The sequence below is a fragment of the Ambystoma mexicanum genome, chromosome 8 (assembly GCF_040938575.1).
Source record: "Ambystoma mexicanum isolate Mex_15411 chromosome 8, UKY_AmexF1_1, whole genome shotgun sequence".
In the NCBI taxonomy this organism is placed as follows: domain Eukaryota; kingdom Metazoa; phylum Chordata; class Amphibia; order Caudata; family Ambystomatidae; genus Ambystoma; species Ambystoma mexicanum.
The window spans coordinates 1,661,977,157-1,662,553,872 of record NC_090929.1 but is presented as its reverse complement, the minus strand read 5'-3'; the positions used below and the strand labels follow the sequence as shown (position 1 = coordinate 1,662,553,872).

Sequence of the window (576,716 nt, the reverse complement as noted above, 5' to 3'; positions counted from 1 at the left end):
TACTTCACCAAATTGGACTTGCGAGGAGCATACAATTTAGTTCGCATTCGTGAAGGCGACGAATGGAAGACCGCTTTCAAGACACGGTATGGTCTTTAGGAGTATTTGGTGATGCCTTTTGGTCTGTGCAACGCTCCCGCCACTTTTCAATTCTTCATGAACGATATATTCAGGGACATAATGGACCAGTTTGTGGTGATTTATCTGGATGACATTCTGATCTATTCATCATCTTTTTCGGAACACGTCAAACACGTTTCTACAGTACTACAAAGACTCAGGGAGAACCTTCTTTATGTGAAAGCCGAGAAATGCGTCTTTCATTCACAGGAAGTGAAATTCCTGGGTTATGACATTACCAATCTAGGTGCTCGAATGAGCCGTTCCAAGGTGAAGGCCATATTGAATTGGCCGATTCCGCACAATGTCAAGTCATTACAGTCTTTCTTAGGCTTTGCGAATTTTTATCGCAGATTTATTCATTCCTTCTCCAAAACAGTACCTCCTTTGACGGCTTTAACTAGTTCTAAAGTTCCTTTCTGTTGGAACCAAAATGCCCAAGCATCATTCGAAAAGTTGAAGGAAGCATTTACCACTGCACCCGGGCTTCAACATCCGGATCCAGATCGCCAGTTTATCGTTGAAGCGCATGCATCCAGTGTCGCTACTGGAGCGGTACTCTCACAAGTTTGCACAGAAACCAAGGAGGAGCACCCAGTGGCTTTCTTCTCTCGCAAACTTACCCCATATGAACGAAACTACACCGTCACTGAGCGGGAACTGCTGGCTATCAAGGATGCCTTCCGAGAATGGCGTCATCATCTTCTTGGGGCCAAACATCAGGTGTTGGTGTACTCTGACCATAGAAATCTTCAGGCATTCAAATCCATGAAATGCCTTACGGCCCGACAGGCCAGATGGCATGTCTTTTTTGCCCAATACGATTTCCAGGTCACATATCGTCCTGCCCGAGAACACGTTAAGTCGGACGCGTTGTCCAGTATGAGTGAAGAGGCGAAGGAAGAAGCACAAGTACAGAATCAGTTGTTGGCAGATCATGTAATATGTAGTTGTTCTGTTCAACCATCCTTAAAAACCGAAGTACAAGAGTGGGTGAAAAAACATCCACAAGTTATCCAGGATATGAATCTGGACGTACATAACGGTTTACCATTCACACAAGGAGTGCTCTACCTACCGACGTCTTCAACGCGGAATAAAGCCCTCAAGTGGAATCATGATTCCTTGATCGCAGCCCATCCTGGACGGAAGAAAACACTAGAACTGCTCAAAAGATGGTGCTGGTGGCCATCCATGTCAAAAGATGTCATAGATCATGTATCAACTTGTTCTGTATGCATCCAATGTAAAAACACTCCTGGTAAACCAGTGGGCTTACTCCAGTCCCTACCTGTCCCTAACAAACCATGGGACATGATATCTTTGGACTTTGTGGTAGAACTCCCACCAAACCAGGAGTACGATACCATATGGGTTGTAGTGGATTATTTCACTAAATTGGCTCTTTATATTCCCTGTATTGGTTTACCAACCGCTGCTGTTCTGGCTGACCTATTCATCCAACATATATTTCGTTTCTTTGGTCTACCGTCAGTAATCATTACGGACAGGGGCTCACAGTTTGCGTCACGCTTTTGGAGAGCACTAACATCTGCATTACTGATTGATGATAGAATGTCCAGTGCTTATCACCCTCAAACTGATGGACAGACCGAAAGAGTCAACTGCACTATGGAACAATATCTGCGGTGTCTGTGTCTGCAGTACCAATCGGATTGGCTCACGGTCCTGCCGGCAGCTGAATTCGCCTATAACAACTCCTATCATAGTGCCATATGCACTTCACCGTTCTATGCGCTTTATGGACAACACCCCCGATCAATACCTTTGGATTCCAGCTTGTCTTTGGATACTCCTGCCGCAGGCCGTACTTTTCGTGATCTGAAGAAATTACAGAGGAAAGTGAAGCAGCAATTGGAGCAGGCTAAAAGACGCGACAAGTTCTATGCCGATGCTCATAGAGTACCCGCACCTGTCTACAAGGCTGGTATGAAAGTATGGCTGTCCACTAAGAACTTGAGAATTCCAGGCAAAAAGAAATTATTGCCTAAATACATTGGTCCGTATGTAGTGCTCCAAGTAATTAATCCGGCTGCTGTCCGTCTGGCTTTGCCACAACGATGGCGAGTGCATCCCGTATTCCACGTGTCACTCATTAAGCCATGTTCTGAAGCTACTAGATTGCCTGTACGGCCTGTTGCTATTTCTGTGCGGGGTTCAGATGAATACGAGGTACAGGACATACTGGATATGAGACTGCGTTCTGGTAGGCCGTTTTATCTGGTGGACTGGAAGGGCTATGGTCCCGAAGATAGGTCCTGGGAACCTCTTTCTAATATTCATGCTCCTGCTTTATTGAAGCGTTTTCACACGAGAAGGGGAGAGGTTGCCCCTTTGGGGGATGGCACTGTCATGCATGCTGGACGTGGTCCTACCTCCTACGCTCGTAGAACAGCTAGACCGTTCTATTCCAAATGGCGGTTGTTCGATACGTTGCCGGGAAAACGACATTTGCACTTTTCACGTCGCTAACTTCACGTGTATTCTGCTTCGTCACGTGGACTACAGCATTACGTATTTAAGCAGCGTGGAAACTTCACTCGCTGCTTCTGATCGAATCATTTGGCGTTGTGTAGCTGAACCTCTGATCTGCATCCTTGCAGGTTACTACAGCTACTTTTTTGGGCCTTCTATAGCGTGTTTTCCGCCACACGCTGATTCCTGGAGCTGTTTGGTTGCGTGTAATTCCACACGCGCACGTTGTCTTCAAACGCGGCTGGCCTGGGCTGCGTGAATCCTGTTCGCGTGCAAATCCACACGGGCACGCTATCTTCAAGCGCTGCTGGCCTGGACTGCGTGAATCCTGCTTGCGTGTAAATCCACACGCGCACGCTATCTTCAAGCACAGCTGGCCTGGACTGCGTGAATCCTGCTCACGTGTAAAATCCACACGCGCACGCTATCTTCAAGCACGGCTGGCCTGGACTGCGTGAATCCTGCTCGCGTGTAAATCCACACGCGCACGTTGTCTTCAAACACGGCTGTCCTGGGCTGCGTGAATCTTGTTCGCGTGTAAATCCACACGCATATGTTGTCTTCAAGCGCTGCTGGCCTGGACTGCGTGAATCCTGCTCGTGTGTAAATCCACACGCACACTTTGTCTTCAAGTGCTGTTGGCCTGGACTGCGTGAATCCTAATCGCGTGTAAATCCACACGCACACGCTATTTTCTTCGCGGCTGTACAGAACGGCGTGTACTTTGTTTATACCATAAAAAGAGCGCTATTTCCAACTCCTGCACCTGTGATATTAACAGGGGGATTGATTCATTTCTATACATTACTCTACGTGGGAAGGAAGCTTTTCAAGGATTATTGGAAGGTGACAGTGAACAGTACTTTGGATGCTATCCTGTGGTGCATCAACCCGGTATCTAGCGTGAGCCTCGTTCCGTTTGGGATAAGTCTCCCTTACTAATCTTCCCTTCCTTGTCGTTTGTTCTACCTTGGATTTCCTCAAGAGACTCTGCTGGATTCTTCTGCCCTAGACTCAAGGTCAGTGTGTGCATTCATGTCATTTTCTATTCCATCATACTCAGGTTGGGGCAGTTATTCATGATACTTTATTTTGTTCTAGGCTGACTTCCTATACCTTACCCACGCCCTTTCCAGTGATCCATCGCTCTGCCTGTTTTACCAGTCAGAGAGTTGTATCATTTGGAAGGTCTTAACTTGACTTCACAACTATCAAATCGTGTGAACAGGGATCCGGAAGACCCTACCACCTGTATCCTTTTGAGTACCGTATCCTTTTCAGTTAATACTTTGGTGCTCTCTGACAGTACCCCATTGTTAAAACTAGGGGGGTTAGAAACGTGGCTGTACCGAGTTTATTAAATAGATCATTGATGTGTGGCATGGGATAGGCATCAAAGTCTGATAAGGCATTAACTTGATGGAAGTCTTTGCAAGCTCTGCAGGAATGGTCACGTTTAGTGACTAGCACGATAGGAGAGGACCATGGACTTGAGGAGGACTCAATGATATTAGCCTTCAACATCTTGTTGATTTCCTCAGTTACTATCTGTTTTCATGCCTCGGGTAGACGATAGGGTTTTAAAAAGACTACTTTGCCTTTAGGGGTTCAAATATAATGGTATGTACCATTCACAGTTCCTGGTTTTTCTGAGAATACATATGGGAATGAGACCACTACATCTTTTAGATCTTCTCGTTGTTGGATAGATAATTTGAAAGGAATTAAATCAAAATTATCTTTATCTTCAGGAACCAGGCAGGCAAGTGTTTTGGGATGGGTGGCTCACTGGTTCTCCTTTCACTCTTTTAAAAGGTTGATGTGATATGAGTTGACTTTCTGTTTTCGGTCTTTTTGGGCTATTTTAAACGTGCATGTTCCCGTCCGTTCTATTACCTCGTAAGGTCCGTGCCGTTTGGAAACAAGTTTGTTCTCTGAGGTGGGTAAAAAACTAGTACTTTCTGTCCAACAGAAAATGATCTTAAATTTACTTTTCTATCATAGTTGGCCTTTTGTTGGCTCTGGGCCTTTCCCATTTGAGTACAAACTAAGTCCTGAACCAAGTTCATGTGTTCTCGCATTCTAGTGGTGGTTTGTGATATTGTAATGGGAGCATCCTCTCGTTCTTCTCAGGTTTCCCAGAGCATGTCCAGGACATCTCCCAGTTCTCTTCCATAGAGCAACTCAAAGGGAGAGAAACCTGTGGAAACTTGGGGGGTTTTCCTCACAGCAAATAGTGCCCATGGGCTCATTCAATCCCAGTCTTTCCCGTCCTTGTCTCCTAGTTTCCACAGAATTTGTTTCAAGGTCTTATTGAATCTTTCTACTAGACCATCGGTTTGAGGATGGTACACAGAAGTTTGCAAGGTGGTAACGTGGAGTAGCTCTTTGACTTCGGCCATAAGCGTACTCATAAAATTTGAACCTTGGTCAGTCAGTATTTCTTTGTCAAAACTGACCATAGAGAAATAAGATAGGTGTTTTAGGATCTGCTGAGTGGTATTATTTTGCATTGGGAATGCCTCTGGATACCGGGTTGCATAATCTAACTAATCTAAGGCACAGAAATGTGCTCGTATTCAAAACTGAAACCGGAAATCGGTGTAGAATTAAAGTGTTCTACAGGTAATGTACATGGAGGAGGTAACGGTTTAACTGTGTCTATTGGTAAATGTGGGTGTGGGCATGCGCACAGGAGCGATGTAACGGTATTCACAGGTAATTAATGGCGGGGAAGCTCACCCTGGAAGATTCAAGGTGGGAGAGGGGGCATCTAAGCAGTAAAATACCACGTGGTGCCCCCACCTGCTGCTATCCCTTCAGATACATAAATAGAGAGTAAGGTGATAAATGACACCCGGCAGTAATGTACGAGTTGGTAACGTGCGAACAGCGAAGTACAGATTCGGCAGGCAGTAGCAGGTAAGATAGCGTTCCGAGTCGGCACCGTGTGAGCAGTGAAGTATCCAAATCAGCGGGCAGATGCAGGTAAGGTAGCGTTCCGAGTCGGCAGCGTGTGAGCAGTGAAGTATCCAAATCAGCGGGCAGAAGCAGGTAAGGTAGCGTTCCGAGTCGGCAATTTGCAGGAGGCTTTCAATGAAGGATCGAGGATACTAGGAGGATTGGGAAAGGAGGGGGAGCAAGGTAGGGCAGATCAGAGGAACACGGGCCAAGGACAAAGGACAAAACAAGAACAAGAGTTGGAGCAAACCAGCTAGCGCTAAGATTGAAACAATCAGAAGCGGCGAGTGCGGTCACCCGGAAGTGTTTTAATGGGTGGCCGTACGAGCGCGTGACTCCTCCCCCATGAAGCGCGATAGCATTGTTTGTGGAGCGGCAGCCAAAGATGCCATGGTAACGTGGATGCTGAAGCTTTGCGATGGTATTGGCATTGTGGGGACTTTTTGATCTTACGTGTAGGATAATGGGGAGCCTTCCTCTGGGTATTCCTGACAGTCCCCCACCTCAAGGAAGGCCTCCGCCTCTCTGCCCAAAAGGCAGCAAGAAGTAGTGGGGCATGGACGTTCCCAGCCGGCTCCCAGGTTCTGTCCTCCGTCCCGTACCCTTTCCAGTCCACCAGATATAAACGGTTCCCATAGCGAACCTTAGTGTCCACAATGCGTGATACCTCATACTCCTCCGGACCCTGCACATTGACAGGTAAAGGGCGACAAGGCAACCTGGTGGTAGGCAGGCACGGCTTCAGTAAGGAGACATGGAAAACCGGATGAATGCGCCAATCCGCAGGCAACTCCAAACGTACAGTGACAGGATTAATGACGGCAGACACACGGTAAGGTCCAACAAAGCGGGGTAAGAGGAATCTGCGGCCTGGTATGTGTAGATTCCGGGTGGCCAACCAGACCTTGGATCCTACATGGTACGCGGGTGGCGGGGCCCTATGAATGTCTGCATGGACTTTATCTTGCAACTTGGCCTTTTGGAGTTGCGCAGACACCCTGTCCTGAATCTTGATCAGATCTCTTACACAAGCAGTAACAGCTGGGTTAAATGGTGAGGACAGTGATTGCAATGGAAGCATGCGTGAGTGCCGTCCGTACATAGCATAGAATGGCGAGGTCCCGGTTCAAGTGTGGACTGAATTGTTATACGCAAACTCCGCCATGCCTAGGAGAGAGAACCAGGACTCCTGATACTGTATCGTAAGACATCGCAGATATTGTTCCAGTGTGGCGTTTACCCTCTCTGTTTGCCCATCCGTCTGGGGATGGTAAGCAGTGGAAAAACGGTCTTGTATACCCAGGGAGGCAGTCAGAGCGTGCCAAAAACGGGAAGTGAATTGCGATCCACGATCAGAGACGATAATGTGAGGTAAACCATAATGCCTGAATACATGGTGTAGGAAGAGCTTAGCTAGTGCTGGAGCCGTCGGAAGTCCTTTACATGGGACAAAAAGAGCTAACTTGGAAAAGTAATCTACTACCACCCATATAGTATCGTGTCCATGGATGCAGGGTAAGTCAACTATGAAATCCATGGATATCATTAACCATGGTTCACTGGGCAAAGGTAGGGGTTGCAAAAAGCCAACAGGTTTGGCCGAGAGAACCTTGCACTGAGCACAGACGTCACAAGAGGCTACAAATTCCAAGACATCTTTGGACATTTGTGGCCACCATGATCAGCGACGCAAGAGCTCTAATGTTTTCCTACCACCAGGATGAGCGGTGAACTTGGTGTCATGACACCAGTGCATGGCTGCAGATCGCGTTCCTGAATCGGGTAGGTAAACTAAACTGTTGTGATACGGAATACCCTGAGACAAAGTCAGACCCAGGTCCTGAATCGTGGTGGTGTTCTCCTTCACCCACTTGATAAGGGCGGAGCGTAGAGGGTTTTGTATTCCGCATGCACATTCCACCTGCAAAGGAAGCAGAATGGAACAGTCGCTCAGAGAGGGTGGTGAAGCACTATGCATCCTGGAAAGAGCATCGCTTTGGAGTGCCGAGAACCCGGTCGGTATGACACCTGAAAGTGGAACATGGAAAAAAACTCGTCCCAGCGAGCATGTCTGGTGGTGGTGCACTTCACCGACTGCAAGGCCAATAAATTCCAATGGTCGGTGTAAACACGAACCGGAATTGTGGTTCCCAATAGGTGATGGCGCCATACTAGGAATGCATCCCGAATGGCCAAAAGCTCCTTTTCCGTAATGGTATAGTTGGTTTCATAGGCCGTGAGTTTTCTAGAATGGAAAGCTACTGGATGTAACTCCCCGCTTTCCTTGCACTCCTGTGACAATATAGCACCAATAGCCACATCAGAGGCGTCTGCCTCCACAACAAACGGGAGGTTAGGGTTCGGGTGCATCAACTCAGGGGCGGTTGTGAATGAGGATTTGAGATGTTCAAAGGCTGCCTGGGCAGTTGGATTCCAAGAAAAACGAGACTTTGAACTGGTGAGCGTGGTGAGAGGTGCCACAATACTAGAAAAGGCTTGAATGAAACGTGTGTAGTAATTGGCGAAACCCAAAAAGGATTGTAGTTGTTTCAGGTTTCAGGGTGTTGGCCATTCTAGGACCGCCTTGACTTTAGCATCGTTCATTTGTAATCCTTTGTCCGTAATCTTGTACCCCAAGAATTCAACAGATGTCACATGGAATACGCATTTCTCTAATTTGGCGTACAAATGATTTTCCCTGAGTCGTTGAAGGACAGAGGAGACGTGATCAATGTGGGTCTCATAAGATGGGGAATATATGAGCATATCGTCTAGGTAGACCACCACATATGTATCCAAAACATCTCGAAATACATCGTTGATAAAATGCTGAAAGGTGGCAGGGGCATTACAAAGGCCGAACTGCATGACACAATACTCATAGAGACCATATTTTGTCTTGAAAGCCGTCTTCCAATCATCCCCTGGACGCATCCTGATGAGATTATAGGCACCCCTTAGGTCCAATTTTGTGAAGATCTTAGCCGAGCCTAACTGATCCAAGAGCACAGAGATCAAAGGTATAGGATATTGGTTTCGTATTGTGACTGCGTTCAGTTCCCGATAGTAAATTACAGGGGCGGAGGTCCCCTTCCTTTTTTGGAACAAAGAACATGGGTAAAGCCGCTGGGGACCGAGAAGGGCAAATGAAACCCATATGAAGAGCTTTGTCGATATATTCCTTCAAGATGGCACCCTCTTTGGTAGTTAAAGAATACACCCTGCCATTAGGTATCTTAGCACCCGGAATTAGGTCTATCGGACAGTCATATGGGCGATGAGGTGGCAACGCCTCGGCATTCCTGGCATTGAAAACATCTTGGTACGAGGCGTACACTGAGGGCAATGTCGTAGTCGCCACCGCTCCCACCGTGGGTGTGACCCCAAGAAGGTCTTGACAAGGAGTCGCCTCAGGCGGGCAGTTGGAGTAACAATGTTTTGTGCAGTACTCTGATGGGAACAACACAGTACTCTTGGCCCAATCGACACTTGGATTATGTTTCTTTAGCCATGGTAAACCCAGAATGAGCTTAAACAGGGGTGCAGCAATGACGTCAAAAACAATGATTTCAGTCTGGCCCGTATCTGTCGTCATGGAAAGTGGTTCGGTTTGTTCCGTAACCAACCCTGACAAAAGCGATGAGCCATCCACCGCACTAACCATTTCCGCTGTACTCTTAGCACTGAATACGACCCCTTTCTCACGAGCGTAAGAAAGGTCTATGTAATTTGCAGTAGCTCCAGAATCCAGAATGGGCTCCCCAATCCAAGTCTTGCCAGAAACCGGATGAAAGGCTGCCGTAACCATGATTGGAGAAACGCTGAGGGGTTCTAGGTATGTTGGACTCAGTAGAGGAACCCCATCTACTACCGAGTCACGGCGTTTCCCGATTTCTTGGGTTTCTTAGGGTAAGCCTTGAGGATGTGGTCCAGAGACCCACAATAGAAACAGAGGTTATGCAGACGCCTCCTCTCTCTTTCACTAGGCGTTAATGGGCCCTTAATGGCTCCGATTTGCATGGGCTCGGGTGCGTTAGATGAGACCGCAGGCTTCTGATTCTATCAGGTTTGCCAATCCGAAGTCAGGGAACTCTCTACGTGTAGCCGTAGAATTCTCCCTGCCAACGTCTCCCTTTGTATTCCAAAAGGAAAACTACAAAGGTAGCAGTCAGCTGAAAGACAGGGTCCCTGTAGCAGCCGATAAGCAGGAGCTGAAAGGTGGTTCCTTGGACACCCGATGGATGACAGATGAAGACCCCCCGAATGGAACTCAGGAGCCGGGCCTCAGACACAATTTCACAGATGCAACTTCACAAGAGTAGGACAAAATACAATCAACATATGGACTAGAACTAGCTAGGAAAGAACATGACTATACATCAAAGGACATTAACTGAATGGGTTTGGACACTTACCAACAGCTCTCCGATGAGACGTTATGGAGGAGCTCTGCAATACCCAATCTACTCTATATCGGCGGCACGAGGATGCCTAAACAGTAAAATAGGCAGTCTCTAGTCCATACCTGTCCCGCCGATATGAGAACGCCTCACAAACTAAGCGCCAAGTGGAAGTCTCTAGTCCGGGCGCACAGTATTGGGCAATGCAGGCTCTCTCCAGCTTCTGTATCAGAAAGCTTGACAACCGTATGACCTGTTGTGGGATTTTCCGATTGCAGTGTAGAAACAAAGTCTGAGTCAATGATGTGCGGACACAGAGGTAACCAATTTGAGAGGCGGGGCAAGTGCAGATGGTGTTCCGAGTTGGTAACGTGTGAACGGCGAAGTACAGATTCGGCAGGCAGTAGCAGGTAAGATAGCGTTCCGAGTCGGCAGCGTGTGAGCAGTGAAGTATCCAAATCAGCGGGCAGATGCAGGTAAGGTAGCGTTCCGAGTCGGCAGCGTGTGAGCAGTGAAGTATCCAAATCAGCGGGCAGATGCAGGTAAGGTAGCGTTCTGAGTTGGCAATTTGCAGAGGCTTTCAATGAAGGATCGAGTATACTAGGAGGATTGGGAAAGGAGGGGGAGCAAGGTAGGCCAGGTCAGAGGAACACGGGCCAAGGACAAAGGACAAAACAAGAACAAGAGTTGGAGCAAACCAGCTAGCGCTAACATTGAAACAATCAGAAGCGGCGAGTGCGGTCACCCGGAAGTGTTTTAACGGGTGGCCGTACGAGCGCGTGACTCCTCCCCCATGAAGCGCGATAGCGTTGTTTGTGGAGCGGCAGACAAAGACGCCATGGTAACATGGATGCTGAAGCTTTGCGATGGTATTGGCGTTTTGTGGGGACTTTTTGATCTTACGTGTAGGATAATGGGGAGCCTTCCTCAGGGTATTCCTGACAGTATAATAGCTTCCCTACTGCTACAGATATCAAACCCTATTGATTCCCTGGTGGTTATGGAAGGGTTAGAGGCTCTCTGACTAGGTTTCTGAAACTGTAGGGACCCACAATTGGTTTCAATTGAGTCACATCCCACACCTGACATCATAAGGGAGTAATTTATGGTGACAACAGTAAAGACAGACACAAGTGATCACAGTTCAAGGGTGTTTATTAAACTGTATATGCGGGTAGGAAAAACGCCCAATCTAAGCCTAAATCTGAGATGGTAGCTAGCGTCAACCATCGACTGAAAATAAGGCAGTCCTTGTGGCGATGTGTCATACAAAAAGTGCCTATACTAAGAAACCTATTGCCAAACCTTACAACTAATACAAAAAGGGCGTGGGATGATTTTTGAAAAAGAAAGAAGTGTTCTCAAATAATATGCCAGAATGCGATAGCTTGGATCTCCCTTCCCCACATTTTGAACACAGGGTAAGATGGGATCTTGGAGCACAGCACATTTCTCGAGCTTACTCCAGCACAAGACGACAGTTCCAGTTTCAATTTCTCACAAACTTCGACGGCCAAGTCTCTTTTCAACAAAAGTCTCTTGCCATCGAGGGTCAAAAAAATAACAAACAAACACAAAGTTCCTTTTCACGGTTTCTTTGGGGTGATGGATTCACCCCAGGGACCCCCTCTTCTGGCCACTGACCCTTCTTTACTTTCAACCTCCCTTCTCTGGGTTCACTATGGCTTTTCCTTTGCTCACAAATCTTAATTGGCCTCATTAGAAATTTGGTGGTAGCCTTGCAGGTAAAACCGTTAGGCTGCCGACAAACTTGCAAATATTTCTGGTGCCCAGGAATGGCCAATTACCGGAGTATTACAACCCCAGCGGACCAGGTAATTGCCCATTCCTGGGTGACGGAAAATATTCTTCCCCATTCCCAATGAGTCCCATAGGGCTCAATGGGAATGAGGAAGCCGGGTGCACCGGCACCATTCGTGAATGGTGGCTGCGTATCAGACATGCTCTGCTCGCCTGGTCCGACCCGGTACACGTGCCAAGTACGACCTGGTGGGCAAAAAGGCACCCACAAGCAGAACTCATAGTTTGCCAGTCCAGGAACTACAGTACCGGCAATCTTACCGGTACTGTATTTCCCGGACCGGCAAACTCACGATGAGGCCCAATGTCTTTTTAAACAGTTCCGGTGGACATCCCTCAGCCGGGTTCACTCTTGTGAACACACTGTTTTCTGGGATTTTTGGCTTGCCAGGCTTGCCCCCTTCCAGTCAGCATCCCTCAGTCAGGCTCACTCTTGCCAACTTCACATTCACTTGTATTTCTTGCTTTCTCATCTGGCGGGATTCACTCCCCTTGCTTTCACTCACTTTGGAGATCAGAGTCTTTCGTTTGTACAGGGATTTTACTAGACCTCCTATATGACCACTTTGACCTCTTTTTGGCGACTCTCCTACCGCCTTCTGGTACCTGTAGTGTCGCTCAGATGGGGATTGACCAGAGTCTCTTGAGTGAGCACCTCCGTGGTGCCGGTTCCCCTCTGCAGCTGCTCTCCCCTTAACACTCTTTACAGGTCTTTATACAGTTCATACTTGCCAAATTGCTCTTCTCATTCAACACAGCTCGGTTATTATTGGCTCTGACCTCGACTCACTAGCTGCGATGAACCGCTTGGCTTTTGGCTTCACTGGAGTCAAAGCCTGTATCACGGTCGCGGGAGCTTCCCTCACTCCTGCTTATCAGCATAGGCTTGCCTTGTGTGCCGTTGACATCTGCTGTATGACTCTTGAGCTATTGTCCATGGTCTTATGCTCTCCTCCACGAAGAGTCTGCGGGCTTGGGAGGAAAAGGCCAAGGCTGCTTCTCTCGTCGCCAGCCTCTTGATTCCTGCCGCTTTTCTCCTTCTCTTGAACTGCTGCTTCGGGTTAGCCCTCTCATTGTGCTGTCTGCCTTGCTCGTACTGTGCTCTCTTGCTCCACCTTTTATCCCCATGGGAAAGGGAAAGGGCCTTGTGTGTGATTCTGATCAATTGCCTGACTTTGCCTGACCCTTGTATTGGACATGTCAGGTAAACGGCTCTGGTCTTAGTCTGTTCTCTCGTGTATCGTGTGCTCGCCCACTCGGATAATAAAAGAAAACACTCTCGCATCTGCCTGTATTCCAGCTGCCTGACGAGGGCCAGATGTCGCACGCGGCCTGGCCCAGTGTCCAGCTGTCGAGCTGTCTGCCAACTTGTACATGGTGCTGATCGGCAGGGCCGGCCTTAGGGCATAATTCTTTCTACAATGCCTCATGTTTGAATTGCACCACATACCTAATATGGAGGCACCGGAAGACAGCGGGCTCTGGTGGGACTCCAGGCCATGACTTCCTTTGACAATCACTCAACTTTAGAAGCCTCGTCGTTGGTAAAACTGTGGCGAATTCCAGAGTACTTCTGTAAGAGCTGATGTGAGCGTGCCTCCCCTAGAACCAAACAACATGTCTTTAAATCCCTAATGAGACTTCAAAAGTCGGCTTTTGTTCGAGCTGGGGGTATACACTGACCAGACTGTCTGAGACTAATTCCCGCTTGCCACCTCGCCTACTCATTTTGGCTTGCTCAAGTGGATACTCACAAAGGGCAAATGTTTTTGTTACTTTTGTTGTTCAAGCAGCATGACCTAGATAGCCTGGCCTGGGTGTTGTTGAGTCGCATTCCTGGGCTGCTCCTGATGTGGTGGGGGCACCCTGCTATTAGCCCCCCACCACGCCAGCTCAGGGGAGTCTTTCAAGGTCTCCACCGAGCTGGCGTGGTGGGAGAAGGTGCGGTAGGCGACCTATTGAAATTAAATGTGCCCTGACACACCCCCACCCCCACCCTCCCGCCCCACATGACCAGGGGTGTGTGGGCGGAGGGGCAGGAGGGAGGGGCGCCACATTTTTGTTTTGCTGCCCTGGGTATGGGCATGACCATACACCAGCAGCTCAGTGAAGGCCAGCGATGCGAGCAGATAGTTGGCCGGGCTGTGCAGCAGAGGCGTTGCTAGGAGGGGGCTATAGCCCCCAGGTCTTTTGGTTGTAACCCCGGATAGAAGCTCAGGGGCTACAACCAAACTGCTACAGTTAGCCCCGAATCCCGCCAGTCCCGACATTAGCTTAGCCTCTGATCTTTTCCAGACCTAGCAACACCCCTGCTGTGCAGTTTCCGGTTCTCGTAGACAGTGGGGATGACAAAGCCGTTCGATAGGACAGTGGCCAGGGTAATGATGGCTACTACGATGGTGAGTATGACCTGCCCGGAAGATAGACCCTCGCCCCCCTGGAAGTCCCCTGGGGTGGTGCTGCAGTTCCTCTCCTGGGAGGAGTTGCTGGTGTGGAAAACATTCAGGTGGTCGGGTGTCAGGGGTTCACAGCTCCTGTGCTGCCCCATCACTCCTTGGCTGGGCATTCACAGGCACAGGCTCCGGGCTCAAATGGCATTGGCATTGCACGCAGGGGACGTGTAGCCCCGTGCCCCTCACATGGCCAAGTTATGTCTTCACAAAAGCCAGCTGCTCCTTGTGCTGCCACTCCATATCAAAGTGGGGGCACATCTCAAAAGAACAAGGTGATCGCCTCAGAAAGTCAAACATGGTTGTCGACACCAAACCTTCGCCATGAAGGAGGGGTGAGCAGCAACCCAGAGTTTCCAGTCATTTCACGGAACGAGGGAGCGCGGATTCACACGCTGTCTTATCACCTGCAGGACTTTTCAGTTTTGTTCTGTTTGCACAATTCTTAGGATGCCGATGCTGTGCCTTTTTAAATACACTGTTCCTGACACAGAGTTTGCAGCAAAATAGATTCACAAGAGTGACATTGAAAATGTGCACTTTAAAGCTCACCCTTTTCACATTTAACTGAATCTTGCCATACCATTGATACCCCCGGTTTTGTGTAGCCATTTCTCCTAGACTCAGGCCTGACCCCCAGGCTCGCCCCTGGCTCGGCAATACCCATGAAATCCCTGTCTCCACTACCTTAACCTATGACACATGCACCTACAACACACGCACCTACCACACATGTTCCATCCACACACGCTATTACGGCACACACTTACCGCACACTCTTAAGACACAAACTCTAATGACACACTCCTACGGCACGTTCTCCTATGGCACACACGGCTATAACATGCGTGCATGTCATCATTGTAAATACATCTACTTCACTAAACAATCCAAATAACATTATAAAAAGAAAACTTACACTAAACAACTAAAAAAGTATTAGAATATCATATACAGTAAAAGATTAGTAACATTTACTTCTACAAATAACAATATATAGACATTTATTGTAATTACACTATACATAAAACATGCAAACATGTGTATTACAATACTTAGTAAATAATACAAGCTGTAAATACTAACAAAAGCGACACAAATGTAGCACACATAAAAAACATACATGAATAAAAACAAATAGAAGTTTACACAAAATACAAACACTGTGATGCTTGCGGTCCAAAAGAAAGTTTTATGCTTATTGGTATCTTCTTTAATTTGCTTAAGTGCGCTTTAAATTTGAATAAATTCGAAATTGATTGACCCCCGACACCTGTTTCCCCATTAATCACAATGGTTCATCGGGAGTGTGAAGGCATTATTGGGTGAACATTCGAAAACATAATGGAACAAGAAACAAAATATATATTTTAGTCATACTGTGTCAAAACTACTTCCCAAAGTTCCTTCCCCTGGAGTCTCCTCACCTTGGTCTTCACTGTGACTGGTGGCTTTCTGTCTTCTCCTCCGGTCTTTCAGGGTTTTCTCCTCTTCAGTGTCCTTCTTAAGGAGTCCTTTACCCTTCTTGCGTTCGAAGAGATAGGGACGGTCTCCTCCGGAGGCCACCTTGACCGTTATTAGAATATACCGTCAGGTGAACCCTGGGGAGTCCGCCCCTCCCAAAACAGGGAAAAAGCCAGTAAGGCAGAAAAAACCCTGTGAGGCTGCTGGCGAGGATAGATTGGAGTAACAGCGGATCCAGATGCCTTAAGAGTCTTGAGACTAATGTCCAGTCGATCAAACAGTAACAGGACTGTGATTCCTTGGCAGGGATGAGGGCGCCTTGGAAGAGGCGATGGGATGAGGAGCCACGAAGGAAGACTTATCAGACTCCGAAGGATCGAACAGAGGCTCCGAAGACTGCTGACGGAGGTAAGTTGGTATGGAGAGAGAATGCACGAGAGCAAAGGAGAGTAGCACAGAGTCCGGGAGGGTGAGAGAGAGAGAACGCGAGAGAATATGAATGAGAGAGAGCAAGTGACTATGAGAGTGCGCGAATGCGAGGTAGAGTGAATGCGAGAGAGTAAGAATGAGAGAGAGCAAGTAACTATGAGAGTGCGCGAATGCGAGGTTGAGCGAATGCCAGAGTACACGAAAGAAAATAGGAGTGAAAGAGAGGGATGGTAAGACCGAAGGAAAATGGGAAGGCAAGAGAGAACGGCCTTCGCCTGGCGAGAAGGCGAAGGGCCGCGGAGAGCAAACAAGAAAGCAAAAGAGGAGCTCGGTAGGTCAGGAGCTATCGTAGGCTCGAAATCGAAAGTCAGCATAGCGAGTTGCAACGCAACTCGCAGGGGGGGCGTGGCTCCCTTAAATGCCGCGACAACCAAAAAGACTGGACCGCTCACCGACAGACCATCAGGACCTAATAACGCCTCCATCTTGCCCATAACTTCCACGGTCTCAGCGGCGTGACAGTATGCCCTCTCCTTATCCCTTCTCCCCCAGGCTTACCTGGGTGAAGGCGATGGAACAGTCTGAGAAGGCGTGGGGCATGGATGTTACGTCTGGGCTCCCAAGATCGTTCTGCTGTGGAGTATCCTTTCCAATGGACCAGGTATTGTACGGTGCCATGTCTGTAACGGGAATCCACCAGCCTTTCCACCTCATACTCATCAGGGTCCGGGTCCTCGATCCTTAAAGAAGAGGGTCTACGATGACTCGTAGGATCGGGAACGTAAGCCTTTAGGAGAGACGTATGAAAAACAGGATGAATCCTCTTCATCTTGGGTGGTAATTGTAATCGAAAGGCCACAGGATTTACTTGGGATGCAATGGGGAACGGACCTATGAAGCGGGCCGAGAATTTTCCTGGGTGAACCCAACGTGGGATATATTTGGTTGATAACCACACCTTGGTTCCTACAACCCAGTTAGGGTTGGGGGATCGCTTCTTATCAGCATACTTCTTGTAACGTATCCGACTTGCCTCCAACTTCTGTCCCGCTTCCTTTTGGATGATACGGAGATCATGAAGATGTCGATCCACCGAGGGCACAGTAGTAGAAGGACTCTCGAAAAGAGGTATATGTCTCGGATGATACCCGTAGGTAAAAAAGAAGGGACTGATACCTGTAGCAGAATGTTGGGTGTTGTTATATGTAAACTCTGCCAGTGCTAGATAGGACTGCCACTTATCTTGCTCCTGACTGCAGAAACAACGTAGGTATTGTTCAACGGTGGCATTGAGGCGTTCGGTCTGGCCGTTACTCTGGGGATGGTAACCAGATGACAATGCCCTCTGAATCCCCAGAGAGTTGCATAATGCTGACCAAAAAAACGGGAGGTAAATTGGGTACCCCTATCAGACACAATGGTCCGAGGCAAGCCATGTAGTCTCACTACGTCTCTCAGGAACACCTCGGCAGTCACAGAGGCGGAAGGCAAGCCATGTAAGGGAGAGAAATGTGCCATCTTGCTCAGGGAGTCAATCGTCACCATAATTGCTGTGTAATCCCCTGAAGGGGGAAGATCTACAATGAAATCGGTAGATACATGTATCCAAGGCTGGGATGGTAGAGGCTCTTGTTGGAGCAGGCCCAAAGGTCTGTGAGTGGTATTCTTGTTGGCAGCACAGACTGGACAACTCATCACGTATGTCTTAGTGTCCTTTACCATTGTCGGCCACCAGAAATATCTAGAAGCCAGGCCTAGGGTTGCCCTCTGTCCCTTGTGACCCGCAGACGGAAGGTCGTGACACCAATATAGGGCTTGCGTTTGGAATTCCTTAGACGGTAGAAATAGAGCGCCTTGATGAAAGTACAATCCACCCTTCTTCTCCAGAAGCGGTTGATACTCTGAAGACACCTCGATATGGTTAGTGGCAAGCTCTACTTCTTGTAGGAAAGAGTTGACCATTCCCAGGATTCTCTTGCCAGCAAACATCCCATCCTGGCCCTGTTTCTCTTCCTCTCGGTACTCCAGGCTCCGAGAGAGAGCGTCTGCTAAGGCGTTCTCCTTTCCGGGAAGATATGTGATTTCAAAGTCATATTGGGAAAAGAAATAGGCCCATCGAGCGTGTCTGGAATTACGACACTCCATTTGCTGCAGTATCTTCAGATTCCTGTGGTCAGTACGAACCAGAAAGGGATGGGCAGCTCCCTGTAACAAATGTCTCCATTCGATGCAGGCCTGTCGGATAGCCAGTAACTCTCGTTCCAAAACCGAGTAATTCCTTTCGCTAGGTGTAAGGGTTCTAGAATAATAAGCCACCGGATGTTCCACTCCATCTTTGCCGGTTTGTAGAAGGGCAGCTCCAATAGCCCCTCCAGAGGCATCTGTTTCAACCACAAAGGGGAGAGACTGGTTAGGTTGCACCAGAATGGGGGCTGTAGTAAAGGCTTTCTTGAGTACCAGGAAGGCTTGGTCGGCATCCTCATCCCATACAAACTTCTGGCCCTTCTTTAGAAGACGAGTGATGGGTAAGACTATGTCAGAGAAGTTTGGGATGAATCTTCTGTAGAAGTTGGAAAGACCCAAAAACCTCTGTATGTCCTTAGGACTCTTCGGAACAGACCACCTAAGGACTGCCCTTACCTTCTCAGGATCCATCTGTACCCCTTCCTTGGAGACGATAAAACCTAAGTATGACACTGAGGCAGCCTCGAAAATGCACTTCTCTGGCTTAACCAGAAGCTGATTTTCCCTTAATCTTTGAAGGACTAGGGAGACATGTCTTCGGTGTTCCGAGAGGGAGGAGGAAAAGACCAAAATATCGTCTAAATAGACTACCACTGAGGCATACAGTAAGTCAGAGAAAATCTTATCGACAAAGCGCTGGAAGACTGCCGGGGCATTCACCAGACCAAAGGGCATGACTCTATATTCAAAGTGTCCCAGAGGAGTTCGAAAGGCAGTCTTCCATTCATCCCCTTTCTTTATTCTCAGCAGATGGTAGGCTCCCCGAAGGTCTAATTTGGTGAATATAGAGGCTCCTTCTACTGCTTCGAGTACCTCCTTTATGAGAGGCATAGGGTATCTGTCCCGTATAGTCAAGCTGTTCAATCCGCGATAATCAATGCACGGCCTGAGTTCAGTAGAGCCCTTCTTTGGGATGAAGAACATTGAAGCCCCAGCGGGGGAATGAGATTCCTGGATCAGGCCGTTCTGTAGATTAGCATCTAGATACTCATTCAATGCCCTTCTTTCTGGTAGGGACATCGGATACATGCGTCCAAAGGGTACAGATGCTTCGGGTTTCAAATTGATGGCACAATCCTCTGCACGATGAGGAGGTAAAGTACGGGGAAGTTTGTCCTCAAATATCTCGGCATACTGCTGATAATAAGGAGGGATTGTTTGAACCACAGCCGAGGAGGTTGGAATAGCAGCTCCCTTTCCCCTGAAAGGAGATGTCTGGGGAAGACACGAAGTGTAACAATATGAAGACTGAAAACTCACAGTATTAGTAGCCCAGTCTATCCTGGGATTGTGCTTACGCAACCAGGGTATGCCCAAGATGACGGGAAAATGGGCAGCTCTGATGACATCAAAGGTTATTTGTTCCTGGTGTTGGAACAAGGACATAGTGGCTGGACAAGTCTCTTGAATGATAGGTCCCGAAGAGAGAGGAGCTCCGTCTACACCCTCTACCGGTAAAGGACAGACTTTCTGGATTAGGGGAATAGCTTGTTCTCGAACCCACTGAATGTCTATAAAATTTCCAGCAGCACCGCAATCCAGCATAGCCAAAGTTTCTAATGAAGCAAGAGATCCGAACGTCAGATGTACTGTAAAAACCATGAGTCTATGGTCCTCCTTCGACTTATCCTGTTGCCTGGAATTGCAGGGATTAATCGATTCCACCCGGTGTCTTTCCCTGCTTAAGACCGGGGAGACGCGTTTCCCGACCGTCTCGGGGGAACTTCGGGACAACTCCGAAGCAGATGCTTAGAGGATCCGCAGTACATGCAGAGACCCTGCTCTCTGCGTCTTTTTCGTTCCTCGGGAGTCAAAGGGCCCCTAGTTGATCCTATTTGCATAGGTTCCTCTGGCTGCGATCGATTAGAAGGGTTTGAGGCGGGTACTCCGAAGGTCTGATGTGGTCTGAACTTCCTCCTTTCTAATCTTCGCTCTTGCAATCTAAACTCCAATTGCAGGGACAGCGTGACCAACTCTGGGAAGGAAGCAGGACGTGCCATCCGGGCTAGTTCGTCTTTAAGTTCATCATGTAATCCTCGTCGGAAGAGGGTCTGCTGGGCTGAATCTGGCCACCCTGCCTCCGTCGCCAACTTCAGAAATGCGGAGGCGTATGTCTGTACTCCTTGATTCCCCTGACGGAGATCTAGAAGGGCTTCGTATGAAGAATATTGGACCTCTGGTCGTTCAAATCTGTTCCGCATCAATAGAAGGAACTGTGCGTAATCATTAATCGCAGGATTTGCTTGCGCTATCAAGGGAGTAGCCCACGCTAAAGCATTACCTACTAGGTTGGAGACCAAAAACCCAACCTTGGCCCTATCGAGTTCATAGGCCTTAGGTCGAAAGGTAAAGTAAATCATACAGGCATCCAAAAATTCTTTCAGGAGTTGTGGACTGCCATCATACTTCCCGAAGGAAAACGTCAGGGGAGGCAGGTCGCCTCGGAAATCCTCTCGAGTTGCCACCTGCTGCCGTAAGTTGATGTTCTCTGTTCGAAGGCTCTGAACCTCCGTCTGGAGACCCTGAATCGCTGTTACCATCTCCTGGTATTGTTCCAAGGAGGCCATCGTATTTGCCGGGCGTTGCAAACTGTCAAAACTACTTCCCAAAGTTCCTTCCCCTGGAGTCTCCTCACCTTGGTCTTCACTGTGACTGGTGGCTTTCTGTCTTCTCCTCCGGTCTTTCAGGGTTTTCTCCTCTTCAGTGTCCTTCTTAAGGAGTCCTTTACCCTTCTTGCGTTCGAAGAGATAGGGACGGTCTCCTCCGGAGGCCACCTTGACCGTTATTAGAATATACCGTCAGGTGAACCCTGGGGAGTCCGCCCCTCCCAAAACAGGGAAAAAGCCAGTAAGGCAGAAAAAACCCTGTGAGGCTGCTGGCGAGGATAGATTGGAGTAACAGCGGATCCAGATGCCTTAAGAGTCTTGAGACTAATGTCCAGTCGATCAAACAGTAACAGGACTGTGATTCCTTGGCAGGGATGAGGGCGCCTTGGAAGAGGCGATGGGATGAGGAGCCACGAAGGAAGACTTATCAGACTCCGAAGGATCGAACAGAGGCTCCGAAGACTGCTGACGGAGGTAAGTTGGTATGGAGAGAGAATGCACGAGAGCAAAGGAGAGTAGCACAGAGTCCGGGAGGGTGAGAGAGAGAGAACGCGAGAGAATATGAATGAGAGAGAGCAAGTGACTATGAGAGTGCGCGAATGCGAGGTAGAGTGAATGCAAGAGAGTAAGAATGAGAGAGAGCAAGTAACTATGAGAGTGCGCGAATGCGAGGTTGAGCGAATGCCAGAGTACACGAAAGAAAATAGGAGTGAAAGAGAGGGATGGTAAGACCGAAGGAAAATGGGAAGGCAAGAGAGAACGGCCTTCGCCTGGCGAGAAGGCGAAGGGCCGCGGAGAGCAAACAAGAAAGCAAAAGAGGAGCTCGGTAGGTCAGGAGCTATCGTAGGCTCGAAATCGAAAGTCAGCATAGCGAGTTGCAACGCAACTCGCAGGGGGGGCGTGGCTCCCTTAAATGCCGCGACAACCAAAAAGACTGGACCGCTCACCGACAGACCATCAGGACCTAATAACGCCTCCATCTTGCCCATAACTTCCACGGTCTCAGCGGCGTGACATACTGACTGGGTAACGTTCCAATTAGACAAAACAATTTGCTTTTTCGAATATTTCAAAATAATGCCTTCACCCTCCTGATGAACCATTGTGATTAATGGGGAAACAGGTGTCGGGGGTCAATCAATTTCAAACGTATTCAAATTTGAAGCACACTAAAGCACATTAAAGAAGATACCAATAAGCATAAAACTTTCCTTTGGAAAGCAAGTATCACAGTGTTTGTATTTTGTGTAAATTTCTGATTTATAGCCCTGGGCACCCTCAGAGCTACAAACATAAATGCATGCAGCTCCTCAGGATTGCGGCATCAATTACAACTTCTCATACTAGGTACACTCGCCATCAGTTGTTATTTAAGGCTGTACTTTCATGAGAGAGAGAGAGAGAGAGAGAGAGAGAGAGAGAGAGAGAGAGAGAGAGAGAGAGAGAGAGAGAGAGAGAGAGAGAGAGAGAGAGAGAGAGAGCCTTAAGTTTTCCTCCTAGGCCCTATGCCCTAGGTTATATTGCACCCCAAGCAGAATGGTCTCAGAAGGATAACACCACAATTCCCACAACTTTCAAGAGAAATCTAATGAAGCAAAGCAAGTGTTGAAGGAAAGAAGTGAGGCCTCTAAAATTAAATGAGAGGTCGTAGATGGTGTGAAAAGAGATGCTTCTTGTTCATAACATTTCAAACATTGTGCTATGCCTTATTTATCATCGTTATGGATACTGAAGTACGAAATATACAACTTTGTAAGTCTAGCTATCAAAAATATTATTCCTTTTTAGGAGCAAAACAAAAGAGGCGATGGCTGGAATGTTTGAAATTAATCATAACCTCTGGCATTGCTCTAGGCAAACCTCGAGGCTATTGTTCTTCAGCCTGCCAAGCCATTGCAGAAGAGTAAAGACCATATGCAAATCAGGCTATATCCCACCCTAAAAGGGGCATTCCAGCCCAAACTTCTCCACTAAATCATTGGTGAAGCCTAAGGAATTTGCTGAGTCTGAGAGTTGTGGATCAAATCCTTCTAGGCGCATATCAGTGAGCCATTGTTAGACAAGTTGTTTTTAGCAGGTAGACTGATGAGGCGCCGTTAACCTATTAGCGCCTAATTACGAGGTCCCTTTGCGGGACCCGACCTTAACGGCTGGTGTAGACCAGCCGTTAAAGTTGGGACCCGCAAAGGGACCTTGGTGCTAATTACGGTGCCACAATTTGCGGCACCGTACTTAGCGCCTTCCCCATTCCCATTGAGCCCTATGGGGCAAAAATGGGAATGGGGAAGGGCCATGGAGGAAGGGGGAATTACCGCCCCGCCAACCTTATAATGGGGTGGTAATTCCCCCTTTCTCCATGGCGGAGTCGGCAACTTACCGGCATGGACCATGGTGCTAATAGCACCATGGTCTTCCGCCAGGGTCGTAATGAGGCCCAGTGCCTGAGAATCCCATCTTGTCAACAAGGAGGGAGAGAAGGATGCATTGGCCGATGGTGGTGAATGCAGCCGAAGGGTCAAGGAGGACGAGGAGGCATGAGTCGCCCTTATGTATGATTTGGAGAGCATCATCCACCACCTGGATGGTGGCTGCCTCAATGCTACATTTGGGGCAGATCCTTGACTGATAGTCATTTAGAAGGTGTAGTTGTTCGATTCTAGCGAGGAGTTGTGTAGCAACTACTTTTTCCAAGATCTTGCCAACAAACTGGAGTTTCGTAATGGGCCAGTAGTCGTCTGGATCTAGGGTTGGTTTTTCAAAAGAGGTCGTATGAGCCCACTTTTGAGGGTCTCATGGGAGGATCCTTCTGTGATTGAGGCATTGAGCGCAGAGCCCATCAATTGTTTATTGATGGAGGCTGGAATTATATTGTCAGAGCAAGAAGTAGGTTTGAGGGAGGCAAATGTTTTTAGGCGATCTGGTGCAAAGAGAGGAGAGAATTCAGTTCAGAGTGGCAGTGTGCGTGCCGGGGTGCATGGGATGCAAATGCTGTGAGAGGTCGATTCGATGGTCTCTCAGAGTTTGTCTACTTTTTCAATAAACAATGTGTCAATTCCATCGCATTTTTCCTGAGTTGCTGGTACCTCAGAGTCGGGTGAGGGTTTGGTATAATGCTTTAAAACTTCAAAGAGGGCTTTGCTCCTGTTGGCGGCTGCCACAATGGTGATGGAGTAGTAAGCAGCTTTGCCTCGGTAATCAGAATCCCATAGTTTGCGCTGAGAGATATGAGGTTGGTGAGGTCTCCCAAGTTATGGTTTTTGCACCACTGTTTCTGTAGGGCTCTGATTGAGCATTGGTTGGAGGCTAGCTCAGGGGTGTTCCCTGGGGCGGATAATGTGGTCTTACCCCTGCTGCATTTTAGGGGTGCATGAGTGTCCACCAGTTTCATAACAGAGTTACTGAATAATTCCAGGAGGCCCGAGGCATTGCCTGTGGTGGGGAAGTCTGCAAAGTTTGCTTCTAGCTCGTTGACCGGGAAGGTTTTGAATGAGCGATGTTGAGTGAGGGGGCATTTAGCCTGGCTGATAATGGGATGGCGACACAGTCAGACCAGTCAAGTTGGGTAGGGTCTGCACAGGTGATGCAGGGTGATGATGTGATGACTACGTCTAGGATGCTGCCTTTGTTGTGCGTGGGAGAGAGCACAATTTGCTTATGGTCCATTGGAATGGTCAGTGCGAAAAGCGTGCTTCAAGTGTGGTTTTCAGCCTATGACTCTGGGACGTTAAAAATCACCAAGAAAGACATTGACGGTCCTAATTTGGCAGAAGAGAGTTACAGGCCGAATCATGGAATGAATGTGCCCTGAAAAAATCGGCGCACGCGTGCGAAAACGTGCGATTCGCAGTGTTACTTGAAAAATCGCAGTGCAAGTGCGAATATCACAGGGAAACCAGCGCACATCTATTCATGGAAGTCCGGGCGCGAGTAAAATGTGGGATGTGCGCTGAAAAAGTGCGCGGCGCATGCCGGCGCACAGGTCATCTAACGGCGTGCGCTAAGGCCACAGCGAAATCGCACATAGCGCGGCGCACATAACAAAAGTAGGCGGAACACGGGGCGTTACACGCAGAATGGGGAACAACTCGTGAAAATGTGGGCGTCACGGGGGAAGTACAGGAGGCAAGTGCGCGGAACGCCCACATGCTCGCCTACAACACGTATTCATGGAATCGAATAGGCCAAACCAGCGCACGGGCAAAGACGCGCACAGGGCCATACACGTCCGCCACACGAAAGCAGGCGGTAGCGTCCCTGCGCAGGAAAAAAATGTGCGCCAAAATGTGCGCTAACAAAAAGCATGTATATACAGCTATGATGAATGCCCCATACTGTGGCCCTCTAGGACAAATGACGTGCAAAGGGGTGCGCGACAAACACGGACACCCGCTGTGTCAAAAATAGCGTGTGCGTGTATTCCTGGCGTGGGCGGGAAGTATTACATGCGATCGGGCCTGGGGGAGCGGGTACGTGTATTTCAGGGGTGCGCAAGAAGTTTTACACGCGATTGGCCTGGGTGCATTATTTCAGGGGTGCGTGGGTGTTTTCACACGCGATCGGGCCTGGGGGAGCGGGTACGTGTATTTCAGGGGTGCGCGAGATGTTTTACACGCGATTGGCCTGGGTACGTGTATTCCAGGGGTGCGCGGGTGTTTTCACACGCGATCGGGCCTGGGGGAGCGGGTATGTGTATTTCAGGGGTGCGCGCAAAGTTTTACACGCGATTGGCTTGGGTACATGTATTTCAGGGGTGCGCAGGTGTTTACACACGCGATCGGGCCTGTTGGAGCAGGGTACGTGTATTTCAGGGGCTCACGGGTGGTTTTACACGCGATCGGGCCTGGTGGAGCAGGGTACCACTCACCGTCTGCCTTGCGTGTAGAAGAACGCGTAGCCAACACCCCCCGCTGTGAAGTAATAGCGTGTGAACCCCAACGCCTGCAAAACACACGCACCGCACCCCACGAAAAGCACGTACACAGCAATGGAAATCCACGTGGGATCTTCAAGCCCTGCCAGGGCAACGCCCGTGCGCGATACGTCACAGACGTGCTTACGCGCTAAGGGCCTTTGGTCCAATGGAATCGCGTATGCGTGCTGACGCGCTTACGCGCTAAGGGCCTTTCCTCGAATCACACACTGACGTGCAGAATTTTCACGTGCCAAATCACTCCGTATCAAGCTGGCCACACGTAAGCACACGGAAGACCACGCTCCTGCCCAAAAGGCCGAATTACTGCCCCCCAGAGCCCCGAGCAGCCTCCCACGAGCCATCTGCTGCTGCCTGCCTGCCTGCTGCCACTGTGCCCTGCCATTTGGTGCCTGCACATCAGCCATCTGCAGGGGTCCAGTTGCTGTGTCCACCCCTGCTGGAACAGAAGACTCCCGACTGGGATACCATCGCTCCACAGCCCAGCCCCAGGACCCAGTTGCCCACCCACGCCTGCCTCGGGGGTCGCCATGTCAGGGCAAACACCATCCGAGACCACTGGCGACCCCCAGCCAGAGGGGCAGAGGGCCACCAGCTTCAGTCAGAAGGAAGTTGGTGTCCTGGTGGAGCATGTCCTGGGGCATTATGATGCCCTCTTCGGATCATCACGCGCCGACAAGGAAGGACGGGACAGGATCTGGACGGACATCGGGACTGCCATCAACGCGGAGGGGGTGGCAGTCCGACTATTCCATCATGTCAAGAAGCGCTGGGAGGACTTCAGGTCCAGGACCCTCAACAAGGCCCGGCGCCTCTTGAAGGCAGCGGATGCTAAGGGGCGCAGGGGCCACTTGTCGGAAGATCAGATGAGGGTCCTGGAACGCATATCCCCAGCGCTCCACGTCCAGGTCCTTGAGAGGCAGACCCGTCTGGAGTCGAGCGGTAAGTGGCCAAGCATTGCTGTGTGAGACAGGGCATGTTGCAGTGTGCTGGTTGTCTGATACTTGCCTGTATGTGTGACATAGGCCATGTACGCGTGTGTGTGTGCAGGGACATCATGCTCATGCATGTAAGACCAGTAATGTGTGAAGCACACGGTTGGTGTATGTGTTTAAATGCTACATGGGGAGCCCTATGCGGAATGGACACATGAGAGCATGCCAGTCTCTGTTCCTGGACATGGGTGGGGGTGAGGGATGGGTGATGATGCCATGTACATGTATGGTGTCCATGTCTGTGTGTCTGACCTGCGTGTCTGTGACTTGTCAATGCCATGGATGCATGACACATGTCTCTGTCAATGTTTTGATTCACTGATGCAGCCTAGCTATCCTTGCATCCACTGTGTCTGGGATGTACGAGTCCAGATGGATGAAAGTACGGTGAAGTGTGTGAATGTGATAGGCATGACCCATGATGCATGTGAGTTCAAAAACAACATTGTATGTTTCAAGAGTCCCTTGGACATGTTTGCTTATGTCCATAGCATGCACTATGCCTGTTACTGCATGTGTTTTGCCTGCACTGACCCATGTGTTGTGGAGGGACATGATGGAAGTGATCTTTGACAGTGCCACTCATCTGCTATTGCTTCCTGTCTAGGGGACCATTGTACAGTACCCTGATGCTTGTGTTCTATGTCTCCCTCTACACAGCGCAAAATGAAGAAGAGGGCGGAGACGGCGCTGTGGAGCAAAGCGGCTGGGATGCCCCCACGGCTGCAGCGGAAGGGGTGGGTGAGCCCCCACAGGGGCTTGCAACGGCGGAAGACGGTGTGGAGCCATCCAGGTTGGTGGTTTCCACAGAGGAGGAGGAGGCCGCTACTGAGCCGCACATGGGGCCTGGTGGGGGCATCCCTGCTGGTGCAAGTGGTGCAGTCCAGGGGCATGGGCAGGAGGCAGCACAGGTCGCCGTGGAGGTGCCTGTGCATGTCACTGTCCCTGACACTGTGACTGCACCACCATGCACCAGCAGGGATGCCCCATCCCAGGCCCGTCCGCAGGTAGGGGGGATGTCCATGTCATCTGACTCCCCTCCACCTGCGGACGAGGGGACCCCTGGCCGTATGGAGAAGGTCCTGATTGGTGTTGCGTTGCGCACGGGTGTCATTCGTGAGGAGGTGCGTGCTTCCCGGGGGGAGCACGCACGTCACCACGAAGAGCACCGTGCCAACGTGGCCTAGTTGGGAGCGGTCATGGTCGGGGGTCTCGTACATGTGTCGGGCACTCTGGCGACCCTCTCCTTCTCCGTGGAGGCTATGCGCCAGTCATACTCCATGCTGTCTTCCGGCCCAGATGCCACCAGGGCCCCCTATGGACCTGACCCGACCAATGCAGCCACCTCGGTGGGGATCCATCCCTGCCACAGTCGGGAGTCGGAGGTCCAGCAGGGGTGGACACACCAGCAACTGGACCCCAGCAGATGGAGGATGTGACGGCATCATCGAGCAGGGCACGTGCACGACGGCGTCGGTGGATTCCATCAGCCTGGATGCCGTCGTGCTGGCACAGGCAGTTGCGTCGGAGGCAGCGGCAGGCTCGACGTGGGAGGCATCGTGGCTCGGGGCCATCAACATCAGGGGTGCAGGCATCGGCCGGAGGGCAGGAGAACCCTGGAATGGGAGTGGCTTCCGTGTGGGAGCGGTTGGGCCAGCAGATAGGTGCGTAGCGGCAGCGGGCAGAGGAGGAACGGCTCACAATGGTCAGGGCGGAGAACTCCATGCGGAGGGCGCTGAGGCGGGCTGAGTGCCTCGAGGGTCTTCGCAGGGAGTTGGAGCTGGACACTGCATTATCCCTGCGAGACCTCGGGGCCAGGGAACATGCCCGCCTCCAAGCCATTGAACAGGAGTACGACGATGCCCTGGCCCATGACAACAACCAGTGAGCCATCGGACTAGCCTGCTGCCCTTGTAAATAGTTATGTAGTTAGTGTTAGGTTTCCTTTGCTTTTTTATTTATTTTGGACCTTTGGGACAATGGACCACATTTTTGTATATAGTTTTTTTATTAGGTAGTATTTTTAGATAGGTTTCATTTCTTCAGTTGGGATCATATAGTTGACTGTTGGATTTTATTTATTTTTTTGGATTTACCCATGGAGCAATGGTTTTCGGTTTTGTTTTTCCCTTGGATTTACTTTCTTGAACTGTGACTTTGGACACCTTTCCTTTGGATTATGATTTGTGGTTTTTCATTATTTTACAGACATGCTGCTTTTGGTTTTTGATTCCCATTGTCATTTGTTTATTTTTAATTCCATTTATGCTGCTTTTAATACATTTTTTTCATCAAACTTCAATGTGTAGTATCATCTCATTGGTTTCATGCATATCATGAAATGGGTTTTGACATTCACTTACACACATTGTGTGTATGTGAGGGGACATGTGTTCATTTACATACTTGCCATTGGGGTTGTATCATGTAATTGGCATTTCTAAGTGGGTGGATGCAATACGTGGGTGGGTGTTTGGCATGTGGAGGCTGCCCATAAGGGCCAGGGATCTAGATTGTGGTGACGTGTTGGCTGGGGGACATGTGTCAGGGCCTGCTGGCAGGTGCCCCGCAATGCTGGGGGGGGTGCAGGGGGACATGAGTGGGACATGAGTGGGGGCCTGCTGGCAGGTGCCCCGCAATGCTGGGGGGGTTGGGGTGCAGGGGGACATGAGTGGGACATGAGTGGGGGCCTGCTGGCAGGTGCCCCGCAATGCTGGGGGGTGGGGGTGCAGGGGGACATGAGTGGGACATGAGTGGGGGCCTGCTGGCAGGTGCCCTGCAATGCTGAGGGGTGGGGGTGCAGGGGGACATGAGTGGGACATGAGTGGGGGCCTGCTGGCAGGTGCCCCGCAATGCTGGGGGGTGGGGGTGCAAGGGGACATGAGTTGGTGATCAGTAGTGCAAGGAGACATGTGTCTTTGCTGGGGGGCATGCCCATGTTGGGTGGGCTACCTGCGGGACATGACCAGGGATGCAGGGTAGTCCCCTGTGGTGTGGGCTGCCTGCAGGGGCCGTGGAGGGTGTACAGGGAATACCTGGGAGGACCCACACTGCCAAATCACATGTAGGACTCACCGGCACCCCCGAAATACACATACCCTGCTGAAATTGCGTGTGAAACTTCCCGCGCACCCCTGAAATACACATACCCAGGCCAATCGCATGTGAAAACACCCGCGCACCCCTGAAATACACGTACCTAGGCAAATTGCGTGTGAAAACACCCGCGCACCCCTGAAATACACGTACCCAGCCCAATTGCGTGTGAAACTTCCCGCGCACCCCTGAAATACACGTTTCTAGGCAAATCGCGTGTGAAAACACCCGCGCACCCCTGAAATACACGTACCCAGCCCAGTCGCGTGTAAAGCTTCCCGTGCACCCCTGGAATACACGTACACCGCTCCCCCAGGCCCGATCGCGTGTAAGACTTCCCACGCACCCCTGAAATACACGTATCCAGGCCAATCGCATGTGAAAACACCCACGCACCCCTGAAATACACGTACCCAGGCCAGTCACTTGTGAAAACACACGCGCACCCCTGAAATACACGTACCCAGCACAGTCGCGTGTGAAAACACACGCGCACCCCTGAAATACATGTACCCAGGCCAATTGCGCGTGAAAACACACGCGCACCCCTGAAATACACATACCCAGGCCAATCGCGTGTAGAACTTCCCGCACACCCCCGGAATACACGTACACCGCTCCCCCAGGCCCGATCGCGTGTAACACTTCCTGCGCACCCCTGAAATACACGTACCCAGGCCAATGGCGTGTGTAACTTCACGCGAACCCCAGTTATACACGTACCCGCTCGCACAGGCCCTTTCGCGTGTGGAAGTTAACGCGAAACCCGTAATACACGTTCCCCGCTTGGCGTTTGCTGTTTGGCAGTCCGGTAAACTTGTTTTGGGTTGTCGCAGACCTTTGCGCTGGATTGGGGATTTTGATGCCTTTTCCTTGCGCAAGGGCGTTCTTGGGGCGTAACTGGCGCTGCTGCAGGGTCGCTGCGCCACTCTGCGCCACGGCTGGTTTTGGAGGCTAAAATCCATGAATACGCTGTGCGCTGAAATGGATTTTATCGCACGCGGCTGGCGCAGTCTATCGCACGGGAACACTGTGCGCCAGCCGCCTGCACCACTTTTGTGCAGATTTCCATGAATTACCCTGTTAGTTGGAGATGTCTGCAATGAAAGAATCACTCCTCTGAGGTTTTCTGTAGATGAGGTGGAAGGTGATGGATTCCTGGTGTGATAGAGGGAACAGGCAGGTGAGTGATTCAAATGAGCTTGTTCTGGGATGCCGGCGACACTGTAATGAGGCCCTACGTCTCAGAACCAAAAAACGTGAGCTGGGTGATACATCCAGAAGTCTGTGTTTAGATAAGGCAATCTAAACAACAATAGGGATTCCTGGAGATAGGTCTTCACACTATTGTTAGGTATTCTTCCTGACCCTTAAAGAAGAGTGCTCCCTATTGATTTGATGTGATATGATATTTATAACGCGCTTAATACCCAGAGGTTTCTAAACGCGGAATCGAACCTGTGTTGCTCCGTGTTGTCTTGCTTCCAAGGCGAGCACTTTGCCGGTGAGCTATCCTCCCGAGAAGAGATTTATAGTTGAAACTCTAGACACTTTATGCATCTAAACCATTCCTTACCGCCTAGTAGATGGCGGCCAAGGACAAGTGAGGGCCATAACCTGGAACATGGCTGGTACATCATTGAACGCGCAGTAACCCTGCGTGACTAAAGGACCCGGGCGCTGAGACATTAAGCCCATCTTCTTTGGTTAGTTGGGTCCGAAGTTGCTATCCTCGTCACTTGCCCTATCTTCACAGACGCACAACCCACCCAAGCTACTCTGTTTTGTTAATAAAGGTGCAGAACCTTAGTTGGCTCCTGTTTTCTGTTGGTGCTACATTGTCTGAATATGTTTAGGAAGAGAGAAGTAGCGCACTTAAGAGGCCCACACATGGGATGTCTGAAGTTAAAAAGATGGTGAATTCCAAATCCAAGATGGTCCTAATAATGGCCATTCCTTCTGGCCACAGGAAGGGAGCCCTGCACAGGCTCGCTTGGAAGACATTACCCGGTGACGTACTCCCTGTTAGACCTACATGGCTGAGGGGTGCTCAGTAGCCCAGTTTCTGGCACACAGATAGAACTGCTGGTGAGCTGGTGCCCCCTTTCTGGTGCTGCTGCAGGTCCTGCTTGCGGTGTAGACTGATGGAAGGGATGTGGTGGCTTAAGACACTGTGTGTGCCCGGGGCCGAGGCCTTTCGTGGTTGGTGGCCGCTGGCCACTGGAACCTTTCCCACTGAGGCCTTATAAGTTCAGTGCAGCTCCCTGAAGCTGTGTGGGTACTTCCTGGCACTTGTGACGGCATCATTTGCGCATTTCTACCTGGCTTCAGGACCAAGTGAATACTTTACTGTTTTTCTCTCCCCACTGCCCTGAGGATCTCGGCCCCAACACCCCAAGCCAGCGGTGCTGCATGGCTCGTCACTCCCCCCACCCCCACACCTGTGATTTTCCAAATGTTCCGGATCTTGACATCCTCCTTCCCCGAAACCAGTTTGACAATGTCGCCAATCTCGCCTCAGGCTCATCTCGTCCTCTGCCAGGAACTCTCAGACTTGCAAAGGGCATCCATGTTACACTTTCCCGAAGCTGGGAGCACACGCTCTTTCAGTTTCCATCTGTACCATGATGGAACACTTAAGCCAACTGCTCTGCTTCTTCTGGTCAGCCCATGGCCCAGTGTAATACCCAACATTTAGAATAAATCATAACATTCATGGATACGTGTTTAACATTCATGGATGGCACTAACATGCCATTGTAAAGTACCCCCTCGTGAATGGTAGGTAGGGGATGAGCAGTCGGGCAGATCTGGGTGGTTTGGGGGGGCATAAAGGTCTATAACGGCTCCACTGATGCTGTCCCATCAATACGTTGGTTTTTTGTGGCTGGATCCTGAGTTGTACATTTAGAGGCTGCAGGCTTCAAAAGAAACGAAGACATGAAAAGAAATCGCATTGCTTATTTTTCCTTTTCTTGCCTTGCTGTTCAGTATGAACCCTGTAGATTTGGGGCTGGGGGTGTCGCCCCCATAGTTTTTTCACCTCTGGAAGGATAGCTCACTGATTTAAGTACAAGCCTCTGACATGGGGCCAGGCTGCGCAACTTCAAATTTGGCAGGGTCGACTCAGCCCTTCATCTTTGAAAGGTTCAGACATTCTGTACCTTTAAATTGCGTGATAATAACAGTTATGATCATAGCACAAAGGACTGCAACCTGTGGCTCGCCAGATGTTTTCCACTATGACTCCCATGATCCCTCAACATTGACTGTGCTGGCTAGTGGTGATGGGAGTTGTAATCCAAAGCATCTTGAGTGCCAAAGGTTGCAGACCCCTGATATATGATATGGAATTATATGGCACTCGTGATGCACCTACACACAAGTGTTTCAAGGCGCGACGAGGCAAGGAAGGGGGAACAGAGGGAGGACAGAGACAACAATCTTACTAGGCCGAGTGACATTGAGATCACGCATGTGCAAGGGAGGTTGGAGGGGAAAAGTGCCAGGGGAGGGGGACAATGCTGTATATGGGATCAAAACAATAAGAAGAAGAGCGACCAGCAGGTGGCAGGTGCAAGGGTAAGTGCAGATGGCAGGTGTTCAAAAGTGCAGGTAGGGGGACTGTAGAGTTACAGATACAGACCCAAGTGCAAGGGTTGCCGGGAGGCAGTGCGGGTGTGCAACTGCGCGGGCAGTGACCTGGGCCCAAACTCAGAGGGTAGCCAGGTGACCAGTGCAGTATCAGACAGGAAATCAGCAGGGGATAGGAAGAGAGAAGGCAGAAGCAAAGAGGAAGGTCTTGAGGTGCTTCAGGAACCAGAGATGGTTCTCCTCAAGTTCCAGACAGGCAGGGAGGCTGTTCCAGAGGGAAGCCCCAGCCGAAAAAAGAGATCTACCACCAACTCGTTGCTTGGAGAAGTGACTGACCCTGAAGGAATTGGAGGAGCAAAGAGCTTCAGTAGAAAGGTATTTGCAGAGGGAGAGTTGGAGGTATTGAGGACCCAGGCGCCAAAAGGCCTTGTGGACAATGCACAGGGTCTTGAACTTAATCCTTGCAGCCACTGGGAGCCAATGCAGAGATTTCAGTGCTGGAGGGGGAAGGAGAGGAAAGGAAGAATACCTCTGAGGAGGTGCAGTTGGTAGTTTGACTTCTTAGAGACGTCAGAGATGAGAGTAGAAAGGGAGAGTGTGGAGTCGAAGATGACGCTGAGGTTCTTAGCCTCACAGGTGGGAGCAGGAAGATGGCCAATCGAGGCCGGCCAGAGAGTGACAGGAAAGGAGGTTGCAGGTGTGCGATGAGGAGAATCTCCGTCTTACTGGCATTAAGCCAGAGATCGTTGGCGGCACACCACTCCTGGAGAGCAGACAGACAGAGATGGGAGAAGGAGAAGAGGTGGCAGAGGGGGGGCCTGAAAACGAGCTGAGTGTCATCCGCATAGCACTGAAAGTTGGAGCAGAGAGCGGCAATGCGGTGGGTGAAAGGTGCTAGGTATTGGTTGAACAGCCAGGGAGAGAGGTTAGACCCCTGGGGAACACCACAGGTAGAGAGAGATAGAGGAAAGGAAGGACTCAAGTTGGACCTTGGAGGGTCGATCAGTGGGGAAAGAGGTCAGCCAGGCCAGGGCCTGATCGGTGATACCCAGGTTATCACAATGACGACTTAGTAGGATGGCATGGTTCACTGTGTCCAAGGCAGAAGAGCGATCAAGTAAGATGAGGACAGAGGGGAAATTGGAATCAAGGTTAGAGAGCAGATCTTCATGGATGTTCAGGAGAGCAGTTTCCGTGCTTCTAGCTGCTCTGAAGCCAGACTGATGGTCATCAAGACAACCAACAGATTTGTGAAGATTAAGCTGAGAGATGGCCAGCTTTTCAAGGAGTTTGCACAGGAAAGGAGTGATGGAGATTGGGCAGGAGGGATTGGCTGAGGGTTTCTAGCACCTAGACACTAGGGGAATCTACCAAGAAGCGCTGTATAAAACCCTGATATTATTCTTAATATCGTTCTTTGGGAAAAGATGTACCTTGTGGATTAGAACGCTGCATTTGAGAGCACACTGCATTCACAGTGTGACCACTAGTAACAAAATACAAACACATTTTAGAGACTGAGCATGAGCTGGAAGAAAGTTGTGTTTGTAGATTTGTTTTTAAGCAATGCCAGCATTCTTTCTAATAAATTGTTAAAAATCTCAAAAGGCATAATAATTACTTTAATGGAATTTTTTTTATTTTGTATTATATTTTATAGATACAAAATAACATTTTCTTTTATATCAAATACACAAACATTAATATGTAAAATAAAAGTAAAATCACCTAATTAAACATTTCATTATTTTCCTTTCGTAAAATTCCTATAAAGGATTCACGCATGCTGACAATAGCCACCAACGACAACAATATAGTACAGCACAATTTCATAAAAACACATTCAAGCTTTATAGAAAATGATATACATTACATTAATAATTTGATATCAAGAATCTACTTCCAATGTTAACCTTCTCTCAAGAGAACATAAAAAGTTTTTTTTTAGAATGGGCTTCTGGGCTTAGACAACCCAATCAGTGTGCTCTTATTCTAGCGACTGTAGAAATGCCATAACTACAAGTGATTCTGCCAGCCACACCCACTCCTTCTCACCCAATAGAAGTGAATTAGAGAATCGTTTCAGGAAATTCATACGCTTCCCTGAATAGATGTTTCAGTGCCTCCAATTGACCCGCTCCACTGCAGTGTCCTCAAGTCCATTCTGTATGCAACTGCCATGTATTCCTCTAATCATCACTGCAACTGCCATGTATTCATCTAATAATCACTGCAACTGCCATGTATTCCTCTAGTCATCACTGTAACTCCCATGTATTCCTCTAATCATCACTGCAACTGCCATGTATTCCTCTAATCATCACTGCAACTGTCATGTATTCCTCTAATTTTCACTGCAACTGCCATGTATTCCTCTAGTCATCACTGTAACTCCCATGTATTCCTCTAATCATCACTGCAACTGCCATGTATTCCTCTAATCATCACTGCAACTGTCCTGTATTCCTCTAATTTTCACTGCAACTGCCATGTATTCCTCTAGTCATCACTGTAACTCCCATGTATTCCTCTAATCATCACTGCAACTGCCATGTATTCCTCTAATCATCACTGCAACTGTCATGTATTCTTCTGATCATCACTGTAACTCCCATGTATTCCTCTGATCATCACTGCAACTGTCATGTATTCCTCTGATCATCACTGTAACTGGCATGTATTCCTCTGATCATCAGTGTAACTGTCAAGTATTCCTCTGATCATCAGTGTAATTGCCATGTATTCCTCTGATCATCACTGTAACTGCCATGTATTCCTCTGATCATCAGTGTAACTGTCATGTATTCCTCTGATCATCAGTGTACCTGCCATGTATTCCTCTGATCATCACTGTAACTCCCATGTATTCCTCTAGTCATCACTGTAACTGCCATGTATTCCTCTGATCATCACTGCAACTGCCATGTATTCCTCTAATCATCACTGCAACTTCCATGTATTCCTCTGATCATCACTGCAACTGCCATGTATTCCTCTAATCATCACTGCAACTGTCATGTATTCCTCTTATCATCACTGCAACTGCCATGTATTCCTCTAATCATCACTGTAACTCCCATGTATTCCTCTAATCATCACTGCAACTGTCATGTATTCCTCTAATCATCACTGTAACTCCCATCTATTCCTCTAATCATCACTGCAACTGTCATGTATTCCTCTAATCATCACTGTAACTCCCATGTATTCCTCTAATCATCACTGCAACTGCCATGTATTCCTCTAATCATCACTGTAACTCCCATGTATTCCTCTAATCATCACTGTAACTCCCATGTATTCCTCTAATCATCACTGCAACTGTCATGTATTCCTCTAATCATCACTGTAACTCCCATCTATTCCTCTAATCATCACTGCAACTGTCATGTATTCCTCTAATCATCACTGTAACTCCCATCCATTCCTCTAATCATCACTGCAACTGTCATGTATTCCTCTAATCATCACTGTAACTCCCATGTATTATTCTAATCATCACTGCAACTGTCATGTATTCCTCTGATCATCAGTGTAACTCCCATCTATTCCTCTTATCATCACTGCAACTGCCATGTATTCCTCTGATCATCACTCTAACTGCCATGTATTCCTCTAATCATCACTGCAACTCCCATGTATTCCTCTAATCGTCACTGCAACTGTCATGTATTCCTCTAATCATCACTGTAATTCCCATGTACTCCTCTAATCATCACTGTAACTCCCATGTATTCCTCTAATCATCACTGCAACTGTCATGTATTCCTCTAATCATCACTGTAACTCCCATCTATTCCTCTAATCATCACTGCAACTGTCATGTATTCCTCTAATCATCACTGTAACTCCCATGTATTCCTCTAATCATCACTGCAACTGTCATGTATTCCTCTAATCATCACTGTAACTCCCATGTATTCCTCTAATCATCCCTGTAACTCCCATGTATTCCTCTAATCATCACTGCAACTGTCATGTATTCCTCTAATCATCACTGTAACTCCCATGTATTCCTCTAATCATCATTGTAACTCCCATCTATTCCTCTTATCATCACTGCAACTGCCATGTATTCCTCTGATCATCACTCTAACTGCCATGTATTCCTCTAATCATCACTGTAACTCCCATCTATTCCTCTAATCATCACTGCAACTGTCATGTATTCCTCTAATCATCACTGTAACTCCCATGTATTCCTCTAATCATCACTGTAACTCCCATGTATTCCTCTAATCATCACTGCAACTGTCATGTATTCCTCTAATCATCACTGTAACTCCCATCCATTCCTCTAATCATCACTGCAACTGTCATGTATTCCTCTAATCATCACTGTAACTCCCATGTATTCCTCTAATTATCACTGCAACTGTCATGTATTCCTCTAATCATCAATGTAACTGTCATGTATTCCTCTAATCATCACTGCAAACTCCCATGTATTCCTCTAATCATCACTGCAACTGTCATGTATTCCTCTTATCATCACTGCAACTGTCATGTATTCCTCTAATCATCACTGTAACTCCCATGTATTCCTCTGATCATCACTGCAACTGTCATGTATTCCTCTGATCATCACTGCAACTGCCATGTATTCCTCTAATCATCACTGCAACTATCATGTATTCCTCTAATCATCACTGCAACTGTCATGTATTCCTCTAATTTTCACTGCAACTGCCATGTATTCCTCTAATCATCACTGCAACTGTCATGTATTCCTCTAATTTTCACTGCAACTGCCATGTATTCCTCTAGTCATCACTGTAACTCCCATGTATTCCTCTGATCATCACTGCAACTGCCATGTATTCCTCTGATCATCACTGCAACTGCCATGTATTCCTCTTATCATCACTGCAACTGCCATGTATTCCTCTAATCATCACTGCAACTGTCATGTATTCCTCTAATCATCACTGCAACTGCCATGTATTCCTCTAATCATCACTGCAACTGCCATGTATTCCTCTGATCATCACTGCAACTGCCATTTATTCCTCTTATCATCACTGCAACTGCCATGTATTCCTCTGATCATCAATGCAACTGCCATTTATTCCTCTTATCATCACTGCAACTGCCATGTTTCCTCTAATCATCACTGCAACTGTCATGTATTCCTCTAATCATCACTGCAACTGTCATGTATTCCTCTAATTTTCACTGCAACTGCCATGTATTCCTCTAATCATCACTGCAACTGTCATGTATTCCTATAATTTTCACTGCAATTCCCATGTATTCCTCTGATCATCACTGCAACTGCCATGTATTCCTCTAATCATCACTGCAACTGCTATGTATTCCTCTGATCATCACTGCAACTGCCATTTATTCCTCTTATCATCACTGCAACTGCCATGTATTCCTCTAATCATCACTGCAACTGTCATGTATTCCTCTGATCATCACTGCAACTGCCATGTATTCCTCTAATCATCACTGCAACTGCCATGTATTCCTCTGATCATCACTGCAACTGCCATTTATTCCTCTTATCATCACTGCAACTGCCATGTATTCCTCTAATCATCACTGCAACTGTCATGTATTCCTCTAATTTTCACTGCAACTGCCATGTATTACTCTAATCATCACTGCAACTGTCATGTATTCCTCTAATTTTCACTGCAACTGCCATGTATTCCTCTAGTCATCACTGTAACTCCCATGTATTCCTCTAATCATCACTGCAACTGCCATGTATTCCTCTAATCATCACTGCAACTGCCATGTATTCCTCTGATCATCACTGCAACTGCCATTTATTCCTCTTATCATCACTGCAACTGCCATGTATTCCTCTGATCATCACTGCACCTGTCATGTATTCCTCTAATCATCACTGCAACTGCCATGTATTCCTCTGATCATCACTGCAACTGCCATGTATTCCTCTAATCATCACTGCAACTGCCATGTATTCCTCTAACCATCAATGCAACTGCCATGTATTCCTCTGATCATCACTGCAACTGCCATTTATTCCTCTTATCATCACTGTAACTGCCATGTATTCCTCTAATCATCACTGTAACTCCCATGTATTCCTCTAATCATCACTGCAACTGTCATGTATTCCTCTAATCATCAGTGCAACTCCCATGTATTCCTCTAATCATCAGTGCAACTCCCAATTATTCCTCTAATCATCAGTGTAACTGTCATGTATTCCTCTAATCATCAGTGTAACTGTCATGTATTCCTCTAATCATCCCTGCAACTGCCATGTATTCCTCTAATCATCACTGTAACTGTCATGCATTCATCTAATCATCACTGCAACTGCCATGTATTTTTCTAATCATCAATGTTCTCACTGCCTCTTGGCCACAAGGAACCATTCTCTCTTCAGCGCCCTGATGCTATAGGGTTTGTGTGCACTATACAAATGCAAACAATAAATAAATAAACTGCAGAATCTAGTGGCAAGAGATCATTCCTCACCTGGACTCCCCTCACCTAGACTCACTTGGACTCCCCTCGTCAAAAGCAAGTTTTGTTAACATTTTAAAAGGAGCAAATGCAAAGTGCGAGAACATCAAAAAGGACACATTAAAGGAAAGAAAGGGGTCTTGCTGCTGCAGTTTGCTGATCCTACACGGGCAGTGAACTCATCAAGTCCATATTCTTAGAGCACAAAGATTAGTAAAAGTTGAATTTGTGGCAGTTCACATAGCTTCCAGAAAACGTCCGAAAGCTCCATCGTGCAAATCTGACAGGAAATATTTCCATGAAGATGTTATGGCTCGTGTTGGGCCGCCGCTAACTCAACATGCGCACTTAATAATACGAAAGCAAAGAAAAGTGTCTAAATCTAAAGACACTCCCATCCCCTGCACACCATTAAAGCTGATACACAATCAGTCAAAGTATTCGTAGTTTTTACTTCAAAAAAGTCAATAAATGTTCATACAAACGGGAAAAAGGTCACAAAATAAATTATAGACCAGAAAGCCTCTGTTTAACATTGAAATATCATTCAAATTCGGAAAGGCCAACATGAGACAAGTCAATAATCCAATATAGTGATTATAGCAATAGAAAATCAAATAAGAAGAATTAACAAGGAACAATACTCTTGCGATGAACTGAAGGGCTCTATGCGTTTCGGGGAACACCCCCTTCATCAGGAGCAAAATAATCTGAAATTATATGCATTAAGAATCATCAGTTACAAGAAACATAGCATAATATTTACAGAATACACAGGAGAAAAGAACACAGGACATGTACTAAACATTTTTATGCAGCAACAAATTTGTACTTTCACATTCATTAATATTTATATAAATACAATGTAAACTGTCGAAATCAAATGCCTGAATACATCATCCAACATACTGTGGGTGTGACTCCAAAAAAGAACATAAATGGCCTCAGAAAAAGAGGTACTAGGGTAAATTAAAAAGAGAGGATAAAAAGGCAAAATATACCTATGTAAACAGAAGTTGATGGCAGCAATGCTTGGCTCACCACATCGATGGATCAAATTAATTCGAGAGTGGACAAACTCCACTATAAGTAGGATATTGATGCAGAATGGTAATTTCAAAGTATTGTAAATACCCTATATGGAGAGAACAAAGATATATCCATCCTTAGTATATTGTCACTCGCTTAGTAACTACCCTGAAGTTCTCAATGTAATTAAGTATAATGCTTACCAATGGTGCAAAAACCCCTGCGTTCACTAAATTCTTTATCACATGAGTAGACGATGTGTCAATCAATGACTCTCCACTCATTGGTGGATGTACTCCCATATGAGTCCACTGTCACTGTTTGTGGTACCAGGAAAATGCCAACACATACCAAGTGAATCACTAAATCTAATAGAAAAAAAATCAAAAGGAAAAAAGATAAGCAACAAAATTTATAAATAAATAAACCAAAAAACTAGTCTACTCTTAAAACAAGTCGCTAAAAAATATTAATGAGGTTCAAAATTAACCAAAAAAAAAGGGGTTAAGGAAAAATAATTAATAAAATACTAGTTGCACAATGCAACCTAAACAATGAATGTATAAACTCAACTAATTCTAAACCACAAAGAATATCTACAAAGAGATCGTCAGTCTATCCATTAAACTCACCTCAGATTCAAAAAGTACTTACTCCAACGATCTCCACGACTCGTACTGAAAAGCCTCTAAAAGAGACTAACGCTTAAATAGCATCTGTTTGGAAGTCATATGACCAAGTCACGCGCTAAAAACGTGACATGTTGTGAATAAGGTCGCCAATTGTAAAGGTGCTTAAACATGTGACTATAAAAAGTCATGTGGCCAAGTCATGTGGCTTAAGCATGTGACCGCATTACTCGTCTCCACGGATGCGCAACCCAACTCAAATGAAAAAAAAAATTCCTGTCAAACGGCAAGAGCACACAAACGTAAATGACACTCTTCAAGAAAGCAAGAATATACATCATTCAAGACAACTCTGTGAGTTAAAAATAAAATTCTAATCTAGCCTGATCCTACGCGGAAATGCGTTCGTCACAGAACTGATGTATAAATCCCAAGAAAGATGAAAACAATGTCCAGTGTAAAACCGCAACGAGTGCGTGCAAATATAAACCAGAAAAAAGTACCGGGCCATATCTTATTGCCATGGAGGCGGAATCGCGGTCCCTATTATGCAGAGGCACCACATATAAATAGTGATTGCTACCAGCAACTGTTAAATGTGGAATAGAGTTACCTGAACTCCTTAATGAAGCAAAGTATGTACGAAGTCAAGTAAAGACTAAAATGTTAAAAAGGTAAAGTATGCTTAGAATGTTCAAATATCTATAACACATTAATAGTAGTTGTTCCAGAATAAATCTCCAGAACATAATAAACGAAAGAAAATGGGGCAATGAAGAAAAACTCAAAAAAAGTGCAATTAAACGGAAACTGTTGAGAAAAATCAAAAAGGAACTAAGTAAATTAGCAAAAAATGTAAAGTAAGACTAACTAAAACAGGAGTCAAACAGATCAGGTGAAGAATGATAGAAAATAAATAAAGTAAAAACAGAAGATAAGAACAATCATCCCAAAAGGGGACAATTCACATGTCCATGGGAATTCATACAAAGCAGTTGAGGGAGAACTCTTCATTGAGTCCTCTAGGTGAAATAGTATCCAAAGTGTCTATCCAGAACATTTCCCTTTGTGATAATGTCCTCATATAGTCACCTCCCCTGGTGGGTCGTCTAACTACTTCCAAAATGGTGAATCTGATCTGGGCTATTGTATGGCGTGCGGCTGAAAAATGTCTTGCAACCAGTGTTATAGCATTATTACATCTAATGTTTGATTTATGTTCTATCTACCTCTCTCGGGCAGACCTTGCAGTCTGCCCGATATACATTAGTCCACACGGACACTTGATACTGTAGATAATTCCAGTCGAACGACAGGTTGCAAAATGTCTCAATTTGATTTTTTTCCCTGTATGGGGGTGCATGATGTAATCACCCTTAGAGACATTATTACAGTGGCTACAAGATAGACAGGGAAAAGTTCCCCTCTTCTTGGTGGCCAATGTCAATTGCATATCCTTAGGTATTCGTTCAGCCTTTACCACCCTATCACGGATGTTTGTGCCTCGTTTATAAACCATCATTGGAGGTTCAGGAAACAGTTCAAGCAAGGAAGGATCATAATGCAAAATTGACCAATGTTTTTGAAAAATTCTTTTGATGTGAAATGATTGTCTTGAATATTTAAAAATATGAAGAATAGAAACATTTTCTTTTTTCGGTTTAGAAGTTAATAGCTGTTCTCTCGAAATGGGAAGTGTCCTGACATGAGCACCTTCTACTATTTCATTAGGATACCCTCTTGAGGTGAACTTTTTAGACAGAGTAATACATTCATCCTTTAGGACCTCACTGTCTGTAATTATTCTTTTTAAGCGTAACATTTGACTGTATGGTAAACTAGACTTCATTGGATTGGGATAGAAACTCGCATAGTGTAATAGGCTATTCACATCAGTAGACTTATGGTACACAGATGTTATAATTCGGTTCTCAAAAATCTCCAATTGAACATCCAGGAAGTGAAGTGTGGGTTCCCCCATTTCTAAGGTAAACTTAACCCGAGTATTTACTGAATTGAGGTAGTTGAGAAAATCTTCCAATTCTTTTTTAGAGCCATACCACACCCCAAAAATATCGTCTATATACCTTTTCCACATAATAATCTTAGAAGACCATTCCAAATTATCCAATACAAACAATTTTTCAAACCAGTACATGTATATATTTGCATATGCTGGAGCCATCGCTGACCCCATTGATGTACCAGATATTTGTGAGTAATACTCACGTTGATATCGAAAAAAAACTATTATGTAGGATAATGGTATTAAATTGAATGATTAGTTGTGGATCACATTGCACAGAATTTGATTGTAATAGCAGCCACTCAACAGCCTCAATACCCTCCTGATGTTGGATTGAGGTATATAGGCTGCATACATCCATTGAAAAAAGTATACAATCTGATGACAGACAAGTAAATTCATTCACATTCAAAAGAAAATCTGTAGTGTCTCTTAGATACGTGGGTATTGACTGTACCAATAATAATACGCCAGACACGGAGCTGTGAAACATACGTCTTTATTCTTTTCCTTCCATGAACTGTGCACACACCGCCCTCCCACGTCACTTCCTCCCTCCCAGCCTCCCGCCTCCCTGTGCCCCGGAGCACGTCAACGTGACATCTCCCCCCTTTTTAAATAGTCACTGGACTTGTCACAACAGATGAAGGTCCAACATGGTTAACTAAGCCATTTCTTCAATTAAGTGGCAAGGCTTGTTTCGAGCTCGCTGCGGTCGCGAGCACCTGGGTCCCAGAGGATTACAGCTAGCTCCACAGTCCACTTGGTCTTCATGGTCGGAGCTCCCTGTGTCTTCTTGATCTCCATGATAAGGATCATCTGATACGTAGTGAATGAGGACAGTCACTCTGCCACTGAGTCATCGGGACTCTAGCGAGGGAATTCCCTTGAAGTGGGAGGAGTTGCAAGTGATGGACCCTTCCATTCCTTGCGCAGTGACCACCAACCACTTTTTTGCGGTGAAGAGTAAGGGCTCTTCCTGAAAAGCCAAGGTGTGCTTGTTAGTCTGTGGCTGTTTCACAGCCACCACGTCGTCCATTTCAATCTGGGGCTTGCGGGCTCCTCTCCGCATATCAGTGTACGCTTTCATGCGCTCTTTGGCTGCTTCATCACGCTCTCTCACGTCCGGGCTACCTCGGGCCGATTGTACGTTACTTATGACTGGGGTAGTCTTGTCTTGATGTTCCTTCCAAATATTATCTCTGCTGGGGTTTTCCCGGTGGTGCTGTGCGAAGTACTGCTGTAGTCCCACAGTAGTTGGTCTAAGACTTGTTCATATGGCTGTCCGGTGAGCTTGGCGACTTGTAATGCTCACTTCAGGTTGGCCATGAATCTTTCTATCATGCCGTTGGCCTGGGGCCATAGTGGAGTGATTTTCTGATGATGAAAGCCCATGTATTCTGCGAACTGCGCATGGTGATGCCCATCGAACGGGGCTCCATTGTCTGTCTTTAGCCCCTTCGGTATCCCATATGTGGTGAATATGCGATCAAGTACTGGTATTACATGCTGAGCCGCCGTTGAGGATATTAGCTGGGCTTCCGGGTATCAGAGTATTCATCCATGATGGCTAGGACATATTTCCCCCCTTCGATAGGTCCAAAGAAGTCGGCCGCTACTGCTTCCCATATCCCGTCAGGGAGTTCTGACATGTTTAGCGGTTCTGGATGCCTGTTGGGGGTGATGAGGCTGTACGTGGGGCATGATGTTAGTATGTCCTCCACCATTGCGTCAAGCTGCGGGAACCAAACGTTCTGGCGCAGCATGCGCTTAGTAGACACTTTTCCCCTATGATTTTCATGAGCTAGTTCAATGATCTTTTTCCTCAGGGTTGTGGGGATCACTAGTTTGCAATCCTTTAGCAGTATATGATCGTCTGAGAGCACCAGCTCATCCTTCACTTGCAGTAGTCGGTCCACCTTTAGGTGGACGGTGTCACCCGCTGCTCGCCCTTTTTCTTTGGCCCTTGTCCAGAGGCCAGAGCTCAGTCCCTCACAGATAATTTGACAGGCTGTGTAACTCTCAACCTCACGGGCTATCAGTGTCATGTCCATACCCTCCGGGGCGGCTTGATGAATGAGATATCGAAGATATCTATCCGCCATTGACGGTTCTGGTACGCAGCCCCCTCTGGGACGTCAGGAGAGGAAGTCCATGGGATTTTCACCTTTGCCTGGCCTGTGGATGATTTCAAACGATTAATCCTGTAATCGTAACCCCCATCTCACGATGCAGTGTGGCATCTCGCGTGCGGGTTGCCATATAGAAATAGCAAGGCCTGATGGTCCGTGATCACACAAAATGGTTTGCTGTACAGGAAGAGGTGGCAATGTTTGCATGCCCACAACACGGCTAACCCCTCTTTTTCAGCCTGAGAGTATGCCTGCTCAGTGATGGAGAGGCTCCTTCTGGAGTAAGCAACTATGTGGGTATGAGATGGATCTTTCAGGTCCACTTGCACTTAGATGGCTCCTAGGCCTACCGGGCTTGCATTAACCGTCAATTCAGTGTTGCGACTGGGATCATAGTACGACATGTTTTCAGCCTTTGCGACCCGCTCGTGGATGACTTCGAATGCCTTTTGACATTTGTCTGTCAAGTTGAAAGTGGTCTCATGTTTGGTCAGCATTCTCAACAGCTCACTTACCGTGGCAAAATCCTTAATGTAACAATTGCAGTAGCTGGCAAGGCCAAGGAAGGAGCTCTGCTCTGATACGTTTGATGAGGGCGCTGTTTCATTAAGTGCTGCAACCTTTTCAGGGTCGGGTGTCATGCCTGTCTCTAGGAAAACGTGCCCGAAGAATTGCAGGGTGCTTTTTCCGAATTCGCATTTGTCACAGTTCAGCGTGAGATTGGCGGCTTCCAGGGCTTTGCATACCTTCACTAGGGCTTTGTCGTGCTTTTTGACATCCGTCACAAAGACTAGGATATCATCACTATCGTTGAGGAAGTTCGGAATGTGCTTGATAACATTGTACACTTCGGCTTGGAAAATTTCTGTCACTGATGATATACCATCTCTTGTAGCAAAATAGCCCCAGGTGAGTGACAAAGGTGGTAATGTTGCTGCAGTCGGGGCTCAGCATGAGTTGGGGGTATCCTTTTTGCAAATCTAGTTTAGAGAAGACCTTTGCCCCATTCAGTAAGTGGATCATGTCTGTTATGCGTGGAGCCATGTGTCTCTCTCTTTGTATTGCCTGATTGGGTCGCCTCATGTCGACGCATAGCCGAATAGCCTCAGATCCCTTTTTGGGGACGGGCACTATCGGTGACACCCAGGTGGTAGGGCCTGTGGCAGGCTCGATAATGTCCTGTTCTAATAACTTGTGCAGTTCATCCTCCACTTTCCTGCTGTGCAATGGGGCGAACTGAGTCATCTACGTGAAGTTTCACTTGTCGGTTCTTCAGCTTCCCGGTGCCCTTGAACAGACGGGGGTATAAGTTGTTGATCATTTTGACGGGGTCAATATATATGTGGTTGACGGGGTCAATATATATGTGGACCATAATATTGTAGAATATGTGTATGAGTCCCATATTGGCAGCCGTTTTAAAGCTGAGAACACACCCGCTTTCCGTTTCGGTGGCTAGGACATGCATGGGTATTTGTTTCTCGTGGCCTTTGTAGAGACAGAGACCCTCAAATTGTCTGAGGCATTTGAGGGGTGCCTTGGCCCCATAGGCGTAGATGTCTACTGTTGCCGGGTGTAGTTTCGGTCTTTGTGGCAGGTCTTTGAATACTTTTTGGCTAACCACATTTACTGTGGCACCCATATCGATGAGGAACTCAGTTGGTTGTTCGTTCAACTTGATGATCAAAGTTGGGCTGTGCTTCGTGGCCTTGGGATTGCCCAGCGCGTATACGTACAACTTCTTCCTTTGATCACTCCCTGAAGAGCTGGGGTCAGAGTCTGATGGCGATTGCTCCACTAGGTATCGTACATGGCGCCTGGATCTGAGCCCTGGTCTTGTGCGTGAAACATATCTTATGGGTTCTCTTCTCTCTCTCCTTTGTCAGTCTTCACCTGAGTCTCTTTCTCTTTGTTCAGGATAGGCATGACTTTGAGATCTTTGTGGTGTGGAGCCGGGATGCGACGGTGTTGGAGGGTCGGTTCTCACCTTGGTCCTCAGTGGTGCTTCTCTGGCTCTCTCCCTGCCTTTGTCACGGAAGAGCCTGCATACTGATTTGAAATGGCCTTCCTCCCCGCATGTGACACAGCGTTGACCTATGGCTGGGCAGATGCCGTCGTATGGGTATTCAAATCCACACTTGTAACAGAACGGTTCCTCTGGTTTTCATACTAGTTGGAGGCGGAGAACGGTTTCTGCCACTGTGGGGTTATTGAAGGTCTCTACCTGTAAGTCGACGGCTCTCTCCGCCCTTGCTAAGACCAAGATTTTGTCCAGGGTGCGGGCCTTTTGTAGTGGCTATCTCTTAAATGTTTGCGGTTCGCATCCCGCAATGATTTGTGACCTTAAGGTCTCTGTGTTGGAATAGTTGGCAAAGTCACAATGTTTCATTTTCGTGCGCAGTCTCATCACGTCCATAGTTTCCCCCTTGATTTGTTTGGTGCTATGGAACAGGTGGTGTTCATAGTCCACGTTAGTGTGTGTGCGGTGAAATAGGTTGATAGAGCGTCTTTTAGGTCCTGAATAGTGTCCATGGAGTCCGAGGGCATCTCGTCAATGATGTCCCTAGTGGCCAGTCCCACCGCTAATTTGAGGAGACATTATTGTCTTTCATCTGCTATGGGCCATTTGGTCCCCATGTATAGGTCAAAGTATCAAATTCATCGGGCACAACTGGTGCCCATTTTGCTGGTATCAGTCACATCAAAGGTCCCTGGCATTTGGGCTGCCATGGTGTCTGGCAGTCTATATGAGGCTTGTTCAGGTGCCTGTGGCCCTTGCGCCGGTGGACCTTGAATTTGGGCTTGTGCCCCCTGGCTCCCATCCTGAGCAGACATTGTGGGTGGGTGAGGTGCTAAATGTTGGTATCCTGTACTTCTGTGGCCCCTACCTGGGCTAGCAGGGGGACACTGATCCAGAGTTTGGAGTGGGTGAGTAACCCCAGGAGCCACTGGCATTTCCATGATGGCCGCCAAGGTAGGCACGAGCACCATCAAAACTGGGTAGCACCCGGAGCCACTGGCTCTTTCTTGATGGCCACCTAGTTAGGCACGAGCACCATCAACTGCCCTTAATTGTAGGCCCACCTTCCCTTGGGGTCGTGCCTGTGAGGCCGTGGGCCTTGCACCCGTAACAGTGCCTTTATTTGTGACGTACAATCACTGCTGCATCCCGGGGATGTGAGCGTTGAACTGTCACGTTGCCTGCTCTTATACCACTGCTGAGGCCCGGTCCGTGTCTCCGCCGTGACCGATGGGCACGGACTTCCCGCTCTCGCGCTGGGATATGCAATCTCGCTGCTGCTTCCGGCTGCGCGATCTGCTATGGTCTGCGTCGGTTTTCAAATGCTGCCCACCTCATCACCAGTGTTATGGCCGTGTCAATAATACGCCGGACATGGAGTTGTGAAACATACGTCTTCCTTTATTCTTTTCCTTCCATGAACTGTGTACACCCTCCCACGTCACTACCTCCCTCCCAGCCTCCCTGTGCCCCAGAGCACGTCAATGTAACAGAATACTGGCATAGACAGGACTGGCATAGGAGCTGGGGGCCAACATAGAGGAGTAAAGCATATGTCATGTTGGAAGCTGTACACCCTCTCCCCTGTTGGTGTGATGCAGTCAGTTATACGACTGCTGATCTTCGCACCCATGGAAGTGGGAGAAATGACCAACAGCTGCCATTAAAAGAGCAAGTTTGGGGATCAACCGAGCACCGTGGTCGGACCACGGGGCATTAACAGGCGGGCCATAAATCAGGCGGGCATAGAGCCATAAATCTTGCTGCCTGCCATGGGCCACAGTGGCACCAGTGCCCGTGGACAGATGCATGTTGCCCAGCCAGCCACTGCAATCCTGCTGAGGGCGATTCTGCCAGTAGTTTACCCGTTGCCACTTTTTTACTCGGAAGGAAACATCGATTTCGGATAGCTGTAGCCCACTGCACCAGTGCCCCTTCCCCCTAGGCCTTCGGAGCTTAAGTACGTGTCGGGCACCGCAATTTAGCAACTTTGGTATCCAGCTATGACTAGGTTAATGACGCGAAAATGCAGATTCGACAACGTGCTTTGGGATCCCATCCCAGGTTTGGCAGCTGGCACCTGCGCGTGCGTGCACAGAAGGGCCGATCACTCATGACGTGCAGGGCACAGGAGGGTTGAGGGGGGCAAACTGAGCATGCACGCAATGTTACGCAGCCCCAACTCACTGGCGTGCATTTAACCATGATATGCATATGCACCTGATGGGTTTACCTATATTCAGTGAAAAAAACGTAACTTGAGAGACAATTTATAGCACCCATGAAATCTGCCCTGCGTTGCAAGGGACGGCAGACTTAGCGCTGAGTCCTCGAGATGCTCATCCCATAATTAGCAGTAGATAATATAACAGATGACATCAGCAATGACATCAGAAATAACATCATGGTTGATATCAACAGAGGGCCGGTGGGGGAAACAGGTACTCGTCACTTCCAACACCAGGTTATTTTCATGGACTTAGTTGTGCTATATTGTTTACTTTACTTTATTGCATTTGTACTGCGCCGCAATGAACCCGTGGGCATGATGGCGCGGACGAGACTAGACAACAAGAAACATATAAGCGCAGAAAGAGCTAGGGGAGAGAACCGAGGAATCAACTGGGCTTTATTCAAAGAGCCATGTTTTTAACTTTCTTTTGAAGGCCTCAAGAGTCGGTTCCAATCTGAGGTCCAGGGGAAGGCGATTCCAGGCATTAGGGGCTGCTGTGGCAAATGCACCCCTTTCCACTTTCAAAGATTTGCTTTTAGGGATTAAGAGCATATTAGTATCCTGAGACCTGAGAACACGAGGAGAACACTTAGGCAGAATGAGTTTGTTGATGTAACGGGGCATAATGCCCAGGAGGCTCTTGAATGTTAGGAGCATAAGACGATACTGGATTCTAGCCTCTACATGTAGCCAGTTAACGCTCTTCTTGCTGCTGTAACATGGTCCCGCCTGGAGAGGCCTGTGACTACCCTCACAGCACCATTTTGGATAACTTGCAGTCGATTAATCTCCCTTTTGCTGATACCAGTCAGCAGACTGCAGCAGTAATCAATTTTTGTGCTTACTATGGCTCTCGCCAGTGTTTCGGCGTTGGCCTGAGAAATCATAGGTCTAAGGTGAGTGAAGAGTTTAGGATAGTAAGCTGCCCCTGATACAACACTTCCCACGTGAGCATTCATAGAGAGGTGTTGATCAAGAAACACCCCTAACGAGTTAACTTTTTTAAGTGTGTCTAGTTTGACTTCGCCAAGCTGAATTTTGCTATACCTGGGGTCAAGTTTTAAGATCCGATAAGGGGAGCTCCGTTTTAGTTCTGTTAAGCGCCAGTCCATTTTGCACCATCCAATTCTCGATACAGGTGTAGACTTTGTTTATGCGCTCTTCATCTTGTGTGTGGTCTCCCGTAAGGGGAATGATACATTGGGTATCATCTGCAAAATTAGTGAACCCGATATTTTCATGCACCAACATAGAGAAAAAGGGGACAGTAAAGATGTTACAAAAACAGGGCGAAAGACTTCTAAGTCTGACAATGTAACAGTTTTTTTCTCACTGAATGTCAAGGGTTTTGTTTTGCTATTTCTCACCCCATCCCTAGCAGAAAATAGCCCCGAACCACTGGCCATAATCTTCGGGAGCGGCCACTGCCGCTTTGCGCCAATTAGGAAAAAACACCATAGGACACTTCTGCTTTGCACCAATTAGGATAAAACACCATAGGACACTGCCGCGTTGCACCAATTAGGAAAAAACACCATAGGACACTGCCGCTTTGCACCAATTAGGTAAAACACTGTAGGCATGGCCACTGCCGCTTTGCACCCATTATAATAAAACACTGTAGGCATAGAGACTGCCGCTTTGCACCAATTAGGATAAAACACTGTAGGCATGGCCACTGCCGCTTTGCACCAATTAGAATAAAACACTGTAGGCATGGGGGCTGCGGCTTTGCACCAATTAGGATAAAGCACTGTAGCCCACTAGCAATTACCTATGCCCGTGGCTACTGCTGCTTCGCTCCAATTAGGATAAAACTGTATCCAGTGATGTTACCAAAAAGAAAACAGAGAATGCCATTTTTACCAAAACCGAAATAACGAAAACATTTCGAATTTTAAATTAAAATGTATATGGGGGTGGGGTAAAAAGGGGTCGGATGGGGTTGCAGAGGGTTCATAAGCACAGGGAAACGGGGGGTTTGGGAGCGGGAACACCCCAATTAAAAAATAAAAATAAATCGGTATTTGTAGGTAAAAAAGGTTTGGTAAAAAAGTATTCTCTGAAATTTTATTCGCTAGCATTACATAGATCCAATGAAACACCGTCGGGCACTGGCCATGGGCAGTTACCGTAGGCCACTGGCCATGAGCAGTGTGCCCTTTAACAGCGGCAGTGGCTAGTTACTGTGGCCCACTGTCCTGAAACACTGTAGGTTCCCTTTAATAGTGGCCTGTGGCTATGAAACACTGTGGGCCACTGGCCACGGGCAGTGCTGCCTTTAATAGTGGCAGTGGCCAGTTACTGTGGCCCACTGTCCTGAGTTGTTTTTGTTCTTTCATTCCCACAGGTTTTCCGGCCAAGAATTCCTTGTGGGAATCTCCCATGAGAAACATTACGCAGAAGTTTATGGAACGCCACATCTTTACATTTTCGTAGAAAGAAGAAATCACTTTAAAAATAAAACCTCTTCCTAAGCCCCTTCCAACTCTAGCTGTGAAGCACCCCTCCAACTCAAGCCGTGAAGCCCCCTACAAATCAACATGGGAAGCCCCCCTGCAACTGAACCTGTGAAGCCACCCTCCAAATCAACATTGAAGCTCGCCTCCAACGCAACATATGAAGCGCCCATTCAACTCTACCTGTGAAGCCCCCTCAAACTCAACCTGTGAAGCCCCCTCCAACTCAACATGTGTAGCCCCCCCAACTCTACCTGTGAAGCCCCCTCCAACTCAACATGTGTAGCCCCCCCAACTCTACCTGTGAAGCCCCCCTCGAACTCAACCTGTGAAGCCCCCTCCAACTCAACATGTGTAGCCCCCCCAACTCTACCTGTGAAGCCCCCTCCAACTCAACATGTGTAGCCCCCCAACTCAACCTGTGAAGCCCCCTCCAACTCAACATGTGAAGCCCCCATTCAACTCTACCTGTGGAGCCCCCCTCGACTCAACCTGTGAAGCCCTCAACATGTTTAGCCCCCCCAACTCTACCTGTGAAGCCGCCTCCAACTCAGCATGTGTAGCCCCCCAACTCAACCTGTGAAGCCCTCCTCCAACGCAACATATGAAGCCCCCATTCAACTCTACCTGTGAAGTGCCCCCTCGAACTCAACCTGTGAAGCCCCCTCCAACTCAACATGTGTAGCCCCCCAACTCTACCTGTGAAGCCCCCCTCGAACTCAACTTGTGAAGCCCCCTCCAACTCAACCTGTGAAGCCCCCGTCCAACTCAACCTGTGAAGCCCCCTCCAACTCAACATGTGTAGCCCCCTCAACTCTACCTGTGAAGCCCCCTCCAACTCATCCTGTGAAGCCCCCGTCCAACTCAACCTGTGAAGCCCCCTCCAATGCAATATATGAAACCCCCATTCAACTCTACCTGTGAAGCCCCCCTCGAACTCAACTTGTGAAGCCCCCTCCAACTCAACTTGTGACGCCCCCTCCAACTCAACATGTGTAGCCCCCCCAACTGAACCTGTGAAGCCCTCCTCCAACGCAACATATGAAGCCCCCATTCAACTCTACCTGTGAAGCCCCCCTCGAACTCAACCTGTGAAGCCCCCTCCAACTCAACATGTGTAGCCCCCCCAACTCTACCTGTGAAGCCCCCCTCGAACTCAACATGTGTAGCCCCCTCAACTCTACCTGTGAAGCCCCCTCCAACTCATCCTGTGAAGCCCCCGTCCAACACAACCTGTGAAGCCCTCCTCCAATGCAATATATGAAGCCCCCATTCAACTCTACCTGTGAAGCCCCCCTCAAACTCAACTTGTGAAGCCCCCTCCAACTCAACTTGTGAAGCCCCCTCCAACTCAACATGTGTAGCCCCCCAACTGAACCTGTGAAGCCCTCCTCCAACGCAACATATGAAGCCCCCATTCAACTCTACCTGTGAAGCCCCCCTCGAACTCAACCTGTGAAGCCCCCTCCAACTCAACATGTGTAGCCCCCCCAACTCTACCTGTGAAGCCCCCCTCGAACTCAACTTGTGAAGCCCCCTCCAACTCAACCTGTGAAGCCCCCGTCCAACTCAACCTGTGAAACCCCCTCCAACTCAACATGTGTAGCCCCCTCAACTCTACCTGTGAAGCCCCCTCCAACTCATCCTGTGAAGCCCCCGTCCAACTCAACCTGTGAAGCCCCCTCCAACTCAACATGTGAATCTCTCCTCCAACTCCTCCAGCGAAGAGCCCCTCCAACTCAACCTCTGAAGCCCCCTCCAACTCAACATGTGAAGCCCCCTCCAACTCTACCTGTGAAGCCCCCTCCAACTCAAAATGTGAAGCCCCCCTATCAAACTGGGCTGGCGGACTCAGTACTTTATCAGGTTGATCGGTAATGTCTTCCTCATCAGTAGAACTCAACTCGTTCCCCCGTTCCTTTTCCTCCTCACCTGAGCTTGAAGAGTAATTTAACTTCTTTCTTCTGGCGTGTAGAGCGGGAAGCCTTTTCTTCTGTAGCAGGTAAGGTCGGCCTCAAAAGGAAGCCACCGCAGCTCCAAACAGGAGGCACGGTGACCCCCCTCCGCGACGGACTAACAGCGGAGTGAGGGGAAAAGCCAAACGGCGTAAAAACCCCTCCGGAGTACTTGAGCAAGCAGGAAACCAGAAACAGGAAAATACTCGGTGAGGCACAATCGATACTAGGCAAGGTGAGTATGAGAGTGTAACAAGAGGCAAGCTCCGCAGAGAATGGAGCAGAGCGAGTGACAGCAAGGAAAAGGAACGGACCGGTGAAAACAACCGGGGGAAGGAAAACCGGAAAGACTGGGAGGAGGGAGTGAGCAAGGGGAAAGAGAGCAAGGGCTTTGAAGAAACAGAACAGCACGGGCAGAGCACCGCCAAGGAGAAAACTATAGAGGAGCGAGAGCAACAGAGGGAAATCCGAAGTTGCAAGGCACCGAGCTGCCTAGCGTGTGGAAGTAAATACGCGTAGGCGGTGGCCATGTTGAAAAAGACTAGAACGTTAGTGCTGTCAGGGAAAAAACGTGACGGCACAATTCAATGGCGGCCCAGCTTCCACCTCTTCCACAGCCGCCAGCGCCCAGCGGTCGTGACACCCCCTCCTTTTTTATTCTTCCCACCTTCTCCTAAAGTCAAACTGCCCCTAGCACTTTTCCTAATATCATTTTTACCTTGTTTCCTCCCATGACGTACTTCCAATTCCTGGGAGAATCCTGTGGCAATCAAGTAATCCCAGCACATAGACGAAAGCAATTGGGCTGAAAAAGGCCTCCCGAATCCCCTGCGCCCCAAAGTACAAATGTCACCATTTAGTCCTGTACACGTCCCCACACACACCCCAAAGTGAATATTGCCTTTTCCCTCCAATAGTAATTTTGGACGCTTTTCCTTTTGGCGTACCTACGAAATTATTGTGGGAATAGCATGAATCAAGCAACAAAATTGCGTCTTTATACTTCAGAAAAGGATCGGTGCTGCAATGCATTATGGGAGCTACAAACACGTTTTTTGAGGCCTGGGGGCCACCCCCTTCTCCATCAAATTAAAATAATCGACTGAACAGAAATACACTAGATCGCCAAAAGGTACATCCAGAGGTAAAGTCCTAAAAATCAAAGTGGGGGGACTCATCAACAAATGAATGGGATGTGATATAGCCAGAAATTATCATATCATGGTAAAATATGCACATTTCATTAAATTGGGTATGCATAACCACCCAAATTACACAGGACGAATGGCATTTGCCAAGACAAAAGAGAGGATATTTTCTTGTAATATTGTTTTTGAAAACGTTAAGAGGTGTGCCGGGTTAAAATTCAAGAACCAACACAAATGTTTTCCCTGGTACTTGCAGTACCGAAATACGACATATTACCTATATTTGTTTGTCATCCTTCATCAGGTTACATAGTATAGTGGTGAAATGTCTGGTCTACGAACCTAATTACTGCGGTTCGATCCCCGCGGTTGGATTAAATTCAAAGAGCACATTCAATGTTTCTTATTTTAGCTGGGGGGGGGGGGCTGAGTCCACCCTCTGAATAAAGTGGGGGGGCTCCGCCCCCGCGCGCACCCTCGACTTGAGCCCTGGGTACATCCAAACTGCATTGTGCCCAACTTGTTTCCTATTGGGCGCACTTCTGTACAGTAGTTTCTGCTGCGCCTGTTCAAAGGATGCGCCTTCTCTCCTCTAGGCCAGGCTTTCTCTCTTCAGTATTTCAGTTGGGTGCGTCAAACGGAAGAAAAGTTATTAGCAATAGAATGTTCAAAAAGGTGGTTCATAGGTTTCACCTTCACTACAGGGCTGAGACCTGCAGGGCTGTGTCAGGTGGGGGTCAGCCCCTGGATCCAGTGGGGTGCAAGTCTGCCATCTCTTGCTCTTATGCAGGATTATTCTGTAGTTAAGAACCCTGCCAGGAATAAAAAAGGGAGGGGTTTCGCCACTTCTGGAGACGTAACAGACTTATTGGGCACACTGGACAAGTCTTCCAGAGTCCCTAACCACAGCTAGGAGGATCTCACCTTCTAACCCAAACCCCAACCCCTACTACTCCATTTCAAGACTTGATATGTGGTTTGTGTATTCCAAATGGGCCCTCATATTGGAGAATGCTCAAACCTACCAATGGGGATATCAGATCACTTGCCTGTTGGACTAATGTTGTGAATCCCCTCAAGCCCTCCCAATACCCAAAGTGGGGGTGTCTAAACCTGGCAGTTCTGAAACACCAAGATATTTAATGGGCGATTGCCAAAGCAAGTGAAGAGTTCTGGGTTATCAAGCACATGCCAGATATCACGCTTAGTAAATGCCGGGATACTCTGAAGCAGTGGTCTTCAAACTGCGTGGATGCCCCACCTAAGGGCGCACGGAGGGTTTCCAAGGGGGCCGCGAGGACCTTCCAAAAGGCAGGACTTTGAATGCTCTACATTCAAAACATAAGCAGATATGGCATTTGGGAGGCAAGGCTTGTTTATTTATTCCACTTCCTGTTCAGCGCTGGCCCTATCCAGAGGGTCCCAGAGCACCTTACAAGATTCAAAGGTTGAAAAGGTGGGGGATGAAAAAGAAGTTACATAATGTTTTCAGGATAAGATAGAAAGATTGGGATGGACAAGTGGTAGCAGGGGGGATGGAGGGGTGTGATCATGTATGGGGAAACAGGTATGTTTTGAGGCTCTTTCTGAAAGTGGTGATGGAGGGTGCAGTGCGGATGTGAAGACGTAGGGTGTTCCATGGCCTGGGTGCCTTGTAAGTTCAGTGCAGTTCCCTGAAGCTGTGTGGCTACTTCCTGGCACTTAGGGAGGGAGAAGTAGCCTACTTGAGAGCCCCACACATGGGACGTCTGCACTGCGGATATAAGTTAAAAAGATGGTGAACTCCAAATCCAAGATGGTCCTAATAATGGGCATTCCTTCTGGCCACAGGAAGGGAGCTCTGCACAGGCTTGCTTGGAAGACACTACCCAGTGACGTACTCCCTGTTAGACCTACATGGCTGAGGGGTGCTCAGTAGCCCAGTTTCTGGCACACAGATAGAACTGCTGGTGAGCTGGTGCCCCCTTTCTGGTGCTGCTGCAGGTCCTGCTTGCGGTGTAGACTGATGGAAGGGATGTGGTGGCTTAAGACACCGTGCGTTCCCGGGGCCAAGGCCTTTTGTGGTTGGTGGCCGCTGGCCACTGGATCCTTTCCCACTGAGCCCTTATAAGTTCAGTGCAGCTCCCTGAAGCTGTGTTCGGTACTTCCTGGCACTTGTGACAGCATCATTTGTGCATTTGTACCTGGCTTTAGGACCAAGTGAATACTTTACTGTTTTTCTCTCCCCGCTGCCCTGAGGATCTCGGCTCCAACACCCCAAGCCAGCCGTGCTGCATGGCTCGTCACTCCCCCACCCCCACACCTGTGATTTCACAAATGTTCCGGATCTTGACATCCTCCTTCCCCGAAACCAGTTTCACAATGTCGCCAATCTCGCCTCAGGCTCAGCTCATCCTCTGCCAGGAACTCTCAGACTTGCAAAGGGCATCCACATTAAACTTTCCCAAAATTGGGAGCATACGCTCTTTCAGTTTCCATCTGTACCGTGATGGAACACTTAAGCCAACTGCTCTGCTTCTTCTGGTTAGCCCATGGCCCAGTGTAATATGCAACATTTAGAATAAATCATAACATTCATGGATACGTGTTTAACATTCATGGATGGCACTAACATGCCATTGTAAAGTACCCCCTCGTGAATGGTAGGTAGGGGATGAGCAGTCGGGCAGATCTGGGTGGTGGTGGGGGCGTGAAAGACTATAAGGGCTCCACTGATGCTGTCCCATCAAGACGTTGATTTTGAATTTTTTGTTGCTGGATCCTGGGTTGTACATTTAGAGGCTGGAGGCTTCAAAAGAACCGAAGACATGAAAAGAAATTGTGTTGTAATTGTAATGCAACCTTGTACGTAGCCCTGGACTGTTAACCTACATCCAAGGTTCTACATTTTAGTCTGTTGTCGGTTGGTGGGGTGACCAGCTGGGCGCCGGGGTTGGTCCTCAATAAAGCTTCATGAGCTTGAAGGGCGAACAACCTGTAACAAGCGAAGGTGTGTGCCTATAAGCAGTCAAAGCCTCCGACCAAACATCACTCCAACACAGGCCATTATACAACGCCAATTGTATGGCATCCTTAACAAACCTATTCATTCTCTCCACCAGCCCGTTTGCAGAAGGGTTATACAACGCAGTCCTGTGATAGCATATCCCAAAACCTCTCATGAACTCCTGCATGCACTTAGAAGAAAACTGTACTCCATTATCAATCACTAAACTTGCAGGTCCCCATCCCTATCAAATGCTTTGCTAAGGAATGCCACTACCTTTTCAGCTGTTACTGACTCTAACGCATTTGCTTCCACCCATCGCAAGGTGTAGTCAACCAGAACAACTATGATTCTCAGACCGTTGCCCAACATATCCATCGGTCCCATGATATCCACAGCTACTTTTAACCACACATTCCTTCACAACCTCCTCCACATCTCCATCCATACCAGGCCACCAATTCGACTCTCTCAGCCTCTTTTTGGTCAATGACCTGCCCAAATGCCCCTTGTGTGCCAGATTTACTAACCTGCACCTTAAACTGTGCAGCGGAACCAACCTTTGACCTCTCGCAACACCCCATGGGCCCTCCGATAGCTCGTTCCATACATGCTCGTACCCTTTGTCCAACCCCTTGTCACCACTTTCCGCCATTCTTCACCTCAGGCACACTTTAATTTTTACCAAAGTGGTATCCAAAGCACATATTTCGTCCCACTCCTCCTTGTCAAATGCTGGAAATATACTTGCTACCCTCGTACACTCATCCCAAGCCTCTACAGCATTCCTGGTGCCAGGAATGTACTAAACTCTGAAATTGTACTCTTGCATATCAACCATCCACTTGGCAATACTAGGGGAAGCAGCAGAAAAACTCTTGGTGGTCAAAACATACATGAGGGGCTTGTGATCTGTTCGTATAATATAAGGAACACCCCACAAAACTTTTCTAAAATGTTTGGACATCCACACAACGGCCAAAGTCTCTCTCGCTATTACTGCATACCTTCATTCGGCATCTCTCAGCACTCTCGAGGCAAAAGTTATGGGATGATAGCTACCCTTCTCCCACTGTTCAAGCACTGCCCCTACGCCCACCTCACTGGCATCAACCATTAAAACAGTTTTGTTTTAAGGAGAAAAAGACCCCAAAGATGGGGTGTGATCCACATCACCCTTCAACTTCTCAAACTCCTCTTAGCAACTCTCTGTCCACTCAAATCAAAAAATGTTCTTCAACAAGGCTCTCATATTGACTGTCTTCTCAGCATAAGAAGCAATAAACCTCACATAGTATTCTGTCATTCCCAGGAACAATCTGATCTGCTCCTTGTTAACAGGAGCGGGCGATTATTTCATGACCTTCACTAAACCCTCCTTGGGGCATATGCCCATCTCGTCCAAAGTGTCTCCTAAGTAGGTAACACTCGGCACTCCCACATGACACTTGGACCATTTTACTGTCAAACTACTTTCCTTCAAGACCTTCATCACTCTTAACACCCTGCTGTCGTGCTCTCTACGGTCCTTTCCCCTCACTAATATGTCATCTTGGAAATATTCTACCCCAGATATTCCACCGAATAAATTTAGCATCAGCCTTTGAAAAACCGCTAATGCCGAGGCTAGACCAAAGGGCATACGGCAGAAACAATATGCTCCGAATGGTGTGACACACTATGTTAATTCACGTGAATCCTCGTGCAACTCTACCTGGTGATATGCGGATGATAAATCAAAAGTGGAGAAACACGTAGCCTTTCCCACATACACCAACAACTCGTTTATATTGGGCAAAGGATGCCGGTCTACCAAAATGTTAGCATTGAGCTCTCTCAAATCTACGCACATTCTTATCCCCCCATCACCCTTGCGCGTCAACACCACAGGCGACAACCATTCCAAACTTTCTATCCCTTCAATGATACCGGCTGCCTGGAGCTTGGCTGGCTCATCCTTTAAACCATCCCGGGCCATCAAAGGCACCCTCATTACCTTGTGAAATTTTGGTATAGCACCTCTCTTAAAAACAATTTTATGTGAGAACCCCTTGTTCTTCCCCAATTCTTCTGAAAATATAGTGGGGAAAGCTTCCCTGAGGTATTCAGCCATTACCACACCCTCAGTCATCATGTCCTCCCCGCCTCCAACACTCAGTACGGGCATGGGCTACACCGGGCATATTTCTATCTCAAGAGCAGTGTTACATCTCTGTCTAATTCCCGCAGGCATGGGCGACTTGCCGCTTCATTCCTGCAGCGTTGGCAGTTGCCGTGGAGACATAGCGTTTCCCGGGCCAGGATTCGAACGGGTCACGTGCCCAGTCAGCTCATCGGGACACAACGAGGCAGACTCTACCCCTTAACAAACATACATAAGCGTTTGCTTCCCGGAAGACGCTGCTTCTAATTAGCGTTCTTCTATCCTGCTTCGTTTTGGACTGATTCATTGTATTTTGGACTTTGCTTGCCTACTCGACTTGCTACAGCCTGCTCCTTCTGTGTTTTGGCGAACCGGACTCGCGTTTTTTACGCATTCGAGCTTTCGCTCACTTTTCATTACCTGCGTCTCTCAGGACGCTCGGATCTTGTTTCCTCCTGTTCCCTCTGGCGGTTGGCTCCCTACTCCGCTCTTGGGGACAAGTTCTTGCTACCTGGGAAACCATTCCACTTCGCTACATCTAGATCAGTATACAACTCTCCTTCCATTTAACTACTGTCTTCCGTCCAACCAATTCTTCTCTCTTGCCTTGACATCCTCTTCTGTGGTAATTATACGACCCAACCCTTCTGCAGCTCTGTTTGGATACCTACATCTTTGGAACTATACTATACTTTATTTGGATTATGCTGTTTGATAAAGGCACTCTTGGAACCAACGTGCACTCCTGGACGCTACCCTGATTTGTGCACCACCCCGACACTAGTTGGCGTCCCTCGTGCCGTCCGGGAAGTAGTACCCTTACTAACCTTTCCTTTTTTAAATTTCGTACCTCCGTTGTTTGTCTAAGTCCTTTTACTCTTCTACATTGGGTAAGATGATTCAGTGTTGATTACTATCTTTCTGACTTATTAGATAAACGACTTTACCCACCTTCCTTTCTCTTTTAGTTGCAGCTCTTCTAAAAAGGCACTAACCCTACTGTTGTTCTGGTCCAACCCTACCAGGTAGAGCCACTCTTTTAGGGCATCCTGTTGAAGAGGTTATATCATCCTGATATCTAATATCTCACATTTTTTCTTACAGCATTGGTTCTGCGGTGTGGACATCCCCGCTCTTTTGAGGAATCAACTCCTCTGTCTGGGTTTCTTAAGACAGAGAGGCATATTGCCTAAAAGAGCTCCTCAAGTTGAGGAGGCCTGGTTCTGGGAAACCCCTAGTGGGATCACCCCAGCTTGGGCTGAACTATTTAACTTCGCTCCCTCTTGTCTGTTGATTCGAGGTGGGAGCAACGCTCCGGCCTGGCCAACACAACCGTGAGTAACAAGCAGCTTATTCATCCAAGCCCAAAACAGCATCACCCTTATGTGCAACATATAGCTTCCCTTGGGTGGTGAGCCCTTCAAATTCAATTCTTGCCCACTCATAACCCAACACCTTGATGGGCACGTGACCGTACGCGTAGGGATTTATATCAGATGGTAACAGGGTGGACACATCCTTGCCATAGCTCTCCACATACAATTCTGGGGAAATCATGGTGTATGGAGATCCAGTGTCCACCATCATTCGCAGCTGCACCCCATTCCCAGATAACATGGCCCACAGTTCTTTCTTTTTCTGTGCTCCATTTACACTCAACAACACCCCCTCATGGGACTTCTCGCACAATGCGTCATGTGTTTCACCACCCACGTAACCCACTGCAGTTTGAGAACTTCCATCCGTTTCCAACATCTTGACAGTTTGCCTGTTCTCGGCGATACTCTTGCACATATGGGCAAAATGCCCCCTTCCTTTGCATTTTCTGCATTCCACGTTTATTGCTGGGCATTCCCTTGCTCCTGTGGCATGCCCCCTCCAGTCGCATTTCCTGCACATTTCTCTTTGACCAAACATCCTTTTGTTGTCCCTGGGATAAGCATTTTCTCTGCCTCCCCCAATCCTTACAAATTGCATTGGTTCTTTTTTCTTTTTCTTGCCTTGCTGTTCAGAACTCTGTAGATTTGGGGCTCGGGGGGGGGGGCACCCCATAGTTCTTTCACCTCGGGAAGGATAGCTCACTGATTTAAGCATGCGCCTCTGGTATGGGGCCATCCTGCACAACTTTAAATTTGGCAGCCCTTCATCTTTGAAAGGTCCATACATTTTGTACCTTTACATTGCGTGATAATAACAGTTATTTTTTATTTTATTTTTTTAATTTAGTTTCTTACAAACTTTTAAAAAAGAGAATTTTCTTCCATTTCTTATCAGTCTAGAGAAAAATTAGCAATTTTTCGATCTTTTATCCTATCACTCTCTTCATAGATTAAGTCCAGGTATTATTCCCTTAGTCTTTTCCTATTGTAAAAGTTTTTTGTTCATTTCTTTCAAGAATGATATTAACGCAAACATTATTTTGTTATTACAACCAGAAACAAGACGCTCCACCATTCTTCATACTGCCATGTTGTTCTTTTCGCGCTCTCAGATCCCAGGATTTTCTGCCTCTCTTCTTCCAGGCCAGGGCAAAACAACACAAGGTGCTTGAGCGTTTCAGTCTGGTATTTGCATAGACTGCAAATTGTGTCACTTTGAGTTGTTTTATTTATTATGTTCTGGATTTCTTTTGTTTGAAATTGGTTCATCCTGAACTGTAGAAAGACTTTCCGTAAATATCTGTATGGACATTTTAGCAGATATTTTGGTCATTTGTTGTAGGCTTTGGCCTCAGGAGGCACTATTTGTATACATCTATGTTGAGACCTTTGTTGTTCTGTTTCCCACCAATCCATCTGCCACAGTTTCTTCTTGACTTCGTTGGGGTTTGCCCACAATATCTCCTTTGTAATATTTAAAGTCTGCCGAATATTTTCACATTTCGCCTCCCACATCTCTTGGATTGAGTCACTTCTTGTTCCTAGGTCTTTTTTTAATACTTGGAATTGAGGTGAACAGTCGGAGGCAGATACTTTATTATATAGCGTCAGCGTATTCCATATGATTTTTGCAGTTATGGAAATAAGGCTCAGTTCATATCTTATACAAGCGAGAGGGGTTCCATTTGGCAGCTGCAACATCTTCTTCCAAAAGAGATATTCACATGATTCCCATATTCTATATGAGCATCCAAGAGAGGATTTGCTTCTATATATTATCGCTGGCACAACTTGTATGTTGTAAAAGTCCCAAACAGGCTTTAAGCTGAACTTTCCATATTTTTTGTTAATCATGGCAGCTTGTGCTGTTAATTGTTTACTTTTCTGTCTTATTTATATTTGGTTCATCATTAATGTTCGACTTTATAGTCACGCCCAGATATCTCGTCTGAGTTACACTTCTTAATGGCTCATTACCAATTTTCCAGAGGAATTTTTTCTTTGACATTATCCCAATTTCTTGCAGATTCTTAAATTCAAAAGTCTCGGTCTTTGCAATGTTTATTTCAAGGCCATCCATTAAGATATAGTTTTCCAGTGCCTTCAGTTTACGCTGGAGACCAATAGGCGTAAAGTCCAAAAGCACCATGTCATCGGCATAAAGGATCCCATCGATCGGATTTCCATTGATTTTAGGCGGGAAAGTTCGAGTCTCGATCAAGTGTTTGCCAACGTCATTGATGAAAAAATTGAATAACACGCCATCTAGTGGGCAACCCTGTTTTACGCCTCGTTCAGTTTTAATTGCTTTCGAGAGTGTCCCTTTTTTCTCAAGCCGGATTTTGATGGATGGGCCAGAATAGAGTTCTTTTATCGCTCTTACAAGTCCTTCTGGGCAATTCTGTGACTTCATTTTTCTCCACAACAAGTTTCGATCCACTGCATCGAAGGCATGAGCTAAGTCAATGAAGGCGAGATATATTTTCCTTTTCTTTTTAATTGCCTCCATTTTTATTAAATTAAGTAGAAATAAGTTGAGGTTGCATGCAGCCGACGCCCTTTACAAATCCTGTTTGACGGTGATCAAAGGAACCTGATTGCATTATCCATGCTATTAGTTGGATTTGCAATTGTGTTGCAAAAATCTTCCCAACAACATCTAAAAGCGCTATAGGCCTGTAATTCCCAGGTTCAGATCTTATCCCTTTTTTAAAAATGAGGACTATTATAGCGCTTTTCCACGATAAAGGAATGGTTTGTTCTCGTATTATATTTTTGAATAAAGTATAGCAAAATTCAGTCCATTCCTTAGGATTTTCTTTTAGTATAAAATCTGTCAATCCGTCCGGGCCGGGTGCTCACGATGCACTTAGCTTTTTGATGTTTTTTGCTATGTCTTCTCTTAGCATTCTGATGCTCCAGGTCTCATGTTTGTCATTGTTTTCTTGTGTAGACACTGCGTGTGATTTATATAATGTTGTGTAATGTTCAGTCCACTGTACCTCACTTACCATATTGGTAGTGAGCGCTGTTTGGTTTAACTCTTTTTTATTCAGAATAGCCCAGAATTCTCTTGTTGCTTTGTTGTGCAGAGTTTGCATCATTTCTTCAGCATCTTTTTGTTGCATTAAAGCCCTATGGGCTTTTATCCAGTTGTTATATTTTGTTTTAGTTTTTTTTCTCATCTACCAGCCCTGTTTTAACGCATGAATATTTCTTCGTAATTCGTGCTTCTTCTCTACCACCATTTGATCATAACTATGGCAGTGGTGAAATTGACTTTTCCCGTTGTTTTTGGACAGCTCCTTGTATTGATCCAGCAGTGGAACATAGTCTGGCTCCAAGTTGTTTTCAATACAGGTCGTCATAGTTTTTATTTTTTTACTGTTTAGCCTTAGTCTATTTCGACCAGGCTCAATTACAATTTTATTTTGCCATTTGACTGGGTTTTTAGAGCTCAATTCATGTTCTACTCCAATTGTGACTAGATTATGGTCACTATGGTCCATGTTTAGTACTTTTACGTACACAACTGCATCTGCAATTCTCTCCGATACAACAAAGTAAACTATAGCTGAAGTTAGGGTCCCATTTTCTAGGTAGGGTTTGGTGGTACGTCTCCTGGTGTATTCCCGTTAAGTTTTCTGAGATCCCTGACGATCATATCGTTAATGAGATGTTGTATCATTAACTCTGTTTTGAGATGTTTGGGGCCGAGGCCGCTCGATCTGGACGTGTTAATAAGATCCAGGTTCCAATCCCCACATATTATCAGGTTTGCATTTGACTCTTGTGACATAATTTCATCAATTACGTCACATAACTCATCCAAGAATGCCCATGTCCCTGTTGATTTTTGTTGCCAGTATAGGTTGATTATTTGTGTTGGATGCTTCTACCAGCCTTTTTCAACGTCCTGGCCAATTTTTACAGTTTGGATGTATGGGTTCACATTTCTTCACTCTAAAATTCTAAAACCAATCCTAGTTTTTACCAATGTAATTAACCCTCTCATGGGTCTCCCCTTTTTCTGTTTGGTAGCTGGATTTATTGCTATCCCATACCCTGGTGCAAGGGGTGTGTCTACAAGCCACGTTTTCTGTAGACACAGGATATCCAATTTCTGTAAGGCAGTGGTAGAGTCTTGGAAGAGATGAACATGCCCTCTTGTATTCCAGGATCCAACTTGGAGGACATCAGTACTTGTTGTCTTGTAGCGCTAACTTGATTTTCTTGAAATTAGTTAGCGTGCCAACCAACACCAGTCTTCCATTGATTCTGTTGTTTGCATTGGGGCTTGTTCAGTTTGGCACGTATTCAATCTATTATTCTGTGGGATTGAGATCTTTATTTTCCTTTTTTCATTTGTTTTATCAGCTAGTTCTGAGATGTGCTTTACTGCCGAGCTTCCAACTAGATTATTGGGTTCATTATTAGGGAATGTAGCCGATCTTCGATCTTGATACCTGTGGGTATTTCCAACTGAGTTAATTTGTTCCTTTCTCAGATTTCTTAACTGGTCCAATTGCTCATTACTGAGCTCTTTTAAATTGAAGTCAAGCTTACTTAAGGCCTTGGTTTGATCCACAATTTGATCCCTTATTTGTCTTTCGTAAATATGAAGTAGAACCCAATCAGTCTGAAGTTCATTTATGAATTCAACTATTTTTATATCCTTAGATGACAGGGTTTTCAGCTGTGTTATATGTTGTAGCACATTTAACACGTTTCTCCTGTTCAGTATTAGCCCATCATTTGCATTATAGGATCTTTCTAATAGAAGGCAGAAGTTAGGATTGGAGTTATTTTTTGTTTGTGTGACATGTGTGTACTGTTATACGCAAGGACCCACACCAGCCGTCAGATTGGAGCTCCTTGCAAGATCATCTTGCTTTTGTTTCCCCTGTTGACTATTCAGAAGAGTCTTCAACACTATCTCAGATTTACGTTGGTCGCTCTTCTGTGAAGTAGATTGTAATAGCTCTAGATTAGTTAATGGAGTGGACCTCTCGTGATTCTGATGAATAAGGTTTCTTCTATCTTCAATGGTTAGGAACATCTGAACCGTATCTGTGTTATTTTTCCAGATAGTCGGTCCTTTTCAGTCTCGTCATTTACAGAGGTGTCCATTATGCATACTCTCTCCTCAGTGTACATTTTTACAGGCGGCTTCATTATAATTTTGTTCTTGTTGACTGAAGTCGTTGGTTTTTTAGACTGCGCGTCATGTTTACAGGCAATTCAACACCTACTTCTTCTGTTTCTTGGTCCTCGTCCGGTATCTCGTACGTTGATAGATTTATTAGTTCCTCAATTTAATTTACATCATCAGTGCTATTCAAACGTTTCAGAGTATCTATATACATTTTATCCAATTTTTCTACTAGTTCATTGTTTGGGAGACCTTGTTTCTTTACACTTTCTACTGTGTATTCTGAGAGATTCAGAGGTTTAAGATTTCTTAAACATTTTAGTGATCTTCTTCCGTGGCACTTTGTTTAATTTGTTATATTCTTATTTTTTTTTTGGCTTTGCCTGCTATAAGGGCAGGCTTATTCGACGGATCTGTTAGGACTTTCAGTTGTTATCAAATATTGAGTATACACGTAGACACACAGTTGTCTTGGCCCGTATTTCTGCAATTTTTTGAGTTTCAGTCTCATTTATTTTTGCGTTTTGCGTGTTGTCTCTTTCATGGATCTGTTTGCATGTGGCTTCTGCATCATTTTCTGTTACAGTTTTAGTTACATTACTCGAGGTGGTTGGGACATCCTGATCTTTCAGTTTAGGAGATGGGTTTCCTGTTTTTTCTTTATCCACCATGACACAGCTATGTAAAATGTTGTTGACATTCGTATTGCTTCTGGTAGGTGGGAGCTGTCCTAAGAGAGTTGTCTGCATGTCTAAGTTTTTGTTTGCCTCCAAAGTTATGCAAATCTCCACTTCATTGAGTTGAGTCCTGGGTATACACACCTGGATGTCTTGCTTGTCATTTTTTGAGATCTGTTTACCCTCAGTCTCTTGTTGATGAGGTGTGATGCCTTGAGTTGGACTTAAGCCGGTCACTAGTTTACCAGTTTTTATAAGGTTCCTTGATTGTGTTGGTTCTTGTAATCTCATATTTTCCGCGTGGGTTTTTTTCAGGATTTGTAGGGCTTTTCGAGCCACTTCTGCCAGCAACTTTTTATCTCCGGCATTGCATAGCATTTGATCCTTAAGAAGAGCACTGGACATTTCAAGTGACTGCAGGTCATTGTGAGATTGAAATTTCATTTCTCTCATCTCAGATTCGATGTTTGTCATCTTTGAATTTAGAAGAGCAATTAGCATATTGTGATCTTTGTAGTTGTCGATAAATTGCTCATACATCTTAGTGAATGGTGCAGTAGCAATAGTTATTGCAGATGATATTTTGGCATCAATTCAAAGCATAAGATTTCCATTTGTGGTCTTTTCTCATCTCGATGTGGGTTCTGTGTTCTTTGCTTCCAGAAGGTACACCTTCTGATTTTCGGGAAGGGTCTTTCAGCAAGTGAAGAGTCAGAAGAGGTTCTTCCGATGATGAGAGACCTGTTTCGTCTCTCGAATTCTGATTTTGTAGTGCAGACGTTGGTCCTTTTATGACTTATTTTTCAAATTCACATGTCAGTCTTTTCTGAGATCTATGTATTTCTTTTTCAGGACTGGAGTCAATCCTTCTTCTTTTGTTTGTTCTTTCATTGTATGTTATAGAGCTCCTGAGTTGATTATCGTGATTACATTGAGTTCCAATGTTGTCAGAAATGTGTTCATTAACAGCTGTTGCGACGGGCAGTTGAGATCTTGGTTCACAAATCTTTAACTCAGCCTGGCCATTCAGTTGTATTTGTTCGTTTATGCAAACCAGATCTTTCAATAGTTGATCGGCAACAGCTGAGGAGCTGCGCATTGCAATCGATCCTGGCGTTTTCAAAGTGCTCAAATTGTACTCCTATGTGGAATCTTTCTTCTTTTGCGTCCTGCTCGTTGGTCGATTTACTTGATATACATGGATCCAAAACAGTTTTAAGAGGAGCTTCATGGCCAAAAACGTCATCTTCACACCATGGTTCTTTCCTTGCACATTCTATGGCTTCATAAACGCTGCAGTGGTTTGTTTCCTCAGACATGCTCACATGGTTTCTTGTGAGATCTTTAGTTCTATCTATCATGTTTATTTCATGTTGCTCATGTGCATCTGTCTGATTCACAATGTCTGGTTTATAGATTAGGTTTACGTGTAATTGATTGTGTGAATTGCTTTTGCTTGTATAACTTTCGGTTTCCGATAAGCGAATGTTCGCTTCGTCCACTTTTTCGCAGTTCAATCCAACTGTATTCGTGTTGCAGTTTTCCATGAGGCGGCCTACGGGGAAAAAGTCTTACCGGTCAGAGACCGAGGCTCGTCGAGTGCCGGTCTCGTACGCAGAGCCCAGAGAGACGCACCTCATCCGCACGGAATCGGCCAAGCAGGAAGCAGTTCTTCCCACACCTCGCTCACAGTCCTCTGCAGGGCTCACGTCACTATCACGCGCCCTACCATCGGCCGTGGGGAGCTCCAGACCCAACCCAGGCATCTGAACCTCGGCGGGAGCCGAAGAACATGCCCCACCCATCTCCCCATCCACTGCCCCAGGGGCGTCGTGAATAGCAAGTGGACTCCAAGCAAGTTCTGCGGAAGCCCCATTTATCACAGGTAAGTGAGAGGGTACAAATTGTAGAGTCGGAGATTCACCATTGTTCGTTTTTTGAGCAGATAAAGGCTTCCCCTTTTTTGCAGGCTTTGTAGCATTTTTATTACAAGTTAAAGTCTCGCTGTGCTGGGTTATACCGCGGTCTTGATTAAGGTTACAGCGTTTCAGTTGCGCCCGCGTCTTTACATTTAAATTCTGTGTGGGGGTAGACATGCAAGGTTGTGTGGGATGGTTGCACCTTTGTGACCTTCTGTCTGAACGCGTGAGTCCATAACTATTAGCGTGTCAGGCTCAGAGCTCAGGGTGTTCAAGTGTCCTCGCTTAACACTCATATAATTAGCTTTAAACAGGTCCATTATCTCACCTTGTCCGTGTCTCACCCCACAAACCCTCTGCTTCACTCCGCTATGCTTCGCGTCTGCAAAGCGGTTTTGAAGCAGGGACTCAGCCTCCAGGCAGTGGAAATGGAGGAAACACTCCGTAGAAGCAGCTCCTCAATAGAAAATAGGGAACCACAAACACTCTGCTTCACTCCGCTACGCTTCGCGTCTGCAAAGCGGTTTTGAAGCAGGGACTCCTAATAACAGTTATGATCATAGCACAAAGGACTGCAAGCTGTGGCCCGCCAGATGTTTTCAACTATGACTCCCATGATCCCTCAACATTGATTGTGCTGGCTAGGGGTGATTGGAATTGTAGTTCAGCATCTGGAGTGCCAAAGGTTGCAGACCCCTGATATATGATATGGAATTATAGGGCATATGTGACGTACCTATACAGAAGTGTTTCAAGGGGCGACGAGGCAAGGAAGGGGGAACAGAGGGAGGACAGAGACAATGATCTTACTAGGCTAAGTGACAGTGAGATCACGCAAGTGCAGGGGAGAGGGGAGGGGAAAAGTGCCAGGGGAAAGGAGAGGGAGCAGTGCTGTCTGTGGCATCAAAACAATAACAAGAGGTGTCCAGCAGGTGGCAGGTGCAAGGGTAAGTGCAGACGGCAGGTGTCCAAAAGTGCAGGTAGGGGGACTGCAGGGTTACAGATACAGACCCAAGTGCAAGGGTTGCCGGGAGGCAGTGCGGGTGTGCAACTGGGCGGGCAGGGAGCTGGTCCCAAAATCAGAGGGAAGCTAGTTGACCAGTGCAGTATCAGACAGGAAATCGGCAGGGTATGAGGAAGAGAGAAGGCAGAAGCAAAGAGGAAGGTCTTGAGGTGCTTCCGGAACCGGAGATGGTTCTCCTCAAGTTCCAGAGAGGCAGGGAGGCTGTTCCAGAGGGAGGCCCCAGCCAAATAAAGAGATCTACCACCAACTTGTTGCTTGGAGAAGCGAATGACCCTGAGGGAGTTGGAGGTGGAGGAGCAAAAATCTCGAGTAGAAAGGTATTTGCGAAGAGAGAGTTGGAGGTATTGAGGACCCAGGCCCCAAAAGGCCTTATGGACAATGCAGAGGGTCTTGAAATTAATCCTTGCAGCCACTGGGAGTCAATGCAGAGATTTCAGTGCTGGAGAGATACGATCCCTGGGCTTGAGGCCAAGGACAAGTCTTGCAGTCCTGTTCTGGATGAGTTGCAGAGGGTGGAGAGTAGAAGCCGGCAGATTTAGAAAGAAGCTGTTGCAGTAGACCAGCCTAGAGAGAACCAGAGCTCCAGCGACAGTGAGCATCTGGGGAAGGAGAGGAAAAGAAGAATACCTCTGAGGAGGTGCAGTTGGTAGTTTGACTTCTTAGAGACGTCAGAGATGTGAGGAGAAAAGGAGAGTGTGGAATCGAAGATGATCCCAAGGTTCTTAGCCTCACAGGTCGGAGCAGGAAGAGGGTCAATCGAGGCCGGCCAGAGAGTGACAGGAAAGGAGGGTGCAGGTGTGCCGATGAGGAGAATCTCTGTCTTACTGGCATTAGAGCAGAGATCGTTGGTGGCACACCATTCTTGGATAGCAGATAGACAGTCAGATTTGAGAGAAGGAGAAGAGTTGGCAGAGGGGGGGCCTGAAAACGAGCTGAGTGTCATCTGCATAGCACTGAAAGTTGGAGCAGAGAGCGGCAATGCGGTGGGCGAGAGGTGCCAGGTATTGGTTGAACAGCCAGGCAGAGAGGTTAGGCCCCTGGGGAACACCAAAGGAAGGACCCAAGTTGGACCTGGGAGTGTCGATCAGAGAGGAAAGAGTTCAGCCAGGCCAGGGCCTGATCGGTGATACCCAGGTTCTCACAGAGACGACTTAGCAGGATGTCATGGTTGACCGTGTCGAAGGAAGAAGAGCGATCAAGTAAGATGAGGACAGGGGGGACATTGGAATCAAGGTTAGAGAACAGGTCTTCACGGATGTTCAGGAGAGCAGTTTCCGTGCTTCTGGCTGCTCTGAAGCCAGACTGATGGTTATGGAGACAACCAACAGATTTAGTGTGAAGATGAAGCTGGGAGATGGCCAGCTTTTCCAGGAGTTTGAACAGGAAAGGATTGATGGAGATTGGGCGATAGTTAGCTGGGCAGGGGGGGTTGGCTGAGGGTTTCTAGCACCTAGACACTGGGGGAATCTACCAAGAAGCGCTGTATAAAACCCTGATATTACTCTTAATATTGTTCTTTGGGAAAAGATGTACCTTGTGGATTAGAACGCTGCATTTGAGACCAAACTGTTTGCATTCACAGGGTGAACACTAGTAACAAAATACGAACTCATTTTAGAGACTTAGCATGAGCTGGAAGAAAGTTGTGTTTGTAGATTTGTTTTTAAGCAACGCCCGCATTCTTTCTAATAAACTGTTAAAAATCACAAAAGGCATAATAATTACTTTTGTGGATTTATTTTATTTTGTATTATGTTTTATAGATACCAAAATAACTTTTAACATGATTCTTTTATATCAGATACACAAACATTAATATGTAAAATAAAAGTAAAATCACCCAATTAAACATTTCATTCTTTTCCTTTCATAAAATTCATATAAAGGATTCACGCATGCTGACAATAGTAACTAACAACAACAATATAGTACAGCACAATTTCATAAAAACACATTCAAGCTTTCTAGAAAATGATATACATTAATAATTTTATATCAAGAATCTAATTCCAATGTTAACGTTCTCTCAAGAGAACTTAAAACACATTTCTTTTAGATTGGGCTTCTTGGCTTAGGCAACCCATTCAGTGTGCTCTTATTCTAGCGACTGTAGAAATGCCATAACTGCAAGTGGTCCTGCCAGCCACACCCACTCCTTCTCACCCAATAGAAGTGAATTAGAGAATTGTTTCAGGAAATTCATACGCTTCCCTGAATAGATGTTTCAGTGCCTCCAACTGACCCGCTCCACTGCAGTGTCCTCAAGTCCATTCTGTATGTAACTGCCATGTATTCCTTTAATCATCACTGCAACTGCCATGTATTCCTCTAATCATCACTGCAACTGTCATGTATTCCTCTAATCATCAGTGCAACTGCCATGTATTCCTCTAGTCATCACTGCAACTGTCATGTATTCCTCTAATCATCAGTGCAACTGCCATGTATTCCTCTAGTCATCACTGCAACTGCCATGTATTCCTCTAGTCATCACTGCAACTGTCATGTATTCCTCTAATCATCAGTGCAACTGCCATGTATTCCTCTAGTCATCACTGCAACTGCCATGTATTCCTCTAATCATCAGTGCAACTGCCATGTATTCCTCTAATCATCAGTGCAACTGCCATGTATTCCTCTAATCATCAGTGCAACTGCCATGTATTCCTCTAGTCATCACTGCAACTGCCATGTATTCCTCTAATCATCACTGCAACTGCCATGTATTCCTCTAGTCATCACTGTAACTGCCATGTATTCCTCTAGTCATCAGTGCAACTGCCATGTATTCCTCTAATCATCAGTGCAACTGCCATGTATTCCTCTAATCATCAGTGCAACTGCCATGTATTCCTCTAGTCATCAGTGCAACTGCCATGTATTCCTCTAATCATCACTGCAACTGCCATGTATTCCTCTAGTCATCAGTGCAACTGCCATGTATTCCTCTAGTCATCACTGCAACTGCCATGTATTCCTCTAATCATCAGTGTAACTGCCATGTATTCCTCTTATCATCACTGCAACTGCCATGTATTCCTCTAATCATCACTGTAACTGCCATGTATTCCTCTAATCATCACTGTGTTCACCGCCTCCGGAACCTTTCTCTCTGCAGCGCCCTGATGCCTTAGGGTTTGTGTGCGCTATACAAATGCAAAAAATAAATAAATAAACTGCAGAATCTAGAGGCAAGAGATCATTCCTCACCTGGACTCCCCTCACCTAGACTCACCTGGACTCCCCTCGTCAAAAGCAAGTTTAGTGGACATTTAACAATGAGCAAATACAAAGTGCGAGAACGTCAAAAAGCACACATTAATTGAAAGAAACGGCCCTTGCTGCTGCAGTTTGCTGCTCCTACACGGGCAGTGAACGTATCAAGTCCATATTTGTAGAGCACAACGATTAGTAAAAGTTGAATTTGTGGCAATTCACACAGCTTCCATTAAAAAGTCTGAAAGCGCCATCCTGGAAATCTGACAGCAAATCTTTTCACAAAGACTGGCATAGATAGGACTGGCATAGTACTGGCATAGGAGCTTGGGAACAACATGGAGGAGTAATGGATATGTCATGTTGGAAGCTGTACACACTCTCCCTTGTTGTTGTGATGCAGTCAGTTATATGACTGCTGATCTTCGCACCCATAGAAGTGGGAGAAATGGCCAACAGCTGCTATTAAATGAGCACGTTTGGGGATCAACCGAGTACCGCGGCCGGACCACGTGGAATTACCAGGCGGGCCACTGGCATAGAGCCATAGGTCTTGCTGCCCGCCATGGTCCTGTAGTCTCTGGGTTCATCAGGTGAGTCTGGAAGCACGCTGGAGTCATATGTAAAAAGGAAGTCTCTTTATTGTTACAGGGTTAGGATATGAAAGGGAGGTAAGGAGCGAATATGGTAACATCCTTTCTTGTTCTTCTCCCATCCTGTGTGTCCCTAACTGCCCCTACTGAAACCTAGAGTGAACATAAGGTTCCAGCCCAGGTAACATTCTGTGGCTTGCATTGCTATCCCAATACAAGCCCACACTACAGGTCCTCAGTGGCACCAGTGCTCCTTCCCCCTAAGCCTTCGGAGCTTGTTTTCAACCAGGCGCTCAATAAGGGCATGGGCATTGGAACCAGATATGCCCATTCTAATGACGCACAACATGGGACTACATGCTGGGGGGCAGCAAGTGTTCCCGGAAAGCAGATTTGACAAAGTGTTTTGAGATCCCATCTCAAGTTTGGCACATGGCACCTGCATGTGCGTGCACAGAAGGATCGATTGCTCATGAAGTACAAGGCCCAGGAGTGTTGAGATTGGCATACTGAGCAAACGCGCAATGTTACCTGTAAGAATGCGCATCCACACCATAAAGGATCAGTATTATTATGTTTATTCAAGAACATCTGTTAACAGACCCCCTACACCACCATCTTCCAGGTTGGAGGGGCACAACTGATATTAGAACAATATTCAAAGCTAAACATTCCCTGGTAAAGAACATAACATCATCAGCCAGGGTTCCACATGAAACCCCATCCGCATTACAAGGCTTCATGAGCTGGTGTTCCGCATAGAACCCCAGCCACATCATTGGCAACCTGCCCAATAATTATGTACATAAGCTACAGTGTAACACATCTCCCTCACTTATACCACACAACCTCTTCTCACAATGACAACCCTATTTTTATTCCAAACCTGTCCTCCACGTACTCTCACCACATCTCTCATCACAGCGATCACCCGCACAGGATCAGAATATACACATCTCCTTTTCTTTTGACAACACTTTTCCTGATCTTCACGAAATCACCACACTCCACCCTGAGTTCCTTCTTACCTCTCCCTTTATTCTCTCTTATCACACATACCTCTTTCTTCCTTTTCATATGCCTTTTTAATTCCTCCACCACACAGTCCGATTCCCCCCTTCCCAGGCAAGGAGGATTTACTTCAGAGTAGGCCTTTCGACCCCTCATAAGCCCGAAAGGCGACACGCCTGTGTTGGAATGTGGAGCCATCCTTAACGCACACACCCTTTCTTGAACAGCAACTTTTTTATCCAACCCACAAGCTACAGCAATTCTGATTCCTTCCATAATGCATCTATTCATCCTTTCTACTACTCTATTTCCTTCAGGATGGTACAATGCAGACTTTTTGTGTTTTATGTCAGACATTTTTACATATTCGCTGAACCTACCACCTGTAAATGGTAAGGCATTGTCCGTCAGAATACTACTAGGAAATCCCTCCCTAGCAACAACTTCTCTCAAAATTCTACTATATTTTCTCCATTTATTTCTTTCACTACTTGATATTCACACCACCTTGATAACAAATCCATCAATACCACCAGACACCTTTCTGTGCCAAATCCCATTTCAACAGGTCCAAGAATATCCATTGCTAACTCATCCCACATCTTTTGTGGCACATCACTCAGTATCATGGGTTGTTCCCTCACCATCAACCCTTTACCACTTTTGAAACAACCTACACAATCCTTGAGTTTCCTCTTGATCTCCCTGTCAAATCCTAGCCACCAATAATCACTCCTCAACATGGCTTTGGTATTGCTAATACCCACATGCCTTTTGTGGGCAACATTGATTACCCTTGACCTAACAAGTTCAGGGACGACAGCTCGCCCCCGCTGGAACACAATTCCATCTGCAATACACAATTCATCGCAACTTTCCCGAAAACCTCTCTCTTTTTGTGAGATATCCCCCTTCCTGGGCCATCCACCTTCAACCTACAACTTCACCTTTGATAGTACTTCATCATTATTAACAGCATTCAATCCTTCCTCTTTGCTTATTACACCATCATGTGTCACTAATACCAGTTCCATTGCATCCTTCTCCTGGCTTTCCTCTCACTTACTACTAAGTCTAGATAAACAATCGGCTAACAAATTTTCTTTAGCCGGGTTCACAACTATTTCAAATCTATGACATTGTAAGCGTGTAACCCATCCCGCAACGCGCCTTGGCACTTTATCAAGACCCTTATTTTCAAAGATGATTTTTAAAGGCTTGTGGTCAGTTTTAATTGTAAAATCTGTGCCCCACACAAAAAAGTGAAACTTCTCTACTGCCCAAAAACAATTTAATGCCTCCTTTTCCAGTACAGAATATCTCAACTCCGCACCCTTTAACCCTATAGATGCATGGGCAATTATTACTTTCTCTCCACGTTCATTTATCTGATACAACACAGCTCCTATCCCTACATCACTGGCATCCACCGTGATGACATTCTTCCTACTCGTATAAAACCTCTTTAATGGAGCTGCTAGGTTGATCTCATCTTTAATTTGCTTAAACTCTTGATTACACCCCTCATTCCACACAAAATCTTCTCCCTTTCTAACTAATTTCCTCATCTCAATGACTGTTTCCAAGTAGTTCTTGATACATTTCTGGTAAAATTCCAACATTCCTAAAAAAGAACGCAATTCCCCTTTTAATTTTGGTTCTATCACATCTTTTATCACCCTAACCATGGCACTTTTCCGGCTTATTCCTTGAGCGGATATCTCATGTCCTAAATATTCAACCCTACCTACACGAAAAACACAGTTCTCCTCTCTCAGGGTTATTCCCCTCAACCCCAATATTCTTAAGACACTGTCCAATCTTTTATCATGCTCACATACATTGTTTCCGCACACCAATATGTCATCCTGAAAACAAAATACTCCTTTTACACCATAAAACATCTTATCAAAATTCTTTTGAAAAACAGACGAGGCAGAAAAAAGCTCAAATGGCATGCTGTGAAACTGAAATACTCCTTTGTGGGTAATAAATGCTGTTAACTTCCTACAGTTCTCCTCTAATTCCACCTGATGGTATGCCAAGGCCATATCAAGCTTTGAAAACACTTCTCCTTGACCTATCATGGCCAGCATCTCTCCCATATTAGGCAATGGGTAGTGGTCCATGAGCACACATCTGCCCAGCTCACGCAAGTCAACACACAAGCGTAAATCACCCAAAGGTTTCTTAACAATTACTAAAGGTGATGTCCATTCCACTCCTCCCGCTCATTCAATAACACCCATGAGTAACAAATTATGTATTTCTTTCTTTACACTTTCCCTCAAGGCTAATGGCACTGAATGCAATTTTGCATTAACAGGTTGTTATGCTCTACGTGAGCTGACTGTAAGCTATATGTGTCTGAGCATGGAGTGTTAGATCTTTGTAGAATGTTATGATGCAAGCCTCCTGGGGATTGCACCAGAGTCAGTTGGTATCTGGAGTTTGAGCACAGGGGGGCCGTTGGATGTTTCTCTAGTTATGAACTTGTCTTAAATGTGCTGACTTAACTCCTAATGTACTTACCTGAGTGTGTGAACCTAAGTAAAGCTATCCATGTCACTTTGGGCTCCTGAGTGATCTGTTTTACCCCAAAAGGCCCATCTCAACACAGGTGTACACCCTTTTTTGAGAATTATTTGATGCTGTATCCCTTTTACCTTACCACAACACCTTTTCTGAAAACCTCCTTGTATGTGTCTCCCATGAATTATATCTTGGAACCTGAGTCTGCCATCATTAATACGTTTTTTCCATTCACTCTCAAATCTGCATAGGGATGCTCACACTCATCACTATTCACTTCTTGAATAACATTTACAGTAATATTTTCAACATCACAGTTCTCTTCATCCTTGGAAACTTCATGACAATGCTCATCATTAACCACCAACACTCTCCTTAAATTGTTCTGATAGTTTTTACAACAGTTCGCAAAGTGACCACGTCTCTTACACTTTGCACAGTTTTCCTTCCTGGACATGACATGGACGCGGCAAAGTGCGTGTTCCTTGCAAACCTAAAACATAATCTCTCGTCCCTTTTTTCTCTCTTCCACTTGCTAACCCCAACATCTGCTCTCTCTTTCCCAAAAGGTTTCTCTTTCCCTCTTCTTTTGTGTTTGGAGTCAACTACGTTCAATACTTCGGTTTTGTTTTTATTATTATCCTTTTCCGCTATTTTTGGCACACTTGCTAGTGAATGTTCCACTCTCTTCGCGATGTCCAGAACCTCATCTAGTGATGGCTCATCCTTCAGCCACAGTTCTTCCCTAATTTTGTTACTGTTGCAGTGTATCATGAACTGGTTTCTTATGTGTTCATCAAATGCATCTTTGAATCTGCAGGACTGAGCCAAATGTCTCAGGGCTGTGACAAACTCTTCAACACTTTCCCCTTGTTCTTGGACACGAATGCCAAAGTTATATCTCTCCAATATTGTCGTAGTGTTTGGATTAAAGTGGATGTCCAATCTTCTTAGAGCACTGTATAGCTCTGACATGCTATCCCCTTCACCTTCTTCTGGACGAGGAGGTAATGTGTCATATATACGTTGTCCCTTGTATCCCAAAAAATGCATTTATAGGGACACTTTCCATAGAGTAAGAATTCCCACATGTGGCTCTAAAATAATGTATAAATCCCTTCTTCCATTGGGCCCATTTTACTTTGGGAGGGCCAGGGAATGCCATGAAAACCTGTGGTCCCAATAATCCTGTTAATGCCATTATGATGGTGGTAGGATATTCTAGGTTGCAGTTACTTACCTATTTGTTAAGCGCTAAGATTTCTTAACAGTGTTTTCTTAACTTGTACTTTAGTCATTCATCATTGTCATCTCTTGTACATGTGGATATGGTCCACTTCCACAGCTGTGCAACTCTTTTTTTTTTGGGGTGTGGCTAGATCGGAACAGCAAACTGCAGACCAATGAGAAGAAAACCAGTGAGAAGAAAAGGCCACCAGGGGGCGTGCGGATGACGGCAGCCTGAGCATGAAGCTTTCTGTTCACTGGGTCTAAAGGGGATCAGAGCCCCCCTACAACACCTCCTGGGACAAACCCACTGCAGTTTACTCAGTGGGAGCACCCGGGGCACATTGCCATGAAATTTAGAGCAAAATGGCCCCCTGGGAGGTGAGGAACGGGAGAAGACCTCCCGGGAAAGGGAGGAGGCAGTGCCGGCCTAGCTGCACTGGGCCGGCGGCTGCTTGCAGGGACTTCAGTCCACTGTGCCATTGGAGTTCCGGGGCCCTGGACAGAGTTGCTGCGGAGGGTCTTGACGGAGGGAGAGGGGGCTCTGGTGACCCTGGCGACCGCGACTGGGACACAGAGGTGAAGTAGGAGCATGGCCTGCAGGGAATGGTGGGACGCATTGAGGTGGGTGACTGGTTCCCGGAGCGGACATAGTGGCACTGCATCCCCCTAGGGCTGGGGGGCCCAAGGGCTCTTGTGGGGCTCATGCCTGGGGTGGCCCAGCCCCGGCCTCTGTGGAGCAGTGGGAGGGTGACTGGCATCGGTGGAGTTCAGAGGGACCCACTCCAGGGGATCTGGGGCCACGTGGAGACACCAGAGAAGAGCAGCAGAAGGTGTGGGCCCCCATCTCAGGGGCATGTGCCTGCCTCCTCCCTGTGGAATGGATGGAGAGGCACTGCATTCCCCCGGGGAGCTGAGGGAACAAAGGTAACTTGCGAGGTCTGCCCCTGAGGCGACCCAGCCCCGCCCTCCAGAGAGCACTGGGGGAAGGTGACTGGGACAGATGGAGCCGAAAGGGAGCAGGGGCCACAAGATGACACCAGAGGGGGCCAACTGGAAGTGTCGGCCCTCTTTCCAGGCCCAGCTCTATGGGGACTGTATCCCCGGCGAGGGCAGAGTAGCTGAGCACCTGAAGGAGGACCACAAACAAGCTAGAGAGCACTGTCCACCCCCTGTGCCCTGGAGGGGCCTGGTGCAGTTTACTGAAGGTGAGGAGAGCGAGGAGGAAGGGGAGGAGGAGAGTGGTCGGCTACCTGGGAGCATTGGACCCGACGAGGAGCCACCGGTTCGGGACCCTTCCACTGACTGGTCAATCCATAGGGTGCAGGAGGCTTCTCTTGGAACATACTTGGAAGCAGGTCAGCCTAAAACAGTGGGGTCCTCCAGACATGGAATAACATGTCCGGCAGTGAGGGAAGTCACATGGACGCGAGATCTAAGCTAGCAGGCTTCGAGTACACGCACAGAAGGAGAGCCAGGGAGAGAGGGGCCCTGGACCACCATGGTGACCGGGGGGGAGGGGATCGGTGGCGACAAAAAAAGATGTTGCTGCAATGATAGAAGAGATCCGCAGCATGCGGGTCGACATCAGGGGAAGGGTCGACAGAATAACTCAGAGGATCGACAAGATGAAAGATAGACTTGAAGAAGTGGAGCACAACCAATCCTTTCGGGATGCCATGGAGATTCTGATGGATGTGAGAATGTCAGAAATGGAAAGGAGAAAGGGGGAGATCACATTGAAAATGGATGACATCGAAAATAGAGAGGCGGACCAATCCGAGACTCTTTGGGATCCCGGATGATGAGTGGGAGACAGAAATGGACTTCAGGAGAATCCTTCACGAAGTCACTAAAATCATTTTCGAGCATGACACCATTGATGAAGCCAAAGAGAGAGGATTCACAGAGCCGGAGGACAAGCAGGGGGTCCCAGATCGGTTCTTGCTCGCTTCCACAATTATCCGGATAAGCACAAGATCCTTGAGAAGGTGAGGAAGAAGGATCCAGTGATGTACGGTAGCTCCAGAGTAACGATTTTCCAAGACCTGTCCTCGCTAACACTCGCAAGGCAACGTCTATGCTCACCCCTAACGAAGTGGATGAAGGAGAAAGGAATCCGATATAGGTGGGGTTTCCCATTTTCCATACACTTCAAAGTAGAAGGGACTAAATACAAACTGTCCAACGAGGATGAGATAAGGAGGATTAGTTAGTGACATCGGAGGCCCACAGGGAGCCAAGGAGCAGGAGGGTGGGGCGAGTCAATGGCATATCAAGGGACCCAAAAGACAAAGAATGCCAGGATTGCAGAAATGTAGGAAGTTGAACACGTTCCCGGCAGCTGACACCTGATGGCATACGATGTTGTATCTTTCTATCTTTGTGCGGGACGCTGGAGGGGGTGTGTTCCACTAGGAGGGGACATGAAGGGTTGGATTTGACTGGTCGGAAGCGACTCAGAGCTATCCACCTGGCATCTGGTAGACAGTGCACCCGGCGGGATTGCGGGGAAGAGGTTAAGGGGTGTTAAACGAAGAGGGGGGAGAGGGTCTCTGAGAAAAAATAGTTTTTCATGCTGGGACCTGTGTGATTGGGTCCGGTTGGTGGTTCGGTTACACCCTAGTGATGTTAAATGGGGCGGGCTGGGGGGGCGCTCAGGGTTGGGGGTGGGAAGACAGGAGGAGGGAGGGGACACGGGGGGGGGAGACTGCTACTAGGGACCTCTCAGGGTTCTGTTTTATTTCCCAGTGACATAGTTCAATTTGGTAGGATAAGACTAGCCAGAGGGCGAGGGATCCGTAGTGGGATAAAATGATGGCGACAGCAAGAGAAGGCACTTAATGGAGCCGGTTGAGGATTGGGACTCTAAATGTTAAGGGCCTGAACTCTCCAACTAAAAGGTCATTGGTTTGCAGGGTAGAGCCGGATGATTTGTTTCTCCAGGAGACCACATTTTGTAAGGGGGAGGGAAGAAGAATATCTTGTGGTGTGGCGGGCCAGGTATACTGGGGGTCGGGTCCAGTAAGGAGGGCGGGGGTGGGTATCCTACATAACAGAGCACTTAAGATGGAAGTGTCCAGGGTGTGGCTAGATGTGGAGGGGAGGCCCTTGTTGGTCTCAGGCACCATTAGAAAGGTGCATTTTACGCTCCCCACGATTTATTCACCCAACCAGGGACAACTGAGATTCTTGAAGAATATCCTTCCGAAAATAATGGTGAAGAGTTCGGGACACCTCATCATTGGAGGCAACTTCAATATTTGGGCAGATGTGAATTTGGATAGGCAGGGGATGCAGGACAGGGCCAGGAGGTGGGGAGGCCCGGCTATGGGAGATACAGGAGACTTTTGAATGATATGGGCTGCGGGACATGTGGCGCTACTTTCATCCAATGGATCGCCCTGGGCAACTGGCACCTGCAACTGGTTATGGGTAATAATCACAAAGTGGTGCCTACTAGCCAATTAAACAAGGTTAGCCCTGACGAACAAATAGTTATCACAGAGGAGGACTAACACATATGTACAACTCTATCTTGCAACATATTTCACACTCATCAAGAAGCAGAAGAAGAGGTTACCTTCCTTTAGTTTCTGAACAAAAGAAAGAGACACAAGGATAGCATATTGTCTATCTAAACCTGCCTGTTGATGTACTAATACTAGGCTTCACTGGTGTGCCGCTTATCTAACAGTGGACAGAATAAGAAAAGGAAAAAGGAAATGTCAATTACTTCATGGACTATTCAAGGCACTTATTCTGAACCTCTTCTTCTCATCACTAAATCTCAATCATACATATTTAAAAGCTGTGAGAGAAGGCAATTGTGACATAGTTCAGTTGTCTATTTGTGGTACCGTACAATTTTAATAACCTATAGACAATATGAACAACTCCCTTTAATCTGTCGGAAAATCTATTGAGAAATTCTAAAAGCATAAGGTATTTACTAAACCACCCATGTTGTGTATTTATGAAGAATCAAACTCATCTGCACTCGTGTGCAGACCTGTGTATATAAAGCAGGGCTGCACTGAGATCAGAGCAAAACTGTTTAGTTGGGTAGCAGCCGTACCTTTGTTACATTTTTTTCTGTCTACCGGTTTCAGTGGTATTAATAATTGGACCCACTTTCTTCAGGGCAGTCTTCAAATATAAAACAGGGATTTCAGCCGTGCCTGACCTATGAGAGAAAGACAAACGCAGTGTGACGACATGTAACGCACGCTCACCTCCGCAACCTGCATCACATGACAAGCGGGGAACATCAATGATGTACTTTGAAAGGAAACTGTGGCTGATCGCACGCCGGAATGCACTACAAGCACAGCACGCAAAGAAGAGCTAGAAACTTTGATACAGTAATAACAGAACACAAGGCTCCCTCTATAGGAAGGAGATGGACGGCTCTCTGATTTAGCCCTAAGTTAGTGTGAGTCAAATAGAATGACCGAATCAAGTTGCCTCGACAATATCTAACCCTCCACTTTGCCTCATTGTTCCCCCTGACAGCGCTCACAAAGTAAGTGAGCTCGCAACTACCAGAAGGCCAAGCGGCTCGCCTCCATGAAAGGATACAACCCTCCACAGGAGAAATTGGATGACATTATTGGTATCTCTCCAGGTTAGTGATTTCTTTCATTAACACAGAGCGCACTAATCAGAGTGTCCTAATATTACCTGACCCTCATTCTGTCTAACTATCTCCCTGACAGCTCCATTTGAATAAGCGGGCTAGGACTTATCCTCATGCCAAGTGACACAACCTCATTAGAACACGTAGACTGCATGAGGGAACAATTGGATGACAACAAATTTAGGTCAGTGTCCCTCTTAACCGTACGTTTATGGTCCAGATGCGAAATCCTAGTACTGTTATGATTCTATAGAAATGGCAGTGGCACATGCTGCCTCAGGTGCCAGCATAATTGAACAAACGGATAATGACAAGAAATGACATAATGATGTAGATGGTAATGCTCGAACAGAAGTGTGTACTTAGGTAATGCGTGGAGACGCATACTCCTTTACTAATTGATTTATCCTTGCAACTAAAGTGTGACCCTGTACCTTTTTTTCGTTTGTTACAGAGCCACCAGTCCTTTATTCACACACGGCAGTTAAGGAAGGTGCAGTAAGTGGTACAGCACCTGTCCATTACACTCCTGATGGCACCGAGTATACCACCGTTTTATATTTGAAGACTGTTAATACCACTGAAACCGGTAAACAGAAAAATCTTTAACAAGGGTAAGGCTGCTAGCCAACTAAACAGTTTTCCTCTGCTCTCAGTGCAGCCCTACTTTATCTACACTGACCTACACAAGAGAGCAGATGCGTTTGCGTCTTCACAAATACACAACATGGGTGGTTTAGTAAATACCTTATGCTTTTAGAATTTATCAATAGATTTTCCTACAGATTAAAGGGAGTTGTTCATATTCTCTATAGGTTATTAAAATTGTACAATACCACAAATAGACAACTGAACCATGTCACAATTGCCTTTTCCCCCAGATTTTAAATATGTATGATTGAGATTTAGTGACAAGAAGAAGAGGTTCAGAATAAGTGCCTTGAATAGTCCATGAAGTAATTGACATTTTCTTTTTCCTTTTCTTATTCTGGCCACTGTTAGATAAGCGGCACACCAGCGAAGCCTAGTATTAGTACATCAACAGGCAGTTTTAGACAATCATGCTATCCTTGTGTTTCTTTCTATTGTTCAGAAACTAAAGGTCACCTCTTCTTCTACTTCTTGATGAGTGTGAAATATGTTGCAAGATAGAGTTGTACAGATGTGTTAGGCCTCCTCTGTGATAATGAATGGTTATGGTTACCAAGAGACAGAATCTCCTGTAGAATCCGGGAACACTCTATATTGGGGACCACCTGGGAAATTTGGAGAAAAGGCACTGAAATGAAGGGAGTCACAACGTGGCCTTCCCCGTTGGGATATCTATGGGTTCCAGGAGTCAGAGACACGATCCCGAATCCAGAAATATTCCAGACGTTGTTTGAAGCTAGACTTGAGAGTATAGGCCAGCTTTGGAGGGGGGACACTGTTACGCTCACCTGGTTCCCGCAGGAGCGTTGAACGGGACTGAACAGCAGTGGTCTCCACCAGCATGACTCGTAGGGTGGAGATGGCTGACTGGACTGGCCCTCCTAGTTTTGTTTGTTTGACCCATAAAAGTAGTTTTCTGAAAACAATAGAAGGGAGTTAGCCATCCGTGGATTGCGAGGATACCTGCACCCAATTTGTTCCCGCTGAACACCTCCGATATTCCCTTTATGTCCTCACCTTAGTGCTTGAAATGATGAGCTCTCCATCCTGCGCTGATTGCAGGGGCGTCTAGAATGCCAGTTACTCCACTGGATTGAAGGAATAGGGTGAGTTCCAGACAAAATAGGGCTCTGGGGAATGTGGCATGGATCCGTAATTATATAGGGCCTCATTACGACCCTGGCGGAAGACCATGGTGCTATTAGCACCATGGTCCATGCCGGTAAGTTACCGACTCCGCCATGGAGAAAGGGGGAATTACCACCCCATTACAAGGTTGGCTGGGCGGTAATTCCCCCTTCCTCCATGGCCCTTCCCCATTCCCATTTTTGCACCATAGGGCTCAATGGGAATGGGGAAAGCGCTAAGTACGGTGCCGCAAATTGCGGCACCGTAATTAGCACCAAGGTCCCTTTGAGGGTCCCTACTTTAACGGCTGGTCTACACCAGCCGTTAAGGTCGGGTCCCGCAAAGGGAGCTCGTAATTAGGCGCTAATAGGTTAACAGCGCTGCAGCCTTTTACGGCGCTGTTAACCCATTAGCGCCTGGGTTGTAATGAGGCCCATAGTCTTTAGAGTTCCAATGTCTGCTATTCACTCATTTCCCTTTTCCTTTATTTATCTTGCAGCTTGGTCCAAAAGGAATTCTCCTGATTGGCAGCAGGTCGCGCTAAGGTAAGAGTCTGTATTACCCAGCACTGTCCGGTAGAAAATAATGATGCTAAATGTCTCTAACCAAGTGCTTTTGTCCTTTTACAGGTGCAGCGTAAGAAGATGCTGGATGCCGAACAATTATGCCTCGGGTGGCAAATCAAGTAAGTGCCTGGCGGTAACCAAGATTGTCTATGTTTGCTCTCGGCTCACCTTGTTTTTTCTTGTCTTCCTCTAGGTGCCGAGAATGCAGCTACGAAGAGATGTAAGCTGCGCCGGATCCTGTAGATGCTGTGAAGACTGGTAAGTATGGCGCGGCGCAGCTGCTAGCGGTGCGACGCGTTTGTTTTTTCAAAGTCTTTTTCCTTGTGCAGGGATGCGGTGGATTCAGGAGCCGATGAAGATTAGAAGGTAGGTTCTTGCTCTAACCTTTTCTTCTTCTTCCGTTCTTCCCAGGTTGCGGTCCAGATTCGGAGCGGGCGTGGCAGGTAACAGGATGCTGGCTGTAGGCACGGTGAGCGTTACGCTGCTGAATGCAGAATAACGCGAAGCGTGTTCTGCTCTTCGGGTGTGGTTTAAATAGCTTCCAAAGTAGTCCCAGGTAAATAGTTCCAAGAACCACACCCAAGTAAAAAATAGTCCCTGAAGAAAAGTAGTCCTTCCTTGGCCTCACAAAGGCCAATGCTTGAGTTCCTTGCGGCATGGTCTGCATGAGGTAAGTTTGACTGTATGAGCCTGGTGCCTACGGCGCCAGGACTGATCCCATATATGAGCCTGGCGCCTATGGCGCCAGGACTGAATCCATAGAGCCCCTAATCGGGGCTTTGTGGGTTCCAATAAGGGGCTGGATGTCTGCCCTCTGGACTGATGGGCTTGATCCGGAAGTCCGGGGGTAGGCATCATGACAGACACGTTCATAGATATACTTGAACTGAAGGATGCTCTGGGTATAGGGAAACTATCTTTCTTCCTGTATTTACAACTGAATGGGGCGTTTAGCGAGCGGGCCTTGAGTGACCAGATACGGCGGACCTTACTTCCTTTGAAAAACTCCTGGATACTAGGACAGAGATGAAGGGGCTGATCACAGTGATGTATGGGGCCCTCGTAGAATCCAGCGGTAGGTCCACAGAGAAATTGAGGGCGAGGTGGGAACGGGAGCTGGATGGGAGAATAGATCCCGCCCTGTGGGGAAGTCGCTGTAGGGGTGCCTCCCAGACCTCCATTTCAAGTCAATATAAACAGCAAGGCATCAAGCTCCTACATAGGTGGCAACTCGACCAGGTCAGACTCGCAAAAATGTACATGGGAGACAATTTGGATGGTCGGACCCACCGGGGAATATATTTGGTAGATTGCCAGCTGGAAGATTCCACCTTCCAATCTGGAACTTCCCTCGTCCGGGCATTAGCTTGCATTTTGTACCGTTGTCTACTCTCTTCCAGGTTTTTGTATGCCTTCTTTTGACATATAGAGATAGAATCCAATAATGCTTCCACTGAAGGGAGACTGGTAGATTGAAAACACAAGGAAGGGAACGACCTGGGATGTTTGCCGTACAGACAAAAAAAAAGGACTCATTCCTTTTGCAGAATGAAAGGCATTATTATTAGCAAATTCTGCAGTAGGCAAGGCCTACCCAGTTGGCCTACTCAGTTGTTTTGTTCTGCATTGGTAAAACACTAGAGGTATTGTTCCATGGTGTGGTTGAGTTGCTCTGTCTGACCGTTAGATTGTGGGTGATATCCTGAGGTGAGGGCCCGATCGATTCCAAGTAAGTGACACAACGTCTTCCAGAATAAGGATGTATTTTGTATCCCTTGACCGGAAAGAATGGTGTTGGAAAGACCGTGTAAACAAACAATATCAAGTAGGAAACATTTTGCCATTTCAGGGGCTGTAGGTACTCCTCTTAATGGGGAAAAATGTGCCACCTTAGTGAAACTGTCCACAGTAGCCATAATAGCAGAACAACCTTGAGAAGGTGGAAAATCTAAAATGAAGTCAGTAGACAAATGGGACCAGGGTTCCGCAGGTAAAGTAGGTTGAACTAAAAAACCTATAGGTTTAGTGGTAGAATACTTGTTCATGGTACATACCGGGCAGGATAATACATAGCTCTTTATAGCTTGATGGACGGCAGGCCACCAGAATGACTGGCTGATTAGATCTGTGGTAGCTGTAATACCCTTATGTCCAGAAATGTGGGTATCATGTCCCCAAGAGAGGATTTGGAGCTGGAGTGATTTTACAGGTATACACAAGCGGTCCTCTAGGAAGTACAATCCTTCTTTTTTTGTAAACTTGTGTGGAATACTTGAGGATAAAGGAAGATGATCAGTGCTAGTAGCTTCCTTGGCATTCTGAAGGAATGAAGAGACAGAAAGAACAACCTTGTCTCTGTGGAACATGTTTTCTTCTTGAGGCAGTACATTACTAAACACTGTTGGACAATGCTACAGACCGTCAGCGATTAGGTTCTTGGTTCCAGGAATGTAGGTGATGTTTTCTTCTTGAGGCAGTACATTACTAAACACTGTTGGACAATGCTACAGACCGGCAGCGATTAGGTTCTTGGTTCCAGGAATGTAGGTGATAAAAAACTTGTATTGAGCAAAGAAAATGGCCCACCTGGCTTGATGAGCCTTAACACAGTCCATCTGCTGTAGTACACAGACGTTGCAGTTATCTGTTCGGATTTCGAATGGATGGACTGATCCTTGTAGAAGATGTCACCACTCAGCACAGGCTAGTTTGATGGCCAACAATTCCCTCTCAATAACTGAATAATTGGCCTCACTGGGATTTTAGGTCTTAGAGTAAAGGTTATTGGATGCTCTTCTCCCTCCATGGACTGTTTTATCACAACTGAGGCATCGTCTCAACAATGAAAGGAAGTTCTTGGTTGAGTTGTCTGAGAATGGGTGCAGAGCAGAATCTTGACTTCAGATCTTGAAAATCCCCTTCCGCCTTGTCATTCCAGATGAACGGCACATCCTTCTTCAAGAGTGCTGTGATGGGGAGAACTAGATCAGAGAAATTCCTTATGAATTTACGATAAAATTTGCTAACCCCAGAAACCTCTGTATGTCTGTCACCCAAGACGGAGACACCCAATTAAGAATAGAGGACACCTTTCTGGAATCCATCTTTACCCTTTGGGTGGATAGAATATAGCCAAGGTAAGGGACTGAGGAAGTTTTAAAAACACATTTTTCAGGCTTAGCCAAAAGATGATAGAACAGAAGGCATTTCGGTACTTCAGCCAGATGTTCCTTATGATGTTCCAGATCAGAGGAAAAAAACAAGATATCGTCCAGATAGACGATTACTGCTAAATAAAGAACATCGACAAACAACCGGTCCATGAACCGTTTGAAAATAGAAGGGACATTGACAAGGTCAAAAGGCATAACCTGATATTCAAAATGCCAGAGCGGGGTACGGAATGCTGTTTTCCATTCATCTCCCACCCGTATGCGTAGCAGATGGTACTCTTCTCTTAAATACAATTTAATGAAGATTTTGGCCCCTTCAACTGCTTCCAGAATATCCCTAATTAGGGGCATAGGATAGCGATCCCGAATCGTGACCTTATTAAGACCCCTGTAATCAATAGAGGGCCGAAGTTCTTGCGTGTCTTTTTTGGATATGAAAAATAAGGACGCGCCCACTGGTGACCTAGGGGGCCGCATCAAACCGTTCTGAAGATTGATGTCTAGGTAATCCTTGAGGGCTTTCTTTTCCGGTAAGGTTAGAGAATACATCCTTCCAAAAGGTACCATGGCATCTGGGATAAGTCAATAGCGCAATTTTCGTGTCTGTGTGGAGGTAATTCTCTTGGGACCTCGTCTTTGAATACTTCAGAAAATGCCTGGTAACGTAGGGGAATGCAATGTATGGCCATAATCCCATGTGAAGAACAGGTTGCAGGGGCTTCTGTCCTGGCAGGGTTGGAATGACAGTTCAACCTACAATATTCAGACTTAAAGGATAGTATGTTCAAGGACCAATCAATGAGAGGGTTGTGTAAGCACATCCATGGGATGCCAAGAATAACAGGAAAGTGTGCTGCCCTGATTATGTCGAAAGTTATCCTATTTTCATGATGGATTATCGACACCTGCAGTGATTCTGAGGTATGCATAATGGGACCGGAGCAAAGTGGTGTACCATCGACTCCTTCCACTGGTTGGTCATCAGATTTGGCGAGTTAATGAACCCCCTTCTCTCTCAGCCCACTGTATGTCAATGAAATTTCCTGTAGTCCCACTGTCCAGCAAAGCCAACACTTCACGTTCTTGCTTGTCACCCCATCGTAAAATGATCTGTAGAACCATGAGATGGAAGTATAGACTTGTTTCTTTGATTTGGGTGGCACTATTGGGACCAGATCCTGAACTTCGGCTAGTGATCCCTCCTTGGACCGGGGTCGATCGTTTCCCGATCTCCTTGGGGGAACCTTTAGGCAGTTTCGCAACAAATGCCCCTCCGAGGCGCAATAGAGGCACAATCTTTTGTCTCTTCTTCTCTTCCTTTCAGAAGGAGTTAAAGGCCCTCTCGTGCAGTACCTACCTGCATAGGCTCATCAGTGTGTGTACCTTCTCGAGAAGACGGAACAAGAGCAGGTGAAGGGGAAGCAGAAACAGGAATTCGAGAACAGCTCCTCTCAGTCCGCCTTTCTGACAGGCGGAAATCTATCTGAAGTACCAGAGTGAATAGTTATTCCAAGCTATTGGGACGGTTAGTGCGAGCCAACTTGTCCTTGAGGTCTTCGTGAAATCCTTGTCTAAACACAGTGAATTGTACTGATTCTGGCCATTGGGCTTCCACTGCAATGCGTTTGAAGGAAGAAATGTAGGACATAAGACCTGCAGATCCTTGTTTGAAGTTCAGGAGCATTTCTCCAGCGGTAAAGAATACCTCTGGTCTTTTAAATGTTTGTTTGAGTAATACTACAAAGGCCTTGAGGTCTTGCATAACAGCATTAGCTGAAGTGACTAGAGGGGTAGCCCAGGCTAGGGCATTACCAACTAAGTTTGAAATCAGAAATCCCACTCTTGATCGGTCTGATGCATAAGCTGTAGGTCTGAGCGTGAAGCAAACTACACATGCATCTATAGATTCTTTGCGTCTTTTCGGAGAGCTGTCATACTTTCCGGAGGCCAGCCCCAGAGAGGGAAGATCGGTATGATGGGTATCTCTAGCTGTCGCTGGACTGTGTTTTCGGCCTTTATGTCCCGTACCTCCATGGATAGTCCTTGTACTGTGGATATAAGCTCCTGTATCTGCTCTGCTGTAGTCATTGTGGTTTGGCGTTGCAAGCTCTCAGAAACAGCGGTTTTGTCTTCTTCACTCTCACCTGATGATGAAGTGGAGTGGTCTGATTCCGATGGCTCAGTAGCTGGATCGGACTTCTTGCTTTGGGAAGAGCCCTTCTTCTCGAAGAGATAGGGTCTGTTCCGGGAGGTAGCCACTATGTCCTGGGGATGTCAAAACGGATGGACAGAATGGCTTACTCTCCGGTAACAGCCCATGCAAGGGAAAAGCCTCCAGGCACAAAAACCCCTATAGGCATTGGACTGCAGTGTTGACAATAGCGTGGTTCCGTGAAGTAGGTTCCCCAGAGGTTGGATATAACCAGAGTATCCCCACGGAAGCTGTAAAATGGTAAGTGTAGCCAACAAAAGAAAGGGCAATGAAGTTGGATGAAAGCACTTGACATGAGGAAGTAGTAGCAGCAGACCGAAGGCAAGAGGAGCAGCAGCAGACAAGACTAAAGCAGGAGCCAGTGTAAGCAGGGAAGGCAGGAGCAGGGAAAGGCAACAAGGAAAGTCCCAAGCGGGAAGCAGAAGAAAGAATAGCGCACTACCGTCTTACCCGGAGTGAAAACAAGGGTTGCAAGGTGCTGGCTGTAAGCAAACAGAGCACTGAAATAGAAGGGAGGGCGGCCATGTTGAATGAGAACTAGACTGCGCACACGTTAGGGGGCCCAAGCTTGGCGGAACATTCTAATGGCGGTGTGTCCATCTGTTCCAGCGCTTCCAAAAAGGGACGATTGTGACACACTGAAGGCCTAGGGTGATAGCCTAAGCCTGGGGATGGGTGCATGCCCTGCTGATGCTGGTCTCCTTCCCCTCCTCATCATCCTCATTCCATCCTCCGTGCTCCCTGTGCCCTGCCCTGGTTGTCCAGCATCTGTAGCTCCAGGCGCAGCATGTCAAGCTGCATGTCAAAGCTGCCAGCAGAGAATGGCAGCATGGTCTTGAAAAGTGTGCTTGGGGCCTGTGTGTGTCTTTTGCAGCCATCTGGTGTGCGTAGCATGTACCTGTGGCTTTATTCCTGGCACCTGGGTTCATTTACCTCCAGCTGGAGGTTGGCGCTAATTCCAGCTGTATTATCACTGGTATTCGGGCAGTAATACCGCTGGAAATGGGGTTGTGATAGGTCTGTGATAACGCGCTGTATTGTCGGTGGTGTTACCGCCGGCTGTAATAACGTCGGCTGTGTTACTGCCGGCTGTGTTAACACTGGTACCTTTTGGGTCTGGTGCTAATTTTGATGGGTCGTGATCGGGCAGACCTGTATTCCAGGTTGTAATATCGCTACTGCCGTATTTAAGGGCAACCGCTCAACTCGTGATCAAGCCCTGCCAAATTGCATGTTTTGGCAGAATTACCACCAGTGGAATTTCGAGTGGTATTTCTGCCGATTTATTTGAGGAAAAATGGAGGATGTACCCCCAGCATGATGCTGGAGCTGAATCCTCCACTTTTTCTCCCAGAAATCGGCAGAATTCCAACACGTAATTCCACTGGTGGTAATTCTGCAAAACATCCCCAATGGAGTCCTGTGGACTCCTGAAAATGGGGATTTACACTGTGTATCACCACTTGTAATCCTGTGGTAAATCCACAGGACCAAGTGGTGGCAAGTGTAAATCCGTTTGGTGGTATCGCAGAGAATTTACCTCTGAAATACCTTCAAACTCGTAATGAGGCCTAATACATCCTTCCCAGTAACTTCCTGAATTTATTTTTTTTATCTCTGCCGATAAATAATCTATCAATGCCAATAGAAACCTCTTTTTTTTCTCTTTCATAATTGTATCGTCCTACATTATCAATGCCTAAATGCTTTCAAGGACCAGTGGAAACTGGTAAAGCAGAGAGGGTTAGCTTGATGGTTCTCTTCACTTTGTACAAATTGAGGCAAAGCCAACATTCTCTCACCTTACGCTGTACAAACAAATCCATACCTGGCCACCAATACCTTTCACGCACTATCCTTTTTGTACAGGTGATCCCAGGATGTACCTCATGAGACTGTAATATCAACTGACCTGGTAAAGCTTTTGGTGGCACTAATTTGTGACCTCTGAATAGTAATCCATCTTCCACAGATAATTCATCTCTCACCTCTCAGTGAGCTCTCAACTCTTCACATATCTGCCCTTTTTCAGGCCAACCTTCACAAACATATTGCGAAACTAGCGTTACATTGTTATCCATTCTTGCTTCCACAGTCCAAGTCTTCTTTGAAATTACATGGTTTTGTTGTGTCACATAACTTACCACAACTTCCTATTTCATTGTCATTTGAGTTCCACCTTGCATGCCAGTTGCAGAGTAAGGCATGTGAGGGAGAAAGTCAACGACTTTGTTTTGGGCCCCCGGAACATATATGACTTTATACTCATATTCCATAAGTCTTAAGGTCAGATGGCCTGTTCGAGAAGACACTCTTGATAAAGCCTGCACAGTTAACACTTCTGCTAATGGTTTATGATCAGTGGGAATGACTACTGTACTTACCCGCAAATATTTTCAAAAATATTCCACATCCCAGGTTCAAGCTAGCAGCTCTCTTTCTATTACAGAATTTATTTACTCTGCTTCACTTAAAGCTAGATGCATACCATATGATCATCACATCTTTACCCTCTAATTGAGACGAAACTGCTCCTAGTCCCTTAGTTTTAGCGTCAACTGTCAGCATAGATGGTAATTGCATGAAAAACCATCCGAGACTGGGTGCGCGGCATATCTCCTCTTTTAAATACTGTAACTGCGCACGCACTGAAATTCTTTATTCCACTTTAATGTTATCCCTTTGTTAATTCTCTCAGCAGGTAAGTAACTTCTGAAAAATTCTTTACAGATTTGTAAAAAAAAATTCTGCCAGACCTAAAAAGGAATGAGCCTCCTTCACATTATTTGGAGTAGGCGAACCCCTAAAAGCTCTCATAACTTCAACTTTAGGCCTCTATCATGTCCCATCAATCAAATGTCCTATGCTTCTTAAAAGTACAGTTGCTGTATATATCTGTTTTTATTTGATTTATATATTTTAAGTAGGACTTATTCTTCTTTTTTGAATGATTATTGGAAAAGTGTGGTTGTATTGATTATTGTATATACTTTAATCTGTTTTAATTTACTATTAATGGTGATGATGAATTGAAATTTTCTTTTCACTTCCGTAATGTCTCTGCATTGTATTATATGATTCTTTTGTTGTTTTTTAAAGGTTTGAATAAACCAAACACAAATAATAAAAAATAAAAAAAGCTGTCATCACTTCAACTTTAGGCCTCTATCCTGTCCCATCAATCAAATGTCCTATGCTTCTTAAAAGTACATGTGCTTAACTCAGTAGTTAATCAATACTTACTAATATGGTGAAGTACTTTGTCTGATCTTCCATCATGCTCCACCCTATCCTTTTCTTAAACTATTATATATCGTCCTGATACACTAGAACCCCTGCTATGCTAAACAAAAGATCGGGTGTTGCCATTGAAAACTTCTGCTGCTGATGTAAATCCACATGGTATTGTGATTTGATAGGATATGATATGGCATTTATAACGCACCTATACACAAGTGTTTCAAGGCGAGCCGAGGCAAGGGAGGGGGGACAGAGGGAAGACAGACAACGATCTTACTACGCCAGGTGTCATTCAGATTGCACAAGTGCAAGGGAAGGGGGAAAGGAAAAAGTGCAGAGGGGCAGGGGAAAGTGCAGTACATGGGATAATAAAATAACGAGATAAATAATCTATCTATTACACGGTAATGAAACATGTGTAAAGGAGTAATTCTGTTTTTATTGTTTAATTTTTGTGTAAGGATTGCAAATTAAACCAATGAAAATAAAAATGTATCTACTATTATATTTTTGTTTGAATCCCTTAACTCTACGTAAAGCCTCAATTTTCTGTTTTTCTTCTGAGCTACAACAATCACACTGAAATACTGCGCTGAGTCTAAGGGTTTGATTGGGTCCTGATCTATCAACCGCTGCAGTTCTTGTTCCACTCCTTCTCTAGCAGCTAACGGTATGTTCCTGAATCTGTGGCTTATGGGCTTAGCTCCTTCTGTCAGGCACTTTTTCTGTGAATAACGAGTTAACTTCCTAATGCCTTTACAGAAAATGTTTTGGTACATGTCCTGTTCTAGTATAGGAATGACGACAAATACTTTCTAAGTGCTATTTGGATCCAACTTTATATGCAATGCTGCTTGGTTCTGCCATCCAATCATATTGACTCCTTTCGTAGCTGCATTTACTTTTATCACTGCAATTCTCCCTTGGAACTCCACATCAACTACACAATATCCTAAAATATGAGTTTCAGGTCTTTCAAAACCTCCTGGATTCCTAATATCAGGCTTATGTGGTTGTGCCTTTAAGCATCTGTGTCGTTCTTATACTGCCTTAGTACATAATTCTTCATGTTCCACTTTTTTCACTATTGCGATTGCCTGTCCTTGCATGTTCTAGTGTGGGATAGTTCTTGCATGGTTGAGTTGCTTGTGTGTATTATAATGTTATCCCTTATTAATTCATCAGGACCGATACCTGCTCCAAACATGCACGAAACAGCCAAGGTATGCAATGCAGAGACATAGCGCCTCATTATAAGTGTGGCGGTCTGGAAAAAATGCTGGTAATTCCGGCTCTTGCATTTTTTCCGGATCAGCACACTTCAAGGTGTCTGGTGGGGGCCACGGATCTCCCGGCAGGCCTGACCTACCAGGAGTTCAGGCTACTACCAGCAAATAAATGCTTGACTCACCGGCACTTAACGGTGCCGGTGATTCAGTCAATCCCATCCCATGGAGTTCTAAGGGACTCCATGGGAATGGGAACTTACCGCTCTCAGCCTCCCGTAATATCCCAGTAATACCGGTATATCGGGTGGCGGAGACGGTAAGGCAGGGTTGCCGGTATCCCACCAGAATTTTGTTTTTTACTTTTATTTTTGTTGGCAGAGGCATATAGCATACTCATACATCAGAGTGACTATTGAGTACAATACATGTGTCAAGGAATACATTGGTAGCAAAATACAGTGATATAACAACAGGTGAAAAGCAAGGTATTGCGGTGAACACAGTGAATATATCTGATCATGTTAGGCTGAACACCCATGGTCTCCAGTACTAGCCACATGTACTTCCAGGACACCATATTGAAGGCCTTCTGGGCGTCGAGTGTGAACGCAACGGCACTGGCGCCCTGATCAATCCATGCCATGACATTGAGCAGTCTTCTGATGGTGTGAGAGGTGGATCGCCCAGGTACAAATCCCGATTGGTCGTCATGGACCATGCATGTCATGACTGGGAGGAAGCGGTTAGCTATTACTTTGGCATAGATTTTTGTGTCCAGGTTCATTAGCGAGAGGGTCCTGTACGATCCGGAATCATAGCTGGCTTTACTGGGTTAAAGAAGCACCGTTATGACGGCCTCGCGTAGTGTCGGGGGAAGGGTCATGAGTCGGAGCGACTCGTCCCATACCGCAAGTAGTTTAGGGGCCAGTATGGCTACGTGTTCTTGGTAAAATTCTGCTGTAAGCCCGTTAGGGCCTGGTGCCTTACCCTTAGGGAGACTAGATATGGCCTCGACTATTTCATCTAGTAGGATTGGGGAATCTATTAGGTCTCTGGTTGCGGGTGAAATGCAGGTTGTGGATATTTGCTCAAGGAGATCCCTCATATGGGATTCACTATGTTCGGGGGGTTGGGAGTATAGTTCAGTGTAAAAGTCTGTGAAGACTTCCAGGATCTGCTGATCGGACCTTTGTACCACTCCACAGCCATCCTTGACACAAGCGATCGGAGTTTGGCCCCACTCTCCTCTAGTCAGAGTAGCCATTTTTTGCCGGGTCTATCACCTTCTCCATACTTCAATGCAGCTTGTGGACGGCTAAAGTATTGGACCTCCCTCGTAGCATGTTCATTTAACGATTGGAGTTCTTCACTAATTAGGGAGAGGGTGGCAGGGTCAACCGATGTTGGATGGGCCCGCTCCAGCTTGTGTAATCTGGCCTCGGAGCGAGCGAGGGCTGTTCTTATAGTCTTTTTTTTTATAACTCTGTTTATTGAGTTTAAACAACATAACATAAAGGAATGAACATAAATGAGACATGAATCAGTGGCATACATATGACGAAGGCAATTTGAAAATAATTACAGTTCGCAATGGCCCATGGGGACGAGGACCGTAAGACAGAAATAGGCCAAGGCAGGCAAACACTGCTAACAGTGCTGCTGATGCACCCCCACCCGCAGGTCTCAGCTAGCGTCGAGCCATTTACCCCATATTTTTTCAAATTTGCGGGGACAAACCTGTGCGTCATAGATCCGGCACTCTGAGGCTGCGCACCTGTCCAACTCATTACTCCAACGGTTCAAGCACAGTGGGTCGGCTGATCCCCAATTGGCCGCAATAAGTATTTTGCCTGCCCCCAGCGCAATTGTCAAAAACATTTTCTCGTATTTAGACAGGTCAACTTCACCCCCAATGCCCAGGAGTACCATCTTGGGATCCGTAGGGATTGGTGTCGCCAGAGCAGCTGAGATTGTGTTAACACAGTGCACCCAGAAGGCCTGTATCACCTGGCAGTCCCATATCATATGGTAGAAGGTGGCGGGTTCATTTTTGCATCAAACACATGTCCCGTCTTCTATTCCACCCCATCTGGCCATTACAGTGAGTGAGTGGTATGAGCGATGAAGGATCCTCAGCTGTATTAGTCTAAGCTTAGATTCTATACCAATTTCTCTGGGGGACATTAATGTCTCCACCCAATCTTCAGGTTCCAGGGCACCTACATCCCTTTCCCACTTTGCCTTGAGCCCATCGAGCTGCGCAGCCCCAAATGAGTTAAGAGCCTGATAGAGAGTGGAGGTGACCTTAGAAGAGATGCGGTCCAGGAGAATATTGGTTTCAATGGGAGAGCAGGGGGTGTGATCGTCGTGTCAGGAAATTGGGTGTGGATGGCATGGGACAGTTGTGCATGCCGAAACCGGTCCATGGGTGCAAGGTCGAATTGTTCTCGCATGGTCTCAAAACTCAGGAGGCGACCCCCTTGTATCACCTGTGCTAGTGTGTGTATTCCTTTTGCTTGCCAGTGGCCAAAGGAGCCCATTTTCACTAGTTCCGGGAGGAGCGCATTGTGCCATATGGGTTGTGTCAGTGTTGGCTGTCCTTTCCCGCCGATTAGTTTATGTGCGTCCCGCCAGGCACGACGGATGTGTTGGGTCATTTTGGGCAGCGCCGGGAGTTGATCGTGGGTGGCGTAGAGGATTTGCAGCAGTGTTAGCGGGGCTGTGGTCTCCAGTTCTATACGGGTGTGTGGTAGTGTGGGGTCCGCGGGCATCCAGTCATTCACTACTCCTATCTGTGTGGCCAGGTAATAGGTGCTTATGCAGGGTAAACCAATGCCCACATCCCACACCGATCTCTGGGGCGTAGCAAAGGCGATCCTGGATTGTTTCCCACCCCATAGCAGTGTGCGCAGGTTCTTGTCAATGAGTGCAAAGGTTTCGCTGGGAATGGGGAGTGGGGCATTCTGGAGAACGTACAACAGTCTGGGGAGGGTCATCATTTTGAATAGCGCGGCTCGGCCCATTAGTGATAGGGGAAGTGATTGCCAATGGGGGGTGTCTCTGTTGAACCGCTCGATTACAGGTTGTAGATTAAGTCGGAGGAACCCATCGAGCGTCGGGTCAAGCCGTATACCCAGGTATTTAAAATCCCTGATAGAGACATGATATGGGCAGGTCTCCGGGATCGCAGACTCACCACCCTGAATCGGGAAGAATATGGTCTTGTCATCATTAACCTTTAGGCCCGCAAAGTGCTGATATTCCCTGAGAATGAGGGAGACAGCCGGGCACGAGATACTCGGGTTATTGAGGTATAGGAGGAGGTCATCCGCATAGAACGAAAGGCGGTCTTCACCCCCACCCGGCCAAACGAAACCGGTCCAGGTGGTATTAGCTCTAAGCTCAATCACTAGTGGTTCGATGGCCAGGAGGAAGAGGAGTGGGGAAAGTGGGCATCCCTGTCTCGTGCCCCGACCCAAGGGAAATGTTTTGGAGGACCTGCCGTTCACCCTGACCATGGCCTCCTGGGATGCATATAGGAGTTTTACCCATGATATAAATGTCTGCCCCAGATTCATCCTAGCCATGATCTCCCACAGGGCATCCCACCCCACGGAGTCGAATGCCTTTTCAAAGTCCACCGCCAGGAGGGCCAGTGGGGCTGGAATTTCCTTTGCCCTGGACAGTGCCATTTGGACTCTTCGTAAGTTCATTCTAGTTGATTTATTAGGCATGAAACCACATTGGTCCGGCTGGACGAGGGTCTTAATCACCTGCAGTAGTCGGTTAGCTAGTGTTCTGGCAAGGACCTTTGCTTCGCCATTAATCAGGGATATCGGACGATAGGAGGCGTATTCCTCTGGGGGTTTCCCGGGCTTGTGTATGACAACTATGCATGCCTTCCTGAGATCTGGGGGGAGAGCTCCCAGTTCTCTGCTGCGTAGGAACATGCTATGCATGTGGGTAGGTAACATGCCTCCGAGGTATTTCCATGTCTCTGTCGGGAACCCATTGGGGCCTGGGGTTTTCCCGGGTTGGAGTTGTGCTAGCGCTTCTTGCACCTCGGTGTCGGTGATATCAGCATTCAAGAGATCTGATTGGTGCTGTGGAAGTATCGGGAGCTCGATTTGGTCGAGGTAGCGTGAGGGTTCAATTGGTGGGTTCCCACTGGGTGGGGTATAGAGGTTTTTGTAGTAGGTTGCGAATGCCTCGACAATATCAGAGTCTTCTGTCAACAGTGTTCCATCTGGAGATCTGATTGCCCTTACGTGTCTTCTGCCTAGTTTGCGTCTCTCCAACCAGGCCAAAGTCTTGTTAGCCTTGTCGCCCCGTTCGTATATTTGGTTCCGGACTAATTGGTGGGCGATTTGTGCATTGTCTAGAGATAAGTTGCTGAGGGCGTCTTGCGCCGTGAGCATCGCCTCCTTTGCTTCTTGGGTGTTGTGTATTAGGATTTGTCGTTCACACTCTAAGACACGTGCTTCTGCTTCTCTGACCTTCTGGACTTGGCGTTGTTGGTAGGCGGAAACCGCAGAGATAGCCTCCCCTCGGAGGACTGTTTTGTATGCCTCCCAGATCGAAATCGGGCAGTCCACGGAGCCTTCATTGAGTTCGAAATATTCTGTTGTCTTCCTTTCCAGCTCCTCAGCAGTTTCAGGAAGACGGAGATGGTATGCATTGAGGTGCCAGTTACGATCCGGGCGGCGGCAGGAGTTTTTAAACGTTAGAAGGAGCGGGGAGTGGTCTGAAATTCCTCTCGCAAGGAATTCAACGTCGAGAAGCCTATGGGTCATATTGCAGGGGATGAAGGCGTAATCAATCCTGGAGAACGATTTGTGGACACCCGAATAGAAGGAGAACCCTGCCTCGTCTCCATGGAGTGAGCGCCATGTGTCCGACAATCCCATGGCCTCGGCGAACGCGGCGAGCTGTGTGGAGGTGGGGAGAGTTCCAAATCTCCTATGGGTTCTATTGACTGCGATATTCATGACCTCATTAAAGTCCCCTCCAAGCACCCACGTATCAGCCTCTTCTTCCAAGAGCAAGCTCTGTAGTTCGCAGAGTAGTTCTTTCGTCAGTGTGGGGGGGGCATAGATCGCTGCCAGGCCCCACTTCTCGCCCCAGATGTCTGCCAGCAACAGTACATAGCGACCCCGGGGGTCAGCTCTGACCTTCCTAACCTGGAGAGGGACTCTCTTGTGAACAAGTATCATCGTGCCCCTAGCACCTTTCGTGAATCCGGCATGGTAAACATTCGAGTAGTTGGATCTTTTGAAGAAGTTGGTGTTTGTGCCTATCAAGTATTAAGAGGGCAATGTCCGGCGAGTGTTGGTTCAGGTACTGGAGCAACAGTCTCCGTTTTATGCTGGAGCCGAGGCCATTGACATTCCATGACATTATTGTCACCTTGCTGGAGTTCATCTTGTCTGTGTGAGTCCTCTTGTTGGGATGTCTGGGAGGATTAGTGGCAGTTGCGCCTTTCTTGGGAGCATATGTCGGTTTCTTCTCAGAGGAGACATCCAGGGGTTGCCTCGCATTGAAGTGCCTGACGACTGGATGACAGTTGCGTCCACGGTCCTGGCCAAAAACAGTGTCTGTTTACATTGCCTGTACTCGTCGGTTTCCGGCCCTCTTGTCTCGTGATTCCGTTTCCTTGAGTGCCCAAAACTCCCCCCACCCCGTACTTCCCCCCCAACTGGGAGCACCTGTTGCCCAAACATTGAACTTATAACTTGGTGAACAAACTTATAACTTGGTGAACTTCTTCAGGATAACCCTGACTGTGATAGTGCCCGCGCCGCATCAGGGCGGCGGCTGCTAGTTGAGCGCTCCCATGTTATTACGTTGCAGATTAGTCCCCCCGTTGCGTGGTCCTTACCCCTCTTCGGTGAGGGTCCCCGTCACGTCGTTGTCTGCGTTGTTTGGGGATTGAGGAGGCGAGGGTCGATCGGACCGGGGCCTCTGTGTGGGCGGTCCTGGTGGCGTGCGCCTCGCTCTGGACTCTGTGAGAACTTGGGTTTCCAGCCAGTCCCATGCATCTTTGGGTGTGTAGAACAGATGAGTGGTGCCCTCATAGTGGACTTTAAGCGATGCCGGGAAGAATAAAGCGTATTTGATAGAGAGCGAGTGAAGTTTCTTCTTGACCGAGTCAAAGGATTGGCGGGCCTTCTGGACGTCCTTAGTGTAGTCAGGGTAGAACCCGATCCTGTAGCCGTTATATGTTATCGGGCCGGAGGCCCTGGCCATTTATAGGATCGCATCTCGGTCCCGGTAATTCAGCAGGCGTGCGATTATTGTTCTGGGCGGGGCGCCCGGAGTTGGTGGGCCGGTGGGGACTCTATGCGCCCTTTCTATGGAGAAGAATTTGGACAGTTTTTTGGGGGCGAAGATATGAGCCAGCCAGCCCTCAAAAAAGAGTTCAGCGCCGGGGCCTTCCTCCCTCTCCGGTATTCTAAGGATCCTGAGGTTATTGCGCCGCGCCCTCCCCTCACTGTCCTCCGCACGGTATTCCAGTTGGGCTACTTTCCGGTCAATCGCGGTAAATTGTTGCTATAAACGGTGCACTGTGTCTTCTGTGTTTGAAATTCTCTGTTCCGCCTCACCAACCCTGGCCGATAGATTGCGGAGGTCTTGGCATATAAGGGACACCTCTGTGGATAGTCCTCCCATTGTGTGTTCCAGTGATGTTCTCGAGTCCCCAATCGCTTTCATGAGGTCTGTCAGAGAGATTGGTGTTCATGGGGCTCTTCGCTGGCACCTTCCTCTTCTGGAGTCTGAGTCCCCTGGCGGGGGGAGGGCCCTGTTGTGTAGAAGTCCATTTTACTTTGAAGAGTTTTCCTTTTAGCTTTTTCTTTCCACATGTCGCAGGTGGCGTGTCTGGTATAGCAGCAGGCCCGAGTATTCCACGTTGTCGGGCAAGTAGGATGGATGATGAGGCCTGGAGGGGCCCTGCGTGGGTCAGATTGTTACGTCGCGGCAATACGGGGCACCCACGGTGTGTCCACGCGAGGGCGGCGTCGAAGACAGTGAAGCGTGTTCCTCCGGAGTGTGGCCCCCTCCTTCAGGGCTGCTAGGCGCTTGGGGGTGGTGCCGTATGAGTAGGGGAGAGCTCGCCCCCGCAGTAGTGGTACCCTGTAGGAGCTGTTCTGTGGGTTGTCCCCCACCGAATTCCATGTGTTGAGGCCTTGCTTAGGGAGGGGAGGGGAACAGTCTTTCAAGGAAGTGCGGGATCGTGCCGCTGTATTGTTCCCTGGCGCAGCACTAGCAAGTACCTATCTCCGCCCGTGCAGTTCCAATCATGGGCTTCACAGGCCCTGTCGCCGGTACAGGTGTAGGGGGGGGGAAACAGGGCAAGCTCCCAGTCCCACACACACTCCTACCTCGCCGCAGCTGGGTCTGTTGCCCTCGTGTTGTCCACCAGCAGGGGAGTGCAGCACTCGATCTTTCAAGTCGTGCCGCGACTCGACCCTGGGCGATGCAGTCTCGCTGACGGGGGGGGAGATTACTGGGGGAAGGTTGGCCCGGGCCTGGGGCGAGTGCTCCGGGTAGCTCACGGGTCTGTGCGTGGGGAACGGTGGAGCATTTCCCTCGTGGTCCTCTGGAAGTTCAGGGAGGAGAGAGGGGGCTCCTCGAGTGCGTTGCACCGCCAGGGGCGAGGGGGATGCGGTGTATTGACGGCAGCAGCTGTTCCGATCCCGGCGCCCTGCGGTCTCTCCAGGATCAGGCAGGAGGGAGGGACCACAGTTGTGACTCCGACGGTGCCGGTGGAGCGCCCCGGGGGGGTTTCCTCCTGTCGGTCTACCGGCGTTTCTCCGGCACGTGCCTTTGCCCAGGCTCTTCGGTGTCGGAGTGTCTCAGAGGGGGAGGGGTGGGCAGTCGCTTCCGCTCACGCTGGACTGGCCGCGGATCACCCCCCGGCGGTCTGCAGGCTAATACTGGAGTCCCCCGGTCCGATTCGTCCCCAAAATGCAGCGACGGCTGCACAAGTGTGTCCTCCGCTGCTCCTGAGCAGATGGGGTAATTTCGTACAGCAGAAAGGGATTATATTTTAGGATAAATGCAGCGGCCGCCGGGAGCCGAGATGTTTAGGTCTGCATGCGTCACGCACGCATGCGCCCCCCGTTCTTATAGTCTTGAGTACTCCCGCCTCCCTAGATATGGACATCCCCATGAAAAAGGCCTTGAAGGCGTCCCATTGGACCCCCAGGGTAGTGGACTGGGGTGTGTTATGCTCAAAGTAGGACTGGATGTCCAACAGGATGTCTGCTTTGAACGCGATATCCTGCAGTGCAGCAGACTTGAATCGCCATGTGTTAATGGTAGGGGCAGGTACTCCCAGTTCCAGGGATAGCGTGATTGGGGCATGGTCCGATAAGGTGCGTGCAAGTATTTGTGTTTCCACCACCCTACCCAGCAGATCGCTTGACAGCAGGAACATGTCAATTCTGGAGGAACTGTCATGCACTGAGGAGTAATGGGTGTATTCCCGTGTTTGTGGATGTAGTGTCCTCCATACAACTCGGATGTCTAGTGTCTCGCTGTGTGCCAGTAGCCTGCGTGCTGCACCAGACAATAGTCTTGGAGCTGTGCCTGTTCTGTCCAGCGCAGTATTTAGTATGAAATCCATGTCCCCTCCACAAATTATCTTCACCCCTACAAATCCCAGCAATATGGCTGCAACCTGGTCCACAAAATCGGGGGAGTCTACATTGGGGCTGTAAGTGTTCAGCAAGAGGTACTCTCTATTAGCAATTGAACAGTGCAATATAATGTATCTACCTCCCGGTTCAATGTAGCTCTTGTGGAGCAAGAATTTGAGTGATTTGTGAATCATTGTTAATACCCCTCTAGCCCAAGTGGAGTATGAGGTAGAATACCTATTGGGTCCACAGGATGACACCATGCACTTTGTCAAGGGGCCCGTAGAGTGTGTTTCCTGCAAGAGTAGTATTTTGCATCCATATCTTTTAGCGTAGGCCATGATCTTGCGGGCCTTAGTGTAATTACTCAAGCCACGTGCATTCCAGGACATCACCGTGGTGGGCATTCTAGGTGTTTAGGGTACATCCCAACACTGTTTTCGTAGCAAGTGTGTACCGCGGGGGCCATCGCTATGCGGGCACCCCGATGACATGTGGTCTGCCAGTCTGCCTCTGCCTTTTCCAATAACATTCCTCAAACCGGTTCCCCCCTCCCCACTACCGCTTCCAGGTAGGTAGTGTACCCCCCGTCCTCCCTCCCTTCAGAACCAAAACACCCCATAAACCAGGGGTCAGCGGGCAGGTCCCAACATGAGTCCGCCTCTCTAATGGCCCAACTGGGGCCAGTACCCAACATCAAGTTGACAAGACTGAACATTGCAATCGCAGTGGGGTGCGCTGTTGCCGTGTGGTGGACACTTGGACAAATGCAAATCACATGAAGTAACAAGTGGTACATTAGGCAATAGTACGCATAGTGATCACGGCTGACCCACATAACCTGAGGCATGGTAAGAGAGGTCTGATCGGGAGGCAGGATTCCCCGCACACAAGTAGTCAATACTCAGGCTTGTGGGTACAAGCAATTAAGCCACAAATGCAAGTATGAGCCAGTGATGGCAGGAAGGTAGCGCATGGCGGGAAGCCACCTATAGCCACTGGTGGTGTGCTTGCCAAGTGTGGTTGTCTCAGGTGATGAATGCATACATGTAGTTGAGTCAGTAAGGTTGCATTACCATCAGCACATGGAAGAACAAGCAGTAGTGAACAGATTACTGAGACTCGAGGTGGCTGGGGCTCAGTCATCAACCATGGGGTCTCCATTTGGATTCGGAAGTGGTATCTGGGCCTATATAAATTTGACAGCCTCGTCCGGAACGGTGAAAAAGTACAATTTTTCCTTAAAGGTAATCTTGAGCCGGGCCAGGAAAAGAATTGCGTAAGGGACGTTGCGCTCATGTAGCAGTTGCTTGACTCCCAGGAACTGACGTCTCTCCTGTTGCACCCCGACAGAGAAGTCAGGGAATATACAGATGGTATGTGAGTCAAGGCGCAGGTCGCCTTTCTCACGCGACAGGCGAAGGATGCGGTCCCTATCTCTGTAGTTGAGAATTCTAGCGATGATGGGCCTGGGGAAGTCTCCTGGTTTGGGGCGCAGTGATAGGGCCCGATGAGCACGCTCGACTGTGAAGTACGGGGACAGAGCGGGGTCACCCAGCAGATCCTTAAGTAGATTCTCGACTGCCATTTACATTTGCCCCTTGAAGGCATTTTCGGGGACCTCAACAATGCGTAGGTTGTTCCTGCGCGAGCGGGACTCAAGGTCATCACACTTCACTTTCACCGTTTTCATATCTCGGGTCAGGGTGGCCACCATGCCCTGCAAAGTGTGCAACCCGTCTTCATTCGCCCCGATTCTGTTTTCCGCCTTGGCGATCCTGGCCCCCACCTGGTCAAACCGTGACTTAAGGGATGCAACATTGGCATCAATATCATCCAATTTCTCGTGAAACAATGCAAAATTCTTGGCCATTGATTCCATCATTGCAGTGAGGTCGGGGGCCAGTGCACCGCAGGGAGGCTCGGGTTCGGGGTCCTCCTGGGCGGAAGTCGCGGCTCCTGGGTCCACCCGTGAGGTAGCCTTCGCAAACCTGTCCATGGTGCCCACCTTATTGGTCTCACTGGATCTGTTGGACATTGGGGGGTGTCCAAGCAGGCCAGGCCCGAACCAGGGTGAAAAACAGGGGTGTAGCGCCAAGTTTTAGAGTCTATTAGTCGCAGGCCTCTGTGGTAGAGGAGAAGTAGAGGTGGCTTGTGATACTGCAGATGTGTTTGGGGCTTAAGTGGTGACAAGGCTGCAATACGGACACAATTGGATCAGCAATCTGTACAGCCACCCAGCGTGGGAGATGCCAGGGCAGAGGAGAATTGCGTTATAGCGCTGCCAGGGTGATGTTAGCCGGAATGGGACAAGCATGATGCCTGCCGAGTCGGCACCGTCATGTTAAGAAAGCGTTGTTAATATGTGACAGGTGAGTGCGTTGATGGGGTCAGCAGTTCCGAAGCCACACGTAGGCTTCGGTTGTTTGTGGTCGGGTGTGGCAGCGTCGTTGGAGTAGTGTGGTGCCCACCAGGGAGGTGTGTATTGTCCAGGGAAAGGTGTGGCTGTTGGCGATCCGGAGGAAGAGTGGGCGAACGAGATGGGGCCTGTGGCCCAATGTATACAAGCAAGCCACAGTTTCTCCTAGGGCCCAGGGGTCAGGCGCGCCAGGGCCAGTAGCGTAGTCTGGTCAGCGGGGAAGGCACCCGCATATGAGGAACAGCGTATGGATGAGGGGAGGTGGGAGCGCTCAATGGGGGGTCCGCCTCTCCCCCCCAGCTCCTCACCTGGTTCGCGGGCACAGGCCACCACCCGCGAGGTATGACGCTGCGGCCCACGGATGTCAGCTTCCAATGTGTGGGGTCCAAGAGCCGCACGAGGTCAGAGGCGATCCCCCGCCAGCAGCCACCGGCCGCCGTACGGGCCGCAGGGCGAGGCCACGGCACCAAAGAGCAGGGAAGAGGGGCGGAAGCGGGCACCAGCCCGGCCCTCCGGTGCAGTGCGGCCAGATGGCAAAGAGGCCGCGGCACTCAGGGAGGGGCGGGGAGCACAGATGCAGCCACTCGCCGAAGTCAAGGGTCCAGAACATGCGGGCGCAGTCCCTGCGCACCGCCGATAAGCGACGCAGCTTCCTGCGGAGGTGGCTCCCAGCCGGGTCTCTGGCAGTGCCGGGGTCCACCCTTGCGAACAGGCCCCAACTTGAACAAGGCACGGCGGGTCTCCCAGTGCACGATTCCGGCTGTAATTAGGTCGGGACACGCAGCGTGATGTCGGCAGTAATCTGGGTTGGTTCGGTGCGGTGGAAGTGATGCAGTCCGCCGTTGAAGCCGGATTTGGGTCCACACCACACGGAGCTCCACAGCTAGGTGGCCATTTTCGGGCTGCTCAACAGCGCCCCCCGGTATCCCACCTGAATTATCAGCAGGATACCGGCAAACCTATGAGGGCCATAGTTCTCTACTATCTGCTGCCACCACCGCTGATCCTTCGCTCAACTGCCGACGGCTGTCACCTCGTGGGACCAAGTGCGCAAGACCTGCCTTGTATCGATGCCACAGAATTATCGGTTAGATGTTGGTTCTGATTTCAGAATGTGTTTCATTTTACTGACTTTGTGAAGTCAGCTAAACATTTTTGCTAAAGAATATAATGTATTATTTTTTATAGAATTCCTTGACCTCATAGACTACAGTGAAAAATTAATTGATATTGCAAGACGTCTCCCACGTTTACTGGGTGGATGAGGAGATTTGGAATATCGGCTTTGTTTCCTTTTCATGACAAGAACCTAAAGCCAATGCTTTGCTCTTCTTTTGTTCTGGGCTTGATATCACGTCAGACTGTGATATAGGGCATGTTGTGGTGCTCTGTGTTATAATGTAGAAGCTAACACTATGTGTGTTCCACATTCTGTTTAGAGTGTTCATCTTGTGTGGTTCTAGAATCTATATTGAGAACCACACAAGGCGAAGATGCAGTTAGATTAAGAGTTGCTGTGAGGGACTTCCTTACAATAAAACCAAGAAACCACAAGTTGTTTCACATCGTTATTGTTGGGACTACATAACAGTTGGCGATGAGGAGCATCCAACGTAGTGAAAAATTTTGCAGGCTCCATGGTAGTGAGCATTTCTCCAATGTTAGGCAGAGGACGGCGATCCACCCATATGCTGTTATTGAGATGTCTCAAGTCAACGCACATCCTGATTGACCCTTCCGGTTTTCTTACAATCACTATAGGAGAAAGCCACTCAGAGCTCTCAATTGGTTCAATGATGTCCTGTGAACATAATTTCTCTAATTCTTTTTGTAGTGCCTCCCGGGTGCCTATAGGAATATTTCTTACTTTGTGAATTACCGGTTTTGTCCCTCTTTTAAGAATTATGCGATGTTTGAAACCTTTGAGGACGCCAATATTATCATTAAACACCTTCGGAAAACTCTTGACTAAATTTGCAGCAGATTCAAAGCTCTTGTCTGTTACACACAATATGGGTACATCCTCATCTGGGTGTATCTTGATCTTCAACGATGCCTATTCCCACCAACCTACAATTGAAAAGCCATCTTGGGCTACATATGATCTGCAATATGTCTTTCTCCCTTCAAAGTCCAAATGTACCCACATATAACCCACAATATTGATCGGTGTCTTACCATAGCCACTCGCTCTAACTTTGGTCATGTGTAAATCCTCCATTTTCTTCTTCAACACATTCAGATACGTCTCCATGTCTACCATTGTATAGGGAGACCCAGTATCAACCATAACCTGTAGAGTGATGCCATTTATAGCCATAGACACCCAGGGGCCAACAGAACTTTACATTGATGTGAGTGCTAATATCTGCACTTCTTCTTCGAATCCACTTGTGATGGCTACTATATCATCTGAACCACCAACTTCCTCCAGTGCTCTCACGCTGGTTGAAGCACCTCTTCCAAACTGAGTGCTATTCCTTGCTGTGTTGTAGCGTGAATTGAATCTTCCCCTTCCTCTGGAAGTGCGGCAAACTTTGCCAAAATGTACTACTTGTCCACATTTATAACACTCAGCCCTATTTGCCGGGCAATCTTTTTCTGGGTTGGCATGTCTGTACCATCCGCATTTACCACAGCTGTTCTGTGACCTATGGAATGTTTATGTTTTGCCTTGAGTTCATGCCAAAATACGACTTGACTATTCTCTTTGCAATTGCAACTAAGGCCTCTTCATCTTGTTAGATCCCTCCAACTCTTGGACTGACTTGATGTCAACATATTCCGGCTTATTTTGAACTTCCTTCATGCACTTTTCCCCAAGTTCAATTGACCTGGCTATTTCCAGTGCTTGTTCTAATGTTGGGTTCTTTGCTTGTCATAGTCTTTGCTGGATCCGGGGATCAGCTACATGCAGGACAATCTGGTCTCTCAAATACTCGTCCGCAACTCCCATAAATTCACATGTAGATATCAGACCTCTCAATGCTGCAACATAGGTGAACCACAGGAATTAATATCAGACAATGGTGCCCAATTTATGTCACAAGAAATCCAAGAATTTCTAGAAAAGCGAGATATCAAACACAGCACGACAGCTTTATATCACCCGATTGGAAATGGTTTAGTAGAGAGAATGAATCACTTTATAAAAGCTGCAATACAATTAGCCATTGTCAATAATCTTCCGTGGAAAGAAACACTTAAAGAGGCATTGAACACATACAAGGTTACTCCACACTCAGTGACAGAGTGGAACCTTTCACATTGATGAGAGGAAGAATTGCCACAAATAGACTAAGACCTGCATGGATGACTCCCAAGAAAAATAAGAACATTGATATGAAGGAGATTGTAAAAAAAATAAAGAGGAAACAAGAAGAATATAAAAAATATTATGACAAACACAAGCATGTAAAGGAAAGTAAAATTGAGAGAGGGGATTGGATTAGAGCAGGCCTGTCCAACCTTTTTGAATGTGGGGCCGAAGCATTAACTTTTTGTCACCCAGTGGGCCGGCGAGCCAAAAGTCAACAACCTCACCCAAAGCAGCATATTAAAAAGCGATATTGTGTGACCTTTGACACAATAGCATCACAGGCAGTGATAGCCATGCAGTCCCAAGGATAGCTTTTGGTGTCATGGGCAGTGATCAAAGGTTAGTTGCTTGTGATTTCTTTCAGTGTCTATGTGTTAATATTTTTCTGAAATAGTGGGTGCGACCGAGCGTAGCGAGGGAGCTACAAGGTTCTAGAGAGGGTTTGGGGGGGTCCCCCCCCAAGAATTTTTTTTCAAATATGGGGTTGAAATGGTGCATTTTACAGCAGAAAAGGTGACCAAAAATCCATAAGTGTACAATAATTTCTAAAGGGGAACATGAAAATTCCATGTCACCAACAGCAGAAAAGAACATTTCACAACTCATTTTAATGATCAATGTGTCCACAGTGTAAGACAGCGCTGTCACTGATGTAACACATCGTCATGCTGGTTGTACCCAAAATATGCCTCTGTAGCAACATGTCTATGCTGGCTGTTCCCAATTTAGGCCAGCATTGTCCTGTACAAAGCATGATTGATGCTGCCTGGGCATGTGCAGTGTGCCCAATACATATGGCAGCTTATCTCTGTAATACACATTACTTCTGTGGTGATGAAAGAAGCATAATTCAATTCAACAGATAAAATGTGGAAAAGTGATCACCCAAAGGTGAACCTAATTGAAGAAACGCAATGTGAGCACAATCTAAAAGTATGCAACCTAGCAGGCCTAGTGCACACTTTACCTTTTCTCTCTCCAATAAATCGGGGGGGAGAGCGCGAACGCAGTCCCCCACTACCAGAAATAATGCAGTTGTGTATCCCGCATTTGGGAACATAGCAGGGGTCAGCAAATCCGATGAGCAATGGGTAAGCCTCACCCTGGGAGATCTGCCCTTGAGATCACATTCTCCCCTGCCAGCTAAGTATGAGTTGCATGCATGCAAGAGGGCAGGGGTTGGGTCAGTTCTGGGAAGCCCCGCTAAGCGAGGGTGAGAAGGCATTCCCTGACCCAGCCCCAACCCCCCAATCCCCGGAAGCTCTGAGCGTCTGCAGAGCTGCCTGTCCCGCGTGTAGGGGGAATCTCCAGCAGGCAGAGCCCAGCAGAAGAGCAGATTGTAGCGCAGTTCCTTTCTCCCATCAGGTGCTGCTCAGCCCGAGATTTGTATAAATAGCAGGATGGCTTGAGCAGGCCTGTTGCAGTCTGCCCACTGGCCTGTCAGCCCCACATGGGCCCATGGCCCTCCTGAGCGTAGCTGCTCAGCGCTGGCCCCATTCACACCATCATAATCATCCTGGACCTCGACGCTCCACCACCCCTGAATCTCAGAGTTCTGCTCACAGACAATGCTGAAGCTTTGACATCTTTGCCGTAACCATATGCCGTGTTGTGTCAGCCGAGCCTGCACAGCGCCAAAGGCAAGTATTCCCTTGTCAGGGCCCAGAGGTCACTGAGTCTTCCAGTGCCATCCATGTGGCACGGCCTACTGTTCCCAGCGTTTTCTACCCACAAATCAGCACCACTGCCAAACAGAACTGCATCATTGGGGCCCATCGCTGCTGCTCTCCGACTTGACCCCAGCCCAGCGCAAAGACACCCATGCTTCTGGTCTGATGCTGAAAAGCCTGGCTCTGCTGAGATCCGAAAGACAAGAACTAAGGTATTTTGGGAACATAGTACTATTGTTTTTTGTGTTGCAACTGTATCAGCTCACACCTCTCCTGAAGGGTATAGGCTGCCCTCAGACTGCGCTACCAAAAGAGTGAAAATAAGTTATACCTGTTGGGCTTGCCTGTTTCACTTTTATAATTGGGATCACTGCTGCATGGGTATTAAGCGCGTTATAAATAACCTATCATACCACTCGTATTTTCTCTAGAGCTGCAGCAACTATTCGAAGTGTACTCCGATCCATTTTGTGAACAAACTCAATCCACTAACAAACGAAAACTTTGGTTCCCATTGATTTGGATTTTGTTTCCTTTCTATACATTTATGGAGAGCATTTTTTGAAAGGTTGTTCTTGAGTGTGTAGATTATTTGCTATTGCCCACTTTTGCTGAATGGCAATTTCGACAAAACATTTTTTTGCCGCATTTTTTTACGCTTTTTTACCAAAAAAATATAGATGGTAATTTTGGGTAAGGTATATAGAAAGTGAGGGTGCAGGGGTTCTGTCACCGGTTTTTGTGGTAAAAAAGGCAATAAAATTGACCCAAATTAATCTGGCGAAATTGGCATTTGCCATAAAAAAGGCAGAGAAAGTTTATTGATACGATTATTTATGTGTCCATAGGTCAATCACAGCATGGCTGGGATTTGTAAGGGGGCCATGATGATTGAATCGGGTTTACTGGTGAAAGGATGGTGATCCAGCACAGAGCGGCTCCTTTTGTGCCAATGTTTCCAAGTCTCCCCCCAAAAATATTGTGACTGATGATGCTGATAGCAGTCTAGTAGAGTGAGTGTGCGCTCAGAATTCTCATTCGTCTTGTTCTTTTATGTGTCCCGAATAGAGCACAGAGTAGTTTTGCGCACAGGCACATTTAAAATTTTTTTTTTACTCAAGCATTGTCCAACATATGGCCTGGCGGGCCACATAAAATGGCTTGGCGGGCCGCATTGTGGCCCGCGGGCCGTACGTTGGACAACCTTGGGTTAGAGTAAGAGAACCCAAGAGAAATCTTAAAGGAGAATCCAGGTATCGTTCACCACAGAGAGTGGTTACATGCTCAAAATAATCGGTGACTTTAGAAGATGGCAACAGGTGGTCATGTAACGATGTCATATTAACAAGAGTAAAAGAGCGAGCTGGGAATAGTGACAATAGATACTCCTCACAAGGAACATGGAAGGATGGATGCATGATACCTGGCGATAAAGCTGAGCGTTCCACAAATACAAGTGACGTTGATCAAGCGAGGAAGCCTAACCATCAAATAAACAATGCAACCTCTATTACTGTTAATTGAACGTATATATTTCTGTTGATATCTAGTCTTTTTCTGCACCCGCGCTCATTGCGTGCACTGACTATTTCCCACACCAAGATGGCGTTCCTATTCGCGTGCCGCGGCCGTCCTCTCGCCTCAGCTCACCTGCTCGTTGTCCTTCGTCTGTGTCCGCGGCGCTCTGGAGCGGTGCCGGTGTCGGGACGGCGAGCAGTCCCCCGTGTGCGCCTGCGCAGTGTGTCTGGCTTCCTGACTGACTATTTACCGGCCGCCATTTCGTTTTTCCCGGAGTGCGGCCGGCTACCGATTCCACTGAGCCCGCCGCAGCCTTCCCCGAGGGGCCCCGCCGGGACGTTCAAGCACCCTCCTCCCAACGGCCCCCGGAACCGTCGTGCTCAGCGGCCTGGCCATGGAGGACGACGGGCAGCCCAAGACGCTGTGAGTGCGGGGCTTGGGGTGCTGCTTTGAGTGGCAGTGGCGTTGTGCAGGACCGGGGGTGGGGGGAGAGAGCGGGCTCTGTTGCGCCATAGCCGAGGCTGTGCTGAGTGAGGAGTAACGAGGACAGATATCCAGGACGGTGGTGTCGCTCCGTCAGGGAGTCCAGGGTTGCAGGGTGTCATTTGCTCCAAGATCCCAGGAGCTGCTTTAGTATTGAGGGAGGGCAACAGCAGAAGTGTTTGCCTTCTGCATGTGAATCTGGCGCTCGCATGTTTACGTATACCGCGAGGGGGCTTGGTGGGGGGGGGTCTATTAAGCGTTATGGTATTACGCTGGCAGCATGCACGATAATTAACCCGATGCACTGGCTATCTGTCATTGAAGTCCTACTGCTTTTCCCAGGTGGTGTGTGCAAGGAGTCCCCTTTTTTTTTTTATAAAGGGACCCTTGATCGGTGAGGTCTCATACGTGGCCACGCTACCTATTCATTTCGCGACAAGTCTAATCATATGTTGCATTCTGGTACTTGTAGTTCTGGGTTTAATAAAGCGGGAAATCCAAGCTTACAAGACCAGGAACGTACATTTCCGTTTAAGACTGGGCTGATGTCTCCCGAATGGGTCATGCTGACATGTGGGGTTGCACAAATGGTTGCAAAATCCTGTTGGGGGCTACTAAAGTTGTGTACTGCTGCAGGTGCAGTAGTGACATGACGTAGGTTATATCGGGATAGTGTTGTATCGCGGCGTCCTGCGCGTAATTGTGGAGAGGGAGTTGGGGCTATTGGGAGCCAGGTGGGAGAAGTAAGCTTTGTACAGCTGCTGGACGGATGGCTCGTCTGGAATAGGGCGGTGGCAGGGACTTAAGAAAGAAGATGTGTACGGGGCCACTACATCAAATAAGTGTTACAGATGTAGGTGCTCTGGAGAGATGAGATGGAGCACAATGGGAGCTTTTGTACACCCCTTGTTTCACTTTTTTATGAAGAAAAACAAGTGTGTGCCGCCCGCCTGAGAAACCTTTCAAAGTTAAGTGCCATTGTCATGGTCTCGGAGCCTTGTACCACCTTGTATGGTTGTCTGCAAAAAGACGTATTTTTTAAATCTGATTTCACAAAACTTGTATGCAGACGAGCATATCGTATCTGTCGGTATAGTAACCTTGCATGTTTGGCTGCACTGTATCATGAGTCTTGGCTGGCCCCATGTGAAGTTGGTTGGTGCTGCATTAGGCATTTCTGTGTGGCTTCTGAAATGAGGTGTGTGGCCAATTAATTGGCTTTATATTGATGGACCTGAATTTGCATTGCCATGTCCAACGACCTTGACACCCCTGCTACGCTGTGCCTTCTGTTGCTGCCATTCCATCGAATATGTGGAACACGCCTGTGTCCGTTATTGAGACTATTTCTTCCTTTTGTCGCTTCTCGACTCCGAGTACCTCAAGTGCCGCCTTCGCTTCAGCGAGTCTAATTTGGTCTCCACTGCCTCATTGCGTTTTTCTGCTCCTACTGCTAACATTTTACTATCGGCTGCATCAGATCTAGTAAACTTGCTGAACCTGCATGTCCTTCCATTCGAGCTGCATCATTGAAGACCCGGCTACTTGTTAAATATTCTACCGAGGTTGCCAATTGCATAGCTTCAAATAATAAATCTGTTATGGCTATCACTGACACCTGGCTATAACGTCATTCATGTAGATCCTATTACACATTCGGATGGTGCTGTGATTTTGAAAGACGTCTTGGATATTCACGAAGTTGAACGTCTGCACATTAAACTGCTGATCAATCAAACCACCTACAATCTGGTTTTGCTTTATCGACCTCCACAAAGAATGCATTTTTTTTTTTTTGGTCCGTTTCAATGTTTGTTCAATAGTTTAATCCTCCACTCCCACCATCGTTCTTGGCAGTGCCAGATTTGGAAGTGGAGTATTTTACTACTCCTTATTTTAAAGTTGGGAGTAAAAATGAAGTAAATTCCCAGTTTTTGTAATTCAGGCAGTTAAAATGGTCAAGTTTAATAATAATAATAATTTGGCATTTATATAGCGCTACGAACCCTCAGGTATCTGAGCGCTGCTTATTACCCACGGTGTGTGGTGCTCATTTATCGACCTCGGAAGGATGAAACGCTGAGTTTGGCGCTGCCGGGATTCGAACCTGCATTCGAAGGCTCTGCACAGATGTCAAAGCGAGCGCTCTACTCGCTGTGCCACTTGACTGGCTTTAACACTTGATTACTCTACTACAGATAACCTATTAAGCAGAATTAAAAAAAAATAGAAATGATCAAAATGGAGCAGAGCGACCACGTTTTTCTTAGTGTCAATGCGGCCTGAAACTTAAATACTCGCACATCACAGAGATTACATCAGGCAGAAATCGACTGCGTCTTAAGTGCTCAGACGTAGCCAATCGTTGTGAACGTTGTTGCACAGTCATCAATCACAGACCAAATGGGATCAAAATCTGCCGCTTTTGTTAGCATTTAATCTAGTCTCGAACCCCAATTCAACTTCAAACACATCTTTAATGATATTCAGGCCAAGAAACGTGAATTAAGACCAGTGCTACACTACACAGAAATGTATGAAAAAAGAACTGCCATCACCAAACGACACCAAAGATACAGAAACTGTCTTAAATCACTCAAATGCTTTGTCATCCAGAAAGATGCGGAAGAAATGCTCCAAACAATCGCAAAGAAAGATTCCAGAACCCTATGTGCGCTCCTAAACGACAGCATCTCAAGTGCTCACCACAAATGCGGTTCCTGAAAAAGCGTGGATGGCTTTCTTCAGCTCCTTATACCATGAAATAACCTACGAAAAGGCTTCTTTGATCCCCTTGCAATCAGCACATGCCTGGACCTATGCTTGTCTAAAACAGAAATCCCAGATCTCCTTAAAAAAGGCAAGTTCCTTGAGAGCTCCTGGCCCTGACGGTCTCATGAACTATATGCACAAACAGGCTCCTGAAGAAGGGGGATCCTTCTCCTTTGAACTATTCACTGTAATCGGATCAACTGGCAAACTCCTTGATTCGTGGAGAAAATCGGTGATAATCCCAACCTTCAAGAAGGGATCTCGAGTGGACCCCAAAAACTACCGCCCAATAGCTCTGCTGGATGTTGGCAAGATCTATGCTGCCTGTTGCTATCCCGCCTTAAGCGTTGGGAGCAAGAATCCTGCCACTTAGATCCTAGACAATGCAGATTTGTAAAGGGTGTTGGCTGCGTCTGAGTTTGAGTTTATTTCTATTAAATATCCTCAAAACCAGGGCCTTACATAAGGGTCAGAAAACATACATTACCTTGGTTGACTTTGCCCACGCCTTCGATAGCATGGATCAAAATCTACTGTTGGCAAAACGAGCGCAATGGAAATGCCCTGAGAATATATTGGCACCCATTATGGCCCTCTACACTGACATCTCCATTCGGCAAAACTGAACTTTGCGGGCCTTCTGTCTAAAGATCAAAACCGAAAGTGGCCTCATACAAGGATGCCCCCTAGCTTCAGAACTCTTAATTTGTTTATATCAGACATGAAGCACACTGTACATAACCAAACGTCATTTGCTCCGAAGATAATGGGCATTTGTAGGGCGAATGTTATACACTGACTATCTAATCCTACTAGACCAGACCAAAATTGGCCTACAGCGGAAGCTACGTTTATTACATGCATGCACCCAACAAAATGGCCTTCAACACAGCGAAGTCAGCAAGTCTGGTTGTGGAAAACGCAAAAGGCAGAAGACGAAACTCTACATTTACCTGGTTTCTTGTAGGGCACATTTGCTCCAGTCACCGAAGATATCTGGGTGTTAATATCAATTCGAGCCTCGCAGACGCCCATCACATGGTGGCCCTGAAATCTTAAGCAAACATCTTGATTATGCAGGGTCGATTAATTCTCCGTAAGTTTGGCAAAGTCTCCTTGGTGCCGCTACTGAGTTTTTACAAGCAGAAGGTGTACCCCATCCAAACTTACAGCACCGAGACCTCATTATGCCTAACGTGGAAGCTCTGGGCAACATTAGAGCGCACCTTCTGGAAGAAGGCTTTACATGTGCCCCAATGCATTCCAGCTCAACCAAAGACATGAGCTAGGACTACGGTCCCTGCAATCGCAGAGTGGAACTTGCTTGCACTGTATCGCAAGACACTGTTAGCGGATTCTGCAACCCAATTCGACAACCTTAAATGCTCACCAGGCGCATCCACAGATTGTGTCCTTGGCGAATGGCTCAAGAGATGCTCCGATCTTACAGATGCTGTAATATCGAAGGCACTTTTAATGACCAGTCCTGAAGCAGCCAAAAAAAAACTGGTCACGTGATTGGATCATGACCAACATGACAAAGCTAAATATAATCTATACCGGCCAATGTCTGCAGAAACTAAAGCAGCAAACAATTTACCAGGTTATTTGACTACATTTCCCAGTCCAAAACATCGGAACCTGTTTGAGATTCAGGTTTAACCTGGTCTACACCAAAGAATTCCTGATATCTTGACAGCTAATACAAAGCAATAATGTCATGGGAGTGGCTGCAGAGTGGCAGTCTCTGCAGTGTTCTACGTGTTCCTGTTGGATTCCTGTGCTTTGGAGTCTGTTTACAGTGTTTACTACTGAGAGGGTTGGACTTTTCATTCAAAACCCCTCTTTCCCGCGGAGCGGCCGCAGTCTATGGCAGCTAGGGCAGGGCGGATTGCCAGCAGAGAAAGCCGCACTTCCCTAGCGCCCCAAGCGTCTGCCGCTGCGGCGACCAAAAAGACATTGACTTCGGCTGGCGTTTCGACCTCTGCCTCTTATCCGGAGTCAACACTACTGCAAACCGAGATCCTGGGTCCCCGATTCCGGAGCGCCAAATGAAAGATGATCCTTGCGCTTAATCAGCCTCACTCGGATTCGGGGGCAGACTCTTCTGTGTCAAGGCTGGCCCGCATCACACCCGGTCCCTCTGTAGCAGTGGACCAGGACCTGGGAGCACGACAGTTGGACGCCCGGGAGTCTTCACCGTCCGCTTCCCCACCTGTTTGTTTTCCTGCCTGTCCCCAGCCAATGGAGAAGTCACCCGCGACCGCCAGTCACCCCCCGCCGTGTGAAGCGTGTGCGGAGTTCCCCCTCGGAGGAGAGGAAGCGCCGTGTGTCGCAGGTGAGGAGGGACTGGTGGGTGAAGAGGGGGTGGCGGGCAACAAGCTACCTCCTGCTGACCCTCCGTGTTCATCACGCCCAAGGGCTCGTAGCCCTAGTTTTCAGGTGGGCGATGAGGTCAGTAGAGAGGCAGTGTTGGCGGACGATCTGCAAGTTCCGATAAGTTTGGACGCAAACCACCTTATAGTGGCACCGATCCTGCACCCCCCCCCCCCGATGCTGGCGAAGCTCAATTAGGGGCGCACCCTCTAGAGGTGAATGTGCTGGAGGGAGTGAACCGAGCGGCTTCAACTGAAGCGGCTCCTCCTGACATGGGGTTGTTCGACCCTTTGATAAGGGCTGCGAGAGTCGACAGTGTGACCAAATTAGCTCAGGTCTCCACACATGTCTTGTATCCAAAAAAGAGAGGAGGACCGGTTCGCAGGAAACGATGTGCACATTCACATCAAAAGTTGGGGTTAAAAGCCCTGGAAACACAGCGCCCAAGACATTCCTGTGCTCCGTCACATCTTCAGCATCACCAGCAGAAGGATGATATAACACATCTGTCGGTAAACAACAGATTCTTCGCAAATCTTCTAAAAAAGAAAGTCTCACTTTCAGAGGAACTTTCGGATGCAGAGATTTTAGAAGTAACAGCGGATCAAAATGCTCCCATAAATGTTAGGGGAGACCCTACTGACCTGCGTCCAGCCTTTTCACTGGAACCAGCACGCTTTTCTTTTGCAGGAACTGTGGCGGAAGAAAATATCAGGTGGCATTTTGGCTCTCCCCGAACTGGTGTACCACCCCCGCAAATCCCACTAACCAAGCCTACAACCGACCTGGAGAGAGCAACCCATCTCTCAAACTCCCAATCACCATCGGCTGTTTTGACAGCCCTTGAAGCAACGGGCCCCCTTGCCAGGCCACTGTCGGTTGGGTCGGCAGCTACACCATTGTCAGCCAAGTCTTTATTGCAACAACAGGCATGTTTAAGTTCTCCGGTGTCCACTATCATCAACTTAAGTGGTGTCGAAGATCCCGCTTTCACTTCCTCTCATGTAAACGACACAGAAATTAGCGTCTCAGCCCCCACGATTCCGGATCAATTTGAGCAGGGGTCTATTGAGGTGCCCTGCTTAGCTACGCAAGGGAAAGCCCCGGTCCCCACTGAGCCTTTTATGCAAGAAAAGGGCCCCGCAGGGGTGGCACTAATGAGTCCGGGGATCCCCAGTCCTTCCATTGGCCCGCTGTTTGGGAGTACCCAAACGGTATCTAGTTCAACGAGCCCCATACGTTCTAATGAGTATGGAGGAAAGCCCATAAAAGACACCTCGCCTAAAAAGACTGATCTAAGACTCATTATGTCAACTGTAACTCTGGCCATGGCTCCTTTTTGCAAACTATATGAGTCAATAAACGACTCAATGAGAGATCATACTTCCATTATAGCGATGATGAATAGCCGTCTAATTTTTTTGGAAGGCTATATCAACGCACTGAACAACAAAATGGAAAAGGGCGCCAAAGACGAGGGGTTTGGTCAGTCTTCAACACAATCAACGAAAGGCCTTTTGGTGGATGTTAGTTCCCAGACTTTGGCTCCAAGTTCGCAATTCCAACTTGATGAACTAAGAACAACTGCCAGCCACGTGCCCATGTGTGAGGGTCCGACAAAGACCAAGCCACAGTCCACTAAGGCTAAGGGAAATGGAGCAATATGTGATGAACCGAATGTAATCACAATAGACCAGGGGTCCGTTCCGGACAGGAAAGCAAAGGAGGCTACTCTTGTGACGAAAGGCCACTTCACGACCCAAAAGCAAATGACTATCAAGTTCTTTTCTCCTCAACCGACTATTAACAAAGTACAGTCGGGGAAAGATATATGCGAAAGGAACCGGGGGTCTGAGACCCCCCGTAATTGCGAACTACCTAAAGCAGTGGCTGAACGGGAAATCCGAAGTCTGAAGTTGGGGTCCAATGTATTAGATAGTGTTCCTGTAAATAAGGAATCTGAGCATGCGATAGATGTGGACTTACTGAACTGTAGTGTTTATACACTATCTGATGATCAGGAATCTAACTCTCATCATATGGACAAGGAGCCCCCTCCCTTTTGTACTTTGGAAAGTCGCTGTAAGAAGCTTCAAAAAAAGTATAGCTGGGGGGTGGATCCGCTGAAAGACAGTAGCCCCAAACGGCATCACACTAACTTCCAAGAATTGGAAAGGGGAGAGTTCAATTCCGAAAATCCTCGCTCTAGACCGGGGGTTAGAAGAACCGATTCTCCTTTAAGACCAAGTTCCCCTCCTGTAACTAAATGGGTGCACGCCACTAGGGATAAAGGGTTTTCGGATAAACGACTTTCCCCAGCTACAATTACGAAAGATAAACAAAAGCTGCACCACTCTAAATCTGGTGAAAACAAAGGGCGAGGGTCATTGGCACATACTTCTAAATCAAAACGAAACTTCAAAATAGAACAGTTGCCAAATAACAAAGTACGTGATATTGAATAGAAGTTACCTGCTACAACTTCTTAAATGCGTACCATCGCTCAGAAAAGTCGAATCAAATGACCTTGCCAGGGTCGAACCTTTTCATCAAGGCAAAATGGCATGCGCGTACTTGCACGTGCAAACGAACTGGGCCAAAACGAGGATCCCCGAGGCGGCGGAACATCTATTAAAAATGGGCTTTGACCTGTTTGAATTAGAAGAGAGTGCTCTATTTACCACCCCCCCCCCTAGGAAACCATCAGAATCGACTTATCCAGTTATACCTCGTATTGAAGCTACGAGGAGCAATAAACTACAATCGCACTCAAGACCTGGCGAGGAGAGAGGATCCAGACAAACTTCTACACACAACGAGCCAGCTTTTCAGAATGCCTCCCCCCGGTCTTCTCTTTTGAACCCTAGTGGCAAAGAGGAGTGTCAGCATCCTAAAACGGCCACAACGATAGACGGAATTGCCTTTAAGGATCCTTTGGGTATAGGAAGATGTCCTCAGGGACCCAGGTCGAGAATCGTAAGGACCATACATCAATTACCGGGGGGCAAAGAGACTGGCACTCATGAACTTCAACAACAAGTTCCACCAGCGGAACAATGGGCTTGGTTGCCTAACGCACTGACGTTAAATAAGAACAAATAGCAATTCGTTGAGCGTCTGTCCGCACCACTTGCCTCTACACTACTTACTGGTAAACCAGATCTTTCTTTGGGGTCATGGAATACTCATGGATTCCAGCATCTAACGAAAAAAGGAGACCTAAACTTGGGGTGTTTAGATATCATCTGCTTGCAAGAAACTTGGATGATAGAGCGCCCCTCCATTGACGGATACGATTTGACATTCGCCCCAGCTGTTAAAGGTCCTTTTGGACGACCGTCATCAGGCCTTATAACTGCAATTCGCTGTGGATCCGGCCTACACTTAAAGAACACTCAGTGACAACTTACTTATTGGTCACGGAAGTTATTTGGATTGACGCCGAGGTGAAAAGGGGAACGCCCAAAACACAATCTTTAATGTCTATTGGAATCCTGCGGTTATGACTGTTTCACTCCTCATAGCATTAATTGAGGACTCAATTGATGAAGCACGAGTAGGGTGTCCTGAGGCTCTGCTGATCATCTGTGGAGATCTAAATGCTACCTGGTTACCACATGATTCAGTCGGTGACCTTCCTCTTTTTTCGACCTTAAGAAGCAAACGTGGCGTGGCTTGGTTGTCGTTGATGTCATCTCGTGATCTGCTTTGTGCTGAGGATTTATTCCCCAGAGGTGAGAGGCCGCCTACCTGGGAAAGAGGTAACTCCTCAGCGGACCTTGATCACATCTTCATAAGCAGGCTCTTGGCAGCGCTGACCACCACGTTCGAGGTACGTAGGTCCTCGGCTAGTGACCATAACCTGCTTGTATTGAAATGGAAGACCACAAGGCTTGTGAACTCAGTTATGCCAGCACAAGTGGAGTTAAATAACCAGAAAAATCGTCTAAGACTCTCAGAAATCTCGATCTTAAAGATACAGGCTCAATATTTGGCAACTGGAAATGAGCACAGCCTACTGAGTGTCCCGCAATTACCAGATTATCAACCACTCCTGGTTCCTTTTAGAGCTAAACTTGCTGGCCTCAGACAAAATAACGATTGTGCTAAACACCAATATAGCAAAGAACTGGTCCTAAGACGGAGATCAGTAAGGCGAGCCAGAAGGAAACTCGGTGCTTTTCCCTCACTTGAAAATCAGGCAACCTTGAATCAAGAAAAGAAATCTTACAAAACATGGCTTAGGCACCACCGTAGTAACTTTCACCAACAAGACGCCGAAGCCATGTTGAAGCTTGTCTGCGGACACCACCCCCGAGAGTTCTGGGCACTCTTAAGATCTTCTCTGTCGCCTCACGAGATTTCACCATCTAACCCTATTGGGGAAATAACTTGGATAACATTCTACTCAAATCTGTTCAAAGCGCCTGCACCGTCAAGCCACCTTGAACTTACTACATAACTAGCACCATGGATAGATTTGAGCAGTGAATCTGAGATTCTCAAAGTCCTGCATAGACTGAAACCATCGCGAGCACCAGGCCCGGACGGAATAACAAACCTCGACCTAAAGAAATATCCAAGTCAGTGGGCTGTGTTGATAAGTGAAATTTTCAAACGCTGCAAACAGGCAAGGCAAATTCCGTCTTCACGGACAACATCTATCATAGTCCCGATATTCAAAAAGGGCTGGAAAGAAGATCCAAAAAACTACCGCCCTATCGCACTTTTGGATACGGTCGGTAAGGTGTTTGGTTCTCTATTATTACAAAAATTTCAGGATTGGGCCAGGGAGGCCGAATGCGCTGACCCGTTTCAAACGGGATTTACAAAAAACAGCGGTACAACTACTAACATCATGTTTCTCAGCGCACTCAAAAGTAAGGTGTTGGGAGGAGGCCCACGAGTGTTTTTAGCGTTCATAGATCTGGCGCAAGCTTTTGATCAAGTAAACCGTGACCGCTTGTGGAGAAAACTGAGTCTTTGGAAATGCCCGGTTGAACTCCTCCAACCGATTCAAGCATTACATCAAGAAACAAGGGTGCGAGTGAGACTAACTCAGGCTGGTTTGTTATCATCTGAAATCCCAGTTGACCGCGGAGTGAAGCAGGGTTGTCCCCTTGCTCCGTCACTCTTCATTGCCTATCTCGGCGATTTCAAAGCTTCGGAGCAAACGATCCGCTCCTTTCCACCAACTATGGGCAATGCGAAAACATCGAGACTACTCTATGCTGATGACCTAATCTTAATGGATTTGACTCCTATTGGTCTTCAGCGTCAACTTGACCATTTGGCGACATATATTCAAACGAATGATCTAATTATAAACACAGCCAAAACCAAGATCCTGATAATGAAAAAATACAAACGACCAAAGGAAAAACTCGCCTGGTACCTGGATGGGGTAGCACTGGAAAAAGTCGCAAATATTACATACTTGGGAGTATCACTGGACTGCTCGAGTATAAACGCAACCCTCCAAAGTTGCTTAATGACCAAAGCAAAAAACCTAGCGGCACAAGGCCGGGCATTGGACAATAAGTTCGGTGGTTTTTCCCTGTTACCCTTGATTAAGTTTTACAAGATGAAGGTGGTGCCATCCCTCACCTATGCTGCAGAAGCCCTCCCTCACACACCCACAAATTTGTGGCTGAAGTTAGAGGGTCTATTTTGGCGCACTGTTCTAGGTCTCCCCAAGTCAACATCGGCCCCCTTGATTAGAAGAGAGCTTGGCCTATTATCGTTGGAAGGGACCATGGAAATTAAATCGATGACACTGTATAGGAAGTTGTTGCTTTTGGACTGTCCTCATGTGCTAGCTATCGTACGCACGGAACTATTGACACCTTCCCCCTCTGTGCTAAAATCTTGGGAAATGGCTCGTAAAAAGAAGCTTGTGGAAATTAACTCTTCGGAGCAGGATCTCATTTGCAATTTACTAAAAATAAAAAGGAAAATCAGTGAGCTCGACTGGATTGAAACTTTGAACAGTGCATCTAAAGCAAAATCAGTCGGCCATTTGCCTCCCTATCAGAGCAAACTAAACATCGTTCCGAACTACCTGAGCAAGTTCCCAAATAAAGCTGCTAGAAACTTGTTCTTGAGAGCGCGTCTGAACCTACTGCCGACAAATGAGATCTTAAAACGCAGAGGACAAAGTAACTCGAATACGTGTCGTTTTTGCAATAACGAGACGCACGTAGAAACCATACGCCATCTCCTTTTAAATTGCCCAGGAACCAGAGCCGTAGGTGAGAAATTTCTGCTACCACACCTTTCGGCATCATATACCAGAGAAGAAGAAATGTGGTGGACACGTCTGATGAGCGGAGAAAGAAATACCTGGACTATCGCTACTACACAGACTCTGAAGTTTATTTTATCACTCTGAAAACATAAGTTCTACTCAACTTTTTTTTTTTTTTATTTTTATTTTTTTTCTTCAGTGTCACTTCAGTTTCCCTTTCTTTCTCCTTCTCAATTTTCAGCTTTCAGCTTTATTCTTTGTTCACTTCGTTTTGATTTCGATTCGTTTGTAAAAATCATTAATTTGATTAAATCAACTAAATAAATAATAATGTCATGCCGACTGGACCAAAGGAAACCCTGAAGTATGTAGTTCCCGCACGCTCCTAACTAAGACACAAGAACAAACTATTTGGGTACATTTTTGGAAAACTTTAGATCAATGGATGTCGATTATTGGTGGCATGAACTATGCGAAGGGAACAACCATCGCTTAATCTTCGCTCTAACAAAAAATGCTGCAAGAAATATATGAAACATCAGCATAGGCACAAAAGCTAAATATAGCTACATAAAATCTTTTTTGAGAAACATGAGGCGGACACAAAGTGTGATTCACATAACATTGGACAACCTCCCCTCTTTGACTTGTTAAATTTCTTTTTATCTTAATGTATTTTTATTCTTTTGATTCATCTTTGCTCAATGTTATGATTGTATGAGTTCAATTAGGCATGATACATTGTGCCCATCTTTTGTCTACTTGTTTGATCAGTGGCAACGGTTTAAAATAAACCATAAGCCGAAAATAAAATGGTAGTTTCTTCCTGTGGTACTACGTGCAATATTGGTCCAACACATCAAAGGATCTGTGAGGGTGACATCAGAGGAGCAAGATTCAACTTTTCTTTCTATTTTTTTTGTTGTTGTTGGGAGTATGTTTAACTTTTTTTTTTCTTTTTTTTTTTAGTATTTGCAAATTTTTAGGGAGTAGTAAAAGTGGCAGATGCACCCCTTATCTGTAGGGCTGGTTCTTGATATGATTTTTGTATTTGTATAGTGCATATCCCTAGGGAAAGAAGCTGCATCTAGGTGCAGGTTTTATCTGTGGAGGTAGAAAGAAACGGTGCACCAGCTATTTCAGAGATTACATTTTTCGCAGGTGTGATGGAAGTCAGATCGAGGGCCGGCCACAGAGAAACGTCTGTCTCACCGCCCCCAACAAGTAGTTTTAGACGGGGAGGGGAATTACTAAAAGGCCTTCATCCATAGATCGTAATCAACATGTAGGGTTATAGGTCTTAATTTTTTTTAAATTAAATACGGTGGTGCTAAACCACACAGGCATCTGAAGACAAGACACGAGCTTGTACTGAATCTGCTGCTGGGCCGGCAGCCAGTGAAGGTTTCTATGAAACTCAGAAATTGACGCTTTCCAAGGTAGCGAAAAGATCAAGCGCAATGCTGAGTTTTGGGGCGCTGCAACGGATATTTTAGGCTACCTTCTGCGAGCACATTGCAGTAGCCCAGCCTGGAATTAACAAGAGTACCTGCCACTGTCAATCAATCATGCTCTGGTATAAGAGGGAGAAGGGGCTTCAGAATCTTCAATTGAAAATATACACTTAATTGTCAGATTTCACCTTTAGATTACACCCCAAGCTGGATTGCCAAATGCATCCTGTTTTTTTTTTAAAAAAAATAGTTTTAACAGAATCTGTTGACATGGAATTATCAGAAAGAAAGTTGGCAATTTTATTTTTTGAGCCAAACGCAATAATTTCCGTCTTAATTGGATTCATCTGGATTTTATTCTCGAGCAGATTTTTTTTTTTTTTCGGTACACTTCAGAATACGCTCTGCTGCCTCCACGGGTTGTTTTAAGACTAACATAGATCTCTGTATCATCCGCATAAGACAGATACTGAAGATTAAACTGAACAAACCATTTTCTTTTTTTTTTTTTAAACAATGGTCAGATGTAAAGATTCAACAATACATACAGGCGACGGGGATGAACCCTGTGGTACTTCACAAGGTATTGTCAGCATTTCAGTGAGGAATGGACCTAGATTTCACTTGTTGGAATCGATTGGTCAAGAAAGAGTCAAACCATGTCATTGCCTTTTCAGAAACTTGTGCCAGAGGTGTTAGTCCACTGTATCGAAAGCTGCCGACAATCATGACGCGAATACTGATGTCCCCCATGACATTTTCGAGTAGGTCGTCCCAGACCTTTAGTAAAGCCATCTCCGTCCCATGGCCTGGCCTAAAGGTAGACTAGTGTTGATCTAAAATGTTATTAGCTTCCAGATGATCTTGGAGTTGCATAGTTCCAACTTTCTCAAGGATTTTCGGTGGCCATAATAGCCCTGCAATGGGGCGATAGTTGGTAAGTGTTTTATGGCACAGGGTAGGTTTTTTTTAAAATGTATTTATTTATATTTTTTCAGCAACAGTGCGGGGTATGATTTCTTTAATTCCTTTGGCACAAAATCTTGGTTGAAGAAGGCTTTTACAAACATCTGAATGGGTTCACTCAGTGCATGTTGTTTTGCCAAGTATGCTGGTACTGGGTCGTACATAAGGTTAGTAGGTTTAAGAAGAGAGTAACTTCTCAATGGTTTCTTTCCCTACCGGTGAGAAGTTACACTCTGATAGATGAGATTTATTTCTCAACTGTAGAATCAGACTTCGTTAAAAGAGCAGTCGAATTCAGTTGAACATCTATTCACTCTAATCTGGTCAATTTTATTAAAGATGTTAAAATCATTTGTCTTCTGAATTGGGGGCATCCATGTATTTACTCTTACTATTTCTCCCACAGCTCGGAATCTTGGTCTTTACCTCGACTCCAATCTTTCTTTTGTTCACCATACTTCTCTTACCTCCCGCTCTTGTCATTTCCATTTATACAATATTCGTAAAGTCTGCAGTTTCTCACTTTGCAGGTCACCAAACTCTTATCTCCTCATTAATCCTTTCACAACTCTTCTACTGCTCCAATACTCTTTGGCCTTCCAAGTTCCTGTCTTGCTCTCCTGAAATCAATCTATAACTCTTATGTTCGTTTACTTTGCCTTCTCTCATCGTGACTCAATTTCTTCTTCACTTGGCTGGCTACCTTTTCACTCTCGACTCCAATTCCATTTCTTATGCTTAATTTTCAAATCACTTTACAAGCTTGCACCGGCTTTGCTTTTTTACATTCCAACTCTCCCCTTGTGTTATTCTTTTCAGACTGAATGTCTCACGCCCACCCTCGGCCCAGTCCTGTTTCTGCTCTTTTCAGCTTATGGCCCCCAACACTGGAATGCCCTTCTGTGGCTATTAGTTTATCGCTGACTATCCTTTTTTTCGCTCTTCTTTGAATTCTCACATTTACATTTTTCTTTGTCTGCTACCAGCATTGATGTCTTGGTGTTTATTCACCATTATTTTTGTACCGCACTTTGTTTCTAATACAAATGTACTTGATGTATGGTCTTCTATGGCTCTAGTCATGCGCCATTTCTTTTCCATTTTGCGATATTGCCTCCTGCAATACTTCAATTTATCGTTAAACCACTGGTTCCCTTTCTTAATGGTTATTTTAGTATTTTTGGCAGGTGCAATAGTATGACAGTAAGCTTGTAGTTATCTAATCGGGTTTGGGTAGGCCTCTGCACCCACCGTGGAGATTTTTGAGCACATGACCTTTTGAGATTCACATGCTTCTTCACTATTTAATATGCTCTTGCGGTTTGGTAACACTGTTGACTGGGTTCTTAATCGGAATGTACTCCTTTCCATTCCTATTTCCGATCTTTGTCACATCACAAGGCCCTACTTCAATTCTACTAGTCAACCCTTGTTGCAATGACCAGATTTTAGTGTTGCATCTAGTTTGGTTAACCTGTATTATTGCTGTTAACACAACTATTGACATCTTGGTACCCATCGAACAAGTGACAGTAAAAAATCAGCATTTTTGGACATTCTTGTTAAGAAAAGTCAAGAGATCAAGACCCTACTATTGAGAATAAAGCTAATACTGCAGCTGACGACTAAAAAAATAAAAAAAAGCCATCCATGCAAAAAAAAGTATACTATGAAAGTCTTATTAGCTCCCCTAAATCGAGCTGTTTACAATTCTCAAAGAACTTGATGGTAATAAGGCAGTAACACATGCTGATATAATGAATGACACTGCTTGGTGCCGAACAGTTCAAGATGGTATGATGGCAAAACCTACATCTGAATCGTGCTAATAATTGCAAAAAATCATGCACAATATAGTAACAAGACCCTGTCAATTGAATATGTTCTATCCCATTAATGATTCCATGGTACCTCCCTTTTCATCATGTCTCTGAAGATCATATCGGAGCGGTTTTTAAGGCCAATTACACCTGCTTCTAATTTACTTAAGTGTCCTGATGCATCGATTCCTGTCGTCACTAAAATCATTAACTCTTTTGATGCTTATGTTGTTCCTGACAAACTGCATGGATTACTCCACTCCTAAAACAAACAAGAAAAACACAGTGGCACATAATTAGAGGCCTATTACCTGTGTTCCTCTCCTGAGGATTGCTAGGGTGGTGTATCTTCAGGTGCAACAATATTTGGAGACCAACGATAATGGGTGTGTTCGTCGGGCTTCCGAACACATCATGGCACTGAAACTGTGCTCATAGCTACACCAGCTTACCTTATTGCTAGAATCAAATTTCATGAATTCGAGTCCATCGCCCTTTGGAGCCTTTACGTTTGGAAGTGGGTTGTTCTAAACTCCAGCTAACAAGTGGCAAATTTGTCGCTATTGCAACACCATCCTTGTGGAAGAGCCTGCCTCTTGACCATTGGCAATTTGTCGCCTATTTATTTTTTTTTATCTGGAAAAGAATCTTAAGACCCATTTGTTGTAGTTTTTGTCTGACTGGCCTTTCTTGCTTACTTGTCGCTTCCCTTTTCTGTTTTGCAGTATTTATTTTTTGGCACTCCTGAGGCCCATGGACGTGTAGCGCCTACTATAAATAATAATCACAACGGTATGACTCGCTCTCGTGGCAGTCTTGCCATCAAACAATGCAATATATGCCCATTAAAGCAGCAACACTCTTGCTGCTTTCCAAACCTCAAATGCGAATATCGCAGATCAAACTATCCCAAGTCACATTTTTACTTTGAGTCTAAGCTAATAGAATAATTTGCTTACAAACAACTCCAGACCTTCCTACATAACTTAGCCACAAATCAGCTTTGGTCTGCTCAGAGGCACTAAATCAACTGATTAAGGAAGAGCTGTTTGAGGCATTTGAAGATAAGCATCTAGTTACCCTGATGCTGCTTGATCTGTGCTATTCAACACTGTTAATCCCGCCACATTGTGGGCGAAACAATGACAAGTGGGCAGTTGATGCATACCGATCATCAAAGCTGAATTGCCTTAACTGAATGAAAATCTTTGTCTCAATTCAAACGCAGAATCTCCAGTATCTGTTTGCTGCTAACCTTTATATGATCACCTCCTCTGGGTCCCCCTCTTTGCCCTTTTGATGGGGATAATAAATATTGGGATACTTGTAGAGTCTGACCTCGAGTACACCTCACAAATTGAGGTTCTGTCATGGAACTGTACTCTTCAGCTTAACGTCCCAAAAAAAGATTATTCAATTTCTCAACCACCTAAGGAATATTCTGAGTGCCTTAGTTGTAGATGACTGCAGCAGTGTATATGCACTACACGAAATCGTAATAGAGCAGCATGTGTCTTGAGATGTGGCAAACACCACCACGCGTCCAAGGCCTTGCAAACTCTGTATTGACTCTGCTCAACAACCAATTCATATGACAACACAGCGTTACCCAACAAGCTTTGGAAAAAAAATGGCCTGAAATATATCTGGCTTAATTGGTATTTCCCATTTCGGACCCACTAACCCCTGTTCATCAGTGGTAAGCTCTAACCTATGGAATGAGCTGATCATGTCTTTTCAATTTCAGAAAGTGTCAAACGCTGTTGCACAAGCACTTCCACATTTGATGGGAAGCAACTGGCCCCGAATTTGCCCTCTGGTAAAAACCCAACACCTTTATTATAGCCTACAGTTGCTTAGTATACACTAACAGTTGTGCATGGTCAACTATTCAGAAATTGAGATTCTTCTGTTGGGGCACTGCTGCTTGGTTTGTAGTTTGGCATACCTTCCTGTCTCCATGACTTCCTTCAAGACCATTACCTAATGGTTGTCGGAGAAAGTTGCAGATCTGGGGTGCCTTTTGGAATCTAACCTCCACACAGATGTTCAAATTAAGATAACTATGAGGGTCTCCTTATTAAAACTCAAATGTGCCTATTCTTTTGTTCAATGAACCTGCACTAAGTTGTGGTGGAGTGACTTATCAATTTTAAGCTTCACTATGTAGCATGTCCAATCTTTAAAAAAACAAAAAACACTCGTTCTGCTGATATTTTGATTTTAGGAGAACTGTTTCTATTCAATTTTCATTGGCTGTCTGTTAATAAAGAGAATTCTTCTAATATCTGTTTTGCCTACGAATGGCATATTATGACATGGACCACCATATCTTAAACTTTTCTGTCTTGCTCCCCTGAGCAAGGCATAATTTAGTGCAAACGGATTGCTAATTAAATTTCTTAGTGCAAACACACATTTGATTAGCAATGCTGTACTAATATTTTTAATGTCAACAGAAGTTACTTGCACCCAAAACATAAAAGGAGCATCAATACAGCATTTGTGTGTACTGGGGAAGTAAGATATTAGTGAGATGAATCGGGCTTTGCAGGTCTAGTGGAATTTTAAAGAATTTGCAGGTAGTGATTTAATTTTCCTACTCGACCTAAAAGAAATGCACTTGACCTATAGTAACGGGTGACATAAAATGTAAATGCGCTTTCTGTAAAATGGTGCATGTTGCCACAAATCCACTTTGTTTGGCACGCTCCTGCTAGCTATGTGCAGCGACACATTTTACTGCAAGAAAAGTAAATGTTACATAGAAGTTTCAAACATCCCCTGCAAATGGTACTCAGCCTTCAGAAAATCTACTGGACTATGCAAGTGTACAAGCTCTGGGTGAGTGTCTGTAAAAGGTAAGCTGCATGAATGGATAAAAGGCTTTGAGAACAGTTTGTCCAGCTCTCTCCCATAGGTGCCAGTAAATAATCCATTCATAATCGGAGAGCAAAGTGAGCTCTGGAGGCTAACTACAGTGCGTTGTATTGCAATAGATGTACATTCCGGATGGAACTTCTTTTTTTTTTTTTTTTTTAATTTTTTTGCATGTACTCCTGTGTATTCATTATGTAAGCGGTAGAAAAGTAAGAGACTAAGCGGAGTGGATGGCATAGCAGGCAGATAACTGGTCAAACTGTGTGGAATATTGTAGTTTGCTGACATCTCGCTTAACAGGGTAACTGGTATAAAACTGTGCATGCGTTGAGTACCAGTTGTGCAGATAAATGAAACCAGCATGTCACAGAACTAGATCTGCCATTAAAAGCAGTTGGCTGTATGATCATGTACATTTTCAAAGGTGTTCACACATCGTGATGCATCTTCCCCAACAAAAAAATCTAGTTGACAGTGCGATTTTTGGATACACCAACCTAAACTTTACTGTAAACCGTAGATAATGCAGTGTTTTACAGAAGCAATATTGTTGGGCATTATGCCACAACTTAAATTGTAAGGAATGGAGTTGCTTGACCGTTTTTAATAAAGTTACACATGCTGGTCTTTGCCAAAGAGGATATAGTTAGCTTAAAAGTATCCACCAGATAACGTCTGGTTTTCAATTGTATGATTAAAAAATAAATCTTGCTTAGCACTCACACACAGGCCTTTGGCACTTGGAGTGAAGGGGATGATTACTATTGCACTCTCTCCATTAGCCCCTGTTAACAGAGAAAAGGGTGGCAAGACCCTTGAGAGCCAGAGAGGAATTCATAGTGAGCGGTGCTTTTTAATTGAACAGGGTAACTTAAATAGCTAACTTTGCTACACAAGTGACAATTTAATTTGCAATCCTGCAGAATTGCATAGGAAATTGCTATGCAACACTGCTTATTTTACGCCTTTGAATGTATCCCCCTGCTGCCTTCCGAAAGCATTTATCACCTTTCATTCAATGGACTCCTGGTGTGTTTGACTTTCCTTCAGTCTGTAAGCCTGATGCGCAGTTCCCTATATGCAGTTTAGTTTGTACTACTTTGCGCCCACCTCTGCACATGAACATTTTACGCACTAGGCAAATTGTGTGTGGCAACCTTTTTTCCATCTTGGTACAAAATAAAGTGGTAGTTTATCAGCTTAAAGCAGCAATATTTGTACCTCTTTGAAAAAGTAAATCCAGTATGAGGTTCCTAATTTAGAATGCACTGACGGCTTAATCTTCTGATCTTGATTCTGGTGGTCCGAACTCTGAAAATGCGCAGTACTGGAATCTGTAAGCAAATCTCTATGATCATAGCCAGACATTCCATCTTCAGTTGATGGCGAAGGACGCTGCCAATAGCAAGCACTAACAAAAGAACATGCCTGGCTTTTATATGCTGACCAGTGTTTGCTGAGCTTGAAGGTATGCTTTGTAGCCCACTCTGGAGTAATAGGGAGCACACTTGTTACAAGTGTGGCATGTACCTGGTGAGGTTGTGCGCTTGGCCTGTCCAGAGACGTGTCCTTTGTTTAGTTTATCAACTTGTTTCTCATTTGCTCAAGAAAACACATTGTGTCTCATGGGAATCTATTCCTCCCCACCCCTTTCCCCCAAAACCCCAATGCCTTTCCCCTTCTGGCCAGCTCCTGTTACCAGTTCTGCTTCAGGCATTTCTGCGCTCCAGTGCCCACAGCTGACTGTCCCAAACCTGAAATCTATTAATTTCCCACTGCTTCTATTGGTCTTTCTCACTGAAGGTATTTTGCACTTGAGGATGCACACACTGTATAATGTCCTCGCTCCAGTAGGCAAAAAAAACACACTGGGATGCATTGAAACAATAGGTTGCCTTGTCGTTCTGATCAGCGAAATCTGTCTCAAGCCGGACCTGACCTGTGTTGCGGCTGCACTGGCAAACCTTTCTCCAGTCATGTGGAGAACAGTTTGTCTATGCACTTAACCTCCTCCTGGGCTACTGCATGGCCACTTTTACATACCTTTTTATTAGGTTGGAGGTTAAGCAGCTTTTTCTTTTGACCACGTCTCCCAAGAATAACCACACAGTGTGTTGTAATAACAGACTACTCCACAACATTAGCAATTATAAACGTTTGACTTCTAAGTGCTGAGTCATGGCGAGAGGAACCATTGGGGCAGACGTGGTTATAGGGTTGGAAGTGGGTAGGTACCTATGGTAGCAGGCCTCCCAAAACCAAGCTCTTGGACCCCTGCGGAACTCAATAGCAATCAAAGATGTATAGTGCCTATTGTTATGGCTTCGAAGCGCTGTGGGGTGGAAGGCCCTTTGGTAGACAGCAGTCTGTGCAAGCTTGTAAACAAAAAAGAGCATTACGTTGCATGCGAATAGTAAATTCAATTAGGTGACTAGTTTAAAACAAAAAAAATCATGCAGCGCATTGTGTTCAGGCACAGTGATGGCTGCTATGGCCGTTTTAGTGGCACTCTGCTATATTCTTTGGGCAAGATGTGGAGTGAATATTATAAACAACCAATTACTCCTTAGCTCAACTGTCTACAGTTGAGGGCTCTGCTATACTTTACATATGGAATACATGCACACTGTAGTCAAAGCAAAATCACCCGCAGCCCTGCACTCCTGCCACTGGTCTATTGCATACAGGTCCCATTTCACTAGCTCACGCTAGGCAGTCTGTAATCTTCAATTTCCATAAGCAACAGTTTTTATGGGAGGCAAGATCTGTTTCAGAGAAAGGCCTTCTTGAAATTTGGGTCAGCAGTCGCCTGTTTACCATGCTTAACATTCTGAGTGATGCCTCAAGCTCACTCTATACCCAGCCCTACAATATATAGAAGCTAGTAATTAAACTGTCCAGATCTTGCTCGTCTCTTTATTCATGCTGCATAAGATTATAACATGCAAGCTTGCTAGCCTTGTCCACCAAGGTCTGCTGTGTTGTAAAGCAGATTTCCTTTTGTATTTGAATCTTACATGTGGCAGAGCGCAAGACTAACCTTCTTTCTGTAGTGCACTTTCTTGTCATTGAAGATCGGAATCGTCAGCGTTCACACCTGCTACTGCTTGGGATTTGTGGCGGGTGATGCAGAAGGTCTGTAAGTGAGAGGGTTGGGGGCCCACAACTGCTCTGCTGGGTTTCAGCTTGTTAAACTGGTGCTGCCTTGATTTGGTACAAGGTGATACCTCTTTTTTAAAACTCTTGCCTAGTAAATAGTTTGACAGCATTACCTAAGCGAAATGCAGTCGACCCATGGCAGGGTGTGACAATTTGACCCTTGTTTTCTGTAAATTGGTGCATGTCACCATAAGCCCACTTCATGTTTGGTGTGCTGCTGCCACCAACACAATGAAACATTCATATGACATTTATTGCAAACGTCCAATAAGTTTACTCGCCGGCAAGGTAGAGTATCGCGCTAATGGTCCTCGACCTTCATAGACACCGACTATGCGAGTTGGAAAGGCTGAACAGTATTATGCAATGTCTGAAAGAAGCAAATAGATTTTCTTAGGGATCAAAGCACGATTTTCCCTGAATGGGAACTAACATATGTTTTCTTCGTAGTTTGGTTGACATTCCTGCACAAGTGTCTATTTTTGTACCATTTAGTTTTGCCTTTTGCACATTTTACTTTTGCCTCTACAGTGTTCAAACAAGAGGCTGATAAAGGAGGTCTATTCGTTGATATGTTATTTTTTTTTTTTATCGATGTTGGTAAGGCCATCAGGGCCCAGAGCTCTTGATGATTTTAGCTTCTGTCTGGCCGAACTTCTGTCTGCTTTTACAGAGAGATCCACCCAGGGAGCTTGAGTGATCTCCAGACGGGGGTCCGTGGACGGTCTTCGACTGGCGAAGAGGTCGGTGAAGAATTTGACCCAGACTGATTCCGCAACTGAGTTAATCACGTTTGAACCTGTGTTGGGAGTTATTTATCAAGGACCAGAAGTCGGCAGTTTTTTTAGTCGTTAGGGCTCTCGACATAGATTCTGCATCGTTTTGGTATAATGCGTGATCTGATCCATGATTTGTAGATTTTATGTTCTTTGTCCTACGAATCCCATTGGGTATTTCCCGCTTTTGTGCTGCGTTTTTGTTTTCTTGGCGCTTTTTTTTTTTTTTTAAATCTATCAATTTGTCGTAAGAGTGATTGTAGGTGGTAGGGTTAGCCTTTCCAGTTGTCTGATGTTTCTTGTATTTGATTAGCAGAGGCCAGTAGTTTGGCCTCGGTGTCGTGTCAGAAATTGGCGGAACGTCAGCGGTGTACTGCTGGGTCATAGTTCTATCACTGGCGGCTGTCAGATGAAGCCGAATTTGTTGGGGATTGGTCTCGACCAAAGATGAATAGCGATTGGTCACCTGGGCAGTAGAGGACCATGCTAGTGTTAGCATGTTGTGGTTACTCGCCGTTGTTTTGACTACCAGGTAGGATTTTAACATTCTCCAGAATATTTCTGGGTGTGCCAATCTTGAATATAGCAGTTATTGCAGCTTCATAGCCATAACTTTACATTTTCTAGTATAGCGCGGACACTATCGATTTGGCTTTTGGGTGCTTGACATTTAGGCCCAAACAAGATGGCGATCGAATTAGTAACATTCAAAAAAGCGAGTGGGTTTATGAGCCTGAACCTGGGGAAACGTCTAATTAACCAACAGCCGCTTCTGAATGTGGCTCCATGGCAAAGCAGGCTCTGTTTAGAGGCAAGAGTGGAACGGTGGGCATCTGATGGGGCTAGAAAAAAAGCAGATCAGTCACCAGAGGGAGTGGAGGGACATCATTCTATTTCTATTGTGTGCAGATGATGTGGATTGTGAACCAAGCAGGCACATTTTAATTTAGCTGCTGCCTAACAAGTGGTTGTGTTGTTGAAGCTGGTGCTTGCTGATTAGTTCTAGGTAAATGGAAGTTTATACGAGATTAAATGCAGATTATATGAATAGATTTAATATGGATGGTGAAAATTGTGGCTACTTTTTCTGAATAGGGCCGTCACGAGGATTGTTTCTTGAAGCAGAATGGGGCATTTTTGCCATTGGGATTACTTTCATTCTTCTGAGGTTTGACACTTTAAATACTAGGGTTAAGTGGGGGGCGGGGGGGGCTGGAAGACAGGGCATCGGATCCTGGCAAATTCATGAGGATCGGGCCATTAGTTACAGCAGCGTGGGGTAATTATCAGGGAGGGGAAAGGGGTAGGGAACAGCAGTTTTTAGCGGTTTCCAGAACTTGAGATCCATCTCAAGTCTGAGAGGGGCAAGGGAGGCTGTTCCAAAGGGAGCCGCCAGCCGAGGAGAGACCTGCTACTTGCAACAACTGGGAACCAGTGAGATTTTTAGGGCCGGAGAGATACAGTCCCTGGGCTTAAGGATAAGTCTTGCAGCCCTATTCTGGAGGGGGCGAAGGGAGGAAAGATGGAGATTGAGAGGCTGTTGCAGTAGTCCAGCCTGGAGAAGACCAGAGCGCTGGAGACACTTAGCTTCTGGGGGAAGGTGAGAATAGGAAGAAGGCCACAGAGTAGGTGGAGCTGCAAGGTGGACTTCTTGGGAAGGGTGTTAGAGATGGCCAGGTTGTTAAAAGCAAATAACCGTGCAAAGGTACACCGAATTGTTGTAGACTATCCAGGTATTCACATCCGCAATACATGGCCCTGCTTGAGTAAATATCACCCTAGTACCAGTTTGGTTTTGTGAAGTGCCCTGTAGCTAATTTGTCTGCAGAAAAGAGGTGCTGGTCCTTGCCTGTCAGACGTACCAGTCCAGAGTGATGTGTGACTATGTTGGAAATGGGGCAGAGAAAGTGTTCCTTCCAGAAGGAAGAGAGCCAAATCGAACTGGTCAGCTCTGCAAGTAACTAGTAAGCTGCTTGTGTAGGGGCACACAGTGTTTATAGGGTTGGAGAAGTGAACATTGATATTGCTCTGTGAAAGCATTGTTTTTGTAGGCAGCTGATGTTTGGGAATATAATTTAAGTGAGAGGAAGTGAGTGTTTGATTGAAGAGCGGCATGACGACTATGGGTGCATTGCTGTATCAACGTTTTCCCACAGTTTGTAGAGGATGTATTTCTTTGTGGATTCAGTTCCTTCTTATTTCACGGTGCTAGAAAACTTCATTCTGGTGAAGTGTTATTGTTATTCACCCATCAAACAGACATTGCCATGTATTCTAGGACAACTAGACCTATATAAGCAAAGTCCAGTTCTAGAACATGCTGCGAAAAGTGTTGGATAGAGGGAGAAAAGAAAACTAACATTTTTATACTGTGCAATAAAATATGTACCTCTGGATTCTGCCCCTCCCCAGGGAAGCTGTGATGAGCTAGCATAGCCTTGTGAATTTAACCCTACATATGATCTGAAGCCAGTAGTTTTTGTTTTTGTCATTTTCTTTTTATTGTATTTTTATTTTTTGGGTGTGGGCGTGCTTGGGTGATGTATGTAGTTTAATTATTTGAGGTTATATGGTATTGGTCCAGAAATAATTGGCCATCACAGTATTTGTGAGTCAGGTGCTGTACTTTTGTAGGTAAAGCTAGATAATAACTGACTGGGTAGATGGTGGGGGCGTACATGGTGCGTGAACCAAGGATGGGACAAAATCGATTACAGACAGAAGTCCAAGGGGACTGGAATTTTATATATATATATATCTAAAAACAAAAATCTGGCACAGCCGAATGTTTTTCAAATGCTGGGTAGTATAAAGACTGGAATTGGGTAGTTAGCAGGGAAATGTACTATGAGTGAAGGGGAGTTTGTCTTGGCTAAGTAGGAGTATGCAAACTCATTCAAGGATTTGCCAGTGGATAGAGAGGGAAGCAGGGATAAGTGCGATGGACAGGGTGGGCTAGTCCGGGGAAGAGTGCCCAAGGGGAAGTGCTGGCAAGGTTGCTGGGAGGACTGGTAAGGATGGGGGTGGTCTGGATTATGTGTGACTCAGAAGGGACCAGGTCACAGCGGCAGAGTGACGTTGGCACGAGAGTGGTAAAGAAAGGTCTTGAGAAGCTGAGGGGGGCAGGTTAGACTGTTCCAGAGGGAGGAACCTGCTGAGGAAACTGATCTACCTCCCACCCTCTGCTTGGAGAAACTTTGGACCAACAGAGATTTTAGCCAGATGACTAACTCTAGTAGGGAGGTATTTGGAGAGGGGAAAGTTTGATGTAGAGGTCCTAGGCCCCACAGAGCCTTATGGATGATGGAATGGGTCTTGATTTTGATCACTGGGAGCCAGTAAAGACTTTAGAGCAGTAGATGCGGTCCCTGGGCTTGAGGCCAAGGGTAAGTCTTGCAGTCTTATTCTAGATTAGTTGAAGGGAGGAAAGAGGCAGATTGAGGAAGAGGCTATTGCAGTAGCGCAGCCTAGAGAGAACCAGGGCTCTGTAGATGTTGAGCTTCTGTGGGAAGGTGAGAAAAGGTAGAAAGCCTCTGAGGCGGTGGAGCTGAAAGTCTTCGATGAGTTGAAGATAACGCTATGGTTTTCATCTCACAAGTGTGAGGGCAAGGGGGGGTCAGAGAGGGGGGAGGGAGGGGGAAATACGAGGAGCAAGCGTCCCAATGAGAAGGATCTGTCTCATTGGCATTAAGGCAGAGTTTGTTGGCAGAGCACCATGCCTTAATAGCAGTCATGCAGTCCGGCATGTGAGGAAAGAGGGGAGTAAGTGGGTGGCAGCTTAAAGGAGAGCTGTGTCGTCGTCTGCATAACCCTGGAAGTGAGGGGTGAAGGTGGAGATAAGTTGGGCCAGAGAGATGTTGAAGAGCCATGACGATGGGATAGATCCCTGAGGGGACGCCACAGGTAGTGTGATGGAGGAGAGAGGGACCCATTTGTTCTTGGGAGGGTCTGTTTGAAAGGGGGCAGGGGTGGTCATCCATGCCAGTGCCCTGTCCATGATGCCTAGGGTATCATGGAGGCGGTTTATGAGGATCGAGTGGTTGACTGTATCAAAGGCAGAAAGATCAAGGAGGATCAGCACGGAGGGAGCGTTCGAGTCCAGGTTGGAAAACGGGTCTTCACGGATGTTCAGGAGATTGGTTTCCCATGTAAAAGGGTTTTAGTCAGTGGGAAGGGTGTTTTTTTTTTTCTTTTCTAATAAAGGCATGTTAATCATGGGTGCATTTGAGGTAGATGCAACAGTGGTGTATGTTCTCAAAGCACACCAAGGTTGCAAGCCTTCGGGGAGGGGGCAGCTAATTCAGTTGGAAATGAGATGGGAGAAGAGGGCATTGGCAGTAGGAAGGTATACTACTCGCGTCTTGGATGAGTTGTGTTAAGTAACGTACCATCAGTGCTGAATTACTGCGATGCAAGAGCAGAGAGATGAGGGGTAAAGGTGAGAAAGTGTGTTTTGTCTGCAAGGGTGGTAAGAGAATCCAAAGGCGGTAAGTTGACGGAGGTACGATGTGTAGAGCATAATGCTAGCTGGCCAAGGGGGGGATTTGGGTGCGGTAATGGAGGGAGTGGGGGATTTTATCCGACATGTCGGTGCTCTGAGATTTTTACATACAGGGAGGAACAATGCTCTTTAGATCACAAAAGAACATAACAATAGATAAGAAATCAGATTTGACGGGAAACATTGATCTACTTACAATGGGGTGAGTTTGAGTGACATTCTGACCAGGCTGTGGGGGAGTAAATGGAACAATCACCGGGGAACAATACATGGGTGGTCTTGCATAGATTAAGGACAAGCAACAATGGACCTTTTTTAAGTGCGGGTAGGCGGTACAGCCATATGTTAGGGATGTGACATGATGAAGTGCTAGAGTCGTGGCAGTAGAAAGTGAGGGACCGAGGCAGGGTAACGTTAGTTAGAAGGTAGATAAGAGGTTAACTAGGAGGTGACGAGGTAGGCTTTTAGTTTGGTTTTGAACATGATCAACAAATTGTTGTGGACTGTTTCTCGGACGTCTAGGGGAAGAGCATTCCATCCAAGTTGAGCAAGAAGAGAGCGGAAGCACGGAGGGTGAGGTGCCAGAAGGGTAGTCCAGGAGGTAGAGCAGAGATTACGAGGAGGCTTGTAGAGTTTGCTATATATGGTGGTGCCTTTCCATGAATAGATTTGTGAACAGATGCAGACATTTAAATCTGGCTCAGTTTTGCACCGGCCGCGATTCAGCCTGCTGGCAGTACGAGGAAGTAGGTGTGAAGTGAGGGAGATCAAATAGGCCACTTAGCAAAGTTAATGATAGATCCGTTGGTGCTGGGTCTGCAGGACTGCCAACGTCCAGTGGGATGGGGGCTGGGCATCCCCTCTACCCGTTGGTGAAGCCACACTCTGCTATCCATGCAGGTGTGGAGTACGCTCCAGTCCTGGGGGGGGGGGGGGGGGGGGGGGGGGTGTGTGTGTGTGTGTGTGTGTGTGTGTGTGTGTGTGTGTGTGTGTGTGTGTGTGTGTGTGTAATTGGATGTGAGGCTTCCGCCGCCTCCGAGCCCGGTGGCTCCGGTAGTTGCTGGTGTACCTGATGAAGCCCTTTGGGCAGGGGGCCAAGGAAGTCTCCTCCGGTGTGGTTGCCATTGCCGTCACCGGTAGGGTTGGACCTTCCGAGAAGTCATCCAGAGGAAGGGGAACTGTTCGATTTGGATCAGGAGTGTTCCTCGATACTGTGCCCTCGCCTACGAAGGACGATATATGGGATACGGACCCTGAAGTGGAACCGCCTAGAAGCCCGGCTTGGCCGTCTCCACTGGATGTTTGGGCTTAACATGCCATGATTGCAAAAGCTTGCCAGGAGTTAGGCCTGGCTCCTGAAGAGGAACGGAAACGCTGCTTTCTCTTCAATCGCATGGAGAAGCAAGGGAGAGCGGTATTCTCGGTCCCCATTTTTGAACATTTGTGGCAGGATGGGCTGCGCATGATGCACCATCCATTTTCAGAACCTGCGGTGACGAGTCGCCTGGTAAAGAAGTTTAAGGCGCTGGAATCCACTCCCAAATGCCTTGTGTCACAGCCCACGCCAGAGTCCGGGGTTTCTGCGGCAGCTAGCTGTAAGGCCAGAAGCCAGCGCAAGTGTTACGCCCCTGGAGAGAGGCCAGAAAGGAGGACACCTTCGGGAAGGTCTTGACGGTGGGGGCTACTACGGTGAAAGCAGAAAATTCCTTGGCCATTATGGCCCGGTATGACAGATGTGGCACTGTTTGGCCCCGATATTAGATCATCTTCCGGAGCAAAACTGCAGGGAGGCGATGCTGCTGGTTCGAGAGGGGGAGGAGGCCTCCAACCACAGCATCAACATTGCAGTCGACCTGGCAGTCGGGCTTCAGGCAAATGAATGATGGTTTTGTGCTCCAGTGGCAAGCTTGGCTGCGGTGCACAGACTTTCGTCCGGAAGTCCAGCATACGTTCGTGGATATGCCCTTTAAGAGTGAACAGCTCTTTCGGGAAAAGATAGTTGAGGCCCTGAAGGGGAAGAAAGGACGCAAAGTCTCTCGGTTCCCTTTAGAGTGGCCTTTCGTTTCACTCTTTTCGGGTCTTTCGTGGAGCTTCTGGTAATACCCGATTTGCTGTCGCCCACGACGGAGGTTACGGGCGCTCGAGCTATTCTTCCCAAGGCTTCAGGCGCTCGTTCCATTCAGCGCAGAAGAGCAGAGGCTTTCAAGCACAGCATAAGGGTACTCCCGCCTCGGCTGCTAAAGTAAGGCAGTCATCGTCTCAACAATGACTGCCATATGGGCAGTCTGCTAGGGGACAGGGTGGTCGACTAGTGGCATCTTATCACTACGGACTGCTGGGTACAGTATGTCTCGGACACTCGAGTTTCGGCACCCTCAACTCCCCAATCTGCACGTGGCCCAACCACATCTTCCAGTCATGCGGCCGGAGGTGGTACTCCTGCTAGTGAAAGGGGCAACGGAACCAGTCCCAGTGTTGGAACGTGGCCATTGGGGGGCGGGGGGGTTGGAGGATGTACTCCCGGTATTTTGTCATCAAAAAGCTCAATGGAAAGTGGAGGCCTATTCTAGATCTTCGGCTGCTGAATAAAAAATCTGCAATGCCTGAAGTTCAAGATGCTTGCGCTGCAGAATGTCATCCGTTCTGTGCACCCGGCAGAGTTCCTGGATCCGTTGGATCTGGAGGACGGGCCTGTGGTCCCGGGAGGAGGCATTGTTGCACATCAACGTGCTGGAGTTGAGAGCAGTGCACTGGGCGCTGAAGTCATTTCTACCTCGCCTTCAAGGCACAGTGGTGCGAGTGTTCACCGACAATACCACCACAATGTTCTATTGGAGGAAGCAGTGGCATGCCTTCTCAGATCCTGTCCAGGGAGGCTCAGGTCTGGCTTTGGGCAGACTCACTCAGCAGGGACGCAAGTCAGTTGCACGAGTGTAAGCTGAAGTAGGAACAAGTAACCAAAATCTTCCAGAAATGGGGGGGGGGGAATTCCCCCCCCACCCCCCACCCTCTAGACTAGTTTGTAACGCAGGAGAACAAACAGTGCCCAGCGTTTGCCAGTGTGGCTCCTCTGAGTCGTGGGTGGATGGGTGGGGGGGGACGCATTCTTGTTCCGGTGGATGGGCCTCTTCACGTATGCGTCCAAAGCCCCCTCCTCCCGCTGATTCGGAGAAGGATCCAGTTGGTGCGCAAGTACTGATGCAGTCATCTTGGTAGCCCCATTCTGGCACAGGCAGATGTGGTTCTCAGATCTCCTTCATCTGAGTGGAAGAGCTGCTTCATCTGGGAGTGGAGCCGGATCTGCTTTCGCAGGACATGGGCACAGTGTGGCATCACGGTCCAGCCTCTCAGCCTGGAAGCGTGGCTCCTGATCACGGCGAGTTCGGTCAGCTAGGTATCTCACGAGTGTCGTCGGATCCTGGAGGCGGCAAGGGCGCCTTCTAACAATCTCTTGTATGGTAGTGAATGGGCAAGGTTCTGTGCCTGGTGTGAAGTGCACCTGGAGGTCCAGCTGTTGGAAGTTTCTCTGGCCCAGATTCTCCCTTACCTGCTACAGCTGGCGCAGGGGGGGCCTGGTGTCATCGATCAAGGTGCATTTGGCAGCCATTTCCAGGTTGACCAGACGGCGCCAAACACTTTCTAAAGGACTGTCTAACATTCCCCCCTCCACCTCCCACCCGGAGAAAGGTTTGCTCCGATATGGAGTCTCAATGTGGTTCTCTCTGCTCTCATTAAACTGCTGTTTGAGCCCATGTCTACGGCATCCTTGAAGTTCCTCTCGTGGAAAGTCGCATTTCTGGTGGCTATCGCTTCTGCCAGAAGGGTGTCGGGAGTTGCAGGCGCTAGTCATTGACCGACTGTATCTGAGATTCATGAGGGACAAGGTTCACCTGGCTACTAATCCACACTTTATGAAATGCTGACGGCACTCTGGATAAACATGTTTCAATTGCTTTTCCCTCGTTCTTTGCTAATGCGACAATGCCAGCAGAAAAAGCCTTGCTTTCCCTGGACGTCAAGAGGGCGTTAAAGTTTTTTCAGGATCGTACTCATGGTTTCCGGAAGTCGAAACAGCTGTTTGTGGCATTTGGCCCTTCCGACAAGGGGCTATCTATTTCCAAGCAAGGACTTTCCGGTTTTTTCATTTTGTCATGGGAAAGCTGGTGGTAAGTTGTTGAGGGACAATCCAAAGGCCCATTCTAAACGGTTTACGGCGCTATGGGCTGGAATACCGCTCTGTGACATTTGGCAGGCATCCTGGGTGGTGCTGCATACCTTCACCCGGCATTACTCTCTGGGGTAGCAAGATGTGCAGGTGGGACGGGCAGTCCTCAACGCCTGTTTCAGTAAGGTAGGCACCACAGCTTCAGGGGGCTTTTCTGTTTACTCTATCACTTGCTGATTTTGTCCTCATGCATGTTGTGGATGTTTGTGTGCATAGCTGTGTCCTAGGGCTTGGGGGTATGGTTTGCCTGTCCTGCATCTCAAGTTTGTCATGTAATCTATTCACAGCATGTGAATCCATGAAGGATCCAATGCTGGAGAAGGGAGTAGTTTCTTACCTATAGCTCCATTTCTCCAGCATTGGTATCTTTCATGGATTCCCATGCGCCCACCGGCCACCCCTGCAGGCAAACCTTGATTGAGGTTCCCACTACTTTGGAGGTTAAAATCTGAAGGGAAGCCACAGGGGCAGAGCTATTTATATCAGACATCCTATTGGTGTAGCCTAAAGCACCCAAAAAGAACATTGATAGGACACTAGGAAAACGCTAAGTTAAGTTACTGATGTTTTCCAGCCTGACGACAGGAAATATTCACAGCATGTGAATACATGAAAGATATCAACGTTGGAGAAATGGAGCTACAGGTAAACTACCTTCCCGTTTACAATGCTGGCTAGGGTTGATGGGAGTAGTCGTCCTACATATGTGGAGTGCCAAAGGTTGCATGCCACTGAGACCGATATGGACTGAAGATTCAGTGTTTGAGCCAAGAGTGGACAGGACCCCTGAGATCCAGGCGATACTTATTTGAACCCACTTTCTATGAAAAGATTTGGCTGGGCTGCTACATAGCTGTGAAATGAGGATATTTATTTTATTGATATATGCTGTAAATGAATTGGTTGCATTGTCATAGCACATGGTCGTGATTTCGGTGAATTTGAAATGTTTTATCTTAAGCCAATTCAGCATGTATTTTAGTTAAGGCCTTGTTGAGAGAGATTTGGGAACCCAAAATGGCTAATGTAGGGTAGCATGGGATGCACAGCTTAAATAAGGGGTGCAATATGAAGCAAGGAATAGAATTGATTTTGTGATTGGATATACAAAAGTTCACACTATCTGCATCCAGACAGCTGTCTGATTCTTTGAGCGCTCTTTTTCCCAATCATAGATGGCTCTCGGGTACCAGAGTCAGTGTCATGTTTTTATTCTCCTCCAGTTTTGCTTGTTCAGGGCCACTCGAGGATCCAAATTTGGCTACTCATGTCATTAATTTTGCCTCTTCGCAATAGCCCTCTGCAGCCCCTCACGACCCCACTGGCTTTGTTCTTGATCAACAGATAGCAGTGCTGAAACTGGTTTTCCCCATTACCAATTTATAACGACTGTGACACGACGCCCATCCCAAGTCTTCGACATAAATGGGATTTGTTTAATGGTTTACCACAAGGCATTAATCTCACCCCCCCCCCCCCACGCTTTCAAGCGTAGCTTTTTTTGAAGTGCTCACTGCCTACCTTTCAGAAATTGTAGTCCCTGAACAGTCTGTCTCTAGTCTCGCGGGGCAGCTGTAATGCCTTCATATTTATTGTAGTTTCAAAAAGGCAACATTATTGCTACCTAGAGTGCAAAAGTATTGGAAGAGGCAGTGGTGTAGCCAGCCCAAATCACCCAAAAAAATCGGGTTTTGTGAGTGTGGGGGGGAGAAAAGGGAATATACATAGGACAGGACGGTGTTTCTTTTTTTAAGCTAAGCGGGTTGCCCCTGAACTACCGCACAATCGATATCTGGTGCTTTCTGACTCTCGCCTTCTTTCAGGTTGATATATTGACAGAGCGCAGGCTTATTTCACCTATTTTGTGCAAAATCCTCTCAGTAAATATTTGAGAAGCAGCCGCGCCAGGCCTTTAGCTCCTATACTTGCAGGAGGATGCTACATCCTGTTCGTGTGGCATACCTTTAGAGAGGAGTGTTGTTGACGCACCTGCTCATGTTTGCCTTTCTTACAATTCTACATTTTTAATGTATGTTCAATAAAAATGGTCTTTGAAACGTGCACTTAAAAGTTAATTTTCACATCAGCACAATCGTACTCCTTTTTTGATTATTAAAGACACCCACATTTGTTTTCTTGGTTCTCATTGTGATCGTAACAGACACACAGTTTATGGATATTTTCTCATTGGAAAAAATGCAGTGCACCTACACGTTCTGTAGGTTTGTATTTTTTTTTCCTCAATCGGTTTCATTATTTTTTCCAAGATGGCTGTGTATGCTTGTGCCTTAAGTAAAGCTATCCATTTTTGGGATAACAATTAAGAATTCATGAAGGGGCCTTTTTAAATAAAATTGTAAACAATTTTCCTTATTCAAATTTAATATTATTTGCAACACCTTCTCTAACTTTATCCCGCCGATGTGAGAAACCTTTGCATCTTCCATATCTCGGTTTTACTTGTTAGACCTATCAGATTTCTGCTCTTTTCTTGGAAATATACACTTCCCAAAGCACGCAATGCGCCCAAAGCACGCAATGCGTCTGCACTAAAGCGGGTTTGTATGTAGTATCCTATCTTTCATTATGTTTTGTAACAAAATGAGGTGGCAAATAGTAAAATATTTGGAAAGTGCACAGGGATGAGCAGCCTGTTTTCTCTTACAGTGCGTGGAAATGTTACGTTATGTTTTATACCACGCTCAGCTGCCATTCCCTTATTGTCTTACGCAATTTGGGGGACAGAGGGTGCATTTGTTTCCATCCACCTACTGTAGGGAATGTCATGCCATTTCCTTTTTGGGGGCACTGTTGTGGATTAAAGGTAGTATCAGAACTGCATAAATCTGTTTGAGCCCGGTACACTGCCTGTAGGTCGAGAAGCACAATCTCTACGATGGACTTTCAAAATAATAATGAAAATGTCCTTGTAGCAAAACATAAACCTTCACACCAGGTGGTGGTGGTGGGAGGACATAGGGGCTAGGGGAGAGGGAGAGGGAGAGGGAGGGGGAGAGGGAGAGGTAGAGGTAAGAGTGGGATGTAGTAGTGGACTGGGGAGGTGATGTTGGGGACTCAACGTTATATGGGGGGGGGAAGGGCTTTAAAATATTTATATATAAAAGCAAAGGTTGGGATTCGCACTTTTGGGATTCTGAGCGCCACTGTGAATGAGGAACTGCTGCTATGTGTAGATGAAACCGTTCAGTTGAAAGGTTTTGGCAGCAAATTGTGTAAAACATGTATTCAGGGCTGTATCTCAGCCCCTTGATTCTACCTTCAAATAGCAAATGAAATGCCTTTGCACCTTTCCCATACTTCTCATGGCTAGGCAGTAGAGCACACCCACGTCTCTCCTATGCCTAAGGGGCTGAACTCGCCCCCACCCAGAAGGTGACTTTACCACCCAGTGTCTTTATGGAACATTAAATATCGTCTTACAAAACATTCTTGCTATTTGCTCAGCCAAATGCCAGCAGAGTTTCAAATGGTGGTGCAGTGTGGCGGGAGGGGGCAGCAACTAAAAATTAGAAAGGCGCAGGTTTATTTTTTGTTCAGTGCTTGATGGGAATGGTAGAAATGCATGCTGTTGCTTGAAGTGTTTCTAGCTTGCAAACTGGTGCAATGAGGTAGAATACTGCACATTCTCAAAGCGAACTATTGTATGAATTCAAGTGCAAACATTTGCTTTCCTCTAGATCAAGAATTCTTATTCTAGCAGTCCTTTATAGCACACTATGTATGTATGTATGTTCTGTTTTCTGGAGCAAATAACTCTACTACCTATGAAGCTTGGGTTGTTGGTGTTTTACATTAATTGCAGAGCCCACAACTGCAATCTGTTGCTCTAGGGATAATCGCACTTCACAAGCTGCCCACGGCACTTTCCACTTTTTTGTGGCAAGTAATCTATATTCGCTGACCTAGAAAAAAAACATACCTCCCCTCCTTTAAACCAACACCCATCAGAGATAAATATGCTATAGTATTTCTATCTTTCCCTGCCCTACACAAGCGCTGGATCACCCACTCCTATTTCCTAAGAATAGGAAAGTACTCAACAAACTGTACAAACGTGCAACAAAAAAAAACGAAACCACTAGCACATAGTAGCCATGCCTTTCACCCTCTCGGCTCTGCTGGTATGTTTGGATTTGTGGTTCCAGCAAAGCAGTGTCACAGGAAGGAACACACATTTCTGCCTGAAGTTAACCAGCTAGGAACCTTTAATGTGCATGAATTACTAGGTAATGTGAAGTATGGCTAAAGACGAGGGGGTGGTGAAAGATGGGGACCCACACCCTGGTTTGCTGCTCCTCTTTTTAGGAATATGATCAGTTAGTGCTCTGAGACTCTGGTCCCAGTATTTGGAGTGAACTTTCCCAAGAATGAATCTTGTGAGGTTCAGGACAAACCAAATGATCCTGCATGTTTATGGATACAGTGCCAGTTGAGACAATCAAAACCCTTGTTCCCATTGGTCCTGCATTCTACCATTGTCACTCTGATTACCATTATGATTATGTGAGCCTTGCTTTCTTCCTTTCTCTAAGAGTTGGAATCTCCGTCATGCGCCTACTGACTGAAAATGTTGGTGTTATTTTTGGCATCTACATTCAGGACTGAAATTGGGTGATGGAAGCTAAATTCAGATGTTTGCTTGCACCACTGAAAGGTAGGGGTATTTGTGGACTCTGCCATCTGCAGCTAAAGAGTGAAGGGAACTAGAGGTAAACCAAGCTGGTAAGGTTGTTGTATACATGTTTTGTAGCACATCGGGAGATGGGGAAGCTGGGGGCGGGGTTAACCCTTGTGAACTTGGCTGCTTCGTTCAGTAGCGCGACTTGACCCTGTAATATCCTTGATAGTGATTTATTCTAATTCATCTTGGTTCTCCTCCTTTAGCTTGGGGTTGGAATATAGTCTTGCTGGTACACTTTGTTCCAAATGGTCTACCAACATTATGGGTTTGTAATCTGTTGTAATTGGTTTATTCTTACTATCTTTGGATTATATTGGCTGATACTCAGTTGTACATTCGAATACAATGCCTAAATAACATCAGCCATCTCTTCGATTTCTCTACCTATCATCCAGTCATAGATGTTTGCTGCCTACCTCAAACGTAACCCAGCCAAGACGGAATTCATCCTCATCAGTCTCTCAGTCTCTCTAAACAACTTTCCCCACAATGGCTCAATGATATGCGCCTAGAAGGATTTAATCTGCAACTCGGATTTAGCTAAATCCTTGGTCTTCACCATTGACGGCAGCCTGTCCTTCCAGAAACACGTAGCCAAGAAGGTTCAAACAGCCTGGCTCCAAATCTATACCTGTCGCAAAATCAGACCCTTCATCCCGGTACAGGACCTATGGACTGTAGTGCGGGCCCTTGTGGTCTCGCACATTGATGGTGGGCAGGGGTGAGGAGGAATGCCCTTCTGGCAGTGCCTCTTGCCACTCACTTGGCTCCCCAGTCACCAGGCCTGTTTTTAGGGCCCCTAAAGCGGTCACCAGGCCTTTTTAAGGTGCATGGAAATTTGAATCACCCCTGTCTTGAGAAAACTACGCTGGCTTCCTCTGTAGGCCAGAATACTTTTCAGGACTACATGTATCCTGTACAAAGCAGTCGAGAGTAGCACACCAGCATATCTGGCAGCTAAGCTCCACACATGGTGGAAAACGTTCCTTGCGCAGCAAGTTGACCAAACGGCTCGAATCGCAACTAGTCCGCAGAGAGGACCTGCAAAAAAATCCTCTTGCCAAAGACCTTTAACTTGATCCCAGTATATCGACTGTGAATGCCCCCACAATGCTCATATTTTGCAAAACTCTCAATGTGGCCTTTTCAACAGCACCTGACCATGGACTAATCCCATAGGACACACAGAACGCAACTCTCAGTACTGCACTACTGTTAAAAGATGCCAGCCCAAAGCTGCCTAACCAATCCTTGTGCAGCATGCTGGACTGTACTTGACCCAGGTCTGCGCTTTAAACAATAAAATAAAAATTGGACATGGCCACCCAAGTTGAGGAGGCACAGATTTTCATTTTGTTGGCGGGAAGGCGGTGCACCATATTGCCCTTTGTGTGTAGTATGTGGTTTTCTCAGAAGACCTTGTGCCCTGCACTCGCCAAGATGTGCCTCCAGCTCCACTCAACACCAGTCATCTTAGGAGTATGTGCCCCGGCCTTCAGCGGCTGCCTGCATGGTCTAGGCCATCAACACTTCTAATCTTCTGCAAAGTGTGCAACAGCCCTGTGGATACTAGGAGTGGTGACCATGTGGTCTGTCGTCGCTGAACAGGGGTTGCTGTTTGTGGTGATGCTTGTAGAGTCTGTGAGCCTTGGTGGGAGGCACGGCCAATAACAGGACATCCCATATGCTGCATCTCTGGTGTTTGATTTATTTTTTTCTCTGTTTAGTAATAAGAATGGTAGCTTGGTGAATTGCAAGCCTACATTTAAGCTGGCTCCTCAAAGAGCAAGCAGACGAATTTGCGGATAGCAATTTTAGAATAAATCTTTTTAACTATGAAAGCACTGTAACGAGAAGACTTGCAGGAATCCTAACCTTGTTTTGTTGGGGTTAAATCCTTTCTGGAAATTAACACCAGGTCACGTATTTCTGAACCACCTCCAGCCCCAACTCGGGAGAGGTGGAGATGCACTTTAACATTTGCTGCAGAGTGGTGGTTATGTTTAATTCTAAAAAAGGGCTGCTCACGAGTCTATTTGAGCCGTCGTTTGGGGGATTTAGTCTATTGCCATGCATCACGATTCTGCTGATGACTACTAGGTAGGTAAGCGTGGGATGTAGTAGGGGGACTGGGTAGGTGGTGTTGGGTCTCAACGGTATATTGGGGGGGGGGCTTAATATATTTATAGTTAATATAAAAGCAAAGGTTGGTATTGATGCTGGGATTCTGAGCACCACAAATCCGTGAGCATGAGCGATGCATTTCTTGCTAAAGAGCATACCCAGTATATATTTTTCAGAAAGTGTGGTGCTTTGGGTCCGTAGAATTCTGGCTTTTACAAGCAAGAAACTAATAACTGCTGATATGTAGATGAAGGCACTCAGTTGTAAGGATTGGGGCAGCAAGTTGTGGTGTTCTTCATGGCTGTATCCTCAGCCCAGTGTTTCTAACTTCAAATAGCAAATGAAATGACTTTGTACCTTCCCATACTGCTTGTGGTTAAAGGGAAGTTCACTCAAAAATGTCTCGAAAGATGGGCCATAAACAAATATATATATCAAATATTTTTAGAAAGATCCTATGTAAAATTATGAGCAAATGAGGGTCAACGTCAAACATTTCAAGCACTAGGAGGCATCCATTTTGTGAAATGGATGCGCCTCCTGTGCTTGTTATGCTCGACCCTCGTGGCAATATTGAAGCAAAAGCCACCTACTGGTAGCTTTTGCTTATTACAGCCGACTTTTGCTTCATTATTGCCGGAGAGCAGAGAATGCAGTCAGATTCCTTCCTGCTGTCTGCTGCTGGTAAGTGCTTATTTGTGTGTTTTTTTTTATTTTTTTTCCTTTAAAATAAAACCACAGCAATTATAAATACAACTACGTTGCATTTATAATTGTAGTGGTTTTTGTTTCAAGCAAGTCCAGGCAATTAGGATTACTTCGCCGGCAGAGTATTCATAATTGCTGCAACTTTAGTTTCTAGTTTTCTGTGCTTTGGGAAACTAGAAAAGAGTTGCAGCAATTGGAAGTATTTATAATTGCTCTGCCTTTCATTTTACATTTTCTGTGCTTCACTGGGTTTGGGGAGCACAGAAAACATAAAATGAAAGTGAGGGCAATTTTAAAAATGGCAGCCTCCATGTTAAGCTCTGCTCTCTTGCTGCAATAAGCAAAAGCTCCCATTAGGGGGGCTTTTGCTGCTTGATTGCCGCCAGAGCAGAGCTCAACCTGAGCAGAGGAGGCTGCTTCATGTCACAAAATGGATGCCTCATTGGCTCAACGTTTTACATATAAAACATTTTTTAAAGAGTTCCTATATATCTTTTGAGACATTTTAGAGTGAACTTCCCCTTTTTAAGGCAGTACAGCAGGTTTCGATCAAAATGACCGAATCCACATGACCGACCCAACCAAAAGTCTGAAAGAAGGTACCACCAAATATTCGACCTTCTTTCGGACTTTTGGTTGGGTATGTCATCTGAATTCGGTTTGGGGCTGCAGGGGTGTCCCCAAACCACTGCTTACTATACTGTGAGCGGGGCTTGCGGGGGCTCCCCCACAACACCCCGCTCACTATATAGTGAGTGGGGGGTTGCAGGGGATACCCCCACAGCTGATCCGAACAAAAAAGGAAAGGACCCTGCAGTGCCTGTTCCCAATCACAAGTGAAGGGGAACTGGCGTTGCAGGGACACAGAGCTGGAAGGTAAGTAAGAGGGTGGGGGGTAGGGGTTTGGGGAGGGGGGGGGGGTTTGGGTAGGGAGTTGGGTGCCTCAGGATTGTTCAGGGGAGAAATGACTGAAGATTATTTCGAACAAATCTTCGGTCGTTTCTCCTTCGAACATTACGGACGCGGTAAAACAACCCCAAATCGTGCAGCTCACCCAAGTCTCTCATAGGCCTGAGGCGGCTGCACCCTCAGAAGGTGACTTTACCACCCAGTGTCATTGTGGAACTTTGACTATCCTCTTACACATTTTATAAAAATATTCTTGCTATTTGCTCAACAAAGTGCCAGTAGAATTGGGCAACTAAAAAAAAGTTTTTTTGTTCAGTGATTGGAATGGTAGAAATGCATGTTGCTTGAAGTGCATTTAGCTTGCTGATTCTGCTGATGACTATTTCTGGGTAATTAAGTATTAACGTTACTTTTGATTTTATCATCCATTGGAACTTGCTTTGCAGAGCCAGCAGCAATTGCAGCTACTTGTTTTCTGGCCTGGCCACGTCCACTGCCATGCCATTCATAACCTGAACAGACTCCCAAGCGACTTGCTTACTAAAATGTCCCTTCCCTACATGGTGGCAGTCTCCTATAAAACCAATTTACAGCCAGCAGACTTTAATGAATTGGTCTGCTCTTGCTGAACTAAATATCTGATCGCATTCAATTATCCTTCACTTATGTTTATCTGTGTGCTTGTAGGCTGCAGCCAGCGGGGTGCTGGATCTATTGGTGCCAGAGAACAGCGCAGATCACTGCACCCTGCAATAAGATATTGAGAGCTCATTACAGGATGCAGCGATCTATTGGCACGTCTGTGTGCGCGCACACATTTATAAATATATTTACAAGGTAAGTACAGCTTTACTCTTATACTTGTTACAATTTATTTTTTAATATTCACAGGGTGCAAACCTACTAGCCAGCCATCAAAAAGTCACTTGCCACCTCAATTCTATACAGACAACACACTTTCTTATTCGCCAAGAGTCACTAGCCAACAGCTAGTGCAAATTTTGCACTGTTTGTGTGTGTGTGTGTGTGTGTGTGTGTATATATATATATATATATATCTATCTATCTATGCTTGGGGGGGAAAAATAACTTTTTTTTTTTCTTTAGCAAATTCTTTCGACAAACCCAGGGGACTGCCATGGGTATGAGCTTTGTATTGTCATATGCAAATTTAACCATGGGTTACTGGGAGAAATTTACAGTGTGGGCAGATGAAAATGAGGCATATACTGACAACGTAGTGCTTTGGTTAGGTTAAATAGTGGACCTCTTTATCATTTGGAAAGGTAGTGAAAAACAGGGTTCACTTTGTCAAACATTTGAATATCAACAACTGCAACTCTTAAAATTTGCCGAACATAGTGCAGACTATCAGCAAGTGATGCGTGAGCTTCACAGAAAACCGACTGGCTCTAATGCACTATTACATGCTAGAAGTGGACATCCCATAAACCTGATATGGGGTATACCATACGGCTAGTTCATTAGAATGCGCAAAAACTGCACAAACATTGCAGATTTTGATGCAGGGATTTTGAAACGATACCCCCAAGAAAGTTGTTATAGAGAGATCATACCTGAAAGCGTGTGCCTTACGTAGACAGTCTGCTAACTAAAAAGGCATCTGATACTCTGGGCAATCGTGATGAGAATGCCAACCGACTAATTCTCACCTTTTGGAAGCCGTGCGCAACCAGTGAAGCATATGTTGAATAAATATTGGAAAGTTTTTTAAAATCCGATAAAGATCTTGGGGCAATATTAAATGAACATCCAGATCTAACTCTGGAAAAGTAGATCCATCAAGGATACACTGCTGAACAGTTTTATGAAACCTGACAATCTGAGGACAAAAAAATGAGTGGCTAACTAAAGGTGAAGGCTTTTTCGTGCACTAGATGCAAAATATGTAAATATGCCTGGAATTGTAACCTGTACAATCTTCTATATTGGGTCATCGTATGTACATTAATGGGAAAATCGCATGCGATTCATAACTTGTGGTATGTTTTGGCTTGTCCATGCTCTAAATGATGTGGGAAGCACTAAATGCAAATTAAAGGTGCGTATCCTGCAACACGTGAGAGCAATTGGAAACAAGGACAGTGCGTACCCCATGGCTAAAGACTTTCACGAAGGTGACCCCAAAGATTTGAGCACCTTCGGCATACATAAAATAGATGTTGGCCCAAGAGGGGAAGACAGTGAACAACAGTTAAGACATGAAGAAACCAGATACATTTTTAGACTTTGAGAGCAAAAATCCAGTGGGTCATAACTTGTATGAGGAAATGTATGCATTTTGTTAGTATAATACTCCCAACTTTGCATTGTTCTAATAATGAACTTTCATTCTGCTCTCTGCCTATCGTTTAGTATCTGTGTTCAAGTTATGAATTTGGACAATTTTGATAATGCATACCAAGAGACTGTGTAATCCATTGGATTTGCTTTTCTGAAATGTAATGACCTGTATAAAGTATAAGCACCAAGACTTGCTGATTGAAAAATACTGTTTAACTCATGGGTTTTTTCATAGTCCAATTAATGTGGCAAAGTCCTATGTTGACAATTGAGGTTTACTTTCAGCGTTCAAGTCTTCACACAGCAATATCCCACTAATTGGGATCTTTTAACAAATTCTCTTTGAGTTTTCGTAAGCACTATGCAGTTTTATATAGGATGTGTATAATGCTTTATGAATTTGGTATACATGTCCTCATTTTATCACTTGTATCTATTTTGGGAATTGAGGGTTTTGGTTAGTATTGTATGATTCACCTTTGGTTCTTTTTCACTTGGTTTTGATTATGTGGATCACCACCCAGTCTTGGAGTCAAACTCTGCAGTCCAGGTTTGAGGTTTTATGAGTATTGAAGTTATTGTAGGAAAGTTATAGATGAACAGTATTGTCATATTAGGTGCAGACAAGAGTCTGATCTGCCTGCATTGGTGTATACTGAGGTAATGGCCAGCTGTGAAGTGCAATGAGTCTGTGGGAGTGAATCTCCTCCCTATGAGTGCTTATTGTGGGGTCTGTTTTGGGCCTATCCTGCACAGATATAATATAGTAAATAAGTAATATAGCTTATAGTGACATTATTGGTGAATGAGATTCTGATCATAACAGGTCTCGATAGATGTTCAGCAACGTAATATCCACTTCCAAATTAAACTTGTCACCGTATGCTTGCATTTCACTTGCACCAACCGCGGAATCCATTTTGGGTCTGAATCTCACAGATGGCACATACTTAACACGTGACCGTCTCCAGTGTCATATATTTTGAATGAGCTTCTTACAAGAGGAGGTCCCAGTTGACTTCCAATAATGCACTGCACACTAGCTAAGCAAACCATTGTCGCTTTTTATAAGCTGGTTATGAAGCCCAGTAAGTAAATATATTGTACTGCAGATGCATAGTAGTGCATTGTGCATTCTTTCAAAGTAAGCTATTGTCACTTTGTAAGCAGGGTAAAACGATTGGCATATTAGATCGTACTTCTACATCTGCACATAAGCTTGGTTGACCTCGAAATTTCGTTTGAAGGGCCGATACGGGGATTGTATTGATGTAACTCATTTATTGGACCCTTTTTAGGGAGACAAGAGTAAAGGTTTTAATGTGTACTAGAAGCACTTTAAATTATAGACTAATACCAGCGAACCAGCTTTTAAAACATTTACAGATTAGGACATGAAACGCCTATACGAGTGTCCACACCTGGTATTTGTCAGTCTAACTATAAACAAAGACCTAACTATTGCCGAAAATCGGGCATGAGGCTATGGCGCTATATAATTGGTTGCAACATTGAACCTTAACAACGACTCTTTGTATTGAATAGAATGAAGTCAGCACACTCTTTGATCATAAATCTAATGGACAAAGCAGAGTACATTTTAACATTGGGGCATTTGCAATACACGGTTCTAAACATTGTTGTATATGGAGTTTAAACTGCATGGGTTCAAAGCATGTTTATTTGTTATGGATATGTAGACTCATTAAGGTATTCCTGTTTGTATAGTGCCCAATGTAAAATGCCTACAACAACTCAGCAGGGTGATTATGTTTCGTAATTAGGCACTGTTTGGGTGTCTTTAAAGTTTGACTAATCACAGGTGGAGCTACTGTGAACAATCACGCTATAGTGGCGAAACACGTCAGATGCTTGCACTTGAAATGATTTCTTTGTTGGGATGACGAAGATTTTAGAATGGACATTTTCAAAATAAAGTTTGTAATATTTTACTCCTATGTCCCACCCCCTTTCCTCCATACTTGTGGGATATTCCGTCCTTCCGGGACGGGGCCGGAGCACTTTTTGTCAAAAAGCATAAAAAAGGAATGCTCTTCTCTTTTTATGAGGGGCACTGCACGCGGCCATAGCCCCACCCTCCTGAGCTCTGCCCCACGCATCGCCCTTCAGTCCTTTTCTCTGCGCGGGGGTGCACGCACTTGCATCACCGGGAAAGCATTTTGGTTCCGGTTCTGCGGTCGCTTAGTCCTCAGTCTATGCCGAGCGTCAGGGATTTGTAACCTGTTATTAATGCAAACGTCGCTTTGCTAGAGCAGAATCCCCATTCTCTCTGCTTGGAGTGTCTCGACCCGGACCGTCGCTGGGATTTGTGTTTCTACTGCGACTCCCTCTCCGTCTGGGAACTCCAGCGCCATCTTCGGTGGGATGAAGTCTTTCAGCATGTTCCTCCACCTCATTTTCAGCTTTTGATCCACAAAAAAGTTTTTTTTTGGTTTGGGCTCGCCAGTCCCGCGGGCGGGCGGCGGTTCCTTCCCGGGGTTCTATAAATCCGCAAGGGCCTTGAACATCTCTATCAGGTATTCCCCCTGAGGTGCCTCGCAGACCTAATGGGCAGACCAGAGTTTTCACTAAGCGTTCCCACGACGGACCTGCCAAGATCGCACCACGTTCGAGGTTCACCCATCAGGTGCTAAACTTCAGCCCAGTTCATCTGTGGCTTTGGATACCGGGGTTTGCTCCGAGGTCGGTTTATGGAGCTTTCCACACACACTGGGATACGTCGTGTGGTCTCCTTTTCTGGAGCTTTCTATATCGAGCCACGGCTTGAGCTCCCTCACGAGGGAGCTACACATACTGGGAGGAAACCTGAGGTTCCTCTTTCTGAGGCTAAGGTCTGTACCACCAAAACTGAGGGACCTGCTCTGAAGGTATTGTCTGTGAGGTGGGTGCCTCAGCATTCCCGCGCTCAGGGATGCAGTGATGCCGGTTCTGTCGAGGGGGCAAAGAGGGTGGTCATAAACGGTAACACCTCTGTTACCGGCTCTACCGAGGTTCCTCCTTTTGGGGCTTCCTCTCGGATGTCCAGTAAACATCCGAGACCCCGCAGTGCCGGCTTTGCCGAGAATCCTTGTCAAGGCTAAGGTGTTGCTCAAGTCCCTTGACCTGCTTGAGCAGACAGTTGTGCCTCATCTGCACATATGATGCAGCACTCTTCAGGCATTGACAAAATGGCGGCCCAACAATCCTGTTCCATGGGGGCCATTTTGGATTCTTCCCTTACACCTACGTTCTCGAACTTTCTTTTTGGGGCTGATTAGCAGTTTCCACCTCAAGGGGATAGTAAAAATCTGTTCCGCCCTTCTTATGACTGGCACGCTCGGATGTCGCTGCTTCATACGGTCTCGCTTCCTCTTGCTTCTACTTCACTGGATTAGACTGACCAGGTTGGTGGTGGGCCTTCCTGGCAACCATCTTCATTGCGTTCTGGGTGGGGTAATGCCCCATATGAGCAATTGTGTTCTTGGGGGTATGCCCCATATTGAGTTGCCCCTGCCCGCCCCAGCGCCTAAACCTTCATCAGAGGATGCATTTTTCAGGACATTTCAGAGGCTCATGGACTCGGACCCCATGAAGGAGTCTTTTAAAGAAAATCTTCCTTGAACCTCCTGCTCCACCTTCCAACCCGGTGGTTCCAGCAGCTCCTGCAGTGGTAACACCTCTTGGCCTGCCTCCAGCTCTTCCTCCCTTACCCCCGCTGTCTCCCATAGAGAAGACACCAGCAGAACGGGATAGCACTTTAAAACCTGTGACTGTCCAGCCGTCTGCTCCCCATTTGCTGGATGACCCTGGAGCAGATCAGGATGGTGATGAGCAGCCCCGCTCTGTCAGAACATTCCGTGACAGGGTCTTGGATATAATGGCCCTCCTGACATTCCAGTACCTGAGGCGCCCGCTCCGGATGAGGGGTGCTTTCGGGAACATTCACCTTGTCGCCACAAGAGCGCACTGGCCTGTTCCTTCGAAGGACGCTTTGGCTGAGGCCCGTAAGGTCTGGGATAAGCCCCACACCCCAAAGGATTGCCTGTTACAGGCTCCACACCCCTGAGGAGATGGCCTTGTTGTCCTGTCCACTCCCTTCCTCGACGGTGGTAGCTGCAGCCATGCTTAAATCCAAGCTGGCCTCTGTGACCTCAACGGCTGCGGCTCAGATTCTGTCCAAGGAAGACAAGATTGTGGACTCTTTGGGCAAGAAAGTCTTTGCCAACAGCACTCCAACTTCGTCAAGCAAATAGCGAGCTCGTCCTGGCTGCAGCTAATATGAGGCTGTGGAAGGAGTTGGCTGATTTCCAGGAGTGTATTCCTGCGGATAGGCTATACGACTTCAAGGCCGGTTTGTTGGACGCCAGGGTATTGGCACAAGATCTGCCAGAATGCTGTGGCACACCATGTAGATACCTCGGCTCGAGGCCTTATGGTGGGAATTGACACCTCCCACCAGGCATGGCTCCATGCGACGAAGTCTTCGAAGGAGGTGCAAGACAAAGTTCTGGACCTTTCCTTCGACGGCAAGGGATAGTTTCATTGTTCTACGGATGAGGAACTTGCAAAGACCAAGGCGAGTACCCAAACCGCCAAATCTTTGTTGGTCCTGGCGAAGGTCCCATATAAGGCCCCTTATACAGAGGTCAGGGTCTTGATCCTTCTCTGGCTTCAGAGGGTTTCAGGACCGCTGGGCGGGCAGAACTGAACCTCCGTTGACAGCACCCGTCAAACAACGTGGTTGGTTTTTCTCTTGGCCATCAGTCTCCTCTCCAGGGGCAGGTAGTCTTCCAGCTGAGACCTCTGCAAGCTTTTTTTTGTTGGTCGCATGAGACTCCGGTGGGAGAGCGAATCTAGTCTGATCTGGAAGAGTGGCAGAGATCACTGAAGACCGGTGGGTTTTGTCCATCGGGCGGGCTTTCGATTGTCCGTGGACTGCTTCGAGCGATCTCCAGTCTCTCCTCCAGCTCCTGCTCCATCTTGGGCTGTCGGTGAACTAGCAGAAGTCTTCCATGACCTGATTTTCTGTTGGAATATGGTCGACTCGGGGTGTATTTGACAGCGGACAAGATTGCGGATCTATTCGCCACGTGTCGGCTCTTCATCCAGTCAGAGCACATGTCGGCTTGGTGGTTTCAGAGACTTCTGGGCCTCATGGCTTCGTGCTTACTTGCTCTTCCTGTTGCACGTCTCAAAATGAGGCATACTTAGCTGGCTCTTGGACCAATCCTCCCATACAGTAACACGCTTTGGACTCTGATTCCAAGATGATCCCAGTTCCATCCTGCAAGATGGCGGGCCTTCCATGGTGGTATTCGTGGGGGCCTCCTTTCAGGAGCCCTACCCACAAATGACAATTGCCATGAAGGCGAGCGTCCCCCAAATAGCACGATCCTCCTCACAATGAGAGACAATAATGGACTCTCCCAGGATGGGAATAAGGCCAGGACAAAGTGCGGGTGACCTTAAATGGGAGTTTATCAATCAGAATAGGGCATGCAAAGAACTCTGCAAACTCCGAGAGCGCTCTGTCTGACAATAGCAAAGACAGGAGTATATATATTACAAAAAACGTCATAAAAACCTACATGCTATAGGGGGGCACAAGCTCGTGGGGGATTGGGTGGCGACGACTAACTATAGGTGCTGCTGCGATGTGGTTTGCCGTGGCTGGAGGACGTCACTGGTTACCCTCGTGAGTTGGGCTGGGCCTGGCAGGTCAGCTGGGCTCATCCGGACGATGGTGTTGTGCCAACCGTGACCAGTGTCAGAGATGAATGTCTTTCCTGACTTTATGCCCTAGGGCCACGCACACCGCAGTCATTCAACATTGCAATATTCTCTTCCCTGGTAAATCTTCCAATAGGTTATTCTACAGGTTAATGCAACACAGGAGGAATGCACCTAGAGTGGGGTCCTTTGGCAATACATGGTTACCATCGTCCTGTTGACCGGGTATCCTAAGTCGCGGGGTTGGGTCTCAGGGCATGGGACAGGCGGTCCGCGTTCTCATGTCTCGTCAGAAGTTATTATGGATGTGTTCCTGCAGTGTTGCCATAATACTGGGTGTCCTAATTTTACAGGGGCCATTAACCTAAGGTGAGCTGGTGGGTCGTGGAGCCTAAGAAAGGGCGCCTTTGGATCTGTGTTTTAAGGCCGGGGTTTACTGCTGGGTTGTAAATAATTCAGGTGGCAGGCCGTGGCCTTGGGTGCTGCAGGGGGGGATTGTGAATGTTTGAAGCGGCTCCAGCCGAATTGGGGGAGGTGGAGCAGAGCAGCACAGGCCTCTGCTTTTTCGTCTGACAGGCTTCACTGTGTGAAGGGGGAATGGCCTTGCATGTGCTCTCAAAGGTATTTTCCTCGTGTGTTGCATATTTAGGTGGAAGGGACATAAACATTTACATAATATACAATACTCAGTCTTTTCAAAGCTCACGTTTTTGACATTGCTAGTGCCATCCATATGGCCAATTCGAACATATTACTTATATGCTAAGTTTTTAACAACTACAACATTTTGTTACATGTCTATACATGTGCGGTAAGTGAGGTAGTAGTAAGGTTGGTGGAGCACGCAGGAACAACCCGCCAATGAGACTGACGGCAGTGGCACATGGTGAGCTTGGTCATACATATGGTGTATTTCATGCACCCTTTACGTGAGCTCTCAATATGGTTGCATTTGTCTTCCTTTGCACTCTAGCAGCATTAGTTCATTTATGGCGCAGGACCGTGGGGTGCAGTCTTCTTGATGAAACACAACACGAAAAACCCCCGGGACACTTTTACTATTTGCGCATAGCTACAGGGATGTGGGTGCTTCATCCCTAATGTCATATAAGCACACATTCTGCCATTTTTATGGAGTTTACAGGTTTTTAGTCAGAGGGGTCGGGGAGAGACCTATTTCACCACAGGTGGTTTGCTCATTAGTATTTGGGGACTCTGCTTTCGTCAGGGGACTGTTTTACAGTTCCTTTCCACCCAGGCCCTGCTGGAAACAGCGATACACTTCGGAAGGTGAAATGTTAGTGTTGGTATCTAATAGGGATGTAACGGTATAACGGTATACCGTTAAAGATACCGTGAACCACTTAATTGAACAATGATAACCATCACATTGTTTATACCGGTATACCGTTTATACCGTTAGGTGTGCTTTTCAATCTGATTTGGAAAGGCTGCAGTAAGCAAGTGCTGCACAGTCTTGGTCTTGCACTGTTGGATGTGCCATCTGCCAAGTAGTTTCAGTTGGAGCAGTTTTTAATGCCATTCCATAAACCACACGTGCCTGACATAAAATCAATATGTTAGAAATAGGAAGAATAAATACAGTGCCAAGAAGGAAAAGGATTTACTTTGTGATGGCGGCTTTGGGGTTTATATATTTATAATGGATAATGTTTGCTAAACATATGACAATGGGGATTTCCCTGGTGCCATCATTGAATTTACATATAATAAGTCACAATGCTAAATTCACTCAGCTATGTGGGTATTCCCTGCTGCCATACCAAAGGCTAACATGTCCGTGAATACTGAAAACCTTTTGGCTTGCAAGTAAACTGAAGGCTTAACGTAAAGAGTGTGTGTGCGTGTGTGTGTACGCGCACAAGCGTATGCTACCATCAGCCTCCATTGATCTGTGGCATGCAGGTTATCAAGATGGCAACATGTTCATCTTCACCAGTAGCCAGTGGGGGAGCTAAAAGCCTAAATGACCACTTAAGAAAAGCTATTCAGTTTGCTTTGCCAGTTGCAACAGCCCCCCCCCTTTCCACACGTGTTTGTGTTTGGTGGAAGCAAGGGGTGGCATTTCAGTGGAAAGTATGTTGAAAAGCCCAATTCTGGCCCTGGGTGCCTGATTTTGTTTGTGTTGATAAATCTGACAATTTATGACCTTTTATAAAATATTTATTAAGATTAGTTAACTCCACCTGCTATACCGCGATAACCATGATATACCGTCATTTGGCAAGAAGGTTATCATACCGTCATAAAACTAATACCGTGATACCCCTAGTATCTAACACTAGCTCATGTCGTTCTGTTCGTGGGAGCGGGCTCTCAGCGGATCTGCCAGAGAGCTGCAGCCACGGGATAATTGAAACTCCAAGGGTGGGGGCCGTGCTGCGGTGCACAGCGCTCAAACCATCTTTATTTCACAAAATGGTTTCCAGGGCCTAGCTAAATTCAGCAGGTTTGGTCAATGTCTTCAGCCAGTGGCCCACCCACCACCTGGGCCCTGGTGGCAGGGGGGGGGGACCCCCTGACGAGCCATGGACTTCACCGGGGGAGAGGATGCAGGGGAGGGGGGGGTCCTCTTGGACCAATCCTCCCATACAGTAACACGCTTTGGACTCTGATTCCAAGATGATCCCAGTTCCATCCTGCATGATGGCGGGCCTTCCATGGTGGTATTCGTGGGGGCCTCCTTTCAGGAGCCCTACCCACAAATGACAATTGCCACAAATTCCTTCCTTATGGGGTGGGGCGTGATGCTGGATCATATCCAGGTTCTTGATCTATGGACGCTGCAGGGCAGGCAGTTTCATATGCATGGCGCTGAAAGATTTTTCAACCGTCAATCACAAACGCGGGTTGGTCCACATCCGCCCGGGCTCAGTGTATGTTTTATATCGACAAGCAGGATGACACCATCTCTTGTGGACCTTGCCATTCAGGTTTGGTAATGGGCCATCTAGCACAGCGTTTGGCTACTGGCGGTACCCATTCCGGGTCAATTCTGTGTGACTGCAGACTCACTCAGCCGACAAACAGCAGTCAGCTAGGAGTGGGAACTGAACACGGACTCTCCACCATCTTTCGCCAGTGGGGCACTCCGGATGTGGACCTTTTTACGAAATCTACAAACCGGAAACTTCCTCTTTATGCATCCAGGAACGGTCTCGGGGATGCTGTCAATTCCATGGCACAACATGAAGACCTATGCCTTAACGCCTCTTCCTGAGTCATCGGTCACCCTGCAAGCTCAGGAATACATCGAATTGCACTCTCCTATTCAGGTGCGTAGACACCTCTGGTTATTAAGCGCGTTATAAATATCCTATCGCTCCTTGGTGGGCAGTCAGATTCTAGTTCTCGGAACTTCAGCATCTGTTGAGACTGCCGTTGATTCCCAACCTGTGCGATCAGCAGATGTGGCACCCCTCCCCACAATCATTCTGCTTGGTCGCCTGGTGCCTGAATTCAAATACTTAGCACGGTTTAACTTGTCTGAGGACAATATGCACATTATCCAAGCGGCCAGGAAACTCTACGAGGTCTCCGTATAGGTGCAAGTGGCTCAGTTTTTGCCACTGGTGTTTAGCTAAGCAGCTGGATCCCAGACATGCTACAATTGACACTGTCCTTTCGTTCATAGCTCATCTGGCAGCTTCAGGCATTCATGTCTTGTCTTACTTGTCAGCTATTGCTGCCCACCTGTCCACTGGCAACTGTTCCTTTTCTCTGGCAAACCAAGTCATTAAAAGGCATTTTGCAGGTCTATTACATCTTTTTCCACCTGGACGCAATCCTCATCCAAAATGGGATTTAAATGTGGTCCTCACCGCCTTATGCCATAAACTATTTGAACCCATGTCTATGGCGGATCTAAAGTACCTTTCATGGAAGGTTGCGTTTCTGATTGCAGTAACTTCGGCAAGGCGAGTAAGCGAGCGTCAAGCGTTGTCTGTGGAACCTCCATTCCTCTCCTTCCATAAGGATACGGTTGTGCTCCGCACTCCTCCTTTCTAAAGTAGTGACTGATTTTTTTCATTTGAATCAAGCTAACTCATTACCTGTCTTTTTTTTTTTTTTTTGTTTTTTCAGATGCCGAGAGTGTGACAGTGTAGATGTCAGGCGAGCCCTGAAGTTCTATCTTGACAGAACTCGGGGGCTCCTCACAACTTTGTTACGTTTGGAGACCCGGAAGGGGAAACCTGCTTCAAAAGCTATCTCGCGATTGATTGGCTCCTGTGCTGTGTCTGAGGCCATTCAGGGCCTTCAACCTCCGAAGGGCATACATGGCCATCTTGTACATGGCAAAGCGGCTGCCTTACAAAAATGTCTGCTGTTGCCTTCCAAAAATATGTTCCCTGGTAAACCATTGCCAAAGCGGCTACATGGGCTTGCCCATCAGCTTTTTGCAAGAATTATTGCATTGACCTGAGCTCCAGGGCCAATGCTTAATTGGGCCAGGCTGTTTTTAAACTCCTTTTTCAGTAAGGAGTTTCCATCCACCCATATTACCTGTGAGGAGTGCTTGGGAATCTCTGACAAGTATGGAGGGAAGGTAACGGGACGTAGGAGAAGAGTATAACAGTCAACGTAATGACGACCTTACTCCTAGTCCATAGCTGAGGAGGGCGGGGATACGGGCGTGTTTGGTTCCCCGTGTAAAGACACCTTTTCATTTTTCCTGCTTTTTGACAAAGTGGTCCGGTCCTGAAGGACGGAATGTCCCACAAGTATGGAGGAAAGGGGACTAGGAGTAAGGTAGTCACTACGGTGAGTAACGTTTTTAAAACCACCGCCTTGGACGCCTGCCTGGCCCTTCTGCGGATCACTGGAGTGCTGCGCACGGTGATGTGACTGGACATTTTGGAAAAGATTTGTTAAATTATGAAAGCAAGTGTGGTGTTTCAGCCTACTCTCCATTTTCCCATAGAGGAAAATGTGTCCACTTTTGTGCAGCGTGCACCAAAAACCGATAGATGGAATTGGACCAAATAAGAAAACACTTGGTCATGAATTGTTGAGTCCATTTCCGGGAGGGCCATGGGGGTTATTACATACAGTAGTCTTTAGAATATTTGACGGAAGGTGGAAACTATAGCTCTATCTTCCATGGCACATTGCAGCAGAGATGATTTTCAAAAATTAAAAATCTGCAATTACTTTTTTTGCTAGATGTGAGAAATAAAGTTATTTTGGGGTTAGCTGAAAACAAACTACTGAAAATGCTTATTTGGATGAGAGAAAAAGGATACAAAAAGTAGACTTTTAAAGTATTGGGCATTTGCCAGCCACTGCTAGTAGATGCCGAGGCACTTGCACCATTTTACACCTGCTAACATCGATAAATGGCCAGTTATCACTATGGCAGTGCTTGGCAATTGCCTTTCCCATGCATAGGGCACCCTAAGCTCACTCCTCACTAGTCTTATCAACTCCACTCGCAGCTATTGACCTAGCTGAATACTTTGCTGCAAATATTTCCAAAATTATAGCCTCTCTCCTGACCTTTCTCACACTCCATCCGCCTACATTTTACACAGTGCCTACTTTATCATCCTGTGCCTCTAATCTCCCATTTTAGTCACACTAATTGCTATCTCTACTGATGATGGCTAACCCCTCTTGTGCCTCATCAGACACTCCTGGTCCTGAGCTAGTCAAGCTCCTCAAGTCATTGCCCCTCACCTCTCTGAACTCTTCAACATGTCCTTCGACTCTGGTTGCTTTCCCCTCTGTTTTCAAAACAGCTAGGGTCATCCTTGCCCTAAGAAAGCAGGGGGCTGACCCGAATCTACCAGCTAACGTTCGCCCTGTGTGTCTCCTTCCGCACTAAGTGCTCAAATGGGTTGTGTTCAACAGTATTACCTATTTCTTAGACCTCCACAACCTTTAAGCCATTTCGCCCCCAAGCAGTTTTCCGTCACTCCACGGAAACTGCTCTCTTTAATATGTTTAACTTCATCGCCTCTGCTAAACACTCCAACCTATCCTAATTCTCCTTGACCTGTCTGCTGCCTCTGACACTGTTGATCATTCTGATTTAATGCTCTTCTTTGGATTCACAATCGCGCCCTTGCCTGGATTGAATCCTACCTTGCACCTCGCCAATTCTGGCTCTTGGAGCAACAACACCTCAACTCTTCTCCTCTTTACACTCCACCTCTGATCCTGGGGCACTAATCTCCTCCTCTGGGTTCTCGTACCATCTCTTTACAGACCACTCCCAAATCATCTTCTCTTTTCCTGAACTCTCCTCTGATCTCGATCAAAATGTCCAAATGTGTGTCTGCCAATAAATATTGAATGGCTTTGCACTCTTTGATAAACTGTACCAAAAGCACGCTCTCATCTCTTAGTCTGCCTATCGAGTTCTGACTTGACACGCTCTCCTACTCTTCAGCTAGAAACATTGGCATCATCTATGACCCATCTCACATCTTCTCTACTTTAATCTTCAAAACTACAGCAGCTTGCATCACCCTTTCAATGCCACCAAGCTAATCTGGTCTCTAAAATGGACTACTGAGCCAGCATCCTCTTTGCTCTCCACAACAATTCTTTCTTTCCTATCGCCAAGATCTTTAACTTGGCTACCAGGACTCTATTTGAACTCCCTCACTTCACACCTGCTTCCTCCTACCGTCACAAGGCTGAATGGCTGATGATGCAAAAGGGGGCCGGATTTAAATTTCTTATGGTTCACAAATCTATTCATGGTAAAGCACTGCTGTTTCCTCATCTATACAACTCTACAAGTCTTCTCGTAATCTCTGCTCTACCTCCATGACTACCCTTGTGGCTTCTCACCCTCCCGGAGCTTCCGCCCTTTCTCCCTGCTGCGCCACGTGCATAGAATTCTCTTCGCCGCTGAGAAACAGTCCACACAATGTTCAAAACCAAACTAAACTCCCACCTCCTCACCTCTTAACCTACCTCTCATCTGCTAGCAAACATTTTTCCATTAGCCTTTCCCTCACTTGCTCTGCCTCCACTCTAGCACTGCAGCCACCATCATGGTCGCATCTGAACACAGCTGACCGTGCTGCCTACCTGCACTTAAGGTCCAGTGTGTGTTTAGTTTTCCTTAATCTATGTATGTCCACTTGTGTATCGTCCCGGTGACTGTTCCATTTGCTCCCCCTCCACAACCTGGTAAGAATGTCCCTCAAACTCGCCCCATTGTAAGAAGCTCAATGCTTCCCATTAGATCTGATTTCTTATCTATTGTATGTTCTTTTGTGATCACAAGAGCATTGTTCCTCTTATATAAATAACTAAAAGGCCAAGCTATTGCCATTGCTCGTTTATAATGCATTTAGGACAGTTGGGCGACATTGAACTTTGTTCACACTTTTTACGGTGCACTGCCATGTACCCTTTTTTATTTCTGAATGCGATAATGCAATATTAAGTACCATATACTCCAAAATGGGCTCATGTTAGGAACGTTTTCTCTTGGAGTAACTTTTCCTCCATGTCTTGTGGAACCCCCCAAATGTTTTGCGTTTTGTTTTTACATCTGTACTCAACTTTGCAGTGATGTGAAGCCTTCAGCTTCACTCGACTAGATTTTGCTAATTTGTAATGAGGAAGCTGACTAGTCCTTCAGAAACTGTTTCCGTTTTCTTTTTACACGTTGATCTATTTTGGTAATATTCATGTTGCACACAGCACCTACATTGCAGTGCTATGGGGATACTTTTGTATCGCCTCAGATTATACTCTGAGGATCTTTCTGGTGCAGCAGTTGTTTTGTTTACTGTTTCAGCTCTTGTGTTTACTGCGTTTGGCTACTAACTGTCTAGTGTCCTGTAACAGGTTTTTCGTTTGTCCTTTGCCCTTTGGTCAGGCAAATTATTCTATGGTTATGCAGTTTTCCATGGCAAATGCATTACACATGCTAGTTCAGTGCATCTGAGTGGAAGCCAGGAAGTGGGTTTGGACTGGATGGTCCAATAGACAAACTGGTTTCTGTATGTCTGGAGTGTATGCATGAGTTTCACCAAGGGTGGTCCCCGATTGGATCACTGCTTGGGTGTGTGAGGGGCAGATCTTCCATTGGTTGAACTGAGTTTCTGCAGCACGTGAGTTTTGGATAAGAGTCCTGCAGCCATTCCCCAGAGATCTAAAGAGGAGCCCAGTATCCTGTATAATCGTCAAGACTGCAGAAGACCTGTGGACCGATCTTCCTGGTGACTAGCTTTTGCTGGAGTCTGATGGAGACCATTCTGGCTACTGATCTTAGCAGACCCTCGTCGGTGCATCAAACCTTTGGAATGGTGGGAACAACCATTCTGTCTTCTTGGCACCCTGCGATTTGGAGTCTTTGAAAGCATTCCTGCGTCATCCAGTGGACCGACCACTCCAGTTTGGGCTACCGCGGTAGAAGCGTTGCTGTGCTGCGTTTTTGACTCAGAACTTCATGGGTCTTCACCTTGTCCTGAAAGACTTTGTGAGATTTCAGCATCCCAGGGTCCCAAGATGTCTTTCTTAAACTGTGGCGCAGGCTGTCACTGTATCGGTGACCGTTGCCGAAACCGCCTTTCCTACATCCAGTAGAGTATCCTGAAGAGTTCTGCACCAGTACCTGTTGCATTGTTCCACAAGCAGAGGTTGCACAAAGCCCCTGGACACGACCCAGACTCTTCTTTCACCCGCAACTCCTTGGCTTTTTTGACCGGAGCCAACAGGAAAATGTACTCTGGTGACCCTCCAATGACCTGCCAAGTCTGAGGGAGATGATTGGAATTCTGGGGGAAGAGTGGTGGGGGAGGGGGCATGTTACAGGGCTACTTACCTGCCCCCTACCTCAACCCCTTTAAAAGCTTGCAAAATTTTAGATAGGTTTGTAACTTTTGGCTTTGGCAATACTTGTCTAAAGCTCTCCAATGTACAAACTGGTTTTACTTACCAGTGAACTTCATCTGTCTTCTGTAAACTTGTTCACATCCACAGGACACCCCCACCCTAAATTTCCCGCTCTTCCTAAAACTATTGGAAACTGAACATTTGGGCGCACACCCTGATTCAACTTAGGGTTGGGGTTGTTATTCTTGTGAGCTGTTGGTGTTGTAAGTAACTATGTACTTGCTTTTCAGGTATTGGGGATTGAACTGGTTATTTTACACTAGCTCACTGTAATTGTATACATGTATTTTACTATTGGTGTTGTGATATCTGCTTTTATTTATTTTCATAGTGTGCTCTTGGCCATAAGTTATAGTATTATCTACTTGTCTAAGTGTAATCCTTGATTTGCTCATTGTGGCCCCCCGACGCCCCCACTTCCCCTGAGACATGGCCATGACAACTCTTCATGCTACCTTGATTGGTTTGGCTATAGCTCCCAGAGTGTCCTTGGTCACTAAAGCTAGGGTGTCCTTCTAAACATCTGTTCACCAGGCCAGAGTTTAGAAATGCAGTCTAACGGCTGCTGCTTGTGGTTCAAGGCATGTCCTTTTGTTATGTTTTTTGGCAGACCGCCTGTCCTCTTAGGCCATTAACACCCAAATTACGGCCTGCGCTTTTGTGGGATCCAGCCTTTTAGTACAGTTCAGTGCTTTGCGAGATGAACTGGTTGATACTGTGATTGGGACTGTCTGATCCCAATCCATATTTCTCCCTTTGAATGCAAGTTGCTGGGAAGACGTAGGGAAGCTGCCAGTCCATGATTGGTCAGCCACCACCGGCTTGAATTCGTACAGATCCTTACCATTGGTGGGCTGGAGGCATCCTGGATTATGGATCCGGGAAAAGGTTACAAAGCCCTTTTTGGAGGTCTCCCACAGGAGCCAAGATTCTGAAGAGGGAATGGGGTGCCAAGACAAGAGGTCTGCAAATAACCAACCGGCATTGCTCAAGGCAAATGGTCCAGTGACTAGGTAAAGTCTATGCCTTCATCTGGTATTGGGACTTTTACTCTATCTCAGTGGACTTGGATCAACCTCGGAGCTAGCATCCACGAAGGAGCACTATCAGTGCCATTGACAACGTTCAGAACTTGTGCTTGGCATTTTGGCTGGTTTTCAGCATTTGGGCTGAGAACTTAGTCGCATGCAGCATCTGCTCTGTTTGAAGAGATGCCTTCCTTTCTGCCGGTTTTAATGTTGCCACAAACTAAACATGACGGCCCTTAGCCGTGACTTTTTTTGCCACGTTGTTGCAACTGCAATGTGCTTGGGAGGGGCCTGCCTGCATATTTGGAGTGCCAGTTGTCATGGTCATTCAAGGTAGCCTGTCTTAACCAGCTGTAGCTTTTCTGTAATCGCAACCTAGCAGGGACCCAAACAATACACCTACTTCATATACTGCTTCCGCAACCTCTGGACCGCCGGTAACGGACCAGTGGCATTAGTAAGTGGACCGCAGTGATTATTGGTTGCCTGGGGTTGGTTGGCTTGAAAATGAGTGAGGCATAGTGTACATGACTGTAGGAGCCCTCATTGTCCCATGGGGATTGCCTGTGTGCAAAGTCCACACTCCCCTTAGCTGTCTGATGGCGATTAAGTGCTGGCCTACAGATCCGCCTTTCTTTTGGCGATACCATTTTTACATAGTGTGATTTACATTTTTGGAAATATAACTATTGGCTTGGAAAAAAAATCTTGTTCCATGGGAACTTTTGCCTTCCTAAAGCTCTATGCAGGTACTTGCCTGTCAACTGTAATTTGCTAACACCTTGGTGACTGATGTCTTACATGGCCAGGAATGTACTGAAGGTATCCCGGGATGATAGCTCAGCAGCAACGTTCTCGCCTTGGAAGCAAGACATGAAGCAACACAGGTTCAATCCCTGGGTCCACGCTTGGAAACCACTGGGTATTTAAAAATGCGCAACTAAGACTAAAACAATTCCTGTAACAGCGCCTCGATGCCCGCAGGCTGTGTGAGCGCTTTAGGGAATTGCCTTATTTTATTGGGTATACCTTTTTATTAACCACTTTCTTTTCCCCACATTACTTGAAAAAGAAATGTGCAATCTAGTGGTCTCAAAGCATGCATTCTGTCCCACAACTGGGACGGCAGGGCTTTAATCTGCTGCAAATCATTGATTGGGGAAAACTAGTATTTAATAAGGAGAAGAATACCAGACTGGTTTGGCTGTAAACGTGTAATTTAAAAATGTGTAAATGAGTGACAGAAGAAAAACGATATGTAAGGTTTGGATGAGTGAGGGCTCGAGGTGCTCGGGCAAACCAAAGTATTTTGTGGGCAATGTTTATTTTCCACCTAGTCAAGCTAGGTTGGCTGCCCAAAGGTTTGGGGGCACCACTATGTGTTGTGTATATGTAGAGCTATTGAAGTAAGTGGAGCAAGGTGAAACCAAGGATGATAGGTTGGCGAATGCCAAGGTTAGGGAGATGGCTCAGTAGTGTTGTACATCGTTTAGGTGGCTGACGATCAGGGGCCCTTCTGTCTTGCGAGAAGGCTTAAATGAAGTATCTGCAAAGCATTAGAACATGGTAATTTTGCGCCTATTCTGAGGCAAATTAACAAATTATAAAGCCTCAGATAAAGGCAGCTTCATGCACACGTAAAAATTGAGTGGAATGGATGATCACAAACTAACATTTCATCTTTCAACTGTAAGAGGTTTCCAGCATTGCAAGGGCCAAACTGAGCTAAATGTTTCCATGAGCTAAAACTACAAGGCACACTAAGTACTTGCTACCAGATCCTTGGTACGGCTGCTCTGACAGCCGGGGTTCATTTTTGTTTTACTTGTGTCTTATTGCAATTGTTTCCTTTAAGACTCGGCTCTTCTGATCCTATCGGTTGACTGGGCGCCTTTTTCCATTCCTGCATACAGGCTACTGATTTAATTCTTTATTTTAGTTTCACTAAGTTCCTTGTTGCCAAGCTCATTGGCAGAAAGGTGCCTTGCATCCACTAAGCGCACGGGTGTTCCGTGCCTGGCGACACTTGTCTTTTCTTTTCATTGTCTGCAGACACAGCTGTGCAGTCTTCTCTCGCCGCCTATTTTACCAGTGGTCTGGGATTGGCTCTGGCAATACTGTGTACACAAAATGGATCACAGATCTGGGAGCGCAGCGATCTAGAGCCTTGCCCGCCGAAGTTGTGCTCAAGTCTGGCCCATCTGTGCTCAACTGGGTCCCAGGGAGATGATACCTGGTCTAAATCTAGAGCTGTCCAAATGCATTCCCTTTCACGGTATACACTACTGCAACTTGCTCTGCCTGCAACAGTCCTTCCAGATGGCGTAATGCCAGCAGATGGACCCTACCTGGCTCTTTTGCTGTATACTTCTGCTGATTCATTAAAATGTTTTTTAGTTAATGCTAATTCCCTTGTTGCCCATGCAGCAAATTTTAAATGATCACCGTCCGTATTTTACTTGCATCACAAACTTGGCTTTGTGAATCCTCGGGGCCTTCGTTGACTCAGAGTAGATTTTAACATCCTCTGTCTCGATCGTGCAGCTAGCCACCTGGTAGGCGGGGTCGCCATAATATTCAGGTCTGTATTTACTGGCTGTTACGTTAACTTTGTCACTATATAAAGATGGAACACTTGTAACTTGTTTTGCTCTGCCTACGACTTTTATATTTTATTTCATTGTCCCCCTGGCCCTTTTGCTTGCTTCTGACTCCTTTTTGGAACCAACCTCAGATCTTCTGCTGTTTCTCGAACCTCTGGGTGATTTTAAGCTTAAACTGAATGAGTACTGATCTACAATCTCACACTTGTTTCTGCCATGAACAATTTTGCTCTTAATCAGCTGGTAATCGGCTCTACCCATTACCTTACCTGGATCTCATTTTTGCCCCAGAGCGCCTCATTACTGTTTAACATGCTCTACCTGCATCCTGGACAAATCATTTTATAATTCCTTTTTCCTTGGACATTCAATCCATTGTCCCAGGGCGTAAGTCTTCCTCGCCGTAATTGGCGTTAGCTCTCTTGTGCTGAAATTTCCATCCAGATAGAAATACTGTTTGGGATACCCATCGCCTGGCCTGAACTATAATCTACAGGCATTCTCTTTGACGGCTGATATTCTTGCCCCTCTTAAAAAAACCCAAACCTAGGTCCCGGATGTCGTTGATTACTATTTTTGGGCTCATTTCCAACGGAGATAAGCGGTATGATAATGAAATGGGGGGGGGGGGGTATGGCCTATTGCTCTGCAGCAAAGGCTACTTTATGTTGGATTTCCTTCTCTTACCATAAAGGCATTCGGGAATTGAAGTGTGCTTTTGTTTTACTCAAATGGAAGGCTTTCTCAATCAACCCAATAAACTTTTTAGAGTTGTACGCTTTTTTAGCTTCTCCTCCTTCCCCTCTTCAGTCCCTGTGTGACTGGCAGCCTGTTTTGTGGGAAACATTGAGATCATCCGTGAGAAAATGTTCTTCTGGGGGTAAGGTCTGCAGATGTATCGACTTGTGGTACCTGTGAATAATCGACTTCAGCACTGGTCTTCCTTTACTGTTTTAACCCTGATGACAGTACTGCAACTACTAGATTGAATCTGCTTATCCCACTGACTGTCCTCAACCCCATACCCCATCCCCCCCCCTTCGGTGTTTAAGGAAACTATACCATTGATGGCTCAGTTGGTTGCGTGGTCAGTTAATCTCACTACTTACTGGCTTTATTCCTGCTACCTTGAAGTATACCTTAATTCTACCGTCTTTAGAACCTTCCATTCCTGCCAACTTCCGTCCTATTTCTTTACTCCGTTTTCTGAAGCGCCTTCAAATCCCTTGCGAAATTCATTTTAGCGCATTCCTCTTCCTGTTGCTCCCTCCCAATCTGGTATTCGGCCAGGGTGCGGCACCAAAAGCGTACTGGTCTTGTTGATCTTGCTCTTATGCTAAACCAAAGCAGCATGGCAGCTTACATTTTGCTCTATTTATCCACTGCTTTTGATACAGTTGACCACATTAGTTTTGCTTGAGCGTCTCGCTTGTGCCGGTCTCGCTGGCGCCGGTCTCGTTCAGTTGGTGTCTCTGTGATTTAACTAATCCCCCCCAGCGTTCTGATCCTACCCTTCTTACTTGTGCAGTCCCACAATATCTATTTCTTATATAGCACTACACAACCATGGGGCTGGGAGCGCTGAAATAAGATGCCAACATCACAGTGGTACTTCATATCGACCTTGGAAGGATAAAATGCTGAGTTGACCTTGCCGAGATTCGAACTAGCGGCAGCCTGCACACAGATATCTGAGGTGAGCGCTCGACTCGCTGTGCTATCTGAAAAGCGTATGCCTTCTCACCTTTTTGTAAACAGATGCATTCAGCCCTGACCAAGCTTATCCTCTCCTATGGCTTCTTATGTTACTCGTATGTGGACGATAATCAAATTATTGTGCGCCTACACCTCTCTTCCTGAGACTGCTGCTATAGTGGGGTCTGCCTCAAGGCTGTGGGTGAATGGCTGGCTGTGTATTAACTAGCTAAAGTTGAATGGCGACAAAACTGGTGCTAGTGGCTGGCCCTTTTGTGTCTGCCGTTTGGACGACTTTTGGCCTTCCTCTCCCTTCTGTTTCAGTCATGAAAGTACTTGGAGAAAAATATCAGCTGATGCGTCTACATTTACGCGCACCAGTGGTTTCCTTACTGGTTGTGTCCTCACTTGTGACTCCCTTTTTCTGGCGCAACCAGCATACTTGATTCAGCGGCTTCAAGTCCTGCAAAATTGTTTTACTAGAGCTGTTATGCTTACACCCAGGGGTCTGCATATCACTCCTGTTTTTGTTTGTCTGCACTGGCTACCTGTGATTAATCGTACACCGTTTAAAATCTGTGTCTGGTACATCAGGCTTTCTATAGACAGGGAGCGGAATATTGTCAAGTTCTGCCTCTATATTTCAACGTATACTCTTCGATTTGCCGACACCGGTCTGATTAAGATCCCTCCAGTTTAAATATTCCTGCATTGGCACGTGCGTTCTCGGTGGCCGCTACTGAACTTTGGAACTTTGGAACTCTCTTCCCCGTGCACTGACACCGTGAACCATCACATTTTTACGCGTGTTTTAGCCTGGTGTTAGGTCTTTAACTGTTTCGTGTCTGCCCAGCTGTCTGCATGAGTTATTTAGCAACAAGATACCCTTTGGGCGTATGCTGTGCTCTACAAATAACCGTAACCTACAAGTTTAGTTCACCAGTTTTATTGAAAATGCATTTGAGGGATCAAAATCTATACAGCCATTAAGAGGTGATTTGGGTGGATGAGTAATGCGGTGAGCACCATTCCTGGTGCTGGCAGAGGCTTTATTGCGAGTTTTGAGTGTTCATTGAGTGAGCTCAAGGTTCAGATGTCCACAGAACAGTGACTTAATGTTATATCTCACAGGAAGGGAGGGGAATACCTGTGGCTTGATTTTAATGCTTGCAAGAAGTGGAGCCCTCAATTTCCTATATTTTACACAAGTTTTTTGAGGATTTCTTTAGTGTAACGTATCAGTTTGCAATGTATCCCGAGGCAATCTTATTGGGGGCCGGGGGGGGAATCAATTTTCCCCTCCGTTTATAGAAAATATCAAAATTTAATAGCTTTTTTGATTGAGCTAAATTCCTTAATGTGACACAGCAAGGAGCTGCTGAGCCTGGGAACAAGGATTGAGAAGGTGGAGCCCCCGTTCTCATTTCATTGAAGTGGGGATGGTGAACGGATATATGTGCTAATTAGGGAAGTGAACTTTGATCCTTTCTTAAATGAAGGATGGTCCCAGATCATGTACTGAATTAAATGTAATACATAATTACAGGCAATTCTCTAGTTTATTGGAAGCGGTGCAGTAACATCGAGGGTTAATTGATCTCTGCGTGATAATCTTGAGTCCAGCTGCAGCATTTTGGCAGTAAGACATCCGTCTCGGTGGGGATGGAACACTCGCTATGAGTCCACCACATCTAGGGTCCTGAAGAGGTGGAGGAGGCCGATGGCGAGTTTGAAATCTTTGGGGGCAGGAGGGTGCGATCGATCTTTTGCTGGGTCAGGAACCCCATTGAAGTCCCCTCCGATGACCATTTGGCCCTCCACAAAGGGGGGGGGGGCGGGGGCATTGCCCATAGTCGCGTAAAGACAGCTTGTCCCTTGTTGGGGGCGTGTACAGAGATGAACGAGTACAATTGTTTAAGCAGCAGGCATTTAACTGCAACATAGCGACCCTCAGGGCACTGTTTAGTCTCCAGGATTTGTGGATTCAGCCCTCTTGCAAAAAGGATCGCTGCCCCCCTTTTTTGGGGTCCCGCCAGAGGCCAATAATTGAAGCGGGATGTCTATTACGAAACCGTGCTAAGTCTACTGGAAGAAGGGTCTCTTGCAAAAAGGCCACTGCGCTTTCTCTGTCCGGCAGTCTCTGTAAAATGGATTTGCATTTTGGCGGGGGGGGGGGGGGGGGGAATTCAACCCCCTAATGCTAAGTGAGACAAACTTCAATATTCGATGAGGCGGGAGGAATCCAAAGCCTCCGGGTGACCTAGGCGGGGGGTAGTGGGGATTGAGGTGGATGCGAATCAGCCATCAATGGGGGGTATTGTTGGCTTAATGTCACCTTGTGATTGGGATTTTAACCTCCGCCTCCAACGGGAGGCTGAACTTTTAACAGTTCAGGGGGGGAGGGGGTGAGATATTTCTGGACCGGGATATCCTCTGGCCAACCGGGCTGGGACAGATGGTGAAATCCAAGTTCCACTCGAGGTGAATTTGATGGCATGTTGGGGAGAAATCTCATTCTATGGCTAATTTCCCTTACCTAGTGAGTCCCTCAGCAGCTTTGCTGGATTTCTGGAGTTTATTTTTTCCAGTGTGAGCTTTCCCCCCACTCTTGTGTTTTTCCATGTGTATTTCATCTGTTTTTGTGATTGTGGACTCTGGAGTACACTACTTCAGTAGCCCCACTCTTGAGTGTTACACAGCACCTTCAGTGCAGTGATACAGGGTTGTCGTTTTGACTTCCCACCGACTCCATTTCTGGGGCTGACTACTGTCCCCAGAAAAGTGTAAAGTTGCCATTAACTTTACATAGTCATTTAACCATAGATTCAGTACACCCCATCTTAAATGGAGTATTGGAAAGGGTTAATTCTTAGCCTTTTATCTGTACCCCTTGGAGCATTGTTTCGCTCCCTTAACATTAAGACTTGGCTGGTGGCAGTGGTATCTACCATAATTTTCCTACCGCGATTATATTTCATAACCTGGTAGTGTTTTAGGCTATTTTAGTAGCCTCAAACTTTAAACCCGCTAGCCCAAATACTTTTTATTTCGGCTCCGGTTGGGTTTAATCGCCATTCCTTCGTTCGCCGACCTTTGGCGGGCTTCTGACCAGAAGCCCTCCTTTGGCGTCTGGGCATCTAGGTGGGCTGAATGTGAGGGCGGGGTGTAGTCACCCCCTGCACAGGGTCTCCTTGGAGACACAAGTCGCACTTTGTGTTGATTGGCTGAGGTGGTTGTCCGGGCTGGACAACCCCCCCCCCCCCCCCCCCCCCTCCCTGGTGAGTGATTGACAGCCAGGCTGTGTGAATGGGGGAGTTTGGCATAAAAGGCAGGACTCTTGAGCTGGAAGGCAGTCGCCTCTGGAACTACAAGAAACCGAAGAGAAGCGGAGAAGAAGATGGCTGCTGCAACCCTGAGTCACGGTGAAGCCCTGCTGCAGTCCTGAGCTATCTACCCCTTGAACGACTAAGAAGATCCCACCAGACTCAAGGGAAGAAGACCCCGGACTGGATCAACCAACTCGGATTTTCTTCAGTCAGAGAATCCTCTCCTGGGTCGGAATCACTGCTGTGCTGTAGTGGTCCGGATAGCCATCAGAAGAGCCCTCTCCTGAGTTAAAGGAGCGCACCTTTTATTCATTGTTGTCTTTTTTTTGCTGCTGCTGCTAGCCTCATCCCTTGGTAGTGAAGATCGCTCCAGATGTCCTCTTTGTCCACACGACTGAAGCCGCAGGAACCGTGAGTCTGCAGGAACTGCCGTGACACCAGCTTTTCTCCAACAGAATAAGGTACTGTGCACACTTAGTCATTCTCTCTGTCTGACCAGCTGGAATCTGGGTGAACCCTTTTCCTCCACGATTTGTTCTTTGTTCCCTCTTTTCCTTCCATTTGACAATCTTTACGAACTCTTGGCATCTCAAACTGTTCAACGTGTGATCCTCGGCAACTGAGCATCTACTCCATTGACACTGGCGCAGGCCTATTGACTTTAATCTGTATCTTTTGAAGAAGTTCTAGAGTCTCCTTGCCTTGAAAAAGTATTGCATATGATTTTTATTCACTTTTCCCTTGTTTGAAATTCTTAAGTACATTTAACTTTGAGCATTTCTATCCACGGGTACGTGTTAGTATCGCAACACTGTTTTGTCAAATCCTAATGTACTTAGCTTGAATTTACTGGAACAAGTGGAATTGGTTGTGTAGTGTATTTTACGTGTAGTTTTGAATTTATAGAAGTGAAGTGTTTTGTGAACAGATGGTTTAAAATAAATGTGCTTATATTTTTTATCTGAAACCTTGAGTCAGTGTTTGCTTGAGTCACAGTAATTGTGGTCCTTTGTGTAATCTCTACTGATCATTTACTCTTGAGATAAGTCTGGCTGCTCCGCTACTGCTACCACTTGTACAGTGTAGTACAGGCTTGTACCAAAGTTGAACTTGTATTACCACTTGTAGTCTTAATTGGGTGTAGTGGGCCCTAAGGGCACTGCACAGGATTCTGCCTAACACATGTACCTTGGAGTTGGGCATGGGCCGTGGGTAGCCCGCAGCATGCTGCTGTAGTTCTGTTTCAGTGCTGGTTATTCTATACCATGGCAGCATGTGATTTTTTTTTTTTTTTTTTGTTTTGTTAAGGAGTGATGGAGGCGAGCCCCTTAAAGCCGGACCCGAGCAGCACAGGAATTGCAGTTACCCCTGCTGCTTTGGGTCCCAGTGCACCCTAAAGTCAGCCAACCCTGCAGCAGAGCACCTCATCGTCCTGCTCCTTTGTACTTTTGACCAGGATGCCTGCCTTGGTTTCAGTGGGGAGTCGACCGTCCCACTCCCTGTAATGTCTGGTGTCGGATTCTTTGAGCCCCTGGGTGAGTCGGGCGTAGGATCGCTTCTGCATCTTTGAGGTGACTGATCATTCGGATGGTACCCTTGTAGGAGAATTGAAGGGCTGTTGGAAACGGCCACCGGTACCGGACTTGGTGGTCCTGGAGGAAGTGTCAGCGGTGGAATGGCTCTCCTCTTTTGTAGTGTTGAGAGGGAGATCTCGGGGGTATATTTGGAGGGGGAAGCCCTGAAAGGTTAGTTCGTCCCGGGATCCTCTTTTTGCTGGTATGGCTTGTTTAGTGGTGTAGAAGTGCACCCTTATCAAGTCGGGGAGGGGGTTGGAGGGAGTCTGAGGCCACCCCCACTCCCCCCTGTTGAGTGCGCAGTCTGTGGGTGCGGTCCAGCATCAGCTGTGGCTTGTCTAGCTGTGGTAGTAATGACTGCAAAAAAGTTGCCAACATTCTGCCAGGCCATTATCTGGAACTGAGGATGGAATTATTTGTATCTGCAGGTTGTTGGCCCTATTTTTGAGATACTCTTGCTTGAATTTGAGAATCACATTTGTCCTGAAGTGTTGGGATCGAGCGTTGAACCTCCACCAGGGCAACAGTGTTCTTGAGTCTCTGTTCTGCCTCTGTGATCCTCTGGTCAGTCTGTTCTAATTTTGTGGTGAGCTCTGACATGCACAATCTGATTTCCGCCTTAATGTCCAACATGAAGGCTTGGATATCCTCTTTGGTAGTTAAGGATCCTCTGTCCTCCGAGGCTTTTTGAGGCATGAGTTTAGGAGGTCCAAGCTTTTTCCCCTTGTCTGCTGAATAGTTAAGGATCCTCTGTCCTCCGAGGCTTTTTGAGGCATGAGTTTAGGAGGTCCAAGCTTTTCCCCCTCGTCTGCTGAAAGGAGCATAGTCACGATGTCAGTTTTTGGTGGGTTTTGACTGCCGGGATGTTGCTTCCACTGTGGAAGGGGAGCTTTGTGGTCTCGAGTGGATGGGCTCCACTGGAGAAGTTTTAGTAATGTCTGCTGGTGCAGGTGGTGCGAGGAAGACTGTCCAAAACTTGTTCAATGCTGCTTGCAATACCTTCTCATTTGCGGTGTATGTTTGTTAGTTGAATGGGGGAATCTTGGGGGGCGGAGGGGTGAGTGATTTGCTCTGGTTTGGGTCCTCTGCGGGCGGCTGAGCTCCCAGGGGAGCCGCAGGCAAGCTGGGTCCCATTTAAGCGTGAGGAGTGAATTTCAATGAAGGGAGGAGAGGGCTTTTTTTTTTCTTCAGTCCATCGAGCCTCAAACTCCATCGATCCAACTAATGGGGATCCTTTTTTTTCAGAACTTTCAGTGCCCCTCAAGGGCGATATATCGTCCATTTCTTGGAGGATTCCGGAAGATTCTTTGAGGCCTAGTCCACGTGGACAATCCGGAAGATAAAGGAGACTTGACGCCTCTGTTCAGGATCTGCCCTGGATGTGGACTACGGAACATATTCCTGGACGATTGGCACTCCCTGTGCCTTTAGTGCCTACATTCCGACCAAACGCACGTGGAGGAGACCTTTGCGTTCTGCATGGATATGGTGCCTTGCACCATGAAGGACCCTCGTAAGCGGCTCTCCGAGTGGCTCTAGACAAAGATCCCCAGGCAGCAAACCTCACCCAGCAAGGGTAAATCTGAGCAGTCTTCTAAGACCGTTGAGGGAGCTCTGGCGACCCAACATAAGGCAAAGCACTGGGTCAGCAAAGAAAGTCGGACCATCCGGGTAAACTTCTGGAGAAGTCGCAGACTCCAGAGAAAGCCAAGGGAGCGGGGGCACTGATTCCCCCACCCCCCTGGTGAAGGCCCAGGTTCAACAGGCGAAGTCCTCCCTAGAAGAAGTGGTGGCGTCCTAGCGAAGGCCGCAGATGCAGACTTGCAGGAGGCGGCCCTTAAGACTAGAGTGTCCCTAGAGTGAATCGTCTGCTACCCATTGAGAAGACACCGGTGAAGATGATGCCAATCTCCCCTAGACCGTCCCTGCTGGTCGAGCAGAAAGGGGGGGGGGTCGTAGTCCTGCAGGGCTCGGACAGCTCCTCAGAAGGAGCTTTCTGGTCTGATGGGTGTATTGGACAAAAAGTTTGTCGGGGGCCAGGTCCTGTGGACCCTGGCGAAGCGGATGTGGAGCATGGCGAGGATACTGACAAGGAGCAGCTGGGCGGTGAGGAGCCAGAGGACATCGCACCACTGCCATCGCTCCCGTTGCAGCCACCACAGCAACCTCACCACCAGACATCCTACAGGTACTGCACACCTTGTGTTCAGAGATCCGGACAAGGATGCCCCTGTCGCTGGCAGGAGATCCTGCAGCACCTGGGCTGTCAGGGGAAACCCCCCCCCCCCCCCCCCCAACAAGAGGAGTGATCTTTCACCACCATCCCCTCCTCAGAAGGACGATACGGAACCGGATATGGTGACGGGCACGGACGATGGAGTGGACCTCCCATTGGCCAGGGCCTCACCACCCAACGAGATTGGCTCTTTCCACGCCATGATCGATAGGGCCTTGGAGAGGTTTCATCTAGCCACCGAGGAGAAGGCAGGCTTCCTATACCAGTGCTGGGAGGCCAAGAGGAAGACTGTACTTTCTATCACTTTATTGGATGACATTTGGGACGAGGGGCTGTACTTCCTCAGCCCCGTTGAAGAGGGACCAGTATGAGAAGTACAGGGTGCCAGACTCTGCACCCAAGTGTCTCAGACTTTGTGGTCTTGGCGGCGAAGTCGTCCTCCGGATCCTCGGAGCCTGTCCTCTACAGCCCCACAACGAGGGGAAAGAAGCTGGACGCCATGGGGCAGCGGGTCATCTAGTCTGTTGCAACGACGATGATCAAGGCGGCCAATGCCTTAGCCATCGTGGCCCATTATGACATGGAGCTGTGGTTCAAGATAGTTTCCCCCCCCCACCCCCGGACTTCCTTCCCGACAACAAGAGCGGAAGCGCTGGAGATCCTGCGAAGTGGCATTGGACCATGCCATTATGGTGGCCACGGACATTGCTGACACGGGCTTCTGTCAGATGGGCAACAGCATTTGCCTTCATCAGTGGGATTGGTTGAAGGCCACTAGCTTACGCCAAGATGTACAGTCGAGGGTGTTGGACATGCCCTTCGACGGGGACAACTTATTCAGCAAGACGGACGATTTGCTTCAGGCCATCAAGGCGGATACCAAGACGGCCCGGGTGTTGGGCACGCTCGAGCTGCGACGGCCGTCCTTCCGGGCCTCCAGAGGAAAGGCCCAGGAATACTCCCAAGTTTCGGTGGTTGCTCGTCATCCTAAGTCAACGGTCCCGCTCTTCGGTTCGGGAAGCCTACAGGGGCAGCAAGTCCGGAGGAGGTTGCTGCCTTTGCCAAGGTGGCACCCCCACAGCGAAGCATAATTGAACCGGCCGTGACGTTGGGGACCCCCACCCGCGCACCCCGGTGGGATTCCAGCTGGCGAACTTCGTCAGCGTCGAAGTCCATCTCTACCAACTGTTGGGTGCTGGATGCCCTGGCCCATGGGCACACTGGAATTTCAACATAAGTGCCTGCGCATTCCACCGGGGCCAGGAAGGAAAACCCATCCCTCAACTTCTGCTGGAGGTATGGGCCATGCTGAAGGGCGCGATGGAATTTGTCCCAAAAAGGCTCCGCAGTGAACTCCAGGTACTTCATGGTCAGAAAGAGGATGGGCGGTTGGAGACCCATACTAGACCTCTGCCGCCTCAACAAGTACATCAGGTCCCAGAGGTTTCGGGTGGTCACCCTCCACACGTGCTGGGACAACTGGACGAAGGGGCTTTTCTATCGTCGCTGAACCTGGAGATGCCCATTTCCACATATTCACAAGGGACACTGCTAGTTTCTGCGCTTTCTGGTCCAAGGGCAGCATTACCAATTCAAGGCCCTTCCCTTAGATTGAAGTTGACACCAAGGGTTTTCACCAAGTGTCTGATGCCAGTTGCAGCGCAGTTGCACCTTCAGGGGTTTCACGTCTACCCCTCCTGGACAATTGGCTCATCCGAGCGAAGTCGAGACTGCTGTCGAGCACACAGTGGGGAATGTCCGGCTAGTCGCGGAACTGGGGTTCTCGATAAACTTTGTAAAGTCCTGCTTGGTGCCATCGCAGGACACGCTGTTTCTGGGGTCCCGGCTCAACACGGTGTCATGTCTGGCGTCCCCGTCGGAGGAGAGAATAGCAGCCATCTTGGGCAAGGTACAACGTCTGTTGACCCTGAAGATCGCAAGGGTGAGGTCCATCAAGTCCCTACTCGGCATGTAGTCTTGCATTTACCTTGTGTGCCTGTGCAAGCTGTAGATACGACCGCTGCACGAGTTTCTTGATGCCTGTTGGATCTAGGTATTGGGACGCTTCGAGGACAAGATCACCCTCTACGGGAGTTTTCGACGAGGTTGGGTGTTGACACGTAGCTATCGGTGGGCGCTGATTTTCAGACACCCCCCTCGTACTCCGCCCCCCCCCCGCCATCAGATGGTCACAATGGACGCATCCCTGGAGGGATGGGGTGCACACACCGGTCATCTCCACTCAAGAGGCCTGTGGCTACCAGAGAAGTTGTTGCACATCAACGTTCTGGAGATACAGGCTGTGTTTTGGGCACTAAAGTCTTTCTTATTCATGTTATGATAATTGTGTGACTGTCCCCAATTGGGACTTGCTTCCCCTGACTTGCTGTTAGCCTGTCCTCAATAGGTCTGCTTGGGTCATACTTAACTTTTAGGTTGCTGGTAGCTTCTTACAAAAGTATATAGGTTTTACTTACCTTCAGTATAACTGTTATCCTAAAATAAGTTACTTATTGCTTTCCTTAGTCTGTGAACTGAAACCCGAAGGTCCAACTCCCCTAGAAGAACTGTTATCCTGAATCAGAGTTATGTTTTTACTGTTACTAGAAGAAGTTTTGCACTATTCAGAAAAGTATATTGCCCAGTTGATTTACTAAGTGATATCTTGCTGAGCGTCGCTGTACAACTGAAGGGGTCTACTACCCTGCTATTACTGAAAGTAATCTGAAAGCAACTGTTTGTTTTGACTTCCCTAGAACTGCTGTTAGGTGTTCCAAATTGGGTTCTATGAGTAGGTCTGTGTGCCTTCAAGCATAGTGTTTTTTTGTATTTAAAAACATTTTTTTTTTTTTTTAATCCGGGCTTGGAATTTTCCCATTGGCACACTGGACTAATTTATGGAATGCCTTGCAATCTGGTCCTTGTCCTTTCTGTATGAGTTGAAATGGAACTAGTGGAAGGATTTATTCTAAACTGCAGTCTTATTAGCAATAACAATGTTTTACCAGCCATGGCATTTTGTATATGAACCCGTTGTCAGACCGGGGTCTGTCATTGGTAACTTTATTCATGGGGCATAGTTGAGAAGGATAGCATTTTAAATGTCTTAAGTGGATACTGGTTGGAGGGGGGGGGGGGCAGATCTCTTAACTATGTATTCATAACATTAATAAGTCGCTAGTCTGGTATAGTTCTGCATTTTTTACAGATTGTTTCGTTTCCCAATGATCTATTTAACAATGTTCCTATAGTATTTTTTATAAAATTATATTCTACAAGGAATGTGCTTTTTAAAATTATTTTATGTTGCTTAATTGACTTATTATAGAATAAAGATTTGAGCATTTTAATTGATGTGAGTTCATGCCCATTTCTTAAGACTTATACCTTGTTTTTGGCCAGGCTACCCAAATGTAAATCTAGGGTTGCCTGAAAGTCTCTGGATTCTTTTGAGAATCAGTTCTGCTATAATGCTAAAATTCAGCACCTTCACCCAATTTTCCTAAGTGTTTGGCCAGCAACCTCTTTCAAATGTCTTTGTAGAAGAACAGCAGTTTAGTTCCAGTTTGACAAATTAGGCTGAAATGGTTGTACTGTTGGACACTGTAGCATTTAGTTGTACGAACACTTGATGGGTCTGTGCTCTGCCTTCTGTGACGGTGCACACATTTAAAAAAAAAATGTATTCCTATTGTTTTTCTTACCAAATTGGTGGCAACATGAAGTCACTTCTTTGGGGGGGGGGGGGGAGGGGGCGGCAACGCGTTAGTCTTGGAAGCAAGACAATGCAGCGCAACACAGGTTTGAATCCTGATCCTGTATTTTATTAAGCGTGTTTAAAGAAAAATAATTCTGGTGTAGGTTTTTATGTAAGCTGTTGAATAATTTATAAATTAAAACTGTTCTCATTTCTTTGCAGCTATGTTGGTAACCTCTCCAGAGATGTGACTGAAGTTCTTATTCTACAGTTGTTTAGTCAGATTGGCCCTTGCAAAAGTTGCAAAATGATAACTGAGGTAAGACCCGTTTAACTGGCAATATATTAGTATTGAGTGGTACATCAGTGTATTAAATATGTGCATTAGCACCCTGATTGGGGGAGCTAGGAATGTGGGCTGAAACGGGTAATCTGAGCTAGCTTTCCAAGCTGCCTAATGGCTGGTCCACCCCGGCTGCCATCTCACCCCACCGTACGTCACCCTTTTACTTTCCCCATTCCCACTACCCCATCTTAACTAATTCCGGCAGTTCTGCCACTGCAAACGCTCCTACCTCACTGCTCCTGATGGCTGCCATGGAAGGAGAATGGGGGCACCGCTCCGTACAGGGCCCTTCCTTCACTTTCCATGGTTCCCTGCTTTGACAGTCTTAAATTTCCGTTAAGCGGATGCCAAAGGGCTCCCCGTTCACACAATGAAAATAATTTCAATTAGCCCTGTCCCAGCCCATGGGACGGATGCCAAGGGCTGGAACGTGATAAAGTACTGGTGCACTCGTTATAGATCCGTCACTTCGCTCAGGCCTTTAACTTGGGCTGCCGAGCAGTTGGCATCAGTTCTAGCCCTTGGAACGGTTGCTTAACCCACATTAGGAGAGCTGTTTCCTGCGAGTATTGGACCTTGAGCCAGATTAATGCTCAATAATGGCCTTATGGAAGGGGCAGGCAATATTGCTATAAGAACATGCTAGCCAATGAGGGTAGAATGTTTAACCCGGAAAGGCCAAGGAGAAACAGTGTAATTTGGGGCCAGAAGGCCGCCTAGCTGCCCCTTCCATTCTGTTTTCTGCTTGGTGCCACCAATATTCCAATGATCTCATACTGTGCACCTGAATGTTAGAGCCATTTTTGCTAATGGCTGCAAATCCAGAACAAAAGCCGCAAATGCAGTGTCGTGAAGGAATATGCAGTAAAGCAGTCAGACTAAAATCTTGATGTTTTAGTTAAATAGCTGTTGGATGAACCGTTGACTGGTTGTGTGTTCTGTGCCATATAAGATTGCAGCCTTTGATGCCTTCATATGGCATTTAGGTATATATTGTGGGCTTCACCACCTCTTGTAGAATGTTTTCTGGTGCTATCAGAGTACATATATGTTGGAAGAGTGATTGTAAAACCTTTTGTAGAAATAATTGCATGACAACCTATTATGAATTATCCAACATAATACCTTTTCATCCAGCAGTCCTCTTGGTAATTACTACTAGTATTAATCTCAGTTAAACAACCCTAACACCTGGCTTTCTCCTCAAATAATACAAGTTTGTTGTGGAGGACTATACTAATGCATAATCAATTAATTTGCTCTTATAATTAGCATCTGTAATACTTAAATGCAATTACTCGAAATTGCATTTATCACTTACCTGGTATGGCAGCTCCTTTTTCAAATAGTTCATTGGGATTGAATGTTTTCTGTTTAATTTGTGTTGCTTTCAAAATATTCAATGTACTTGGAGAAATTTCTCATGCTGTTCATAGTCCACCCCAATGGTGGCAGGAGGAGTTTCAGCACTTTCCTCCTCCGCATTTTCAAAGTTGCATCGACAAGAAGAGATGCCTAGTAAGTTCTTTAGTTTTTAGGGCAACCTGGCCGGGGGGTGGGGGGGACTCCTTCCCGGGCTCTTATCCGGTCCGGGAGGGGCTTTAAAAGCTGTTACTGGGGTTTCCCCTGAGGTGCCTTCTAGGTCTAAGAAAAGTACCAAAGTTTTCTCAGAGGTCCTCCGTAAGGGGCCTACTCGCACCGGATTGCAATCTGAGGCCCCTGCTGTGGGGGCTATTCAACGGCCCAGTTCTACTGAGGTGGGTACAGGAGCTTGCTTCGAGGTCTCCTTGCCTGGAGCTTCCCATACAGACATTGGGGCGTGCCCAAGGCTTTTATTAAGGTTTTCTGTACCGAACCACGGTTCGAGCTCCCTCATGAGGGAGCTGTTACCGGACTAGGGTCCGAGGTTCCCCCATTGGAGGCTAAGGTGATCGACAGAATTTAGAGGCCTGTCATGGTCTTGTCAGCGCGGTGGGTTCCTAATCTGTCTCGCTATAGTGGGATACAGATTCTGTTGGGCGGGGGGGGGGCGGGCACAAAGTGAGGTCGCTGACCGTAATCCCTCTGTTACTGGCGTTGCAGAGGTTCCTCTTTCAGAGGATAAGTTTGTTATTAGTATGTCTCAGACATCCTAGGCAACGCAGTACCGGCTCTGCCGGGGTTCCTTTTGTCAAGACGCCTGACCTGTTTGTGGAGACCCCTGCCTCACTCACACATGTGACACAATGATCCGCAGGCGTTGACAAGATGGCACCCGTTCCCACATGAACTGCGACTGCCATTTTGGACTCTTCCCTTTCACCTAAGCCATCAGCATTGGGTGCTGGGAGCATATTTTCGGGTGAACAGCGTTTCTTGTGCACCGTTTAGTCCAGTTTGACTAGGATGCCATTACAGCACTCAGTCGCGCTACCTGCGGCGTCTGCACCATTGATCTACGTCAACCTGACTGGTGAGGGCCCCTCTTGGCAACCCTCTCCTTTGCTCCCCTGGACCTATTACTCTCATGAGAGGCCTCCGCCTGCCACGCCAGTGTCTAAGCCTTCGGCAGAGGATGCCTTCTTCGGAAAATTTCAGAAGCTAATGCACTCCGACCCCATGAAGGAATATTTCAGATCTTTTTAAGGAAATCTGCCCTCCAGGGCCTGGTTTCGTTCTGACAGTTCCTGTCACAGCACCGGTTGTTGTTCCCACCTAACAGTTAGCCCACCTCCAGCCCTTCCGCCTCCGCCGCCCTTGTCTCCAATAGACTAGTCTTTGGCGCCAGACGTGACGCAGGTCGAGCCAGACGTGACGCAGGTCGAGCCAGACGTGACGCAGGTCGAGCCAGACGTGACGCAGGTCGAGCCAGGACCAGCCCCGCTCTGTTAGGGCGTTCCATGACTGGGTACTGGACATGACTCTTCTGGATGTTCCAGTACCAGAGGCACCCCCTCCGCAAGTAGGTGTGCTTTTGGGCACGTTCACCTGGTATCCTCAGGAGCGCACAGGCTTGTTCTTTCAGAAGGATGTTTTGGCTGAGGTCCGCAAAGTCTGGGATAAGCCACACTCTGGACTGCATGTTAACAAAAAGATTGACACTCGTTATATGCTTCATACTTCGGAGGAGGTAGCCTTAGCGTCTTGCCTGGTTAGTTCCTCCACAGTGGTGGCGGCCGCTACGGTCAATCCAGACCGGCTTCAGCCACATTTACAGCCTTTTAGGGCTCAAAACGCCTTTTCCGCCTCGGTCTTTCTCTGATTTTCGGGGGTTTCTAGATTGGAAAACACGTCGATCCTCCAGCTGGAAATTCCCGCCGGCATTGGCAGCGCAGCCGGTTTTTCCTCTCGCTCCTCTGCTGCCTCCTCAGGTTCTGGGGGTCCTGCCTCTGAGAAACCTGCTAAATGAGGGTTTTTGGCGCTCGCACGAGACCCTAGTGGGAGCGCACATTGTGTCTGACTGGGAGGTGTGGCAGACCATCACCGAGGACCGATGGGTCTTGTCAGTAGCTCGGGCTGGCTTCCACTTGCCCCTGCCCCCCCTCTACCTCACCCTTCAATCCTCCCTTCCAGCAGTCGGGGACACCCTCTTTCAGAGCTAAAGTCCAGAAGCTTCTGGATCTCAGTGGTGGAACCTGTTCCCCGTGGGGAGGTTCACGCTGCCCAAACCCAACCAGGCTGGCCTGCGCACCATCCTAGACCTTTCCCAGTTCAACCTTTCTCCCCCTCACCCCCCCCCCCCCCCCCCCCCCACCCCAGAGAAATTCAAGATGATCAACCTCGGTCAGATACATTCCTCTTTACAGAAGGGTGACTGGTTCAGCGTGGTGGACCTTCAGGATGCTTGTATGCAAATCCTCATTTGGAGCCTGCATCGGAAATACCTGCAGTTTTCCATGGTGGAGGAGCATTTCCAGTTTCGTGTGCTCCCTTTTTGGTCTCAGCTCGGCACTGCATGTCTTTAAGAAGATGTCGGTCATCGCAGCTTATCTTTGGCTTCAGGGTATCCATGACGGCTGGTCCCTGCGCTGTCGCTGTCCACTGAAAGCCTTGTGCAACCTTCACACTCTGCTCCTGTTCCACCTTGGGCTGTCGGTGAGCTGGCAGAAATCCTCTGACGGTCTCTCAGGACTTGATTTTCCTGGGTTTTCGGTGGAACACGCATGATTACAAGGTATACCTGACCAGGGACAGAATGGCGGATCTGTTCGCCACGTGTCGGGTGTTTATGCAGTCGGAGAGCATGTCGGCCTGTTGGTTCCAAGTGCTTCTGGGCCTCAAGACTTCGTGCGTGATTGGTCTTCCTCTTGCTCGTCTTAAGCTGAGACGGACGCAGATGGCTCTTCGGAGCTCATGGCTTCAAGCAGTGGATCCAGATTCCAAAATGATACTGGGTCCATTGTTCATGAGGAGGGACCTCTTGTGGTGTTCGTCTCGCTGCAATCTGTCGGTGGGCGCTACCTTCCAGGACCCTTGCCCGCTATTGACTGTCACGACGGACTCCTCCCTTCTGTGTTGGGGTGCGACGCTGGATCATAAAGTATCAGATCTCTGGTCGCCACAGGACAGACAGCTTCATATAAATTATCTGGAACTTCTGGCAATATTCCTGGCGCTGAAAGTGTTCAAACCAGGTATTGTCAACAAGGTGGTCCATGTCTGCACAGACAATGCGGTGTCCATGTTCTATTTCAACAAGCGGGGACTACCTGGTCTTCTCTTGTGGATCTAGTCATTCAGATCTGGGAATGGGCCATTCAGCATGGTATCTGGCTGGTGGCAGTTCACATCCCGAGCCAGCTGAATGTCACTGCGGATGCCCTCAGCCGACGAGTAATTGTCAGCTACGAGTTGGAACTGAACACCAAGATCCTCTGACATTTTTTGCTGTTTGGGCACTCCAGAAGTGGACCTCTTTGCGACATCTACAAACAAGCTTCCTCTGTATGCCTCCAGGAAAGGGCTTGGAGCCTCATCACTCAGGGATGCTCTCAATCCCATGGGACAACATGAAGGCCTACGCAAGCTGAGGAATACGGTGAATTGCTACCTGCTGTTCATAGCCCCTTGGTGGCCAGCCAGGTTTTGGTTTTCGGAGCTTCAGCATCTATCAGTGTACCCACCGATCAAGCTTCCACTGGTTCCTGACCTGCTTCACCAGAGCGATCAACGGCTGTGGCACCCCTCCCCACAATCATTCTGCTTGGTGCCGGAGTTACGATCTTTAGAGCGCTTCAATTTGTCTACGAATAACATGTGCATTATTCAAGCGTTGTAACACAAATCAGACAGTTATGTAATTAAGAGTAGTTATTCCTGGGTCTTGAGTCCCTATTCATAGTTGTCTGGCCCTATGTGTGAATATCTCATGCACCCATATATGGTACAGTCATCCCGAGTTGGCGTTGATGTGCCGCCTACAAGGGGTGTAAAGGGTCTTGCCCTCAACTCTCTCACTACTTTTCTTACTCTAAAAAAAATAGGTGCACATTTCATGGAGGTCAGTGTTTTTTTTTAATATTGCTGCCCCCAGTCTGTGTCTTATGCTTAAAAATAACTTGACCGTATGGTCAAAGGCGGAAAATAAAATCAAAGAATTTTCTATCAATCAGTAAATCGATTTCTACTGTTTGATGGGGTTGTAAAATGAATTGCTTATTCGAGCCCTCTTATCAGACGTATGTAGGATCTCGGGGTTGTGGTCATCAGCCCTACAACTCTTAGTATGTCAACCGGTTTCAGCGGTGCTTCTAAATGGCCACCTTCTTCAGGACGGAGAATCTTGCATTCTCTAACAATAGCATTTTCTTAAAAAATCTCCACATTTAGGGGGGTTGGAGACCTACTTCGGGATACCCGCGGGCATTCCAGCTTTTGTCTTTGTCCCTCTCGCTCGGTGTGCTCTGAACGTTGTACTGATCTTGCTCGTTGCACCTGCTCATTTGGTGACTTCCTGTAAGCATCTCTATCCGAGACAGCCTGTTGAGATAGATCACAAAGGAACCTGAGAAAATACCCAGAATCAGGACAAGAGGACTGGGTGCAATTGACCTCAGCACCCAGAATAAGCATCTACACATTCTGTCAGGAAGGATCCCTATCCTACAGGTGGTCCTTATAGGAAGTCACCAAATGAGCAGGACCCAGACCCAGGAATAACTACTCTTAATTACATAACTACTGTCTCATTTGTGTTATAAGTGTTAGGGCACAGACAAGTAGTGAAGCCCTTTGACGCCCATTGTCATTCTGCATTATTCAAGCGGCCAGGAAGCCCTCAACACTCTCAGTATAGAAGTAAATGGCTATGCTTCCGTCACTGGTGTTTGGCTAGGCAGCTAGACCCCAGGGAGGCTACTATCGACATGGTCCTGTCTTTTGTCTCACATCTGGCAGAGTCTGGCATCCATATCTTGTCCTGCAGTCTACTGACCAGTGTTCCTTTTCACTGTCTAATCCAGTCATTAAAAGACACTTTGCGGGGCCTGATGCCTCTTTATCCTCCTGTTCGCAACCTGCATCCGAGGTGGGATTTGAATGTGGTCCTTATGGTCTTGTCATAAGCCCATGGCTACTGTAGATTTGAAGTATCTTTCGTGGAAAGTGTCCTTTTTTTGATTGCTGTGACTTTGGCAAGGCGTGTAAGTGAGCTTCAGGCCTTGTCGGTTGAACATCCATTCCTAACTTTTCATAAAGGTATGGTTGTCCTGCGAACGAATCGCGCCTTTCTTCCTAAGGTGGTCTCTGATTTTCATCTGAATATTTTCGATTTCATTGCCTGTATTCTTCCCAGATCCGGCCTAATAGGCCGAAAGGGTTCTGCACTGCCTGGATGTTGGAAGATCAAGTTCTATCTCAACAGAACATCTGAGTTTAGGCATTCTTTGCAGCTTTTTGTGACCTTCGGAAATCCGCAAGGAAAGCCGGCCTCGAAAGCGTCCATCTCTCGGATTGCAGCTTGTGTTTTGGAGGCGTATACCATTCAGAGTCTTCGGTTCCCAAAGGGAATTCAAGCTCATCATGTACATGGCAAGGCGGCTATTGCCTTCCAAAAATGTTCCCTGGGAGTCCATCGCGAAAGCGGCTACATGGGCATCCCCATCGGCTTTTTGTAAGCAATACTGTCTGGACCTGAGCTCCAGGGATGGTCAGTTCGGTCAAGTTGTGCTTAAAGACTCGTTTCAGTAAGGAGTTTCCATCCACCCGTAATTCCTGTGAGGAGTTCTTGGGAATCTCCATAAGTATGGAGGAAAGGTGACGGGACATAGGAGTATAATAAAGTTACTCACCATAGTGACTACCTTACTCCCCTTTCCTCCATATGCCCGCCATCCCCTCTTAAAAGGTTCCTGTTATTGCTCAAATGTCATAGACCTGACGATAGAAAAGGACTGATGGCCGATGCGCTGAGCTAAGGAGGGCGGGGTTACAACCGCGTGCAGTATCCCATGTAAAGACACATTTTTGAAAAATGTGGTGCTTTTACAAAGTTCTCCCTTCCCACAGGATGGAGGAATGTCCCATAAATATGGAGGAAAGCGACTCTGGACTAGGAGTAAGGTAGTCACTACGGTGAGTAACTTTAATGTGGTGTAGTTTAAGCTCAAACAAAATCTCACAATCTGTTTAATGTTCAACATACTGGATACTAGGATGTGCTCCTCGTCTTGGATTCTGCTTATGGGTTTTGGACTCAAATTACTCCTGCGTCCCGTCCCCTTTCCTCCATACTTGTGGGACGTTCCGTCCTTCAAGATGGGACCGGAGCACTTTTTAATAGAATCAAATTTACTTATTTTTATGCGGAGCCACCGCACGTGACCTGAGCTCCGCCCCAAGCAGCGCCCTGCAGTTCTTTTCTCTGCGTGGTTGGGATCGGACACACTTGCATCACAGGGAATATTTTTCTTTTTGTTCCCTTGTCCTTCATTCCTTCTCCAGTTACACGGTCGTCTTCCTTCCCTGCCGGAGCATCTGGGATTTGTGTCCTGTTCGTGTGAATGTTTCGCAAAGGCGGGTCCCAACTCAGTTGCCTAGAGTACTTAGGCCCAGAACACAATTGGGACTTGTGCTTCTACTATGACTCCTTTTTCCGTTCGGGCACTACAGTGTCGGCTTGGAGGAGGTGTTTAAATGCGTTCCTCCCACCGGTTTTACAGCAGGTTATTGAAGAAAAAAGGAAACCGCTTGTAAGTTTGTTCCTTTTTAGGGCACCCCGGCCAGGGGGACTCCTACATGGGGTCTTCTATGTCATGGAAGGGACCGAGCGGCCCAGTGCTCCACTTTCCTCCAAAAACCTCTGCAAAGGGGCTGCATCATCTGATCCTGTTTTTGGGGTTAAAGTTAGGCCCAGTGCTTCTGGGCAGTTGTCGCTGCGGTCAGACCTGAAGTTTCCACATCTGGAACGAAGTGTACAGAGTCTCGGATCGAGGTCCCTCTCAAGGTGACTAAACATACCGTGGTTATCTCCGAGGTTCCCCTTCTTGGGGCTATATCTAAGACCAGCAAGATGGAGGGGCCCCCTTTGAGGATTCTGGCTTCAGAGGTTGACTGTAAGCCTTCCCACACTCAGGCCTGTGGTGTAAGCAATCCTGCTGAGGGGGCGAAGCTGGTCAAGCAGCATAAGTCTTCTAGAACCGGCTGCGCCGAGGTTCCCTCTCTTGGGTCTAATTCATCAGCAGTCCCTAAGGTGTCTCAAACACTCTAGATGTGCTAGCGCCAGATTTACAAAATGGTGGTCCAACCCCTGCAGTCCTCGGTGGCTATTTTGACTACCTATGTTCACCACGGCTGGTGCCGAGGGGCTAGTTATTGTGGCAGAGCTTTTCCATGGTTTGGGGATAATAAAAACCTGTTCTACCTGCCAATGGATTGGCCTGCTCAGACTCCGCTGCCGTATACAGTCTTATTCCCTCCTACGTCTGCGCCTTTGATCTACGTGGATCCAGTTGGGTGGGGACCCTCCTGGCAAGCATCTTCTTTGCGATCCTGGTGGTAAGCCCCTTCCAAGCGGCCTCTGCCCACTCCAGCGCCTAGACCTTCATCTGAGGATGCATTTTTTTGGTAAGTTTCAGACGCTTATGCATTCTGATCCCATGAAGGCTTACTTTAAGGATACATTTCCATAAATCCTTAAAGCTGCATGAACTGGTCCCTGCTCCCAGAATCCCTATGCAGATTCTGGTAGTGCCACCTCCTCATCACTCCCTGTGGTTGAGGACCAGGTCAGCGATGACCCGCTCTATTAGAGCTTTTCACGACTGGGTGCTGGATATGATGGCATTGTTAATCATCCCAATACCTAAACTGCCCCCCAACAGCACCCCCTCCCCCTAACCCCCCCCCCTCGTCCCCCAACACCCAGGCTCCACAGGTGGGGGTACTATCTGGAGTCTTCACTCTGACACAGGAGTGCACTTGCCTGTTCCTTCGGTCCTTCGGTCTTCCTGGCAGGGGCGCGTAAAGTATGCAGAAAAACATCAGTGCGGGTAGCAACTAAACCAGAAAATTGATGCTTGCTACAAGATGCACACGAATGAGGACATAGCCTTGTTGGCATGACCGCTACCCTCATCGGTGGTGGTGGCGGCGGCAGCCATGCTCCAGTCGAATCCGGGCTCTAAATCCTCCACTGCAGCATCCGAGATCCTTTCCCAAGACGACCAGTTTCTTGATGCAATTTTTTTGGGGTGGGTTGGGGGGGGGGGGTGCCTTAGGGGCTTTTTTACTATTCGGCTATTCAGCTCAGTCATGCTAATAATGAGCTTATCCTGGCGGCTGCTAATGTCAAACTGTGGAAGGCGCTCAGTTTCAGGAATGTATTCCTCCTGATAGGCTCGAAGGGCGGCTTATCTGATGCCAGGGTTCTGGCACACGATGTACTAAAGGCTTCGGCCCATCATGTAGATGCCTCCCTTCAAGGCCTTCTGGTCGGGGTAGACCTATCCCTGCAAGATGGTTGTGTCAGTTGCTCGGGCGGGCTTACGCTTGCCCCTATCCCCCACCCCACTCTCCTTTCCAGCAGACTGGGTAGCCCTCCCTTGGAGCAGAGGTACAGAAACTTCTAGACCTCGGAGCAGTAGAACCTGTCCCTTGAGGGAGAGGGTGGAGGGCTATTACACTCTGTTTACAGCGCTCAAACCCAACCAGGCTGGCCTGTGCACTATCCTCTACCTATCCACGACCTATTCAAGTTAATCTTACTACCCCAAAGAGAAATTCAAGATGATTACGCCCTGCCAGATAAACGCCTCTCTACGAAGGGCGTTTGGCTCAGCGTGGTAGATGCATACATACATATTCTGATCTATAGCCTGCATAGAATATCTGCGCCCCTGCGTGGGAACAGAACACTTGCAGTATTGTGTGCTTCCGTTTGGTCTCAGCTCGGCACTGCATGTCTGAGCTAAGATGTCGGTCATCGCAGCATTCCTCAGACTGCAGGGGGGGGTTAATGTATATCCATACTTCAATTTGCTCCTGCGCAGTCCTTGCTCACAGGCTCCTACGGCCAATCTTCAGTCACTCCTTCAGCTCCTGCTCCATCTTGGGCTGTCAGTGAACTGGTGGATATCTTCTGACTGTCGCTCAAGACATGATCTTTCTGGGTTTCCGTAGGGATACTGTCAGTATCGGTGTTCCTGACCGAGGACAGGATTGCAGACCTTTCGTCCATGTGTCGGCTTTTCCTGCAGTTCTCACATGGCTGCTTGGTGTTTACGGAGGCTCTTGGGCCTCCGTATTAGCTCTACCTCTTGCATGCCTGAAAACGAGGTGCACTAAACTTGCTCTTCGGAGCTGTTGCTTCCAGGCTACAGAACCATATTTCAAGATAAATCCAGTCTCATCCTGCATGACTGTGGATCTTCAATGGTGGTCATCTGCCAGTGGGGACCTCCTTCCAGGAGCCCTGCCCCAAAGTAACGGTTACTACAGATTACTTCCTCTTGGGGTGGTGAGTGACCACCCGCGTCACCTCGCGGTGTACGATTTTTGTGGACGCCTCAAGACAGGCGGTTCCATATCAATTACCTGGAGCTCCTAGCAGTTTTTCTGGCGCTCAAGGCTTTTCAACCCTCAATTACCAACAGTGTGGTTCGAATTTGAACGGACAATTCGGTAGCGATGTTCTAAATCAACAAACGGGGGCACGAAGCCTCCCCGCCTAGTGGTCCTTGCTGTCTAAATTTGGAATTGGGCTATCCAACACAATGTCTGGCTTCAAGCTCTGCACATTCGAGGTCATATCAATGTGGCTGTAGACGCCCTCAGCCATCAATCTGCGGTGAGTTAAGAGTGGGAGATGAACAATGTTTTCACCAAGATCTTCCAGCAATGTGGTTCTCCAGTGGTGGACCTCTTTGCAACCATGATAAACGGGGAAACTTTCTTTATGCCTCCAGGGGCGGGCGCAGAGTGTCTTCCCCGGGGGACGTTGTGAAGATCCCTTGGGACAACATGAAGGCTTATGCTTTTCCTCACTAGCCGCTGATTCATTGGTCACTCTGGAAACTCAGGAGTGCATCGAACTGCACTCTCCTCTTCATAGCTCATTGGTGGCCAGCCAGGTTCTAGTTTTCGGAACTGCAGCTCCTGTGGGTGTCCGCTCCGATCATGTTGCTGGAGATTCTGGACCTTCATCAGAACAATCACCAGTTGTCACCCGTCCTCACAATCGTTCAGCTTGGCGGCCTGGTGCTTGAGTTCCGAATATTAGCACAGTTCAAGCTCTTGGAGGGCAACATGCATAGAATTCAATCGGCACAAAAGCCCTTTGCAAGAGCTCAATACATGAGCAAGTGGCTCGGTTTTTGTCATTGGTGTCAAAGCGCTTGAACCCAGCCATGCTTATATTGACACTGTTTTGTCTTTTGTATCTGACCTTGCAGCCTCTGGCATACACGTCTCATCATGATGGACCTATATGTCTGCCATTGCGACCTACCGGTCTACACAGTTGCTCCTTTTCACTGGCAAATCCAGTTGTCAAGACACTTTGCAGGTCGTCTTTTTCTGCCAGTTCGGGCCCCTCACCCCAAATGGGATCTGAATGTGGTCCTCACTGCTTTGTCATAAGCCTTTTGAACCCATGACCACTGCCGAACTAAAGGATCTGTCTTTGAAGGTGGCCTTTTTGATTGCTCTAACATCTGCAAGACGAATAAGTGAGCTTCAGGCTCTTTCTGTGGGACATCCGTTCCTAACTTTGCATAAGGATATGATTGTGGTTCACACTCACCCTTCCTAAAGTGGCTTCTGAGTTCCATTTGAACCAGTCAATGTCTTTATCGCTCTTCTTCCCAAACCGGTCTCTGATGCCGAGGGTCCTGCACAACCTAGACGTCAAACGAGCTGTGATGTTCTACCTCGGTAGAACAAACAAACTCAAGCTCTTCACAACTGTTACGTTTTGTGACTCCCAAAAGGGGAAACCAGCATCAAGCATCCATCTCCCGCTGGATAGCTTCATGTATTTCCGAGGCCTATAAGATTCAAGGCCTTCAACCACCAAAGGGCATTCATGCACATCTGGTCCGTGGCAAAGCGGCTGCTGTTGCCTTCCAGAATTACGTCCCTTGGGAGTCATTACCAAGGGGGCTACGTGGGCCTCCCCTTCAGCTTTTTTGAAACATTACTGTTTCGAACCAGGCTTATGGCTAATTTGGCCAGGCAGTTCTTAAGAATTTGTTCCAGAAGGGACATTGCCATTAACCAGTAACACCTATGGTCCGTGCTTGGGAATCTCCCACATGTATGGCGGAAACTCCATACGCACGCTGCCCCTTCTGAAAAGTAGCTTCTATTGCTAAATGGTCCTAGATCTGGCGATAGAAAAGGACTGAAAGGCGGTGTGCGGGGCGGAGCTCAGGATGGCAGGTCTACGGTCACGTGCGCCCATCTGCCCCAAGGGTGCCCTAAAGCTACTGCCCCATCCATTGGGGGGGCCTGTCCCACCCCAAATGGATGGGGGTGGGGGAGATCTCAGGCAGCCCTCCCTGGGGTCAGAGGCTGTCAATTCTCTTCCTCCCCCCCCCCCCCACTCCCCCTGAAGGCACAAAACATCCTGGTGGTCTAGTGGACCCCACCCACATATGTATATATTTGTTCCCCCCTGGGGCAGACATCCACCTATCTGCCCCAGGGGAAAATACTTATGGCATACCCAATACTTATGGCCCCATGCTTTGTGGGCCGGGGGAGGGATGCTTACTGTAAGCAGCCCTCCAACGTCACAGATCCCTGGTGGTCTAGTGGCATTGCTGGGCATAGATCGAGCGCTCTGCGCCCAGCAATGCTTTAAAAAAAGGTGGTGTTGGAAAGGGGGAGGGAGGGTCTCCCCTTTTCATCGACACCACCTTCGATCTGAACAGCACAATAGCCGTTCACATCGAGGGGGGCGGGGGGGAGAAAGGTGGAGACTCATTTTCACTGTGAAACTGAAATAACCCAACCCCTGGGCCGTGAGGGGGTGGGGGGAGAAACTGTCTACCTCGCATAGCCCCGGCGTTGGATTAGTTTTGTGCAAAACAGAATGCCTAAAAGGACTCGTTCTCGTCCTTGGCACTACGGAGGTAATGTAAAGGACGCAATAGCTCGCCCTTGGTATTAAAGAGGTTAATCAAATAATTTTAAAAAAAGTTAGTGAATGCAACGAAGTATGCTGTTGAAGTGATTTCCCCGTCTTGGGCCTTTTCTGCAGCTAATTGTATGTAATTGTTGTTGAAATGCACAATGTGTTCAGCTGGAAGATGAACTTGAAGTCTTGTATGCGTAAGGCAACCTATCCCGCTAGCGGTCATAACTGGTGAAGCAGGCAGGACAGCATTGAACAAACATACACCAACCTTTAAATATATAGTATATTGGGCCATGACACCGGTCTACAAGAACATTTTTTGGTACAATTATTTGTAGTAATAGCATTTTTTTAAATGTCTTTCTGAAGATTGTGTAGGAGGGCTCCTCTTGGATGGATAGTGGCAGGGAATTCCAGAGTAGGAGCTATGACAGTGAAGCTTGCTCCGCCTGCTCTCTACCTGGTAAATCTTGGTGTTCTAGGGTTAACGTATTGGTGGAGCGTAGGCAGCGTGGATTGGCACTTTTAGAGACTCTGTTTAAGGTAGGTGGGAGCATCAGTGGATTCACTGCTGTCTGATCGAAAGGATTTTCAATAACTGCTTTGTTGGGCAGCCTTTGAGCCTCATGCTTTACTTTGCTGTTTCATACCTGAGAATGCACGAAAGGCAGTGTTTTGGATCAGTTTGTTTTTGGTCGAGTTTCCGTAGAGGATGGTGGTACAATAATCCAATTTGCCGCTGATAGTGTGAGGCAATTGTCGGAGAGACATTATCTGCTGAGATTGATAAGCTTGGTGGAATAGACCTCTGATGAGGCAAGGGCTTTAACATGGTTTTGCATGGAGAGTTTTGAGTCGAGGTACACTCCCAAGTTTTCACATGGCTGGGAACGGTGTTATTGCCGTTGATGGAGAACAAGGTGAAGGCCATGTTCAGGTGAGTCGCTGCGTGTAGCCTATGATAAGGAGCTCAGTTTTAGGCAGTCTAGGATGCAGTCTGCAGTGTTTGTGTAGGGGATTTCAAGTTTGTTAATCAAAGACTTAGTGTACATGTTGTAGAGCTTAGGTGATTGACAAGAGCCTTGCGGGACCCCATACTCTTGTTTTTACAAACATGAATGTTTCAGCATTCTGAGCTTGCTAATTTGATGAATTGTTAGGTTGGATGTATAGAGATTGACCCTATGAATATAAGTTGATTTTGTTGGTTTGTTAATGTATGTAGATAGTGGTGTTTCTCAATGCTCTTTTTTTTTATTTTTCTTGGTTGAATGCCCTTGTAGTCGATGTGGTCGGAGATTCTAGGGAGTTTAGTTTAGGAGATGCAGGTGTGCATGTTGCCGTTCTAAGACTTGTGTGGCTGGCAAGGCTCCACTAAGCAGCCCAAGAGAGGTCTAACACATGGGTGGGGTGCTGTTGAAGGGTGGAGATAGATTGCTATTGTTAAGAGAATCTGTGCAGCCAGCTATACCGGGTTCCTTTCGGGTGGTCGTCGCTGTATGCTAGTGGCAGAGGTTGTTACGTCTGGTGCCTCAGTCTGGATGGCTACGTACAAACTAGACCAGATGTGCTTAGCCGTATTCTATCATGCATGGATGCTTGGCTGTGCCTGCGTCCACACTAGTGGTGTGAGATATACATACCATAGGCAGCGATTGCTCTGCTGGGGCGATAGTTGTCAATGTCTATAGTTGAGAATCCTAAACCAATGGGCCTAGGTTTCATGCTGTAGCCGGTATCCGCGTACATTAAACAAGGATGGAGGCTAAATCTAGATTTGGGAGTCCTGTATAGTGGGAGAAAGGCATATGTTTCAGAGTGTAGTCGGTTTGGACAAATGGTAAACCAAGACGGATGCCACGCTTAGACTTGAGAGGCCCAGGCATCCAATGCTGTAGGCTTCGTCATACAGTACACAAAGATGGGTGCTACACCTATACTCTAACCCTGTGGAGTGAGTGGGAAACCTTGCCCACGTTTAAAAAAAAAAAGCAGTGATCCTTATCACACAATGCTTCACCTAAATTCATGCATGGTGGTGGGTGGCTGTCTAGGCTTCTCAAGGCGGGCGGGTGGGGAGGGGGGTGGGAGTGGGGGTGGTGAGTTGGTAGTGGATCGGGTGTGCCACAACGAAAGCTGCTGGCTTGCCTCGGGTACTAGTCGGATGGCAGGGTTTAGTGATATGTGGTGGTGTCAGGATGAAACCGCTGCCGGCCCCTGAGATGTGATTTGATACAGGGGAGTTTATTAGTGGTTTGTTCACAGGGTGCCATGGATTAGAGTATTGGGAAGAGCCAGGCTTTAAGGGCCTTCCTAAATTTCAGGTGGTTTTCAGAGTTGCAGATGTGTAGTGGAAGGGAATTCAGATGATTGGCACTTGCACAGAGAAAGCGGAACCACCAAGCCGTATGGAGTGGTGGGATCACTAGGCGCAATGTTGTGCGAGATCGGAGGTTCCTGGAAGGTAGGGGACAATTTTGTCTGAGAAATTGAGGACCGGTGTCGTGGATTGCATGATGGGCGATGCACATGGCTTTGAAAGTGATGCGTCTGGCAATAGGGAGCCAGTGTAGGACTCTCAGGGTAGGGCTGATGTGTTCTCTGGTGGCTAGGTTAATGAGCAGGCGTGCTGCTGCATTTTGGATTTTTAGTATCTTTAGTTGGGATTCTGGGGCTCCTAGGTAGAGGCAGATTGCGTAGTCTAGGCGGGAGTTGATGGTCTAGAAATGGTGAGGTAGGGGAAGATCTGCCTGAGTATATGTAGGTGGAAGAAACCAGTTTTGGATACAGTGGTTGGGTGAGGGATAAATCTGAGTTAAATTCGCATCCAAGGTTTTTGACCACATTAAAGGGTGCTGATGCTTGTCTTAGTGGTTCGGGCCACGAGATTGGTTGGGGGAAGAGTGATGTTTACCGCAGATTAGATTGTTTTTCCAGGGTTGAGGATGTGGTGGTTGGCCGTCATCCAGTGATCAATGTCCAAGAGGCATGGTGCCAAGTCCGGGCTGCCTGAGCCTTCGGAGTTTGGGATTTTGAGGATGTGGGGTGTCATCTCCGTAGTTGTAGCAGTTAAGGTTGTATGAGAGGATGATTTCGGGAATGGGTTGTATGTAGAAGTTGAAGATTAGAGGGGACATGGCCGCTCCTTGGGATAAACCTTTACAGACTGGACGTGATATGGATGTGAACTGGTCAAGGTGCATGATTTGTGACCGGTTGGCGATAAAGGAGATCCATGAGAGGGCTGTGCTTATTCACAATATATACATAAAATCACATTTCCTATATTAAACTGCAGGAAACATTGAAATAAAGCAATGATGGTCGCAATTCCTAAATAAATCCTGTTCTGCTGCTTGTTAATCTGCTTAGAATCACATGCTGTGCATATAGTCCGACATCCAGTGGTAACCGCGGAGTATTGCATCTTGTCTTTGAGAATCGAAAGGGGACGTCGACATGGGCGTGCCTGTACCACTATCCCTACGTGTAGTGTACCCAAAATCCCTTGCGCGTTGAGGTCCCTCAGATCCGCCTAGCATACTGGTCGCCTTTGCGGCGCTCGTCCAGAGACATTGCTATTGTTATCCTTCGATGCACATTTTAAAGTTATTATCCTAACGGCCATTCCATCGACTGCTGTTTTCTGATCTACGCCAAAGCTGGTTCCAAGGACCTTTGTCGGGCAGTGTTCCGGTCGGCGTTGCCGACCACGTGGCCAGGCCTTCTGGCCGGCCTGAACAGTAGGGATAGTGGGGTTGTAACGCTCACCTGGTATCCACGGGGACGTCACTCAGCCTGTTCTGACCTCTTATGACCTCGAACCCTTCCCTGGAGGCTATTTGACTGGAGACTGGGCCTGAAACACAGGATTCCTAGAGTTTAACTCCCTATTGTCTGTGTGCTTGAACCCCCTTCTTCCGGGGGTCCAACCCTTCCCTTTGATCCACAGCTCACCTTGTTTTCTTGGAAAGTGTGCTCTCGTCCTGCTTTCAGCGCAGGGGCGCGTTGATTGATGCGGGCTCGTTGCTGCCTAGTTAGTTCACTGGCAAGAGTCCGACAGGTAAGTATAATGAGTCTTTTGAACAGTTCGCTAACTTTATTCCGTTCCTTCCTTAGAAGATGGCTGGCGTCCGGGGATGGCGACGTGCTGCTGAGATGAGTAGCGCTGAAGATGTGTGAGCGCGATGCGCCCCTTTCGTATTTGTATTGAATGGAGTTCTTTTTCTGTGGTGCCGCCATGTTTTCAGTGTGGATGCCGGTTATGAAGAAAGGCGGTGAGTAAGCACGGTATGCGGCGCCTCTAGATGTTTCCACGCTAACCTGGAGTGTCTTTTCCCTTTTGCAGATGGATGAGCAGTTCCGGAGACAGAGTTCCCCTCCCCCCCCCCCCCTCCCCAGAGAGGCTGGGATTCAGATAAGCATTTGAAGCTCGTACAGTCTTTAAAAATTTAAAAATAAGCGAAGATTAGCTGAATGCTTACTAATGCCTTTTTTCTGTTCTTTTCCCTTTTCCTTAGGAAGCGGCATGCCGGGAATGACACTGCCGAAGATGCCCGCAGAACAGAAGGAGCGATGAATGATGGGCAGAAGAGCCGCAAGGTAAGATGTTCCTAACAGTGGTGGTGGTCTTGCAGGAGCTGAGCGCAGAAGAAAGATGCAGGCCTACTGGAGACCGATCCGAACACGGCGAGTGTCACGCTGCAGGTGCAGAAAACACAAAGCATGTTTCTCAGCCTGGGTGTGGCTTAAATAGTCTCTGGATATCCCAGGTGTCTCTGGGCTGAACCGCACCCAAAAGACTAGACTGCACATGCAGGTCTGGGCACAAATATGTGGGGGCATCCATCTTGTTCCCATCAATGCACTAAAAGTCTAATCCCCAATGTTATCCTATGGGAGGGAGTGAGTGAGTCTGGTGCCACAAGCGCTAAGTCTGATTCCAAGTGGGTCTTTGAAGGGATGGAGAGGCCCTTGAGGGCCATGAAGGTGTCGTGGCCTGGCTCCAGCCTGACATCTTTGAGGGCTGGTGACATGAGGGGCAGGAATCATGACCGGCGTCGGGGTGGACATTTCCTTTTTCGAGACTGCCTTTCCCTTTCCTTTTTTCGAGACTGCCTTTCCCTTTCCTTTGTTCCCTGGGTCCCTGTCACTATTTTTCCTCAGCTATGGAGAGCACTCCGTTTAGGTTTTGCCCTTCTTGCAAGGCCAGATTTCCTTGGAAAGATAAACACCGTAAGTGTAATGGGTGTTTGCCCCTGAATCATGACGAGACGGTTTGTGTGGCTTGCAAGCTCCTGCGTCCAAAAACACTAAAGGAGCGCTGTGTTAAGCGGTGGGCAGCCTACGGAATGTCACATGCCGAGTCTAGTTCTCCCGCTGCCACAACCGCTGATTGTGATGAGGGTCTAAGTGACGAGCAGGCCTTTGATTTGGAGGCCATTGACCTCTCGGCAGAGCATTTCTGCTCTGTGTCGTCAGTCCCCCGTCGGGGCAACACTCTGGTCCTGCTTTGGGGACTGTACACCCCGGCAACAAGGACGCACTCTACACACTAAGGACACAACCCCGGGACATCTTCCACAAAACGGCCCATAGCACCAACGGGCACACTGAATATTTTAACCGTGCCCGCCGGTCATCCGGATCGGCAACCCTCCCTGCCACCGCAGGTGTCCCTTGCAACTGGGCATTTTAAGTCGAAGGACGCTGCCCCAATACTCAGGAGAAGGCGTCCACTGTCAAAGCTCCCGGTTCTGCCGAAAATAACCGCAGGACCGAACTAGACACCCTTCCCATTCTGAAGAGGTTGCCGAAAGCTTCGCTAGGATTATTTCTGCAGATAATCGAAAGCAATGGTCCAGGGATTTGGCGAAATCCAGGGATAGGCTGAAGGATTCATCGGAACCCACAGAGGCCCAAGGACTCAATCAACCGTCAGTCCCCCGAAATGGCTTTTCGGAAGGCACTGGAGGGATTTGTTTGATGTTAAGGAGAAATCTCGACATTCTACGACGGAAGATCCATTACAAGAGCCTTTTCCATGCCTAGACTACTCTGGTGCATCTATTTGGACCAGGGAGAAATTTTAGGAATGTATGGCTAGGTTAGAGAAGTTTGAGGTCCACGCCCAAGAGGCCTCGGGAAGAGTTCCCGTCCCCCTGTGGCTAAACTTCAAAGGTCTTTGATCCTTCTCCAGAAGAAGAAATAACCTCACTGACGATGAGGTTCCTGTGAACCAATGCAATCGTGATAAATATCCCTTTGACACTGAAGATGTTCATATCGACCCCAGAGGGTTGGGTTGGGTGGGGTTCAAACTCGATTTGGGTGATCCTCAGCCTTGGCAATTGCCTAATCCAACACCAGAACCTGATGCCTTGTGCAGGGATTTAGTCCCCCCAACCACACCCACTCAGCAGTCCTCCCCAGTTGATGACCAAATGGTGTACGATGTATTAAGGAAGACAGCACAACATTTCCAGATTGCTACCCAGGAAGATGTACCTGAGGCTGATTTTGTTGACATCTTGAGAAACCGCCAGCCAGCCAAGCTATTTCTCTGCTAAACTAGATCAAAAAAGCGGTTATCCCCTTCATTGACACCTGCCCTAACTAGAGCAGTAAATCCTAGAGTAGAAAAATAGTTTCGACCCTCCCCTCTGACCCCATTTACATCAGGGGCCATGCTACTCCAGACTCCCTGGTGGTAACTACAACCAGGAAAAGAGCGTGGGTTCCGCTATTGACTGGAGAGGCACCCCCGTACAAGGAGTGCAAGAGGCTATACGCTCTGGGGAAAAGTGTCAAGGCTGCCGCGGCTCAAGGTACCCTCCTGAAGAGACACGCATGGTTACGAAACTCTGGTTTCAAACCAGAAACTCAAGCTTCACTAATAAGTAAGCCAGTTGAAGAGACTAATCTATTCACGAAAGCAGTAGACCAAGTGCTCAAAACTGCTAGAGGCCTTCCCCAAGGAGGGGGAGCGAAGCGAGATGTTCCTTTTGTGGCCAATGTTTCCCTCAGAACCAATACAGCTCGGGAAATAATTGGTCCTCTCTCCAAGGAACCAGCAGCTACACCACTCCATATCCCCCCAAGAAGTCAACGATGTGGAAAAGGAAGGGGCCGGAATTCTACCCCTCGAGGTTCCCCGGGCAGATCTGGGTCCCCTTCCTGGTCAGGGGCCAGCTAACATTTCGTCAAGCATGGGAGGGAATAACTACAGACCAGTTGGTACTCGAGACTGTCGCTCACGGGTACTGTATAGAATTCTGCCGGTCCCCCAATTCAGACTTCCACATTCACGCCTGACGCAAGAACATCTGCGCATCTTGCTACAAGAAGTCGAGGCCCTGCAGGAAAGGGCGCCATAGAAGTCGTACCTCTTCTACAGGTAAACAAGGGTATTTATTCAGTCTACTTTCTTGTACCCAAAAAGGATCTCGCCATGCCACTGTACTAGATATGCGTCCAGCGAAAAAAATTATTTGTGAAACCTCACCCTGCAGGAGGTCATTTTCCTGCTCACGCAGGGGATTACATGGGAACATTGGACATGAAAGATGAATACTTTCATATTTCAATGGTGCCGGTGCACAGGAAAACCTCAGGTTCATTATACAAGACGAGCACTATAGCCGAAAGTACTACCCTTCGGCATAGCCTCAGCACCAAGGGTATTTACAAAAGTGGTGGCACAGGCTATCCATCCCGGTTTATCCTTACCTTGACAACTGGCTCATAACAGGGGACTCTTACGAGACATGCCTGTCAAATACCCAAAGGACTACAGACCTTTTATTCAGCCTGGGATTCTCCAACGGGAAGAAATCCAGCTTAGAACCCAGTCAAGCAGCTCCTACGGCCTGTAATTCGAGTAAGGGACAACCTCGTCTTCCCCTCCGAGGGTCTAAAATATGTTTCAAACCCCTCACTATGTATCCAGTAAAGAGGTGACGGTACGCAAGGCTATGAGACTGTTAGGAATGATGGCGTCATGCATGTATTTGGTTCCTCACGCATGCTTGCGTCAATGCAGGAGTGGCTCAACAGCCAGTGATGTCAGGCGAGTGGAAAATGGGTCGATCTAGTGGTTTTCTCGCCAGCCCTCGTTCTCTCGCTGCAGTGGTGGTGGTCGAGGGGGAACTCTTGAAGGGGAAAATCCTTCACCACCCCCGTAGTGGAGGCCACTCACTGCAGACACATCTCTCTCACAGGGTGGGGAGCTCACCTGTTTCAACAAACGGAGCATAGTTTGATCATCAGACCTGGCATCCAACCACATCTTTTAGCAGTTTTCAAAGCACTGAAGGCCTTTCAGACACAACTGCAAGGGAAGACAGGCCTGGTCCTCAGACAGAACCACGGTCATGTACTATCTGAACATGCAGGGGGGCACTCGCTCTCCAGGGCTGTCCTAACTGTCCCAGAACATTTGGATTTGGGCTCTCAAACACTTGTTCCTGTTGTCACATGTTCCAGGCGAACTCAATCTTCTGGCAGACATACTCGGCAGAGATTTCCCACTACCCATGGAATAGGAATGGCGATTACACAAAGGCATCGCTTGCAACGTTTTTGCATAATGGAGTTTCCCAGAGACTTGTTCGCAACTCTGGAGAACCCTCAATGCCAAGACTACGCCTCCAGGTACCCCTAGAACTGTTCCAAGTGGAACGGACTCTGGATCACATGGTCAGGGAAATTTGTGTCCCTCTCTCCCCCAGTGAAGCTACCTTGCCCGTACAACATGTCGCAGGACAAAGGGGAGACACTCCACCCATTGAACCTAGCGGCCTGGCTCCTGAGGTCATAGTTCGGACACCTACAACTCCCTCAGGTGCATGAACATACTTGGGGAAGCGAGGAAACCTAACCCCAGATATTGCTATTCCAGTAAATGGAAACGCTTCGTTATCTGGTGCAATTGAAAGGGCGTCAATCCCATTGACTGCTCTCCCACGCACATTGTATTGTACCTGACTCGCTCACTTGACTCAGGGCTGGTTTTTAATTCCCCAAAGGGTCACTTAGCGCCTCTGTCAGCCTACACCACGCCACAACCGAAGGTGTTGTGGTGGAAGATGCAAGTTAAGGCTTTCATAAAAGGGGTCAAGAGGATTCATCCCCCAGTCTAACCTCCTTAGATCATTAGGATTGTCTTCTGCCTTTATTTTTTGTACTTTTCCCACTTATTTATTTGCTTTTCCATTACCTCCTTGTAAAGGGAGAGCGCTTCAGTCTCCTGCCTTGATCAACTATCTTCCTGATCATTTGTATGTAACTGTACCCTGTATGTAAGATGATGCACCCGTTTGCCTGGCTGCGCTTTACAGATAAAACCAATACAAATTTCTAATCCAGTTTCTGGATGGGACCTGAATGTGATATTAACCAGACTTATTGGGTCTCCATTTGAACCTATGCATAGAGCAAGTCTCAAAGATCTTACCTATAAGACAGCCTTCCTAGTGGCTATCATTTCTATTAGAGGGGTTAGTGAGCTACAGGCCCTCTCAGTCCTACACCCTTTCGTTAAAGTTCAGAGAAGGTTGTTCTGCGCACTCACCCTAGATGTGCACCTACATTTATCTCCAAGTTTCATGTCAACCAATCAATAGAACTGCCTATTCTTCCCGAACCCTACTAACATGGCCGAAAGAAGCCTACACACATTAGATGTCCGTAGGGCAGTCCTGTTTTACTTGGACAGAACTAAACCACTGAGAAAAACAAACCAATTTTTCATTTCAGTGGCAGCTGGTAGAGAAGGGGATCTTGTCTCTAAATCGGCAATCTCAAGGTGGATTGTCAAATGCATCACTCTGGTTCTCTTTTGCTAAGAGAACTGCCCTTCAAGCCTAGAGCGCATTCTACTCAAGGCACTGGGGCTTCCATAGTATTTGTTGCAAATGTTCCCCTAAGAGTCCATTTGTAAACCGGCAACCTGGAGTTCTGTGCACAACTTTACAAAACACTATTGCCTGGACACTCATTCTAGGTCTGATTCTCAGGAGGGACCAGCAGTACGAAGACATCTTTACACTACTGTTCCTTCTCACAACCCACCTCCTATTCTGGATACTGCTCGCTAGTCTATGCACAGCATGTGATTCTAAGCAGATTAACAAGCATCAGAAGACAATGCATTACTTCCCGTAAAAGCATTTCTGATGATTGTATCTGCTTGGATTCACATGCGCCCACCCTTCCTTCCCCGCTCGGATGGAAGGAACATGGACGTCTTACTACTTTCTCTTTTTCGTACTTGGTCACGGTAGTCCTAAGGCTCCCTCGCGGCAGAAAAAATACAATTGGAGGGCCCTCGACGCACGAGGGATTTTGGGTACACTACACGTCACGTAGGGATAGTGTCACAGGCACACCCATGTCGACGTCCCCTTTCGAATCTCAAGACAGGATGCAATACTCTGAGGTTACCACTGGATGTCGGACTATATGCACAGCATGTGTATCTAAGCAGATACAATCAGAAATGCTTTTACGGTAAGTAATACATGTCTTAAAGCAGCTATAAATCATTTTAAAAGATCCTAAAAAGATTAATAAACTAGCACAATCCATTCTCAGTCTCAACAAAGCACTACCTCTAAACCAAAGTTTAAACAAGGCCATGTTTAGATTAGTTTCTCGCCAACAAACCTCTTTCAGAAGACGCTAGTTTAATTGAATCTAGCTCATGAACAGTCCCCAAGATAACTAACATAATGGTGTTCTAAAGCATAGCACCAAGACATTGTGCTGACTGGTCTCCGTTTGATGCTGCATTTCAGACCATTGGCAGCCTTTCGTTAACCAATATTACCAATTACAATTGTAGCAATTTTAAAAAAGGTAGCAGGCGCTCCTCTCCAGAAAGAACATGGCATGATAACCTGTTCTGAGATGAGTTTGCAGCACACACTTTTTGCTCACTGTACCTTTCACAGATGGGAAATAGCCATTTGCATATCAGTCTTTGTCCTGCCCACATGGGCAGTCCAGCACCGAAATGCTACGGCAATTCCTCTTTGAACTAGAGTACCAAAAGCAACCCCATACACGTGTTTCAGCCTTGTTGGGCCTCATCAGTGAGGTGAAGCTTTGTGTCTCTGAGCACAGCGAGCAGGGAGTCCACATCTGGTTGCCCCAGGTAACTCAGGGTGACCAACCCCCAAGTTCCTTGCAAATATTTTAAAAAAGGTAGCAGGCGCTCCTCTCCAGAAAGAACATGGCATGATGACCTGTTCTGAGACTCATTGTAGGAAGCTGATTTAACCATAATTGCAAAAGAAATTATCTTAAAGCAGGGGCCTGAGTAATACCTTTGAGCATTATGAAATTTGGCATTCAATATAATCTGAATACATTTGTTACTCCAGTTATGTTGCTAAATCGACATTGAAATGGGTAATTCAGGACAATTAACATTTTATATAAATCTTTGAATTGGCTTAGCTGCCATTATTATTTAAGGTTTCATGTAAATTGAATGCAATAATCATTGATTGCTTATATTAAAATATATATATCCGGGTCATTATACAAAATAAGAGTGGAGGCCTCCACCATAATGAACTGTACATAATGCATATTCTATCCTGTGACATCCATTTTTTTTTTTTATTCCGGTTTCATCCTATGCATTCTTACACCTGTGCATATACTTCGAAAGGGTTTTTGTTTCAAGGTTAACTTCTGTGCTGCAATTGATGACCAGCATTTAAAAAAAAGTTTACAAAAATGGGGCTCAGATTTACATCTGCACATGATCCACCCCATAGCCGTGAACTAACCTGCTGCTTTTTTAAAACTAATTGGTGTCCATGCCTTTGTCTTCGCCCTCTCCTGTTAGTATGTATTCTGCCCCTTTTTCCTTCACATCCTGGTCGTCTTTGCCCTTGTCAACACATACTAACACAGGCACCAAGGAGTCTCAGAGCTACCCCTGTGCCTAAGTCATGCTTGTAGAATACTTTAGGGCAGGGTTGCACAACTGGTTTTGCTTGAGAGCTGAATGTACCACTGAAGTCCCATATAGTGGCTGAACTATCTGAATTTGATTTTTACATTTATATAGGGCAGATCCTGAGGGAACAAAGTGTCAAGCCACATCCAGGCACAGATTTGATTGGTTAAGTAGCATACAGTGAAGCAATTAATGTTACATATTATCCACTAATCTAACTCAGGCCTATATTAGCACTATACTTAAATGCGGGCTGTGGAATACTCGCTCCCTTGTTCTACATGCAGTGGAAATTTCAGACTGCATTGTGTTTAATGACTTCGATCTTCTAGGCTTGACTGAGACATGGTTATACGAGTCAGCCCAGTACACAATCTCATTAGCTACCCCTGATGGGTACAAGTTTCTCCATGCCAATCGGGAAACCAGAAGAGGTGGTGGAGTTGACATGATCTTCAGACATAATCTGGACTTTCATGTCTCCAGAAACCCCTATCTAGACTCATGTGAGGAAATTTTACTCCAATTAAACCTTGACACTTAATTCGCTTAGCATTCTGATTATGTACATACCAAGGACTACTCTTTGAGGAGCAATTGCTGGCGTTTATTGGAAGTAGATCCAAGGATACCACAACTGTTATTATTTTTGGGGAATTTTAATCTCTGGGAAAATAATTCCCAGGACCCTGATGCATCGTCGTTCCTACAGATCATTGGGGTTTGATCAGTTCGTAAATAGCCCCACTCACAATGCACGGCATATACTAGATTGGCTATCAAAAAAATCAACCATTATCGCTAAATCAAATTGAGAAATGTGCGTGGTCTGATCACTCTGGTCTACTTTGGAATTATGCTAGTGCTTGGCAGCACCTCCAAAACAAACTAGACTACCTAGCACATCGTGTAACTGAGATTACTCCTAAAGCATTTGAATTGGCAATAAAGCCACTACCATCACTAGCCAGTAAATTATCCTCGAGTTTACATCCTCAATAAGAGTAGCCTGTAACATAACCGTTGACTTCCTTTCCACTCTTCGGCCAGCTAAATTAAAGAAACGGAAGGGATGGAACTTAGTTTACCCTGAAAATACCTATAGCCAGAGGGAATAAGAGGAAGGCAGTGTTTGTGCAGAAGTCACCACTACAACTACAGCCTACAAACAAGCTGTCCAATTGTATAAAAGAGCAATCCTTGAAGTAATAAGGTAAAAGCTGTGATAGAAGGGGCACCATCTAAATCTAAGGAAACTTTTTTGGTCCTTCAGGAATTGAAGAGCTCTTATCACTGAACCTCCCTTCACCTTGGATGATGGCTGGTGCCAGAAAAATCTCAGTTTCTGCCAAGACACTACAGCACCAGGTACACATCCAAAGTCCGATTGAAACGTAGCTTTTAGTGAACGACCCTGACACCCGAAATTGTGACTCCACACGGTACCAACTTTTTCTCTTTTTGTGAGACTTCAGAACGAGAAGTATTGCAAATCATAGATGAGATGAAGCCTACGTCCTGTTACGGCGGCATCTTCCCGTCCACTCTTAAGGACTTGCACCAATAAGTCCTGGGTTTAGAGTTCATCAATCGCTCCTTTGCAGAGCCCTACGTGCCTGAGGTTATTGTGATGCCGGAAATGCATCTGAGGGACAGGGCCTCTGAATCCTTGTCCTTTTTCTGTTTTTACCGTGTGTTCTGTCATGTTTTCTGCCCAGGAGTCCATGAGGGACTCCTGGCAGTGCAGCTCTCTTTTGGTTTGGTGAACAGACCCATGGGATACCCTTATGGCACCCATGGGTAGGGGTACAACCCTGTGCCCCTAGTGTATGTTTTTGGGCACCTGTGGGTGGCCCACAGAGCAGGGTATGGGCTGGTGGCAGCTCCATGCTGAATTTGACAGGTGCTCTGGGTGTCCTCCATTTTGGGATACCCAGGCCCTGCCATTGGAATCAGTTGATTCCTGATAGGAAACAAGATGGCCCCTGTGGCCTCTTGCTTTCTATTGCCTGTTATCTTGTTTTTCCCAAAGTCCTGGGAAGCCCTGACTCTGTCCCTTCCCCCTGACTGGCTGTTGGGTGGAAGTTCCATATATGGTGTTGTTGTAAAGGCCCAGCTAGACTGACTGGAGCCTTCCCAGTGACTGTATGTTATGGGTACCTCCTGTGGGTGGGACCTGGGTGAATGGAGTGTGTGACCAATATACACTCCTTGTTGTGGTTGTCTGGTTTCTGGCATGAGAGACAAAGACTGAGACAGCCCTGCCCGAAACTGGCCTGAATGCAGTGTGTAGTGTTGAATGGCTGGGTACTTGTCCCAATCCACATTCCTTGTTGTGAGTGTCTGAAAGGGAGGAGTGTGGCCTGAATGCACTGTGTGCCTGATTGGCTGACTGACTGCATGAATGCCCTTCTGTGTGATTGGCTGCTGTGTGTGTGCCAGCAGTGTGGATGAGAGACAGAATAGTATATCTGGGGACCTCTCACCACTGGAAATTGTTCAGAAGCATTCAGAAGCTGAGTCTCCACTCAAGAGTAACTGGATTTGCTGATCCTCGACGTCCAGCTGGAAGAAGAAGACTTGCTGTGGCATTTGCTTCGACGGAACTGAAGGTTGTCGAAATTGTCGAGGACTGACCCGAGAGAGGACCTGGTAAGGCGCCCTCTTCCCGTGCTCCGAGGGACCATCGAGCACCGCTGAATCTTCGCCGAAGCGCCCTGGAAGTCAGACCCTCGAAAGGCTGCCGACCCGAGACGGGACCGCCGAGGAGATCGAAGTGAAGCACCCGGACATCGACGCTGTCGAAGTCCATTGCCGTCGACCAGGGTTCGCAGGTCTGTGTAACCGCTGGAGGCCCGTCGAAGTTGTGTTGCCCAGCCGTGGGAACCACTTGACGCCGTGCCGCCGACGACCGGAGCCGTCCGCTCCTTGCCTAAGAACGTTTCAATCGAAGGACTCCCTCGACCGCATCGTCGACCGCTTATCCTGCCGGAGAAAGTCGAGGACGACCAACGCGCCGAGGAGAAATCCGCCGGTGGGTTTCCCGCCACCTCACGATCCCAAAGACTCGAGCGACTCGACGCCCTTGCTGGGCTCCCGTCTCTACAATCTTTGCGGTCCAGAACTATTGTCATCGAGGTGCCCCGCACACCTCCGCCGTGCAGGACGCCGACGCCCCGACGCCGACGAGCACCGCTCGGACGAAGCTGCCGCCTCTTCGACATCGTTCTACCTCGTTCGTCGACGGACGTTCGACGCCCCGTGCCTCCCGCTTGAAAGGGAAGGCATTCAAGAAAGGCCGTCGATTCCCCGTCGCCGAACCCCGAGGTCTTCGACGTTTCTCTACGCCTCTCGACGATCCGTGACTCCTGCTTAAAAGGGGGTCATTCAAGAAGGATCTGTCGACGCCTCTTCGAAGAACTCGACTCCACCAGGTACATTGGGGGGGTAAAAACATTGTAGGAGAGAATAAGACTGTTGAACAATATATGGACTGGGCTTGTGTCATATCCCTTTATTTTACAGGTTGCCCAGGTGGGGGGATCTCCACACAGAACTGTGTCCAGTGGTAGGGGCCAGTATTCTGCCTATTGTTTCAACCCTCTGTTATCTCTCCTCTCTCTATTGCTGGTTTCCTTCTTATTGATCTGTGTGCCATTTTAACAGTATTGTGAATGCACTTTAATGAGGTCTAATATTAGTGGTACCACTTTAGAATTGTAGATATTTACCATTGCTGATTTTCCTGAGCACAAAGTGCGTTATTGTGATAAGTGTACATAACCCTTGAATATTAATTATATAAAGACTGTGTTTTCAGTAATACAGTGTGTGGACATTCCTTTGTGGGGGCTTGGGGATACCCTGTACTTAAGAACCAGCCTGCATCACCTCCTGAGAAGCTAGGCCTTGATTGCTCGTCCATCGTTACCATATTAGAGAGCAGAAGTACAGACCCCCCCACCGGTCTTCTTTACAAAGCTCGCCCCCCCCAGACTGAGGTGGAGGGTGCCTAATCTCCCACGGGATAGACACCCTCATCCAGACGGTCAACATACCTTCTGGAAAGGCCATCTGCATTATCGTGACTCTTCCCTGGTCTGTGCTCTATGGTGAAGTCTAGCCCTTGTAGGCTAATCGACCACCTGAGCAATTTCGGATTCTCACCCTTCATCTGCATAAGCCACTTCAGGGGCTTATGATCTGTTTGGACCTTGAAGGTGGACCCCGTAAGGTAGGGCCTAAAACGCCTAAGGCTCCAAACTATACTAAAACATTCCTTTTCAACAGTAGCCCACCTAAGTTCTCTACCCTTGAGTTGTCTACTGATGAATATGATAGGATGTTCTCTCCCTTTGTCATCTAACTGGGACAAGACAGCTCCAATTCCGGTGTCGCAGGCATCCGTCTGGACGATAAAGGGTCGGCTGTAGTCAGGCGCACTCAACACAGGTGCCCTACACAGACTTTCTTTCAAGCCATCAAAGGCCCTCTGACAGTCTTCAGTCCAATTAACCTTCCTAGGCTGTTTGGGTGAAGTTAGAGCTGTCAGGGGTGCAGCTATGGTTCCATAGTCTGCCATGAAATTGCGATAGTACCCAGTGAGGCCCAAAAAGGCTCTCACCTGGGTTTGAGTAGTGGGAGTCTCCCAGTTCCGTACGTCCTGTACTTTACTGGAGAGAGGTTGGATTTGACCCCCTCCTACCTCATGACCAAGATAGGTAACTTTCCCCTGAGCTATCTGGCACTTGGTGGCCTTGATAGTGAGGTTAGCCCTTTTCAAGGCCTGCAACACCTTATCCAGATGTGTCAAATGCTCTTCCCAGGTGGAACTGTAGACGGCAATGTCGTCTAAGTAAGCCACACAAAAGGCTTCCAGCCCACTGAGCGCATGGTTGACCAATCTCTGGAAGGTGGCAGGGGCATTCTTCAACCCAAAGGGCATGACCCTAAACTGGTAGAGTCCCTCAGGTGTGGAGAATGCCGTCTTTTCCTTGGCATGGTCCGTCAGAGCTATTTGCCAATAGCCTGAGGTAAGGTCAAAGGTGCTCACAAATTTGGCAGCACCTATAGTGTCCACGAGCTCATCAGCCCTGGGCAATGGGTGCGCGTCAGTTTTGGTGACGGCATTGACTCCTCGGTAGTCCACACAGAACCTCCAATCCTTGGTACCCGCCGGGGAACTTGCCTTGGGGACAAGGACCACTGGACTGGACCAGGGACTGGTGGAGGGTTCAATAACACCCAGATCCAACATCTTGGCGACCTCAGCCTGGATGTGGTTTTTGACGGTATCTGACATACGATAGCTCCTGCTTTTGACAGGCACACTGTCACCAGTGTCAATTTCGTGCTTACACCACGGTGTAAGGCCCGGTGTCAGTGAAAACAGAGGGGCATACTGCTGGAGCAAAGCCCGGCAGGCCCTCTGCTGCTCTGTTGTCAAATCGGGAGAGAGTTGTACTCCCTCCACTGAGCCATCCTGAGGGTTGCTATGCAGCAAATCAGGAAGGGGCTCACTCTCATCCTCTTCTTGCCCTGAAGCTAGCAAGAGACATGAGACCTCTGCTCGCCTGTGGAAAGGCTTGAGCCTGTTGACATGGAATACCTGGGGGGCTACCCCAGAGGCTCCCATGTCCACCAGATAATTGACTTCGCCCATCTTGGAGATGATCCTGAAGGGTCCAGTCCACTTGTCTGCCAAAGCTCTAGGCTGGGTAGGCTCCATCACAAGGATTTCCTGTCCCGGAGTCCAATCCACTTGCGAAGCTTTCAGGTCATGCCAGTACTTATTCAATTCCTGGCTGGCCTTGAGATTTGCTGTTGCCTGACCCATCATTTGTGTCATCCTCCGCCTGAGGCCTAACACATAGTCCCCCACTTGCTTGGCGGGACCTGGAGGGGTGGCTTCCAAGCCTTCTCGGATCAAGGCGAGGGGCCCCCTCACGGGATGTCCAAAGAGTAACTCAAAGGGGCTGAAACCAACACCCTCTTGAGGTACCTCTCTGTAAGCAAACAGCAGGCATGGCAGGAGGAGATCCCATTTCCTCCTTAGGGGCTCTTCCAAAGCACCTAGCATGCCCTTGAGAGTTTTGTTAAATCTCTCAACCAGACCATTGGTCTGGGGGTGGTAAGAGGTGGAGAACTTGTAGGTTACCCCGCACTCTTTCCACATGGTTTTCATGTAACTAGACATGAAGTTGGATCCTCGGTCAGAGACAACCTCCTTGGGGAATCCAACACGGGTGAAAATGCCCAGGAGAGCCCTGGCAACCACCTTGGCAGTAACAGTCCGAAGGGGTATTGCCTCAGGGTACCTGGTGGCATGATCTACCAAGACCAGGATGAACCGATGTCCACCTGAAGTGGGAGGGTCAAGGGGACCGACGATGTCGATGCCCACCCTCTCAAATGGTGTGCCAACCACTGGTAATGGCTGCAGTGGGGCAATGACCCTGCCTCCAGTCTTGCCAGACAACTGACAAGTTGGGCAGGTCCTGCAGTGGGACTCCACCTCTACTCCCATCCGTGGCCAGTAGAAATGGGCAGAGAGCCTCTGCTTAGTCTTCTTGGTCCCAAGATGACCAGCCAAGGGCACCTCATGCGCCAACTGCAGTAGGAAGGGCCTGTAAACCTGGGGTACCACCAACCTCTTGCGGGCACCAGGTTCGGGCTTAGTGGGCTCACTAACAAGGAGCTCACCCTCCCAATAAATCTTGAATGTCCTAGGCACTTCACCTTGTGCCTGGGACAGGGCCTGTTTCCTCAGGCCCTCGAGAGAGTGGCACTCTCTCTGTCCCTTACAGAAGTCTGCCCGGGAGGGTCCCCCTTCAGCTAACAAGCATTGAAGGTCGGGATGATCCTCCGGGTTGAGAACCTCTCCCACAGGAGAGTCTTCTGTCTCTTCTCCCACAGGAGTTGAGTTTGGGTTTTCCGCTGGACCCAGCCCGTCCGGAGCATGGATCCCATTGGGTGCTGTCGGAACAGCAGGAAGAGAAGGTGTTCCCTCCACAGAGGTGGCCTTCTTGGTCTTCCTTCTTCTTGCCTTAGGCCTCGCCTTTGGCTCGGATACCTGACTCACAGCCAGACCCGGTGTCACCTGTGACCTAGTGACTGCAGCAGCAGTCATGGGAAGACCATCCGAGATCAACCCCAACTCTACTAGATCATTTCCTAACAGAATGTTAGCAGGGACATTGTCCTGAACCAGGACAGGAAGCTTTGCTGTCTTGTCTCCAATCATGAGTGTGACTAGGGCTACAGGCGATAATTTGGGAGGCCCACCAGCTAACCTGGTGGTTTGCAGAGGAGCACCTTCATAGTCCTCTGGCTTGAGCAGGGTCCTGTCCACCACTGTCATGCTTGCCCCAGTGTCTCTCAAACCAGTAGAAGGCTGGCCATTCAAGAGGACACTTCTCAAAAATCTACGGGTGTTCTGTGGGATAGTCGCCAGTACTTCTGCGTACTGGTCCCAGGCCCCAAGGGACACTAAGGAAATCTCTACTGGAGCACCAAATGTGATTCCTGTAGAGGAGGGGAGGACAGTGGCCTCCACCTCAGACACGGGGTAAGGGTAGGTCAGGCTGACAGCCTGTACTCCAAGTGCCTTACCTTTACACTTGGGGTCACCCCTTTTGTGATCCAGAGCCCCACAATCCCAACAAGTGCCAGGAGTGCGGGGTACGGTACTGGAACCACTGGGAGCCTGCTTTGCAGCAGGTGGACCACTACTCTTATTCCCACCCACAGAGGACTTATCCCCACTAGATTTTTGGGTCTTAGGAGAGGAAGGTTTTGGTTTACCCGACTGTGACTGCTTTTGGGACTCCTCAGCTTTCTGAGAGGCCCCCTTTTCTTTGTCCTTGTCCTTCCCACTGGAGTCCTTAGGGGACACCCGGTGGGAGACCCACTTGTCAGCCAACCTAGCCAGCTTAAAGGGGTCCAAAATGTTCTGGTCAGCCACATACTGACGCAGCTCTGGTGAACAGGCTTCAGAAAAATGCTCAAAAAACAAGAGGTGGGACAACTCAACAAAAGTTTTCACCTTGTATCCATCAATCCACCCCATCATGTTCATGTGCGCAGTACTCACCCAGTCAACCCAAGACACATTCTCTCTTTTCTTAAATTCCCTGAACCTTTTAAGGTATTGGGCAGGTGTCTTGCCAAACTTGGCAATCAAAGCAGACTTCATACACTCATACTGACCCCTTTCTTCCACACTCAGCTTCAGAATACAGTCATATCCAGTTTGAGGCACTCTGCTTAACAAACACTTAGCCCAATCTCTTTTATCTACATCATGAATCGCACAAGCCATTTCAAACGCTTCAATCCATTGGAGGATATCTGAACCCTCCACAAACACACCAACCAAATCTTTCATAAACTTGGTGGCTGGGGACCTGCCACTCTCAATTGGTCTAGCTGAAGTCTCCACTCTAGCTCTCTCTAGCTGGATTCTCTGACATTCAGTGTCCTTGTCTTTGAGCGCAAGATCCCTATTCTTGAGTTCCACTTGCTGTGCCAGCTCCTCTTTCTTAAGCTCAGCTTCTATTTCCAACTTGCGATATTCAAAGGCCAATTTCATCCTTAATAACTCAAGTTCCATGGAATTGCTGGGGTTTGGAACAGAGGCAGCAGGAATGGTGGCATTCCCAGAAACAGATTCAGCGACAACCCCAGGGGCAGAGTCCTCACTGGTTGCATCCCCCCCTTCATCAAGGGTTTCACCATCAGTCTGGTAGTCCACCAGGGCAGCTATCAGCTCAGCCCTAGACTTATCCACAAAGTCCAACTCCCTGGCTTCACAAGCACTCTGGAGAGCCTCTAAGCTCATCCGAGTCAATTTACCATTTGCAATGGGCTCCATTGCCTGTAATGCAGTTATTTGGTACACACCCAAACCTTAATCTAATAAAGTGCGGATATTTTGTAAGTGGCACGGTTATACACTGAGTCTTAAAACCATAAGCATCCCACCGCTGCCACCAGCTTTGTAAAGAAGACCGGTGGGGGGGTCTGTACTTCTGCTCTCTAATATGGTAACGATGGACGAGCAATCAAGGCCTAGCTTCTCAGGAGGTGATGCAGGCTGGTTCTTAAGTACAGGGTATCCCCAAGCCCCCACAAAGGAATGTCCACACACTGTATTACTGAAAACACAGTCTTTATATAATTAATATTCAAGGGTTATGTACACTTATCACAATAACGCACTTTGTGCTCAGGAAAATCAGCAATGGTAAATATCTACAATTCTAAAGTGGTACCACTAATATTAGACCTCATTAAAGTGCATTCACAATACTGTTAAAATGGCACACAGATCAATAAGAAGGAAACCAGCAATAGAGAGAGGAGAGATAACAGAGGGTTGAAACAATAGGCAGAATACTGGCCCCTACCACTGGACACAGTTCTGTGTGGAGATCCCCCCACCTGGGCAACCTGTAAAATAAAGGGATATGACACAAGCCCAGTCCATATATTGTTCAACAGTCTTATTCTCTCCTACAATGTTTTTACCCCCCCAATGTACCTGGTGGAGTCGAGTTCTTCGAAGAGGCGTCGACAGATCCTTCTTGAATGACCCCCTTTTAAGCAGGAGTCACGGATCGTCGAGAGGCGTAGAGAAACGTCGAAGACCTCGGGGTTCGGCGACGGGGAATCGACGGCCTTTCTTGAATGCCTTCCCTTTCAAGCGGGAGGCACGGGGCGTCGAACGTCCGTCGACGAACGAGGTAGAACGATGTCGAAGAGGCGGCAGCTTCGTCCGAGCGGTGCTCGTCGGCGTCGGGGCGTCGGCGTCCTGCACGGCGGAGGTGTGCGGGGCACCTCGATGACAATAGTTCTGGACCGCAAAGATTGTAGAGACGGGAGCCCAGCAAGGGCGTCGAGTCGCTCGAGTCTTTGGGATCGTGAGGTGGCGGGAAACCCACCGGCGGATTTCTCCTCGGCGCGTTGGTCGTCCTCGACTTTCTCCGGCAGGATAAGCGGTCGACGATGCGGTCGAGGGAGTCCTTCGATTGAAACGTTCTTAGGCAAGGAGCGGACGGCTCCGGTCGTCGGCGGCACGGCGTCAAGTGGTTCCCACGGCTGGGCAACACAACTTCGACGGGCCTCCAGCGGTTACACAGACCTGCGAACCCTGGTCGACGGCAATGGACTTCGACAGCGTCGATGTCCGGGTGCTTCACTTCGATCTCCTCGGCGGTCCCGTCTCGGGTCGGCAGCCTTTCGAGGGTCTGACTTCCAGGGCGCTTCGGCGAAGATTCAGCGGTGCTCGATGGTCCCTCGGAGCACGGGAAGAGGGCGCCTTACCAGGTCCTCTCTCGGGTCAGTCCTCGACAATTTCGACAACCTTCAGTTCCGTCGAAGCAAATGCCACAGCAAGTCTTCTTCTTCCAGCTGGACGTCGAGGATCAGCAAATCCAGTTACTCTTGAGTGGAGACTCAGCTTCTGAATGCTTCTGAACAATTTCCAGTGGTGAGAGGTCCCCAGATATACTATTCTGTCTCTCATCCACACTGCTGGCACACACACAGCAGCCAATCACACAGAAGGGCATTCATGCAGTCAGTCAGCCAATCAGGCACACAGTGCATTCAGGCCACACTCCTCCCTTTCAGACACTCACAACAAGGAATGTGGATTGGGACAAGTACCCAGCCATTCAACACTACACACTGCATTCAGGCCAGTTTCGGGCAGGGCTGTCTCAGTCTTTGTCTCTCATGCCAGAAACCAGACAACCACAACAAGGAGTGTATATTGGTCACACACTCCATTCACCCAGGTCCCACCCACAGGAGGTACCCATAACATACAGTCACTGGGAAGGCTCCAGTCAGTCTAGCTGGGCCTTTACAACAACACCATATATGGAACTTCCACCCAACAGCCAGTCAGGGGGAAGGGACAGAGTCAGGGCTTCCCAGGACTTTGGGAAAAACAAGATAACAGGCAATAGAAAGCAAGAGGCCACAGGGGCCATCTTGTTTCCTATCAGGAATCAACTGATTCCAATGGCAGGGCCTGGGTATCCCAAAATGGAGGACACCCAGAGCACCTGTCAAATTCAGCATGGAGCTGCCACCAGCCCATACCCTGCTCTGTGGGCCACCCACAGGTGCCCAAAAACATACACTAGGGGCACAGGGTTGTACCCCTACCCATGGGTGCCATAAGGGTATCCCATGGGTCTGTTCACCAAACCAAAAGAGAGCTGCACTGCCAGGAGTCCCTCATGGACTCCTGGGCAGAAAACATGACAGAACACACGGTAAAAACAGAAAAAGGACAAGGATTCAGAGGCCCTGTCCCTCAGATGCATTTCCGGCATCACAGTTATCAAGGAAGCGTGGATCGCACTTTCATTAAAGGACAGTCTTAATCCACTGGTTCCTGGTAACTACCACCCTTTAGCAAATGTGACCTTTATCTTAAAAATAATCGACAAGGTGGCCTGTTCCCAGTATCAAACGTTTGTTGAGAGACACAATATCCTAGTAAAAGAGCAATCGGGCTTCGTGGTAAATCATGGAACAGAGACTGCTCTTAGACCTAAAGACTAATATTACAGAGATTGAGGGAAACGCAGCCCTGCTGATTTTACTAGACTTATCGTCTGCATTTGATCACAACCTACTAGCAGACAGATTAGAACATGTAGGCAGATGCTCCCCGATGGCAGTATCATGGCTTAAATCTTTTCTCTGTCCCAGAATGGCACCTTCTCGGTCACGGAAGGTACCTGTAACCTGCGGTGTCCCTCAGGAATCTTGTTGATCTCCTTTGTGTAGCATTTACTTCAAGTGCTTATGCGACCTCTTGCAATCCTTGGGTGTTAAATTTGCTAACTATGCAGTTGTTTCTCAGATAGCTTTTAAGCTATCTGGGGATCTACGAGGACGACGTAGCCAATGTCAACAGGGTTTTTGGGACAATCCAGAAGTGGGTGGCCCTAAAGTCCCTGGCGCTAAATGACACAAAAAAAAAATCTACTCATCGTAGGAACCTCCCACAGTTTAAAGAACCTGGACCCACAATATAAAACCTTTGTGATTCATGGGAATTCTATCTGTGTCCGACGAAGTAAAGAGACTTGGTGGCTTCTTTGATTCCCATCTGTCATTTCAAAAACGGGTCTCCCCTCTAAAGTCCACATGCTCTTACTATGTACACCAGTTATGGCAGATTCGTCCATATCTATCTGAACCTAACAGGGCCTTGATTGCAGCGCTATAGTAAACACTAAATTTGACTATATAACAGCCTCATCATTGGGACGTCAAAAGGAAAACTCAGGAAGGTCGGGTTCTCCATCCAGAGGTCAAGACACTCGGCCGTCAAGCATGGTTTCTAAGAGGCTGAGCTACAAGGATTTGGACCTCCCGGATGACGTAATGGAGATTTTGCTTTCGAACAGAATGCCGGCAACCAAATCCTTGTACTGGTGTCCATGGAATAAATTCAGTAACTGGTGCAAGGATAAGAATGTGGATTCATTCCTATTTGGCACATCTATGGTGCGTTCTTTCCTGTTTCATGGGGCTCCATATTGGAACCATAAAAGGATACCTGGCATTGCTTTCTGTTTTTAAGCGCTCCTTTTTGAATAGGTCTCCTAATTCACAATACCCTTAATTGTACAATTTCTGAAGGGACTTAGTAATGTGTACCCTCCAGTTCCATTTCATGTACCTGTTTGGAATCTAAACCTCGTTTTAAAATTTGTACCTGTCTATGCAACTCTAACTTAGAAATAACTAACAGTATAGCTGCGCAATGTAGAATCTAAAATGGTGACTACAAAGTTGATTTAGATCCATGCAAAACACCGTCCCTGTATAAAGGTGAATTGAAGAAGTCCACCACTACCGTGCCCTACTCAATCCTATCAGTATAACCAACAGTACCACTGTATAATATAGAATCTAAAACTATGACTATTAATCTAACACCCCCTCTAAGCAAATAGAATCTAGAGGCTGACCGAATATCCTCCTTGGGGACAAACTAACTTAGAAGTGTACCCAATAAACTAAAATAATCTCGATCTACAACTCTAACTAGAAAAGCACGTGGATCAGATGAGTGTCGAGAGTGGATGAGTGTCGAGAGCTGATGAATGAAGAGGGCGGAAGTATGTGGAGGATGAGAGGGCGGAGGAGAGAATGGCTGAGTGTGGGGAATGGCTGAGTGTGGGGAATGGCTGAGTGTGGGGAATGGCTGAGTGTGGGGAATGGCTGAGTGTGGGGAATGGCTGAGTGTGGGGAGCAGAGCGTACGAGTACGCAGAGCAGAAAAGTGTGTGGAACAGACGAACACGTAGAACGGAGCCGACGAATACGTAGAACGGATGAATGAATGGATCGGACGAGCACGATGAGGAGAGCGGTGTACATAGAACGGACGAGTATGTAGAGCGGACAAATGTGTGGAACAGATGAGGTTGAGCAAATGAGTGTATGGAATGGATGAGTCTGTGGTGCCGTTAAATATCTGGAGTGAGTGAATATGGTGCCGACAAGTGTGTGGAGCGGGTCAATACGTAGAACGGATAAATTTGCAGAACGTATGTGTATGTGTATGTGTCTGTGTGTGGAGCGGACGAATGGGTGGAGCGGACGAATGGGTGGAGCGGACGAATGGGTGGAGCGGACGAATGGGTGGAGCGGACGAATGGGTGGAGCGGACGAATGGGTGGAGCGGACGAATGGGTGGAGCGGACGAATGGGTGGAGCGGACGAATGGGTGGAGCGGACGAATGGGTGGAGCGGACGAATGGGTGGAGCGGACGAATGGGTGGAGCGGACGAATGGGTGGAGCGGACGAATGGGTGGAGCGGACGAATGGGTGGAGCGGACGAATGGGTGGAGCGGACGAATGGGTGGAGCGGACGAATGGGTGGAGCGGACGAATGGGTGGAGCGGACGAATGGGTGGAGCGGACGAATGGGTGGAGCGGACGAATGGGTGGAGCGGACGAATGGGTGGAGCGGACGAATGGGTGGAGCGGACGAATGGGTGGAGCGGACGAATGGGTGGAGCGGACGAATGGGTGGAGCGGACGAATGGGTGGAGCGGACGAATGGGTGGAGCGGACGAATGGGTGGAGCGGACGAATGGGTGGAGCGGACGAATGGGTGGAGCGGACGAATGGGTGGAGCGGACGAATGGGTGGAGCGGACGAATGGGTGGAGCGGACGAATGGGTGGAGCGGACGAATGGGTGGAGCGGACGAATGGGTGGAGCGGACGAATGGGTGGAGCGGACGAATGGGTGGAGCGGACGAATGGGTGGAGCGGACGAATGGGTGGAGCGGACGAATGGGTGGAGCGGACGAATGGGTGGAGCGGACGAATGGGTGGAGCGGACGAATGGGTGGAGCGGACGAATGGGTGGAGCGGACGAATGGGTGGAGCGGACGAATGGGTGGAGCGGACGAATGGGTGGAGCGGACGAATGGGTGGAGCGGACGAATGGGTGGAGCGGACGAATGGGTGGAGCGGACGAATGGGTGGAGCGGACGAATGGGTGGAGCGGACGAATGGGTGGAGCGGACGAATGGGTGGAGCGGACGAATGGGTGGAGCGGACGAATGGGTGGAGCGGACGAATGGGTGGAGCGGACGAATGGGTGGAGCGGACGAATGGGTGGAGCGGACGAATGGGTGGAGCGGACGAATGGGTGGAGCGGACGAATGGGTGGAGCGGACGAATGGGTGGAGCGGACGAATGGGTGGAGCGGACGAATGGGTGGAGCGGACGAATGGGTGGAGCGGACGAATGGGTGGAGCGGACGAATGGGTGGAGCGGACGAATGGGTGGAGCGGACGAATGGGTGGAGCGGACGAATGGGTGGAGCGGACGAATGGGTGGAGCGGACGAATGGGTGGAGCGGACGAATGGGTGGAGCGGACGAATGGGTGGAGCGGACGAATGGGTGGAGCGGACGAATGGGTGGAGCGGACGAATGGGTGGAGCGGACGAATGGGTGGAGCGGACGAATGGGTGGAGCGGACGAATGGGTGGAGCGGACGAATGGGTGGAGCGGACGAATGGGTGGAGCGGACGAATGGGTGGAGCGGACGAATGGGTGGAGCGGACGAATGGGTGGAGCGGACGAATGGGTGGAGCGGACGAATGGGTGGAGCGGACGAATGGGTGGAGCGGACGAATGGGTGGAGCGGACGAATGGGTGGAGCGGACGAATGGGTGGAGCGGACGAATGGGTGGAGCGGACGAATGGGTGGAGCGGACGAATGGGTGGAGCGGACGAATGGGTGGAGCGGACGAATGGGTGGAGCGGACGAATGGGTGGAGCGGACGAATGGGTGGAGCGGACGAATGGGTGGAGCGGACGAATGGGTGGAGCGGACGAATGGGTGGAGCGGACGAATGGGTGGAGCGGACGAATGGGTGGAGCGGACGAATGGGTGGAGCGGACGAATGGGTGGAGCGGACGAATGGGTGGAGCGGACGAATGGGTGGAGCGGACGAATGGGTGGAGCGGACGAATGGGTGGAGCGGACGAATGGGTGGAGCGGACGAATGGGTGGAGCGGACGAATGGGTGGAGCGGACGAATGGGTGGAGCGGACGAATGGGTGGAGCGGACGAATTCATAGAACTGATGAATGAGGGGAGCGGACGAATGTAAGAAACCGACAAAATCGTAGAGCGGTCGAGTAATATATCAAGCAGACGAGTAGTATGTTGTGCCGATAAGTGGATAGACCAGATGAGTGCGTGGATCCGATGAGCATGCGGATTGAACGCCTGTGTGGACGCGAACGCCTGTGTGGAGCAGACCGGATGAGCGCATGCGCGGGGAGGACGGGAGTGCATGCATATTGAACACATGAGAGCATGCATGAAGCACACTGAAAATGAGGGATAGACTAGAGCACGCAAGACGAACTATGAATGCGCGAGTGTGTACCTGATCGCATAAATTGCGTGACGTACATAATATGCATTGGTATGCGGGAACATTTGAAAGAACATATATCATACCACACCCCACGCCTACTCTCCTCTTTACACCACCACTCAAATAGAACACAGGGATACTATGACACCATTCGGTATAACTGTTCTCATATCATCTCCCGCTCACTCCCCATCACTCTAAGTAACCACCGCTGGTTTTACACCCCCAGCCAGGCGTTTCTCCTCAGGCCTAACGCAGCCACACTCGAGCTGGATAAATTCTGCCAGAGCGAACACATTCTCCTGACCTCTCAACCACCACACCTACCGCTAAGAAGTAGCTACCACATTAACTCCGCACCAGCTGCACACATACCTTGTGCGCACACGCACCTTTTGACTCTCTTCACCCTCTCTACTGACCCGAACTTCGGTTCCCAAGGGCGTTCAACCTACCAGCGCCTTCAGACCATACCAATGGTATATAAGGCGCTATATAAATGCAAAATAACAATAATAACAATGTATCCCATTCAAGCCTTTGCAGTCATGTCCTTTTAAGGCTCCTAACATTGAAAACAGTCCTACGTATTGCAGTAACATCAGCCCGCAGGTTGAGTTAGTTGCAGGCTCTTCCTTGCAAGCCTCCTCATACCATTTTCCATAAGGACATGGGTAAAACCGTAATTCCTACCGCAGGTTGTATCGGACTTCCATATGTCGCAGAAGATAATGCTACCAAAATGTTATCCTTCTCCTCGTGCAGGCAAACAGGAAGAGACTTCATACAATAGACCCAAAAAGGGCTCCAAGTGTTTACATTTCAAGAATGGCTGAATTTCAGCAGTATGATCAACTTTTCATTGAGTATACCGGCCCCAAATTGGGCCTGGCAGTAACCAAACTATATCCAGGTGGGTTAAGAGATCATTCACTCGGGGCATGGCAACTTCTGCGGCTCTCCAAAGGCGTGTCTCAGTAAACAACATCTGTGCAGTGACCACTTGGTTATCCATTCACACATTTGTCAAACACTACTGCTTAGACTCTTCCTCTACTCAAGGAGGACTTTTTGCTAAGGCCGTTCTCCATTCGGTCCATGACTAAATTAATACTTCCACCTCCAAATTGTCACTGCTTTGGGAGTCTATCAAAGATGAGGAATATGTGGGAGGACACAATACATTCAAAGAATAAGTTACTTACCCCTGGTGACGTTCTTTAGGGTGTCCAGTCAACTGGTCGACTGCAATTTGGTCGACTGCAATTTGGTCGACTGCAATTTGGTCGACTGCAATTTGGTCGACTGCAATTTTTTTATATATATGTTTTGTGGGTTTTCGTGTGGGGGAAAAAAATAAAAAAGAAAAAAAAGGGGGTTGGGGGAGGACCCCCCCCCCCAAAAAAACCAAAAAATGGGTAAAAAAAAAATTCCACCATTTGGCATTCGACCAAATTGTCTGTCGACCAAATGTTTTCGACCATTTCACTGGTAACCGTTCTTTAGACTGGAAGCTCCTCCCACGTATTCCTCATCTCCCCTCCCAGCCTACCCTGACTTACAATTTACGTGTATTACACTGCGTTTTCTGAGAGTTTGCGGTCTTCGGTATGCCTGGTTAATGCCTCAAGTGGAACAGAAAAACCGAAGCCAACAGGCGCTGCATGCGCTATTTGTACTGACAATGACGGCGACATTAGACGGAGGCCCTCGGACATCAACGCACCAACATTGCATAAAGCACCCTTGGCCAAGGAAAATATTTTCAGAAGCAGCAAAGCTGATGAGATATATCAAAAATGAGGAATACGTGGGTGGAACATCCAGTCGAAAGAACGTGACCAAGTAACTTGCTCATTTCTTGGTAAGGAGCTGCAAATACATGGAGAACTGCAAATCCCACTTGCACGTGCGAGAAACTAGAATAACCTTTATATATTGCCCCAATATGGTTTAAAGATCTTCTATGTTCCCAGTACTCTCTGCGACAGTTTTGCTTTTTGGCGAATTGCATTCTGGTATTCTACCTGTCAAAGGGGGCTGGGGGGGGGTGGGTGGAAGAGGGGGGAATGCCACACTTGCACTTTTTTGTTAAACTTTATTTAAAACATCGTCAAACATGACAGGGTTGGCCCAAAAGAAATGGGAACAGCTACAAGATTTGGTAACAATCTAGTGCGGCCACAGCGCAATATCGATCATATACGTTAACATTCATCCTAGCTATCCCAACTATTCTGTATGGAGAGAAAATAAACAGGAGCACAACATGTACACATAGGGCATTGTCTTGGAGTGAGGCAGTCCCCAACAAAACTGCATCCCCCTCTCAGGTCGTCCAGTACATTTGCAAGGGAATCCAAATGTCATACTATGGTAGACACATACATTTTATTCCTTATCGGAAGTATAAATAAGGTCACGCGTGCGTTCTGCATGTGTCTGGGAGCTCTTCGACTTCCAATAGCAAAGCACACCCCTTTTGGCGACTAGACATGCTACAGTGAAGATGCGTCTAGTTACCATTGACACCTTGCCTATGTCCCTCAAGAGGTACTTAACAGGAACCAATGTGGGGGGGGGGGGGGTATTGCTAAAATCTCATGCAGGGTTGCCGCGACTCCTTCCAGAAACAGGCCGTACCCAGGCAATGCCAGAACATATGTACAGTGTCTGCCGGGGAGTTGCCACGTTTAAGATATTCATCAGAGGCGTCCTGGGTAAATTTAGTGTTTCTCTGGCGTGTAGTGCAGTTGATTTTATGAGCTTAAACTGAATTCATCCGAACCTCGCACACATGGACACCTCCATTGTAAGTGCACAGCATTTGTGCCACTGAGCATCAGTAAATTGGATGCCCAATTCCTGTTGCTATTTCTGCCTTTTTAGTTTTCTTTGTGGGTTGGGCTTTCAGAACCCGATCCTACTGTCTAATACTAGTCGTCTAGGCTCTTTACACATGACTATTGCATCTATGAGTGGATGGGTTTCAGGTTCATGTGGGAACATCAGCCACTGTCTTTTTACTGCAACCTGTAATATTGGCAAACAATGGGGCTGCTACCAAGCTTGGCCGTAAAGTCATTGAGTCACGAACAACCTGCCAGGGAAAAGATTGCCCCCCCATGTCAAACCAGCGCTGTTGCCCCAGGATTTCAATAAGTCTGTCGAATAACCAGGCCCAAGCATTAACAGTCTTGCGGACTGTATCGAAGCACCAAAGTCTTGAGTATTTGTCGCTGAAAGTGTCTGCCTTGAGATTAGTCGGTGAGGCTCTTTATCTTTCCAACGTAGTGTGCACAGCTTCGGGACCCTGCGAGTACCAATATCCTGTGCATTGGGCCTGGGATACCAGGTAATGTAGTTTGACATCAGTTGCGGCCAGTCCCCTGCGCTCATACGACTCTTGTGAGCGTCTCCCTATTTCTGGCAGCGCTAGCTGCCCACCAGAACCCCACCATTATAGTGTATTGACGAAGAATGCCCTGTCGGGTCGGAGTATTGCAGAAAAAGTGTAGCAATTTCGGGAGTACTATCATTTTCAACAAGGACAACCTGCCATATATGCAGAGAGGCAGTTAAGCCCAGATTTTAAGCTTTGCCTCCAGGTACTGCATATACTCTGCATAGTAATCTGTGTATAACGTGCGCTGCTGCCATGAGACCCGAATGCCCATGTATTTGAATGGTGCATCAACTCAACGGAAATCCAGATGATGTGGCGTCTGTCTGAGAAGTGGGGTGGGGGGACAGCTCAGATTGAGCCTTGCAAATACTAGAACTTCTGAACTTCCTTGATCGGGCCAAGGTTGACCTCAGGGTTGTGGACATATAGCAGCATGTCGTCTGCATATGTGGATCTGACCTGTGGAGGCCCAGACATACAAATGCCTGGGTCTACCCCTGAAGACCGCAGCGAGCCGCTCTATTGTCAGTGCAAACAGGAGTGGGGACAAAGGGCAGCCTTGGCATGTCCCCTGTGCAGGGCTGTAATAGGGATAACTTGGTAGTCCTCACCCTGGCCACTGGCCGCGAATATAGCAGTTGGATATAACCCCCAAAGTCCGTCCCGGATTTAAAACTGCACAGAACCCTCATCAAGTATTGCCATGACAATCAAAAGGCTTTTTTGTCATCCAGGGATGCTGCTACCGCCCTGGCCTACTGATGGATCTGGTATATGATCCCAAAGAGCCTATGGAGGTTCAAAGCTGTAGCTCGAGTCGCGATGAATCCTGATTGATCAGGATGCACAAGGGCTACCATATAGCAAAGTCTGGTTGCCAAGACCTTCACAAAGATCTTGGCATCTGTATTTAATAGTGATGATGGGCTGATTTGTGACATCATTCAGCAGCTTACCAGGTTTCACCAAAACCCTAATTGCATTGTATTCCTTGTACAGCTCAACCCCCTGCCTGTTCAACCGTGGCCCCTTATCGGACGCCACAGCAGAAATGGCACCAGCTCATTTGTCCTGAGTGATTGGGGCATTCAGCGCCATGCCTGCTGCCTCTGCGGCAGAAGATCAATGCCCTGAAAATACTGGGCCAGCTCCTTGTCTGTGCTAGTATCTTTGCAGGAATATCGAGATTAATAATACACCTGAAACTGTTATATCAGAAGTCAAAGTAACACCAGAGGAAGCAGCAATAGCACTAGGGTTGAAATCCATTTTGACTGCCCTAGGTAGCGCTTGTACCAGCCTATTCACCCCCCCCCCCCCCTTGCCATAATCGGCTAGCAAGTACAGGCTAATGATTTCTGATGCTTGTTAATTTGCTTAGAATCACATGCTGTGAGATCCAAGATGGCTGCCGGGGAGAGGAGCTGCAACTAAGCCGTGGTCCGCCCGGGGCGCCAACAACTAAGCACAATTGCAGCATAAGAGGCGCCGCGGTTTGCACGGCATTCCCCCCCCCCCCCCCCCCCCGACAGCTGGAGATCATCCCCAACCCCCCCCCTCTGGGGGCCAACGCGGCTCGTCGAAACGAGCCCTATGGAGGGAGAACTGAGCGCGCAATCCACCCCTCCCCCATCGGGCCTGAGTGGAACCCTCCGAGGGTTGGAGCAGCTGCGGGCGGACGATGGGGGGCTGCCAGGGCTGCCGGTGGTGCGGCGAGGGGGGGGGGGGTTCAGGTGTGACCCGGGGGCGGGGTGCCACCGGCAGCTGCGGCGCAGGGCCGGCAGTGGACAGAAGAGCGGCTTGGCGCGGCGCAGGCAGGGACGCGGCGCCAAGCTCGAGAAGAGATGGAAACCTGAGAAGGCGTCGGAGCCGGAGAAGACGGATCGGGGTGGACCGCTTGTACAGTGGAGCGGGGGCCGCCCCGGTATACATCGGCCAGAACAGGAGGTGAGCCCCCCCCACCCACCAGGTGGATAGCGAGGTCGCCCACACACTCGGTGAGGAGTAACTGAACCCCGGGGGTGGGGGGAGAACGAGAGAGATTTTACACAACACCCACCGCATAGTGGCAATATCTATACAAATAGGAAGGGGGCAACCCTACCCCTAAGAACATCATACCGTGTGGCGTGGTGGCCCACCCCGAACTTGTATGAGCGGCGGCGCTGGAGGAGGAGGCCCCCCCCCCCCAGAGCATAGAATCCAAGAATAGAACGGGGACAGTGGCAGAGGGGACATACCAGGAGTACGCTGGGTGGAGCCGCCAGTCCCATGCATCGAGGGGGGTGGGTGGGGGGGGGGGGCAGACCAGGGGCGCCCTAGCCACCGCAGGCAGCGTCAGGAGGGACTCGGGAGACAGTCGGAGTCACGAGTGCAACGCCCAGAAAGAGCAGGGACGCTGCCCACACTGGCATTGACGTGGAATTAATAAGTGGAAGATCAATGAACAGGGCTGCAGGTGGGCGTCGAGGCCCCATCAAAATCCTGGTCAAACTTCTCTACCATGTCAAGAGCTAAAGGGAAGAGTTACGCCTCCCACCAAACACCACAATCCACTAAACAGGACGCAGACATTCTGCAAATCAATATCTCAGCAACAACAACCCGCAACAAGAGCTGACATGCAAACCTGGCTTATGGACTTGCAGGAAAAGTTCATGTCTACAGTGCAAGAACAATTCACAACTATGAAAAGCGAAATGAAACAAGTGCTACATGATATGAAAATCGATATAGCCAACTTAGAAGAGAACTGACATAGTGGAGAGAACACGAGACTTGAGGAAGATACGAAGCAGGAGACACAAGAACACCTGGTACGACTCACCCATAATCTGGAGATACAATGTGAAGACTTGGAGAATCGCTCCACACGCTCCAACATCCTGATCAAGAATATGGCAGAATCTATACTGGATAAAGACTTGAAGGAGGTGTTCAGAGATATTCTGGGGGTGCAAGACACAGAAGATATTGGAAGAGAGTCCACAGGGTAGGACCGAGAAGAACGGGGGCGCCGGGAGAAAGACCACGTGATGTCCTGGCGGCTCTCTCCTCGTATTCGCAGAAGGAACCAGATCCTGAGGAGAGCCAGGGAACTGGAGCATATTAAAATGAATGGACAAGACCTACAATTGTACCAAGATTTGGCTCTAGTGACCCTCCAAAAAAGAGCGGTGGCCCCGTTGGTCAAAGCGCTGGTGGCGAAACAAATTCGCTACAAATGGACTTTCCCATTTGGGCTGTTCACATGGGAAGGAAAACAGAGGAGGGTGACCACGTGGGAGGAAGGCCTAAGTGCAATGGGACTTCAAGCGGAATAACTGGAACGAGAGGAGACTACACTGAGGAGGGATCGAATAAGGAAACAAATTGGTTGAGAGTTCACCAAGCAAAAGAAGTCAAATGCAGGAAAAGAGCCCAGGAGCAAAGCACCACGAGAAACTCCGAAAATGAATGTACCTTGGATCTCAGTGCGGAGGTGTCGAAATAAGGGGCTGGCGAGGGGCGAGTGAGACCGGAGCTGCATGACCGGTATGCAGATGGCGGCCGGTTGTGACCAACCGGGTTGGATCTCTGATAGGAAAGATGGTTCAGTGGGGTTTAGGATACCCCACAAAATACCCCCCCGAGGGCAGGGAGCGAAGGGCGCAACGCCCTAGCGTCATTAGGAACCCTCGCCCTGCTGGGGGGGTGGGGGTTTACAGTTCATGGTTGGGGAGGGGAGGGGAGTGGGAACGGGGGTACAAAGGAACGATGGCATGTAATGAGGGGGACTCAAAGCCAATGCATAAACTTAAACGGTATGGGGACGATTCGCATTTTAACCTATAACATTAGGGGTATGAACCTACCAACGAAGAGGGTGAAGCTGGAAAAACAGGTTATAAGGGGTAAAGCTGATATTCTGCTACTTCAAGAAACCCATATCAGAACCAGGGACAAACAGAAAATATGCATAAAAGGGTTTAAAATATGGGCCCAAGCAACGACAATGGAAAAGAAAGCAGGGGTGTTGATTTGCGGTGAAAGAAGGGGAAGACACTAAACTGATAGACACAGTAATAGACAAAGAAGGAAGATATGTCTTTGCCAATGCGGCGATAGAGGGATATCGTGTTACTCTTGCCTCAATATATGCACCCACTCAGAGACCAGATGGTTTCCTCAGATGTGTTGGGGAGGTTGGAAGTCTTTGCAAGGGGGGGAGGTGATCATGGGAGGGGATTTTAACATGGCTTGGAACCCTCAATTAGACAGAAGTGCAGGGTATATACACGGCCATGGAGCACCATCTAAGCGCCTTAAGCAGATGGACCACATGGCCTTAAATGATGTGTGGAGGGAGCAGCAGAGGGATATACATATTTCTCACATGTTCACAATTCTCTGTCCAGGATTGACTACTTTTGAGTATCGGGTCTTATGGGTATGGTTCAGGGGATGGAAAAGGAGCGATGGCGCTCTCGAATCATGCGCCGCTATGGCTGGCGATGACTCTTCCGGGAAAAGGAATGGGCTCTGGCGGTTGAGGCTACCGCTGGATCTGATCCAGGACCCGATAACCGGGGATGCTACAAGACAAATGATGGAAGAATAATTCGTACAGAATGACACCGGGGAAGTCACTCTGAGCACAGTCTGGGATGCGTTTAAAGCAGTGTTAAGGGGTACGATGATTGCACTGAAAATCAAGAAGGACAAGCAAAGATATATGTGGGAAAAGGAGCTGGAAAAAACAATCAAATATTCAAGAGTAACTGTTGTCACACCCCACTAAGACATTAAAAAAAAAAGTTGAAACATACACATTGCCAACTAGAGATGTTACGCACGAGAGATGCAGAAAGGAACCTAGTTTATATGAAACATATTATATAAGAGCAAACAAAGCGGACACTCTTAGCGAGGCAACTCTGTGCAAAACAGAAAAACAACAATTAAGGCCATGCGAAAGGGGCCATACAAACACGCACACAGGACATGGGGGAAGCATTTAGGGAATATTATCAAGCTCTCTACTCCACAGAGCGTCCTAACGCAGACGCCCAAGACTCCTACTTAAAATCTTTACTGATGCCACAGATTTTCCTTGAAAACCCAATTAGCGAAGAGGAAGTTAAAAAAGCAATAAATGGGCTCCCTATAAATAAAGCACCAGGCCCAGATGGCTTTACGGACCCATTTTATACAAAATATTCAGATCTACTAACCCTGTTCCTGACTAGGCTCCTGAACCCCTTTATAGAAAAGGGCAACGTGACCCCCACAATGAATGAAGCGAAAGTGTTAGTCTTCCACAAACGAGGTAAAGATCCAACATTCCCTGCATCATATAGACAGATATCCCTGATGAATCTAGATGCGAAAATCTATACGAAAATTCTGGCAGCGAGGCTCTCCCCGCTTCTCCCAAACTGATAGGTATGGACCAATCAGGCTTCATTCCTGGGAGGCAGACCCATGATAACATCAGGAGGCTCATTCACCTGGTGGAAATAATTGGCATAACTAACGCCCCAGCGATACTGTTATCGGTCGACGCCGAGAAGGCTTTTGATCGGGTTGAATGGTCGATGTTTAGAATTCTAGCGTACATGGGCTTTGGGGATCAATTTATAGCGAGAAACGGAGCGAACTACAACTCCCTATCCAGTAGAATATCCATTAACGCAGAGGTAACTGATAAAGTACTGATAACCGGGACGAAACAAGGCTGCTCCCTTACCCCGTTGCTGTATGCTATCATCTTAGAACCTCTGCTCATAAAAATAAGGCAATCTGAACTCATTAGAGGAATAGATATGGCAGGACAGCAGCACAAGGCGATAGCATACGCGGATGATATGTTGATTGCCCTTGATCCCAAATCCACTATCAGCTGCGGTTGGGGAGTTTGAAGAATTTGGGGCCATCTCAGGTCTGAAGAAATCAAATCTTAATCCTGGCGGGGGATAGAGCAAAGATATATGGGGAAGCTACATTATTGAATCTTAAGATGGTAGAAAAGGGGATAAAATACCTGGGAATAATGGTACCGCAGAAAACTGCCCAAATATATGGGGAAAACTACCCGCGGCTTCTCGCAAGCATCCGTAGAGAAGTGGGTAGATGGAATCCACTACAAATATCTTGGTGGGGTAGGATCCAGTCAGTTAAGATGACTATCCTCCCAAGAGTGCTGTACTATTTTCAGGCTCTTCCAGTGGGTGTCCCCCGTACGTTCTTCAAAACTCTAACAAAACTGGTTTCGGCATATATAGATGGAAAGGGAAGACTCCGAGTGGCTAGGGCAAACCTCACGGCACGGACCAGGAATGGGGGATGGCACTTCCCCACTTTCAGAAATAGTTTCAGGCGGCGCAGCTTAAGGTTCTGAGAGTGGGTGGGGGATAACCCGCAGCAGATCTGGGCCAGACAGGACAGGGCAGTTGCGAGAACCCCACTGGTAGAGCTCCTCTGGAAACAGAGACAACACAGATACGAGAACCTGGGGATAAGCGAAATAATGAAGACCACGCTGGCGGCGTGGCATTGCCAAACACGGAGAGGTATAATGTTCACAACGCTGGGACCTTTTACGCCCATCTGTAGGAACCCGCAATTCCCACCGGTGATGGAACAAGGGGCATACGTTAAATGGGAGGAAACGGGCATAACAAATAGGTGAAATGTTTGTGGACAATAAACTCGGGTCACTTAAATCCTGCGTTGCATGCCCAACTCCCTCAAAAAGAGACAAATATCGATACGAACAGTTAAAACACTGGCTAAACTCCCCGATCAGCGCCAAAGCTGCAACTAGGGCTCTTTCACCATTCCATTATTTCCAACTCGGGGGAGGGGGTTCTCAAAAAATGGGTGTCGATACTGTATAAATTCATAAACTCACAGGGAGAGGAAATGTATTTATTGTGATGTAGTTTAGATTATAAACTTTACACAAAACAAAAAATAAATATCACATTAATGAAACATAATCCAATCTCAGTATAAAAATAAAACCTATCAACAAAAAAAAGCAAACTAAGAGAAAAAAAGTTAAAATATGAAATGGAAGTAAAAAAGATCATCTTCATAAAAACGGATATACACCACACCGATTATCTATAGAATAACTATTTTGATACAATTATTCGATCGATAGTTGCTTAAAGTGTTATATCCAGTCTAACTTCAATCCTCAGCCAGATAGTATACAAAGCTGTCAACAGACACATACTGTTGGAATTAATGCAGTGGTTCCAGAAAAGGTCATCCTTGATGTACTCATTATCATGAACATAACCCAGAAGGGGATTAAATGTACTAGCCATCTCGGGGCATTCCGTCAAGAGATGCTTTGCCGTTTCCAACTGATCTTGAACTTTACATAGACGGCATAGTCTCAATGTAACAGCCATCTTGGCTTTTCTTCCCGTAACTATCCTCGTAGAGAGTTGCTCCAATCTAAGTAACAGGATAAACAGTCTAAGTCTGACTGATGGACAAATATTCAGATATCTCTGTGGTTTCTTGAAATCATAGTCTATGTTGGTCAAATTTATAGCTACTCAGACTCCTCAGATGTTAAAAATTCTCAGTCCAATCTCAGAGGTCTATACGTTTAGAGTGCCCTTTGAGCTTTTTCTGAGTAACCCCCCTCCTTATTTTGCCACCCAATTTCAAGGTACAATTTGGTCATCTGAGCAATAGTTGTAATGCTAGATTTCTCCCTGGCCATTTCTTGATGGACTGCTGTTAGTAAGCCATTACTAGTGTCACAAGTCATTTTTAGATATGATGCACGCTTCTTCAGTACTAGCGCCTTAAGAGTGATCAAGCCCAATTCTAGTCTTATTATGGCCATTGATATACAGGGGGTTAGGCCAAGAATACTGCGCCAAAATTTCCCTTCAATCACCTGTAACCAACCTAGATCCATCTCCAGTAAGGCTTCTAGACCATATATTATGGCCGGGGAAAAGGCCTGTATGTACAGCTCCCGAATGCCCCACAGCGTAAAACCCCTCTGCTTTACAGTAAACCTGTAGAACAAGGCAGTCAATTGTGCTGCTCTAATTGTATGCGCTTGTTTACAGGCCACATAATCGCCAGTGATTTCGAAATCTATACCCAAGTACCGATATATTGAGGAACATAGCTAATATTCACCAAACTTACCTTAAGTGATACACGGGATACTCTCATTTTAGTGTATCTCATAACCTTTGTTTTCCCTAGATTAGTACTCGGGCCATTCACCTGAGCATACTCCCAGAGTGCTGCCGCAGATCTGCGTATTCCACTAATGGTATAGTCGAAGATCACCAGATCGTCGGCATACGCTAAGGAAGGGCAGAAGGCTTTGCCAATTTTAGGAGGGCAGTTGTTTACGGCAGCTATTGCTTCGGGAATGTCCACATATAGATTGTAGATTAAGGGCGCTGTAACACATCCTTGCTTCACACCCCTATTTTGTGTGATCTTAGCAGTAGTGTGACCACCTTGATCTAATTTCAGTTTTACTGTTATTTTGATGTAGAAGTCTTGGGTAATATATAAGACCTCTCGGACAGCCCATTATATTCAATTTCCACCACAAACGACTTCTGGGAATAGAATCAAAGGCTGCCGAAAAGTCTATATATAAAGCATATAAAGGAGGGGCCCCTACTCTTAGAGCTCTAGTTCGTAGGATATCCGTGATAATATTATGTGAGGTGGAATATCACTGTCTAAACCCGCTCTGGAATTTGGACAATACACCAGAACCCTCAGCCCATGCTTGTAGTTCTTTTAGCAGAAAGAAGAGAGGCAAATATTTTCCCCGTGGCATCTAACATTGAGAGCAGCTTGTAGTTACTAGGGTCAAGTTTCCCTTTTTAAACACGGGGATTAAAATTGCCATTTGCCAAGAACAAGGTATTTTACCAGATTTTACGATTTTCTCAAATATACTCAATAGGCTGGCCCAAAAAACGGGGTGAGATTTAATAACCATATTAGATATTCCATTGGGTCCCGGGGCTTGTGACGATTTTATCTTTTATTTTATTAAAAATAGATTCATGATATATCAAACTGAGCTACTAATGGAGGACTTTCCAATACTGTAAATTTATTGTCCTCAGTATTTCGATTTTCCAATTTTTTTTTTCCCCAGACTGATTTCAATAGGGTTGGTCAATATCCCATTTTGCGGGCCTCGTGCCTCACCCAGCAGGGACCAGATGTTGCGTGTATTCCCTTCACATATGGTCTTCACCATTTTTTGCCCGGCCAGTAATCTATCTGCTTTTAGCTTAAATGGCCGCCATCTATCTGTTTTTAATTCCTCTAACTGTTACATAATATCTCTCCCCAAGGGCCACATCTTTTTCAGCCTTACGAAGCTCCGCTCTAAGATCTTTTCATATCTCTGATCACTTTATCGTAAGGAATTTTTTTTCCCTCCGTACTTATCATTGACCCCACTGGCGACGCTGCATGCTTTTCTGCAAAAGCCTGAACCCAATCCTCTGTCGTCAATTGACAGCTCGTTAAAGTTAGGAAGCTTGCTGTCGTCCACCATCCCCAGGGCCTCAATTGCCAGGGAGATATTTTTGTCCGACAATGAAATCCTAGTACCGGATTTATTAGTTTTTACCATACCAATATTCTTAGACAAGGCCTGCTCTCTAGGAATACTGATCTCACATTTCAAAGCGGCGTGGTCGCTCCATTCATTAGTGATCACTGTCATATCCATCACCAGTTGCTGGATCCTGGGACACACAAATATATAATCCAATGTACTATATGAATTCCCGTATGGTGTCCGGGATAATCACTGGTGGTTCTGCCATTGAACATTTCCATGTCCCAGGACTCGAACAAATATTCCCACACTCCACCCTCAGGATCCTTTTTATTATGGGCCATAGCTCCTCTTTTTCTTAACCTAGGGTTCTGCATTTTACACTCGTACCTAACATGTGGCAATAAAAGTCACCAACAATTATTCCTGTCACTAGATGTATAAAGCCACTCAGCCAGTAGATCCTGGAGAGAGTCCTGAAATTGTTCGCATAGCTTCGCCCCAGGTGGATTGTATAATTGTATAAACTCACTAGCAAAAAAGAGCCCCTGGGGTTCTTAAAGTCCAGAATTATTTCGACTGCTATCATATTACTTTCAGAGTTGCAGTAAATCTGTCTCGAACCCATTGTGTTGGCCACCCCTATAATCAGACCACCATAAGGCCTGCCTTTTTCTCCCCTTGACGGTCTGGGTCAACCTTGTTTAGATCAGCGTCAACTTCAACACCCACTGCTTTTAATTCCTCTTTGTAGTTCCTTAGCAGTTCAGCTGTAGCCAGGAACTTACAGTGTAATGCAGATACTTTAGTGTTAGGGCCTTTCATGGGCTCAACAAATACAAAATCATCGGATTTAAGGACCCGCAGTTGTGGGACAGAATCTAGTCTTGTCAAAAATTCTGAACGTGATAACCATTTGCTGTCCTTGCTGTGGTATAAGTTCTTAATCAGACATATCCTGTTTCCCCCCTCATCGCCCCTTTGTTTTCTAAAACGACAGCTACTGTGGTTTCTGAATTTTCTAATTCCATAGGAAGTTTCGATACTTCATCCGTTTCGGCATCTCCGTTACAGATCTCTTCCAACTCCACTGTCTCTATCTCCACTTCAGGCTCGTTGACGACCACTTGCGCAGGAAGCAGCCAGCTGGTAAGGTATCCCTCTCTGGCTGCCTTCCTTTTCTTCGCTCTTGCCACTCTTTTCCTGCTCTTTTTGGTAAGTAATCCCGTCTCGCCCTGCTCTGGTGCCGGGTATGCCGTAGTCCTGGCTCTTTTGCCCTTTCCAGCCCTTCTTGCTAGACTGTTTTCGTGAAAAAAGAGGGTTAGGGCTATGCACGTCCTGCTCAGACTCCAGAATTTCTTACTCTTCGATTTCATTGACAATAAGGATGGCTTTTGCATCTTCTGCTGCTATCCGTCTTTCTTTATTTTCCATAGCAAATGACTCCGTGTTGGCCAATATTCGCCCGGACATTTTGAGCAGAATCTTAAGTGCAAATTGTAATGATGCTACTGACACCTGAATTTCCGCTATTTCTGACGCCCCTGGGAAAGACTTAACCTGGGACTCTGCTTCCACATCAGGCACGTCTTCTGTAGAAACAATTGCTAGGTTAGGTGAGATTGACAGCCTGTCTAAACCAGGGCCCACCGTTGTTGTTCCTAAAGGTGTGGTCATGGTTCTATCTGTATGCCACTGTTACTACTCCTTCTGTCCGGGTGTGGTGTCATACTACTTTGGATATTTAAGCGCAAGTCTAGTAGCAAATTATTGTCTATGTCCTCAAAGTCTATCGATGTTATAGCCTCATTGTCACAACGATCTGATATATCTTCAATAGCAGTGGAATTTATTTCACGACCTGCATTCAATGGAAAGAATTCAGTAATCACACCTTGATTTATGGGAGGCATTTTCCTTTCTTTTTTATCCTGGTTTTTTCCATTTCGACCTTGTTGACAAGGGTCTGGTTTATGGTTTTCACCTTTAGGTTTCTTTAGATTATGTGGTTTGTTTCTGTTCTGTTACTGCTTGCATTGGACCAGCAAATTATTACTCCCTTTGCGTTGAGCCAATACGTTTTCAGTCCACGTCAGGATCAAAGGCACAAAGCCCACAGTCTCCTGGCAGAAATATTACAACTGTAAATTCTTTGCCTGTATGGATTTGGTCCTTCTAAGTATTTAAGAACCCTCCGTTTAAATTCCTGGATAGCTCAATGTTCCTTCTCTGGGGAGACTCCATATCTCCCCAGCTATCCACGGAGTCACAGGGCAATTCAGTTGATGGAATAATCACTGTAAAAGTGAAGTGGGGGATGTTGATTAGCCCGTCTTTTTTGGAGGACTTGCATGCAGATCCCACAAGCTACTTGTTCTATTATCTTCTCCACCTCTTGACACTAGCTATCAAGAGGGAGGGGAGAAAAGTGGGGGGTGGGTGGGTGGGTGGGTGGGGTGAGGGGGAGGAGATAGAGAGGAGAGAGAGCAAGGAAAGAGCAGTGAGAGGTATATACTGCGTGGGTCTGTTTCCACTCAACTGCAATTCCTCTCCCTGGCTCCCAGGGTATATCAAAGTTGCTATGGCTTCTGCTCCAACAGCAGAGCCCAGCAAAGCCCAGGGGCCCAGGAGTCCGATCTTACCTCCCTTTTGCAAATCAGCGGTTAAACCGCTTCCCCCGGCACCCCGCTCTGTGGCCTCTCTAATCCCCGAATTCCTCGGCCTTCTTCTCAGGTCCGTCGCGGTCCAGGCGGTCCAAGCTGACTCTGCCGTTGCTTCTGCCTCCTCGCGCCGCACCACGATACGGAAGGCTCGAGTAAAGGGCCCTGTAGACGTTGCGTATCCGCACGCAGGTGCGCGAGTTACGGGTAAGGTCGTCAAGCCGTAATGCCTGGCCGCCTAGCAGCCGCAGCCGCTTCCGACAACGATCAGTAACAGCCAAGAACACTCGAGAATTGACACATTACACAGAGGAAATTAAATGGTCACCCATGATCAAGTGGGGCAAAACGCTAGGGGGAACCAACGAAAAGTCAGTGGGAAGATCTTTGGAAAATGATCCTGAAAATGACTCGATCGGCAAATGTGGGTCAAAATAATGAATCAATGGCACTATACCCCCGAAAAAAACTGCGTTCTATGGTCCCCAACACGCTTAATCAATGTTGGAGAGGTTGTGCTGAAGTAGGAACATGGAAACATATCTGGTGGGATTGTAAAGGCATCAAGCCCTTCTGGGAGGAAGTCATGGGTGAAGTGTTCCCAGATGTGGGGCGGATTGCAGAAGGGTGTGGTTGTGTGGCATTAGAGATGACATAACAAGGCTTTACAATAAATCTCAATGGAGACGTTTTATGTGACTTCTCACTGCGGCATGGACCACAATTGCCCAGAACTGGAAGGACACCCCATTTGACACTTGGCTACAGAAGGTGTGGGCCCAAGTAACGATCGAGAAAATCGCCCACATAATCCAAGGAATGAGGGACAAGTTTGTGAAGGAATGGGAAGGGACTCTGCATTATCTCCAGGGTGAGGGGGTCGTTGTATTGTTTGATGTTGATTTCTTGTAAAACCAATAAATACAAGTTTAAAAAAAAAAAGAATTGCATGCTGTGGATATAGTCTGACATCTACTGATAACCGGAGAGTATTGCATCTTGTCTTTCGAGGATCAAAATGGGATGTCTGCACAGGCGTGTCTGTAACACTATCCCTAACATAACGTGTAGTGTACCAAGAAATCCTCTTGTGTCGGTCCCGCAGATAGTTTTTTTATTTTTTTTTTTATTTCACCCAGCTAGCTGGCTGCCTTATGCGGAGCGCTACCTAAATTGCAAATGTGTTCAAATCCAGACCTTTGGTCATTTATACAACATTCATCCCCTCTTCGATTACTGAACCGCCGCCGAAGACAGAACAGACTTCGACAGCTGGCGTTTCCGTCGACCGCATAGCCGGGCCTTCTGGCCAGTCTACACAGTAGGGAGAGTGGGGTTTTCTTTCTTTTAAGAATGTCTTTACTTCTCACCTTGCTTTGCTGCTTTGGTATTGTCATCGCTTTTGTTTACTTGCGCTACGGACAGGACTCGCTTTACATTTTGCCCTTCCTGGAAGGGAACATTTCCCTGGAAAGACTAGCACCCTCTGTGCAATAAGTGTCTCCCCCTCAATCACGTTGAGGCATCCTGTAAGCACTGTAAGCTCCTACGGCCTAAGACCATAAAGGAGTGTTGTGTAAAACGGTGGGCGGCCTATGCAATGTCGCAGGCCGAGGGTAGCTCCGCCGCCGCCACAGCCGGCGAAAATGAGGTCGATAGCGACGACCATGGCTCCGACATGGACGCCATTGACCTTACAACGGAGCAGACTTGGTCCAAGACGTCCGGCCCGAGAGGTACGACTCGAGTCCTGATATGAGGAAGATGCACCCAGTGACGAGGACGCACCCGCATCACATGGGACTAAAACACCCCTGGTACTGCCGCAACCTCCCAGTCGAAGTGGTCCAAGGCGCCAACAGGTGTCTGGTTCCTCGACACTCACCGATTTGCATGATCAGCCCTCCCCGCATCCGCGGAATGCGTCTGGGCACTTTGTAAGGGTGCCAGCACCAAATCTCTCAATGCTGTTGACGCGCCTTCCAAGAGCGCACCAACCCTTAAAGAGGCCGACGGTTTCAACGCAACCACCCACCCAGCCTAAACACCTTCCCTTAACACTGACCACCAGCGAAAGCCTCGCGAAGATTCTCGGCGGCTGGTAAACATCGAAAGACATACCAGGACGCCCGTAAGTGCGGGTTAGGCCCAAGAATACGTCAAAGGAGACGACAGAATGTGCCAAAGAGCGACGGGACTTTACAGAGTCCCAAGCCTTTGTCTAAGATTCTCAGGCAAAAAGCTTGACGTGCAAGTCTGCAGGATACTATAGATACCCTTTCCCCCTTTAGACGCCTCTGGGTCATGTATATGAACTAGAGAGAAATTTGAGGTTTGTATGAACAGGCTAGAAAAATGTGTAGATTTTTCAGAGCGGTTCACTCAAAAGGCCTTGTGAAGAGATCACTTATGATGTACCCACAATAACTAAATGCCATACCAGAGGACCTCAGACCCTCCATGAGGGTCTTTGACCTATCAGATCCTGAAGAGGTTCATCTCAACCCTTCTACACAAGGGGTTGACCTTAATGCACAGAGGGATGATCTGTTCGATGGTCACACCCTGGATTGGGGAGATGACCAACCAGTTAATGTGAACCCATCTTGGCTATCCCGGACCCAGATGCCATTTGCATTCACCCACTCTAGTCTCCTGTGTGTCAAGCCTCTCCTGTGGGAGTCCAAATGGCTTTTAATGCCATTCTTATGAAGGTGGCTGAGCACTTCCAGATAGCCACACAGGAGGCAGTGGTAGACTCAGATTTTGTGGGGGACATTTTAAAAGAAAAGCCTAGCACCTCTTGACAGAATTGAGGGGGGAGGGAAATCGACCCCTCTTTATGGACACCCTCTCAAACCAGAGCTATTAAGCCTATGGTGGAAACTTTTTCGGCCCAACCGATCCCCTATATATTAGGGGTCATGCAACATCAGACTCTCTGCTCACAATGACAGTGTGGTCCCCTTGTCTACAGGCAAATTGCCTCCAGACAAAGAGTGTAAAAAGTTGAATGCTTTGGGGAGAAAGAATCACCACTACTGCATCTTACTCCACGTGCATATCCAGTAATACCACACTCTTGGCTATTCAGATGTCCGGTGGAACCTACTGTAAGAGGGTCTACAGGAAGTCGCTGAACCAGTGTGCTCCCGCTTACTAGCAATTGTGTCAGATGGCAAACTAGTCGATCACATCCTCCAGAATACTTTGGATGCTGCTGAAACAGCTGGCCGTACCTTGGCACAAGGTTCCCTTCTAAAGCGCCATGCCTGGTTGGGGAATTCTGGGTTCAAACCCAAAACTCGAGCAGCATTAATAAACCTGTGGAAGATTCCAATCTGTTTGGAAAGGCGGTTGACTAGGTGCTAGAGACCGCCAAGAAGGAACAAGAGACCCTCAGATCTTTGAACCAGATTACTCAAAGACCTTTTCAACAAAGAGGGGCGGGGGCGGGGGGGGGGGGGGGGGGGAGTTCTCGTGGCTCTTTTTGCAGGCAATCCTAGAACGTTCCCCCACATAATCGGTATGGCTCAGGGAACAATTGGTCTTCGGGACAAGGTTCTAACACCCCCAGTACTTGCCCTCCTAGAGGACAACATCTGGGAAAGGGAAGGGGTCATGTTACCACCCCTAGAGGCTCCCTGGCCTCATGTAAAAAAAATGACTCGCATCCAGGTCCCCTCCCATGCCTCTCCAGTCAGGGGTTGAGGGGAGGAACGCTTGCATCATTCCTGCATGCATGGGGATCACATCGGTCCAGTGGGTGCTCAAGACAGTCACCCATGGGTACTGTATCGAGTTAAGCCAGCCAACTCTGTACAGACCTCCAAGATCCAGGCACCTGACACCGGAACACCTCCAGATCCTGCTACAAGAGGTCAAGATCCTGCAGGAAAAGGGCGCTATCGAAGTCATCCCCATTCTACAGTTAAACGAGGGTATTTATTCAGTGTACCTTCTTGTACCCAAAAAAGATCCAACCATGTGCCCTGTTCTAGACTTGTGCCCAGCGAACAAGTTTTCAAATCCCCCAAAGTTTCTTATGGTGGCACTGCAAGAAGTAATTCCTCTTATCATGAAAGGGATTACATGGCAACATTGGACATGAAAGATACATACTTTCATATTTCAATGTTGCCGGCACAGAGTACCTAAGGTTCATGATACTATCAGTTCAAAGTCCTTCCCTTCGACATTGCCTCATCCCCAAGGGTATTTACAAAGGTACTGGCAGCGGCTCACCTGCGCAGGCAATCCATCCCAGTTTATCCTTACCTCGACGACTAGCTCGTAACAGGTGACTCCTACGAAACATGCCTAGCAAATACTCAAAGGACGGTTGACCTTTTAATCGTTCTGGGATTCTCCATAAACAAAGAAATCCAGCCTGGACCCCAGCCATGTCGAGCAGTTTCTAGGGGCTCTTATTCAGACAGAAGACTGTTTCATCTTCCACTCCAACGAGAGGGTTCAAAACATGCTGTTTAAAAATCCCTCCATATGTAGACGGTCGCGCTGTGAGTTTTTCATTTCAGTGGCAGCTGGTAGAGAAGGCGACCCTGTCTCTAAATCGGCCGTCTCTAAATGGATTGTGAACTTCATCACACTCTGTTACACTCTTGCCATAAGAGCACTGCCCTTCAAGCCTAGAGCACTCTACTCGGGGCACAGGGGCTTCCATGGCATTCATTGCCAATGTTCCTCAAGTCCATTTGCAAAGCGGCAACCTGGAGTTCTGTACACAACTTAACAACACTATTGCCTAGACAATCATTCTAGGTCTGATTCTCAGGTCGCATGCATTACTTACCGTAATAGCATTTCTGATGATTGTATCTGCTTAGACTCACATGCGCCCACTCTTCCTCCCTGCTCGATGGAAGGAACATAGACGTCTTACTACTTCTCTCTTCCTGTAATCACTCATGATATTCATAAGGCTCCCTCACTGCAGAAAAAATACAATCGGAGGGACCTCTATGCATGAGTATTTCTTGGTACGGTACACGTCACGTTAGGGATAGAGTTACAGACGCGCCTATGCTGACGTCCCCTTTCGATACACAAGATGCAATACTCTGCAGTTACCACTAGATGTCAGACTATATGCACAGCATGTGAATCTAATCTAAGCAGATACAATCAGAAATGCTATTACGGTAAGTAATGCATGTCATACAGCATCCCCCCGCCCCTGCCCCTCCTGAAATTACATTAAGTTGCCCTTAATTGGCCCTAGTAGTGCTTTATCCTTTGTTCTCCCATATTCGTTCTCGGAGTCTGATCCACCCCTCGATCTCACGTAGTTTCCACCAAAGCGATCAAAGGGTCACAGCTGTCAGCAACATTCATCCCCCCCCCACCCTCATAACCCCATGAAGGTTTCCCATGAAATGGAGTACAGCGTCACAGGTCACACTCTATAGTATTGGGAATATTAGGGTCACGAGTATTGTGGGGAGCATGCGCCAGAGGGACATGGCCTGTGTGTGCGGTAACACCAGGGGGGGGGGCGGAGGAGGGGGGGGAGGGGCGGGGGGGGGAAAAGAGGGGGGGGAAAGAGGATTCGCTCTCCACCCGGGCACTCCAAACACTTTGGTGGAAGGAAGTGCTTCAGCGTGTTCCTCCACCTCATTTCCAGCTTTTCATTGACAAAAAAACGCCTGGTACGTTTTTACTTTTTAGGGAACACCGGACAGGGGACACCTTCCCAGGGTCTTCCGGGACCAGGAGGGGCTTGAGTAGCTGTCACCAGGGCTTCCCCTGAGGTGCCTCACAAAGGGCCTAATAGGCACACCAGAGTGGTCTCCAAGGGATCCTGCAACAGACCTGCCAAAACCGGAGACTGTTCCAAGATTCACCTTTTGGGTGCTAAATTTCAGCCCAGTTCTTTGGCTCTGGAGACTGGGGGTACGCCCTGAGGTCTCCATTTCTGGAGCTTTCCACAGTCACGGCTTGAGATCCCCCCCCCCCCCCCCTTGAGGGAGCTATTTGTCCCGGGTTAAAACCAGATGTTCCTCTTCTCTGGGCTAATTCCAGCACCAACACAATTGAGAAATACTCTTTGAGGTACGTTCCTCAGACGTCCCACGTTCCGGGTCGTGGTGGTACCAGTTCTGTCGAGGAGGCAGAGGGCGGTCACGGACCACAGGCCTGCCAGAACTGGCTCTGCTGAGGTTCCTCCACTGGAGGCTAATTTTGGGTCCGTTTCTAAGATGTCCAGTAAACATCCGCGACTTGACAGCACCAGCATGGCTGAGGATCCCTGTGTCAAGGCTAACATGTTTTATGTTCCCTGTGTCCCCCGAGGAGACAATTGCCTCATCTTCGCATGTGACGCAGTTGTCCTCAGGTGTAAACAAAATGGCGGCCCAACCTCCATGGACCACGGTGGCCATTTTGGATACCACCCTTACACCAGCGTTCACAACGTTTCGTGCTGGGAGCATTTGTTTGGGGCTGAGCAGCATTTTCCATGCTATGTGGAAAACAAAAACCTGTTACGCCCTTCATTCGACTGGCATGCTCGGGCACTACTGCCTCAGTATTGCTCACTCCTGCTTCTGCACCACTGATCTATGTGGATCCGGCTGGTGGTGGGCCCTCCTGGCAACCATCCTCCCTGCATTCATGGGGTATGCCTTTCATGAGCGCTATGACCCCCCCACCCCCCTCTCCCATGAGGGCCTATTTCAAAGGTCTTTTCAGGGAAATGTACCCTGAGCCGCCTGTCCCAGCTGTTCCTACACAAGTGCCAGTGGTGCCACCTCCCCCACCGCTTCCTATTGGACCTCCTTACCACTACCACCTCTGTACCTGCTGTCTCCTATAGAGAAGACGCTAGCACAACGGGATAACTCTTTAAAACCTGAGGCGCTGTGTGGTGGACCAATCTGCTGTTCCCGCTTCGCTGGATGAGCCTCAAGCGGATCAGGATAGCGATGAGCAGCACCGCTCGGAGCATTCCATGACTGGGTCCTGGATATGATGGCCCTCCTTAATATTCCAGTACCATATGCCCCCACTCCACAGGAGGTGGTGCTTTCTGGAGCCTTTACCCTGTCACCTCAGGAATGCACTGACCTGTTCCACCAGGCGGACGTCTTGGCTGAGGTCCTTAAGATCTGGGATAAAACCGGCTAGAACTCAAGAGGTTTGACGCTCGATACAAGCTTCACGCCTCTGAGGAGATAGCCTTATCGGCTTGGCCGCTCCCTTCCTCAACAGTGGTGGCAGTAGCCACCCTCCAGTCCAAGCCAGCTCTGCATCTTCCATGGCAGCGGCCCAAATCCTTTCCAAAGAGGATAAACTTCTGGACGCCTTGGACAAGAAAATCTTTGCCAATTCAGCGCTCCAACTTCGTCAACCTAACACCAAGCTCATCCTGGAAGCAGCCAATCTGAGGCTGTGGAAAGAGCTAACCGACTTCCAGGAGTGTATTCCTGTGGATAGGCTAGACTGGAAGCTGCGGCGCACCACATAGATACCTCGGCTGGAGGCCTTGTGGTCGGGGTTAACATCTCCTGCCAGGCGTGGCTCCACACGACAAATTTCTCAAAGTAAGTGCAAGACAAAGTACTGGACTTTCCTTTTGATGGCAAGGAATTGTTCCTTTCTTCTGCAGACGAGGAACTCTTTCAGTCCTGCGAAAGCTCCAGCTAAGGCCCCTTCTACACAGAGGTCAGGGTCCCAGACTTGGTCCTTCTCTGGGTTCAGGAGGTTTCAGGATCGATGTGCATGGCGTACTGAACCTCCAGTTGGCAGGCCCTGTTGAAGCAAAGGCAAGGTGGTTGGTTTTTCTTTCGCCCATCAGCCTCTGTCTCCCTGCTGACACGTCATCCAAGTCGCACGAGACTCCGTTGGGTGGTGTTAGGGAGAATTCTCAAAAATTTGCTAATTCCCTTCACCTTAGAGACCCCCTGCAACTTTGCTGGATTTTTACCTGGTGAGTGATCCTTTTTCCCATTGAAGTGTTTTTGAAATGTTTTACTCTTGTGTTTTCTTTGGTCATGAAGTTTTAGACAACTCCATAGGCATCATCTTTTCATAGTATCTTGAAACACTTGTGTATAGGCGCGTTACAAATATCATATCATATGTCACACAGAACCCTCAGTGCAGTGACGCAGTATAACGTTTTCAGGCTTTTCCCCAGGTTTAAATTCCTTCCCTGGGATAAACTGTTTCCCAGAGTAAGTAAAGTGAAATTAACTTTACTAGTCTTTCCAAATTCCTAGACCCAGCACGCCCGATCTTACAATAGTTCTGGAGGGGTTACTTAGTATCCCATGTCTAGATACTAATGTAGCAGTTAAATGCTACCCTTTCCTATCGAAATGGCTGGTGGCAGTGGTTTTACAATGAACTACCATGATGTAAACACTGGTAGTGTAAAATCACGGGAGCCATGTTTTTTCAAGATGGCGTCTGAGCCCCCTTTGTTTAAACAGGTCCCAATCTTTTTTTCGCCATTTCTTTTTGGAAGGGTCCTTCTAGAATTTTGTTCTGCGCGCCATACCAGGTTTGGGCCCTTTGTTTAATCGCCTTTGGCGGGCTTCAGGACTGAAGACTGCCTCTGGTGCCCGAGTGTCTGGGGTGGGCAGGAAGTGAGGGAGGTGCCCGAAACTCGGTGCTTAGTCTCTTAGGAGATCCAAATGCACTCTGGCATGACTGGTTGACTGTCCGGCAATGGCAGCCACACTGCTGGGTGAGGGGCAGCTAGGTTGGAATGAATGGGAGGAAACTGGATAAAAGGTGAGGCTCTTGGCTTGGAAGGCAGTCAACCACTGGAACGAAAGAACCGAAGACAAGCTTGAAGAGGACGGCTGCTGCATCTCCTTGACCGTTGGTTTGCCCGATGAAGCCCTGCTGCTGGTCCAAATTGCTAAGTTCATCTCGACCCAGAAGCCCAAATGTCTCCCTTGAGTTGGTGGGACCAATGAACTCGACCCATAAGCCATCTGGATACCATTCTCGGAGCTGGTTGTATTTTCCTCAGAGTGCTGCAGGAAACCGAATAACCAGGAAGAGGGACACCAGTTTGTGTGCTTTACTACAGCTACCGGAATTGAAGATTTGCCAAGTATCCGCTTTTTCGACCAGTCCCTGTGCAATGCAGGAGTCCCTGATTGCCTCCCTCTTGTCCCCACGACTGAGGCTCAGGGACAGAAGTAATCTTTTTCTTCATTTGAAATGAAATGTGAAACACGACTGAGGGTACTTGCCTCAAACTTTGAAAGTGCTAGAAACTTTCTCAGCTAGCAGGCCTAATCGGCTTGTGACCCAACGTATAATTCTTCGGCTTCCAAACTACTTCAAAGAACTTCTGCAGAGACTTTACTGTTTACATGCCAGAACCGTTTTTACCTGTCCTAGACTTTAGCCCATTGACGTTGGCCTATCCTATTGAATTGACTGGTGAAATCAAAGTATCTGCACTGTCTAAGAAATTGTAATTATTTTATTCTGAACCTATTCCTTTTTGCTCCTCCTTCAAAGTATTTTGAATGCCTCAAACTTAACGACTATAGTATTCAAGTGAATTGATGTATGATTTTTAACTGCCTCCTTCTAGTGCATGTTTTATAACTGACTGTTGAATAAATTAATAAGTATTTAACCGAGAAACCTTGAGTATGTTTATTTGAATACTTGTGATTGTAGACTCCTGCGTAACATCCTTACAGCTCACATTCCCTCTTGAGATAAAGCCTGGCTGCTCAGCTCCGCTACCAAAAACTGTGGTACAGATTTGTACCAAAGGTTGGTTTTGCTTACACCTGTAGTCCGTGTGTGGTCCCGAAGGGTACTGCATACCACCTCTGCCTAACAGGAGGACGAATCTAGTCTCATCGGGATGCGTGGCAGACCATCACCGAAGACCGGTCGGTTTTGTTTATCCGGCGGGCTTTCACTTGCCCCTTCCCCCACCCTTCAACCTTCCCTTGCAGCAGATTGGGTCGCACTCCCTCAGAGCTGAGGTACAGAAACTTCTAGACGTCTTTTCAGTGCCCAAACCCAACCAGGCTGGCCTGCGCACCATCCTCTTCCCAGTTCTTTTTCTTGCCCAAGAGAAATTCAAGATCACGCCTTGCCAAATGAAGTCCACTCTTGGGAATGGCGACTGGCTCAGTGTGGTGGACCTTCAGGACGCATGCATGCACATCCTGATATGGAGGACGCATTGGAAGTATCTGTAGTTCTCTCTGGGAAGGGAACATTTCCAGTTCTGTGTGCTCCCCTTTGGTCTTGCTCGGTGCCACTTTTCTTTACGAAGATGTCAGCCATCGCAGCTTTCCTCAGGCTGCAGGGCGTCCATGTATACCCATATTTGGATGATTGGCTCCTATGCAGTCCTTGCCCAGACTGCATTGATCAATCTCCAGTCTCTCCACCAGCTCCTGTTCCACCATGGGCTGTTGGTGAACTGGCAGAAATCTTAGATGACGGGCTCTCAACCTGATTTTCCTGGGTTTCTGTTGGAATATGATCAGTGCCAAGGTGTTCCTAACAGCTGACAGGATTGCGGACCAATCAGCCACGTGTCGGCTCTTCCTCCAGTTTTCGCACAAATGCGGTCTTGGTGGTTCCAGTGACTTCTGGGCCTCATGGCTTCTTGCATGCTAGCCCTTCCTCTTGCACGTCTGAATATGAGGTGTACTCGGCTGGCTCTTCTGAGCGCTTGGTCTCAGGCTTCGGATCCGGATTCCAAAATAATCCCAGTTCCGTGCTGCATGACAGTGGATATACAATGGTGGTCTTTGACTGACAACCTTTCACTGGGGGCCTCTTCCAGGATCCCTGCCCACAAGTGACAGTTACCATGGACTCCTCCCTGCTGGGGTGGGGCGTGACGCTGTCACCTCAAAGTATTCGACCTTTGGACATTTCAGGACCGGTAGTTTCATATCAATTATCTGGAACTCCAGGCTGTTTTTCTGGCACCCAAAGCCTTTCAACCATCCATCACGAACAAGGTGGTCCGTATTCGCACGGACAATTCTGTGGCGATGTTTTACATCAACAAGCAGGGTGGCACCAAGTTGCCTCTCCTTGTGGACCTTGCCATACAGATTTGGGAATGGGCCATCCAGCACAAGATTTGGCTCCTGGCTGTACATACGACGGGTTACATCAATGTAACTGCCGACTCGCTCAGCAGCCAGTTACGAGTGGCAATTGAACAGATGTTCTGTCCCATTTTTGTCAATCTGGCACTGCAGAAGTGGACCTCTTTGTGACTTTTACAAACCGGAAACTTCCGCTGTATGCATTCAGAGACAGTCTCGGGGTGTCCTCCCTGGGAGATGCTCTCGAGATTCCATGGCACAGCATGTAGGCTTATGCGTTTCCTCCACTGCCTCCGATTCATCAGTCACTCTGCAAGCTCAGGAATACATCGAATTGCACTCTCCTCTTCTTAGCTCCATGGTGGCCAGCCAGATTGTTTTTCAGAACTTCAGCATCTGTCCATTCTTCCAATCAGATTGCTGTTGATTCCCGACCTGCTTCACCAGTGTGATCGCCAGATGTGGCACCCCTCCCCACAATAGTTCAGCTTGGCAGCCTGGTGCTTGAATTCAGATCTTTAGCGCAGTTTAATTTGTCAGAGGACAATATGTGCATTATCCAAGCAGCCAGAAAACCTTTTACGAGGGCCCAATATAGGAGCGAACGTCTCAGTTTTTGCCACTGGTGCTTAGCTAAACTGCTTGACCCCAGGCACGCTACGGTTGACTGTTGTTGCAAATCTCACCTCACAGCTTCGGGCATTCATGTCTTGTCTTGCAGGCAGCCTACGAGTTAACGTGCGTATCTTGCCCTTTTACGCATGTAAATATGGCAAATACGGACCATTTAATTTTGTACTGCGTGTACGCTTTGATTTATTCATTAAAAAAACATACTTTCCACCACTAGATGGCAATGTAGCATTTCTTTTGTCAGCAGCATAGCCTTCTTATGCATGATGGTGAATTTCCAACTGAAAGACCAAATCTGTGACAGCTAAGCTAGCAACACAATAAAGCACGCACCCTTTTAGAATGTGTTCATACCTATAACATATGTTGGAGAAGTTTTACTCTCTTGCAGAGGAGAAAACTAATTTTTACTCTTGAAATTGCATTTACGCTCTAATTTGAAAAATCATGCGTAAAATACTCCCACCTCAAAATCTTATCTGGAGCACTGCTTGCAGGACTTATCTGCCATTGCGGCCTACCTGTCCGCTGACAGGTGTTCCTTTTCTTTGACTTATCCGGTCATTTATTTTTTGATTCAGCTGAATTTAATCAACTTTTCAATATGCATATCATTAATTGAGAATAACAAAACTCCTTTTTCTTTTAAAACACATCAGCGGATTAAAATGGTATTAAATGTTCATCTTGTATTGCTAGAAGAAAAGATTAAGAAACATTGAAGGTACAAAACTAACTCAAGCGCCAAGTTTCTCATGTAACATTTAGACATATGAGCATATGCAGTTGTACACTATAAATCTAATTTCAATGAAACCAAAAAATGTACAATTTGCTGTTGGAATGGGTACATTTTTAGTACACAAGAAGGCCTATCTTTGCTTAGCATTTGTAAATGGGCGCAATGATGTGCATAGTACTTGAAGCGCTCTCGGACCAGCAGAGGGCATAATGAGATGAGATGAGATGTTCTAAAGTCTCACTCGACTCTCTGCTTAGGCAAAATCAACAAATTTTATTATCCAGAAATGACTTTGCGCTTGGCTAAGATTTCACGGGTATGCCACAGGTTAAAGCGCAATTGTAATATTCCGTTACGTATAAGTGGGGATGGGAATTTAAGAAGGTATGGTTCCAGTGATCCAACGCTTTTGTGTTTGAACCTCTGGCTGGAGTCGTGTTTGTATCGTTGACATTCGGTTTTTGTATTGATCAAATCATTGCAGTAAGTCAAGGCCTTAGCTTTGCCAGGATTAGTGACCAAGACATCAATAGTAACCTCAGCTCTTAACAAGATGCAGTAGATACCTTTTTAACCAGCATTTGACAAAGTTGTTGTTAGTTGCAAACATGTAATTTGACAAATTTCAGAATGTTATTGTCACAGGTTGACATCAGGCATTTACTGAATAAGGCACAGATCTTCCACTGATTGTGCATGTAAGGAAACTAATCCCAATTCAGAACATAACCATGGCCCGGAACACATTGAGGAAGATATAAAATTGCTTGCCAAAACTTTGCTTCAAGTTTATCTAGCGTTTAATTAGACCACAAAGATTGAGATTCAAGGCCATATAGGATACTGGGTGTCGCTTTCTGCCTCCAGTATATTAAGGCAGATTTTTAGAGTGAAATGAACATAACAATGTATGATTTTAGTTTGCGAAATCACTATCAAATTTCTGAATCATGGACTCTAGGTGGCCTTTCGCTGTGGCAGTGCCCTCAAATATCATGCCCAAATAAGTGTAGTTTGTAACTACTAACAATCGGTTTTGCTTGATTGTCCATGCAAAGTTATTTGCACTTGATTTGTTAGCTGAATAGATGACGATTTGGGTTTTCCTTGTATTAATTCTTAGCTAATTTCTTTCTACATACATATTAAAGGCTTCAAGCAATCTTTGCAAGCCGCTATGGGTTTTTCGAAATGAGAACCAGGTCGTCGGCATACATATAGTTTGAATGTCATTCAATTTTGGCAAATCTGAGGGCACTGCCGCAAAGACTTGTCTGACATCATGCAGGAAATAGTTCAAGATTGCCGATGCAAGTAGGCAACCTTGCTTAAGACCACGTGCAGTGGGAATTGACGCAGACAACAGTCCCTCTAAGGTTAATCAAATACGAATCGAGGTTTGCGAATGCAGCAAGTAAATCATTTCCAACAGTGAGGATAATTCTCTCATTCTAGTTTGGATATAAGAGGCCTAGAAATAGAATCAAAAGCAATATGCAAAAATACCGACTGTTTTAGTATTTGGCATTGTGTTTTTATGGCATTGAGACACAGCAGGTTTATATGTTGGTACCTATTCCTGCCAAAAACGCAGTCTGAAATGGATCTTGTCTGTTGGTAATCTTTGTCCACTTATTGAAATCCCGTAATATCAGTTTAGAAAAGATCTTCCCTGGTGCGTCTAAAAGCGCAATAGGTCTATAATTGTGCGGTTGTGTACGATCGCCCTTTTTATGGATCAGCTCAATTAGACTTCTTCCAGGACCGAGGGATGATTTGTGATATTACCTGTTGACAGTCTATTCAGAATCGACGCCTCGGCAGCTAGATTTGCCTTAAACATGAAATTACTAAGTCCGTTGGGGCCCATCGCCCTAGATGAACTGATTGTCTTGATAGTCTTCAATAATTGAGGGTGAGAATTCTACTACCCACTCTTCATTAGTCTGAGGAGGTAGAACAAAATTTAAGAAATTGGGGTCTGCATATAAGTTAGTATAATACAGAATTCATTGGACCTGTGTGACTGTACTAAAGGCTGAGTCTGTTGGGCACAGTGGTTAAAGACAGCCCATATTTCGGCAGAGTTTTTACTAGCTATTCGTCTCAGCATGTGCTCACTATAATTTTATAGAATCTGTGCTTGATGTTGTCAGAGCCAGTTATGGTACCTGCACTTGGCAGTTTTCAAGAGTTGAGTCTTAGTCGATTGGTTCAACAAAAGAATTGACTTTTTTTGTGTGCGCGCACTTTTAGAAATCAGTTGAGATTGAGGTCTCAACTATGATTGTGTCGGTAATGCCTGGAGGGATCATCACTAGGTCAAGTAGTCTAATTAGGCCTGAATAGAATGCCTCATCTGTTATTTCAAGAGGATTACGGTACCTGTTAATGAAAGCAATCCTGTGGGGGTTTGGAGGGGGACACATGATTTTGATTAGCTGTATATAGGCAGTCACCAAATCCCATGGCACGACCGCAAGACCTTTGCGCATGTTCACTCCAACCCTAAAAGCCTGATGAAGGTCTGCCTTTTGTCCCCGCAATGACTGGCAACGATGCCATTTCATAGTTATTCCATGCAGGTGTATTTGTGAGCCAGGACTCTTGAAGTGCTATGACGTCCTAATCCAAGGGGAAATTACGAATGGATGTCTGTAAATGTGAGTGTTCCAGCTAGCAATAGAAAATGATAAATCTTAACACAGTGTTGATCGTTATGACATTAGAGGGTTTTGTCGGTTGGTTATGCTCACATCTGTGGTGCCTGTGTAGGTGTTAGCAGTCAGATGTTGCAGTTCACTTCTTATATTCATTCGGGCCGGGTCTTGTGCAATGAGAAAGCCCATACTGAAGTTGTATTTTTGCTTTCCATATAGTATTTAGGACTACCCCAGATGGAATCCAGTCTTACCACCGAACATGTGGAATCTGATCTGTTCAATGTCACAGGAGGTGATGTCTTCTAGTTCAGAAAAAATGTTAAGTACGCTGCGCTTATTCAGATCGTATGTCTTGAAAGAACCATCTCTGCATTTCAAAATCAGAGAATGGCAGCTTGTATTTTGTTGGGTATGCCGTGAAGGGACAATAGTCGCATCTTTCACCTGAGTAGGTAGGCTTTGATTGTCAAGTTTTAAAGACTGCCTGGTACTGTGCAAATGCATTTGCGAAGGAAAACCGGATACTTAGGCATTTACCACGAGATTTTGCGGTAGCATCGGCCACATCAGAGCGCCACTAGGTAAGAGCTAGTGCTGTAATCTTACCAAAATAGGTCTAGGACTTTTAATTACTGGCTGAAGGCATTGGGACAGATAAGTGTGCACTGCTTTCCTCTAATTAACCTGGTCTCTAATGTGACACTTGATATCTCCTGAAGTCGTGCAATCTGTCCTGAAGCTGGGGGTCCGGTACAGTACTTTTGTTACATGAGCTATAAGATTGACTATTTTCGGAGCGGTCAAGCTCTCGGATTAGATCATTTAATGGAGGATAAGAAATGGGTAAAGTAGGGACAGCAGCCTTGACCGTAGGGGGAGCAATAACCTCCACTATGGCTGAAGGCAATGTCTGGTTTACTAGTATCGCTTGGCTAGCAGTGCCAAGAGGTAGCTCCGTTTTCTTTAGGATTTGTATCTTTCCTTGCTCGATTTAGTGGCATGAAAAAACGAACTCAAAGTATCTTTACGTAATCTGGTATTATTTTTTGTTGTCCTGATCAAGGTAGCATGAACTTTCCTAGCTTTTTTTTCTTTTTTGGGTCAGGAAGAGCTGCCACAACCTTTTTCAACTTCGCTGGGGCTGGTGGCGAGATTATTGTGGTGCAGTTGGGCGCAATTGATATTTTTGGTACACTTATCCATAAATCATGTTCCTGGATGACACGTGGCGAGGGCTCCCCGGCAGGACCTGCTGTAATGATTTCCGGAAAAGTGGTTGGGCTACTGGTACAGAACATGATTGGGCCGGCGGAGAGCCTATCGTTCTAATTGATACGCTGTCCGTCGGCACACTCTCTTCGTTCATATCATTTTTAGAAGTCATCCTGAGGCGGGACAAATGAGATTCCAGCCACTGTGCTAGTTCCTTTTGTGTAGCTTGTTTACTACCCTTAGCATCCAGCCCTTTGAATATTTTAAAGAGACTTTGCAATGTAAGGTTAATGGCCGTCAAGGCTACTTCGATCAAAGCGGGAGAGGGCGGTATGCCTTCTTCAGATGTGTTGGGTCGCGCCCTCCCCGGAGTTGGATACACAAAGGAAACTGAAGGGGTACTCGAATGAGCCAACGCCGCAGCTCTGTCATGCAGGGAAAAGTCACTGATTATGGAGATTGGTGACTGCACTGGCTCGCGTAGAGCAAGAGATCTAGATCTTCACAGCATGGCGAGGACCGATAACCAGGGGAAGCCATGTCCACAGATCGCGGGAGTGACAATCACGGTATTGGCACGAGCAGCATTGTTTGATCAGACAGTTGCTGGGAGTAGTTCCACTACTGCAGGGAAAACTAGGTATGGGTTTAGGTAATAATTGTGAATTGTTCCACAGCAGGCGAACACATAACAGAGCTAGGTTTGCTTGGTGCAATATTCACCCCGCTTGTGGACATGGTTGAATTAAGTGGTTAGAGTGATTGTTTTATGGGAGGCGCATACAGCGCGACCTGTTGGGGTCGTTACAGAATTATTGAACGCATTAATGGCGTTCGGCATACCGGATGTCGGGGTAAAAGCCATCGACCACAAAGCAATATACAAGATACAATTCACAATAATACAAAACGTGTTGATTCATGCTTCACACTCAGTGCGCCAAAAGAAAACCAGTAGGGCTAGAAAAATGGGGAGTGCCGAGTGCTGGCTGCGCAGCCAAGCTGCACTTCACCGCGGTACTTGCCCACGAGTGCGCATGCATGTGAGTTGTTCTGAACCAATAAGGTCCAGGGAAGGCAGGACTCTCAAACAAAATGGAGAAAAAAAACAATGAGTCTATACAAAGTCTTTCCACGATGTGGGAAACGCGTCAGAAATGCATAGATTCAAAGGCTTCACCTTGTTAAAGGGCTAGCAGAGTCTTTCAGTCTTTCCAATGTACATAGCACGTAGTGCAGGGAAAGCTGCTAAAGGGAGCAGCACCAGGGAACCAAGCAGCCAAGTGGCACTTCACCACGGTACTTGCTCACGAGTGCAGTTATTAAAAGGCATTTTGCAGGTCTTCTGCATCTTTTCCCGCCGGTGCGCACTCCTCATCCCAAATGGAATTTGAATGTTGTCCTCACCGCGTTATGCCATAAACCATTTGAACCTATTGCCACTACCAATCTCAAATACCTTTTTTGGAAGGTCACTTTTCTGATTGCAGTGCCATTAGCAAGGCGAGTGAGATCAAGCTCTGTCTGTGGAACATCCGTTCCTTGCCTTCCATAAGGATAAGGTTGTGCTCCACACTCATCCTTCTTTCCTCCTTAAGGTGGTTACCGATTTTTTTTTTTTTTGTTTTTTTTGTTTTTTTTTTTTTTTTTCTTCCCCATTTGAGCCAATCGATCTCCTTACCGGTCTTCCCCCGCCCCCCCCCCGCATCGGATGCTGAGTCTTGTACAACTTGGACATCAGGCGAGCCCTGAAGTTCTATCTTGACAGAATGAGTGAACTCAGGGGTTTCTCACAACTTTGTCACATTCTAGGACCCAAAAGGGAAACCGGCTTCCAAGGTAACTATCTCCTGATGGATTGCCTCCTGCATTTCAGAAGCCTGTAACAATCCATGGCCTTCAACCTCCGAAATGCATTCATGCTCTTGTATGGGGCAAAGCAGCTGCTGTTAACTTCCAAAAGTATATCCCTTGGGAAACCATCGCCAAGACGGCTACGTGGGCTTCCCCATCAGCTTTTTGTTGGAAGCCAGATATGGGGGGCGAGGATGGGGAATGAGGACAAGTCAGTCATGAGCATTTTCCCAGGATGTGGCGAGAGGTGCTATCCTGGACACTGGTACAGCTATTTTCCCTTGATTGTGGCTGTTTTTCAGGGCACATGTAAAGGATACATGGGTGGAAAGTCACTTTTATTCAGAGGGCGGACGCAGCCCCTTGTGTATTTGACTACCAGGCTCTTACTCGGGTTGTCATGTTCCCAGTGAAGACGCTTGACCACAAGCACTTTTGTATTGGGATTTTGTTTTCCAGGTAAAATTTCACTGTAGATTTCTTGGTTTAAAAAGTGAGCACCTTTTATACTTTGCCATCATTTTATTGGAAAATTTCATCAGGTTATTTTTTATTTGCTTTTTTAAAATTTGTATTTTTCACTTTAAGATATGTAACTTACTGTGTGTATATTCACGGGTCCCAGCTTTTGTTTTTTGCTTTGGGCCAAAAGTCCTGGGCATAGGTTATTCTTGCAGCCAGTCATTTCCCCCCCCCTTTTCTGCGCTGCTTTAAGGTGGTTAGTTGAGGTTGTGCAATGTATCGCAATAGTGACCAAGCGGCCAGCCATAAAACAAGGGGCTTGTATCACGCTGCTTAAACAAAGTGTGTGATCCTTGGCACATTTAATCTCACTGTGCATTGCCTAAAAAAACAGAGTTCTCAAAGCCACCCATCTTTTATACATAACACCACTGTCAAAACATGTCTAAATCAGTCTGTGACTGATCGTTTTTGAGCAATGGGTTGCAAGGGTTTTAAAACCTAATGAGCAGGGCCAAAGGCCATGGCTAGTGGTCCGGCCATGTGGAAACAATCAATAGAATAACAAAATCCTTGAAAATAAAGAACACGTTCGTTGCAGAGACGTTAAGGTGAGCACTTAACAAACCCTTAACATTCAGTTCAAGTCGCTGTAACTTCACACCCCCTGTTGTGCAGCCTATGACCACAATGGTGGCATCCCTGGTTGCATGTTCTATAACACAAATTATTACATCTGTGATGGCCCAAAGTGCTAACGCCTTGCACTCCTATATTATGCAAAAGGATAATGGTGTTCCCAAAATAGATATTGTGGCTTGAAGTGCAGAGGAGAAAACATCAACCCTGGCATATGGGCTGCATATACAACAAATCTATCTGAAAGCCATAATGTTATCTTGTTCAACAAATCTGTAGACTCTAGACTACCTATGGCTGAAAGTCTATAATTTATAATTCTGCATTACTCTACAAGTAATCCCACTGCTGAAGCGGGGGGGGGGGGGAAGAAGGACTGCATGGCAACTTTGGATATGAAAGATGCCTATTTTCATATTTCTTTTTTTCAAGACTTTATACATTTAATACTTGAACAGTAAAAGAATAGAATGCAGATTTATACAAATGCAAAATGATAATCCTATCTGTAAAAGAATAACAAAGGATAGACGTTAAGGTGAACAAAACAGAAAGCAATAGAGCGAAAGAAACAGAGTAAAATTACAAAATCAAGAGAAAGATCGATCTCTGGGATACGTATAAATAAGCATAAAGATCATTAAATGCACCCCAAATCCTCTCGGATTTGTCGAGTTGGTCTTGTATTAAAGGATACTTTCTCTCTCCTAGACAAAAGGGACAAACTCTGCAACCAATCGACACTGTCACTTTTCCAAAATTTCAGAATGTTTCTTAGCTAGAAGGGCTATATATATGCAGAACATTTTGCTATTAGACAGCCCAATACGTAATGGAATTAAACCAACACACCAAGAAGTGGTTCTCTAGGTATAGATCCATAATTGGTTCCATTCTCTGAAAAACATGTCAAAATAATTGTTTTTCCACATAACCAAAGCATATGGAGCGTGGCAACACCTTTTACAGTTTCAACAAACGTCCACATTACGCAACTTGCACAATCTCATCTTCCATGGAGACCAATATAGATGGTGGTTAATCCTTTGTGTGTATATCTCAAATCTAAGTCTACTTGGTATTTACTAGGACCTGTACATATGTGGTTCCATTCAATATGACAATGAGCTTCAGGTCAAAATCCCAATTCCCTCCACCACATTGTGAAGTTAACCGGGATGCAGGATGTGTAACCAAATTATACAAAGATGTAGACAAGGGTACGGTCTTGGAAAGAAGCAAATTTGCAGGTGGAACATGCATTGTGGCATTCAATGGTGAAAATAGTACATCAAAGTTCCCGAAATGCATTATTGCGACAAAACTCAGATGTTTTCAGCTTATTTAAAAAACAGGAACTCAATCAACCATATTCTGATCGTCGTGGACCTGTCCAATCCTCAATACCTGCTATTTGCCATGAAGTCCATGACAAAACATTCTGTTTCACTGCCTAGTTCTTCCATGGACTTGAATCTGTAGACAATAAAAATCTCATTCCGGATCTCATTACATTTACACCATTCCTTCACAACATGTTTTATAAAAGTGGAGTTGTAGCAACCGGTAACCTTTTATCCATGAACAGAAGGGCATCCAGTGGGGGTGGGTGAGATGGAGTCTTTCTCAATTTTAATCCAACCTGCACAATTAATGTAATCCGTCGCCAACCAATGATCCAATGCACCTAGCGTAAATGCAGTGTGATAGCGTTTTATGTCAGGATAACCAAACCCACCTAGAGGCACTGATTTATGAAGGACATCTTTTGGGATTCGTGCCTGGTTTCATTCACCCCACATACTTTTATTCATGGATTTATTAATACTTAATGGGATATTAGAGGCAAGGGAAACATGCTAAAGACCTATATACATTTCAGAAGACCTCTTTACTACATTAACGTTCCCCCATAGAGTCAATTTTAACTTCTCCAATTTACTGCAGAGCCTATCTATTTCTGTTATTTTCATGCACATTTTATTATACGCGAGTAAAGACTCCACCTCTCTATTTATATGAATACCCAAATATTTAAGACCTGAATCAGCCCACATCAAACAACCGCCTATGACACGAAGTGAAAATTGGATAAATCTGTCTTTGCAACATGAACTTTATAATTGGAAAATTCATCAAATTCCTGTAATGTCAATAGACGCTCTGGTTATGATCGCTCTGCATTTGAAATCTGGACCAAGAGATCTGCATATAAAGACTTTTGATACATAGTTCCCAAATAGGATACTTATTTTATCTGGCAAGCCATTTAATCTTCTTGCAAATATTTTCACCAGAAGTTTCACATCCGCATTCAAAAGCGAAATAGGCCGGTAGTTTTCACATTAGGAAGGATTTTTACCTGGTTTGGGTATAACCGTTATTAATGCAGTCTGCACTGATCCAGCAACTGTTTATCTAAAATCTGTGCATGTAATGTTACAAGAAAAGCTTTCAGGATCTAACTAAAGGTTTTTATAAAACTCTATTGGAAAGCCATCAAGGCCAAGACATTTACTGTTTGCCGATGAATTGAGTTTTCAATTTCTTCTATTGTTGTTGGCGCATCTAGATCTAGTCTCTTCATTTAAGCTTGGCATTTCTTATCTATTAAGAAAAGTATTAAGTTCCAACTCAGACTTTCATCATCCTTGTATAATGAGGCATGATATTGCCTGAATTCCTCACAAATGTATACATTTCTCTTCAACTTCCCCCTTTATCTGCAATAAAAAGTACCTGTATTTTCTTTCTGGTGTATACTGCCTGCTAAAGGCCCCTGACTTTTCACCCCTTTCCCTGCAAGCCTGTCTAGAATAAGTTATGTTTCTGTTTTATGATGAAGTTCAAAATCCAAGGCTTGTTTAGTCTGGGTCAAGGCCAAAATATTCTCCTTATTAGGGCAGTCAAAGTAACATACTTCACATGCCTTATACACATCCTAGATTAAGCATAGCCTTTTCCTGTTGATGTTTACGATATGACATGAAACCTATCATTTTACCCCGCAGTGTTGCCTTAAATTCATCCCATATCACTGATGGAGTCCACTGAGTGCAAATTATCCTTCATAAACTGCGAGATTTCAGTTTCTGTGCTTGACAAATTCAGAATCTGAAAGCTACTGTGTATCAAACGCCACTGCTTCCTAGACCTCAAGTCACATTCAGTCCCGTCCAATGCCAACATAATAGGAGCATGATCAGAAATTACAACATCTCCAATTGAAGCATTACCAATGTCCCCACATTTTCATATTTCCATGTTCCCAGCGCACAGAAGATTTTTTGTTTCAAGATGGCAAACCAGCACTACCAATTCAAGGTGCTACCATTCTGAATAGCATTGCTTCAATGGTATTCACCAAGGTACTGGCGGTGGTGGCAGTGCACTTGCGCAGGGAGGCAAATCCCAGTGTATCCCTACCTGGAGGACTGGCTGATCACAGGGCAGTCGCCCCAAATTTGCAGGCAGAACACGCAAAGAATACACATTCTCTTCCAATTGGGTTTATCAAATGAGAAAAAAAATCAAGCCTTGTTCCAAATAAGACCAAACAGTTCCTAGGAGCTGTCATAAAAACAGAAAGGGGGGGGTTGGCCTTTCCATCTAAGGGAAGAATACAAAACCTGCTATTGCAAATATCACAGTATCAAGCCAGTCACCAGATTAGCGTACGCAAAGCTATGCGTTTGCTCGGCATGGTGGCATCTTGCATTTACCTGGTCCCAGACACACATTTGCTCATGCGCCCGATACAGGAGTGGTTGGAGAAACAATGGTCTCAAACAAGCAGTCAGTGGGATGATCTAGTTGTTGTTTCGCCAACACTAGTACAAGCCCTTCGCTGGTGGACAAAGAAGAATCTGTTGAAGGGGAAAACCCTTCCATGATCCGGCGGTGCAATCTGTAGTTACAACAGACGCGTCACACTCCGGGTGTGGGAGGGGGGCGCACATCACCTTCATCTCACAGCACGTGGTCTGTGGACCCACATCACTGCACAGAACCACATCAACCTGCTCGAGCTTCTGATATTCAAAGCTCTTCAGGCATTCGAAGCACAGCTGATAAGTCGGTACAGATCCTGACCGACCGCACCACTGCAGTGTTCAACATCAGCAAGCAATGGGGGGGAGGGGGGCACACATTCTCCAAATCTAACTAGCACTGAAATTATGGAAATGGGCACAAACGGGGGATGTTCCTAACTTCACATGTTCCAGGGGAACTCAACACTCTAGCAGACATCCCCTACCAGAAGAACACAAATGGGGACTTGACACAAGTGTTGTAGATCACATCTTCTCAGTGGGGTTACCCCACAAGACATGTTCGCGACAAAAGAAAACAAGCAATGGCCAGACTTTGCGTCAAGGTTTCCCCAACCAGACTCCAGGGGAACGCCCTATTGATGATCTGGTCAGGGAAATTTGCCAACGCTTTTCCCCAACGCTTTTCCCCAACTCCTCTAATGAACAGGGTGGTGAACAAAATTCAGAGAACAGATGACGCTCATCCTAGTTGCTCCTATGTGGGCGAGACAACCATGGTATCCACATCTGTGCAAACTGGTGATGTGTGTTCCCATCAAACTCCAGTGGCAGACCGATTTACTGGCCCAGCACAGGGGAGTAACTTTACACCCTCAACCTTACTCTGTGAATTTGGCAGCATGGCTCCTGAGGTCATAGTTTGGACATCGAAGTCTACCACAGTGGTGTATGGATATCCTCAAGGAGGCATGAAAACCACACACTTATTTCGACAAGTGGAGATTTGTAATTTGGTGCCAGTTTAAACAAACCCCATAGAATGTACTCCATCCCACATTCATTATATGCTCCACTTATTAGACTCTGGGTTAGTATTTAACTCTATAAAGGTTCACCTGGCGGCTACATCAGCTTAAACCACATCTCAAATGAAAGTATCATGGTGGAACGTTCCCTTCATTAAGGCTTTTATGGAGGAAGTAAAGACTCAACCCTCCTATTTCAAACCCACCGCCAGGCTGGGATCTCAAAGTAGTACTTGAAAAGCTCATGGGGACCCCCCCCCCCTTTGAGCCTATGCATAAGTCAAGTCTTAAACATCTCACTTCTAAGACTGCCTTCTTGGTGATTGTTACATCCATAAGAAGGGGTAATGAACTTCAAGCATTGTCTGTCAGTGCAGGACCCATTCTTTGTCATTCACAAGGACTTTATGAATACACACAAGGTTTTCACCTAAATGAATTTCCAAATTTCACGTAAACCAATCCATTGAGCTACCGACCTTCATTCAAAACCCAACAAGCTTAGCTGAGAAACTCCATACACTAGAGGTAAGGAGGGCAGTAATTTACTACGTAAACAAGACCAGACTGCTCAGAAAAACAGACAACTGTTTGTCTCCGTACCACCAGGCAGAGAGGGGGACCGCATTTCCAAGAATGCCATTTCCTGATGGCTAGTTGGATGCATGGAGAGCTGATACTCATTATCGAGCAAAACACTGCCTTTCACACAGAGATCTCACTCCACAAGGAGTACAGGAGCTACTTTGGCCTTTATCGCGAATGTCCAGCTGGACACCATTTGCAAAGCAGCTACTTTCATTCAGCACTACTGCATTGACACTCCTTCGAAAGCAGATACACAGGTGGGACAAGCGGTTCTAAAACCAGTATTTGCTGCTGAACCTTCTCACAACACACCTCAACACTGCTCGCTAATCTATGCATAGCTTGTGATCTAAGCAGATTCACAAGCCTCAGAATGGATACATTACTCGCCATAATCGTATTTCCGATGCTTGTATCTGATATTCACATGCGCCCACCCTTCCTCCCCTTGGAAAAGGTGCGTAGATGTTTTACCTGCGCTTTATCTGATACATATCTGCGTCATACACCTGTACTCGCGCTACACTTCATGTTACCGCATGTTAGAAACAAAGCCATCTGAGGTATTTTGGCACGTGAATGGGTGCATTGGGCGTCGCACTAGGGACAGTATGACTGGCATGCCCTGTCGACATCCCGTTTCGAAAACTGTAATAATCTGCAGCTTCCACTAGATGTTGGCCTATGCATAGCATGTGCATCTAAGCAGATGCAAGCATCAGAAATACAACATATATCTATTAAAAATGACATTCTAAAATATCCCCATATCAAATGGATTAATTTATCTTGTTGAAATTATCAGACTAATAATGCAGTAACTATATTAAATACATTAACGGCTTTGAAGTGGAGGTCCCAAGTACAGCCTGCACTCCAACCATCCATCTTGAAGTGCCAGGAAGGTTCACGCCGAAGTATGTGACTTACGAGGAGGAGCAAATAAACAAGAGTCGCAGTGGGACTCTTCCCAGTGCCTATTATACGAACCTCCTCTTTGAGGTACCTACACGGTATCCATTGAGAAACATATCAACAAATGAAACGGAATGAAGATCGTCTGAGTACAGTCCTTGAAGAAGCCAAAAAGGTCTTAATGGAAGATGAATGGTGACGTCACAAGAACCCAGACTGACACGCATATAGAAGATATGACTATCTTTGAATGACGAAAAGAGATGAAACACCATGGATAAGGGACATCGTGAACCTAAAGTGAAAGGATGTCAAATGAAAGAAGCTTATGCCATGAGCACAAAGACATTCAGTTAGTTTACGCTTGTACATATACTTGGAACTGCAAGAAAGCTAAAAAAAAATCATGAGGCTTGCTATGCTTAGTAAGAAAGATTGTGGCAAGTGCCACCTATACAGATCTACCTCAAATTAAGCATGTTATATAAGTATACTTCCACTATGCACAAAGGCAGAATCAACCAAAGGTTACTAGTCTACTTGAGGAGAGTTTCATAGTTAACAAATCACGTATTAAAGGCGGAAGCAAAACTCGGGCAGAGGCAAATCATGCCAAAAAGCCATGGTCGTATCAGCTAAAATAGACTAACAGTAGCTACTATTAATGAAGCAAAGAACAGAATATCCTGCTCAGAAAGGTCAAGATAAGAAGTCAAGGCAGGTTGTGGGCAAAACGAAAATCAAATACACAAATTACATGAACAAGGCGATTTCAGTTTCTGAATCATGGGACCAGTCGAGCGAGAAGGGGGACTTGCATACCTACACCTGGCAGTGGGCCATGCAAGATATCAGAACTTTTTCATACAAGAGATGCAGTCTCTAGGCCAACCACAGTGAAATAATTGACACATGACCACTGAAGTGGTGATTGATTGTAGCAATAATTGGAGGAAGGCCGGGGGAGCTGGCGAGCACCCTGCAGCTGGCTGACCATGCTGCTAAGCAAAGTGGAAAAGTATGAGTGGGGTTGGTGCCAACCAAAATGGACTAAGTAATCTAGGGTCCTATAGTTAGTAGAACCAATGGAACGTCGTACTTTTAGTGACGCCCACAGTAGCCATTTTTAAGGTAGGGCTTAGATGCCCCACCTGACAGTGTTTACCCAATCCCCTCACTCTGTTACCATATACAGATATAGTACCTATATTAAAGTTACCTAGCTACAACCAATAGAATTGCATGCAACATTTCAAGCATTATACGCCAATGACCAGTTTTTAGTATAAATGTTTTTATCTGAAGTTCGTTGGAGTTGTGAAGCGAGAAGGAAGATCAAGCGACAGTTGATATTCATGAAACTCTCCGTTTTTTTGTACTAGTCATTAAACGGACTCCCTTTGCCAAACTGTTATTGATTTGATGCGAGAATATTAATCTGCATCCCCATCCATCACACGGGCGCTGCTACTCCATCTTAGTGCCATTGGGCAACCCCCAGCTTTATGGGCCCGGGTGGGGTCCCAGTGCACAGCTTAACCGGTTTAATCAAGATTATGCAGACAACCTGGAATGTTAAAGAATTCTGAGTTGCCTGGGCATTTTATATTGGAGGGGGGCAGGCACTCGCACAGGAAAAACCCTACAAATATTTGATGGAAGGCCCAGGTTTCCATCTCTTAGTGAGCTTTGAACCCACATTGAAGTTCACAAACTAAATTTATATTAATAATCTAGTCTATGTTGACATATTTGATTTAAGTGCTCTTTGAAAGTAATGCTCACTGTTTTCCATTTTTACAAAAATTCAGACAGAATGCAGTCTATTCATAGAAATGGAGAAAAACGGAATGTGCTTCCAATGCTGTTGATCATGCATCGCAGGCCAATCCAAGCTCATTGCAGACGGGCATCATGGAGAGTGTAACCGTTGCATGACAAATAGTGTTAGTTTTTACGTATCTTTTGTGGCCAGCAACTGCAGGAGTAACTATTTGAGGTACAAATGGCGCTGATGTGGAATAACAGTTCCATTTGTGTCCCGTATGACTGTCTTAATTCATAAATGCTGAAATATTGCTTGCAGTTTCTTTTTATGACAATTTAGCGAAATGCAGAATAAATCCCCAAAAAGTAAATATGGTTCTCCAGCATGGGGTCTGGCATGGATTCACATGCTCATGAATATTCCCCGTCAGGCTGGTAATCCTCGGTAAATAAAAAACCAGTATCAGTTTCGTTTCTGATCTGTCTTTCGTAGTAGTAATCAATCACTGATCTCTGCGTCATACTGACCACAGCCAATGACTGCCCTCTACCTAAGCCCCGCCTCTGGCAGCCATCTTCAGATTTTTACCGCACATTCAAGTGTTGGGATCTCGAGCGTTAGTGCTATTTTTTTCACGTTTTTTTTTTCTCAAACTTCGATTTTTCGGTCAAAAGAGCCTCAAGCTCCACCGTTTCTTCATCCGATCAACGGGGACCCGTGTCGGATTAGTCTACGCCCCTCAAGGGTGAAGATTTCGTCGAGCCATGCTTTTGGAGGACTCCAGAAGTTTCTCAGGCCCATCTCGGACATGGCCCAGGAGAAGGGAAGCTCGACGCCCGGAAAGCTGTTCAGGGTCTGCCCTGGATGCCAGCTTCAGAATGTCTTTAAGGAGGACGAACACTCCTTTTGTCTGTACTGCCTACATGAGGACAAGACGCACGTGGAGAAGGACTGTGCGTTTTGCGGCAATATGTCGGAGCGGACCATGAAGGACCGCCATCAACGTCTCGCCAACTGGCTGGAAGGGAAGAGCCCGTCAGGCGAGAAGAAGAGGAAGAAATCCGAGCGGTCTTCTAAGACCTTTGAGGACGCCCCGGCGACGGGGGTCCAACACAAGGCCAAGCACCGCGAGTCCGCTGGCACCGGGAGCGCCGAACGGTCGGGTTCTACGGGCGCCAGGCAGGGCGCATCCTCCCCGGCACCATCCACGAGCCAACGCTCTGGTTCGGGTAAGAGGAAGGCCGAGCACACGGCGAAGCCCCTGGAGAGGCCCCGGTCGAGCTCGAAGGCCCCATCGGAGGGAGAGCGAGGCAGTGACCCTCCCCCCAAGGAGAAGGCGGTGAGCGCACCTAAGGTGGTGAAAGCCTTAATCCATCCGGCCAAGGCCTCTATCGAGACAGTTGCGGCGGCCCTGGCTCAGCCTGTGGAGGCTACACCGGTGGTGGCGACCTCGGGGCTCAGTCTCCCTGCCACCGTGGAGGGAGTCCTCTTTTATGCCCATCGACAGGACCCCCGTGAAACCTCTGGAGAAGAAAAAGGGGGGGGGCAGGAGGTCGTCGTGGATTCGGCCTCAACCTCTGAGGAAGAGCTGATCGAAGTCTTAAGCCATGGCGTTGGCTTGGAAGACCAGCCCGTCGGGAGGGACCCCGACGTGGGAGACGACGATAACGTCGAGGGTGCCGACGGGGCCCCTGACCGCTCGTCGGAATCCCCTCAACCAGTGCCGCAAGACAACTCGGCGGCCATTTTGTTGGCTATACAGTCCTTATGCTCGGAGATAAGGACGAGACTGCCGTTACCACCAGCGGAGGAACCGCTCCCGACAGGGGACCCGGAGCCAGGGCCTTCTGGGAGCCCTCCCCCCTAAGAGAAGGATTCATCCTCCACCTACTTTTCAGCCATCGCGCCCTGTTCAGCCCTCCTCCCCGTCCACGACTCGTGGGGATGATACGGGGACTGACACGGCTGCGACGGGTACGGACAACGAGGTTGACGACGAGGTTTACGACGAGGATCTGCCGTCGTCACCTCCCACCCGGGCTTCCACGCCCGACGAGATTGGATCGTTTCACTCCATGATCGCCAGGGCATCCGAGCTTTTCCAGCTCTGCCCGGAAGAGAAGGAAGGTTTCCTTTATCAACGGCGTGAGGCCAAGAGGAAGACGGTCCTCTCCGTACCTCTACTGGACGATATTTGGGATGAGGGCCTCGCCCTCCTCAAGAACCCATCCACGACGCCGGCTAGAAGGGATCGGTACGAGAAGAAGTACCGGGTCCCGGACGCGGCCCCCTTGTGCCTTCGGGCACAGCCGACCCCGAACTCTGTTGTCTCCGCGGCGGCCAGGAAGAAAGCGGGGGGGGGGGGCGCGCGTGGCCTCTACGTCGACCTCCCCGCCGGACGGCGAGGGAAAGAAATTGGATACGATGGGACGCAGGGTCATCTCGTCTGCAGCGACGATTAAGGCGGCCAACGGCTTGGCTATCGTAGCCCGCTACGACAGGGAGTTGTGGTACAAACTGGCCCCCCTTCTGGACTTCCTGCCGGACGACAAGAGGGCGGATGCCCTAGAGATCTTGCAGGAAGGAGAGGTGGCGTCGGACCACGCCATTACGATTGCGACGGACATCGCTGACACTGGATTTCGCCAGTTGGGCAACGGCGTGTGCCTTAGGCGGCGTGGATGGCTCAAGGCTACTGACTTCCGTCAGGACGTGCAGACCAGAGTCTTGGACATGCCGTTCGACGGAAACAACCTGTTTGGGAAAACAGACGATTCCCTTCAAGCCATCAAGGCAGAAACGGAGACGGCCCGGGCTCTTGGGGTTCTCCAGCAACGGCGGCTGCCCTTTCGGAGCGGCAGAGGCAAACAGGGTGCCTCCAAAGGTTCCGGCGGCGGATTTTCCACCTACCGTCAAGTGGCCCGTTCGTCGTCGCAGGAAGCTTACAGGGGACGAGGCAAGTCGGGCGGACCCCGCCGTCGTCGCCAAGGAGGTCAAGGCGGCAAAGCCTCGTCGAAGCAGGACTGAACCGGCCGTGGGGTGGGAGGCCGGCTGGCGAGCTTCGTCAGCGTGTGGGAGTCCATCTCCACCGACAGTTGGGTGCTGGACACCCTAGCCCAGGGTCACGCGCTCGAGTTTCTAAAGAGGTGCCCGCGCGTCCCCCCTGTGGCCAGGAAAGAACATCACGTCCCTCAACTTCTCTTGGAGGTAAAGGCGATGCTCAAGAAGGGCGCCATCGAGCTTGTCCCAAGAGGCTTCGAGGCTCCGGAGTTTACTCAAGATACTTCCTCGTGAAGAAGACGGGAGGATGGCGTCCCATCCTGGACCTACGACTGAACAAATTCATCAAGGCACAGAAGTTCCGGATGGTCACCCTCAACACGTCCTGGGTCAGCTGGAGGAGGGCGATCCGGTGGTGGGGCACCCGCGCGCATCTGATGGCGGGCATGGACTTCCAGATCCCCGGCCACCAGGAGACAGTGACCACGGATGCCTCCCTGGAAGGGTGGGGAGCGCACACCGAAAATCTGCACGCGAGAGGCCTTTGGCTCCCGACGAAGTCCCTCCATTCAATGTCCTGGAGCTCCGTGCAGTGTTTTGGGCCCTCGGGTCCTTCCGTCCCTCAAGGGCAAGGTGGGGAAGATCTTCACCGACAACACCACCACCATGTTCTACATCAGGAAACTGGGCGGAACCAGGTCCCCAGCCCTGTCCAGGGAGGCGCAGGATCTGTGGCATTGGGCCGTCGCCCAAGGGATGTTTCTGGTGCCGTTTCATCTGGCAGGGATAAAAACCATCGCCGACTCACTCAGCAGGGAGCTGTGCTCGTGCCACGAGTGGGAACTACGACAGGATCTAGTGGACCACCTCTTCCGACGGTGGGGCACACCCCAGATTGACCTGTTCGCGACGGCGACGAACTCCAAGTGGCGGAGGTTCGCCAGCAGGTTTCCCCAGCCGAGGAGCATGGGCGATGCTTTCTCGTTCCCCGGGGAGGGCCTGTTTCTATACGCGTTCCCTCCAATGCCATTGCTGATCCGGCTCATCAACCAGCTCAAGAGGTCACGGTGCAGGATGATCCTCGTCGCACCTGCGTGGCCGAGGCAGATATGGTTCCCGGACCTTCTGGACTTGTCAGCGTCCCCGTCAATCAAGCTGCCAGTGGACGTAGATCTTCTCTCCAGGGAAGGAGGCGCCATCCTCCATCACGACCCGAAGTCGCTGAACTTGCAGGCCTGGCTTCTGCAGCGCTAGAGTGTGGAGGATACGACATACCGGCCGACTGCAGAGAGGTTCTTGCAAAGGCCAGGGCGTCCTCAACTCTTAAATGCTACGGACACAAATGGAAGAGGTTCTCTGTCTGGTGCCACGCACAGATGATTAACCCTCTACGGATTACGGCTCCCCAAGTACTGCCGTACCTACTGACGCTGGCCAAGGCTGGACTGGCGCACGCGTCCAACAATATTCATCTTGCTGCGATCTCCCAATACACCAGAACCACGGGGCGGACGTCTTTGTGGTCTCATCGTCTGGTGAAAGAGTTCATGAAGGGACTGTTCAGATCGTTCCCGCCGGTGAAGGCTCTGGCCCCGGCGTGGGAGCTCAACGTGGTGCTGACCAAGCTCATGGGACCTCCGTTCGAGCCTCTGCACTCGGCTCCGTTGAAGTTCTTGTCGTGGAAAACAGCGTTTCTTGTGGCCATCACCTCCGCACGACGGGTGGGAGAGATCCAGGCCCTTTCCTGCAAGGCCCCATACTTGACTTTTCACGACACGAGGGTAGTGCTCAGGACGCACCCCTCCTTCAGGCCCAAGGTGCCGTCGGACTTCCACCTCAACGAACCCTTGGTGTTGCCTGTTTTCTTCCCGTCGCCTTCGTCGCCGGCTGAAAGGACTTTGCACTCGCTGGATGTGGCTAGAGCGCTGAAGTTCTACGTGGACCGCACAAAGTGTTTTCGGAAGACGTCGCAACTCTTTGTGAACTTTGGACCTGTCAATCAGGGGAAGGCTCTCTTGAAGGCTTCCATTTCCAGATGGCTCTCCGGCTGTATCATGTACTGTCATCGGTTGGCAAACCGACCGCTGCCTGGCCGTCCGAGAGCCCATTCCACCAGAGCGATCGCAGCTACCACTGCGTTCCTATCTGGTGTGCCCTTGCTGGACATCTGCAGAGCTGCTACGTGGAGGTCGACGCACACCTTCACGAAATTCTACTGCGTCGATCGGGATTCCAGGGAGGAGTCCAGGGTCGGCCAAGCAGTGCTGCGCAACCTGTTCGCCTAAGGTGAGCCTGGTGAGGAGGTAAGATTTGCTTAATGTTGAGTTTGATGTAATGCTTAATGTTGAGCCTTTGCCACCTCCCATGGTTGTGCATGTGTACTGCTATGTATTCTTTATTCATGAGCATGTGAATCCATGCCAGACCCCATGCTGGAGAAGGAACAAGTTACTTACCTGTAACTGTTGTTCTCCAGAATGGGTCTGGCATGGATTCACATGCGAACCCTCGCGTCTACCCCTCTGCGGCTCTTCACTTGGTCATACTGCCACTTCACGTGCTACCAAATATATTTTTTTTTGGGTGTTCGTTTAGGCAAAAAAAGGTTTTTTAAGGCAAAAAAGGGGGGTTGGGGGGACCCCCCAAAAAAAAAAAATAAAGGGTTAAAATAGAAAAAAAAAAATTTCGACGAAATGGTTTTCGACCAATTTGCTTCGACCATTTGTCTGGTCGACCAATTTGCTTCGACCATTTGTCTGGTCGACCAATTTTTTTCGACGAATTGACTGGCAACCCTCTGCTTCACCTTTGACACCAGATCGGTTGACTGTGTCAGATGCAAGTCTCCCACACAGCGTAGCTTTCTTCAGAACTGCTTCCAGCTGCACATTCTCTGCACTGCGACGCTTCCTCTGCTTCTCCCGCATGTGGTACTTCTGTCACAACCAAGCTCATTATGCTTCAACTCTAGTCCCTCATCCCAGTACCACAAGCATTATGGGACTTTGTCCCTAATGTTTTTTATGTCAAAGTTGTCAGTTTGTTTACAATAGGCCATTAGGGCGTTAGGAACATTAGGGGAATCATTTAGAGAGGTCTCCCACTGCCCTTGACCCCAGTCGCCTCCCATGTGCTCCTCCGGCAGAATATACCCCCCAGTATCAGTATCGGGTAGTGTGGCTGCCTTTCCCTGGCCACATGAGGCCCATGTTGGGATTTTAGTGATGAGCTCTCTAGAGTCATCACGTATTAGTGGGACTGGATTTGCGCAGTGGATGTGAAATATTGCTTGCCTGTCCTGATTTCACATCTGTTTTTGTTTATAACGCGCAAACCATCGGGCCCGGAGGCATCAGGGCGCAATTTGTACGAAGTTACAGAAATGCATATATAGACATAAAATTACATTACATTACACTAACAGGCATATTCATCAACATATATTACAGTAGTATCAATGCCACTAAGGCAAACAGTGGAAGTACCCATAGGGCGTACAGTCAAAAAATAGTGGAAGTCGGCGTGTATGTAGGACGGGCGCTGAGCAAGTGTTAAAGCTGGTCGAAAAGCCAGGTTTTAGTTTTGGCCTTGAATGTGTTGAATGAGTCTTAAGCTCTGATTGTAGCGGGGAGGGAGTTCCATAGCTTGGAGGCTAGGACAGGGAAACTTGTTTTGTAGGAGTCTCCTTGAGAGCAGCCTGTGCTAATGAAGTGTTCTCCCCTTTTGGTCTGAGGGCAGGCTTCTGTCTACACAAAACTCAGGATACGTCAATCTATGCGTTCATTCAGTCTTCGGCAAGCACTGCAAGCCCTTGACTCTCTGCTGGATCTGCTGTTTTTGATAGGCATATCCATCAAATAAAATACTTTCAAGAAGCCAGTTCAGAAGTTGACCCTTTTTAAAGGCTCTATTCGGGCTACTACCATGATTTGCCATCCCAGAAAGGATCCAGGATGTTCAGTCCAATCCACACAGTCCACCGTGGCTTGGTGGATTCATAGTTTGTTAGGCCTGCTGGATTTGTATTGCTTGAGCTACACCCAACACCAGGGTGAAAGTGAGGAGTTTAATTTCACCTGGCTTCAGACTCCTACCAATCCACCCAGCCAGACCATGCACAGATCGGATCTTAATTAGGGTGGATATTCTCTTGCAAGACACACATCCCTTTCTGCACCACAGTCCAGCTCTTACAAGAATCTGCTTTCCACACCTGTTGTCAGATTTCAAAACCCCTCAAACATGGGCTACCTTCTGCAGTTCTCAGCTTGGGTGCAGCTTCCTCAAGGTTTAAGCTTTTTCTCCTCAGTGGTCTGCGACAGCTCGAATTCACACTTGCGCAGCAATCTCCTCTCCTCTTCAGCGCCTTCTGCCACAGCATCCTCTCTGCTGTCACTTCCCCTTTTCTTCCCTCTAGTTTTACTCCATTGATGTGCAGCACCGTAATCTGTGATCTATCCTCCCTGCTTTCATTGGCCAACAGATCCTTGATGGCTTTTATTTTTTTATTTTTATTTTTTTTAACCTGCGATGGGAGGTTATCAGAGCTCGGGATCCAATATTGGATCCCATCACTCCTGTGCTCTGTAGCAACCAAGTTGGAGAGGAGTGTTCAGTTCCCTTACTTAATCATGTTTAATTTGCTGTTTCCGCCAACCCCTTTTCTTTCCTCACCCCCAGAACTTGCATCAAACAAATGAACCCGCTCTTTGGCGTTTTAGCTACTATATGGCATTCTTTGTTTGAGGTCATCAGGAAGCACTTCATAACGGGGTGTTCCTCTGTTTCCACTAGTTCACAAGAAACTGACAATCTTCAGGAACAGTAAGAATTGCGATTGGGTTTTATCTGCTCCTCATTGGCCGTTGAGATTCTAGTTTTTGGACCTCATGAGTCTAGCATCGCCAAGCTTCTGAGAACTGATCGTTGAGCAAATGCATGTTGAATGATCCATCGTCACTCAATTGCTTGGCCTTTCAACTTGGCATGTGAACAAATAATGCCAACCGCCCCAATAGGATTGTCTGAGGCAAATTTAGCGATCATTCCTGCAGTGAAATCCATTCCCTAGAGAACATAACTGGAAACGTGGCTCGGATTCAGTCATTGGGCATGGGTAATCGGGTGAAGCTAGTGAGATGCTGCTTGGAGAAAGTTTTATACGTCAAGTCTTCACCAGCTCCATGATATTCAATTGGAATCTTCTAAAGTGTACTTTTGGGTGCTGAGGTGTTTATCATACTACTGGTATCTGTTCTTTTCTGAAAAAAGACCAGGGGGTAAAGAGGCACATGGAAGATCTGTTGGGACTTATTTCCTTGAGTAAGAACTTTGCATCCTGTGTGGCACTGAAATGTAGTTCTCAGTTATGGCTCATCCCTTGAATACAGATTTCTTTTTTAAACTGTGCTTATTTTATTAAATATTTCACGTTCTGAAAATGCATACTTTAATAAACCTTTGCATAGGATAAGAAAGTAATATCCAGACGTTCAGTAACACAGGTAATTATTTCTAAATGCCAAAGTACTGAACAAAAGAAACGGTACAAAATAGTGTATGTTGATTTATTGGCAAAAGCAGAAAAGCCTTAGGTGAGTTTGAAGGAGAAATTGAAGGAGGTAGCTTATTCCAGAATTTAGGTGCTAAGAGCGAAGGAATGAAAACGTGATGAGGCACTAGGGAGATGTGGGATGGAAAGAAGGAATTGGGGCACGTAGCTGTGTAACGAGATAAAGGGCAAGATGAGTAGAAGCCATTCTGTAAAGAATCTTGAATACCAGGAAAGAAATTTAAGACTGCACTCAAGGGATAGCCAATGAACAGATTGAAGAGCAGGATGAATCACCACAAGGTGATGGGGAAAGAAGGCGAACATAAGAATTATAGATCGACTTAAAAGTGTGGGTGCTAGAAGAAATACATGAGCTCAGCGAAGAACTCACCTGTATGTCAAAGTAGTTCGCGAAATTAGCGGCTATGAGAGCATAACTGGTTAGAAGTGACCGAGGAGTATGTTGTGTTACTTGGCATTTCTATAGCACCTTATGTATCATTGGTATGATCTCAAAGCGCTGGTAGGTTGAACACCCTCGGGAACCGCAGCTCAGGTCATTTGAGAGTGTCGTAAAGTGCGTGGATGCACTGGGTATGTGTGCAGCTGGTGTGGTTGTTGCATGATAGCTGCTTCTTAGTGGTAGGTGTGCTGCTGAGATCATTTGAATGTGTTCAGTCTGGAGGGTGGACACCCAGACTGCATTCTGGCTGCGTTGGGCCTGAGGAGATGCCTGAGCTAGCCGGTATGTGCTCAGCAAGCTGTGTTTTATTAGGATGATGGGTAAATTTGAGTCATGTTAGTATGAGAACAGCTATACCGATTGTGTCATAGTACAGCTGTGTTCTAGTTGAATGGTGGTGTATAGGAGAGAGTAAGCGTATTAGTGTGATATTGTGGTAATCCATAAAGTGCATGCAACCAGGCACACTCAATGATGTTGGGAATACCTTCTAAATTCAATTTTAACACTGACGCTATTGGGGCACGCTCAATGATGTAAGGAATACCTTCTTAATTCGTCTGACACAGTGACGCTATTCGGCATACTTTCTAAGGTCAACTTTTAACAGTGACTCTATTAGGCACTCAATGATGTTGGGAGCACAGTCCAGATGGTTCAACACATTGATGCTTTTAGGGTAGGAATATTCATTTGGCTTTAATATGTCGGTGTATGATATATCACAGTAAAACTTTGAGTAAGAGTGGTGGGGCTTACTGGCGTGTAGTAATTGCTTCAGTCCCCACTCTTGCCTGTGATTAAGATTCTGAAACAAATGCAGAGGATGAGAAGAATAGTTTAGAAGATTAGTAAAGTACTGTTGCTTAGCCAAAAGCAGAAAAGGACTGCATGAATTATGCGAAGAGGACAGAGCAGCGAGGTCCGAAGGAGATTTGATCAACTCTAGCGACATTCAGCATGTCGTAGTAGACAGCGGGAGCCACGGTGTTCCTTAGCCACGTTTTGTGTGGCTTGTGGGTAGTTTAAAGAGGAGAAGTAGGGTAAATGGAATCGGGAGTGCCTTTTAAGCCAGAGCACAGTGATGAAGCTATACTGTCCATTAGCAGGTAAGAAAGGCAGTTTAAAGATGGGACAGCTGAGGTACGAACAGAGATGAACGTAGTAGGGTCAAAGCGCTGCAAATCACGGCACAAAAAAGTAGAAGTAGATTGACTAGGAGGCGGGGTAGGCAGGATCAAGAGTAAAGAAGCGAGAAATAATCAGAATAAACGGGAAGGGCAGAGATGGACAAAATGGAGGATAGAATAGAACAGATCACGAGATGAGCCTGGAACATATAATGAAGAGGTAGGGCTAATATGAAGATGATTGGATTCAAGGATAGAACATAACTGAATTTGAGTGTGCAGATGAGAACTAGTCACCAAGGAGTATCAGAGGGGGAGATATAAATCTAGAATTGACAATAAGTCTGTCTTCACGTAAGGATTTAACTGGGCCAGGGGGACCGTAAAGTACAAAAAATGCCACAGGAAGTGGTTTGTGGAAAGAGAATTGATATTGAAAAGCAAAAAAATAAAGGCAGGTTAGGTGGTGCAGGGAAGATGAGAAAAGAGTGATAGTTGGTTGGGGTTATGGGAAAAACAGAACAGGAAAAGGAGAGCGACTGGGGTCCCATAATTTAAAGAATTGAAGACTACAATATTTATAGAGGAGAGATTTGAGTAAGGGGTATTGTATCTTTTTCACTTGTATAGTGCGCTCAAACCCATAGGCATCAGGGCGCTTTTACCAGTTACATGGGCCCAGGGTGGGTATGTTCTCAGAGTGACAACAGAAGTAGTGTCGGGCATGGAAACATCCATGGGGGTGCCCTTCATACATACAGCAATGATAGTCTAGGGGGTGAGTGGGGTCCGTGTTAGTTGAATAACCAAGTTTTGCGGACGATCCAGTAGGATTCATCTTCCCTGAGGGCAGGTGGGAGGGAGTGCCAGTGTTTGGCAGCTAAGACTGGGAAACTGGATCCTCTTGCTTTTTGATAGGTTATGAGGATTAGACTTAGAAGTGGTGAAAGGTACAGCATGTTGGAATATGAAATGCCAAATTAGCTAGAAAAAAAGCACACATGAAAGCCAACAATGTATGAGATAGCAAAAAAGAGTGAGTGCCACGGTCTTGTGGAGAAGCACTCAGCCCATTAATTTTGCTGCTGGGGCGTACAAAGGGAAATAAACCAGAGCCCAGAGTAGTAGGCAGCTGATTTGCAGTGGCACGTACGCAGGTGGAAAAACTAGCGAGAAAACCTGGTGGCAATCGAAAGGGCCAATGGAGCAGAAATCCAGCTTTGGAGAGCTGGGAATGGACCTGGACTTTGCAGGGACTTGACCCCAGAAAACATGTTCTGTTCTTTCGGGTACAGTGTTAAGCCAGGTGGTTGGCCAGTCAAGATTGAGGTAGAGCAAGCCCACTGAGAAAAATCAAAAATGCAGACTTTATTTAAAAAAAGTGTATTAAAACCTGTGATATGTTATGAATCAACGAAGATTCCCCTGAAATTCTGGCCTGGGACCCTTCTCATGTGACGGGGAAAAGCAGACGCTTTATGATACCGACCCTGGGGTCGGAGTATTCTGCGGGAGGATCACATGTGGCGGGTACAGGGGCATGTCGGGAGGAATGGGGAAACCCCTTGTTCTAATTCGCACCCCCCTGCCCTCCCAAATCCCCCCCTGCCGAGACCTGAACCTTATAGTGGCTTATTGTAAAATAGAAGTTAGAAAAACGTGTTTTTGCATTAGGGACCTCTAGTCCCATAATGCCAAAAGTACTGGGAGGAAGAAGAGGGGTAAAGAGGATTGGGGCTGCAGAGTGCAGCTTGTTAGTGGGAATGACCCACCCCTGAGGGTAACTGGGAGGATTGAAAGGCCCCCTCGGGTGCAAGCCGGGTGTGAGCAGCATAAACGGGAGCAGGGACATGCCGCCGGGACCACTGTTGAGCAGAGAACAGTAGCCGCTCCTGAGAAGGTCTTTGCCTCCAGAAGCCTTCATTGCAGAGGTTGTGCAGCAGGAAGCATGAGTGAGGGAAGTTTGCCCTCCTGAAGACCGGTTTTCCATGTGCTGCGCAGTGGGAAGCAAGTGTTGAAAGCTTTCTTCCCCACAAGGCTGTCTCCAGTGGCCAGAGAGCAAAGGAAGCTCTGTACAAGTGGCGTGGGCGGCGGCAGACAAATCGGCAGATTGCTGAAGCAAAATACCTGCGAGCATTGAGGGAATCTGATGTGCATGTCTTACCCAGTGAGTTCACCATCTGATGTGACACCGGAGTGCTCGATAAAGGTTTTCAGACTAGAAATCACTTGCGTGTGTGAAATTAATACTGAAGGCAATTTTGAATACCAAAATATCAGAAACAAGAGGAAACATTATTTTGCAAAACCAAATGACTGTCTTTAAGCATGCAAGTTTATTTAGAACCCAGCAACAAGATGGGGCAATACTATTAAAACCTAAATGCAGACAACCATTACCCAAGCCAAAAGCAAGGCAATTCAAAAGCAACAGATATTGCCAAAGTCATGAAGGGACTAATAAAAGTTGCAAAGCTTATTGCCCAGCTGGTATAAACCCACATACTCCTACGTCCCGTCCCCTTTCCTCCATACTTGTTGGACATTCTGTCCTTTGGGATGGGACTGGAGCACTTGTCAAGCATCAAATTTAGTTTTTGCCCTTTTTTATTTTTATGGGGGTACTGCACATGGCCATAACCCCGCCCTCCTGAGCTGTCCCCCGCGCTTCGCCCTTCAGTCCTTTTCTCTGCGCGGTAGGGGCTGGACGCACTACCATCCCTGGGAAAGTTTCTTTTTATTCCCTTTGTCCTTCCTGTTCCGGTTCCACAGTAATCTAACCCTCCGTCTATGCCGGAGCGTCTGGGATTCGTATCCTGTTCTTGTGACCGTTGTTTCGGGAGTGCGGATCCCCACTCTTTGCTTGAAGTGTCTAGGCCCGGAGCATCGCTGGGATTCGTGCTTCTATTGCGATTCCCTCTTCATCCTCCCACCAAAGAAGACAACGTTGGAGTGACCGGAAGTGTTTCAGTGCGGTGTCCCCCCCCCCCTCAATTTACAGATTTTCATTGATGAAAAGAAGAAACGCCCGGTAAGTTTACTTTTTTGGGTGTCCCTGCCAGGGGACTCCTTCCTGGGGTCTTCCAGGACCAGGAGGGGCTCGTTTGTCACCTGAGGTGCCCCACAAAGTGCCTAATGGGGGGGGGGCAACAGAGTTGTCCCAGAGGGTTCCTGCAAACGATCTGCAAAAACGGACACTGTTCCAAGGTTCACTGTTTTGGTGCTAAAGTTCAGCCCAGTTCTTCTGTGGCTCTGGATACCAGGGTATGCCCTGAGGCCTCAATTTCTGGAGCTTTCCACACTGAGTCACAGCTCGAGGCCCCTCTCAAGGGAGCTATTCGTCCCGTGTTAAAACCTGAGGTTCCTCTTGTTGGGGCTAAATCCAGCACCGAAAATCGAGAGATCCTCTTTGACAGTGGGGTACGTTCCTCAGCTGTCCCATGCTCATTCTTGTGGTGGTACCGTTTCTGTCAAGGGGGCAAAGAAAGTAGCCACGGACCACAAGCCTTCCAATACCAGCTCTGCCGAGGTTCCTCCACTGGAGGCCAATTCTGGAACAGTTCCTAAGATGTCCAGTAAACATCCAAGACCTGCCAGCACTGGCTGAGCCGAGGATCCTTGTTTCAAGACTAAAGTGTTACTTAAGTCCCCTGAGGAGACAATTGCTTCATCTTCACATGTGGCGCAGTTCTCCACAGGTGTCGACAAAATGGAGCCCAACCTCCATGGTCCACAGTGGCCATTTTGGATACCTCCCTTACACCAACATTCACGACGTCTGGTGCTGGGAGCGTTTCTTTTGGGGTTTAGTAGTCTTTTCCACGCTATGTGGACAAAAACCTGTTCCGCTCTTCATTCGACTGGTGTGCTCGGGCACCACTGCCTCATAGTCTCGCTCCCTCCTGGTTCCACATAACTGATCTATGTGTATCTGGCCGTTGGCGGGCCCTCCTGGCAAACATCCTCTTTGCGTTCATGGGGTATGCCCATCAAAAGCGTCCTCTGCCTGTTCCAGCGCCAAAATCTTTGTCAGAGGATTTGTTTTTTGGGAAGTTTCAGATGCTCCTGCACTCTGATCCCATGAGGGCGTATTTCAAGGGTCTTTTCAGGGAAGTGTACCCTGGACCTGCTGTCCCACCTTCTGCCCCGCATGTTGCTATGCAGGTCCTGGTGGTGCCACCTCACTGCTTCCTGTCGGGCGTCCTCTGCCCCTGCAGTCTCCTATAGAGAAGACACTGGCAGAACGGGATAACACTGTAGAACCCGAGGCGCTACACGCGGTGGTCCGGTCTTCTGTTCCCGCTTCGCTGGATGAGCCTCAAGCGGATCAGGATAGTGATGAGCAGCCCACTCTGTTAGAGCATTCCATGAACGGGTCCTGGATATGATGGCACTGCTTGATATTCCAGTTCCTGAGGCCCCCACTCCACTGGAGTGGATGCTTTCTGGAGCCTTTACCCTGTCGCCTCAGGAGCTCACTGGCCTGTACCTCCAGAATGACGTCTTGGCTGAGGCCCGTAAAGTCTGGGTTAAACCCCTTAGCAGGCTACTCTTCAACAGGATTGATTCTCGGTATAAGTTTCATGCCTCTTATCGGCTTATCCGCTCCCTTCGTCAACGGTGGTGGTAGCAGCCACTCTCCAGTCCAAGCCGACCTCTGCATCTTCCACGGCAGTGGCCCAAATCATTTCCAGAGAGGATCAGCTTCTGGATGCCTTGGGCAAGAAAATATTTGCCAATTCGGCGCTTCAACTTCGTCAAGCGAACACCGAGCTCATCCTGGCAGCAGCCAATCTGAGGCTTTGGAAAGAGCTAGCTGATTTCCAGGAGTGTATTCCTGTGTATCGGCTAGACTATTTCAAAGCCGGTTTGTCGGATGCCAAAGTGTTGGCACAGGAGCTACTGCAAGCTGCGGCACACCATGTAGATATCTCTGCGCGAGGCCTTATGGTCGTGGTTGACAACTCTCGCCAGGCGTGGCTCCATGTGAGGAAGTTCTCAAAGGAAGTGCAAAACGAAGTACTGGACCTTTTTGATGGCAAGCAATTGTTCCATTCTTCTACAGGCGAGTAACTCAGAGAATAAATCGAGTAACCAAATCGCCAAATCTTTATCGCTCCTGGCAAAAGCTCCAGCTAAGGCCCCTTATACACAGGTCATGGTCCCAGACTGTCGTCCTGGATTCAGGGGGTTCCAGGATTGCTGTGTGCGCTGCACTGAAGCTCCGGTTGGCGGGCCCAGTCGAACAACAATGGCAAGGTCTGTTTTTCTCTCAACCATCAGCCTCCTCTCCAGGGACAGGTAGTCTCCCTGCCGACAAATCCTCAATGATGATATTTTTGTTGGTTGCGCAAGACTCTGGTGGGAGGACGAATCTCGTCTCATCTGGAGGAATGGTATACAGTCACTTGAGGCCTGGTGGCTTTTGTCCATTGCTCGTGCGGGCTTCCGCTTGCCCTCCCTTACAGCAGACTGGGTCGCCCTCCCTCAAAGCCGAGGTACAGAAACTTCTAGACCCCAGAATAGTGGAACCTGTTCCCCTCAGGGAGCAAGCAGACGGCTATTACTCCCGTTTGTTCAGTGCCCAACCAAACTAGGCTGGCCTGCGCACTATCCTTGACCTCCAATTTCAATCTCTACCCCAAGCGATATTAAAGATTACGCCCAGCCAGATAAGGTCCTCACTCTGGAAGGGCGATTGGCTCAGCATGGTAGACCTTGAGGATGCCCACATGCATACCATGATCTGGATCCCGCATTGAAAATGTCTGTGTTCACTGTGGGAAAGGAACACTTCCAGTATTGTGTGCTACCGTTTGGTCTCGGCACTGCATGTCTTTACGAAGATGATGGTGGTCATCGCAGCATTCCTCAGACTGCAGGGGGGGGTTCGTGTCTATCCATACTTGGACGAGTGGCTCCTGCGCAGTCCTTGCCCACAAGCCGCAACGGCCAATCTTCGGTCACTTCTTCAGCACCTGTTCCATCTTGGGCCGTCGGTGAACTGGCAGAAATCGCCTGATAGTAGCTCAAGACCTGATCGTTCTGGGTTTCCTTTGGGATACCGTCGGTACCAGAGTGTTCCTAACTGAGGACAGGATTGCAGACTTTGTAACCACATGCCAGCTCTTCAACAGTCCTTCCACGTGTGCCTGGTGGATTCAGAGACTCCTAGGCCTCATGGCCTCTTGCGTGTTAGCTCTATCTCTTGCAGGGCTGAGAATGAGGCGCACTCGGCTTGCTCTTCAGAGCTGCTGGTCCCAGGCTATGGATCTGGACTCTAAGATGATTCCAATCCCATCCAGCTTAACGACGGATCGTCAATGGTGGTCGTCCGCCAGCAACCTTTCAGTGGGTACCTCCTTGCAGGTGCCCTGCCAACAAGTAACAGTTACTACAGAGACCTTTCTGCTGCGGTGGAGTGCCACTGCGCCACCGCAAGGTGTACCTTTTTATGGAAGCCTCAGGACAGGTGGTCCCATATCAATTAGCTGGAGCTCCTGGCAGTTTTCCTGGCGCTCAAGGCTCTTCAACCCTCGATCACTAACAGTGTGGTCCGAATTCATACAGACCAATCCATAGCGATGTTCTACATCTACAACCAGGGGGGCTCCTCCTCTGGTGGACCTAGCTATCCAAATTTGGAATTGGGCTATCCAACAATCTGGCTTCAAGCTGTGCACATTCGAGGTCATATTGATGTGGCTGCAGACTCCCTCCGCCTTACCTATAAGACTGCCTTCTTGGTGGCCATTACCTCTATAGGGAGAGTTTGTGAACTGCAGGTTCAGTTCAGGACCAATGTTTGACTATTCACAAAGATAAGGTGGTTTTGCGCGCACGCTTCGTTTTGCGCCTAAATGCAGCTCGAAGATCCATGTCAACAAATCAATTGCTGATGCACATCTCAAAAGGCCATATAGATTGTCTATTTCCAATTGTCTGTTTAAGGTTAGGACAAATAGATCGGATGGCCCCACGCCCTTTACGAATCCAGCCTGCCTGGGATCAAGAATTTCAGATTTAATCGCCCAAGCATTCAGATCTCAAAGGACCACAGATGCGTACATTTTCCCCAGGGAGTAGAGGCGGGCGATGGGGCTGATCCGAAGAACTATCGCCCTTTTTGAATATTGGGACAACCCAGGCCTCTCGCCACAACCCAGGGACCACCATCTGGCATCTAATGTGACAAATTTAAAAGCCCAGCATCAGTAATTCCCCTTTAGTGAATATTGATGGATAGAGGTATACCCAACTCTCCTCAGTCACACAGCCCATCATGTTAGCTTTATTGAAATTTTCCCATTATTGAGATGCCACATGTGTCTAGTAGTCTTCCCGCAGACTGCTGGGAGCATCTTTTCTGCATCGTTCTGGTCTCTTTAGATGCTTTGACCCAATTTGTATAGGCCTGTCTGCGATTCATTACTTTTGTGTAATGTTTCCGGGGCATTCAGTCGCCTTAACTTCCTTACGGGCACCCCACATGCCCTCTGGGCTCTCACCAAATCGATATTGTAGGCATGTCTAGGGGTATGATTGGAAGCCCCACTTGGCTCTGTTTAAAGTCATTCGGTATCCATTCATAATCAACCAGCTTGGTCTCTTTAGCTATGCCTTGGGCTAGCTGAGACGGTAGATTGGGGGGAGAAGGGGGATTGCTAATGGTGGAATTTTCATTCAATTTTTTCCACTACTTGGGTCCGCCAACGACATTGCTTTATGTTCGTATCTCGTAGAGCGCACCTGCAGGGTGATTGACAACATGTGATCACTATGTGGCAGAGCCACTATCTCAAATTTGGACACCTTTTTTTCCAAAGATTGGCCGACAAAGTAATAATCCAAGCACGCCGCCAGGGTGCCATTGCTCCAAGTGAATGCCCCTGGACAATCACCCTCTGTTTGCCCATTCAGCATCCATAGTTCACGCCACCCAGCTTTGTGTACCTGTTTGAGCCACCCCTCCAGATCAACAAGCGTCAATGGCAGCCCATCTATTGATAGTAACCTGTGGAGATTTCAACTTCCACCTACTATTTCTGGGTTAACCTAATCTGTGAGCGCCTTGTCCACCCTAGCTGTAAAGCTCAAACTCGCCAGCTTGCAGTTTGATGCCACGGTAGCCATTTATCAGAAGGGTAGATGCCCCCCGCCCCCTTAGTGTTGCCTATCTATTGGCAAACCTAGAACATAGGGGTTAGGGATTGAGTGATTATGAATAACAATACCCTGATCCACTTAATTGACTTAAGAAGGCCAGAGAAGGGATCTACGATGTCCTTCAAAGCTGGGTTTAAGAATGTTTCGTAGCCATCACTGACAGGCTAATCCCGGAGCCAAGGCTCCTGGAGACAGAACGTCGTAACCACCCACCATTTTCCCTTCCATCAGCAATGTAAAACCCCTAGTGTTCCATGATCCTACATTGGTATGCAGTAATAAAATTGCGGCAAAAATGTGGCCTTTACAAAAAATTGCTGTAAAAATGCAGTGGTTTGATCCTGTAAAGGTCTACCCATTATACCATTTAAGGGTTGCAGGGGTGTCCCCTGCATCCTTGTATTGCAGCGGCAAAACCACAGCCTTTTTGCCACAATTTTAACCCATGGAACCCCTACATTCAGGTTTTCTTCAGAACGTTTCCCATCAATGTATTTTGAGGATGGTTGTGCAAGCACGCCAGCTCCAATCCGATGAGTCATCTTGGGTATGGTTAGGGTGAACTTGGCTAGCACTATGGGAGATTTTAAGTCCACAGTTCTTGATCGTAAATTTAAATTTCCCCAAGGGCTTCATTTCACTCAGATTAAATCCATTAGATGGTAGTGGCGAGGCATCTACTTTTTGAACTTTGTACACTTTCCTGTGTACATTAGTGGCGGGATGAATCGCCCTTTTTAGCCCGTTTATTAGGCTGCAGATCTCTATGGTTACTGAGATTGTAGCCTACTTTTTATCATGCTCCAAGATGGCGTGCTTAATGAAATGAGATTCTAAATGAAGAATTACCAGGTCTCCCCGATCTTCCGATATGAATTCCACCGCTCTTATTTCATTTGTTATGAATCTTAGGGCAGGGACGCACTGGAGGAGCTTCATCGCATTCCCTCTGTTGAGAAGTAGAGCTTTACGTCTGGAAAAATTCTTTCTATGGATACTTTAGGCACCCCTTTATATCTTTGTGGGTAATTCAAGGGGCCTTCTTGCAGTCCCTCCGTTGTTCATTCTTACAAGATTGTTGCCTCCCTTACCCCTCGGCTTTGAGACTAATGCTGTCAGGCCGCCCCTTCAGATCAGCTGCCTGTCGTTTTGCGTCCATAGTTTGAAAGGTAGACATGGGCAGTTGCTGCAAAGGTCTGAAAGGATTCGCACCTAGGTCTGTTCTCTTGGGTCCGACTTTCGTGAAAACAAGGCTTCTTGTTTCGCAATTTCCTTCCAGTCTTTCACTCGGGTTGTTCATCTGTGATCTTCCTCATCATCCATAATCTTGATGAGGTCACTGACAGGTATTTTACTGGAAGGATTTTTCACCTGCCTTAAAATGCAAACTTTGATGTAATTTACGCCGACGCGTGGTATTCTTTGCAACTCAATCATATTTTATTTGATCTGGGGACTTTGCCCCGCTATTACTACTGAACCAACAGTCATATGGATTGTTCATATTTGCGACCCAGATTGGAAAAAGGCTCAAGGCAGCCGAAACGCGTGTAATTGCACATGGGCTTAAGAGTTGTGTGATTGTTCATTAAAACCAAGCAGATTTAAACTTGATGGCTCTGAGTCCTGGATTCACTTCAATTTTTACTTTGATCTAACTTAGTTTCCACTTGGGGGAGGGTTCAACCTCTTTAGGCACAACTAATTCAATGCAAGGGCTTTTGATGGGATTTATCAATTCCTCCTTTGACGGCACTTGGATATTCCATAGAAATGCTCTTGAGCCGTTCATTTTTCTTTTGTGCCAGTTTCACTTTTTTAGGTGTTCTTCCTGTAGAACAATGCCCTTTCTTTTCCGACAAGCACTTTTTCCTCCACTGGGCTGTTAGGGAGAATTCTGTTAAGGCTAATTTCCCAAACCTAGTGAGTCCCCCAGCAGCTTTGCTGGATTTTTGGGGTTTATTTTTTTCTCCTGCTAAGAGTGAGACTCTTTTTCTTCCACTCTTAGGCATGATTTGAGAATGTCCTTTGACTATGTAAAGTGTTTTATGAGCTATGGGGTCTTTTACTCCATAGGGCATCGTGTTTTTGGTATGTTACACTGCACCCTCAGTGCAGTAACACAGGGGTGTCATAGTGACCCCCAAACATAGAATCCATACCCTGGGACTGACTACTGTCTCCCAGGGCATGTAAAGTCACCATTGGCTTTACTAGTCTCAAATTGTGAACAGAACCAGTACAAACCATCATATTGTGGAAGTATTGGTAGGGGTAATTTGATTGCCCCTGGGTCTGTTTTCCAAGGGGGCACTGTCCAGTCCCCCCTTGTCGAGTTTCTGGCTGGTGGCAGTGGATACCACGCGAAATATTCCACCGGAATATTTCCTATGGGATTTTCCCATTCATTTTAAACACACCACTTTTTGGTGCAATGTTGAAGATACTGCCGGGTTATTTATTTAATTTATTCCCCGGTTGGGTCTTTTTGCCAGGACTCTGTTTTAAAATGGCGTTTGTGTTCGCCTCTGAAACTCTAACCCAAATCGAGCCCTTTGTTCCACTTTTTGGCGGGCTTCTCCACAGACGCCCTCCAAATGGTGCCACTCTGTCTGGGGTCAACAGGATGTGTGGGAGGGGGATTAGGCACCCTGGATTGAGTTGCCTTGGCAACTCAAGACACTCTTGTGTGATTGGCCCAGTGGTGAGCCGCCCGGCTCACCACTTAGCATGTTTGAGTGACAGCTAGGACTGATGAATGGGGGTTTTGCTGCATAAAAGCAGGGCTTTGGGGACGAACTTCAGAAGTTGCCACAGGACCTAAAGAATCCAAAGAGGGGAGAAGCTGAGCCATCTATAACGACACCACCGGTGGAGCCCTGCTGTACGAACTCACCACTTCCCCGGCGACAGAGGAGATCTTCTTCCAGAAGAGTCGTCTTCCCTTTGAGCTGGTGGGACCAACCAGTTTGCCTTGTTCGCCTTCCTGGATCGTCTCGTGGTCGAATCGCCCATGCCAAGCACCCCGGCGGCCGGATATCACGCTTCACCACTACCACGAATAAAAGGGTTGTACCATTTTAACCGGGAAACTCCGCGGCTGATTTCTTCCCTGGCATTGCAACAACCTCCAGCTTTCCTCCACGTAGAGATCATCTCTTCCCCTGGACGAAGCTCCAACTTGCACCCGCTGCCAGGAACAACTGCCCCCGCTGGAGCTTTCTCACCATTTCAGGTACTGTGTCCCGCCTGGTCTCCCTTGCAACAGATTGTCCAAGGTGTCCCGTAAATCCTTGACTCTATCCTGGGGTGACCTCGGACCTGCTAACTTTAGCTTTCTGAACTGATCCAACCTCTTTTTGACTTTTCTGCAAAGACTGAGTGCATTTCCACTGTGTGATCTTGGGCACATTCAGCCTTGCTCTCCAAGAGTGGGCCTGGCCTATGAACTTTGTGCTATACAGTAGACCCTGCCTTTCTTGACTTACTGTGGTTTCTTAAAAGTGTTGGTACTGTTATTTTCCTATTCTGCCTTTTCTCTCCCTTTTTAAACAAATTATTGGAGTGCCATCTACGGTTACGCGCTCACCTGTTTTACTAAATAAGTGGTGTCTTAACCTAGACTCGTCGAATAATTAACTAGGGAGGTGTGTATACTTATAGTGACTGTTTGGACTTGCTTGACATATTATTGCCAGTGTATTTTTACAAGTGTGTTTTTTAAATAAAGAATTATATACTTTTATACCAAAGCTCTGGTCAGTGTTTGTTGGTGCTACTATGTTTTTGGCCCTATTGTGTATACTCTATATACTGCCTAACTCTTCTTGAGAGTAGTCTGACTGCTCAGCCACAGCTACCAGGTAAATCTGGGTGGTGCAGACTGCTACCAATTGGGTTTACTGCTTACTCCTGTAGTCTTAAGCTTTTTGCAGTGATCCCTAAGGGAACTGCACAGGTTTCTGCCTAACATGGGTGAAAAGGCTTGAATATGTCAAAGGTATTTACCTTGTCTGGCTCAAGGTTGGCCATTTCAGACAAGTCATCTGTGACACTCCTCTTCCTTAGTGGTATTAGAGGCTTAGCGGGATGCTCGGCCAAAGTCCAAAGCAGGGCGCTTGATCAATTTCCAATGTGCTCTCATCCATTTTCCATCTTCTATGATGGCCTCCATTAATGTCGATTTATCAGCGGTCTCCCTCCTTGCCGAGTCACAAAGCCATAGCTGCCACTGATTAGAGGTTTCTGCCTCAATACCGAGTCTCTTTTCCAGCTTTTACATGAAACTGTCTAGGTGTCAGATTTTTATGCAACATTCTCATTCAGCTCACCTGCTCTTGAATAGTGGAATTTATTGATTCGTAGAGTTTACAGAAGGGAGACCAAGATGGAGCCAAGGTAGCCATCAATGTATTTTGAATTATGTCTGTCTTCTTTGAGGGTTAGACCCCCCACCCCCCTTGCCAAGGTCCACTTCCTGCTTTACTGTAGTTCGACAAACTGGAGTCTGACAATGAGCAGTGCCTTGTAACTGGGTAGACTTGAAGATCCCCCTAAATCCCCTTGTCTGCTCTCTTCCTCCAGTCATTTCCAGTGATGTCGAACACTTCACAAATGCACTTCTAGAATTTGCGACTATGCTCAGAGGCTCCCAGGCAGCATTGGCCTCCATTCTAGGGTATTTCTCCATGGTCCTGGACAGAGGGCCAACTGCTTCAGGAATCTGGGCTCTCTGTGGAACTGACCCCACAAGGAGGGCTCTGGTTGTCTCTCAAGGTGTCAAGTCTATGCTTTGACTGAGGCATAATCGCCTTTGTGTGTTAATTTTCTCAGTCGGGAGCGACGAGTCTTCCGCCAACTGGGCTGCCAAATCTGAGTTTTTGAATTGCCATTGATCTCCAATGGTTGTCGGATTCGAGGGTCTTTCGCTGTCATCAAGGGGGTTAATCAACACTTCCTCAGATTCCGTTCTTACTCTGGAGGAAGCTAGAATCTTGCAAGGACTAAGAGACTTGCACTAGCCGGCATCAGTTCCGAGCAAGACTGTGTAGCAACCCTCCCTAACCCTGTCCAGAGGCAGCATGTTCTCAATCACCTGGCTATTACTCGGCACAAGTCTAGATGTTTATTCGACCTGACCTCCACTATGCTAGGTGCATCATGAGCATCCCAGACAAGGCCCCTCTGTTATCTTTGAGTTCCCCCAGTTAGTGGGGTTCGCAATTGGATCAGCCACAGCCGTCGCCATAGGTTTGCTCACACCGATCAAGGTGTTCGCTGGTGCACTAACCCAGTTCCTGTCACTAAGAGGCCTGGGCCAAGGATCGGGGGCACAGGCTGGGCCACAGAACGAGGAGTTAGGTTAGGAGATTTCACTGGGCTAAACCTAGTTTGGATTCCTGGATGGAGACAATGATGGCGGGCAGGGACTGTGTGCAGTCTCACCTGGAGTCTTTGTCCGGCGCCAGATTGTTGGATTCCAGCGACATCTTCCACTAGCTGGGCAAGTGAAGGGGAGCTGTAGTGACTCTCGCCCTCGCAAACACCCGTAAACACCACTTCACTTAGCAGGTCCAAGTCACACGACTTCAGCCAAGAAAAAAAATCACTCTTCCTAATTTATCAAATCAGGGGTCGGGTAATCCTTTGAGTGCAGCTGGCTCAGCGTGTGGTTCTGTTAACTGCTCAGCGTAATGCTCACGAGGCGGGCAAAGAGGCGTGATAGACGTGATAGAAACCACTTGTCCTCAAGTTGGATGCAGCAGCTGCTCACAATCCCACAGCCTCAGACATCTACTTTTCCACAACACTGGTCATGGATGGCAGTGGTGGACTCCTTCCGCGCTGCCTCACCGCTAACCGCTTGCTCGCCCCGCAGATCCTATTGCGCCGGCTCCCGTTGACTGTGATGATTAGAGAAAATAACCTTGTGGCATCAAATGCATCACTGTTATTCTCTTGCCAAGAGAATATAAAATTATAAGACAAACCCTTTATGCCTAGACCTCGTTCTACTCTGGGCACAGGGGCTAACATAGCATTCATTGCAAATGTTACTCTAGATTCTATTTTCGATTTGCAAAGCAGCAATTTGGAGTTCTGTTCATATCTTCACCCAACACTACTGCTTAGACATGCATTCCAAGTCTGATTATCAGGTGGCACAATCAGTGCCAAGACCTCTCTTTGCTACTGGGGCCCACACTAGCTTCAATGCTCTTTCCAAATACTCTCCTTCTAGAGCCCTACGCATCATCAAACACTCTGTGGGTGAGCTGTTTTTCCCAGCAGATATGGGGGTAGATCACTATCCTCTGCAGGTGTCTCCCTGTGGAACAGCCTCCCTGCCACTGTCTTGAACTGGACCTCCTTAAGTTCCAGAAACTCCTCAAGACCTTCCTTTGCTCTTTTTCTCTACCTCTCCCCTGCCAACCACCTCTCTCCTTGCTGCTTTCCCTCCTTTCTCTTCCCCATTCTACTCAGCTCACTGACTGGTCGCCTGGTGCACCTCAAGAGCCATACAGGTCCCAGGCTCCCCCGCCAGTCCTGCACTTGCCTCTGCACTTTTGCTGACTATACTGCATTTGCTCCGAGAAGGGCAACCACTTCTGCACTTAACCCTTGCCCCTGGGACTGGGCACTCTTGTCCCCCTCCCTCACACTTCCTGTCCCTGCGCACTACACGACCCTGAATGCACTACGCCTAGCAAATCTGTCCGTTCTTTCCTCTGTCTCCCCTCCCTAGCCAGGCCTAGAACTGTTGCTTATTGTTCTGTATGTTCCTTTCCATCCCCCACCCCTTTCTCTCCTCACTTTGTTACGCACTTACACTAGTAGATATGCCTCTGACCTAGTATGCTAGTTGTTTGATCATTCAGAATCTTCAAGGCTTAAGAATGACTGTAATCCCTTGTTTCCTTTCCTGCCTTGAAGTGCTTTGAAGCACTTCACTTGTGTCAGCGCTTTACAAATAAACAATTACTGTTCCTTCACACATCCCACCACCAACTCCTTGTACTGCTCGCTACTCTGTGCACAGCATGTGATTCTAAGCATATTCACAAGCATCAGAAGACCTACATTGCTAAATGTTATTGTCTTTCAAATGGATTGTCCTCCCATGTATTCATCTTTTGATCACTTCCATTCCAGCTGCTTCTGAAAAAGAAGTTCTCGACAGGGTGCTGGGCACGGGTCATGCTGACTCAATGTCACTTGAGGGGCCTCAGTTTGACGTCATCACCAGAGGATGTAGCGCACACAGCACCCGTTGGCATCAGTTTGGGTTTTCTGACGCAGCTTTTGCTTTTCAGTTCATCGAAACTTTGATTAAACCGCATTTAATTTCGAAATGTCTTCATTGTCGACTCCATCAACATGTAAGACTGGTTTAAACAAAATATCAGGTTTGTGGGGCTAAAATGACGATCGGTGCCCCCCTGCCCTGCCACCCCGCTGTGTTTGTCGTGTCTCGGCACAGAACATTGCATATCTGAGTGTAATTCCTGTCCGGGGATGACTGACAAAGCTCTTAAGTAGAATAAAGGTAAATTGGCGGTGGGGTAGGGCACCCTCTAAATCCCCTTTGAATATTTCAAATAAAGTCAAGAGAACCCCCCCCCCCCTCGACAGATCCAAGAAAAGGTCTTGATCAAGGAGTCGATCACGTCACTCTTCGTCTAGTAAGGCAAAGAAGACGTCACAGATCTCCTACCTCAAGCGATTCCTCCCCTGAGAGAATCTGATGCCTGACAATCCCATTCCCTGTCCAAGTGGGATGCATTTCGGTGAGAAATTATTAAAGTTTTTGACAAAGTGGCTCCAACCCCCTCGAAAGAGAAGGTGATATACCATGCCCCTTTCGCTCTGCATCAAGACAACAAAGGCAAGTTTAAGGCTAAACCCTTTGAGCCTTAGAGTTTGGGATGGAAGCCTGATTCTCATCGAGAGCAATCTAGGCCTTGATCCCATGAGAAATCGTCAAGGGCTTCGACAAGCTGAGAAACCAGTCCTTCGTAGATCTTTTTCGAAGAAGTTGTGGACAATTTTGAAAACTGGCTCTATTCTATCGACTGCCTCGGTCATTCGACGCCGGCATCGAAGTTTTCGACAATGAAAGCAACGGCATTGCTAACTTGTTGCCAACGACTTTGTTGAAGCCTCCACCGATACAGGAAAAGACTTGTAGGCCAAAAATGGATTTATTTTAAGTCCTTAACATCAATATGAGGACCATGAGCCCTCTGATACTCAACCTTTTGGCTTGGAATTTGGCACTCCAAATGTAGCAGATGCATTCATTTCAGGAGTCTAGAATAAAAGATTTGTTTGAGAATCTGCAAACAGCCAGTGGTCTGGATACATCCCCCAGAGTTCGAATTTGGGAAGCTAGACACCTCTGACCATGCTGATGCTTCATATAGGCAACTGATGAGCAAAGTAGTGGAATTCTTAGGATGGTGTAGACTAGGGATGTAACGGTATAACGATATACCGTTAAAGATACCGTGAACCACTTAATTGAACAATAATAACCGTCACATTGTTTATACCGGTATACCGTTTATACCGTTAAGCGTGCTTTTCAATCTGATTTGGAAAGGCTGCAGTAAGCAAGTGCTGCACAGTCTTGGTCTTGCACTGTTGGATGTGCTGTCTGCCAAGTAGTTTCAGTTGGAGCAGTTTTTAATGCCATTCCATAAACCACACATGCCTGACATAAAATCAATATGTTAGCAATAGGAAGAATAAATAGTGCCAAGAAGGAAAAGGGTTTACTTTGGGATGGCGGCTTTGGGATTTATATATTTATAATGGATATTGTTTGCTAAACATATGACAATGGGGGATTTCCCTGGTTCCATCATTGAATTTACATATAATAAATCGCACTGCGAAATTCACTCAGCTCTGTGGGTATTCCCTGCTGCCATACCAAAGGGTAGCATGTCCGTGATTACTGAACACCTTTTGGCCCGCAAGTAAACTAAAGGCTGTAAAGTAAAGAGCGTGTGTGCGTATGCGCACAAGCGTATACTACCATTCTCCAGCATGGGGTCTGGCATGGATTCACATGCTCATGAATATTCCCCGTCGTCAGGCTGGGAATCCTCGGTAAAGAAAAAACCAGTATCAGTTTCGTTTCTGATCTGTCTTTCGTAGTAATAACCAATCACTGGTCTCTGCGTCATACTGACCACAGCCAATGACTGCCCTCTACCTAAGCACCGCCTCTGGCAGCCATCTTCAGATTTTTACCGCACGTTCATGTGTTGGGATCCTCGTGCTATTGCTCTCGAGCGTTAGTGCTATTTTTTCGCGCTTTTCACAAAAAACTTCAATTCTTTCGGTCAAAAGAGCCTCAAGCTCCACCGATCCTACATCCGATCAACGGGGACCCGTGTCGGATTCATCTGTGCCCCTCAAGGGTGAAGATTCGTCGAGCTACACTTCGGAGGACTCCAGAAGCTTCTCAGGCCCGGTCTCGGAGATGGCCCAGGAGAAGGGAAGCTCGACGCCCGGAAAGCTGTTCAGGGTCTGCCCTGGATGCCAGCTGCAGAACGTCTTCAAGGAGGACGAACACTCTTTCTGCCTTTACTGCCTTCATGAGGACAAGACGCACGTGGAAAAGGACTGTGCGTTTTGCGGCAACATGTCGGAACGGACCATGAAGGACCGCCATCAACGTCTCGCCAACTGGCTGGAGGGTAAGAGCCCGTCTGGCGAGAAGAAGAAATCCGAGCGGTCTTCTAAGACCTTTGAGGGCGCCCCGGCGACGGGGGCCCAACATAAGGCCAAGCACCGCGAGTCCGCTGGCACCGGGAGCGCCGAACGGTCGGGCTCTACGGGCGCCAGGCAGGGCGCACCCTCCCCGGCACCATCAACCACGAGCCAACGCTCTGGGTCGGGTAAGAGGAAGGCCGAGCACCCGGCGAAGCTCCTGGAGAGGCCCCGGTCGAGCTCTAAGGCAGAGGAGGAGCGTGGCAGTGCCCCCTCCCTCAAGGATAAGGCGGTGAGCGCACCTAAGGTGGTGAAGGCCTTGATCCATCCGACCAAGCCCTCTATCGAAACGGTCGCGGCGGCCCTGGCTCAGCCTGTGGTGGCTGCACCAGTGGTGGCGACCTCAGGGCCCAGAATCTCCCTGCCTCCTCGGAGGGAGTCTTCCTTTGTGCCCATCGATAGGACCCCCGTGAAACCCTCCGTGGGGAAGAAGGGGGGGCAGGGCGTCGTCGTAGAGTCGGCCTCAGCCTCAGAGGAGGAGCTGATCGAGGTCTTAAGCCACGGCCTAGGCGTGGAAGAAGGCCAGCCCGTCGGAATGGACCCCGACGCAGGTGACTACGACGACATCGTCGAGGATACCGACGGGGCCCCTGCTCGCCCGTCGGATTCCCCTCTGCCAGCGCCGCAAGACAACTCGGCGGCCATTTTGTTGGACGAGGCTACCGTTACCGACGGAGGAACCTCTCCCGTCGGGGGATCCAGAACCGGGACCTTCTGGTGTTCCCCCTACCAAGAAAAGAAGGATCCATCCACCACCTCCTTTTCAACCGTCGCGCCCCTTCCAGCCCTCCTCCCCGTCCACCCGAGGGGATGATACGGGGACTGACACGGCAGCGACGGGTACGGACGACGAGGCATACGACGAGGATTTTCCGTCGTCGCCTCCCACCAGGGCCTCTCCGCCCGACGAGATCGGATCTTTCCACTCCATGATCTCCAGGGCTTCCGAGCTTTTCCAACTCTGCCCTGAGAAGAAAAAGGAAGGCTTCCTTTATCAGCGGCGCGAGGCCAAGAGGAAGACGGTCCTCGCAGTGCCTCTGTTGGATGACATTTGGGATGAGGGCCTTTCCCTCCTCAAGAACCCCTCCACGACGCCAGCTAGAAGAGACCGGTACGAGAAAAAGTACCGGGTCCCGGACACGGCCCCCCTATGCCTCCGGGCGCAGCCTACCCCGGACTCCGTCGTCTCCGCGGCAGCCAGGAAGAAAGCGGGGGGGGGGTGCGGCCTCCACATCGACTTCCCCGCCGGACGGCGAGGGAAAGAAATTGGATACTATGGGACGTAGAGTCATCTCGTCGGCAGCGACGACGATTAAAGCGGCCAACGCCTTGGCTATCGTGGCCCGCTACGACAGGGAGCTCTGGTACAAGATAGCTCCCCTGCTGGATTTTCTGCCGGACGACAAGAGGGCGGAGGCCCTTGAGATCCTGCAGGAAGGTGAGGTGGCCTCGGACCACGCCATCACCGTGGCGACGGACATCGCCGACACTGGGTTCCGCCAGCTGGGCAACGGCGTTTGCCTTCGACGTCGTGGATGGCTCAAAGCTACGGACTTCCGGCAGGACGTCCAGACCAGAGTCCTGGACATGCCCTTCGACGGGAACAACCTGTTTGGGAAGACAGTGGACGATTCCCTTCAGGCCATCAAGGCGGATACTGAGACGGCCCGGGCCCTTGGAGTCCTGCAACGACGGACGCCCTTTCGGAGCGGCGGAGGCAAGGGCGCCTCCAAAGGTTCCGGCGGCGGTTTCGCTTCCTACCGTCAAGCGGCCCGCTCGTCGTCGCAAGAGGCCTACAGAGGACGAGGCAAGTCTAGCGGACCCCGCCGTCGTCGCCAAGGAGGTCAAGGCGGCAAGGCCGCGTCCAAGCAGGATTGAACCGGCCGTGGGGTCGGGCCCCCACCGAAGCACCCCGGTGGGAGGCCGGCTGGCGGGCTTCGTCAGCGTGTGGGAGTCCATCTCCACCGACCGTTGGGTGCTGGACGCCCTGGCCCGGGGCCACGCGCTCGAGTTTCAAAGAAGGTGCCCGCGCGTCCCCCCCGTGGCCAGGAAAGAACTTCACGTCCCTCAACTTCTCCTGGAGGTAAAGGCGATGCTCAGAAAGGGCGCCATCGAACTCGTCCCAAAGAGGCTTCGGGGCTCCGGAGTCTACTCGAGATACTTCCTCGTGAAGAAGAAGACGGGGGGAGTGCGCCCCATCCTAGACCTGCGACGTCTGAACAAGTTCATCAAGGCGCAGAAGTTCCGGATGGTCACCCTCCAGCACGTCCTGGGTCAGCTGGAGGAAGGAAACTTCCTATCGTCGTTGGATTTGGAGGATGCCTACTTCCACATTCCCATCCTAAAGGGGCACCGCAAATTCCTCAGATTCGTGGTTCAAGGGCGTCATTACCAGTTCAAAGCCCTTCCCTTCGGACTACGGTCGGCACCCAGGGTATTCACCAAGTGCCTCGCACCGGTGGCGGCGCAGCTGCGCCGCGAGGGGATTCACGTCTACCCCTACCTGGACGACTGGCTCATCCGCGCCAAGACGAGGGAGCTCGCCGTGGTCCACACGGCAAGGACCGTCCAACTCCTCACGGACCTGGGATTCTCCGTGAACTACGCCAAATCCCACCTGGTGCCCGCGCAAGTCGCACTGTTTCTGGGAGCGAGGCTCGACACAGTGTCCCTTCTGGCCTCCCCGTCGGAGGAGAGGACCAGGACCATCTTGGGCAAGGTGCAACGGATGTTGGTGGCCGACGCGGCCAAAGTGAGGTCCATCAAGTCCCTCCTCGGGATGATGTCTTCCTGCATCTACCTCATTCCCATGTGCAGGCTCCGGATGCGCCCGTTGCAAGAATTCCTGGATGCGCGCTGGATCCAGACGACGGGCAGCTTCGAGGAAAGGATCAAGCTCGACGAGAGTTTCCGACGAGCGATACGGTGGTGGGGCACCCGCGCGCATCTGACGGCGGGCATGGACTTCCAGACCCCAGCCCACCAGGAGACTGTGACCACGGATGCCTCCCTGGAAGGGTGGGGAGCGCACACCGAAAATCTGCACGCAAGGGGACTCTGGCTCCCGACGGAGAAGTCCCTGCATATCAACGTCCTGGAGCTCCGTGCAGTGTTTTGGGCCCTCAGGTCCTTCCTTCCGTCCCTCAAGGGCAAGGTGGTGAGAATCTTCACCGACAACACCACCACCATGTTTTACATCAGGAAACCGGGCGGAACCAGGTCCCCAGCGCTGTCCAAGGAGGCGCAGGACCTGTGGCATTGGGCCGTCGCCCAAGGGATTTTTCTGGTGCCGTTTCATCTGGCAGGGATAAAAAACACCATCGCCGACTCACTCAGCAGGGAGCTGCGCTCGTGCCACGAGTGGGAACTACGGCAGGATCTGGTGGATCGCCTCTTCCGACGGTGGGGCACACCCCAGATCGACCTGTTCGCGACGGCGACGAACACCAAGTGCCGGAGGTTCGCCAGCAGGTTTCCCCAGACGAGGAGCATGGGCGATGCTTTCTCGTTCCCCTGGGAGGGCCTGTTCCTCTACGCGTTCCCTCCCTTGCCTCTGCTAATCCGGCTCGTCAACCAGCTCAAGAGGTCACGGTGCAGGATGATCCTCGTCGCACCTGCGTGGCCAAGGCAGATATGGTTCCCGGACCTTCTGGACTTGTCAGCGTCCCCGCCGATCAAGCTGCCGGCGGACGCGGATCTACTCTCCAGGGAAGGAGGCGCCATCCTCCACCACGACCCGAAGTCGCTGAACTTGCAGGCCTGGCTCCTGCAGCGCTAGAGTTTGGAGGATACGACATACCGGCCGATTGCAGAGAGGTTCTTGCAAAGGCCAGGGCGTCCTCGACTCTTAAATGCTACGGACACAAATGGAAGAGGTTCTCTGTCTGGTGCCACGCACAGAAGATTAACCCTCTACGGATTACGGCTCCCCAAGTACTGCCGTACCTGCTGACGCTGGCCAAAGCTGGTCTGGCACACGCGTCCATCAAGATTCATCTTGCTGCGATCTCCCGATACACCAGAACCACGGGGCGGACGTCCTTGTGGTCTCATCGTCTGGTGAAAGAGTTCATGAAGGGACTGTTCAGATCGTTCCCGCCGGTGAAGGCTCCGGCCCCGGCGTGGGAGCTCAACGTGGTGCTGACCAAGCTCATGGGACCTCCGTTCGAGCCTCTGCACTCGGCCCCGTTGAAGTTTCTGTCGTGGAAAACAGCTTTTCTTGTGGCCATCACCTCCGCACGACGAGTGGGAGAGATCCAGGCCCTTTCCTGCAAAGCCCCGTACTTGACTTTCCACGACACGAGGGTAGTGCTCAGGACGCACCCCTCCTTCATGCCCAAGGTACCGTCGGACTTCCATCTCAACGAACCCTTGGTGTTACCTGTGTTCTTCCCGTCGCCTTCGTCGCCGGCTGAGAGGACTTTGCACTCGCTGGATGTAGCTAGAGCGCTGAAGTTCTACGTGGACCGCACGAAGGGTTTTCGGAAGACATCACAACTCTTTGTGAACTTTGGACCTGTCAATCAGGGGAAGGCTCTCTCGAAGGCTTCCATCTCCAGATGGCTCTCCGGCTGTATCATGTGCTGTCACCGGTTGGCAAACCGACCGCTGCCTGGCCGTCCGAGAGCCCATTCCACCAGAGCGATCGCAGCTACCACGGCGTTCCTATCTGGTGTGCCCCTGCTGGACATATGCAGGGCTGCTACGTGGAGGTCGACGCACACCTTCACGAAATTCTACTGCGTCGACCGGGATTCCAGGGAGGAGTCCAGGGTCGGCCAAGCAGTGCTGCGCAACCTGTTCGCCTGAGGTGAGCCTGGTGAGGAGGTAAGATGCTTAATGTTGAGTTGATGTGATGCTTAATGTTGAGCCTTTGCCACCTCCCGTGGTTGTGCATGTGTGTACTGCTATGTATTCTTTATTCATGAGCATGTGAATCCATGCCAGACCCCATGCTGGAGAAGGAACAAGTTACTTACCTGTAACTGTTGTTCTCCAGCATGGGTCTGGCATGGATTCACATGCGAACCCTCCCGCCTACCCCTCTGCGGCTCTTCACTTGGTCATACTGCCACTTCACGTGCTTCCAAATCTGAAGATGGCTGCCAGAGGCGGTGCTTAGGTAGAGGGCAGTCATTGGCTGTGGTCAGTATGACGCAGAGACCAGTGATTGGTTATTACTACGAAAGACAGATCACAAACGAAACTGATACTGGTTTTTTCTTTACCGAGGATTCCCAGCCTGACGACGGGGAATATTCATGAGCATGTGAATCCATGCCAGACCCATGCTGGAGAACAACAGTTACAGGTAAGTAACTTGTTCCTCAGTCTCCATTGATCTGTGGCATGCAGTTTATCAAGATGGCAACATGTTCATCTTCACCAGTAGCCAATGGGGGAGCTAAAAGCCTAAATGACCACTTAAGAAAAGCTATTCAGTTTGCTTTGCCAGTTGCAGCAGGGCTCCCCCCACAATCCCCTCCTCTTCACACGTGTGTTTGGTGGAAGCAAGGGGTGGCATTTCAGTGGAAAGTATGTTGAAAAGCCCAATTCTGGCCCTGGGTGCCTGGTTTTGTTTGTGATAAATCTGACAATTTATGACCTTTTAGAAAATATTTGTTAAGATTAGTTAACTCCACCTGCTATACCGCGATAACCATGATATACCGTCATTTGGCAAGAAGGTTATCGTACCGTCATAAAACTAATACCGTGACACCCCTAGTGTAGACCTGCACCCCCATTTGAGCAGTATGATTTGACCGATCTACTAGCCCGGAGTCCTCCGATACAATTTTACCTTTTCATGTTGCTCGCCAAAGAGTCAACAATTTGGGAATTTTCAGAAACTGCGCCTGCGCGTAACAATTTCTTTAGAAAGTATAAGCCATCCAGTAGTGACCCAGAATATTTAACTAACCTCCAACATCAGAAAGTTTAGTGGTCCACGTCGTCAAAACAATCTGCATACCCTACTATTCCTCCAGATGGGGATGACAAACTGGTGGATGCTTGTGCTCAGAAAACCTTAACTGCTGGAAGTATGGCTTTGAAATCAGAAAATGCTAGCTCTGCCTTGTCAAAGTTTACGTTCACCCTGTGGGATTGCGTAGCAAGGGTGGCTTACCACATTCCCCAAGGGGAAGAAAGACTTCTTCCTGGCCATCATCAAGATTGGTAAGGAGGCAATGTGTGAGTGCCTTCAGTCAGGTCTGGATACTGCAGATGGCATTAGCAATAGCCATGGCGACTGGTGCTGTGCTACGCCAGGTTGTGTGGTTGAAAGTCTGGATTTGCACCGGATGTGCAATCTAGGCTTCTCAATATGCCTTTTGACGGCTCTAGGCTGTTTGGCAGCAAGGCTGACACAAGTCTGGAAAAGCTGCAGACCTCAAAGCAGCAGACAGAATCTCTCAGCGCTGCAATCAGACCGTCTTGTATGTCATCTTGTAGGAGGTCTTTGTTTCTATTGCTCAGTTGGAAGAGCGAGAGGACAGTCTAGTCAGAGGCCAGAGAAGATTCCCTTGTGGTGGACGATGGAGAGATGCTAAAAGTCAGCACAAGCAACGGCTACTTTGCCCTCAGCCACAGCTTCAGCCGCCTCAAAACCTCGGAGGCCTTAACCCACAAGACTGTGGTGGGAGGCACTTGCCCCGCCGCCATTCTTGCGGATACTGTAAATTACTTAAAATGCTTGGGCATTGGAATCGGTAGGCCACGGTTAGTCTTCCTTTTCTAAAAGACTTTAGATCATCCACCGGCGAACAGCTTTTTCAAAATTCCAGATCTGCTCCCTGTGCAGGAAATGTTACCCTACTAGAGAAAGGTGCTATAGAACTGGTACTTGTAGCGGAAAGGAACAAGGGTTGGTACTCCCTGCACTTTCTAATCCCCAAAAAGGATTGAGGATTGAGATCCATTTTAGCCTAATCCCTCGAGGTGAGGGCTCAATATATTCTGCAGATGGTCATCAAATTCCAGAATGCCCAGCGGCTTCCGCCTTGGACATTTTGGAGGTTGCTTGGCCTCATGGCATCCTGCATTTTCCTGGTGCCAAAGGCTTTGCTCGCCTGAGAGAGATTACTTCAGTGGGCACTCAGGGCGCAGTGGTATCAATTCTCAGGCAAGATGTCAGACCTTCGTCAGGTTCCAAACCGGGTCGCACAAGATCTTCTGTGGTGGGTCTGTGAGGACAATATTCTGAAGGTAGTTCATTTTTGGCAACCATGGCCGGAGATGAGTTACGGATGCCTCACAGGGTGGGGAGCCCACGCCAATGATCTGACCATCGGCGGTTGTTGTTTTTCATTGGCATTCCAAACTACACATCAACCTATTGGAGCTGAGGTCAATCAGACTAACGCTGAAGGCTTTTGTGCCCTCTGTACAGGGAATGGGTGTCCTCATAATGACGCCAACACGGTGGCCATGTACTTTCTCAACAAGAGGAGGCGTACAGTCACTACCACTGTGCAAAGAAGCAATACAGCATTGGTTCTGGCCAATTCAGAGTAGTCTTTATCGGCAGTTCACCTAGCCAGAGAAGAGAACACAGCGGCAGACGCTCTGAGCAGAGTCTGCCACAAGTGGAAGCTAGCTCAGGAAGTCCTTCAGTAGATCTTCGCCCTTTGGCGTACCCTTAAAGTAGATCTGTTTGTGGCCAGTGTTAACTGGAAGTGCGAGCTGTCGGGCATTTCCTCCAGTCTCCGTCATTCCTCATGTGATCCGGAGGCTGAGAAAGATTGGGAAATCCATGATTCTAATTGATCCGGATTGGACCAGTAAGACGTGGTACCCAGACCTTCTGGACATGTCCATCTGCCCTCAAATACGTCTTCCACGAAGAGGACCGTCTCTCGCGAGAGGAGGGTCAGGTGCTCCATCCAGAGGTCAAGACACTCCACCTTCACGCATGGTTTCTGAGAGGTTGAGATGTAAGGATTGGGACCCTCCCGGTTGATATGGAAATCTTGACTTGAGCCAGAAGGCCAGCAACAAAAACATTGTATGTGTGCTGTTGGAAAAAATGTATCTTCTGGTGCAAGAGTAAGAGTGTGGATCCTTTTCTATGCATTACACCTGTGATATCTTTTTTTTTGTTGCTACATTTAGCGAATCTGTAGCTCCAGATTGGAACCATCAAGGGTTACCTGGCAGCACTTTTAAACAAAAGTGCTGTTCGGAAGAGGCCTCCTTTAAAACTCCTTTATTCAATTTCCAAAAGGTCTTGTCAATGTTTTCACCTATTCCTTTTCAATTCCCTTTATGAATTTAAATCTTTTGCTAACCAATGCATTCATGTCCGTTAAGACTATTAATTTTTAAATACTATTTTGCTAATAGCAAGAACGTCAGCCCTCGGGGTGAGCGAGTTGCATGCACTTTCCTGTAAACCTCTGTACACTATTTTCTTTAAGAACAAAGTTAAGGCGAAACCCTCTTTTCTGACAAATATTGTGGATTCCATTTTTCACAAATTATTTTACCAACTTTTTACCTGTCTCGTGGAAAGTAAGAGGAGAGGTTACATAGACTGGACATGAAAAGGGCTCCGTTTATAAATCTCAAGTATGTCATTGCTAGGATGAGTTATTCATTGGCTAGTCGTCATAAATTAGGTTTGTCGATAACAAAACCGACCCTATCCAGATGGATTATTCCAGCTGTTGGGGAATGTTACAGGTTGGTTTTTTTAAAGATCCTTCGGAAGGCCTTGGGGCCCACTGACAAGGGGCATGGGAACATCTTCTGCTCCGCAGAGAAGGGTACCAATTAAAGACATCTGTGCGGCAGCCACTTGGTCTACTATTGACACTTCTGTGAAACATGTCTGGACTCAACTTCCACACAGGAAGCAGGATTTGGGAGGGTTGGCCTTCATTCTGTCCATAATTCTTAAGGACAAGTCTAAATTCATACCCCCCCACCGCCAAACTTATTACTGCTATGGAAGTCTTTCAGAAGATGAGGAATATGTGGGAGAACACAATCCATTCAAAGAACCAGTTACTTAAATGTGATTTCGTTTGTTCGATTGGATGTTCCCACAGATTCCTCATCGCCCCCTCCCATCCTTCTTCCACCATAGACTGTATGTGTTTTTACACTCTATTTTTTTTATTTGTATGGTGCCAAAGCCCGCCGGCATCGGGGCGCAGTTCAACATAAACACGCAGACATAGGATCACAAGGATCAGACGGACAAAAGGGTAGGACAGGCTATGGAATAGTAATTATTTTAGTCTACTACAGTCTTTGCTGTAGCTAGTAATTCCTCTAAGACCAGGTTAAAAACAGAACTGAAGCCAACGTGCGCTGCGCGCTACATATACTGGTGATTACGTCAAACAGAGGCCCTCGAGGGGACATTGAGTTGACGTGACCAGTGCACATCGCCCTCTGTCGTGAATCTTTCCAAAGCAGCTGAAGCTGGAATCTCAAAAAATGAAACACATGGGGGGGGGGGGGAATTGGGGAAGGGGGAATTATATCGGCTTACATTCACATGTGCCATCCTTCCTCCCCTCTTGGAGTCGAAGGAACATGGACATCTTGCACCTTCTCTCTTCTGTACTCGCGCTCTTGTAAAGCTCCCTCACGGCAGAACAAAAGCAACCATTGGACCTCAACACGTGAAGGATTTTGTTTACACTACACGTCACGTTAGGGATAGTGTTGGTAATGCCCATGTCGACGTCTCTTTTCGGTCTTCAAAAAAAAGGATGCAATACTCTGCGATTAGCACTTGATTTCGGACTTTATGCACAGCATATGAATCTAAGCAGATACAATCAGAAATAAGATTATGGTGAGTAATGTATGTCATTATTGGACAAAGAACACATTATAAAAATGAATAAACCAGGTAATACTATTTAAAACAGTCACTATTAGTCAGTGCCAAGTATACCATTCACCCCCTCCCAATACCTGAAAGGGAAGGTAACAATTGTGCCAACAGTCCAAAGGAATAGGAACCTTTGCTTGTAAAGTCCAACCCTAAATTAATTGGGGTCTTGTGCCCAAAAGGTCACAGTTCTCAATAGTGTAAGAAGATGGGAACAAGTTGGGGAAAGGGTCCTGTGGATGTGAAGATTGGTCCAGAAGATTAACCAAGGAGGTTGGTGTTGCATCAAAGAAACCCCATCTCAGGACCAGTGTATGTTGGGATGCAGACATTTTGCATGACTGCTACCTGCAGGACAATCCCCTGTACTATTTGACCAAAAGCAATTTCTGTAACATTATGCTTCCCTGTAACATTCACAATGTCAACAATCGCTATCCTGCCTGTACCATGTAACTAAGTTTATTGCAAGTAACAGCGCCTTAATGCCCCTGGGCTGCTTGCGCGCTATATAAATGTAAATAAATAAAATTAAAAAAATCTAAAGACCCCTGATGTTCCGAGTCAAAACGTGTAACGGCAACACTTCTACTGCGGTAGTCCAAACTGGAGTTGGTCAGCCCACTGGAGGGCCCAGGGACAGTTTTGAAGACTCCCAACTGCAGGACCACGAGAAGACACTGGTTGTTCCCACCAGTCCAGAGGGTCTTCTGAGATCAGTAGCCAGACAGGGCTCCACCAGGACAGCTGCAAGATTTGGTCACCAGCCCTCTTCAGGATTGGTCCACGGGTCTTGCTTTGTCGGTACAGCTCCACAGGATACTTGGCTCCTTCAGATCTGCAGAAATGGTTGCAGGACTTCTTTTTATCCTAAAATTTGAATGAGCACACAAACTCGGCCTAACCAATAGGTCTACCTCACACACCCCCAAGAGTGGTACAACTCATGAATACTCTCTAGACTTACCAAAACCAGTATATTGATTCGGACCAGAGTGACACCCCACTTTCTGGTTTCTAACACACATGGCCTACACAAGCCGATGAAAAGCACTGCTTTCCTGGGCAAAATGCATGACCATGTGTTGGGCAAGATTGTATGCAGTAACCCTGCGGGAGACTGCACCAGCCTTGTCCTCTTGGCAATAGGTAACCCAACCTTTGGTATACGTCTGTATTACACAAGTTGGTAGAGTGACTGAGCAGCCAGGCTTATCTTGAGGGGTCAGTGTGAGCTGTAGGGTTGTAACATAGTTTCACAGTGGCAAGTATCCAAATAACACTTAAATAATTCTTGATGAAACAATTATTTAACTGTCAGTTTTAAAATAAGCCTTCTTACCTTCAACTCTCTTCCTAAATATCTTCCTTCTCGAGCTCTTCGCTCATCCACCTCCAACTACCTCAGGGTCAGCCGCTTCTCCAAGCAACGAGTTGGGGGTAGATCTCTCTCTCTGCAGCAGGGCCCTCCCTCTGGAACAGTCTTCCTGCCTCCCTGAAACTTGAGAACCATCTCCGGTTCCAGAAGCACCTCAAAACCTTCCTCTTTGCCTCTGCTTTCTCTCCCTCTCCCCCCTGCTAAAATCACTGAATCTGAATGTGCAATTGGGCCACTCACCGATCTCGGTCCTTGGCCCAGCCACTTCCCTGCACTGCCTACCTGCACTACGGGACTGTCTGTTTCCTACAGCCCCTTCTCCCCGCACTTACCTTGCACTTGCCACCAGCTGGCCCTATTATTTATCTTGTATTCTACTAACCATGTACTGCACTTTCCCCCTTTTCCCATTCCCCTCTACCCTTGCGCGATCTGAATGACACCTGGCCTAGTAGGATCGTTATCTGTCTCCCCTTGTTCCCCCTCCACCCCCCCCCCGCCTCGTCGTGCCTTGAAACACTTGTGTGTAGGCGCGTTACGAATGCCATATCATATATCTTTAGAAGAAAGCAAATGTGCAACACTTAAATATACTTCAAAATACAGTCTGTTTCAATATAGCAGATTCCCTTTTGGGATGGCACTGAGACACTTCCTACACCCTGAGGTGACTTTAATAACTAGGACACTGTGGACATTGATGTATCACTGGTACGTTTAGAGCAATACTGAGTTTGGTGTCCCCCCCAGCCCCCAAAATGCACTGTAGATTTAACTTTCCCAGCGATAGAATGTATGACTTTTTGGAGGGACAGATTAAACAGTCAGAAGTTAGTCTATCTGGGAGCCAGGACAGCCAATGTCAATTGAGCAAAGTCTAGTGGAGATGAAGTTCTTCTTGAAGGTAAGTAAAAGGTCTTGAACAATGTTATGTTTTTAGAAAAATAAATCCCTGTTGGGCCACAAGCTGGGAGGCTTGTGAGAGGGAGGGAGGGAGGGAGGGAGGGAGGGTGGAACTGTAAGCAACTCTTCAGGAAATGCAAGCCGGAACTGAGAGTCACAAGCTACACAAGACGTAAGTACCCCTTAGTTCACAGTACCTTAGGTCTGAAGAAATTAGTTAAGCTGACTTCTGTTCCTGTTGCAGAATGGCAGATTCTGTTGTACCTGGGCCTCAGTCGTGGGGACAAGAGGGAGGACGTCTGGTGACTCCTGCACTACGATTCGAAGGCCGGCGGCAGCAATGGGCAAAGGTCAGACCAGCGGCACTTTGCAGTTTCAGCTTCTCGCAAATAGCACCACTGCGGTTCTTGGACACCTTGTGAGCTTTTCTTGCTTCTGTGGTCCAGCACTCTGTTGTGGTTCAGGCTTGGTCAGCCATGCTTCGGGGAGTTCAGGGATCTTCCTGGAGCTCGGGTCCAGATTAAACGATGCACTCTATTCTGGTGTTCCTGTCCATCGGTGCCTGCAGCAGCAATGGAAGTACAGCCAGCAAAGAGGATTTCCAGATGAGTTCCTTTTTGGGGTCGATTGGTCCCACCAACCCAAGGAGGGGGGGGGGGGTCATCCTTTGCAGGGCTTCTCTAGTCAAGGCAGTCAAGGCAAATTCTGAATTTCAGAGCTGCAGCAGGGCTTCACCGGGCAAACCAACGGTCCAGGAGTTGAAGCAAGCTTTTCTTCAGATTCCTTTGTCCAGTGGTCGACTATGCCTTCCTTGCAAAAGACCTTGCCTTTTTATGCAAGTTTCTCCCATTCATTCCCAGCCTTGCTGTCGCTCACACAGCAGGGTGGCTGTCCTCAAAGGACAGCAAGCCGGCCAATCACCTTTGGGTGCATTCCTGTAACCAAGGAGACTAGGGAGTTTTGGAAACCTCCCTCGCTTCCTGCCCTGCCAGACACGGACACCAGCAGTGAACCCCACCCAAGACAATACAAAGGGACCAAACCTGGTTATCGCGCAGAGTGAATCTCAAGAAGGACTTTTAGAACAAGAAATGGCAAAAAGACGACCGGGGGCCATGGGTGCAATACTGCAGTTGCGAACGGAGCCCGTGGTAAAAACACAAGGGTAGGAAAAAGTAAACCACTGCCAGCAGCCATTAATTGTAGAAAGGGTACCATTAAAAATGTTACATGAGAAAGTAGACAAAGGGATACTAAGTAACCCTTCCAGCACTCTTAGAGTGTTTGCTGGGTCTACAAAGTTATAAAAGGTAAGTAAAGTTAATTTGACTTTACTGCTGTTGGAAACAGTAGTTTGCTATATGGCATTTATAACGCCGCTATACACAAGTGTTTAAAGGCGCAACGAGGCAAGGGAGGCTGAACAGGGGGAAGACGGACAACATTCATACTAGGCCAGGTGACTGTGAGATCGCGCAAGGGGTGGAGGGACGGAAAAGTGCGGGAGAAACAGAGGGGGCAGCGAAGTACGTAAAATAAAGAAACAAAAGTGCAGCCAGCTGGTGGCAAGTGCAGACATTGGGTGTCAAGTTCAGGTGGGGGGGGGCTGTAGGGATACAGAAACAGTCCCAGGGTGCAAGGGTTGCTTGGGGAGGGGGGGGGGTCGGGGACTGGGCCCAAGATCAGAGGGTAGCCAGGTAACCCGCTCAGTTTCGCCCAGGGGAGGGATTTAAACATTTGGGAAATCTGACAGACTTCCCTGTGCCAATGCACTGAAGGTGCTGTGTCACTATGTAAAAATAGGATGCCTGTGGTTCTTTTGGTTTTGTAGTCTCACAAACTGCAGTGTTCAGATCAAAGAAAAATGCATGAGTTGGGGGGAGGAGGATCTCTAAGGTAGAAGGAAATTGGGGAGAATTCGCAGAAATGTGCTAACGCCATAAAAGGAATTTCCTGACCTGGCAAGGCAGGATGAAGGCCAAAGAACAAAATGGCCAAACGAGCAAAAAACCTTGTGGCATGGACATGTTGGGACACTAGCCACAGTTGGTAGTCTGAGAGAGCCAACTAAATTGTTGAAATTGAACTGCTGCCACCAGCTTGTTTTTAGGCACATTTAAAAAGTAACCAAAAATCCTTTGAACAGAGGTCCCCAAACTGTGGGGAGCACCCGATGTACAGGGAGAGGGATACCCCAGCATGAAAGGTCCACCCCCTTTTGTTAAAGGAGGAAAGAAAAGCTGGATTGGGATGGGACATGCATGTTTGTGCCTATCCCAATATGCCCCCACTGCACATGCTCAGTGTGATGGGGGCCAGGCTTGGGAAATTGACACCCTGGAAGCTCACACGCTGCCTCTTCTAGAGATTGAGCTTCCAGGGTGTTTGAATCCAGTCGCAGGAATGAAACGGCACTGGGATTATGCGAGGAAAGGAGGGGGCTGATTTTCTTTTTGGAGCTGCTGCTGGAGCCCTTCGGTGGTTGTGGAAAGCTTTTGGGTTTTTGAAGTGGTAGGGCAGCCCTGTGGTTTTTTGGGAGTGGGCTTCGGAGCAGGTGGGCGAGCCGAGGGGTATTTTTTAGACCAGGTTGGTGGGCCCTAGGGGTATTTTCGGAGCAGATGGAAGACTTTGGGGTTGTTTTTGGAGTGGGTGGGGGGGGGGGGGCATTGGGTCTATGCAAGGTTTGGGGAGCCCAGGGGACTATGCAGGGAGTGGGGTAGGAGTTGTTGGAGTGAGGGGCCAGAGGGGTAGCGTAGCCATGGGATAGTGATGGGGAGAGCCCAGGGACTGGCCTAGGGGTGGGTTGAGGGAGCCTTAAGACTGTAATGGGAGCAGGTGGGGGAGCCTAGGGACTATACTGGTAGTGGGGTGCAGCAACGGTGCACTATAGTTCAGTTATTTGTACTGACCATTTGGCCTTTTGGGGGGGTGGGGGCTGTCCTGACTGTATTTTGCTCAGGTGGGCCCAGGCCAAAAAGTTTGAAGAAAACTGGTCTAGGGTGATAAAAAGTATCTGCATTGTGCAGTGAGTTGGCCAAAACGGATAGCATGCAACAAGAATACTGACAGTCTGAAGGACTAGTCTGTTTCCCCATAACAAATGAGCAAAATGCCAGTGGATTGAAGCTGAAGGCTTCACATTACTGTAAAAAGTCAAGTACTGGTGTAAAAGCAAAAGGTTTGGGGATCTGTGCATGTACACTAGATTGTCCTAACTGGAATACCCAACAGGCATGGAGCAATAAAAAGAATGCTTGGCACTGACTGAAACCATTCACACAGACCCCACCTATGGCTGGGCTGCAGCACCTACTTTTGAAGTGTTTTGTTCCTTCTGCTCCACAATGCTGAGATGTCCATCCAGCCAATGTGTGACTTTCACATTTAGAAACTGCGTGTGACTGGCAGTGTTTTTGTGGGGCTGTTTGTCATGGTACCATATGACCTACGCAGTCAGTGTACAAACGCCACGAGAGGAGAGAACAAACTAATGAATTGGTGCTCTTGCGTGTGTTTCAGACGATGCACTCCAACCCCTAGCCTTGGAGTGTATGGTAGTGAAATCACAGCAGCCGTCCCAGACCACTGATTTAGTACAACCACTCATAACTGAACATGCTTTAATTGGAACTAAGCCACAGTCCCCCAACATGATCTCAGGCCCTTTGCAGCGCAAACCGCCATTGTTGCAGTGGTACAAGCTTCATTCATGGCCCATTTCCTTTTGCAGAATTTTTTGCCGGTCCATGCCTGCTGAAGAAAACTCATCAGAAAATATTGGGCGGAGGTTGGGTTAGGACATACAAGGGGTGGGGGTGGTGGCATAGAGAGATAAATAAGCTTTGGGGCACTGGGGGTGGATAACCCCCAAACAAAAAAACAATTGGCGAGTTTTTTCGGCAAAAGAATTTCTGCAAAAAGCTCCACAAATATTTACTGGGGAGGAATGAACATGGTTGTCCCTCACGAAGAAAGACAGGGTTAATCTGCTTTTTGAAACCTTATGTAATTAGAATATCTCCTGGGTTTTAAGTACCAGGGTAGCTCCAAATATCCACCTGGGGGATACAAGAACCCCCTGGAAACGAGCTGTGGGTAGCTCAGATGAGTTCAGTGGAGGAGGTGGCAGACCAGGAGACAAACTGGAGTGTTGAGAAGAATGTAGAGGTGAATTGTAGAGCAGGTGAAGTACTAGTTGAGTGCAAGGGGTACCGTGTAGGGAATTTGAGAAGGTGGGGTTGAGTTGTAGTGTTAGTGTGGAGTGACATTGGAGGGACAGAGGTGAAGTGATGCAGATGATGGGAGGATGGAGTGTAGGTGGAGCTTAAGTGAATCTGGGGTGTGTGAAGTTAGGGTAGGGTTGTAGTGTGGAGGGAGGGTCGGAGGAAAGCTGTAGGAGTGATGGTAAGAATAGGGCATAGTGAGAAGCAGAGGAACGTCGTGGGGGGGACTTGAGGAAGACTGCATTGGGTAGTGTCTTAAGGCACATCCCCTCTTTTCTGGTAGCCACAAACTGATAATGTAGGGCGAGTCTAGGAATTCCCTGAGGGATTCTAGAGCCTACAGGAAATTGCCTTTTCTGTCACAACTAGCTTGTTGGGTGTCAATATTCTCGAGCTACTAACCTGGGGAATAGAAACGCTTGGCATAGGGCGGAAAATGCTGAATCAAAATGAGGAATGGCCCTAGTTCCCTGTTGAAACATTTAATAACCCTTAAACCATCTCTGGAGTATTCTTTGAGCCATCTGTGATAAACAGTTAAGTGTTTTCTGGGTAGCCTGGCCCAGTGACTTTTTCTTGGGGGCAGCCAGAGGGTCTCTTGTGGTTTTCTCATTCTTACACGTGCTACATGGGATAGTCCAGAACCTTCCTGTTTTGGTGCAAACTAGTCTACCAGTGGCAGCCCTGACGTTCTGCCAAGGAGGGCAAAGACAGTATCTCGACCAAGTTATTATTTTTTTAAAACTTTTTTGTTTACCATCAACAAATTACAAATCAAGACAAGTGAAACATACCCCCACCCCTTTCATTCTGCTCACACAACTGCAAGAGAAGAAAAGGTAACCTACATCCACTAGTTATTGCATATTAAGTTTGTGGGTCTCAAATTAATCATGCAACTTTATAGACCAACACACCGCATTGGGGCCGCCCCCGCATGTGGGGGCCACTAGGTGTCCATTGTTCTGGAGCTGATTCCGCAGATCGTGTCCTCAGTTCAATGTCCAGCAAGTATGTCTAAAGGGGGGGGCCAATAATCGAGCGGGCGACTCGAGGCTGTTAACGTTGTAGCATACCTGGTCTCTTCAGTTTCATAGTGTCTTACCATCTTGAACACAGGGGGGTTTGGCCGACCCCATGTTCTTGCAACCAGGTACCTGGCCACCACTGTTGCCATTCCCAATAATTTCTCAGTGCGGGAACCCCTTCAATTAGGGCCAATAACCATAGCTCGGGTGTACAGTCTCTAGCAGGGGGTAACATTTCCACCATCGCCTCTCCTATTGCAGTCCAATAAGGCCTAATGCGGGGACAACACCATGCTACATGAAGGAAGTCGGCAGGCTCAGCGCCACATCTTGCAATTGGGGGGGAAGGGGAGAATCTACTCGGCAAAGATCTGTTTAGGGCGGATGGGAATGATACATCTGGTGGACAAATTTATAGTAAATTAATCTGTATCAGCAATTCATAGATATGTATCGTGTCTGCATACAGATGTTTCCATTGGCCCTCATCTAACCCTGTGCGGTGGTATCCCATCTGATTTTGTAGGAGTTATTCCACACACCCATCCCAGCTCTGATCAGCCTGTAGATGGTGGATACCAATTTTCCTGCTGAGACAGGGCTGACAACATAGCTCTGTGCTGGGTGAGGTGTAGGGGCTTGTGGGAATTTGGGCCACTTCTTTTTGAGAATACTGCGCAATCTGTAATAAAGTAGTGTCACTGCATTATTTGGCCCCTAGTAAGAAGCTCCTCCCATTGTACTCATCTCGGACTATATCTCCTAAGGTCTGGACTCCAAGGGTTTGAAGTGTTCTCTGAATGACCGTTCATGCGAAGTGAAAGGCCTACTATATTGTACATAGGAGGGGGTAGTCTCCAGCAATTGGCAGGCTTTACATGTTATTGCTATTGGTTGGATCTCACCCCCTCGAGACAGTGACTCCCTCACGCCAGAGCATGCCCATCAGTCCATTAGGAGCCATGACCATTCTCGCAAATAGAGTATGTGGAGCGTTGGAGAGCTCCATCCAGCAATGTATTGCAGCTGAGGCGCCAAGTAATAACTCGACCAAGGTTTTGATGCAATGCCGAAATTACTACATAATCTAGATGTGCCCAGAACTGTTTTTGAGTTGTGTAGATCAGTTGTGCCCTCAACATTTTAGTTCATTATAGCAGAACAGATTAAACGTCCACATTGTGTAGTAGCATTCATTATCTTAGTATACAAAATGGTTTACTTCATATTTTTTAGAGTCCAAAAAAGCCTGTTTCTTTGAAAACATAATTTTAGTAGATACCACAGCCTTAAATAGCTTAATCCTATTGCTTAGCAAACTGATATTCCATGAGCCATGCTTTCCTGTCCCTATCCTCACTAACCTCCCTACAGCACTTTGACTTCTCCCCTTCATCCTCATGTCAGCACTTCTCCACTATCCCGCTCCCTTGTTAGTCCATCCTGTCCTTGTCCCTGCTTTGCTTGTACTTTCTCCTCCATCATATGGTATCAAGTCACATCTCTCCATTGTAAAGGACCAATGTCCTCCGTTTTCTTATCCAATGTTAAATCCTTGAAGGCATTTGTATGTCAATGTGTTGCTTTCCATATAGAATACTCTTAAGGAAGGCAAGAGTGCCTGCTTTAATGTTAGTAAAGGGAAGTTTGACGTTAATTTGAAACAGATGGAGCATAGTTAGTCTTGGTTTAAAATGTTTCCAAAGGAGGTGATAGCAGGCTTTTCCGGTCTGAATCCTCCCAGTCTCTTCCCACCCTAAACCCCTCCACCTCAAAGAAAACAGCTGGACCAGATTTTGGAAGTATTTAATAAAAGTGCATGTAGTCAAGACAAATGGGTCCAGTGTAGTTATCCAAATGTTTGTTACACAATCTAAAATGTGTAAATCAACGTCATTTTCTTTTCCAACATTTGCATCTACAGAGTTATGTGGAATCCATTTTCAACTAGCATTTTCATTTTTTGCCAGTCTCATTTTGAGGGGATGACAGTTCAGAAATGTTGTTGTGGCTCAGCTTTAAACTGCATGTCATGTTTCCACCTCCTTAACATTTATTCACTGTAGTATTGTCTCTTTACTACTTCAGACATCGAACACATTCTGCCATCCCTGTGCTTGTTTTCTGACATTAATATAGATTTTGTTAACTTCCAATGGGAGAATATCTGAAAGAGCTGACGGGAGTTGCTCAGAGTGAGACGGTGACAAATTCCTATTTTAAGCGCTGTTACAGTGCTGGAGCACTTGCTTTGGTACTGTGCCGTGGGTCGGTTTTCCATACCTATTTATTTTATTTGTTATGGTTGAAAAAACAACCTTTCAATAAAAGTACATTATGAAATATACATTTACATAAAACAGTCAATATTCTTATATGTAGAAGTAGATCAGCGCTTAAGTAACATCAGAGGACCTAAAATACCAACAATTAATGGGTGCCTGCAGTGACTAACATTTTTCCATCAAGCCATGCTTCCCACATGTTCTGCATCGGCAGAATTGGCACCGCCAGACCACATCCTGGGACACTTCAAGTTTTTCTGTACATGACTTGTTGAATGGTATGGGCTGTGTGGCTGCTTGTTCATAGCTTATTTGATTTTTGTATGATGGGCGGCTGAACATTTATGTGCATGACTGTACATGTGATTCTTGGTAATTCACTACCGATTGTGTACATTTGTTGCAAATTGTCACTTTACCTGTAAAATGGTGTGTTGTAGTTTATAACTTGTTTGTATAGTTGTCTGCCTGTAGTATGTTCCTAGTGCTTTGGAGTTTTTTTTGTATGAGGTAGGTTATTGATGGAAAGTTGCGCCTCCTGATTGACTTCAAGTTTGTATGTTTCTCTTACAGGTTGTATTAAGATGGATGCAGTTTTGTTTTTTACCAGTATTGATTTAAGCTCAAGAATAATTTTTCTCACGTTTCTGTGAGTAAATAAGTGTTGGTCCTTTGGGCATCTCACTGTAAACCTATCCTGTCCTTTTCTTTAGGACCCAGGTGGAGTTTAACCCATTTATCTAGGAAGTTAATTTGCTCATATTTTCTAAAACCCCAAAAGAAGATTTCGGTGAGAACCTATTTATTCAGTATAATTTTTTAAACCGATGTGTTGAGTTTATTTTCTGTCCTGATTACTTAATTTCATGTAGGCTAAATATTTACTTTGTATTGTCATGAAATAATTTGGAAATGTTGCTAGCACTGATTAAAAAAAATCGTTCTTTGAGAATGTGTGTTGGCTGGGTGGGGTGGAATCCTAACCTTAGGTCAGTTCTGTAAATGCCCTAAACGGTCTGAAAGATTACCTCTCAGCAGGTGAGCTCCAAAACCTCACGTCCTGTGCAGTGCATGTATGCAAGCCAAGCTAAAACTGTGATGGCTGTGTTCAAGATGTCCCGTCTTTGGGAACTGCTGTCTACTTCAATCCTTCTCCCTGAGCACCTCCCCATTGGACAGTGATGAAAAAGGGGCACTATTTTGTGTGCACATTTTTGGGCTGGCATTGAACAGCTAGGTATTGACAGTCCAATTCAGAGTGAAAGCAGCAGTTAAAGTAGCAGTTCAAGTATGGTGTTATGGCATTTTTTCTTTTTCCTGGCTCACCTATTGGTAACATGGCTGAGCAGTCCAAGGGCATCTATTTGTGCAGTGGCTTAGTAAACTGTGTACTTTGTCCACTTTACATTAGTGTCCATACACGCTCTGAAAACGGTCTTCATCTCCTGAGGTTTGTATCTTTGCTAAAGTTTACAAGTAAGTTGGGAGACTTTCGGCGTTCATGGTCTGGACCTGACTGGTTAGGCTCACTGGTACGGTCTGGCAGATAATCTGTGAACCAACCATGCTAGTCAAGAGCACAGAGCTCTATAGGAATCGAGCTGCTCAACTTGCTATCGACGGATTCAGTGGGAGAATGGACCAGTTTCTGATTTTTCGTGACTGGATACAGTCTTAGCTCACATTATGCTCGATTCTAGAGGCCCAATATTCTGAATAGGGTCCACTCTTGTAGGCTTTAAATTGCAAATGCTAGGCTTGTGTTGCAAAGTAACAGTACTATAGTTGCAGTGTTCGTCTCCGGTTCCTAGGCAACCTCTCTGATGGCCGCAACAAAGTGGAGTAAGAGCAGTGAATGGCTGGAGTGTGAGCTTTCTTGAACGGTCCATTGTTCGTACACACTGCCCTTTGCCATCAGACTGGTCTCGGCAAGTGAGCAGCACTTCAATATTTGGTTTGCCGTTATTCTTGTGCTTGGGGTGGTACAGAGTAAGCTTCTGGGGTATTTGGGAATATTGATTGTGACCTCTCCTTCCAGTGAGAAAGCTGCAGCCCATCAATCTTTCAGTTGGTTTTCGAATTCAGTCAAAAGCTCTGGTGTGGATCCTCTCGCATCCCTGAAACGGCTCAGGTGTAGCCAACCTGTTCTGCTCTTAGCTACTCCTGTTGTCTTCAGAATCCGGCAAAGGCCATTGTGCGCGCATATATATATTTCTGAGGCTTGTGGAATCTGCTTAGATCACATGCTGTGCATAGGCCGACATCTAGTGGAAGCTGCGGAGTATTAGTTTGTTTTTCGAAAGTCGAAAATGGGCGTCGACACAGGCGTGCCAGTAATACTATCCCTAGTGTGACGTCCACTGTACCCAAGATCCCTCACGCGTGTAGGATCCTCAGATTGTTTTTTTCCGCCATACTGGTCGGAAGCATCTTGCGGAGTTCCCTGGCCTTAGCCATACTTTTGCTGTTATTATAATTTTAATTCTTATTCATTCCCTTCCCCACCCCAACGTCGACCCTCAACCTCGACGACGGCTGGAGAAGTCATCGACCGTCGACTGCTGCACGACGGATCTGGGCCTCGGTAGGCCGCTGGCCTCGGCCCGGGCCTAGTAGGCCGCTGGCCTCGGCCCTTACAAGTAGGGAGAGTGGGGGGTGGTACATACTCTTCACTCTTGATATATAGTTACATTTATATATATTCCTACACTTAGCAGCCCGCTGCCTTAAGGTGCGTATGGAGGGTACCCCTTTTCAATTCTGCCCCAAGTGCAATCGCAAATACCCTTGGGTCGACAGGCACGCCACGTGCAATCTCTGCTTGCCGAGGGATCACCCCGAAGCGAACTGCAGAGCGTGTAGTAGGTTTAAACCTAAGACACTTAAGGACCGTTCGACAAAGCGTTGGGCCCACCACGCCAGGCAGGAGGCCATGGCAGCGGAGGGCGCCTTCAGCGATGGCAGCGACGCCGTACTTTCGGACGGCGAGGGCATTACGGCGTCGAAAGACAGCCGACGAGCGCAGGTCCCCGACCTCGGAAGGTCGTCCGGCAAGGCGGCTATGGGGAAGACCCCCGGCGACGCAAGCGCTACACACCTAACACACACTAAACACACTAAGACCAACCGGACCTCGACGACGTCGACTTCCCGGAAAGAGGCACAAAAAGAACGGTCCGACTCGGTGTCCTCTGGGCGCTCTCGATCGAGATCGCCTCACGACGCAAGGCAATCATCCACTCTTGCCAAGAGTGCCTCGCTACACACACTAACGGACGTTCGATCGTCGGGAGACGAAGACGACTTCCACCCCCAGGCCGCGCTCCAAGATACCGAGACCGCGGTTAACACCAGTGAGGCCCCACGCCCGAAGCACACAGATACCTTTCCAGACCCTCGACGCCAGGCGTCGAAAGTCTCTGGGGCCCCCAAGGGACAGGGAAAACATTTTTCCACGCACGGGGAAGGGGGGAAACAGCGGAAAGCACAGCCTTCCACCCCTGTAAAGCCTAAGCAGACAAGCAAACACAAGTCTACCCTTGAAAAGTCCCATAAATCACCTGCTAAAGTAATACCCTGTTCCAGGGAATGGTCCAGTGAAGACATAGACAGGGTTATGTCTAGGATGTCTTCCTTAGCTGATTTTTATGATAAGAACCCAGAACACTTTCTTTCATATAACCCTCAAGGGGCCACACCCTCAGGCTCCTCCGATCCCATCCCGCTAAGTAAAAAGCCCCGGGTCGAAAGACCTGAACCCTTCGAGGTTCAGCCTTACTCCACTCCATATTCTACTCCACTCCCCAGTTACCAGGGACAAGTTTTCCCTGAAGAGGACCAGGAGTTTGACATGATGGAAGAACAAACCGGGACAGATTACTATGCGGAGGATGAGGACCTGGAGGAGGGAGAAGATGAGCAGGAAATTTACAGAGTAGCTTCCCCAGTACAAAGCGAAGCCCCAGTTACTGACTCTCCAGTTGATAACCAGCCCCTCCTTAACGAGGTTCTCGCTCGAGCAGCGGAACACTTCCACATCGACACCCACGGTGTACAGGAGGAAAGGGACTTCGCGGAGGAGTTTGTAGGAGAGAGAAGACCAGTCGCTCAGACCATCCCTATCCTCAAATCCATCCAACGAAGAATAGATCCTTCCCTGGTGAATCCGAACCTCACCAGAGCTGTCAACCCCAGAATTGAAAAGATTTTCCGGGCAGCCCAGTCTGACCCTCTGTATATAAGGGGACATCTTAAACCAGATTCCCTAGTGGTTACCAACACTAGAAAAAGGGCTGGCACGCCCTTATCTTCATCAGAAGCTCCTCCCGACAAGGAGAGCAAAAAACTTTACGGGTTTGGCAGGAAGGTAGCCTCAACGTCCGCCTACCAAGCAAGGATTGCGAATTCCACCACCCTGTTGGCTAGTTACAATTGCCATCAATGGGAAGAGGTCGCGGCGCTCATTGCCTCTGCTCCAGAACCATTAAAGGGCCAGCTGGCTCGGATCTCGGCAGAAGGGAGAGCCGTGTCTGGTTGCATTTTAAAAGCAACTTTCGACGCCGCTGACAACGCAGGGAGATTGATAGCAGAAGGTACTGTTATCAAAAGACATGCGTGGTTACGGCAGTCGGGATTCAAGACAGAAACCCAGGCTTCTTTAATAGACAAGCCAGTGGAACCCGACCTATTGTTTGGGAAAGCGGTCGAAGACGCACTTAAAAATGCCAAAGATGAATATGAGACTCTCAAATCCCTTGGCCAGCTTACCAACAAACCCCCTAACCAGAGGGGGAACAGTAATTTTCGTCGCCCACGCGGACAAAATTCACAAAGAGGCAACTATGCCCAGGGACAGGGTACACAATGGAATAACAACCAGCAGTCTACCCAGAGTTACGGCAGGGGTAACAAGAGAGGTCGTGGAAGAGGCAGAGGCAGCCCCAACAAGGGAGGTGGCACGCCTCCACCAAAACAGTGACGCTCAGTTCAGGGTCCCTTGCCACGCAACCCCAGTAGGGGGACGCATTTCCACCTTCACCCAGGCTTGGGAAGGGATCACCTCAGACAGATGGGTGCTGTCAACAGTATCCGCAGGATATTGTATAGAACTACTGCAGCGTCCCCGGAACCATCCTCCACGACAAAGAGTGCACTCCCTAGAGCATCAAAGGATCCTTCTCGAGGAGATCGCCATTCTGCTAGAAAAGGACGCGATAGAACTCGTCCCAGGACACCAGGTAAACAAGGGTATCTATTCAACTTACTTCCTTGTGCCAAAGAAAGATTTGACAATGCGCCCAGTATTGGACTTACGGCCTGCCAACAAGTATGTCAAGCCCCAAAAATTCCGTATGACCACGCTACAAGAGGTAATCCCCCTCCTAAAAAAGGGGGATTACATGGCAACCTTGGATATGAAAGATGCTTATTTTCATATTTCCATGCTCCCAGCGCACAGAAAGTACTTACGCTTCAAGGTAGACAGTCGCCACTACCAATTCAAGGTACTGCCCTTCGGGATAGCTTCTGCACCAAGGGTATTCACCAAGGTACTGGCGGTGGCGGCTGCACACCTACGCAGGGAAGCAATCCCGGTGTACCCTTATCTGGACGACTGGCTCATAACGGGGGAAACCCCAGGAATTTGCAGGTCAAACATTCAGAGGACTATCGACCTCCTCCACGAATTAGGCTTCTCTATCAACGAGAAAAAGTCAAGTCTGGTGCCAAGCACCTCAAAACAATTTCTAGGAGCTATCCTAGATACTCAGAAAGGATTGACCTTCCCTTCGGAAGAGAGAATTCGGAATATACTTCTGCAAATTCCGCATTATCAGTCAGGTCAACAGATAACAGTACGCAAAGCTATGCGGTTACTGGGCATGATGGCGTCATGCATTTACCTGGTCCCCCACGCGCGTCTGCGCATGCGTCCCATGCAGGAATGGTTGGCGAAACAGTGGTCTCAGGCAAGTGGTCATTGGGACGATCTAGTGGTCGTTTCGCCAACACTCGTACAGAGCCTACACTGGTGGACAAGAGAGAATCTCGCAAAGGGGAAACCCTTTTACGATCCCGAAGTACAAGCCGTGGTGACTACAGATGCATGCCTGACTGGGTGGGGAGCTCACCATCTCCACCACACAGCTCAGGGTCTCTGGTCTCACTCAGTAGCCAAGAACCACATCAATCTGCTAGAGCTTCTGGCAGTATTCCGAGCGCTAAAGGCGTTCGAGCCCCATCTACTGAACTTGTCGGTGCAGATCAGGACGGACAGCACGACAGCCATGTTCTATCTAAACAAGCAAGGGGGGACTCGTTCACCAAATCTGTCCAAGCTTGCCCAGAAAATCTGGATATGGGCACTCAGACGGAACATCTTCCTGTCATCGCAACATGTTCCAGGGGAGCTCAATTCCCTAGCGGATGCTCTAAGCAGAGACTCCCTCCCAGAAGAACACGAATGGGTCCTTCACAGAGACGTGGTAGAAGATCTCTTCTCTCAGTGGGGTTTCCCCACTATAGACCTATTCGCCACAAGCGAAAACAAACAATGCCCAGGATTTGCATCCAGGTTCCCCCAACCGGACTCCCAAGGGAATGCCCTGTGGATGAACTGGTCAGGGATGTTTGCGTACGCTTTTCCACCAACTCCTCTCATCAGGAAGGTGGTGTACAAGATGAACAAGGAATCGATGACGCTCATCCTAGTTGCTCCCATGTGGGCGAGACAACCATGGTTTCCACACCTACGCAGGATGGCGGTGTGCGAACCCATCAGACTCCCAGCCTGGTACAACCTACTGTCCCAGCAACAGGGTCAAACAGTGCATCAGGAACCCAACTCTATGAACCTAGCAGCATGGCTCCTGAAGTCATAGAGTTTGGACATCTCAAATTACCACAGAGGTGTATGGACATTCTAAAGGAGTCCAGGAAACCAAATACAAGGCACTGTTACTTTGATAAGTGGAAAAGATTCGTTATCTGGTGCCAGAATAAACAAATCAACCCGGTTGATTGCACTCCTTCCAACGTTGTGACATACATGCTCCACCTGCTGGATGCAGGGTTGGTTTTTAACTCACTGAAAGTACACCTGGCAGCCCTCTCGGCTTACACCACATCCCATAACAAGGTCTCGTGGTGGAAAGTGCCAGTGGTTAAAGCCTTCATGGAAGGAGTAAAGAGACTTCACCCTCCTATTTCGAACCCACCGCCAGGATGGGACCTCAACGTGGTGCTAGCTAAGCTCATGGGACCCCCATTCGAACCCATGCATAAAAGTAGTCTCAAACACCTGACTTATAAAACGGCCTTCTTAGTAGCCATTACCTCCATAAGAAGGGTCAGTGAAATTCAGGCTCTGTCAGTGCAAGATCCTTTCTTTACTATCCACAAGGACAAACTGGTTTTACGCACACACCCTAGGTTCTCACCTAAATTCATATCCAAGTTCCATGTAAACCAGTCCATCGAGCTTCCGGCTTTCTTCCAAAACCCACAAAGCTCGGCTGAGGTGAAACTACACACCCTAGATGTGCGTAGGGCGGTCCTATACTATGTAAATAAAACCAGACCGCTAAGGAAAACAGATCAACTGTTTGTCTCCGTAGCTACAGGCAGAGAGGGGGATCGCGTCTCTAAAGGCGCTATCTCGAAGTGGATTATCAACTGTATACAGCTGTGTTACTCTCTTTCTGAAAAGACTCTGCCTTTTACGCCAAGGGCCCACTCTACTAGAGGCATTGGTGCCACTCTGGCTTTCATTGCAAATGTTCCCCTCGACACCATTTGCAAAGCGGCTACTTGGAGCTCTATTCACACTTTTACTCAGCATTACTGCATTGACACTCATTCCAAGACAGATACACAAGTGGGACAAGCGGTTCTAAGACACCTGTTTGCTCATGATCCTTCTCACATCCCACCTCCTTCTTCTGGTACTGCTCGCTAATCTATGCACAGCATGTGATCTAAGCAGATTCCACAAGCCTCAGAAGGGATACATTACTCACCGTAATCGTATTTCTGATGCTTGTATCTGCTTAGATTCACATGCGACCCACCCTTCCTCCCCTCCGAGAGAAGGCGCATGATTGCTTGTAGTCTTACCTTTCTGTTTATCTGCTTGGATTATCTGTACTCACGCTACTCCTCATGCTTCCTCATGTCAGAAAAAATACAATCTGAGGATCCTACACGCGTGAGGGATCTTGGGTACAGTGGACGTCACACTAGGGATAGTATTACTGGCACGCCTGTGTCGACGCCCATTTTCGACTTTCGAAAAACAAACTGTAATACTCCGCAGCTTCCACTAGATGTCGGCCTATGCACAGCATGTGAATCTAAGCAGATACAAGCATCAGAAATACGATTACGGTGAGTAATGTATCCCATATATATTTTTTTTTTTCGGGTTAGCCCCTAGAAAGGCTCTGGCTAAGGTCAGGCACTGCTTTGGTCCCCAGATGTCTTCCTCTCCCCGCCTGGAGTACATTTCAGAGGGTGATAAAGGCTCTGACGGCTTGGTTCCAGTTACGGTACCAGATGAGCTTATCTCGGGCCATAGCCAGTTTGATGACCTGAGGCAGTCACTGCATGATGCCAGTGGACTGGACACCTCTCCGGAGGTGGAGTTTTTTAGGCTGGAGCCTGGCACTCATGCCGATTCTTCATATTGGCGCCTTATGTCTCGGGTTACAGAGTACTTGGGTTGGTCAACTCCCCCAGGGGAGTTCAGGATGATCTCACGGACATCCTTGATCTTGCAACCCGCCCGCGCCCCTGCCCCCACTTCCCTGGTTTTGCCGTTTCATATGACTCTGCAGAGAAGGATGGCGGCGGCTTGGACTGCTTCGGAGAGTCTCCGGGCAGTGGGCAAGTCTGTCGCAAAAATACCGTCCAGCCAGTAGCGACCACTGCTACTTGTCCAGGCACCCCACTCCGGAGAGTTTGGTGGTGCAGGCGGCTACGCCCCGGCAAAGGAGGCGTCGTAATCCTACCATCCCTCCGGATAGGGACGACAAACGTTTTGACGGCTGGCTGAAGAAAGTGTTTTTTTTCAGGGGGTATGGCGCTTCAGGCGACCAACTCCATATGTGCCTTGTTTCACACACACTCTGTGGAACTGTGTTGCATTAGCGGCTGAACGTATTCCCGAAGGGGACAAACGGGATGGTTTCCTTGTTATGGTTCAGGATGGCAAGGATGCCGTGTGAGGCCGTTCGGGTTTGGACATGGCAGATTGTGTCAGCCGGTCCACGGTGGCGAGCACCGTTATACGCATGTTTGCGTGGTTGCGGAAGTCTGGTTTCGCTCCTGATGTGCAGTCCCGGCTCCTCAACATGCCCTTTGACGGTGAACACCTTTTTGGCAGCAAAGCTGACGAGAGCCTTGAGAGGTTGCAGACCTTCAAAACTGCAGCAAAGTCGTTGGGTGCTGCAGTTCGCCAACTTCCGCCTTTTCGTCCTAGGGGACAGCAATGGAGGGGAGGTTCCTTTCGCTATTACTCCTTCAGTAAAGCGAGAGGAGCTAGCAGTCAAAGAGGCCACTGTAAGAGTGCCAGAGGTGGAAACAAGGGTACTCTAGGTGCCAAGGCCACTCGGGCAGTTGCCCCTTTGCCCTCAGGCAACGCCGCAGCCGCTACCACTCAGTCATGAGGCCAGGTCCCATGGTTCGCCGGTTGGGGGAAGGCTGGCGCAGCATCTTGTAGAGTGGCAAGCCATTTCTTCAGATGTGTGGGTTCTGGAGATCATAACCCACGGCTACTGGCTTCCTTTTCGGCAGAGGCCTCACGACAATCCACCTGGGAACCTCTTTAAAGAGTCCAGATCCGCTCCTTGCGCAGGAAATTCAAGCCCTGCTGGAGAAAGGCGCCATAGAACTGGTGCCTGTAGCGGAGAGGAACAAGGGATGGTATTCCCCTTATTTTTTGATTTCGAAGAAAGACTGGGGGGGGGGGGGGGTGGATGGGGGATTGAGACCCATCATGGACTTGCGCGGTTTGAACAAACTCCTCAGGAAGGACCAGTTCAAGATGGTTACTCTGAAGTCCTCCAGGCCCTTCAACCTCAGGACTGGTTGGTGTCTCTCGACCTCAAGGATGCTTACTTCCATGTGCCGATCCATCCCAAGCACAAGAAGTACCTGAGGTTCGCGGTTGGCGACTCGCACTTTCAGTTTCGGGTCCTGCCGTTCGGATTGACCTCCGCCCCGAGGGTTTTCACCAAGCTCATGGTGGTGGTGGCAGCGCACCTCAGGAAACAGGGTGGGGGGGGATTCACGTCTACCCCTACCTGGACGATTGGTTGATCAGGGGGAGCTCTCCCGAGCAAGTCCTGGATCATCTGTCCGTCACCTGCCACTCCCTTCACAAGCTGGGCTTCTCTCTCAATTTAAAGAAGTCCCATTTGACACCAATGCAGTAGCGGCGCCAGTACATCGGAGCAGTGCTCGACACATCCCTGGGGCAGTGTTTTCCTCCCCAGGTGAGGGCTCTTCACATTCGGCAGATGGTGCACAAGTTTCAACTTGTCCAGAATCTCCCAGCGTCTGAGTTTTTGAGACTGCTCGGCCTCATGGCATCCTGCATTCTTCTGGAGACAATCTGCTCTCACGGGAGGGGGGGGGTGAGTCAGGTTCTCCATCCAGAGGTCAGATCCCTCAACCTTCACGCTTGGCTTCTGAAAGGTTGAGTTATAAGGATTGGGACCTCCCTGAAGACGTGATGGAGGTGTTGTTCTCGGCCAGGCGGCTGGCAACAAAGTCTCTGTACCGTTGCCGTTGGAGAAAGTTCTGCGACTGGTGCAGAGTTAAGAATGTGGATCCTTTTGAATGTGACATTCCCATGGTTCTGTCTTTTTTGCTTTCTTTGGCCCACAGGGGCTTGCAAGTGGGACCATTAAAGGTTACCTGGCGGCGCTGTTCATCTTTAAGCGCTCGTCTGAAGAATGTTCCCATTTTAAGATTCCTTTAATTTCTCAGTTTTTGAAAGGGCTCACTAATGTGTTCCCTCCGTCACCTTTCCAGGTGCCCGGTTGGGATTTGAACCTTGTTCTCAAGTATGCTCCGTTTGAGCCTTTACATTTTTGCCCTTTGAGGCTGTTAACTTTGAAAACTGTTTTTGGTTGCGGTTACTTACGCTCGCAGAGTGAGTGAGTTACAGGCACTTTCAGTTAAGCCACCCTTCACTGTGTTTCATAAGGACAGGGTTGTCCTTAGAGTTCGTCCTTCTCTTCCGAAGGTGGTTTCGGAATTTCATTTGAGCCAGAAGGTTGTTCTTCCGGCGTTATATCCTCCTCCACATCCTGGTAAGGAAGAGGAGAGGCTCCATAGGCTTGATCCTAAGAGCGTTGAGCTTTTATATTTCGCGCATGTCCCCGGTCAGAGTGGACGATCAACTTTTCATTGGTTATGCTGGAAAGCGTTTGGGACAAGCTGTGACGAAACACTGTCTTGTTGGATTATTTTAGCTATCTCCGAGTGTTACTGTTCTACCAGGGGAGTGGCTGCGTCTACTGCCCTGCAGAGGGGTGTTCCTATTCGTCACATCTGTGATGCAGCCACCTGGGCTTCAGTACATACTTTTGTACGTCACTACTCCCTCGATTCCATCAGAGGGCAGGATCTGGCCTTTGGCAAGGCAGTCCTATATTCCGCAATTTGATTGGGCATGCTAAATTTGTGTTCTAAATTCTTTTCCCACCTTGCTTGGTACTGCTTTGGGAGTCTGTCATAGATATGGAATACGTCGGACCCAATCCCCTCGAAGACCAAGTTACTTTCTTACCTGGTAACGTTCTTTCGATGGGTATCGCTCCCTCCCTACCTTCCCTGCTGCAGAATTTCTTTTGCGATTGCAGCTTGTGTTCCGCAAGGCCTTGTGTGTCTGACTGGCAGAAAACTGGTGGCACACATTCTGGGAAAAACTAGAACTTAGGCTATGGGCGTTGTGCGTCCTACTTATCACATCGGGTGACGTCGGCCGTCGGATGTCCTCGGGGAGGGCGCATCGACGTCATCGACGCAGGATGCAGACGCCGAAGATTTTCCAAAGCAGCACAGCTGTTGACATTACCTGTCCTAGATATGGAATACGTCGTCGGACAGTCCCATCGAAAGAACGTTACCAGGTAAGACAGTAACTTGTTCTTATAAATAGTCTCATGGTCAAATTTCAGCTTTACAGTTAATGATTTGTGATTTTATATAGTGCTTTTGCAAAACCACTGTACATACAACATATTTGCATACAATTACCCAACCAAAGTTGGTACTCATTTATTGACCTCGGAAGGATGAAAGACCTAGTTGGCCTTGCAGGGATTCGAACCTGTGACCTGCAGATGATCACACACAGCAGCAGCAAGAGCTCAACCAACTAAGCTATTTTACCGGCTAACATTTTTCAGAGGTCGGTAAACTGACAATGGACTGGTATAATGAACAGTGCTTAGAATGAGAATTAACCATTCATGAAGCGCTACATACAAAGTTGAATAACTATCTGGATTATCACTACAGCAACATTACATCTCTTGCTCTTCCTGCTGAGTCAGGTTTTGCTTCTTTTTTTAATTGTCTTGAAGATGTGACAGAGGTTATGACCCCTGTAATTGCTGTAATGACTTTGACTCACCCTTGAGCAAGGACTCTGTTGCCACTGACCAGTCATAGTAATTTACCCCATGGACTGCAAGTTAATGTTGAATGGATGTAAACTAGACCGTGCATCATCCATGCCCACAAAGCTTTGAGGTGGGAGTATTTTACCTTATGTTTTTATAACTAGTGTAACAGAGTATAAATGATTTGCCTCAAGAGTGTGAAAGTATGTAACCAAGTACATGACACAATGAATAAGACCCATTAAACTAGCTCAGCAACGATGTCTAGTTTCAAACAAAGTATTGCATTTGGGGAAATCCTTCTACACGATGTGTATGAACACACCTTATAGATGCATCTTGATGATAAATGCACACTGCACAGGAACTTTGAGAAACACTTTTATGCAATACAGGTTTGCTTTCCTCATTCTCAATTGTAACTCAGTTTTCCATCTTATTAATATGATCCTAAAATGCTAGGAAAATAACTTCTTTGTGCTCCATGAGTATCTAGACACAACACAACACAACACAACACAGCAGAAGCTGAACAGAAAGAAACCATTTCTTATATCTGTGTGAAAGGCTTCAGAGAAAAGTCTGTTTCAGGGGCTTCCCCATGGTCTGCAATTTCATCCATGTAGTTAAAAAAATTAAAAGCGTTCTGGTTTCTGTCAAGTAGCATGACCTTTGCATTGCCCTCTGCTCTAAAATGGTGCATACTGGTTTGCAGGAAAAGGATAAAGCTGTCGTATTTAAGAGGATAATGCATAAAGGCCTGGTACGACTCGTATCTGGGAGCCTGGTTCCATCTTTTAACACAAAGGGAGCAAGGTATAGCTGACACTCTGAACGCAATTACACCATGTATGGCATCATATTGTTTCTGGAGCTTGTGAATCTGCTTAAATTCACATGCTTTGCATGGGCTGGCTTCTAGTGTTTGGTGCAGAGTATTACATATTTTTTCAATTTCTTTGCTCGAAATTGAAAAAGGCGTCCATGGGGCCTGTAACACTATCCCTATTGTGTACCCACGATCCTTCAGGTCTCTACGTCCTCGGATTGTTTTTTCACCACCGAGATTGGATGCCAAACATTGAATCTGCGGCATCGAATGACCAAGGCCTACTCACGATGAAATGCACATCAGAGCATGGAGATGAGATCGCTGGAACAGACTAAAGTCCAAAGGCACAACACATCGAAAAGGCAATGCAGTTGGGAGAGTAGGGGATCCAATTTCTCAAACTTTTAGGACAATTGGAGAATGCCTTTAACCATCATTGCAGCATTACCCTTAAAATTGAGCTTGCACGTTACAGCCGTCAGAATGTAGAATACTACCTTAAAATGTTGCCCACAGTGCAATACTAAGTTCCCTTTAGAGGACATGCACCACGTGTGCAACAGTCTTCCAAGGGACTATGATGAATAAGTGTAAGGGCCTGTAGGCTCTTTAAGCCGAAAACATGAAAGGAGCGTCATACTAAAAGGTGGGCAGCCTACACTATGGAGGCAGAAAAGAAATTGGGCGAGTCGACCGCTATTGTGGAAGACCTTGAGGCGGAGGAAACTGGCACCAGTTTGGGAAGCAAAGCTGCAGAGAGATATCGAGGTAAATGTCTACTGTATCCTCGCAGATGATCCCCCCCCCCCCCAAGCTTCATAGGAAAGATATCCAGTCGTGCTGTGTAGACAACCCTTGGCGAGCGTATAAGGCTGCACAAGTTCCCAAGTACAAAAGACTAGACCAACTCTAATGCATTGCCTGTCTCCACTTCTACGCCGAAAACAAACTGCAGAAACCTTAACAAAGGCTGTCAACTGAACACACTGTGGACCCACAAACACAAGGGGTCAGTGATTTTGACAGTCACGTTGAAACCCAGATAAAAAACTCTTGACATTGAAGTCAAGCAGAGAAACACTCTGAAAGACATTGCGTTGAGAACACAACATAGACTAGTTTAAAAATCTCACACATCTGTAGAGGTGAATGGTACTTTGTCTTCTGCCATGAAGGGCTATCAATCAGAGGAGCTAGACACATATAGGACATCTACAAGGAACACCATGTTCTTGTTCTGAGAATAGATTCTCAAATCTCCTAGGTAAAATGCAATCCTTAATGGATTTTTGCAACGAGCTACCCACTAAAAGAAAGGGGAGACCCTATCAGACACAGGAACAAAAAAGGCAAAGCTAGTACCTCAACTAATAAAGGAGTAACAGGATGAGGAAAACCTAGGTGGAGCAAGAGCAGTTAAGCCGATGGGATTATAGAAGAGGTGGATGAAAACCTAGAAATTGATCATGCCTACGCCTTGGCATCCCCAGAGATGATAGAACCGTCTCCATCACCTAATGAAGACCAAATCTTATATGCTGATCTACCAAAAAAGCAGCAGCAATGTATAACATAAATGGAGGAACCACCAGAAGAAATGTAGTTCATTGAGAATGTCCTCAAGGAAAGGAAGTCTGCATCACAGGCTGTCCCTTTATTAAAGTGTAGTAAAGATAATTTCACAATCTTTTGCAGACAAGGCCCATTAACCCTAGCATTAAGAAATGGATAGCATTTACGAACCCCCACCTTTACAAAAGGGGCCAACATAAGGTGGAATCCCTACTAGAAACTACCACTAGGAAAAGAACGTGCGCGCCTCCATCTACAAGTGAATCCCCCCACATAAAGTAAAAACTATGCTTTTGGTCATAGAATAAACACATCGGCTTCACACAATTAGAATTGCGAACACAACAGCACTCATGGCAAGGTATGATGGAGATCAATGGAACGAGATGGAACTCACTGATATAAGTAGCAGAACCTAGTTGATGAGCAATGTTAAGAATAATGGAGAGGGGGGGGGGAAATACCTCAAATGCAGTGATTACTCACTGGATGTCCCAGAGACCACAGGTAGAATTATTAAAAGGGCAACAATTTTAAAAACATACTTGGCTTACGGGTTCAGGGTTCAAACTAGACTTATGCCAATCTCTTGGACAAACGAGTAGAGGATGGCTGCCTGTTCGGTGTAGATGAATCTCTAGTAAAGGCTAGAAAGCACTGCACCCTAAAGTATGAACCAGATTTTAGGGCGATCTCCCACAGAGGGGATATGTTGGTGGCAGGCGACCCTTTCGGGCGCAGTCCTACATTACACCAAGCCAACATCGCACACCAGAGTGCTTTCCAGAGCAGCCACGCTCCGGAACAGGTAGCTGGGGTAAGCACGTGGCAGAGGGCAGGCAGCCCCCGCTAATGACTTCCCAATAATGTACCCTCCATGCATCCACTGTAGGTTGTTGCATATCGGCTCACCCCTACAGGTGGCGGATGAGGGGGGCAGGGAGATAACATCCGACAAGTGGGTCTTAAGTACAGTAAAGAAAGGGTGTACTGTATCAAGCTATTAAGAAAAGGCCTGCGCTTGGCCCAGCGGGTGCTGTTTGCCAACGTAAGGTGCTCCAGCACTCCAATTACGCTCATCAGTAGGAACAGGAGCTCCGTAGTGAGTGACTTTGTCCCACCCCACCCCGGACTGATGGGGTTCACGGGCCACGTAGTTGCAAAGCCCATGATTTGCCAAGGTCGCGCAGTGTTTGGCTCCGCATAATGTTCCTATTGAAACTGTTATTTACCATTAATATCTACTTTCCGGCACAGCCAGTGTGGGCTGAAATGCAAGTGCTTTACGGAAACTGGTGTTGGTGTTTTCAGGCCTGAGGGGTGGATGTCGACTATGGTGCCCCTCAAGCAGGCGACCGTATCTCACCCTGAAGCTGTGACTACCAGCAATTGGGACCCTTGTAGCACTGCATGTCAAAGCCTGTCTTTTTGGGGGGAGGGGGAATATGTTTTTGATATTTTCCGCAGGGATGGTAAATTTCATTTCAAAGAAACCACAAGAAGAGAGCAAAACGAGGAATAAAAATGAAATACTTCATGGGCGCCTGGCCTGTTGATCTGAAGCATATGCAGTTTTCTGTGGAGGGGAACCCCTGGGAACCCTTCCACTCTCGTGCCATATCCCTTGATCGCCCTGTGGGTGTTGGAAACAAACTATATCAACCAGCAGTATCTATCATTCCCCTTTTCCCCCCACCCCCGGTTAGGATGGATGGAACTGGGTTGGGGTGGAACAACTTGGTGTTGTTGTAAGGTATTGGTGGCAAGCTGAAGGGGGGGGGGTGGGTGTGGACGGTGAGTGATACAGGGATGTCTTGGTTGAGGCTGGGGTCGGCCTTGGCGTGATCTCGCTGGGGTTAGGGGTGCTGTTTTCTGGGTTTGTCGCTTTTATGTGGCCTGTGTGCACTGATGGTGATTCTCCAGGAAGGGTAGCCACTGCATCTGTTTGTGGGTCTGTGCTAGGATTATGGTCATGCTCTCATATCTCGGTACGTCGGGAGGTGGTCTCTTTTCCAGTGGATGGTGATGCATACTCTTGCCGCTAGCAGCCGATTCCTTTGCATGTGGGGCAGTGTGGTGTTCGCCCTCCTGTCACACTATCCCAAACAGGACCAACAGTGATGGTTCTCTAGTGATCCTGTCATTCGAAGGGATTGTGTCCTCCGACGTATTCCTTATCTTAGATATAAATCCTTCAGCTTTGCTGGCCTCGGAAAATTTTTTCGCCAGAGGGCGCTGCGCGTCGATGATCGCCGAGTCGATGACCCTCGACGGCCTCCGTGCCGACGTCGACGTCATCCTGCCTATAAAGGCCGCGCGCAGCGTCCGTTGCTCAGTTCCGTTTTTCCGCGCTTCGTTGTGCCTCGGAACACCGTTGCTCAGTTCTCGTCAAGATAACGTATATAATAACTACTATTTACCTCGATATCGATGGCATCCTCCTCCGACCCGACGACCCCTCGGTCCGGTTTCAAAAAGTGCCGAGACTGCGGGAAGAAAATGTCGTTGACGGACCCTCACAGGGTCTGTTTGTGGTGTCTGGGAATCACGCACCAGAGTTCGGAGTGTGAGGAATGCCTTTCCATGACGGCGAAAGCCTTGAAGGAGCGTAGGGGGAAGCTCGAGAGAGGTAGGTCAACTTTAACTTCCTCGAAAGCTTCTTCGGTAGAGTCGAGACGTTCGTCTCCTCACCATAAAAAACACTCTCGATCTAGATCACGAAGTGGCTCCCACCACTCGTCGACATCGAGACACTCGAAGAAGAGACGTAGGAGATCCCCTTCGTCATCTTCGTCGAGTTCTCCTGAGAGAGTTCATTGCCCCACAAAACGCAGCTCGCAAGCTGAGTGGGAGGAATTCAGGAAAAAGATGCTAAGCGTCTTCGAGAAAGCGGCCTCGTCCCCCTCGAAGACAGCTGAGGGTGATACCCCGGGTAAAAAACCCAAAAAATCTAAACGCCGCGAGTCGCAGTACCCGGCGGAAAAGTCAACCCGAAAGCGCCTCGAGCCATCGGGAGATAAAGCATCATCGACGCCATCGTCGAAAACTCCTTCGAAACAGAGGTCGGCGCCATCGACGCCGTTGTCGAAGGATTCATCGGCGCATCAGTCGATCGAGTCGACGCCGACGTCGACGCCGATATCGACGCCGGTGAAGGAAAGAACCACGGCTACTCCACAGCCAACGGTTAGACAAAAGACCTCCGACTCGACGCCGAGAACGTCGACGTCGTTCTCGAGCAAGACTCCGATCCTTTCGAGTTCTTCGAGGCCTAGTACACATTTCTCGACGCTTTTCACGGCGCCTTCGAGTACTTTCACGTCGGTGTCGACGACATCGACGTTTTCAAGGCCTGTGATGATGGCTCCTTCTGCATTGGAAATGGGGTTTATACCATTCCAAAAACCAATGTATCCCCCTTTAACCTCGATTTTTGAGGAAAGGGAGGATTCAGACCAAGATATTGATTTACAGAGGACCACATCACCAGAGCCAGAGACTTTCGCCTCTGAGGAAGGAAGATTAAAAAATCTTCAGGATGCACTTCAGGAAGCTAGTGGCTTGGACACTTCTCCTGAAGCAGAATTTATCAAACAGACCCAGGAGAACATGCGGAGACTCCATATAGAGCTCTGATGTCTAGAATCATAGAATTTATGGGTTGGTCTGCACCTTCTCCTGCCTTTCAGCAGGATGATCTCACTGACATACTGGACAAGGGCCCACAGGAGGATCCTGTGGTTCCATTTCACTCTGCTCTACAGAGAAGGATTTTGACAAACTGGGAAACGCCAGAAATTATCCCGGCAGTAAATAAAAAACTGTCAACAAAATACAGGGTGGCTAGTTCTGACCCTGAATATTTGTCAAAACACCCTACTCCTGAGAGCTTGGTTGTACAGGCTGCAACCTCATCAGGCAGCACATCTGCATACCCCACTGCTCCGCAGGATAGGGATGACAAAAAATATGATGCCATGGCTAAGAAGGTTTTTTCTGCCTGTAGCATGGCGTTAAAGTCTATTAACGCGACCTGTACGCTCGCTAGGTTCAGCCACACCCTTTGGGAGTGCGCTTCATCAGCGGCTGACTGCCTCCAAGAAGGAGAGGAAAGGGACGCATTTTTAAACATCATCAGGGATGGTAAAGATGCGATGTGCGAGACCCTACAAACTGGCCTAGATTCTGCTGACAGTATCAGCAGGGCCATGGCGGCAAGTACCACAATCCGCAGGCATGCGTGGTTGAGGAAGTCTGGTTTTGCCTCTGACGTGCAGACCAGGCTTTTGAATATGCCCTTTGACGGTTCTACCCTCTTTGGAAAGAAGGCGGATGACAGTTTGGAGAAACTGCAAACGTCCAAGGCAGCAGCCAAGTCATTGGGAGCTGCTATCCGTCAGAATACCTTTCGTCCTTCGGGATCATCGTGGAGAGGACGATCCTTTCGTTACTATTCCTCATATGGAAGGGGCAGGGGACGACCGGCTCAAAGAGGCCAAGGAAGATTTACCCGTGGTGGACGGGGTAGGGGAAAGAAAGCCGCACCCGCAGGAGCAGGAGCCACTTTACCTTCGGCAACTGCATCAGCCGCTTCAAAACCACTCTGAGGTCTCCCCTCACAGAACACCAGTAGGGGGCAGGTTAACTCACCATCTGACGGAATGGCAGGCTATTACGTCAGATGCTTGGGCTCTGGAGACAGTAGCCCAAGGTTACTGCCTGCCCTTCCTACATATCCCTCAGAGTCATCCACCGGGGAACAACCCTTTGAAGCTTCCAGATCCGCTCCTCTTGCAGGAGGTTTTAGACCTGCTAGAGAAAGGTGCCATAGAACTGGTACCTGTAGCGGAAAGGAACAAGGGTTGGTACTCCCCCTACTTCATAATACCGAAGAAGGACGGAGGACTGAGACCCATCTTAGACTTACGGGAATTGAACAAATTCCTCCGAAAGGACAAGTTCAAGATGGTTACTCTCTCTCAGATCCTTCAGGCCCTCCAGCTTCAGGACTGGTTGGTATCTCTAGACCTCCAGGACGCTTATTTCCATGTGCCGATCCATCCCAGGCACAGGAGATACCTGAGGTTCGCAATTGGCAGCTCTCATTATCAATTTCGAGTTCTGCCATTTGGGCTAACCTCCGCCCCGAGGGTCTTTACCAAGCTAATGTCGGTTGTGGCTGCAAGTCTAAGGAGGGAAGGGATTCATGTCTACCCTTACCTAGACGATTGGTTGATCAGAGCTGTATCTTCGGAACAGGCTCAGAGACAACTAGATTATGTTTGCCACTTCCTTCACAAGCTGGGCTTCTCCCTCAATTTAAAGAAGTCACAGATGATACCATCACAGAGACTCCAATTCATTGGAGCAGTCCTGGACACTTCCCTGGGAAAAGCCTTGCCACCAGAGGTGAGGGCTCGAGATATTCTGCAGATGGTCATCAGATTTCAGAATGCCCAATATCTCCCAGCCTACGACTTTCTGAGGTTGCTAGGCCTCATGGCATCCTGCATATTCCTCGTGCCGGAGGCTCGCCTGAGAATGAGATCCCTCCAGTGGGCACTGAGAACTCAGTGGTCACAGTTCTCAGGAAGGATGACAGATCTCCTTCGGATCCCGGTCAAAGTAGCCCGAGACCTTCAGTGGTGGGCCTGTCGGGAGAACATCCTGAAAGGAGAAATGTTTTGGCAACCATGGCCGGAGATAACAGTAGTCACGGATGCCTCACTCACGGGGTGGGGAGCTCACGCCAACGACTTGACCATCAGCGGTCGTTGGTCCCCATCGGAGTCCAGACTACATATCAACCTGTTGGAGCTGAGAGCCATCAGACTAGCGCTGAAGGCTTTTCTGCCGTCTGTACGGGGAAGAAACGTCCTAATAATGACGGACAATACAGTGGCCATGCACTACCTCAACAAAAGAGGAGGCGTAGGCTCACTACCACTGTGCAGAGAGGCGATGCAGCTCTGGTTTTGGGCAATTCAGGAAGGAATCTCTCTATCGGCAATTCACCTAGCCGGAGAGAAGAACTTGACAGCGGACGCTCTGAGCAGGCAGAGCACAGTCTCTCACGAGTGGGAGATAGCTCAGGAAGTCCTTCAAGAGATCTTCGCCCTTTGGGGAACCCCTCAAGTGGATCTGTTCGCCACCAGTATCAACAGGAAGTGCGACAGATTTTGCTCAAGGGAATTTCCCCCGAGAGGAGCTCTAGGAGATGCGTTCGTAGTGGACTGGGAGTTCCCACTTCTGTACGCGTTCCCTCCGGTCCCTGTCATTCCTCAAATGATCAGGAGGTTGAGAAGGTTTCGGAAGACCATGATCCTAATTGCCCCGGATTGGGCCAGGAGAACGTGGTACCCGGACCTTCTAGACATGTCCATCTGCCCTCCAATTCGACTGCCATACAGAGAGGATCTTCTCTCGCAGAAGGAAGGTCAGGTTCTCCATCCAGCCATCAAGACCCTCAACCTTCACGCTTGGTGTCTGAAAGGTTGAGGTACAAGGATTGGGACCTTCCGGATGATGTTATGGAGGTGTTGCTTTCGGCCAGAAGGCCGGCAACTAAAACTCTATACCGCTGCCGTTGGAACAAATTTTGCAGCTGGTGCAGAGAAAAGAATATTGAACCCTTTTCTTGTGGTACACCTATGGTGTTGTCATTCTTACTTTACCTGGCTAATTCAGGCCTACAGGTTGGCACAATTAAGGGCTATCTCGCAGCGCTATCAATCTTTAAGCGCACTGCAGAGGAGCCTTCATACTTCAAAATTCCATTGGTAATACAATACCTAAAAGGATTAACTAATGTTTATCCCCCGAAACCTTTTCAAGTTCCCTTATGGGATTTAAACCTAATTTTAAACTTCCTAAAGGGTGCCCCTTTTGAACCACTACACTCTTGTTCATTGAAGCTTCTCACCCTCAAAACTGTTTTGCTAATAGCATTGACATCTGCTAGAAGGGTTAGCGAGTTGCAAGCCTTATCGTGTAAACCTCCACATACAATCTTTTACAAGGACAAAGTTGTTCTTCAGGTGAAGCCTAACTTCCTCCCGAAGGTAGTCTCGGAGTTTCACATCACTCAGAAGATTATATTACCTTCTTTCTACCCTCCTCCTCATCCGGGGAAGGAGGAAGAGAGACTGCACAGGCTGGACCCTAAGCGAGCCTTGAGCTTCTATATCAGCAGATTGGCTAAGATCAGACAAGCAGACCAACTCTTTGTAGGTTATGCAGGACATAAGTTGGGCCTTCCAATAACAAAACAAACCATCTCCAGATGGATTATTTTAGCCATTCTGGAATGCTACAAATTGGCAGGAAAGGAGCCTCCTCAAAATCTAAGGGCTCATTCTACCAGGGGTATCGCAACATCCTCAGCCCTTCAAAGAGGGGTGCCAATTCGAGATATATGTGCGGCTGCCACATGGTCGTCCGCACATACATTTACCAAATTCTATAGCCTGGATTCCTCCTCTAGTCAAGAAACTAGATTCGGCAAGGCTGTGTTACACTCTGTCCATTCTGGAAGGGTAACATAACTTTTATTACTCCCGCCTCCAGTCACAATACCACTGCTATGGGAGTCTATCTAAGATAAGGAATACGTCGGAGGACACAATCCCTTCGAAGAACTAGTTACTCTTACCTTGTAACGTTCTTTCGATGGGATGTTCCTCCGACGTATTCCTTATCGACCCTCCCATCCATCCCCGCAGTATGACTTCCTGTGGGTTTGCAGCCTATGCTCCTTCAAGGTGATTAGTCTAATCCAAAAACATTACTGGGGACTACAAAACGGAACTGAGCAACGGACGCTGCGCGCGGCCTTTATAGGCAGGATGACGTCGACGTCGGCACGGAGGCCGTCGAGGGTCATCGACTCGGCGATCATCGACGCGCAGCGCCCTCTGGCGAAAAAATTTTCCGAGGCCAGCAAAGCTGAAGGATTTATATCTAAGATGAGGAATACGTCGGAGGAACATCCCATCGAAAGAACGTTACAAGGTAAGAGTAACTAGTTCGTCTTCCTGATAGTCCAGCATGTCGCTCCAGTACTGGTGCTTAGTTGTGCAATCCCGTCACGTGTGCCAGTATGAACTGATCTGTCATAGCACAGGGGGCTAAGGCCAGGGTACATCTTGGAGTAAGTGTCGCCTGAAAAGGAGCCTACCATCTTGTACTGCGTGGCGATCGTGGAGGACCACACTGCTCTGTAGATGGTTTGCCATAAGTCTGTCCTCTGGGAGGCTCAGATCTGTGGCCCATTGTTTCTCGTGGTTCTGCACTGGGATGTGAACCTGGGTTAATAGCATGGTGTAGAGGGCTGAGATGAGGCCCTTGGAGTCAATATATGCATTGTGGACTTGTCCAAACCGTGTGAGCAGGTGACTCAATTTATGTGCCCAGCCCTGGTCTGTGAGTGCCCCTTTCAGTTGGAGGAATGTCAGTGCTGGGATGCCGGAGTGCCTAGGGCCCCTCTAGGCCAGCCTTTGGTATGAATGTGGCTGCCTCGTAGTACCGTTGGAATCTGAGGGGTTCCGGGATCTTATCCCTAATGGGGGGTGCTCAGATGCAGCTAAGTGGTGATGACCACACCGTGATCCCTTTCATTACCCCTAAGGTATCCAAAGATACCAGAGAAGTGGGAGGACCAGGTGGGTTTTTATCCTTGCTGGTGGTCTCCTGTGCGGGACCCAGTCATTCCCTCAGCGTTAACGTTGCAAAGAATGCTATTTTCCATTGAAACCCGTTGCTTTTTTCTGCTCTCCCACTGGTGGCCCACCAGGCGCTGGGCGGCGTGATAGTATTCATAGAAGTCTGGGTAGGTTGAAACCCTCCCCCCCCCCCCCCCAGGCCCCCTCCCCATGTCCCCCTCCCTCTTTGGGCAGGACCAGGGTGCTGTATGCTATTCTAGGTCTCTTTCCCCACCCACAGGAAAGATGGGGGTCGTACTCTTTATTTCCTCATAGATGTGACATGGCAGTATCCGTGGCAGTGCCTGGAACAGGAACAGAAGCCCCAGCAGGACGTATCTTGATTTTTTTTTTTAAACAATTTGATTTTATTCAAACAACTCAACATACAGTGGTTACATATCTTGCTCGTAAATACATACATTGTTACTTTTTCGCCCACTGTTTTTCCCGTCCCACCCCCTCCCAAGCCTACTGTCTCCCATTGTTAGTCTCCACCTCCTGTGGTGGGGAGACCTCTCCCGCCGCGTTTATTGAATCATCACTTGGTCCATCATACGTGGGCCCAAATAGCTCTATTAGCTGTCTCCAACCCTCTAGGGCTCCGGCTTCACCCTCCATGTCTCCTTTGCACGCTTCTTGCCATGCTACAGTTTCTGCCTCTGCCCACTTCTGCAAGTCCCTCCACCACGTCTCCACTTTGGGCTTATGGCACGCTTTCCATCCCATTGCAATCCTTCTCTTCGCCATTACATATGCCAGATCTTTCGGTTTGCTCACATGTTTAAGCTTCCGCGGTCTGGGGAACCCTCCCAACAAACAAGCCCACGCCGTATCCACCTTCATGCGGATTCCCTTGGCTTCCATTTTCTGTGCTATATCTCTCCAATATTTCGCTATCTGTGGACATGCCCAGAACATATGCACCATTCCTGCGTTTTCCTCATTGCATTTGGGACGCACCTGGCTTCCAGCGTTCTTAAATTTAGCTACCTTTAACGTCGTCTGATATGCTCTGTGCGTTATATACAACTGTATTTGTTGCAGCCTAGCATTTCTCGACACTTTCTTATGATACCCCTGAGCCCTTTCCCACATCCCGTCGCTCATCACATTGCCTACTTCCTCCTCCCAGGCCAGTCTAAGTTGCACCACTTTCTTGCCCACTTGAGTCATCATCTCGTACACTCTAGACGTTTCATGCCCACCCTCTGCTATATCATATATCACATCTAGTGTGGTGTCCGCTTCCTCTGCAAGTTCCACTTCGGACCAGGTATCTTTAATTTGTTGCACCATCCTATGATATGTAACATATTGGCCAGTGCTCAACCGCATTTGTTCCACCAGATCCTCAAATTCCAGTATTTTCCCCTCTTGCCACACATCCCCCAATGTTGCTATTCCTACCGGTTCCCAATACTTCCTGATCGTTAATCTAAGTTGCTCTTCTGTTCCCATCATTGTTACCAGTGGGATTTGCAGAGAGCACAGGGCCGGCCTATCCATCAATCTGCAAGAGAGCACAGGGCCGGCCTATCCATCAATCTGCCACATCCCCCATCCAAGACCCAACATGCCTGGGCGACCTCATAGCTCACGCTTGGGTAACCATATAATTTCTCTCAAAAAATATGGGGTGCAATCTCCTTGATGCAGCTTATGCTCGAAGGGGGACTCCGCAGAGAGCCATTTGGCTACATGTTGCAACAGGCTCGCTACATAATATACTTCCCAGTTAGGTAATTTGATGCCTTCTTTCTCATATGGGTTTTGGAGTTTCCATAGGGCTACCCTGTTCCTCATCCCGTACCATAGGAATTCCCTGCATATACTGTCCAGCTTAGTAAAGAATTGCCGGGGTAGGGAGCATGGGATGTTCACGAAGCAATGCAACAGTCTGGGCAATGCCACCATCTTGAGCATCGCCCCTCGTCCCATCATTGCTAAGGGGAGTTTTGCCCAGAACTTCAGCAGGACGTTTCTTGATTGTTGTGTGGGGAGCCACCCACGACAATCTGTTTTAACAATTTTTGCAGGTCCTGCTTGATTTTGTTCATAGAGCGGGGGTAGTTGGCGTCAAACAGGTCTGCATGTTTTGGGGTCATATGCACCCTGATGTATTTTATGCTAGGGTGGTGGGATTGGATACCCTGGTTTGCGAAGTGTCGACCGCACTAGAGGAAAGCAGCTTCAGTTGTAGTGGCAGGGTTTTCGAGATATTGACTTTGAACCCGGATCTCCTCCAATAGTCCGTCAGTTTCCTGAGGAAGGTGGGGGACTGAGGAACTGGTTTGCGAAAGGTATGCTAAAACATGGTCTGCATAGAGGGCTCGTTTGAGTTCCCCCATCCCCTAGTCGCATTCCACGAATGTGCTCATTGGTCTGCCATGCCACAGCCAGTGGCTCCAGCTTCAGGGCAAATATTTACTGGGACAGTGGGCACCCTTGTTGGGTTCTGCGGGTTAGTTGGAACTCCGGGGAGGCCAGGCTGTTCACCACCTTGGGCCTTTGTTTTTCTGGACAGAGCCTGTGCTCCCGCCAGCCACCTTGGGCCTGGCCCATTTTCCTCAGAACCTGTTCCATGAACTGGCACTCGACATGGCCGAAGGCCTTCCTGATGTCAGCATAATGGGGTCTGCCGTTGGCTCTGTGAAGCCTGCAATGAAATTCAGGGTTTTGCAGGTGTTATCCACCTTCTGACCTGGACGGTGTGAATAAGCCTCTGCAAGATCGGTTTCAATCTTTCAGCCAGGATGCTGGTGTAGATCTTAGCATCTGTTTATCAAGGAGATGGGCCTGTAGGACCCACATTGTTCTATCCCTGCCCTCCTTTAGGAGCACCATGATTTAGGCCTGGGTTGATGCCGGAGCCTTGCCTCTATCCAGCACACTGAACAGCTGAACTAGGAATGGTGCCAGCAGTGGGCCATGGTGCTTTATAAAAAGCCACTGTGTACCCGTCTTGTCCCGTGGATGAGCCTGGTTTTAGTTTGGAGATGGCGTCGAGTGTTTGTTTACTTGGTGTTGATCAGGGTGTCTAGGGCTGATCTATCTTCTGGGAGGAGTTCAGTGAGCTCCAGCCCATCTAGGTAGGATCGAGAGTCCCTCTCGGACCCTGAGCACTCTGTGGTATACAACCTGGTATAGTATTTGCCAAAGGACGCCTTGGTTGGCTGCGCAGCTCACCTCTCCCCCCCCCCCCCCTCTAACTCGTTCTGCCCTTTAGCCCCTCAACCGTGCTGCCAAGTGTGTGCGCGCTTTGGCCCCCCTTTCATAGAATCTGTTTTATGAAGTGCAATTGCCCTTCCCCTGCAATTGTCCCCCAGTTCTCTTCTCAGCTTTCTGATCTTAGTGAGTTCTTCCTCGCCTCCCCCGTTGTGGTCCTGTAGCGCCCTCGCTCTCTGCTCAAAAACCGGCTAAAAAGGAAGTCGCCTAACGTTCTTTCCCTTTCCGTGGCCACCCCCTCAGAGATCAGGAGACCGCAGAAGGTGGCCTTGGCTGTCTGCCAGAGTTTGTGGGGGGGTGGGTTGGGGTGGGTTGGGGTGGGTTGGGGAGGTCTGGGGGGGTGTTGATGCTGCACGCTGTCAGGCCCCGTCTTGGGCTGCAGGGCCCCCTCACTTGCCAGCATGCATTGTCGCACTGGCTGCAGCCTTCACTTTCCAGCAGTGTCTGGGTGTACCAGAGCGGGAGCAGGCCACTCTGCTTCGTGTATCCTGACTCCTGTTCCCTCAGGGCAATTAAGTTCAAATTTGGCCAAAGGGCTCTGGACCAACTCGGATCAATGCATTTTGGACCGGTATGCTCTGCTGGTTCTGCTCATATATTGGATGTTTGCCAGGGGACAAGGGAGACGTTGGGTTAGATGTCCATTCCACCTGCGCCCCCTTATGGTCTCTCGAGCTTGTGTTTTTTTAAACCTTTGTGCCAGAAAACGATCAACAACCAAAAGAGAGAAGCATGCCCTTGGATAACCAAAAGGTTCTACTGGAGGAAATGCATTTACTCTCACGATAGGTAGTGATGGACTTACCCACAACTCGGGCAAACACAGGAATGAACTTAATTTTCTGGTCCCAAAAAAAAAAATTAAACCGACCCATGCTAGAGTTAAGACCAGCAAACAAATGTCAAACCTCAGGAAATCCAGGATGACAACACTACAAGAAGTCATTACCCCCTACTAAGACTTTTTATGACCCTAGATTTGAAAGATGCATACTTCATATTTCAATAAGCTACACAATACCTCAGATTCAAAATACTAAACCACCATTATTAATTCAGGGTACTCCATCTGTCCCCTTTTTCCATACTTGTGGGACATTGTCCTTCAGGACCGCAGCACTTTTTAATGGCATCAAAAAAAATTATTTTCACGCAGGTCCATTGTGTGTGGCTTAGCCCCACCTTCCTGCGCCCTGGCCAGCACATTTGTCGTTTTGTCTGCGCTGTTGGGATCGCACGCACTCCGCATCGTGGGCCTATGCTGGAGCGTAAGGGATTCGTGTCATGTATTTCCGGCGGGCGTTGCTACGGAGGGGCGGACCCTCACATCCTTTGCCTAGGGTGCCCCTTCCCAGACTATCGTTGGGACGCATGCTTCTAGTACGACTCACTCAGTCCGCGTACTTGCAAGTAGACTTGTCATGTGGGAAGAGGTCTGCCACAGCTTTCATCCGGTATGCCTATGGAAGTTCATTGAAGAGAAAAGTCGCCGATAAGTCCTCTTCTCCAGCATGGGGTCTGGCATGGATTCACATGCTCAAGAGTATTCCTCGTCAGGCTGAGCATCCTCTGTAAAGAAAAAAACGGCTTCAGTTTCATTTCTGAACTGTCTTTCTCCACAACCAATCACTGGTCTCTGGGTCATACTGCCCCAGCCAATGACTGCACTCTACCTAAGCACCTTCTCTGGCAGCCATCTTCAGATTTTTACTGCACGTTCAAGTGTTGGGAGTCCTTGTCCTTAGCTCTAAAGCTTTCACTGCGTTTTTGCGCTTTTTCTAAGTTTTCCTCTATTTTCAATCAAGCCTTGTGCGCCATTGATCCACCTTCCGAATAACGGGACCCGTTTTTCTGTTTCTTCAGCGCCCCTCAAAGGTGAATTTCGTTTAGTTTCCTTTGTGGAGGATTCCAGAAGCTTCTTCAAGGCCTATGCTGTGTGGACATGTCAGATGAGAAGGACTCGGCGCCCCTTTTCAAGACTTGCTGCGACTTAATGTCTTTTCAGACGACAGACATTCCTTGTGCCTTTACTGCCTGCACTCAGACCTGACGCATGTGAAGGATGACTGTGCGTCTTGTCAGGAGATGGTGCCCCGCACGCTAATAGATCGGTACAGGTGTCTCAAGGAGTGGCTGCAGGCCAAGGCACCTGCTCTGGGTGAGTCCCTGCAGCATGCCTCCCCTGGCCAGAAGAAAGTTGAGCGGGTTCTACGACCATTTGAGGGTGCGCCTCCCGCGGGGGTCCAACATAAGGCTAAGCACTAAAAGTCCACTGTAACCGGGAGCGCTGTTGCGACGGGCTCCTTGGCGGCCAGGGCGAGTACAGCCTCTCCGGAGGCTTTGATCACGAGCCAACGCTCAGGATCTTCGAAGAGTAAGTCGCACCATCCGGGCAAACTTGGAGAAAACCCAGAAAGGCCCTCTGGAGAAGGCCAAGGGGGAGCAGGCTTCAGACCCTCCCCTTAAGGCTGCGTGCGTGACCAAGGCCGTGACGGCCCAGGTACATTTGTCAAAGGCCCAACCTTCCATCAAAGGAGTGTTGGCTTCCCTCGCGAAGCCCACCATGGCGGATCCTCAGGGCACGGCCCGGTCCTCTTCATCGAAAAGACCATGGAGAAGATGCCAATTTCACCAGAACTGTCCCCTGTGGTCGCAGAGAAGGGGGGAGGGCATGGTAGCCCTCCAGGGCACAAATATCTCCTCTGACAAGGAGCTTACCAACCTCCAGACCTTCCAGGAGGAACAATGCGTCGAACAGGCCCTTCGGCAAGGATCCTGACAAGGGTGATGGTGACAACGAACAGACCGCCGAGCAGCAGGACGCAGAGGGCTTGGAGGACCAGTCTAGGCTGCAAACACATTCTCCGTCGCCACAGCCACCTCAGCATCCACCTGGAGATATCTCGGTGGACAATCTCACTGCCTTGCATACTCTATGCTTGGAGATCTGGACGAGGATGCCTCTTGCACTGATGGCCCCACCCGCGGCGCCGGTACTACCAGTCAAGAAGAGGAAAGTTCACCCTCTGCCTCCTTGCCACCCCTCACACTCCCTCCCTAAACCCCTCCCCCCGAGGGATAAGGTGGATCCTGACACGGCGACGATGGTCACTGGCACGGATGACGGCGGATTGGGGATCTCCCGTCTCTGCCTCCCAGACCTTCACCACCCGAAGAGATAGGCTCGTTCCAAGCCATGATCTCCAGGGCCTTGGATCTTTTCCAGATTGTCCCGGAGTAGAAGAGGGTTTCCTATACCAGCCATGTGAAGCGAAATACTGTACTTTTGAACCCGCTATTGGATGACATTTGGGACGAGGGGTTGTCCCTCATGAAGAACCCTTCCTCGGCCCCGGAGAAGAGGGACCGTTATGAGAAGTGCAGGGTGCCGGACTCTGCGCCTAAGTGCTTGAGGTTCCAACTGTCTCTGGACTGTGGTTTCGGCAGCAGCCAAGAAGTGTTCTGGCTCCTTCTCTTCAGCGGCCTCCTCTCCCCGGACAGTGAGGGGAATAAGTTGGCTGCCATGGGACGAAGAGTTATCACGTCGGCAGTGACTATCATCAAGGCCGCCAATGCTCTCGCCATTGTGGTGCGTTACGACCGGGAGCTTTGGTTCAAGATCGCTCCCATCCTGGACTTCCTTCACAACAACAAGAGGGCGGAAGCTTTGGAGATTCTACAGGAAGGCGAGGTGGCATCGGACCACGCCATTACTGTGGCCACGGACTTCAACACCGGGTTCCGCCAAATGGGCAACAGGGTGCCTTTGGCAGGGCTGGCTGTGGGCCACTAATTTTAGCCAGGATGTTCAGTTGAAGGTGTTTGGACATGCCCTTCGACGGGGACAATTTGTTCGGGAAGACTGTGGATGAGCCCCTTCAAGCCATCAAGGAGGACACGCTTCAACAGTGATGCCCGTCTTGGTGGAAAATCCAAGGTTCTTCCAAAGGATTCCCTGGAGGAGCTTAATCCTACTGTCTGCTCCCCTGCTTTTCGGCCCAGGAGACCTGCAGGGGCTGTGCCAAATCTGGAGGTCGTTGGTTAGGTCCCTAAGGAGGCGCTTTCAATCAAAACAGGATTGACCCGACTGTGGCGTCAGGCCCCCACCAGTGCCCCCCGGTGGGAGGCCTGCTGACAAACTTCATCAGTGTGTGAAGACCATCTCCACTGACTGTTGGGTGCTGGACGCTCTCGCCCACGGACAAACCCTGGAATTTCAAGTGAAGTGTCCCCATATACCACCATTGGCCTGGCAGGAAAACCACATCCCACAGCTGCTGCAGGTGTGGGCCATGCTAAAAAGGGTGAGATGGAGATCGTCCCAAAGAGGCTCCGGGGCTTCGGTTACTTCCTCGTCCAAAAGACTGGCGGATGGAGGCCCATCCTAGACCTGTCATCTGAACAAGTACATCAAGTCCCAAAAGGTCTGGATGGTGAGACTTCAGTTCTAGGACAGCTAGAAGAGGGGGGACTTTCTGTCATCGCCGGACTTGGAAGATGCTTACTTTCACATCCACAAGGGTCACAGCAAGTTTCTGCGCTTCGTGGTTCAGGGGCAACATTACCAGTTCAAGGCCCTTCCCTTCCGATGGAAGTCGGCGCCAAGGGTTTTCACCTGGTGCCAGCGCAGCTGTGTCTACGAGGGATCCACGTATACCCTTACCTGGACGACTGGCTCATTCAGGCAAACTCAAAGGACATCGCCGTCGAACACACGTCGATGACCGTCCAACTCCTGACGGATCTGTGGTTCTCGGTCAACTATGCAAAGTCCTGCTCAACTCAATTGCTGGGCGCGCTGTTTCTGGGATCTCGACTGAACAATGTTGTGCCTGGTGTCTCTGTCTGAGGAAAGGGTAGTGGCCATATTGGGCAAGGTGCAACGGCTATTGGCACTGAAGGTTGCCATGTTGAGACCCATCAAGTCTCTGCTCTACATGATGTTGTCATGCATCTACCTCATCAGGCTATGCAGATTGCAGATGCTTCCACTACAGGAGTTCCAGACGGCCGTTTGATACAAGTGTCGGGAAGCTTCCAGGACAAGATCAAGCTCGACAAGCCCTTCCGTCGAGCGATACAGTGGTGGGGAGTCCACTCACATTTGTCCGGAGGGGTGGATTTCCAGACCCCACCGCACCAGGAGACTGACACGACACACTTCTCTAGAAGGTTGGGGTGCTCACAGCGGAAGTATTCACGCAAGAGGCCTGTGGCTATCGACGGAGAAGGCGTTGCACATCAACATGCTGAGCTGCGGGCTGTGTTTTTGGGACCTCGAGTCCTTCGTGCCGTCCCTCAAGGGAAGATGGTGCGAGTCTTCAGAGTATACTACCACAATGTTTTACATCAGGAAGCGGGGGGGCACTAGATCCTCGGCGCTCTCCAAAGAGGCGGAGGACCTATAGCACTGGGCTGTAGCCCAGGGGAATGATCCTCATCCATTTTCATCTGGCAGGAGTGAAGAACACAGTCGCTGACCAGGGAGCTGGGCTCTTGCTATCAGTGGGAGCTTCAGCAGGACCAAGTGGATCACCTGTTCGGCAGATTGGGCAATCCCCAGATCGATCTGTTGGAAACAAACACCAAGTGCCAGAGGTTTGCCAGCAGGTTTCCACATCCGGGGTGCCTGGGGCTTGCATTTTCTTTGCTCTGGGGCGGCCTGTTTCTGTATGCGTTGCCTCCATTGCTGCTTCGACTGGTCAATCAACTACGTCCCGGAGCAGGATGATCCTCATTGCACCAGCGTGGCCGAGACAGATATGGTACCCGAATCTTCTGGACAAGTCGGCGCCTCCAGTCAAGCTTCTGGCGGTCACAGATCTTGCCAGGGAAGGATGCGCGATTCTGCACCACTACCCAGGATCACGGAACCTGAAGGCCTGGCTCCTGTAGCACTAGAGTTTGGGGGCTTCTATCTCCCAGCGGATTGCAAGGAGGTGCTGCTTGCCAAGGCCAGAGCTTCATCTACTCTCAAATGCTACGGGCGCAAGTGGAAGAGGCTCGCTGTTTGGTGCCATCCTAAGATCATCACCTCTGTGTCACTGCTCCGCAGGTGCTTCCGTATTTACGGTTGTTGGCCAAGGCAGGACTGGCCCATGCTTCCATCAAAGTTCATCTGGCGGCTATTTCCTGCTACACCAGATCTCCAGGACGATCATCCTTTTGGTCGCATCGATTGGTCAAGGAGTTTGCCAAAGGACTTTTGCTCGTTCCTGGGAGCTCAATGTGGTGCTTACTAGGCTCATGGGTCCTCCGTGCCTATGCATTTTGCGCCACAAACATTTTTGTTGTGGAATACAGCCTTTTCTTGTGGCCATCACCTCCGCACGACAGTGGGAGGGATCCAGGCTGCCTCTTGTAAACCACCTTATTTGACATTCCACGAGACTAGGGTAGTGCTATGAACGCACACCTCCTTCATGCCCAAGGTGCCATCAGACATTCATCTAAACAAGCCCTTGGTGTTACCTGTGTTCTTCCCGGCGCCTTTGTTGCCGGCTGAGAGAACTTTGCACTCGCTGGATGTGGCTAGATCGCTGAAGTTCTATGTGGACTGCAGAGTTTTCGGAAGACTTCGCAACTTTTTGTGAACTTAGGCCCTGTGAACCATGGGAAGGCCTTCTCCAAGGCTTAAATTTCCAGATGGCTCTCCGGCTGCATCACCCATTGTCACTGGTTGACACACCGACCGTTGCCTGGCCGTCGAAGAGCTTATTCGACCAGAGCGATCGCTGCACTACGGCGTTCCTGTCTGGTGTGCCCCCTTGACATCTGCAGGGCTACTACATGGAGGTTGACGCACACATTCACAAGGTTCTACTGCGTCGACCAGGATTCCAGGAAGGAGTCGAGAGGAGACCAGGCAGTGCCGCACAACCTGTTAGCTTGAAGGTGAGCCTGGTGAGGTGGTAAGAGATGCTTAATGTTGAGCCTTGCCACCGCCTGAGGTTGTGCTTGTGTGTACTGCTATGTATTCTTTATTCATTAGCATGTGAAGCCATGCCAGACCCCATGCTGGAGAAGGAACAATTTACTTACCTGTAACTGTTTTCTAGCATGGGTCTGGCATGGATTCACATGTGAACCCTCCCACCACCCCTCTGCGGCTCTTCTAGGTCCTACTGCCACTTTGTTTTATCAAATTTGAAGATGGCTGCCATAGGAGGGGCTAGGTAGAGGGCAGTAATTTGCTGGGGGCAGTATGACCCAGAGACCAGCGATTGGTTTTTGGGAGAAGGACAGTTCAGAAATGAAACAAAGGTTTTCTTTATTGAGGATTCCCAGCCTGACAGGAAAATTCATGAGCATGTGAATCCATGCCAGACCCATGCTGGAGAAAGTTACGTAACTTTTTCCTTATTTTCAGGGAACCACGGCCGAGTGGCTCCTCCCAGGGTCGTCCAATTCTGGGAGTAGTTCCAGCTCCAGCGTCTTCAGTGATCGCCCTTGGGTACCCCAAGCAGGGTATAAACTGGATACCAGAGTCTGGTTCCTCGTCTGGGGCTAAAAGAACTGGGTTATTCTCGGAGGTTCCCATGAAAGGGGCTAATAAGACGCACCAGCAAGGCTGCGGATCCCTGAGCCAGGGCTATTAAGACGGGATTAAGTTCTGAGGTTCCCCTCACAGGGGTTTAAACCAGCCACTGTGTGGGAGTGTGTGTCAGTCTTTAATTACTGGCTTTGCCGAGGATCCCTCAAGGAGAACTAAAGATATCGGCTCGATCTATGACTTCTTCTAACAGAGGGTGTCAAAATGGCTCCTCAACCAGTGTCTGCCCCTTCAGGGTTGGTGATTTTGTCAGCGCCCTCATTGAAGTCTGGTCTAGATGCCTGGCCCTAATCTTTGCTGTCTGCATCCTTGGGAAGGGGGGGGGAGAGGAGGGAGAGGGGGTATTTCTTAATCCACCATTGGAATACAAGAATGCCACTTCCACCAATGTTTTTTCGCTTGTCTCCCCCTCCCCCCCCCGATCTATAGATTTGGGGAGGGCAGGGGGGGTTGCACAGTCTTGGAAACCAGTCTCAACAGACTCATGGATGTTGAAAACAAGCCCGGAATGCTCACACCAAAGAAAATGCAACCTGCTAAAGAAAAATGGTGAAGTCGATCTTGTAAGGATAGTTTGAATTTCATGCGCAGATGAGAGCAATAGCAAAGAACTCTGCTGCAAGAACGTTCTGCCAAAAAGAGGTACAAGCAGAAACATTTAAGACAAAAAAATTGTCATAATGATGCAATACATACAGTACACACCTGCGCAGCTGTTTTTATCCATTATGGCAGTTAATTGGCCCCAGCACAGTCCATCAGTCTTCCATCACATGGGCACTGCAGGGCTCATCTGCTTCTCAAGTCGAAGGTCAAAATACAAATTAACTATAGTCCAACTCTACAGCTTGTTTATCACTCATCCTGTACACTTGGCCGGCTTTAAAACACATAGGCGGTTCCAGAGCACTCTAACCTTTACCCGCACATTTCACTCCCTCCCTGCCATCAGACTCAGGTTTCCACCCTCGCAATACAAATCGCACAATTGTCGCTCCAGCTATATATCCTGTCCATCCTCTTGGAACATTTCAGGACTTGTTACTTTGGGGTTGGTCAGAGGGCACCTGGTGTCATGGAATTCAGGAATTTAAGGATTTAGTCATTTATGTGGGCTATAACTCGTGGTCAATCTGGAATGGGCCGGGGGTCGTGCTTTGGCCAAAGTGAGATCCTGCCTTCCAGACATCTGCCTCTAATCGCAGCCTTGTAGGGCACATCTTTGCAACACTTTCAAAAACAATGGACCGTGTGGTGGGTGGGGGGTGTCCACTGTCCTCATGGGAGCTCGGGCATGGACGGAGAGTTCCATTTTGCCTTGTGGATTTGGGCCTAGGCATGCAATATTGCCTTTGCCACTACCTAGGACTATTAACATATATGCAAACTCGCGATGCTGCTTGCGCCTTGGGCCGCACCATATGAATATGCTGTACTTCATGTTAGCCTGGGGTCCTACCGTGTGGGTAAAGTGCCCCTTCACTGAAAACCTTGCACCCCGCTGTCCCCCTCCCCCCCAGTTCATTAGTGCCTCGACTGCATCTCGCCTTACTTTAAAGTGACTGGAGGTGGAGGGGTTGTCCCCTTCCCAACCATGCACAGTCCGCTTGATCATCCAGTCCATACTCCACAGCCAAGACGATCTTCAGAAGAGTTCATCATTCGTTTCCAGAACCTGATGTACTTCCACCCTGTGAAGGTATAATTTAAGGACCTATTCAGGGAAATGATCCCCCCGGAGCCTCTGCCACCAAAGGAGATGCCACCTCAGCTGCCTCCTCCCCAAGCCAGTGGAAATGCCTCCTCCCCTGCCACCCACCTCTGGTGGAGCGTTCTCCGGATCCAAAGGAACTTGTGCTTTCTGTGCCATGCTCCTCCACGCCTGTTAATGATCCCACCAAAAAGTGGGGATACGCCTTCCATCAGGGAGTTTCAAGATAGGGTGCTGGATCTGATGACTTTTTTTGGACATTCCAACACCTTGGGCAGGGGTTCTCTCAGGGACCCTTATGTTGGTCACTAGAGCCGTCTGGCCTTTTCCTTCAAAAGGACATTTTGGCAGAAGCCTGCATGTTGTGGCATAAACAACGTATGGGCAAACACAATAACTGATGGCCGCTGTGGAGATTCCCCTTGCTATATACCCACTTCCTCCTTACACCGTGGTCGCTGCACCCTCCAGTGCAAGTCTTCCTCTGCCTCCCAGTTGTCTTGGGAGCATAAAGTTCTAGAAGGGGTAGGAAAGAATGTATTTGCTAATGCGGTACCTCAGCTACGTCTAGAAAATACAGAGGTGGTTTTTGCTGAAGGTAACGTAAAATTATGGAAAGACCGGATCTTCTAGAGGCTGCCACATGTGCGGCCTTATGATTGGCGTGGATATCACCTGCCAGACGTGGCTTCAGGTGACAAAGTTCTCAAAGGAGGTCCAGGAGAGAGTCTTGGATGTGCCATTTCAGGGTTTGGATATTTTCCAGTTCTCTGGAGGAGTTGGCAAAAACCAAGGCTAGCACCTTAACAGCCATATCGCGTTCTGGGCTTCCTAAGCCGCTAGATCATCTTATACCCAAAAGGCTGATTTTCACTTTATCCTTTTCGGGCTTCTGGAGGTTTCAGTATCGTAAGACGCATTAGCCGGTGTTCCCAAAGCAGTCCTTGGCGAAAGCAGTAAATACATAGTGGCCGATTTTTCTCCCACAGCACAGCCTCCACCGCTGGATCCAGTACCCCCTCCACTGATAAAATACCAAATTATGGTTTCCAATGGTCCATGCAACTCCAGTGTGGGTGATGCATCTCCTTACACCTGGAGGTGTGGTGGACCATCACGAAAGACCTGTGGTTTCTGTCATTGGCTTGTTAGTTTTTCTGCCTCCCCTTCTGGGAAATCCCTCATGCCATGTCGGTCCCCCCTCTCGCCACACTGAAGTATAGAAGCTTCTAGACGTCCAGAGCCGAAGTCCATCAAGGCTTGTCTGTGCACTATTTTGGATCTGTCTGATTTCAATCTTCATTTTCCCCAAGAAATATTAAAGATCATGCCCATGCAAATCTGTTACTTTCTGAGGGACGATTGGCTGTGTTTGGTAGTTCTTCAGGATGTGTACCTTCATATACTTATGTGGCCCCAACATCGCATATTTTTTGTAAGCAGGCAAACCTTTTCAATAGTCCTTCTGTTTCGGTTGAGTCCAGTGCTGAGTCTTTACAGAGATGATGGCTGTAATGGCAGCGTTCATCAGACTCCAGGGAGTCCATATCTGTATTTGGGCTGGCTCCTCAGGAGTCACTATCCCATATAGCGACGGCCTACATGCAGTTGCTACTCGAGGTGCTGTTTGAGCTGGGACTCGGTGAACTGTGGAAAATCTTCAATGACTCCCGCAGGACCTGATTGTCTTGGTTTTTTGATCAAATGCGGTCAGTTCCAGGGTTTCTCTGACTGAAGGCAGGATGAGGAATTTTGAACATAGATGGTCCCTGGTCCTCAAATCCACCCACATGGTCTGCATGTTGCTATCAGAGGCTCCCGGGGCTAATGGCCTCCTGTGTCTTACCCCTTCCTCTGAGTCTGAAAATGAGCAACCCATCCAGACTGTTAATTCGTGTCTCTGGAAATGACAGCTGACCCCTGATCGTCGTCGGACTTCACCAGTGTTTTGGTGGGGACATCATTTTGGGATCCCTCATCAGGTGAAGTTAACACTCTCCCCTGCTTGGCTGGTGCACAATGTTGGGCCACTTGGAGGTTTTCCGACCAATGGTCTGCCTAGATGGGGATCACCATATCTACTGCCTCGAGCTTCTAGCAGTCTTACTTGCCTTGAAAGAATTTCCGCCCAGATCTCCAACCAAGTTGTTTGGATTCAGACTGACAACTCTGTTGCAATGTTCTAAGTGAACAAACTGGGCGGGACCAGATCTCTGCTGCTAGTAGACCTAGCTAATTATATTTGGGAGTGGGCAGTGCAGAACAGTATTTGGCTGGAGGTGGTGTATAGCCCCGGTCAAGAGAACAGTGCATGACTCCATCAGGCACTAGTCTGTAGCAAACCACGATGGGAATTGAACAATCAAGTTCTGTGTTTGATTCTATCCAGATGTGGGACGTCTACCGTCGACTTGTTTGCAAAAGGAAACTTATGCTTTATGGCTCCAGGGAAGGGCTGGGCTCCTCTGGGGATGCACTAGAGATTTTGTGGGATGGGATGTCGACATTCACCTTTCCACCCCTCCCCTTAATCCATCAGGTGTTACGGAGGAGAGCGCACAACGTCTTCATAGCTCTGTGCTGGCCAGCCACGTTCTGGTTCTCAGAGCTAAAATAACTATCGGTATACCCTTCGATCCAGTTGCCAGAGATTCCTGATCTCATGCACCAAAACAATCAACGGGTGTGGCATCTGTGATGAATCTAGCAATATCACTGATTCTCTAAAAGGAAGCTTCCCCTATGTGACCAGGGAAAGGCAGAAGCTACCCAACATTAACCCTGGGCGTGGTTATCTGCGGGAGGACCATGTTGGGGAAGACAAACTCCAGGGAGGCAAGAGAAGATTAGATTTAAACAACCCTTCAGTGGGAAATCCTTGTAATGCCCAAGGACTTGCAACACACTCCTGTGTAGTTTTATTGTAATGTGGATGCTGAAATCGCAGGCTTTTCTAATCAACATTATGCACCCCTCACCCCTTTTTTAGTACTGAGACAAGGAAGAGGAACTGAGTAATGAGGATGACTAAACGCAGCAAAAAACGCTGTGTTCCAGCAGTTGGAAACTACTAAGACTTTTTTTTAAAATGCATACAGCTGAGCAACCAGAGAGGGAGAGACGGCTTCCCACTGCATCTGACTTCTGATGCGTTTTGGGATCCTGCAGAAGAGCAGAGTGCGTAACGCAGTTTAGCAGCTGATTGAGACAGCGTGCAGCAAAGACAAGCCGAGACAAGTTTGCTGCGTCACTGTAACAGGCAGCTGGAGCTGCAAGACGGAGGGAAGCCAACCGGTAATGAAGCGGCTCACGGAAGGTATTGCCGGCCAACGGGTGAGAATCGGAGGGGATGGAGAAGCACACAGTACTGGAGAAGTATTTTTTGGGCACAAGAAAGGGTGAAAAAGTGCAGAAGCCCTGACAGGATAGTGAAACAGGCAAACGGTGAGGCTGGGACTCGCACCCAATTCAGAAAGTTGTGACACCCTGGCAGGCAGAGTATACCAGGAGTTAAAGAAGAAATGCACAAAGGGGGTGAAGAACTCCACATTGAGAATATGGAACATTGATCAAATGGAGGACCCATACGCCTTTGTAAAGATACCCTAGAATACCCTGGCAAGAGTAATCCAGGGAGAGAAGGCTTAAAGGAAGAATTCACAAGTCGATGCAGAAAGGGAAGAGCCTTACCCCTTGGAAAAATAGAAGTAACAAAACAGTGAAGCCCTGGCTGGAGAGGAAACCAGGCATAAGAAGATAATTGAATAAACCAGAGTGTGGAAAAGTAATCAAAAGGGAAGATTAATACCCCTTTTTTAAGGATCAACTAAAATAGCCTGGCAGGGAGATACCAGGTAGAGAAGGAATAAAAAAGCTTGGGGGTCAAAACCCCTCTGTGGTATCATGGAACAGTGATAAATGGAAAAGGGAGAAACCAGATCCCTTTAAAGATGATTGTGATTCAAGGGAACTCTGTGCTTTTAGGAGAGTCAAGGGAAAAGTCTTCCTAATTAAACAAACTGATATTAAGCCCCTAGAAGGAAGGGAGAACCCCTTTTTCCAGGTGGAACATTATTCCTTTTAGTTGCTGCACTTTAGAACTATGAAACTTCTATAGCTCAGAGAAATCCCCCTTTTTTCTTTTATTTAGGATCAGTTTTGGTTTTGGACACAGGTTGCAGGACACTTAATTTGTTGAAAATCCTGACAGATGTTCATTCGCTTTGTGGAGGCAGGGAAACCCCTCATAGACTTAAGGACGGGTAGGAATCCCGAACCCCTTATTATTTTTACAATAAGTCTAACATTTAACATGCCATTGTGTCCGAGTCTTACTCTTGATCACTTACGCATCCCTGCCCACAATCCCTCCGCTTGTCATGTCCCTAGCACAGCTCGATCTTTAAGAGGAAAATATGTACATCATCCAAGCAGCGCGCAAACCTACCAAACAAGCTCTGTACAGGAGCAAATGGCTTTCTGTCACTGGTACATAGAAAAACAGCTTGATCCTTGTCACGCCTCTATAGTTGGTTTCCTCTTTCATATCGGTTTTTGCATCGAACGATATTAATGTACATTCCTGTTGAACATACTTACTATTGGTGCTTACCTTAACACTGAGGCATGTTTGTATATTCTCAGGAATCCAGTGATAAAAGAAATTTCGCTGGTCTGCTTCACCTGTTTCCTCCTGTCAAGCATCCTAATCCTTAATGGGACTTTAATGTGGTGCTCAGCGCGCTTGGTCACCAACACTTTGAACCCACCCGCACTCCAACCTGCCTTTCATAATAATTTGTCTTTTTTTGTTTAGTGTTTTTTTTTTCCAGACCCGGCGTCAAACGCAGAGCTGGTCATTCACAACCCTGACGTTAGGAGGGCTCTCAAGAACTAAAGGCTTCGTAACTTCATCTTTTTGTCATGTATGAAGACATTGAAAGACTATTTCCTGCTGGATAACCACGTGCATTTCAGAAGCTTGCACAGTTCAGTGACTTCAAGCCCCTAAGGGCATCCATGCACACTTGTTGCGGGGCAAAGCTGCTGTAGTAGCTTTTCAAAATTATGATGTTTGGGGAACCATCGCTAAGGCAGCCACTTGGCCCTCGACCTCGGTTCACGAGCAGATGTTCGGTTCGGTCAGGCTATTGATAACCTCTTTGTTGGAGTTTTTACATCCACCCAATTTCTACATCACTGCTTGTAATTCTCCTACAAGTATGGAAGAAAGTGGACATAACGTAAGATTAAATCAAAGTTACTCACGGTGGTGACTAACCTACTTCTAGTCCCCTTCCCTCCATATGCCTGCTTGCCTTCCCCTCTGAAGTTCCTAATTTCTACTGACTTTGGTGATAGAAAAAGACTGAAGGGCTATGCGCTGGGCGGGGCACAGGAAGGTAGGGCTGACGCAACATGTGCTGGCCCCAGGTAAAAATAAAAGGAACATAGTTTCTGATGCTATGAAAGTGCTCCGGTCCCATCCCAAAGGACAATGTCCCACAATAATGGAGGAAAGAGGACTATGTACTAGGAGTATGTTAGTCACTACCGTGAATAATTTTCTTCCTTTTGGACATGTGTGGCACTTCATGTAATTACCAAGGTGCTCTGTCGTCTGGGCACGTACACCGTGAGGCCATAAAAGTATAACCCTATCTAGACGATAAGACAATTGTCTTTAAAATCGAAGGGATGCACAATAGTGTGTAGCACACAGCAGACCGTACAGATTAGGCCTCCATCAACGAGATGGTGAAGCCTCACCCCAAACAGAGGTTTTCATGGGGTCAGTTCTAAACGAACAGCCACAACATACTCTACACCAGAAGGAGTGCAGGCTTTACAAATGATCTTTCCCATTTTCAAGCCAAGTCAGATGCCATCTGTCAGGCAAGTCATGAGACTCATAGGCATGATGGGATACTACATATTGATAATACCCCACGCATACCAAAGAATGCAAATAATACAACAATGGCTAGCGGATCCCATAAACCCAGCTCTTGTATCGGACTGCCAGTTCACTTGCTCATTGTTTCAATGGAGTGAACAAGGCCACTGCATCAGTTGAGTCCAAACCGTCCCTAATGGTATCAGTGCCCATCTCGCCCCACCCTGGCTGACGCAGCCAGCGGTTATAGCTTGCAGCTAGACCGCAGTGTGCCTCCTTGTTAGGCAAAGTTTGTATGCAGTACCCTCTGGGAACACTACAAACGACTCTGACCACAAGTATAGGCAAACCAACCTTTTAGTAGAAGCTTGTACTACAGTTTTGGTAGCGTGGTGAGCAGCCAGGCTTATCTCAAGAGGGGAAATGTGAGCTGTAGTGGAGTTACACAAAGATTCAGTTACAAGTACTCTTACACTCGAGGTTTTTTGCATAAACAATTATTAATTTATCAGTTAGTTATAAAGCCTTCAGAAGGGAGCAATAGAATAGTAACACACAAACACTTCAGTACTGTACACTTAGTTTCTAAATCAGCAAAGACCATTTTGGGATGGCCCACAGACACAACCTACACCCACAGGTGACTTCAGTAACAAGGGTGCTGGGGACATTATTATCTTACTGTTGTCATTTAGAATACTCTTAAGATGGTAAAAGGCAAAGGTTATTAGAACAAGAAACCACAAATATTCTTTAGCAGGTAAGTACTTTTAGATTTTTATAGAAGAGCCATTCAGTTCTATTTGCTAAGCCAAAGTCAATGGGCAAACTTCTTGTATAGGAAGAAGCACTTCTGGTAAGTAAATGGAAAAGTCCTTGCACAAGTTCTTCTTTGGTGAAAAGAAGAAACAAATCTAGGGCCACAAGCTGATTAGACTTGTAAATTGCAGAAGTGGCTCGCACGCTACAGTAAGAGGCAAGTTCTTAGTCTTGTTTTACAGTACCTTAGAAATGAAAAAAAAGATGCAGCTGATGACCTCTGTTCCTGTGCATCTCTGCAGATCTCGCTGTTCCTGAGCCTCATCGTGGGACCCATAACTGCAGTTTAAGGGCAATCAAATCTTGGACACAAAACAAACCCTGTTACAGGTGAACTGGAACATTAGAGGAGCTACCCGGCAAACGAAGCAGCATTTTCAAAAAGTTGTTTTATGTTGTTGCAAGAGTGTTAGGTTTACAATAGTCCCACAGTTCTGCTAAACATGGTGCCCCCAGCAAGACTTGTGCTCTGTAAATTTCAACCACAGGAAACACTGAATTGCACTTTGCTATATTAGCATGCTATGGCAAAAAAAATACTATGACATCAAGACCCCGCACAGAAGGGGGGAAGAGGGGAGGCATTAAAAAAACGAGTAGGAAACACCAGAGGAATGCTAATGAGATGCATAAACGAGGATACACAACAAATAGACCTGGTCATTAACCTTTCCAATGGGCATAATCAATCAAGACCTCATCCCTAAATAAAGGTCTGTCATTCAGCCCACCAAACACTGCAGATTATTTTCAAACAAATTTAGATATCTACACATTCTGATTGAAACTAAAAAAGCATTTTGAAAATGTGCCATAGAAAACAAGAGGGGAACAATTCATATACCATCAGACCTCAAACACACGGAGGACATGGTCATGCCAATTTACAAGAAATGGAAAATGAATTCAATATGCAACAACTTGCAGAAGAACAAGGAATCGTAATGAACCTCTCGGAGGAAACAAATTTGAAACCAGCTTCTAAATTGTATCCACTACTACCAATAGACAATGTAATTGGCCTCTTTTTAAAGAGCGGTTACTAAAGACCCAAGACAAAACGTTCTATCAATTAATAAATTGAGCCTAACATTACGAAAGGAGAAAAACTGGCCTAAAAGAGCTGAGCAATAACCAGGAAGTAACTAAAATGGCAGACAAAGGAGGCAAAATAGTTCTCATGAAAAGAGAAGACTATATAAGAGGCAGAACACCACAACATAAGTGATGCTAAATGCTACAAAAAACTGACAACCCACTACCAGAACTAAACCTATAATGGCAAGCAGTTGGCAAAATCTGGTGCCAAGAAGGCCTCTTCACAGAAGATTAAAGTCTCTATGCGTACAATGCACTATATTGGCAACAGTATATATTCTGAAGATCTACAAAAAGCCATTTCCCACCTTGCTGACCAATAATTAATGGAATAGGATCAATCACAGAAAGAATTTGTCAATATATTGACATGTACTTAGATCGAGCCTGGCATCATTCATCTAAGACGCAACATATTATTCAACAGCTAGAATTGATCTCTTGGGGAAACAAACTATAGAATGGTCAAACTAGATGTCAGACCCCTCTATACCAGTATCCAACGGGAATTCAGACAACACAATCATTTCTCAAATCAATATCTATCTCATATCAAAATGTTAATATCAATGCTGAAATGTACATTAAATGATCTTCTGCTTTAATATAATCGGATCTACCAGCAGGGAGCAGCAACAGCCATGTGTGCCAAATTCACCCCACCCTTTGCCAACCTCTTCATGGGGTATTTTGGAATGGAATATGAATGGAAACATACAGCATTTACTGAAAACAAACGTACTTTGGGCAAGTTATATTGATGTCCTCATCTGGGAATGGTGACAAAGCAGCTCTCCTCAAATATGCCAAATACTTGAACACCAATAAATTCCACATCGAACTAACCATAAATGAAAGCACTGAGTCAGTTTTTTGGATATAGAATTTTATGTGGAGAAAAACACCATTCAGACCACTTTGTATACAAAACCAACAGCTGGCGAGCATTGTTCATGCAACCAGTAATCACCCCAAGCATGTCCTAAGTAGTATTCCATATGGAGAGCTCCTTAGAATAAAAGATAGCAGCAACAATGGAATATTTGATATATGCAGCACCGACACTGGAGAAATTCTGGAAAAGGGGCTATGATAACTTTGAAGAATACTCCAGTCAACAAGAAGGCAAAAATGGATCTACTTGTCAATGGGACCAATTCCTGCACAGAAGATGAAAGTTGGGAAATAAGACGTATTACCACGTATAGCTCGGATGTACACGACATGAAAAATCTTGAGCAAACCCTGGAACTTCTCCAGCATTGGATCTTTCATGGATTCACATGCTTTGAATATTCCCCGCCGACAGTCTGGGAATCCTTGGTAACATTTTATTGCTTGTAAGCTCACTTCAGTAACCCACCCATGTCCTTTTGGGTGTATTCTGCCTCAGCTATTGGGACGTCTAGTGACAAGCCCGACCCAGGATGCCATCTTCAGATTCTAACCGCATACCGTGCTCAAGGCTTTCTATCCTGGAGACAGTCAGACCAACATATTTCTTCATAACTTAGAAATACTACTTCACAACTTCATAAACATCTATACAGATGTTTTACTTTCACAATAGAAGAAAAACTGGAAGTTCTTTTCAAAGCCTGCCTGTCATGTGGAATTGAGTGTGTATGAGGGAGACAAGCTTTCTAAATGCATATACTGTCTACCCTAATCACATTCAAGAGCATTGTGAAACGTGTGCCACCTTTAGCACTAAAACCCTGAAGGATAGAAAAAGGAGACTAGCCATTTGGCTGAATGAGGGCAGATACCCCCATTCAGAGGTTGCATTCTCGAAGTGTGGTAGAGGACAGATAAGACAAGCCAAAAACCCATAAAAGGACCAGGTCAGAGGAGTCTTATTCGGCTACCTTCAAGAGGAAAAAAGGAAAAACTGAAAAATCCACCTGTCGACTGACTTGCTGAGGACAAACTATGGTGGAATCCGCTGTAAGCGCTCCGTGAACGAGTGGAACAATTCCCGCAGTCACCCAAAAACCACTGTCAACAGCGCCCCGATCGTCCACGGTACAATCATAGTTGACATCCATAAAACCATCGTCAGACAACATCTACCATCAAAACCTAGTCTACCTTGTTGACCGGTAAGCAGATCGACAACAGTATAGTCTTCACTCCAGTCAACCGCACCTGTGCCCGCAAAGGCCCCGCCGTCTGCAGTGTCGGCTACTTCCCCCATCGACTGCCATCCACGTAAGGCCAAATGTCGACGGCAGCATATACAGTACATGGTATGTCACCTACACCTTTCCTGTCTGTGCTGTAAATGGGCAGGGGGGCCCGAAAAAGGAAATTGGAGCGTCCTCATCTACGTGCACCCAGAAAATATTAAATTGGATCAGGAAAACTGAGGGAAAGTTGGAAAAATGTAAGTACAAACACAAGTCTGGATACAAACATGTACCAGATAGAAAGGAACAAGAAGCAATAGAGGGCTCTGCACCTGTACAAGGCCCAATAATTAAACTGTTTGTCGGAACCCTGCACTCTCCTAAGGTTGTGGAAGACCAGGCAATAGTAGCAGAGTCGGGAACAATCTTCACCTCAGTCACCCAAGGGAGTCGCTGATCACTGCATAGCGTCCAAAGGTACAGCCCTGTCTTCGGTCTAGTCAATTCTCCCAAACCAGATACTGGAGCACCATATTGATTGAGAATCTGAACAAGAGTTCTCACCCCAGTCAGCTGAGGGAGACCAATATTTGCTGCGGGCAGTTCCTGTGGAGCCAAAGGTACATGAATTACTGGAGCCGACAGCCTACAGAACCTTTACTCAACCCACAATACCTGTAAAAATAATGGGGACAATCTACCCTGCAGTCCCTACTTCAACAACTGGATACTAGGTTACCAGCAAACTAGCCCCACCCACAAGCACCCGATTGGGTGCCAGGGCCTTCTGGGCCAACAGAACGGCTACAGAAAACCAGGTGAATGAACCAAGAGACAATACACCCACCAGGCATGTAACCTCACTGCAAAGAGAACCACATATCAATCCTATGAGGCATGCACAACTAAATAGTACCAGCAGCCCCATTACAACACAAGGGTCTTCCCCATGGCCACAGCATTCCCCACAGTCAAGAGGGGGGAGAACTACAATCCTCTACCACCGGTGATGAGGGAGGTAATGGGGACACTACTACCTCAAAATCACTGCAACCAGATAATGGAGAACACAGACCTGGGTCTTAACCAAGACTCTGAAGAACCGTCCTGTCAGTCTCCACCTGACGACATAACCTCATTCTCTCTCAATACAGTCCAAAAGGCTTGTGAGGAAATTTGGCCTAATGCAGTCTGAGCAGAAAATTGAGTTTCCTTTTTGATTTAAGGCACAAGCGCAGAAAGGCGGTAATGTCAACTCCCATTCTATGTGTGGGGAGAAGGGCTGTTACTCCAGAGGAAACCCTTCTGGGAACCAACATTACAGTTTGGAAAAAATGTAAGGCACCAGAGGTATCCCTGAAATGCCTTACATCCCAGCCCACACCTGATAGTCAGATCGGCAGCAGCATGGAAAAATAAAGCGCCCAAGGTCAAAAATGCGCCTTACCACCTGGCTATGACATAACGCAACAAGATGCATTTAGCAAGAAAGTTCTGGCCACAGGAACCACGACAGTAAGAGTGGCTAATTCACTGCTAATAATCTCTAGCAATGACTGCGATATATGGAACCGTGTGGCGCTGCTATTGGAGTACTTGTCAGAAGATAAAAGAAAGCAGGCCCTGGGCATACTACGAGAAGGGGAAGACTCCTCCAATAATGTGATCAACATCGCCGCTGACATAGCGGAAACAGGTTTTAAAACAAATGGGTAATGGAGTCCTGCTACGACAGGCATGGTTAACATGCACAGGTTTCAGAGCAGATGTTCAATCAAAGGTACTAGACGTGCCCTTCGAGGTAGACCAACTCTTTGGTCCCAAAATTGACACCATGAAGGCGCTAAAAACGGATGGATATAGCGTAATCGCGTAGCACGCTAACAGCGAGATGCACTTTTCGCTCCTGAGAGGGTCCTCGACTCGTTCCACAGCCACACATAGTGGCGGCAAGGTACACCAGAGGGTGGAACCTCGTATTCAGACGTACTACCAGGGGTTTCGCCGGGCGTACCCATATAAACAAAAGGACTACAAGCAAGCTCCAAGAAGGCGACAAACCACATCCGCCTCCAGGGACAGACAGCAAAAATCAGCCTGACTTCCATCGGTCTGATACCCCCACTGCCCAACTGCAGCAAGTGGGGGGCTACTTGCGGTGTTTCACATCATAAAGGGGACACATCACAGAATTCCAACAAAGCCACCCCCCCCCCCGAAACTCCCAATATTTCAACACAAGCCACATTTAAACATCTGAACGAGTAAAGTGGAGAAACAGCCTATAGAAAAACACAATCGGAAAAAAAGTCCCAAACAGAGGGGCAAGGGCTCCTTCTCCAGATTCTTTGTGGTCAAAAAATCGTACGACTCATTGCAACCAATTTTAGACCTAAGAAGTCAGAACAAATATGTAAAAAAACAAAAGTTCAAAATGGTCACCTTGGCAGATGAGTCAATAATGGAGGATGACTTCCTGGACTTCAAAGACTCATACTTTCACATTCGCAAAAACCAGAGTTCCTAAGATTCATCATAGGCACAAATCATTATCCATTCAAAGTCCTCCCATTTGGTCTTCGCTCAGCCCCAAGAACATTCACAAAATGCCTATCCTGAAAGCTGCATCGTTCAGGAAAAAAGGATGCAATATGTAGTCCAATCTTGACGATTGGGTAGTACGATCACTGTCGCACCAAAGGGCAGAAATGGTGATCTGGCAGGTGTCCAACACCCTCTTACACCTCAGCTTTGCAATAGATTCAAGCAAATCCTGCTTCAAGCCATCAAACACGCTAGTGTTACTAGGGGTACAGTTCAACACCAACAAGGGCTGGGTACGTCCCTCAGAGTGGCCAGCGTCAATACCCTGTCTAATCGTGAAATTCTACCGAGGTGCCAGGATCGGTCAAAACAATCATGCAACTGTTGGGCACCATGTCATCCTGCATTCCCCTAATACAACTTTGCAGGTTACAAATGAGACTGCTACAAGAATTCCTAGCGGATTTGTGGTCCGAGTTAACGGGAACATGGAACAACCAGTTTAAAGTAAGTCGCTCACAGACAGCTTGCAGTGGTGGCTCGCGCCCTCTCGCGTCACCAAAGGAATCCCATTCTAGGATCCGCCCTTTCAAGAAACCCTGATCACGGATGCCTCACTAACCAGATGGGGCGCACAGTAAAGGGCTGTTGGTCCCCGACCGAGAAGCCACTCCACATCAACATACTGGAGCTAAAGACAGTAGCACATACCCTTCACTCATTTCAGCCAGTGATCAGACGGTTGTACGGGTGTTCACGGACAGCACAACAAATGTATTGTGTGGAAACAAAGGGGCATGAGGTCAAGGGCGCTCTCCAGAGAAGCCCAACGGCTGTGGCACTGCCCATCGAAAACCACATGAAACTGCAAGCCTTTTTCCTTCCTTGGAAGGAAAATGAAACTGCAGATCAACTGAGCAGTCACACGAATGGCAACTGCCGGACAGTAAGCTCCTACAAATCTTCAACAAGTGTGGAACACTGATTTGTTTGCCACATGGGAGAACAAGCAATCTGCACGATAGATCGCTAGGCGAATCGTTTGCAATGCCATGGCAAGGAGTCTTTGCCAATGCGTTACCTCCAACGCCAGTCATACGCAAGGTCCTGCAAATGATTGCAACATACAAGTGCAGTCATAACTCCCCATTCTGTTAATGAAAACAATCTAAATCGTCTGTTCTCCCAGCAATCCAGCAGGCACATCCCACCTGCGAATCTTCACTGAGAGCAGACTTTGTTGTGTCCAGGAGTAAATATCCTTCTCAGTTTGCCAATACTTCTCCAAAAAGACTTTGCACCACAAGGATGCTAATTGGCAGACCTTACACTAAATGGTGTCCCTAAACACTAAAAAGCTACATCCAGATAACAAGCAGACCATATTACTTGGACCCAAGAAGCACCCTTGCCCAGTCTAAAATACCTAAATACCAATCCTTTTCCAGAAACAGCAATGCAATTATCCAGCAAAGTTTCCTGCAACAAGACGCTCTGAGAACATCTTTCCCCCATTGCGACTTTAACATAGCAGGTGTTGGGAAAGATTTCTCTTTTGGAAACTTTCCCTCCATAGTCTATGGACCCGCAAACATTTTGCTTTTGTTTAACCTGTCCTGACTTTTTACAGGGAATTGAAACCTTCAACTAAAAAACTGCTCTGACCTTTAGCTAATGTTATAGGGAAACTGACAGCCCTTCAGACTATTAGCACTTTGAATCCGTTTCCCTTTTTACCTTTTTGGTTTCTCCAGCATGGGGTCCGGCATGGATTCACATGCTCATGAATATTCCCTGTTGTCGGGCCGGGAATAGGCGGTAAAAGTTTCATATTCACTTACAACCTGTATTTCTCCTTTAAACCAATCACTGTCCTCTGGGTCATACTGCCCCATCCAATGACTGTCCTCTCCCTAAGCACCGCCTCTGGCAGCCATCTTCAGATTTTTACAGCACGCTTCAGTGTTGGGAGTCCTCGACTTTGCTCTGCAAGCTACTTCTATGTATTTTTGATGGGAAAAGTTTCTATTTTTGTTCCAGTGTGCTCTTTTCTCCATCTGCGGACAGCGGTTAGCTGTTGTCGAAATTTCAGTGACCCCCAAGGTTGAAGATCGTCAAAGATTCCCTGAAGGCCATCGGACCTACTTCGTGCCTTCCGGCTGGTCCGAGGAACAGTAGTTTAAGTCCATTGAGGGTGTATCATCCATGGGGAGCACAAGACAAGGCCATGAACCGCAAGTCCCGGTCCACCAGGCTTGCTGCGGAAGCGTGTTCCGTGTTGGACAGGGCGCAATCTACTTCACACTCTGCTTCCATTGTCGGCTGTCAATCGAGCTCCTCGAAGCAAAAATCGCCAAACCCGGCTAAACTGCGAGAGAAGCCGTGGACGGAGGAGATAAAGGTCAAACTGCCCAAGAAGGCCCAAATGGCACAAGGTAAATCTTCCTGGATAGAGCTTGTGGCGGCTGCTCCCACGAAAGCTGAGGGGGCTGACCTTGGTAAGGTAGGCCCGACAATGCAGAAGGTACCCCTGCCCCTGAGGCGCAAAACCGCCTCAGTGACTTTGGTGAAGACTGCTGGCATGCCAGAGAAGGGGATAGTCTCGGAATCCAGTTCCAGCCCCTCTGGGTGGAAAAAAAGGGGGCTGGGAGGGCAAGAAGGCCCAGGATCATTCTCGGGCCATAGCCCAAGCGATGGAAATTTTGTCCACAGACGAGGACCTTGAGTCCGCATACACATTCCACGAGGACATGTAAGGTTTTGACGATGGCAAAGACAGCGCAGGGCCTAGTGTTCTGATCACGCCAGCTCAGCTGAGGGATGTGTCTCTGGATATTGTCGACTCTCCACACCTTGGTGTTGGAGATCCAGAAGAGTATGCCACAGAGCCTGGTTCCAGTGGCCCCCCATGCCCCCGTTCAACTGCCTGCGAAGAAGAGGAAGCGTAATCAGATGCCCCCATTTCAGCCTCCACGTCTGTGTTGGCCCTCCTCCCCCCGGCGGACCCAGACACTGGTACAGGGAAGGATACAGCCATGATATTGTTGCAATGGGTGGGGGGGGTCTCTGCAGCCTAGGGTGTCCCCACCGGGATGAGGTGGAGTCGTTCCATTACATGATCGCCAGAGCCTCTGAGCTGTTCCAGCTTGTGCCCAGAAGTAACCAGGAAAGGGGGGGGTCGGGGGGGGTTCTTGTACCAGAGGTATGAGACCAAGGGGAAGACAATCATGACGGTGCCACTTCTGGATGCAGTGTGGGAGGAAGCCTGGCCCTCTTGAAGAACCCTTGCACTGCTCCAGCCAAATGGGACTGGCTGGAGAAGTACTGGAAGCCGGCATCCGCACCAAAGTGTCTGAGGTCGCAACCATCACCGGATTGAGTGGTTTCGGCGAAATGGAAATTGTCGTCCACCCCGTCCTTGTCTTCCATCCCTCCGGACAGCGAGGTGAAGATGGAAGCCATGGGAAGGAAGGTGATTTACACCGGTGTCCACCATCAATGCAGCCAACGCACTGATGATCCTGGCCAGGTACGACTGAGCTGTGGTACATGCTGGGCCTGATTTTTGGAGTTCCTTCCCAGCGACAAGCAGATGGAGGCAATTGTTCTTCCAGAAAGTGGAGGTAGCGTCTGATCACACCATCAGTGGCACTGGATGCTCACGATACGTTTCTGGCAGATGGGGGGGGGGGGGAACTGACTGCCTTAGTCACCAGGGCTTGATGAAGGCCACAAATTTCCACCAGCAGGTCCATATTAAGGTACTGGAAATGCCTTTCGACATGACCTTTTCAGGAAGGTTGTTGATGAGTCCCTAAAGGCCATCAAGGCAGATACAGAGATGGCCCGTTCCCTGGGCACCCTCCAGCAGCACCGCTCTTTTAGCTCCTCTAGAGGAAAGTAGAGCAGGTCTTTCAAAGCTTTCTCCTGTGTACCGTCAGCCTTCGAGATCCACGTCTCAGGAAGCCTACAGAAGCTGTTTCCATGTTGGCGGAGGACAGCGCTGTCGCTCCCAGGGCAGGAAGCTAGGGCCCCCCACTTGTGCACTCTGGTGGGAGGCCAGGGGACTAGGTTCGTAGGTGATTGGGGAAAAGATCACCACCGACAGATGGGTGCTGGACGCTTTCGCCCAAGGACATACCCTTGAATCTCAGCACAGGTGTCCTTTTGGGAGCAGCACATCCCTCAGCTCTTGGAGGTGGTACAGGCCATGCTGCAAAAAGAGGCGATAGAGCTGATTCCCTAGCGACTCCAAGGCTTTGGAGTCTATTCAGGGTATGTTTTGATCAGAAAGAAGACGGGGGAGGTATGGGGGGGGGGGTTGCTGGAGGCCCATTCTGTTCCTTAGATGGCTGAAAAATACCTAAAGTCCCAAAATTCAGGATGGTTACGTCGCAACACATGCTCGGCCAACTGGAAAAAAGTTTTCTTAATGTCGCTGTACCTGGATGTAGTCATGCATGTACCTCATCTACCTCTGCAGGTTACAGATGAGACCTCTTCAGGAGTTCCTGGACGCTCACTGGATACAGGTGTCTGGAAGCTTCACTGATAAGGTCCCGCTCGACAAGTAGTTCTTTCAGGCGATAAGGTGGTGGGGGTGTTCGCTCCAACATTGCCTGGAACACGCGGTTAAAAAAAAAAACCCATACCGGCAGACGGTCACCAGGGACGCTTCCGTGGAATGTTGGGGAGCCCACACCAGACGTCTACACACCAGAGGCCTGTGGCTGCCGGAGGAGAACAACCTCCATATCAATGTTCTGGAGCTACAAGGAGCATTTCTGGGCCCAAAAAGTCATTCATTCCATCTCTGAAGGGCAAGGTGGTGAGGATCTTCAGGGACACCACCACCACAATGTTCTACATCAGGAAACGGGGGGGGGGGGGCACTCTGTCCCGAGCGCTCACCAAGAAAGCACAGGGCTCGTGTCGCTGGGCCGTCGGCCATGAGATGTTCCTCTTCACGTAGTGAGTCAAGAACACCATAGCAGACTCTCTCAGCAGGGAGTTGTTCCTGCCACGAGTGGTAACTTTGGCAGACCAGGTGGGCCGCATCTTCATCATGTGGGGCAGGCCCCAGATAAATCTGTTTACGACGGCGGCAAACTCCAAATGCCAGAAGTTTGCCAGCAGATTAATCCAACCAAGGAGCATGGGGACGTGTTCTCCTTTCCGTGGGAAGGCCTGTTTCTGTAAGAGTTTCCTGTGTTGCCTTTCCTGCTACGAATCATCAACGCACTCAGACAGTGCATGATGATGCTCATCGCCTTGGCGTGGCCTAGGCAGATTTTGTATCTGGACCTTCTCAGTCTGTCGGTGTCACCCCCAGTCAAACTGCCAGTAGTTCTGGATCTTCTCACCAGAGGCGGCGGCGCAATCCTGGATCACGACCCAGGGTTGCTGAACCTTGAGGCTTGGCTACAGCAGCCCCAGAGTTTGGATATGAGTTGCCTGCAGACTGCAGAGACATCTTCGCCAGGGCGTTGTCGACTTAAGTGCTAAAGTCACAAGTGGAAGCGATTGCTATGTGGTGCCCATCGCAGACCATTACCCCACTGAGTGTTACTGCCCTGCAGGTTCTTCCCTACTTTCTCTCCTTGGCCAAGGCCGGTCTGGCACACGCATCTATCAAGGTGTATCTGGCAGCTATCTCCTGCTACACCAGGTTTCCGGGAAGATCTTCGCTGTGGTCTGTCCGACTCATCAAGGAGTTCCTCGAATTACTTTTTTTTTTTCTTTCCCACCTGGCGTGGGAACAGTGGTCCTGACGAGGCTCATGGGGGCTCCCTACGAGCCAGTGCATCAGGTCCTTCTCGTGGAAAACTACGTTCCTTGTGGCCATCAACTGTGCCAGGAGGGTGGCGAGATCCACCCCCTATCCTGCAAACAACCATACCTGATTTTCCACGAATCGACACCCCCTCCTTCATGCCGAAGGTTGTTTGAATTCCACCTCAACAAGCCTTTGAAACCTTCCCCAATAACCTCCCTCCCTCCACCTTCCTCCCCCCCATTACTAGGGCCTTGCACTCGCTGGATGTCTCTTGTGCCTTTGAGTTTTATATGACACGCACAAAAGGTTTTTGGAAGACTTCCCAACTGTTCGTGAACTTTGGTATCTCTGGCTGCATCAAGCATCGTCCTCATTTGGGCGAACCGACCGCTGCCCGACCTTACAATAGCCCACTCCACCAGAGCGATCGCTGCGATGACGGTGTTCCTTTCTGGTGTGCCCCTGCTGGACATCTGCAGGGCTGTTAACGTAGAGGTCCACGCATCCCTTCACGAGGTTCTACTGCGTCGACAGGGAGTCAAGAGTCGGCCAAGCAGTGCTACTCGGCCTGTTCGCTTGAGGGGAGTCTGGTCCAGAGGTAAGAGTTAATTACTTCTGTTGAGCCTTGCCACCTACTGTGGTTGTATAATGTTGTACTGCTATGTATTTGTTATTCATGAGCATGTGAATCCATGCCAGACCCCATGCTGGATAAGGAATGTTACTTACCTGTAAATATTGTTCTCCAGCATGGGTCTGGCATTGATTCACATGTGAACCCTCCCTCTATATCCTCTGCGGCTCTTCTTGGCTCTTCTTGGTCATACTGCCACTTTATGTGCTTACCAAATCTGAAGATGGCTGCCAGAGGAGGAGGTGTAGGGAGAGGACTGTCATTGGATGGGGGCAGTATGACCCAGAGGACGGTGATAGGTTTAAAGGAGAAATAGTTTGTAAGTGAAGTTTTTATTTTACCGAGGATTCCCAGCCTGATGCAGAATATTCATGAGCATGTGAATCCATGCCAAACCCATGCTTGAGAACAATAGTTACAAGTAACTTGCTCCTTTCTCTTTACAGCAACTTTTGTCTCCAATTCTATGGAACACCCAAAATTAAAATTTTTATTCTGACCTGCTTGTTTTGCAGTGCAGGGAAGCAGTGTTACTTTTATAGGTGCCTAAAGACGAAGACAAACTGGTGGCAGCAATTACATGTTTACCATTTCTGCGTTATTTCTAGCATGCACATTCGCGCTCACTCCATATGGCTACTATTGGGGACTAGTCTCCTAAAGTTGCCATGCCACCAGACTTATTACTTGTACTTTGGCCAGAAAATCCCACATAAGGTCATGCACTTGCCTGGGAAAACTGCTGCTTTCGCGGGTTAGTGATGCCTTTGTGTGTTTGGCCCCTGAAAGGGTGGGTCTGTCTGGTCCCACTCCACATCCCTGGTGCTTGCGAGTCTAGGTTTGTGGCATGATTGAAACCTAAAGTGGTCCCTGATAGGACCACTGCTGGCTGTTTGGTGCAGATCCTTTCAGTTGGTGGGCTTGGACTTGCTTGCAGGTTGGATTTGGGATAAGAGGACCCTTTCAGCCATTACTTCAGACCAGCATCTGAGCCAAGTATCCTGTGTAGACGAGAAGCCGACTGAACTGTGGATGACTGCTTAAGGTGCCCAGCATTCCCTCCCTGGGTTTGATCCGGTGAAGCCCTGCTGTACTGCCTGATCTGCAAAGGCCCTGAGAAGTGCTTCAACTCTTGGACTGGTTGGACCGCCCAGCCTCAGCGCATTAAGGATCCAGCTGTCCTGTGCCATCGGAAGTGTCCCTCAACCACTCAGACTGAAAAGCTCTCCAGTGGGCTACCTCTGTAGAATCTTCGCTGTTCCATGTTCGTTGCTGGGGCTTGGTTGAAGCCACCTTCCTGCTGAATTTCAGCCCTCTTAAAGGGATCCTGCTCTGGGAGGTTGTCTTCAATGACGACCATGACTGGAAAGACTCCTCCTGTGTGATAGCTGTTGCTGGAACTCCCGGACACTTCACCAGAAGGGGGAAGGAAGAGGTCTGCACCGCTGCCTTCTGTATTACTTCTTTGCAAAGGGTTGCACTTTGCTCCTGGAACCAACCAGAAGAATCTTTGCACATGCAGCTCCTGGGAACGTCAATGGAACCAAAAGGTAAACCTACCTCCAGCGACACCCCCATGAAGTCCGCCGCCCCAGTGAACCCACCTAGTCATCTGGGAAAATTAGTCAGGGTGGTTAATGTAGCACATTTACCTAACCCTTTTCTCCTTAGAATAAACCTTATAATAAACTTTGGTTATTCCATCGCTTTTTGATCGTATATAAATGCTTGTATTTGAAAGATAGAAATATCATTTTTCGAGGGGATTGTGTCCTCTGACGTATTCCACTTCTTTGACAGGTAATTGCCACCACTGTGCTGCTTCGTAAACTTTTTCGTCGTAGGCATCCTGCGTCTATCGATACGCTCCCTCAGACCTCCTCAGGCAGTCGACGTCACCTCACCGGATGTTAGGAGTATGACGCACGATGCCAGTAGCCTCAGTTCTGTTTTTTCCGCAAATGTGTTTGCTTCGAAGTCTCGGCGCGCCTCAGTTCTCTTGTGAATCGGTTCTTCGAATATAGTCGTGATTAATACGAAAATGTCTTCGTCTTCTGCTACCCCAAAGTCGGGCTTCAAGAAGTGTCGGGACTGCGGTTTCAAGAGGTCTCTGACGGAACCGGCACGACGCCTGCCTTTGGTGCCTCAGTGAGAGCCACACCGCTGATGACTGCGACGAATGCCAGTCTTTGACGTCGAAGGCCTTGCAGGAGCAGAAGAAGCTGTCGGCGGGTAGGGTTTCCAAACCTTGTAAGTCGAAGTCTGCTGGACTTTCGACCGACTATTCATGGGGCGACTCTGTGGGCGTAAGTCCAGGGGGTCTCGTTCCAGGAGTGGGTCTCGCCATTCCTCTGCCTCTTCGAGGCATGCACGGAAGCGCAGTCATTGGTCGCCTTCCCTATCCTCGTCTGCGGACTCCGCCAGACAGCGGGTTGCTTGTCCCACCAAGCATTCATCTCCGGAGGAATGGGACGCCTTCCGTAAGGAGACCATGGCGATTTTTGAGTTGCAGGGCACCGTTCCGACCGCGCCATCGAGAGAAGCCGGCAAGGAACGCTCTAGGGCCACCGCTCGCACGCCTTCGGGCTCGGGCGGTCGGCGAGATCACTGGGAACCTTCGAGGTCCCGGTCGGACATGGATCGCCATCGTGCCCGCACCAGGTCTCGGTCCTCGACGCCGTTGGAGCCTGTGAGGCCTTCAAAGAAGGCACCGACGCCATTTCCATCGAGGGAATTTCCCCAGGCTCTGAGGAAGCCATCGGCGCCGAGGCCGTCTAAGGACACGCTCGGGGCTCCGGCCTCGAAGCCGCTGTCAACGGCGTCGACGCCACTCCCATCGGCGCACTCGACGCCTTTTGAGGATTTTTTGCTGCCGGTACCCTGGAGAGCTGTAGAAGTTCCTAGGAAGGCGCTCAGCAAGTCTGTGCATCATATTCTCGACCCGTACTCTGTTCCTCTTTCCAGGGTGGACTTTTTTCCAACCCTTGGAGTACATTTCAGAGGTTGAGGAAGAGTCTGAGGATGAGGTGCCTCCTGAGGTTCCTGATGACTTGTTGTCTGGACATAGCCAGCTGAAAGACCTGCGTCAGTCTTTGCACGATGCCAGTGGTCTTGATACCGGAGGTTGAGTTTGGCAGGCCTGAGCCTGGTACGCATGCTGACTCATCGAGGGTGACTGAGTATCTGGGGTGGTCTGATCCACCTGTGGCTTTTCTGCAGGATGACCTGACAGATATCCTTGACCAAGGTCCACCCACCGACCTGGTGTTGCCTTTTTATATGGCCTTACAAAGAAGGGTGGCGGCGGCTTAGACTGCGCCAGTCTCCCGGCAGTGAACAAGTCTTTGCTGAAAAAATACCATCCAACCAATGGTGACCCCTGCTACTTGTCCACGCACCCTACTCCGGAGAGTTTGGTGCCGGCGGCTACAGCCCCAGGAAAGCAGGCGGCGTACCCTACGATCCCTCACGATGGGGACGACAAGCGCTTTGATGGTTGAGCGAAGAAGGTATTTTCTTCTGGGGGTATGGCTTTAAAGGCGGCCAACTCCGTTTGTGCCCTTGCAAGATTCACGCACACTCTGTGGAATTGGGTGTCGTTGGCGGCTGAACATATTCCCGAAGGGGATGAACGGGATGGTTTTCTTGCCCTCGTTCAGGATGGCAAGGATGCCATGTGTGAGACCGTTCAGTCGGGTCTGGATGTGGCAGACTGTCAGCCAGTCCATGGCGGTAAGCGCTGTGATGTGCAGGTTTGTGTGGTTGCCGAAGTCGGGATTTGCTCCTGATGTACAGTCCCGGCTTCTCAACATGCTCTGATGCCCTTTGGTGTCCATCTTTTTGGCAGCAAGGCTGACGAGAGCCTTGAGAGGTTGCAGACCTCCAAAGTTGCAACAAAGTCCTTGAGCGCTGCAGTGCGTCAACCTCTGCCTTTTCGGCGTAGGGCACAGCAATGGAGGGGAAGCTCCTTTCGATACTACTCTTCCTTTAGTAGATTGAGGACAGCTGCCAGTCAAAGGGGCCAACGTAGGAGTACCAGAGGTGGAAAACCAGGTGCCAAAGCCGCTCGGGCAGTTGCCTCTTTGCCCTCAGGCACTGCTGCAGCCGCTTCCGCTCAGTCATGAGACCATGTCCCATGGTTCGCCGGTTGGGGGAAGGCTGGCGCAGCATCTTGTAGAATGGCGTGCTATTACTTCAGATGTGTGGTTTCTGGAGATCATAGCCCACGGCTACTGTCTTCCTTTCCGGCAGAGGTTTCATGATATTCCACCGGGCGAAGCTCTCTTTGAAGAGTCCGGATCCGCTCCTTGCGCAGGAAATCGAATCCCTGCTGGAGAAAGGCGCCATAGAACTGGTGCCTTTAGCGGAGAGAAACAAGGGATGGTATTCCCCCATATCTTTTTGATCCGGAAAAAAGACGGAGCTTGAGACCCATCATGGACTTGCGTGGTTTGAACAAGCTCCTCAGGAAGGACAGGTTCAAGATGGTTACTCTTTCTCAAGTCCTCCAGGCCCTTCAACTTCAGGATTGGTTGGTGTCTCTCGACCTCAAGGATGCTTTTACTTTCATTTGCCGATTCATCCCAAGCACAGGAAGTACCTGATGTTCGCAGTTGGCGACTCGCATTTTCAGTTTCGGGTCCTGCCGTTCGGATTGACCTCCACCCCGAGGGTCTTCACCAAGCTGCTGGTGCTGGTGGTGGTGGCAGCGTATCTCAGGAAAGGGGCGGGGGATTCACATCTACCCCTACCTGATTGGTTGATCAGGGCGCTGAGCAAGCCCTGGATCATCTGTCCGTCCCCTGCCACTCCCTTCACAGACTGGGCTGCTCCCGCAATTTAAAGAAGTCCCATTTGACACCTACCCAGCGGCTCCTGTACATCGGAGCTGTGCTCGATACATTCCTGGGGCAGTGTTTGCCTCCCCAGTTGAGTGCTCATCACATTCTGCAGATGGTGGACAAATTTCAACGTGCGCAGAGTCTCCCAGCGTTCGAGTTCTTGAGGTTGCTCGGCCTGATGGCATCCTGCATTTTACTGGTGCCAGGCTGCGAAGGAGATCTCTGCAGTGGGCACTCAAGATGCAGTGGTCGCAGTTCTCCGGCAGGATGTCGGACCCTGTTCAGATTCCACCATTGGTCACCCAGGACCTTCTGTGGTGGGCCGTCGAAGGAAATCCGTTTTGGCAACTATGGCCGGAGGTGACTATTGTGACGGACGCATCCCTCACAGGGTGGGGAGCTCATGCCAATGAACCGACAGCAGTCGGTCTCCGTTGGAGTCCAGACTCCACATCAATCTGTTAGAGCTGCGGTCTGTGTGCGTTTGCAGCTGCAGTAAAGAACCCAAGGGTGCCATTTTTGTCAAAATGGCTGTCTTTTTTTCGTCATTTCTTTGTGAAAAGGTCCTTCAGATTTACTCTGCACGCCAAACCATGTTTGGTCCCTTTCTTTGTTTTGTCTTTGGCAGGATTCACAAGTGAAGCCCGCCTCTGGCTCCTGGCTGTCTGGTGTGGGCAGTAAGCGAGGGAGGTGCCCGAAGCTCCCTGTGCTTAGTCTCCTAGGAGACCGGAATGCACTCCTAGGTGATTGGCTGGCTGCTGGCCTGTAATGAATGGTAGAGACCTGCATAAAAGGTGAGGCTTTTTGGCTTGGAACGCAGTCGACCATTGGTCTCGGAAGAGATGCATGCTGCAACTCTTGGACCGTTCGTTTGCCCTGTGAAGCCCTGGTGCTGTGCTGAAGCTCCGAATTCGTCTCGACTAGAGCAGCCCTGCAAGGACAACTTATCCCCTTGAGTTGGTGGGATCAATCAACTCTAAAGTAAGTCACCTGGACATCCTCTCGCAGCTGGTTGTAGTTCCACTGCAGTTGCTGCTGGAACCAAAGAGCCAGGGGGAGGAACACCAGATTGTGTGCTTTTAAGTTTGCCAAGAGCTCCAGGAAGCAGGACTGACCGAGCCTGAGCCACCTCAACAGAGTGCTGTACCCCAGATGCAAGGAAAGCCCATCTCAACAGCCAAGAGTCCGCAGTGGTGCTATTTGCTGAGACGCGAGGAGCTGGAACCGTGAAGTGCCACTGAATAGAAGTTGGTCCTTTTCTGTCACTGACTGTCTAGTTGCAGTGAAGGAGTCCTCCAGACGTCCTCCCTCTTGTCCCCACGACTAAGGCCCAGGAACACACAATCTGCAGAGCTGCACAGGAACAGATGCCAGCTGGAACCATTTCTTGTAACCAAAGGTACTGCAAAGTCGAAGTGAACTTAACTCTTGTGTAACCTAACTTGTTCTCAGTGGAGACTTGTCTTGGTTGCTTCTATAGAGTTGCTAACCGCTTCTTTACTTCGCAAGACTAGTCAGCTTGTGGCCATACTTTGTGTTTTCTACAAAGACTTCTAAAACATTGTGCAAGACTTAAACCTACCTGCAAGAATTGCTTCAGCTCACCTAGACTCTTCCCCAATTGACTTTGACTGGACTGGCTCCCTGAATGACTTCTTCCCTCTGTCTGTGTGTTTTGTCTCCCTTCCAGGAAGGAGTTGACTGACTTTTCGTTGGGGTGTTACAAAAAGTACTTACCTGCTTCTGAATATTTGTGAGATCTTGTTTTGTTCTGAACCTTTTTCTTTGACATACTCCGAAGTATTGCCCTAAATGCCGCAGTAATAGATCAATGTCAAGTGTCCTAGCTATTTTCACCTGAGGGTGTAGGAATTCTGTGTGCCATCCCAAATGGGTACTTGGTGATTTAGAGAAACTATGTATATTTTGGATTGTTCCTATTCTATTGCCCCTTCTGAAGGTTTCTCAACTGACTGTTAAATGTAATAATTGTTTAATCAAGAAACCTTGTGTGTAGGTTTATTTGGAAACTTGTCACTGAATCTTTGTAACTCCCCTACTGCTCACATTGACCCCTTTTGAGATGAGCCTGGCTGCTCAACATGCTACCAACCTGTGTAGTACAGACTTGTACCAAAGGTTGGGTCCCTATTGCCATGAGGTTAGGGTTGTTGTAGTGCACCCAAAGGGTACTGCATACAATCTTGCCGAACACCTCAGTTCCTTTTCACTATAGTTGCCTCCTAAAATCTGGCCAGTTTCTAGCTATCAATCTTAACAGGCAACATAGAATTTAACGCCCATGTCCCGCCCTGGGGCAAGTTTTCCAATTTAATGTAGAAAAACTGCTCCCATACTAAACTGTCACTTCAAACAAGTTCAACATTAAAATGCTCTCCTTACCAAGACAAACTTGCTCTTTAAGTATTTTTTGTAGTTGTGTTTTTTTTTGCATTTACTGTGCCCCTATTGAACATTTTTTACTTCAATGCCACAGCTTCAAACACTAACTTGCTGATGCCAGTATGTGCTGTGTGCCTGGTTTACCTCAGAAAGGGGTCGTTCTTGCTTGAGATGACCCTTGGACTAACTTGAGTGTGGGTCATTATTCTGCAGCTATGACGATATATACATAGTCATCTGGTGATAAATCGCACTTTACAATCTGTGTTAAACATATTGCTGAAAAGATCAAAACGAAAGAAAATCAGACCCAAGTAAAAAAGCATACAGAAAAGACATGGAAACATGACGTACACAATATCCTAGTGACTAATCTAGACTACATGAATATGGCCCTAATAGCATGATACAGGTGCGGGTAATAACATGCATCAGGAAGCACTGGGATCCAAAAGAAACCATGTTAGAAATGCAAAGAAAAGGTCAATACAATTATCGCAAGACCGTATGCACGGAGCTTGATAAGAAATGAAACTTGAAGGACTCTGCCCTTAAAGGAGCCAGCACAACAATCTAAAAATCAAAGGTGTTCAGAGGGACACAGTGAATCGCCTTGTGTGTATCCAAGCTGCTATGAACTCCTGGGAAGAGATTGCACGTGAGCAATGCCAAACTTTAGTTAGGACTTAGACTGCCAACAGATGTTTGAATGGACTTCTGCAGCTATCGTACCACCTGTATTATTCAAACAAGACTACTGCAGTTAGTGTTGTGCGCAGTACCCTCCATATTACTCTAATAAGACTCAAATGGTGTATACTCTGCTTCAAGGTATCCCCTGAGTGTATAGGGAGACTACTGCAGTTAATGCATGTGCACTGAAGCCTCCATATTACATGTACATGGGCAGCATGGCTTTGAATCAATATACAGACCAGAAGCATGCATTATAGGCAATATTGTCAGCCTCCTGACAAGGCATTTGGAAATCGGTGTTGCATGCAAGACCAGGATCTCAATCCCCTTGAATAGGGCAGGAAAGAAGCTAATGCATATTATCAGCAAAACCATCCTTTTTCACATTAATAAGGGTGTTAATTCATTTAAGTTTAAGCAAAGTAAATCTACCCTGTTTTTTGTCTTTATGGATGGATTTTCAGAAACTACCATGTGGGCATATTCTGAGAAGCCACCCTGTTTGGTTAAACAGGAAAATGCACTAATTTCTAGCCAAACCCTCTCGATAGTGTGCCAAAACAGTGAGGCTTTTCCTTGGGAGTGTGGGGGTGAAGGGTTCAGTTAAGCACATACAGAGCACTCATAATTCAATGTAGGCAAAATGTATACAAAGTAATATTCATTATGCCTTGAACAAACTCTTCAATGAAAACCAAGAAGTATAACTTCCAAACATACCCTATTAACATCTATACATGAACGTTGGTTTGCACCTGCTAAAAAGTACCAACACTTTACTTTTGGATAGGTTGATAGAATACTGTAATGTAGTAAAACAAGTGAAGAAAACAAACGTAAGTACTAAACGAGTTAGAAATCATGTATTTTAACAAGCAGAAACATTTACACTGCCTTTAAAAAATGACCTATACTTTCAAATGCTAAAGGAGATGGGGGGGTGGGGGGGCAATGCTCAGTCACAAGTCCCAAAGCTAACCATTTGTAGGGAGCTAGGAGAAGCAGGATTAGTGGGGAGCAAGGTTTAATGAGGTCCAAGAAAGGCCAACAATTTCTCCTCAAAATTAGGGGTTGATATGGGTGGACAATAGAGTATAAGGATACTAAGTGTGATTGTGGGCTTTAGTGCCATTTTCACCAGCATAGCCTCACAAGAATCTAGAACTGGTGTAAAGGGTGAGGAAAATATTAAGATTTTCGCAAATTGACACACCCCCTCCTCTGATCCACGCGATCGGAGTGTAAAATCTTCTACACAACAGGAGTAGCTATGTAGATTAGTTTCCTGTAGCCACGTCTCTGTAATAATAGCAAGGTCTATCTTTGATTCCTATATAAAATCTGGTAGTTCTGTGGCATGACCTACCAGTGAACTATTATTCAGAACACAGCCTTTGATATCAGTGAGGGATTACATGATGCGATTGACTCGTAGACCGTGTCCCCTTGACACTTCCATTCAGACCAATACTAGAGGATCCAACTGAACCACATGATTGTTGGTCGATATACTTCTAGATGCACAAAACAGTATAGCTGCTTCTAGTCTAGCCTTAAGATTACGTTGGATCTGCAAAATCGGATCACTGTGACATCCTCACTGGGTTATTTTCAACAGAGCTCTGAGGATTCAGAAACTTATAACAACTCAACTTTCTGAATGGAGATGGTCCCAGCACTGCTCACCACGCAAAAACAGCTTTGGCACGCCTGACAGTCTAAAAAAGAGCATGGGAACTACAAAGATGCTGGGAACAGTAGTTCACACACTTATACAGAGTTCGGCAATGCCGTGCAAAATGAAGGAACACCAAAAGTAACAACTGAAAGATACTTGATATATTCAAGGAGAATCAAAACTAGTTGGACCATAAAATAGTGAATCCTAAAATAATGGATTCTATTAAAATAAAGTAAGGTGGTAAGAGTGGAGCTTATTGTACTCAGATATGGTTTTTATGAAGTCTTGGTTGGACTGTAGAAAAACTGTCCTAACAAGATTGAGGAACACTCAGCAAAAACAATAGATGGAGAAAATGGTCAACAATTCCAGGGCAAAACAGACTCCACACATGTTGAAAATAAGGCATTTAGGAGAATATAGCAGATCTGCATAACCGAAAAGGACACATGATGCCTTTCTAACACATTGCATTGTAATGGCCCATAATAGGAGTCAAAGCAATTGGTCACATTGGACTACTCAACAGCTGAGATACGTGATTAGTACATCATTGATCCCGTTGATGCGTTATGCGCATTAAGGTGCTGGACCCATTAAGCTGAAATTGAACTGCATACAAATAGAACGCTCAGACTGTATTAGCACTATGATTGAACCTCCTGCATGAATTCACTAAAGGATCACTTTGCATATTATGAGAATGTCATATAATCAAGTCTTGGCGTGCATCTAATCAATGTAACATTGCCTAATACAATGTGAACCTCTTAATCTATTATAATCACTGCAGATTGCTAGGTAGAATTTACATCCTCTGATATTCCCATCACCTGGTGATTTCCCCCAGCACTTTTTGCTCTTTCGGCCTCTCGTGTGCGTGGGATACTTTCCTCACTCACCCATTCTTATTTTGTACTCTGTGCACCACTTTTTGGGTTTATTTTCATGGAGTATGCTTTCCTCCATATTTTCGATGGCCTCTAATTTTCTAAAGTAGCACACAGCACCTTATGTGCAATGCTACTGGAAGTTCCTTGACCTTCCCTCTTTGGTTTGATTTTATTTCCTTGTGCAAACTGTTACCAAGGATAGGAGGGTAACTTTTATCTTACCTACACTTTGCATCCTACCTACACTTTTCTTGTGAAATCAGCACCACCTACCTTATGTGGAGTGCAGAGAGGACAGACTTTTTTTCCATTCTCCTGTAACTTTTTAGTTACTGTAGTAATTCCATCTGAGTGGCTTGTGGCAGTGGATACATTTATTTATTTTTCTCCCCTCCCGCTTTGTGAGACCGCACAGGCGAAGGTAAGGCTTGCATGGGACACCATTGATCCAAAAATTGTTGGTCTTTTTTTTGGAGGTCCTTGTCTTTCGTCTTTGCCGGGGTCCGTTTGTAAAGCCCGACCGAAGATTCCATTGTGTCTGGGAAGACTCAAACTCCACAGGTCTTTTCCTCCAGTGTGCCTGCTTAGATCAAGTTCTAACTAGGAGGCTGGCTGTCCTAAAAGGACAGCCCCCACTCCAAGTTTGACTGACAGCATGCATGTTGAATGGCAGGGTTCCTGTATAAAAGACGAGGGTCTTGATGCCGAAACCAGACACGACTCCATTCTGAAGAGGACCTTTGCAGCTACCTCCAGAGCCATCCCAGTGACTGCTGCCACTTCAGCCCTCTATTCCAAGTGACGTTACAACTCCAATCCGGATGTCTTCCTCTCTTAGACTGGTGGGACCAACTAGTCTGAAGACTACCTTCATTTGAAGCCATCCAACGACGAGCTGTGACCTTCACGAGCTGCAAACCACTAATACCATGGCACCTGTGGCCAGTGCAGTGCATCGCTTTCCAAAGATCGAATCCTCCCAAAACCATGGCTGACTCCTTCCGGACCTCCAGAGACAAGATTCCACTCTAAGTCCCCTCATCGGAAGGCTGGCTGGGAGATAGCCAGCTGAGTAGACTGGGCTGTAACCGTTCTTCACTGGTACTTTGAAAAGGGCGCAAAAAACCACAGTATTGTGAAGAATCGTTTGCTGAAAGCTTATCCACTCTGCTGCGAAGAACCATCCAGTGTCCCTTCAATCTGCCTGACCAAGAATTCAGTGACTGGGTCTGCTGCTGCTGCATTGTCAACTTCGTGCTGCAACCTTCATTCTTAAGGTACTATGAGACTCTTGGTAGAATTTACCAGAGTTGCTTTGCTGCTCCTGTGTTGCTGAAGTGCTAATTAGTACGTTTGGGAGTTTGCCCATACAGTTGCCCAGGCCCAACGTCTGTGCGCCTACAGGGAGTCTTCTCTGAAGCCCCTGACCCTTTTTCCCTACAGAACTTTAACTTTCTGAAAATCTCAACATTCTTCAGCATGTGCCTTACTTATTTTTGCCTCCCCAATCTGACTCGCTCTCAAAACTGCTAACGCCTAAGGCATCTGAATTGAAATGCAAGTCTTACATGCACCGTTGGTTTTGATTCATTCTTCTTTGGACCAGTGATTCTAAAATATTATTTGCCAAGTGCTCTACTTAGACCAACTATTCTAGAAGTGTCAAGTTATTTTACTTACCAGTATTATCATTTAATGAGTGTTGGTTGATAGTTCTCCTAACCTTAAACTTTCACTTACCTGCTTTCCAAATTAAGGTTTACCATTGAAAAGGTTTTGCTCTATACATGTATAAAGGTTTCTCTTATCTCAATTGAATAGTGAACTTAACACTGCCAAGTATGTTAAAATATATTTATGAATAACAGTGTGCAAGTGTATTCTTGACTGAGTGCTCAAAAGTCTTTGTATTCTACTACAGTCCTTCTCTCTCCTGAGATCAGCGTGGCTACTCAACCATAGTTACCAAACCTAAGCCTAAAAGTTGGAGCCCTCTACATTAAGCCTTCTATAGTCCTATCATAGGTGGACTTGAATAAAACTCCCTAACAGATGTATGCAGACATTCCACAAGAAACATGCACCAGATATGTAGTATTTTTGTCAAACGTGGAGCCCAACTGTTACAGATGTGAAGAAATGGTTTGATACCACAATGACTGGAGCGCAAGTTGTTGACATTGTTAGCGGGAAAGGTACGGTAGCCTTGGAATGGAACAAGCCTCCAGAGCCACTGTGCTCAGTACCATCTCGTGTAGCAAGCTGTAGTGTCATTTCACAGGTGGGGACAGCTTCATAATCTCAACATACATGGACTGAGAAATGACTTGTCAAACACTGAACAGCTCGATCATAAGCACAAAAAAGACTACTCTGCTGGTACCTCATCAGTTCACTGTTTTGTTGGGCAATGTCGGTTGCACCTGCACCCCAGAACCATCCGACTCGAAGTCTCAATAATTGGCTTTGCTGATACAGAAAATGCTATTGCTACCGAGATGAAGTGAAGAGAAACTTGGCACTCGTTTCTAGGTAATTGTTCACCCATGTTGTCTGTATTCAATTTATCCTGTCCCCCAGCAAGCAGCGCTTCTTGGGATCTCAAACCACCCCATCTGCGCTGCCCACCCAAAAGGTAATGAATCATTTGGGCTCTCAGACGTTTGAATACTTTAACTAGTATAATAGGAGTCCAAGGAACATGGTTATTCTAGCCGACCTTGGTAGCTCAACCGATCAATACAATGGCTTGAATAACCAATGACCCACACATTATTTCATTTACAGAATCTAGTACTAGGACTTGATATAATTGACATTTATAATTTTTCAGAACCATCATACTAGTCATTTCACTATTTATTGCAGTGGGAAGTGTTGGGGAAGACTTCTTTTTGCTTCTTTCCTAGACTTCTATGGAGGCAAGTAAAGCCACCGGCTTTGCTCGCTGACCTATTTGCTCACTTTTATGTGGAAACAGACTAGTCCCGAAGACTATGTACTAAGACTGTCTTTGTGAATTTCTTATATTAGAATTGCACTCATCACCTTACAGTGAAGTGTAGTTAGGATACTTTATCTTCATATCTTTGTATATAATGGCCTTTGGTTACTTTTACAGTGTGCCTAACAAACTGGTGGTAGTGATAGTTTTACAGTTTTTTTTTTAACATTTTACTTGTGCACCTTTTTTGTATTTTACTGCAAATGGCTACTAAAGGTGCCTAGCACCCTTCGATGGTTGTGCCACAAGCTTTTTCACTGTTTCTTTAGCCATATTCTTTGGCCTGCTTCCTGCCTTCTCGGGTCAGGAAATGCCTTAGATGGAATAACCTTTCCTGGGGAAAGTTGAGGCTTTTGTGGGCTAAGGGGTGTTTTGTATGTGTGGCTTGAGGGGGCTGGATCGCTCTCGTCCTAATCCACATCCCTAGTTCTTGAATGTTCGTTGCTTGGCACCTGTGGCTAGTGGCTATCGATGATTGGATTGCCACTACCACTTTGAATGGTGCAGATCCTTACCATTGGGCAACTTCCTATCCCAAAGCTGGAATAAAAGGAAGGCTCCTGCAGCCATTCGACAGATCATAATTAGAGCCAAGACATCTATGAAGAAGTGCACCCTGCTGATGACCTGAGGGTGACCAGCAGCTGAGCAGCTTTGATTGGAGTGCTATAACGGTGAAGCCCTGCTCCATTGTCCTGATCTCAAACACTTTGTGCTTTGACATCTGGAATGGTGGGGGGAACGTCTCGACCCCTTCTGAATGATCTGTGCCTTCTGAACTGTCCTTGGACCAACCAGTGGACTGGCCAGCTCTCTCCTGGGCTACCTCACTGCAGCCGTCACCATTTCGCCTGCTCCTACATTGCATGAAAGGACTCTGTGCTGGACCTGTTAGTTTGTTCATCCATTAAAGGATCTCCCGTTCCAAAGTTATTTAATTTTGTTACATTTTCTTTAATGCCCAAACCCACAGGTATTGCAGCTTTTGTACCACCGAACTTAGTAGCAATTTCAAGCAAGACAATGTAAGGTGAAAAGACAAATCCAGTACAGATGAGCGAAGTATGTGGAACACATTCTGACACGGGGGGTGGGGAGGTGGGAGCCCCAAGGTTGAGGAAATGTTAGTTATGTTGACAAACAGTCGCGTTTTTAAGTAGTATCTTGATGGCTTTGTAGGATGGCTTGTTTCTAATATGGGGCTGGTGTTTGGAAAGATTCGTCTTTACTGCACCTTTCCTTCAATTTTTATGAACCCACAAACATTTTATTTGTTTATCCTGACCTGTCCTTTTTACAGTGCAGTTCACTACACTGTCCTTTGCTCATCTGTTATGGGGAAACTGACATGTCCTTCAGGCTGTCGGTACTGGGAAACATTGTTTCCCTTAGTCTTGCGACTTTGTTACTACTTTTAGTAACTTATCACTTGTAACTTTTATCATTGTACAATGCTGTACACTTTTTGTTTTGCCCTAGACTAACACTCAGGGATTTTTGGTTACTTTAGGTATCCTAAATGGTAGGTGTGCTAAATGGACAAGCTGGTGGCAGCAGTGACTTTTGACGATTTTTCAGTGCTTTTCGTTTTAGCCTTGACACGTTTACTGTGTTTGGCTATTATCTGTGGCTAGTGTCGAAACATGACCGTGCCACATTGTTTTTGCTTGTCCTTTGGCCATCTTGTCTTGTAGCCTTCTTCCTGGCCTGAGGCCAGGAACATCCTTATGTGGACTGCCAGTGCCCGGAAAAGGGTATCTGGTAATATCGCCATATATATGGTCGCCGTAAATATCGGCGGGGAAATTGTTGTGGCGATATTATTTGGGTGACCATATAAATGGCGGCAGGGGCAAAACATTTTTTTTTTTTTAAACCAAAAAAAAATGTGGTTGCGGGGGTGTCCCCCGCATGTTCCATGCAATGTCGCCACAAAAAACGACAATTTTTCAGCGATATTTTTGTGGCGACATTATTGCATGGAACCCGGAAAAGCAGAGGCTTTTGGCGGGCTATGTGTGTTTGTTGGCAGGATGTGGCCTGGGACTGTCTGGTCCCAGTCCACAAACTGGTTTCACTGTGTGAGTGGTATGGGGGGGCGGGGCGTGGCGGGGGGGGGCGTGGGGGGGGGGCGTGGCGGGGGGGGGGCGGGGGGGGCGGGCGGGGGGGGCGGGCGGGGGGGGGGGGCGGGGCGTGGCGGGGGGGGCGTGGGGGGGGGGGGCGTGGCGGGGGGGCGGGGGGGGGGGGGGGGATCCTCAGCTTGTCCAACAAGACTTGCCTCCAGAAAAAAGTCTGAGTCCTAGCATCAAGGGGGCCCGAGATAAGGGGGAAAGTGAGGCCCTTTGCGTCGCCATGCTGCTATGACTGCCGTCCGAAACCAATTATCTGTATAGTCAGTCCTGAGAGGGGTCCCAAGTTTTTGTGCATTCTTCCGAGAGGCCTGGCACTAGCGAAAGACACCGACCAGAGATCAGCTCGAACCGGCGACCCCTGCGATTCAAGGACTGAGGCTGACTGTGGGAAAAGCAACCTCGGACCTTCTATTGGCCTGCCAAGTCCTGGGAAGAATCGGGTTACGGGGGAGGGCCAGGGGGGTAAGTTAGAGGTTCTTACCTGCCCCTAAATTCCCTTTGAATGTTTCTAACATTTATACAACTTTTTCTATACTTTGGCTTTGACATTGCTTGCTCGCGCAAACGTCCCGAAAGTTGGGGACACTACTTGTTAGAATACATTGTCCCCCAACCCTTGGAACTGTTCACTGGACCCCAGAGACCATACCTTCATTTTGTTCCTGCATCCCAAACTGTCACTGTTCCTAAACTTTTGGGCATAAGGCCCCAGACAACTTAAAGGACTTTTGAAGTTGGGGTTAATTCTCTGTGGAACTGTAGTACATAAAACTAATTGGCACTTTCTTTTACAGGAGTTTGATTTGTTATGCCCTACTTTAGTTGCTGTATATATGTAAACTATTAGTGTTGTGATACTTCTACCTGTTAGTAATTTTTCATAGTGATATTTGGCCATTCATTATTTTTCTGATGCTTGTTAATCTGCTTAGAATGGCATGCTTTGCATATAGTACAACATCCAGTGGTCACTGCAGAGTATTGCATCGTGTCTTTCGAGAATTGAATGGGGACGTCGACATGGGCGTGCCTGTAACACTATCTTTATGACGTGTAGTGTACCCAAAATCCCTCACGCTTTGAGCTCCCTATTTATTTCCACCCAGCATATTGGTTGGTTTAAGCAGAGCTTGTCCAGAGACATTGCGAATTGTTCCATAGACCTTTGGTCAAATATATTACAATAATATTTAAGATCACCCTAGCCGTCCTTCCGACGGCTGTTCCGGATCTCCGCCGAAACCTCCAATGGACCTTCGACAGACGGTGATCCAGTCGGCGCTGCCGACCACGTTGCCGGGCCTTCCAGCCGGCCTACACAGTAGGGAGAGCTGGGTCAGGGTGGACATTTCTGTAAAATAAGAATGCCTTTCCCTTTCCTCCCTCTTTGGTCTTCATCACTTTCCCTATCCTCAGCTGTGGAGAGGACTCGATTTAGGTTTTGCCCCATTTGCAAGGGCAAATTTCCTTGGAGAGATGAGAATCGACGGTGTAACCGTTGCTTGCTCCTCGATCACAACAAAGGTTGTGCGGCTTGCAAGCTCCTCCGTCCTAAAACATTGGAGTGCTGTCAAGTGGTAGGCGGCCTACGGCATGTTGAACGCCGAGTCATCTCCCGCAACCGCTGAGTGTGACAAGGGCAATAGTGACTAGCATATCTCCAACCCAGAGGCCGTTGACGTTTCGACGGAGCGTTCCCGCTCTGTGCCCTCTGTCCCCGGCCCCGCCAGTCATGGCTCGGGCACTATGGGGACTATACACACCGGCGACAAAGACTAACATTTGCAATCACTAGACGCACAACCCCCGGCCACTCTTCGACAAAGTCGAAGACGACCACAGTGCCAACGTACACACCGGAGGTTCCGGCCGTGCCCGCCGACCATCGTAAGAAGGCATCTGCTGACAAGACCCCAGCTCCCCCAAAGAAGGCGTCCGCCGTCAAGCCCCCGGCTCTGCCAAAAACTATACAATCGCTGGCCGAGGCTATGCATCAACCTTCTGCGTAGGATGCTGCCGAAAGCATAGCGAATTGCTTCGGCCGACGCTCCTAAACGACAGTCAAAGGATTCGCTGAGGCCTACGGAAAAAGGCCAAGGATTTGTTGAAATCCGAAGATGTCTAAGGGGAATACCGGAACCCTCCGCCAAGCCTAAGGAGAAGCACAGGGACACCCTATACCCCCCCCCCACCAGGAGGAGTTTTCGGAAGGCGAGGAAGGTATTTCTTCAGCGTTTGAGACAAAAATCTCAACGTTTGGCGGCAGAGGATCATTTACAGGAGCCCTTTTCACCTCCCACCTCTTGACACATCTGGGTCTTCCGTTTGGACTAGGGAAAAATTTGAGAATTGTATGGCGAGGCTTGACAAGTTTGTTACCCTCAGAGAAATTCAGCCCAAAAAAGACGACGGGAAGAAAGCCTTTTTGACCCTGTTGCTGAATTTCCAAGACTCTTTCCTCCTCATCAGGAGGAGGATGTGGTGTACACTTACAACCTTACTGAAGAGGAAGTTCCTGCAGACACTCAGGATGAAGATCCATTTCGTTGATCCTGAGGATATGCATGACCCCATAGAGGGCTGGGGGGAAACCCAGATATGGGTAACCCTCAGCCTTGGCAGTCTCCAAACCCTTCACCAGATCTTGATGCCCTGTGTTTGGACTACATCCACCCCCCCCCCCCAGACTACTCCCACTAGACAACTGTCTCCAGTGGATGATCAAATGAAGTTTAACGCCATGTTGCGCAGAGCAGAAGAGCATTTCAAAATCGCCAATGATGAAGCCGTTACTGAAATTGACTCTGTGGAGGATATTCTTAGAAAAGCGGCCAGCCAGCCAGGGTATTCCCCCTCCTCAACTCTATTTAAAAAGCATCTGGCTCCCTCGTTAGCAACACCTGCACTCACAAGAGCAGTTAATCCGAGGATAGAGCTTTTTCAGCCTTCCCCCTCTGATCCCCTTTATCTCAGAGGTCACTCCACCCCAGACTCTCTGGTGGTGACCTCTACAAGGAAGAAGGCAGGAGTTTCCCCTGTCAACTGGGGAGGCACCCCCTGACGGAGTGTAAAAGACTACACCCTAGGAAAGGGGGTCTTGGTTGCAGCAGCTTTTTTTTACAGGCATCAGTAACGGTGCCACCTTGCTAGCTACGCAGACGCTCAATGGGCCTTGTTACAGGAAGGCCTACAGGAGGTTCCTGAACCGATACAGACTCTTCTGGCCACAGTAACAAAGGGCAGACAAGTAAACCAATGTATTCTTAAGAACACTTTGGATTCCGCTGAGACAGCAGGTCGATCTTTGGCTCAGTGCACCCTCCCAAAAAGACACCTGTGGCTAAAACTCTGGGTTCAAGCTAGAAATGCAAGCGTCACTTATTAAACCCTTGGAAGAGTCCAACCTATTTGGAAGAGCAGTCTACGAGGCTCTCAAGACCACAAAGGAGCACGATGCCCTGAAGACGATAGAGCAAATCACACAAAGACCCTCCAAAAGGCGAGGATGTGGGTCCAGGCACCTTTTTCGTGGCCAACGCTTCCCTCAATACCAGTACACCTCGGGAGACAATTGGTCCTCTCCACAGGGAACCAGCGGATACACCACCCCGTATTCCCCTCGCACGCTTGGTCGGGGGCAGGTTAACATCATTCCTTCAGGCGTGGGAGGGGATAACTACAGACTAGTGGGTGCTGAAGACCGTGGCCCAAGGGTACTGTATAGAGTTCAGCCAGTCCCCAACGTTCAGACCTCCACACGCAAGACTGATGCCAAACCATCTGCGTATCCTTCAAGAAGTACAGATGCTACAAGAAAAGGAAGCCATAGAGGTTGTACCTCTTTCACAGGTAAACTAAGGTAATTGTTCAGTGTACTTGCTTGTACCCAAAAAAGATCTCGCCATGCGCCCTGTATTAGATCTGCGCCCAGCGAACAAATTTGTAATGCCACAAAAGTTCTGCATGGTCACTCTGCAGGAAGTAATTCCCCTGCTCTCACAGGGGTATTACATGGCAACACTGGACATGAAAGATGCATATTGCAATGTTGCCGGCACACAGAAAATACCTCAGGTTCATGGTACAAGACAAACACTATCAATTCAAAGTACTACCCTTCGGCATAGCCTCCGCACCAAGGGTATTTACAAAGGTATTTGCAGTAGCAGAAGCACACCTGCGCAGGCAACCCATCCCGGTCTATCCTTACCTCGACGATTGGCTCATAACGTGGGACTCTTACGAAACCTGTCAAATACCCAAAGAACAATAGATCTTTTATTTAGTCTGGGATTCTCCATCAAAAAATCCAGCCTAATCCGGTCAAGCAGTTCCTAGGGGCTCTAATTCGAACAAAGGACAGCCTTGTCCTACCCTGCAACGAAAGGGTCCAAAACGTGCGGTTTCAAATCCCTAAATATATAGCCAGTCGAGGTGACGGTATGCAAGGCTATGCGACTGTTAGGAATGATGGCGTCATGTATTTACTTGGTTGCTCACGCGCGATTGCGTCCAATGCCGGAGTGGCTCAACAGGCAGTGGTGTCAGGCCAGCGGATAATGGGACGATCTAGTGGTTGTTTCACCAGCCCTCGTTCTTTCACTACCGTGGTGGTCGAGGGACAACCTGTTGAAGGGGAAATCCTTTACCACCCCTGCAGTGGAAGCCACTCTAACTACAGACTCCTCTCACAGGGTGAGGAGCTCACCTGTTTCAACCAGCGCAGAGTTTGGTCGTCAGACATAGCATCCAACTACATAAACCTGTTGGAACTATTAGCAGTATTCAAAGCACTGAAGGCTTTCCAGACACAACTGCAGGGAAAGACGGTCCTGATCCTCAGACAGCACCACATCCATGTACTAACAGCCATATACTATCTGAACAAACAAGGGGGCACTCACTCTCTAGGGCTGTCCAAACTGTCCCAGAACATTTGGAAGTGGGCTCTCAAACCCATGTTCCTGTTGTCCAACATTTCCAGGGGAACTCAATCTTTCAGCAGAGATTTCACACTACCCATGGAGTACGAATGGCGATTACACAAAGACCTAGACTCCGTTTTCGCAGAATGGGGTTTCCCAGAGATCGACTTGTTAGCAACTCGGGAGAAAGCTCAATGCCAAGATTACGCCTCCAGGTACCCCCAGAACCGTCCCACTCCCCTACTCAACAAGATGGTGCACAAGATGCACCAGGAGCCAATCACCATGATATTGGTGGCCCCCATGTGGGCCCGCCAACCCTGGTTCGCACATCTGATGGAGATGTATCTATCTCCTCTAATGAAACTGCCTTGCCCGTACAACATGTTGCAAGACAAAGGGAAGACTCTTCACCCATGCTCGCAGACATTGAACTTGGTGGCCTGGCTCCTGAAGTCCTAGTTTGGGCACCTGCAACTCTCTCAGATGTATGGACATACTCACGGAGGCAAGAAAACCCAACACTCGATTTTGCTATTCCAGTAAGTGGAACTAGTTTGTCATCTGGTGCAACTCTAAGAGCATCAACCATATTGGCTGCTCTACCAAACATTGTTTTGTACCCGGCTCATTTACTTGACTCGGGCCTGGTCTTCAACTCTCTAGTTTTACTTGGCTGCTCTTTCAGCCCCTACACTACATCACAACAGGTGTCGTGGAGGAAGATAAGTTAAGGCTTTCATGGAGGGAGTAAAGCGAATTTACCCTCCCATTTCTAACCCGGCTCCCGGATAGGACCTAAACGTGGTGTTGACTAGGCTTATGGGGTCTGCCTTCGAGCCCATGCATAGAGCGAGTCTTAAAGACCTCCCCTACAAGACTGCCTTGTTAATAGCGATTACTTCCATTAGGAGAGTAAGTGAACTACAAGCGCTCTTTTAGACCCCTTTGTAACAGTTGAGATAAGGTGGTTCTGCGCACTCACCCTAGGTGTGCGCCTAAATTCATTTTAAAGTTCCATTTGAACCAATCCATAGAACTACCAACGTTCTTTCAAAACCCTTCAAACATAGAAAGAAGCCTGCACACACTTGATGTACGCAGAGCAGTCATGTTTTACATGGAAAGAACTCGACCACTAAGACATCAGTTATTGGTTTCAGTTGCAGCAGGTAGAGGAGACCCGTCTCTCCAAATCTACTATCTCTAGGTGGATTGTCAAATGCATCACACTGTTATACTTTCTAAAAGAGAACTGCCCTTCAAGCCTAGAGCACATTCTACTCTAGGCACTGGGGCTTCCATAGCATTCATTGCAAATGTTCCCCCTAGAGTCCATTTGCAAGTGGCAACCTGGGGTTCTGTACACACCTTTACAAAACACTATTGCCTAGACACTCGGTCTTATCAGGTGGGACAGGCGGCACTAAGACATCTTTTCACTACTGTTCCTTCTCACAATCCACCTCCTACTCTGGGTACTACTCGCTAATCTATGCAAAGCATGTGATTCTAAGCAGATTAACCAGCATCAGAAGACCTGCATTTCTGATGATTGTATCTGCTTAGATTCACATGCACCCACCCTTCCTCCCCGCTCGGATGGAAAAACCATAGAAGTCTTACTACTTCTTTCTGTACTCTTGATGGTCATAGGCTCCCTCACAGCAGAAACCATACAATCGGAGGGAGCCCGACACGTGAGGAATTTTGGGCACACTACATGTCAAGATGGGTATAGCGTTACAGGCACGCCCATGTCGACGTCCCCTTTCGATTCTCGAAAAACGAGATGCAATATTCCGCGGAGACCACTGAATGTTGGACTAAACGCACAGCATGTGAATCTAAGCAGATACAATCAGAAATGCTTTTACGGTAAGTAATGCATATCGTATACATAGTCTGTCATTTGTTTCCCATTGTGTGTACTCATTGTGGACTTTTTACAAGCTCACCACCTCTTGCGACTTAGCCTAGACCTCTCGTCACTGCTACCTTGAACTGGTTTGGCTACAGCTCCCAGAGTTGTCCCTGTCACAATATAGATTGGCCTGGTGGACAGATGTATAGAAGGTCAGAGTATAGAAAATCAGTCCTAACAGCGGGGGTTCTAGAGGTTTGGGGCAGTGATGCAGAGACGTAAGCCCAGACACGTGTGAATCGGGGAGTGGCCAGAGTGAGATGGTTTGAGGAGCAAGGGGATACTCTGATTATTCAACCCCTGGAGTTATGAAGTGGTCTTCCCCACAGAAGTGTTCCATTTTCCTCGTTTTGGGTGTTCTACTGGAAGCTGCTTGGAGCAGATTCCTAAGCACTGCTACTGACCTGAACGAAATACCACGTACAAAAGGGGACCTCTGCACCTGCGATCCCTGGCCTTCCGCGGCAGGGTCCAAGCATGGAAGAGTTTCCTCAACAGATTCCGGAACACCAGCAGTGGCCTCCGGAGAAATCTGTGCATAGGTTTGGATGGTAACTTTAGGGGAAAGGGGTCTCGCACCATCTTAGGGTTAGGCTTTATAAGAGCTAGGGTATTTGTTATGATTATCCTGAAATGTAATTTCTATTTCCAATGCATCTGTGTACTTAACTGTTTCGCTGCTCATTGAATGCATTGCTATTCTATTTTTCCTAAGGGTAAATGTATGTTTTATATTGCTGCCACTATGAGCTTGGTGTGTATTTTGTAGGCCTAATAAACTACTGTATATTTTTGTACAGTTCAAAGGCTTGGCTACCTTTGCATGTTAACGCCATACTTGGTGTCCTAAACTGAGCATTATATTTGACAATTTTGTTTGTACAAGCCAGGGGTCACTTGTTCCTGCACTCTTTATTTGATCGCAATAGAGATGTGCCACAAATGGATAGCAAACAATCTTTCCAACGACTTTACATGGTCAGGGTGTGATCAATATGGAGGTTAAGTCTTCTAAGTCACATTTCTCCAGCATGGGGGTCTGGCATGGATTCACATGCTCATGAATATTCCCCGTCGTCAGGCTGGGAATCCTCGGTAAAGAAAAAACCAGTATCGGTTTCGTTTCTGATCTGTCTTTCGTAGTAGTAACCAATCACTGGTCTCTGCGTCATACTGACCACAGCCAATGACTGCCCTCTACCTAAGCACCGCCTCTGGCAGCCATCTTCAGATTTTTACCGCACGTTCATGTGTTGGGATCCTCGTGCTATTGCTCTCGAGCGTTAGTGCTATTTTTTCACGTTTTTTGCTCAAAAACTTCGTTTTTTCGGTCAAAAGAGCCTCAAGCTCCACCGACTCTCTATCCGATCAACGGGGACCCGTGTCGGATTCGTCTGCGCCCCTCAAGGGTCAAGATTTCGTCGAGCTACGCTTTGGAGGACTCCAGAAGCTTCTCAGGCCCGGTCATGGCCCAGGAGAAGGGAAGCTCGACGCCCGGAAAGCTGTTCAGGGTCTGCCCTGGATGCCAGCTGCAGAACGTCTTTAAGGAGGACGAGCACTCCTTTTGTCTCTACTGCTTACATAAGGACAAGACGCACGTGGAGAAGGACTGTGCGTTTTGCGGCAATATGTCGGAGCGGACCATCAAGGACCGCCATCAACGTCTCGCCAACTGGCTGGAAGGGAAGAGCCCGTCAGGTGAGAAGAAGAGGAAGAAATCCGAGCAGTCTTCTAAGACCTTTGAGGACGCCCCGGCGACGGGGGTCCAACACAAGGCCAAGCACCGCGAGTCCGCTGGCACCGGGAGCGCCGAACGGTCGGGCTCTACGGGCGCCAGGCAGGGCGCACCCTCCCCGGCACCATCAACCACGAGCCAACGCTCTGGGTCGGGTAAGAGGAAGGGCGAGCACCTGGCAAAGCTCCTGGAGAGGCCCCGGTCGAGCTCGAAGGCCCCATCGGAGGGGGAGCGAGGCAGTGTCCCCCCCCCCCCCCTCAAGGATAAGGCGGTGAGCGCACCTAAGGTGGTGAAGGCCTTAATCCATCCGGCCAAGCCCTCTATCGATACTGTCGCGGCGACCCTGGCTCAGCCTGTGGCGGCTACACCAGTGGTGGCGACCTCGGGGCTCAGTCTCCCTGCCACCTCAGAGGGAGTTCTCTTTTGTGCCCATCGATAGGACCCCCGTGAAATCCCCGGCAGGGAAGAAGGGGGGGGGCAGGGCGTTGTCGTAGATTCGGCTTCAACCTCGGAGGAAGAGCTGATCGAGGTCTTAAGCCACGGCCTTGGCGTGGAAGAAGACCGGCCCGTCGGGATGGATCCCGACGCAGGTGACGACATCGTCGAGGGTGCCGACGGGGCCCCTGATCGCCTGTCGGATTCCCCTCTGCCAGCGCCGCAGGACAACTCGGCGGCCATTTTGTTGGCTATATAGTCCTTATGCTCAGAGATAAGGACGAGACTACCGTTGCCGACGGAGGAACCTCTCCCGTCGGGGGAGCCTGAACCGGGACCTCCTGGCATTCCCCCGCCCAAGAAAAGGAGGATTCACCCTCCACCTCCTTTTCAGCCGTCGCGCACCGTCCAGCCCTCCTCCCCGTCCACCCGAGGGGATGATACGGGGACTGACACGGCAGCGACGGGTACGGACGACGAGGTATACGACGAGGATCTACCGTCGTCACCTCCCACCAAGGCTTCTCCGCCCGACGAGATTGGTTCGTTCCACTCCATGATCGCCAGGGCATCCGAGCTTTTCCAACTCTGCCCTGAGGAGAAGAAAAAGGAAGGATTCCTTTACCATAGGCGCGAGGCCAAGAGGAAGACGGTCCTCGCGGTGCCTCTACTGGACGACATTTGGGATGAGGGTCTCGCCCTCCTCAAGAACCCTTCCACTACGCCAGCTAGAAGAGACCGGTACGAGAAGAAGTACCGGGTCCCGGACGCGGCCCCCCTGTGCCTCCGGGCGCAGCCTACCCCGGACTCCGTCGTCTCCGCGGCGGCCAGGAAGAAAGCGGGGGGGGGGAGTGCGGCCTCCACATCGACTCCCCCACCGGACGGCGAGGGAAAGAAATTGGACACTATGGGACGCAGGGTCATCTCGTCTGCAGCGACGACGATTAAAGCGGCCAACGCCTTGGCTATCGTGGCCCGCTACGACAGGGAGCTATGCTACAAACTGGCTCCCCTGCTGGACTTCCTACCGGACGACAAGAGGGCGGATGCCCTGGAGATCCTACAGGAAGGTGAGGTGGCGTCAGACCACGCCATCACTATTGCGACGGACATCGCCGACACTGGGTTTCGCCAGTTGGGCAACGGCGTGTGCCTTAGGCGGCGTGGATGGCTCAAGGCTACGGACTTCCGTCAAGACGTACAGACCAGAGTCCTGGACATGCCGTTCGATTGGAACAACCTGTTTGGGAAAACAGTGGACGATTCCCTTCAGGCCATTAAAGCGGACACTGAGACGGCCCGGGCCCTTGGGGTTCTGCAGCAACGACGGACGCCCTTTCGGAGCAGCGCAGGCAAGGGCGCCTCCAAAGGTTCCGGCGGCGGTTTCTCCACCTACCGTCAAGCGGCCCGCTCGTCGTCTCAGGAGGCCTACAGAGGACGAGGCAAGTCCGGCGGACCCCGCCGTCGTCGCCAAGGCGGCAAAGCCTCGTCGAAACAGGATTGAACCGACCGTGGAGTCGGGCCCCCACCGATGCACCCCGGTGGGAGGCCGGCTGGCGAGCTTCGTCAGCGTGTGGGAGTCCATCTCCACCGACCGTTGGGTGCTGGACGCCTTAGCCCGGGGCCACGCGCTCGAGTTTCAAAAAAGGTGCCCGCGCGTCCCCCCCCGTGGCCAGGAAAGAGCTTCACGTCCCTCAGCTTCTCCTGGAGGTAAGGGCGATGCTCAGGAAGGGCGCCATCGAACTCGTCCCAAAGAGGCTTCGGGGCTCCGAAGTTTACTCGAGATACTTCCTCGTGAAGAAGACGGGAGGATGGCGCCCCATCCTAGACCTGCGACGTCTGAACAAATTCATCAAGGCGCAGAAGTTCCGGATGGTCACCCTCCAGCACGTCCTGGGTCAGCTGGAGGAAGGAGACTTCCTGTCGTCGTTGGATTTGGAGGATGCCTACTTCCATATTCCCATCCTAAAGGGGCACCGAAAATTCCTCAGGTTTGTGGTCCAAGGGCGTCACTACCAGTTCAAAGCCCTCCCCTTCGTACTACGGTCGGCACCCATGGTATTCACCAAGTGCCTTGCACCGGTGGCGGCGCAGCTGCGCCGCGAAGGGATCCACGTCTACCCCTACCTGGACGACTGGCTCATCCGAGCCAAGACGAGGGAGCTCGCCGTGGAGCACACGGCAAGGACCGTCCAACTTCTCACGGACCTGGGATTCTCCGTGAACTACGCCAAGTCCCACCTGGTACCCGCGCAAAACGCACGGTTTCTGGGTGCGAAGCTCGACAGTGTCCCTTCTGGCCTCCCCTTCGGAGGAAAGGACCAGGTCCATCCTGGGCAAGGTGCAGCGGATGTTGGCTTCCGACGCGGCCAAGGTGAGGTCCATCAAGTCCCTCCTCGGAATGATGTCTTCTTGCATCTACCTCATTCCCATGTGCAGGCTCCGGATGCGCCCGTTGCAGGAGTTCCTGGACGCGCGCTGGATCCAAACGACGGGCGGCTTCGAGGAGAGGATCACACTCGACGAGAGTTTCCGCCGAGCGGTCCGGTGGTGGGGCACCCGCGCGCATCTGACGGCGGGCATGGACTTCCAGACCCCAGACCACCAGGAGACAGTGACCACGGATGCCTCCCTGGAAGGGTGGGGAGCGCACACCGAAAATCTGCACGCGAGAGGCCTTTGGCTCCCGACGGAGAAGACGCTCCATATCAACGTCCTGGAGCTCCGTGCAGTGTTCTGGGCCCTCGGGTCCTTCCTTCCGTCCCTCAAGGGCAAGGTGGTGAGGATCTTCACCGACAACACCACCACCATGTTTTACATCAGGAAACAGGGCGGAACCAGGTCCCCAGCACTGTCCAAGGAGGCGCAGGACCTGTGGCATTGGGCCGTCGCCCAAAGGATGTTTCTGGTGGCGTTTCATCTGGCAGGGATAAAAAACACCATCGCCGACTCACTCAGCAGGGAGCTGCGCTCGTGCCACGAGTGGGAACTACGGCAGGATCTAGTGGATCGCCTCTTCCGACGGTGGGGCACACCCCAGATCGACCTGTTCGCGACGGCGACGAACTCCAAGTGCCGGAGGTTCGCCAGCAGGTTTCCCCAGGCGAGGAGCATGGGCGATGCTTTCTCGTTCCCCTGGGAGGGCCTGTTCCTCTACGCGTTCCCTCCTTTGCCACTGCTAATCCGGCTCGTCAACCAGCTCAAGAGGTCACGGTGCAGGATGATCCTCGTCGCACCTGCGTGGCCGAGGCAGATATGGTTCCCGGACCTTCTGGACTTGTCAGCGTCCCCACCAATCAAGCTGCCGGTGGACGCGGATCTACTCTCCAGGGAAGGAGGCGCCATCCTCCACCACGATCCGAAATCGCTGAACTTGCAGGCCTGGCTCCTGCAGCGCTAGAGTTTGGAGGATTCGACATACCGGCCGACTGCAGAGAGGTTCTTGCAAAGGCCAGGGCGTCCTCGACTCTTAAATGCTACGGACACAAATGGAAGAGGTTCTCTGTCTGGTGCCACGCACAGAAGATTAACCCTCTACAGATTACGGCTCCCCAGGTACTGCCGTACCTGCTGACGCTGGCCAAAGCTGGACTGGCACACGCGTCCAAGATTCATCTTGCTGCGATCTCCCGATACACCAGAACCACGGGGCGGACGTCCTTGTGGTCTCATCGTCTGGTGAAAGAGTTCATGAAGGGACTGTTCAGATCGTTCCCGCCGGTGAAGGCTCCGGCCCCGGCGTGGGAGCTCAACGTGGTGCTGACCAAGCTCATGGGACCTCCGTTCGAGCCTCTGCACTCGGCCCCGTTGAAGTTCCTGTCGTGGAAAACAGCGTTTCTTGTGGCCATCACCTCCGCACGACGGGTGGGAGAGATCCAGGCCCTTTCCTGCAAGGCCCCGTACTTGACTTTTCACGACACGAGGGTAGTGCTCAGGGCGCACCCCTCCTTCATGCCCAAGGTACCGTCGGACTTCCATCTCAACGAACCCTTGGTGTTGCCTGTGTTCTTCCCGTCGCCGGCTGAGAGGACTTTGCACTCGCTGGATGTGGCTAGAGCGCTGAAGTTCTACGTGGACCGCACGAAGTGTTTTCGGAAGACGTCACAACTCTTTGAACTTTGGACCTGTCAATCAGGGGAAGGCTCTCTCGAAGGCTTCCATTTCCAGATGGCTCTCCGGCTGTATCATGTACTGTCACCGGTTGGCAAACCGACCGCTGCCTGGCCGTCCGAGAGCCCATTCCACCAGAGCGATCGCAGCTACCACGGCGTTCCTTTCTGGTGTGCCCCTGCTGGACATATGTAGGGCTGCTACGTGGAGGTCGACGCACACCTTCACGAAATTCTACTGCGTCGATCGGGATTCAGGGGTCCAGGGTCGGCCAAGCAGTGCTGCGCAACCTGTTCGCCTGAGGTGAGCCTGGTGAGGAGGTAAGATGCTTAATGTTGAGCCTTTGCCACCTCCCGTGGTTGTGCATATGTGTACTGCTATGTATTCTTTATTCATGAGCATGTGAATCCATGCCAGACCCCATGCTGGAGAAGGAACAAGTTACTTACCTGTAACTGTTGTTCTCCAGCATGGGTCTGGCATGGATTCACATGCGAACCCTCCCGCCTACCCCTCTGCGGCTCTTCACTTGGTCATACTGCCACTTCACGTGCTACCAAATCTGAAGATGGCTGCCAGAGGCGGTGCTTAGGTAGAGGGCAGTCATTGGCTGTGGTCAGTATGACGCAGAGACCAGTGATTGGTTACTACTACGAAAGACAGATCAGAAACAAAACTGATACTGGTTTTTTCTTTACCGAGGATTCCCAGCCTGACGGGGAATATTCATGAGCATGTGAATCCATGCCAGACCCATGCTGGAGAACAACAGTTACAGGTAAGTAACTTGTTCCTTTCCTCACAACTCATGCCCCTATTTCACATCTCCTATGGTTGAGAGCAGAACATAGAGGTTGTATGAGGCATGCTCATCAATGGGTTCTCCCTCAGACCTGTTTGCTAAGAGACAACGGGATGTTACTGTCTTGAAAGGCTGAAATTCCATGAGTAACGCCTTTCTGTTAGATTAATCAAGCAAGTTCCCCTATGCTTTATTGACAATGGTCTTGAATTTGATTGCTCAGAACTCCCTATGCCAGTTTTGGTACTTTAACCTACTACTGTTGTCCAGTGTTTTCCTGCATCTTCCCTTACTGAAAGACTAATTCAAGATATTACTGATCTAGCCTCCCTAACATTGCTCAGCTTTAGAGCTTGCTGCAGCTAGTTTATGCTCCTGTTGATCAGAGCCCAACATTTTAGACGGTCCCACTTTCAAATTAAATGTATGCATGCTGACATTGGGTTCTGGGACAGAATGTTAACTCATTGACTGCATCCATAGTGTTTTCTTTCATTTCTTGCCCAGCATTTGCAAAGTCATCATGATTGGTTAATGCAACCATCGGTTATTGAAGCCTTTTTGAGATTTATTTCCTTGCAAAATCAAGCCCTGACGCATCACTTGGACCTTTTCCTTTCTAGCCCCCAGTTTAAAACCCCTCTAACCCCCCTCAGTGAGATTGACCGTGATTAGCTGTTCACCTTTGAGGGTACCATTTATTTTAATTCTTACGCGCTAGATCGCCTGAAGGGCCTCAAGGTGCACATGTATAACAGTGAGCAAAAAAGTGACAATGAAACGGCGTCGGATACAGTGAAGACTAAATCAATGGGCCCTGAAGAAAAAGGTTTTCAAGTTCTTTTTGAAGTCCACAAGGGACATGAGCTTTTTCAGTTCCAAGGGGATGGGGTTCCAGGTGGCAGGAGCCAGGTTGTCTTCCCAAATTTGGCTCGGCTAAATCTGGCTGGCTGAATTTGGCCTGGTCAAGCGACGCAATGGATCGTGATGGCACATAGCGCTTAATGCACTCTGAAAAAGATAGACAGGCGCACCGAGGGTCAGGCACTTGAAGGTGAACGTCAGGATCCTAAAGGAGACGCAATGCTTAACGAGCAACCAGTGCAACCTTGAGGATAAACGGGATGTTGGTAATGGGACGGTAGTGCTTGGGCTAGAAGGAGGGTCCAAATTGTAATTTTATAAGGGGGGAGTGATGCACGCTTCTTTCAGATCCATTGGAACCCGACCCTCCAGGAATGATTAGTTAATAAGCTTGGTGACCCAAGTGCCGATGGTATCAAGGCAGTCGACCAGCAGCCTGGAAGGACAGTAATCGCCCTTGCAGGTGGTTGGTTTCATATCCAAAATGATCTTCGTAACTTCTGCCACCGTGCAGGGTGTGAAGGAGAACATGGGCTTGGACGTGGTTTCGTGACTTGTGAGGGCTGTGCTAAATGTGGACCGAGTAGGTTGGGATGCTAGCCTGCAAATGAGGCGACTTTGGCTGTGAAGGTGTCAAGGATGGTTTGGCACCATGCAGGATCTTGGGGTGGGCTAGTTTTGGTATGCATATTACAATTAAAGTCCCAAAGGATCAGAGTTCCTTGGTACTTGATATAGCTTGCAGAATTCTGAGTGATGGCTTCCTCTGACTTTGACCACCTTCCCAAGAAGATAGCTTTTTATGTCTTTGCCACTTCTGCTACCATGCGTCAGTTGCAGGCTCTTGTCTTTATTCAACCTTCGAGTTTTCCATTCAATGATGTGGTATTAAGGATAGTTCCTTTTTTTTGGTGCAGTTTTGTCTGATATCCTTTTGGATCAAGAAATAATACCTTTTAAATCGTTTTGAACTACAGGCCACATAATTCACCAGCAGAAAAAGCACTGAATAACTTCATGTGGTTAGGGCTGATACACTTAATCTAGATTCCTCCATATAAATCTGCATGCTTCCATCCCCATTCAAAAACCCTTAATGGAAAGGTTTGGAAAATCTTAAATTGGTGAAAATAAATGTCACTTTTTGCAGATGTCAAGTTGTGATAATTTGCTCTGGGATAACTAGACACAACAGGAACTTGCAACAGATGCATTTTTCTTGTACAACATTTACTAGATTAACCGAGCAAGCATTCTAATTTAAGACTCCTCACCCATATTCAGTGGGCTGCTTAGGCAATGTTGGCCCAGACTCCTCAGCACTTCGAGCCTGTAGCAATTTCAGTGTAGACTTCTTTTTGCAAATTTATCTCCATATTGTGTATAGACCCCATTCTTTTTGCTGTTTTTTAAACCAGCTTTGACTTTCTGATGGGGTGTACTTCCATTTTGCTCATTGTTATAGGGGAAACTCAGTGCTTCAGACTATCGGTATTGGGAAACAGTTTTGTAATTCTTGTATACTGCTAAATCCCGTCCCCTTTCCTCCATACTTGTGGGACATCTCTCCTTCCTGTGGGACGGGACCGGAGCACTTTGTAAAAAGCATCCACAAAATGTTTTCAAAAATGTGTCCTTCCTCTTTCTTGCACGTGGCCGTAACCCCGCCAACCTTGGCTCCACCCCACGCATCGCCGATCAGTCCTTTTCTCCGGCTTGTTCAGGACTGGACGCACTTGCATCCGCGGAAGATTTTCTTCCCTTTTTTCCTCTCTGGCTCTCGCTAGTGATCGTGTACTAGTCTGTCTTTCAAACTAGACTTTCCAGATTGTTCGTGTCACCGTCATCTCAAGGGCAGATTCCCCATCCTCTTTGTTTAGAGTGCTTGGGTCCGAATCACTGTTGGACTCCTGATTTTACTGTGACTCCCGTTCGGTCCGGGCGCTTCAACGTCTGTTGGAGCGGTGGGAGGAGGTGTTCCGACGAACTCCTCCTTCACATTTGCAGGCGTTCATCGACGAGAAGAAACAACGCCTGGTAAGTTCTTTACTTTTAAGAGCACCCTGGCCGGGGATACCTTTCCGGGTTCCTCTTGGGCCGGGAGGTGCGTTGATCGCTCTGTCACCGGGGTTCTCCCTGAGGTGCCCGTTGGGCCTAATAATTGTACCTGAGTTTTCTCAGGGTCTCCGTAAGGGGCCTGTGGATACCAGAGTACGCTCCGAGGCCCCTCCTGTGGGGGCTGTTTGTTTACCCAGTTCTACTGGGTCGTGGGGTACCAGAGCTCGCTCTGAGGCCTGTCGGCTTCCCTCAAAAATAAGACTGGGGTGCGCCCCAAGGCCTTGGGTGGGCTTGCTGTTACCGAACGGATGTTCTAGGCCCGCGCAGATAAGGCTGTTACCGGACCTGGGTCCGAGGTCCCTCGTCCAGAGGCTAAAGCTACCAACGTTTCTGAGAGGCCTGCTGACAAGGCCTTGTCGGTGAAAGCTGTTTCTCACCGTTCCCGCTCTTGCGGTGATACCAGACCTGTTGAGGGGGAAAATAAGCAAAGTTCATCTTTCACTGGCAGTGCCGAGGTCCTTCCTTCAAAGGCTAATTTGGCAGATGGTATGTCACAAACTTTCCAGGCCTCACAGAACCGGCTCTGCCGAGGTCCCTTTTGTTAAGGCTAAAATTAAGACCCCTGATCCACCGAAGGGGACTCCTGCCTCACTTCCTCACGTGCCGCAGTTCCCCTCAGGTGAGGACAAAATGGTGCCCGTTCCAGCCACGACCCAGGCGGCCATTTCGGGTGCTACCCCCTACAACTACGCCATCGGCCTCAGGTGTAGGGCTTGGCCCCTTGGGTGAACATAGTCCCTTGTGCGCATCCTTATCGGCCAGTTTAACTGGAACGCTCGGATGCCTCTTCCGCACAATGTTTCATTGCCTGCAGGGTCGGCACCGTTGATTTATGTGGATATGTCGGTGGAGGGGCCAATGTGGCACCCGTCCCGTTACGTCCCTGTATTTGTCCACCTCATGAGAGGACTCGTCCGGTTCCGAAGCAGTCTCCGGAGGAAGCTTTTCTCGGTACATTTCAGATGCGTATGCGTACCGACCCCATAAGGGAGTATTTTAAAGGGCTTTTTAGGGAGCTATGTCCTCCCGCGCCTCCGGCTCCACTTGTTCCTCTGATGGTTCCGTCGGCGCCTCCCTTGCCTACAGTGCCTTCCCTGACTCTTTTGCCTTTGCCCCCATTGTCCCCTGTGGACAAGGCAGCGCCCGACATGGTTCTTCAGGATCCTGATCTGTCGGATGACGCACAAGGCGATCAGGACAGCGAGTACCTCCCCCGCGCTCAGAGCTTTTCATGACCGGGTACTGGACATGATTAACTTCTTAGATGTTCCAGTGCCCGAGGCACCCGCTCTGCAGGAGGGTGTGCTTTCTGGGGCGTTCACCCTGTCTCCCTTAGAGCGTACCGGCCTGTTCTTGCAGAAGGACGTTCTGGCTGAGGTCCGCAGAGTCTGGGAAAAGCCACACTTCTTTTTGTCAATAAGAAAATTGACATGAGATACAGCCTGCATTCTTCGGAAAAGGTGGCCCTGTCGTCCTGTCTGCCCCGCCTCCTCCACAGTGGTGGCTGCGGCCACTTTGCAGTCCAGACCTGCAGCATCCTCATCCACGACGGCTACTCCGGTTCTGGGAAAGGACAAGCTCCTCGACTCCCTCGGGAGGAAAATCTTCGCCAACTCAGCCTTTCAGCTCAGGCAGGCCAACGCTGAATTGATTTTGGCGGGAGCTAACATGCGGATGTGGAAAGGTCTGTCGGAGTTTGAGGAGTTTATCCTGGTCGAGAAGCTGAAGACTTTAAAGGAGGCCTTTCCGATGCCAGGGTCTTGGCCCAGGATCTCCTGGAGGCTGCGGCTCACCACGTAGACACCTCGGCTCGGGGCATTATGCTGGGGATGGATACCTCATGTCAGGCGTGGCTGCATGCCACTAAATTCTCAAAAGAAATTCAGGACAAGGTGTTGGACCTTCCGTTCGATGGGAAGGAGCACTTTCATGCTACAACAGATGTAGAGCTCACCAAGACGAAGGATAGCACTCAGACAGCTAAGTCCCTGTCTGTCCTGGTTAATGCTCCTTTCAAAAACCAGAGACCACAGTTGGAAAGTCGGCCTTCCTCTGGCTTTAGGGGCTTCCTCGACCGCAAATCTCGCAGAGTGGATACCCCTGCGGGGAATAACTGCCGTAGGCAACAACAGATGCGGTTTTTCTCCCGCTCCTCAGCAGCCTCCTCAGGTTCAGGTGGTGCCGCCACCGATAAACCTACTAAATGAGGGTTTTCCGCACTTGCACGAGACCCCGGTGGGAGGACGCATTGCGTCTCATTGGGAGGCGTGGCAGGCCATCACAGAAGACAGATGGGTCTAGTCAGTCGCTCGAGCGGGCTTCTGCTTAACTCTACTCTCTACCCCACTCCTCAACCCTCCTTTTCAGTGGTCGGACTCGACCTCCCTTGAAGCCAAAGTTCAGAAGCTTCTGGACCTCAGCTGTGGAACCCGTTCCCCTCGGGGAGCGAGGGGAGGGCTTCTACTCCCAGCTGTTCATGGTGCCCAAACCCAACCAGGCTGGCCTGCGCACCATCCTAGACCTTTCCCAGTTCAATCTCTTCCTACCCAAGAGAAATTCAAGATGATCACGCCCAGCCAGATACGGTCCTCTTTGCAGATGGGTGATTGGCTCAGCGTTGTGGATCTTCAGGATGTGTACAGGCATATCCTGATTTGGAACCCACACAGGAGATATCTCCGCTTCTCTTTGAGAGAGGAGCACGTCCAGTTTCGAGTGCTTCCTTTTGGCCTCAGTTCGACGCCACGTATCTTCACGAAGATGTCGGTGACTGCCGCCTATCTTCGTCTCCAGGGTATCCATGTGTATCCATATTTGGACGACTGGCTTACGTAGCCCTTGTCCGCTGGCAGCAGCGGGCAATCTCCAGTCTCTCCTTCAGCTCCTGTTCCATCTGGGGCTGTCGGTGAACTGGCGGAAATCTTCCTTGACGGTCTCGCAGGACCTGATTTTCCTGGGTTTTCGCTGGAACACGATCGACTGCAGAGTGTACCTGACCGGGGACAGAATAGCGGATCTGTTAGCCACGTGTCAGATGTTTGTGCAGTCGGAGAGCATGTCGGCCTGGTGGTTCCAGAGGCTTCTGGACCTCATGGCCTTGTGTGCTGGCTCTTCCTCTTGCTCGTCTCAAGATGAGACGGACCCAGATGGCTCTTCGGCGTTCTTGGCGTCAGGCTGTGGACCTGGATTCCAAGCTGATAATTCCGGATTCCATGAGAGCGGACCTGGATTGGTGGTCATCTCTCAGCAACCTGTCGGTGGGTGTGGGTTTTCAGGACCCAAGCCCCACGGTGATGGTCACGATGGACTCCTCCCTTCTAGGGTGGGGTGCGACATTAGATCTTTTTCAGGTCTCTGACCTCTGATCGCCTCAGGACAAGCTCCTGCACATAAATCATTTGGAGCTTCTGGCGATCTTCCTAGCGCTCAGGGCGTTCAGACCGCTCATTGCCAACAAGGTGGTCCGCATACACACGGGCAATGTGGTGTCAATGTATTACATCAGCAAGCAAGGGGGAACAAAGTCCCCCCCCCCCCCTTCGTGGACCTGTCCATCCAGATATGGGCGTGTGCTGTGCTTCATGGTGTCTGGCTGCTTACATTCCAGGCCACCTGAATGTCACAGTGGATGCCTTCAGCCGGTGGACAGTGGTCAGCTACGAGTGGGAGTTGAAGGCGGAGGTCCTCTCATGGATTTTCTTGCGTTGGGGCACACCGGAGGTGGACCTCTTTGCTAGGCGGTAAACAAGAAGCTTCCTCAGTATGCCTCCAGAGGGGGCCTGGGAGCCTCCTGTCTGGGTGATGCTCTCGAGATTCCATGGCACAACATGAGCTTGCGCGTTCCCGCCGCTGCCTCTAGTTCCTCGAGCAATTTGGAAGCTGAAGAATTCGGTGAACTGTTCCCTTTTACTCATAGCCCTGTGGTGGCCGGCCAGGTTTTGGTTCTCAGAACTTCAACACCTGTCGGTGGATCCGCCGATCAGGTTACCAGTGACCCCCGATCTTCTTCATCAAGGGGAACAGCAGATGTGGCACTCTTCCCCACAATCGCTCAGCTTGGCGGCATGGTGCCTGAGTTCAAGTCCTTAGAACATCTTAACCTGTCTACGGATAACATGCGTATTATCCAGGCAGCCAGGAAACCTTCGTCCAGATCCCAATGCAGGAGTAAATGGCTTAGGTTCCGTCATTGGTGTTTGGAAAAGCAGTTGGATCCAAGGGTGGGTACGATTGACACGGTGCTGTCATTTGTGTCCTCCCTAGCAGAGTCGGGTTTTCACGTTCTGTCATGCAGGATTTACCGTTCAGCGGTCTCTGCTTATCTTTCTATGGACTAATGTTCCTACTCTGAGTAACCCAGTGGTTAAGAGGCATTTTGCAGGCTTGACACGCCTCTATCCTCCGGTTCGTAGTCCGCACCCGCCGTGGGACCTAAATGTAGTCTTGACGGCGCTGTGCCATAAACCTTTTGAACCAATGGCCTTGGTGGACCTCAAATACCTTTCCTGGAAAGTGTCCTTTCTGGTTGCCGTTACGTCAGCGAGGAGAGTGAGTGAGCTCCAGGCCTCGTCAGTGGAGCATCCTTTCTTGGCTTTTCACAAGGACAAGGTAGTCCTCTGGACAAACCCAGCCTTTCTACCGAAGGTGGTAACTGAATTCCATCTGAGTCGGTCAATCTCCCTGCCGGTCTTTTTTTCCGAACCCTGCCTCAGAGGCTGAAAGGGTTTTGCACTGTCTTGATGTCAGAAGGGCTCTTAAATTGTACCTTGACAGAACTTCTGAGCTTAGGAGTTCTCAACTTTTTGTGATCTTCGTTAACCCTCAGGGTAAGCAGGTGTCTAAGGTGACTATTTCTAGATGGATTGCCGCCTGCATCACGGAGTCTTTCACCGTCCCAAGGGCTGAAGCCACCTAAGGGTATTTATGCACATCTGGTGCGGGGCAAAGCAGCCGCGGTTGCTTTTCAGAAATGTTCCCTGGGAGTCCATCGCTAGGGCAGCTACTTGGGCCTCCCATCTGCTTTTTGTAAGCATTATTGTCTTGACATGAGCTTAAGAGCTGATGCTCAGTTTGGTCAGGCTGTGCTGAAGAACCTTTTTCAGTACGGGGTATTTCCATCCACCCGTAGTTCCTGTTAGGACTGCTTGGGAATCTCCCACAAGTATGGAAGAAAGGGGACAGGACGTAGGAGCATAACCAGGTCACTCACCGTAGTGACCACCTTACTCCTAGTCCATAGTCCCCTTTCCTCCGTACGCCCGCCCGCCGTCCCCTCTAATAAGGTTCCTCTGTTATTGCTAATAGGTCTCTGACCTGGCGATAGAAAAGGACTGATGGGCGATGCGCAGGGCGGAGCCAAGGTGGGTGGGGTTACGGCCGCGTGCCGGGCCCCACGCAAGTAAGGGGAATGACACCTTTTAGAACATTTTTTGGATGCTTTTTACAAAGTCCCACAGGACGGAGAGATGTCCCACAAGTATGGAGGAAAGGGGACTATGGACTAGGAGTAAGGTGGTCACTACGGTGAGTAACCTGGTTATTTTTTAACACTGCACTTGGCACATTGCGGTGCAATAGGGATAGTTTTGTATCACCCTGGCTTTTTACATTTGGGATTTTTGGTTACTTTTATGTCGCTAAAGAAAAGCTAGTGGCTACAGATAGATTTTTACCATTTTTCGTGTAAACATTCGTGTTGTGTATGGCTACTAAATATGGCTAGTGCCCTAAAAAGGCCTTTCCACAAGATTTTTGCTAGCTGCTTTGGCCATATTGATTGGCCGCCTTCCTGCCTTACCAGGTCAGGAAATCCCATAAGTGCATGCCTTTGCCTGGGAAAGCTGCAGCTTTCGCAGGCTAGTGATGCCTTTGTGTGGCCTAGGAAGGGGTGTGGCTTTCTAGTCCCACTCTACATCCATGTACACAGTGTAAAGTCAAGGAACACACTTGGAGAAACAGTTCATAAAATAGTTGTTCATTGCATACAACACTATGAAAATTAGTACTAGCATGTAACATCACACAATACTAAATAAAATACGGATAGGTCTAGGTGTGTGAAAAATGTGAAACCAGTTGTCCCTGATTGGACAACTACTGGCTGTTTGGTGCAGGTCCTTACAGTTGATGGGCTTTGACTTGCTTCCAGCTTAGATTTTTGATAAGAGGATGACGTCTGCAGTCATTTGTTTAGATCGTCGTTGGAGCCAAGAAGATCTCGAATAGCCTGCTGAAGATCAGAGCATCCCGTCCTGTGCCCGGCCTGGCAAAACCATGTTTGAATACCTGATCTCGAAGACCCTGAGCAGTGCTTCATCCTTTGGGTTAGTGGGGATCAACTAGTCACGCCCTACTTGAGGATCCTGCCCTTCTGAGCCTTCGGAAGTGTCCCTGCACTGCCCGGTAAACTGAGCAGATCTCATGGGTTTTGGAACTGATAACTATACTCTGGCTGGTGGACAGATGTATATAAGGGGAGCTGTAGCCAAACCACATCAAAGTAGCAAGGCAAGTGGTCTAGGCTAAGTCTCCAGAGCGGTGAGCCTGGTAAGGGGTCCTCAGTGAGTACATAGTGAAGCCAAGGAACACATTTAGACAGTTATAAAAAAAAAAAAGGAATTTATGCCACAGCGCTATGCAGGGCCCCTCTCAGCACAGGACTGGATGCAGAAAAGCTGTTTTGGACGCTGGCCCCCAATGCATGGCGAAACAGGTGGACACTTGTTGGACTCTTGGAACCACAGAATTTGGCAGAGATGAGTCCTATAGCACACGCTATCGATCACCAAAGTTCCAGGCCTCAACGTGAAATGGAGTCTGCAGCACAGTATCCCAAACTCTGATCTGGGCAGCCACTGGGTGATCAGGGGTACTCCTGAGGGCTCTTCTTCGCAGGACTTGTAGTGGATGTTGAGAATGGATGTTCTCTCTGTTGGAGCCAGTTTTCTAAAGTCCAATTAAGGGCTTCACAAAACTGTCCACTGAGGCAGTACAAAACTCCACTTAGTATAAGGCTGTACCACCTGAGTATTTGGTAGCGTAGGCAGAACAGCCAGGCTTATCTTGGGAGGGGAGAGAGGGCTGTAGGAAAGTACAAAGAACCTGTAGCATACAAATGGTTCAAAAGCAACACTTGCACCCAGAAGTATTATTTAAAAAAATCAAGGTTTATCATAAATACAGGTTGGGGGGGGGTGTAAGTACATTGTCATAGAATCATAAACGCAGTATAAAAAGACAACGCAATGCTTAAGGTACACAGACCAAACCATAGACCTTGTTCAGAATGACCAACAGTAAATTCTAGGTATGGCATACCCAATTATAATCATGTAGACTAGAACACACCTATTCAAGGGGAGGAAAACTACAAATTACTTTTAGATGACTTTCAGTAATTCAAGGGTAGTAGACCCTGTCAGTTATACCGTGACACTCAGTTGTAGAAATCACATAAACCAACCCTGTTACAAGTATACGTTTCCAAATAGTGGAACACAAATTCATGGTACATTAACTACATTTAGGATAACCTTCAGTTATACCAGGTGAGTAAGACCTAATATTGTAATAAACTATTACATTCGATTTTAGGATCTGTGAAACAGACTAAGGTAAGCAATAACTCCTAACACTAGTTTAGGATTGCACCAAGCAGACAGAGGTAAGCAAAACCCACAGTACACATTTTCAGAATGGCACACAGCTATTCAGGTAGGTAAAACCAAAGGCAGACTTAGACAGGTTGTACAGCAGGCCAGGGGAAGCGTAACCCAGTTGGTGAACTTAATTTTCTAACAAATAGTAAAGTAAAGCCAACAACATTACTTTTGGGAAGTCTATTATCCAATTCACAGGTAGGTAAAATAACCCTATATACTGTTAAGAATGGCAGAACACATTCAAAGTTAACTAGGAACTTTTGTAACTGCTCATATTTCAGAGGAACAATTACCAAATAAACTTGTACAACAGTAGAAGACTTTAAACACTTGATACAGTTCAAGGCAAAGGCCTGACCTTGTAAGTCCTTCCCTAATCTTGAAACATGAGTCTCGGTGGCAGAAGAGGCACCCTAGTGGTCTAGGGGCCAGCTTTTGGAAGGTCAGACTGTGACTAAACAGTAGTTCTTAAAGTAAGCTCTTTGAACAAATAGGTTATTTACTTCAGAGCTGCACAAATTCTCCATGGACTTAAGAGAAGACGCCCTAAAGGGATTCCAGCATTGGGTCTGGGCAAACTGGATGACTGAACTCCCAATCTCACAAATCACCCCCAATGCTTCACAGGAATCCCACAAGGCTTACGTAATATCTAAGCCAACACTGTACATCAGCAGGGTATGGCAGCACAGGCACCATCCTGGAGTGGCTGACCTTCCACTTGGATCTCCCCTCCCTGGTCCAACTTGGTTCCTTTCTCTCTGCCACTGCTCTACCTGTGGCGTTCCCCTGGCTCTATCCTCACCCTGGTTTCTCAACCTCTACTTGGGCCCTTTGGCCCACTTGATCTCTACCTTCACCTCTAACTTTGTCATGCAGATGACTGCTTTCCTTCAGGCTCCCCTCACCCTCCTCTCCTGCCGATTCCTGACTGTCCTACCTCAGCAATCTCTACCTTATTGCCAGTAAGACCGAGAGCCTTTAGATTGGGCCCCCTCACCCTGCTTTCCCGCTCTCTCTGGCCGCCTTTCTGTGAGGCAAAAAACCTTTTTTGTCATGAAATCCACGCTTTCTCTCTTCACATCTTGGACATTGCCAAGAAGCCCCACTACCAGCTGCACCTCCTCAAAGGACTCTGCCCTTTCTCACTTTGGCCAAAAGCTGTCTCCAGAGCCCTGGTTCTCTCGGGCTAGACTACTGCAACAGCCTCGTTCTCAATCTGCCTTCCTGTACTCCTCGCCCTCTGCAACTACTCCAGGACAGGACTGCAAAACTTATCCTCGGCCTCAAGCCCAGAGACCCGATCTCTCCAGCCCTAAAATCTCTTCACTGGCTCCTGTTGGCTGCAAGGATCAAGACCCTTTGCATTGTCCACAAGGCTTTCTGGGGCCGGGCCCGCACTACATCCAACGCTCTTCCAAAATACCTTACTTCTCGAGCCCTTCGCTCAGCTACCTCCAACTCTCGAAGGTCTAGACGCTTCAGGCAGTGAGTGGGGGGGTAGATGTCTCTCTCCTCTGCAGTTGCCTCCGTCTGGAATGGTCTCCCTGCCCCTCTCACACTTGAGGCAGACCAACTGAAGTTCCAGAAGCAGCTCAAAGCCTTGCTCTTCTCTGCTTTCTCTGTCACCACTACTGACCTACCTGTCTGCTGTACCAACCGATTGGTTGGCTACCCTCAGTCTCACTGGGTACCAGGCTCTTTCTTGATCAGTTACCCTTGCACTGACTCCGGGCCTACCACGCACTTGGGGGTTGTAACTGTAACCCTACAGTCCCATGTTCTCCCCACACTACCCAGAGCCGCAATGCCCTGGTTGCACTTACTCAGGGCATTGCTGCCCTGTTTTCCCCTCTCCCTTGCACTTCCCCCCTTGCACTTCTCGTTCTCGCACTTGCACAATCTGAATGACACAAGTCCTAGTAAGCTGGTTTGTCTTGTCCTCGATCTGTCCTCCCTCTGTCTTCCCTCCCTCTGTCTTGTCACGCCTAGAAACACTTGTGTACAGGCACGTTATAAATGACTTGACTTATCATATTCTTGGTCGTGGTGACTGAAGACAGGACACTGGAAGGGAACTGCAGCATGAATCAACAGGCAAGAGTTCAAGGCTGGCCGCGGCTCTGGTTTTGGTGCCCTTTTCAAGAATGAATATCACTGGTTGGATTCTTGCCACTTATCGGGTCCAGAACTCTGGCGAGGGGACTTCAAGGATTCAAATCAAGTATCTGGAGATCCAGCAGGGTGCCACCAAAGTACCAGCGAGATTCTGAATTCTGAAGACCATGCACCGCTCAATTGCTCAAGGTCCCAAGGTATTGCAGCCCAGTAAGGTTGCAGCACGTCGTGGGATGTATCAATGTAGGTGGTCGAGTCTAGTGGGTCCCTCAAAGCTCTGGGTCATCGTTTTATAGACCCCCCAGATCGCTTCGAAGGAAGTGTAACAGCAGGCTCTGGTTACACAGCAGTCTCTGGTTGCTGGAAATTGTTTCAGGCGGCTTTTCTTCATGTTACTCTTTGAATTCGCTTCCAGGGGTCGACTAACTTCAGCTGCCAGGATCGCAATTTTATATAGGAAACCAGCCAATCAACTGGCGTACAACATTCAAACCTGAGGGAGTGGCAGTCCTTTTGGGACTGCCAACCTCCCAGTTGGAACTGGCACCAAGCAGGCAGGCTGGAAGACAAAGGGCTGCAGAGTTTTGGACTCCTCCCTTGCTTCCTGCCTTCTCAGACACACTGGAGCCTTGCCGGGCTTACCCAAGGTCTCCCGCCGAAGACTGAACTTGCACAAAGGATGCTCCTACACTGGAGGGTAGGGGGAAGGACCAGCAAATGAAAGACTGGGCCTTTCTGGAAGAATGGGTACCCAGCGGTGCCTTATCGCAGGTGTGGAAACAGCCTGCAATACGTTTTACCGAATTAGTAAGTCACTGCCACTAACCATTTAGATTAAGCTTGTCACTATAACAAATGTTACAGGTGCGGTGAGAAAGGGATTCATCGTCTCCACAGCACTCCACATAAGGTGGAGGTGTGCTGGTTTCGCAGAATAAAACTGAGGATAAATATCCTTTATACCTTTTGGGAACAGTTGCTCACACAAGGCAAGCCAGAGAAAAATAAAAAGGGAGCCCAAAGGGAAACCCAGCAACACTGCACAGAAAGTGATGTTCTGCAACAATAAAATGTTGATGCCAAAAAGTTATCAAAGTATAAAATCAAAGATGCACCATGGAGAGTCGAATACATGACACCGTAAAAGAGTTAGTGGAGAAAAAGTTCCCACTCATTAGGGAACAAGGAAAAATGATCCATACGTCCAGCAAAATGTTCTGTCGCTCACAAGTGAGGGCGATTTAGCACTAAAAAGGAAAATCTTACCCAACACACTCCACAGGTCGAAGTTTGTTCGCAGAACTTCTGTGAGATCACCTACAAGATTGGTGCTCTTCCAGGACAGCAGCAGAAGTTGGTTGCCAGGCATTCTTCCAACTGGTCCAGTCTCCTTACAGGACTTGTAGCTGGACAGGATACTTGGCTCCTTCTGGTTTCTTGCAGGAGATCTCTGGAACTGGTCCAGGGGTGGTCTTATCCAAAAAGTAGGTAAGGGACTAAACTCCTACTAGCCAATCAAGAATCAGGCCCACACACATCCCAGCAGTTGTCTAATCGGGACCACTGGTGGCACAGCTCATGCATACTATTCAGACCCACGAAAACCCGTTTGTGCTTTGGGACCAGACAGTCCCAACCCACTTCCTAGCCACAACACACATGGCCCTGCAGTAGCCTGCGAAAAGCCTCGGCGTTCCCGGGCATTGGAGGTTCATATAAGGATGTTCCTGTCCTCACGGGTCTGGAAGAAGGCTTAGTGAAAATATGGTGAAGGGACAAACGAAAAACCTAGTGGCAGAGCCATGGTTGAACACTAGCCACAGTAGGTAGCCAAATGTGGTAAACGCAATAAGGCTAAAACAAAATACACTACAAAATTGCTAAAATAACTGCTGCCACCATCTTGTCCATTAGGCACAACTAAAGTAACCAAAAATCCTCTGAAGGTTAGTCTAGGGCAAAACAAAGTGTACCCCATTGTACATCATTGGAAGATGCATTGTACAATGATAGTTACCGAAAGTGGCAACAAAGTAACAAGACTAAGGCAAACAATGTTTCCCAGTACTGACGGCCTGAAAGATATGTCCATTTCCCATTGACAAATGAGCAAATGCCAATGCGTAGTGTCACTGCGATGCAAAAAGAGGTCCAATCAAAAAAATACAAAGTTTGGGAGTCCATAAACAATGGAGAGAAAGGTGTTGTAAATGGAAATCTTTCTTAACTGGGTCCTACCTCTCCCGAAGTGTTGCTGTTCATGTTTGGACCTTCGGTGGTTGCCAGCTTGTTGCTAGTTGTCTTCTTCCCAAATTTCATCATCCTAGCATCAAGGGTCCTGCAGCAGCTTCTGTGACTTTGACTGGAAGGACGTCTGTAGTTGCATGTGTGTGGAGACCGTTGCTTGAACTCCAACCTGTGAAGTGTCCTGAAGAGGCCTGCATCGCAGGTTCCTACATTTCTTCAACAGAGGATGCATCTTGCAGCTGAACCCGACCGGAAGAATGCTTGAACCTGCAACTCCTGGGTACCTTGCACCAGAACCAACAGTGGAAGATAGTCCCCAGAAGATCCAGAGTAGGGGATATGTAGGGGCAGTGTATTCAGTCCTCCGTAGGATAACATTGGGAACAAGTCCCTTTGTCTCCTTATTCCATTCTGCATACCTTTTTGTTAGCCTTGGGTCTGGAATAGAAGAAAACGCACACTTGCCTCTGGTAAAATTGTTGTGGAACATTTAAACTATTACCAACTCTTATTGAACCTAGCTACAGATATGCCATTCTGGTCAAATATTGTGGCTCCTGTGACTTTGGGCCCAAGGCCCCATTCATCTTGGTGTTTGGACTTCTCATTGTCTTGTAGTCTGGTTCTATCATTGACTGCATCTAAAATACTTATCTGCTTATGCTAATTGTTAATGGATGTACATTTGAACCTATTGTGACTGTACCGGTGTATCATGCTGCACGATACTACTGGTTTGTTTTCAGTGTGTTCAGAAGTGTTGGGGAGAATTTTCATTTCTGTGCTAATTCCCTTCAACCTTCGAGGCCCTCAGCTCGTTGGCTGAATTTAGTACCATTTTAATTTCCACCCTGGAGTGAGGTCTCATATGTTTTTACCTGATTTGGATTTTGTGTTTTCACTGTTTTTGGAGTCTGACAAACTCCATAGGCATCTGCCCTTTGTATGGTGACGCACAGCACCTTCAGTGCAGTGTCACTGAGAAATACTTTAGATTTCTCTTTTGGCTTTACCTTTTCTTGGGTGAACTAGTTTTTCCAAGAATGGTAAAGTGAATTTACTTTTTTCTCTTTGTAGGTCCAACACACATCTTATGTGGAGTGCTGAGTGGTTACTTAGTAGCCCCTTATCTATCTTGTCAGTTAACATTTTTTGTTAACCTCTACTTGAAATGAGTGGTGGCAGTGGTTTACTTTTTCCTACCATTGTGATTTCCTGCTGCAGGCTGAACCCTCAGCTGCAGTACAGCACCCATTGGTGACAATTTTGTCAAAATGGCCCCAGTCTTTTTTCGCCTTTTTCTGTTTGTGAGGTCCTTCTTGGCTTTTACTCTGTGCGCTGAGACAGGTTTGAGCCCTTTGATTGTACTACCTTTTGCGGGCATCAGCCCTGAAGCCGCACTAGGCTCCAGTGTCTGGAAGGGCAGAAAGTGAGGGAGTGTCCCGAAACTCCCCTATCCTGTCGTCTCTGGGAATGCCTGAATGAAACTAGTCCTGATTGGCTAGCACTCTGCTGTGCATGAATGGGAAAAAATGCTTAAAAGGCAAGCTTCTTGGCACTACAGGCAGAGTTGACCACTGGGAGAAACATCTGTTGAAGAAACTAAAAAAGCCCACTGCAACCTCCTTGACCTTGAATTGCATGGTGAAGCCCTGCTGCTTTGCTGACCTCTTTCACCTCGACAGATTCTGGATGGAACAAATTCTCCCCTTGGGTTAGTGGGATCATCTAACCTCGAGACAAACTCCACTTTGGCGCAATGCCTGACTTGCTGTGCCTCTCCATTGCTGCTTTAAGCCCAATGCCAGGAGTTGAGTGTCCATAACAGGGTGTAACGTCTGCTGTGGAACGAATCCGACCAAATGCTCCAGAAGTTCTGCATCAGTGCTGTTTGCGGAGCGCTGAAACTGCCAAGTACTGCTGAAACGAAGAAAACCTTTAGCTGCTGACTTCCTGAGTACTGCCGCAGGAGCCCTCCAGATGTCCTCCCTCTTGTACCCACGATTGAGGCTCAGGAACCAGGTTCTGCTTGGCTGTAGCAAGACTGCATCCGGCTGGACCCCTTTCTTTTTAAACATTGTTACTTTTTCGGTTTTGAGGGTATTTACCTTCTTGCCTCAAGTCGTGCTGTCTCACTTCATATTTGCACAGGCTTAACGACTTTTGTTCCTAGAAGTGATTTTTCTGAACTCTTAACTTTGTGCAAGACTTTATCCAAGAAGTGCATCAGAACTATAGACTTTGTCCAAATGACTTGTGCTGTCCTTGCTCACTAAGGGAACTCTTCTAAATCCATTGACTTTGATATTGCTTGTCCCTCCTAGGTTGTAGCCTGTTATACAGGTTACTGCTGGGAAGGGCACATCGCAACTTCATTGGAGTATTCAGTTGTCCTCACATTTCCTGAAAAACTGTTCTAATCTTTTACTTCCCTAAACCCTTCCTTTCTGCAACTGATTCCATAAAAGTGTATTGGTGTAATATATACATGCAAATACTATCCTTATGATTGGAGTCACCTTGGGGTGTAGGAGAAGTGTATGAAGCATAGCCACAGATTATCCGCTAGCTTTATTGATTCTGAAAAGTAATTTCAACGTTTACTTGAATTGTTACAATAAATTGCTTTTTTTTTTTTAAAGAATGCTTTTCTAAACGGATGTTAAATGATTTACAACTGTAACCTTTAGTATGTGTTAGTTGTATTGACTGATTTCATCTGTACAGCTCACATTGCCCCTCTTGTGATGGGCCTGGCTGCTCACACTACCAACTTGTGAAGTACAGACCTATACAAAAAGGTGTTACCGAATAGCAAGCAGATAAGTCTTGTGTAGTCTCAGTGTGACTGCACCAATTCTTACCTGACACGAAGGCCTATAATGAAGTGTATTTCTATAGGACTGTCTAATTTGAATTGTTGGTGGACTCCTTGAGGGCCCCTGACCCCACTCTCTCTCCTGCAAATGAAACTTGACTGCTCATCCATGTACCTGGATTGGGATTTGGCAAACCTCATGTTCCCTGATCACTATAACTAGGGTGGCCTCCTAAAATCTGTCCACCAGGCCAGATTCTAGAAATCCATCTTAACCCAGCCCAACTTGAAGCAAATCATTTTTTTTTTGCCAAAGGTTTTAATGTAATGTCTGTTTTTAAAGGGCATCTAAAGGTTTTGCAAGCAGATCTACTGCCTAAATGTCTCTTCTGCTGCTGCCAAGGTACATGGAAGTCTGTTCTGGAGCAAATGCTTTTGTTTCCTTATGGATGTTGGGGAGATTTATCAGCTGTATGCTTAATTACCCTCTCCTAGTGAGATCCCCCAGCACTCTTTGCTGGACCTTTTTTCTTCTGCTGACCGAGGGGAGCATTTTTCCCCCCCTTTCATTCTTTCTTGCTCTGATCATGGGAACCCTGTTCATTGTGTTTTATTTTATGGAGTCGTGCCTGCTGCCATGCATTTAAAAAGGTATCTGTTGCACTTTACCAGCACAGTACCCTATGTGCAGTGTTGCTGGGAGCCCCTTGGGCTCTCATTTCTATTTTCCTTAAACTACTGCTCTCAAGGTTAGAGGGATACTTTGTATCTTTGCTGATCTCCCAAAAAGAAAAGCGCACACCTCCCTATGTGGAGGGGACACCATTTCTGCTACAGTGACAAGCATACCTGAATGGCTGGTGGCATTGGACATGTTCTACCGACTTTTGTGTATTTTTCCTACCTTGGCTGTGTTCACAACCACGGTAATGCACAGGAGGGTCACCACTGACCCAAAATGGAGTCCCTCTCTTTTTTGCTATTTCTTGTGTGCTTGTCCTTTCTTTGTCCATCTGCCATCCTGCGTGGGGAGGTCCTGTTTGAGTTTTGGCTTCAGTGGGAATCCTTTGTGAAGCCTGCTGAGGCTCTAGTGTCTGCGAGGACCAGAAGTAGAGTAGGGGGTCTGAAACTCCACCAGTCCTTGTCTGTTGGGATGCCTGCCTGGAACCAGTTTCCACTGGGAGGCTGACTGTCTTGAAAGGACAGACACACCCTCCCCCGAAATTTTGCAAGTTGCATGACTGTTGATTGGCTGGGTTCCTGGATAAAAGGCGAGGATCCTGAGTCAAAAGACAGTCGACCACTGGAACGGAAGACCCTTAGATTGCCAGGGACGCCTGCAGCAACCTGTCAAACCTGCTGAAGTAACGGCAGCTGTCTTGACCCGGTTTTAGAATAGTCTGGGTATAATCGGTCCTATGACATTCATTTCAAGCCTCAAAATAATTATCTGTGACCATCCTGGGCTGCAAACCGCCAATTAACTCTCCTGAAACTTTGATGGCCTCCTGCCGGACCTCCAAGGCTAAGACACCAATCCTCTTCCCCCCCCCCCCCCGGACCCTCACCAGAGTGCAGCACTGAACAAGCGAGGTAAATTGTTCAGATGAGAACCGTTCACCATTGGTGTATAAAAAGGCAGCAAAACTACAGACAGGAGCACAAAGAATCCTTTGCTGGGAGTCCTTTCTCTCAACTCCTGCTATGAGATCCCTTCCAGAGTCCCTCCTTTCGTCACCACAACCAAGGAAAGACCGGGTCCACCACTGCTACACCATGAAATAATCCAGCTGCATATTAATCACTGTTGGACCTGTGGTAGTACAAACCTAGGTTCATTCTGTCGCTCCCTTGTTGCTGGATTATTGATTCTGGTGTTTAGGTGTTCCATCATACCGTTTGACCAGGCCTTATGCTGGTACGCACATGGGAAGCCTTTCCCTGTGTCCCTGAAACCTTTCTGACCGCAAACATGTTGCTTAACTATAATAGAAGAATCCTTTGGAATCTTGCCATTTCTACATCTGTGCCTTAACTACTTTACCTCCAATCTGACTTTGAAGAAATCCTGCCTCGATCGGGATCGGCTGCTAAATTCTTAAGGCCTCTCAAAAGTAATATGCGTCTTTTAAAGTATTTACCTGCCATTGCTGGTGTTGAATAACATTTGTATTCCTACAAAAGAACATTTTCTGAGTTACTAGAACAAGTGATTTTACTTTCCATTGAACTGTGTTCATCTGTAGAATTCCCTACTATTGGTTTACTCACCTGAAGTATTGCTTACGGTTACTATCGTTTAGTTAGAAACAATATTACTTACCTGAATATAACCTTACCTTGTGTGTATATATAAAAATATCTTTTTTATTATAACTACAAGTGTGTAAGAGTTTCTTTGGGTGTATGTATTTGCAGAGTTCTTTGTACTTACATACAGCTTGCATCCCCATCCTTAGATGAGCCTGGCTGCTCTGCCGTACTACCAAACCTTTGAATAGTACAGGCGTATACTAGAAGTTGGGGCCTGTATACCAAGGAATACTTTTATAAGCTCTTACCACAGGTAGGCTTTAGGGAAACTCCCCTAGCAAGCACCATTTTCTTTGTCGGAGTGCTGGATGGCTTCATGAAGAGCATTTGGCGCATGAGTATTAGATGTGCAGAGAACCTGAATGCCATGACTGTCAATTGGCTAGGACCACAACAAATGTAGTACTACATAAATCTTGAGTAAAGTTGCTATCTGCTCATCTACATTCTTCTGTAGCATACACAGCCTGACCTTTGCTTTCCATAGTGTCCTTCAGGAGAACCTGAACTAATGCATCATGCTATTTGACCAAGCTAGTTAAATGGTATACCCATTGGAATCCAGCTTCTCACCTACCATTGGCAATTGTTTAATTTATACATTTGCTATGGCTTGAACTGTAAATTCACGCTGCACAGGTGTGTGAATGTATATGAAATGAGTGACACAGCTATAATTTATTGTAGTTTAACCAGACTCCCCTTTTTTCTGTCCTAGCAGTCTGAAGCCAGGAGGGTCACACCTTCGGTTGGATTTTCGGTTGCACCGCCTGCTAGCAATGACCCTTACTGTTTTGTGGAGTTCTATGAGCATAGAGATGCAGCAGCAGCCTTGGCTGCCATGAATGGTCGTAAAATCTTGGGGAAGGTAAGTTGTATCGGAAGGTGAAAAGATACAGCTACTTGGTTGGGGCAGATTGGATGCTATGATGATGCAATAGGTATGTTCTATGGAACGTCTGCACCTTAAGTTGGTCTTGAATTCAGTCTACCGTTTTATCTGGCATTTTTAAAAGATATTTTCCCTGTTCTTGCAATGGGTAGTGGTCCCTATAGAAGTCTTCATCAAGTCCTGTTTTGTCTGTTTTCTTTGGAATAAAGTAATTTGCCTTGTTCACAATATTTAGACACGTTGGTGCTATTATGAATGTCTAACGCCAAGAAGAATGAATGGTGCTGTGAATGATGCAGGTCTACAACTGATAAACTTGCGTCATCTGTCCTTGCTCTCACTGGTCTATTAACCACAGGCTTTTTTTTCACAGGAGGTGAAGGTAAACTGGGCAACCACTCCAAGCAGTCAGAAAAAAGACACGTCCAGTAAGTGATCCTGGGCTTTTGGGCTAACCAATGGCTTACTGATGTGAGTTTTTCCCATTATGCAAGTCTGAGCGAACCTTTTTCATTTGCATCCAATACTAGTGATTGGTCAGTCATTGAGCTGCACGTACAACATACATTCTTAAAGTACAAGAAGGCTGGTTGTCTTGAATTACTCTGCTCTATTTGAGGTATTCAGTGGGCTGCATTTATTTTGTCTGCAGCTTATCTAATTATTAAATGGCCCTTTGCTGTAGTTTAAATGTAGACAGCAGACTAAAGCTTCATGCATTATTTTAGAATGTAATCCTTGGGATTGTAATACCCTGAAGCCAAACAATAAATATCTCTTTGCACCTTGCCAGTTAGTTCTCTAACCCTACTTTTGGCTTACTGCTTCACTATCCAGGACATCTTGCTTGAAGCCGTTTGATGCCCATATGCATCTCCCACCTACTGAGCTGCCCCGATTTTTCTGCTTTTTTCTTCTACCTTCACATATTGAATGCCTTAGCTTTATTTTTTAATACATAACCTTACTTTGTTTTCAGGCAACCAAAGGGAAAAATAATAATTTGACAAATGCCAGACAGATTAATGTCTGTATAACCATAGTGAAACTTTGCTATATCACACACAAGACAAAAAGGTTTCACTATTTTCAGCAACGTGAAAAGTGAAACTTTCCGTCTGCTAGAGTTGGGGCTTTTGCACTGCTTATGTGGTTCAATGCAACATAGTCTGCTGCTGTATTTTTGTTGAAGTTGGTAAATGCTTTAGGTTACCAATCTGATAGAGAAGTCAGTATGGGGTCTGGCATGGATTAGCATGCTCATGAATATTCTGAATATTCCCCGTCAGGCTGGGAATCCATAGTAAAGAAAAAATCATTCTGAACTGTCTTTCTCCTAACAACCAATCACTGGTCTCTGGGTCATCCTGCCCCAGCCAATGACTTCCCTCTCCCAAAGCCCCTCCTCTGGCAACCATTTTCAGATTTTTACCGCACATTCAAGTGTTGGGAGTCTTCGTGCTATAGCTCTTAAGCTTTTACTGTGGTGGTTTTTTTTTTCTTCCCCCTAAGAGTTTTGCTCCATTTTCTTGGTCAATCTCACCTCAAGCACCCTCGTTCAACCCACCGATTAACAGGGACCATTCTCGGATTCTTCAGCACCCCTCGAGGCAGATTTTCATTGAGTTTCTTCTTGGAGGATTCCAGAAGCATCTTCAAGGTCTACACCGCGTGGACATGGCCGAGGAGAAGGACACTCTGCCTCTCCAAGGTTTGCCCTGGCTGCAACCTATGGAATGTCTTTTCGGTCTATGGACATTCCCTGTGCCTCTACTGCCTGCATTCGGACCCGACGCATGTGGAGGACTACGTGGCTTGTCAGGAGATGGTGCAGCGCACACGGACCGACTGACTCAAGCTCAACGAGTGGCTGCAGGCCAAGGCCCCTGCTCTGGGTGAGTCGCGGCAGCATGCCTCCCCTGCCGAAAAGAAAGCTGACTAGTCTTCTAAGACCTTTTGAGGGCGCCCCTCGCGCAGAGGCCCAACATAAGGCTAAGCACCGCGAGTCCACTGCCTCCGGTTGCGCCGTTGCAACGGACTCCTTGGCGGCCAGGGCAAGTTCAGCGTCTCCAGCACCTTCGACCACGAGCCAACGCTCGGGATCTTGAAAGAGGCAGTCGGACCATCCGGGCAAGCTCTTGAAGAAGACCCAGGCCGGCCCTGCAGAGAAGGCCAAGGGGAAGCAGGGCCCGACCCTCTCCCCCCCCCCTAAGGTGAAGGTCGCAGACTCGCAAGACCATAAAGGCCCAGGTGCACCAGACAAAGGCCCACACTTCCATCGAAGTAGTGTGGGCATCCCTTGCAAAAGCCACCGTGGTGGAGCCGCAGGGCTCGGCCCTGAAAACGAGAGTATCCTTACCTACCAGGAGGGAATCCTCTTTCCAGCCCTTCAAAGACTCTGGGGAAGATGATGCCCACCATTTCACCGAAACGGTCTCTCTTGGTCGCAGAGAAGGGGGGTCCATGGTGGCCCTCAGGGCACAGACATCTCCTCAGAGGAGCTGCTCACCAACCTCCCCATCCTACAGGAGGGACGATGCATCTAGAGCGTACCCCACAGGAGGGACCCCGACGACGAAGGGCATGACTAAGCGGACCGACTAGCAGCAGGGCGGTGACGACGCAGAGGAGCAACCAAAGCCGCAATCGCCTTTGTCTCGGTCGCCTCCACCTTGGGATATCTCAGACATTCTTACGGCTCTGCATACCCTGTGCTCAGAGATCCGGACAAGGATACCTCTTAGGCCGGCTGCCCCAACCCATCGGAGGAACTACCATCCAAGAAAAGGAGTCCACACACCCCCATTCCACCCTTCGCCTCCCTCGAGGGATGAGGCTGACCCGGAGATGACTGGCACTGGTACGGATGACAGCGGGTTCGGGGATCTCCCATCGCCTCCTGCCAGATCTTCACCGCCCGACGAGATGGGTTAGTTCCACACCATGATCTCAAGGCCCTCCGAGCTATTCCGGCTAGTCCCGGGGGAGTAGGTTTCCTATACCAGAGGTGAAAAGGAAGACTGCTGTCGATCCGCTGTTGGATGACATTTGGGATGAGGGGTTGTCCCTCATGAAGAACACTTCATCGGCACCAGCGAAGAGGGACCGTTATCGGAAGAAATGCAGAGTGCCGGACTCTGCGCCCAAGTGCTTACGGTCCCAGCCATTGCCAGACTCTGTGGTTGCGGTGGCCAAGAAGAAGTCTTCGGGCTCGTCGGCGGCTTCTGCCCCTCATCCCCTTTCGACATCAAAACAAGACTGAACCGGCTGTGGAGTCGGGCCCCCACCCGTGCACCCCGGTCAGAGGCTGGCTGGCAAACTTAGTCAGCGTGTGGAAAACCATCTCCACCGACCATTGGGTGCTTGACGCTCACCCACTGACCCACCCTAGTGTTTCAATGGAAGTGTTCCCTTATACCACCGGTGGCCCGACCGGAAAATCACTTCCCTCAGCTGCTGCGGGAGATGCGTGCCATGCTAAAGGGTGCGTAGAGCTTGTCCCAGAGAGGCACAGTCGAACACACGGCGGAGACCGTCTAACTCCTGATGGATCTGGGGTTCTCGGTGAACTATGCAAAGTCCTGCTTGATTCCATCGCAGGGCGCGCAGTTTCTGGGATCCCGACTCAACAGTGTCGTGCCTGGCGTCTCCGTCGGAGATGGTAGCAGCCATGTTGGGCAAGGTACGACGGCTGTTGGCCCTGAAGGTCGCATGGGTAAGGTCCTACTTGGCATGATGTCATGCATATACCTCATTCGACTGTGCAAGCTACGGATGCGTCCCCCTGCAGGAGTTCCTCAATGCCCGTTGGATACAAGTCTCAGGAAGCTTCGAGGACAAGATCACCCTCTACGAGCGCTTCCGTCGAGTGATGGTGGTGGGGAGTGCGTGAACATCTGTCCGCAGATTTCCACACCCCACCTCATCAGATGGTCACGACGGTCGCCTCCCTGGAAGGATGGGAGCACACACTGGAAGCCTTCATGCAAGAGGCCTGTGGCTGCCGGAGGAGAAGACATTGCACATTAATGTGTTGGAGCTACGGGCAGTGTTTTGGGCCCTCAAGCCCTTTCTCCCATCCCTCAAGGGCATGGTGGTACGGGTCTTCACGGACAACACCACCAGTGTTCTACATCCAGAAGCAGTGGGGGGACCAAATCCCAGGTGCTCTCCAAAGTGGTGCATGACTTTTGGCACTGGGCCGTAGCCCAGGGGATGTTCCTCATCCCGTTTCATCTGGCCGGAGTGAAGAACACGGTCACCGACTCTCTCAGCAAGGAGCTGCACTTGTGCCACGAGTGGGAACTTCAGCAGGAACAAGTGGATCACCTGTTCCGCAGAGGGGGCAATCCCCAGATCAATCTATTTGCGACGGCGATGAACACCAAGTGCCAGAGGTTTCCTCAGCCTGGGAGCATGGGGGACACCTCTTTCCCCTGGGACAGCGTTGTTCCTGTATGCATTCCCTTTGTTGCCATTGCTTCGACTAGTCAATCAACTCAGACGGTCCCGTTGCAGGATGCTCCTCGTCGCACCGGCGTGGCCAAGACCGATATGGTACCCGGACCTTCTTGTAATGTCAGCGCCCCTTCCAGTCAAGCTTCCGGCAGTCCCAGATCTTCTCGCCAGGGAAGGAGGCGCGATTCTGCACCATGACCCAGGATCACTGAACCTGAAGGCTTGGCTCCTGCAGCACTAGAGTTTGGGGGCTACGATCTCCCAGTGGATTGTAAGGAGTTGCTCGTCAAGGTCAGAGCTTTGTCTACTCTCAAATGCTACGGGCACAAGGGAAGAGGTTTGCCGTTTGATGCCGTATTCAGAAGATCGACCCTCTACGAGTCATTGCTCCGCAGGTGCTTCCATATTTGTTGTTGGCCAAGGAAGGACTGGCCCATGCTTCCATCAAAGTTCATCCGGCGGCTATATCGCGCTATACCAGATCTCCTGGACGATCATCCTTATGGTTGTATCGTTAGGTCAAGGAGTTTGTCAAAGGACGGTTTCGCTTGTTCCCACTGGTGAGGGCTCCGGCCCCGGCGTGGGAACTCAATGTGGTCTGACTAGGCTCGTGGGCCCTCCAATCGAACCCATGCATTCAGTAGCACCTAATTTTTTTTTGTCGTGCAAAACAGTTTCTTGAGATTCGAGCACTCTTTTGTAAACCACCTTATTTTACATTCCATTTGACGATAGTGGTGCTACAGACGCACCTACTTCATGCCCAAGGTGCCGTCAGACTTTCATCTAAACGAGCCCTTGGTTTTACCTGTATTCTTCCCGACTCCTTTGTCGCCGGCTGAGAGGACTTTGCACTCGTTGGATGTGGCTAGAGCGCCAAAGTTCTATGTGGACCGCACAAAGTTTCCGGAAGACGTCACAACTTTTTGTGAACTTTGGCCCTGTGAACCATGGGAAGGCCCTCTCCAAGGCTTCCATTTCCAGGTGGCTCTTCGGCTGCATCACCCATTATCACTGGTTGGCAAACTGACCGTTGCCTGGCCGTCCGAGAGCCCACTTGACCAGAGCAATCGCTGCAACTACGGAGTCCCAGTCTGGTGTGCCCCGGTTTGATATCTGTAGGGCTGCTACGTGGAGGTGGATGCACACCATCACAAAGTTCAACTGCGTCGACACGGATTCCAGGGAGGAGTCCAGTGTTGGCCAAGCAGTGCTGCGCTACCTGTTTGCTTGAAGGTGAGCCTGCTATGGAGGTGAGATGCTTAATATTGAGATGCTTAATGTTGAGCCTTGCCACCTCCCGTGGTTGTGCATGTGTACTGCTATGTATTTTTATTCATGAGCATGTCAATCCATGCCAGACCTCATGCTGGAGAAGGAACAAGTTACTTACCTGTAACTGTTGTTCTCCAGCATGGGTCTGGCATGGATTCACCCCACCGGCCCACCCCCCCGCCTTTCTGCCTCTTTACGTGCTACCAAATCTGAAGATGGCTGCCAGAAGAGGGACTTGGGTAGAGGGCAGTCATTGGCTGGGGGCAGTATGACCCAGACACAAGTGATTGGTTGTTAGGAGAAAGACGGTTCAGAAGTGAAACGGATTTCTTTTCTTTACCGAGGATTCCTAGCCTGACTGAATATTCATGAGCATGTGAATCCATGCCATACCCAAGCTCGGGAACAGTTACCGGTAAGTAACTTGTTCCTTCTGGTCATTTGTCCCACCCAAATCATTAGGAAAAACCCACAGCCCCATTCCCATGCAATGCCTTTGAATTTTATTGCATACCACAGTCCGTTAATGGCTACAGTGGAGCATATTACTCCTTGCAAAGTATATGTGCCTTCCTATTCTACCACTGCCTGTGCCAGATGTACAATTCCATCATTGGAATGCACCGTACATTCACATGATCGCTGGAGGCTAACCGATTTCTAAATCGCAGCTTGTTCATTACACAATGTTTATCTTCGAACGCTCACTAACCTTGCACATCAATTGGTTGTGTTCAATGAGTGGCTTACTATAAAAAAACAGCAGATTGCATGCAATGTTACCATGCACACATGGTGGTCTGATGCCGTCACTATTTTATCATTTAGAGGGCCCTTACGGTAGACACGGGTTTCCGTTAGCTGTCAAGTAACCTTGCTTTCTTCCAAGAAAATGAACCTGTACAGAGAGGAATGCTGAGTCGGCTCATTTATCTTTCCCCCCCTCCCAGATCATTTTCACGTATTTGTCGGAGACTTAAGTCCAGAAATAACAACTGAAGACATCAAATCTGCGTTTGCCCCATTTGGTAAAATATCGTAAGTATTCTCTTCCGTACTGTCACTGTACATGCAAGGGACCTACACTGTTAATTTAACGAATGTAATATAAGCCATCTGTTTTGTTTGCACGTTCATGTTTGTTGATCGGTAGCAGGGAAAAATGTATTTATGATCGATTTGAATGTTTCTGACCTCTACCAAGCCATTTGGGGGCCATCATTATATTTGCATGTTATTTTAAGGTTGAACTGCAAAGGTATGTGTTCACTGTCAGCGTTTTTCATTTTAATGCCGTTGGGATGCAGGATTCTACCTCCGTTTTACTCGTGCAGATTATCTAAAATGTTTACAAGGAACTTTAAATGGGGAAATACACGAAGAAAGGAACTTGAAACAGGATTGCTAAACCTAAAATGTAAGCTTTTGATGGTCATTAACCGAAAGATTGGTTGTATCAAGCTGTGCTTTACAAATGCTTTTTTTAAATGCAAGCAGTGTTCCAGCCCACTCCCCACGGCCTTGCCTTGTTGGCTGATCCTATCACTTTCGAGCTTTTTCGGTGCTTTTAAGTGCAACAAGTTTTTTCAGTCTAATTCAATTAAGCGCTTAAAAGGTGTTTGGCAACCGAAAGTAGTGGTTTTCAAAAATACTTGTAAAGCTGCACAGGATCTGCCATCCTTTGTCTTTTACATGCATTGCAGTCTTAGTTTGCCATGTTCGACACCATTAGGAAACGGTATGGCAAATTGATGTAACTGATGTATGCCAAATGGCTTGATGTATTGCTAGGAAGTGTATTTGCAGTTGGGTAACTGCCATATTTGAAGTGCATGCTGAGGTCAGGACATATTTAGCCTTTCTTGCAAAGTAAGTCACATTAGTGAGGGAGAACCTTTTGATACGAAAAATGCGTCTTGCAAGATCCTTTAATAGTTCACAGATGATCATTTTGAGGTATGAATAAAATAGGCCAACACAAGTCCATATTTTACATGGGAGTCCACTGTTCTACATCCAAAGAGGGACAGATGGTCATGAGCTGCCAACCTTCCTTTGTCCAAGCAGCATACAGAGGTTCAACCTTTTTCGATTTAAATAAAGTGGGTACACCTTCCCCCACCCCCATCCTTTTAAGAATAGAAACTGAGAATAATACGTGCATTATGACTTGGACACAACTGTAGTTAACTCAACCTGTCAACTGCCAGGACATCAATGTGCACACCCAGACCACCTCGTAGGACAGTGAAATAAAGTTGACACATATATTGCCTTTTAACCAACCTTTATCATTATGATACTTATTGGCCATTTCATATCGGGTATTGACTTCATTAGGCAGGGTTTACTTACACTCTGCAGGGTAATGAACGCTTTTTGGGCCCGGTTTCGCCTGAATGCTGTTTTTCCTCAAACTTGCACCTATGACTTCTAAACTGCACTAAATGTCACTTATCTGAAATTCAATAGTCTCTCTTCCCAAAAGTCCAATGAAAAATTACATCTGGATGTGTAAAAATCATGTAAAATTAAGTTAAAGGTGCAATTACTGATACTGGTGGAAATAATTATTAGTGCACAGACGTGTTATGCAGCATCAGACAAAGGCTTACTTATTTTACGGCCTCATCAAGGAGCATTGAAGATGAGACATGTTTTTTTATATCTGTAACTGTTGTATTGTGAATTGCTTTTGTGGAAATGTGCTCATCTTTTAATAAAGAAAACCATGTCCAGTCAACAGTTCATTGGTTTGACCATGGCTCCCTAAATCTTACCAGTTGGTGCTGCTGTAGTAGTAGCAGCAGTGCAGCCTGGTCTGATATTGTTCTGACTGCTTTGATACAAACACGTACCATTTTAGCAGTGACACTGCTGGAGTGATAGAAAGCTCAGTGCCATGGCATTTGTAAGCCCCTCTGACATTTCACTGTTGCTTGTCTAGATTTCAAGTGATTGTGAAAAGTTAATCCCATATGACCTGCAAAACATTTCAGTTTTTGGGCTTGTGCTCGAAACAGTAACTCTTTGTCAGGGTTATTCTCTTGTGGTTGTTCAGGGTCAAAAGCTTGTAATTGACTTAGATATTCATTGCTCATGACCACAAAGATGCCAATTATCTGTTAAGCAACTGAGCTACGAGGGGATGATATATCTTCGATATTTCCACACGGGCTAGTGGAGTCTTTAAAGGTCGCACTAAAGACCAAAAATGCTTTTGCATCTCAATACACGTCTTTACCCAATTTGCTCGAAAGTCGGCACTTATCATTTGATAGTAATTTGAGGTGTAATTTACCCCTGCACTACTAGAAAGCTTTCATAGCGGTGAACAGGCCATGAAGCTGCTCATCTATTGGTCCGCTGTTAATTTGTATTCAACGAAGAGCCAGGCACAATTTAACAGGCGTGAGACGTTAATTGTGGATGTATTATGCAAAAATTCTTTAATGTAAATGGTGCAAATGTGACAGTGAACCTTTTTCCAGTAGTCTGCTTGCCAGTGAACCCTTAGCCTGATGCACATTTTACAAATGCTTTTGTTTTGCTCCCCCTGTACTGTGTTGATACTAAACTCTTCTGGATCGCCTCCCATAGTGACTGTCAAGCATTTGTATTTTGTAAAACTTATTTAAAATTCCTTTGCTTAATGCCTTTAAAATAACCTATAATCATAGCTTCATTAGTCCGATTGTGAGGGTTTGTTTTTCATTTGATTAGCTTTTGCTGAACGCTAATTTTCAGCAATACGTCCCACTTAAACGGCGGGTATGTTAATCTTTGGTTAGCCCTTGTTTGTCCTTGCTAATGAACTTAGCACAGTATCGTCTGCTGTAAATGTTAACAGGGTTTTTGTCTCAAAATATGGTAAGTAGTGTTGGAAGGAAATAATGTAGGCTGTTTTTTAAACTGCTTTAACTAATTGAGACCTGCAGTTTTTCATAGCTCCAAGTCGCCAGTAAAAATAATAGCATTCTGGTTATTTTGCAGAAATGCTCATAAGAATGGACAGGATCTTGAAGGCTAACTGCAAGGAACTGTGCACACTGGATCTCAGTTGTAGATTTTTTTCTCATTTCTATTTATTCTACTTACATTTTATATTTCTATATATTTATATATAAATATTTCAGTATTTACTTTTAACCTATTTTCAGAGCAGTTTTATATTTCCAATATTTAATTTTTAACGCCACTAAAAGCCATGCAATTTATGTGTAAACCTTTGTTTTTGTGCTGGTGTGCTTTTAGCATTGTTGTTAGTTTAATAATCCTTTCCTACATTTCTGAAAATGTCAATTTTTCAAAATTTACAGCTGCCCAAACTCCAAAATGGTGGTAGAGAATTGACCAAGAAAAATAAAGAAATCTGTTAACAGGCCATGTATGCCTTTTTAATTCCTATTTTTTCCTCTTTTTTCAATTTTCAATATTTCTTATATTACATCATTAGGCAGAAGACATTCATATTTATAAAATGCATGGTACCATAGTTAGAATTGTTAGACATTAATTGTGTAAAGCGGTAAGCTTTAGTGGCCAGTGACTTAGTGTATCCTGCAAGGAAACATTTTGTTCCTTTTTTAAAAAAAAAATATTAAAATGCAGAAGTTTAACATCTTTGGTTCTGGAAAGCCTAGGTTAGCTTGACTAGGTTGCATGTTTTCTACTTTTTATAAATGCATTTTTGACCTGTTTTTTTTCTAACTGGTGCTGAAGGCAAAGGGAGTTGAGGATTGGCAATAGCCTTTATTGAAATATTACTTGAAAAATAACATGTATTATCACAATAGTGTGTTTGGTTCCTTTGAGATGTTTATGTAGGTTTATTGGGATTTTTCTGACGAAGTTGTCCTTTTGTTCCCTCTCTAGAGATGCACGTGTGGTGAAAGACATGGCAACAAGCAAGTCCAAAGGATATGGTTTTGTCTCATTTTTCAATAAATTGGTAAGATTTTGAGTCCTACAGACAACTTCAAACACTGACAATTTGTGTATTGGAAATGCTTCTATCTCTAATCATTGTCTGATAATGCCTGTGTTTCTTTAAGGTCATTGAACATGCATACAATTAATACACACTAGCTGTTGGCTTTCACTTGCCCAAACTTAGACAAAACCAAACGGTGATGGGTGTAAGATTTTGAATACTGTGGCACAAGTAAGGAAATCCTCCTGAGACCCTTAGCTAGAAAGTTGCCAGGGAGACTGCAAACTCGAGATTGCAGACTTATTGGAAAGCCTGTCATATCCCTGTACGTAGAATGCCAATCTTGTGTGATGTTCTCCTCACCTGGTAAGTCCCCCAGCATTTATTTGCTGGACTATTGTTTTTTTTTTTCTTGACTCATGAGTAAGTGGGAACCTTTCTCCCCACTCATTCTTCTTTTGTACTCTGGGCACCGCTTTTTGGGTTTCTTTTGATGGAGTCCACTTTTTGCCATATTATTCTATGGCATCTGTAGTGCTCTATTGCAGTACACAGCACCTTGTGTAGTGCTGCTTGAAGCTCATCTTGCTTCCCGTTTTGGTTTTATTTTTCTTCCTTGTGGGAACTACTGTTCCCTAGGAATAGGGGATACTTTTTATCCAACCTACACTTTTCTTTGTGAGATCAGCATACCCCACCTTATGTGTAATGCTGAGGAGATACGTTGTAACCTCTTTCTCACTTCTCCTGTAACTTCATAATTACAGTAACAAATCCATCTAAGTGGCTGGTTGGTGGTAGTGGGGGGATTTTCTACCATTTTTGTGAAACTTGCATTGCAGGCCCCATTTGTAGCTGCTTTAAGGGACACATGGTAAACAATTGTTTTTTTTTGCCAGCTCACAATGGTTTGTTCTTTGTTCTTCTACCATGCTGTGTAGGGAAGTTCCTTGTGTGTTTTGTCTTTTCCGGGATCCCTTTGTGAAGCCTGCCCGAAGGCAACAGTGCGTCTGGGAGGACAGTAAGTTGGGAGGACTCGAACTCCACAGGTCTTTTTATTTTTCTCCTGTGATCCTGCCTGGATCCAGATCAAATATCCCCCCACTCTAGTTTGAATGGAAGCATGCACATTGAATGGTTGGGCTCATGCATAAAAGACGAGGGTCTTGATGCTGAAGCCAGAGTCGATGACTGGAAGATCCATTCCGTAGATGAGGACCTCTGCCGCAACCTCCAGGGTATACTAGAGCCGTTTGAGTGACCACTGTTGCTCCAGCCCTCTTTTCCAAGCGATAGGGAAGCTCTGTTCCAGACTTCTTCCTCCCTTAGACTGATGGGACCAACCAGTCTGAAGTCAACCTGCATTTTGGCCCATCCCTCAACGAGCTGTGACCTTCGACCGCAGTGCACCAATACCCTGGGACTTGTGGACATTGTGCGGTGCATCGCCTTGCAAAGGTCGAATCCTCCCGAAACTTTGCACTCCTTCTGCACCTCCAGAGACAAGTTTGTGCTCATTGAAGTCCCCTCTACAAAGTGCTGGCACAAGAGCACGCTGAATCGTCCGGGCGGTAACTGTTCACTGGTGCTTTGAAAACAGTGCCAAAACCACAGAACTGAGAAGAATCTGTTGCTGAAGTCCTCTCCACTCTACTGCTGCTAAGAGATCCATTCCAGTGCCTCTTCCTTCTTGCTGATCAAGAATCCGGTGACTGGGGCTGCTGCATTGTGTGGGGGCAGTGTGTTGCATCCTCTTCGCGTTTTAAGGTACTGTGGGCAATCTTGGTAGAGCTTACATAGCGTTGCTTTGCTGTTCCTGTGTTGCTGATTCGTGTTTGCGAGTTTTCCCATACACATTCGCCCAGGTCTAATGTCTGCACGGAGCCTTCTCTGAAGTCCCTGAACCCTTTATAACAACTGAGGTGTACTTGTTAAAACACTTCTTCTGGAACTCTTGACCAGTGTTGGTGCTAGGTCTGGAAAAGATCTGGGGCTATGCTAATTTTGTGACTGTCGGGACTGGGGCCTAGCTAGCCTATTTGGTTGTAACCCCTCAGCTTCTATCTGGGGCTATAACCAAAAGACCTGGGGCTATAGCCGCCGCAGCCCCTCTTCCCCTCCCCCCACACACACCCAGCAACGCCTCTGCTCTTGACGGTTTACAGCCTGTGCCTTGCTAGTTTTTCCCCCCAATCTGACTGAGACACACATGCCTAGATCGGGATGTACTTTGAAAGCTTAAGGCCTTTCTGGAATGTAATGGAAGCCTTACCTGCTCAGTGTTGCTTGAGATCCATTGTTTTTCCTGAAAGTGATTCTGAGTTTTATTGCCAGTGTGATTTTACTTACCTTGAATTGCTGCCAACTAGTCTACAAGTGGCTGTAAAGTAATTTTGCCTTCCAGTATTATCCTTCTGTGATTGTTGGCTTGTATACTTTTGGTAACCTGAAGAAATAAACCTGATTTCTATTTTAAGATTCACCATTGAATTGCAACTGCAAAAGTCTTACCGTGTATTATATATGTACCAAGTTTCTCTTAATTACCTGAACTGAAATTGTCTGATGGTTTAATAGGTATTTGTTAGTGTCCAAGGTGCGCTGACCTAAAAGTATTTGAGACCACTGTTCAAGCAACGTAGTGTTGAGGGCTAGCAATGCGATTTTCTTTCAGTGAAGGATTCGCTGGCAACTCATTGCTAAGGCAATGTCCTGCAAGCGTGGAGAAGGATGAGAAGGACTTTTACCTGCTTGTGATGTTTTGGTTCGATCAATACTATGTATTTATATGTTGAATAATTTCCCTAATGCAATATTGTGAACATCAAATTATGCCAGTGGGCCCTGTATTGATGATTTTATTGTATCACCTGTTTAATTTTATACACATTTCTATCCTTTTTATGACAACATTTTATTGTGTATCTGTTGTATGCACTTTTATGGCACTTTATTGGCTGAAATAAAGTAATAGAGAGAATATTTATATATAACTGCAAGTATGCAAGTATCATCTTGGTTGCTTGTATGCTCAAACATCTTTGTACTCTACTACAGCCCTTTTCCTGCCTGGACTAAGCATGGCTGCTCAGCCATTGCTACCAAACCTTTTGGATAGTTCAGGCCTATACTAAACATTGGAGCCATGTACATAAAGGTCTTCTATAGTCCTGCCCTAGGTGGACATTAATCCAACGCCCCCCCCCCCCGCCCCGTCTGTCACTGCCAGCACACTGCTCTTCACCATCCTATGGCAGCCACACCACTCATCCCTTTTTTATGCCTGGTTGCAGCACATTTCTTATGATTTCACATTCCATCCATCAACCACTGCTGATAGCCAAGGCCTGGTGCCATATTAAAACATGGTGAGTTTGTGTCTGATGGTGGCAGAGTTGGGATTTTCACTGTGGACTGTGTGAAGAGTTTGAGGACCATGAGGGAGGCAGACAGCAAGGTAAACCTCTGGGCGAAATGAGCAGGGATTCTAACCTCTGGTCAGAACACAGTCTGTCGAATGCCTGACAAACTTTCTTGCCCTGACTGGTAGAATTCCGAGCAGGTCAATTTGCACAAAGCCTGAGCATGGCAGTGTGAGCTTGAGGCATCCTTCCAACCAACATGCTAAGCAAGGACTGCAGCCCCCGGTTTCAAGTAGCCCTTTCTATGAACCAAAGGTTCTTGCCTCCTGTTAGAAACATTTTCTCTTTGAGCAACTTTTCCTCCATATTCAATGGACCCCAACACTTTTTGCTTTTATCTTTACCAATTGTCCCGACTCTTCATAGTGGAGTTAAGCTTCAAGCCACTTGCCTTTTGCTAATTTGTCATGGGAAAACTGACTAGTCTTTCAGACTGTCAGTCCTGGGAAACTGTTTCCCTTTTGTCTTTGGGTAACTTTTTCTTCTCCAGCATGGGGTCTGGCATGGATTCACATGCTCATGAATATTCCCCGTCGTCAGGCTGGGAATCCTCGGTAAAGAAAAAACCAGTATCAGTTTCGTTTCTGATCTGTCTTTCGTAGTAATAACCAATCACTGGTCTCTGCGTCATACTGACCACAGCCAATGACTGCCCTCTACCTAAGCACCGCCTCTGGCAGCCATCTTGAGATTTTTACCGCACGTTCATGTGTTGGGATCCTCGTGCTATTGCTCTCGAGCGTTAGTGCTATTTTTCGCGCTTTTTTCACAAAAACTTCGATTCTTTCGGTCAAAAGAGCCTCAAGCTCCACCGATCCTACATCTGATCAACGGGGACCCGTGTCTGATTCGTCTGCGCCCCTCAAGGGTGAAGATTTCGTCGAGCTACACTTCGGAGGACTCCAGAAGCTTCTCAGGCCCGGTCTCGGAGATGGCCCAGGAGAAGGGAAGCTCGACGCCCGGAAAGCTGTTCAGGGTCTGCCCTGGATGCCAGCTGCAGAACGTCTTTAAGGAGGACGAACACTCTTTCTGCCTTTACTGCCTTCATGAGGACAAGACGCACGTGGAGAAGGACTGTGCGTTTTGCGGCAACATGTCGGAACGGACCATGAAGGACCGCCATCAACGTCTCGCCAACTGGCTGGAGGGTAAGAGCCCGTCTGGCGAGAAGAAGAAATCCGAGCGGTCTTCTAAGACCTTTGAGGGCGCCCCGGCGACGGGGGCCCAACATAAGGCCAAGCACCGCGAGTCCGCTGGCACCGGGAGCGCCGAACGGTCGGGCTCTACGGGCGCCAGGCAGGGCGCACCCTCCCCAGCACCATCAACCACGAGCCAACGCTCTGGGTCGGGTAAGAGGAAGGCCGAGCACCCGGCGAAGCTCCTGGAGAGGCCCCGGTCGAGCTCTAAGGCAGAGGAGGAGCGTGGCAGTGCCCCCTCCCTCAAGGATAAGGCGGTGAGCGCACCTAAGGTGGTGAAGGCCTTGATCCATCCGACCAAGCCCTCTATCGAAACGGTCGCGGCGGCCCTGGCTCAGCCTGTGGAGGCTGCACCAGTGGTGGCGACCTCAGGGCCCAGAATCTCCCTGCCTCCTCGGAGGGAGTCTTCTTTTGTGCCCATCGATAGGACCCCCATGAAACCCTCCGTGGGGAAGAAGGGGGGGCAGGGCGTCGTCGTAGATTCGGCCTCAACCTCAGAAGAGGAGCTGATCGAGGTCTTAAGCCACGGCCTAGGCGTGGAAGAAGGCCAGCCCGTCGGAATGGACCCCGACGCAGGTGACGACATCGTCGAGGGTGCCGACGGGGCCCCTGATCGCCTGTCGGATTCCCCTCTGCCAGCGCCGCAGGACAACTCGGCGGCCATTTTGTTGGCTATATAGTCCTTATGCTCAGAGATAAGGACGAGACTACCGTTGCCGACGGAGGAACCTCTCCCGTCGGGGGAGCCTGAACCGGGACCTCCTGGCATTCCCCCGCCCAAGAAAAGGAGGATTCACCCTCCACCTCCTTTTCAGCCGTCGCGCACCGTCCAGCCCTCCTCCCCGTCCACCCGAGGGGATGATACGGGGACTGACACGGCAGCGACGGGTACGGACGACGAGGTATACGACGAGGATCTACCGTCGTCACCTCCCACCAAGGCTTCTCCGCCCGACGAGATTGGTTCGTTCCACTCCATGATCGCCAGGGCATCCGAGCTTTTCCAACTCTGCCCTGAGGAGAAGAAAAAGGAAGGATTCCTTTACCATAGGCGCGAGGCCAAGAGGAAGACGGTCCTCGCGGTGCCTCTACTGGACGACATTTGGGATGAGGGTCTCGCCCTCCTCAAGAACCCTTCCACTACGCCAGCTAGAAGAGACCGGTACGAGAAGAAGTACCGGGTCCCGGACGCGGCCCCCCTGTGCCTCCGGGCGCAGCCTACCCCGGACTCCGTCGTCTCCGCGGCGGCCAGGAAGAAAGCGGGGGGGGGTGCGGCCTCCACATCGACTTCCCCGCCGGACGGCGAGGGAAAGAAATTGGATGCTATGGGACGTAGAGTCATCTCGTCGGCAGCGACGACAATTAAAGCGGCCAACGCCTTGGCTATCGTGGCTCGCTACGACAGGGAGCTCTGGTACAAGATAGCTCCCCTGCTGGATTTTCTGCCGGACGACAAGAGGGCGGAGGCCCTGGAGATCCTGCAGGAAGGTGAGGTGGCCTCGGACCACGCCATCACCGTGGCGACGGACATCGCCGACGCTGGGCAACGGCGTTTGCTTTCAACGTCGTGGATGGCTCAAAGCTACGGACTTCCGGCAGGACGTCCAGACCAGAGTCCTGGACATGCCCTTCGACGGGAACAACCTGTTTGGGAAGACAGTGGACGATTCCCTTCAGGCCATCAAGGCGGATACTGAGACGGCCCGGGCCCTTGGAGTTCTGCAGCAACGACGGACGCCCTTTCGGAGTGGCGGAGGCAAGGGCGCCTCCAAAGGTTCCGGCGGCGGTTTCGCTTCCTACCGTCAAGCGGCCCGCTCGTCGTCGCAAGAGGCCTACAGAGGACGAGGCAAGTCTAGCGGACCCCGCCGTCGTCGCCAAGGAGGTCAAGGCGGCAAGGCCGCGTCCAAGCAGGATTGAACCGGCCGTGGGGTCGGGCCCCCACCGAAGCACCCCGGTGGGAGGCCGGCTGGCGGGCTTCGTCAGCGTGTGGGAGTCCATCTCCAGCTCCCGCGCGTCCCCCCCGTGGCCAGGAAAGAACTTCACGTCCCTCAACTTCTCCTGGAGGTAAAGGCGATGCTCAGAAAGGGCGCCATCGAACTCGTCCCAAAGAGGCTTCGGGGCTCCGGAGTCTACTCGAGATACTTCCTCGTGAAGAAGAAGACGGGAGGATGGCGCCCCATCCTAGACCTGCGACGTCTGAACAAGTTCATCAAGGCGCAGAAGTTCCGGATGGTCACCCTCCAGCACGTCCTGGGTCAGCTGGAGGAAGGAGACTTCCTATCGTCGTTGGATTTGGAGGATGCCTACTTCCACATTCCCATCCTAAAGGGGCACCGAAAATTCCTCAGGTTCGTGGTCCAGGGGCGTCATTACCAGTTCAAAGCCCTTCCCTTCGGACTACGGTCGGCACCCAGGGTATTCACCAAGTGCCTCGCACCGGTGGCGGCGCAGCTGCGCCGCGAGGGTATTCACGTCTACCCCTACCTGGACGACTGGCTCATCCGCGCCAAGACGAGGGAGCTCGCCGTGGTCCACACGGCAAGGACCGTCCAACTCCTCACGGACCTGGGATTCTCCGTGAACTACGCCAAATCCCACCTGGTGCCCGCGCAAGTCGCACTGTTTCTGGGAGCGAGGCTCGACACAGTGTCCCTTCTGGCCTCCCCGTCGGAGGAGAGGACCAGGACCATCTTGGGCAAGGTGCAACGGATGTTGGTGGCCGACGCGGCCAAAGTGAGGTCCATCAAGTCCCTCCTCGGGATGATGTCTTCCTGCATCTACCTCATTCCCATGTGCAGACTCCGGATGCGCCCGTTGCAAGAATTCCTGGATGCGCGCTGGATCCAGACGACGGGCAGCTTCGAGGAAAGGATCAAGCTCGACGAGAGTTTCCGACGAGCGATACGGTGGTGGGGCACCCGCGCGCATCTGACGGCGGGCATGGACTTCCAGACCCCAGCCCACCAGGAGACTGTGACCACGGATGCCTCCCTGGAAGGGTGGGGAGCGCACACCGAAAATCTGCACGCAAGGGGACTCTGGCTCCCGACGGAGAAGTCCCTGCATATCAACGTCCTGGAGCTCCGTGCAGTGTTTTGGGCCCTCAGGTCCTTCCTTCCGTCCCTCAAGGGCAAGGTGGTGAGGATCTTCACCGACAACACCACCATGTTTTACATCAGGAAACAGGGCGGAACCAGGTCCCCAGCGCTGTCCAAGGAGGCGCAGGACCTGTGGCATTGGGCCGTCGCCCAAGGGATTTTTCTGGTGCCGTTTCATCTGGCAGGGATAAAAAACACCATCGCCGACTCACTCAGCAGGGAGCTGCGCTCGTGCCACGAGTGGGAACTACGGCAGGATCTGGTGGATCGCCTCTTCCGACGGTGGGGCACACCCCAGATCGACCTGTTCGCGACGGCGACGAACACCAAGTGCCGGAGGTTCGCCAGCAGGTTTCCCCAGACGAGGAGCATGGGCGATGCTTTCTCGTTCCCCTGGGAGGGCCTGTTCCTCTACGCGTTCCCTCCCTTGCCTCTGCTAATCCGGCTCGTCAACCAGCTCAAGAGGTCACGGTGCCGGATGATCCTCGTCGCACCTGCGTGGCCGAGGCAGATATGGTTCCCGGACTTGCTGGACTTGTCAGCGTCCCCGCCGATCAAGCTGCCGGCGGACGCGGATCTACTCTCCAGGGAAGGAGGCGCCATCCTCCACCACGACCCGAAGTCGCTGAACTTGCAGGCCTGGCTCCTGCAGCGCTAGAGTTTGGAGGATACGACATACCGGCCGATTGCAGAGAGGTTCTTGCAAAGGCCAGGGCGTCCTCGACTCTTAAATGCTACGGACACAAATGGAAGAGGTTCTCTGTCTGGTGCCACGCACAGAAGATTAACCCTCTACGGATTACGGCTCCCCAAGTACTGCCGTACCTGCTGACGCTGGCCAAAGCTGGTCTGGCACACGCGTCCATCAAGATTCATCTTGCTGCGATCTCCCGATACACCAGAACCACGGGGCGGACGTCCTTGTGGTCTCATCGTCTGGTGAAAGAGTTCATGAAGGGACTGTTCAGATCGTTCCCGCCGGTGAAGGCTCCGGCCCCGGCGTGGGAGCTCAACGTGGTGCTGACCAAGCTCATGGGACCTCCGTTCGAGCCTCTGCACTCGGCCCCGTTGAAGTTTCTATCGTGGAAAACAGCTTTTCTTGTGGCCATCACCTCCGCACGACGAGTGGGAGAGATCCAGGCCCTTTCCTGCAAAGCCCCGTACTTGACTTTCCACGACACGAGGGTAGTGCTCAGGACGCACCCCTCCTTCATGCCCAAGGTACCGTCGGACTTCCATCTCAACGAACCCTTGGTGTTACCTGTGTTCTTCCCGTCGCCTTCGTCGCCGGCTGAGAGGACTTTGCACTCGCTGGATGTAGCTAGAGCGCTGAAGTTCTACGTGGACCGCACGAAGGGTTTTCGGAAGACGTCACAACTCTTTGTGAACTTTGGACCTGTCAATCAGGGGAAGGCTCTCTCGAAGGCTTCCATCTCCAGATGGCTCTCCGGCTGTATCATGTGCTGTCACCGGTTGGCAAACCGACCGCTGCCTGGCCGTCCGAGAGCCCATTCCACCAGAGCGATCGCAGCTACCACGGCGTTCCTATCTGGTGTGCCCCTGCTGGACATATGCAGGGCTGCTACCTGGAGGTCGACGCACACCTTCACGAAATTCTACTGCGTCGACCGGGATTCCAGGGAGGAGTCCAGGGTCGGCCAAGCAGTGCTGCGCAACCTGTTCGCCTGAGGTGAGCCTGGTGAGGAGGTAAGATGCTTAATGTTGAGCCTTTGCCACCTCCCGTGGTTGTGCATGTGTGTACTGCTATGTATTCTTTATTCATGAGCATGTGAATCCATGCCAGACCCCATGCTGGAGAAGGAACAAGTTACTTACCTGTAACTGTTGTTCTCCAGCATGGGTCTGGCATGGATTCACATGCGAACCCTCCCGCCTACCCCTCTGCGGCTCTTCACTTGGTCTTACTGCCACTTCACGTGCTTCCAAATCTGAAGATGGCTGCCAGAGGCGGTGCTTAGGTAGAGGGCAGTCATTGGCTGTGGTCAGTATGACGCAGAGACCAGTGATTGGTTATTACTACGAAAGACAGATCAGAAACGAAACTGATACTGGTTTTTTCTTTACCGAGGATTCCCAGCCTGACGACGGGGAATATTCATGAGCATGTGAATCCATGCCAGACCCATGCTGGAGAACAACAGTTACAGGTAAGTAACTTGTTCCATATTGCACCTGTAAGTGCAGTGCAATGGGGATACTTTTGCATCACCCTAGACCTACACTCAAAGGATTTTTGGTTACTTGTCTCATTTTTACTATTGCTATGGTCTCTCATGTTTACCGGGGTTTGCTACCAACTGTGGCTAGTGTCGTATGTCGTGCCACAAGGTCTTTTGCTTGTTCTTTGGCCATTTTGTTCTTTGGCCTTCTTCCAAACTTGCCAGGTCAGGAATTTCCTTTTTTATGGTCATGCATTTCCCGGGAAGCAGTGCTTTTTGCGGACTAGTGCATACCATGTGTTGAAACCCAGGAAGTGGGCTGGGATTCTGTCTCCAATCCACATACCTTTTTTGGTGGCTCATGTATGCATGACTTGCCACACAGTGCTCCCTGATTGGACCACTGCTGGTGCATGGTTGTGGGGTTTATCTTTCTATTAATGTTATTTATATAGCGCCCTAATCCAAAGCGATTTACAGAGCACATATTTACATACAATATCACCCAACCGAAATTGGTACTCATTGGTACTCAACTCGACTAAGACCTCTTCATATAGGAATCCCTTGGGATGCTTAATTATTGAGCAAGATCTTCTAACCCATAGCGGATTTCAAGGACTGGAGCCCCAACTCACAGCGTAGACTTGCCAGCGAACAACTCATTGGCAAATGCAAAATCTGCTTCCAAATGTTTCCCTCAAATCTGCCCCAGTTCACAGTATGTATAAAAGATGAAATTTCAAGACCACGTAGCAATGATGGAATTACCTTTGCTTTATAATACTCAATCAATAGACTTATTGAGACGTTAAAGGAGCTGTGAATCTTCTTCATTTGAGCAATGAGGGGTATAATTAAGACAGCGCCAATTCGAGGGTGCAACGATTTTGACGATCTCAACTTGAACACCAAGGAGGTCAGTTCATTCACCACCGTAATAACCTGTTTTTAAGGGCCCATGAGTCTTTTAAAATAAGAATTTTCGATTTAATGGGATTTACCTGCAATTCATACACGTCTGCATAACGGCCAAAGGCAGCTAACAGGCAGTGCAATCCTAGCGGTGAGTGGTCCAACAGGACTATATTGTCCTCATATGGTAGCCAATATATAGGCTTATTGCCAATTTTAGGACTCAACATTGATTGACCAGCCAACACCATATCCAAGCCTGCCAAATAAATTAAAAGGGCAATGATGCACCCCTGCCTCACTCCTCTTTCCGCCAGGACCTCCCTTGACAGATCTCCGTGAGCATTCAAACAAACTTCAAGGGAGGAACTGTCATGGAGGGCAATAATTGTGGCCACAAGACTTTGCAGGATCCTCCAAGACAGTAGCTTGGCCCAGAGCTGTTCCCTGGTGATTGTATCGAACGCTTTAGATAAATCTAGCCGAGCTCCATACAGTATGTGCCAATTTTGAAGCAGTTGACTGAGGAATTTGTCATTAGTAGGCCGTTAAGTGATGTGGATAAACCTTTTCGGAATCCTGTTTGTACTTTAGACATGTTATATTTGTATCCATTCCTCTAAATGTCTTAAGGACCATTAGAGCAAAAGGTTTCCATCCACTTCAACTAGGGCGATAGGCCAGAGCAGCCCAATTGCCCTTCGTATAGATGGGTAAATGATCGCCGCTTTCCATGTGGGTGGAATTATTGCATGTTTCCAAATGTGTTCAATAAGTACCATTAGAATCCGAGCCCCTAGGTATGTGTTGGATTTTAAAATGGTTAGTGAGACAATTTGGTCCCCGAGCTCTAGAAGAGGATTTTCGTCTGAAATCGCATTGCTTTGGGAATCAACTTGAAAATGGGTTGTATTCATTGAATTCCAACCGTTATGTGAATTTTTGGAACATGAAACATTCAACATTTTTCCCCCCATCTTGTTGGTGGATGAGGTACTTAGAAGCTTGCGACCACTTTATGTAGTTCTGCAAGACTTTCAACTTTATCTTATAATCTTGTGTATGGGCTGGGTACTTTAAGTTTATGATGGCGCTTCTTAGGGATCTCTTCGTAACCCAAGTTTCTTCATCGAAAGCGTGTTTAAATTTCTTATTCCCGCCTGAATTAAGAGGGTTTGGTTGGTTGACCTCCCACAAAAAGGGAGGGATTACAAAAAGTGGCTATTTTGTAGTTGGTTGCCCTCATAGTTCTTATCAGCCTATCATTTAAAACGTTAGTTACTTTTACACTTAATGATCTGATTCTTAGAATGATTTACCATCAGCGTTGAGTGAATGATTTTGTAGCTATACTTCAGACTCATGGGCCTCATTACGAGTCACCCGGTATGGAAATCAGTGGCGGTAAACCCGCCGCCACAGTTTCCATACCGGGTGTTCTCGAGTCCTGCAGGCGGGATGTCATTCTCACCAGGTCTGACCTGGCAGGTTTAACACCGCCCGCCTGCAGGCAGACGTGGAAAAACCGGCACCATCACAAGTTGGTGCCGGTGTTTCCATGGTCCCCGTTCCCATTGAGTTCTATTGGACTCAATGGGGATTTACCGAATTCCCAGGACACCAGGGTCGTAATGCCCCAGTAATTCTGGGGATCATGGAGGCGGAATGGTAATAAGAGTCCGGCGGTAACCCAGCTGGAAAAACCGGCAGGTTACTGCTGGACTCGGAATGAGGCCCATTGTCACAGACAGACTATTATGATCACTCATACCTTTGGCCAAAACCTGGAAAGATGGACACAAAGGGAGCAATTCTTCCGCTAGCAAGAAATACTGCAAAATTGAGGCAATGGACCCTCTCGAACATGTGGCCAAGGGTGGTTTTTTCATCGGTCACTCTTCCATTTACCACCCTCTAATTATAATTATCAAAGAATATTGACCATACATGTCCGGTCCCCTTTCCTTCATACTTGTGGGACATTCCATCCTTTGGGATGGGACCGGAGCACTTTTTTGAAAAAAGCATCCAATTTTTTTTGTCCTTTTTTTGGTTTACGCTAGGCCACAGCACATGGCAGTAACCCTGCCCTCCTGAGCTCCGCCCCACGCATCGTCCTTCAGTCCTTTTCTCCGCGTGGTCAAGGCTGGACACACAAGCATTACCGCAAATGTTTTCTTTTATTCCCTTTGTCCTTTCTCCTGCTCCAGTTCCATGGTAATCTATTCCGTCGCGTTTGGGATTCGGGTCCTGTTCGTCCTGCCAACGCTGTTTCGCGTGGGCGGATACCCATTCTCTGTGTCTGGAGTGTCTAGGCCTGGAACATCGTTGGGACTCGTGTTTTTATTGCGACTCCCTCTCCGTCCGGGCACTCCAGCGTCTTCAGTGGGAGGTGGTGTTTCAACACGTTCCTTAACAGCATTTTCAGCTTTTCATTGAAAAAAACGAAACGCCTGATAAGTTCTTTACTTTTTAGGGTGCCCAGCCAGGGGACAACTTCCTGGGGTTTTCCAGGACCAGGAGGAGCACAAGTAGCTCTTCCACCAGGATTATCCCTGAGGTGTCCCGCGAGGGGCCTAACGGGCGCACCAGAGCTTCCTCCTAGTGTCCAATCAATGGGCGTGTTAAAACCGGATTTTCCACTGAGGTTCTAAGGTGGGGGCTGAAGTTCAGCCCAGTTCTTCTGTGGCTCTGGATTACCGGGGTTAGCCCCGACGTCTCCATTTATGGAGCTTTCCATACTTAGTTGCGTCTCGAGGCCCCTTTGAGGGAGCTCAACGTCCTGGGGTAAAAGTTTTTCTCCTTGGGGCTAAATCCAATACCGACAAAACCGAGGTATCCTCTTTGAGGGTCCGGTCAGTGAGGTACATTCCTCAACCTTCCCATGCTCAGGGTTGTGGTGGTACTGGCTCTGCTGAGGTTATTACGCTGGAGGCGAATTCTGGGGCATTCCCAACACCCTAGATCTTTAAGTACTGGCTTGGCCGAGGATCCTTGTTTCAAGGCTAAAATGTCACAAGACCCTGACTCCCCTGAGGAGATTGTTGCCTCACTTTCTCCTGTGACACAGTTCACCTCTGGCGTCGACAAATTGTTGGCTGAACCTCCAGGGTCCACGGTGGCCATTTTGACTACCTCTTACACCAACTATTACTACAGCTGGTGCTGGGAGCATTTCATTTGGGGCTGAACAGCTTTTTCCACGTCATGTGGACAACAAGGACCCGTTCCGCACTTCTGTCGCTGCTCTGGCATCACTGCCTCATACAGCCTCGCTTCCTCCTGGTTCCGCGCCCCTGATCTGTGGATCCAGCCGGTGGTGGGCCTTCCTGGCAATCATCCACATTGCGTTCATGAGGGTATGCCCCTCACAAGCGGCCTCTACCCACTCCAGCGCCTAGACCTTTGTCTGAGGATGCTTTTTTGGAGAAATTTCAGACGCTCATGCACTCTGATCCCATGAGGGCATTCTTCAAGGGTCTTTTTAGGGAAATGTATAATGGACCTCCGGTACCGCCTCCTGTCCCGGCTGTTCCTAGGCAGGTCCTGGTGGTGCTACCTCTTCCTGCCGGACCTCCACCTCCTCCACCACCTCCTCCTGCCTGCGCTTTCCCCAATAGAAAAAACATTTGCTGCTCCGGATAACACTTTAAAACTTGAGGCGCTATGTGCAGTGGTTCAATCTTCTGTCCCTGCTTCACTGGATGAGGACCGAGTGGACCAGGACCGCGATGAACAGCCCTGCTCTATCCGAGCATTTCATGACTGGGTGCTGGACATGATGGCTTTGCTTGTCATCCTAGTGCCCGAGGCCCCTGCTCCGCAAGAGGGGGTGCTTTCTGGAGCCTTTACTTTATCACCTCAGGAGTGCACCGGCCTTTTCCTCCAAGGATGTTTTAGCTGAGGCCCGTAAGGGCTGGGGAAAAATCCCACACAGGGCAGCATCTCAACAAGAGGATTGACGCTTGATGCAAGCTTCATGCCTTGGAAGATATAGCCTTGTCTGCTTGTCCGCTCCCATCGTCGACTGGTGGCAGCAGCCACCCTCCAGTCCAAGCCAGCCTCCGCATCCTCCACTGCAGCGGCTTAAATCCTCTCCAGAGAGGACCAACCTCTCAACGCCATTGGCAAGAATGTCTTTTCCAATTTGGCGCTCCAACTTCGTCAGGCTAACACAGAGCTCATCCTGCCTGCAGCCAATGTTAAGCTTTGGAGGAGCAAGCCAATTTCCAGGAGCGTATTCCTGCAGATAGGCTGGACAACTTCAAAGCCTGTTGGTCAGATGCCAGTGTGTTGTCATAGGATCTATTGGAGGCCTTATGGTCGGGTGGACATCTACTTCCAAGTGTGGCTCCATGTGACGAAGTTTTCAAAGGAAGTGCAGGACAAAGTGCTGGACCTTCCTTTTATGGTAAAGAGTTGTTCCATTCCTCCACAGATGAGGAACTCACAAAGACTAAGGCGAGTACTCAAACTGCCAAGTCTTTATCGGTCCTGGCGAAAGTTCCAGCTCAGGCCCCTACAGAGGTCAGTGTCCCAAACTCTGTCATTCTCTGGGTTCAGGGGGTTTCATGATCGCTGTGCGTGCCGATCTGAAGCTCCGGTTGGCGGCCCCGCTGTAAGCAACAACGGCAAGGTGACCGGTTTTTCTCTGCCATCCGCCACCTCTTCAGGGACAGGTAGTCTCCCTGCCGACAAATCATCCAAATATTTCTTTGTCGGACGCACGAGACTCCGTTGGGAGGACGAATCTCGTCTCATCTGGAGGCGTGGCAGACCATCACGAAGACCGGTGGTTTTTGTCCAACGCTTGGGCGAGCTTGCCCACCCTTCAACCCTCCCTCCCAGCAGACTGTCACCCTCCCTCAGAGCCGAGGTACAGAAACTTCTAGACCTCAGTGGTGGAGCCTGTTCCCTTTGGGGAGCAAGGGGAGGGCTACTACTCCAGTCTGTTCAGTGCCCAACCCCCGCCAGGCTCGATCTTTCCCAGTTCCATCAATCTCTTCCCCAAGAGGAATTCAAGATTGTCAGCCTGCCAAATAAAGTCCTCTATTCCGAAGGGTCGTTGGGGAGAAATCTCATAAATGTGCGAATTCCCTTCACTTTAGAGACCCCCCAGCAACTTCGCTGGATTTTGAGGACTTGATTTCTTTACCTGGAAAGAGTGAGCCTTTTTTCCCCCACTCTTTCCTGTATTTTGGTGTGTTTTACTCTTGTGTTCTTTGATTATGGAGTTTTAGATAACTCCATAGGATTCTTTTCATGTCACACAGCACCCCCAGTGCAGTGACACAGGGATGTCTTTCTAGACTTTGAAAAGGTTTAAATACCTTCTCTAGGATCAACTACTGTTTCCCAGAGAACTTAAGGTTAGATTGACTTTACTAGTCTTTTTAAATACCTAGACCCAGCACTCACTCCCTATAGAGTGCGTGAGGGGTTACCTAGCATCCCCTGTGTTAGAAACTCATGCAGCAGTCAAATGCTACCTTTTCCTATCGCAATGGCTTGTGGCAGTGGTTTTACAATGCACTACCATGATTTTTCCCGACCGCGAACACCAGTAGCTAAAAATCGCGGGAGCCATGTTTTTCAAGATGGCGCCTAAAGCCCCTTTGTTTAAACTGGTCCCAGTCTTCATTTTTCACCATTTCGTTTTGGAAAGGTCCTAGTTTGTCTCTGCCTGCCAAACCAGGTTTGGTCCCTTTGTTCGTATGCCTTTGGCGGGCTTCAGGACTGAAGACCACCTCTGGCACCGGAGTGTCTGAGGTGGGCAGGAAGTGAGGGAGGAGCCTGAAACTCCCTGTGTTTAGTCTCCTAGGAGACCCAAATTCACTCTGCCGTGATTGGCTGACTGTCCGGCAGGGATAGCCTCCCTGCTGGGTGAGTGACAGCTAGGCTGGAATGAAAGGGAGAAAACGGTTTAAAGGCGAGTCTCTTGGCTTGGAAGGCAGTCGACCACTGGAACGAAAGAACCAAAGACGAGCTGGAAGAGGATGGTTCGTGCACTCCTGGACTGAGGGTTTGCCCGGTGAAGCTCTGCTGCAGTTCCAAATTTCCAAGTTCATCTCGACAGAGAAGCCCCTTCAAGGACGACTTCTTCCTTTGAGTTGGTGGGACCAATCCACTCATAAGCAACCTGGATACCATTATCGGAACTGGTTAGGATTAACCAGGGGGAAGGACACCAGCTTGTGTGCTTGACTACAGCTACTCGAAACGAAGATCTTCCATTCTGCCAGCTTGTTTGACCTGTCCCCATGCAGTGCAGGAGTCCCCTGACAGCATCCCTCTTGTCCCCACGACTGAGGCTCACAAACAGTGGGATCTGCAGGAACTGCCAGGAACCCGCGTCTTTAGCGTAACTTTTCTTCATATTAAGGTATATTGCCAACCCGATTGAGAGAACTTGCCTCTTGCGGTGAAAGTTTGTGAAACTTTCCCAACTTGCAGGCCTAATCAGCTTGTGACCCAACATATTCTTTTTCATACAAACTGCTTCTGAGAACTTTGGCAAAGACTTTAGCGTTTACTACAAGAACTGCTTTCCTATCCAAGATACTAGCCTGTTGACTTTGGCCTATTGAACTGAATCGAGTCCTCTAGTGAACTAAAACTATTTGAACTGCCTAAGAAGAAAGTATTTGATCTATTTTATTTACTGTTGTCTTTGTACTCCTATTTAAAGTGACTGAAATGCCATTTTGCTCCTATGTCAGGGGAGCCTAATTTACTCAAATTTATTGGTTTGGTATTGAAGTGTGTGTATATGAAGTTACCTCCTTCTAGTGAATGTTTTCTAAATGACTAAGTGTTATACCAAGAAACCTTGAGTGTACATGTCTACTTGAATCAATGTGATTGTAAGACCTCTGTGTAACATAGTTAACTGCTCACATTCCCTCTAGATAAGCCTGGCTGCTCGGCTCGCTACCAAAAACTGTGTAGTACAGACTTGTTAAAAGGTTGCTTTACAACTGTAGTCCTAATTGTATGTGGTGGTCCCAGAGGGTGCTGCATGCAATTCTGCCTAACAAGCGCGATTGGCTCAGTGTGGTAGACCTCCAGGATGCATACGTTCACTTTCTGATTTGGAGCCCGCATCGGAAATATCTTTGTTTGTCCATGGGAACGGAACACTTGGAGTACTCCCTTTTTGGTTTCAGCTCGGCACTGCATGTCTTTATGCTGATGTTGGTTATTGCAGCATTCCTCTGACTGCAAGGGGTTCATTTATATCCATGATATGGCATTTATAACGCGACTATACACAAGTGTCAAGGCAAGGGAGTGGGAACAAGAGGTGAGACCACGATCATACTAGGCCAGGTGTCATTCAGATTGCGCAAGTGCATGGGATGGGGGAATCACGGGTTCCAGGGGGCAAGGGACCGTGCAGTACATGAGAATAGAATAATAAGTAAATAACGGCCAGCAGAAGGCAAGTGCAGACATCCAGTGTCAAGTGCTGGTAGTGGGACTGAAGGGATACAGAAACAGTCCCCAAGTGCGGAGGATGCCAGGCTGTGTGTGTGTGTGTGTGTGTGACACTAGCGAGGGAGGGTACTGGGCCCGGAATCAGAGGGTGGCCAGGTAACCAGTGTAGATTCAGTTTCAGCTAGGAGGTCAGCAGGATTGGAGGAGAAAAGGCAGAAGCAAAGAAAGGTTCTGAGGTGCTTCCGGAACTGGAGATGGTTCTCAAGTTTCAGGGAGGCTGTTGCAGAGGGAAGCCCCAGCCGAAGAAAGATCTACCAGCAGCTTGTTGCTTGGAGAAGCGACTGACCCTGTGGGAGTTGGAGGCGGATGAGCGAAGTTTCCTAGATAATGTGAGGACAACTGAATCCTCCAATGAAGTCTAGCTGAGCCTTTCCCAGCAGTAACCCTATTATACAAGCTACAACCTATGAGGGGCAAGCAATATCAAAGTTGATGGCGTTAGAAGAGTGCTTTTAGGTAGCCAGGACAGCACAAGTCCTTTGGACAAAGTATATAGTTCTGATGAACTTCTTGGATAAAATGTCTTGCACAAAGTCAGATTTTTCTGAAATCACTAGTAGAAACGCAAGCTGTTAAGCCTGTGCAAAGGGGAGTTGAAATCAACTCGAAGTAAGCAGGTGCAAGTCTCAAGTGAGACAGCACGACTTAAGGCAAGAAGGGAAGTACCACCAAGCACGTGAAAAAAAACCTTTGGTTAGAAGGGGTCCAGCTGGATTCAGTCTTGCTACAGCCAAGCGGACCCTGGTGCCTGAGCCTGTCGTGGGCACAAGAGGGCAGATGTTTGGAGGGTTCCTGCGGAAGTATTCTGGGAGGTCGGCAGCTACAGGATTTCTTACTTTCATCAGCACTTTGCGGTTTCAGCGCTTCACAAACAGCTCTGATGCAGAACAGTGGACCAAGTTTTGGCTTTCCTTGCTCCCTAGGTTCTGCACTATGGTGACGGGGACTCTGGATCAGGATTGCCTGCTTCTGGAGTGTCCTTAGAAGGTCCCTGGAGCTTTTGGCCAGATTCTTCCATGGCAGATACACTTGGTTATGGACACTTGACCCCTGGGATTGGGCTTCTGCAGAAACCGAGGCAAAGCAAGTCGAATTACGCCAAAGTGGAGTTTGTCTCGGTTAGTTGGTCCCACTAACCCAGGGGGGGGGGGGGGAAGTCGTTTAGCCGGAGCTTCTCTGTCTAAGTGAAAAAGGAAGTCGGCACAGCAGCAGCGCTTCACTGGGCAATTAAAGGTCCAGGAAGTTGCAGCGTGCTTCTCTTCTGTTTCTTCAGTTGTTTCTTCCAGTGGTAGATTGTGCCAGTAGTCCCAAGAACCTCGCCTTTTAAGAAAGTGTTTTCATTCATGCTGTCCTTTCAGGACAGCCAGCTGGCCAATCGGGACTAGTTTTGTTCAGTCATTCCTAGAGACAAAGGACCGTGGAGTTTTGGGACCCTAACTCGCATCCTGTCCTTCCAGACACACTGGAGCCAGGGGCCGGCTTCAGTGCTGAAGCCAGCCAAAGGCAAGACGGTGTGCTCAAACCTGTCAACGCACAGAGTAAAAGCCAAGAAAGGCCTAACAACCAGAAAATGTAAAAAAAAAAACTGGGGCCATTGTTACAAAATGGTCACCCATGGGTGGTTTCAGCCTGCAATAGAAAAGCACACTGGTAGGAAAAAGTAAACCACTGCCACCAGCCATTTAAACTAGTGAGGGTAACAAAGGATTTCAGAAGTGGGTTAAGACTTCCTCAGCGGCCGACCACTTTCAGACGGGATTTCAGACGATAATCAACATCTTTATCTTAAATATCATTAAAGCAAGGGTGAAATCCGGCTCTCCTAAAGTCCATCTGGCTCTGGTGGACCTGTCAAAGGCCTTTGATACTGTGGATCGTGAGAAACTGTGGGCCAACTGAGTGCCTGGAATTGTCCGGCGCAAATTTTGGATCCAATCATGGCTTTACATACTCAAACATCAATGCGGTTCCGATTAAGTCAGCAGGGTCAATTATCACACAAAATCCCTACAAATCGTGGGGTTAAGCAAGGCTGCCCTCTAGCACCGGCCTTATTCATCGCCTTTATAGGAGATTTTCAGTATACTGAGGGAAAAATTCGCTCATTTCCACCAAAAGTGGGATTGTCACAAGTGTCCAGACTACGGTATGCGGATGACCTAATTTTGATGGACCAGACAAAAATTGATCTCCAGCGGCAACTATCAAACCTTTATGCCTACATGAGTAAAAATAATTTAGAAATTAATGTTCAGAAAACCCAAATCTTGATTTTTACCAAATCGTCAACTAACCGAAAAACATCGGCTTGGTTTTTGGAAAACAGAAAATTGGAAGTGGTCAATGAATATAAATATCTTGGGGTATGGATAGACAATTCCCTGAAAGAAAATACCACTACGGAAGCTCTGTGGGACAAAGCCAGAAACCTGACAGCTCAATTAAAAGCTGTAGACAGAAAGTTTGGCAAATGTTCATGGACACCGGCTTTGAATTTCTACAAGGCAAACATAGTGCTGGCTTTAAAGTACGGAATGTGTGCAAACCTAAGCCTTCCAGAAGAATTATGGCAAAGACTGGAAGGCTTTATATGGAAGTCGGTATTGGCTCTCCCAAAATCAGCACCGATGGCGGCGATTCGTAGAGACCTCGGCCTTACATCCCTTGCTGCATCAGTGGAGCATGGTGCTCTTCAACTTTTCAGAAAAATTGTATGCCCAAATGCCCTCCCAATTTTTCGAGTGGTAGCAGACGAAATTCAAAGAGGTGGGTTTAAGCCTCTAACTGCCTGGGTCAGGAAACGGAAAGACAAATTGGAAGAGATAACCTGCACGGAAGAACTCCTGATTGCTAACCCAAGCAGAGTAAAAGAAACATTATTGCAGCAAGATTGGATCTGGACAAACGAAAAAATGTTGTCATGTAAACTGTTGAAAGACCTTCCACCTGGCCACAATAAACCAAAAATTCCACTGAAATACTGTGAAAAATTTCCGGAAAAAGCTTTAAGAAAAACGTTCATGCGAGCTCGGCTAAACACTCTTCATACAAGGGAAATTTTATATATTAGATCAAAATCCCTTACAGCCTCATGCCGACTATGAAAATCCTGACCAATTGGAAACTGTCAGACACCTTCTGACGTCTTGTCCAGCGATGTGTTTAGAAAGAGTGACGTACTTGACACCGCTATTATCCCATCCATCGACATTAACTGAAGAGGTGGGCTGGTCTCGGCTCATTTCTGGCGATTCCGCCAGATGGTCGAGGGCTGCCGCAAAACTACTGGACATTGCTTTAAAAAAGGCAAACCTGGAAAACTACTTGACAGGCTAAACAAGTTCAGTCCAGTCGGATGATGACAGGGCAAAACCCACCCATGGTATGACTTGTGACTTTTGAAAGAGAGAAACGGAGAATGGTGTGTCAAGTCGTCTACTTAAAAACTGTTCATGGAAAGAATTTTAAAAGACTGCTTTTGTAAAAATCTTTTTGATTAAATGCAAATAAAAAAAAACAAAGGATGTTACATGAGAAAGTAGGATTAGGGGCTACTAAGTAACCCCTCCAGCATTCCACATAAGATGTTGTGTGCTGGCCCTATGAAGAGAAAAGGGAAGTAAAGACAATTTCACTTTACTCTTCTTGGGAACCGTTGAGAAAAGGTATTTAAACCTTAAGAGAAATCCAAAGGACTTCTCGGTGACACTGCACTGAAGTCGTGGTGGCACTAGACAAAAAGCAGATGTCAGACTCCAAAAACAGTGAAAACGCATACAAATCAGGGAAAAATGCATGCGTGAAAAAGGTCCCACTCACTCAGTTAAAATTAAAAATCCTAAGTCCAGCAAAAGATCTGGGTGTCTCTAAGGGGTCTCTAAGGTGGGAGGTATTTAGCACTGAAATGAAAAATACCCCTAGCAACGTGGATGGGCAAAATCTTAACCCATTGGTTTTAGGCAGTGAGGAGGTTGTTGGCGCTTGGAATACCTTTGAAATCTCTGAAATTGGGCAAGGCGTCTGGCCCTCACAGGTCTCCTGTTGATTATTATGCAAGCGATCCCACGATATGGATACCATATTTGACAACATAATTTAATGGGCCAATGTGGTTCCTGTACCTTGGAAGAGTGCTGAATTGGTCCAATCTATAAAAAAGGCCCCAGACAGCCATCAAATTACAGACCTATCTCCCTCTTAGTTGCTGGGTGGGGAAAATATTTGCCAGAGCCTTTCGGTTTCACTTGGGAGGACTGGGTTAACTTTCACTGAATCATTGACCATGGGCAGGCAGTGTTTTGTGAGTGTTTGAGCATGGTGGACCAATTCATTAGATCACGGTTTGCGATTGATAAATATGCGGTTCTTAGAAAGGTCTGCATTTATGGTGTCTATGTGGACCTGAGAACTGCTTTTGACACCGTGCCCAGCGATCTTCTCTGGGCGGCGCTTAAGGGGCTTGGCATCCCGACAGCCCTTCTGTCAGCCATTCAGAGTTTGTAAACTGGCGACACAGCAGTAGGAATGGGGAACGGATGGGAGGTTTTCAAGTTGCATAAACCTCAAGAAAGGCATTTGTCAGGGGTGCGTCTTGGCCCCAAAATTGTTTTGTATGAGAATAGTTATTAGTTGTCCTCTTAAACTGATGCGCCAGCACTGGCGGAGAAAGGTTACCAGTCCTTTTGTTTGCCGATAACGCTGTTTTATTATCTTTAACGCCCACTGGCTCCCGCAAGCAATTGCCTTCTGTAAGGCAAATGGATTAACACTTAATGTATCAAACAAAATCGATGGTGTTTAACACCATCGATGGAAGGAAACCTAAGGCTCTGTCAGTGGATGAGGGAGTAATAGAACAAATGCCTTATTATGACTACTTTGGGCTGAGATTGATGGCAACATGTAGTTGGTGCATGCAGCGGGAGAAAGCGAGGGTCGCTTTGGGTAGATATGGTGGCGTCTTTGCCCGGTTCACAGCTTAACATGGAAATGGGGCAGCACATGTTTTGTTCGAAGCATACAAGGGCCCCGGGCAGGCTGCCATCTACGCGGCAGAGCTCTGGGGACAGGAGGACATTTGCCCATTGGCGACAGCCGAAAATAAATATATGAAGTGCTTGGTCTGCCTGATGGTACACCCCTTTACTGGTGCGGATGGAAACTACCATGCACGGTATTGATTTTGTCTACTCGGCATGCTGTTCCTCTTGGCCAGATTGTGGTCTAGTGAGCTACTAGTTAAATTTAGAGCTGCCCTGGCAGATGTCCTGGCACAGCCTGGGGGAATCTTCTTTGTAATGGGCTTAACATGTGAAGAGATGGATGGTGGCCTTGGGTTTATGGGTTTTTCGGAGTGACCCAAGATCTGTTAACCCGCAGGATAGCATAAAAAGTGCTGCATCAGCTATGTTGCAGCAAAACAGCCTGAATTTGTCTGCCACTTCTGAGTCTTTGTCAAGATATGTTGGTATTAAAACTCATAAAGACTTTCTGGACTATGTAAATCTGAAATTTGAGAGATCCTTGTACGTTAAATTTCATTTTGGCATCTTGCCCACAGCAGCACTGAAACACAGATGGCATAATGAAGAGTCTACGCCCTGCTGCTGTGTAGTCATCTGAATGAAGACTTGACTCGCCCCATGTTGTGCCTGGCTACTTTTCCAATAAGTTTTTTTAAAGCCATTGATCATATTGAGGGGCTATAGGTCTACACAGGCCGATATGGAAATGTGTTTAGACACAGCGGATACTCTGGCTGTGTTTGCTACTAGTCAATACCTAAAATGGGCATTGGCGAATAAGAACAATGAAACATCAGAAGATTACTACTGTTGCCATTTTGTACATTTATGATTAATGCAAGTTTCGATATGAAATGCAATTGTAGCTTGTGCAATAGAAAGATGACCCAGCCATGTGTTTATGTGGCTGTATTATTTTGCTGCTAAAGGCCATATTGTATGTAGTAATGCCCTGATTGATATCGTATGTATGCTTTCATGACGATTCAGTCGAAATAAAGCTTTGTTAAATGAAATTAAATGTATGGGAAGCACTTTAATGTTGGAAGGGCTGCCAACAGCCCTGGAATGTTCAAAGGCAGTATTAATAGATGAGCTTATAGGGGCTGAACAGAGATCAAAAGTGCCCCCTGCAGGGCAGCTGCAGAGGCCTGACAGTTATTCAGGTAGGTAAACGCTATTGGTAAGCTTTTACACTAATTCAATTAAGAATACTAAAACGGTACCAACACAATTACTTTAATAGTGGGGCTCTATTCAAAGCAACTAACTTGTATACTTTCTAAAGGAGCAACCAGCAACTTAAAGTTAAGTAATCACTTTTGTAACACTTAGTAACTTATTCAAGTTCAGAGATAGTTGCAACACAAACTCATTTACAAGTACGTTCGTTTACATTTGTTATAGTTTTCAAGAAAGAAGCCTTATCTTTTAGCATTAGTTTTCTAAGAGGCAGCAGAGGGACCCTCGTTATCTAGGAGCCAGCTTATAGGCAGGTCAAGATGGAGTTCACATGCAGGAAAGTCGGTTCCAGTGGATATCTCCTTGAACAAGTATTATCTTTAGAGTTTGCTAAGTGTTCAGTGACTTCACAGAAGGCTCCCTATATGCGCTTCCAGCATTAGGCCTGGGCAAATGGTATGGGCAAATTACCAACCACAGGAATCACCCACTCGGCCTCACAGGATTCACACAAGGTTGAAGGTAAGTATTACCCAAGCCAACACAGTACCGTAGGAGGAGAAATAGCTTCTGTGTAGATGCCTTCAGGATACAGCAGCACACTACCCGGTCCCTTGCATCTTGGTCTGGGCACTGAAGAAATTGACTCTGGATGGGAACTTGCAGCAGCAGTTACCAGAGGAGGCTTCCAGCAAAGGATTTTTCCTAGTTTCTTGCGGCTCCGTGGATTTGGTGCTTTTTTTAAATTAAAACAGGTACCAGATGAAGGACTAATATTGCCAGTCTGATTCTCTTCTCACTCTCTGTGCTGCACTCTGGCAAGGGAACTTCAGGGATTTGAATTGTCTCTGGAGGTCCAGTAGGAATCCACCAAAGTTTCAGCAGGATTCGGACATCAGATTACCATGTATTGCACTCAGGCTCGAAGTCCCCTAGTATTGGCAGTTTGCAGCCCAGGAAGGTCGCAGCACATGGAGGGCTCGTGCAGGTCTTCATGAGACTAGTTGATCTCACCAGCTTTGGGTAGGAGTCGCACAGCAGGCTCTCCGGGTCCTGAAAATCGCTACAGGCGTCTTTCTTCGTCTTTGGATTCGGCTCCATTGGTCGACTCGGCAGCTTCCAGAATCTGAGTCTTTATCAGGAACGGCAGCACAACTTCTGCAAACCATCCCTGCAGTTTACAGAAAGGGCGTTCTGTCCAATCAGGACAGCCAGACCCCCAGTGGGCACTGGTTCCTTTCGGGCAAGGTGAAAGACAAAGGGCTGCATAATTTTGGAATCACTTGCTTCCTGCCTTCTCAGATGGAATTGTACGATTGGGGTAAAAAAGGTCCGACCGTACCAAGTCAGATAATGTTAACGCCAAAGGTTGGAACCTTTTGGTGGTAGCATTGTAGGTAAGTATAAAAAGACTGTGGGGTCGCCCCCCCGCAAAACCCGTTCCCTTTAATAGTATAGTGAGCAGGGGAAACCCCTACAGCTCCCGAAAGAAACAAAATTAAAATATTTAACGACCCTGCGGCGCCGGTTCCCGATCGCAGAAGTGAAAGGGAACAGGCGTAGCAGGGACACAGCCTGAAGAAAAGGTGAGTAGGGTTTGTTTATGTTGGGCGTGGGGGTGCGTTGAGGGTGTGGGGTGTGGGCATGTAGGGGTTTTGAACGTGTTTGCATGGGAAATGTACAAACCTTTTGTGGTTCGTACATTTCACATGCAAACTTTTCAGCCGCAGGAAAATCGGCTGCGGCCAGATCACGTAGATCCTCTCAGACACTCTGGAGCCTCTGTGTAGAATACAAACGATTCCCACCGAAGACACAACTTCAACCAAGATCCTTCCCACCTAGAATGGCAGAAGACCTAGGAAACAAGCAAACTAATCATGGCGAAAAAGGAGCCCACCATTCTAGCCAAATGGTGACCCTTCTGTGCATTACCAAAACCCAATTTGACAGCCTGCAAGGAGTAATGACGAAGTCATGAAAGTAGTTTCACTGCCACCAGCCATTCAAGTAAACTTGCAAGTTTAACCAAAATGCTACCAGGTAAGTAAATTGTATCTCCCCCCCCCCCCCCCCCCCCCCCCAGCACTCCACATGAGGGGTCTGCTGGCTCAATATATAAAATGTAAAGGATATGGAAAACCCACTTTACTACTTGGTAACAGTAGTTCACCCAATAAATAAGATAATTAAAAGTAAGCCACTGCATTGAAATGTGTGTGCTGCCATGGTATTTTAAAGTCTGTCTTAAGTTATTGGAAACTAACTCAAATCACACGCTATGGAGTGACATAAAAAGGTCACTCATAAAGAGTAAGACTAGGTGAGGGGGGTGGCGGGGTGGCAATGATTCCCACTCGCCTAAGGGGGAAAAAAAAATCAGTCCAGCAAAAAGTCCTGGGGTTGACACAGCTCAGGAACATTTCACTGAAATGAAAATGTTAACTAACAGTAACAATACTTAACGGTGCCCTTACCTCCACTTTTTAAAAGTTTGAAGAACTTTAATTTGTTTTCAAACTTTTGACTTTGGTGACACTGTTCCCAAAAAGCCCTTCAATATAGAATAGCATTTTACTCGCCATTAAACTCCTTGGACATTCTTCTGGACCAATCTTCGCATCCACAGGAACCTTTCCCTTACTTTTTCCCAACCCCTAAAAGCTACCTAGGGTTGGACTTTTCACGTTAGTGTTCCTAGCCCTGTGGACTTTTAATGCAATTGTCGAATACCCATCTTTCAGGTATTCATGAGTGAATTGTATGGCTTGAATTAACTTATTGTGACTGTTTTCTATATTGGTATTGTGCGATAACATTACCTGCTCAATTCATTTTCCAAATATTTTTTTGGCCTCTAATGTTTAGTTATTGCAACATGGTTTCAAACAAACCTTTTGCACAAGATATAATACATATATAGTATTTGTATACTTGCTGTCTAAGTTTAATCCTTGATTGCTTCAGTGTGGACTCATTGTGGACTCCTCACCCACTCACCTCTTCTGAGAATTAGCTTTAACCACTCTCCATGTTACCTTGATTGGTTTGGCCAATCTCCCAGACGGTTCCCCTGTTGACTGTAACCAGGGTGGCCTCCTAAACTCTGTCCAGCAGGCCAGAGTTGAGACATCCATCTTAATGTAGAACCCAAGGTAGGTTTGCGCTAATGGTCAGCTGCGGTGTGAAACCCTTAAGATTCAATGCACAGAGCCAGGTCTGAATGCTTGGTGTTGGTCAACAGTTGGAATTTGATCTTGGAAGGGTTGAGCTTCAGGTAAGCACTGGAAGGGGGTGGATCAATGTGAGGCAGGCATTGAGTCTGTGGATGTCTAATAGAGCATAACCTGAGGTAAAAATGTAATCTGTGTATCTGTGGCATCTGTACAGGGCCAGGAGGGTGCTAAACGGTACATGTATATATTAAAGGTCAGTGGGCAGAGGGGCTAGATCCTTGCAGGACTCCATAGGTGATGGGTACAGTTAGTGATCTGGAGGAATTAATTTGGACAAATTGGTGGTGCTTAGCAAGGTAGTATTTGAACCAGCAGAGGACAGTCTTGCTTATCTCTGTGTGGCGATGTAGGTTGGTGAGTCTGCCTGGTGGTCTGTCGAATACTGATGAGCAAAAACGGGTGGCAACCATTTATTAGCAGTACAATAGATGGGTGTTCTTTATTTGGAAGGCCTTGAAATGATAAAGGTAATATGCAACTTTGCTGAGTTGCTTTTTCATACCTACTGTTATGAAAGCTTTCTCTTTGTAGCAACTTTCCTTCCATTTCTATATACCCCAAACGTGTTGCTTTTGTTTTTTAACTTGTCCTGATTTTTTCCAGTGAATTGAAGCCTTCTTGGGGAAACTGACCCGTCCTTAAGGATTTCAGTACTGGGCAACTGTTTTCCTTAGTCTTTTGACTTTGTTACTACTTTTGGGTAACTTTTTATCATTGCACAATGCAGCTAACATACATTTCCTTCCAGTATTGTGGGGTGATGGTATTGTGGTTGTATTCCACTGGCTATTGGAACTTTATATCTGTCAATAGATTGTCCGATATTACCTGCTTAGTCGTGTTTATAGTATTTACTTGGCCATAACTAGTGTTTTTAATATCTACTTGTCTAACTGTAATCCTTGTTCACTTACAATGTGGTCTCATTGTGGACCCTTTATCAGGGTCACCCCTTCCTGAGATCTAGCCTTGACCACTTTCCATGCTACCTTGATTGGTTTGGCTACAGCTCCCTGAGTTGTCTGTTCACTAACTAGGTTGGCCTCCTATACATCTGTCCACCAGGCCAGAGTATAGAAATCCAGTCTTAACACCTACCCATTAAAATGGGTGAAATAATATGGTGCTTTGACCCTTCATGCAGGTGGCCAGTTGAAGACCAGTGTTAATGGGCATTACTAATTTTTGTTTTTTACTTCTATTGCAGGATGCTGAGAATGCCATTGTACACATGGGTGGGCAATGGCTTGGAGGGCGCCAAATCAGAACTAACTGGGCAACACGTAAACCCCCTGCTCCAAAAAGTACACAAGAAAGTAAGAATTCTGCACTTAAGAATTTTGTGGAAGTCTCTTCCCTAACCTTTAGTTTGCTATGCAGCAATTGTAGTGGATTACCTTTTGCATTTTGTGTTCAAAATGATTGACTCAAGTCTTAACATGCATTCTAATGGAGTCACCCATTGTGCTGGTGTTTTACGGTTGTAATTCTCTACACTTGCTTAACTGTGAATACCAGATGGTAGCAGATTCTTTTTTGGCAGCTTCCCCCTTCATTGATTTCTATGTGATTTACCCCCATGTCTTTTTGCTTGCTTTTATAACCTTGTCCTGACTTTTGAGGGTGAGTAAAGCCTTCTCAGGGGTGTAGGAGACCCATAAAATCTGGGGGGGAAATGGGACACCTTGGGACCTTTTGTCAAAGAACTCGATAAGTAAGAATACCACCTGTCACACAGACATTAAGGTACACATTCAGGAGATCTAAATCAGGAGGCCAAACGTATGATACAAAAACGAACTGATGGTGCAGTAAGATACCTGCACACCACCGACCATTAAACAGGACCACACGCTGCCACAACGTGCAAACCACTCACACAAGCGTGCACTGCATGCTTTCGAATTGTGGACCGGCTACCTTTCCTTTGGTGGAGATATAATCTGTAATACGGAAGGAAGCGGGCATACAATACGCAGATTGTCCCTCCAGAATTACACAAATGGAAGTGCCCAATTGTGCAATTGAGTGATTGTGATTGGTTCTCTCCCGCCTACTACAGCCATGTCAGAAATCCCCCATTAAGAAACAAGGCAAGAACAAGGGCGACCACCCACCGCATCAAAAACAGATATCTAAAGACGAAATGCATCCATTAGCACATTGCATTCCCCACGGGTACACACTGGATGGAGGGCTGCCATATGTTCAGCTCGTGCAGAATCCTAGTAAACCTGGGGTCGAATTACAGAAACCTTGCAGCAGCCCAAGTGCAGTGTTCCCAAGATATGTGCGCAAGGGCTAAGAGTGCCCTAGTGCAAACAACCTATCATTTCAATGCCTTACTTTTTACACCTGGGTAATGTGTCCTAGTGCTTACTAGTGTGACTAGGGATCGTATCAGCAGTAGGGTAAACTTTGCACTGGTTTAACTTGCACAGAATGGTTTTGCCCATATGCCAATGCCAAGCAAAATGGCACTTGCACAAGTGCAAAGATTCAGTAACCTGTATGCAGAATGGACTTTCCCTGATATTGATATTTTATTTCTATTGTGCTCGTACACAAGTGTTTCAGAGCGCAACAAGGCAAGGGAGGGGAACAGGGGAGAACAAAACAGCGATCTTACTAGGCCCAGTGACATTGAGAACGCACAAGTGCAAGGGGGAGGGGAAAAGTGCATGGAAGGGAGGAGAAGTGGAAAGTGCAAAGCAGAGGAGGAACAGATAAATAACAATAAATAATAAAGGAATAAATAATAAAGGCAACAAACAGTTTTAGTGCAGCCAGCAATTTGCAAGTGCTAGGTTTAAGGCAGCAGACCGGGTAGGTCTCATAAGTGCAGGAAGAAAGGGGGGGACTGTATGGGTACAGATACAGACCCCAGTGCAAGGGGTGGCCCGGAGGCAGTGCGGGAGGGTGGCAGGGTGAGCAGGTACCTGGGCCCAGAGGACAGAAGGTGGCCAGGTGCACGGTGCCAAGAGAACAGATCAGCAGGGGTGAGGGGGAGCAAAGGCAGAAGAAGAGGAAGGTCTTGAGGTGCTTCCGGAACCGGAGATGGTTCTCAAGTTTTAGAGTGGCAGGGAGGCTGTTCCAGAGGGAGGCCCCAGCCGAAGACAGATCTAACCCCAGCTCGTTTCTTTGAAAAATGACTGACCCTGAGGGAGTTGGAGGAGTGAAGAGCTTGAGAGGGAACATATTTGTGAAGGGATAGCTGAAGGTATTTTGGACCCAGACCCCAGAAAGCCTTGTGGACAATGCAGAGGGGTTTGATTTGAATCCTTGCATCCACTGGGAGCCAAGATTTCAGAGCTGGAGAGATACGATCCCAGGGCTTGAGGCCAAGGACAAGTCTCGCAAATAAAGGCCTGGTAACATGAAGTGGATTTGGCTGTGTTAAGGAGGTATTACCCAAATTGTTCGTTTACAATTGTTCGAATTTAAAGGGTCACAATTGACCTTTTCACAATTGACCATATATATAGATATATATCTATATAGAGAGAGGGTTTTGGGGGTTGTGGGGGGTTCCCCCCACATGTTACAATTGACCTTCACAATTCGGTCAATTGTGAAAAGGTCAATTGTAATTCGAACAGTTGTTGTAAAACGAACAATTCGTATACAACCGTTAAGGATGTTGTCAGAGCATCTTCTCAGTTACCATTGGAATCAGTGATGGATAACTTGCCCCACCCTGAAGTCACATCACAGGAAGCGATGGAGCATGACCTTTCACCCCTTGCCAAAACTGGAAGTGGCATCACATAGCATTGTTTCTGAGTACACTGCGAAAAATATGGTTACAATATCAGTGTAATGTGATATACATTTCATACAAGAACGGATCACCATATGTATCGTTAATATCAGCGTGTGTAGGCCCATATTACGAAATTACTGTGAATCCAAGCAGACTTCCAAGGCCAAATGATAATGATGTGTTATTATAAAGCACTTACGCTTAAGCACTTCATATAAATATACATGCAATGTCACTCAGCCTGTGTGGGTACTCATTTATCAACCTCAGCAGGATGAAAGGCTGAGTTGACCTTGCTGGGAGTCGAACCTGCAAATCACACACATTGCAGCAGCCAGCGCTCAACCCATTGAGCTAGCTTGCTGCTTTAGCTATCGGAAAACCGGCCTCTCCTCAACAGAGGCACATGCTGCTGGCCACAGCTCATGAGCCTCAATTAAAAGTGGATTGCTCACATGATGTGACATTAAAACTGCCTGGGAAATCATTTTACTGGATGCAGGCTTTAGTTCTTTCATTACCTTTGCAGCTGTAAACTTGGAATTGGGCAGTGCTCCTTAGATTTCTGGGTGCAACAATGGTGAATACTAGGATAGCCGCAGTGTTCCTCGCCATGGCTCATACTGCTTAATTCGAATGCTCGCAGACTGCAATTAAACCTGATGGCTGCATAATGGAAAAAACGCGCTATGTTAGAGAAGGCGCACTTGATCTACAAGTGGGGCCTGATGAGCTGGGCTGAGACAGGGAAAAATGAAAGGGTGGCGTCAGTGTGTCATCAGTGACTTAGCAAGGAAGGGTAGCATGCACTCGGGGACCAGGACCTGCCCTCCAATATTACCACATACCTGCCTTCCTCTCTCCCTAGAAACAAATAAGCCGCCTACGTAGGAATACTTGATGAAGAGGCATTCATTCTCACATTCAGTTCAGACACTTGTCGGCATGCACAGAGTATATAATCTCCTGAGAAGGGAAAAATATATATCTGAAAAGATCTAACAATGTGTGGCATAGCTCCCATGAGGTGCAGAGTGATCTACGGTATGGACATAGGCTGGTAGAAGAAAAGAGTTGTAAATATTTTTATATAAATTGACAAACCTTTTAGTTATTGAGCAAGAAAGCATCAAATGCTGTGTATCTGAGATGTTTCTAAATGCAAGACACTTAGCAGCACATGCAGTTAATAGGCACCGTATTTCCCTTGCCATCCTCTCTTTAGCTGGCCATGAAGTATAAAACTGAGAGAAAGGACTACAACTGTCATAGTATGTTCGTGTGACATTTACAGACCACCTTCAGCATTGCGGGGTAGCATGTTGATACTACCCTCTGGTTGTATCATATAGTAAACGATTACCAATCATCTATACTCTTTCTCAAAATAAATACATATACTTTTTTTATTTATTTTGATTGACAATTTTATAAGGCCGGTCGGAGATGCAGTGCAGGTTTTAGAGAATGCCTAACTTTTTAAACACTTATCTATCAAAGCAGTGACTGTTTCCTTTGCTGTTCACAGTAAGAATGCGGATCAGACAATTTCAATGAAGGTGAGCAAAAGGGGTTGCTGGGCATTGGGGTGCTGACGGGTAGCAAAGCAAAGGCCTCCTTCCTGTGATGCGACTTCCTGTACTGCCACTACCTGTCCAGGATGATGGCCATTCCCATGATGTCATCCTGTTCAAATGTGGCACCATTACGTTCATTGCTCTGCTGTAAATTTCAAAGTTGGCACCCCTCGAAGACATCGGTGATAATCGAACGCTATATAATCATTCTAACATAACAATGGTCCATAGCAAGCAGAGGTGAACTGGGGCAAACGATAGGGCAAGGGCAACAAAAATGAGTCTCACTCACTAATCAGAATTCATGAATTGAACTTTTTTAGGAACACCTGGCGTATATCACACATTGGGCCAGTGACATTGGTCAAAAGTACCAGCTTCACAGTTTACTAAATAATGCAATGGCACATATTGGTCCACGCAATGGATGATGTGGTCTTATCGTCGAGCATTATCCTACTGGCAATCCTAGCCTCATAGAACATTTTGTTCCCCTATTAATACAGATTCAGTGTCACCCACCCATGCCCCCACTCCCTATTGTGTGTGGTAATCCACGTAGAATTCTGAATTGCCTTCTGTTCGGGGAGACACTCAAGGGCACCAGTGTAAGCACAGAGACTGAAGAACACTTCAAAACACATCCGTCCTATTCTACAGCTAAGAATATTCTAGAAAGCAAGTTTATGTTGATGCCACTGTGAAACCTGGGTTGTTAAAGTGCATGGGTTCAGCATATGACCCCTCCAAGGGTGGGGTCTTCAAGTGTGGCCTTGGGAATGGTAGTAATGTAAGGAGGGCAACCAGGCGTGCAGTAAGGTCGCTTCATCACTTACTTGCCATTTCTAAACATTCGCCCCTCGGCTTCTTTCAAGGTTACCATTTGCGATGTGTTGCGACTGAAGAGATTTAACGCACACTGCCTCAGTGGATGTGCATTACATTTTCTGACTTATGTCCTCAATATTCCCCGGGTTTTAATTATTAAAGATGCGGGTTTGTATTAGAAATATATTCTAGTTATACAGGATAACAGGAATGGGCAAAACACTGAAAGCAGGCATATGCCGGGGCAGGTACTAGGTCACACTTCCACATCCCCCGACTTGGGCCCCATTCCAACCCGATGCGTGGCGCTGCATGGCCTGCCCCCCCCTCCTCCCCTGCCAGCGCTGCGACCTGCACTCAGGGGGGGCCACGGCCACTACTTTGACTTACCTTAGATGGCTCTCTCGTCGAGAGTCTCTGCAGGGGTCGAGTCGGCGGCGTGACAGCATTGTCGCAGCAGGAGCAGTTGGGAAGTCGAGACGAGTCCACACTCTGAGCATGCATCTCGCTGCCTGGCTTCTGGAAGGTGAGGGGGAGGAGGCTGCTGCGCAGCTGTGCACTCAGGGCTAGCACATGTTCACGGCCCGTCCCGGCCTGGGCACACCTGACGCTCCAATGTGCAGGTGCGGGGAACGCACAAGTTCTTGTTACAAGAATCTTCACCCGCAGGAGGGGAAAGGGGGACGCACCACGAGTTCTTGTTGTTGTTCTGTTCAACAACCAGGCGCTGCTGAAGTAGCTGAACTTCTGCGTGCAAAGTAAGTTTGCATGCATCACTGACGCTGCAATCCAGAGATGCGCATCCTGCACTCCAGAGACACACATATGGGGGAATCTGTGGGGGGGGAGAATAAAAGCCATTGTATCCCCCCACTTAAAATTGTGGGGGGATTTGCCCCCCATTCTCCCATTCCCCCATGTCATACGCCCATGAGCCTTCTGCTTTACTCATTCTTGGAGGAAAGGAAACTGACTAGTCCCTAAAACGGACTTTGTCTCTCTTGGAATTTTATTTATACAACTGTACGCCTTGCCGTGAAGTGCAATTAGGATAATTGTTATGTTAACTTTTTACTCAATGGCTTTTTGGTATCTTTGACAATGTTCCTAAGGATGGTGGCAGCTGTGATTTTCTTTTGGTTTTGGGATTATTTTTCTCATGCACATTTGCATTTACCACGAGTGGCTACTTAAGGTGGCTTGCACCCCAAAATGACAGGGGCACAATATTTTCACTTGTTTATCCATCTTGTCCTTTTTTCCTACTTCCTGCCTCTTAGGTTAGGAAATGCCATATATGGTAACCAGAGATGGAGGACTGGGGGGGCTGGGGGGAGGGCTGGGGGAGCAGGGCGGGAGGAGCGAGAGAGACTGTCTTGTTCCCAGTCCACATCCTCTGGCATCTGAAAGTATGTTGCTGGATGGATGTGAAGACCAGTGGTTGTCCAGGATTGGACAACCCTTGGCTGTTTGAATGTTCCAGATCCTTACAATTGGGGGGGGGGGGGAGATTGGCCCAGCACCCAGCTGGAACCTTGGCTAAAAGGAGGGCTCCTGCAGCTATTCGACAGATCATTGGAACCAACACTTCTACGAGGGGGAGTAGCCCGCTGACTATCTGAGGATGACTTCTGCAGTGGACCAATATCCCTTCAGTGACTGCCCCCTCTGCCAGAACCTAGAACACCATTATTGCTTTGAGCCTTGGACTATTGGGACCACATACAGGTTGCATGCCCTCAAAAGCCTTCAGAAGTGTCCCTGGACTGCTTGGTGGCCTGACCAGCTCCTTTGTGTGCCACCTATCAGAGACTGTTGCCATCTCACATAAAGCCCGGAACATTGGTGTTCACTAGATTGTGCCCTAAGTTGCCTTCTCCCTAATTTTCAGCTTCCTAGCATCAAGGAAACCTATCCTGGAGCTGTAGCTGTGACTGGAAGATCGCCATGTCCTTGCCTGTGAAGGGTGACGTCACAAACTAGTCTTCCTTTTATCCTGTGAGGTGTCCTGAAGAGATCTTTATTGCAAAGTCTGCATTCTTTATTGTTTGGTCAGGTTTTCACAATTAGTAAAACTTCCTGACCTGGGTCAACCCCAGAACTTTATACTTCACTAGTGGGATATTTTTCCTTAATACCTGTGTGAGAACCTTTTTCCACACTCATAGAATCTTGTACTCTTTTTATGGGTGTCATTTTTCTCTCTCCATGGTGTCTTGTTATCCTCTTTAACAACTTATTGGCAAAGAGTGCCTGTTGCTGGGTTGCCTTAGGGGCACCCTTTTAACTTTCTTTTGCTAACCTTGAGAGAACTACAGTTCCCAAGGGTTGAAAGAATTGTCGGATCCCTTTTACGTTTTATTCTGTGAAGCCAGTACACTCCACCTTATGTGGAACGCTGGGGGGATAGTGTATCCCCTTTCATATTAAAACTGTAACAATTGTTACACGTACAAGCTTACCTTCAATGGCTGGTGGCAGTGATACCTTGCATTAATTTGGGGCACCTTTACCGAGGGCAGTGTTCACAGCTGCAGTACAGGCACATAAGGGTGCTCATTTTACCAAAAGGCCCCATTTTCTTTTTTCGCCATTTTAGTGTTTGTCATTTCTTGTTCCTTCCCCTGACATCCAGGGCGGGAAATTACTTTGTGATTTGTATCTTCTGCGGGAGTTCCCTGAACTCCCCTCCCAGGCTCCAGTCAGTCTTTGAGGGCAGGAAGCGAGGGAGGAGTCCAAAACTCCACAGCCGTTTTTCTTCCTCGTCTGAACGGGGACAAATCACAGTGGAGTATGGGGGGGGGGAGTGGCTGTCCTGATTGGACAACCAGACCGCCCCTTCTTGTAAAATGCAGGAATAGAATGCAGAAGTTGTTGTAATTCCTGATGAATACTGCAAAGCTGGGAACTGAAGACAAGTCGACCACTGGAACTGCAACCGAAGAGGATGGAGAAGCGGCGGAGACGGTGTCCAGCAACCGGAGAGCCTGCTGTGTAACCGGAGCCTGCTATAGCCCTTCCTTCCAATCGACCCGGGGACTTTGAAAACGATGACCCAGAGCCTGGTGAGACCCACTAGGCTCAAGACCTGCATTTTGGGCCATCCCACGCATTGCTGCGACCTTGCATTGCTGCAATACCCCAATAATCTGGGAGCTCGAGCCATTGTGCAGTGGGCGGTCTTCCGAATTCTGAATCTCGCTGAAACTTCATGGGCATCCTGGTGGATCTCCAGAGACATGAATCGAGTCCAAAAAGTCTCAACAGAGAGCTGGACCTTTGTAATGTCTTCTCTGCTCCTTGAAAAGGCGCCAAATCCGCAGAACCACATTCAGCCGCAAGAAAAACCTTGCCTAGAGCTGCCTTTGATACCCTGCTGAAAACTCCCTTCCAAGGTCCTGTTTTCAGTCACCACGATAGGAATCCACTGACCGGGTGTTTTGCTGCAGAGCCTGAAGCAGTCCTGCTGTGAAGCCCCTGGAACCTCTTCTAACTCAAAGTAAAATACTCGCCTGTTTGTCCAGTCTTCCTAAGGAACTCTGACTTTTGCTACCTAAGAACCTATTCTGAGATTGCCTGTTGGTCACTAGCCTCCCCAGTGGACGATCAGATGGCGTTCAACGCCATCTTGAAGGCGGCTGACCATTTTCAGACCGCCGTTCAAGAGGCCTCACCAGATTCTGATTTAGTGGAGGATATACTCTAAGAAAAACCTCCGGCCAGCCAGGCCATGCCCTTGTTGAACTCAATCAAAAGGAGGTTGGCACCTTTGACGCTGGCCCAGTCCACGGCGGAGAACCCTAGGGTGGAGAAACTGTTTCGGCCTTCTAACTGACCCTGGATATATCAAGGGTCATGCCACTAGGGATTCATTAGTGGGTACCACCACTAGAAAACAGGCTGGTGTTCCCCCTGTCCACAGGAGAGGCACCACCCAATAAGGAATCCAAGAGACTTTATGCATTGGGGAAAAGAAACGACTGCTGTTTACCGCCTGTATAGCCAATAACCACGCTATTGGCCAGCTATGCGGACGGCCAGTGGAACCTTCTACAAGAAGGCCTTCAGGAAGTGCCAGAACCTACAAGGACCAAGTTGCTCGCCATCCTTTCCGAAGGCAAGCAGGTGAACCAGAATGTGCTCAAAAACTCTGGTCTCTGCCAAGACAGCGGGGAGAACCCTGGCACAAGGTACCTTGCTCAAGAGACCTGCATGGCTGAGGAACTCCGGTTTCAAGCCAGAGACCCAAGCAGCACTGATTAACAAACCCGTTGAGGAGACCAACCTGTTTGGCAAGGTAGTGGACGATGCTCTTGAAACAGCCAAGAAAGAGCATGAGACGCTAAAGTCCCTTCAACCAATTACCCAGAAACCCTCACCTCAGAGGAAGCGGCTCCTGCCGGTCCTTTCGTGGGCAATCTCGTTTTCCCCACAACCAGTATAATGCAGGAAACTGGTATTCGGCCCAAGGTTATAATACCTTGCCCACTTATCCCCCCAGTGGACAGTGGCGTGGAAAATTGGAGGACGAGGTTCCAACCCCAGTGGCGCCCCGGCCTCTGGTCAGAAATGACCTGCAGATCCAGGTCCCCTCACGCAACCCCAGTCAGGGGCGCGGGAGGGGCAGGCGTATAACATCTTTCCTTAGTGCATGGGAGGGGATAACAGACCAGTGGGTACTGAAGATGGTCGCCCATGTGTACTGTACAGGTAAACAAGGGTATTTATTCAGTGTACTTCCTCGTACCCAAAAAGGATCTCACCATGTGCCCTGTGCTAGACATGCGCCCAGCGAACAAGTTTGTCAAACCTCAAGTTTTGTATGGTCCCTTTACAGGAAGTAATCCCGCTGTTGAAGTTGAAACAGGGGATTACATGGCAACACTGGACATGAAAGATGCATACTTTCATGTCGATGTTTCCAGCGCACAGAAAATACCGAAGGCTCATGATAGAGAACAAGCACTATCAAGTACTCCCCTTCGGCATTGTCTTGGCACCGAGGGTGTTAACAAAGGTACTGGCAGTAGCGGCAGCGCACCTGCACAAACTCTGGCCGAGTTTACCCTTACCTTGACGACTGGCTCATAACAGGGGAGTCCTACGAAACATGCTTATTGAACACTCGGAAGACAATAGACTCCTTATTCAGTCTGGGATTCACCAACGATAAGGAATCCAGCCTAGACCCCAGTCAAGTAAACAGTTTCTAGGGGTTCTAATTCAGACGAAAGACTGCCTAGTCTTCCCCCTCCGAGAGGGTTCAAAACCTGCTGTTTCAGATCCCTCAATATGTAGCTGGTCGGTAAGTGACAGTACGCAAAGCCATGCAACTGTTAGGGATGATGGCATCCTGCATTTACTTGGATCCTCACCCGCGTCTGCACATGCGTCCCATGCAAGAGTGGCACAACAGCCAGTGGTGTCAGGCCAGCGGACAATGGGAAGATCTGGTAGTTGTCTCAGCCCTCGTTATCTCTCTGCAGTGGTGTTGGAGGGAAAACCTCTTGAAGGGGAAACCTTCACCATCCCCGCAGTAGAAGCCACTTTCACAACAGATGCATCGCTCACAGGGTGTGCAGGGTCTCACCTGCTCCAGACGGTGCACGGTGTGTGGTCCACACAAGTAGCATCCAAATACATAAATCTGTTGGAGCGATTAGCGGTATTCAAAGCACTGAAAGCCTTTCAGACAGTTACAGGGCAAGACAGTCCTGATCTTGACACAGCAGCACAGCCATGTACTACCTGAACAAACAAGGGGGCACACCCTCTCCAGGGCTATCGAAGCTATCCCAAAACATTTGGATATGGGCTCTCAAACATGGGATGTTTCTGTTCCAACACGTTCCAGGGGAACTCGGTCTTCTGGCAATGTGCTCAGCAGAGATTTCCCACTGCCCGTAGAGCAGAATGGGCTTTCCCAGAGATCGACTTGTTTGCAGCTCTGGAAAACGCTCAATGCCAAGATTACTCCTCCAGGTAGCCACAGAACCGCTCCAAGGGGAACGGGCTCTGGATAGCATGGTCAGGGACATCTGTTTACACTTCTCCCCCCTGGTGACCCCCGACACCCTTACTCAACAAGATTGTGCACAAGATGCACCAGGAACTAGTCACCATGTTATTGGTGGCCCCCATGTGGGCCCGCCAGCCCTGGTTCTCATCTGATGGAGATGTCCCTCTCCCCTCCTATGAAACTGCCCTGCCCGAACCAATAGGTTATCTCAGGACAGGGGAGAAACGCTCCACCCATGGCCACAAACTCTGAACTTGGTGGCCTGGCTCCTGAGCTCAGAGTTCGGACACCTTCAACTACCTCATCGGGGATGTATGGACATACTCAGGGACGCAAGAAAACCCAACACCCGGTATTGCTATTCCAGTAAATGGAAACACTTTATCTGGTGTATTGCCAAGGGCGTCAATCCTATTGACTGCTCTCCTACTCAAATTGTATTGTACCGGAGCCACTTGCTGGATTCAGGCCTGGTTTTTAATTCACTAAAAGTTCACTTAGCTGCTCTCTCAGCCTACACTACGTCACAACAAAAGGGGTCCTGGTGGAAAATACCAGTTATCAAGGCTTTCATATAAGGGGTTAAGAGGATTCACCCACCCCCCCATTTCTAACCCAGCTAACGATGGGACTTAAATGTGGTTCTGACTAGACTCATGGGGTCCCCCTTTGAGCCTATACACAAGGCAAGTCTAAAAGACCTTACTTATAAGCCTGCCTTCCTAGTGGCTATCACTTCTATTAGGAGGGTTAGTGAACTACAGGCCCTTTCAGTACTAGACCCTTTCATTACTGTCCACAGAGAGAAGGTGGTTCTCCGCACCTCGATTTGCACCAAAATTTGTTTCCAAGTTCCACGTGAACCAGTCAGTAGAACTGCCCACTTTCTTCCAGAACCCCACTAACCTGGCTGAAAGAATCCTACACACAGAGGTGCGCAGGGCAGTCATGTTTTACCTGGAAAGAACAAAACCACGAAGGAAAACACATTTTTCTTTTCAGTGGCAGCTGGCAGAGAAGGGATCCTCTCGAAGTCAGCCATCTAAAGGTGAATAGTCAAATGCATCACACTTTCTCTCTCTTGCTAAAGAACTGCCCTTCAAGCCTAGAGCACATTCTACTCGAGGCACTGGAGCTTCCATAGCATTCATTGCAAATGTTCCCCTAGAGTCCATTTGCAAAGCAGCAGCCTGGAGTTCTGTACACACCTTTACCAAACACTATTGCCTAGACACTCATTCTAGGTCTGATTCTCAGGTGGGACAAGCAGTACTAAGACATCTTTTCACTACTGTTCCTTCTCACAACCCACCTCCTACTCTGGGTACTGCTCGCTAGTCTATGCACAGCATGTGATTCTAGGCAGATTAACAAGCATCAGAAGACATGTATTACTCATCGTAATAGCATTTCCGATTGTATCTGCTTAGATTCACATGCGCCCACCCTTCTTCCCCGCTCGGGTGGAAGGAACATAGATGTCGTACTACGTTCTTTTATGTACTCACGTTAGCCTTAGGCTCTCTCATGGCAGAAAAAATACAATCGGAGGCACGTCGGCGTGTGAGGGATTTTGGGTACACAAGTCGCATTAAAGATAGTGTTATAGGCATGCCTGTGCCGATGTCCCCTTTCGAACCTTGAAAGACAAGATGCAATACTCCACGGTTACCACTGGATGCCGGACTATATGCACAACATGTGAATTTAAGCAGATACAATCAGTAATGCTATTACAGTAAGTAATGCATGTCATATTACTCACCTGTGATTAGGTTATGCCTCTTCCCAAAAGTAATGTTGGTTTCACTAGATAATTCCTGCAGGGTAATTGTAAGAGTGTCCTCCAACTGTTGGTATCACCAAATTAGTCCTGTTAGGATAGTTGTAGGAGTGTCCCCCAACTGGGTCTTGCTTCCTCTGACTTGCTGTTAGCCTGTCCAGAATACGTATGTATTAGGTTGTTGCCTACCTAGAATAACTGAGTCATTCAGTAAAGTGTAACATTGGGTTTTACTTTCCCTGTGCTATCTAACCCAGAGTCTGTGGTTCTAACATTCCCTGAACAGTCATACTTGTTATCTTTATAGCCGGGAAAGCTCGAACCTGGACTGCTTGTGAGATATACGGTATATGGGTTTTACTTGGCTGTGTACCATCCAAAAATAGGTTACAAGAATTACTGCTTATCTCAATCTGTTTCACACTGATCTCAAAAGCACCTGCAATTGAATATTACATCCTTGGGTTTTACTCACCTAGTATAACTTATCTCAAAAGTAGTTACACGTTTTTACTGTAACTAGAATAAGTGTTCTGCTATTCACGAAGTATATTGTCCAGTTGACTGGTTATGTGATTTGTACTGGGTCACTATACAATTGGTAGTCTACTGCCCTTGCATTACTGAATGTAATTGTGAAAGTAACCATTGGTTTTTACTCTCAAAGAATAGGTTTCACCTATACTGAATGTGTATGAAAAGGTTTTGACTTCCCTAGAACTACTGTTAAGTATTCCAAATAAGGTTTATACTTCGGTCTGTCTACCTTCAAGTATAGTGTTTTTATAATTGTGATTTCTTATGTTAGTACTTATTTACCCCTAGATTTATCTGGGCCTACTTGTATTTAAAGAAATAATTTATTTTTACCTACGTAGTGTTTCAGTGTTTCTTTGGACCATTTGTATTACAATTCAGCTGTACTGATTTTACAGCCCTCTCTCCTGCCTAAAATGAGCCTGGCTGCTCTGTCTACGCTACCATGCACTCAGGTGGTACAGCCTTCTACTAAGAGTGGAGTCTTGTACTGCCTTAGTTAAATGGTTTTACTGAGCCCTTAGCTGGACTTCAGAAAAACTGTCCTAACATTCATCCTTTGGGCTTGCATCTTGAAGTTACACCCGACGGGAAGAAACTCTTGAATCTGCAACCCCTGGGCTCCTCTCACCTGAACAAAGGACAGAACATAGCCCCGGCGACCTCTCTTCCCCTCCCATCCGCCCAACAATCCATTGAGACATGGGGAAATCAGGTAAGGGGTGGAGGGATGGTTTAGTAAGCGATCCTCCATAGATACAATTGGGTTGTCTCCTACCTCCCTCTTTACTTACCTTTTGGTCGGCGGACCTGGATCAAGTCTTCCGGGATAGCCTTGGTACTGGAGGAGAAAATTAACCTGTTTTTGGACACATTCTTCCACTTTTAAATAGTTTTGAACTGTTTAAGAATGCAATGGGTCTTGGTTGCGATTTCAGAGTACCTTCCCTGGAAGAAACCTGTGACGTTTGTGCACTAGGCCCCACACATCTTTGGTATCTTAAGTATAGGACTTTACCTGTGATTGATTTTAATAATTTTACCTGCCTCTTGGTACTTACCTCCCATCTCTTTCCTGCTGCAACTCATGGACCGTTGGTTTTCCTGGTTAAGCCCTGCTGCTGTGCTGAAATTCCAAATTAGTTTTGATAGAAGCCTCTGCAAGGATGACTTCTCCCCTTGAGTTGGTGGGACCAATCAACTCCAAAGTAAGCCACCTGTACATCCTTCTCGGAGCTGGTTGAATTTCCAGAGTTGCTGCTGGAAACCAAATAGCCAGGGAGAGGAACACCAGATTGTGTGCATTGCTTTTAAGTTGGCCAAGAGCTCCAGGAAGATCCTCCGGACACCCAGGAAACAGGACTGACCGAGCTTGAGCCCCCTCAACCGAGTGCGGGACCCCAGAAGCAAACAAAATCCAGCTCGACAGCCAGAAACCAGTGTTGCGATTTGTGGTAGTCCCGAGGAGCTGAAACACCGAAGTGCCACTTGTTCGAAAGATTGCCGGTTGCGAGCGGTGACCCTCCCATTGCAGAGCAGGAGTCCCCAGAAGTCCTCCCTCTTGTCCCCACGACTGAGGCTCAGGAACAGTATCTGCAGAGCTGCACAAGAACAGAAGTCCTCTGCTGAACTTTTTCTTCAATGCAAAGGTACTGTAAAGTCTGAGAGAACTTGCCTCTTTTCAATGTAGAGTTGCTTGTATCTTCTACTTCTCACAAATCTAATCAGCCTGTGGCCCTACATTTGATTCTTCTTTTCTTCAGACTTCTAACACATTGTGCATATTTTTCTGCTTACCTACCAGAAGTACTTCATCCTATATAATACTTTCGCCCATTGACTTTGGCTTAGCCTGTTATACTGAATGACTCTGCTTAGGGGATCCAAAAGTATTTGCCTGCTTAAGAATATTTGTGCTTTCCTGTTTTATTAACCTTTTCCTTTTGCCAAATGCTAAGAGTATTCTAAATGCAAACGGCAAGATATTAATGTCCTCAGGAACCTAGAGCTTGAAGTCACCGGAGGGTGTAGGTTGTGGGCAGTCCAGAAAAGGGTCTCTCTTAGTTTATAAACTAAGAGTACAGTATTGAGGTGTATGTGTTCCTTTTTTATATTGTTCCCTTCTGAAGAAGGCTTATTCTAACTGACTAAATTGTTTATTCAAGAAACCTGGTTTATAAGTTTTTATTTGAATACTTGTCAATGTGAATCTGTGTAACTCATTGACCCCTCTTGAGATGAGCCTGGCTGCTCAACATGCTACCAAAACTGTGTAGTACAAGCTTATACTAAAGGTTGGGTTTCCTATACCTGTAGTCGGATTTGTGTGTTGTGCACTCAAAGGGTACTGCATACGAGCTTTGCCTAACACAGGGAAGGAACAAGAAAGGACAAACACTAAAATGGCTAAAGACCAGGGCCAGTTTGGTAAAATGAGCACCCTTGGGTGCCTGTACTGCAGCTGTTAACACAGTCCGCAGTAAAGGTGCACCAAATTAATACAAGGCATCACTACCACCAGCCATTGATGGTAACCTTGTCCCTGTAACAATTGTTTGTTTAAGTGTGAATGGGGATTCATTGTATCTCCCCAGCACTTCACATAAGGTGGGGTGTGCTGGCTTCACAGAATAAAATGTAAAAGGGATCAAAGATCCTTTTTTACCCTTGGCAACTGTAGTTCTCTCATGGTTAGCAAAAGAAGTTAAAAGGGGGCCTCTAGGGCAACCCAGCAACAGGCACTTATTGCCAATAAGTTGTTAAAGAGGGTAACTTTAAAAAGACACTATGGAGAGTTAAAAAAAAAAGTAACCAATAGAGTTAAAGATTCTGTGAGTGGAAAAAGGTTCCCACTCGCAGAGGTATTAAGGAAAAATATCGCACTAGTAGAGCGAAACGTTCTGTGGTTGACCCAGGTCGGGAAGATTTACCAGTCCTGTGAAAATCTTACCTAAACTAACCCCCCCACCCTCCCCCGCCCGACTAAGGAATAGGAGGATCTAATCCTCAAGAAGAAATCTGTTAAACTGTTTGCTGGGTCAACTAGCAATCTTTTTGTAACCCTTGCTGAGGTACTTTCTTTTACTATTAGTTATTATTTGCAAACTATGACCTACAAGTAGTGTTGCCCACTTTGCCCAATGTATAGGTGATCTGATTAAACAGCCCCTCAGAGGTTGACATCTGAACCTACAATAGGCTTTTTAAAGGGATTCTTATAAAGAAATCCTTAGACCTAGAGGGGTCTCCATGATTGCTCACCACCTCTCACACCGGAGCAGGTTGGGTCTCTGATATCCTAATTGGAGGGGTTGTGGTAAAGCATTGTACATCCTTACTCTTAGATCTGTTTTTACCTTGGTTAGGGGTTTCCCTTCTAACACTGGGATTTACCAGGGAGTCTTCAGCAGAAGATCCCACAATGTCAAGGGGTTTAGCCTTTGATATAGGATTTCCACCAGTGTTGAGGTTTACCAGTCCTCAAAGTCCTAGTTTAGTTTCCAACTTGTCTATCCACCCTTTCCTCAGAAGCATTGTGGGACAATGACTTTAGAATTGGAAATGAAACGGTGGAGCATGGTTTGGGTTCCCATTTCCCCATTAGTCTAGTTTTAGAATTGCCTGTGTTGGAGGTTTCCCTGCTAACATTCAGTAGGATTCTCTGTAGGGGATCCCATAGGTTTAGAGTGATCTCTTGACACAGACCCTAGCCTTGTCCTAACACCTCTCCATCTCTCCTGTAGGAGTAGTTTGAGTCACAGGCTTTTTATTAGAAGGCCTAGTACGAAAGCTAGTCTTAGGTTTCTTAACTCTTTTTTTAAAGTTTTTAATTTTTTTTTCTTCAGTTTTTAGGACTGGAAGTTTCCTTCTGGGCATTCTGAACTAAAGGAGAACTCAATTCCGACCTTGGGGTTAAGGAAACTCCTTGTCCTCTTAGGTTTGTTAAAAACACCCAAGCTTTTTACGTCCATCTGGATCACCTCCACTGTAAGTGGGTTTTCAAATGGTTCAGCCACTACAGGTTTAACTGAAGGGGCCTTTATTCTAAAGGACCTACACTACACAGGGTGTGTGACATGAACACTAAGGTTCTGGTCAGCCCCAGGAATTGCCCACACAGCAGTGGGTCAAGACTCCACTGTCTATGGTTTCAGAGGAACTTTCTACCTCAGGCTCACCTGAAGGCAGTCGCATCAATACATATTTTACACAGTGTTCTATGTTGGACAGGAATACTTAAGTTCCTATCCACAGGGTGAACCACTTTCACTCTAGTTGGGTTTTCAAGAGGTTCTTTCACCTCAGTGGTAACTGAAGGTGGGGGTCACACCAATGACCTGGTTAATGGTATTGCACCATATTGGTTCTAGGACGGAAGTTTTTAAGTTTCTGGGAACTAGTTGAACCACTACGTGTGGTTTTCCAAGAGGCTCTATCACCTTAGCAGCTGCTAAAGGTGGGAGGCGGGGCGTCAAAGCAGTGACCTATAGCTTTGTGGCCCCAGGGGCTTTGTCCCTATTCGAAGTTATGGGTGCTACACCCAAGTGCCCTTCAGAGTGGCAGTAAATGCCTTTTATCTCTGAGGGGTCTCATAAGCAGACCTTACTTCAAGGTTAAGAGCCTCAGCCTTCTAACAAGGGGGCTCATCTGAGCCAACAGCTACAGCCTTTCTGCTATACTCGGTATTGACAGATTTCTTAAGCGATGAGATGACACTTTTAGACCCACTTTTATTCTCAGAATCCCTTAAGGGGGTTTAGACATTGAGAAGTTTTCTTCTTGTATCTATTTATGAGAGCTTCTTAAATCCAAGAGCACTTGGTAGTCGCTTTTGGGAAGCCTAAAAAGAACCCAATGTCATACTGACTCGCCAATTCTGGAAACCTGGAAGTTGTACATTTGGAAGACCTGGAAAAAGAAAAAGGGGCCCGATTTTTTTTTTTAATTTTTTTTTTTTTATTCCCCCCCCCCCATTTCCCACATTTTCAGATTGTTTTCCCACAGGTTTTGTCTTGTATCCAGTTCCTTAGATATCTCGGAGCTCATGGTAAGCAGTAAGGTAGAGGCAGGAGATGGAGAGGGGCTGGGTGGGTGGTGAACTAACATCCTTCATCAGAACCCTCGTATTCCTCCTCTAAGGAGCTTGGACAGGTGTCTGAGACTTCATCCTCACTCCCAGCAATATTGTTAGAAGTGGACATAGGTTCACTGAAACCATGCATATGGCCCCATAACCTTTGTAATATTCCAGGCTTAATTCCTTTACAATTGAGGCCCTTTCCTTTAGACAATGTGAACACATTTTTTATTTTGGCATACGAGTAGTCCTCTGGCCTAAAGCAGGCCATTGTGTTGGTTCTTGTTAAATACAAGAACAACACTTTACTTTGGCTAAACCAAACCTACTGTTTGGTTTCCTTTGGACACAAAGGTCATCAATGTAATGCAATCGACATTAATCCCAGCTCATGCCAAATGTGTTGGGACAGTTTTTCTGAAGTCCAACTAAGGGCTTAGTAAAACCATGCAACTGAGGCAGTACAAGACTCCACTCTTAGTACAAGTCTGTACCACCAGAGTTCATGGCAGCGTAGAAAGAGCAGCCAGGCTCATCTTGGGAGGGAGAGGGTTGTAGAATCAGTACAAATGAAATTGTAATACATAGTTTCTTTGGACCATTTGTATGTTCAAATAAATGATTTATTTAAATACAGGTAGGCCCAGATAAATCTAGGGGTAAATAAGTACTAACACATTATGTGGACACAATTCTAAAAGCACAACACTATACTTGAAGGTACACAGACCCAAGTATAAACATTATTTGAAATGCCTAACAGTAGTTCTAGGGAAGTTGAAACCTTTTCATACACTCAGTATAGGTCACACCTATTCTTGTGGAGTAAAAACCAATGAGTACTTTCACAATTACATTCAGTAATGCCAGGGCAGTAGACCCTACCTGTTGTACAATGACTCTCAGTAACAAATCACATAATCAGTCCACGGACAGTATACATTTTGTGAATAGTAGAAAAACTTTTCTGATGTTTGTTAATCTGCTTAGAATCACATGCTGTGCATAGTCCGACATCCAGTGGTGACTGCAGAGTATTGCATTTTGTTTTTCATAGTCGAAAAGGGGACGTCGACAATGCGTGTCTAACACTATCCCTATAGTGACGTGCATTGTACCCACAATCCCTCACGCGTCGAGGTCCCTCAGATTGTTTTTTTCTGCCCAGATATTGGTTGCCTTAATGCAGAGCTCCTTCGAGAGAAATTGCAAAACCTTTACTCGACCCTTTGGTCGTTATTTATTATACGTTACATTAGATCACTCCTTCGACAGCAAAGCTGTTTCACTGCCGAGTAAGAACTTAGACGGCGGTGACTTAGACGGAGATCCTTCGGCGCTGCCGAACATGTGGCCCGGCCTAAGACATTAGGGAGAGTGGGGGTCGTGGGACATTTCTTCTTCTAAGAATGCCTTTCTCTTTCACCGCCCCTTTACTTCAGGGTTGTTATCACTTTTGATTGTATCCTCCGCTATGGAGAGGATTCTGTTTAGATTTTGCCCACGCTGTAAGGGCAAATTCACATGGAAAGATGAGCACAAGCGGTGTAACCGTTGCTTACCCTCGACCACGACGAGGGCGGCTGTGGCCTGTAAACTTCTTCGCCCAAAAACTTTAAAGGACCGCAGGGGTCAAGAGGTGGGCAGCCTATGCTATGTCTAGAGCTGATTCCTCACCCACCGCCGCAGAGTGAAGAGGACAGTGATAACCTGACCTCCGTTTCGGAGGTTGTAGAGCTCTCTAAGGAGCGGAGGCTCTCCTCATCGTCTGTCTCCGGCCCCGACAAGTTCGGCTCACGCCCTACTTATGGGGATGAACACCCTGGCGACACTGACGAACACAGAAGATGGGGGGGGGGGGGGGGCCCTTCACCTATCCCATCAGACTGCACACGAAGTTTGGACTCCGAGTGTAGCGTCCAAACACACAAACTTGCTGGAACTGCTAGCGGTCTTCAAAGCAATGAAGGCTTTCCAGGCGCACCTGCAAGGGAAGACGGTGATGGTCCTCACAGACAGCACCACAGCCATGTACTACCTGAACAAGCAAGGGGGGCACGCACTCTCCAGGACTGTCCAAGCTGTCCCAGAACATCTGGAAGTGGGCTCTCAAACACATGTTCCTGTTGTCACATGTACCAGGGGAACTCAAACTGCTAGCAGACTAACTCTGCAGAGACTTCCCTCTGCCCGCAGAGTACCAATGGCGGTTACGAGAAGACATTGTCTTCGTTTTCACACAATGGGGATTCCCAGAAATAGATCTGTTCGCAACTCTGGAGAACTCCCAATGCCAAGATTACGCCTCCAGGTACCCCCAGAACCGATCCAAGGGGAACGGTCTCTGGATAACATGGTCAGGGAAATTTGTTTATGCAACCCCCCCACACCCGCCAGACCCCGACTCCCCTTCTCAACAAAATAGTGCACAAGATGCACCAGGAACCAGTCACCATGATACATGTGGGCCCGGCAGCCATGGTTTGCTCACCTGATGGAGATGTCTCTATCTCCACCAGTGAAACTACCCTGCCCATACAACATGCTGTCACAGGACAGGGGCAAGACGATACACCCATGCCCACAGACCATGAACTTCGCAGCCTGGCTCCTGAGGATATAGAATCTGGACATTTACAGCTCCCTCAAAGATGTATGGACATTCTTAGGGAGGCTAGAAAACCTAACACTCGTTACTGCTATTCTAGCAAGTGGAAGAGATTTGTCATCTGGTGTATAGGTAAGAGAATCAACCCTGTTGACTGCTCTCCCACACAGATTGCTCTTTACCTGACTCACTTATTAGACCCAGGATTGGTCTTTCATTCTATTAAAGTTCATCTAGCTGCACTTTCACATACACTACTTCTCAACACAAGGTGTCATGGTGGAAAGTCCCAGTTATTAAAGCCTTCATGGAGGGGGTAAAGAGGATACACCCTCCTATAGCTAACCCAGCTCCCGGATGGGACCTAAATGTGGTACTTACCAGGCTTATGGGCTCACCCTTTGAACCCATGCACAAAGCATCCCTTAAGAACCTCACTCTTAAAACTGCTTTCTTAATGGCCATCACCTCCATTAGGAGAGTGTGAACTACAAGCGCTCTCTATAATATACCCATTTGTAACAGTTCACAAGGAATAAGGTGGTTCTATGCACACATCCTAGGTTTTCACCAAAATGTATTTCTAAATTCCATGTCAACCAGTCAATGGAACTACCAACGTTATTTCAAAACCCTTCAAATTTGGAAGAAAGGAGCCTGCATACACTGGATGTGCGCAGAGCCGTCATGTTTTATATGGAAAAAACTAGACCTCTGAGAAAGACTAATCAGTTTTGTCTCGGTGGCAGCAGGAAGAAATCCACTATATCTCGATGGATTGTTCAATGCATCACCCTCCGTTTCTCTCTTGCTAAGAGAGAACTACCCTTCAAGCCAAGAGCACATTCGACTCGAGGCACTGGGGCTTCCATAAGGGGCTTCCATAGCATTCATTGCACATGTCCCTATTGAGTCAATTTGCAAAGCGGCAACCTGGAGTTCTGTACACACCTTTACAAAACACTACTGTCTAGATGCCCACTCGAGATCTGATTCCCAGGTGGGACAAGCAGTATTAAGACCTTTTCTCTGTTCGTTCTCACAACCCACCTCCAACTCAGGGTACTGCTCGCTAGTCTATGCACAGCATGTGATTCTAAGCAGATTAACAAACATCAGAAGACAACACATTACTTACCGTAAAAGCATTTCTGATGGTTGTATCTGCTTAGATTTATATGCGCCCACCCTTCCTCCCGGGTCGGATGGAAGGAACATAGACATCCTTTATCTCTTTTCTGTACTCACTCACGTCTAATAGGCTCCCTCAGGGCAGAAAAAATACAGAGGGACCTCGACGTGTGAGCGATTGTGGGTACAATGCACGTCGCTATAGGGATAGTGTTACAGACACGGCTTGTCGACGTCCCCTTTTCGACTACGAAAAACAAAATGCAATACTCTGCAGTGACCACTGGATGTCGGACTATGCACAGCATGTGAATCTAAGCAGATACAACCATCAGAAATGCTTCTACGGTAAGTAATGCATTGTCATTCCAGGCACAGTAAAAACCTCTAACTACTTTTGTTGTGAAAACAGTTATACGAGGCGAGTAAAACCTAAGGAGGTAATATTCAATTACTGGTGCTTTTGAGATCAGTGAAACAGATTGAGATGAGCAGTATATCCAACTTATTTCTGGATGGCACACAGCTAACTCAAGATAAGTTAAACCCATATACTTGACCTTTCCCAGCTATACAAGTAACTTATTTATGACTTATAAGTAACAGTTAGAACCAAAGTGAATGGGTTTAGATAGCACAGGGAAAGTAAACCCTAATGTTACTTTACTGAATGACTCCGTTAATCTAGGTAGGCAACAACCTAATAGACTTGTTCTGGACAGGCTAGCAGTAAGATGGGAGGGCGGTGGGGCAAGCAAGACCCAGTTGGGGGACACTCATACAATTATCCTCAGAGGAATAATCTGGTAAAACCAACACATTACTTTTGGGAACAGGCACAACCTAATCACAGGTGAGCAATATACCTTCACATCTACTTTCTATTAGAATGGCAAAACAGTTTCTAAGGAAAGAAACCGGTTCACCATACTTTTAAGAATAGTTCATCACATATCCAAATTAAGTAAGAACTTTTGCAAATGTTCACTTAGTTACAGTTCACAACCAACTGTTTACAAGTAATTTTTAAACACTTATTTTCTTTTTTAGGCGAAAGGCCCAATCCCTTAAGTCTTTCCCTGATTCTTGGAGCATGAGTGTTCAGTGGCAGAAGGGGGGGGGTGGGTGAGTCACTAGGATCTAGTGTCCAACAGGCAGTGTCTGACTTTTGCTACTTAAGAACCTATCCAGAGTTCCGTAGGAAGACTGGGCAAACAGGCGAGTACTGTACTTCTAGAGTTAGAAGTGGGTCCAGTGGCTTCACAGAAGACACCCTAGCCGGATTCTAGCAGTGGGACTGGGTGCACTGGATGGGAGGCCTCCCCATCACAGAAAACCCCCTGCAGCTACACAGAAATCCTAAGAGACTTAAGGTAAGTGCATGCCACAGCATTGAAGACGATTTTGCAGCAGGACAACTTCAGGATCTCCAGCCAAATACCCGGTCAGTGGATTCCTTGTCATGGTGACTGAAAACAAGACCTGAGAAGGAACTTTGCAGCAGGGATCAATGGAGAAGGCTCCAGGCAAGGTTTTTCTAGGCTGAATGCGGAGGATTTGATGCCTTGTCAAGGAGCACAGAAGACAGAACATCGCAGTTGCATTCTTGTCGTTACAAAGGGCCAGCACTCTGTTGGGACTTTTCTGTCTCAATTTGTGTCTCTGGAGATAGACCAGGATGCCCACGAAGTTTCACAGATTCGGAATTTGGATGACAGTGCACCGCCCAATGGCTCGAGGTCCCTGGGTATAGCAGCCCTGCAAGGTTGCAGAAACGCGTGGGATGGCTCAAAATGCAGTTCTTGAGTCTAGTGGATCCCACCAGGCTCTGGGTTTGGGTTGTCCTTTTCGGAGTCCCCAGAACGATTGGAAGGAAGGGCTACAGCAGGCTCCGGTTAGACAGCAAGCTCTCCGGTCACTGGAAATCCTCTCAGCTGCTTTTCCTTAATCATAATCATCGGTTTTGTTTCCAGTGGTCGACTTGTCTTCAGCTTCCAGGTTCGCAGTATCCAACAGGAATTGCAACAAGTTGTCTGCATTCTCTTTGCATTTTACAAGGGACGGTCTGGTTGTCCAATCGGGACAGCCAGCCCCCACTGGGATATGTCCTCATTCAGGCAAGGAGGAAGGGCTGTGGAGTTTTGGACTACTCGCTTCCTGCCTTCAGACTTGATCCTGGGCAGGGAGTCCAAGGGACTCCCACCAAAGATAATCTCACACAGGAATTTCCTGCCCTGGATGTCCGCGGGGAAGGAATAAGAAAGGACAAGAAACGCTAAAATGGCGAAAAAAGACTGGGCCATTTAGGTAAAATAAGCCACCCTTAGGTGCCTTTACTGCAGCTGTGAACCCAGCCGGTGGTAAAGGTGCACCAAATTAATACAATATATCACTACCACCTGCCATTGAAGGTAAGCTTGTCCCTGTGACAGAATTGTTAGTTTTAGTGTGAAACAGGATACATTGAAACTCCCCAGCGCTCCACATAAGGTGTGGTGGTTTCACTTAACGAAATGTAAAAGGGATCCAAAGAGCATTTCTACCTTTTTGGGAACTGTATGTCTCTCAAGGTTGGCCAGAGAAAGTTTAAAAGTTGAGCCCCTAGGGCAACCCATCAACAGGCACTTATTGGCAAAAAGTTGTTGGAGGATAACTTTGGACACTATGGAGAGCCTAAAACATGAAACCCATAAAGAGTACAATATTCTGAGTGTAGAAAAAGGTTCCCACTCCCCAGAGGTATTAAGGAAAACTATCCCACTAGTAAAGCAAAATGTTCTGGGGTTGACCCAGGTCAGGAAGATTCACCATTTGTATGATCTTAGCGAACATTTGTGAACCTCCCTCGCTTCCTGCCTTCCAGACATGCTGGAGCTAGAGGTGGACTTCACCCGTGAATCCCTCCAAAGACAAAGGGACCAAACTTGGTTTGGCGCGCAGAGTAAATCTCAAGAAGGGCCAAACAAATAGCGAAAAAAGACAGGGACCCTTTTGACAAAATGGGCACCCCTGGGTTCAATAATGCAGGTGAGCATTCAGCATGTGGTAAAAACACACAATGGTAGGACAATTAAACCACTACCACCAGCCAATAATTGTAGTAAGGGTAACATAAAAAATGAGAAGGTAGACAATGGGGTTCTCCAGCATGGGGTCTGGCATGGATTCACATGCTCATGAATATTCCCCATCGTCAGGCCGGGAATCCTCGGTATAGAAAAAATCAGTATCAGTATCGTTTCTGATCTGTCTTTCTCAGTAGTAACCAATCGCTGGTCTCTGGGTCATACTGCCCTCCAGCCAATGACTGCCCTCTCCCTAAGCCCCGCCCCTAGCAGCCATCCTCAAATTTTTACCACACGTTCAAGTGTTGGGAGTCCTCGTGCTTAGCTCTCGAACTTTTGCTGCGTTTTCACGCTTTTTTCAGGAGATTTTCTAATTTTTTCGGTTAAAAGAGCCTCAAGATCCACCGTTTCTACTTCCGATCAACGGGGATCCGTTTCGGAGTTTTCTACGCCCCTCAAGGGTGAAGATTTCGTCGAGTTGCGCTTTTGGAGGATTCCAGAAGTTCCGAGGCCTACACCGGACATGGCCCAGGAGAAAGGGAGCTCGACGCCCGGGAAGCTTCAAGACCTGCCCTGGATGCCAGCTTCAGAACGTTTTCAAGGAGGACGAGCATTCGTTATGCCGCTACTGTCTCCATGAGGACAAGACGCACAAGGAAAAGGACTGCACGTTTTGTGGAAACATGTCGGAGCGGACCATGAAGGATCGCCACCTCTGTCTCGCCAACTGGCTGGAAGGTAAGAGCCCGCCAGGCGAGAAGAAGTCCGAGCGGTCTAAGTCTTGTGAGGGTGCCCCAGTGACGGGGGCCCAACAAAAGGCTAAGTACTGTGAGTCTGCGGGCACTGGGAGCGCCGAACGGTCGGGCACCTCGGCTGCCAGGCAGGGCGCACCCTCCCCGGCGCCATCGACCACGAGCCAACGCTCTGGCTCGGGTAAGAGGAAGTCCGAGAACCCGGCGAAGCTTCTGGAGAGGCCCCGGTCGATCTCAAAGACTCCGGCAGAGGGGGAGCAAGGCTCGGACCCTCCCCCGGAGGTGAAGGCCCAGGCGTACAGAAGGTGACGTTGGCCGTGATTCACCCTGCTAGGACCTCGATTGAGGATGTCGCCGCGGCCCTGGCTCAGCCTGTGGAGGCTACACCAGTGGAGGCGCCCTCAGGACCCAGTCTCCCTGCCATCGCGGAGGGAGTCCTCTTTCAGGCCCATCGAGAAGACCCCCACAAAGTCCTCGTTGGAAAAAGGGGGCTAGGGGGTGGTGGCCGTCGTGGATACGGACACGACCTCTGAAGAGGAGCTCATCCAAGTCGTGGAGGAGACCCAGCCCATCGGGAGGGATCACGACGAGGGCGACTGTGACGCAGACGAGGCTCCTCAAGCGCCCTCACGCCCGTTTCCAGCACCGCAGGACACCTCAGCGGCCATTTTGTCAGCCATCCAGTCCTTATGCTCGGAGATGAGGACTAGGTTGCCCCTTCCCCCGACGGAGGAGCCTGAGCCAGACCCGACGGAGGAGCCTGAGCCAGACCCGACGGAGGATCCGGAGCCAGGACCTTCAGGGAGCCCACCGCCTAAGAGGAGGACGACGCATCCTAGGCCTCCTCTCCCGCCTCTGCGGCCTTCTCTGCCTTCCCCCCCGGTCCACTACCCACGGGGATGATACAGCCATGGACACGACTACGATGGGTACGGGCGACGACGGGACGTGCCCCCCCTGTCCCCCTGCCCGGGCGTCCCCGCCCGACGAGATTGGATCTTTCCATGCAATGATCTCCAGGGCATCCGAGCTCTTCCAGCTCTGGCCCAAGGAAAAGGAGGGGTTCCTCTACCAGCGGCGCGAGGCTAAAAGGACGGTCCTTGCCGTACCGCTTCTAGATGATATCTGGGAGGAGGGGCTCGCCCTCCTCAAGAACCCTGCCACGGCTCCTGTGAAGAGGGACCGGTACGAGAAGAAGTACCGGGTCCCCGACGCTGCCCCCTTGTGCCTTAGGGCACAACCAACCCCGGACTCGGTTGTTTCGGCAGCGGCCAAGAAGAAAGCGGGGGGGGTGTGTGTGTATCGGCCTCGCCTTCAACCTCCCCTCCGGACGGTGAGGGTAGGAAACTGGATGCGATGGGACGACGGGTCATCTCATCTGCAGCGACGACCATCAAGGCGGCCAACGCCCTGGCCATCGTAGCCCTCTACGACGGAGTTGTGGTTCAAGATCGTCCCGCTGTTGGACTTCCTTCCGTATGCCAAGAGGGCCGAGGCCCTGGAAATCTTGCAAGAAGGTGACATTGCCTCAGACCACGCCATTACGGTGGCCACGGACATCGCCGACACCGGTTTCAGTCAGTTGGGCAACGTCGTTTGCCTGAGACGACGAGGATGGCTCAGGGCAACGGATTTCAGCCAAGACGTTCAGACCAAGGTTTTGGACATGCCCTTCGATGGGAACAACCTTTTGGCAAGGCGGTTGATGAATCCCTTCAGGCGATCAAGACGGACACGGAGACGGCCCGTGCACTGGGTGTGCTCCAACAACGACGGCCGTCCTTTCGGAGTTCCGGAGGCAGACAGGGTGCCTCCAAGGGAGCCGGCAGCAGCGCCTCTACTTACCGTCGAGGTCTATAGGGGGCGCGGCAAGTCAGGTGGATCCCGCCGTCGTCGTCAAGGAGGCAAAGCGGCCTCCAAGCAGGATTGAACCGTCCGTCGGGTCGGGCCCCCGCCGAAGCACCCCGGTGGGAGGCCGGCGAAGTTCATCGGCGTGTGGGAATCCATCTCCGCCGACCGTTGGGTGCTGGATGCCCTGGCCCTGGGGCACGCCCTTGAGTTCCAGAGGAGATGCCCCCGCATTCCTCCCAAGGTCGGGAAGGAAAATCACGTCCCTCAACTGCTGTTGGAAGTATGGGCGATGCTCAGGAAAGGTGCCATCGAGCTTGTCCCGAAGAGGCTTCGGGGCTCCGGAGTTTACTTAAGATACTTCCTCGTAAGGAAAAAGACAGGAGAATGGCGTCCCATCCTGGACCTGCGACGACTAAACAAATACATCAAGGCACAGAAGTTCCGGATGGTACGCCCTCCAGCACATGCTGGGACAACTGGAGGAGGGCGACTTCCTGTCATCGTTGGACTTGGAGGATGCGTACTTCCCCATTCTAAAGAGACACCGAAAGTTCCTCAGGTTCGTGGTCCAAGGGCGGCACTACCAGTTCAAGGCCCTCCCGTTCGGATTAAGATCGGCGCCCAGGGTGTTCACCAAGTGCCTAGCACCGGTGGCGGCGCAGCTGCGCCTGCAGGGGATCCACGTCTACCCCTACCTGGACGACTGGCTCATATGGGTAAGGACAAGGGAGCTCGCCGTGAAACACACTGCGAAGACCGTCCAGCTGCTCACGGTCCTGGGGTTCTCCATCTTTCCAAAATCCCACCTGGTCCCGTCGCAAGTCGCCCTGTTTCTGGGAGCACCGCTCGACAGTGGCGCGGCGAGCCTCACCGTCGGAGGAAAGGATAAGGACCATCCTAGGAAAGGTGCAACGTCTACTGGCCAGAGTGAGGTCTATCAGGTCCCTCCTCAGAATGATGTCCTCCTGCATTTATCTGGTGCCCCATTGCAGACTTGGGATGCGGCCCTTCCAAGAATTCCTCGACGCCCACTGGATCCAGACGACGGGCAGCTTCGAGGACAGGATCTCGCTCGACGAAACGTTCCGCCAGGTGATACAATGGTGGGGTGTCCGCGCTCATCTGACAGCGGGAACAGGCTTCCTAGCACCGGCCCACCAGGTAACAGTGACGACGGATGCCTCCCTGGAAGGTTGGGGAGCGCACACCGGGAGCCTCCACGCGAGAGGCCTTTGGTGCTCGGAGGAGAAGACTCTCCACATCAACATCATGGAGCTCCGCGCAGTGTTCTGGGCCATCAGGTCCTTCCTTCCGTCCCTCAAGGGCAAGGCGGTGAGGATCTTCACCGACAACACCACCACAATGTTTTACATTCGGAAGCAGGGCAGATCCCCTGCCCTGTCCAAGGAAGCCCAGGATCCGTGGAATTGTGCCATCGCACAAGGGATGTTTCTGGTACCCTTTCATCTGGCAGGGATAAAAAACACCATCGCCGACTCACTCAGCAGGGAGCTGCGCTCGTGCCACGAGTGGGAACTGCGCCAGGATCAAGTGGACCGACTCTTCAGACGATGGGGGCGAACCCCAGATCGATCTCTCCACGGCGGCGAACTCCAAGTGCCGGTGGTTCACCAGCAGGTTTCCCCAACCGAGGAGCATGGGCGATGCTTTCTCGTTCCCCTGGGACAGCCTGTTCCTTTATGCATTCCCGCCGTTGCTACTCCGGCTCGTCAACCAGCTCAAGTGGTCCCGGTGCAGGATGATCCTCGTCGCACCGGAGTGGCCGAGGCAGATCTGGTTCCCGGACCTTCTGGACTTGTCAGCGTCCACACCAATCAAGCTACCGACGGACGCGGATCTTCTTCTCCAGAGAAGGAGGCGCCATTCTTCACCACGAACCAGAGTCGCTGAACTTGCAGGCCTGGCTCCTGCAGCACTAGAGTTTGGACGATACGACATCCCGGCCGATTGCAGAGAGGTTCTTGCAAAGGCCAGGGCTTCATCAACTCTCGTGCTACAGACACAAATAGAAGAGGTTCTCTATCTGGTGCCGGGCACAGAAAATTAACCCTCTGCGGATTACGGCCCCTCAAGTATTGCCGTACCTACTGTCCTTGGCCAAGGCGGGCCTATCTCACGCTTCCATCAAGGTACATCTGGCTGCTGTCTCACGTTACACCAGAACTACAGGACGGGCGTCCTTGTGGTCTCATCGTCTGGTGAAGGAATTTATGAAAGGACTGTTCCGATCATTCCCGCCGGTGAAGCTCCCTGCCCCGGCGTGCGAGCTCAACGTGGTACTGACTAGGCTCATGGGGGGGGCCCCATTCGAACCTATGCATTCAGTGCCTTTGAAGTTTCTGTCGTGGAGGACAGCATTCCTCGTGGCCATCACCTCTGCACGACGAGTGGGAGAGATCCAGGCCCTGTCTTGCAAGCCTCCTTACTTGACTTTTCACGACACGAGGGTGGTGCTGAGGACGCACCCCTCCTTCATGCCCAAGGTGCCGTCGGACTTCCACCTCAACGAGCCCTTGGTGTTGCCAGTTTTCTTCCCGTCGCCGGCTGAGAGGACTCTGCACTCGCTAGACGTAGCTAGAGTGCTGAAGTTTTACGTGGAACGCACAAAGAGTTTCTGGAAGACATCACAGCTGTTTGTGAAATTTGGACCTGTGAATCAAGGGAAGGCTCTCTCGAAGTCTTCCATTTCCAGATGGCTCTCCGGCTGCATCATGCACTGTCACCGGTTGGCAAACCGACCGCTGCCCGGCCGTCCGAGAGCGCATTCGACCAGAGCGATCGCTGCTACTGCGGCGTTCCTGTCTGGTGTGCCCCTACTCGACATCTGCAGGGCTGCTACGTGGAGGTCGACGCACACCTTCACGAGATTCTACTGCGTCGACCGGGATTCCAGGGAGGAGTCCAGAGTCGGCCAGGCAGTGCTGCGCAACCTGTTCGCCTAAGGTGAGCCTGGTGAGGAGGTAAGAGATGCTTAATGTTGAGTTGTTGTATTGCTTGATATTGAGCCTTGTGCCACCTCCCGTGGTTGTGCATGTGTATACTGCTATGTATTCTTATATTTATGAGCATGTGAATCCATGCCAGACCCCATGCTGGAGAAGGAACCAGTTACTTTCCTGTAACTGTTCTCCAGCATGGGTCTGGCATGGATTCACATGCGAACCCTCCCGCATACCCCTCTGCGGCTCTTCACTTGGTCATACTGCCACTTCACGTGCTACCAAATCTGAGGATGGCTGCCAGGGGCGGGGCTTAGGGAGAGGGCAGTCATTGGCTGGGGGCAGTATGACCCAGAGACCAGTGATTGGTTACTACTGAGAAAGACAGATCAGAAACGAAACTGATACTGATTTTTTTTCTATACCGAGGATTCCCGGCCTGACGGGGAATATTCATGAGCATGTGAATCCATGCCAGACCCATGCTGGAGAACAGTTACAGGTAAGTAACTTGTTCCATACGAAGTAACCCCCACAGCACTCAACATAAGATGGTGTGTGCTGGGTCTACCAAGAGAAAAATTTAAAGTAAATTTCACTTTACTATTTGAAACAGTAGTTTATCCAAGAGAAGGTATTTAAACCTTAAGAGAAATCCAAAGGACTTCTCTGTGACACTGCACTGAGGATGCGGAGTCTCGCAATACAAAAGTTGATGCCTATAGAGTTTGTCAGACTCCAAAACCAAAAGAACTAGTGTCCAAATCAGAGAGAAAAATACATAAGTGAGGAAAAGGTCTCACTTCAGGATGAAAATCAAAAAGTCCTGAAGCCCAGCAAAATAGCTGGGGGTCTCTAGAAGGGAATTAATAACAGAAATGAGAATTCTCGGTACAGGGACAAAAAACACTTCATGAGAATAGGAATTCTGGCTTTTATTCTAATCCATGACCTGCCCCCTCAATCTCTGGAATGACAGCCCTTGAAATTAGATGTATACTGTATACCTGCCTTTTCCCTAGTTACATTATTTTGCAGTGTTACAAAGCTTTGTGAGTAACTTGTGCAGAGTGCCTTACCTAGTAACATGCCATACAATGCAAATTTTATATTGGTGTTCCGCCCATCCTAGCCCTCTACAGTCTACCTAACATGTTTTCACTGTCTGCGTGCTTCACCCTACTGTAGCCACTGAATCCTTCTAGGCCATGTGATGATGCCCTGAACTAGCTTTGTGGGCCAGGCTCAAATGTCTGGAAAGGCAGGAAGTGAGGGAGGGTCCCAAAACTTGCCTGTCCTTTGTCTCTAGGTGTGCCTGCGTGAAACCAGTTCCAATTGGCCACCTGGCTGTCTTGGAGAACAGCCTCGGGTTGTGATTGAATGGGAACTTGAATAAAAAGCAAGGTTTTTGGGGCTAAGAGCAGAGTCAACCACTGGAGGACAACATTTGAAGCAGAAGACTAATAGGCAGTATTGCATGCAGTACCCTCTGAGACCGCTACACACAATTAGGACTACAGGTGTTCGCCAAACCATCCTTTGGTGTAAGTCTGTACCAGTTTGTTGGTAGCAAGCTGAGCAGCCAGGCTTATCTCAAGAGTGAATGTGAGCAGGAGTTACACAGGGCACCATCAATCACAGTGGTTCAAGTAGACACATATACTCAAGGTTTCTTGGTAAAACACTTAATCTATTACACAATAATTTAGAAAACATTTCACTAGAAGGAGACAACTTATTATATACTAATACACTTCAATACAATACTCCCAAGATTTTGACAGTTTGAGCTCCCCTGACATAGCAGCCAAATGGCAGTTCAGTTACTTAAAAGTGAGCAAAATGGACAAGGTAGGTAGAATAGATTACATAATTGTTAAACAGTGCAAATAGTTTCAGTTCACCAGAAGAGTTCAAGTCAATAGACAAGGCCAAATTCAATGGGCTAGTGTTCTGGGTAGGAAAGAGCAATTCTGGTATCAGACGGTGCAGTTGAAGACGTTGGTTCCTGGCAGGTACTGCAGATTTCGCTGTTCCTGAGCCTCAGTCGTGGGGAGGAGAGAGGACGTCGGACTCCTGCACTGCACGGGATCGCCGAAAAAGCAAACAAGATGGAGTCACTTCAGTTCCAGTAGCTGTAGATTCAAGCGCACAAGTTGGTATCCCTCTTCCTGGTTAATCCTAACCAGCCTTCAGAATGGGATCTAGGTGTTTTACGAGTTGATTGGTCCCATCAACTCAAAGGAAGAAGTCATCCTTGAAGGGGCTTCTCTGTCAAGATACTTGGCAATTCAGACCTGCAGCAGGGCTTCACCGGGCAAACCAACGGTCCAGGAGTTGCAGCAGCTGTCCTCTTCAGCCCTTAGGTTCTTTCATTCCAGTGGTCGACTGTGCTTTCCAGTCCAAGGAACTTGCCTTTTATCCAGTTTCCTCCCATTCATTCCAGCCTAGCTGCCAGTCACCCAGCAGGGTGGGCGTCCTTGCCGGACAGTCAGCCAGCCAGCCAATCAGGCCAGAGTGCATTTGGGTCTCCTAGGAGACTAAGCACAGGGAGTTTCGGGCACTTCCCTCACTTCCTGCCCACCCCAGACACTAAGACGCCAGAGGCGGTCTTCAGTCTTGAAGCCCGCCAAAGGCATACGACCTAATGGACCAAACCTGGATTGGCGCGCAGAGACAAACACTAGGACCTTTCCAAAAAGAAGCTGCGAAAAAAGACCACCGGGACCTGTTTAAACAAAGGGGCTTAATGCGCCATCTTAAAAAACATGGCTCGCGTGATTTTTAGCTACCAGTGTTCGCGGTTGGGAAAAATCATGGTAGTTCGTTGTAAAACCACTTCCACCAGCCTTTTCAGTAGGAGGTAGAATTTGACTGCTACATTTAGACACAGGGATGCTATGTAACCCCTCCAGCACTCCATTGTAAGATGGTGTGAGCTGGGTCTAGGAATTTGGAAAGACTAGTAATGTCAATTTCACTTTACATTCTCTGGGAAACAGTAGTTTATCCCAGACAAGGTATTTAAACCTTTGGTAAGTCTAAAAGGCTTCCCTTTGTCACTGCACTGAGGGTGTTGTGACACAAATAAAAAAGATGCCTATGGAGTTGTTTAAAACTCCATAACCAAAGAAAATAAACACAGAAAACAAACGCAATTAAAGAGTTCAAAGCCCCAAAGTTTAGCAAACAGCTGGGGGTCTCTAAGGTAGAGAGGAATTAGCACATTTTGAGAATCCTCCCGAACAAAGACGAGAGAAGACTCCAGCAGCACCCCCCATGGACCGCAAAGTGCCCGGTGGAGCCCTGCAGCAGTGCTGACCCAGTTTTCGAATCCACAGGGAAGACCCGTAAAGGACGACTTCCTCCCTTAGGCTAGTGGTACCAACTAGCCTCAAGACACTCTCTATTTTGGTGCAACCCCCGACTAGCTGTGACTTTCCAAGGCTGCAGAAGCTCAATACCCGGGGTACCTCGACCACCCGTGAGTGCATTGTCTTCAGAAGTCTGAATCGGGCCAAATCTATGTGGACGTCCAGAGGACCCGACAAGCAGGAAATCCTCTTTCAGAGTCCAGGTTCAAGGAACTTCAACTGGAGCTGTTCGTTCTTTGGCGCTGAGAAAAAGGCACCAAAACCACAAGAGCTAATTTATCGACGGAAATCCATTGCCGCAGAGTCACTCTCGAGTGCTGCTGCAGGAGCCTGCCAGACGTCCTCCGTTTTGTCACCACGACCAAGGACCAGGAACAAGGGTCTACTGAATTGCATCCAGAAGGCATCCAGCTGGAACAGCTTAGTCATTTCTAAGGTACTGTGAGCTTGGGTTCTTTGTTAGGGGAACTCTAATTTCTGTGTTCATTCCCTTCTACTTGGAGACCCCCAGCTCTTTTGCTGGACTTTAGGGCTTTTCATTTTTATCCTGGAGTGAGACCTTTTTCTCACGCTTAAGTATTTTCTTTCTTATTTGAACCCTGTTTCTTTTGAAGTCTGACAAACTCCATAGGCATCATCTTGTTGTATTGTGATATACAGCACCGTCAGTGCAGTGTTTAAATACCTTCTCTTGGATAAACTACGGTTTCTGAGAGCAGTAAAGTGAAATTGACTTTACTTTTTCTCTTTGTGTAGACCCAGTGGAGTGCTGGGGAGGGGTTATTTAGTAACCCCTTTGTCTACCTTCTCATGCAACATTTTTTTTTATGTTGCCCTCACTACAATTAATGGCTGGTGCAGTGGTTTAATTTTCCTACCATTGTGCGTTTTTCCCACAGGTTGAATCCTCAGCTGCAATTTTGCACCCATGGGTGCCCATTTTGTCAAAATGGCCCGGTCTTCTTTTTTTCACCATTTCTTGTTTGTAAGGTTCTTCAGATTTACTGTGTCAAACCAGGTTTGGTCCCTTTGTTAGTCTTGTCTTTGACGGGACTCACTGATGAAGCCTCGGACTCCAGCGTGCCTGGCAGGGCACGAAGCGAGGAAGGTGCCCAAAACACCCTGTGCTTGGTCTCCTTGGTTACAGGAATGGACTCAAAGGTGATTAGCTGTCCTTGGAGGACAGCCTTCCTGCTGTGAGTGACAGCTAGGCTGCGAATCAATGGAAAATACTTGCATAAAAGGCAAGGTCTTTTGCAAGGAAGCCGAAGTTGACCACTGGACTAGGGAACTGAAGAAGAAAATGGAAGAGAAGCTTGCTGCACCCTCCTGGACCGTTGGTTTGACCAGTGAAGCCCTCCTGCAGTGCTGAAGCGCCAAATAACTAATAGACTAGAGAAGCCCGGAAAGGACCACATCTTCCCTTGGGTAGGTGGGTACAACTGACCCAAAGACTAACTTGACTGGAACCCCTCTCCCTGCTGGCTGTAGTTCTTTGTTGCTGCTGGAATCCAGTGCCAGGGGACAGGAACAAACGAACTGAGTGCATAGTTTTTGAGCAGGACCCAAGCTCCTGCAAGACCGTAAGGACTCCCTCGAAGCAGGGAGATCCAAGCCTGAGCTACCTCAACAGAGTGCTGGACCCCAGAAGCAAGGAGAGCCCATAAGGTGTCCAAGAATCATGGTGGTGCTGTTTGCGAGTAGCTGAAACCGCAAAGTGCTGCTGATCAGAGTGTGCCCATTGCTGCCGCCAACCTTCAAACCGTAGTGCAGTAGTCCCCAGACATTCTCACTCTTGTCCCCACGACTGAGGCCCAGGAACAACAGTATCTCCAGGACTACATCGGGAACAGAAGCCAGCTGGAACAATTTCTTCAGACTCAAGGTACTGTTACTAGGGGCACTTATCTCTTGTGTGTGGCTTACTTGCTCACTGGAGACTTGGTTTTGCTGCCCTTTGCAGAATTGCTTGCATCTTTGCTCTTCACAAGCCTACCAGCTTGTGGCCCAACAGTGATTTATACCACAAACTTCACATTGTGCAAGATGTGTGCTATCTTCAATAAGTGCCTCAGCTCCCCTAGACTTTACTCAATTGACATTGGCTGTCCTGGCTCCTTGAAGACTATTTTTTACCGTCTTTGTGTTTATCTGGCCCTCAAAGTCATGCATAAGTATTTGTTTTTCTGGGAATGGGTTAACCTATATTTCATTGGGGGATTGTAAAGTGCTTACTTGTCTGGGTCTGATGAAGCTTGTTAACCTGTTTCCTTCCCTAATTTATTCCTTTCTCCACAACCTCAGTATTGCATCAAGTGTTAGTGATGTATCAGTGTCCAGTGTCCTGGCAATTGAAGTCAACCCAGGGTGTAGGAAGTGTCTCTCTCTCATCCCAAAAGGGTATCTACTTAACTGAAAGTGAAGGAGTGTATTTTTGAAGTGTATTTTATTGTTGCCATTACCCTTTCTAAAGAAGGCTTATTTTAAAACGGACTTAAAATAAGAATTATTTTGATAAACCTTGAATAGAAGTGTTATTTGAATACCTGTCACTGTGAATCTCTGTTGCACCTCTACAGCTCACATTGACTCCCCTTGAGATAAACCTGGCTGCTCAGTCACTCTACCAACTTGTGTAGTACAGGCCTATACCAAAGGTTGGGTTACCTTTTGCCTAGAGTACAAGGCTGGGGTAGTCTCCCACAGGGTTAATACATAGAATCTTTCCTAACAGTCCTTTTGTCATTTGGGGTGCTTACCGTCTTTTGGAGTGCGATTTAACCCTGTTAGGAAGAATTCTCATAAATGTGCCAATTCCTCCCACTTTAGAGCCCTCCGGCTCTTTTGCTAAACTTTGGTACTTTGAACTTTTCTATTTCTTTTCTGTTTGTTTCTTTGATTATGTAGTTTTAGACAACATATTTTCATATGTCACACAGCACCCTCAATGCAGTGACACAGGGGTGCCTTTCATGCTGCCCAAGGTTTAAATGCCTTCTCTGGGATAAACTGTTTCAAAGAGACAGTAAAGTGAAATTGACTTTACTAGTCTTTCTAAATTCCTAGACCCAGCACACCCTTTCCTCTCGAAATGGCTGGTGGCAGTGGTTTTACAACTACCATGATTGTTCCCGACCGCAAACACCAGTAGCGTTCAATCGCGGGAGCCATGTTTTTCAAGGTGGCGTCTGAGCCTCCTTTGTTTAAAATGGTCCTGGTCTTTTTTCTCAATTTCATTTTGGAAAGGTCCTTCTAGAGTTTGTCTCTGCGCCCCAAATAAGGTTTGGTCCCTTTGTTTCTACGCCTTTGGCGGGCTTCAGGACTGAAGACTGCCTCTTGAGGCCGAGTGTCTGGGGTGGGCAGGAAGTGAGGGAGGTGCCAGAAACTCCCTGTGCTTAGTCTCCTAGGAGACCCAAATGTACTCTGGCGTGATTGGCTGACTGTCCGGCAAGGACAGCCACCCTGCTGGGTGAGTGGCAGCTAGGCTGGAACGAATGGGAGAAAACTGTTTAAAATAAAAGGCGACTTTCTTGGCTTGGAAGTCAGTCGACCACTGGAACGAAAGAACTGAAGACGAGCTGGTAGAGGACGGCTGCTGCAACCCATGGACCGTTGGTTTGCCCGGTGAAGCCCTGCTGCAGGTCCGAGTCACAAAGTTCATCTCGACAGAGCAGCCCTGCAAGGACAACTTCTCCCTTTGAGTTGGTGGGACCAATCAACTTGTAAGCCACCTGGATGCCATTCTCAGAGCTGGTTGTTTTTCCCCTCAGCGTGCTGCAGGATACCGAATAGCCAGGGAGAAGGGCACCGTTTGTGTGCTTGACTACAGCTACCGGAATTGAAGATTTGCCTTTGCCAGCTTTTTGACCAGTCCCAGTGCAGTGGTCCCCCGATGTCCTCCCTCTTGTCCCCAAGACTGAGGCTAAGGAACAGCGATCTCTGCAGGAACTCCAGGAACAGACGTCTTCAGCAGCAGCTTGTTCTTCATTGTAAGGTACTGTGAAAACCCGACCGAGAGAACTTGCCTCCGACTGCGAAAGTGCTTGAAACTTTGGCAACTTGCAGGCCTAGTCAGCTTGTGACCCAACATATGAATCTTTCTTTTACAAACTACTTCTGAGCTTTGGCAAAGACTTTTTCCGTTTAACTTCAAGAACTGCTATTTCCTATACAAGACTTTAGCCCATTGACTTTGGCCTAACCTATTGCATTGAATCAGCTCCTCTGGTGAAATCTATTTGCACTGTTTTAGAGTAACTGTAATTTTGTAATTTCGAAGGGATTGTGCCTCCGACGTATTCCTTATCTTTGATAATACATTTCCAGCTTGCTGGCCTCGGAAATTTTTTCTGTAGAGGGCGCTGCGCGTCGACGTCCGCCGATGTCCTTCGGCGGCCACCGTATCAGCACCGACGTCACCATGCCCATAAATAGCCACGCGCTGCGTCCGTTGCTCAGTTCCGTTTTTCCGTGCTTCGTGGGGCCTCGAACGTCGTTCAGTCAGGATAACTATTTCTACTCGAATATTCCATATGTTCTCGATAGCTTCTTCATCAGAGCCGACGACGCGATCCGGCTTCCAGAAATGTCGAGACAACGGTAAAAATATGTCAATAACGGATCCACACAGGATCTGCTTATGGTGCTTGGGATCCGAGCACCATTGTTCGGAGTGTGAGGACTGCATGTCCATGACGGCGAAAGCCTTGAAGGAGCGCAAGGGGAAGCTTGAGAGAGGTAAGTCAGCCATAACCTCCTCGAAGGTTTCGTCGGCTGAGTCGAGGCATTCGTCTCCTCGCCGTCAAACATTCCCATTCTAGATCTCGAAGTAGCTCCCACCATTCGTCGAGATCAAGACACTCAAAAAAGAGACGTCGAAGGTCCCATTCCTCGTCTTCTGTGTCCCCAGAAAGGGTCTCCTGTCCCACTAAACACAGTTCTCAAGCTGAGTGGGAGGAATTCAGAAAGAAAATGTTAAGTGTCTTCGAGAAAGCGGCCTCAACCCCCTCGAAGACAGCTGAGGGTGATACCCCGGGTGAAAATCCCAAAAAATCAAAAAGCCGCGAGTCGCAGCACCCGGCGAAACATTCCACCCGAGAGCGCCATGAGCCATCGGCTAAGAAGGCACCGTCTTCAACGCCGTCGAAGGTTCCTTCGACGCACGATCGGCTCCATCGACGCTGTTGTCGAAGGGTTCCTCGACGCATCGGTCGATCAACTCGACGCGATCGCCGATGAAGGAGAGGACCAAGGCCACTCCACAGCCAACAGTGATTTCAAGGGCCTCTGGCACGACGCCGAGACCGTCGTCGATGCCCTCGAGTAGGATCCCGATCCTCTCGAGTTCTTCGAGACCTCTTCCAGTTTTTTCGCCGCCTTCGAAGCCTGTTACATCGGCATCGACGTTTTCTCGTCCAATAACGACAAGTTTGGCTCCTTCTGCCTTAGAGATGGGTTTTACTCCATTTCAGAGGTCAGAGTACCCTGGACTTTCTTCAATTTATGAAGAGGGGGAAGATTCTGACCAGGGAACATTTGGGTTACAGAGGACCACACTGCCTATTTCAGAGGATTTCACCTCTGAACAAAGAAGACTGAAGGACCTACAGGAGGCACTACATGAGGCAAGTGGGCTGGACACTTCCCCAGAAGTTGAATTTAAGCCAGACCCAGGGGAACATGCCGAAACACCCTATAGAACCCTGATGGCAAGAATTATTGAATTTATGGGTTGGTCTGCACCTTCACCTGTTTTTCAACAGGATGACCTAACAGATATATCAGACAAAGGCCCACAGGAGGACCTGGTGGTCCTCTTCCATGCAGCCTTACAAAGGAAAATTGCATCTAATTGGGAAACTCCCGAAGTTATCCTGCAGTCAATAAGATTGTCAACCAAGTATAGGGTAGCGGCTGCTGACCCTGAATACTTATCAAAACACCCGACTCCAGAGAGCCCGGTGGGTCAAACGGCAACTTCATCTAGCAGTAGGACCGCTTACCCTACTGTCCCACAGGATAGAGATGACCAGAGGTACGACTCTATGGCGAAGAAAGTTTTCTCTGCCTGTAGTATGGCGTTGAAGTCCATCAATGCCACCTGTATGCTCGCCACGTTCAGTCACACACTATGGGAGTGTGCTTCATCAACGTCTGACTGCATACCCGAAGGAGAGGAAAAGGAAGCCTTCCTTAACATTATTAAAGATGGCAAGGATGCCATGTGCGAATCACTTCAAACTGGCATCGATTTCGCTGACAGTATCAGCAGGGCCATGGCAGCAAGTACAACAATCCGCAGGCATGCGTGGTTGCGAAAGTCGGGCTTTGCTCCAGATGTACAGGCCAGACTTTTGAATATGCCCTTTGACAGCTCTTCATTATTCGGGAAAAAGGCCGATGACAGTCTGGAAAAGTTAGACTTCTAAAGCAGCAGCAAAATCTTTAGGAGATGCTATCCGCCAACCTTCTTTTCGCCCCTCAGGAACCTCGGGAAAGGCAGAGGACAGGTGGCTCAAAGAGGCCAAAGGCGATCCACCCGAGGTGGACGGGTCAAAAGTACTAAGGCCGCAGCAGCAGCAGGTGCCTCTTTACCCTCGGCATCTGCATTAGCCGCCCCAAACCACTCTGAGGCCTTTCCACACAATACACCTGTAGGGGGCAGGTTAACTCACCATCTGATGGAATGGCAGGCTATAACGTCAGATGCTTGGGCATTGGAAACAGTTGCCGAAGGTTACTGCCTACCCTTTCTACACATTCCTCAGTCATCCACCAGGGAACAGCTCTCTAAAAGTTCCAGATCCGCTCCGCTTGCAGGAAATTATAGACCTGCTAGAGAAAGGTGCCATAGAACCAGTACCTGTAGCGGACAGGAACAAGGGCTGGTACTCCCCCCTACTTCTCATACCAAAGAAGGACGGAGGACTGAGACCCATCCTGGACTTACGAGAATTGAACAAGTTCCTCAGGAAGGACAAGTTCAAGATGGTAACTCTCTCTCGGATCCTTCAGGTCCTCCAGCTCCAGGACTGGCTGGTATCTCTGGACCTTCAGGATGCTTATTTCCATGTGCCAATCCATCTCAAGCACGGGAAATACCTGAGGTTCCCAATTGGCAACTCTCATTATCAATTTCGAGTTCTGCCATTTGGGCTGACCTCCGCCCGACGGTCTTCACCAAGCTGATGTCTGTAGTGGCGGCGAGTCTAAGGAAGGGATCCACGTCTATCCCTACCTGGACGATTGGCTGATCAGGGCCGTATCTTCAGAACGGGCCCGGACCCAGCTAGATTGTCTGCCTCTTCCTTCACAGACTGGGCTTCTCCCTCAATTTAAAGAAGTCACAGATACCATCTGAGACTCCAGTTCATTGGAGCGGTCCTGGACACTTCCCTGGGAAAAGCCTCGCCACCAGAGGTGAGGGCTCAAGATATTCTACAGATGGTCACCAAGTTTCAGAATGCCCAGCGTCTCCCAGCCTTCGACTTTTTGAGGTTGCTAGGCCTCATGGTATCCTGCATCTTCCTTGTGCCAGAGGCTCGCCTGAGAATGAGATCTCTTCAGTGGGCACTGAAGTCAGTGGTCCAAATTCTGAGGGAGAATGTCAGACCTCCTCCGGATTCCAGACAAGGTAGCCCACGACCTTCAATGGTGGGCCATTCAGAGAACATCTTGAAAGAACTGTTTTGGCAACCATGGCCGGAGATAACTGTAGTCAGACGCCTCGCTCACAGGGTGGGGAGCCCATGCCAACGACTTGACCATCAGCGGTCGTTGGTCTCCATTGGAGTCCAGACTACATATCAACCTATTAGAGCTGAGAGCGATCAGACTAGCGCTGAAAGCTTTCCTGCCATCAGTACAAGGGAGAAATGTCCTGATAATGACGGACAACACGGTGGCCAGGCACTACCTCTGTTCTGTTCAAGGGAATTTCCCCTGAGAGGAGCTCTAGGAGACGCGTTTGTAGTGGACTGGGAGTTTCCACTCCTCTACGCATTTCCACCAGTCCCTGTTATTCCTCAAATGATCAGGAGGTCGAGACGATTCCGGAAAACCATGATCCTAATTGCCCCGGACTGTGCCAGGAGAACGTGGTACCCGGACCTTCTAGATATGTCCATATGTCCTCCAATCCGTCTTCCACTCAAAGAGAATCTTCTCTCGCAGAAGGCAGGTCAGGTTCTCCATCCAGACATCAAAACCCTCAACTTTCACGCTTGGCTTCTGAAAGGTTGAGGTACAAGGATTGGGATCTCCCTGATGTCATGGAGGTGTTGCTCTCGGCCAGAAGACCAGCAACAAAGTCTTTATACTGCTGCCGTTGGAACAAGTTTTGCAGCTGGTGTAGGGAAGAGAATATCAACCCTTTTTCATGTGATACACCAACGGTGCTATCGTTTCTACTCTACTTGGCAAACTCGGGCCTTCAAGTTGGCACTGTAAAAGGCTATCTCGCAGCGCTTTCTATCTTCAAGCGCACTGCGGAGGAACCATCGTATTTCAAAATTCCTCTAGTGGTACAATTTCTCAAGGGTCTGACTAATGTTTACCCTCCAAAACCATTCCAGGTTCCATTATGGGACTTAAATTTAGTCTTTAACTTCTTAATGGGCACTCCATTCGAGCCACTTCACTCTTGCGCATTGAGATACTTGTAGCACTAACATCTGCTAGGAGGGTGAGTGAGCTACAAGCTCTCTCCTGTAAACCCCCACATACAATCTTCCACAAGGACAAGGTTGTCCTCCAGGTGAAGCCTAATTTTCTCCCAAAGGTGGTTTCTGAATTCCGTATTACTCAGAAAATTACCTTGCCTTCATTCTACCCTCCTCCCTATCCGGGGAAAGAGGAGGAAAGGCTACACAGGCTGGACCCTAGGCGAGATCTCAGCTTTTACATCAGCAGAATGGCTAGAATCAGGCAAGCAGACCAGCTGTTTGTAGGATACTCGGGTCACAAGTTGGGACTTCCCATAACAAAACAAACCATCTCCAGGTGGATTATCTTGGCCATCCTGGAATGTTATAGACTAGCAGGGAAAGAGCCACCCCAAAACCTCAGGGCTCATTCAACCAGGGGTATCGCAGCTTCTTCAGTTCTCCAGCGAGGGGTTCTGGTCCGGGACATATGTGGGGCTGCCACATGGTCGTCCGCACATACATTCACAACATTTTACAATCTATTCCTCCACTGCTCAAGAGACCAGATTCGGCAAGGCTGTATTACATTCGGTCCATCCCTAAAGGGATACAACACTCGCCTCCAATTACATGCCACTGCTATGGGAGTCTATCAAAGATGAGGAATACGTCGGAGGACACAATCCCTTCGAAGAATAAGTTACTTCTTACCTGGTAACGTTCTTTCGACAGGGATGTTCCTTCGGCGTATTCCTTATCGCCCCTCCCAACCATCCCCGCAGTGATAACTTCCCTTGTGGTTGCAGCTTACGCTCCTTCAAGGTCAATAACCAATTCAGTCATGACTTTTCTTATGCTACAAAACGGAACTGAGCAGCGGACTCAGCGCGTGGCTATTTATGGGCATGGTGACGTCGGTGCCGATACAGTGGCCGTCGAAGGACATCGACTCGGCGGACGTCGACGCACAGCGCCTTCTACAGAAATTTCCAAGGCCAGCAAGCTGGAAACGTATTATCAAAGATAAGGAATACATCGGAGGAACATCCCGTCGAAGGAACGTTACCAGGTAAGAAGTAACTTGTTCATTTGTTTTATTAACTTATGCCTTTTTGCTCCAACTTCAAAGTAGTTTAAATGCCTCAACCTGATATTGTGAAGTACTGAAATATATTTCTGTGATATATATTGCCTCCTTCTAGTGAATGCTTTTAACTGGCTGTGAAATAAATTAATAAGTTTTACCAAGAAACCTTGAGTATAAGAGTCTATTTCAATACTTATAATTATAGACCTATGTGTAACACCTTTACAGCTCACATTCCCTCTTGAGATGAGCCTGGCTGCTCAGCAAAGCTACCACAAAACTGTGTAGTACAGACTTATACCAAAGTTTGGTTTTGCTTACACCTGTAGTTCTAGTTATATGTATTAGTCCTAAAGGGTACTGCAAACAAACTTTGCCTAACAAACCCTACTCTAAGTTGACCTCAACTTGCCTCCACTGGCCTTACAGCTTTTGCTTTCTAACGGTGACTCCTCTTGAGTTGCCGTGATTTCTCTTTTAAACACTAACTATTTAAGAAATGTTTTCCAAGAAGAGCATCAGAGCTTTGACTTTGCCCATTGCCTGACTGCCTAAAGGCCTCCTTCTGAATCTTTTGGCTTTGGCAGTGCTTGATCCTTTACATGTTTTAAACGTTGAACACTAATGCTGGGATAATTGACTGCCTGCATCCCTTTGGGAGAATCAAACTGTTCTTATAACCTATCGGTCTGTTCTGATCTAACTCTAACCTTTCCTTCCTTGAATAACTCAATACTGCAAAGCTGATACTATATACATGCTATTATGGCCTCAACTGACATCACCTCCGGGTGCTGGAACATGTGTAACATATGAATGAATTGCTTGCTTTATTCAGTTTTTTAATTGAATCCTAAATTGGGATTAATATTTCAGCTAATTACTGTTTTTTAAAGAATGCTTTAAATATCTGTGTATAAATAATAAATTGTTTAACTGTGTGTTTACTTGGATACCTGCTGATTTTAGTGTACAGCTCACATTACACCTTAAGATCAGCCTGGCTGCTCAGTCACACTACCGACTTGTCGTACAAGCCTATATTAAAAGGTTGGTTGCCTAATAGCATGAGATCAGTCTGGTGTAGTGCCACACCAGTTGAACTGCACCGATTCTTACTTAAGATGTCTTTTATGAACTAGTGATGTTACCAGGAAACCTGTGATATAACGTTCAATTCCATGTTTTTATTTTTTATAGATAACACAAAACAGCTGAAATTTGAAGAAGTGGTGAATCAGTCTAGTACCAAAAACTGCACAGTCTACTGTGGTGGCATTGCGGCAGGATTGACGGGTACCAAATATGTTTTAAAGAAATGTTTGTCGGAATGTATGTTGAAGACCAGTGCACTTGTGGCTGCAGTTTTTAAAAAGTCCTTATTGCATAAGCAGTAGCCATATGTCTCTATCGAAAGGAGATGGGGAAGTAAAGTAACCCCTGGTTGGAGAGAATTTCATTTCTTGTGCCAATTCCCTTCAACCTGCAACCCACCCCCAGCCCCCCAGCACTTTGGCTGCACTTATGGGATTTTTTGTTTTACTCTCCTGAGTGGGACTTTTTTCTTCACCACTTGTTATTTTGCTTTGAGATGGGGACCCTATTTTTTCTGCTACTGTTTTTTACTTTTGAGTCGTGCTTTCCTCCATATATTTCACCACAGACATCTGTAATAAATTATTTCAGCACACAGCACCTTGTGTGTCGGGGAGAATTCTCAAAAATGTGCTAATTCCCTCCTCCTTAGAGACCCCCAGCAACTTTGCTGACTTTAGATTTTTTTTTTTAATTCTCCTGGAGTGCGGCCCTTTTTTCCACTCATGTGTTTTAATGTGATTTTTTTCGTACGCTGTTTCTTTTTTGTTATGGAGTCTGACAAACTCCATAGGCATCATCTTTACATTGTCACACAGCACCTTCAATGCAGTGTCACAGGGAAGTCTTTCAGATTTACCGAGATTTAAATACCTTCTCTGGGGTAAACTGTTTCCCAGAGCAGCAAAGTGAAATTGACTTTACTTACCATTGTAACTTGCTAGACTCAGCACACCCTATATTACAATAGAGCTGGAGGGGTTACTTAGTATCCCCTGTGTCTAGCTGCTCATGTAACATTTTTAATGTTACCCGTTCCACACAGAATGGCTGGTGGCAGTGGTTTCATTTGAACTACAATGGTTTGCATTTACCCCGGGCTGCCTTCGCAGCCTGTATGTCTGCGCTCCCTCCCCGCACCCCTCTGCTGTCCCCTGTATGTCGGTACTCCCACCCACGCTGTCCCTTGTATGTCTGCACTCCCCACCACCCCTCCACTGTCCCCTGTATGTCTGCACTACACCCACCCCTCTGTTGCCCCCCTGTGTCTGTGCTCCCCCACCCCTCTGTTGCCCCCTGTATGTCTGTGCTCCCCCACCCCTCTGTTGCCCCCTGTATGGCTGTGCGCCCCCCACCCCTCTGTTGCCCCCTGTATGTCTGTGCTCGCCCCCACACCGGTTAGTCGCCTGTGCCACCCCCACTTCCCCCCACCCCAGTAAGTGTCTGTAGCTGCCTGCCATACCTTGAGATTTGCTCCACGTTGTTGCCCGTTGATTGGAACCCGATGTACTAGTATGCACTTGCCACCATCCAATACACGACTGGCCCCATGCCATTCTATGTTGACACTAACCATGCACCCATGTGTAGCTTGCCTGCTCTGTATTATGTGCCGGGCACCACACATTTACCCATTGACCTTGACCACGTATGTGTTGCCGCCTTGCAACTTTGGGTTGGCGCCTGTATATGCATACTAATTTTGACCATGCAACTGTTTGTAGCTGCCGCCATGCAACATGTGGCTGCGCCATGCTCTTGCCTACCGATATTGACCTCGCAACTTTATGTAGCTACCGCTGTGTAAAGATGTGGCTGGCACCATATACTTGCCCACCAATCTATGTAAGCACTGTTAAGCACTTATTGGAATTTTATGAAGCAACATGAATGTATGTATGCCTTCTAATGCACTTATGTAACGAAGTAAGCCTTAACAGCGCCACGATGCCCGAGGGCAGTTTGGCGCTTTACAAATTCAAATAAATAAAGAAATAAATAAAGCAACTGTGGGAGCCATCTTTGTCAAAATGGCGCCCAGTTGTATTTTTTTCGCTAGTTCTTTGTGGAAAGGTCCTAGAGATTTTCTCTGCATGCCAAACCAGGTTTGGTCTTTGTTCATTTGGCTGGGTTTCTGGAGTGAAACCCTCCTCTGGCTCCAGGTTGTCTGGGGTTGGCAGGAAGTGAGGGAGGTGCCCGAAACTCCCTATGCTTCGTTGCCTTGGACACAAATGCGCTCTGTGGTGATTGGCTGGCTGACTGTCCGGCCAGGACACCGCTTACTGTAAGTGCTTGAAACCTCTACAACTCAAGTCTCAGCTTGTGGTCCTACATTTGATTCTTCATTTCATCAGACTCCTAAGAACAATGCGAAGACTTTTCCATTTACTTACCAGAAGTGCTTCATTCTATCCAATACTTTTGCCCATTGACTTTGGAATAGCCTATTGAACTGAATGACTCTTCTAGGAAAATCTAAAAGTACTTACCTGCTTAGGAATATTTGTGGTCTCTTCTAATAACCTTTGCCTTTTACCAACTTTTATCGGTACAAGCTTATACCAAAGGTTGGGTTGCCTATACCTGTAGTCAGAGTTGTTTGTAGTGTTCCCAGAGGGTACTGCATACAAACTTTGCCTAACACTGGTGGCAGGCGGTGAGGATATTGTAGAGTTGTTACATTTAGAGTTTACTTTACCTTTGTTCAAATAGTAACCTTCACAAGGCTAAGCTCCACTAGAAAAGCAATTGTAACATGCCAGATATGGATAACTTCGGGCAGGAAGCCCTGATCATTTTAACAGTAGAGCAACTGAAAGGTGTGTAAAGTCAGGAATCTCCCTGTTGAAGGAAAGAAAAAGTGAACTTGAGTAAGAGTTCAGAAGATTGCAACTCCAAGCTGAAAACAAACATCAGGACATCAAACTAAGGGAAATGGAAATGCAACATGCTCTTGAAATGAAGAAATTGCCTCTTGAAAATGTTTCTATCCCAGAGTCTTCTAGGTCTTCCTGTCCAAAGAGACCTTGCATACCTAAAGAAGCAGTGAGTATGTATGATGTAAAACTTGATATTTTTGATTGGTTGGGTGCTTTTGAATATAACTATAGGATTCAGGGTTTCACAGGGAATCGGTTGATTCCTTGCCTTTTGTCTAGGCTCCCCCAGGTTGCAACTGATGCTGTAATGGAGGTGGGGGAACTTGAAAGATTGGAGTATGAAAATGTGAAGCTAGCTTTGATAGCTAGATTTGGGAAAACTCCTTCCCAGTACCTTAAGAGGTTTAAGACCCGCAAAAAGACTGATGGTACCCCTTGGGCTATCTGGGTGTGTGAATGTTTGAAAAACTTAGATGGTTGGATTAAGGGTTACAAAGTACTCTTTTGAGGGAATGAGATCAGTTTTTGTTGGAATCTATTTTTGATGCTTGCTCTCCTGAACTGAGACAACATTTGGCTGACTCAAAAGATATTGATCCCAAGAAGCTAGCAAAAGCTACTGACTTGTGGGTTGCCAACAAGGCTACTCACAAGGATTCCGGGGCCACTCATAAAGCTGAGGGGAAGCAGCACAAGAAAGGTGACAAAGGGAATTCTAAACCTCCCTTCCAAAAGAGGGCCACAAACATAAAAAGGTTGTCCTTTGGAAACCAGGTCAGTCTAGTGAAACCTCTGGTGCCAAACCAGAGGGAGGTCAGCAGAAGCCCTTTGTCAAAACATTTGGAAAATATTATGCTTGTGAGTCAACTGACCATGTTAAAGGGGATCCCAAGATGCAAGGGTAAACCTTCAGGGGTCCACACTGCCTCCTTAGCCTTCATCCCTAAGGGAGAAGTACATATGGCAAGTGGAAACTTTCAACTACTGGCTGAAGACCCCATTGGAGTAGCTGCCAGTGTTTTAGTGTCCGTGGGAACAGCATAATGTAGATGTGTATGACTATACCAGATAACACAAAATAATACTATAAGGAGAGTGTACTTGTAAATGGTCAGGAGACCCCTGCCATTAGAGACACTGGGGCCAGCATCACAGTGGTGGATGAAACCTTTTTTAAACCGGAGGATGTTGCTAAGGCACCCAAAGGCCCCGCTAAGCTTGCTGGAGGCCCTATCCAGATGGTTCCAATACTACCAGCTCTCATCCAGTGCAACAATGACTGTAAATACCTGTCAGTGTACAAAGTGAGGTACGTGGGAGAGGCCTGCTGGGGAATGACTTAAACTCTTGGAGTTGTATCAAGCACCCAGGCCTCCCAGTAAAAGGAAACTGGAGCAGACTAGGAAGGCCAGAGAGCTCACTTTAAATGAGACACTGGGTTGTTACAGAAGAACCTATAACACCCAGTCACATGAAAAGACAAAGGGGAAACCCAAGTTCTCAGGAAACAAGATAGCACTCCTGTGCATCACACCAGGACATCCCTGAGAGCACGGTCCAAAGTCACACCTGTGACTACTCCACCAGCTGAGAGGTCCAACCAGAATAGGTTGAGTCAGCTACACAGAGCTGGAAGAAGACCTCCCCCCCCCCCCCCCCCCCCTCCCTATTGGAGATCTGTATCCTAAAGACCATCCTGAGCTGCAGTCTTTACTGGCCGAAGGTGTTCCCTGTAGGGCAGACTTCAACAGAAGTCAGTGTCCTACTCTGTAAGGGCAAGTGCCGGGCAAGCACACGTTGTACTGGGAGGATGGCCTCCTCTACAGTGAACCTAATTGAGTCTGCCCTCTGTCAGGATCCCATGGTACATAGCTAGGCTTCCATTCAAGGGTACACACTTTAAAGACCAGTTAGAGTTTCATTTAAATGTGCACGACTAAAACACTTTAATTGGAGGAGCAGGAGGGGTGATCAGTAGGATGATCTAATTTATCTAGGCTTGGTTTGAAAGGGTAATTAGATGCTGGGGGTTTGTGATTGGCATAATAAAATGTTTCCTTAACATGGCCTTCAGGAAGTCTGTTTTCCCAGGGCAAGACGGAGGCTCTGTTTTGCAGCAGTGATTAGATGAGTCTGAAGGTGAGGTCGTTGGGAATTCCATTTGGTGTTCTTAACTGCTTTTCATTTTAGATTTCAAGAGATCAGGTTGCAGTTTCATAGTTCAGCAAGATTTTAGTTTAATACTTAGAAGATTCCTCATTTTTAAAGAAGAAACGTTGTGAAGGTCAAAAAAGAAACCACAGTGGCAGTCTGTGCAGAGAACTACCAAAGAAGAAAGCTAAGTGAATTTTAAACAGTTCTTTCAGCTATTTAATAAATATAAAGTTATTTAAAGTAAAGGAACAGTATCTGCGTGTGAAGTTGAGGGCACCTAATTGTTTGCAAAGAAGTGAACTGTTGAGAAAATACAATTGCTGCCTACGCACGTCTCTCTGCGTAGTATCAAGTAATCACAGTTTTTGCGGCTTAATAACTAACCCAGAGTGTGCAGTGGTCCGACGCGATCGATATCGGAATAGTTACTAATAATTAACGTTTGTTGTAGAAACTAACTTAAGTAGTTCCGTATTCACAAGCTCGAGTATAAGATCCTCGTTGGCCTTAATTCGAGGAAAGGACCTAAAGATGCGCTGGTACGTGCCAAGCGTCACATCGAATGCTTTTCAACTTTTCCAAGTAACGGTTTGTTTCAGATGAATTCGTAGTTTTTAAAGGAAGTCAAATTAGGCGGCGGTAGAAATAGACAACTAAGATGAAATATATCTGAGCAACCGGAGAAGCGAGAAAGTGAGAGTATGGATAAGCTGACTCCCATTTTGTCAAGACATTGACTATTGGTGAGCGGACAGAATGCAGGCGCATTCGTAATGGAGTTAAGCCAGTCATTTTCCAGTCACGTGAGCATGCTCAGCAGCATCGATGTGCAGAGGAAGTCATTTTATTTTTAAAGGAAACTGAATAAAAATAAGACAAATCAGATTCCAATAGTTAATTGGTTGTAGGTTGAAGGAGGTTTAGTTCAGAAAAAGCTTTTCATACAAGAAAGACTTTCAGCATTTATTCAGCAGTTCCTAAAGTTAGCCATTCAGTTCAGGAGGCAAGCATACATGAAAGCTAAGACTTTCAGCATTTGTTCAGTTGAACAGTAAAGGAAGCCTTTTAGCTCAGGAAGCATAGGCTGCAGGTGTATCTGTTACTCTTGGGACCTGGGTTGGATTATAGAGTGGAACATGAGTGGGTAAGAAAAGATAGTAGATGGTAATGTAAATAATTGCTTACCTTCTAGGTCTCCAAGGCAACCGCTACCCAGTAAGTCCATCCCAAGAAGGAAGGTGAAGATAAGGGTGCCCTTTCCCCTTGCGTTTGCCAGTTTGATAGTTTGTTTATAAGGATTGTTAGACTGGCAGGCTTGGGGGAGAGGGGTGGGGGGGGGAGGAGGGAGGGTCTGGTGGACTATCCACTCATGCAGGAATTCGCAGCTTGACCTGACACCCCCAGAGACTACAGGAGGTGAGACCTCGGTGTCTAGTGTTTTTTTTAATGCTTGTAGCGCGCCGGTATCCCGCAGGCATCAGGGTGCGTAGTACATAAAACAGGAGACAAACTTACAGGAGAGTGATCTACTTGGGTGTTATCGGAAAATTCTAGATAACTGAAACCAACTCATTAAAAAAGATGGGTTTTCAAAGTCTTCCTAAAGGTCAGTAGGTTCGTTTCCAGCCGGAGAGGCCAGTAGGTTGTGCTGTGCTGCCTGCACAATGAAGGCTTTACCCTTGCCAGTAGCCCGAAAGAAGCGCAGCATGTTAAGAAGGCCCTGATTTGGTGTTCGTAAAGGAATGTATTTGGAGAACTGTTTCTCCAAATACTTGGGGGCTGTGCCATAAATGCACCTATGGACTATTAGATTTAAAAGTAATTCAGTCCTCTATTCTCAGCCAGTGTAAGGATTTCCTCCCTTCTGTGATCTCTATTCTTGATTCCTTTCACAATACACATGGTATTGCTCTCCATGACTTGACATTTTTCTATTTCTTTCTTGGAGGATCCTAGGAGCAGAGCATTGCCATGATCCAGTCGGGACATAATGGCCCTAGCGATAGTGCCCGTATTTTCCTCATTGAGGAATGGGCGGATTGCTATCACCCGGCGTGAATAGTATGTTATTCTTATGGGGATATTTCACCTGTGCTTCTGAGCCCGTTGAAGCTTCCATCATCCTCCTCAGTGTCTTGACCTGGGGTCAGACAAATGTTTTTTTCTTTTATGGTAAAAGCTTCATATTCAGCATCCAGTTTGGCTCTGGCCTGATGCGAGCCAAAAATCATCAGCTCAGTTTGAGCTGTTTAGGCACATCCAGTGTTCTCATCCATTTGTCTGATATTATAGACCTTAGTTATTTTGGCTCTGGCTTTAGTATGGTCCCCCTCTATCTCAAAGATCAATTGAGTATCGTCGGCGTAATTCGTAAAGAATATGCAGACGCTTTCTTGAAGTTCATAAACATTTCATATATAAATTGAAGAGCAAAGGGGATAGACTTGCTCCCTGTGGAACTCCGAAATTGATTAGCGTGGGTTCAGAGAATTTGTCCCCCAGTGCACTCGAGCACTCTGGTCTGCTAAAAAAGGAAGTCGACCATGCCAGAGCCGCTGGAGAGCATCCTTCTATATTTAAGGCTTTTTGCAAGAGTTGGTGACCCACCAAGATCTAGCAGCATCAAAATCCCTTCCTTGCCCTTATCCACAATTTCAAGCATGTGGGTTTTTAAATCTAGCATGTGAGCCGCCCTGAAACCGGGTTGTTCATGCAGAGAACCCCTAGCTTCTACATGCTTTTGCAATTGATCAGTTGCTATCTTGTCCAAACGTTTGAGAATAAAATTTGAATTGGTGTTAAGACGGAAGTTTTCAGGGTCTCTGGGATCAAGACCTACCTTTTTTACCGAAGGGGAGATAGTCACCTTTTTGATGTCCCTGGGTACTAGGCGCTTTTAAAGGAGGCATTTACTATTTTAGTAAGTACTGGGGGAAAATAGTTCATTATTATCCAGGATCACTTTAGCTGGCAAGATATTATCAGCACAGGATGTTGGTCTCATCTTGCCCAGTACTGACATTTCTTCCTCTGTGACTAGGGCAAAGTTGAAACTGGCCACTCCAGTGGCTGGGATCAGCGAGAGGTTGTGCTCTAGCCTCGCTTTGTGACTGTTTGCTATTATGTTGTCTATGCCCTTCTGTATTTTAGCATTAAAGGCCCGTTGGACTATGTTGCACTCCTCCTTAATAGGAGCGAGTGGAGGGGTAAGTGCCTTTAGGTTTTTCAATGTTTTTAAGAATTTCAAAGATTTTGCTTGTAGAGTTTGGGGCTGAAGTCTTTCTATATGGCCTTGTTAGCGGGCAGTTAGCCCATGAGATTCCTTTAGCTGGTCGCTTAAGCTTTAAGAAGACCAAGGAAAGGATTTCTCTTTATTTCTACTGGCCTAAGATGGGGTCTGATGTAGATAGATTCTATAGGAGCTGTCACACTTGTCAGACATCTGGTAAGAATGGAGCCAAAAATGTGGCACCTTTTGGTGCCTCTCCCAGTGGTGGGAGTCCCTTTTGAGAGGGTAGGAATCGACATTGTTGATCCCTTACACCCTCCATCTTCAGGCAACCGATTTTATATTGGTTGTGGTAGACCATGCTACCAGGTATCCTGAAGCCATACCTATGAGGACTGTTACTGCACAGGCAGTGGCTAAGGCCCTACTTGGTATTGTTACCAGAGTAGGTTTTTCTAAGGAGGTTTTCGAAGGGATTGTGTCCTCTGACGTATTCACATCTGACAGTTGTGTCCCACAGCTGTGCACTTTGGAAACTTTTCAGAAGAGGGCGCCCTGCGTCGAGCCAATGTCCCTCGAGGGTCGACATCACCGGATGTTATATATAAGACGCACGGCATCCGTTGCCTCAGTTCCAGTTTATCCGACACCGAAAGTGTTGGCTTAAACTTGGTCCGCCTCGTGGATTCTTCAAATCTGTCTAATTCTTCGACCCCTCCGACTTAAAGGTCCGGGTTCAAGACTTGCCGGGACTGCAAGTCAAGATGTCATTGACCTACCCGCACCGTATTTGCTTATGGTGCCTGGGTGAGTCGCACGACACTGACTGCTCCAAATGCCAGTCTTACAGCCAAGGCCTTGCGTGAAAGGAATGGGAAGCTCAGTGCAGATAAGCCATCAAATGTCCCGTAAGACCGGATCGAGGTCTAGGGTTTCCACCGACGACTCGAGGGGCGACGCTCCGCGTCAGGAGGAAGCTCCAAGTTCTCGGTCCCGGAGTGGTTCCCGCCATTACTCGTCTTCGCAGTATTCTCAGAGCGCCGACACCGGTCGCCTTCCCCGTCCTCTTTGGAGAAGGGTGCCATGTGTAAATTCGCCTGTCCCACGAAGTTCTCGATGCCGGTGGAGTGTGCGGCGTTTCGAGCAAATGATGGCGATTTTCCAGTCACAAGGCGCGGTTCCTGTCGTGCCTTCTCACGAAGCCGGCAGAAAACATTCTCGATCCGCGGCTCGCATCCCTTCGGCTCGCACCGCGACCCCTCAAGGTCACGTGCAAATAAGAGCAGTCGCAAGAGACGTGCGTCTCGGTCCTCGTCCCCAGCAAGACCGTTGCAACCTGCAGAGGTATCGGCGTCGACTTGTTTGGCGCCAGGCCAGTTGGACTCTGATAGGACAGAAGTATGGATCAGCATCGTCAGACACCCTCAGCACAGTTTCCGGCATTGAAGCCCTCAGCGGTCTCGGTGTTCATGTTCTCGACGCCTTTGGCATCGAAGCCCCCTGCGCACCTGGCGTCCTCGGTGCTTTTTAGGTGTACTATGTCTGAGGAGTTTCCTGGGGCTTCCTCTGGGAGGCCAGTATTGTGCCCTAGAGCCTCATCTGTCAATTTGGCTGGTTTTTCCAAGCCTTTGCCTGACATTTTTGAGGAGGAGGAAGAAAGATTCGACACTGAAGATCCTGTTTCCCAGGGTGAAGCTCCGGGATTGTTGGGTGACAGTCCATTGGAGGAGTTGCGGCCGTCCCTACGTGACGCCAGTGGCCTGGATACTTCTCCAGAAGTTGAGTTTGGTAGGCCTGAGCCGGGGGCTCATGCAGACTCTTCCTACATTTTGCTCATGGCTAGGGTTTGCGAATACCTGGGGTGGTCCAGTCCTTCTGAGGATTTTATTCAGGATGACCTTACTGACATCTTGGACCAAGGTCCCCTCTCTGACCCGGTATTGCCATTCCATCTTACATTGCAAAAAGGTGTCCTCGGCTTGGCGCAGGCCCCAAAGTCAATTCCTGCGGTCAATAAGAATTTTGCAAAGTACCGCCCATCTTTTAGCGACCCCAGCTATTTGTCTACTCACCCCACTCCTGAGTTTGGTGGTTCAGGTGGTTATGGCCACCTCGAGGCAGCAGATGTACCCTACCATCCCTCCAGATAGGGACGACAAGCGCTTAGACGGATGGGGTTGGAAGGTCTTCTTGTCAGGGAGCATGGCACTGAAAGCTGTCAACTCTACATGTGCCCTGGCAAGATTTACATTCTGTGGACCGGTTTCCTATGCGGCTGAGCATATTCCTGAGGGGGAGGAAAGGGACGGCTTCATTGCCATTGTGCATGACGGCAAGGATGCTATGTGTGAATCCCTTGAGTTGGGGTTGGACACGGCACTGTCAGCCGGTCCATGGCTGCGAGCACCGTACTACGCAGGTTTGTGTAAGTTGGGGTTTGCTCCTGATGTGCAAAACAAGTCCCCGGGGCTGTGTTCGCCTCCCCAGGTGAGGGCTCATCACATTCTTCAGGTGGTGAACAATTTTTAACGTGTCCAGAGTCTCCACGTCGTTCGAATTCTAAAGGTTGCTCTGCCTTATGGCGTCCTGCATTTTTCTGGTGCCAGAGGCCAGACTGCGGCTGAGATCCCTGCAGTGGGTTCTCAAGATGCAGTGGTCGCAGTTCTCCGGCAGGATGTCGGATCCCCTTCAGATTCCGCTCTTGGACCAGGCTATCTGGCCTCTAAGGCTTCCATATCCCGCTGGATGATCTCGGCCATCAAAGAAGCATATGAGGGCCAGCAAAAGCCACTCGCGGCCAACATGCATGCCCACGCGTTCAGGGCCAAGGCAACGGCCATTGCATTCCGGCGCCATGTCCCTTTGCAATTCCTAAGCAGGGCGGCCACTTGGGCCTCTCCCTCAGTTTTCTGCAAGCATTACTGGTTGGATGCCGGCTCTAGATCTGATGCGGTTTTCAGACATGTGGTTCTCAGGAACCCCTTTGCTTAAGGAGGGGCTCCTCTCCACCCTGGGGCTACAATCAGTTGTAATCGACCATGCAGTATGGAGGAGACGGGACGTAAGAGTAATCAGTTACTCACCGTAGTGACTAACTTACTCTTAGTCCATAGTCCGCTTTCCTCCATATGTCCCTCCAACCTCCCCCCTAATAATAATACTGGTGTCATTGGGCAATGTTAAAATCTATTGTTGACTCATCAATGGGGACTGAGGTGTGGCGACGCAGGATGGAGTCGGGGCTGCGTATGGTCTCTGGGCCACACCCCCATGGAGCCTCTAAATTTAAAGGCAAAGGTTTTTCTGGTGAAAAAGGTCCCTTCTCCTGTCCCTTGGAAGGGACGTCCATGCAGTATGGAGGAAAGGGGACTATGGACTAAGAACGTTAGTCACTACAGTGAGTAACTTATAATTTTTAGATGGTGTTTTGAATGTTTTACCAGTTTTCACCCTCTGATCCGTTGCTACTGATTTGCTATGCAGACTGCGCAGCAGGGCTTCTTCTGGGAAAAGATGCTTTTGAAGGCTTTCAAGCCAGCCCCACTAGACCAAGCAGAGCTGGTGCGACTCTTGGTTCATTGTTGTCTGCAGAGGAGGCTGGGAGCCACAGATGCTAGCAGCATTTCTCATTTATGTGATTTTCGACAGGTTGCTGCAGTAAACCTACCACATGTTCTCTGGTTCAGGTTGCTTCTTGGTGGGTTTGTTTCAGGGATTAACAAGGTGCTAGACCCACTCCTAATCCTTCCAACTACTAATTCCCTGTGCCTGCCTTTTCTGCTCTAGTCATACCTCTCCCTCCTTTTCTGTGTACTCGGCACAATTTTCCACTTGCTTTTTGATCTCTCCCCATAGGTTTTCATTGTGTGGCAAGATCCTAGTAAGGCAGTATTACTACAAACTCTGCTCCTCAATTTGCTTCTGCAATTTACTTTTTTCATGTTTTACCTGTTCCTGATGTCCTATTTGTCAAATGTTTTAGATATGTCATTTCTAATATACGTAGTTTATATATTTTTGCTGGTGCTTTTAGGTTGCGATATTGCATCATTGTGGTTATGCCTCAATTTTGCTTGAACATTTTTTGAACCATTTTATAGCATTCCACCCTCACATGCTTTAATTTGAGCCAATTTTCAAAAACAATTGTATTTATTTTTTAGATCAATTGATGCGACAGACGTTCTCCCCATTTGGGCAGATAATGGAAATCCGAGTCTTCCCAGAAAAGGGATATTCTTTCATCCGGTAAGACGGCCAGGATCACTAGCTCAGGTGTTAAAGCAATTCTTACTTCATCCATGTTTTGGTGACTGTCTAACCTTCTTTCGTGTGAGAAACAGTAACTGGTGTCAGCACCTCTTCATAAACATTTGAACAACACGGCAGCACTTTATGATAATAAAGCTTCAAATGTTTGTACCCATCTAGTCCCATTGACTTTCTGTACTTTGTTTCAGCTTTTCAACCCATGAAAGTGCAGCCCATGCCATCGTATCTGTGAATGGAACCACAATAGAGGGGCACATGGTGAAGTGCTACTGGGGGAAAGAAACCCCAGACCTTCCTAAAAGCTTCCAACCGGTAACTGTTCTTTGAACAACTGTTATATTGGTTAGTGAGTAGTAACCTCATGCATCTTCCTAAGCCCAAATGTTGGGTAGATTTGGAGATTTTTACTGCTTTCACTCCTTTGTAAAATATTCTTGACAGTAATATTTCTGCCAGTTTGTAACAAATCTGTACAGTTCTAGATTTTTGGTAACGTCTGCCCAGGTAAATTAATTTGGTCTCTAAATGCAGCCTTCAAAGCATTCGCCCCTCCTCCACCCCTCCCCCAAACCCCCCCCCCCCAAAAGTTGCAGGCTTATCTTGTTGTATATTTTTTATGTTCCTCTCACTACTGTTTAATGTTCCTACCATTGTGCTTTTCTCCTGTAGGCTGAACCCTTGGCTGCAGTAAAGCACCAATAGGGTGACCATTTTGTCAAAATGCCCCAATCTTCTTTTTTCACCATTTTCTGTTTGTGAGGTATGTCTTTGGGCTTTACTCTGTGCCGAAACATTCGAGCCCTCTGGCTCCAGTGTGTCTGGAAAGGCATGATTTGAGGGAGGTTCCCGAAACGCCCCGTTCCTTTGTCTCTAGGAATGCCTGAATGCAACCATTCCTGGATGACTTTTCAGGATAGCCACACTGCTGTGTAATTGACAGCCTAGGCTGTGCATGAATGGAAGAGACCTGCTGAAAAGGCAAGGGTTTTGGGACTAGTCAACCACTGGGAGGAACACCCGACAAACTGTGAACGAAGCTGGCTGCATTCTCCTGGATCTTTGAATTGCCTGGTGAAGCCCTGCCGCTGTGCTGAAACTCCTTTTTCAATTTGACAGAGAAGTTCCAGAAGAGAAGACTTCTTCCATTGGGTTAGTGAGACCAACTAACCCCAAGACTAACTCCACTCGACCATTTTCCCTGACAGGCTGTACTTTGCTGCTGCAAGAACCGACTGCAAGGGGTCGAGAAATCCGTAGTAGAGTGCAATGTCTGAATTCCCGGTAGCTCTAGGAGTCTCCTCAGGACGACCAGAGCTAGAGTACCAAGTAGTGAAGGAAGCCTTACCGGTATCCAAGATCTGCAATGGTGCTGTTTGCCAAGCGCTCAAACCGCGAAGTGCTTCTGAACCGAGAAGAGCCTGTAGCTGTCGACCTCCCAACTACTGCCTCAGGAGCCCGCACGACATCCTCCCTCTTGTCTCCACGACTGAGGCTCAGGAACACATGGTCTGCACCGCTGTAACAGGACATAATCCAGCTGGATCACTCTTCATAACAGAGGTACTGTTTAGACTTGTGGTACTTACCTCCTCGTCTTTGAGCTGTGCTTTTCACAGTTGAGACTTGCAGTGGCTTACCTTTATAGAGTTGATTTCAACTCTCCTTCCACAAGCTTATCAGCTTGTGATTTTTTTTTTTCTCCCCAAACTTTGCATGACTTTGATTTTAAGAAGTGCATCGGCTCCATAGACTGCTTCCAATTGGCTTTGGCTGTCTTGGCGGCATGCAGACTCTTCTAGCCGAATTGGCTTTGATATTATTTGTCCCACATAGGTGGTAACTTGTTTTAGACTATTACTGCTGGGAAAGGCTTGTCTAGATTTCCCAGATTTAGTTGTCCTCACATATACTTGGAACCTGTTTAACCTTTCTCCTTCATTAAACCTTCCCTTTCTACAACCTCCGAATAATGCCATTACTGTCCTTGAATGAAGTCACTTCAGGGTGTAGGAATTATCCACTAATTTAACCTGATTCTGAAAAGTGATTTTGAAGTGGAATTACATGTTACATGAATTGCCTTTTTAATGTGCATTTAAAACTTGATGATAAATAACTGAAACCTTGGGTGTAAGTGTTACTTGGTTAATTGTATTTACGAATTTCATTGCTACCGCTCTACAGCTCACATTTACCCCTCTTGAGATATGCCTGGCCGCTCAGTCACACAACCAACTTGTGTAGTACAGACCTATGCCAAAAGGTAGGTTACCTAATACCAAGCAGGTACGTGTTGTGTAGTCTCAGTATTATCTTATCAGTTCTTAACTAACAATCTGAGCTCTTGATTTCCCATATTCATTAGTTTTTAAATTGGTGAAACACAAGTTAGGGAAGTGTTATGAGAGGAAGAAATTGGTGCATCCTCCATAGAGGAACAAGGTTCATGGTGCCTCTGAAACCAGCTCCAGTGCAGTAGCTGCTTCGTGGGACCCACTGTAGTAGATCTTTCCAGGACCTTGTCTTGAGTAGAGTTAACCTCTCTTCCAAGGGAGTTGGTTAAACTTTTCATAGCAATAATACATCTTCCTGACCTGTTGACCCCAGAACCTTTTGCTTTACTGGTGGATTTGTCTCTATACTTCAGTGAGTGCGAACCTTTTTCTGCACTCACAGAATCTTTTGCTCTTTATGGGAGTCATTTCTAAGACTCCATAGTGGCTTTTTGATTTTATCCTCAAAAATTTGGTATCTTTTTATTATTGCAGGGCTCCCCTTTAAATTTGTCTGACTAACCTTCTGAGAACTACAGTTCCCAAGGGTAGAAGGGATTGTTGGATCGCTTTTACATTTGATTAGGTGAGACCAGCACCCCTACCTTATGTAGCGTGCTAGTGGGGAGATACTGGGTATCCCCTTTCTCATTCTAAATGTAACATTTGTGTTCCAAGGACAAACAGCTTTTAATGACTGGTGGCAGTGAACCATTTTATACAGTGCACCTTTACTGCGGGCTGTTTCCACAGCCCCAGTAAAGGCACCCATGGGTGCTCATTTTACCAAAATGGCCCCAGTCTTTTTCCACCATTCTTGTTCCTTCCCCTGACATCCAGGGCGGGAAAGTCCTTTGTGTGATTATTTTTTTTAATCTATGGAAGGAATCCTGTGGATTCCCCGGACAGGCTCCAGAGTGTGAAGGCAGGAAGCAAGGGAGGAGTCCAGAACTTTGCACCCCTTTGTCATCCAGATTGTGAATCTAGTTCAAACTGGGGCTGGCTGTCCCGAAGGCACTACAAACTCCCCAAGTTTGAAAGTTGCATTGCTGTTTGGCTGGGTTCCTGCGTAAAGGTCAGATCATGAAAGCTGGAGAAGTAGTCCACCACTGAACCTGAATTGGAATTGAAAGAGGAAGTTGAAGAAAACCAGGCAGAATCTTTTTCCAGCTAACACAACGCCTGGTGAGATCCACTAGACCCAAGACGGCGTGCATTTTCAGCAATCCCATGTTCTGCGACCGTGCAGGGATGCAATACCCGTATACCCTGGGACCTTGAGCTCTTGAGCAGGGTGCAGTCTTCCGGATTCTGCTGAAACTTTGTGGGCATCCTGCTGGCCCTCCAGAGATGTGGATAGTCCAAAAGGTCCCCACACCAGAGTGCTGGACCTTGCATACGACGGCAATCCGGCTGGCGATATTCAGTCTTATGGCTCAAGAAAAGGGTGCCAAAATCCAGAGCCGCATTCAGCCGCGAAGAAACGCTTGCCTGGAGCCTGCCCCGTTGATCCCTGCTGCAGAAGCCCTTCCAGTGTCCTGTCTTCAGCCTTCATGACAAGGAATTCAGCGACTGGGTTTTGGCTGCAGATACTGAAGTCTTCTTGCTGGAACTATTTTTCTGTGCTAAGTTACCGTGCTGGCTGGGGTAGTTACTTATCTTAAGCCTTTGGGATTCCTGTGTAGCTTTGGGCTGTTTCTTGTGCTTGGGAGACCACCCATCCAGTTACCCAGGCCCACTACTGAACTCCTCCCAGGGTGTCTTCTCTGAAGTCCCTGGACCTCAACTAACTTTTAAAGTAGAATACTTACTTGTGTGAACAGTCGTTCTCAGGAACTCTGACTGTGCCTGCATCTGACCCTTATCTCACCCTGCCTACAGCTGACTCCTAGGCCACTTGGCTCTCTCCTTTGCCTCTGAGAGAACTCATGTCATGGAATTGGGAAGGGCTGGATAAATTAAGGGGTCTGCCTTGAAAACTAAAACAAGTGCTGAAAAGTGTATGTACTTGTAAAAGTGGTTGGAAACCGCCCTCTGGGAGTGAAGTATATTAAAAGTTATTTACCTTAGATATGATCTGCCATTCTGAAAAGTATATGCAGTCTTACTTTCCTTTTAGAATCTGTTTCACCATTCTAACAGAGTAGATGCCAGGTTAAGTTAACCACCTGTGAATTGGTTGTGCCTCTTCACCAAAAGTAATACTGTTGGTTCCACTTCACTATTCCTGTTGGGATAATATGTAGGAGTATTGCCAATTGGCCCTTGCTTCCCCTGACTTGCTGTTAGCCTGTCCAGAATAAGTCTCTTAGGTTTTACCTACCTAGAATAACCTTGAGTCATTCATAAAGAGTAACATTTTGTTTTGCCATCCCTAGTTTGTTGTAGACGGACACAAAAAGTCTTAGGTTTCTACCTGCTGTTGGGGAGAATTCTCAGAAATGGGCCAATTCCCTTCTACCTTGGCGACCCGAAGCTTGTTTGCGGGACTTAAGGACTTTACATTTTTATCCCCGAGAGAGGGAGACCTTTTTCCCCCCCTTTCTCTCGTATTTTTCTTTGATTTGAACACTTTCTTTTGTTTTTGGAGTCTGACAAACTCCATAGGCATTGTCTTTTTACATTGACACACAGCACCTTCAGTGCAGTGCCACAGAGAAATCCTTTGTATTTCTGCTAAGGTTTAAAAACCTTCTCTTGGATAACTGCTGTTTCCAAGAGTAGTAAAGTGAAATTGACTTTACTTACATTTTCCTCTTTATAGGCCCAGCACACACTGTTACCAATAGGGTGCTGGAGGCGTTACTTAGTATCCCCTTTGTCTAACATCTTGTGTAACATTTTTGTTAACCTTTCTACAATTAATGGCTGGTGGCAGTTGTTTACTTCTGCAGAGCAAAAACAAAGAGGTGATGGCTGGAAGGTTTAGAATCAATCTTAACCACTGGCAATGCTCTGGGCAACCCTCCGGACAACTGTTCTTCGCCTGCCAAGCCATTACAGAAGGGAAAGACCATATGCAAATCAGGCTTGGCCCCACCCCAAAAGGGGCAGTCCAGCCCGAACTGCTAGGCCACGTCCCTTCTGCACAAGACCACAAGCATCCCCAAACATGTTTCGCCCTTGTTGGGGCTCATCAGTGAGGAGTAGCTTGGGTCTCTAGGCCCAGCAGGCACGGGACCCACGTCTGGGCATACCCGTCGCACTCGGGGTGACATAGCAAAAACAAAGAGGTGATGGCTGGAAGGTTTAGAATTAATCTTAACCACTGGCAATGCTCTGGGCAACCCTCCAGACCACCGTTCTTCGCCTGCCAAGCCATTACAGAAGGGAAAGACCATATGCAATGTTTACTTCTACCATTGTGTTTTTACCACAGGCTGCATTCACAGCTGCAATATAGCACTCATCGGTGCCCATTTTGTCAAAATGGCCCGGTCTTCTTTTTTCGCCATTTCTTGTTGGAAAGGTCCTTGAGATTTACTCTGCGCGCCAAACCAGGTTTTGTCTTTGTTTGTTTTGTCTTCGGCAGGATTCACTGTTGAAGCCCTCCTCTGGCTCCAGCTTTTCTGGCAGGGAGCAAGGGAGGTGCCCGCAACTCCCTGTGCTTAGTCTTTTTGGTTACAGGAATGGACCCAAAGGTGATGAATCGGCTGTCTTTGGAGGACATCCACCCTGCTGTGAATGACGGCTAGGCTGCAAATTAATGGGAACGACTTGCATAAAAGGCAAGGTCTTTTGCAAGGAAGGCAGAGTCGACCTCTGGATGAAGGAACATAACAACTTTGAAGAGAATCTTGCTGCAACTCCTGGGCTGTTGGTTTGCCCAGTGAAGCCCTGCTGCAGTGCTGAAGCTATTTTGACATCGACTAGAGAAGCACAGAAAGGACGACTTCTCCGGTTGGTGGAACCCATTGACCCCAAGACACTCGACTGAAACCCCCTTTCTGCAGGCTATAGTTCCATTGCTGCTGCAGCAACCGAATGCCAGGGGACAGGAACACCAGAATCTAGTGCATCGTTTATAAGCCAGACCCGAGCTCCAGGAAGATTCTCCGGACTCCATCGAAGCAGGGCTGACCAAGCCTGAGCCGAATCTAGTGCTGAAACCCAGAAGCAAGGAAAGTCCACCAGGTGTCCAAGAACCGCAGTGGTGCTATTTGTGAGAAGCTGAAACGCAAAGTGCTTCTGATCTGAACTGTGCCCATTGCTGCTGCCGACCTTTGAATCATAGTGCAGGAGTCCCCAGACAAAGTCCCTCTTGTCCCCACGACTGAGGCTCAGAAACAGGATCTGCAGGAACTACAACAGGAACAGAAGCCAGCTGGAACCATTTCTTCTGGCTTAAGGTACTGTGAAGGGCCTCAGCTCCCCTGGACTTTGCTCACGTGACATTGGCTGTCCTGGCCCCCTGAAGACTCTTCTAACCTCTGACTGTGTTTTAACTATCCCTCCAAAAAGTAATACTTACATTACTTGTATAGCTGGGAAAGGGTTCATCTACATTGCATTTGGGGGTTCAAAAGTGCTTACCTGTTTGAGAAACTTGTTTACCATTGTTTCCTTCCCTAACCTTTTCCTTTTTGCCACAACTTCAGTAATACCATTTAAGTGTGTGAAGTGATATATTAATGTCCAGTGTACTAACTATTGAAGTCACCTCAGGGTGTAGGAAAATCTGTGTGCCATGCCAAAAGGATATCTACTTACTTTATTGAACTGAAGGAGTGTATTTTGAAGTGTTTTTTTATTGTTGCCAATTGCTCCTCCTTTCTAAAGAAGTCTTATTTTAAAACTGACAAATTAATAATTATTTTAATACCACTTGAGTAGAAGTGGTGTTTGAATACTTGTCACTGTTACACTCTATGTTGCAACTTTACAGCTCTCATTGACCCCTCTTGAGATCAACCTGGCTGCTCAGTCACTCTACCAACTTGTCTAGTACAGCTTTATACTAAAGGTAGTGTTACCTATTGCCACGAGGACAAGAATGGTGTAGTCTCCCACAGGGTTACTTCATACAATCTTGCCTAACACCTGCCTTTTAAGTTGCCTATAGCTCCTGTAAAAAGTGTATAGGTTTACTTATCTTGAGTATAACTGTTATCCTAAAATAAGTTAGTTATTTCTCCCCTTAGTCTGTGAACTGAAAAGCAACTAATTGAATATTACAACCCAAGGTCCAACTCCTTAGAATAACAGTTTTCCTGAATCAGAGTTAGACGTTTGTAATGTTCCTAGAATCTGTTTCACTAGATCAGAAAAGTATATTGTCCAGTTGATGTGATTTCTTGCTGAGCATCACGTACAACTGATAGGGTATACTACCCTTATTACTGAAAGTAATCTAGAAAGTAACTATTGGTTTGGACTTCCCTAAAACTCATGTTAGGTTTTCCAAATAAGGTTAGATGCTTTGGTCTGTGCACCTTCAAGCATAGTGTTGTGTTTTCTATAGTCCGGGTTATATATAATGTGATAGTAATTATTTCCCCCAAGATTTATCTTCCCTACTTGTATTTAAATAAACCATTTATTTTTTACAATACATTGTGTTTCAGTGTTTCTTTGAACCATTTGTATTAACATTTCATTTATACTGATTCTAGATTCCCCCCGCCCTTCTACGATAAGCCTGGCTGCTCTGTCTATGCTACCATGAACTCGGGTGATACAGGCTTATACTAAGAGTGGAGTCTCGTACTGTCTCAGTTGAATGGTTTTACTAAGCCCTTAGTTGGACTTCAGAAAACCTGTCCTAACAAAGGGATACATGGTCATTCAAGTTTTTCTCCACACTTTGGTTAAAACGTGCTGCACATCTATTAACTAGCACTTAAGGCCTCCCAGCTGTTAATTTCAGATTTGTGATGAATCTTCTTGACCGGTGTCGATCCTAGAACCTTTTGAATGGACTTGGTGGTTATGTTCCCCTGTCCCTATGTGAAGGGGAATCCTCCCCCCCCCCCCCCCCCCCCACCTAGTCTTTCACTCTTTTATGGATGACCTATGTCTCTCTATAGTGTATGGTTGGAGTTAGTTTCCTATAACTTTTGGGGTTAGGCTGGGTTGCCCCTTTGTGCTTCCTTGTTAATTTCCCTTTAATGTACTTTGGTGAACTACTGTTGCTCAAAGGGTATTTGTATCCTCCTTTACATTTTATATAGTAAGCCAGCACACACACCTTATGTGGAGTGCAGAGGGCATGCAATGAATCCCTTGCTTACTTACCTGTATCATTTTTGTTACAATTGCAAGTCTACTTACATTTCTGGTGGCAGTAGTTTTACCTTGGTGAGGCCGTTAAATCGGCCTCAATGCACTGAAGGGTCACCATTTTGCTAAAATGGGGTGCTCCTTTTTTTGCCATTTGTTTTGCTTGTAGTTTGTCTTGCCCTAAAATTCTAGGCAGGAACGACCTCAGTCGAAGTTTTGTCTTTGGCGGGAATCCTTTGTATTCCCTGCCAAAGCTCCAGAGTGTCTGAGAAGGCAGGAAGTGAGGGAGTAGTCAAACTCTGCAGCACTTTGTCTTACACCTTGCCTGAAAGGAGCCCAGTCTCAGTGGGGGTGGGGCGGGCTTGTCTGTCCTGATTGGACAACCAGTCCACTCCCTTTTGTAAACTGCAGGGAGAGATTACAGAAGCTGTGATTTAGTTCCTGATAAATACTCTGAACATGGAAGCTGGAAGCTGATGACAAGTGGACCACTGGAGCTGAAACCAAAGAGGAAGAGACGTCTGTAGCAATTTCCAGCGACTGGAGTCTCTGGTGTGTAACCGGAGCCTGATGCAACCCCTCCTTCGAATCGACCTAGGGGGTCACGAACATGACTCCTACCTAGAGGCTAGTCTCAAAGTCCTGACGTGCTGTGACCAGAAGGCTGCAAACACTAATACCCTGGGACCTCGAGCCTGAGTGCAGTGCATGGTCTTCCGAAGTCCAAATACAGCTGAAACTTTGGTGTCCTCCTGCACCGACAGATACACGATTCTAATCTCTGAAATCCCCCCACTAGAGTGTAAGACCGAGAGTGAAGAGAATCCGACCAGCGATAGTCGTTCATCCGGCTGCTGTAAAAAGGCACCAAATCCAGAGCCGCGACAATCCATGAAGAAACCTTTGCTGAAAGCCTCCTCTGACTGCTGCTTCAACTCCCATCCAGGGACCTGGGTCCTGTGCTGCTGCATCCTGAAGGCATCAACTCCGATGCTGCTCTTTAGTCCTAAGGTACTGTGTGAACTTGGATCATTCTTACCTTACGTCTGGTGTGCATCCTGTGAGGCCGAGTGTGATTTGTGTGGTTTGCCCATGCCCAATGCTGGAACACATATAGGAAGCTGTTGGGGAGAATGTTCATTTCTCTGCTAATTCCCTTCAACCTTGGAGACCCCCCCAGCACTCTTGCTGGACTTAGGACTCACTCTGTTTTCCCTGACTAGAATTTTGTTTTCGTAGTCTGACAAACTCCATTTACATCTGAATTTTGTATAGTGTGACACAGCGCCCTCAGTGCAGTGTCACTGAAAAATCCTCTTAAGGTTTAAATACATTTTCTTGGGTAAACTACTGTTCCCAAGAATAGCAGGTGAAATGTATCTTAGCTCTTTATTTTGTAGGTCCAGCACACACCATCTTATATGGAGTGCTGGGTGGAGGGGGGGGGGCACCTAGTAGCCCCTTAGCCTTTCTCAAGCAGCATTTTTTGTTAACCTCACTACTTTAAATGGCTGGTGGCAGTAGTTTGCTTTTTACTGCCAGTGTGCTTTTTTACTGCAGGCTGAAACCTCAGCTGCAGTACAGCACCCATGGGTGACCATTTTGTCAAAATGGCCACTGTCTTTTTCCGCCATTTTCTATTTGTGAGGTCTTTCTTGGCTTTTACTTTGTAAATTGAGACCGGTTTGAGCCCTTTGGCAGGATTCAGCCCGTCTGGAAGGACAGGATATGAGGGTGGGTTCCCAAACTCCCCTTTGTCTCTAGGTGTGCCTGAATGAAACCAGTCCTGCTTGGCCGGCTTGTCTGGGAAGGTCAGCCACCCTTCTGGGTAATTGACGGCCTAGGGTCTGAATGAATGGCAAATTGCTTAAAAGGCAAGTTGTTTTGGACTGGAGCTAGAGTCGACCACAGGAGAGGAACATCTGAAGACGTGACGCGACACCAGCAGCACCCTCCTGGATGGCCGTGAAGTGCCAGGGGAAGCACTGCAGCTGTGCTGACCCCGTTTTCAAATCGACTGGTAAGACCTGCACAGGACGATTTCCTCCCTTGGGCCGGTGGGACCAACTAGCCTCAAGACAAGCTTCCATTTGCGCAACCCCCGAGTTGCAGAAGCCCAATGCCAGGGGTCCTGTGACCATTGACAAGTGCATAGTCTTGCGAAGTCCGAATCATCGTGGGCACCCAGAGAACCCTATCGAAGAAGGAAATCTTGAGCCACTGTCCCCTCACAATAGTCCAGGACCAAGGGAGCAAGCTTTTTCATTGGCGCAGACGAAAAGGTGCAAAAACACTGAAGTGCAGCTAAAACAAAGGCAATCCATTGCTGAGGAGTCCCTCTCCCGAGTACTCCCGCAGGAGCCCGCTAGACGTCCTCCCTTTCGTCACCGCAACCAAGATCCAGGAACAAGATTCTGCCAAGCTGTAGCAAGGAGGAATCCAGCTGGAACCAATTTTTTTCAAATCGAAGGTTCTGTGGGGCTTCGGGTATTTGCCTTTTTTAGCCATAAGTTGTGTTCCCACCTTGAAGTGATTTTTTTTTTTTTTTTTTTGAGTTGATCTCAACTCAAATGCACTAACCTAACAGCTTGTGCTCTTTACAACGTAGTTCACTTGAGTTAGGAATTTCTTCTGAACTTACTTTGTCAAGACTTCATCTAAGAAGGGCATCAGAACTATTGACTTTGTCCATTGACTTTGGCTGTCCTGGATCTCTGAAGGCACCCCTCTGAACCTATTGACTCTGAAAGGTTATTATTGTTGACACTATTATTGCTGGAATAAAAGTATCTGCCTGCCTCTGGGAGATTGTAATTGTTTTACAAACTATTGAAAGAATGTTCTAAGTTTTATACTAACCTTTCCTTACTTTATTACTCATAACTGAATTGGTAACCAAAATAAGCGCAATACTGACCTTTACTGAAGTCATTCCGGGGGCTGGATCATGTGTTGGCATAAGAAAAGTATTTACCAACTTTTATTCTTTTAAAAACTGAATCCTAACATTGAATGTTACTAGTAGACGATGATTTTTTAAAGAATGCTTATATACACCTTGTGTATACTATAAATATTTATACATACCTTCAAGTGTAATTGTTGCTTGGATACTTGTACTTACTGATTTCGTTGCTACAGCTCACATTACCCCTCTTATGATAAGCCTGGTTGCTCAGTCACACTACGAACTTGTGTGGTACAGGCCTTTATTAAAAGGTGGGTTACCTAATACCAAGCAGAAGTCTTGTGTAGTCCACACCAGTTGGGCTGCACTAATTCTTACCTAACGGTGAGGAGCATAATATCTTAATGTCCCCAACCTTTGTATAAATTGCAGCTTACTTCATTTATAACGTTGCTGTACACAAGTGTTTCTAGGTGCATCAAGACACGGGATAACAGATGGAGGACAAGGCACTAGCTTACTAGGCCTTGTCATTCAGATTGTGCAAGGGGGAAGGAGTGCGTGCCAGGGAGAAGGAAGGTGAAAAGGGCAGCAGTGCTCAGTATTGCAGCCAGTACAGCAAGTCTCTGGGTAAGTGCAAGAAGGCAAGGGACTATAGAGTTTAGTTACAGCACCTAAGTGTGTGGTAGGCCTGGAGGCAGTGCAGGAGTGACTGATCAAGAGAGCCTGGTACCCAGTGAGACTGAGGATAGCCAAGCAGCCAATCAGTGCAGCAGACAGGTCGGCCGGGTAGGTCAGCAGGGGAGGGCGAGAGAGAAGGCGCAGAAGAGCAAAGTTTTGAGCTGCTTCCGGAATGTCAGGTGATCGGCGAGATTGAGGGGCAGGGAGGCCATTCTAGAGGGAGGCACCTGCAGAGGAGAGGGAACTACCACCCATTCTCTGTCTGGAGAGGCGTCTGACCATTAGAGTTGGAGGTAGCTTAGCAAAGGGCTCGAGGGAAGGTATTTAAGAAGAGCATTTGATGTAGTTAGGGCCCTGGTCTCAGAGCCTTGTGGCCAATGAAGAGTCTTGAACTTGATCCTTTTTAGCCATCGGGAGCCAGTGGAGAGATTTCAGGACTGGAGAGATACAATCCCTGGACTTGAGGCCAAGGACAAGTCTTGCAGTCCTGTTCTGGATCTGTTGCAGATGGTGAAGAGTAGAGGAAGGCAGATTGTGAAAGAGGCTGTTGCAGTAGAGCAGCCTAGAGAGAACCATGGCTCGGGAGACTGCTTCTGGGGGAAGGTGCAAAAGGGAAGAGTACCTTTGAGGTGAAGCTGGTAATGGTACTTCTTGGCGATGTCCAAGATGTGAGGAGAGAGTGGAGTCGAAGATAACAAGGTTTTTTGCCTCGTAGGAAGGCTAAGAAAGGGGTCCCAAGGAGGGCAGCTAGAGAGGGGGAAAGCGAGCGAAGGGGTCCCAATGAGAAGGATCTCAGTTTTATTGGCATTAAGGCAGAGATTGTTGGAGGCACACAATCCTGAATCGTGGATAGAAAGTCCGGAATGAGCGAGGGGGAGCCTGAACACGAGTTGAGTCATCCGCATAACACTGTTAGAGCAGAGGGTAGAGATCAGGTGGGCCAAGGGGTCCAAGTAGAGGTTGAAGAACCAGGGTGAGAGGATGGAGCCCTGGGGAACGCCATAGTTGGAGAACGTGGTGGAGAGAAAGGAACCAAGTTGGACCTGGGAGGGGTGAGCCAAGAGGAAGGTAAAGGAGGTCTCGGAGGATAGCTCAGCGGCAATGTGCTTGCCTTGGAAGCAAGATAAAACAGAGCAACATGGGTTCGATCTCCTGGTCTGCGCTTGGAAACCTCTGGGTATTAAGCGCGTTATTTATAACCTTTCATATCCTAACCACTTGAACCGCGATGACCAGGTTCTCATGGAAACGATTGATCAGGATGATGTGGTGGACCGGGTCGAGAGGAGAGGGCGAGGAGGATGAGGACCGAAGGAATGCTGGACTCCAGGTCAGAGAACAGATCTTCACAAGTGTTCAGGAGAGCAGTTTTTGTTCCCCTGGCCGCTCTGAAGCCAGACTGATTGTCATGGAGACAACCAACCGATTCAATGTGTGATGAGAGTAAGCTGGGAGATGGGCAGCTTTTGTCGGAGTTTGCCCAGGAAAGGGGTGTTGGAGAAAAGGTGATAGTTTGCCGGAGAGGTAGGATCTGTAGAAGGCTTCTTGAGGATGTGCACAATGGAGTACTTGAGAGAGGGGAAAGTTCCATTGGCGAAGGAGTGATTGCAGAAATTGGCCAAGGCTGAAGCAAGGGTGTCAATATGGTCCTTTATGTTTCTGGAGGAGAAGGGATACACCTGTTTGGGCAACATTTTCATAGCTCGGATTTATCTAGAAACCTAGTCAGGTGTTGTCAGAGAAATGTGGAAGAGACGGAGAGTTGGCCTGAGGGGGCCGAGAGGGTTAGGAGATGGAGGACAGGATGTCCTGAGTTTTAGTTGTGAAGTGAGGCTAGTACTTGCAGATTTTGAGTTCGGTTGTGTTAGAGGCCGAAGAGATGCAGGCTTGAATGAGAGCATCTTCTTGGACAAGACAGCCTGTATTGCATGCGGCAGGCCAGTTTTTCAGAGGATGCGCCCGAAGCCCTCAACTCCCTCTCAGCCCCTACCCCCCTTACCCCCCTCCCCTGCACTTTCGTTTCAGGGCGGCAAGGTCTGAGTCCTACCAAGAGTTGCACTTTGAGGTAGGCTTCAGCAGAATTCTCATGACTGGGACAAGGATGTCCTGAGTGTTGGAGATGAAAAGATGCAGATTAGAGAGGGCTGTGTCAGCGGGAGGAGGAGCAAAGAACATATTTATTTTTTATTTATTGCATTTGATTACATGGCCAAACCCTCATGGTGTTGGTTACATACATCGGTCATCTTACGCAGTTACATGGCATTTGCATACATGCAGTTGCATACAACTTAATCAGTTACAAGCAGTTAGACATCTTAGGCACATCTTGGGCTTCTTAACCAGTTTACATTAGTCATCTTGGGCAGAGGCATAGGTGTGGCAGGGCGAGTGGGAACCTCAACATAGGGCGAGGAGAAAGTGTAAGTAAGTTATGTTACATTATCACTATATTAAACATCCAGGTTTTAAGTTCTTTCTTGAACTTGGGGAAGGTTTCGTTGCTGAGGTGGTGGGAAGCGCGTTCCAAATGCGAGGAGCTGCTATGGGGTTACTGGCCTTGCCTGCTCTAGAAGTAGTGAAGCGTGGGATATGGAGATGTGTTGGTGCTAGATCGGAGTATTCTAGGTGTGATTTTGCGAGAGCTGCTTCGATTGACATAGCTGGGGGATGTGTCAGTAATGCATTTCTGGGTAATTGTGAGTTTTATGGAGAATTCTCGCTTTCACTGGGAGCCAGTGGGCTTCTCTTCTGTGTTGGGAAATATATTATCTTCTGTTAGTGCCCAGAGCTGCTCTAAGGGCTTTGTTTTGGAGGAGTTGAAGTTTAATTAAGATATTTTTGAGGTGCCTAGCAGTAGAACATTGCAGTAGTCAATCTTTGTTAAGATGAGGGCTCTGGTGAGTGTCAGTTTTCAGTGGAGATGAAGGGTCTGCTTAGTGTGAGTTTGGCTGTGCATGCCGTGGAGGAGGCAAGCGCGCTAATATGGATGTTCATGGTGAGACTGAACAACCGCTACATTGCCACGTAGCGGCAAAGGCATCCACAGACACCCACTTCAAGGGCTGAAAGACCACGAACGTAGGTGGCAGGGCTGGGGTGGGCTTTGTCTGAGGGATGGAGAGTTTCAGGGGAGAGTAGAAAGGGATCTGTCCAAGAGGAGTGGCGAGTGGGTTAGAGAGGGGGATGTCGGAAGAGATGAGAACATCCAAAGTATGTGTGGCAGTGTTGGACCAGATGGCAGGATGGAGAGGGAGCGTGTTACAGATGTTGCGGAAACGCCCAGAGGCAGGATTGGAAGCAATCGGGTGGATGTTGAGGTCTGAAGAGTAGTTGAGAAGTAGAGGCAAGGAAAGAAGAAAAGAGGTTAGCCCATTCTGAGAGGAAGAGGGCAACCTGCCCAAGTGGCCTGAATATAGTGGCCACAGTGAGAGGCAGAGAGCCTGCAGATCAGGTGTTCAAAGGAACAGTATGCGTGTGTAGGAATGACAGAAGCCGGGAGCCAATCAGGAAAGATCAGAGCTACTCCACCTTCAGGTCAGTTGGTTCTGGGCGTGGATAGGATCTTGTAGCCATCGGGGAGGAGAGTGTCGCAACCTGTGACAGAGCTGGCCATGAACCAAGTCTCTGGGAGCAAGGACATCTAGGTACAGTTCTTCAAGGAGGTGGCAGATGTCAGAGGAGTGTTTGACAGCAGAGCGAGAGTTAAGAGTGGCGACATGGAGCAGGTTGCTACATGGGAAATTCTTCCAGCAGAAGTGTAAAAGGGGCCGATAGAAGGCGGAGGTGGAAGCAAGGGGTGGCAGAGGAGCCAGAGGTGCTAGTAGGCATAGCAGGAAGGAAGTTAAGAGGCACGAGCCACCTATCAAACAGGAGGAGATTGGGCTGAGGTCCCTTGACCGAGACCGTGCCATTCAGGTAGACATTATTGATGGCCTTGGAAGAGCGGAAGAAGGCCAATAGTGCCTCCCAAGTGCCACCATTAATGGGAGAGGGAGAGGGAGAGAGATCTGAGACCATATGTAGGGTCCATAGGTCTGGTGAAGGAACGACAGAGGATGTCGGTGAGTGTATGGCGAAAGCACTGGTGTAAGTATCAGGAATCGGGAGGCCTGTTTTGGAGACCAGGATGTCCTTCTTGAACGCCTTCCTTCCAGACTTGGTGAGAGGGATAGGAGTTAGAGAAGTAGAGAAGATGGGAGAAACGGAAAGCACCATAGAGGGTGCGAGGAGACTAGTAGGAGGGGGAGTGAGAAAAGAGAGGATACACGCATGGCCCCTAGCCGCTACGCAGCAAAGGGGTATGGGGTCAACGCAAGGTTGCAACAGAGCAAGATGGGTGACACACAACAGTACCACAGAACCACAGATGACGGGGAGCTATAGAGAGCCAAAGGGAGCAGTTCACAGATCAGCAGTGCACCGCAGGGACCTAGGAGTGGGAGAGACCTAGTGGGGCAAAGATTCACAGAGCAACAGTAACACAGAAGAAAAACAAAGGGAAACACACACAAGGCCGGGTAGTTTAGTAGGGAGCAGTTGTGGCTGCTCCACCTTCCTTTTCAGTAGCTGATGGTCGACTACTGCGTTGCATATTCTCACTCAGCCGCACCCCTTCGATGCCAAATACCTGTGACGCTCAACTCTGCGCCCTTGGCTGGCTTTGCTAGAGATGGTTCGGTAGGCTGGTTTTAAAGGCATGGTGGGCGTCAATGTCGTGGCATAAGTGTGGCATAGTCTCAGCCAGCATTGATTGGGCAGCTTAACCTTCGGCGCTCAACACTGTGCACTTGGCCTTCAGACTTTCAGTTGAGGCCAAATGTCTTGCATAATAAAATCTGTTGCATTGGTATATTTAAGTAGTCCTAAGGCCTAAAACAAGCCATATTGTTAGTTTTAATGGTAAATACAATTAGGTTTGGTTTAGCCAAAATATGTGTATTAACAGATGGTTTCCTTTAGACACAAAGTATCTCAATAGTCAGTCTAATCCAAGCTGCACAAAGCCCGGTGCATGCAGACGGTGTTAGGACAGAAGGGCTTTAAAATAAAATATCTGAGGCAGTACAAAACTCCCTCCTAGGATCAGCCTGGCTGCTCTGTCTACACTAACAAGTTTTGTACTGCCTCTGATGTGGTTCTATGAAGCCCCAGTTGGACTTTAGAAAAACTGTTGTAACAAATGGCAGATCCACCTGAGCGAGTCCTGTCCCATCCTGGGGTGGTAAATGCCCCCTCCATTTTTGTTTCTTTCCCCTTTTTTGGCTTCCCTTATTTTACTCCCAGTACTAGGCCCTGCCCGACTCCCCTGCCTGTGATTGGTAACTTTCCTTAAGGAGTCTGCACTCAGACCTACGGCAGCCTTGTCCCAGCAGGCTAAGGGCCAATGGCAATGGGCAGCTACATTGCCTGTTTGACTCCGTTCACCCTTGAGCGGCCAATAAGACGACCTACAGCAACAGACGGGTAAGGTTGTCTGGGTTGGGGGGGAGGGGAGTACAGCCATTGCTGTACTAAAGTACAAGTCTATACTAACAAAAGGATTGGTAGATAGGCAGCCCAGCCAGGCTTATCTTATGAGGAGGATGTGAGCTGTAAACAAGTACAATGGACCCAGTCAATACAATATCCCAAAGAAACTTACACACTGAAAGTTATAAAATATATGTATATTGTATTATATACACAAGGGAGGTAAGTAAATACTCTATTAGACTAACCAATACAGCTAGGAAATATCAACAATACCTTTTTTAAAGGTGACTGCTTCAATAGTAGTGCACGCTTAAAATTGTTAAAGAAAATTTCACTGATAGTTGTAATGTATAACTAGTAGTGCTGCACACCTGCATTTGTTTAGTTTCATGTATTTATGAAGTCAGTTGGAAGGAAAAGGAGGGTTATTCAACACTATTAGCAGTGGTATAATTCACAGCAACACTTCAAGGCTCTTGATGCTTTAGCAGTCCAATCTCTAACTAGTCCACATTTCATCAGTCTGTGTCGGATGGGAGCAAAAGTTTTATGCAGCAGAAAAGGGAAAGTGGATACTTTAGTCAATTAAATAAAAATGCTTTAGTAGATAACACAGGTTATAGGGACCCTGCAAAAACAGCACAAGCTGCTAAGCCTGGGCCAAAGGTATGGGTGGACACTCAAACACTTCGTAGGGACTATTCGGTTTTAGGTAAGTTCTACCTTGAGCCCCACAGTACCTTTATGGTGGTTTGATAAATGCCGCTGGATTCTTTCCTGTGCTGTAACGGACCTGGTCTCCGGATGCCTCGGTCTGGTGACAAAAGGAAGGACTCTGAATGGGATGTCGCAGCAAGGCTTTCTTAGATCTCCCACGCTGGTCTGCGGTTTTGGTGGCTTTTTATCAGCTCCAACATTGAACGGTTACCGCCCGGTCAGTCATCCTTTGATTCTGCAGTCCTGCACTCTGCTGAGGGTACCTGGATGAGTGGGATCGTGCCTCTGCAGGTCCAAATGGATCACACCAAAGTACCGGGAGGATTCTTCCACACAAAGAAGTTTCACTGCAAATGGGTCTCAGGTCTCCTGGTATTCACGGTTTGCAGCCCTGGAAGTTCACAGCGCCACGGGGGGATGGCTAGATCTGCAGTTAGTTTTGTGGCTGGTTGGTCCCACCAGCCAAAGGGAAGGAGTCCCCTTCAAGTTAGGATAGCAGTGGTCTTTGTGGTTACTGGAAGGGTCTGCAGGTGTCTGGTTGTCTTCAGATCTTCTGTTACAGTGGTTGACTTGCCTTTTGCCTCAGGAACCTCAACTTTTATTCAGAATTCCCATTCATTCTTCTGCAAATGCTCCCTGCAGGAAGTGGCAAGTGGCAGTCCAATCAGCCCCCCAGTGGGAACTGGTTCCATTCAGGCACTCGGGCAGACAAAGGGCAGCGGAGTGTATGGGAGGACAAGTCTTTAGGACCTCCCTCCCCCACATTGCCCACCTACGTGAGGTTCTTGACTCGTCGGCCGCCCCCCATGCGCCTGGGCCCGGGAGGACACCGTTTTGTAAGAAGCAAGACTCCATTTTAAGTCTACTGAACCCAGGCCCCAGAAGAATAGCCTGCGTACAAAGGCTGCAGCTCGGCTTCCTCTTGACCACGCACAGTCCTGCACCACCCCTCCCTCCCAGCCTCCACCCCATGGCACATCCACTGAAAGCCCGTTCTCACGAGCAACTAGACACGAACAAGTAACGGAACAAACACTATCCTTTACCTTCCGCAGTACATCATTGCCCTAGAAGTGACCGGACCTGTAGTTGGAGTCTGGGAAAGAACAAAAGCCATTCCCCATCAAGCATACCCCGACCCTGCGCCTAACCTCTGCACCAGTGATATATGGTGTCCATGACCTCCTGCCCAGTTCCCCAGATGTAATGTTAACCATATATGCTAAACTCTCGAGCCTCCAAGTAATATTAATGCTGCTAAAGAATGTGTTAAATGGCTCTAAAACGTACAATGCAAGTTATTTGTATTAAAGCAAGGTGACCCCTGCCCATCCCCCCCCCGAGACCACTTCATGAGGCCCAGTGTACAACCACTCTAAAATCCGCTTTGTACCAACTGATTGCTGCTATTGTAAAAAAGTAACAGAAAAGCAATATATAAAACATTTGTGTACGCTCTGATGAAATATGTTTTGCAAATAAGCCACCTAGGGCATTAAGTCAGTCTTGTAATCGAAATGTTAGATTAACATATTGCTTTCTTGCTCCCGAGTATATAGCCCAACCTGACACTACCTCACGCTTGTTATATGTTCACCTCGCTAATGAATTGCAAGCATAAGACCGACTAATGCTACGTAATGTATGTGCCAATGAAAAACCTCCATTGCTATGAACCTGGTAATGTAAAAATATGGAAACAGGAGAAATGTGTAATTTACCTAATGCCCCCAGCCTTAACTGTCTTCTCCAATAGTGTTTGTGCAGCCCCGAGAATACAGATGCGCACAAAAGTTACAAGGCCATCTCCCCCCCTCCACCCGCCTGGGCTTGCTGGTGTTCGAGCAGCACAGCCTCACCTCCCCACATTCCTGCTGGACCCGCTTCAAGTATTTACCTCCCCCATAGCAGAGGCCGCCATACAACCACTGTGTACTGCCATGGCCAGGCCAAGTGAATTACGAGCTACCCAGTCCTAAACCCTGCCGTCGATGTGGTGCCAGCTATATGCCCCCTCTGACCTAATGGTATTCCAGTTCACCCCAAATTCAACAGACCACGAAAACAGTTATCCTTCCTTGTGCAAACAGCCCCCAGGAGCCATCATTTACTGCATCTAACAGGATAAAATGATGAAGGTAGCTTGACCCGTGCCCCCTCATAAGACACCTGGACCCATGAGATTGGACCCTTTGTTAATGACAACTTTACGATGCTGTATGGAGGAAGCCCCTTATTGCATATTGCTTTCCTGTGTCCTCACCCAGGTATTAGATTGTGTTAGAAATTCTACATGACCTGGTTTAGATGAGTGTGAATGTGTATGAAAGGCCGCAAGGGCAAGTTTCTATAACTAAAGTGGTGAATCTCCATTGACAGCCAGTGCCTCGGAGCTCCACCCCGACGAGCCCAGCTGACCCAAACACTTTGTGATGCCACCACGTAGATCCCCGCCAATCATGGGGCACCGAGCATATAGAATACATAGTAGCTAGACCTCGCTATCTAATCCCTAAGACTATGTGGCCCCTATAGCTTAGATTATGCATGACGTGTATTTGTAGTATAACTGACTGCAAACTGAGCGCTCTGTTTCACAATAGCAAAGACAGTCCTTTGCATGCCCTATATTGATTTAGATAAAAACTTTTTAACTTCACCCGCACTTGGTCATGGTCTCATTCCCTCCTGGGGTGTTTCCTTTATTGCCTCTCACTAAGGGGGGGGGCGAGGGGTATTGCCTTATTGGGGGACGCTTACTTTCAGGAGTGTAAAACTCCTCCCGTTTCCTGCCTTCAGACACAGGATACCTTAGGTGTGCCCACCTAGGCTCCAATCAAAGGCAAGTCTCCTTCAGACCTCCCCCTCCCAGAATGGTAGAAGGGCGAAGAAAGGACAACCACGCAAGAAATGGCAAAAAAGCAAGGAGCCAAATGTCAGAACATGAGTGACCCTTTGGTGCATAACCGAGGCTATGAATACAGTCTGCAGTAGAAAATTGCACCGAAGTTGATAGAACACATACACTGCCACCAGCCGTAACATTAGGGTTGTCGGTGTGACCAAAACATCTCAGGAGCAGAGAGAAAGGGGATGCTCGGGATGCTCGGTATCCCCTTAGCACTCCACATACAATGGTGTGTGCTAGTCTCTCATAAGGTCGTTTTAGGAAGAATACAAAGTAGCTTTCCTCAAGAGTAATAGTTCTGGGGGGGGGGGGGGGGAGGGGACAGGGGAATGAAAACATTAAAAGCAGGACCCAGAGGGTGTTGTCCTTTAAAAGTGTAACACAGATGCTTTTAAGAGAGATGGAGGAAAGCAGACTACATAAAGAACAGTTCCCATTGTTGGAGCATTATGAATGAAGGGAAGAAAGCTACCCTCATTCAGGAGAACAAGAAAAAGGTCCAGAAGTCGAGCAAAAAGTGCTAGGGGTCTCACTAGGAGAGGGGATTAAACATAAACAGATATATCTTCCCTAACCCGGCTAAACCTAAGGGGTGTACCCCTGTTCATCCAAGGTGGGCTCTTCAAAGTCTTGTCTCAGACAGAACTTCCCCAAACCCCCCCCCGCCCCCCCGACCACAGTAACTTTGTACGGTGCTTACCTCCTGGTTAAGGGTCCACATATAGACCTAGGTGTTAGAGTCCTTGTACAGGCATTGTGGTTTTTAAAGATACTTGGTATCTTTTTAATACTGTGTATTTTGTTTGAATTTCTGTTTTGGAATCCTAGTTCTGTGTGTAATTTTTCAGTATATCCTTGTGGTGGATTTTCTAGATTTGTGTGGACTAATTATACAGCTGTCGACCTGCTACTTTTACCAGAGTGTGAAGCATTGTCGCACTGTGCCCATGTTTAATTAAGGTTTGGCTTCCCTTTCCTGTCAAGTGTTTTCGCCTTACTCCGAGGGTTATTTCTTGTGTGCATCCTCGACATAGTTTGATACAAAAACATCTTAAGCGTCATAAATCCTAGTTCTATGTTCAAACTGTTATCATTTAGGTTGAGAATGTTGAGTACTTGAGGTCTGTGGTATTTGAGAGGCCACCTTTCAGTACCATCACTGACCAGCCCCTGCAGGGTCTCCAAAACCTTGGTGAATAACGTGCTGTTAGGGAGAATTTTCATTGTATTGCTTAATTCCTACCACCTTAGAGACCGCCAGCTCTTTTGCTGGACTTTAGGACTTTTTAACTTTAACCCTGGAGTGATTGAGACCTTTTTCTCGCTCTTTGCCCTAATTTGGATGGTGTTTCCACTGTTTTTGGAGTCTGACAAACTCCATAGGCATTTACTTTTTGTATGGTGACACGCAGTCACTGAGTAGTCCTTTGGATTGCTCTGCAGGTTTAAATACCTTTTCTTGTGTGAACTACCGTTCCCAAGAATAGTAAAGTGAAATTGACTTTACTTTTCTCTTTGTGGGTCCCGCACACACCATTTTATGTGGAGTGCTGGGGGTGGAGGGGCGGGGTTACCTAGTAGCCCCTTATCCTACTCTAGTAAAATTTTTGTTACCCTCACTACGTTATATTGCTGGTGGCAGTGGTTTCATTTTTCCCACCATTGTGCTTTGTACCGCAAGCTGAACCCTCAGCTGCAGTACAGCACCCACACGTGGCCATTTCATTGCATTATTGAGACCAACTAACCCTGAGACTAACTCCACTGGACCATCTTCCCTGACTGGCTGTACTTCTTCGCTGCTGCAAGAACTTATTACAAGGTGTTGAGAAATCCATACTCTAGTGCAATGTCTGAAATCTGGCTGTTGGGGAGAATTCTCAGAAATATGCTAATTCTCTTCTACCTTAAACTCCCAGCTCATTTGCTGAACTTTAGGACTTGCAACGATTTAAAAGACCTTCTCTTGGTTAAACTACTGTTTCCAAGAGCATTGAAGTGAAATTGTAACATTTTTAGACGCAGCACACACTATCTTACAATAGGGTGCTGGAGTGGTTTCTTGGTATCCCCTTTCTCTAGTTTCTCGTGTAACATTTTTGTTACTCTTTCTACAATTAATGGCTGGTGGCAGTGGTTTACTTTTTCCTACCATTGTGTTTCTACTGGGGGCTGCAATTGCAGCTGCAGTATAGCACCCATGGGTGACTTGTCAAAATGGCCCTGGTCTTCCTTTTTCGCCATTTCTTGTTTGTGAGGTCGGTCTTGGGTTTTACTCTGCACGCCAAGCCAGGTTTAACCCCTGGGTTTGTTTTGCCTTTGGCGGGCTTCAGTACTGAAACCCGCCTCTGGCTCTAGTGTCTGGCAGGGCAGGAAGCGAGGGAGGTGCTGTAACTCAATTTTGTCTCCTTGATAACCTAAATGCCCCCAGTGCTGATTGGCTGGCTCTCCTTGCAGGACAGCCACCATGCTGTGAGTGACAGCTAGGCTGTGCATGAATGGGAGAAACCTGCATAAAAGGCGAGGCTTCTTGAACAGAAGACACTCGACCACTGGATGAAACATCCTACGAAAGAAGTGTGAAGAGAAGCTTGCTGCATCCTCCTGGACTGGTAAAGCCCTGCTGCTGTGCGGAAACTGCTTTTCCGGATTGACTAGAGAAGCTCCGGAGAGGACGACTTTTCATTTTGGGTTGGTGGGACCAACACTTGTGTATAAACGTGTTATAAATGCCATATCATATCCTAACTAACCCCAAGATGAACTTTGCTGGAAGACCTTCCCCAACTGGCTGTACTTTGCTGCTGCTCGAACCGAGTGCCAGGCGTTGGGAAATCTGTAGTTTAGTGCATAGTCTTTAAGCCAGACCAGAGCTCTGGTAAGATCCTGTGGACCCTCCCGAAGCAGGATGACCCAAGCTCGAATTAACTCAGAGTGCTGGACTCAAGCAGCCCAGGAAGCTCATCAAATGTCAAAGATCTCCGGTAGGTGCTAATTGCCGGTAGCTGAAACCGCAAAGTGCTGCTCAACTGAAAAGAGCCCATAGCTGCCATCGACCTTCAAACTGCAATGCCGGAGTCCTCCAGACGTCCTCCCTTTTGTCCCCACGACTGAGGCCCAGTAACCCAGCATCTGCAACACCGGAACAGAAGCCAGCTGGCTCCTCTTCTTCAAACCGAAGGTACTGTGCTGACTAAGGGGTACTTGCCTCTTTTGTCTGTAGCTTGCATTATCACTTGAGAGTTGCAGTAGCAGCTTTTTGCAGAGTTGATCTCGGCTCTACTTGCCACAAGTCCAACAGCTTGTGGCCCAACACTGATTTTCTACAGACGCTCTGACTGTTTGCAAGACTTGTGTGCGATCTAAGAAGTGCATCCGATCCATAGACATTGTTCAAATTGACTCTGGCTGTCCTGGCTCCCTGCATACTCTTATGACCCATTGATTTTTGTCCCTCATAGTTGGTAACTTGTTTGAAACTGTTATTGCAGGGAAATATCCTATCTAGACTTCATTGGGAGATTTAAAAGTGCTCACATGCTCTGAGAACCTGTTAATCTAGACTGAATTGGAAATATTGCCTTGCATCGCATCTAGACAGATTTATAAATGTGAGCAATTGCCACATTTGGACAGAATGGTGAACATTAGTCTGTGTCGCATCCAGACAGAACTGTGATTGTTAGCAAGTGCCACACCTGGATAGAATTGTGAAGATTGGCCCGCATTTCATTCAGAGAGAACTGATTTTTGGCGTTTGCAGCAGGTGAGCACCAAGACCCTCGTGGGCCTTGGTGATACTTTCTTTGGGCATTTAAAAAATGTGCGCTTCATGCACCGGTTTTCTCCCTCCCACACCCTCCCCTGCATCCATTTCCCTGTTTTCGGATCCCTCCCGCCTCCCAATCCACCCCTGATTGGTTTGCTTGTTCGTCATCACTGACCTTCCCAGGGCAGCCTGCTGCCTGTTACAGCCCCTGCGGTGACGGCCCCCAAGGCAAAGGGCGGCTCAAACAGAGGCAGCTCCAGATGGTGTCTGCCGGTGTCAGCAGGTGAAGCTGGCCGCCAGCAACAAAGTGTGGCATGGGTGGGGAGCAGAGCAATCACTGTACTCCAGAAAGCCCTGCCACTCTACTTTACCTTACAATACATAGACTGCCAGGCTAACATCACTTACAACACTCTTAGTTAGATAGAATTGTCATCAGCCTATGTCTATCCGAGACAGGATTGTAAATTTGCATTGCGTTGCATCCAGCCATATTTGTGCATGTCAGCAAGTTCCACTTGCAATTTGGGAGTTGGCAAGTACCACATTAGAGTTGTGAATGTTAGCATGTGCCTCACTTGGATTGAATCATGAACATTAGCCTGAGCTGCATCTAGATAGAAATGCAAATGTTATGTCCCACACTTCGATGAGATTGTGAATAATAGCAAGTGCCACACTTGGATGCAATTGTGAATGATAGCATGTGTCAAACTTAGATGGAATCATGAACATTTGCCTGACTCTTATCTAGATAGGATTATGAATGTCAGCAAATGCCATACTTCGATGGAACTGTGAATGATAGCAAGTGCCACACTTAGACAAATCGTGAACATTAGCCTGAGTCACATATTGATAAAATTATCAATGCTAGTAAGTACCACACTTGGATGGAATCGTGAATGTCACCATGTTTCCACACTGATAACATTGTAAATGTTACCTATGTCCTAGATCATAACTCGACCCAAACTCTCACCCCCATATAGCTATGCTTACTCTACACCCTCACCCATTTAGAGTACAGCTATACTCCTCTATCAAATTGGCCTAGCTTTTCACATACGAACATACCCCCATAATCACCTCATCATTCTAATAAAACGCAGCTATATCCCATGATAAACCGGCCTAGCTGCACACGTGTCCTACAGGCCTAACGCAGCCAAAACCCAGTCTTGTTGTCCACCCACCAGACTGCACACATTCAACTGATACCAATAACACCACACCTAAATGATAGGATGCAGCTACCATCAGGCAATTACACTAGCTGCACACAACTGGTGCACCGAAGCACCCTACGACACCTTATTCTCTCAACTGAACTGGACTATGGTCCCCAAAGGCGTTCAACCTACCAGCGTTTTGATGTCATACCAATGATGTATAGAGCGCTATATAAATGCCAAATAACATAACATTATTTGCATGTGCCACACTTGGACAGAATGGTGAACATTAGTCTGTCACATCCAGACAGAACTGTGATTGTTGGCATTTGCCACACTTGGATAGAGTTGTGTACATTGAACCACGTCGTATCTGGACAGGATTGTGGGTGCTGCCTTGATTTGTGAATGTGAGCGAGTGTCACACTGAGCTAGAGTTGTGACTATCCCTCAATCTAGGTATAGCCTCCTCCTTTGCCTATTGTATGATGAAACGCAATCTATTGTGAAGCCTAGGCCTCTATGCCACTTTGCAGGACTCCCAAACCTAGGTGTAGCAGCCATCTTTCGCCATTGTATGGTGTAACATATTATGAAACCTAGGCCTCTCCACCACCATAAAGGTTGGCTACGAGAAATATAGCCCACTAACCAAAAAGCTCAATTTCCACATACTTAACTCATTATAAAAAGCCACACAACCACTTCTCGCACACAAGCCGCACCCATTGCACCAACAGCACACAAGGACTGGCATCGAACCGATACTAGCACCAAAGCTCAGCGCACAGTGTTAACCGAACTGAAGCTGCCAACAGGACATCACTTTTCTCACTATCCTACTCCCTCTCAACCTTACTAACCCACCCCGCCTTCTCGTTTACAGATCTGCCTGAGCCCTTGGGGACCAACTCTGTTGGTGACGGTGCGCGGTACAAATACCTTTCGACATTAAGTTTTCCTTCCCTTAACCTTTCCTCTCCACAACCTCAGAATTTTACCAAGTGCAAAAAGTGATATATAAATGCCAATACTGTCCTAGTAATTGAAGTCGCCTCAGGGTGTAGGAAGTGTGTATGAAGCATCTCTAAAGAGTATCTACTTGCTTAACTTGATTCTGAGAACGTGTCATGAAGTCTATTTTTATTGTTGCACATTGCCCTTTTTAAAGAGTGCTCATTTAAAACTGACTGTTAAATAATTATTTTACTAGAAAACCTTGAGTGTGTTATTTGGATACTTGTATGTGTGGATTTCGATGCTACAGCTCACATTTACCCCTCTTGAGATGTCTGGCTGCTCACACTACCAACTTGTGTAGTACTGACCTATACCAATAGGTGGGTTACCTAAAACCAAGAGGACAAGACTGGTCTAGTCTCTCTCAGGGTTACTGCATACAGGCTTGCCTAACACCCTACAAGTGATTTTTCTTTACAAACTCTCTAACTTTGTGCAAGACTTTGATTCTAAGAAGTGCCTCAGCTCCATAGACTGTTTCAACTTGACCTTGGTTGACTTTGATATTGTTTGTCCCTCATAGGTGGTAACTTGTTTTAGACTTACTGCTGTGGAAAAGGCATGTCTAGATGTCATTGGAAGATTTGTGTCCTCACGTATACTGAGAACCTGTTTAACCTTTTCCTTCCTTAAATCTTTCCTTTCTGTATCATCAGAATCTGCAAAGTATAACTAAGTGTGATATATAAATGCCAACTGTCCTTTTGATTGAAGTCACCTCAGGGAGTAGTAATTGTGAGCATATCCAAAGCGTATCCACTAACTTGTTTCCGATTCTGAAAGGTAATTTTAAAGTGTATTTATATTTTTAAAGAACGATTAATTAAAAATTGATAGTTAAATAACTATAACCTTGAGTGGAAGTGTTGCATCTATAAATTTTATTGCTACAGCTCACATTTACCCCTCTTGAGATAGGCCTGGCTGCCCAGTCTCACTACCAACTTGTGTAGTACAGACCTATGCCAAAAGGTGGGTTACATAATACCAAGCAGGTCATTGTTTAGTCTCACCCAGTGTTACTACATCAAGTCATTCCGAACATGTGGTCCTGCTGAAAATGTAAATTCCCAGCACTGCTGGAGTTGAGAATTGCTTTCCAATGGAAGCAAGTGTCTGTTGTTTTCCCACACTTACTGGCATGTACGTAAGGTGGCATCTGAGAAATTAACTTCTTGCATACTTTTTCCTGCAGCCAATGGAGTTAAAAGTGAGAAATGTGCTTCCTTTTTCCTATGTAAAAGAGCATGTTTTAATGTTATCTGAATTCTATAGCACTGTTAAGGCTTATGCATTTACAGCATCATGTTTTAAGCTATTCAGATTAAAGGTATCAACTTGGATTTTGTGATTTAAAAACTGGAACCAACATCCATATTTTGGCATGTTATACATGGCGTAAAGGCGTGGTATTTTATGCATACAGTAATTATGCAAATTGTGTTGCGCCCTGAATATTAAACATCTAATGTGATCTTCTTTCCAGGTGGACTACAGCCAGTGGGGTCAATGGAGCCAGATGTATAGCACTCCCCCACCGTACAGCCAGTATATGACAAATGGATGGCAAGTTCCCTCATATGGAGTGTATGGGCAGCCATGGAGCCAGCCGGGATTTGGAGTCGAGTAAGCCAATATCGTTTACTAATTTATTGTTGTAGTGCCACCCATTGTCAGCTCCCTGTTTCATATATGCCTATCATGTACATATTGTTTAGGTTAATGAACCAGAACATCTCCTCCTGTAAAGGTTACCGCCCAGCGTCCCTATTGGGGTGTCATTTTATTTTTGCGTGTTCTCTAATCTTATTTTATACCCCTTACTCTTTTTTGCATTTTTCACTTTTTGTTGGGTTCCAAATTTATTTCGGGGGTTGGAGGTGCTTCTCCTGAAGCCCGCTGCATCCGTTTTCCACTCCATAACAACATTTGAAATTGAGACTTGGTGAGCAGGAGTAAAAAAACGCTCCTGTGTAACAAACATCACTCACTAGACCTAAGCTACTGCTGGGAAGCCAGGAGTGAGTACCCAGCGCACCGCAAATCTAACTTCCATGTATGGTGCCACTTTAACTTTTTTCCATTATGTATGAATGATCCGTTGTTTGTATGTACTAGATGCGTCCTAATTCTTAAATCGGCATTCTCAAGTCAATGTCATGAATGTTTGTAAGGCACCAATTGCCTGGGGAGCCAAAAGTAGCTCATTGTCGCTGTTGCTTCAAGCTAACCAGGCTCTCCTAGGTTGGACACGGGAGCTAAATGTCTCCCAGCTCCCCCTCAATTTAGAACACTGCCAAAAGTGTATTGTCCTGTTGCTGATAGGCTCTCAGGCTGAAGTGTGCTTTCTAAGCTCATTTTTGGAGAGAGGGAGAGAGAGAATCAACTCTGCAAAAAAGCAGCTACTGCAAGTCTCCAGTGAGCAGAAGCAAGCTACAAACACAACAGTGAAGACAGTACCTTGGGTAGGAAGAAGAGGATCCATCTGGCTTCTGTTCTGGTTGCAGTCTTGCGGATACTTGGACCCTAGACATCAGTCATGGGGACCAGCGGGAGGCTGTCTGGAGGACTCCTGCACTGCCGTTTGAAGGTCGGTGGCATCTACAGGCTCTTTCCAATGCAGCGGCAGCAGTTTCCGCTACCAGTCAATAGCACCACCGTGTTTCTTGGACACTTGATGGGCTCCCCTGCCTTCTGGGGTCCAGCACACAGTTGAGGTGGCTCAGGCTTGGGTCGTCTTACTTCGGGAGGGTCTTCAGGAGCTTCCTGGAGCTCGGGTCTTGCTTAAACACTATGCACTCGATTCTGGTTTTCCTGACCCCTGGCACTCGGTTCTAGCAGCAGCAAAGGAGTACAGCCAGCAGGGAGAGGTTTTCCAGCAGAGTTCGTCTTGGGGCCAGTTGCTCCCACCAACCTAAGGGAAGTAGTCTGTTCCGGTCTTTTCTAGTCAATATGAAATTGGAGCTTCAGCACTGCAGCACCGGGCAGTTCAACAGTCCAGGAGGGTGCAGCAAGCTTCGCTTCCAGATTCCTTCATCTGATGTTTCGTCCAGTGGTCGACGCTGCCTTCTGTTCAAGAAGCCTCGCCTTCTATGCAGGGTTCTCCCATTCATGCACAGCCTAGCTGTCACTAAGCCAGCCAATCAGTACTGGGTGCATTCAGGTAACCAAGGAGACTAAGGACAGGGAGTTTCGGCACCTTTCGCTTCCTGCCCTGCCAGACACACTGGAGCCAGAGGTGGGTTTCAGTACTGTAGCCTGCCAAAGGCAAAATGAACAAAAGGATTAAACCTGGTTTGGTGTGCAGACTAAAACCCAAGAAAGACCTCACTAACCAGAAATGGTGAAAAAAGACTGAGGCCAGTTTGACTGCAGCGGAGTATTCAGCCTGCGGTAGAAACGCACATTGGGGGAAAATTACACTGCAACCAGCCATTAAGTCGTGAGGGTAACCCAAAAAATGTTACATGAGTAAGTAGGAAAAGAGGTTTCTAAGTAACCCCCGAGCACTCCACATAAGAAGGGGTGTGCTTGTACCTACATAGGAAAAAGAAAGTGACGTCCATTTCACTGCACTAATCTTGGGACCTGGAGTTTATCCAAGAGAAGGTATTTAAACCTTATGAGAAATCCATATGACTTCAGTAACCCTGCACCACTGATGGTGCTGTCACAATACAAAAGGTAGATTAATATGGAGTTTGTCAGACTCCAAAAAACAGAGTCTAAATCAGAGCAAAATACATGAGGGAGTGAGAAAAGGTCTTTCTCCAGGATAAAAATTAAAGTCCAGCAAAAGAACTGGGAGTCTCTAAGGTTGAAGGGAATTAGCGCAGAAATGAGAATTCTCTCTAACAGTGTGCATGCATGTTTAATAACTCTTGTTTCTTCACAGTGGCTTCTCTGACCAGTCTCCTTCCTCGCATGCGCATTAATAAACACCTCGCGGCCCAAACTCTAGGCACATCATCGCACATTTTGTCTGGATCGGGTTTTACATTTTATTTGGGGGTTTTGGCATTTCTTTCTGCGCACTTCCAGTGTGTCAATTTAAACACAAAGTAACATATCCCATTCACATTTTACTACACTGGATACATATGAAATTGCAACATCGCACCAATTTCGCAGCACCCCAGTCACAAATATGGCATGTGCAACATGAGCTCCTCTTTATCATTGGGACCTTTCCTGACCACCCCAAAACTGCCTAAGCAATGTTTCACCTCACCCTGTTTTTGTCAGTTAAGGGAACAATTTGACAACCTCAATGGAGCCAGCTAAAGGGCCGCCTACAAATGGGTCCGGAAGAGGTTTGGTTTCCTCCCTCTCTGAAGCCAGAAGCACAGCTCCCGTTTCAACCCTAGGGAGGATGAAAGCCTTCAATCTATTTACATGGAGTACTTTGGAAGCCTGACCAGGTCATTCAATGTCCAATAAATAGTTCACCTCACCTAGTCTCTCGTATGAAGTAAGGACCAGACCATTTGTCCTGTAAAGCTTTAGGCCTTATTGGATTCATGTCTTGGCCTGGGGATAAACAGAACAAGTGAAGTTGTCTGGTCTTACCAATGTTTCACCAGTGCTTGTCAGCCTGTGCCATTAGTAAGGCCATCCTCTTCCTCAGCCATAGCACATAATCCACTACATTGGTAGTGACAGGCGGGATAGGTAACTCCCACCCCTGCTTGACTATAGCAAGGGGTCCACTGAAAAGGTGGCCAAACAAGAGTTCAAAGGGGCTAATGCCAACTCCATCTGTTGGCAAAAAGTAAGCATGGCATAAGGTCCCACTTCCTTCTGTGGGGCTCTTGAGTCCCAATCAAACTTTTGAGATTTGTTAAACTTCTCAACTAGACCATTGGTTTGTAGATGGTATGCAGATGAAAATGAAATGTGTGATGCCCCACATTCCTTCCACATGGCCTGCATGTACTTGGACATGAAGATGCTGACTGTTAAATTCAACTTCTTTAGGAAAGCCAATGCTAGTAAAAAGGCATAGTGATGCTCTTGCGACTTACTTGGCTGTCTTCAGTGGTATGGCTTCATGCTATCTTGTGGCATGATCAACTACCACAAGTCTAAACCTACTGCCAGAGGAATTTGTAGGATCATGGGGACAAACACTGTGAATTCTTACCCTCTCAAGTGGTATCATGCGCCAATTGCAGGAGGTAGGGCCTCAAATCAAGGGGGACCACTAATGTCAAAAGTAAATTTAACTTTACAGTATCTGGGGAACAGTAGTTCATCCCAGAGAAGGTACTTAAACCTTGGGAAGACCAAAGGACATGCCTGTGCCACTCCACTAAAGGTGCTGTGTGACACAACAATGAAAAGATGCCTATGGAGTTATCTAAAACTCCATAATAAAGGAACACAAGAGAAAAAAACACTCAATCAAAATACATGAGTGGGGGAGAAAGGCTCTCTCCAGGAAAAAAAATCAAGTCCTCAAAATCCAGCAAAGTTTCTGGGGGTCTCTAAGGTGAAGGGAATAAGCACATGTCTGAGAATTCTCCCTAACAGTGCTGTGCATTGATGGTGTCAACTATCTCTTGAGGACCTCCGTCTCGAGGATGACATCTAAGGTATATATAGCATGCACAGCGCTCGTTGGCTTCAATTCTGTTTTTCTGCGTATGCTATCACTTCGAGAAATACAGCACATTTCTTAACTTGATAACGAATGTCTTTCGTCGACACCGACTACCCCGAAGACCGGGTGTAAGAAGTGTTGAGATTGTGGGTCGAAAATGTCAGACTGATCCACACAGCATATGTTTATGGAGACTGCTCCAAGTGCCAGTCGATGACAGGAAAGGCCTTGAAGGAATGAAGGGGGGAAAACCCGAATCATCTACCCTGACCAAAAAACCTTCGACTGAGTCGAGAGCTGACTCTCCTCGGAGGAAGAAAGTTAAGAGGTCTAGATCGAGGAGTGGCTGCCACCACTCCTCCTAATCATTGTTGAAGTCCAAGAAGAGGCACCACGATAGGTCGCCTCGTTAGACTTCATCGGACGCTTCCCGTGAGAGGGTATCTTGCCCTCACAAAGCACTGGCCGTGTGGGAGGCTTTCAGAGCAGGGATGCTAAAAATATTTAATCAAAAGCCTCCAAGCCATGCTTCTACTGTGCTGTCCAAAGAGGCCGGGAAGAAAGAGGCTCCACCGAAATCCTGCGCGCCCTCGAGCCCAGGATGAAGGCCTGATCCTAATCTGGAGCCGTCCAGGCCTCGATCTGATGACCTGTCATTGAAGGATCAGTCGAGCCAAAAGCATAAGTCAAGATCATCACAAACTGCGCCTTCGAAGCCAGCCAAGCCCTTGACATATCGACAAAGCGCCCCATCAAATGCTATGGCACCAGTGAAAAAACTATCAGCAACTCTTCCAGCGTCGAATCCATTATTCATTAAACCCTTGATGTCTAGGATTATTTTAAGTCCTTTACCTCAATATGAGAATTAACCCACTGATGATGATGCACGATTCGGCCTCCAGTTTGGTACGCCAAATGTACCAGAAAGTTTGATCTCTGAGGAATCAAGGTTCAGAGACCTTTATGACAACCTGCAGATGGCCAGCGGGGTGGACCTCATTTGAGCTAGGGTTTGGAAGACCAGAGGCAGGGGAGCATGCTGTGTCCTATAGACAGCTCATGTCTAAGGTAGTGGAGTAGGTCTGTTACCATTCAACTAGGATGATCTGACAGACATTCTGGATAGGGGTCCTCAGTCAGATCCTATATTACCTTTTCAGATTGCTCTGCAAAATAGGGTTGCAGTGAATTGGGAAACGCCAGAAACCAATATGGCTGTGAATAAATAAATTTGACCAAAAGGTACTGCCCTTCCAGTAGTGACCCTGACTGCTAAAACACCCCACTCCAGAGAGTCTGATGGTACAGGCAGCTTCAGCAACTTCTAAGCAAGCAGCTTAGCCTACCATCCCGCCAGATAGGGATTACAAGAGTACATGGATGGGCAAAGCAGGTATTTTCTGCAGGGATTATGGTGTTTATATCAGCCAACTCCACATGTGCCCTTGCAAAATTTACATTCACTTTATGGGACTGCATTTCCATGGCGGCAGAGCACATTCCCGAGGGGGCGGGGGGATGGGGTGGAAGAGACTGGTTCTTAGCCATAATTAGAGATGACAAAAGAAGACATGCGAGTCTCTTCAGTCAGGTCTGGATTCTGCTGACCGCATCAGCAGGACCATGGCTACTAGCACAGTTGTATGCAGATTTGCGTGGTTGAGGAAGTCTGGCTTTGCACTGATATACAATCCAGACTCCAACATGCCCTTTGACGGGGCTCACCTTTTTGACAATAAGGCTGACGAGAGCCTTGAGGTTGCGAACCTCAAAGGTGGCAGCCAAATCTTTAGGTGCCACTGTTAGGCAGCCTCAGCCTTTTCGCCCTAGTGGACAACTTTGGAGGGGTAGATCTTTTTGCTACTAATCAGTTGGAAGAACGAGAGGAATGGCTGGTCAAAGAGGCCAAAATAATTTCCCTCGAGGTGGGCCAAGGAGAGGTGCAAAGCCCGCTCAAGCAGGAGCATCTTTACCATCTGCCACTGCATCAGCCACCTCGAAACCTGAGGTCTTGAGTCAAAACTCACTAGTAGGGGGCAGACTATCTCCGTATCTATAAGAATGGGAAGTGATTACTTCGGATGCTTGGGCATTGGAAACCATAGCCCATGTGCAGGAAATTGTAACCCTGCTAGAGAAAGGCGCTATAGAAACCATTCCCTGTAGTGAAGGGATGGTATTCCCTGTAGTGAAGGGATGGTATTCCCCTTATGGTCTAATACCGAAGGACGGAGGACCGAGACCCGTCTTGGACTTGAGATACTTGTATTGTATTTGGTTTTTTGTGGCCTCAATGCGCTTTTTTTCTTGGTTAACGCCCTTGCTGGCCGTAGTCTGTGGTTGGAGATTCTAGGGAGTTTAGGAGATGCTTGTGCGCTTGTTGCTGTTCTAAGACTTGTGTGGCTGGCAAGTCTCTACTAAGCAGCCCAAGAGAGGTTAGACGTGTGTGGGTGCTGTTGGGGGTTGGAGATAGATTGCTTTTGTTCAGAGAAGTCTATGTGCAGCCAGCTATACCGGGTTCCTTTTGGGTGGTGGTCGCTGTATGCTAGTGGAAGAGGTTGTTGAGGTACGTCAGGTGTTTCAGTCTGGACGGCTAAGTGCGAACTAGGCCGGATGTGCTTAGCCGTAGCTGTGTTCTATTGTGCATGAATGCATGGCTGTTCCTGCAGCCTTTTTCCACACTAGTGGTGTGAGCTATACTTACCATGGGCCGAGAGATTGTTCTGCTGGGGTGATAGTTGTCCAGGTCTATAGTTGAGAATCCTATACCAATAGGCCTACGTTTTGTTTTGTAGCTGGTATCCGCGTATGTTAAACGAGGATGGATGCTACATCTAGGTTAGGGAGTCTTGCATAGTGGGAGAAAGGCCTATGTCTTGCAGTGCAGTAGATTTAGGCAGATGGTAAGCCAAGACAGAGGCCATGCCTGCACTTGAGAAACCTGCACCATGGGAGGGAGGCCCAGGCATCCCAACCCAGTAGGCATTATCATAAAGAACACAAGGTTAGATGCTATACCTATACTCGAACCCTGTGCAGTGAGGGGAAAACATTGGCCAGGTTTCAGAAAAACTGTTTATCATACAATGCTTCACCTAGATTTGCGAATCCAGCCTGGTGATGGGGGCATAGGCTTCTCAAGGAGGGTGGGGGGGGGGGTGGTGTGGGTGGGTGGGTGGGTTGTTTGTTGGTCGGACAGGTGTGCCACAACGAAAGCTGCTGGCATATTTGAAGTACTAGTTGGCTGGCAGGGTGGATGAGTGAAATGTGGTGGTTTGTCAGGTGAAACCGCTGTGTGAGCTGCCGGCCCCTGGGTTATTGTCGGGTGGGGATGGTGTGTTTGTTGATGGTGGGTGAAGTGTTGCAACGAGGCCCCTGGCTTGCCTGGAGTACTAGTCGGCTGGCAGTTATGTTTGAGAAATATGTGGTAGTGTCAGGTGAAAACCGCTGCGAGAGTTGACAGCCTCTGAGATGTGATACAGAGGAGTTTTAGTGGTGTGTTCACAGGGTGCAGTGGATTAGCAGAGAATTGGGAAGAGACAGGTTTTGAGGGCCTTTCTAAATTTCAGGTGATTTTCAGTGTTGCAGATGTGTAGTTGGAAGGAAATTCCAGATGATTGGCACGAAAGAGGAACTGACAAGCCTTATGGAATTGTGGGATGGGATCAGTAGGCGAGATGTCGTGAGCTCTGAAGTTCCTGGAAGGTAAGTAAGGGACAATTTTGTCTCTGAGGAATTTGGGGTCAATGTTGTGGATTGCGTGATGGGCGATACACATGGCTTTGAAAGTAATGCGTCGGGCAATAGGGAGCCAGTGGAGGGGACTCTTGAGTCGGGCTGATGTGATCTCTGGCGGGTAGATTAATGAGCAAGCGTGCTGCCGTGTTTTGGATTCTTTGTAGTTCGCTTAGTTGGATGCAGTGACTCCTAGGTAGAGGGAGTTTGTGCAGTCTAGGCGGGAGAGGATGATGGAGTTGATGGCTGAAAAACCGTGCGGATAGGTGAGGTAGGGGAAGATCTGCCTGAGGATATGTAGGTGGAAGAAAGTTTTGTATACAGAGGTGGTGTGACGGTTGAGGAATAAATCTGAGCCAAATTTGCATTCAAGGTTTTTGACCACATTAGAGGGTACGGTGCTTTTCCTAGTGGTTCGGGCCACGGGATTGGTTGAGGGATGAGTGTTTTGCCGCACGCTAGGGTTTTGGTTTTCCCGGGGTTGAGGATGAGGTGGTTGGTCGTCATCCAGTGTTCAATGTCAGAGGCATGAAGCCAGGTCCGGGCTGCCTAAGCCTTCAGAGTTTGGGATTTTGAGGATGATCTGGCCGTCATCTGCGTAATTGTAGCAGGTGAGGTTGTATGAGAGGATAATTGCGGGAATGGGTTGTATTTAGAAGTTGAAGATTAAAGGGGACGTGGCCGCTCCTTGGGGTACACCTTTACAGACTGGACGTGATATCGATGTGAACTGGTCGAGGTGCATGATTTGCGACCAGTTGGAGGTAAAGGAGATCTACGAGAGGGCTGTGCTTTTTATTCCTAGTGTTTGTAATCTGACTAGTAGGAGCGAATGATCAATGGTATTGAAGGCTGCAGAAAGGACTCGCAAGATGTTCTTTTTAGGTTGTCCCAGATAGACTAAGGAGGATTCTGTTCCCCTTATTGGTCTGAAGCCTGATTGCGTTGGTTCTAGGAGGTTGTTGGCTTCATCAAATTGACCAAGTTGTTTGTAGGCTGCGCTGTCAGTTTGGCAATGAAACGCATATTTGAGATGGGTCTATAGTTTTGGGGGGAGGAGTGGGTCGATTGTTTTTTTTTTTTTTGAGAATGGGTTTAGTGTAGGATGATTTTAGGGCTCTTGAGAAGGAGCCTGATGTGAGTGATTCAAGATTGTGCATGCGATGTTACCTGCACAGGTGGAGGTTAGTATTTCTTTAGTATTGCGGGTGGGCATGGGTCTTCCGGGGAGCCTGACGGACAGCTGGCTGCTACCAGCAAGAGGAATTCTTGGTGTGGTAGGTGAGGAGGAGTCGAAAGAGGGTTGTGATTGCGGGGGTGTAGGGCGGGGGGGGTCTGCAGGCGAATGGGCGGTGGCGCTAGGATTTTTTGTTTGGCGTTCTTTCGTTTGCAGCATTGTAGCAGTTGAGCGAGAGGGTGTCGCAGAAGGCTTCGGAGCTAGGAGTGAACGGGCGGGAGCATGCAGCGGATTTTAATTCTGCTATGATTTTATGTAGTTCCTTACTTGAGTTGCGAGCATTTTGGATTCTGTTCCCATAGAATGATTTCTTTTTCTGATCTGGAAATTCTAGTTGCCCTTGTTGAGTGCTTGGGGCTGAGGGCAGTCAGCTGTCCAGATCCGTTCCAGCTGGTGTCTGAGTTTTGAGGTTTGAGGTGGGGGTGAACCACTTAGGCGTTGGTCCAGATCTCTGCGAGATGCGTTTTGATGGGGCTAAGGGGTTTTAGGGCATTGGTGAGCCAGCGATCGAAGGAGTCTCTTGCTGGTGGTCCTTCCGTGAGGAAGAGTGAATTTAGGGAGTTGCGGAGTGAAACTTCAAGAGCTGGGGTGATTACCACTTTGTTTCATAGTGGGAAAGTAGAGGTGGTATGCAGCGTTGGCCGCTGACCGCAGTGTTGAGTGATATGGTGAGAGTGCTGAGTGATCGGACCATGAGATGGGACGGGGAGGGATGGGTAGACATTATTTCGTTGCTGAATATTGCGTAGAGGGTGTGGGCTCGTGGGTGGGTGTGGTGGTCTGGTGTTTCAGGTTGAGGGTATCTAGACCATCTGAGTGACCTGGTCGTGGGGTTGGAAGGGGCGTCTAACCATATATTGAAATCTCCTAGGGTGGTGGAAGTTGGGTGTAGGATGAGGTTGGCGGCCAAGGCTTCGCCAAATGAGTCTGCAAAGTTTTTGTTCTAGCCGGTGGGGGGAGGGGGTGTCTGTAGAGGAGTAGGAAGGTGTGAGGTGGATGGTGGGATTTGGAGTTTTACCAAGAGGGATTTGTAGTCTTTGGTGTTGGTGTCTTTAGCTATTAGCTTGAATTGGTCTTTGTGGTAATGCCAGCCCTCCTCCCCCTTCTGTTCCGGACGGTAAGGGTGTAGCCAGGTGGGAAAGTCTTGTGTGCAAGCGGATTGTAGTCGCACAAATTCCTCAGGAAGGACAAGTTCAAGATGGTCACTCTTTTGCAGATCCTTCAGGCCCTCCAACTCCAGGACTGTATGGTGTCATTGGACCTTCAAGATGTTGCTTTTCATGTGCCAATCCATCTCAAGCTCAGAAAATACCTGAGGTACGCAGTTGGCGATTCTCTATCAATTTCGAGTTCTGCCATTCGGGCTATCCGCCGTCTCGAGGATCTTTACCAAACTGATGGCAGTGGTGGCAGAGTCTTGGGGGGAGGGGGGGGGGGGATGGAGGGGTTGTGGATGATTTAAATCTACCCCTACTGGGATGATTGGCTGGTCAGGGCGCGTTCTCCCACCAAACAAGTCCTGGATCATCTCCACATCACCTGCCACGCTCTTCAGACTGGACTTCTCACTCGCATACAAGAAATCCCATGACACCTTCTCAAAAGCCTCAGTTCATCAGAGCTGTACTGGATACGTTCTTGGGAAAGAGCTTGCCACCTGAGGTGAGGGCACAAGACATTCTACAGATGGTCACGAAATTTCAATTGTTAGGCAACATTGTATGTAGAATCCGTGGGAAGACTACACCAGCCTTGTCCTCTTGGCAATAGGTAACCTAACCTTTGGTATAGGCCTGTACTCTGGAGTTGTTGATGTGAGCGTTAGGACACTGGGCATTAATATATCACTTTTCACACTTCAATGGTAATACTGAAGTTGTGGCAAAAAGGAAAAGGTTAGGGAATGGTTAACCCGTTTCTCAAAACAGGGAAGCACTTTTTGAACCCCCACACCCTCCAATGCAATTTAAGTTAACTCTTTCCCAGCTATATAAGCAAGGTATGTATGAATTTTTGGAGGGATAGTTAAAACAGTCGGGGGTTAAGAGTCTTCTGTGAGCCAGGACAGCCAATGTCACTTGAGCGCAGTTTATGGGAGCTGAGGCACTCCTTGAAGGTAGGTACAAAAGCCTTGCATAAGTTTGTTGTAGAAAGAAATCACATTTGGGGCCACAAGCTGGGAGGCTTGTGAAAAACAAAGCTGCAAGCAACTCTTCAAAGGGCAGCCAATGCAAGTCTCAACTGAGAGCAAGTACCTCTTAGTTCACAGTACCTTAGGTCTGAAGAAATGGTTCAGTTGGCTTCTGTTCCCGTTGTAGTTCCTGCAGATCCTGTTGTTCCTGGGCTGTTAGGCAGAATTGCAGGCGGTACCCTCTGGGACCACTACACACAATTAGGACTACAGTTGTAAGCAAGACCAACCTTTGGTATAAGTCTGTACCACAGTTTGTTGGTAGCGAGCTGAGCAGCCAGGCTTATCTCAAGAGTGAATGTGAGCAGTACATGTAGTTACACAGAGGGCTTTCAATCACAGAGGTTCAAGTAGGCACTTGTACTCCAGGTTCCTTGGTAAAACACTTATTAATTAGTCATTTAGAAAATATTTCACTAGAAGCCAACTTAATATTATATACCAATACACTTCAATACAAAACACTAAGTTTTTTAAACAGTTTGAGCTCCCCTGAAGTAGGAGCAAAATGTCAGTTCAGGAACTTTGCAGTGAGCAAAAAGGACACAATGTAGAATGGTTTACATATACTTTCTAGGCAGTACAAATGGCTTCAGGTCACCAGAAGAGTTCAGTTCAAATCATGAGGCCAGGCCAAAGTACCTCTTAGTTCACAGGCCAAAGTTCTCAGAAGTAGTTTAGGCGAAAAAGGATCATTAGTGGCGTCACGAGTGATTAGGCCTGCAAGTTGGGAACGTTTCACGAACTTTCACAGCGAGAGTGGCGTTCTCTCAATCTGGTTGGCACAGTACTTTTTTATATGAAGAAACAAATGATGCTGAAGTCGTGGTTCCTGCAGATCTCGCTGTTCCCAAGCTTCATTCGTGGGGACAAGGGGGAGGCCGTCGGGGGAACGCATGCACTGCATGGGATTGTTGAAGAAAGCAAACACAATGGAGTTGCTACAGTTCAGCGCTGTAGATTCAAGAAAACGAGCTGGTATCCCTCTTCCTGCTTAATCCTAACTAGCCTTGAGAATGGTATCCAGGTGTCTTACGAGTTGATTGGTCCCACCAACTCAAAGGAAGAAGCTGTCCTTGAAGGAGCTTCTGTCGAATAGTTTGGCAATTCGGACCTGCAGCAGCTTCACCGGGCAAACCAACGGTCCAGGAGTTGCAGCAGCCATCCTCTTCCAGCTCATCTTCGGTTCTTTCGTTCCATTGTTTGACTCTGCCTTTCAGTCCACGAGACTCACCATTTTAAACAGTTTTCTCCCTTTTATTCCAGCCTAGCGGTCACTCACCCAGCAGGGTGGCTGTCCTTGCCGGACAGTCAGCCAATCATGCCAAAGTGCATTTGGGTCTCCTAGGAGACTAAGCACAGGGTGTTTCGGGCATCCCCCTCACTTCCTGTCCACCCCAGAAACTCGGACACCAAGGGCGGACTTCAGTCCTGAAGCCCACTAAAGGCACACAAACAAAGGAACCAAGCCTGGTTTGGCGTGCAGAGACACAGGACCTTTCCAAAAAGAAATGGCGAAAAAAGACTGGGATCCGTTTAAACAAAGGGGCTTAAGGTGCCATCTTGAAAAACATGGCTCCTGTGATTTGTAGCTACCTGTGTTCGCGGTCGGGAAGAATCATGGTAGTCAGTTGTAAAACTGCCACTAGCCTTTTCAATAGGAAAGAGTAGCATTTGCCTGCTACATGAGTTTTTCGACACGGGGGATACTAGGTAACCTCTCCAGCACTCCATTGTAAGATGGTGTGTGCTGGGTGTATGAATTTGGAAAAGACTAGTAAAGTAAATTTCACTTTACATTCTCTGGGAAACAGTAGTTGATCTCCGAGTCGGTATTTAAACCTTTGGGAAGTCTAAAAAGACATCCCTGTGTCACTGCACTGAAGGTGCTGTGTGACATAAATAAAAAAGATGATGCCTATGGAGTTTGTCGAACTCAATAACTGGAAAAAAAACCCACAGAAAACAGATTAAAAAATTTCCAAGTCCCAAAGTTCAGCAAAAGAGCTGCGGGTCTCTAAGGTAGAGGGAAATTGGCACATTTTGAGAATTCTCCCTAACATGGGCCTCATTCGTGGGGACAAGAGGGACGACATCTGTGGACTCCTGCACTACGATTTGAAAGTCGGTGGCAGCAATGGGTGCAGTTCAGATCAGCGGCACTTCATGGTTTCAGCTACTCGCAAATGGCAACACTGCGATTCATGGACACCTTGTGGACGTTCCTTGCTTCTGGGGTCCAGCACTCTGTTGAGGTGGCTCAGCCCTGCATCGAGGAGAATCTTCCTGGAGCTCGGGTCCGGCTTAAACAATGCACTCTATTCTGGTGTTTCTGTCCCGTGGCACTCAGTGTCTGCAGTCACAATGCAAGTACAGCAGCAGAGCGGGAGTTTGTCTTGGGGTTAATTGGTCCCACCATTCCAAGGGGAGAAGTCGTCCTTTCCGGGCTTCTCTAGTCGGTGTCGAAATGGGAGCTTTATCACTGCAGCAGGGGTTCACCGGGCAAAGCAACAGTCCAGGAGGTGCAGCAAGCTTCTCTTCCAGTTTTTCTTCAGTTCTTTCGTCGAGTGGTCGACCCTGCCTTCCTTGCAAAAGACCTTAGCCTAGCTGTCACTCACACAGCAGGGTTGCTGTCCTCCAATGCCAATCACCTTTGGGTGCATTCCTGTAACATTCCTCAAGAGTGCTGTACCCCAGAAGCAAGCACACAAGGTGTCCTAGAACCACGGTGGTGCTATTTGTGAGTGGCTGAAACTGCAAAGTACCGCTGATCTGGAGTGTGCCCATTGCTGCAGCTGACCTTCAAACCGTAGTGCAGGAGTCCCCAGACGTCCTCCCTCTTGTCCCCATGACTGAGGTCCAGGAACAGGATCTGCAGGACTACAACGGGAGCAGAAGCCAGCTGGAACCTTTTCTTCAGACTCCAGGTACTGTGTAACTAGGGAGTTGCTTGCATCTTTGCTCTTCACAAGCCCACTCCCCCACCCCTGCTTGTGGCCCAACAGTGATTTCTTCTTCCAACAAAACTCTTTAACACATTGTGCAAGACCTTTGTGCTATCCAAGAAGTGCCTCAGCTACCCTAGATTGAAATTTGTCTGTCCGGACTCCCTGAAGATTCTTCTAACACTCTGACTGTGTTGATCTGCCCTCCAAAAAGTCATACATACCTTACTTGTATAGCTGGGAAAGGGTTCACCTATATTTCATTGGGGGATTGAAAAGTGCTGACCTGTTTGAGAAACCTCTTAACCTTTGTTTCCTTCCCTAACCTTTTGCTTTTTCTACAACCTCAGTATTGCATTAAGTGTAAAAGTGATTCATGTCCAGTTTCCTAGCAATTGAAGTCACATCAGTGCATAGCAAGTGTGTGTGCCAATACAAAAGGGTATCTACTTGCTTACTGAAACAAAGTGTATTTTTGAAGTGTATTTTATCGTTGCATATTGACCCTTTCTAAAGAAGGCCTATTTTTAAAACTGACTGTTAAATGAATAAATCATTATTTTAATAAACCTTGAGTATAAGTGTTATTTGAATACCTGTCACTGTGAATCTCTGTTGCACCTCTACAGCTCACATTGACTCCCCTTGAGATAAGCCTGGCTGCTCAGTCACTCTACCAACCCGTGTAGGACAGGCATATACCAAAGGTTGGGTTAGCTATTCCCAAGAGGACAAGTCTGGTGTCTCCCATAGCGTTACTACATACAATTTTTGCCTAACAGTGGAAGCTCGAGCAGAACATGTTCCTAACATCTCAACATGTCTGGCAAACACTCTAAGCAGATAACCTCTATCAGAAGAAAAGGAGTGGCAGCTCGACTGATCCTACAACGAATATTCTCACAATGGGGTCACCCCCTGGTTAGACTTGCTCGCCACAAGCCTAAACTCAAAATGGCCAGACTTCGCGTCCAGGTTTCCCAACCAGGGTCCAAGGGGAACGCACTGTGGATGAACTGGCCAGGGAAATTTACTAACGCTCCATAAACCTCCCCCCCCCGCAACACCACTCCTGAGCAGAATTGTGCACAAGTTGCACCAGGAACAAGTGACTCTAATTCTGGTTGCTCCTATGTGGGCGAGACGACCTTGGTTTCCACATATGCTCAAACTGGCGATGAGACCCAATCAAGCGCCCGTGATTGTACAACATGCGAACACAACACAAGGGAGCATCTCTCCACCCGCACCCTCAATCTATGAACTTGGCAGCTTGGCTCCTGAAGTCATGGAATTTGGCCACTTAAATCTTCCACAAAGGTGTATGAATATCCTAAGAAGCACGGAAACCCAACACAGACACTGCTACTTCAATAAGTGGAAGAGATTTGTGATATGGTGCACGTCACAAACACTAAACCCCACTGAATGTTCCCCAGCTAACATTCTACACTACATTCTGTACCTACTAGACTCCGGCCTAGTATTTAACTCTGTCAAAGTGCATCTGGCCACCCTATCGGCTTATACCACTTCACAGAACAAGGTGTCCTGGTGGAAAGTTCCTGTCATTATGGCATTCGTGGAAGGGGTAAAGAGGTTACACCCCCCCGCAGAGCCCCCGCTCCAAATGTCCAACCCTCCCCCGGGTTGGGAACCTCAATGTTGTGCTCTCCAAGCTTGTGAGACCACCCTTTGAGCCTATGCACGAGGCCTGCCTAAAACATCTGACTTACAAAACTGCATTCCAAGTATCTATCACCTCGAAGACGAGTCGGTGAGCTACAGGATTTGTCCGTACAAGACCCTTTTTTCACTATACACAAGGCGTGTTTGTCCTCAGAACACATCCTAGGTTCACACCCAAGTTCATTTCAAAGTTCCATGTTAATCCTAAGAACTCCCTACCTTCTTTCAAAATCCATCAAATTCAGCAGGAAGAACCTCCATACACTTGATGAACGGAGGGTGATCTTGTACTATGTGAACAAAACTAAAACTCTAAGTAAAACAGACCAACTCTTTGTTTTCATAGCACCTGGAAGAGAAGGCGATCCCACATCAAACGCTAGATGGATAGTCCAGTGCGTTCAGCTCTGCTATTTCCTATCCAAGAAAGTCTTACTTTTCACGCCCAGGACTCAGACTACCAGAGGTACAGGAGCTACCTTAGCTTTCATTGCAAATGTCCCTCTGAACGCCATTTGCAAAGCTGCTACATTGAGATCCATCCATACATTCACAAAGCATGATTGCATTGACACACACTCTAAAGCAGATTCACAGGTGGGACAAGTGTTCCTAAAACCTCTTTGCCGCTGTACCATCTCACTTCCTACCGCCTTCTCCAGATACTGCTTGCTCATCTATGAAGAGCATGAGATCTAAGCAGATCCACAAGCTTCTGAAGGGATACAGTACTCTCCTTATTTCTGGTGCTTGTATCTGCTTAAATTGACATGCCACCTCCCACCACATCATCCCCCTCTGGAGTAAAAGGCACATAGATGGTTTCTGGGTTATCACTGTTTCTACTTTATCACATCTGTCCTCGCGCTACACTTAATGCATCCTCGTGTCAGAAGCAAATCATCTGAGGGACCACGACGCGTGAAGGACCATGGATACAGTACGCATCCCACTCTGGATAGTATTACTAACATGCCCTGTTTACGTCAATGTTTGAATTTTGAAAACAAATCTTGTAATTAGACTTCCACTAGATGTCTGACTATGCTGAGCATGTGACTCTAAGCCGATATAAGGATTTTGGGGGGCCGTGGAGGGTGGTTGGACACCATCAAAATCGTCCCAGCGAACAAGGTAAACAAGGGTATCTATTCAACCTACTTCCTTGTGCCAAAATAAGATCGAATAATATGGCCAGTATTAGACCTGCGCCCTGCAAACACCTATGCCGAGCCACAAATATTCTGCATGACAACTACAACAAGTAATCCCACTGCTAAAGTGGGGGAGCGGGGGTTGGACTACATGGCAACCTTGGATATGGAAGATGCCTTTTGTCATATTTCAATGTTCCCAGCGCACAGAAGATTCTTGCGTTTCAAGATAGCAAACCAGCACTACCAATTTAAGCTGCTACCCTTCAAAATACCATCTGTTCCAAGGGTCTTCACCAATGTACTGGTGGTGGTGGCAGCGCACCTGCACTGGGAGGCTATCTCAGTGTACCCTACTTGGATGACTGGCTGATTACAAGGGAGTCTCCCCAAATTTGCAGGCAAAATACACACAATGAACCTTCTCTTCCAATTGGGCTTCTCAATAAACAAGAAAAACATCAGGCCTTGTGCAAAACAAGACCAAACAGTTCCTAGGAGCTGTCGTAAACACAGAAGGGTTAGTCTTTCCATCAAAGGAAAGAGTCCAAAACCTGCTACTGCAAATACCTCATTATCAAGCTGGTCACCAGATAAGCGTACGCAAAGCTATGCATTTGCTCGGCATGATGGCCTCTTGCATTTACCTGGTCCCACACGCATGTTTGCGAATGCGCCCCATGCAGGAGTGGTTGGCGAAAGTGGTCTCGGGCAAGCAGTCTGTGGGATGGTCTAGTGGTCGTTTCGCCAACACTATTACAAGCCCTTCACTGGTGGACTAGAGAAAATCTGTTGAATGGGAAACCCTTCCACGATCCAGAAGTACAGGCGATGGTTGCGACAGACGCGTCTCTCGCCAGGTGGGAGCCTCATCACCTTCATCACACAGCACAGGGTCTGTGGACTCGTGCAACGGCGCAGACAACATCAATCTGCTCCAACTACTGGCAGTATTCAAGGCCCTTCAGGCATTCGAAATACACCTAGCAAACCAGTCCGTGCAAGTCCTCACTGACAGCACTACAGCGATGTTTTAGATCAACAGAGGGGCACACGCTCTGCTGTACAAGCTAGCACAACAAATTTGGAAATGGGCACTCAAATGGAAAATATTCCTATTCACACAACACGTACCAGGGGAACTCGACTCTCTAGCCGACTCACTGAGCAGAGATCCCTTACCAGAGGAACACAAGTGGCAACTAGACACAAAGGTCATAGACCACCTCTTTTCTCAGTGGGCTTTCCCCACGCTAGACCTGTTTGCTACAAGCGAAAACAAACCGTGACAAGACTTCTTGTCTACGTTCATACACCCCCCCCCCCCCAAACCGGGCTCCAAGGGAAAGCCCTATGGATGAACTGGTCGGAGATTTGCTTACACTCCCCATACCCAAACCCCCCCCCCCCTGCCCCCCAAACCAACTCATTTTATGATCAAGGTGGAACAAGATTCACAAGGAACAAGTGACACTCATTCTAGTTGCTCCTATGTGGGCAAGACGGCCATGGTATCCACATCTGCGCAAATTGGTGATGTGCGATCCCATCAAACTCCTGTGCCAGACCAACTTACTCACTCAACACGGGGGGGGTTAACAGTGCACCCTCATCCTCACTCGAACTTGGCAGCGTGGCTCCTGAAGTCCAGAGTTCGGACATCTTCACCTACCACAGAAGTGTATGGATAGCCTCAAGGAGGCGCACAAACCAAACACTAGACTGTTATTTCGACAAGTGGAGGAGATTTGTAATTTGGTGCCAGTCTAAACAAACTAACCCCATCCCACTTTCTAAACTATATGCTCCACTTGCTAGACTCAGGGTTAGTATTCAACTCAATGAAGGTCCACCTGGCGGCCCTATTGGCTTACACCACCTCACACGATAAAGTATTGTGGTGTAAGGTACTGGTAATGGAAGCATTCATGGAGGGAGTAAAGAGACTCCACCCTCCAATTTCAAACCCACCGCCTGGATGGGATCTCAATGTAGTACTTGCTAAACTCATAGGACCTACTTTCGAGCCGATGCACAAGTGTTAGGCAGAGTTTGTATGCAGTACCCTTGGGGACCACTACACACAACTAAGACTATAAGTGTAAGCAAAACCAATCTTTGGTACACGTCTGTACTACAGTTTCTGTTAGCGGAGCTGAGCAGCCAGGCTCATCTCAAGAGGGAATGTGAGCTGTAAGGCTGTTAGAGGTCCACAATCGCAGGTGTTCAAATAAACTCTTACACTCAAGGTTTCTTGGTTAAACACTTATTATTTTATTCAACAGTCAGTCATAAAACATTCACTAGAAGGACACAGTTAAATAGCATATACAAATCTACTTCAGTACTATACGCTTTGTTTCTGAGGCATTCAGACTACTTTGAAGGAGGAGCAAAATGGCATTTCAGAATACTTTGAAGTAGGAGCAAAAAGGAATCGTTTATTTAGAATGTGAAAGGTTACGAGTTATTCTTAAACAGTGCAAATATTTAGAGTTCACCAGAAGAGTCAATTCAATAGGTTAGGCCAAAGTTAATGGGCTAAAGTATTGGATAGGATAAAGTTCTGGTAGTGAAACTGAAAAGTCTCTGCACAAGTTCTTGGGAGTAGTTTGTAGCAAGACGAATTATATGCTGGGTCACAAGCTGATTAGGCCTGTGACTTGGGAAAGTTTCAAAAACTGTCTGGTTTTTACAGTACCTTTACAAATGAAGAAAAAGATGCAGCTGATGTCTTCTGTTCCTGCAGAGCTCTGTTCCTGGGCCTCAGTCGTGGGGACAAGAGGGAGGATGTTGGGGGACTTCTACACTGGGACTGGTCAAAAAGCTGACCACTGTCAAATCTGTGTTTCCGGTAGCTGTAGTCAAGCACACAAACTGGTGTCTTCATCCCTGGTTCTATGGTTTCCTGCAGCACTCTGAGGAACGTCAACCAGCTCCGAGGTGAGTATCCAGGTGGCTTATGGTTCAAGTTGATTGGTCCCACCAACTCAAAGGGAGAGGTAGTCCTTGTGGGGGTTTCTCCGTCGAGATGGAACTTCGGACCTACAGCAGGGCTTCACCAGGCAAACCAATGGTACAGGAGTTGCAGCAGCTGTCCTCTTCAAGTTAGTCTTAGGTTCTTTCGGTCCAGTGGTCGACTGCCTTCCAAGCCAAGAGACTTCCCTTTTATCCAGTTTCCTCCCCTTCATTCCAGCCTAGCTGCCACTCACCCAGCAGGGTGGCTGTCCTTGCCGGACAGTCAGCCAGCCAATCGCACCAGAGTGCATTCGGGTCTCCTAGGAGACTAAGCACAGGGAGTGTCGAGCACCTCCCTGACTTCCTGTCCACCCCAGACACTCGGGCGCCAGAGGCAGTCTTCAGTCCTGAAGCCCGCCAAAGGCGATGGAACAAAGGGACCAAACCTGGTTTGGTGCACAGAGACAAACTCTAGCAGGACCTTCCCAAAAAGAAATGGCAAAAAGTAGACCAGGACCTGTTTAAGCAAAGGAGGCTCAGATGCCATCTTGAAAAACATGGCTCCCGCGATTATAACGCTACCAGTGTTCCCGGTCGGGAACAATCATGGTAGTTGTAAAACCACTGCCACCAGCCATTTTGATAGGAAAGGGTAGCATTTGACTGCTACATGAGTTTCTAGACGCACGGGATACTAGGTAACCCCTCCAGCACTCTATTGTCAGAAAGTTGTGCTGGGTCTAGGAATTTGAAGACTAGTGAAGTCAGTTGGGAAACAGTAGTTTATGCCAGAGAAGGTATTTAAACATTGGGAAAGCCTGAAAGGCTTCCCTGTGACCCTGCACTGAGGGTGCTGTGTGACACACATGAAAAGATGCCTATGGAGTTGTCTAAACTCCATAGTCCAAGAACACAAGAGTACAACACACATCAAAATACATGAGTGGGAGGAAAAAAGGGTCACTCTCCAGGTAAAAAAGCAAAGTTGCTGGGGGTCTCTAAGGGGAAGGGAATTAGCATATTTTTGAAAATTTTCCCTAACAACAATTCAAGTCTTAAGCACCTTACTTACAAAACTGCCTTCTTAGTGGCTATTACTTTCATAAGAACAGTTGATGAATTGCAAGCATTGTCAGTGCAGGATCCTTTCTTTGTCATACACAAGTACAAACTAGTATTGCGTAATCATCCTACGTTCTCTCCTAAATTCATCTCAAAATTTCATGTGATCCAGTCTATTGAGCTTCCAGCTTTTTTCCAGAACCCAAAGAGCTCAGCTGAGGTAAAACTCCACACACTGGATGTAAGGAGGGCGATCCTTTACTTTGTAAACAAGACCAGACCACTAAGGAAAACGGACCAACTGTGTCTCTGCAGCCCCAGTCAGAGAAGGGGACAAGATTGCCATCTCCAGATGGATAGTCAGATGCATGAAACTGTGCTATTCCCTATCAGACAAGACACTACCTTTCACGCCAAGCGCTCACTCCACAAGGAGCACAGGAGCTACTCTGGCATTTATTGCAAATGTCCCCTTAGACAGCATTTGCAAAGCAGCTACATGGAGCTCAGTAAACACTTTAACTCATCACTACTGCATTGACACTCTGTCCAAGACACTACTGCATTGACACTCTGTCCAAGACAGATACACAGGTGGGACAAGCGGTTCTAAAACATCTGGTTGCCCTTGAACCTTCTCACAACCCACCACCTTCTAACACTGCTTGCTAATCTATGCACAGCATGTGATTTAAGCAGATTCCACAAGCCACAGAAGGGATACATTACTCACTGTAATCGTATTTCTGATGCTTGTATCTGCTTAGATTCACATGCGCCTGCCCTTCCTCCCCTTGGAGAGAAGTTGCATGGATGATTGAGCTTTTCTAATGCATATCTGCTTGGATACACCTGTACTCGTGCTACACTTCATAGTACCTCATGTCAGAAACAAAATCTGAGGGACCTCGATGCGTGAAGGGCCATGGATACAGTGTACGTCACACTAGGGAATTTCAAAAACTACTGTAATACTCTGCAGCTTCCACCTGGTTTAGATTGAGTGTTTATCGGATGTGATCTATGATTGAAGAAAAACAACTTTTTTGAATTATAATTATCTTTTTCCCTTTTTATTTGACAGTTATGGTTAAGATGTTACCACAAATCGGTCTGTGCTGGTGGTCTGGATTCATGCATTGCCTGAAAGTTGCATTTTTGCTAATTTGATATCACTTAAAGATCCGTTTTTACAAAACCATTCTGTTCTCTTCCAGACCATCGCCGTCTGCTGCATGGATGGGTGGTTTTAGTGCAGCACCTGCTCCAGCACCACCTGCTCCAGTCATACCAACTCAGCCTGGATATAGTGTGGCTACCTACCAGAGTCAGTGAGCCTGGACTTCGTTTAGAAGTGTACACTTCATGATGCGTCTTGAACTCCTCTCCAGTGGAACTTTCTCTGAAGACTGTATCGCAAACGCAACACAGAGGAAAGAGAACATGCAGAAAAAGTATTTATTTTTAAGCTGAACATATTGGAGTCCATTACAGCACATTTCGATTCAACTAAGGATTCGCTCAGATGCCACGTTTTTACAATCTTTCCTGTTAATGTATAAACCAATTTTTTTCTGTGAGCAAAAGATATATCAAATGTACGGTAAAGACAATTTGACTAATGTGTTTGGCACGTTCATTTGAGAAGTTGACTAGAAGGCTGCCAATTCGCCACCAGCTCACTTCATTTTATATCCACAATACATTTGTTGCTCCACCGGTTTCGACCTGACTTTGCCGCGCAAGCTAGATTTCGTCACAGCAGGTTTGACTTGATTACCAGCTTGCACTGTGTTTTAAAGCTGTGGACTGAGCCGACTTGCAGACAGTATTGCCTTTTCTGCAGGAAAGAGGCCATCGCATGGAAATTCTTTTTAAATTTTCTTTTTTTTTTTTTTTTTTTAACCAGAATGGCAAAAAGTCAAAGGTCAGCGTGCAGAAGCAATGCTTTCAGTCCATTTTTCTCAATTCTGCGGATTTACTAAGGGGTTCCCTTAAGGGCATAAAGTTGTGTATGTTATCTCCTTTGTAAATATGAGTGAGCAAATGGACTTTTTTTTTTTCATTTTGAAGAGATGATTATTTGGTTTTATTGGATGACCCACTGAAATCCCCTTTGAATGGTGTGATTGGAGTGTCCATGCAGATTCTGGTGCAGCTTTTATGGGGTGGGATTTAGTCTGTCTAGAACTCTGTTCTGGCAAATAAGTAATGTTCCATTTTTTTTTTTTGCTTTAAGTTCCATTCGGCAAGAAATGGTCTAGTGCTTTGTGTTCAGGTCTTACCATTTATGTCTTGATTTTATTGTTTTTATGTTTGCTTCAAATGTCCATAACTGTCACACTTGCTGTCCAGTATCACTTTAAAAAAAATATAAACTCCTAACTCCCATTGAGTCCTACCACACCACCATTTCATGTTCACTGTTCATCAGTGTTTGTGAAATGGTGTATTGATGTTTACAGATGTGCCTCTCCGCCCACTTGCAAAGACATTTTCAAGAATTTACTGTTCCAGGCTGCTGACAACTTTGCTTTACCTGTAAACCTGAGCAGTGGGCACCAGTCAGCTAGAACAACCGTTGTTTTCTGTATGTCAATCATCCTTTAATGAAGCAGGAAATAATTTTGGAACTTAGAGGCTCCTGTGACCTTCAAGTGTGCTGTGCATTAACCTGTTCTTGCGGAATGGATTAATCAAGCTGTCCCATTTTCACCCTTTTAACTTTGAAGGGTCAAGTTGCGTTTGGGGTTATATTTTTATTTTGTTGACACCTGTGGCCTTTGATTTTTAGGTCAAGCTGTGATACTTGGGCCTTTTCATTTTAAGGATGGTATCGCAACGACACCCTGTAAATAGTTACATAATACAATGTTTTAAAAGCATGATAAAGCTTAGATGTAGTATTGTAATTATAGAGTAATCCATAGACTGCATTGCCTAAAAGGGTAGTTAAAAACACAAGGCAGGTGTGATATTTCCAAAGTTACCATGTTAAGTTAAATACATTTATATTGAAGCGCCTTAATTTCAATGTTTATATCCCCTTATATATTCACACACACACCCACCAACCTTTGGTGTTCCCTATCTGGTATGTATATAATTGGTTCAATTTTCTAGACCTTGAATTCAAGTATTTTTAGTTTTACTACAAATTTGGGGATACATTTTTAAAAAGTAAATTTTTTTTCTGCCCAAGATATATTTAACAATGTTTTGGTGTCTTGTAAGGCTTTCCCTGTGCTGTTTGGTGAACCGAGGCAGTTTACAAAGAGTACCAGATATGCACAATGTTTCATGGTTGGGCTATTGGGTTTCATTTTTGTACACACAGGTTGATTGTAGAAGTATGAGCAGTGGAGCACATGCTCAAATGCTGCAGTATAATTTTTACTTTTCTCTCAACTTATTGTGAATCCCTGCAGATAAACTGCCTCAATAAATTTGAAAACTTCATTGTACAGTTTGGTTGGCAGTGCATAACCTGCATTCCCTTGGGTCCATCTGCTTCTGATCAATGGCTTTAGACTTGACACCTTGCTCTTATGACTTGAACAAGTTCAGTACTTATGTTTTTGTGTTCGGTTATCTAAAGAGTCATTTGAAAGTGCACAAGAATGTGTAGCAAACTATTTTTTGTGGTTATTGCATGGCTGAATTGTATACTGGTTTTACTAGCCCTGACTGTATAACCTATACTACTTTGTGCTTCACCAAGTAAACAGGTTAGCATGATTCATGACTAATCTGCAACATAAACACCAAGATTCAGTATTTTCATTTTTTTTCTTTTTTTTTTATTTGTAATGTGCCGGTATCTCGCAAGTTTTGGGGCGCAGAAACATGGACACGAAGACCAACAAATGGGATGAGACAGTTCCTAGAAATCAAAGGTTTAGTGGGTCAAGGGTGGTGAGGTCAATTAAAGAGATACGTTTTCACTAACTTACGAAAGCGTAAGTAGTTGGGTTCTTTCCTTATGTGGACTGGCAGATTGTTCCAGATGCAAAACAAAAGAGTTTATGGCTGGAAGGTTTAGAATAAATCTTGACCTCTGGCATTGCTCTGGGCAACTCTCCAGACCATCGTTCTTCTCCTGCCAAGCCATTACAAAAGGGGGAAAAACCATATGCAAATCAGGCTTGGCCCCACCCCCAAAGGGGTAGTCAAGCCCGAACTGCTAGGTCACATCCCTTTTGCACGAGACCACAAGCATAACCAGACATGTTTCAGCCTTGTTGGGCGTCATCAGTGAGGAGTAGCTTGGGTCCTGTAGAGACCCAAGCTAATTCTCACTGAGCCCCAACAAGGGCGAAACATGTTTGGGGATGCTTGTGGTCTCGTGCAGAAGGGATGTGACCTAGCAGTTTGGGCTGGACTGCCCCTTTTGGGGTGGGGCCATGCCTGATTTGCATATGGGTTTTCCTCTTCTGTAATGGCTTGGCAGGCGAAGAACGATGGTCTGGAGTGTTGCCCCGAGCAATGCCAGTGG

At 47.7% G+C, this 576,716-nt stretch overlaps 1 protein-coding gene and 1 non-coding gene across 7 annotated transcripts; one reads left to right on the top strand and one right to left on the bottom strand.

The window, feature by feature from the left end:
• Positions 1-111,747: 111,747 nt before the first annotated feature.
• LOC138474928 (U1 spliceosomal RNA) lies at positions 111,748-111,909 on the bottom strand. Its single transcript, XR_011269148.1, has one exon. It is a non-coding gene; the product is annotated as a U1 spliceosomal RNA (small nuclear RNA).
• Positions 111,910-114,122: 2,213 nt separating this feature from the next.
• On the top strand, positions 114,123-575,685 carry TIAL1 (TIA1 cytotoxic granule associated RNA binding protein like 1). 6 transcript variants are annotated; one of them, XM_069611936.1, is made up of 13 exons: positions 114,136-114,369; positions 187,344-187,440; positions 425,228-425,374; positions 425,772-425,826; positions 432,082-432,169; positions 436,007-436,082; positions 465,022-465,130; positions 510,072-510,167; positions 522,392-522,476; positions 522,689-522,812; positions 550,841-550,855; positions 551,132-551,271; positions 573,439-575,685. In XM_069611936.1, the coding sequence occupies exons 1-13, from the start codon at positions 114,341-114,343 to the stop codon at positions 573,554-573,556; spliced, it is 1,179 nt and encodes a 392-aa protein (XP_069468037.1). In that variant the 5' UTR covers positions 114,136-114,340; the 3' UTR covers positions 573,557-575,685. The 6 variants fall into 6 exon arrangements, with proteins under 6 accessions (XP_069468039.1, XP_069468037.1, XP_069468036.1 ...); XM_069611935.1 differs by having other exon boundaries at positions 425,225-425,374; XM_069611938.1 differs by lacking the exon at positions 550,841-550,855 and having other exon boundaries at positions 114,123-114,369.
• The last annotated feature ends 1,031 nt before the right edge of the window (positions 575,686-576,716 follow it).

Coding starts and splice junctions, on each gene's coding strand:
- TIAL1 (XM_069611935.1), top strand. CDS start 114,341: ATGGAGGACGACGGGCAGCCCAAGACGCT. Junction 432,170..436,006: donor GCCCCATTTGGTAAAATATC/GTAAGTATTCTC, acceptor TTCCCTCTCTAG/AGATGCACGTGTGGTGAAAG. Junction 465,131..510,071: donor TCCAAAAAGTACACAAGAAA/GTAAGAATTCTG, acceptor TATTTTTTATAG/ATAACACAAAACAGCTGAAA.